The sequence below is a fragment of the Athene noctua genome, chromosome 3, assembly GCF_965140245.1.
Source record: "Athene noctua chromosome 3, bAthNoc1.hap1.1, whole genome shotgun sequence".
NCBI lineage: Eukaryota > Metazoa > Chordata > Aves > Strigiformes > Strigidae > Athene > Athene noctua.
Genome location: NC_134039.1, coordinates 57,467,482 through 58,044,197, shown reverse-complemented (window position 1 = coordinate 58,044,197; position 576,716 = coordinate 57,467,482). Strand labels below are relative to the sequence as shown.

The 576,716-nt window shown below is 39.0% G+C and overlaps 5 protein-coding genes across 13 annotated transcripts in view; 2 read left to right on the top strand and 3 right to left on the bottom strand.

Moving 5' to 3' along the window:
- Nucleotides 1–73,749: 73,749 nt before the first annotated feature.
- On the bottom strand, nt 73,750–82,589 carry LSMEM1 (leucine rich single-pass membrane protein 1). Its single transcript, XM_074901554.1, has 4 exons — nt 82,457–82,589; nt 79,531–79,662; nt 76,186–76,323; nt 73,750–74,414 (listed from the first exon to the last, which is right to left on the bottom strand). Exons 2-4 carry the CDS (start codon nt 79,655–79,657, stop codon nt 74,206–74,208), a joined length of 474 nt encoding a protein of 157 aa, XP_074757655.1. The 5' UTR covers nt 79,658–79,662; nt 82,457–82,589; the 3' UTR covers nt 73,750–74,205.
- Nucleotides 82,590–84,633: 2,044 nt separating this feature from the next.
- On the bottom strand, nt 84,634–96,961 carry IFRD1 (interferon related developmental regulator 1). Its single transcript, XM_074903111.1, has 12 exons — nt 96,645–96,961; nt 94,407–94,511; nt 93,415–93,496; nt 92,847–92,971; nt 92,398–92,555; nt 91,085–91,135; nt 90,811–90,989; nt 90,599–90,707; nt 88,565–88,699; nt 87,196–87,324; nt 86,089–86,184; nt 84,634–85,324 (listed from the first exon to the last, which is right to left on the bottom strand). The coding sequence occupies exons 1-12, from the start codon at nt 96,688–96,690 to the stop codon at nt 85,235–85,237; spliced, it is 1,305 nt and encodes a 434-aa protein (XP_074759212.1). The 5' UTR covers nt 96,691–96,961; the 3' UTR covers nt 84,634–85,234.
- A 46,455-nt stretch (nt 96,962–143,416) lies between these two features.
- ZNF277 (zinc finger protein 277) lies at nt 143,417–208,990 on the bottom strand. Of its 5 annotated transcripts, XM_074901551.1 has the most exons (14): nt 208,885–208,916; nt 208,429–208,491; nt 200,757–200,992; nt 186,350–186,548; nt 183,104–183,192; nt 180,408–180,490; nt 160,238–160,329; nt 158,763–158,873; nt 155,308–155,440; nt 148,340–148,407; nt 147,075–147,171; nt 146,519–146,561; nt 145,728–145,902; nt 143,417–144,682 (listed from the first exon to the last, which is right to left on the bottom strand). In XM_074901551.1, exons 4-14 carry the CDS (start codon nt 186,406–186,408, stop codon nt 144,490–144,492), a joined length of 1,143 nt encoding a protein of 380 aa, XP_074757652.1. In that variant the 5' UTR covers nt 186,409–186,548; nt 200,757–200,992; nt 208,429–208,491; nt 208,885–208,916; the 3' UTR covers nt 143,417–144,489. The 5 variants fall into 5 exon arrangements, with proteins under 5 accessions (XP_074757652.1, XP_074757653.1, XP_074757650.1 ...); XM_074901552.1 differs by lacking the exon at nt 208,429–208,491 and having other exon boundaries at nt 208,885–208,990; XM_074901549.1 differs by lacking the exon at nt 200,757–200,992 and having other exon boundaries at nt 208,885–208,941.
- Nucleotides 208,991–209,130: 140 nt separating this feature from the next.
- On the top strand, nt 209,131–464,302 carry DOCK4 (dedicator of cytokinesis 4). Of its 4 annotated transcripts, XM_074903109.1 has the most exons (54): nt 287,936–287,965; nt 290,930–290,936; nt 297,885–297,968; nt 298,943–298,983; nt 301,356–301,411; nt 303,343–303,439; nt 307,614–307,762; nt 309,154–309,238; nt 310,887–311,038; nt 332,678–332,759; nt 333,370–333,430; nt 335,341–335,473; nt 337,003–337,091; nt 352,128–352,253; nt 369,357–369,481; nt 370,897–371,059; nt 372,619–372,725; nt 373,393–373,549; nt 379,334–379,431; nt 379,533–379,616; nt 379,709–379,809; nt 380,514–380,595; nt 381,631–381,801; nt 383,207–383,399; nt 391,021–391,148; nt 392,448–392,582; nt 397,042–397,140; nt 405,377–405,471; nt 412,819–412,894; nt 414,458–414,558; nt 415,206–415,264; nt 417,369–417,517; nt 419,076–419,161; nt 424,408–424,434; nt 424,600–424,695; nt 426,385–426,445; nt 430,060–430,153; nt 433,263–433,411; nt 434,481–434,567; nt 436,169–436,273; nt 439,653–439,794; nt 440,385–440,551; nt 441,801–441,887; nt 443,557–443,733; nt 447,168–447,251; nt 449,076–449,195; nt 449,553–449,674; nt 449,939–450,059; nt 450,563–450,644; nt 450,863–450,972; nt 454,464–454,536; nt 456,843–456,956; nt 457,874–457,935; nt 461,237–464,302. In XM_074903109.1, exons 1-54 carry the CDS (start codon nt 287,936–287,938, stop codon nt 461,660–461,662), a joined length of 5,907 nt encoding a protein of 1,968 aa, XP_074759210.1. In that variant the 3' UTR covers nt 461,663–464,302. The 4 variants fall into 4 exon arrangements, with proteins under 4 accessions (XP_074759208.1, XP_074759209.1, XP_074759210.1 ...); XM_074903107.1 differs by lacking the exons at nt 287,936–287,965; nt 290,930–290,936 and adding an exon at nt 209,131–209,381; XM_074903110.1 differs by lacking the exon at nt 424,408–424,434.
- Nucleotides 464,303–492,792: 28,490 nt separating this feature from the next.
- Nucleotides 492,793–576,716, top strand: part of IMMP2L (inner mitochondrial membrane peptidase subunit 2) — a 497,636-nt gene continuing 413,712 nt past the window's right edge. The window contains exons 1-4 of one of the 2 annotated variants that reach the window (XM_074901547.1): nt 492,793–492,848; nt 502,866–503,003; nt 509,747–509,848; nt 516,435–516,477. In XM_074901547.1, coding sequence (XP_074757648.1) covers nt 502,869–503,003; nt 509,747–509,848; nt 516,435–516,477 — 280 coding nt within the window. In that variant the 5' untranslated portion in view covers nt 492,793–492,848; nt 502,866–502,868. Of the gene's footprint in view, nt 492,849–493,461; nt 493,672–502,865; nt 503,004–509,746; nt 509,851–516,434; nt 516,478–576,716 lie in introns of those variants that run through there. The other variant, XM_074901548.1, reaches the window with a different exon arrangement.

The following is a 576,716-nucleotide window of genomic DNA, read 5'->3' as shown; positions in this document are numbered from 1 at the left end:
ATGGAGCTAAAAGCTTCCTTCTCTCCTGACCACTCCAAAGTAGTCTCAGTGATTCACAGAACCCTCCCTAAAACTCACCTTCTGAAGAAAATATGGCCAGGTTATGTTTGAACATGTTTGTACCTGGACAACCGTTTAGGAATAAACTCAATTTGAGCTTCGGTTTTACATTTTTTCATATAATTGTCTGTTCCAGTGTTGCAATAAATTGGAATGTTTCTTTTTCTAGTTTTTTGAAAATGTACTTTTGTGTTAAGTAAATCTCATTTGTATTTAGTTTTATACTCTTAGTCTAGTTGAGCTCTAATTACAGTGACACTGGGCACGCTAGGATTGCATCAACAGCTCTGAAGGTTGCTTGCCTTTACCCCTAGTCTAGGTATGAAGTGATAGAACAGAATCAGTGCCAACACAAGTACATTGAGGCCATCCTGGAACCCATGTCTGGGTTCCCAGCAACAACCTCTAATATCTAAAGAGCCGTCTTGTGGACTGAAAAGATAGACATGGATTTGAATGTCCCAAAGCTTCACTTTATTTCATGTTTCATGATGATAAAAAGTGGAGGAAACATTTGGAAAGGAAATGTGTAAGACTGCTTATGCCAACACTCCTATTCCCTCCTTTAGGATAACAAATTTTCATGAGGGTGCTTTTACCTCATGAATACAAAAGTCTTATCTCCACATTAGTGCTTAGATAAGCAAACAAACCAAAACAAATTACAGAGAAACAACAACCAGAAATGAGTTTACATTTGCACTTCAATTAGTTTCAAAATTTTTTGCTGTGTTTTTCACTGTTTGACCTACAGAAGCAAATATACTCTAGATATTTTTTTAAAATAAATATATTTTAATTATATTTATTTATATATATAAATAATATATTTATAAAAATAAATATATTTTTATTTAAAAAATAGATATATTTTGAACCTTTCTGCAGGTGTAATACTTCTTCCTTCTGCCTCTAGCTAAAAAGTGTTAGTATTCTTTAACTATTTTTATTCAGTTTAATCAATTTGACATGTCCAAGGGGGGGGCGGGGGAGGGGAATCTCAGAAATTTAAAATAACATTTACACCTTTTAATCAGCAACTCAGTATCCCTGGCAAGTATCACTGAAAAGCATTAATTTAGGTGTTCCTAGCAAGAAAATAGAAATTTATGCCTAGATTTTAAAAGTCATGACTTGGTCATTTGCCTGCAGTTATTTTATTTGCAAAGCCTTGCACATACTATATTTTACAGATTAATCAGCAAAGGTAATCTACCTACCTGTCTTCAAACTCTAACACTCTAAGCTTTTCATTCCTTAGCTGTCCATTTTTTCCATTTTGTCAATTAAAACCAAGCCAAAACAAAAAACAACCCACACTTTTGTTAGGGACTAAGTGGAACTCTGCTTTATGTTCCATAAAAACACTATGTACTTCTGTATTACTATAGAAATGCTTCTCAATAAAAATAAGAAAACAGAACATTCTAGAGGAAGAGAAATAGGCCTTTGGGATAGATTTTCAGTCAATAAGAACAGATGTATTACTACCTTCTGATGTTGCATCCAGTTCCTTCATTGTCTCCACATCTGATATCCTCCTTAAAAAAGGCAGTTGTCTGGACATATGGTTGGAGTACCACATCTAAAAGACTGTACATTTTAATGTGAAAGTGATTCAGTTGCATGCTTTTTCCTTAACACTGCACTGAAAGAAAACAACTTTCCTTAAAAAATGAAACTATTTCAATTTTTTAGTAGAGAAAGATTTATGGGTCAGAAGCATGTTTCTTGAAAAAGTATGTAATAAAATATTTACTGCATTCAGAACAATGGCTTGTACATAAATAACTTTAACAGCTGAGAACATAGACACACTGATACATTGAAGTGCTAAGGCTTGGACAACAGGCCCAAGCCAGAGTTGACCTGTAGATGAATCCTGTATATTTTATAACTGATAACCATTGTGCTAGTAAGCATTGTACTAAGTTATTACAAACCACCTATGCTGATGTAAAAGGTGGAAGTATTGAAGCCTGAGCAACAGGCCCTGAACTGAAGATGCTAACTTAGTATGTTTTCATTAGTGAAATATGGATGGAGGATGTACCTATCTTGAATGTATATATTTATCTTTCTTTGTGTGTGGATAAAATAACATGCTCATGGAGACCGTAGTCTGGCACTGTGGCCTGATGTGAGACCTTGTGCATAATCCAATTAGAAAAGGAGGGAAACTCCCTTAGCTTCTCCCTTGAGCCCTGGCCAGGCTCTGGGGGGAATCTAATGTGAGAGTGAAACCAGGTATTTCCGTTTAAAACGAAGGTGCCAGCTATTCTGGCTTGTCGATCTCTGGTATATAAGGCTGGACCCGCTCACAGCGACTTTGTCAGCCTCACCTATGTGTGGAGGCACCGCGTAGGATTTCCCCCTTGCCGGGACAGGCTCTGCAAACCCTCGCTGTAACCGGGGCTGCCCAGCCACTGCGGGGCTGGATGATGGTAACGTGTGCAAGTGGTGATGTGTCTTTCTTAATCACTGTTCTCTCTCTCTCAGGTAGTAATGATCTGATGCATTACCCTGTATTTTCCTGTTTGTCTAAGCACACTCTTCTGTCTTTTCTTACTGTATGTTTTCTGTATTATTCTGTTACATTATTTAGTTATTTTGAATAAAATACGCCTATTCTTTTCACTCTGGTGTCTGAGTTTAATTGATATCCCTAATCAGCAAAACATATGTATGGAAAAATGTTAATTACCATAAATACAATGGTATTTTATACTCACATAAGTGTAAGTCTACCTCTCTCTAACCACTCCTGAAGGGCTGCCCCCACCACCAGAGCTGCCTGTGACCAAATGCCCAGCTCTGATCCAGCCAGTTGTGTAACCTTAGTTCTAACTTCTAAGCAAACAGCAAGGTGAGAAAGAGCAATGAGAGGATCCCTACAGTAAAGTCAGGCCAGATAAGAAAGGTAAAATTGCAAATAGAGGATTACCGAGATAGGGATCCTTAGCAGTTTAAGGGGAAAAGAAAACAACATGTAAGGGTATAAAAACTTTCAGGAAAAAACAGGAAATCAGTGGATGGCAATTCAGTACTATTAAGGATCTGTTCTAAGGAGGAACAGAAATCAACCTTCCCCCACTTGACTGATACCCATCTGGCCAGCAAATACTCTTCAGGTGTCATACTGGGGTGGGGAGCTAACATGCTTAGTAGCTGAGTAGCTCATTAATACTAGTGATCCTTTGTGTGGTTCAGCCAATAGAACCTGATTTCTGCATTTGACTTCGATGAGTTCTATATGCAGAGTGCTCTCAGTAAGCGGTAAAAGGTGCCTGAACAAAGTGACTCCTTTGCAATCACAGAGGAAAGGTAACTTAGTCAGTAAGGGGTCTACAAGTACAGTGCACAACCTAGTTGCAATAGAAATAAAGAGGTCTGGCTATATGCAGTAGAAATATCTGAATTTAAAATAGTAAGGGACTCTTGTCTGGAGAAAAAAGGGAGTTTTACCTTCAAAGAAAGGAAGCTATTTTTCTTTATTACTATAATTTTAAAATACTCTATATTTTGAGGCCTGCAAAAAACCTTAAGTCTAACCAGAAGGTTACATGACAGGAATACTTGTAATTACAAGGATTCTGATTCAGTGACCCAAGACATCCCCTTCCAGTCCGAAGTTCGTCTTTTTATCATATCTGGTTCTGTTTCATGGCCAAACAAACAAAAACCCCAAGCCTTACAAAGTCAGTCTAGATTGCTCCCCTAAATTTTATAATATCAGGTGTTAAGAATTGTAAGGGATGCATATCAATTTTTGCCTTTGGCTTGAAGTTTATCTATACAAAAAGGACCTAAAAAGGAATAGGCAGGTCAGGAAAGGACTGGGGTTTTTTTTGAAAGGAATACTTCAGACAATTCTGCACCTATATTTATAAGCCATGCATCCTGAAGCCTAGGATAGGGGACATAGGAACTAGCTCTGCTGCCTCAAGGGAAGAAAAGGAAATGACTGAATGACTTATTGAAGTCAAAGTATTAATCAGTGAGGAACATTTAATTAAGTAGTAACTACATTGAAAGAATTAAGAAAAAAGGGTCTGATCAAGTCCGTATTTATATAATTTGTAATCAGTTATGGTAAATTCTGAGCACAGGCATAAACTTAATTCCCAGGCAGCATCCACCAACTAACAGAACGTCTCAGAAGTTGAGCCTATATTAGAGAATTGAACAGGGCCAGGACAGTCTCAAGAACTGTCTTGCAGTTCTTTATACTGTTTAACAAATTTAACTCTTAGCATGCTCCTTTACTATGGCTTTATTGTGTCAGCTAGCACTCTCCCAAGTTATGCCATATTGCTAAGACAGGATGAGCCAGGCACTTACCCTCAACTGACAATATCATATAGTCACAATTTTTATTGTAGATAAAGAAGAGAAAGGTTAGTCATATGAATGTAAGTCAGTGTGGCATTTGCTTTAAGAATCACAGCAGGATCAGGTGTACTTTATTCAGTAATACAGACATAACCCTGTGGTCTGGACTAGCAGAGGATAGGAGTTTTGCAGAGACAGCATGCTGAGGACTGTATAAGGAATGTATCACATTTCCCAGAGCAGGTTGTATAGCTTTAGAATTTATATCCTTCAGTATTCCTAAATTTCAATGAAGGCAATATAAAACTAGTTTTTTTCATGGGGATAAGAAGTTGTAACTCTCCCTAAAGACATAGTATTTATAGGACAAAATAATTTTATTGCACTATTGACCAGAAGTAAATATAATTGTCTATATTATAAGAAATATTACTGATAAAAATGTAGTTCCTGTTGAAGGTTTTATCTAAACAACAAAAAAAGTATCATTATAATTGTTAAATTACTAAATCCCCACTACAGTATAAGTAAAGAAAATTTATGTAATATGCTGTTGCATTTAAGGTGATGAATTAATTTGATAAGAGATTAATCCCCTTGTGTTCTAGCTGGTCCTCAGAGATTAGAGGGTCTAGGGGCATCTGGACTTATCTCTGAATAGGTATGCCAGTTATTGCCATAACTATAGGCCTGACACCAGATGCACGAACAGCCCGTATGCTGTAGGTCCGGTTGCATTCAAGAGAAGCAGTCAGGTTCACAAACAGTACGGTTTATTCTTATGCAATATCTACAGATTCTTTAAGATTGCATATGATAAATGCACAAACTGCAGGTTGGCTATATAGCGCTACACACAACCACCCCACCACCCCCCCTTGCAATCACACACACTTAATTCCGGGTAATCACTCAGTGTAGCCAAGGGCTCAAATCTTACCAAAAGGCATCCCTTCTGCGGGGGGAGAGGAGCACAAACCCATCAATCAGTCCCTCTGATTTGGTGTCAGATTATTGTCCCTCTGAATTAGATACAAACTTGGAGTAGTATTTATATTAGTATGTATGTGTGAGTGGGTGGGACTGTAGTCAAGCCATTTTCTTTTCAGTAACAACACAGTACGTTCCTTGGTGCAAGGGGTGCACTGGTTTTTGTGGGAAAAGAGGGAGGATAAGAGACAAGGTTGGCAGGCTACTGCAAAAAACGTCCCTTGAGATAAGTGAAAGAATGGGACCGCGTGGCCTCCATCTCATTTCGCATTCCTCCTTGGTGCCACAACAAACACAAATCACTGGACCTCCATCCCATTCTGTGTTTGTTCTGGGAACCCTGTGTCAAGGAAATGTGTGGTTTATAGATTTTTCACTGTTTTGCCTTTTCTCACACTCCCAACACTTAACACATGGTAATGTTGATACAGACTTTTTCCTCCAGAAGGAATGCCAATAAATCATATTCGTACTACACCTTCATAACATAACTACATTCACACTACAGTTTGTACCACTTACCAACTACAGCTAAAAATAAAACACATTCCAGGTGGACATTATCATGCCAAGAACTCTATTCACTAAAGTACTCTATTCAACAAAATTGACTTATTTTCTAAAATAAATGCTTGCAGTAATAAATAAATGCTTCCATGTGGGGTTGAAGCTTCTGCTAAATACCAAATGAATGATCTATCTTAAGTGTTAAGACACATGAATTTGGGGTACTTTAATTTAGACCTATATTCAGCTCCCCTAAACTCTGACTGAACTGGAGTGCAGTTGAACTTTCAGTGACCAAAAAATTTTCACCATTTTCAGGACACCCTTTAGGTACTTATTTTGGGAAGGCAGGGAACAAGACAAATGTTTCCACCTTCTTTTTTTCTTTTTTTTTTTTTCTTTCTTTTTGTCACTATGCATTTTATAATATCAATGGAAACTATAATCCAGGATTATAATCTGCTGTAAACCTGGAATTAAACTGCACTCAATAATTTTGGAATGACTTTGGAGTGGGGAAATTAGTAGGCATGAATTGTCTAAAAATATAAAACTTTTCATAGTAATCTAAACAATTCACTGGATCTAGGCAAACAAAGGCAAAATACAGAAGATAGTGCAATAGAATAAACACTTTAATAATTATTACAAAAGAGTGATGACTGTAGAATAAACAACTGTCCAGCCAACAATTTGTTGGCTGTCCAGCCAAGAAGCTGATTTCCATAATTGTGTGAGGTACACTTAGCAACCACAGATATGTGAGAAAATGAAAAGCCATTGAAAACATTTCTTGTTACTGTGAGGGTTCAGTTCCTTGCCATTCTTCAGACAAGCTTTCCTAAACAGAATGGTTCTTTTTACTACAGCCCAAACCATTCTTTTGAAAGAATTTAGTCTTTCTTCTTAAAAAAAGTGCTGCTGTAGTACAATGAAAACTAATCTTATTTGGTACTAACAAATATTTGAATTTTATATTCATTCATGGGTATGTCTTTGAGAGCATAGGTTTGTTCTCCTTGCATTTCCTTCTTACTTTTAAAAAGGTAGAAATATGTACCAACTGAAAAAAAGATGCCATTATTCTGCCTATCTCACCTTCTTTATTAGCTTGCTAGGATAAACCATATGTCTTCTCAGGTGTTCTCTGCCTGATAAGCCATAGGTCTGTGATATAGGTTTCTAAAATACAGTTGCATGTACTGTATATCAGATTAACTTTCCTGTAGGCAAACATTGAGGTACTGTTGCAAAGTTATGTCAGTGTTACAGTATTTCAGTGACTTTTTTTAAAACCAGTTCTTGCACATCACAGATGTTCACAAGCCTTTTAAAATGAAGCAGTATTTGCCTAAAAGTTAATTGATAAATTAACTTTTTCAATGTAAAACAAGATCAAGATGCAAAGTGTGGACCTATAGACTTTTTTGTGTTTCAAGGAATTCCATCTGTTTATGCCAAATGTTACAATTCTTTGTCCTGAACATTCACTTTAATCTCTCTGCTTACAGGATCCACCCAAAAAGGAAATATTTATATATTCTTTTTTATACAAAGGTTAAGTTGAATAAACAGAAGAGGTCATTAATTATTCTTAATTTCTAAATCTAAAACATTGTTAACCTGTAGCTAGGTTAGCAGACAAATCAGTAGTGTAAAGATTACAGTGTAGAAATACAGTGGATAAATAAAAGAATAAAGACAAAACCAGATAATTAAAAATTAAGATCCCAATTAGATGTCCAACAAGTTCAAAGTATGGACATGCACAAATAGCAGTAACCCATACATTTTTACATTGCTTTATGGTATCGTTTGCCTATATCTCATTTTCTTTCAGTTTCTTTAAAGTAACTGCAAATTTTGGATCAGGAATTCTTTCTTTAAGGGCTCTTTATTGAAAACTTGCTGCAACAGAACAGCAAATTTTACAACAGCACAATCTTGCTTAAAAATTTTTCATAAAGAAGATAGTGACTGTAAAAACCTAAATTGGAAGACACCATGCCTTTTACAGTCTGAGAGGAGTATTAGAAATGTGTTAGCACTCCTTCTGTTCTTCATAACATATCTTTCCTATACCAACTCTGAAGCTATCACCAAGCTAGGCTTTCATGCAAGTACCGTAACTTCCCAATTAGAAATATCACACATATAATCTCAATTGTATGAAGTCTGTTAGCTGTGTAGCAAGGGCCCTATTCCATGGCATGGAATCTGCCATGGAGTTGACACACAGAAGCGTAGGATGGTTTGAGATGGAAGGGATGTTAAAAGCCATCTAGTTCCAACCCCCCTGCCATGGGCAGGGACACCTTCCACTAGACCAGGTTGCTCAAAGCCCCGTCCAACCTGGCCTTGAACACTTCCAGGGAGGGGGCAGCCACAGCTGCTCTGGGCAACCTGTTCCAGTGTTTCATCACCCTCACAGTAAATTTCTTCCTTGTATCTAACCAAAATCTACTCTTTTTCCATTTAAAGTCATTGCCCCTTGTCCTATCACAACATGCCCTTGTAAAAAGTCCCTCCCCATTTTTCCTGTAGATTCCCTTTAGGTACTAGAAAGCCGCTATAAGGTCTCCCCCGTACCTTCTCTCTTCTCAGAGAGTTGGGCTGAACAACCCCAACTCTCTCAGCCTGTCCTCTTAAGGGACCCCCTTGATCACCTTCATGGCCCTCCTCTGGACCGGCTCCAGCATGTCCATGTCCTTCTTATGCTGGGTACCCCAGAGCTGGACAGTACTGCAGGTGGGGCCTCACGAGAGCAGAATAGATGAGGAGAATCACCTCCCTCGACCTGCTGGCCGCACTTCTCTTGATGCAGCCCAGGGTACGGTTGGCTTTCTGGACTGCAAACGCATATTTCTGGCTCATAGCCAGTTTTTCATTCACTAATGGACTCAAGTCCCTCTCTGCAGGACTGCTCTCAATCCACTCATTGCCCAGCCTCTATTTGTGCATGGGATTGCCCCAAACCCTGTGCAGGACCTTGCTGATCTTCATGAGGTTTGCACAGGCCCACCTCTCAAGCCTGTCAAGGTCCCTCTGGATGGCATCCCTGCCCTCCAGCGTGTCAACAACACCACATGCTTGGTGTCACTGGCAAACTTGCTGAGGATGCACTCAGTCACAGTGTCCATTGTCCCAATACCAATCCTTGAGGAACACCACTCGTCACTGTTCTCCATTTGGTCATTGCGCCATTGACTGCAACTGTTTGAGTGTGACCATCCAGCCTATTCCTTATCCAGCGAGTGGTCCATCTGTCAAATCCATGTCTCTCCAATTTAGAGACAAGGATGTCATGTGGGACAGTGTCAAAAGCTTTGCATAAGTCCAGGTAGATGACAATAGTTGCTCTTCCCTTACCCACTCTCCTGGTTCAGCTAGGATAGGGTTAAGTTTCCCCAGCAGAGAAGGGGAAGGGATCTCCAGCCGGGTTATTCATACCATGCTGATGTCAGGTCCAGCGCGGCAGCGCGGGAACTTTTTCCTTTGTGGCTTTGGTGGTGGAGAGCATTGCAAGTGAGCTGTCTGTAACCATTGTGGTATTTCTCTGTATATCTTTTGTCTTGTTCACTGTTATTGCTGTTTATTGTTGTTATCATTGCTACTGTTGTTGTTCAGATTGTTTATTACATTGTTGTATTAAATTTCTCCTTATTTTAACCCGGGGTTTGTGCCCTACTTGTGTCCGAGGGTGTGGGAGGGACAATGGCAACGTGGTCTCCGGTCCCAGCAGGGCTTAAAACCATCACACCCACCAACATTGTAATCCCATAATAGAAAGCCATCAAATTCATCAGGAATGATTTGCCCTTAGTGAAGCCATGTTGGCTGTCACCAATCACCTCCTGATTTTCCATGCCCCCTAGCATAGTTTCCAGGAGGATCCGCTTCATAATCTTGCTTGGCACAGAGGTGAGACTGACTGGACTGTAGTTTCCCAGGCCTTCTTTTTTTTCCCTTTTTAAAAATGGAGGTTATGTTTCCACTTTTCCAGTCAGTAGAAACTTCACCAGACTGCTGAAACTTTTCAAATATGATGGATAGTGGCTTAGCCACTTCATCCACCAGTTCCCTCAGGACCCACAGATGCATCTCATGGACTTGTACACCTTCATGTTCCTTAGATGGTCTTGAACCTGATATTCTCCTACACTGAGCGGATTTTCTTTCTCCCAGTCCCTGCCTTTGCCTCCTGCATCTTAGGTGATGTGTCTGGAGCACTTGCTGGTGAAGACTGAGACAAAGAAGTCATTGAGTACCTCAGCCTTCTCCATATCCCAGGTAAGCAGGTGTCTCGTTCCCTTCTGGAGAGGCCCCACATTTTTCCTAGTCTTCCTTTTACCATGGATGTACCTACAGAAGCTTTTCTTATTGCCCTTGATGTCCCTGGCCAGATTTAATTCTATCAGGGCTTTGGCCTTCCTAACCTGATCCCTGGTGGCTCAGACAATTTCTCTGTATTCCTTCCAGGCTATCTGTCCTTGCTTCCACCCTCTGTAGGCTTCCTTTTTATGCCTGAGTTTGTTCAGAAGCTCCTTGTTCATCCACGCAGGCCTCCTGGCATTCTTACCTGACTTTCTCTTTGTCAGGGTGCATCACTCCTGAGCTTGGAGGATGTGATCCTTGAATGTTAACCAGATTTCCTGGGCCCCTCTTCCCTCCAGGGCTTCATCCCATGCTACTCTGCCAAGCAGCTCCCTGAAGAGGCCCAAGTCTGCTCTCCTGAAGTCCAGGGTAGCAAGCTTGCTCTGTGCCTGAAGTGCTAAGGCTTGGACCTTAGCACTTAGAACCTCTGGCCCAAGCCAGAGTTGACCTATAGATGAATCCTGTATATTTTATAACTAATAACCATTGTCCTAATAGATATTATACTAAGTTATAACAAACCACCTATTCTGATGGAAAAGGTGGAAGTATTGAAGCCTGAGCAACAGGCCCCGAGCTGAAGCTGCTAACTTAGTATGTAGTCACTGACAAAATATGTATGCTCATTTATGAAAGATGTAGCTTAGATATCATATACTTATTAGGGGTGATGGAGGTAATGAAAATATGTCTATTCTGAATGTATCTTTCTTCTTCTCTCTGTAGGGGTAAGTTAACAAAGCCATGAAGCCAGCTGTCTGGCCTTGGGACAGATGTATGGCCTTGTTTTAAAAGGAACATAAATAAATTAGGTAAGGAGGGAAACAGCCTTAGCTTCTCCCTTAAGCCCTGGCCAGGCTCTGAGGGGAATCTAATGAGAGACGGAAATCAGATGTTCCGCTCAAAACAAAGGTGCCAGCTATTCTGGCTTGTCGATCTCTGGTATATAAGGTTGGGCCCATTTGCAGCGACTTTGTCAGCCTCACCTATGTGTGGAGGCACCGCGTAGGATTTCCCCCTTGCCGGGACAGGCTCTCCAAACCCTCGCTGTAACCGGGGCTGCCCAGCCACTGCGGGGCTGGATGATGGTAACGTGTGCAAGTGGTGATGTGTCTTTCTTAATCACTATTCTCTTTCTCAGTAATGATTTGATGCATTACCCTCGCGCTCTTCTGTCTTTTCTTACTGTATGTTTTCTGTATTATTCTGTTACATTATTTAGTTATTTTAGGTAAAATACGCCTGCTCTTTTCACTCTGGTGTCTGAGTTTAATTGCTATCCTTAATCAGCAAAACAGTGCCCTCCTCACTGCCCTACAGATCTCAAACTCCACCATTTCATGGTCACTGCAGCCAAGGCTGCCCTTGAGCTTCTCACTCCCCACCAGCCCCTCCTTGTTGGTGAGAACAAGGTTGAGCATAGCACCTCCCCTCTTTGGCTCCTCTATTACTTGGAGAAGGAAGTTATCATCCACGCATGATGCACCTGCATGATAGTAGACCCCCACTGTAATGTCACCTGTATTCTTGGTTGGTTCCTCATCCATCCTCAGGCAGAGCTTCATGCACTGCAACTGGAAACACATGACTGTGTTTTCTTCATTAGAAATAAAAGAGTATCTGTAGCTTTCATGAGCCATGTATGAACATGCTGTGGATTCACACAATACTATCACTGTAAATTTTCAAATGCCTTAAATGACAGCATTATGATCCAGAGTTTATAATTTAAATACCATTATTTTTTACTGTTTCACTACTGATAACTTTTAGCAACTATCATCTAATTAGTGCCAAAAGTTTAGTGGCACAATGACAATTTCTTACTCCCACCTACCCAGGAGGCAAAAATATTCCTAGCCAACCTGCCACATCAGCTATGGCTGATAACAACGTTACTACAGTTAGTATCTACACTGTCTAAATCTACAGTATATAAAAAACCTCAAGGTACATGGAACATCATAAACTGATTCAAATTAAGCATGGAAACAGATGACAAGGCCCCTGTAGATATGTTTCTACACTTAATAACTAAATCACTCTGAATGGCCTATTGCTGTGTATTTCTCCAGCTGCAACTAAAAATGCATCTGAAGTAGCTACAACATAACCACTGAAGTGATACCATGAAGTTCACAAAGAATATGTCTTGTCTGAAAACGTGCACTAGCCCTGAAGTTGAATGTTAATTAAAATGCCTTTGATGTACTATTTGTTTAATAGCGCTGCATATTTTTTCCCTCTTGTGTTTATCTTAATCCAATAGCTGTAAAAATCAAGTAGTTGAGGCCAATGAGTAAGTTAATTTTTGTTATAGCTGAAAAAGAAGTAAGAATCCCAGGGTTGGGTTCTTGCTTCCCATGGTTATTAAAATGGAAAAGTGAATGAACATTCCCTTCAGAAAACATCGTGAAAACACCTTAGAGATACTCCCTCTCAGTATGAGTAACCTTACTACAAGGCCACAAAATTGTTTCCTTTTGAAAGCCATCAGGACTGATGACATTTGCAGTGATGTCAACACACACTAAGAAAGAAGTGGTCTGAGCTGACTAATGGATTTAGATTGAGTTAGCCATTTAGATGGAATTCATTGCTTTGCTGCCCAGTATTAAAACATAAGAGATCTTACAGACAACCTATGTAACTGCTTCCCTGGTCAGAATGCCTCTAGGCTTACTCTGGCAGCCATCCTGAAGCACTGAAACTTTGTAAACCAAGGCAGGGGTATGAAAATACTTTATTTCATTTGCCTTCACAGCTAGGCAATGCCAGAGAACAGTCAATCAATCTTTCTGAGACTTGACCTTCTAACAGTAAGATACAAGATTCGGGATGACATAGCACTTAGAGATATGGTGTAGTTGAGAACTGTCAATGTTAGGTTAATGGTTGGACTGGATGAGCTTCAAGGTCTTTTCCAACTGAGATGATTCTGTGATTCTGTGAAGATACAAAAGGTATTTGGACAGCCTGAATCTGCCCCCAAGCCTTGAATTCGAAGGGACTACAAGAATCTTCTGTAAGTGTGTAAAGACCCATCATTTGCTGGAGACATCACCAAATGTAGATGTGTTATCTAAGAGTTCAAATTCAAGAATGAGGACAACACTGTGTGAGGTACTATGCCACACCATCCAAGAATAATGATCTGTAGTCTAGACCTTTTATTTTCTAGTTGCAGAATACATTTTATTAATGGAACAAAACATAATTAATTGTGCCATTACTACTGAAAGAATCTAATGGTAAACCACAAGATCAATACCTAAGTAACAGAGATGATTCACATATTGGTATAGCTAAACTGTAAAAGAGTATTTCATGTTTTGATGTTTACCATACGATGTTCTGCAAAATACTGTAGGAACTGTATGTTAATGGTGGTTTTACCCACCCCAAAAGTGATACTTGTGTTGCTGTTTTTTCAGAGACACATTATTTATAAGCTCTTCACAAATATAAGGACACAAGCAAGTGTACTTATTTGGATCAACATTAAAACAACAGAATACTTATTCCTAATTTTGCTTTATTTTAATTGTTCACAATCTTGCCAAAGTTTCTAGATAAAACGGTAGCCATAGCAACTACATATCATGTATCACTATCAAATCCATCCACCATACACAAAAAATTTAGGATAGGGCTAAGAGAAAACAACTGAGGAATAATCGTGCATCACATTTGTCATATTGAGAAGCTAAATTCATATACATTACCTCAGCAGATTATGTTTTATGTATAAGGAACTGTTGCAACATGTTACTCTGGTGATCAAAATTCAGACCTGACAACAACTCTGAACAATAAAGGGTAACAGCTGAGGTACAGAGTTTCCCTTCAGGAAAAAACAGCATCTGTCTCCACCAAGTGACCATTTTACTAAAAAGTAATTTTATTTATGTAAAAACACTGTCAAATATACATAAAATAAGACATACTAATTCAACCTCAGTGTGGCTATATATGTAAAAAAAAAAAAAAATGGGTTTACCTAATTCTGTTCTCAGTAAAGAAGTACAATTTAAATTTCAGTGAGATATGACTACATTTAAGGACAGCATAGTGGTAGATGCAGTTTCATTGTAAACATTCCGGTTTTTGAGTAGGAATTCTCAGTCGTGGGAGGCATGAAAAGAACAGTCAGCTGAAACAGAACAGCTTCCAAAACTGTTCTCAAGGCACAAAAGGACAGTATTTTTACCTAGCTTTATAAAATTACTTTTTATCACTTTCTGGTATAAGCAAAAGACTCACTGATTTTTAAATCCTTGCCAGTATAACAGCCTGGCCTAGCGTTTTTTCATAATGTTATTCCTATGGGAGATCAGAACTATTCATTGTTCCATTTTGCAGCCTCATTTACAGCCTTTTAACACAACAGAGAAGTTACAGGACTATTAACAATCATTCCCTTACTGAACTTTCGTTTAAGGTACCAATTAAGCAGCTTTTAGTTGAAGAGTGTGCTTATTCCCAAAGAAAAAAAGCATTTTACCCAGCTAGACAGCTATACAAAAACTCGTCTCTGATTCAGGACTCAGTATCTCAAAAACTGAAAGACCAGTTCTGACCTGTTAAAAGAACTAAAGATGCTCACAGTCTTATTTCACCACTCACTACATTTGTTTATCTAATCGCCTAACTGGAATTACTGAAATGCAGAGCACAGCCACACTGAAAACACAACAGGCTGTTAGCAGACCAGCAACTTAGTGTTTTCCATCCTTTTTTGTGTTCATTTCTAATCACAATGCATATATGATGAGTCAAATTCCTCAGGAAGCAAACTAAAAGATCAAGCCAATGCACATCTCAGTCTAACCACATTAATGTTTGAAAAGTTTATCACATCAGCTCACAGGTGGCATGTTCAAATAAAAGCTTTTATAATTAAAAACAATACTTTTTATCACAACATCAAAGACAGGGGTTTTTAATTTAGTTCCTGATTATAGAATGTATTTTCATATCTTTAGACTCAAATCAGATTGGGACTAGTACTTCTCAAAAACCTTTGGAAAAATATACTGGCACAAAGATGAAGTTAGTTAAGGATGCCACTAATTTCAGAGGTGACATTAATTTTTTCAGGGAAAGAAGAAATTTTGAGAAGTTACTACATGTCAGCTCAGCAACAATGAATAGAATGTTCTTTTCCACCGGAGTTGATGGCAGGCATACAGAGCTAGGTTTCTTACCCTTGGGTTCACTGCTTCATCACTCACATCTACCTGCTCTCAAAAGAAATTTTGGATAACCAGTTTCACTAAAATTTCAATAGGATAGTCTTCTTGTCAACTCATCTGTATCATCAGTGCAATTTTATTAGTTTATTCATCTCATCACATTCAAAAGACACTATAACAAGGGGGCTGGCATGCAGATCATTCTTTTTCAAGAGCCGTTTACCCAAAAAAAGCAATATGGCACATGAGCCTGCATATTCTTTGGTTTTTGTTAGAGGTCTGCTCAGTTAGCATAACCCCTTCTTCCACATCCAGTAAAACACCAGCGTTTTTCCTTAATCTGCCTTTTAGCACTTCTTATAGGGGAAATTCCCATTATAAAGGAAGATCTGTATAAGCAAAGGGTGAATTATCTTCTTCAAAAACATTTGAGTATAGTGTGTAACACCTAAGTCACATCTCTTTGTCTCCTCACAGATATATTCTTAGCCCTTGATTATCCACTGCAGGATCTGCTTTGGAGAAGAGTGGGGCTATAAAGTTCTGCATGGGGAAGAGTTATCTACCTACAGTCCCTGGGGGAAAAAATCCTGTAGAAGATTCTATTGTGACAATCCCATTGCCACTGAGAAAACAACTGGAATAACCAGAGGCTCTTATTGACCAAAAGCAAGACCATAATAGATCAAAGCTTGTTCTAGCCCATCATCCCAGATAAGCTCTTCACTTTTCTATACAATCAAATGAGTTCTCATTTATCATAGAAATATGCCATTTTAAGACTAGAGAAGTCCTCCACATCAAACTTTTCCACATCAGACTTTTCTTGCACAGTTGAAAGGCCTGTTAATGGGAAAAGAACTGAAATTTTAACTAGATTATCAGCAGTATGGAATTAAATGCATAATAACATAGCTGTGATTCCTTGAGTAAGCTTAAAAGCATGTGGAGAAGCTACAGATACCCGATTCCAAAAACCATCACTCCTGATTTCTGGAGGGATTAATAACAAGAAATAGGTGTCCACCTGGCCAGTTTTAATACACATGATGTCAGTGGTGATCAGAAATCACTTAACCTATGAAAACTAGCTAGTTGCCTGGGAAAATCTTATAGCCTTAGTCAAGGGGTCCTCATAATGCACTGGTACTTTGAGTCTCAGCAGTCCCACTAAATAACGATTTATGGGTGCTAAGCAAACCTTACATTTCCACATCTTTCTGCCCCAGACCAAGGACAAAGCATCTTGGAAAGGCATTTTTGGGAAGGCAGAATACATGCTCACTATGCTACATCTGTTCTGTGAAATAATGGAAGATTCTCTACAAATATTCGGTGCTTTCATAGAGCATTAGAAGTAAAGTGTCTATTTACTAATTGCACATTAATTACCAGAGTACTTGCAACACAATCCTATACTGTAATCAGATGCATATGAAAATTGCAAGCTATCTAGCAAATGAACTTCAAACACTCCAGATGTATGCATTAAAGTCCAATTGCGTAAGATTAGCATTAAAACATTGGTTCCAGGGAGTATATAATTAATTTTAAGTCACACTGAATTCTATAAAATTACTTTTGTGTTTAAAATTAAGCATATTTTTCAGTGTTGCTCCTTCACAGCTTTAATCATCCAGTTTGCTTGGCAAAACTCTTTGAAATCATATCTTCAATTCACAGCAAGCAAGGTGACTTCATTCCTTTAGCTTTAAAGAGTGATTATTTACATTTCAGATACTTCATCATCATTGGCAATGTTTGTAACATAGAAACTGATGTTTTATCTGCCCAGTGTAGATATTAACAATCCCATAAAAATAAATTTGGATGGAAAAGGTTTATCTTGTTGTTGGAATGCCATGATCTGTCTTCTAAGATTTGCTTGTAAGAACTATTCCAAAAATCAATTATTCATTTAATAAAAGAAGTATAATCTTTAGTAAACTAGCCTGAAGTTTTCCTGAGGGACTTTCCAAATTTTCATTTAGTGTGTTTCATATAGATGCAATTTGGATTTCTCACCAGCAAAAATCTCTATGGTGTTATAATATTGTCCCATGCTGAGTAATTTGCATCTAATAAAAAATGAGCTGAAAACACCTATGGGTCCTTCTTAAAATGCAAAAGAAGGGGGAAAAAATGAAATAATAATTGATCCTCATTTATTTCAAAACATTTTCTTTACTGATCCTCAGATGTGTCAGGAGGTGATGAAACTAACTCAGATTTGATACTTTACTAATCAAACATTTTACTCTCTGAACTGAAACATTGTCTGGAACTGTTCCACTGATGATGCGTTATTATTATGTGTGCACACACACTGCTGAGTAACCATATATCTTCATATTTCTTAATAATGTTAATTTTAACCCTAATGATAATGTTCCCTTTATTCCTTTTTCTCCTTAAAAACAAAATACCGTAGTCATGCTGCCAGGAACAAAAGACTCTCCCAGTTCCTTGGAATTCTCAATTTCTGTCCATCCTACTTTTGCAAGTATTCTTTCAGTCAACTCTAAAATAATTCCAACTTTAGAAAATATTTTGTGCCACAGTGAAGTGTAGTATCAGAATGACAGTTCTTTGGGGCTGGCATTCTTTTATCACTGATATTATCGCTACTTTTCAGAGGCTAATCAGCTCAAATTTCAATGCCCTATCACATCAATACATCCTGAGAAATCACTATAAGCTTCCCATGGTGGTCACTCAGGACAGGAGAGGTGGTGTGTTACATGGAGTTACTGGGCACTAAAGCCAGCTCGAGGTCACTGCTGCACTTGCACTGCTTCTTATAAGGCTTCTCCTCCATTGGTTCAGGTGGTTCCTGCTGTAGTAATTCCTATAACATGCAACTCATATCATGGGTTACAACAATTTAAAGGTATTTCCATTACAGTCTCCATCCCTGGTCCCATTGGACCACAACATAGGGTTTAACACTGCAATCAACTCCTCCCCTTGACCCTGCTCCAGGTTGGACTTATCTACAGACTGTAGTCCTTTAAGGGAGTACCTGCTCCAAGTGGAGCTTTAACTGTGAGCCATGGTCTCTCCAGGGATATACCTGCTGTGACATAGACTTAGCTACAACCACAGCTGCTTTGAGGTGCATCTGTTCCAGCATGGCCTTATCCATGGGCAATAATGCCTTCAGAGATACACCTGCACCAGCAAGGCCTTACCCACAGCCACAGTCCCTTCAGAAGTAAACCTGCTCTAACACTGCCTTAGCCATGGCTGCAGTCCCTCAGGGGTGTACCTGCTCTGTTGTGAGCTTATCCATGGCCATACGCTTTGAGGTGCTCCAGCATGACCTCATGCACAACCACTGATGTTTCAAGGTGTACCTGCTGCAGCATGGACTTATCCTTGGGCCACCATCCCTCCAGAGGTATGCTGCAGCACAGAAGTAACCACAGCCACAGGCACTTCAAGATGTACCTGCTCTGTCATAGGATTATCCACAGCCATAGATGCTTCGGGGTGTCCTGCTCCCATGTGGACTCATCCACAGGTCACAGTCCTTTTGACTCGAGTTCACACTGGAGTTCTAGCCTGTCTGGTACAGCAGCACAAAACCAGCAACAATGCCTTGGCCATCTGCCAGCCCAGGCACATCGCCATTGTTGTTATCAGAATGTTCCCAGGTGCAGCAGAGTAAGATGATAAGCAGCACGGCAGTACAGCAAGCAGCAAAAGCAAAAATCAGCCACTAACGAGCACAAGACTCTAATATACAGTAAGGCAAGCAAGCCCCATGGCAAGCACAGGAGACTGTCAGTTAATAGCTAAACAGCAACAACAGCTATAAACTTGACCTAGCACATTCCAATCAAATCTGTCGTTTTCTCAAACACTTTGAGTCCCTGTTCAGGCTCCAAAAAGCGACTGTCATGGTTTAACCCCAGGTGGCAACTAAGCCCCACACAACCACTCACGCACTGCCCCCAGGGTGGGATACGAGAGACAATCGGAAGTGCAAAATTGAGAAAACTCATGGGTTGAGATAAAGACAGCTTAATAGGGAAAGCTAAGGATGTGCACACAAGCAAAGCAAAAGAATTCATTCACCACTTCCCATCAACAGGCAGGTGTTCAACCATCTCCAGGAGAGCAGGACTCTGTCACGTATAACGGTTACTTGGGAAGACAAACACCATCAGTCCAAATTTCCTGCCCTTCCTCCAGCTTTACACGCTGAGCATGATGCCATACTGTATGGAATGTCCCTTTGGTCAGTTGGGGTCAGCTGTCCCGGCTGTGTCCCCTCCCAACTCCATGTGCACCCTGAGCCTACTCACTAGTGAGGTGGGGTGAGAGGCAGAAAAGGCCTTGACTCTGTGTAAGCACTGCTCAGCAGTACTGAAAACATCCCTGTGTCATCAGCACTGTTTTGAGCACAAATCCAAAACATAGCCCCATACTAGCTCCTGTGAAGAAAATTAACTCTATCCCAGCCAAAACCAGCACAACTTTGTCTCTCTAAAGGGCTACATTAACTGTAAAATCTCCACTGGTGTCCCTCCTCTAAATGACAACTGTTTTCAGAGAATGTCTGTGGTAATAGGAAAACATTCATTAAACAGGCAGATTGCAGCAAATAAAATGGAGTTCAGAAAGCAGATAGTGAGGGTCAACAGTCAGCTAATTCAGTACAGCCCTTCATCAGTTCCTATATATTGCCCTTCCATTGTTTTATTCTATGCATGTTTTTATACCACATTTATCACAGTAGTATCTGAATGCCTTCCAGTAGTATACATAGCAATGTGACTAGCATCTGTCACATGTTGTTTGTTCCCTTATCTTCTCCCTAGAGAGAACTGTATGTGCTGAGGAGCATTCTGCTTTGGTAAGATTTGATTTTTTTAACCAAGCACTACTAGTTACTGCAGGAAGATGTGAAATCGTAACTGAAAGGTTATTCAGAAACAAAGCTTTTACTTAAACATTCCAAAATATGAGAAGACTAGAACAAATCAAAACTCAGGAACCAAAAGCATTTGAGGTCCAGTGGCTTAGAAAAGATATGCAAGTGATTAAACTAAAGCCTAATTTGACCTCATGTTTTCCTTTTAAACACACCATGAGAAGAAAAACAAGCTAAAATTTCTATACCTTTTCATGGTCTCCATTTTTTTCTAAATGCTGCAGGCTCCCTTTTGCTATAAGAATGCTTATGATAGCCCCCCTTATGATTAAAGCACAGACATGAGGAGGATTGAGCCTGAGGCTATAGACAAAACCAAACGCCTCTTTTTGTGCTTTACAGTACTCTGCACAAGACCTCTGATACAGTATGTATTCTGTAAAACAAAGCATAATAGCACGCTCAGTTTACTCCATTCTGAAGGTAAAGATTATTCTGCAGCACCTTTCTCATGTGCAGACTGAAGATGTAAAGATGTCTCTGAAGCAGATGGAAGCCTCAAAGAGCACCATCTAGCAGGTCCTTTTTAGTGCATGAGTAGGAGTTAACACAGCCAGCTCTGCTTAAAAACAGTATACATCTGTCCAGTGTGCAACGGGAAGCATAGTGTCACATTTCTGACACCAAGAGGAGTGTCTGTTACACCTTTTTTACTTAAATAGTAACATCCCAGACCAATTCTGGATGCTTTGTGTTTTAGGTGAGCCTGATGTTTCTTGCTGTAACTGTTCCAGCAGTTATTGTGCATGCTTTGTGATTGAGCCACTATAAATCTATGTTTTGCTGATTAAGGATACGAGTTAAACTCAGACACCAGAGTGAAAAGAGTAGGCGTATTTTACTGGTGATAACCAAGTAATGTAACAGAGTAATACAGAAAACATGCAGTAAGAAAAAGCAGAATAGTGCACTTAAAGCAACAAACAGGAGAATACAGGGTAATGCATCAAATCATTACTACCTGAGAGAGAGAGAACAGTGATTAAGAAAGACACATCACCACTTGCACACGTTACCATCATCCAGCCCCGCAGTGGCTGGGCAGCCCCGGTCACAGCGAGGGTTTGGAGAGCCTGTCCCGGCAAGGGGGAAATCCTACACGGTGCCTCCACACATAGGTGAGGCTGCCAGAGTCGCTGTGAGCGGGTCCAGCCTTATATACCAGAGATCGACAAGCCAGAATTGCTGGCACCTTTGTTTTGAGCAGAAAGTTTCTGGTTTCATTCTCCTGTTGGATTCCACCCAAAGCCTGGCCAGGGCTCAGGGGAAGAACCAAGGGAGTTTCTAACAAGGCCAGATACGGGGGTTCTCAGCCTTGAACAAGGCTAAACTAGGGAAGTTGGATACATTCTCTCCTCACTACTGATTATATTTTGTCTAAGCTGCATCTTTCACTAGTGAGTTTACACACTTTGTTAATGTTTACAGACTAAGTGAGCAGCTTCGGCTCGGGGCCTGTTGTTCAGGCTTCAGTATTTCAATGCTTTAGCACTTTTTACATCAGCATAAGTGGGTTGTTATAACTTAGTACAATACCTACTAGCACAATGGTTTTCAGTTATAAAATATACAGGATTCATCTACAGGTCAACTCTGGCTTGGGCCGGTTGTCCAAGCCTTAGCACTTCAATCTACATCAGTCAGCCCATTTCTTACATGATGGTGTCACTCAAGGTATGTCTGTACCACAAACCATTTTATGACTTTGTACATATATCCCTCCAGGTACCTCCAGCACTTGAAGAAGTTAATCTGTGCAACTCAGAGCTCAGTATAGGCTGGTGATGCAAAAATATACTGATCTTCTGAGCCTAAGCTAAACCCTGGGTTTTCATCCTTTTTCCCAGTACCCGAGCTCAGTAATTTGAAGGTGGCTTTGACAGATCTGCATCACATAACCATGATGATATACATAAGAGGAAAAGTCTTCCATTTACATGGAAAATCTAAGATATTAGAATTTAAATCTGCATATGTTTCTCTATCAAAAAATAATTTTCCCCACTTTCAAAATATATTACATAATAAAATATTTTACATGAATATAACTAGGCTTATTCTGATTACGGTCCCACTATTTAAAAGCTAGTCAAAGTAGTGCTCTCTTGTAACAAATACAGCAGATTATAATAAATTCTATTAAATCAGTAATAGCTAAATGAATAAACTGAAGCACTAATAGAAATTAAGTGTTGTTGGAACATACAGTTTGTACCATGATTACCTACAGGTTTTGCAGGGTCCAACTGGACAGTCTTATTAGCATCACCTACTGCTTCTTTCCAGTTTTCTATTACCAATGCAGAATATGTGACAGAAAGCAACAAATAAAACTGTGGACACTTTTCTTACGATTAGATGGTGTTCGCAATTAAATCAGAGCATTTAATACATACAGTATGAGTATGCAATAATGGCATTTTTTACAACAACATTTCATTGATAGTATCTGAGTTGTCTTAAAAATCTTAGGTTTGCTTTACCCTAATGAAAACTACTTCTGTCCTTTTTCCTGTGCAGCCATTATATCTAAGCATCTGTCTACTCCAAGTGCCTCCTCTAAGAAACTCCCAGCTACTGTTTAACACAGTCCTTTCAGATGGCATTTCCTCACTCAAACATGAAGTTGTACAATTTGTTCCAAATGACTTAACTTGCCACCAAGAAGCAAGGTCCCATTCCTGTCACATTCTCCCACTACCATGCCTGCAAAGTAAAATCCAGAAGTAAAAACTGCAAAGTAAATTCCAGAAGTAAAAACATCAGACAGGTTTGAGCCAAATTTATAACCTGCACTTTTTTAATGAGTTTGACCTCTAGCCACCAATGTGGCTAAATAAATACTTGGTCTACTGCGTCCAAGATATGGGAAAACGCACAGTGAAAATGCACATTGTTCTTACCATCCAAGCTTACAGTTCAAATAGAAAAAGAAGACAGCTGGAAATAAGAGACCCAGAAAAATGCAGCTACACCTTTCTTGTCACAAAAAAAATTGAAAGAGAGAAGGGTGCAGAAATTAAAAGCCCAGAGTTCCAAGTCCTTGGAAAGGAGAACTGTTGGTGTTGCAGTGGAGTTTTTTTTAATGATATATGGTTGTCCCTGACCACCTATCTAGCTACTGGTACCTCTTTGAAAAGGTGAATAATCCCTTCTCTCTCCCCATTGCACCCTCTGCACATCTTAAATTACTTATAAAGTCAAAATATACAACATACTTCATCTTTCATTTTCTCCTTTACCTGGTTTTACCAGGTATTATTGTTATTATCATTGCTTTTAGATTTAAAAAATACATTTCATAAAAAGACAAGTAGATTGATGCAGTATTTTTATTTAATTAAAAACATCAGAAAGACATGCTGAATAAGGTCAGAAAATCTAAAATTGTGAAAAAATGAAGAGAATAAAATCTAAACCTGATATATTGTGCTGGGTTGGTGTGGTGGTGGGGGTTTTTGGTAGCAGGGGAGGGCTCTACAGCAGTGGCCCCTGTGAGAAGCTTCTCCAAGCTCCCCCGGCTCCAAGTCAGACCCACCTCTGCGCCAAGGCCGAGCTAATTAGTGATGGTGGCTGCACCTCTGTGATAATGTATTTAAGAAGGGGAATCTAGGAGGAGGAGTTGGAGTTGTGAGGAGGGGTTATGACAAGAACACCTTTGCAAACACCCATGTCAGTGGAAGAAAGGAAGAGAAGGGTGTGAGGAAGGTGCTCTGGTGCAGAGACCCCCCCTGCAGCCCGTGGTAAGATGGCAGGGTCGCAGCCCCCCTCCCCCACCATCCACGGAAGTCACCAGTGAAGCAGATGCTGACCTGCAGCCCATGGGAGATCCCACATTGGAGCAGGTGGTTGCACGAGAAGAAGGCCAGGACTCTATGGGAAGAAGTCTCTGCTGCTGTAGTTCAGCACTGGGAGGATTAAAACACACAGGGGTGACCCATGCTGGGCAGCTCGGGAAGCACTGTGGCCTATGGGAAGGACTCATGTTGGAGAAAGTTCATGAAGGACTGTCTCCTGTGAGAGGGACATCACGCTGGAGCAGGGGAAGAATGGAAGGACTCCTCCCCCTGAGGAGGACGGAGCAGTGGGACTGATCATAACCCCTCATTCCCTACCCCCTCCACCACTGGTAGGGAGGAGGCAGATAAATCAGGAGCAAACCTGAGTCTGGGAAGAAGAGAGGGGTTGGGGGAAAATGTTTTTAAGATGTAGTAGTTCTTCTCACTGTCCTACTCTGTTGTTAAGTGTTGTTGTTAGTGTCTGAATTAAACTGATTTTTTTCTTCCCCTAAGAAGTCTGTCTTTTGCCCACTGTGATGGGTGAGTCAACCCTCCCTATCCTTATCTCGATTACCAAGCCTTTTGCTTTATTTTCTCTATATTCCTGAGGGTGAAGGGGGGAGTGAGTGGCTGTGTGATGCTCAGTTGCCCTCTGAGCGGAAACCACAACATATATGAAAAGATGTTATCATACACAGCAAATACATGTAAAACATATATATTTGATTATGAAATAATACGGAAGAAATACATAAAATGCAGACATTGTAAAGAAATTATCTGTACAATTTAGTCAAAAAGTTACATAATGCTTTTCTGAAATGGACTACTATCTGCAGGAAACACAGACACATGAATACTGATAGACTCTTCGCCACTGTAACACCAAAGCCTTGGTGAATGGCACAAAATACTTCACTTACATCAACCCTCTGACCTAAATAATCCTGCAAATTCATATGTGGAGTCAGCCAAATTAACATACTTAATAAGATTAACCATGACTGCAAATGTTAGTTTTGTTTAGATACCTGTAGGTTTTAGTCCTGAAAGCACAAGTAGAAATGACAATCACATGCACTGACTGCTACATTGCCTGAGTATATGAGTATGTAAACGGAGACTTTAAAATTCACTTGAGGGCAGTCCAGCCCATTGGAAAAAAATGAAAACTGTATATCAAAATCAAATCTATAGCACTGTCCAATCTGTACTTCAACATCTGAAAATCAAACTTCATTACTCTACACATGTATTCAATGAGAAGAAAAGGACTCACTCAAAACCCAAAGTAGACTCCAAGGAAGAAGTTCTGCCACTTAAAACAATTGTTGATAATGCAATGATTGTGAATGAGAAAAAGATTTATACAATCAATCAGTCAAGATTTCCATAAGATATGCCATAAAAGAGCCCCTATGTTCATATACAGTAAAAAAAGTAGATATCTGTAAGGGAGGATAAGGACAGAAACAGACTGAGAGCTTGTGTGCCATTTCTGGACACGTCCTTAATTTCTTTAATTCCCCTATATATTCTAATATTAACATTGTAAAACATAATATGTAAAAAGGTCTGTTCAACAAGCTTCTTATATAAACTCATATAAACTGTTTTAAAGTTTTATTGCTGCTTAAAAGCAAAAAGCAAAATTAAGCGGAAGTGACTTTTACTTTCAAAGGAACCCATGATAATTTGACTTGTCCAAGCTGCACTGAAGTCCCTAATGTCAGAAGCATTTCTCCTGAAAACTTTTAGTCCTTGTACTGACAGTACTCATATCACTGAAAAGTAATGTTGTATCTACACTTGCTGAACATAAATCTGTGTTACAGACTGCACAAAGTCTAATCTTGCTCTAAGATTGTTCAGAAATTATTAAAAGAGTTAATACCATCAAATTTTAAAAAATATGTTCTAAAGGTTTGGCTGCATTTATACAGTGAACAATTTGCATTAATTTTTGCATAAACACAGCATGCTTTCAATTACACAAGTTGTTTTATATGCATGTTCCCCAGCATCTGCAAAAAAAATCTCAGGAAAGATAAATTTCTACTTTTAAAATTTATTTTACTTTTAAAAAAATACATACTTTTATTCATATGATATTGCTGAACTTATTCTTATTAATTCAATATTCTATGAAAAGATCATATTTCTTAAGTATTTTCTACTGTATAATTTGAACATGTTAAAAACATGAAGATTAACAAAAATTCCTAGCGTAGCTCCTTTTCAAATTAACTGTTTGCATTTGTATCTTAAACTCATACTTTAATTCCCCTGCAGGTCAAGGAAGGAACAATGGCTCGGAGCGAGTATGAAAACTAAATACTAGTGAAGAAGCTACTGCAAGAGAGGAAGCCCACTAGCCTGCCCAGCTGCCAAATTCACACTGTGCTCAAGTGTAAAGTGGTCTAAGATCCCTTTCAGACCCAAGTAACAACACTGCTGTATGTGGATGAATGTCAAATGAAAGTATTTTTATTACCTAATTTCCCTACTCTTTCTAACACTTTGACTATGGTAAGGAACAGGAAACAAGAACAAAATTATGCCCGTGAGCAAATTTTTGTACCTGGAATTTCAGTATTTGTTGACCAAATTTAAGGAAAGTTCTACAGAATTTTACCATATTTCACATATGCATATGCTCTTCCACAAAGTGCTGGTGTTTGGAGGATAGATGTGGAAACTCAGCCAACCTGACATACTCTCTGAAGAAGAAGAGACGGGATCATAAACAATAAAGTTATGATTTAAGCAGCAGCATTACACTACATCCAATATCATTATACCAAGTAAACACTGTCATTACAAACTTAATGATATTCTTGAGACATCCACATTAACACCATTGGTCTTTTATTTATTTCAAATTACTGTTCTTATTTACCTCAGCAGGGCTCTATACGGTTACTCCCCAGACTGCTCAGACTCCTATGGGGATGATTTATGCTGTCATTCCAATATAATGTTTCCCATAATTGTACTGTGTTTAAAAAACATTAGAACCCAAGGGTCTAGGCAAGGAGTTATAATATTAACAGCAGGCTCATATAAATCAATTTACTCCCTTGGAGGGGAAAAAAAAAAAAAAAAAGGAAAAAAGAAGTTAATAAGATCACAGAAGAACTGCCAAGCCAATGCAAACCTACCATTTTAAGTGTGTTTAATCAATAACTGTAAACACATCACAGATATAAATTCTAGAAATGGAAACATAAGCAGAAATCCATTTCCATGTGTGTAGTATTGTGTTATTGACATTAGTAGACTGATCACAAAAAATAGGAAAAACATCATTTCATTGAAAAGATTAAATCCCAGAAAGTGGTGAGCACCCCAAAAGCTGTAAATGCACAATATTTTTAAGAGCTCTCAGACTCTTGTAAGATCAGCCTAACATTAGTGGCAGACATAAGTTCATAATTGCTTGATTTTAAAGATTCCAACTATATTGCTGGGATGTGTGACCATTAAGGATAAAATCTAATAATAAGAGTTTTGTGGGTAGAAACCCAGGGAACTTCAGCCTCTCTTTTCCATTACCTACTAAAATATCTCATTTTATTTAAAAAAAAAAAACCCTCACAAGTCAATTTTTAATATGCGTAATGCAATGTGCAAGCATAAGATAACCTAATATGTTCAGAAGATGGATTACTTGTAGCTCGGTGTGATCTAAGCCTCTAAATGCAGTATTGTTTACTATATTCACTGATCTAATTTTGCTATACTGCAGTTATATTCTAAGATGCAGCTGTCAATCACTTTAGGCTAAATTTAGTGTAATAAAAAACTACAAGACTGAAACAGGACAACAAATATTAAAAAACACTCTTCTGATATATTCCCTGATCAAAAATGTAGATGCTCACTAAACCTAAGATATTCGTCTCCTCACAAAAAAGCAGGCTATTATGCAACATACATACCATAAATCCCACTGCAGAGGTACCTTAGGGATAGATGAAACTTCTATTGCTTTAGTGAGTTCATCCAAAGCCTCTTTATGGTGATTCCATTTTTGCAAGGCTACAGCTAAATGATCAGAATCACAAATTAGTTTTTGCAATTTTAGTCTTGCTTAAGTTCACTTTACCCTAATGAAAACTACTTTTACTCTTTTTCCTGTGCAGCCACTATATCCAAGCATCTGTCTACTTCAGACAGCTCCTCTAAGGTACTCTCAGGTAGTGTCTATCTCAGGACAGACTCCTAGCTTCTGTAAAGCAGTCTGCTCTGCAGGATTAAATGGAAATATGCAGCTTCACAGCAGCTGAAGATCTACCCCTTCAGTCATTAACTAGAACAATGAAACTTGCTGCTGATGCAAGAACTATATTATTATTTCACATTAAAAACTCTTCAGTCCTTCTAACAAGAGAGGAGATTATTCATAAATTTGACAAATAAATTTTAAGTGCTGTAAACATCACAATACTAAGCCGCAAAAAAATCTTTATTTCAGTCTTGTAAAAAAAAAAAAACAGTCTTTTGAATTTGAACATGAAATCACACATAAACTGTTAATTGAACTGCATAGATAAACAGAGGTATTGTTGTGGTTAAATTTTTGGCACCTGGGAAATAAGTGAGAGTGTAACTGATCAGAAATTGTATTACCAAAAAAAGTTTAATCAGAAAACATCAGTTTGTTCAGCACAAAGTATTTCATTTAAGCAGCTACTCTGGAAGTAGGAAATTTGGAGAATCCAGAGAACATACTGCAGGAAGGTTACCTAGAGCCAAGAATTCCTGCAAGCACAGACACCGTAGCAATTGCAAAATGTGCTGGTGTGAACTGCAGCAGAGGCAGGAGCTCTGAATGTTCCTTGCTTTAAACTTACAGCAAAATAAAAGATAACAAATACAACTAATTCCCTCATGAACTGGAAGACCAGTAGCTGGAGCTTGGCTATTGTTCGCAATGCAATGAGATGTTAACACATTTTAAAAGATGTGGGAAGAAGAAAGGTGAAGACTTGAGGGGAAATCTGAGAAGTAACACGAAAATTAGTCTTCATGTTTTTTAAATTTATAGACAGGCTTTTAGTAAGAATTTTCTTTTGCACAAAGGAGGGCTGTCCTGCCCATTTATACCAATTTTAGGGACAATAACTTTGCCAGCAGCGCCGGCTGTATGGCCCTGAATCAACGTTCATCAGTCAGACTGAAGTTCTCCTCCCTTTCTCTTGCTGACCCCACCACACATCCTCCCAAATTTCCTAGCAGCTCTCCAGGACTGTGTATTTACAAAATACCACACACTCAGTATTTTTCCATTCAGAGTCCAGATTCACAAGCCAGCTTCTCTCCTCCAACAGCATGTAATTTAAGACTGCCAGACTCCACAATGCAGTCAAGATTTTTTTCCACCTCATGGGTTTTGGAGTCCTTGGAGATCGCTCTGAAGTTATTGGGGGGTTTGTTTGTTTTTGAGGAGGGAGGGAAGCATTTGGGGAACATCACACAGAGGAGCTTCCAGATTTTTTCTGTCAAAAAGCCACTGTTTTCATGCAAGCACAGGGTATCAGGAGCTGAAGCAAGGAGCTCTGGTCTCCCACTAGTTTTCTACTAAACTGTTACCGTAAATTTGGTCTCAAAAAACCCCTCTAAGACTTAGTTTGAAGTTTTAGAAGGCAGGCATTCTTTATTGCAGTGCTGGATGCACAGGGGATCATTCCACCTAACGTGCATCATGAAAAGACAAGGGCACACTTATTATATACAACAAAAGAAATGAACATTCATGTAATTTCCAAGAAGCACACACCTATTTCCAGAGCATCTAATGCATATGTTAATACATTGCACAATTGTACAAAAATCGGGAAGAGTCCCTGAGGGGCTTTCACAGGTGTCTGCCCTGCTGGGATGTACCCATCACAGTTGGAGAAATTATGTCCTTGGGTGCGTTCTTGTCTGAGGCCCCTTACAGAACTTAGCATCAACTGCTTGCAGGTATCAGCTAGCAGGCATCAAAACCACTTGCAGGTTACAACTGTGAGTAACCACCATCCCGCTCACAGCTGTAGAAAAATGCCTCTTACAGCCACCGCAGGAGCAGCACAATCTCCAGCAGCCTCAAAGTCACATATAAACGGACAAAAAATGGGATGGGGCAGGGGGAGGATTAATTGGGCACTTTGAATTGCTGCTGGCATGCAAAGATGTTCCTGTCTGGAGCCAGAGGCAGCAAAACACCACAGCAGATGGAGCAGGCCTGGCCTCCACAGACATGGCAGCAGGTGGCAAAACCCCACCCAGGGCTCCACCTCACAGCCCCAGAGGGCGCCCCCGGTGGCAGGATGAGTTACCGCCCTGCAGACCGCCGGAGAGGCAGCCATGGCGGGCAGGGTGGCCATGGAGGTGGCAGGGTGGCCATGGAGGTGGCAGGGTGGCCATGGCAGGTCGAGCAGCCATGGTGGCAGCAGAGTGGCGTGACAGGCAGGATGGCGATGTCAGGCAGGGTGGCCATGGCGGTGGCAGAGTGGCCATGGCATCAGCAAGGTGCTTCCCACCCACTGCCTCCCTGCCTTCCTCACCACGCAGAGGGGTGGGAGTGGCCTGTGAGGCCTACAGTGTGCTTCAGTACATGAGAAACAGGTAGAAATAGTCTGTCTTAACTGCCGCGTATCTGCTTGTGTCTTGTAATGTGAAGCAGAAATAGAAAATTTTGAACTATCTTCTTTACCTGTTACTGTTATACCCTTTTTATGCTTTAATACTTGTGTTTTAATAAATGAATATATTATTACCACTGCAATACTGAAATAAAGTGTTAAAGTTAGTCCATTTTAAACATTAAATCAACAAACATGTCAATGATTTACTCATGTAACTGAAAATATCATAAATGTTCTAGGCTTTAAAAATTATCCACTGCCATTTAATAATTCTAAAAATTGTATGTGATGTAAAAAGACCTTATTGTGATACTGTCATTGCAAAATACAGTTGTTTTTTCGAGACACCTAGTCTCATGGCTGATGCATGTATGTTTTTCTGAGACCTTCAGAGAACAGCGATAGAAGTAACCACTGAGGGAGTAATCCTAGACCTAAGGCAGGAGATAAATGGGAATGGCACAAAAGCAGCATCAGGCAGAGGGTGTGAGCAAATTAATTTCCCTGTGGACTGTCCACCGGGTGTCAGTTGGTATCAGCTGGTATTGGAGGAAATTCTTTCCTCCTGCATGGCTGCCTTCTGATGCTGGGTTAAGTTTGGTTTGAATAAGGTTGTGCTTCTGAACAGCCATAAGCACCACTGTGATCTGTACATGTTTCAGACTGGCACTACCCTGTCTTAAGAGAAATGAAAGAACAGCACAAGACTAATAATTGCCATACAAAGAATGTCATGCACATGTTGATTGGTTGGTTGTGTTACCTTCCTTAGGAAGAAACCAGATAAATCATGTGAATTAAACAGATGTGACATTTATCCCAGTCTTTTCATAGCAGGATTTTAATTTCTTTCCATGCCAGTTTTAAAAGTTAAATCCATTTATGAACATGAGCCATTCCTTGGAAAATACAGTTGTTCAGTGTTAGCCATGTGGTTTTGTGATTCCTGGCATCTATCTAGCTTTCATTAAAAAAAATAAAGAGCACATCTTAACTTGAAGACACATAACAGATGATTTAAACATCTAGATAATTTAAAGGCCATAGACTTTAAAAGTTTATTTTAGATTGTCAAGTGGATTACATTTTCATAATCATAAATAACTCAAAATTTATTTAAAAAAAGAGCAAAAAGCTCAACATTTTTCTACAGTGAGGATGCCAAGAGGTTGGGATATAAAGAAACACCATTTTTCCCGGGGGGGGGGTGTGTGTGTGTTTAACTGATTTTCTCTTGTTCCACATAACTGTTGTATGCTTAAGCATCAGGCTGCCTTGGCTTTCCTGAGTGTAGCTGCACACTCCTACAACTAAGAACTGCCACATTAAAAAAACAACATACCAAGTAATATCGGAGAAATTATCACTCTTCATTCACTGTTCACACATTCATTAGTTCTGGTAAGTCATGAATGCGTTGGGTCTCTGATGTCTGGGCACATCAGAGCTGCTGCACAGACTGTGACACAATCAGCTGTGTCAGTGATTATTCACAGCTAAATGTCCTGTGTAAATTATCTAGATAATGCAAGAGGTTCTGCACTTTCTCATTAAATAAATGACTAGTGCAGTTGTGTCTAGCAACTAGATAGTTAAAATTAGAGTTTGGCATAGCAGAAACATAATTCGAAACCCCATATACAGAAAAGTGCAGTTTGGGAATACATCTAAGGCAGCTAATGTCTATCTGCTGCCAAAAGGGGCAGTCCCGCTGTCTTTCTCAGACTGAGCTTCTCACTTGCCCCAAAGCTGCCATTTATCTGACACCATCGTAAGGCACTTGCAGCCAGCTTGCCAGAAAATTGGAACCATTTCTCTGCAGGACCAGATATGCACCAGTGCCAACACAGGGAGACAATTGGAACACGTGGATTAAGGAAGGGAGCAGAGGTGGGGAAACAGAGCTGTCTGGTTTTTGCAGCATCTGGTTCAGTTTAGTTGTGCTGTAATACCACCCTGGAAGAAAGAGTATCTAACGCTAACAGGACAGATTAAATGCAGATTAAGAAATCCAAAATCCTATTAACTCTTCAGAGTTTATGTTCCTGAACTAGCTTTCATTCATATAAGAAGCAGAGGCTTAAGCATTCTCCTAAGAACTGACACTTAAATATGCTATTAGCAAGAACAAAGCAGGGGACTTTTTTTTTTTTTTTTAATCACAATGAGAGATATTTGTTAGTGAAAGCAGGCCTGTAGTATGTGGGAGACCAATATGGCAATCTCCTTTGAACATGAAGATGTTCAGAGCACATATTCCATTTTCTAAAACAGTACACCCTCCATCAGGCCCTATTCAGAGCAGAATAGGAGACCAGCATCTACAGTTTACAATCTGCAGGCCCAAATCACCAACACATGAAAAAACACATTTTCTTCAGTTGGCCAGACTAGCAACTATAATACACAAGAAGTCAGTTCAAAACTACTAGCCTACCTAGGTTTAGAATAACACCACTGAAATGGCATAACATGAGTCCTTTCAAACTCATGCTGTAGAATACATGAAAGTCTAATTTATAACAAAATTTAATTGTATGAAAAATAACCTTCATTTTAGCTGTAATTTTCCTGTCCATAGGTGCTAGAATTACCCACAAAAGAGGTAGTTCAAACAGAGTTAACAGAAAGTGAGCAGTTGTTTACAGCAACTACCTTTAAAGATTAAAATCCTTCTGCTTATAACAAAGACAGGATCTGTAGGAGATATGCCTTCCCACAAGTTGTGATGTAGATCTTGAGAGCACAGAAACATGTTGCTGTAAAACTTGGAAGCAATCTGCCTTGGAACAAAAACAGTAGCCAGTAATGACAGTCCATTTCATGCCCCTGTGACTGAAGAGGTGATTAAGTTAAAAAAAGAAAAAAAAGTTATAGCATGGTTAACAGAGACTCTGAGATCTGAACTATACTTCAGGATACTGAAAGAACCCTATTGGTAAGTTCTTTGAATTATCCTTTCTGTATTCCATTCATATTGTTCCCACAGAGAAGAAAGGGAAACAGGCAAGTCCAAAATGTCTTAGGCTTTTTGCAATATTCTGTGATTATAGAATCAGAGAATCATAGAACCGTTTGGGTTGGAAGGGACCTTAAAGATCATCTAATTCCAACCTCCCTGCCATGGTCAGGGACACCTTCCACTAGACCAGGTTGCTCAAAGCCCCGTCCAGCCTGGCCTTGAACACTGCCAGGGAGGGGGCAGCCACAACCTCTCTGGGAAACCTGTTCCAGTGTCTCACCACCATCACAGTAAAGAATTTCTTCCTTGTATCAAATCTGCATCTACTCTCTTTCAGTTTAAATCCATTACACCTCATCCTATTACTACACTCCCTGATAAAGAGACCTTCCTCAATTACTGGGATCAGTGCTCCCAGTACCTAAGCAAAGACATGGCTTAAATGGAATGAGTATTCAAAACTCTCATTTCCAAGTAAGGGTAAGTAATATTAGAATTTTTTTTTTCCCAAGAACAGAAATGTAGGGGGAAAAATCAGTTACTTTATATAAACAAGGAGAAAATTTTGATCGTTCCAATTCTAAATTGCTGGCAGTTGATGAATCTGTAAGTATATTTTTAATTAAAAATCTCTGGTGAGATTTCAGGTAAATCCAGAGAGAGGTTACGGGCACTAAAACCTACATATCCAGCAAGCCACAGGGGAAGTAATAGTGGTGTTCTTTTCACCATCCATCATTCCTCTTTAACCAGTGTTAATGTGCAGCAAATTCATGAAGCCAGAACTGGAGGAGATGGGACGAGCATGACTCTGTAACTGATGGTTTACAAAGCCATTTTGGAAGGACAGCTCACATCTCTGCTCATTGCAGCTGAAGATTTTATGTATTTTATATTACATAAAAATTAGATATAAACAAAGAACTCTATGTGCAGAGACAAAGAATTTGGAGTATCATCTGTCTGGAGAAGATCCCTTCACTTGAGAGCTTTCCCTGTAGTTGCACTTGCTTGATCACTCAGGGAATTTTCAGGGAATTTTGAATTCTTCTCTGGATGACAGCAGAGTTTCAATGAACAAGATAGAAGAGAGCCACATGTAATAGCCTGCAGGTGACTGCACATTTTTTGGAGAAAGGAGATAAAGTTTTAACATCTCTCATGCCTCAGCTTGGAGGAAGATATGGAATGGGTCTCAGCTGCTAAACACACAGCAGCCGCACTTCAAAATACATTCATTCTCACCTTCATGTGCATTGAGTGCTTTATTACAAAGCCTTCTGGAATCAGTCACTCCTGGTAAAAGAGGCAGAGGAGAGCTTAATTTCTGAGTTCTGGTTGGGCTGAGGCTGGAGTCATGCACCCATGCATACAATTCCTGGGTGGTTCTGGCCACCTCTGCAGGCATGCAGCAGTCCCAGGTGCAGGCATCCTCTTCCAGAAACAAAATCTTGTGCCTAGGTGTCTAAATTCTTCCTGAGTCTCACTTCCAGCACCTAAATCCTCACTCTGATCTAGCAGTTTGTGCGACAAAGACATATGGTTATAAAAAATTTTATCACAAAACCCAAACATGAGTTTATGAAAACAGCAGTTATTATGTAAGTTATTTTTTAAGATTACAAAAATCATTCTAAAAATTATAGAATGCTTTTACTTACAAAATCAAATATTTTAAGTCCTACAGTTGATCCTACAGTTCAGCTAAAATCTGAGCATCTCTGACTGGCTGTGTGCAGCATCCTCCCTCTTCTTCCCCCAGAATTAAGATAATCAGGCCTCAAACACAGCATCCAGAAAACATAGAATCTACCAGAAGAAAAATAAGCTAATTCATATTCTGTCTGAAAAACAGCATAATAGGGCCTTGTGTTCCTTTCTATGGATCAGCATGTTCTCCTATTAAATCTTAATCAATTAAATACTGGTTCTGTCATATAAAATGGACTAAAAAATTACAATTCATAATAGGGAGACAGTTAATTTAAAAAAATGGAAAATAGTACCTACATCATTTTGAGAGATGTGGTACTGTACAATCCAATATTAGGCATTATGTGCTTTTGCTTTCAAAAATATAAACACCTTCCACCCCTACATGATGTGATTTGGTATGCTTCCTTGTCAGCTTTCAAAATAGATTTGCATAGCATGTACCACTGATTTATAGAAGTCTTGTCTGGGGTGTGGTGAACAGCCTCTTTTCTGTATGAACTATAACTGCAGGAGAAGGGAAAATATTCTCATAGCTCTCATCCAACAACGCACGATCCTTGCAAAAAAAAAAAAAAAAAAAAAAAAAGCAGAAGAGTTTTTAGATTGCCATTATTCACATAGACCCTGGAAATGCTGCCAGAGGCAAAAGCCATCTGTCCAGAAACCTTGTGTTTCCACACAGATGCTCTGAACATACTTTCTTTACTCAGAATTGGAGGACGTAAGAGGTACTGTTGTAGTTTCTAGGTTCCCTTGCCTTATAACAAAGGAACCAAAGGATGGGGAAAACATTTATCCCTCATCCCACTACCAAGCAGCCAAAGCCTAGTGCTGAACTAATAGACCTTTCTCTCTGCCATCAATTGTCACTGCATGTTGGTATTTTGTTTTCCTAAATGGTCCCCTATGAATGAGGGAAAGAATCAGGTTGCAAATTTGAGAGCCCTTTGCAGAAAATGCTCAGCTGTAGATCTTTGTGGTTCTTTTGAACAACTGCAGTTACACTTGTGCTCTCAGCATACCAGCCATTCCAGTAGTTGCATAAGGACACAGAGAAAAGTCACAAGCTGACTTGGGAATTTTTCAGATGAAAGCTAATGTCTCAAACTGCATGTGGAAATGAATGGACATTACACTCTTGGAAAAAAGTAGGCAGTTCGTTTCTCCACAGTGCTACTTTCTTCTTCAAGACAATACAGTAAACAGTGCATCACATACCAGTATCTAATGTAAGAGTTAGGCACCAATGTCCTCCTACCAAAAAAATATTCCTATCTTACTGCGCAGCAGAAACAGAAAAATCCTGCATAAAACCTGCCATGCTTAGCTAAGAGCAGCAAGAAATATGCAATTCTCCATTAATGTGAACTTCAATCACAGCTGGCAGTCACACATCTTTAAAATGCAGATGTATTATTTTCCATGCCTTCCAGGAGGTTTCCACAACCCTGTACTATTACCTCAGTCTAGAGTATTGAACTACATCCATCTGTTTCCCAGCTCTGTCCTGGTCAAAAAGAGGTAACAGGTAAAATGATGAACAGCAACATCAGTATATTATTATGCAATGCCTTATGAAGAAAACATTAACTACGCACTTTCAGTACTGGCTATCTTCTCTAATGAAAAATAGAAGAATAACTGTTTCAGCCACACATACTGCAGTGGTTACTAGAGTTTGAAAACAGTTCAGCACAAGTAGCTGATGCAACTAGGAGAAAATGTAGAAAACTATTGATTAGACAGCTAGGAAAGCAAACATACGTGTTGGCATTGCATTCCAGTCAAAAAGTCATTAAGAAACGTCAGGCTAGCAATTATCTCCCACTATGTCTCTTTTCTTACAGATCAATTTCTAGTATTGGAGATTTTTTTTCTTCTTGAAGAGTGTAAGATGGGGAAACCATATGCAAAAATTCAAATTGATAGATTTTCATAATGTTAAATGTAAAAAGCTCTCATCCTTCAAAGCACTGGTATCTAATTAGATGTAGATCATATTAGATTACTTCCAGATTAGATTCCAAAACATTACATACTCAAAGTTCAGATCAAGTGTAATGATCTGCTTGTTTATTTTTTTATGAGCTTAGTTGTCATTTCAGGCTGCAGTCATCTCAAGGCACTACAGAAAAATTTCAAACTTTGATTGGCCATGAGCTCATGAGGGCACTCATAGTCCTAAACGCTGATTCTTCCTTGCTTCCAGGTGCCATCTGCAGGTAAATATTTAGTCATATACAACATTTTTTGTTCATGATACTTCTCTACTATGATTTCCCCATGAACATCGTATCACAAGATCGTATCTCTTCAAATCAAAATTCACCTTGAAATTTTGAGAACCCCTGCTTGGTCATTTTTTGTCATCTGTATTGCCACCTAGATTAACAAGGCTCAGACTGAAAGTTGCCTCTCAAAATTTTGAGTAGTCAGAAAACTTACTGAAGATTTAATTTCTCTCTAAGGAATATTATCTTCAAAATCTTACAGACTTTCTCAGAACATATTTAGTCTCTGAGAGGAAATTCTGCAATGTATGCATGGCAATTTTCTTTCAGAACTCTGATTGTCCCTTTTTTTCCCCTCTCCTCTCCTCTCCTCTCCTCTCCTCTCCTCTCCTCTCCTCTCCTCTCCTCTCCTCTCCTCTCCTCTCCTCGCCCCGCCCCGCCCCGCCCCGCCTCGCCTCGCCTCCCCTCCCCTTCCCTCCCCTCCCCTCCCTTGCTTTCTGTTACATTAAAATTTTGAAGCAGGGAGACTTCCATTCCTGATGACCAGCCTCTCCTTCAGAAGATAAGTGAATACAATAAAACACCACGAAACAAATATGTGGATTAGCCAAGTCATAATTCTCAATTCAGTGTTGACAAGCATAAAGATGCAAAATCATTTCAATTCCAGCATACTGCATGGAATGTCTTTGCTTGTTTATAGCACACATACATTTTGAAAAAGATCTATGTAAGTGAAAAGATCAATGCACAAGTCTGATCTTACGAAGGTAATGCCGTGAAAAGGGTAGAAAGTTAATCACATGCCTCTACAGAAGATCAGTCTGTCCACCTGGGGACCATGATCTCCATGTACTTTTAATCCCTGGAGGTATAAATCACAGGAGAAGATGCATTCTTTGAAGATGGTTGTCTTTTTTTTGTTCTGGCACACAAAAAGAAAAATAAGCATTCAGCCAGCAGCAGCAGTAGCAATAAATATTCAGCATTCTAATATCTGATTCCTAAGCATTTATAAACTAAACCACTGTTTTTACCAACAGTTTGTTTTAGCATGGTCCTAGTTTTTATCACTGAATTCAAATTTTAAATGAATCACCAGAAAACCAAATAATATATTACTTCTGGCATTATGTCTTTGTCATTAACAAAAATAATTTTTGTCCTTTGCTGTGTAAAAACCCATTTTCTAAATGTCTAAATGTTGAACAGGAGTGCTCTCAAATTCTCTATGTTAATTCTTTTTTTTTCCCCTCAGAAAACCTCAGTTTAATCTCTATCTCTGCAATCTTCTGGTTTGGAGCAGCTCCCAGATAGCCTCCAAATCGTTAAAGCAAATGACCTGAGGGCTTGGATGGGGACCACTTCGGAAATACTTGCCATGCAGTGCTTCCATGATTCATCCAAAGGACCATTCTCATTAATGTTTTGCCGATTTGTTTAGATGAACCATAGTGGAATTATTTGGTCTATAAATACACATCAGTTCCTACCTTGGTAAGAAGCACATGGTAATCATGATTCTTGAACCATTCTCACACCAATCCATATTTTCCTAGTGTAATGGCATTAGTTCCACTGAAGTCATACACATAACCATGGAGTAAAGAGTGTCCTTGGGGGCTAGAGGGCAGTCCAGGCTGTGGGCTTCTACCTTTCACAGCATACCTCCTACAAAGGAACCAGAGTGTCATGGTTAGGGCTAAGCAATTCTATTTATACACACACATAACATGCAATGCTAGTACATGCATGTTGTCTCACACACACACACACACAAACACACACATTGCTGCTCTAGAAGAATTTCAGGATTGGAAAACTGTAAGAAATCAGCTACAATCTTGTAATAGATGTTAAATCAAAAAGAACTGTATCCACAAAAATATTAATTCTACAAATCCGCAAAGTACAAAAGAGGTTTTCCCCCTCTAACCTACAGTAGCCTAAGCAACAAGGAAAGGAGGGGTCACCAGTCACCCAGAAGGCACTGGGCAGACAAGCCAATGACAACGGGGACTTACAATTTATAAACTATTACAAAAACAGATTACTACCAAATGTCTATACTTTTCAGGTGGAGCTATCTTTGCAGTGGAAAAATGAAAGAGAAAATGAAGATATTAATGTATAAATGAAAGAAACAAATGGGGACTTCACCAAAAATACAGAGACAAAACAAACTGGAAAAAACTAGCTTCTTACATTCTGATCTGCATCTTGATGTGAAAGTGGGTAGAGAGGAATTAGAGAACTGAACACAGGATAAGAAAGATGCCACAGACAATTCATACCACAGCAACGTAGAGTCCTTCTGTACTCAGTTTGATTTACTTTTGAAATTAACACAGAAACCAAACTTGAAGCTTGATTTTCCTCAGCACAGTGGTTACAGTAGGATACAACTCGTGTACATTAAATTAGGCACTCATGGTTTATCTTGGAACAGACTTTGGCCACATTAGCTCCTGGTGAGAAGTAATAGTCACTTCATTGCACCTGAGTGAGCTAAACACTTCATATGGAAGTAAGGCCGTCCTTCTGCCATAAGGATTTTCTATTTTTATGTCATGAAATAAAAGAAGAAAAGTAAGTCAACTTTTTCAGCAAATCTCCCCACTGTAATTTTATTAGAGGAGGGGCGGGTGTTTTGGTTAATTTAGTTCTTTCTTGCAAGTTAACATATACTCAAACATAAGTGTCTGAAATAGAAGTTGTTCAGAGATGCTCATGTATGGATTTTTATCTTAGCTAAAACTTTGATGAACTGTTTTAAAGCACGAGATAAAATCCAGAGGAGTCAATGCTGGAATGCTTTGGGATACTGAAGGTCCCTCATTTCTTCAGCATCGAAAGCTGTGACAGGGAGTCAGAGGTCTGTGGATACAGGATGCTGGAAACCTAACAGTTGTAACAGTACAAGGAAGATAACAAGATCTTAGATTTTTCTTTCAGTGGATGAGAAACAACATACATCCATCAACAAGAACACTCATTTACACTGGTGTGCACTTGGAGCTATGTGTGGGGTAGAATAGCAGGAAGCAACCATGGCACAAGGTGACATCTGAGAGATGTATTTTCCTATGATTTATGTCACTGGGTGTTCCAGCAGATGACACCACATTAGCTTCAGTACACCACCACAGCCTCTCACAGTCGTGATCCCATATGCCATACATTGATCGTTGATCACAGGCTTGATTGCTGCCTGCATCTGGTGCATAAGCTGCTTAATAGAAGATGATCTGTCTGGCTGCCCTTCAGACATCTGGGCTAGGTGATCACACTGCACAAGAATCTTGTACTCAGTCTATAACTTCAACAGTTCCATCATTTAATCACTATCTAGTTTCAGATATATCTGGTCCCATATTTAATTTTTTATTATTTCCACCTCAGTTCTTCTATTGTTTCAGTCTTCCAGTTCATTCTTAACTCTCAAACACTAGTTAGATGTCACAAAACACAATTCTCCATGGTTATATGTTTCTCTGTTCAAGGCATGTTATGAGTAAAATCTTAATCCAAATGGAGTCGGTGCCCAAGTTCATACTGATATCAGTGTGTCTGAGATTTCACTCTCTAAATACTTTGCATGTAAGAAGTCATGTCAAAAGGACAATAGTGTTTCACCATCAAGCACCCAGAAAGTTAAATAATTAATAGTTTGAGAAGCAGAATTCAAGTTGTTTTAATTTCAGTCCCTTTGTGTATCTACACTACCATATGCCCTTTAGCTATGGCAGAGAATTTCTGTTGGGACAGCTCCTGGTATACTTCTTGTTATTCTTCTGCCTCCTACTGCACCACCCTCACCTGCTTGGGCTCTGGCTTGTAGGGTAAGTTTCCCCTGCCCTCTGCCTCCTACTGTCTGTTGCCAGAGCTGATACTTCCATGAGAGGAGAAGCTAGGTCGTGGAAGTATCCCCCAACCAGCTCCTCACTCTCACACATGAAAAGCATGTACTGCCGTGAATTCAGACATGACTAAATCATTTGCCAATAGTTCTGTGGTGCTATTCTGCCTCTTAGAGTGAAAGGAAATAGGGCACAGTTAAGACATGCTGGAGCCTCTTGTTCTTCCACCAGCCTTTCTCATCCTCCCTGTTCACTCCAGCCCTTCTGAAGTTTGGCCTCACACAAAAGCTGTTCAAAATCTGTGGGACCAGAAGCAGCATGATAAAGAAGAAATGTGATACTATAGTTCCGGGGCTCCCAGCCCTACTTTGACAAGCGACACCACTACTTCTGCCTTCTTTTCTGTGTTCCTGCCTGGTCCATCACATTCACCCTTCCCTGGATTAAAAATACTGCCTCTCTTTACCGACTTGTCTGCTCTCTTCTTGTCTCATGGAGCTGACACCGTCCTCCGCACTCCCAGCACTGGGGCCACAGGGACTGAGCAGCAGAACAGGAAGGGAAGGTATAGAACTAAATCATCTCCTCTTCCTCCCCCATGCTGTCTGTCATTACTGGTGGGACATGGAACAGTAATGCAACATTACATCAAATTTTTAGAGTACATTCCTGGTGGGCAGCCAGTTCGGGAGCACAGCAAGGACGACCAGGTTTCTGGGAATGATTCTCCTGTGAGTTGTCTGTAAAAATGTGCAGACAGGTTTGAGTGCAGAGCCTGGACCATGCAACTCCACATCTCCCATAGGAATGAAGCCTGATGATGCTTAGTCTGAGCATCTTGGGTGGTCTTAGGCAGGAGGAGGGTCCCAGTTCTCTCAGGCAGAAAATGTGTAGTAGCAGAAATTCAGGAACAAGATAAACTTACAGGTAAATTTAGGTGCTTATGGGCTCTGATCAGGCAGGATTTGTGTAGACAGTTCTACTGACATCTTTTGGCTCTGCAGGTTTCTGCTAAGCATGTACCAACAGATCTTCCAGAAATATGATCAATCTGGAGTGGCACTGCACTGCATTAGGCCATTCTGGCCACAAACATTGCTTCCTGTCCAATTCCAAGCCCTACTCAAAATTTAGGGATGCAAGGCCTGATCAGAAGACAAGTTTGCCAAAATTCTTTTAACTTAGCAGAACAGCATCTTTTCCTTTTGTCTCATTCCCAGAAACAGCTGAAACTTTAAAGAAAAGAGGGTGGAGCAGGGAAAGGGAAAATCCTGTCTGAATCAGGCAGCCAGCAGGAAAATTTTCAGCACAGCATTTAAAATTTGGCAAAATGACAGCATACAAACTTTGTCTCTTAACCTTCAAAGTATCATATATTCACTGTCACTGCTACCAACCTCACTTAATTTGGTGCATCAGTATCTTTCCATCAGTGTTATTTATAGTATTCCAAAATCAGGATTTGTTCAAACAGATGCCACTTACTACAAAAAAAAAAAAAAAAAAAAAAAAAAAAAAAGCCACATAAATGTTTCTTTCTTTGTCCTCTGTAATCTCTCCTTCCCATTATTACAACAAAATGTGATATGATGAGATGGGTAACATTCAGGCCTAGCTAAGATCTAAACAAGGCAATTCTACACCAGCTATCCCCTGCTGGAATAGTCACTGTGGTTTTAAGAAACCTATTCTCCCAAGAGAAAAACATAGTTCATCTTTTCAGTATACTCACAATTTCTGCTGCAATTCACTGATCAGCATCAGTATTGTTTTCAGCAGTGGGGTTATGTTTATAGGTCTGCCTTCACTGAATCATTTTCTTCTCATAAATCATTTAATCTCTTGCCAAGCTGCAACATCATACTTGGGCTGCACAACATAAAAATAGATGGATGCTTTGCAGCCAGCAAACCAGACATTTAGAGCTCTTTATGTTCTTTCATGAGTAGTCTACAAATAACATAATTTCATCATTTAAAAAATGTTGCTTTTCTCCTTTTAGACTCTCTGCTTTTAAATGCAAAAAGTATAATATTGTTAGTCCCTCAAAATTAATTAAAATATAGGCAGATCCACAGATAACAATGTGTGTAAACAAAAGTATCCCAGAAAATAATTTTAAGCCACACATAGAAATAGAGTCTCTTTAAATATATGTATTTAGGGGACCCAGTAAGAAATTATCAAAATGCTAGGTAGACTATGTGTCTCCTTGCAGATAGCGTCTGGCATATGTATTTATGAAGACTGTCTGGCTTTTTTTCATGCCTCTAGCCAGGCAGAATCTAGAGCTATCTTTAATTGAACAAGTTTAATTATCCCAGAACAAGAAACATGAACATTTTAATGAATTGTATGGAGACCTGTAAAAAAACACTGTAAAAAGACACAGTGCTAAAGACTAATTAGAAATTGTGCTCTCACACTTGGGGTAACTTTATCAAAACCTATGGCCTTGTAGTGAACACAGAAAAACATTTAGATAACAAGCATTACAGAAGGAATGCAATTAGTAAAGTTAGATATACTGAACTAGGCTCAAAGCACATCTGCAGACCATAAAAATGGTAACATTATTATTGCATTATTTTCAGCAGTATGGACAAGATAATGCTGAAAAACTTAAAATATTGCACTCCATAATCTACATGTTGTCATCTCTTCCTCAGAAAACAGTAAAATATAAAGATTGCTATCCTTGTTTAGAGACAGATACATCACATAGAAAATATCTTCTACTTTAGCAGAGGCAAATTTGGGTTTTGCGTTAGAAGATTATCAGCATTAGAAGGTCTTTATTAAAATAAGAACAACAATACTTTGCTTTAAATAAAACACCATCCCAGGAAGCGTCTTAAAATGACCATATACAGTGGAATCTCACTATTCTGACCATTTGGGATGTTTTTACCATTCAGACAATGGAAAGTTTCTGTTGCTGAAATGTGGTTGCTACTAGCGTAAGTCTATGTTCTTTAAACTCTAACAATTTTTTTAACAGAACCTAAGAATTTTGACCTAACATAAAATATAAAAACACCTTTTAAATTATGTACTAAATGCATACAAGCATGGGGACAGGTCAGCACCCGAGGCAGCACTACAATAATGCTGAGATGAGATTCAGAATGTAGTTTCCACGACACATTCTAAAAAATGGTTTAGAAAGAAAACAAAGGGAATTTCTCTCTTGCAGATACACAGTGTGGTTAGGCATTCAGAACAAGAAGTAGTAGCATAGCTAAAAGGTAAGCAGAGCCCAAGTCAGTGTATTTTAGCTTTCTCTGCACTGATCTCCCCAGAGTACACAGCATTATTCATGAAAATAGGACATGACTTCTTTTCATTTTGACCTGATGATCAAGTCATTACCCTATACTTCCTGTAGCCATCTCTCCATTTTGAACTCCCTTTGCAGAAGTTTTAATTAGCTGTCAGACTGAGTGTTTTAGCCTTTCTGTATCCACCAATTATACTGGTCACAACAGTGTTTGTGCTATGTATGCACTGGCCACCATACTTACTGGGTTTCTTTTTCATAAAACAGAAATTCAACCATTTTCCTCTTTTAAAACAAGTAAGATGCAACACAGACTCACCAAACCTGTAGCCCTTATTTTTTTTGCCACAGTTACAATGCTTTCAGGATTTAGAAATAAATCAATCAGTTGCTTCCTGACTAAAATATAATTAATTCTGGATCTATCAAGACTGCTTTTGTGCTGCATTAAAAACAGTATAACAAAGACCCAGAGTTCACACAGTTAGAATTCACAAAACTTGTGACTAGACCTTAGTTTAAAAATTAAATAGCAATTACATTATTAATTATTTTTTGAATGTTTGTATATTCTGAAAACAGGATAAACTGTTCGTCTCTATCAGTACTGAACCGTATTTTTCTCTTGTCCTTTCAAGGGCATATTTAGAAATGTATGTATGTGTATTTGTATGTCTGTGTCCACAATAAAAATGAAGATGTAAGCAAATATTTTTAACAGCTATATCTAAAAGTCTAGGAGAAGTAAATGCAGAAGATAATCCTCAATGGACTAAAGAGATGTGATCCCAAGTTCCCAGCTAGAGATGGTAGACCAGACTCTTATGTTTGCTAATGCTTTTATTCCAATGAGTCACAAGTGACTGCGTTAACATTTTTTTAACGGAATGAAGAAAGCAACATGATGCCTCATTACCAGTTCTGTCTGACACAGAATCAGGAACCTGATTCTGTTCTCATTTAGAGATAGAAGTCATTTTGGGGTAAATCATGCATAACTCTCCTGAAGTCAATAGATTTAAACCAGTGTAAAACTGGGGTGAGAGAGAAGACTTATAACTCTCAGCTGCACATGAAAACCATTTCCATGATATATTCTATAAATTTGTAGGAAGCCTACATAAAATTTTCCATTTAGGCAATTTCCTGTAGCATAGCTAATTACTGTCATCTAACTAAGGGGAAACATGTAATTGCAATATGACTCACTGAAACATTAAAGTACTCAACAGAAGATATAGTTTGCATAAACAATCTCAGCAGAAAATTAATCTTTGAACAATACTGTTCTCTATTTATTTCAAGATTTTGAAAATAGATATTTAAAACCAGCAAAACTGCTTTATGGTTAAGATTCAAGATCAGGAGGAAGTGTTATGACTTATTTTCTTAATGTTGCTGCAAAGTTGGCACAAGTTTATAAGCACAAGGTTTTCTACGATGATGTCTCCTGGATACTCTAATGCCTATATCTGGGCAGGCTGAGATGTGTCTTAATTTTAATAGGGCTGAGAAGCTCCCATCTTTTGGGGACTCAGAGACCAGGCATTTCTTCTATGCTTTTCATGGGATGATTTCGTGAACACTCTTGACCACAACTGCCAAGTCAACACAAGGCTAAAGATACAACACTTCAGTGGGTTGAATGAAACCTTGGTACGTGGGACACCTACCTAGACTCTTTCTCCATATCATTAAGAGAATTTAAGTGCATAGCTCCAGGATGAAGTTCTTCTCTGTGTAGGTTAAAATGTAGGAGAGCATCTGTCTAAAGACTGTTGATGGGTGTTCAGTTCATCTTAAAGTTAAGTCACCTTTCGCAGTTGAAATTCCCTCAGATCAGCACACAAACTTTTCTAGATTCATTTGTGGCACTCTCAACTATTCCAGCTGTATCCAGTATTTTGGTAAAAGATGTCACCTTTCCCTGCAAGCCTTGCCTACCATGCATGCCTAGGCTTCCTGGCTGTAACGGTGCTGTTGTGGTGGGGTGTGTGGGGAGCACAGAAGCACAAGACTGCAAGAGCCTATTAGGTAGTGAAGCACTTCAAAGGTTTGGTGATAGTCAGATAGATACAATCAGAATATTACTGAAGTCCACAGACTGAAATTCCCTTCAGTACTGGAAGGAAATATATTTGTCCTTTAGATCTCTTGGATTCATTTTGATTCAGTGCACAGACTTTGAGAATTAAAAGTGTTAACACAGCTCTGTCACAATATGAAATTCAATAGTTGCATATAATCTGACTGTTCTGGTACTGAAGCCTGCTTCCTGTCAACTGCCATTAAAAATCTTTTGTTCTCTTTATCAAAGGCACAGACAGTGAAGGGGGGAAATGAAAGCACTAGCAACTGAAATTATTAAGCATTAATTATATGCACTTTTTTTAATTGCCTTTTAGAGGGCAGTGGTTCTCCTATTTGAGGGGCAAAAAGGAAAAATTACAGGGACTGAAACTGCCACTGCTGCCATTGCTGTTGAAATCTAATTTTGTTTTGTGAAGATAAACCAAAACAAGCATGTACAAAATGGAACAGAAAAAATAAGATAACCTGCAGCTTTTCATTCAGTTATTGATTGGTTTTCAGTGCTGGAGCACCTGGTCTTACGAACCTTCCTTCAATATTAGATTGCTCCCCTGATAGCAGTTCCTGTCTGCAGCCGCTTCCTGATATTTGAAGACAAATGTTGCTTTCTGACCCTACTTTCTGCACTGTCCATGTGAGTATGGATCCTCATCTTCTGAATGAAGACCAGAAGCATCCAACTTTGCCTCATGCTTTGTACTAAAGCTCTAACCATAACATCACTGTTGTCGTCTGCTTTCTTGTATCAGTGTCTGGGACACAAGCAACACGAACAAAGCCAGGTAAAGATAAATCTCAAAAAAAAAGTTTCAGTTAGTAGAAGACTGTCCTACATGTTCTTGAGTTAAAGGGCAGTCTGCCAGTGCAAGTGGCCAACATATAACTTATAATTAAGCAGGGGGCTAAAAAGATATTTGTGAACTCCTTGAATCAGTATCCAATAAGGCCCAGCAAAGGAAGGAACTTCGGAAACTGTGCTGCATTTCGTCAAGGAGGGGATGCAGCTTTACTTCATTACACCACCCTGTGAAGCTAAGCTGGGACAACTGGACTGCATCCTTTTCAACGTGGTAGATACTTCTTTTATAGCATAACTGGTGGAGCAAAAGAGGAAAGATTCTTGAAGCGCTGCTTTAATATAATGTTGCCAGAGGCTTCTCTTTTTCTGTATTCAATGACATGCCAGATACAGGTCATTGGACACTTAAACTTACAGTTGTGGCTAAGAAGACTACAGTGCTCTGCTATCCAACTTTGCTTTGCTACATCTTCTCAGATATGCATTAGTCTGAGCCTGGGCTGCTCTAGCACGGCCTTCACAAGCCATGGCGATCAGGGGATCTAACTTACCTGCTGTTCTTGGGACATGCCCTGGACACCACTTGATGGTGTTTCTCACTAACTAGTACTTGCTTATTCATATAGTCCTTGTATTCTTGTCTAATATTTAGAGCTGTATTGTTTCCAAAGTGTAACTTGACCTCTGTAGGCTGACATTCATAGGAAAGAAAAAAAAAAAAATTAATATGAATTTAATACTATAATCAGAGTTTAAAATATCTGTCAAGTATAATTCTAGTAGTCCAATATACTGACACATACCTTTTTTTTTTTCTATTAAAAGGAGTTTTTTTGGTGCTGAAAACTTCTAACCCAATGCAGATTTGTTCATTAGAGACAAACTAGTGATTATGCTTTGTTCTCTACAATTACAAACACAGAAATGTTTAGCCTGATTTATAGATATACATCAAAGCCACAACTATTATTCATGTATGAAAATAAGTAACAGAAAAAATTTAAAAGACCACCAATTTCTCAAGCATCCTACAATTTTATTATTAAAATTAACATATAATATTAAATATAATGATAGAAAATGAATGTTTACATTAAAGTAGGAAAAAGAGTTTCTAATTCTGCATCCTTGAGAAGATTTTGGTAGAAATAGAACATAACTCCAAATAGAAAAAACGTTGGCATAATAACCATTACTTTCTACTAAATAGACATATTTTTCTCACACAGATCTAAGAAGTGTGGGGGACTGTTATCTATGCATCTGCTAAGATGGCTATGAATTTTAATGGATTACCTAATGTGATTAAACACTGCAGACCTCTAGCAGAAAAATATCAGATTTCTAGGTGTTTTCCTGAATATCCTCATCTTTTGCATAGAGGAATATAAACAGCACTGGGAAATGACCTGGGATCAACTCCTAAGATTACTGGTTAAGTGTCCAATAAAATGTAGAAAGCAATATGAAGAGTTGTATTCTCCATGTCTACAAAAAGAGGATTGAACTGATGCTTTCTTAGTAAAGAATAGCAAAACTGGACCTCAAACACATATATTGTAATATGAATATACTTCCTTTATTATAGGACCTTCCCTTTTCCCTAGTTCATACATATTTGTACTTTATTTACACTAACCCTTCCACCTCAGCCTTTCCCAAGGTGACCTGCATGCTGTGAGCATAAAATGGTAACAACTCTAAATGGTATCATCCATTTTGTCCTGGCCAAATGACTACAGCTTACACAAGGCAATGAAGAATAGGCCTCATTTTATATTACACATAATTAAGGCCTTCCCAAATTTTCTACAGTGAAAACACAACATTGCTTATTAGAGATAGCAATCTCTTTTGGCTGTAGCCTCTCTGTTCAAATTTAGTCTCTCCACAGACACTAAAAGCACAATGCCTAGTTCACACCTGTTACTTTTGTTTCAGTGCAACTCCAGTAATTCAGCCCATAAAAGTGGAATTACATTGGATGTTGCTGGTGTAAAGTGAATAGAGCCTATTATTTTATGTTTGATGAGATACAGCAGGTTGTTTCAGTTGCTTTCTGTCACTCTGATAACACACATCATTAAGGAACCCTACTTAACTGGTAGCTGATGTCTGTTTTGTCTTCCCAAAGTGGGAGTTTCCCTGGATGTAACATTTCATCCAGTAATATCCTTGGGAAATCAACAGGTGTCTCCATGACTGCAATGGGCAAACTGTACACAATGGAAATATTTGAGGAAGAACAACTTTGTCCTGGACAGTTATCATCTAATTGCCACTGAATCCCATCATTTTGAATGCATCAAAAAGGAAGCAGCTCTGGTATTAAAGGACAGCTTTCCTTACATTTGTAAGGAAGCAGGAAGTGATACCAAAATGGAATTTCCATTAAACTGTGCCATTTGCATCTAGACTGAGTTGCTCAGGATGTTGGTTATGCATGACATTTGCAGATCCTTCAAACTGCCAGTTTAGAAATAGTTGGCATGGAGAAATAGTAAAGATATGAAACTGAATCAGCTCTTTTCCTTTGTTTGTTGTTTAAAATTCAAAAGACATTCCTAGGCTTACAGTGATTGAGCTCCTTAGTTATTTCTACATAAAAAGGCCTAGATGGAAAAACACTGTAAAGCAATAACCTGCAGCTAAGTTGTCCTTAATGTACTCATTTTCTCTCTTTTGTAACAGTTCACATACTGTGACTGACTCAATGTCCTATTCTAATATAAATACACTTTATCATTTGTAGCCAATAAAGTATAATGCAGTTTGGGATAAAAATCCCATAATACCAAAATAGCTATTTTTTTAAAGTAGATTTGAAAAAGCAGAATCAGTCTCAGTCTGCCTTGATTTTTTTTTTTTTAAATTTGACTAACAGTACTTCATATAATTTCCAGGACTTTCAATATACAATTCATTCACATTCCTATATAAAGCTGGATATTCCAAACCTTTAAAAATCTTTATGAAATAATTTCTGGCAAAATATCAATAAAATGAAAGCCTGAAACTACACTCCCAAGTGAGATTTTAGGATGCTAAAATATTCTTCACAGCACTGAACATTTTAATACAATTTTAACAGTCTCTGCACTTCAAAACAGCAGAAAAAGGGCAAAGGTTCAAACTTCAGATCTGAAGGACGATTTTTATTTATACGATCAGAATATTTTTTTATTATTAAAACTTTCCCAAAAATCACATCAAAAGTGACTTGGAGGTCTTCCAGGACTTGAAGCCTTTGTAAAATATTTTTAATAGATGAGTGGGTGCACTGAGAAAGTACTGCAAAGTTTGTTTTAAGTCTGTTCACATGGTAAAACCTCCTGCTTATCCCAGTTTTCTTCTGAAGAGTGAGTGATGCTGATATCCCAGATGAGAGATGACTATGCATAAAACTCTTTGGACTGTACTGCAATTGCTCTGTTCCTGTTTCACATGCCTGTCCCAGTAACACAGTCATACCCTTAATTTCACCTTTTCTGTTGGACTCATTTTCTTTCTCCCTTCTAAGACTGTTCTTTTTTTATAGCACTCATGCCATAGTGCATCTTAAGAAACTGTAAATGTTGGCTGAAGACAGTGATCTATTCATACCTTCCCTCAGCAGCTGAGGTCAGAGGTTTATGGGGTAAGCCTAGAAACTTTACCCCCTGCTGCTGCTGCAGGTACAAGGGGAGCCGTGACGCTGGGCAGACCACTCACACTGCCACCTGATCCCAAGGCAGAAGGACTGTCCCTGCAGAGAGATACCTGTGCATACCCAGGGAATGAGGAGAGGGGCGGATAAATCCAAATTAAGCTCTTTGACTTTGTGGGGTCTGAAGCCCCCCACACCACTGAGTGCTGTCTCCACAGCGCTAGATGTAATCTGTGCAAAGGAACATTCTCCATCCTTTTTGTTGAAGCTGGATACTGCACGCCAAGAGTGAATATTTCATGACTCAAATACAAATTCAAGACTGAAAATAATATATTTTTAAAAAACAAGCTAGAGCATTGCTAACAGGATACAGAAGATCCAGCTCTAAGTCCATGCTCCTAATCAAGGCTTTTTATGTACACTGCCTCAACTGTACGTTGCCCAGTTGTGGTGAACGGAGTTAAATCCAGTTGGCGGCCGGTCACGAGTGGTGTCCCCCAGGGCTCGGTTTTGGGGCCGCTCCTGTTTAACATCTTTATTGATGATCTAGACGAGGGGATCGAGTGCACCCTCAGTCAGTTTGCAGATGACACCAAGTTGGGTGGGAGTGTTGATCTGCTCGAGGGTAGGGAGGCTCTGCAGAGAGACCTGGACAGGCTGGAGCCATGGGCTGAGGCCAACTGGGGGAGTTTCCATAAGGCCAAATGTCGGGGGCTGCCCTTGGGCCACAACAACCCCCAGCAGGCTACAGGCTTGGGGAGGAGTGGCTGGAGAGCTGCCAGTCAGAGAGGGACCTGGGGGTGCTGATTGACAGCCGGCTGAACAGGAGCCAGCAGTGTGCCCAGGTGGCCAAGAAGGCCAATGGCATCCTGGCTTGTGTCAGCAATAGCGTGGCCAGCAGGGACAGGGAAGGGATCTGACCCCTGTACTCGGCACTGGTGAGGCCGCCCCTCGATTCCTGTGTTCAGTTTTGGGCCCCTCACGACAAAAAGGACATTGAATGACTCAAGCGTGTCCAGAGAAGGGCAACAAAGCTGGTGCAGGGTCTGGAGCACAGGTCGTAAGGGGAGCGGCTGAGGGAACTGGGGGTGTTTAGTCTGGAGAAGAGGAGGCTGAGGGGAGACCTCATCGCCCTCTACAGCTACCTGAAAGGAACCTGCAGAGAGCTGGGGATGAGTCTCTTTAACCAAGTAACAAGCAGTAGGACAGGAGGTAATGGCCTCAAGTTGTGCCCGGGAAAGTTTAGACTAGATGTCAGGAAGTATTTCTTTACAGAAGGGGTTGTTAGGCGTTGGAATGGGCTGCCCAGGGTAGTGGTGGAGTCCCCATCCCTGGAGGTGTTCAAGAGTAGGGTCGATTTGGAGCTTAAGGATATGCTGTAGGTGGGAACTGTGCTAGGCAAATGGTTGGACTAGATGATCTCCAGGGTCCTTTCCAAACTAGATGATTCTGTGATTCTGTGAACTGACATTTTCCTGTGCCATTTAGAGAATACAGTGTTTCAGGCAGAACAAACATTCCCAGGAGCCACAGGGAGAATAGATACAGCTTCAGTCACTGGGCAAGTTCTCTAGATCCTCCATGGATATATCTGGACCTAGTTCTAGATATAAAGGTGAAAATCTCTGAAGTCAAGGCAAAACTCCCATTGCATCCATTAGGGAAAAACATTACCTGAAGGAAACAATGTGCCCAGATGAGTACAAGTTTTCACTAACTCAGATGTAAGGAAGAAAAAAAAAAAACCACAGTTCTCACCACCACATAAATCTACAGAACGTTTGATGCAATCTTGTATTTGTATTTAAACAACTGGTATCAGTAGCCATGTCTATTCTGGCTTTGCATGCCAGTTGCTGGTAGTGATCTTACACATGACAGCAATCTATAAAAAAAACCTTCAAATTATTATTGGTATTGGTTGAGAATCTATAGAACTGATAGAACAAGCCAGAAAATCTAATGACTTACCTGTAAATAGGTTAGGTCATCCAATAGGTTAGAGTCATCCTCACTGTCTGCAGGTACAGGTGTTTCTCTTCATTTGCACAGTGAGATTAAAACCAGAAGGGCTATTAAGTTGACAAAGCAAAATAAAATTGGCTTCATGGTAGCAAGAAAAATGATGGAAATTGGAAGAGGAGCTATTTTCAGCACAAGAGCAGGTGAAGCCACTTCATAAGCAATCATTAATTTAGGAAGCCTGGTAAGAGATTTATGGGATTCTAAACCTTGAAATATAAGAAAATTGTTCCTGTAACATGTTCAGTCTGCAGTTTCCCATCATGCATTAAATTCAGTGTCAGACATAAGAGTTAACACTTGGAATTTGTCTCATGCTTACCAAGCAATCTTTCAGACTAGTGTAAAATTTCCCCCTTTGGATGGAAGCATTTTTTTAATAAAAATGAAATGTGATCACTTTTGCTAAAAAAGTACATGTAAAGATTAAATTTTATGCCTGTACTAACCTACACTTTTGGAGTTTTAATCTGGTTTTGCAACGGTATCTGTAAAATCAAAAGCGTTTTGGAGGAGCAATAACTTTTTATTTTATGTGTTTAGATATGTTTGCATGTGTGCATTTGTGTATGCCCATACATATGCATATGTCTTTGTGTAATATAAAAAAACCTAGGGCAAAAGAATATTTAGGCTGCAATTTCAGGTATTCAGAAATTAGAAAATGCTAGAATGAAAGCTGCCAGTGCATTATCACTGGCTCCCTTACCCAGAAGTAAGAGTACAATAGATACTTTTTCACTTTTAAAATTCTGCAGCTACCAAAGCATCACAATGCTCTGCACAGACACATACACACATCTAGTAATTCCACTCACGCATATGACAACTCTTAATTTTCAGCCTCTCAGAAAACACATGCACACACACAAATGATACAATTGTATCGTTGTTATTATTATTATTGACCCATTTCATACTTTCATCTTCCATTCCACGTTCATACTCTTATTTGAATAGCTGTTACCATTTTCTGTTTCAAACATGAATGGCCATTTAGAATCCAGGAATTAGTAGAGTACAACTATTCCTCCATCAGGTTTCCTTCTCACTTTCTACCTACCCTTTGATCATCTCCCTAGTTCACAGCTCCGAGTTGAAATTTCTCTTTTGCCATACAACAAAAATCACAGGTCTGAAACAGCCAGCCTGGGTGATTGGCTTTATAGCACTCCAATATATAAAGTGCCCCATCCTCCAGGCATCTTGCTTACCTTGATCTCTTTCTCCTTGCACTAAGGAAATTGCAACAGCAACCAGTTACCACTAATACACAAATACATGTGTGTGTGTGTGTGTGTGTGTATAACCTCCTGACTTGAGTATCATTTGTTGGGTATATTATGATACCTAAGACCAACTGAATTTGAATTTGTTTTGTTTTAAACAAAACACAAGAGATAACAAATAGTCCCTACTGCAAAGAGCTTACACTAAAAATAAACACAGGAAAAGGGAAGGTATTATACCATCTGGGAGTCAATTGCTGGAGCAACTACTTTACACTGGGAGCTACCTAATCACATCAGACAAGCAAGAATGGATAAAAACCAATTTCTTCAGATTGCTGTTGCTGCGCTTCTCTCTCTTCAGAGAAGCAGCTCCAATGTTAGTGTGGTGTGCTAGAGGAATCCCAAAGAAGACTTTCCAACAAACCATCTAATGCCATGATGCATTCAGTGGTGAGACTGTGATCCATGGTGTCCTGGGAATCTTCCATCCTAGCAAACCAAACTTGGGCCACCAGGGTTATTGGGCAGTGGTGTTGCCTCTCAGTGGTGGATCAAACTAGAGACCACTTCTGAAAACCTGTCTTGTGATACGTGTAGGAATTAATAATTTCAACAGATGTGAACAAACAAGATAATAGGATAACTCAGATTGGAAGAGGCCTCAGGGTGTCTATAGTCCAAACATCTGCACAAAGCAGGGTCATGTGTGAGCTCAGAGAAGGTTGCTCAAGGATTTATCCAGTCAGTTCTTTACAAGCTCCAAGGCTGAGATAGTACAACGTTTCTAAACAGCCTGTTCCAGTGACTAACTGTCCTTATGGAAAAAAAATGTACCTTATATCCAGACAGAACCTCTCTTGTTTCAGTTTATGTTCCTCATCTCTTGTTCTCCTGCCATGGACTGCTTTGAAAAGTCTGGCTCCATCTTCTTGACACCTTCCCCACAGGTACTGGCAGGAAGCTGTTAGGTGCCCCCAAAGTCATCTCTCCTCCAGACTAAAGCAGGCTCCTTCCCTCAGCTTCTCCTCAGAGGGAAGGTGCTCCAGCCTCTGACTCTCCTGGTGGCCTTCTGCTGAACTCACACTACTTTATGGGTGTCCTTGTACTGGGTGGTACAACACTGGATGTGGTATCTAGGCATGGTCTAACAAGCACTGAATAAGCCTAGATTAGACTTAACAGAGAAATTACGTAATAAAGGTTGCAAATGTTTTCACATATGCTCACTGATTTACAAAAGAAACTGTAAACTGCCACTACTTGGAACTGAGTTTGCCCTGAACCCTGAGATTATAACGACTTTGCAGCAATTAGTATCATAGACTCTGAAGCTTGTCTCTTCTGCAGGCAAATGCCTGATTTTGTAAAGCTGTGTCAACCCTAACTTAAAATTAACTAGTGTGGGTCCTCAGAGAAATGCAGCTGTTGCAGTAAAACATTCAGCACAGGCTTGCCCCTGTGCTACTTACTGTCTTGGGTGAGCACTACAGTCCGAGATAGATGTTGCTGCAAGTGTACCCAAGCCAGCTGAGTCAAGACAATTTAGTGTGGATATATTCCATTTTCATTATGAGAATCATTTGCAAATGAAGCAGTACTTTACCAGGACTGTTAAAAGGCAAATAAAGTTGAAGTACTGTAACTTCTGCATTTTAATAATACTGTCCTGGCTGGAAGTCTGTGCATAGAGAGGAAATGGCTTGGATTGCTAATGTGATTCTGTGTAACAGAAGCCTCTAAAATAACCTTTATGTAAGTGATACTATGCTTTTGAGGGTGAAGGATAACACTGCAAAATGAGACACCTAAAATTAGGTGTAACATTTAAAGAATAATGGATTTTTGGAAATTATTAAAGAGTATCTGTGAAATGCAGAGCTTCTACTCCTTATATTTAGACAGGACAAAAAAGAGAGGCTGTCTTCAGTTCTTAAAAAACCTTAATTTTTCAATTACACTCCAGAAATCAAATGAAACTGGAGTAAACACCTCCTTTATTAGCATTTCCACCGCAATATTATTTGCTGTGGTTATCAGTGGTCCATAAAACAAACCCAAGAAAAAGAACAAAACTTTTTAATTAATAGGAGAAAAGTAATCTAGTTATGGCTATATCTGTCTAAGTGTTGCTACCTAACTTGAGATTTTCTGTCACTCGTCACTATAGCACTGCATTTCAGTTCTGATCTGGACTTCCCATTGTAACGTATATGTAGCCAGCATACTTGTTTGGTTAGAATTCAGTTGAGCAGCAATCAAATATTCATCTCAAAAAAAACAGAAAAAGACTTCTGTAGTCACCCAAGTACATGAATGGCTAATTCATGGAAGAATACACTAGTTTCAAAAAAACCACTCTATGCTCCATTACTCTTTGGCAATCAGACTTGACATAAGTGTAACCAGGTTTCCTGACACAATCACTTTGTCCAGGGAAAGGACAGTTGATAAGAAGGGCTCTTAAAGTAAACAAGAACTGAGCAAGCCCTCTTCTGGTTAGCACTACTAGTGTTGGAGTTCATGGCCATTCTCTAGAAAGGTACTAAGATGTTTTCTGTTTTGTTTTCCACTTGACTGTGAATATATTTTTCAAAATTCTCCTGGTAGTACCTGGCCTATGTACATAGCATGGCTTAATTTCATAATCCACTAAGAATCATCAAGGCAACAAAATGGCCTTCATATAGAAAAACATTTTATATATATATATATAAAATATATAAAGAAACCCTGTTATTTCTAGCATTTGTTATGTATATTTTTAATTATTTAGTAGCTAGAAACTTCACAGATCTCTCTCTGCTCCACAGCATGATCATGAGGTTTATGGGATGAAGAAGGACACAACTTGCTGGTGGCTGTTTCCTGTGCACTCAGCAGAGCTACTGCAGAGGTAAAATGGCCTGTTACTATAGTAGGTCACACAGAGCATTTCCATTCCATTGTGCTGAGTACAGGGATGCAGAAGCAAGCTTGTCATTACACTATTTTCAGTTGCCATTCATCCTACCAACAGCAGTGATACATGTGTAGAAGACTGTGTGAACAGGAAGAGAAATGCTTTGATGTTCTGGGAATCACAATTGTAACAGATACTATAATTTAGGGGAAAAGTCTAAATACTATATACTAGTCTACTGTATACTATCCATAAGATTGATCCAAATCCAGTCCCTGACTGAAGAAAGTAGAAGAGAAGCAGCAGAAATAGATTGATACTGCCACAACTAAGTCCAAGGATCCAGCCAATAAAAGCACTCAAATAAAAATACCTGTCTGGACAGTATGGCTGGCACTCTGGTAACAAGGTTACTGAGGATGAAGCTGTCATGGTTTGAGCTCAGAGGGCAACTGAACACCACATAGTTGCTCACTCCCACCTTTTCCCCCAGCGCTGGGAAAGAGAAAATTAAAAAAAAGGCTCAGGAATCAAGATAAAGACAAAGAGGGATGACTCACCCATTATGGTCACGGACAAAAGACAGAGTCATTAGGGGAAGAAAAAAAGAACATTAATACAGACACTAACAACACCACTTAACTGACGAAGTAGGCCCATGAGAAGCATTACCACACCTTGAAAACACCTCCCCCCCCCCCCCCTTCCCTTCTTCCTGGGCTCAGCTCCCTTCCTGATTTCTCTGTCTCCTCCCCTCCAAGGCACAGGGGGCAGGGAATAGGTGATGCAGTCAGTCCTGCCACTTCTTCCACCTTGGGGTGGGGGGAATTCCTGGCATTGCTCCCCTGTTCCAGCACGGTGTGCTTCTCACAGGAGACAGTCCTCCACAAACTCTCTCCAACATGAGTCCTTCCCATGGGCTGCAGCATTTCCCGAGCTGCTCTGGCGTGGGACACCCCTGCATACTGCAGTCCTCCCAGTGCTGAACTACAACAGTGGGGGCTTCTTCCTCCCACAGAGTCCTGGCCTTCTTTGGGTGCAGTCACCTGCTCCAGTGTGGGGTCCTCCACAGACTGCAGCATCTGCTTCACCGGTGATCCTCATGGGTGGCAGGGGGGTGGCCCTGCCGTCTCACCACGGGTGCAGGAGGGTCTACACTAGCACACCTTCTCCCTTTCTCTTCCTTTCCTCCACTGACCTCAGTGTTCGCACATACGTTCTCCTCACAACTCCTCCCTCCCCCAGTTTCCGCTTCTTAAATCACAGAGGCGCAGATAATTGGCCTGGCCTTGGTGCAAAGTCAGGTCCAACGTGGAGCCAGGAGAGCTTCAAGAAGCTTCCCACAGGGGGCCACTGCTGTAGCCCCCTCTCCTGTTACCAAAAATCCTTGCCACTCACTCAAATCCAGGACAACCTAGCCTAGCTCTGCACAGCCTCCCTGCTTGTGACATCTCTGAATAACTGCAGTCAGAAATCACTGTCTGACTCTGGGAGGAAAGGAGAGAGATAGATAAGAACGGTGCAGAGACAGGTACTTCTGAAGATGTCAGGGAAAACTATGCTGACCTTACTTAGGAATGCAAGATCTCTGGCAGAAAGAGTAACTATCACAGGTATTGAGTAGATCGGTGGAGTACCCATGAGACATGTAGGCTGCTCAGAGATCAGACAGGCCAAGAAGAGAGATCAGATGGCAAGATCATATTCTCTGGCAATGACACGAAGGAGTAGAGTTGGTGTGACCCTCACTGACAGGACCAGAGGAGCACTGATTAGCTGCAACTCATTAACTGAAGGCTCATCCCAGTCCTCTGAAGAGTTCAGCCTTTCAACCCGACTACAAGCCACTTTTATGACAGATGCCAAGAAGAAATCAAGGAATTCAAGAGCATGACTCAGGTCTGTTTATGTGTAAATGAAGAAAGATTTCTGTGTGATGAGCAGAACTCTAGACTCATAAATACAGCCCTGGGCTGAAACACATTAGGGCTGCATTTGGGTCCAATACTTTTCCAGGACACGAGATATAAACACTGGTTATAATTTATGAGATTGGATATTTGCAATATAAGGTCTGATAAAATGGATCAGAAAGTGAACTCAGTATGCTCAGAATGACATTAACAAGAACATGATTTATTGTATCCTGTTCACTATCTATATGACAGCTTCTTTAAACTAGGTATCTCATGTTCTCTTTTTTTTTTTTTTTCCAAAATGGTAGATTGATAACTTCATTCTATGGGATGTATGAATTGCTCCTGAGATGACAGCCATGAGTTTCAGTGAAAATAGTAGGCCCTCAGTACCTTCAAAAACTGTGTCCGTGATAGTTGCTTTCATCTTAAAACATGAATCATATGTCAGGTATGGCTTGGGAGTAGCTTTGAAGGAAGAAGGGTGGAATAAAGTTAGCAGTGGTTGTGCTGTATTAGAAGAAGCAAGTGATTTTGTAAATCCTTGTTCCTTCTGTGATGTTAGCACCAGAGCATGTGCTTTGTTTCTGCTGTTCAGACATGAATTATGCCAAGAACAACAGAAAATTTTGTCATTTTCAAATCTGTTGTTAAATAATTGATCGTTTTGCTGCCACCATGAGGACACCTTTAGAACAATGCTTATATGGCAGTGAGTCTTGGGCTGTGGGAGATCTATGAAGCATGTTAATTAAAAGTACTAATTTTAAAAAATATATTTTGGCAGTTAAAGATAAATAAATGCATGAGATATTTGTTTCCTGAGTTCCTATGGTCTGAAATTACAGATGACAGTCCTTCTGTAGAGGGTGAGAGAATTCATTTAGATTAAATTATCCTTTCATTTCCTTTTCTAAAACATCAGAAAACCTCCCTAACTGACATTTTTGCCTTTGTGTCAGGGATAGCATTAAGAATAATTTTCTATGATTGTCTCTTGGACAGGCAAAGAACTCATTTTAATCGATACATCGTAAGCTGTTATTACAGCTATTTTCTATCTTAATTCAGCCTGCCCTTCATAATTATGTGGGCTTTTTCTTGTTTTTTAAAAGTTCTGGATGGTGGCAGATTTCCACCACCTAGTGGAAAAAATATGTATTGTCTCCTGAAAAGCGCTGCTCAGATTCTCTCTAGTGCCTGTTTTAAACCTTTCAGTTGCAAGCTCCCTTTTACCAGCACTTATTATCAAAGTATTTTCACTAATGTTTTCACTTCAGCGATTTGTAATTGGAAAGGAAGACCGGAGAGCTTAAAAAATGGAGCAAGATCTGCCAATGAATGTCATTGCTTCTCTTGCAGGCCATCTGCTTCACGGAGAGCCCTGATCCCCATTCAGGTGCATACTCCAGTACAAACTATGCCAAAACCCACCATAATCATTCGGGAAACGTTCTGTGTCAGGATGCTCTGTGTGTCGGGTCCTGAGACTGAAATGCCAAATCAAGTCAGGGTAAAACTTCTACAAAGGAGAAGGTTTAAGAAAGGCAAATGCAAGCGACGGCATTATCACCTCTTCCTATCGCTGCCAGGAAAGTCTCTGCCCCTTGCACAGCTACAGAGCATCCTCTTCCTTCCCACCTGTTCCAAAGCAAGCAAGATGCCTCCTTTGGCCTCAGAAGAGAAGAAACTACTTTTCAGATCCAGCTTTGAATGGGAATTGCCAGAGGTAAGTAAGAAGCTGTCTTCCTTTCACATCGTCCAGGTAGAATAACGACTCTGAGAAAAATCCTGTGCCTCTTGAACCCAATAGGATTTTTTCTATTATATTCCCTGGAAAAAAAGATGCCATTATCTGGTTCCTATCACTTGATGACTCACAGTATTTAGCTTATCCTTATAATGCCTCTTTGAATCAGGAAAATGCTACTACCTCCACACCTGGAGATGGACAGCTCAGGGAGATTAAGGTATAAATTTACAAAAGGCTGTCATCATGACAGTTAGCCACCTTTAGGAGTTCTAGGATTTATAACAGTTTTAGAAATTTTTGGGATTAGAGTGCCACAAAGATCCTGAGAGATCCTCCTCCTGTTTGGTTTTCTTCCTAATCCTTTGGACTGAGCCCCAGAATAAAGCTTTTTTCCAGCACCTTATTTCCAGCTAACTGCCACTTCATTCATCTGTGCTCAAAATTGAGATCTTCAAAACTCCAGCTAATTTGCCATGTAACATTAGAAGCATGCAAACACATCTTTGTAGCAGAAAATTTCCCTGAGCGTCTAAATGCACTCTCCTGGCAATGCTGATCAGTTAGCATGTAGTTCACAGCTAAGGTCTTCCAGGATTCAGAAATGAGCTGTTTGCACGTCTCTCTCCCCTACAGTGCCCAATCTGCTCAGTTTTTTAGAGCACATCTGATGAATCACGGTCCACACAGGATAAAAAAAAGGCAATGGTAGTGTTACTGTCCCCTCTCTTGCTTTGTCCAGGATGCTCAGCTATCATGGTAGGCTCTCCATTTACAGGGTGTTTAAATGTAGCTCTCAGTGACACTTGTTAAAGTTGTACTATTTACATGGAAAAAAATATATTCGAGAAAGGAAAAGTTTCAAGTAAATGTATCAGTAGTGAGGACTTTCATATGAAGTTTATGTTTTTGCAGAAGGAATAATGTACAGTGCAAGTACAGCTGGCAAGAAATTAAAAGCAGGTGAGAATTATAGTCTGTGGTATTCATAAAAGAATCCCCCAAAGAGGCAACTTAATTAGAAACTACATTGGTTTTTTAGAAACCTAATGAAGAACTAAGCTATACAACACAAATTGTTGGAAACTGCCATAAACACTTTTTACTTGTCAAGGACACCTGGAGCTGTCAAGAAGAACCTGGATGGAAAGTTTCCCAAATAGTTTATTGCATGGCAAGTAATGGTATTAGTGCTTGTTATTCCTAAGTAAAGGATCGGAGGCTGTATCAACTGTTTAGGAAGGGTGAGTTTCCCTTCTAATTAGCCGCGTAATACTTTTGTGGTTGCAAAAATGTGGAGCCTGCAGTCCTTTAAATGGAAATGGGACTCTGCCCTAAGATGCACAAAATCATGGTGATATCTTTTACAAATAAGACACCTCATTTTCTGCTAAGATGGATAGCTAAATTGACTATAAAAACCAGTCAAAATTCCTTATATACCAGAATGACAGTGTCACTGAAAACCAGGGTAAAAATAACTTATCAACATCAATTTGATGTAGATAAGCAGACACTTCTTTATTGACGTCCGGACGTGTAGGGGAGTACAACATGTACCAGGCTCCAGAATCATACACCTTATTTAGAATTTACTCATACATATTCATTAAGTATTCACACATAAACATATAATATCCAATAAATCATTAACATATTCTCCTCCTATTTCTGATTCTGCGCAGTAAAGGTTAGAAATGTCTATAAATGGGTCTGGGGTGTAAGGTGTGAGTAGGTGGTCCATGAGTCGGTGGTCACAATCTCCCCCTGCCGGAATTACCTTCTGCTTAAGTTCACGGTTTCTTGGCAGGTACTTGCAGGCTGTTACGGTCACTTCCCTCAGTTCCCATTAATCCTAGACCTTGACAACTACTTGCATTCTTCTAGTCCTATGTATGTGTCATAAATCAGTTTACAAATCATCATGTGTTTTGTTACCTAGGTTCTAACTATTCCTACTAGCTAATTATGACCAATCCCTTCAGCCTTGGTACGGGGCTCTATGGGGATTTTAGAATAGCAGTTGGTTGCTGGTATAAAGTGCAATAAATGTGAACAAATAATTTCTACTAAAATACCTCTTAATACTACACTCATATTAAAATCAAACATAATTTCACTTGATAACAAAATCATTAACAACAGCTTTAAGAAAACAAGCAAGTCTTAAACTGCAACAGTCAGAACAGAGAAATCAGTCAGATGGCAGCTATTGTGCGAGGTCCAAACCCAGACCAGAGGTCCCGCAGAAGGAAATCTGAATGCAGAGGAGCCTGCAGTCTCTCAGTGATGAGATGTCTGACCCATTCTGAGGAGACCCAGCTCACTCTGGAGTATTTAACTGCTCCTAGCAAGAGCAGAAAGAGGCAGTTTGCTGGATACTTTGGAATGGCAGGTATTGCATAATAAGATCATATTAGGACAGCTAGTGTAGCTACTTCAGTAGGATGATAGAAATTCAAACTACAATTCCCAGATTCTCATAGAAAGGGAAATGTTGGTCTATAAAGCATAATGGAGGACATTTATTGAAAGAAATAGCTTCATATTCACTAGCCCTGCAGAATATCGGGAAGGGTTCTTTAAGTGGCATAAGAAATTCTCCATCTCAAAATGAGTGGATAGATCATGGACATAAAATTGGCCCTTGCATTATAATAATTTTCAAGAGGGCTTACGTCTCCCCCAAATCAATTCAGATGCCTAATACTTGTCAAAGTAATTACTTAAGTGTGTACCTCCATGTCAAGTAGGCTTAGCAGTATGTTCTCCATCAGCATGTGAATGGCCATTCTACTCACCAGCAAAATATCATTTTATCACAGATCTCAAAGAAGAAAAAATGATACTGAACAGACTATGAGATCCAAGTTAACTACCTCTCAGAAAACACAACCCCAGCTCCCAGGCCTGGCAAATGTCATGTGCAAGCACAGGGCTCCCTGGCTTCTGCCCCACCTGCCCCCAGACAGGCCTGCATTTCACATGTTCACCACAGACCCTTCCCCAGGAACACAACAGGCTCTACTGGCCAGAAAATGCCCATTCCCACCTCCAAAAAGGGCTGAGGTTCCTCCTGTGACAGTCCCTACCTCAGCTCTGCCCTGTACATCAGTAAAACAGGTATTTGAGAGGTCCACATTTTCGGGGGCTGACTCGTTAGACACCACCACCCCATCCATCTTCATCCACCGGTGCTGGCCTTGCCTGCCTGTTGCTCCTGCCTTCCTTACTTGTCCTGGTTTGAGTGAATGGCAGGGGTTTTGGTAGCAGGGGAGGGGGCTACAGCAGTGGCCCCCTGTGATAAGCTTCTCAAAGCTCCCCTGGCTCCAAGTCTGACCCGCCTTTGCACCAAGTGACTCATGTTGGAGTTTGTGCAGGACTGTCTCCTGTAAGAGGGACACCATGTTGGAACAGGGGAGGAATGCCAGAAATTCCCCCACCCAGAGGTGGAAGAAGTGTAGGACTGACCACACACCCCCATTCCCTGCCCCCCTGTGCTGCTGTGGAGGTAGGAGGTAGAGAAATCAGGAGCAAAGATGAGCCCAGGAAGAAGAAAGGGATGGGGGAAGGTGTTTTCAAGATGTGATAATGATTCGCATGGTCCTACTCTGTCTGTTACATGTTGTGTCTGTATTAAATTTATGTTGCTTTTCTTCCCCTAGCAAGTCTGTCTTTCTCCTATGACTGTAATGGGTGAGTCATCCCTCTCTGTCTTTATCTTGATTCCTGAGCGTTTTCATTTACTTTTTCCTTCCCAGCACTGAGGGGAAAGAAGGGAGTAAGCAACTGCATGGTGCTCAGTTGCCCTCTGAGCTCAAATCATGACATTTCCCAGGGTGGGAGAGGAGCAAAGACTTCACCCTTGGTGGTTGGTCTTCCCTGTTCTCCTGCAAAGCTGCCATGTTTGCAGTGAAGGGCAATGCTGAAACACTCAGGGACATTTCAAAAGACACATTAATTCCTTTTTAGACTTGATCACAAGCCCCTGGATGTATTGGTGCATTGTTGCAGTACATGGCAAAGTAGCTTCATAGACAGGATAATGGAATCAGCAGTGACTGGGCCGTGAATTCTAAAAGGCAGCTTTACACTGGTACATTCATATTTCTCTCCTTTGAAGTTAACAGGTTTGATCTTCTGCACTTTTGCCAAACCCACCAAAATAGCAATAGGCATCTAAAAACTCATTAAAAGGGCATTACTGCTGCCCTTGGGAGGGGGGGCGGGGGGGGGGGTACGCGGGGGGCTGGGAGGGGGGAGGGGGGCACGACGGGACACGACACACAAAAACGACAGCCATTGAGGAAAATCAGGCTTTTCCGACAGCAGACTCTGATCAGCTGTGTCCTTTTGCCTTAAGCGCACGGAGGCGACTCATTCATCCTCGCACCCAACAAGTCTGTGCTACCGCCCCGCCAGGCCCCGCCAGGCCCCGCCAGGCCCCGCCAGGCCCCGCCAGGCCCCGCCGCCCGACGAGCGCCTCAGCCTCCAGGGGTATATTCGGCTGCAAGAGCGCCGGGCCCCGCTCCCCGCACTTTCGAGCCGCAGCGCACTTCCCGACGGGGTGCCCAGGTCTCCCCGGGCAGCAGCAGCGCTGCCAGGGACCCTCCTCCCCAGCGTCTCCCTCCCTCTGCCCTTTCCCCGCCCTGTCCCTCGGGCCCGAGGCCCGCCCGGCCGCGCCCCCTCCGCCGCCCCTGGACGGGCCCCCCCCGCTCCCGGCTGCGGGCGGCGCCGCCGGCCGCCAGGGGTCTCCCTCGGCCGCGGCCGAGCCGCGGGGCGGCCTCGCCCTGAGGGGCCTGTGCGGGCGGCGGCGGCCGGGGCCGCCCCGGCCAGGAGGTTTCGACAGCAAAACGTTACAGCTGAGAAGAGGGCGCTGCCCAGCTCCTAGCACGCAGCGTCTGGAAATAAAGCCACAGTTTGTGATAACAGCCACGTTCTGTTTTATTTCGGCCTGTTTTTCATTACCAGCAGGCTTTCCGTTACTACAGAGGCCGCAATGTTTTAATAAATGGAAGATCTTTCTCGTATTAACAACAAAAAATGCCTGCCGTTCTCGGGGCCTGCGTGAGCACTGCACACACAGAAATAGGAACGTGGCGTGTTTTCAACAGGCCTGCTAGGAGGTGGCTTAAACACAGCAGTGGTTGCCGCGTCCCTCTGCTGAGGTGCTTTAATGAAGACCTTAATGTACCTGCTCGCACTGGCGTTAACTTCTTTAAAAACAGGGCCTGAAAGAAACAGGCCTGTGAGAAACAAAGACAGAAAAACAGCTTGGGAAAGAGATTGGGGGTGGGGGTGGCACGGAGTGTGTGTATGGAGGCTGCCGAGCGGAGGAATGTCTCAAAACACTCTCAAGTAACTCTCAAGTACTCAGGGTGTGGATAGGGTGCAGTTTGGAGCTGGTAAGTCTGCCCGGATAGCACAAGATGCAGCTGGAGGTGGGAGTCTTGTGGAGACAGGACAGTTCTGCTCTGGTGCACCTGGCCAGAATTCAAGGGCCATCTGTCCCGTGAATGACCTTTGCTTCATTATCCACAACATGAATATTAAAGTTGACACCCCTGAATAGGCTAATGAAGATTAACAAGATCATGCTAATTACACCATCCCATGAAGCACCTTACCCCTCCCCATACGTGGGATATGTGGGTCAACCTAGGGGAAGGGACCCAAGGAAAGCATGTGTAAATTGCGGGGGGAGAAAAAAGGGGGGTGAGAGTGAAGTGAAGCAAAGAAGACAGATGCATCATTGAACCCTCATTGGCAGGATCAGTGCAGGAACCCAGGCTGGTGATCTCTATTGCTCTATTCTTTTATCATCTCTCTTATTTTTTTCCTTTTCCCTCACTACTATTAAGTAACGCAAGGCATACTATATCTCTTACCATAACTCATTATATACTTAGCCAATTATTGTGTATCCAACTACTACGTTGTGCGAAGTTAATAAATGTCTGGACTTTGAGACTTGTCTCATCTTTGTCCACTTTGATGGGGATTTACAAATCTAAGTCACTTGCCTCCCTCATCTGGACAGGATGTGACAACTTCTTGGGGAAGACACGAAAACATGAAGAGCATTAAGGAAGAGCTTTCAAACTCAGGAGGCTGTTTCCTCTTTTATCAGTGTGTCTTGATGTCTTGTTATGACCACCATTCCTCAAGGAGGAGGCCTAAATGAGTCAGTCAGTACTTATTTATAGGTGCTGAATCAGTTCACTACATTTCATTCACTCCTCGTGCACTTCAGCGAGCTGACTCACTGTTAGTAGCTGGGGATCCTTCTGCTGCGGATTTTTATATGAAGCTGAATGTAGTTTGATACAGCCCCAAAATACTAGGACCTCAGGGAGCTCTCTTGTAAGGATACTCACTTACTGTATCCATGTCAAGCAAGAAGTGCAATCCAAGAGCAGCTTCTGATCAAAGTAGCAGCTCAAGCACACCAGTCTCAACAAAATCTTACAGGTGAGCATCTACAAGAAGCACTTCTAAGAAAACTTCTACTCCGTGATAGGATGGTTGACTTCTTTTTTTTAAAAAAAAAAAAAACACTACTAAAATAATATCATTAAATTCTGTTTGTTATTACTGGATTATAGGTAGCACACTTTTCCTCCGTTATCTAGTTATTTAAGTTTGCTCCAGGATGCAAACTCTGTCAGTCACTGATTATGCACAAAATGAACTAGAATCCATGTCACACCTTCTGTTGAAAAATCAGTAAAAATATTTTTATCACCTACATATCTGGCTGTATGATTTTGAGTACTCAGGGAGAGGCCTTCTGAAGAAAGTGCGTCAGTGTTCCTTTCAGGAGAAAACTAAAGCATTACTGGAAGTTAATGAATTAGCCATGAGCTTTTGCTGAGAAGCAAAGTGTGTCTGTGAGTTTCAAAATTTTGTGTCACCTTGTAGTCAAGCACTGTTTTCCAAAGTTTATGTGGTGAAGAAGTTATTAAGATGAAATAGCAGTGCAGAACTTGAAAAGCAAACCCATAATTATTAATAGATTTTTAAATTGGCAGGCAATCGATTTTTAAATTGTCCTTTCACCCTTATGTGTAATGTGGTTTGCCTCACAGTGATAAATTAGGAGCAGCACTGTGCTGTGACTGTTTCTACTGGAAGATTCTCATTACCATTCAGGGGTTTTGCTGGCTCATCAGTGAATCGTGGACAGCATTTCAATTGCTGAAGTGTAGCCCAGAAACCAGAGAAGGGCTAGGAAACAGAGTCTATAAAAACCTTTTCTTGATTTCTAAGATTGATCAGTTTCTCGAATAAGACTAACCTCTTTGGCCATACTGTTTTTATGTATCCCAGAGGAAGTGACAGTACATTGATCCTCTCTGTCCTTCTCTTTAAATCTCAGTATTCTTGTTAATCTGTCAGGAAAATAAGAACAGTAACATGTAATGGTCTGAACGTGTTTTTTTTCTTAATTGAAGGGAACAGTTCCCTTTATCCCAGTAGCTCTGGGCTGTGATCTAAGGTTTTGATCCAACTTTCATTACTCACCAATATCTTCCAAGATAAATTACACTACCAATCTATAAGACAAGCAAGTTAAGCATCTTATTGGACAGATGATTTTCAGTTACTAGTCAAGACATAAATCCAATTTTTAGTTGCTATTGGCATTTGTTTTGTCTAGGTGTTGCTTAATCAGAGTTCTAATTAGAACTAGTTGCAAGTTTGTTTGTCAAACATTTTCAAAACACTGAAGCTTTTGTGGACCACACTGCTTTGCTGCCATTTCCAGTGGGGTAGGTTCTGAATCTCAGAGCAGAAACTTCAGTCAAACAGGGTGAAATGAATAAGAAAACTTGGAATTTTGGATCTGAAAATGCATGTTTTCAGGCAATTTCACAGGTAATTTAACAAGATCATGCTTTGGTAGAATGAAAATAAATATTTGATCTTCAAAGACTTCAAAAGCCCATGAAATGGGATTTTGTTGTTCAGATAATTCTAGTTCTGACAATACTCCTGCTTTGTTCAACATTGTTCCACTCTGCTCATTTTGCAAATACCTTGATGCCGCATTTAGTGTTCCTGAACAGTTTGGACTGTGTGCAACACACAGCACGTCACCTTTGAGCGCACGTGGTCTAAAATAACTTGTGACAATCCTTTTGCCACTCCTGGAATTTTCTCTTCTCTTTTTCCAGGTTCAGAGTATGCACATCATTATTGTTTTTTACCCGTGTTCAGCTTTGTATTGTTACCAGTGAACGAAGCATGTGAACTGAACTCATCATAGAGTTTAAGAATAAATGTTACATTAAAATTCCAAGTGTGAGAGAACCAGGCCTGCGAGAAAAAACAGCTTGAGAGACATAAGGGATTGGCAGGGAGCAGAGGCCCTCTGAGCTGGGGAATGTCTCAAACACTCAAAAGTAACAGAACTATACTCAGGGTGTGGATAGGGTGCAGTTCGGAGCTGACAAGGCTGCCCGGGTAGCACAGGATGCAGCTGGAGCGGGGAGCCCTGTGGAGACAGGACAGTTCTGCTCTGGTGCATCTTGTAAAGTTTCAAGGGCCATATGTCCAGTGAATAACCTTTGCTTTATTATCCATGAAATGCATATTAAAGTTGACATCCCTGAATATGCTAATGAAGATTAACAAGATCATGCTAATTACACCATCCCATGAAGCCCCTTACCCCTCCCCATATATGGGATATGTGGGTATGTGGGTCGACCTAGGGAAGGGACCCAAGGAAAGCATGTATAAATTGAGGGGGGGGACAAGGAGTGAAATAGAGAAAAGACATGAAGAAGTGAAGAAGATGGTTGCATCCCCAACGAACTGAGATGGGACCAATGCAGGAACCTGGACTGGTGATCTCTATTTCTCTATTCTTTTTCTCTATCATCTCTCTTCTTTTATTTTTCCCCTTTTCCTTCACTACCGTTTAGTAATGCAAGGCATACTGTATCACTTGCCATAACTCATTACATACTTAGCTAATTGTCATGTATCCAATTAGTACATTGTGGGAAGTTAATAAATGTCTGGACTTTGAGACTTGTCTCACCGTTGTGCACTCCGATGGGGATTTACAAATCTAAATCTCTTGTCTTCTTCATCTGAATGGGATGTGAGGACAAAAAAGCTTTCTTAAAATTGCCTTGCTGAGTTAGTGTAATATAAAATAACTGAAAAATTGGAAGGTAACAAACTTTTTCATATTCACAAGCAATACCTCTACGGCCTGCAAATAAGAGAAAAAGGAAAGAAGCAGTACTACTGAGAATGACTGTGACTACTGTCAGATGAAGCTATTATTGTCAGGTCACCTTCCTCCTGTTCTTTGTGGTAATACCAGACATTGCAGAGGCTCCTGAACTGTGCAGCCATACAAGAACAGGGATCTTACCCGTGTCTACAGGAGACACTGTAACATCCATATACAGCACAGTGGTTACATGCCACATGCAATTGGAGCTTGGAGTTTACTAGTCACTTTGCTGTTTATTGAAGATGAGGACTGTGGAGCTCTGGAATAAACTGAAATTAACTTCAGGGTCAAGTTTGTAGATGTGAAGAGTCAAGTATTGGTTTGTTTGTGACTATTTTACTGTCAGTAAATTAGACAGAAACGTTTCCCTGAAGGAGCTGCTACTTGCATCGGTTTAAGGGGATACTCCAGAAAGTGTTGGTGGGGTGGTTGTGGAACTCTGCTGTCAAGGCAGCCCTCTTAACCCTTACTCTGGTCTCATATGGAAGCAGTTCTAACTGTAAATTGATATTGGCAACTTGAGCTGAGAAGACTGCATACAGCAGCTGTATGCAGTGCTGCTCCATGTCTCCCTTGTACACAAGCGGCTCCAGTAACAGATGCGTTTCAGCAGTGCTAACAGGATGAGCCTAAAGAGTTCCTTAGACCTTTGCACTTTTTCAGTCACTGATCATCACTGACCATGGCAAGTGAAGAAGCAAGTAAATATGAAAAAGATGATTTGGTGCCTCAGTCCTGTGTGATACTGAGCATGCCTGCACATTGTTATGCCCCAGCTGGTCCTAGGTCTGTGGCAGCTGAGGGCATTCAGCACCTTGCAGGATCAAACCACAGAGTGAAAAAAAAAAATCCACAACCAAACATTTATAATCAATAATAGAGAAAGAAAAGTTGGATTTATTATGAGTAGTGACTGAATAACTAGAGTAAGAGTAATTGAGAACAAGATCAGAGAGATGAAGAAGCTTTCATTTCTTTGGGGACTGTTGCTGTAGCACAAACTTTATTTACAGACTCTTACCAGAAAAAATCAGTTGACTGTTGGTGTCAGTTTCTAGTGGACCACAGACTGCTCTGATAGCTGCAGCTGAAATGAGGGATGTGACAAATCCATGTGTTTGAGATGCACCAAGTGCCAAATACTAGAGTTGATTCTCCCTGGCTAACAAGTATGGATGTGTGTCAGTGTGAGACAGGAGCTTGAAAGCAGTTACGGTAGCTACAAGATGAGTGGGAGAGATGAGAACTTAATACTGTTACTAAAAAGCAGCTGACAGCTCAGAGAAGAGCAGAGAAACAACACTGTGTCATGTTTTTGTATTATGGTACTTTTGCTTTCATCATTTAACAGCATTTACAGAAAGATACTTGGGTTGGGCTTTTAGGGTTTCTTTCCTTACAACTTATTCTGCACTTACTTTTTTACTCTGTTAGCTATCTGAAGTGCTAAGGCTTGGACAACTGGCCCAAGCCAGAGTTGACCTGTAGATGAATCCTGTATATTTTATAACTGAAAACCATTGTGCTAGTAGGTATTGTACTAAGTTACAACAATGCACTTATGCTGATGTAAAAAGTGCTAAAGCATTGAAATACTGAAGCCTGAACAACAGGCCCTGAGCCGAAGCTGCTAACTTAGTCTGTAATCATTAACAAAGTGTGTAAACTCGCTAGTGAAAGATGCAGCTTAGACAAAACATAATCAGGAGTGAGGAGAGAATGTATCCAACTTCCCTTGTCTAGCCTTGTTCAAGGCTGAGAACCTCCGTATTTGGCCTTGTTAGAAACTCCCTTGGTCTCCCCCCTCTGAGCCCTGGCCAGGCTTTGGGTGGAATCCAACAGGAGAATGAAACCAGAAACTTTCCGCTCAAAACGAAGGTGCCAGCTATTCTGGCTTGTCGATCTCTGGTATATAAGGCTGGACCCGCTCACAGCAACTTTGTCAGCCTCACCTATGTGTGGAGGCACCGTGTAGGATTTCCCCCTTGCCGGGACAGGCTCTCCAAACCCTCGCTGTGACCGGGGCTGCCCAGCCACTGCGGGGCTGGATGATGATAATATATGCAAGTAGTGCTGTATTTTTCTTAATCTCCATTCTCTCTCTAATGCATTACTCTGTTTTTTGCTCTTTGCTGCTTTAGGTGCACTATTCTGCTTTTTCTTACTGCATGTTTTCCGTACTACACTGTTATCACTAGTAAAGTACACCTGCTCTTTTCACTCTGGTGTCTGAGTTTAATTGGTATCCTTAAGCAGCAAAACACTATCTTAAAGTTATCTTTGTGACAACTGCTTGTGATATCCAGAGGAGATTACTACAACTGCAGCTGGGAATTAACAGCAGGAGAGCAAACCTTATAGTTTTCATGTGAATGACTTGACAGTAATACATCAGAAAGAGAAAAATCAAGAAATAAAAAGAAGGTCATGTAAAATAAAGGTGTAAAGCAAAGCACTCCTAATAGCAGGAATAGAATTTGTGGGCAAATCCAAATAGAGTGATACCAAGAAAGATTCCTGGACCTAGTTCTTCACTCTGTTGTAGACAATGAAGCAGTCATCAGAGAAAGGACTGTCATTCGTTCTGGAAAAGGAGGCTGCAGTGCAAGTTGTCAACTTTGGTGACTTTTTTGTAAAATTGTTCAGAAGAGACAAGAAAGCATTGGATGAGAAAGAGAACTCAAAGTAAAAGAGGAAGTGTTGGACATGCTCCATAGTGTCAGCTGCACTGTTGTGATGGGAGCAACCAATTTATTTATTGATAATGGAGGTGGCTTCTTGTATGTACCAGTAGAAGGTTCTGAATACTAAAATTATGAAGTTACCCACCAGTCCCTTATGTGGTCACACTTTTGGGTGTCAGTCTCCACAGCTCTGTAAAGTCAGAGTGAGAAAGCACTGGCTCCTGCTTTCACCCTCCCTTTTAAAAATGTGAAGGTTCAGACCAGATTTCACCTAGCCCTTCTCTGATAGTGGCCAATAGCAACTATAGTACAAGAACAGGTAGTATTTTCCCCACATCACTTTACAAAAACACTTGGCCTTCACTGAGAAACTGCCAGCAAATACTGAGTACAGCGTACTAGCATTGCTATGAGATGCATATTACGCATTTCCCATATAGGACAATATGGCACCAACTTTCAGTCAATACAATTTTGGGCTGAATATGACATCTTATGAAAGGGTTTGTTTTTATTCACATTTGATTTTTCACAAAAAGAGTAGTAAATCAATCTACTTAGATGCACAGAAAACAAACCCACCAAACTCCGTGGCAGAATTGGATTTATTTATAAGTTAAGGAATCTGAAGTTATCCTTAATTACAAATAATATAGAAGCAGACACAAAACTCATTCCAAAGAAACAGGAGAATGACAAAGTGAACAAGGTCAGGCTGGAATTATGTGAATAGAAATCACTATTTTCTGTGATCATTCACTTACATTTAGAGTAAAACTAAGCCCTTAGACCTGCAGTTTCCAATGCACAAAGAATCTGGAACTCTTGCCCAAAATTATTGACATTCCATTATTTGTTGGGCAACCTGAGGGCTTAGTTTTCAAAATCTAAATTCATACAAAACAGGATAAAAAATTATTTTCTAATATTTTCCATTCAGCTGATTTTTCCAATGCTCCTGTGACCATATCAGAATGTTTAAGTAACCTGTGTGCCATATGTGAAAATATCTGAGTACTTGAACATGCTGAATTTCATTCCAAAGAAGATCTATTCTCCAGGGACTTTCAGCTCAGCATGGGTAAAGAGGTAATCATGAAGATCAGGAGACTGTGTGAAGAGGTATCTTGCCTTTTCCTTGATTCCTGATTGATTTAGATGCTTTAATATCATATTGTTCATTTTCTTAAGCTCTTCTATGTTCTTCTTTTCAGATATTAGTCTGCTTGAAATTTGGTCCATCTTGTTTCTAGTTTGAACTTGAAAAGGAAAATGTACCACATTAAATTGGGAACATTTAAGTCAAGAGTGTCACTATCCTCTCTTGCATTCCTGTGGGAGTTTGTAGGAAATTATGATGAGTAAAAATATTAAAGAGGAAAATAACTGCAGAACCTAATGCTAAGAAGTTATGCATCTGGTAGAGTTACCGTGTCACTACATTATTTAATTGCTTATTTTCCGTTTTATTCCATTTGGTGCAGTGTAATAAAATCAAATACAACTCAGACAAATTTTGCAGTCTTCAGGAGTGTATCCATTCCATTAGTGTCGACAGGAAAATGTCTTATTTAGGGGCTCCATGATGCTATTTCTGGGCAGTATGTGCCTCTCTTTTTCTAAAAGTACAATTACTGAAACACACAGCAGACTACAGCCACATCACTGGATTTCCTAAAGCATTTAGATTAAAGGAAAATTCTTGCGAATATTGGCATTTGGAGGCCAGTTTCCTCTGGAACACCAATATGTCATGTACCCTTCTGGAGCTTTTTTTCTTTTGGCCTTCCAAAATTAACAAAATTTGCCCATGGGTTTTGAAGTTTAAATCTAATAATGCCAGTGCTAAATGATTCTATGTCTATGGATTGCAAACATAATCTGAGATTATGTTTGTAACATCATCTGAAATACTGCTGGAAATCGGTTTCAAAAACCACAGGCCTCCACCAACCTAAATCCAAGCAAACACCTTTAATCCCTGTAAGTGGCCTTTTCACTATTACTTTACCATTTTGCCACCAGAGGGGCACATTACTCATTTTTCTATACCAGGGCTCTACTTGTAGCATCTCCCCAATAAATAAATCTGGAATTCGAGTATATTTAAACTAGGCTTTTACAATCATGCCACTTAAAATTTCCTTTGTGCTCTTTACTTGTCTGATATTCTGTTCTTGAGCACTTGTGTGCAAATTCAGTCAAGGGTTTGTATTTCCTGTTCAAAAAGGAAAATGAGGATTTTTGCTATGCTCCAGTGAATTCCCTACTATAGGATAAAAGAAATCTTGATTTCACATGGGTTCCAATTCATTCAAAATGGACTTGTAAGTTAAAATAATGCACCTCATACTCTGTTCAATACCATCAGCCCAGAAAAGCCCAAGATGGTAAGGGCTCCATAAAACAAGGTCCCCTGTAGCCATATGTCTAGCTAAGCCAGCCTGATCAGTCCATCTGAAGCAGAACAGTAATTACATCTACAGACTCCATGATATGTGCCAATTTTGAAATTTTTTGTTTCTTATGTTTGAGATTTTCTTAGTTCCAAACCAATTTCCAGTCAATACTTAGCTGGCAACCTTCAGGTCTTTCTTCAAGTAGCCTGATTTAAGTGTTAGCCTGAGTATAATTCCAGTTTCAGTGGAATGACACTAATACTGAGTTTTATCAGGAAAAGAATGGAAGTCACATTGTCAAATATCTCACTGCCATACAGTCATTTTTAAAATTTAATTTATTTTCCAGTCAGCATTTTTTAGCAACACAGTATAACCCTGCTGAGCTAAATTCTTCACAGCTGTTGAAGCTCAGAAAACCTTTGCACTAAGAACAAAATTATGCCTTTATGCTCAGAGAATAGAGGCCTGTGCTTTTGCTCCCAGGACCAAGACCCACTGCCCATAACCAGCCAAAGACTTTGACCATGCAAATACAGCAGTAGCATGTTATAAGGTAGCATGACACATTTGAGCAAAGTTCTTCTTCCAATTTGCTCTATATTTTTAAGAAACCCTCTGGTTTACTTACTTATTAAGAATATTACGAATGAAACAAGTGCCAAACTGATGATCAAAGTAAGAATAAAGGTGACGAAGAACAAACATTGGTTTCTTATGTTGCTCCCTGCCGTGTTTTCTCCAGTACCACCAGTGTTCTCTTCCTCATCTGTTATGAGATGACAAATCATTTGGTGATAAAGTTTAAGGTTGGTTAGGATAAACATGACAAAATGCTTCTGGCTTCATGAAATGATGCAGAATATGTCATAGTTCTGGCCAACAGATTTTATTTCCTGGGATATTGCATGAAAAGGGAAGAAATCAACTTTATGAGCTCAGCTTGTATTTGGAAGTATAAAAACTAATACATCTATTATAACTGTTAGAACATATTCAACAAAAATGTTTCTGGTTTTGAAATGCACTCTCTTGTTGAAGTTGACATGTTTTACAGCTCAGATTGCAGTGAAGTTTTCATCAGAAGGGTTTCTAAGGGCCTGATTATACTCAACCTTTCCAAGAGAAGAGGCAAAAATTCATACTGAAAACTTAGGTACAGATTCATCCTACACATTCATCTCTAGTTTTTCTTCTTTTTCTGTTTGACAATAGAAGTATCTCTGGGTTGATTAATTTACCAAATTAAGCACCTCATTTAAGCTTCTGATGTTTCATAGGATGAATATAGGTCTTGACTTTATCTTAAAACAAATGTTTTCAGTATTATTCTTCTTTAGGTTCTGTTGGTTTCATTCCAATAAAAAATGAGGTACATATCCTCCCAAATTGTCAAAAATGGAATAGACTCTCACATGGACTACATGTCCTTCAGGCCCATGAATAATGAGGGGAAAAAAGGACAAGTCGTTGCTATGCTCCCTCTGATTACTGTGGCAAACCAGTTTATTGCTGTGTAAGGAATGTTGCATGTAGGGAAAGTCAGTAGTTTCATAGAAATAGTTGCAGTCAAATGAGAGGTGGCAATAAGCCCTAAAGGTAACAGGTAAAGTCAAGTGAACACCATGAGGAAATTAATGTGAACATTAAAAAAAATTCATACTTAAGCCAGGTTTGTTTAATCCCAAGTTTGTATACTACTTTAACTACTTACTAAGGTTTGGTTTTAATTTTATGTTTCGGGGGAAGCAGGAAGATAATTTAATTTCATTTTGATGTCAGTCTAATACATACTAAAATTACATGTTAATGTAATTTCTCTCCCTGTAATTGCTCTCTTACCATTCCAAAAGGGAAAGTAGCATGTGCGTCTGTGAAAAATATATTTCTAGATCGTGTTCTTGTTTTAGCTGGTAGAAATCTCTGAGGTCTTTGCAACTGAGCCTGTAGTGATAAAGCTGAGGGAAGGCTGCATATGCCATTACAGGACTTTAATGATGATCCAACCTGGGGCTGAGCAATTCACCTAGTTAGCAGGAGATCTCTGCATTTCTTGATGGCATTTAACACATTCCTGCCTGCGGGTAAGCTGAAACCTTTTAATGTTTGGGTTTGGGGTGTTTATTTTTATTCCCTTAGCATTCATAAAAAATGCATTGGTGCACTAAGTGCCTGCAAATACTGCTTTCTAATCATAATAATAAGGATGAGGAGGGCCTGCTACTGCTTTCTCTCAAGCATACTAAGCTATCAGTAGAGGTCTCAAAAGTGGTCTCTGCTTGCTCTAACGAATGCTTCCTACTATTTCTGCAAGTTGAACGTGCCAGACTGCAGCGTTGTGAGGAATCAGTTCACACACATTCTTGCCAAACTGCAAACAGTGGGACCATTTTATCATCTAAAACATGGCTGCTACCAAAGCAATCAAAAGGTATATACATTTTAAATAGCTATTAACATGATTGCTAGTGTGTTTGATTATGCCAGGACAGATCAAGATACCGAACAAAAGGATTGATGTGTACTGCAACAGTCTTGAAACATTAAACGAAATTGGGCACCTGCTATACGACTAGTAGATTATTCACAAGATTTTACTATATATCAGAAATTGAAAAATACTCCACAGATCTCACTGATTTTCTGGCAAAAGAACCAGAATTTTATACTGCTGAATAAAGCAGCTAAGGACTGTGAAAAATTAATTTTATGTATTTAACTGACGTGATATCTACAGAATCTCCAAGTTTGTTAAAAAGAATACTAGAAGCCAAAGCACTTTACAAATTGTTTCATAAAATACATCTTAGGCTACCTTTATTTACATCTGGAATGTAGGGAGGAGCATGCATGTGATTATTCCACAGAACCATATATGATTCCAAAGGATCCTGTATATTTACCTGGAAAGTAAGCAATACTGTCCAATAAATATTACAAAAGAAAGCAAGACAGTCAAATTGCAAAGAGTTTCACTGACGTTAAAACCTATTTAACCCATTGTCTCATTTTGCACTTGTAGAAGTGACAATATCACGATAATCTACATATGAAAATTAAGTAGCTTATATCATATATCTTTAACAATCACCATTCTAGTTAGTTGCATTAGGAAAAACTAGAGGACTCAGAAACAGAAGTAATGGAAAGGCATTTAAGTCCTATAACTAGAAGCATGGTTAAGTTTTGGCCATTTGAAACTCATTTAAACATAGCTGTTGATCTACAGTTTTTCTTCAATCAAATTTGCCATTATAGTAGAGGAAATAAAAGCAGGTTCAAATATTGTTATGTGGAATGCTGCTGAAGAACTCCAGGTTTTCAGATGTTTTCAGATAACAAAGAACTCAAATATATTGTAGCTATCACTAGGTTAAAACATCCTTGTTGCCATGAGAAATCAAAGATAAAAGCCTTATAAAACCAGAAGTGTGAGAGCCCATATCTGAAACTGTAAGTAAAGAGAGTCTGTAAATTAAAATGCTTAAAAGTCTCATGGGATATTTCAGATAACTGGTTTGAGTCCTTAGGAGATGTGTCTTAAAAGAATGAACAGAAATTCTCTGGTGTTTCTATTACCACATGTGAATTTTAGTGCATATGAAGAGTTACGATGCTATTTATGTAGTAGGTGTATATTGAGCATTACTAGAGACATTATCCTGCAAGGGATCACCTCATGAATCCCAATGGAAATGGAAAAGAAGTTCAGGCTTGACAGTGAATCCCCAGCCAAATGCAAGAACTTAACTGAAATACTCAGTGGGAGCAGCTAAACCATTAATCTGATCTGTTTAAATTATGCCATTGTCAATCTTTTTCTTACATTTTTCAGTACAGAGCTTGACATATACATATTGGCCTATTGGGCTGTTGACATCAGTGATATACAATGTGGTCAGCCTTTTCTAATGTCATACATAACTCTTTTTTGATGGCCTTTTGAAAACCACGGACCATCACCTATTGTACATACCTAGCACATGTTGGGATCCATCTGTACAAACATTTAGTTTATTTAGGTTGTTTAAGGAATCAACTACATAAAGTTTTCCTTCTTCATAAGTGTCGGGCAGGTTAATTTCCAATGAAGGCCTCTCCATTGTATCTAAAAGAAATAATAATTAGATAAATTAAAACATGGATATGGGAAATAACTGGTAACAGTTGCTGTCCCATTCTAAGGAAATGCTGAACAGCCTTAACAACCCCTAAAATAAAGGGATTTGAAGGACCAGCAGACTTAATAGATCTTGAAGGCAAGTACATAGCACTTATTTATTCTTGGAGACCTTTGATGAGTATAAGATTTCATTTCTACATTATGTTTGTGCACGTGTGTATACTTATAAATATATATACATATATATGTGTGTGGAGAAAGAGAAAAAGAGAAAAATCTATTTGACTGGCTCCAGCACTGATCTTAGTTGTATAACCCTTTTGACTTGGTCTGTACTTGGCAAGATGTAGAGTGATATCCTGGCCACAGGGAAAGGCAGACCTTCACTAATACTGCCAGGAAGATTGTTGCTCAGGTCCTCTGCTTTCAGCATAAAATAATTCAGAGATAAGACAGAGAAAGTAGGTACAGATGTAGGAGATCATCAGCAAGAATATGGGTCTGTTTATATTCCTTAGAGTATCACTGTGAAATTATTATTTGTGAAAAATGGAGAGAAAAAAATAGTCTTCTAATGTGATTCTACTCCCCATAGATGCTAGTTACGGACAAAATAAAGCCTGATTACAAAGCCTTTTCTTCAGACTAATACTCCTTACTTTTAAAAAAGCACTGTATGGGGCCCAATCACCAAAAACAGCTTCTCTGCAGAGTCTGGGTGCATGAACTCATTGAATGACTGTTTATATAAATACAGTTATGAAGGAAGATTATATATAGAAAAGAAGCAATACCTAAGCAGACTCCTCTATGAATTGCACATTATTCCTTAACAGTCTTGGTTTTCATTATGCTACCCTGACTCCAAAAATGTCTTCTAGAAACAAACTACAGTTCTAACCATAAGGAGATGCAGAAGCTCTAACTAGGCATCTTAGACTGGTCACTGAAAACTAGTACCTCCAGGTAATATTCCTCTTATTCTAAGATATGCCTTTTTTACTTTAAAATTGCAGCCTAAATGTACCCTTCCCTTGCAAGTGAATGTAAAGGGGGAGCTCACAGAGATTAATTTAGATTTACATGTAAGATGTATGAATACATCTTACCCATTTGGTATTTTATCAGAGGTGTCAAGTTCAGTCTTACCTGCCAAACATAACTCAGCACTTCATGAGTGCAACCTTCTTTCCTGAAAGGAGGGTGCAGAGAGCTGGGGATGAGTCTCTTTAACCACGTAATAAGCGATAGGACAAGAGGGAATGGCCTCAAGTTGTGCCAGGGAAGATTTAGACTGGATATTAGGAAGTATTTCTTTACAGAAGGGGTTGTTAGGCGTTGGAATGGGCTGCCCAGGGAGGTGGTGGAGTCCCCATCCCTGGAGGTGTTTAAGAGTCGCGTTGACATAGCACTGAGGGATATGGTGTAGTTGGGAACTGTTAATACTGGGTTGATGGTTGGACTGGATGATCTTCAAGGTCCTTTCCAACGTAGCTGATTCTGTGGTTCATGTGATGCAAACCTCCTGCTGATGGTGTTAAATACTTAAGGGTGATTTCTTAATCGTAGATGAACTGCCCTCTTCACATGCCTCTGAGCACTCTCTCCCTCTCCAAGCAATAGGGAACACAGTGTGACCCGATTCCTAGCACAGCACTTAAATATAAAACCTGAAGTCTGAGAGATATAGCCCTGGGTGTTTACGGAAAAGACCCACTCCTTCCCTCATCAAATCAAATGCAGAAGATGGTCGTAATTCCTTTAAATTTAAGCACACAGCCAAGTAAACATTCACGAAGCCTCAATAAGTCTGAAGACTCAGTGCTTATATCACTCCTGACAATGGGGCTCATTCTCCTGCTAGTGGGGCTTGCTACGTGTTCCTTTATATTTCTGCTTAATAGAGTGTAAGAAAAGAATATAGCTTATTTTCTTCTCCATTCAGAATTGCTGCTGCAAAATACAAAGATAAGGTAGAAAAGCTGGCATAGTAGTGGTTACCCTTACCTAGCATACAATTTTTAGCAGCACGTACGGTGCAGCAGTAATTTTGGGACAGACGATTGTGTCCACTGTGCTTCCACTAGAGCACTGTGGGGTGCCAGGCAGCACAGTCTGTGAGCCACGTCCTCACCAGCTCTGCCGATTCCCCACAAGCACATCCGTGGCCAACCGCAATCATTACAGAGCCCTGTGTTTCAGCAGCGGCATGCTAAAAGTTATCGCCTCATGCATAGAGGCTTTTGGTTATTTTTAGCTTCCAAAGAGCAGTTGTTTCTCTTGGGTACTGTGATTAGTACCTCCCTGCAACTTTAGGGAAGACTCTTCTTAACAACTTGAGCTGTAATAAATGTGAGTACCTTTGATTTATTATTATTATTATGAGTTATATGTTTCTGCATTCATTATTATTTAAAACCCATTTCCTCACTGTGCATGTAACCGCAGTGAAGATAAATAACCCTTACTAATTCAACAAAGTCTGTATTACATTTGTTTGATTCCACTGACATGCCAAACAAAGGAGAGAGGATACTTTGTCACTGGCCAAAAGTATTAATTATTTTCCCAATAAACTAATCTAAACATTGGGGTTTTTGGAGTCACTCTGTCTTGTACTTTAACCTTGCTTAATGACTTTTTCCCCCCCTGTGGCTTTTAAATGTCTTCTTAATTGTTGTGGTAAAATTAAAATGACAACACACCAAAAATTCTTCACAGAAAAAAGAAAATCAAGTCTAAAAGGAATTAAAAACCAGGAGAATGAAATGTTACTTACAACATAACTATGTTCAGGTAATGTGCCAGTATGGGAGAAATCAGCCAGTGAAAATCACCCGAAGAATACTTGTTCTGCTGTTCCTCTCTCTAGTTTTAGACCCATGGGAACCTGTCAACTGCTGCAGGACCCATGAAGGCAGCTATGAAACAGACTGTCCCTTTCAATCTATATTTAGAGTTCCTCTTGGCTCAGCATACTGACTTCACAATATTGATCTCTAAAAAAAAAGTCAGCACATGTACAACTCTTTTTTTATTGTATTGGAATCTTTATGATAATATTGTATCATGAAGATTGAGGTTTGGTACTGATAATATTTTGGGGTTTTGATGCCCTTTTAAAACTTAGTTGCTATGCAGAAGAGTCGTATCTACAACACTGTACCTATGAGTAACCAGTCTGCTATGCAGAAGGGTCATATCTACAGTATTGCAGTCATAAGCACTTTAAAGGCACAGACTAGAAAAAAATAGGGTATTTTCCTCCTCCCACACACCATACAAATTCAAGTGGGACAATATTATGGGATGGACTAATCTGTAGTGCATCCTTAGCTTAAAAAGTAAATTCTGATGAACTGTTTGTGAGTACTGGTAATTGCTCCTTCACAGACAGTTCATTTGACCACTAGATTTTTTTTCTGATGCTGCAGAACATGATGTTATAGCACACTGTAATGACAGGCAGCTGACACTTACGTGAAGGGACCACAGTTCAAAACAACAAATCCTCTCTGAAGCTATTCTACAGGTCTAAAATGTTTAACCCTTTTAAACTTACAATATATTTTTCTTTCAGCAAACAACTGAGAAGATGCATCTTCTGACTCATAGCTCCCATCCCAAGCTGACAGTTCTGCTGCTGCCCAGTCTGAGTGGCCGGGCCAGCAGTACAGACGTAACAAGCTTGCTCCTTTTCTGCAGGGGGCTCCTAGAAGTCCTCCCTCTGCAGACGTGCAAGCCAGAAAAAAAAAAAATAATCTCACAAACCCCTCAAGATTCCTCACACCATCCTAATTGTAAGAGAAGGACCCAGGGCTCTCCAGTTCTGAACTTGAAAGGGACTATAAACCCATCAGATCTCTGCAGACCCATCTCCCCTCAAGCAGCCTTGGAAGTCGTCCTAGTCTCTGGTTAGAAGCTACCACGTTAACAGGGGAAAGGGCAACCACATGCTTGGCCATCTGCCAGGACATGCTGCAGAAAGCAATTTTGCAAAATATTGGCAGGACTGGATGCTATCAAAAGTGCTACTTTACACTAGCGAAGCATGCCAAAGGTGACGGCCAGAAGCCACAGGAGAGACCAGCAGGCTTGTGGGAACAGTTTAGCTCAAAGGGGGCAAACAGAGGTAGCCAGCTTCATCTAGCTCTAGGACCAGAAGTTTCTCCTCCACTTGTGTCACAAACACCAACACCTGTCAGTAATAGCACAGAATCCAGCTGAAGGCCATGTAGTCCAAGTACTCAGCTCTGTAAGCCAAACAAGTTCTTACCTAATGTATTTTAAAAAGTTAGAAGGCACAACTAATTAGCATGGATGGAATTTCTGGAATAGGTTCTGCTATAATCTGAAACTAAAAATAAAACAAAACACACAAAAGCCCCAAAAAACACCACCCCCCACAATCCTCCCCCAAACTCTCCCTTATCAGAGCAAGCAGTAGTTTTCAATGTGGGGATTTTCTGGGGTGTAAGGTTTACTTCCTCTGATGACAACTCAAACTAACAGTTTTGAGAATGTTTATTCTAAGCACTTTTATTTATAGATCTTTTGGTTCAGAAGCTCCAATCACCTAGGTTTTAGTGTCTTTATTAGATAAAGCCCCCATCATCCCTAAGACAGTGCTCAGTTACTGGCATTATTTCAAGTTTTCAACTTGACAAAAGCAGGGCAGCTGGAATGGTTCCTGTAAGGTGTTTTGCAGTACCAGAAGTAGAAAACATCTGACCATTACAAAACTGATGACAAATCAATAGTAGGCTGTTGTGCAGACCATATGTAAATAAAATACACCTTCCAAACACAGCAAGGTAGAGTTTCACATAGCATCTAAAGCACTGAGACTAACCCAACCGTATCTCTGAACAGGCAGATAAATGCATCTTTTTCAACGTGCGGGTATTGCCAGCAGCCCAGCTTTTCATTCATGCAGTAATCACTTTTACACAGAAAGCAAGCAGTGAGAAACATCTTTATTCCAAAAATTAAACATCCAATTTCAGAACATGAAAACCTTGTTTTTATTTTATGTTGAGTGGAGTATTTGTCATTCCTAGTTCACTGTAAGTGAAGGCAACTGAACTTCATAGTCCCCTTCAGGTTAAGGTCATACTATGTAGAAATTTCTTTGTCCACCTGCCACTGACGCATTTAAAAAGTTACTGAAATTACTTCACATGACTTCTTTTCATATTAGCACATTCTTACCAAAACACTTAATGAATTAATTTACCTTTATATAATATAATGGAATCCAGTCTGACACACAGCATTTGCCTAGAGTTATCCACCCCATTTAACAGTGCAGTTACAATATACTCAACCTTTGGAGCAAGTTGCAGCTAATACAAGCGTTATAACATATCCCTGCACCCAATTATACATCAATCTATATACAGTGTATATGCAACTAAGCAACAACATGCATTATTTACAGACTTTATACAACATCCTTGTGCATAAGTGCAAACTGTGACTACAGAAATTTAAAAATTCATTTAAAGGTTACAAATCTGGTTTAATTATGAAAGTTGAACCCCGTGGAAAAGGAGATCTAGAAAAATTCCCCCACATCTGCTCTTTTATCACGACATTTACTTCTAGCCTTTGTCCGAGCCTTGAATGCTGCAGAGTTGTACAAGTGCTACAAAATAAAAGAAAGAATTAATCAATATGTTCAAAAGGCTTATGTCCCTTAGAGATTTTTAAAATTTGTTAGAGATGTTTTTCTGTTTTTTATGTATAAACAGGTGAAAATATCTTTGTTAATCTTTGAAGTAAATTGGTAGGCCTTCTGAAATTTATGGTATATTATCTTTGCACCATTGATTTTAATATATATACATATTTAAAAGAAATTTGGACTGTATAAGAAAGGCTGAGCTAGAAGCAGTTCTGGAAGCCAGGCAGTCTTGAACATCATACAGACACAGCATGGATTCAGTTTTCCCCCTGGAGTAAACTTTGTAGCACCATTCCATAAGCTGTTTATAAACATGATGAGTACATTTACAGTGAACAGAATAAAGTCATCCTCCCTAGTGTCTGTTTCACACTGGCGAGTTTGGCTGTGAAGACTCAGTTTCTATGGTTTCCTGTAGGGTCCCTACCCCAGCCCAAGGTTCACATATATGGAGCATGCATCTGGTACCCATCAGCAACCAAAACAACCTTCAGAGCTGCCCTTGGAGAAAAGCAGCAGCAGCCACATGCCCAGTAGAAAACCTCATAGCTCAGATACATACAAGCAAGGTTTGGTTTCATTCAGGACAATATGGGACACTGTCAGAACTGAAGTGACAAGTTCAAGATGACAGCTTCTAAAGTGCATTTGGATTACTATTTAATTGAGGAAAAAATGTATTAGCGTATGAAGTAAAGAAAATACATTAAGGTGCGATAACATACCCTTTCAAAACGGGATATCTTCATTGTTTTAAGAGTTGCAGCATCTAGCATTACTGGTGGACCAAGCTCAAACACATTCCGAAGAAAGTCATTTGACTAAACAAGAAACACATCAATCAATCAACTTGGATTATTCAAGTCTCCGAAGATGACTACTGTTAACTATCAAGTATTCCAGTATGAAATAGCAGCAATTTGACACAAATGTTAGTATCTTTTGCAATTAAGCCAGGGAACACCTCTTCCTTTATGAGAATAAAGCTAAGAACTAAAACTGCTCTTGAGAAGACTGAGACAGCTACCCCCTCCACTGAATTTTTTTGTCCCAGCAAATTAGACATTGTTCTGTTACATCCTCTACACAAAATTAGGCAGCTGGACACAGGTCCGTATGGCTTCACAACACACCAATTTTAAAATACCTGGCTGTAAAAGTAGTATTTGAAAGACACTGCTACAGGGATGGGCTCCCTCAGACACACAGAAATGCAGTTGACACTGGACTGAAGATTTTAAACCTCATGATTATCATAACAATTGGGGAGCATATACTCCTAAACTGAAGTTCCTGCTTCTACTACATATCTAAACTGATGACTAGCTAACAAACAGTACCTAGTACAGAGATAAGGGCTTATCTCTTCCCTTCTGTCATTATCTGAATGCTGTCATCATTGCACTGCAAGTTGTGTCCATTACTTTTGACTAAAATTTTGCATTCCTTTTTATAGGCTTCAACAGGAAGTCTGTAAAAAAGGAGGGAGGCATGCAGCTTTCTAGCAGCCAGATGACTATACCCCTCTGCTGAAAGAAAGCATGAGGATTCAGAAAATCCCTAAAGATATTCAGCTTGAATCTCTCACTTCTTGGAGAAGTCTTCTAATTGCTAGCCCAACACACACTGGCTACAACTCAGAGGCAGCTCACCCAGGCAGTTCTAGCTCACTGTTGTTAATTTTGTAAGTGCTGTCTTTTAACACTTCTTAATGCAAAGCCCATTTCATCATTTCACCAAGTCCTACTCATGATTTTGTAATTCAGACTGAATTACCACAAAGAAGCCAGACAGTGAACAACAGTCTGAGCACATATCAAAGAACAGCTTACCTGCAAATGATATTGCATCCCCGACCCCAGAATCTCCTTGAAGGTATCATAAGTTTGTTTTTTAACCCAGCAGTCAATATACATGCGCTCAGGTCCAAACTTAACCATCTCTGTAGGAAAGTCACGCTCCTACCCAAAATTAAATGAAACATACATAATTTTAATTTTTACAGTCTTTTGTATTAGGAATTATATGTATCTCTATGAACTTTATTTTCATTAATAAACTTGGCACACCAAAACCTCCCACATAACACAACATGCACATACTAAAGATTGTATTTGTTCATAAACTGATTGTCCTGGCTTTGGCTAAATCTAAAGTTAAATCTCATATAAGACTTGAAGCTGACATTCAAGTCAGAAAACATTTAAAAAAAGAACACTTTAATCTTTCAAATTACTTTATTCAACTTATCTCCAGAAAAAACAGTTCTGAGTGCAGGAGTCACCTTTAAGTCAATTTGTAAGTCTCATTTAGTCCCTACCTGTCAAGCGTGGAGAGCTACATTTGTGACAATGGAATGTAGCAAGTGCTAATAAGTGACTCAGATTCTTCTACAGGCAGAATCTCAAAGGTGACTTCAAATCACTTCAAAGCCTTCTCCTTAGCTTCTGAGGTGTTCAACTGTCCTGAATGTCAACTAGTATTTCATTGGTCTTACCCATACAGCAATGTAAAAAGTAATTATCTGACAAGTAACAAACCTAGTTTGGAAGTGTAAGATAAAAATATAATCCACTAAAGCAACAGAAGTTTGACATTTGTCTTAGAGGGTTTACTCAGAAGTTACATCACTACCCAAGTATTTTTCAAGTCCTTCTTTATGTATTGTTCTCAATCTGGATATGGAAAAATCAGAAAATTGCAGCACAATTGGGACAACAACTCTTCCCCATACACAAATACTTCTTTGGCCCTCCACAGAGGTGCCATTTGGAAATGTACCTTACTACTAAGTTGCTTTGTATTATGTACAGCAGTTCAATAAGATTTTACAATAAAACTTTTCAAAGAATTCAGGACACTAATTTGGATGTCCTACAAAGTTTTCTATGGAAAAAATCTGCTCATGATATAAAATAAAAAGGATTTAGTATTTACAGTGCAATGTTTAGCATTCTTTAAAGAAAAAAAATACTCTTTAATGTGGAAGTCTGGAGTAAAATAATGAGTGAATTCCTTTGTTCCGCATTCCTAAAAAACCGGTTATATTTCATGTAAGTGACCAGAATCTGAAATCTCATTTAAAAAAATTTTTTCCTGTTGCTTCTACTGAAACAGTAATTCTATTTAATAGTAAAAGCATTTTCATTAAATTGCACACTATATTTACAATCCAGATATTTGAATTAAGAAAAGAATCACCTCAACAGCTCGTAGAACATCTCTGAAGACAGATCGCTGCTTTCTTTTGTCTACTTTGGCTCGGTGCTTGTTTCCATCAGTAGCTAGAGCTCTTAGCTTCTCTGTTAGAAGTTCCATGTCTTCATAAAAGAAATCCTAGTCCAAAAAAAAAAACCAAAACTTTTTGTTTCTGGCCTTAAAATGGATCTCTCCAAATTCTGGGCATGTAGACCTCTACAACCTGTTAGTTACTTAAAGAGACAAAGATGGCACTAACTTCCTGTAGCTCCATTTTAAGTGTTTAAGCCAGAAAGAACGAAGACACAGTATCCAGTTTACCCAAGTAGGACACTACCAAACTCTGTTCCGGTAATCAGAGCCATATGAAACAGTACAGCTCCTTCAGTGCGTGTATACACCTGTCAATCTGTTCTGCTCTGTAATTCCAAGGGACTCAAACTGTCTAACTCATCTGCCGAACCTGGCTGCTGCTTTTGTCAACAAGCTGAGGGCACTTTCAGATTAGCAGCACAGAATTCATGCTGCTGGAGACAGATGGTGACACACCACTAGACTGAGAGTATGAATATTTAGTCATAAATCTTGTATGGGGTGGAAAAATTACAAAGCACTTAAAAAAAACTTTTAACAAAACACTCCAAGTAGAACTTGAATGCCTAATTGATTAGCAGGAAATATTTTGCCCCCTTTATTTACTAGTTCAGTGGCAGTTCACCTGAATTAGTAAGAATCTATGTAAACTTATGGAAAAAACAAGTTTCTGGTGTTTTTTTAATCTGAATGTTTTGTCATGTCAACTGACTAGGCTGAGTTTACTGCACACTTTTTAGAGACTGGTCAAACGCAAAACACAGTAAGCATTTTCAATGTGCACTGATTGTTAAGGATCCAAAGAGTAATTCATAATGATTTAAGGGGCATTTTCTCAATGGAACAGAAGAGGTTCATAGCAAATAGTCTCATTTGTTAATGCATTTTAAGATTTTAGTTATTTGCAGTCAGTTTGACCAAATAAAGGATCAAGTTTCAGTCTATTTTTTTTTCTTTCAAAGTTGGCTTTCATAGCCAAGAGACTCAAATCCCTACTATTTGCAATTATATACAAGTCTCAACATATTGTTTCAGATGATGCAGTATTAGTGTGTCCTGTATCCTGGCTCAGCTAGTTATCTATTCACTCCGGACAGTGTTCTGACTACACACAGCAGCCTTGATCGAGCTAGAAGCCATTCAGGCAGCTTTCCCAAACTGTGCCATGGGTAAGTGGAGACCGTTTCCTTCAGTGCTGAAAAGAAAACAGTTCAGAAATTTATCTGGCATACTGAAGGATGTAAAGGTAAGTTTAGCTGTGCATGAGGTAATACCAAGAAGCTTGCACCTATTCCGATTCAAGAGCAAACCCCAAGAAATCTCACCAAACGCAGCAATACTTTTATCTGTGCAAACTTTGTGCAAATCCTTTCAACATCTCCCCCCTTAAATTGACTGACTGGTCCCCAGCTGACTAAAATAGTCACAAATGCTGTGAAACCATCATGCGATACCAGTTATTCTTCTCAGGATACTGAAAAAAGGAATACCAGAAGCCAGCGTTGTTTCTACTGAGGGATAGATTTTTAGCTGAGAGTGCAGAATTGTGCAGGTTGTGAATCACTGGAATTTGTCTGCCTATCTAATTAGTGTTCCCACTGCAGTAAATAATACTAGTTTAGCATGGGATCTATCAAGGAACTTCTAAGCTGGCATTGGATTTAGATTTAAAAGCCACATTTAAGTCTACATTTCTAGTTGCTCTTCAGTACTCTTTGATGTGTTTTGTTGCTGTTTTGCAATATGGAAACAAGTGCAAAACTGCTAGCCAACTGCTGTGAATCATTGCTATACCCACTTAAGACTAGGGCAGACTTACTACGAAGAACATAATTCAATGGGTTATCTGCCACTTGTTGGGATCCAGAGCGTTATGCAACACAGATTAAATCATTTGTCTTATCATTCCAGAGCAAGAAAATTTAGCTGCTGACATCTACTTACAGCATCCGTTTCGCGTGCCAGTTCAAACAGAAGGGCTAGTGTTTCTCCAGCAGCTATTCTCATGTTGAGATCATCACAAGACAACAGACTTGGAAGTTTATGCAAGTGCCTAAAGAGTAAGTCACATTTTATTAACATGTAAATTGTTGACACTGCTTCATTGCATATAAAAACAGTCATTACAAACTTTGTTTTCCAAGAAAGGCACTCACATTTCAATTTTCTTCTTCACTTCATTCACTGGACAAATGGTTAACAACAGTGTCCAAGCTAAGAGAGCACTGATGTGAAGCACAGTATTATGGGTACTCGATACACCATTAGTGTCTCTATCTCGCTGATAGGCCTTTGTGAAGATGTTTTCCAGGCATTCCATAGTCGAGTACAGTTCCTGAACAGGGGAAAAGAAGATCGTGGAAGTGGCTTAAGATTCACACATTTTTATCTTGTCAATTTATTAGAAAAAAAAGTATTACTTATCCTCACCGTAATATCATCAGTGACAATGAAACAGCAAATCCCTAGGCAGGTTGCACACTAGACACAAAAGAAAAAAAACATCAGTGTTTGACATTACTTTGGCAAAACCTTCAAACTTTGACCTCTGAAATTCAGCATCTGGAGTAACAGAAACTTGAGATTAAGACCTTTGCAGAGCAGAAGTCTTCAACACTGTTTAATTCAGCTTCTTTGTAATAGTTAGCTCTCAGCTCCCATCTACTCTCAGAATGATTTTATGACATATGCTACTCACAAGCCTTCACTTTTCATGCTGTATTATTTAATATAGCTTGCAAAGCCCTTCCATAAAGCTATATGTAACACTCCTTTCACCCAATTATTTTAAATCCCACTAGGATTCACTAGCAGAAATTATGCTGATAAACAGTAATGGACATACATTTATTCACAGCTGCGGGAAATATTTTCACCCCTCTGTCTACTATTACAATTAGATGGCATGAAAACACTGGGCTTCAAGAGCCTTTCTTAGCAGTTTCCATCCTTTTACTGTGAGGTCATACACATCTCTTCCCTATCACCCATATTCCACTCAGTTTCCCGTTACAAAGCATAAAAAAATAGTTGATAAGTGATGCTTGCACTAACCACAAAAGACTCAAAACTACACTTAAACAGGACAAACTTTATAGCTTTTGTCTGGTTGTAGAAACAACTGCTGTTGAACTAATACTACCTCTTCTGCCAGCTGACAGTTACCTATTCCAACACAAAAACTCTTGCCAAGAGCTTTACACTCTCTTCAGTCAATACACAGTATACCGCTGATGTACAGATGAGATGACTGGGTGAAAAAGCTAAAATACTTTTGGTAGTATGAATGTATCAAGTCTGTAGTTCTAGATCTGCTATATGTAATTTTATCATATACTAATATATTTGCTTAACTGATGTTCCTCTGCTGTTAAAGAATTTAAAATCAATACAGGAAGAATGTGTCAGTCAGTGGGAAAAACGTTCATTTTTTTCCTATAGGACTTCAACATCAGCTCACAGAACTGCAGTAAGGAGACTGCAACATAGTGAGTTAAGACACTTGACAAAGTACTAGATGCAACAGGTACGTAAGGAAGTCCTTAAGTTGAAAAAGAGAATGATGCTCATCCTTTACGTGAAACTTTTTAACCCAGTGAAAACTGCTATGCATCATCCAGATACATACATCAACATTATGAGTTTACACTAGCATGGTAACCTTTAGTTCTGGATTACACACTAGAGAGCTGATCAAAAACTGCCCTCTGTCCCTGGCTGGCAAAAAAACAGTTTATACTTACAGCCTGTCTGGCTTGGATACTGGCTGTTCCATCACAGACAATCTTCTTCAGAACCGGACCAAGGGTCTTAAAAATCTCTTCACTTTCAATTCCCGACCCCATCTGCACACACAGAAGGCATGCCAGTCCAGCAGCTGCACACTGTTCGTCGCTCTTACCTGGAGATTAACATGCTACGATGAGTAATCACCTCATGCATTGCTTGCTTCCTTTAATTAGTCTGAAAACTTGCAAGTGGAAACCCAGAAACCAATAGATGGAAGATAATTTCAGTTGATTTATCTAGGTCAGTTAAAATATCATATCTAAATTCAAAAAAGGAATGTTGTTAACATGACTAAATTAAGCACTCTGTAAAGTACTAGAAGAGCCACACAGTCTTAATTCCTTTTAAACAATAGGCTATTTCATGGGGATTATTGCTTTCTAATAGCAAGCACGTTAATTACCTTTCTTTATGCAGCGTTCAATGCTATCAGTTAGTGTCATTCTCCTTTCCATTATAAATTCATATAGTATTTTAGAAGAAAAAGCACTTTTCAGACTTTCAAGAGCTGCTTGTCTTGTCTTTGCACTGTTAGAAGAGAGAAGGAAGATCTCCTGAAATCACCACATATCAGTTAAAGCTCAGGCTTTGTTCTTATGGTAGTTTACATCTGTCTGCACCCAATGGAGGAGCAACCCACAGCAGTACCATGAAGTATGAAATGCTGTAAATTGCCTCCTTCCTCAAGGACAGAGAAATTTAGGTTGGAGATAAGAGTTCACAATGGTACAGTAAGGTAGAAATAAAGTCACTCTACTTCCAGCTATTAGGAAAGGCAAGGCCAACTCTCACTTAGTCAGAAACTTGGTGGGGGGAGAAAGGTCTTTTCAGATCCAGAAGAGCAAGCCCTCTCTAGCATGAAATAACTGTAATTTCAGTAAGCATATACAAGTTTGATGTGTATTTCCCTTATTACATCAGAGGAAGCCAGAAAACAATGTATGAATGCATTTCTTCAAAGCATACTATACCTCTTGTCCAATGTAAGATCAATAAATCCCTTCAATTTGTATTCTAAGTCTTCTTGAGTGGCTTCTTCATCAACTTCAGGCCCTAATCCAGAGGAAATAATTTAGTCCTACTGACACACGTTTTGTTAGCAAACACAGTAGCATCCAACACTTAACATTTTTAATACTAATAAGAAATCAGTTTAATATAGACAATGACTGTTCAGTATGGTGTTAAGCCTGCTACAAACTGCCTCTTAAAATATTTTCATAAAAATTGATCTATCGATACATCTGGGCTGTTTCTATACCTGCTTTACATGTGCTAAGAATGAATCAGAGAGCTAATTGGGTCTTACATAAATTTGCTACAACTGATGCCCATTAATCCTGTAGGCAACACATTTTCATTGAGTCCACAACATGTACCTCTGGAGTACATCGGGGTATTCACTGCTGATGCCGCGAGTACTGCCTAAGCAGCCTGTCCTATCTGGCATCACCTCAGATGCCCCTGCAACAGCAACACAATTAATAGTAGCAAGTACTCACAGAGAAGGCTGCCTGCCTTATCCCCCTGTAGCAGGCTTTCAGGTCCCCTCCTCACAACAAATTGACATTAGAGCAGCCCAGGTTGCTGAGATGGCAGTGGAGATAAAGCAGAAATCTAGTTCAAAACAGGTAAATGTTGACTCTTCCCATCCCAAACTCTTGGGCAGCTCCTACCACCTGAACTATATGTTATGAAAAATCAATGTCTTACAATGTAACTTTAAATTCTTACTGACTCCAAAAGTTAGCACGGTATAATTCTAATAGAACTAAGCCTAAGTTTCACAAGAGGCTCATGAAACCTGGAGTACATTCTTATAAAAAACCACGACAGCCACTAGATTAATAATCAGTGTTTAATGGAATGAATTATTTTGCTACTGCTACTAGTCTTAAACTCTACCATCAACTCAGGTTTTAAATTTTTGAAAAGACAAACAGATATAAATGAAAGAATATACCATCCTCAGTGAAGCTAGCAGGATCACTGAAGCCACTGCAGTGGCTCATAGTTTCAATTGAAGCATCTTCATCACTAAAAGGCTGCACGTTTCTGGACTGACCACCTTAAGGAAAGAGGAATACAATAGTTTGGTCATTTTTCATATGGAAAAGGAAGATCTGAACACCAAAAGTATAATTCAACCTTCCTGACAGATTCATTCTCCCTGACCCAGAAAGCCCATTTCCTTCTTCTGCTCATTACTTTACTGCCACCTGTTCTAAAGACTTACTTGGCTCTATTCTGGAAGATACTTTGTGAATGGCAGCAAAGAGGCCACCTAGTTTTCAAAGTACTGGTAGAATTCCTAATTCTAGATTTAGGATCTTTCCATAACCAACTTCAAGTTAATGCCATTTCCTGTGACTGTGCTTTAAAAACAGCTCTATATTAAAGTTAATTAGGAGAAGCCACCTAAAAAATTGCCATACAAGCTTTATTTTTCAGTTTTGAGGGACTTCAAACCAGGATATGTTATACATTTAAGCAAACATACAGTACCCAGTTCAATGCAGGATTTACAGGATTAAGTATAGTATGTGCAGCATCAGCAATGTCCAACCTTATTTTAATACTGAACTACAAATACAAGCCAGAACATCAAATGCTTCAACAGGGGGAAAAAAGTTTTCCCTCTCAGCGTCTAGAAGGCCTCCATTCAGTAACTTTGGTCTTTTGGAAGAAAGAAGTATTATTTTCACCAGTGCTCTACAATTTTTCATGCCGGTATCTTACTGATACAACATTGAGTTGGAGGAGTTTGACCTGATAATACTGTAATTTCTATCACTGTCCTATCCTAGCCCTTAATTTGCACTTACTGAAGTTGATTAACAGAAGAATACTTTCACAGTTATTTCTCCAACAGCTCCCAAATATCACTTACAGAATCCGGAATTCTGCCCTTCCACCTACTTTTTGTGGTACAACTGATTCTAGACGGAAGGCAGCAGTGCAGAGCACTTGTCAGGTAGGCTTCCTGACTATCAAGGCCCCCAAAAAGCATTTTTATCTAGACAGAATCAACCTTGAGTTGATCACTGTCCAAGTGCTTCCATATAAAGTTAAAATCACACTTCAGAGGTTTCGGAGCTTTTAGCCACAAACTATTCACTTGTATCACTGACCACAACCCTTGATGTTTCACAGTTACAAAGGACAAACATTAGCCAACGCAAAGACCAAGAAACTTGGAATTTCAGAGCCCTGGCACAGCCACCTTCTTGTTTCTAATGATGTCAAGCAGGGAAGTTCAGTGGGAGAAGTGGCAAGAAATTATTGCCAGCCCCTCACAAACTAAAATAAAAGCGGCTGCAGAAAGCCCCAGTGAATTGGTGACTTCCTAAACATTTGATACTAGACAGACCGCTCACAGCTACAATAGCCTAAAATGAATTTTCTCACCACCCCACAAAATTTCCGTTCTACCAGCCACACGCATTCTGGATCTGCATTAAGACTGTTTCTTTCCTAATATCCTCTTTCACACTAAGAAGGACTTTATTTAAAGATACTACGGCTTTCGGGGCACAGAGCGCTGACAGACCGCCACACCACCCAGCGACACCGGACTGACAGCAGCAGCCGCCGCTGCCCCCGGCCCGGCAGGGCCCACGCTGCCGGCGGTGCAGGAGCGGGGGCACCGGCGGCTGTGCGTGCCGCGGCCGCACCCCAGCGGCCTTGAACACCTCTGCCCGCGGCCCCCTGCGCTGCCCTGAGGCCACCGGACGGCCCCCGCGGCCGCGAGGCCCCAGGCGGGGCCGGCGCCGGCCGCTGCCCTCGGGGCGCTACTCGCCGCCGGCGGCGCCAGGCGCGGCCGCCGCCCGCCGCCTGCTCGGGGCCGCCCGCGCCGCCGGGCGCATGCGCGCAAGCGGCGTGAGGTGGCGGTTTCGGGGCCGGCCGCTGTCAGCCCGGCGGCGGCGCCGCCCGGCCCGCTCCCGGGCCCGTGCCCCTGCCCAACTCCGCCCGCACAGCGGGGAGCTCCGCGGCCATGCCGGTCCGTCCCGCCGCTCTCGCGCCAGCCCCGCGGGGAGCCGGGGCGCAGCAGGCCAGGGCGGCCCGGCCGGCCGCGGCCTCTCTCGCCATCGAAGGCCGCCCCCGCGGCGGCTGGGGCGGCCACGGGAAACGGTCGGGTGAAGTCCGCGCCCCGCGAGGCCGCCCGCTCCCAGCCCCCACCCGCCGGCGCGGCCGCGCTCACCGGCTCCGCGCTGGTGGTTGCTCCCCCGCTTCTTAGGCTTGGGCATGGTCGCAGCGGCTCTCGGCTCGGCTCCCGCGGCCCCTCTCCGGGTCTCGGTCTCTCTGCTCCCCCCCGCCCGGGAATCAGCGACAATCAGCCGATAGAGGAGCAGGATCGCTTTTTACTCCAACGCCTCTGCGAGGCTGACTTCCCGGGCCGGGGCAGCGGAGGTGATTGGCGAAAGCAGGCGGAGGGCGAACCGGCGGCGAAGGCAGAAATCCCCGTGGAGGCCCGTGAGCGGAGTCGATGCATCTTTCTCCTCTCAGACACCTGGGGCTAAAGGCGCGGAGAGGGCGCCGGCGCCGCTTTTATAGCCCGCCGGGCTGCGGGGGCGGGGCCACGCGACGTGCCGTTGCGGCGACCAATGGCCGGGCGTGGCGGCGGCGAGCGGGTGACTCAGCCGCGTGAGCCCGTGACGCAACCGCGCTGCTACTCAGGGCTGGGACGTCATCGGCGCTTCGCGCGCCACGCCGCGGTGCACGCTGGGGGCGGCGGGCTTGGCCGCCAGCCCGGGCCGCGGGGCAAGGCGGCTCCGCCCGGCGCCGCCCGGACCGCGGCCTTGAGCCGGCCGCGGCCGCCGGAGCCCGCACCGTGCGCGGTGCCGAGAGAGGGGTGGCGGGCTGGCCGCCTCCCCGCCTGGCGCTCCTCGCCGGCCGGGCTTCCTCAGGACGCCTAACTACACCGCGCTGGCGGCGGAGGCGGCGGTCCGCGCAGAGGCGCGCCCTGCGGCGCTGCGCCCGCCGCCGCCCCCGCGGGTGGAAGCGGGGCTGCCCGCGCCGCGCAGGGGCGTCTGAGGTCGGGGAGAAGGGGCGGGTGGGCCGGACGAAGGGCGTCGCGGCGGTGCCCTGTGCGGATTTGCGCGGGCCGGGCTTTTATACGGGCCCTGTGCCGCGTTAGTCGCTGGCGGTGGGAGGTGTTTCGTCAAACGAGTGCTGTCGGTGTGCAGGGACGGCCGCGGCGCTGGTTGCAGGGAACTGCTCATGGGAAGTGCCAGAAGGGTTTGACCGTGCCTCTCGTTTAAAAACGGATGTACAGCACCCATGGCTTACTTCGCAAAAGATTTTCTTCCACGAACAAACCCGGGTTTTGCTAATTTTTCTCATATCTTCCAGTTTAGAGACTGGTACTTTAAGTCCTATGGCTTTGTTTTTAATCCAAAATTGATTTTTTCCAGTTTTCTGCTGAACCTTAAAGAGAAATAGGATAGCATTCCTATCCACTAAAAAGAGATTGGTTTATAATAAGTGGGAATGTGTGAATTCTCACTGATGGCTGTAACAGTACTGCAGTATTTGAGGGAGGAAAAAACATTTTGTGGAACATACTGAAAAGTTATGTAAGACATAATAGTAGTTAACACTGAATTCCTTTGCATACAAAATACATTTACACCGACTTCCAGAAAGGTAAACTTATTATCAATACTACATAAATGCTACACAACAGGAAAAAGGGCTGAGTGGCCCATTTGTGCATGGTGAGTAAGGAAATGCCAGTAGTGTCTATTTCTAGAAAATGGTCACTGTCTGTGGCCATACCTGTGGGCACTGGTAGAGACTGATGTTTTGCACTGCTGTGCAGTGTTAGCTTCCTGATGATTCCTTGGGCATGGAGAGTCAAATTTCTGAAAAGGTCTAGCCATCTCTTAGCATCCTATTTAAGAAGAGCAGAAAAGAGACAAAAGTCAGTACATGCTGCATGTGTACAAGGCAACACATGAGTGTCTCTAGAGGCACCAGTTTCTCTCCTCCAGGATGAAATGCTGGAGCAAAGGACAGCCTTCCGGAGGAGTTGCAATTAAATGCCAAAGGCATAACTGCATCCTTGGGTACACAAGGCTTAATAGTAGAACAAGAGAGCAGTGCTGGATAAGCTACAACACCTAATAGCAGCCAAGCAAGCTTGTATGGTAGGAGTATTTGAGATGCAAGATGCCAATAACATTTTAGGGATGTCAGCCATGTCCTAACAATTTTTTGTGTGGTGGCCTTCTTAATACATATGTTCATCTCAGAGGTACAGGCTGACGGGCCTAGACTTAACTGAAATTGTTGCCTTTGTACTGGTAGCCCCCTCTTGCAACAGTGCTGTCTGAGGCTGCTGGCGAGAATTATGTTTATTGCTGAACTTTCAGGTGTGACAGGGAGTCTGAACAAGGTACAGAACTGTGCAGTATGTGTGGTATTCAGGTGTCCTGTAGCAGGCAGGTGTGACAGCAGTAGTACCTCATGGTGGAATTGGAAGAATGGTTTGGAGATGGTCTCATCCTCAGGTGGAGGTAAAGCCTTGGAGAGGAAGATAGAATGTTGCAGCTGAGGTGGGAGAAGCAACCGCTAAGGTACAAAAAGGGGTTTCCAGTCTCTGACAACCAAAATAAATTACAGAAGGTGGCACAGAACTCATGACTACTTTGAATATGCTTCTGAAAAACAGTCTCCAGGTTACTGAGACTCCCCAGTTATCTGATCAACAGCTCAGTGAGATCACACAAGAGGAGTTGCATATCACAGCTCAGTTTTGCCATCTGTCTGTGACAGAAAGAACTCTTTGTCTCGACTGCTGACTCCTTGCCCACTATCCTGATTTATCCTATTGGCAGGAATGCGTGGCGCCAGTAGGCTGGCTCAAGACAACATTCTAACAAAAATCTTTGGCTAAAAGGACACTCATGTGGTGTCAGCAATCTCTATACCTATTGTCTGGCTTGTGCTGGAGCTACTGGCTTTGGGGGTGTCACAGTCCCACTGGCACCAATGATACCAGTGGTAGGTGAGAGGTGGCATCCTTTGGAGAAAGGCAATTTATGAAGTGGCAGGGCGAGCTGTGAGCGGAGAGTATGGCAGTGGCTTCACGACTAAGCAGGAGCAATCCCACAGTGCCCAAACAAGAAGAGGAAAGGAGGTCTGATGGTGGTTACGAGTTTCAGCAAAGCATACAGATTGCCAGTGGCAATCCAAGTGACAGCAGTGACAAGGAGGTCTGAGGTCAAGCCAGAAAGCCAGCTCAGCAAGTCAGGGTCAGAATTGGGTTCAGTGACAATAATCAGGGCCAGTCAGCCACTAGTTAGGTCATCATCAGACAGGATCAGATGGGAAGGATCCAAGACCAGCCCAGGTGGGTCAGGGTCTGGACCAGTGGGTACATGGCCAGGCACAAGCGTATCTGTAATGCAGCTCAGGTAAGGACCAAGGGAGAGTGATTCAGCATAAGTGTAGCCCCTGAGCGAAAGTAGGTGGCTCTTGCTTCTTACATCCCCTTCTCATGCAGCAGTCTGATTCAAGGCCACTCAGCTGCACCGTGGCAGAGCTGCCTTTGAGCACAGGCAGCTTAATTCTGACAAAGTCCCCAAGAAAAGGTCTAATGAAGAACTTCAGCCCAGCTGAGGGACATATGTATGTGACTGACTCAGTATATGTGGTTTAGTAAGTATTTGTATGCCAGAGTTTATTTTAGAAACATGTAAACTATCATTTATGAATGGTTGGAGGCGTGACCAGACATTCTCTGTTTACACCTTTAAATACTATAAAGTCAGAAATGAGGGAATCACGTTGATCCTTGATTCATAGGGCTGTGTTTTCTTCCTCTTTGGACACAATGCTTCTGCTATCTTTGCAGACAAAATCCTTTGGATTTTCTTTTTTCTTTCTGCTGTTCCTTAGGATACAGCTCTTTTCAGACACAGAAGAGAATCACAGGCTCATGCTGGTTGCATTGTATTGCACAGTCAACCTCCTCACAATCATAAAAGATCTCAGAACCAAGAAAAGAGTCCAAAACTGGAAAATGTACCATGCGAAGGCAGTCCTTGGACAAATACTTCAAAATGCCCGTGTTTCTAGTGACCTATCAGGACTGACAGGCCTTCAGAGAGTGAACCTTTTAGCAGTGCCACAGTCCTCACTCTGGAACACTTCATGCTGCAAATGTCAGCATCAATGTGTAGCCTCACTGCCCAAAATATATCTGCCCATAACAAATTACAGTCACAGCCCCACTCTGTTCTAGCTGCAGTTGCTACAGTGGTATGCTTGGTTTGGACTTAACTCGACACTGTAGGCAAAAGCAACTCATTAATTTCCTTCACATAGGTAGGGCACCTGGTCTTGTATCTGGGGAGAAAGACTCAGATTTGGAAGGGGAAGCTCATGTCAGGTCTTCACTGGGAAGGTGCTCAGATGGATGCATGTACTTCCAGGCATACATGCAATATGTACCTGATCAGTTCTTACAGAGTCATTAGTGACATTTCTGAGACAGCAATTGCAAGTGACGTGAATTTTTAATTGACAACAGTAAAATACAAACTCCAAATAAAAATACAGAGAGGGAGAGCCAAGAGCTGCAGCTTTTTTACCCTTTGAATGCTGGAACACATTGGAGGGCTAAACCGTTCCTGCTATAATATTTCAGGGGTATGACATTTCAGCAAATGCTGTACAACATCCAGGTTGGAGGTCCTTTCAGTTTTCTTACATCATTTACCTTCTATCTTCTTATTTATATTTTGGAAACCTGGCCAGTTGTGGTCCAAGTACATCGAATAACCTGAAGTGCAGAATAAAGTTAAATGTTAGCAGGCTCACTATTGGAGTCACTATTATTAGAGTCTGAAGGAGTTTTTGTGGTAGCTGAAGGAGTAACTTCAGACCCTGAGGAAAGCTCCTGATGTCTACAGCTGGCTGACGTCCAGTGCTGTAAGGTGATGCAAAAGCAGCCAATACTCTTCCCTAATTTCAGCAGTCCTGTGTGTATGGACATGCTGAGCACATTTTGAAGGGAAAATAAAGAAATCAGGAAAGAAGTTCAATTATTTATGGTGAGTGGATGGATTTAGCAAGCCTGCCTGCTGAGACAAGAGGCATGACAGTATGAATCAGCTAAGTGGTTAATGGTCACAGATAGCATCCTCTCACAGCCCTGGTGGGGTTTATATTATATATACAGTGCTAGGGGCGTATATTGCACTCTGCACAAAAAGATAGCTCATGTTCTTTCAAATTTACAGTCCTCTTTAACAATTTCTGCAGTGCAATGTGCAGGACTTTATCAAACTGTATATTTTATGCAGCTGAGCACATCCTCAGTCATGCATTACCCTGACTTTCCACAGCAGGAGGGTTCAACTGCATTCATACTCCAGATATTTTGGTTGATTTTATCCATATTTTACTGATACTTACCTCCTTTTCTTGAGGCAGATCCTTTGCTCCATATTTATGTCTTATTCATGCCAAACTTTCTTGGACCTTGGTAAGAATTTTTCCTGGTAAGTCATGAAGAAACAATACACACTTAAGCTCTCTAGTACATATGCCATTATTAATTTCATGTCTAAATTTGGCCACCTGGACTTCAACTGTCACTGTCAATAGTAACTGACAACAAACATTATCCCTAACAATAACAGCATTACAGAGAAACTGTGCCCCCATGGACAAAGAAAGATAAGATTCTTTGTCAAACATTTTGCAATAGCTAATAAGATTTTGCTAGAATAAGGATGAACAAATTTTTTAACAATAGATTTGTCTCTAGTTTGTGGTTTCTTGTGGGGCTTTAGTGAACGACAACTTTGAGTAATGAACATCAGTGCTGTTGTAAGACTGTGTTGTAAAAGCAAGTATTTCATGCCTCGTAAGGCCTTGTATGTTGTCAGGTCTTGTGTCTTGCTTCATTTGGTTCTCTGCCTGTTTTGCAAAATTTTGGGTTTCCTAACATCAACCACTAAGTTGATGTTAAGTATCACTGAGGAGAATCAGCAATTTTATGCTATGCTGAAATGAAGTATTTAAAAAGAAATTTTCTTCTTTTTTTAAATTCCAGGTTCAAATTTAAATCTAAAATTATTAATGACTTCCATCCCCCCAAATTAATTTCAAAATATCAGGGTTGGATAGAATTAGAGAACTGTGACACAGCCTTTCCCCTACCATGTGATACAATAATCAGGAGTATGCATCTTGTTCCCCTTAGCACACATGTTTCTATTGCATTACAACACTGTTGACCCAACTGGTTAGCCAATATTTAGTGGCATTTGTAGGGCAATTGGATATTTCTCTGTTTCTGCCATATTATTTTCAGGCAGTGTGTATAGAGGCTTATTCCAGTGAAAATTAGAAAGGATTAAATAGCAGGAAACAATACTCCAGATCTCATTTGTGTCAATGCTTTAGCCCAAACCCTGCCATGCTCACACTCCTGTGTCCTTTTCTAGCTGTTTGCCAGGCACTTGGCTGTGTTCTGCCACCTCATTGGGCAATACACAGCTACAGTTGATCATCGGTGTTTAAATTTGCTGGGACACTTCTAACTGCGTGTCCCAAGCGCTTCAGACTTGCACGTGGAGCTGGCCCATGGGCAATAATTTTCCATTACTGCAACAGTCACGAAGTGGAAGGACTCTAACTTGGCCTAACCTGCCATCAGTTGTATACCCTACTGCACATGCCACATGTGCCAGTGACAACTGGAAGCACGTTCATGGTGTTTCTGTTCCTTCTGAATAGCACCTTGCCATGCATTTGCCCATCTTCGGAGATGTGGGCCTCCCTTGCCTGGGGCAGCACAAGTATTTTGCCCAGTTTGCTGGGATATACAACACAAGGATAGCTCAGACGCTCAGTGCAGTAGCCATTCTTGGGTTTTCTCTTGAGCAATTTTGGTCCCAGGAAATAGATTTTGCAGTCCTTCCCCTTGATGCAGAGAGATAATGACAAGGCAACAGCACCTTCCAATAATTCTCTACCAAAACACATCATTTTGCAAGATATCCCTTTTGCTGCAGATATAAAGGGTTAGTCCCATTTGTATCCAGTACAAAAATCCAAACAAACCAGCATAACACAAAGGATCAGAAGGAAGCTTTTTGTATCTGCCCGTCCAAATGTTTGCTTTTCCAGGTATGTTCATCATATAACCTCTTAAATGAACTTGTTCAGCTGCATTTTAATACTAGCCAAGATTCTTATTCCCCCATCTACGTATGGGAGACTGTTTCCAAAGATCAACCTTCTGTTTGTCAGAACAATTTATCTGTGCTCAGCATTTATCAGTTTGTCCTGGCAATAAACCTGACCTTTACCTCTTCTGTTGTGTTTACACTTCTGGGAGCAGCCAGTTCCTTTCTCAGCCTTTGTTTCTGAGGATGCCATGCAAATTCCCTGGGGCAGTGTTCTTCCTATGTAGCTTAAAATATATAAATAAAGCATCTAATTTAGGAACCAAGTCAGAACTTAGGTAGGCTGAACGACTGGAGATGCCCGTCTCTTTCCATTGACTACACGTGTCCCTTGGTGAGTGTGCTCCTAATTTATTCATCTTTATGAAGTACCTGAAGTTGGGCAGCATGAATCTGGGCTTTAATGCTGTTGCTTTTTATCTCCTGACCTGTCATGAAGTCTTTCTCTACACTGGTTCCCACAGGAATTTATCTTTCTTGAACATAGATGACCAGTATTCCAGATGAAGTCTGATCACTGTCATCAATAGCTTTCCTGCTTCCCTGTCAATTGGAAATACCCTGTCTGAAATAGTTCGTTATCATGTTTATTTTAACAGGTCTGAATTCTGTACCGTATTTCCTTCCTCCCCATGATTTACAGTCATTAACTCCCTAGTTGAGACCTGAAATTCATGCTAGTCCTGAAGTCCATGATCTTTCACCATGGATTATTACATTTTACTTTATTTCTGTCAACCTAGACCTCATGATCAGTTCTTCCTAAGCAATATTTAAAACCTCCTTTATAAAAATATCCCATCCCACTTAACATGGCAATTTTAAATTTCATTAACAACCCCTTGTTTCTGGTGTCTTGATAATTTGTGGCAGCATTAGGCTGCTTGCTCCCAAGAACGAGAAATTCCTGTTGGAAGTCCGCATTTTGTGTTGAATACTCACCCACCTGTTGCTTATACATTTGCCAGGCTGCCCAAATAGTGAATGTCAAAAGGTGTCATTTCTTAATCATAACTTTGTTTTTGAAATGGAGGGAAATATAACAATAAAGCTGTTATCAGCTGCCAGGTAATTGCACCTCTATTTCCATTCTGTCAGTGGAAACTGCTGCTTATTTGAGACATGATTATTTGATTGGTGCTTGATTGCTGCTTATTTGAAAGGTGATTTCTCACTGCAAGTTGCACTGAAGGTTCTGGGACCTGCCAAAGTCCATGCTCCACAGTCCGAATAATACCCAGGCTTCATACTTCTCTTTACACTGAAAGTTGGAAATATGAAGAATGTTTCATTGTTGGAGGGGAAAGTTTGTTTCAGCTGCTGGCTTACAGAGGGCTGGTTGAGCAAGATAGGGAGAGGAGTGGCAGAGGTCATATCCAAAGAAGGGAGAGTTGGTCTTTTTCTGTGGTTGAAGTGCTAAAGCTTGGACAACTGGCCCAAGCCAGAGCTGACCTATAGATGAATCCTGTATATTATATAACAGATAACCACTGTGCTAGTAAGTATTGTACTAAGTTATAACAAACCACCTATGCTGATATAAGAAGTGCTAAAGCATTGAAATACTGAAGCCTGAACAGGCCCCAAGCCGAGGCTGCTAACTTAGTATGTAATCATTAACAAAGTGTGTAAACTCGCTAGTGAAAGCTGCAGCCTAGAATATAATCAGTTGTGAGGACGAAATGCTGAGAGAATGTATCCAACTTCCCTTTTTTAGCCTTGTTCAAGGCTGAGAACCACGTATTGGCCTTGTTAGAAACTCCCTTGGTCTCCCCCTCCCCGAGCCCTGGCCAGGCTTTGGGTGGAATCCAACAGGAGAATGAAAACAGAAATTTTCTGCTCAAAACAAAGGTGCCAGCTATTCTGGCTTGTCGATCTCTGGTATATAAGGCTGGACCCGCTCAGAGAGACTTTGTCAGCCTCACCTATGTGTGGAGGCACCGCGTAGGATTTCCCCCTTGCCGGGACAGGCTCTCCAAACCCTCGCTGCAACCGGGGCTGCCCAGCCACTGCGGGGCTGGATGATGGTAACGTGTGCAAGTGGTGATGTGTCTTTCTTAATCACTATTCTCTCTCTCTCGTGTAGTAATGATTTGATGCATTACCCTGTATTTTCCTGTTTGTTGCTCTAGGTGCATTATTCTGCCTTTTCTTACGGCATTTTTCTGTATTACCCTGTTACATTCTTTGGTTATCACCAGTAAAATACGCCTACTCTTTTCACTCTGGTGTCTGAGTTTAACTGTTATCCTTAATCTGCGAAACGGTGGTATCAAGACAGCCAGTAGCTACATGGCTTTTATTCTACCTAAGTTAAAGCAAGGAAATACCAGGTTGTACACCTTGTGGTACCTCAAGGTCAAAATCCTGGCATATCCCAGATACTTCTGCATTCCTGCCTTCCTCTTACCCACTGGATGACTGTGTGCTTCCTTCCTGTCTCTATTCACCATCACCAATTCCTCCCTCACCCTAGGGCTTCTGCATCATCCATATCTGGGTACACTTTTCCTCCTTCAAGGGGTTCAGTGTCCCCCGTTTCCTTTTCCCTCCCCATGACCACTGTGATTCCTCTCTCCCTCATACTTCTCCCCTTCTCTTTCACAGACTTAATCAAACAGTTTGGACTTACACCGAGAAGAGCTGAGATCTTCACAATGCTGGAAGATTTTATCAATTTATTTTCTGAGAGGTGGACAGTTCCAACTGTTGTTGTAGTTCCAACTAGAGGCTCCAACCACTGTTCTCTGGTTGACTGGCTTCAAAATCAGGCAGTTTCTGCCCTAGGGTGTCTGTAACATTCCTCCAATGTTCTGGAAATGAGTGAATCCAATGTTGTACGGTTACCTTATTACAGGCAAACATAAATAAGCAGACACGGGTATATTAAAGTTTCTGTGGGCCCTGGCTTCAACTCCCAAAGGTGAGGACTCACTCCTGGATGCAAAAGCTGCATTACTGTTTCAAGCACAGATGTATAAAATTAACATAATCAAATTGCTAGTGCTAAGTAGTCATCATTTGCTCAGTAAGCAACTATACAGAGGTTCTTTTGCACCAAGGGGAGAAACATACATATCTGGCAGGAATTGGAGAGCCCTTTGTGGCAGAACAAGAATGCTCTCAGATGAAAATAGAGAAAAGAGGGTGTGAATGGAGCAGAAATAGGACGCAATCCATATAGAAAACTCCTGTTCAACCTATGGAGTACAGGGGATGTACAGGGCAGTAATGTTTAGATTTTCCAGTTGCTGTCAATACTGGCAAAAATGATGAGTCATTCAAGTGCGCTTAAGAGCTGCAATTTGAAAATAAGAATCCAGGCAGACAGGTACTGGCATGGAAATGTACACAACAGTTTGTTTATATAGTATGTTTCACAACCAGCTACTCAGTAACAGGTGACAAACCACAATACTTTTGCCACGTCAGTAGCCTACACTGCCTGTCCCAGCCCTGTCACCTTCCTCTGGGTCTGTGCTTGACACCCCCATAGCACTGACCTGCGATCTTTCAGCCCTGAGGATGTGGCAGTACAAACTCTTAGTCTTATTGAGCACCTGTTCTCCCTGTCCTTTCAAGGGTTTCCTATGACATGCAAGCAATTTTTGCAGGTTGTTTAAGAAAAACAGAATTTTATCGTGAGAAGTTTGTGTAATACCCAAGATAAACTGTTGGAAAATACACGTATGCGTGCCATCAGAAATACATAATCTCATTTGGGGTGAGGTCTGTGGGTAAAAGCATGCTGTCCTCCTGATATTTGAGTATTTCCAGCAGAAGGACCTTGAGAAAGAAAGAGGAAGAAGAAACTGATTTTAAAAAAAGAACAGGAAAATATGTGACCCTGCATCATTTTCATATTGAATGCTTGGATGTATAAGACTCTACATGGGAGATCTCCTGCCTCCAGCAGCTTGCTTTCTCATTTAAGAGAGAAAAATACTGAAAATAGTGCCTGCTGGACCCTTATCATGCACTGAGGAACATGAACGTGGCCAGCATGTCTGCAGACTCCAGACTCAGGGTTTCCCCTGCAGCCTCAGCACCGCCACTTCTGCTGGCTGTCCCTGCAGGCAGCAGCACAGAGGGATTGTCCCCCCATCCCTGAGGGGGGTCGAAATGTCCTGTAATGGGAGCTGTCGTGATTAGAGACGCAGTGGAAATATCCACAGATGCAGTGCCTCATGAGCTGGCTCATTGGAGGCGATAATCACAATGTGTAGCACAGGCAGCATTCCTCTGCCTTAGGTCATCATCCCAAACCAGTCAGATGCCAACACTTCACCACACCTGCCTCTAATGTCACTAAAAGCCAAATCCTCATCTTCAAGAAGTCAGCACCAAAGCCCTGTTCAGTCCTTTTCTGCCTTCTGACAGCCCCAGCCCCAGCCATCAGGCACCTCCCTGAGGTTGGGGATGGGGACAGGCCAAGGCCAGTTTGGGATATTAGCCCACATGTGAGCAGGGGTCAGGATCAGGCCTGATGAGAGGTGTCATGACATCTTGCAGCTCCACTTCACTAGTGCCCCTCCTCTTTCTAGGACAGTCAGTTAGCTCAGGACGGAAAACAGTATGAGGAAGGCCATAATGGAAAAGATAAAATATAACAATATAATACAATACAATGCAGTATTGTATCACATAAGGTGTTACTGGTGTGGTTATGAGAGCTCTAGGCTGATCGGGTGACAAGGAAGGGCAGAGGTAATTCTTTTGGGTTGTTTTCCATTTGTGTGGTTTTTAGTGGTGGGTTATTTTTTGGGTTTTGGTTTTTTTTTTGAGATTCCACTACTAAATCTAGAGAAAGCTCCCTTTTGTCTGGTGACATTGGCAAGAGCTAATCGCTATTTCAGCCTGCATAATACATCTGCATTTAAATCCAGCCGTTTCAGAGGGCATCTCTTTTTTAAAGGAGGCTCACAGTGAAGCTCTGTGCTGCAACTTGAAAAGGCAGCCTGCATCCAGCCTGCAGCAGGGAGACGGAATGGAGCTCACAATCCTTTAAGTGCCCTTTCCTCCTTTTGCAGGGCAAAGCCTGAAGAGAAAAAAAAAAAAAAACAAACAAAAAACCAACAGAGCAGGTCCCTCTTGGATGCTGCTGCCCAGGACCTCCACACTTGCATGTGATACTGCACTGCTGCATGCCCTTTTTGCCAGCATTAAGGAAATCTGCTCAGAGGACAGTTAGACACCATTTCCCTCTTTCTACATCACAGAATTTGTCTATTCATAGTTGTACCTAGGATTATGAATATTGCTTTAAATCTTTCTGGTCTCTTTATATGTTATGTAAATAGGGCTGGAGGAATGAGGGATACCCTATGGATTAACAACATACCAGTAGAACAGCATGTAACATCCCTTCCATTTTTTATTTGAAAATGTCTGAGGAGCAGTAGAATAGCATGCTGAAAATGTAAGTCTGGCCGCCTTTTGATGCAGTTGAGTAGCTAGAAATAAGGAAGAGAGACAGATTTGCATATTAGACTATTATAGACCCAGGTAGAATGAATACTCACTGTAACTTGTAATAAAAACTTTGACAGAGGTAGTAATAGGACATAATTACATTTGAGCTGTTTAAGAGAAGGCACTTCTCATACAGACTAACCACAGGAACAATTAGAGGTGCAAAAGTCCATTTTCCTCATGTCCTCTCAGACACGGAATATATTAAACTATGAAAAAAAACAGAGGTTGCAATCTTTTGTTCTGCAAATTAACTAACCTCATAATTACAGGGTTTTGTATAACTAAAGGAGGCTTCTTTTGATCTGCACTTCCTTTAGATCAGGTTGCTTTACATCAAAATAATAACTGACCTGGTTTGCACAGGGGACATGTCCAAGCAGTATTAGTGAGATTTTCTTGCAATATAGCTCATTACACCTTGAGGGTTGTGGATCTTTAATTTTCAGAAAGCAAAATTGCTCAGAAGTCTCTACCATGATTGAAGTGGCTTGTAGCTACAAAATCCATGTATTCCTTCTGGCAATGTTAGCCTTTCTAACTCAAGCAAGCCCCATAAAACCTCATAACATCATTTGTTTCCAATAGTCACAGCTAATTTCTCACTAATGAAAAGAGTGTGATGCAGGACAGATTTATTTCCATAAACATGATTTACTTTTTTATCTATCTCATTAAAACAAGCAATTAGACAAAGCTTTAGTATTCGAGACTTTCCTGTGAGGATACGCTGATGATGAAAGCAGATGTTTCTCCAGGATTGGGGTTCCTGTTTGTTCACAAAGGCAGCAAGGTAACTTGCATCCCCAAATTCAACAAGAAACATGACGAGGGGCTGTGTATTTTCTTACTGCTCAAACTCCCTTTCAGGAGAGCACATAACCAGCAACTTTTGGCTCCTAACCTTTTGTGGGGACATGTGCCTGGGGCTGCCGCAGCTGTGCTGAAAGCCGTGATGTATCAAAGCATCTGTGCCAGCCGGCGTGCTCCGGTGCTGGCGCTGCCATTGCTGCCCCGCAGAGCCCAGGGCAGCACTGTGGATTTGCCATGGCCCTCAGCTTCACTGCTCCTTCGTCTCAGCAGCACACAAACACTACCTTCTGGCAGGGAAGCTCATTTCCCCCATGTGCTCTTTATTCTGGGCAATAAAGAAACGAAATAAATAATATTATGGGAGCAAAAGCTTGTAACTGAATCTGAATTAGTTTTACATTTACCATGCATGATAAATCCTGGCTGTAACACAAGCATCCGTGTCAGTAAATTTAGCAGCTGTATTGCCCTAAAGACTGGTCCATATTTAGAAGGGTAAATAAGATTCTTTTTTTCCTTCAGCAGTTCTGACAAAGCTTATAACAGTTCTAATAACGCCTGTGTCCTGTGGGAAATATGTATGTAAATTTGCCTGTGTAAACACTCATTCCTCCTAAGGAAATGCTCTGCCTGGCTCTACATGTTCCTTCACATGTTTCATAAGAGCAGTTAAATAAACATCTTACTCCAAGTGCCTCTTCTCACTGAATCAGTGACATGAGTCAAAGTCCGGCAGCCCAAAAATGTATCTCTGATCTTTATGATTTCGCTGCAGAATCTCCCCAGTTCTCCTCTACTCCAGAGTCAAATGCTTTTTGTTGCATGCCATGAAGATCAAATGAATTAAGGCTACATTAGACTTTTTTGGTCATGGTAGCTTGGGAAAGTCATGCCTTCCGACAGTTTTATTTATTGTCGTCTCTATCCCTGAGATAAGGGAGGCATTGGAAAAATGACCTTCAAATCTTGGGAAGGGAGCACATAGCTCCTTCCCCTTTCGCATCCTTTTTAACATCTTTCGGTGCTTACAACTCTGAAGACTGCTGCTTTTAAATCAATTTTATTGCCATTTTTAAACGTAGACTGATATTATCATATCACTGATTGCCCCTCAGCATGAAACATAATTTATGAATGGCGGGCACGAAAGTCGTTTCCATTGCTGCCATCTTCTGGTGCAGTTAATGAACTCCACACGGCAATAACAAAGGCACATTAACGGTGAAGAGAAATTAAACAAACTAAAATAGCATATAAATCTTCCTGAAGGCAGCTGTTAGATGCCAGAAAAGCATCTTAAAAGGTATTACACACCAGAAGGACCATTGCCAGCTGAAAATTGCGATGCTCCCTGGAACTGCCTTGCCTGTTGTTGTAGTACCAATGTAGTGCCAGTGATGATATTAGAAAACATGAGGAAAAAAGAAAGTATTTCTCTGTTTTGGAAAGCATTTCATATAGCAGCTCTGAAATCATTTTTATAGCTGTGCTGAAATCATTTCCCCGCTGTTTGTATGGCTCTTTCAGAGTGGAAAAAGAGAGAAGAAAATTTTGGTTTTTAAGCAGGTAAATGTGAAACAATGGAAATTACCCAGGAAGGTTCAAAGAGTGGTGCTGGATTAGAAATTACTTTAATTTACTTTTTGGAATTGATCAGCTGACAAAGTACCTATAGTCACTGTGGTTCTGTAACTGTGGTAAATGAAAGAAAAATGAATACATTTCCTGGAGTTCAGCAAAGGCAAAACAAAAAAAAATGAGTAACCTGAGTAAAAATAAATAAATGTCTTTAGAAGCTATTTTTGCTGCGCACCACAACACATTTCAGAGCAAAAATTAACCTTTGTTGTGCTCTGCACAGAGAGCAACTCCGTGAGGTCCACAGTTAAATCCAGTGGGAATCCATCATACCAATACAAAATACGTTGAATTTCTGCCCTCAATTTGTGAACAAAAGCACATTATTCTGTCTGTATTCCATTCATTTGTGCTGAATTTCAGATTCTTTCGAGTTTTGTCATTACATTGTCTTGTTCATAAGCTCAAATTAATTTTTAATGATTTAAGAGTCCAAAAAGTGCTCCATATTTCCTGAAATCACACCAATATACTTCAACTGCAAGCTTCACTAATCCTCAGAAATTCATACTGCTGCTGTTGTGGGGGATGATGGGGCACTCATTGGCTTTTTGATCTCTTCCACAATCGTTACTCCATTCATCAGCCAGCCAGCTGGCTGCATCGGCTCCCTTTGGAGTCCCTTCCCCTGACTAAGCAGTGCTGCCATAAAACTGCATTGTATCTGCTCGCTCTGCCCTTCCTCCACAGATGTTACCGTTTCAATGGGCATACACAGTCCCTCAGCAAAGCTAAAATACTGCTCTGCCAAGTTCCTCTTGGCCAAGATACTTCCTGATGCTGATTTTTTTTGTTTGTTTGTTTAGAGCTCATGCCAACCCTGTACCTTTCCCACCCCAAGGACAGAATGTCTTTGGTTTACCCTGACTGGCAGACTGCCCATATGGCATCCTGGTTTCTGGAGTTCAGCATGGTTTCCATATGATCAGATTAAATTATTTTGGGATAATAAATAATTTGGCAGTGCACAGCACTCTCTGGAGCATAGTCATTTGTGCTCAAAAAATATTTTGCATACAAAAATTAATGCAAAACCCAGAAATATAAAACCTAACCTTAGGCAGAACTATTTTTCTTGCACGGTGGAGTAAAGTAATAGTCTTGAATATGATGTTCTGTATGTGGCTGTGCTCCATGCAATGAACTAAGTAATTTTTATCTGTCATCCTCTATTTTTTAATCCCACTACCAATTACTCATGTGAAATACAGCTGGCTCTGATGAAATTGCTTGAGTATAACCGTGATCAGAATCTGGACTTATTCTGTGTATGTTATCACTGCTGCACAGAATAAGCTAACCAAAGATATTCTTCTCTTTGCTGTTCTTATGGCTTACTTAGTTCATGTCACATTAATGGGACACTTTAAGAAGGTGTGTGTCATGGTTTGAGCTCAGAGGGTAACTGAGCACCATGTGGCCACTCACTCCCCCCTTCACCCTCAGGAATGGAGGGAGAGGGTGAAAGGACAAAATAAAGTAAAAGCCTCAGGAACTCAGATAAGGACAGAGGGGGATAACTCGCCTATTATGGTCACAGGCAAAAGACAGATTCATCAGGGGAAGAAAAAGAGTATCTATTTAATTCAGACATTAACAACAACAACAATTAGCAGACAAAGTAGGACAGTAAGAAGCATTACCACATTTTAAAAACACCTTTCCCTCACCCCTCCCTTCTTCTCAGGCTTGGCTTTGCTCTTAATCTCTCTACCTCCTCCCTGCCAGTGGTACAGGGGTCAGGGAATGGGGGGTTATGGCCAGTCCCGCTGCTCCTTCCTCCTGAGGGGAAGGACTTCTCACAGTCTTCCCCTGCTCCACGTGGTGTCTCTCTCACAGGAGACAGTCCTCCGTGAACTTTCTCTGACAAGTGTCTCCCGTGAGCTGCAGCTCTCCCCGAGCTGCTCCAGCGTGGGTCACCCCTGTGTGTTGCAATCCTCCCAGTGCCAAAATGCAATGGCGGGGGCTTCTTCCCACAGAGTCCCAGCCTTCTTCAGGTGAAGTCACCTGCTCCAGCATGGAGTCCTCCACAGGCTGCAGGTCAGCATCTGCTCCACCGTGGAGGCATGGTTGGCAGAGGGACAGCCTGCCCTCTCACCACAGGCTGCAGGGGAGTCTCTGCACCAGCACAGCTCCACCCTCTCCTCCTCCTCTCTTTCCCTGACCTCGGTGTTCACGGAGATGTTCTTGTAACTCCTCCTCACTACTCCAGCTCCACCTCCCAGGTTTACCTTCTTAAATACATTATCACAGAGGTGCAGCCACCATCACTAATTAGCTCGGCCTTGGCCAGAGGTGGGTCTGACTTGGAGCGGGGGGAGCTTGGAGAAGCTTCTCACAAGGGGCCACTGCTGTAGCCTCCTTCCCACTACCAAAAACCCCCACCACACACACAAACCCGACACAGTGTGTAAAGGAAAAAGAATTAGCAGTTATTAGAGACAAGTGCGGTCTAATGAGGAATTCATGGGAACGGCAAGATGAGCAGGGACTGCACGGTGACAGCAATGGTGGCAGACAGGTGTCTGGTATGATTCACAGCTGCTTACAGCAACAAATATCAGTCTTATTGCTCTCTTGCAGAAAGGGTGAGAACGAAGGTGCACAGAAAACAATATAAAATATTTATGGTCTATTTGTCTTTTCATAACAGCTATATGTGGCTGATATACCTGTGGGAAAACTGCCCTTATCTTTGGCAAAAGCAGGTGCCCAGGAGCATTTGCAGGCAGATCGCAGCCTGAATGAAACATTTCAGTGAGCTGTGTGTGTACCTGTGGATCAGGAGGAGTGCTGGAGGCGCACATATTCGGGTGTAGTGGCTCTGCAGGTGGGGCTCAGAGCACTTTCCTAAATGCTTCCACTGCACTTACACTGCTCAGCAGTTTTATCATTGACCCCAGGAGGGAAAGGGGAGATTAAGAGACTCAGTGAATGACAGGCTCACCTTTCCTTTAAGGTATTTCTTACCAGTGGGGCAGCTGTTGACTCCATTGTGCCTCTCCTTCACCTAACCCAGGGACCTGGTTTGCTGTGTTTTTCATCCCACCAGCTTTCCCAGGTGCAGAGTTATGTCACATGTGCCAAAGTTGTTTCCAAGTAGTTGTTCTGTGGACAGAACGCGGGTCATTTCACACGTCCCACCACATCCTCCCACACATGTTTACCCTGGTCACCTCCTCATCCCTGTACTGGATTTCATGTTACGCTGGCCAGATCTCCTTCATCTCCCTTACTCTGTCCTCCAGTTCTTCCAGCTGTGCATCATGTTTTCACTAATTTCTCACTGCGATGCTTCATCTTCCTCTCATGCCTCTATATTTTGGGCAGCTCAAGAGGCGACACGTGCTCGGGTGGGTTCAGAGCTACGTATGTGTTGCCTAGCTTGCCAGCGAGCACATGCTGTTCACTCAGTGCAGCGATGCCTCTGGCAGCGGAGGAGGGCCAAGCTACACTTTCCCCCACTGGGGCACTCCCTCAGTACTCTCTACCTAGTCACTGGAATTTTGTGATCCCTGTAGGAGCTAAATATCTTTGAGACTTTACTCCTTTGGCAGATTTGGTAAAAATACCCTGACGATTTCAGGAGTCTGTGGGGTGGAGAGGCAGAGAGTAGGACAGGCAGCCGCTGCAGTTGCAGAGCTCCAGTTCCTTAAAAAACTGAGCTAAAAATGAATTACATTGGAAAACTGATCCAAAGGAGCATTAGTATCATCACCTTTTGTCTGTCTACCAGCCTCCTCATCTCTCATACTGAATTTAGATTGCAAGGTCCATTGGGCAAGAAATGTATTTTTTCTCTATATATTCTCCATTACAGTAATAAGTAAGTAACAGATGGAGATACACAGGATTTGACTAGATTCATTCTCGATGGCAATTGATTCTCACGAAGTTGTTTTAAAAGCCCCAGCACATGGAGCCGGTGAACTCAAAGTTAAGTATGATTGAAGGTGCTGCAAGCTGCCCCATGACCTCTTCTCCAGCTGCTCTTTTCCCCCAATACACATTTTTTCATTCCTGTGACCTTCTGGCACTCAGTATGCCCGGTCTCCATCCCAAATCTGTTGTCATGGAGATTTGGGCCAGCACTCCTGGGGGAGAGTGTGCCTCTTTCAGCCATCCGAGTGACAAGTCCTGGAGCAAAACTGCACCCCCAAGGAGCGCAGTCCCCAGCAAGGTCTGCCTGCCACACAGATCATCAAGTCTGCTGGTGCCGCCAAGGCATCACGTGGTGAATGTAACACGAGGAAACAAACTCTGAATTCTTAAAACCACAAGGGTTTGTCCAGATTTCCCTGCAAATCTGTAAGCTAATCACAGGAGGTCATCTGCTGTCTGGCTGCACTGCTGCAGCATTAAGACTTATAATGAAATAATAAAGCAAGAGAGGTTGTATTCATAATGCACTAATAACATCTCTAGGGTGGTCTGAAGTTTGCCTTGATATTCAGTGTCAAGGGTGGGGGGTGAGTGACTTCATAAAATAATGAGTCAGCTCAATAGGGATAAATATTCTTCCTTGTGAGTTTGAACAGTAGGATAAGTGATTGATATTCATGCATGTCACAAAGGGACCTTAAAGACAGAGGTTAGCTCACACAGGAAGAAAAGGCAATATTAAATATCTAACCAAGATGAATAAATGAAAAACACTGAAAACAGATCAGCGTAAGCCTGTTCTTAGTGGTTTAAAATATGGCAATATTTATGACTGCTGTCCTGCAGGACATAAATCAAATTTGCCTATCTGAGGTGGCTAGTCAAATGAAAATTAAAATTCCTCTTCTTCAAAAGGAGCAGGCAAGAGCTATGATGCTGGATCACCATTTCCTGTTCCTGTGTTAAAGGTCTTGCCTGCTCCTTGCATGTTAAACAACTCCTCAAATCCACCCAACTGTTGTTTGGCTCTGCCTCTAATCAAGCCTCTAGGCAACAGAGAATAATTCTGAGGTTTAGCACCTGCTGAAGCAGAACCAAACTGGAGCTGCAGAGTTTCCCAGAAGCTGTGTTTTTATACACTTTGCATACCTGCTGTTACCCTTAGTTTGAACCCAATAAATGTGATGTTTGGCAAGGGGACAGAAATAGACAGCACACAAGAAAGGGACCAAGGCCTCTGCCATCTAAGTGCATATCTTTAGTCAGCATTGTCCCTCGAACAGAGACACTTTGAAAGACAAAGCTGCCCCAGGGTTATCTGGAACCCCCTGAGGGAAGTCCCGTCTCCTACACATGATCCTGTCAGGGTGGCAGCGCTCTGCCCTGAGCTATCTCATAGTGCTGGAAGATGTAAATTCGTATCTGGCTGTTAATTGTAGAGGGTGGGGAGAGCTGTCTTGCTCTTTGCTGACTGTGGACAAGAGGGACTTCTCAAGAGACTTTCCAAGTGCGTATAACTTTCACAACACAGGCTGCATGCAGGCAGGCTGCCTGCCCCAGCAAGCAGTGTCGCATGCAGCAGAGATGCAAAGGTGGAGGCTGCAAAAGCAAAAGAGAACATGCTAGAAAATGGTGCTGGTTGCTCTGGGTTGGGCCTGGCAGTGGTGGTTGCCCTTGCTTTCTGCACCCAACTGCAAGGCCAGCTAGTGCCTGCTGGGTGCAGGCAAAAGGAGGAGGGTCCTGGTGTGGCCCCTGGCATATTGACTGGTAGGAAGACTCAGTGTTTGTCACTTTGCATGTCTAGGGATCCAAGGGACCATGCCCTTGGGGAGAGGAAGAGGTATAGGTTTGTATCAGGCTGGTGTGAGCGCTCAGCCCGCAGGGCTGCCCAGAGGCACTGGTGCGGTGTGGCCACCCAGCCACCAGCTCTCCTGCGCCTGTCTGACTGTCAGTCCCTGCTCGCAGCACATGGCCAGTCCTGCGGTATCCAGCAGCTTTCAGCCAGTGCTCTTTTGCAGGTGGGCTATTGAGGTCTTTTATTTCTGGGACTAGAGCTTGACCTGTGCTGTCCCACTTCCCTGGGTGGCTTTGGTGCCCCCCTGGCCTGGTAGCACCTGCTAACCTCACCGTGGATTGCTCTACTTCACACTGATTTTGCTTTCCCCCTCTGCAGATATAGATGGGTCAGTACTGAAGGCTGTGCAGACATCTGTGGCCTTATTGCTATGCTGGCTTTCTTTGTCTATTGCTTGCAACGTTCCCAAGTGAGTTGCTGTCACTGAGTGCATGGAGACAGGGCTGGGGTGGGTGTTTGGCTCCCACCTCCTTGTTTCTTGCCTGAGGCAGTGGCAGCTCTCTCTTTTGCTGTGTGACAAATGGCTGCTGGGATAAAGCCATCTCCTGCCGGGGGCTACACACAAGTGCCAGAGAAAATGAGAGCAGGAAAATGCTGAGGTTTCTCATAGAAATTAGTAATTAAACATATGGTCTTTGAGGCATGGCTCCTGCCTGCATGCACGTTCTGAGCTCTGTCAGCCTTTGGAGAACGGCAGATCACAGCCGCTGACACGAAACACTCTTTCTGATGGCTTAAACTCTCTAAAGCTGCTCAGTCTGAGGGCTGTTTTGCATTCAGAGATGTGGACAGAAGCAGCCGGTCTGTTACAGAAGAGTTGTACCAGTAGGAGCCCCACCCAAAATGCAACGCCCAAGGAAAGCCTGAGCCCCAGCAGGGTGTCCCTAGGTACCAATGACAGATGCAGGGACAAGTGTGCCGTGGTGGAGGAAGGAAGGAAGGGCCACAGCCAGAGGAGCGGTGCGATTGTCACAGAGAAAGCCACAGGAGCTGTTGTTGGTATATAAAAGTTAAAAAGGGCTTTGAATCTGTAAACCCTGCTTAGGCATCAATAGCAATGCCTTTAGAGTGGTGGATATTCCCTTATCCCATCCTACCCCATTCCATCCCACCACATCCCTCATTTTTTTGTAACAGTTCATTTAGTCTCATGCATGAACTAAGTCACAGCAGATCATCACAAAACATGCGCTTATGTGAGAAGCAGGCACTTGCATGCTCAGGCATGTACAGCTTGTACTGCATCCTCGTTTAAACTCCAGGTAAGCAATGAGAGAAAGAGTCACCTAAACTTGTGTCTTAAGCAGAAAAAAACAACAATCCTATAGCCAGGTCCTTTCTGATTTTGTTACAATGCAGCAGATTTAAAATGCCACTGTCAACAACAATTAAAAGACTGTGGTTTCACCAAATGGACATCCTAAAAGCCATTTCCTTAAGGTGCTAGGCCAGAAGCGACTGTAGCCAGCTGCTTATATTTGGAATTTTTTTCTACCCTATTTAGCCTTAGGGTAGGTCATTCAGGCAAAGAGTGATTAAAGCAAAGGCCAGGCAGGACCGGGATCTCTGATAGTTCTCCATAGGTGTGGAGAGTGGGTGGCAGCATGGGAGTAAGCAAGGACGTAACAACAACTGGCTGATCTCAGTAATGACTGTGAGGTCCCCACCAAGCAGGCAGTGGCACAACACAGATAACCAGTAGGACTGGATTGGGAAAGAGCTGTTAAGATCAATGACATACATGAAGTTACAGTCCTGTGTGATCACTGAATCAGTGGCTCAACGGGATGAGTTTACTTTCACAGACTGCTTGGGCAAAGACTACCCGATGAGTATGCACTGTTTCCTGACTCAATTATAAAACAGTGTTAATTGCATAGGAACATATGAACAAAAGATCAGCAGGGTGTGCTGGCAAGGCTCCTCTGCAGAGAAGTGCCCTGACCAAGCATCTGCCTCTGAACTTCTCTGCCTTGTTTGTTTTGTAAGATGTGTGATCTCTCTGATCCTTCTATCCACTTCACAATGGTACTCTGACCCTGTATCTTCTACAGCCTGGCAGCCCCTTGGCACTTATGTCCTTTGCCTTGGCTCCGTTCCTTCTTCCCTCTTTGCTAGGAGGCTGCTCTGATGTCATCTTTCTGAGAAAAGATTAGTTCAGTGGCCGTGTACTCAGGCAGTAAGACTGAATCAGACAGCTTCTTCACCAGCCACCTTCTTCATCGCCTTTTCTGGAATTTGAGTTTTGGCACCAAGTTCCCAAAACGTCATTTAGACTCTCCAGAATTCTCTCTTTTGTAGATGTCCAAACCATGTGAGTCATGCTTTTGAGTCACTCTTTTCTAATGATTTAAAACTTGCTTCCTTACAAGTGGCATAAAAACCTTCCTCCCTTTTTCTTGATTGCTCATTATTTTTTTCTGTTTCTGCTACCCACTAACTAGTGAGTGAGAACTCTTCAATCTTGGCTGCTTTTCTAATCCAACTTTTTCTTCTCACCTTTGTAGGTCGCACTCTCTATGAGGACATGAGTTTCTTTCTCCTTCTTTCCTTCCCACCTGTCTCCATGTTGCATGTGGAGACAGCTTGGCTGAAAGAAGGGTTTAATATAAAAGAAACTGCCTTGCATTGTACTAAGAATGCACTTGGGCTTCGATAACTTAGCAGACCAACAGGGTGCAGTACCACACTGCATGCTGCTCCTCACAGACACAGCACACACATTATCTCTCTATATGGGCAAAAAGTAATTTTCCAGTTACAAAATGTGAAATGTGGTTGGTTCTCCCCGCTTAACATCTATTTCTCAAGCACGTGTTAGCATTCTTACCTAAATGAATTTGGTTTGTGCATAAATGCAAGGCAGATGGAAAAATGTCTTTTTTTGTAAAGCCAGTTAAAACACTTTTTACCTGTTCAGCTGAAACCCTCACAGTAACAATTACCCATGGTGTGTCTTCATGGCTATGGAGCCTCCACAAATACCACGAGCGTTCAGATGAGATGTACGCATGCTGACTGCAAAGGGGATTTAAAGTGATCTCTTATAAATAGTTAATACAGTGTAAATGGAGTATAAAGAAAAAGAATTACTAAGCAGGAGAGATAGAATGGTGTCTTACTTATGCGCGGCACTTGCAGTCAGCCTGAATGCTTTTCCTCTAACACAGTACACTGATTTCACTCATGGCTTGCCATTTCAATCTTCCAGCTTGGTTAATACAGCTGCCTGAAAACTAGAGGAGCTGCGAGCCCATGTTTGTCATTTGCATTACAGGGTGCTGTGAAGCAGGGTCTTTGGCTGCTGTGAAATGGCATGGGTCCACTGAAAAGCAAAGAAAACCTGTCCTGTAAACCAGGGCACTGCATTCTGCTTATGGTCATGCTATAACCTGTTGGCATGGACAGATTCTTTTAGTTTTCAGTCTGAAGGTATTTCAGTTTCCCTTGACAATAAGAGCAAACAGACCAGCAAGGCTGTGTGTGAGTTATCTAGAATCTGATTACCATTAAATATTTTTTTTATTCACCTTCCAAACTCTGAAGGCTAAAACTGCCTATAAATCCCCTGCAGGGATATGCATAAGTACCAGGCATTTGGGGGTGGTGTTTAAGAGGAGCACTCATTATTTCGGGGCAAGCAGAGAGCCCTGCGGGAGCCAAGGCCAGCGAGGGCTGCACATGCTGCTGCCTCCCGGACCAGAGCTCCTGGCTGCAGCAGCCCTTGCGGGTGCTGGTTCCTGAAGGCAGCATGGTACTGCTGCACACCTGGGAGTGATGTTCCTGCGGATTCCCACGGTTCTCTGCAGGGAGGAGGCTGTATAAAACTCTGATAAAACACCATTTTCTTGCCAGGCAGATGTGATGTACAAGAAGCTGTAGATAACTGTATACCTGGGGCTTCTCTCACAGCTCCTCTTTGGAGGAGGAGGAAATCCTCTTTGTCTGTTTTGCCAGTAGCTGGTGTGTTTGGGTTGTGTGTAGATGCTGAAGTTCAGCCCTCCCCTTGCACAGCCCCACTTTTGTCTCTGCTCACAGCTGCAGAGGGGCTTGGGGAGCCAGCAGTGAGGTGCAGCCACGAAGGTTCCACCATAGTCAAAGCAAGCTGCAGGAACCCAGTCTTGAGCAGACAGCCCTAAGTCTGTGGCTTTAGGGCTGGTTTGACAGAAGCTGAAAAGCATCTCCTTTGTGCAAAGTCAGTTCTAGTTAAATGACTGCTCTGAGAGGACTCTCTATTGCTATTTTTAAACAGCCACAAGGAACCCAACCTTCCTCTGATATTTCCTTCATTTTTAGGTTATGCTAAGAAGATACTATTAAAAACCTCTTGACACAGAAGAAATGTGATTCCTACTAGCACTGTCAGATATTTGCAAATAACATTATCTCCCTAAAACTCTTTTGTTCTGTTTCCTTCCTGACTTCTGTGTGACAACATGGGTATACAGCAAGCAGAAGACAAAGGACAAGGAAGTGAGAGTTCGGTTCTTCAGATATGAAATCATCCCCAAGGAGAACCTGCCTTTATTTTTGTAATCTGGCTTCCTTTTCTCCTCTAACTTATCTTCAACTGCCCATTTGCCAAACTGTAGAAAAGAGTTACTGATCTCCTCCCATATCTGCTGGGGTTACAGACCTTTCCAACCATTTTTCACCCTACAGTGCAACAGAGACTACAGTTAGCAAATCTTGCTGTGGGACTGAGAGTGGGAAACAAAAGTGTTTAAGGAAAACACCTGTTAGGCACTTCTGTGTTGGCAATATTAGAAGTTTGTTTATCAAACTGATTGTGGATAGTGCAGATGCGAGTAGCAGTGATGGTGAGAAACACCAGTGAGCATGAGCCAAACAGGAACCAAAAGGGAGAAGGGAGTGGGGAGGACAAATACAGGGGAAATGACCCATGGGGTGTTCTGATGCCTGAAAAAGTTAAAACAAACAAAAGCCAAGCCTGTTACTCACACGTCTCTCCCGCGCTGAACAAACCCATGAGATTCAGCAGAGACACCTGCCCAAAGATGTGGACAAGAGTATGGTGGTTCTGGGAAGCAGAAGTGCCATGGAGAGCCCCTGTCAGCACCAAGGGCGTCTTTGATGCTGAGGAAGTATTTAATTGAGGAAGATTGTCAGAACACAGAAGTAGGATTAGAAGTCTCTGAAAGCCTTTTAAAAGCCTTTGTACTTTTTCTAAAAGGTGTTGTGCCTTTTATCTTCAGAGCTGTCAAAAGATGTAGAAGTGGATAAAAATGCTACTTAAAATCCATTCTGTTTCTGTTAACTTGTACATAATTTCTATTTTATTCAGGTGCATTCATGTTATGTTTTCATGCTTATGTTCCACAACACTGAGTGTAAAGTTACCCTTACAAAAAGAGGTTGGTGTTGGTTTTTTGACTGCAAAGAGCTAGAACATTCAGAAATAAGAAGACTATCATGAAACTTTGTTACAGAATCACAGAATCATTCAGGTTGGAAAAGACCCTTGGAATCGAGTCCAACCATCAGCCCTACTCTGAGTTCTCCCCTACACCATATCCCCCAACATCTCATCCAAACGACCCTTAAACACATCCAGGGATGGTGACTCCACCACCTCCCTGGGCAGCCTATTCCACTGTCTGACCACTCTTTCTGTGAAAAATTTTTTCCTAATGTCCAGTCTAAACCTTCCTGTTGCAGTTTAAAGCCATTCCCTCTTGTTCTGTCACTAATTCCCTGTGAGAAGAGACCAGCACCAACCTCTCTACAATGTCCTTTCAGGTAGTTGTAGAGAGTGATGAGGTCTCCCCTCAGCCTTCTCCTCCTCAAACTAAACAGTCCCAGCTCCTCCAATCGCTCCTCATAGGATTTGTTCTCCAGGCTCTTCACCAGCTTCGTTGCCCTCCTCTGCACTCGCTCCAGCACCTCGATATCTCTCTCGTGTTGAGGTGCCCAAAACTGGACACAATACTCCAGGTGTGGTGTTAAGGCCATGGAAGTTCATGTTGCCTTTACCGTACTGCTGAAGCATTTGTGCCTATACTGGTGCCAATCTCCCTGTCTGCCAGGGGGGAAGGGGGATACCAGTAGCTGGAAGCTGGCACCAAGGTTTACTGTACCCATGTGAGCAGTGCTTCTTCTGTCCTCTTGGCTTTCAACCCAGCACACACAACTGTACCCTCCAGAAAGACTATCTATGTCTTGCAGCTTATTCATTTCTCACTAACAGTGCACTGAATTTCAAGATGAGATGCAGATGATGGCACATGTCATCTTTAAGGTGCAGTTACATTTTCTTCATTACCTGTGTTGTTTTTCAGTGCCTTGCAACCAGATACTGGCTTTTTAAGGCAGGGTACAGCCGAGCATGGACTCCAAGAGCAGCAAAGGAAGCCTGCCCTTGGTGTCCTTCAGGAGTGGGAGCAGTTTCTCTCCCTGCACATACAAGAGGGGAGGAAAAGGGGATGAGGTGGCTTTAGTCCCTCCATCAGGAACTTCTGGCATTTCTGGAGAGCAATGAGTCAGGTCGCATGGTGTTCACAGAGGGGACCAGGGAGGAAAGCAGCAGAGTGCTGTGCCAGTGCTCATGGCTCCTGCCCCGCTGGGTCAGCAGGTGGGATGTTCAGAGGAGGTTGAGCCTGTCAGCCCCCCACCAGTGGGACATGCGGGACCCCTTGGCAGGGTGTATGCAGGAGAAGACACTGCCATGGTGAGACCATCAAGAGTCTGGGAAGATGCCTGTGCCCTGAAAAGGATGGTCTATGCTTCATGTTATTTGGCTTTCTGTTACAGCGGGGAGGAAGGATTCCAGGTTTTGCCTGTGTCCCTGGCACACCCAGGGGCAGCCCTGACTTGCGCCATACCCCCAGGAAGCCCTGGATGTGCTGGCATCTGATTGCTGGTGACAAACCACTCTGATCTCCCTTCCTGCTTCCAGAATTTCACTCAAAGACTGTAAAAATGCAAAGGGGACTTTCAGGCCAGTGACTTTCAGCAGGAGTGACTGCAGGAGAAATACAAATGATTAGGACAGGCCGAAAACCAATGAGGTACATAGTTGAAATATTCTACCTCTTTTCTTCTTTTTTAAAAAATTATATATTCCTCTGTGATTGGTTATAAGAAATTCTTCCTTTTGCACTGTTTAACCTTTGACTCTAGCCCAATAGTCCTTCAGGGGGATGCTTCCTTGACTTAAACTTCACTCCTGTGTAAACAACATCTGCAGCACTGACATCTCCAACCTGAAGGTTTGTAATGCAGAATCCATGAATTCATGAAACAGTGTGCTGTATTCGCTAATCCTTGCCTGTGTCAAGGCATGTCGCTTGCACTACATCCTGAGTAACCTGGATAAAACATGGAAGCAGTGTCTTCTCTTGAAAGCTATTTGCATTGGAAACAAAATGCATGAAACTAAAATGAGCTTGTCATAGCAGAAGGATGAATTCTGCAGTATTCTGGATTTCCTGCATGAATCATTTCATGTGTCTGTGTGTTCCTCTTTTGATGACTTGGCAGAGCAGAAGGAATGAGTTGCATATATTTAAAGCTGGTCTGAATTCTTCTCTGTGTTTCCATCAGCATTACAATTTGTGCAGCAAAGTCGCTCAAGTGACAGAGGTTTATATGGAGGATTAGATTTTTTTCTTTGATTTTAAGATTTCTCAAATGGCCTGTCCAGCACACAGTAATATTTGCGTCAGCAGAGAAATGGAGAGATTATGATCTTTTTATTCTATTAGCGCCGCCCATGGTAATGAAATGATGCTGCAGATGTGAAAACCATGATCAGTTTTCTGTGTGACCCTGTTTATGACAGGGGTTAAAATATCTCATTTTACAAAGAAACTGGACCACCTGGAAGGGCAGAACAGAGAGGAACCAGATCGTTAAAGACACTATAGTAGATTATTAGGTCATTTATATATTTGTTCACCAGAAAGGAAAATTATTTGAAACCACACCTGCAGACACATAGCCATGTTTCAGAACAGCTATCACTGTCCTGCCTTCAGAAGTTTGTACCAATGAACCAAAATGAGAATCAGCCCTTCCCTCGCTGCAGCCAGAAAAAAAGACTGTTGGTTTAATACACCCAAAGCAGAGCTACTGTCTCTGAGTCTGTAATTATGATGTGGGTTTTTTTAGGATTTGAGCAGTTTGATTATCTATGTATTTCACTGCCAAATTTCTAAAGATTTTTGTGTTGTACAGAGAAGTTCGCAGCAACCTCAGTCATGGTTCCTGGGGCAGGTTGCTACATGCACTGCCTTGTGTATGCATCCTCCAGTCTCAAGATTCCACTTTCAGTTGCCTAGGCTGCTGGGGCAGTGGTCTCTGCTGTGGCCACGAAGGAGCATGTTCTCCTCATCTCCACAAAGTTCTCCTGTCCCCCAGAGGGATCCTGGAATGTGTGTAAATCAGCTGGTCAATCTTCTGCCCATCTTACAGTATTAATAAGAAAACCCATGGTAGACATTTGCTCCTTTAGACTCATCCCCTTCACTATTTTAAAAGAGCTGTTCACAAACTTTCCAGCACTATATTCCTCTGCTGAAAAAGCAAACTACCTTAGATCCAAAGGTCCTACAGGAAAAGGTCTTATTTTGACAATATCTTAATATTCCATAGAATATTTTATCTTCCTCTTTTGAGATACCTTTCTTTTTTTAAATTGTAGTGCATTTCAGTAATTAAACCAGTTACCAGTTATCAGCTGGAATGCAAACTGGCTTGTTAATGGCCCACTAGTGTTTTTTGAATGGGCAGCAAGCAAAGTTTTTGATAGCCAGTTGTCAGTTTCTGTCTTTATTGTAATTTATTCAATTCCAACTTCAAGATAAAAAGATGAAAACAAAATGTATCTGACTGTCCAAAACAATTTAAAGAAAATCTTTAATTTTCTGCCATGCAAGCAAAATGATTTTCATAACGTCATAGTTGTCACAAACTGTAATCACCAGCTTGCATCTAGTCCTTGCGTTGTGTTGGTGAGAAGATACATGGAGGGAATACAATGCAAATTTACCACAGACTATTATATAAAATGTAATATGATAAAATGAACATACTTTTATTCGCCTGCTGATTCCTCTAACAAGAACCTGTTCAAACTTATTATTTTGCTACAGTGACATGGCTGTCTCTGGGATTAAATGGCTCCTGAAAGGTGTGTCTGAGAAGTTAAGTGAGGAGTTTAAATACCTGAAAGGCAGATGCATGCTCAGCCACCCCTTGTGATTCCTTCCTTGTTTTCTCTGTGCTTTGATCCTTCCCTGAAAGTGAAAAAAGCAGCAATTCCCCACTTCACAGTGAGTTTATGCTGTACTTGGGAATTTCAGAGAAGTAGCAAAGACTTGCTGGACTCTTCCTGGCAGCAGATATTCATGCTGTCAGTATACGGTCATGGCACATTGGGAAACTCTTCTGAAAATGCTGACTCTGCTGGGAGATCTTGGTGTTGCACCCACCACTCATGGCAGATGAAATATCTCCCACTTTCCATGCAGTTTTGAACTTCTGAAAATGTGCTACAAAATATGTACTCATCCCAAAGCACACTTTTTGGGGTATACAATCTACTAAAGGTGTACAGTCTTATTTAAACATCAGATGCCTGAAAACACAAGCAACTTAGCACACTGTTCCAGAGGAACTGATAGCAGATGGTTCATCTTCCACTGTGCTAGCCAGGAAGCACCAGACTCCCCTTCCCCTAGAGAAAACACAGGGAAGACTTGAAAGTTAGGTATAGCTTTGAGACAGCCCTGGACAAGGCTGCGTGTGTTCTGTGTGGAGACGTCCCTGCCAGAGACTGGGATGGTGCCCAGCCTTCAGTGCTGCAAGGGGCAAGAGCTGGCTTGAAAAGTTGCTGGTGACAAGTGGCACTGGGCGGCCCTGGTTGGTCTGGCCAGCAGCACAGTGAGGGGACAGCCGGTGTGATGATCTGATGCACTCCAGGGGGGGGATTTGGTTTAGGAAAGGTTTTGATTCCCTTTTCTTTTCCCGATGTGGATGTGTAACATAAGACATGGCATAGCCCTCCAAATGGGGCACGTGGGCTACAGGAAAAAGATTATGTTCAAGAAAAAAAAGTGCCTCTCTCTAATACTAATGCAGACACTTGACTGCTCTGGTCTGTTACCATGGCCAAGGTTAGACTGAAAACACGGCTATACATCACCATGTTTTTTCAACAGCCATGCTTCTTTTACCTGATCAATATATCAGATTCAAGTTTCTGTGATCTCCTGCAGAGAATCTAATTTAGGCTTAAGTTTTTCAGCCAGCTCAGCAAGAGTTTCAAAGGTTTCTTAGGCATTATCAAGCTGGGATTCTATTTTTTTAAGGGGAAAAAAAAAGCGCCTCTCCATCTTTCTAAGGAAATTAGGTTGCAATTGCTACATAGGTTTCCAAGTAATTTCCTTCTCTTGCAGAAGAAGGTGATGCCCTAATAATACCTCTAATGCTCAAAGAAACTGGGAACTGGCAAACCCACTGCTGCCAGGTTTAAATATGCGCAAGGATCCCAAAGCAAATGAAGTGAGACGCCAGATCTGTGGATGCTGGAGCTACAAATGCTTTTGTGCTGGTGCTTCCATGGCTCTGCTTCACTGTGAAGCAAGAACACAATGTTCAAAGGAAAAAAATCTTCAAAAGAGTCAGAGGTAGACAGTGGACCCAAACCTGAAAGGACGACATCATAGAAAGGGAAAAGCTGGCACAGAGCCTGTTTCCAACAGAAGGGTTTCACAAGCAGTCATCCAGGCTGCCCCTTGCCTCGCTTGTTTTCCTGACTTGCTTCTAGCCTTGTATAGCCCGATTTGCAAAACAGCAGTCTGCAAAAGGCTGTGCAGAGCAACTAACTTGCATGTCTGATTGCTGGAAAAGTCATATTTTCAGTGTATTCACAGTAATCGAGACTTTAACTGAGCCCTGCTGTTAAAGGGGGGGGGTGGGGGGGAGAGCTTTTTCTCATGTCTGTGTATCATTTCATGTCTCCAACCATAGCAGTCTGCTCAGTGGAATTAGCATGTGATTGATTCTTAAAAAGGACTCGATGAGTTAAGGTTTATCCTCTGCCTCCACGTCCATAGTCAGTGAGAGCAGAGAGGTCATTTGTGGAATGGGCCTAGCACACCCTCTTACTGTGAACAAAGATTTAAAACAAGGATGTTTACTAGGCACAAACTTTTAGCAGACCTTACCTTGTCCTCTCACTAACATGGAAATCTTTTTAATGACCAACCAGGTTTTAATATGCACAACCTTTGTAACATGCAGCCACCATTCAAAAATTGGCACAGCTTGAGGAATATCTACAAGCATAACATCGTACCCTATAGCTCTTATTTGGAGGTAGCTTGGTGTTTCTCTACAGAATTGCTTCATGCCAGAGATGTGTCCCCCCTATGCGTTTTGAGGCTTTACAACTTAAACTCAAAGCAGACCCGGGTCAAGTCAGAAAAAATGTTTGTCTGAAAAGCCTACAAATGCAGCCATATTTTCACAGCTCTCCTAGCATAATAGCACAATTATTGGAAAGTAGCAAGGACTTTCACAGTAGAGATAATGGAAGTTACATAAAAGACCCTGTGCATTGAAACCGTGGAGAGACAATAAGAAATAATTCTTCATTCCCACTGGGTAACGATGGGTTTGCATTCAAATTCCTTTGATCCTGTTGAGCAGGATCTCTGTGTGTTTGTAAAAGGAAGATACTATTCAGCATCCAGTTAGTAACAACAGCAGAGTGTGGTCCCACGTGAATGCAAATGACTGTGTGCTGGAAATAGGAAAAGGTTTTCAGCATAATATCCTAAAAACAAATGCTGCAAACAGATACATAGTGAGCAAAAATATCATGCAGGTGCTGCCTGATCCTGAAGATATGCCTGGGATTCTTGCATGATAGTGCATTGTATCTTTCTCTCTTGCCCAAAGCTGGTTACCATATACCTATGGTAGATATCACTTTATTGCCACTATATTTGAGTATTTTAGCATATTTAATTCAAAGATCTCAAAAAAATGCAGTGTAAGTCTTAAAAATGCTTTTCATCATCACAACTAGCACAGCTGACTCACTGCTCAGGTTCACCCGAGTGTGAGTGCTGGAAATTGTGAGCATAGTGCTAGCCTCCCTGTTTGATTAACAGGCTTAACAACAAGTGCCTTGATGACTTCCAGGTAATTCTGGAGAACAATTTTCCTTACAAGGGCATAGGTTTGCACTAGAATTTTTACCAGTTTTAAGATTTCAGCATGTAATGGTTAGACCTTCACATTGCAATTACACTAGCCTTCAAGTCCCTGCTCTAGGTGAATCCAACAACTTCTGTAAACATAAATGTATAGAGTTGGGCTATCCTAGAAGACTTGAGGGTAATACATTAATTAAATATTTCATGGAGAGAAAGATGTGTTTTTTGAGAATAATAAGAAAGTGTCATTTATATGCCAGCTGGAAAACTGTATCCTACAGTGAAGTAGTTGAGCTTAATTAGAAATGGATGATAACTGCTCGTGGAGGGTGACAGAATGCACATAGCCAATGCTCGAAAGAAGGAGCTGGGAGGTAATATTATAATTAATTTTTTGTATTATGCCAGAACCTAAGTCAAAGCAGGAAAGGTACTCATGATATTTTGGCACTCTGCAAATACATTTGGATGTATTCCTGACGCTCAGAGCCCAGGACCTAAACAGGATTAAGATGTGATGGGAGGAGAGGGAAGAAGTAGCAAGAATGTAATACTGTTGTTTGTATTGGCTAATGTAACATCAAGACTTCCATTATTTTTTAAAGAGAGCCTTCTGAATCATTAAACAGTTGTCCTATCTAGTCCAAGAAATAACCTATAAAACAAGGATTTAGGAATCAAATGCAACCAGAGTTTTTATCTACTTTTTAACACCTCCATCTGACTTACATCTTTCTATACCCGAAACAGGGAATCTGAGCGGTAGCTGCTCATACATGCAGGGCACTTTTGGGCTCTAGTCTCCAGAGATCCTGCCTCTTCCTTAATGACATGGCATCCACAACAGAATTCTTCCGTGTATGGGTGTGTTTATTGGTGTGGGATGAAGAACACTGACAGGGAGTCACAGAACACTTGCAAAAAAAAAAAAAAAAAAATTGGGAAGTTAATACACAGGAACAAATAGAAAAAAATCCTTTTATTTTATTAATGTAGTCTTTCCCCCAATACTTCTTTCTTCATAAATAGTCTTACAAATAAATTTGGCTTTTTCACCTTCAAGTGTAGAAAAAAAAGGCTATCATTAATCTCCAACACTTGAGAGACATTCAGTGACCTCTCCAGAGAAGATAATTTATTACTTTCTCTTTATGTTTGTTGGTTAATTTATCCCTTAATATAAAATACTTGCCAAGTTGCACATATGGAAAACCCGATTAGGATAGGATAAGCTCTTTGAATTAAAAGAGACGGCTGAACACCGTTTAGACAAAAAGGCTCTTTAGAAAGATATCAATAGATCAGACTGATAAATAGATTTAGTATTTTTGAAACTCAGAATTTGCTCTGCAAGTAAACATGTTTGCCAAATTAACTCAATGCAGGAAAGAAAGTTATATTGATAAATGAAGACACTATGCTGGACCAGGATCTCCATTTCAGCATTTTTCTGTAAATTGGCCAGCAAAGACAATACTTTTACTCTCCAGCATTGTGTTAGACTGCTTTTGCCCTTCTACTGGCAGTTTTATCTGATGCAACAGCATTATGTATCTTCCCCCCCACCCTCCACTTCTTTCACTACAAAACCCCAAGTGCTAACACAGAAGTTGTGGTTGGCAAGCTTCTGAGGCTAGAATAAGCTGCCTTTCTAATGAAAAGGCACAAATATAATAAGAAAACTTCAATTTCCTTATCTTAAGAAGCCTTGTCAGGGTTAGGCAGAACAGCAAATGCAGCTGCTCAGCCTTGTATGCTCTTCTTTTTTAGACGGCGTGACCTGCATTAAATTACTTTATGCTCAAGTAAGTTGGAGAAAGACTGTCTGACATGTCCTCACAAAAATGAGATGAGTGGTCCATGAGGCTGCTGAAGAAAAAAGAACTACCAGCAGGTAATAATGCATGTGCTTAACTTTAATAATCTGAGTTAAAAGCACTCTCAAACCCCAAATCAACTGATTTATTTTAAGAAAACGTTTTGTATAGGGTCAGACACAATAATTTATTCCCTGGAAATTAATTACAAAATATAAAGATACTTGATACTAAAAGCAGCTTTGCTGATGGCACAGGCTCTGAATGCCTCTCCCCAATAAGCCTGCACTTGTGATGAACACCTACATGCTCTCTCTGCACTCGTTGCCTGAAGAAACCACCAGGGTAGGGGGTAGTTTAGATCCCACATCTTATCTTTCAGATGTTGGTCGATCACCGAAAACCAGTGAATGTGCACAGTGATTAAGGTTCTGAAATGAATCTCCTGGAGGCCAGGAGATACCTTCAGACCAACTGTCTGATGGCACAGACTTTCAGCTCCTGAATGTAATTGAACTCCCTTTGAGTAAACAAGCAAAAGATACAATCAACAACGCACAGAAAATAATGAATAAAAGATCACCAGGTGTATCAGTGATTCAAAATCACTTGAGCTATTCTTTAATATTACTGGACTGAACTGCTTGAGGAATGATTTGAGTTCAGTGACCCAGATTGGTATCTCTATGAACATTTACTTCATTAAAAAAAACAAAAGGCCATGCAGCAGGAATGATAAGATGAAGCACTGCACAGCTGGATATAGGGGCTTCCAGCCCCACCGCTCTTTCTGTCCTTTCAGGTCAGCCATATACCTATTGTAGTCTATATATACATAACTTTTACCTGACAGAACACACCTTTTCATAAAGCCTGCTAACTCCTACTTACCAGAAAGTGGGACACGCTTAGTCCCTTCCTTTCTTCTGGAAGTTCTAAATCTGTGATTTCCAACCAGGCGCTCCCGGGGCTGCTTCCAAAGTGACCAAGAAAAGCAAATTCCTATCCTGCCTGTGTGACTCTGCATGTGACACAAGCTTCTGAGGGCTCTGTGCCTCCTGAAAAAATAGGGTTGACTATTCCTGTTCTGTGCTATGCCTGTGTAATCCTGGGAAGTTCCTACACTTCAGTCTTTCTACTTCAGTGATGGCAGTTTTGCCGAATCAGGTAAAACTTTTTTTCCCTCCAAAGGACACAGATGCATTTTTATTCTCTCTAAAGATTAGTGAAAGTGAATTTATGAACTTAAATTATTCAATGTTTTGAGAAAGCAGGCAGCTATTTGTAGTTTGTCCACTGACTCCAGCATATTAAGTGGCTAATTTCAGAAGCCTTGCACACTATGCAAAGTTCGCTGTCAAAACATCACATCTGATTTTTTCGTAGGAAGTTTGTAGCACACTGTGTGGAAGCAGTAGTTGTTTCTACATTTCTTCCAATGTGTTAAATAACAGTAATGGATGCAGAGCCTAAAGCGGTCAACTTTCTAGTGGTAAGGTGGTTTGCAATCTGTCACCAGTGACAAAACTAATTTCGAATAGGAACAGAAACACTGTGTAGAAAAGGACAGGAGAGACCTCTGCAGTTTGTTAATCGAATAATAGCAAACTTGTGGCAGTTGTTATGGCATGTGTGCTTTTTACTTTTGTAGCAATTACTTGCAAGACTTGAGAAAGTTAAACAGTATTGACACAAGAGGGTTGCCTTGAGCCCCGGATTGTGGCTTATTATCACACCATAGTAGCATAGTGCTGTAATCAAGCCAGTGTTAAAGCCAGTCAGCTCTGGTCGCTGCTTGGTGTCACAGATTTTCCATGCTGATGTAGCTGCCTTCTGCTCAGGACTGGGCTCTATGCATGTGTAGGAACTGCTGGTGCCTTTATGAGTAGCTCAGATACTGTGTAGCAACTCTTACATACCTGCCCTTACCATGAAATACAGAGCCCTGAGCTGATACTTCTGTTACCTCTGTAGTCCGCAGGGACAAGCATCTGAGAATGAAGCCTGGACCAGTCAGCACAGGAATTGGGGAGCCAGCAGAACAGGATGAGGAAGACTGTGTCCAAAAGCCCTTTGCTTTCTAGCATGTAATTGCCTGAATAAAGACTGCAGAAATTTCTTCTAGGTAAGATATGCAGCCCCCAGTCTCCCCTAGAGGTTGTTTTCATCTAGTTTTAAATTACTGAAAGGTGCTCATAGCTTGCTTTAATGATGTGAGTGGAATTGCCTTGTAAGAGTCCAGTTAGTACAGCTGCTCAGGAGTGGGGATTTGGTCCTGTCTCTTCCTCTGCATAAAACCATTTCAAGTATCATCTCCTGCACAGGCAGACTAATCTTAAACATTTTCCAGCATCATGGATGTTTTGCCACAGGAGAAAAAGGCCAGTGCAAGAACATGTCTCCAAAACAAGCACAGGTCTACAACTCTGTGCTGAGGGCTGTCAGCCTGGAGGGGCGGATAATCCCTGCTTTGGAGAACAGTGTAAAATCCACAGACAAGCAGTTACTGGGGGAAAAAAAACAGTCATGGGAACTGGGATCATTCTACTTAACTCAGTTTTAAAGTACCCAAGTCCTTACTTGGATTAAGCCAGAAAATTCAGAGATCTCACTGCAAATTAATCTGTGCACATGTATGAGCAGGCTATGGGCAAAGGAAACTCGGTAAGTAGTGCTCTAGTTGTGATTTTAGCTGGTATATTGGCTATTACCCTCCAGGGGTGGAGGGATTAAGGAAATCAGGGCCTGACAGTGAACCATCTGCCTGCAACCCCTAAGTGACCTGCTGGGGCAGGGATAAAATTTGGTGCTCCACTGCAAATTGGAGAGGGGTGAATATGAACAATATACTCTTGGAAGGAGGAGTCAGGAGCATGTCTCACTCTTCTGTCTCTCCTTAGATGATGGGGAGGCCATAACCTTCCACCACCACTGGAAAAGGATAATTTCGCCCAGGGAATTTGCTATGAGATTAAAGGGCAGTTGGCTGAAGGACAGCTGGAGGACAGGAGATGTGGTGTCACCCAGATGCTGGAGAAGGGAGGGGAGAAAATGAAGAGGTGTCTTTCCCTTCCTCACTGTCCTTGCAAGCACTTACGTGGTTCTTTCTTCATCATAAAACCAAATGCTGCTCATTAGAAAAAAGTATTATAGTGTGACTTACTGCAGTTACTGGTTGCAGCAGTCAGCAACAGGAGTGACTTCATTTGGTGGCTGAATCTGTAAGCAGCCTACTCCTGGCAACTCCCACTGAAATCGGGGGAACCAAGGACCCTTGAAACCTTACAGGTGGTTTGAGACATCAGGATTCATCAGAGGGTAGGAAGGGAAGGAAAATCTCTAGGAAGGATTCATTAGGGCAATGTAGTTCTACTTCTGCTTTTCTATCTATTCCTCAGTATTCAACTGTAAACAAGTTACACCTACTTTGTAAATAGGCCCTCTACCCCCGAAAAATTAATTTCAGAAAATAAATTACAAAAATAATATATTTCAGATATTAAATTATATTAAAAATAATTTATTTCAGATTTTTGCAAGTTTTCTGATTATTCTGGGAGAAAAATGCATTAATGGGCATACCTTTGACATTTCTGGAAGTCTTGCATCTCAAGACGTACCACCATTACACAGTTTCTGCCTTTTTTCTAATTTTAGACTCTAAGACTCCTATTTTCCATGCAATGTGAGACAAAACCAATGTAAATTAAAAAAAAATAATGAAACTAATTAATAGAATAAAAGGAGCTAAACCTAAAGGGTATTTTAAGTCAATGACTGAAAATGAGATTTATTGGACCACTTTTTAAACAGATGGCTGCCTTATCACCATGTGTCTAAGCTAAGAGTGTTTCAGTTGCTACCTAAATTTGGAGGGGCAAGGAGTCAAACATGTTACAAAATATAGAAGAGCAAGAAGTGACCACCCTAAACACCTGGCGGAAAAGATCAAATCTTTTGGATGGATAGAGCCTTCTCACAGGCAGACATAAAAGCTCTGTAACTAAAAGGATGAAATACTAATTTGTTCTTTGAAATGAGACAAAAGTCCAGATTCCCTTCACTATTTTGTACGCACCAGAACATTAATTCACAGCCTGCATAACAGATGACACCACTGATCTGTTTAAATTATGCTCAAATATTGTTATGTCCAATAGATTATTGATTTATAAAAGCCCTTTTGCAAAAGCCCATAACTACTGATTTTTATATGGATCAGCCCATGTCCATGCAGAAAATGTGTTCTTGCCTTTTACTTCATGACCAGAGCCCACCAACAGTATTTAACAGGACTTAGTGCCTTCCCCTGCCTCTGCAAAGCCCTAAGTCTGCATGGGAGACATCCTGCACATGTAGTAAGCTTTCTTAAACCCTTAGCTACTTGAAATAATATTTATTCTAGCTTCCAGATGATATACCAATACCTCACTCAGTTATGTGGCTTCATCTGCAACTGCCACTTCCACTTAGATGACTATTTGATGCTTTGGTTTTCTCAGCTCTTTTTTTGGCCAACATTGCCCTGATACCTTGAGATTAATATTTTTTATTCTAATAGAAAACGTTTGGTAGTAGTCTTGTCATCTTAATTTTTTTCCTTCCTGCTATTGCTGTCACTTTGGGAGTCAGTGCAAGTTTGCACTTCATGTTCCAGGAGAGTCCCCTGTCCCTCCTGTGATTTCTCTGCAGTTTATTATCCAATTTTGTCTTCCACTTTGGTCTTATTTTTAAGGTGGTACTTGGGGCATCATTTTTAGAGATTTCTTTCTTGTAGCCCCAAAGCCCTTTATTTCTTTTCAGGTCAACTTCCAGCTGCTGCTGCAGTATTATTGGACTTTGTCATCCCATGGGAGGAAAACCAGAGTCTGATCTTACTCTGTGTATGACTCCTGTGAGCCTGCAAGGTAGACCTGACCAAGGAGTGGGATGTGGCTAGGTGTAATGGGAGGGATGTTGGCAGAGGAAAAGAATAAACCACCAGGAACAAGAGAGGGCAGAGTCTATGACTCTACTATTTTTAATCAGCACAAAGCTCAAAAGAAATTTAGTAGATAAACACTGTCAAACATGTTAAGGAGTTCTTTTTTCAGATGGAAACAAAACTAAATACCAGAAAATCCTTGCCTGGCAGGATGCTGACATTCATTTTAGGTATTGATTGGAATCCTATCTAGCTGGTTTCAAACCAGTCATTAGGGGCAATTAGACAATTTTCCCAGTGGCACCAGAGTCTACCAGCAAGCAGCAGAACTCCATCTCCTTGGTCTTTAAAGGTCACTGGGGACAGTCTAGCATCAGTGGGGAAATAGTCCATGCTGTTCCATTGCAGCATGGATCCCAGCATCCTGCCGCAGGCTGGACATGCTGCTTTCACCTGCCTCTCTACTACACTTCGAGGGAGAAAGCTCACTGAGAGCACTCTAGGACTGCTGTAGGTTTAAGCAGCCATCTAGTGAAAATCTCAGAAAGATTTTTTTTCCAGTCCAAATAAAACAGGGGCCATAGAGAGAATATCAGGGGTTCTTTTAATAAAGATTCTTTAATGGATCCCCATTGTTTTCTGTGCAAAAAAAATAAGAGAAAGAAATTAAGGATCAGGCACTAAGTTTTTTTTCATACTTTATGTCTACAGAAATAGTATCAGCATTACTAAGTAATCAGTACTTTCACAGATTGCTTACCTGAAATGTAGCCTATTTGTCTGAGTGGTTCTGTGCAAGTTAGAAAACTCAGACCTCTGGTTAAGATGAGAATATGGACAAAGGTACCATTGCAGTAACTTTTGAGAAGAGAATCTCATCCAAGTATCGGCTATAATAGAGAAAAAAAAGGCCTGTCTTACTCAGAAACTTTCCTACGCTGAAGCAAAGGCAAGGTACATGCAATAACACAAGCTTAAGGGAAAACTTATTAACCTCACATTTATATACTTTATTAACTATTAAACCTGCACTTGAAAAGGCATTAGAGAGCTAGGATTTTATATAGAGACTGTTTACAAAGCAAAGGAACAATTTAATTAATTAAAGGATGCACAACATTTAGCAATTATTTTTTTTTTTTAAATCTCAGCAAACTCATGTGTTTATAGCTTTTAAGGCTAGAAGAGACTAGCATGAACATCTTTAATCTGTGTGGACTATGGCTACTCTATGTTATGCAGCAATTTTTTTCTTACAAAGAATTGGTCTTCCTTAGTATGCAACCGAACATTTGGAAGATCTGTAATATGACTGAAAGCGGAGGATCTTTTATGTAATATTCACTCTCTACTTAAAACCCTCAAGTGATGGCAAATCAGACATATTCTGAAAATCTGATTCAGAAGTTAACACTTCGTTTTAAAATACAGCATTTTCAAAATGTTTAACTTGTTTCCTTATGGGAATGTACCCTCAAAATTAAGTTTCTTCTTCTTGAATGAGTAAGTATTTTGACTGTGATCTGGTCACCTTTTAAACTAAATATTTTAAATATGAAAACCTGACTAATGCAGATAAGCTGCATGCATACATTGGAATCCTATGTCACATGTGTCTTTCTTTTCCTGGTAGTTATTATCATATAATCACAATCTTGCTGTTTAGGAAGCTGAGGCACAGGAAAGTAACACTATTTGTCAAAGGATGCACAGTAAATCACTGTCTGGAAAAACAGAGGAGGCTAGCATTGTCATACATTCATGATCCTTCTTCACAAAGGCTAAGTTCCATCCTTGCTTATTTGCTCTTTATTTCATCTAGATTCAAACAAAAGTATCAGACATTTTATTAAAATATGTCAAATATTTGTGAAGATTCACAGCAATATTTCTGTAAATGGTGTGAAGACAGATATGCATCAGAAAATAAAAAAGTGACCTAAATACAATTGGAAATATAAAGCTAAAACCACCTAAAGGTTAAAGCAGTGCTCAGCTCTGCAAAGTTGTGGCAGGCAGTTTGCAAAGACAGACTCTCTAATGAAGAATCAGCAATTCCTGAATTATTTATTTCGATATTTTTTTTATATTTCTAGAAATCATAGTAATGAAAAATATGTCTCCTAACACTCAGTGAAGCAGTGACCTCTGCCTGTAATTATTCTGATGGATTTCACTACATCCTTATGTCATAGAGAAATGCATTGCACAACCCCTTCAGAATTTGAAATTTTGAAGCATTTTTTTATAGTAAAGAATCACATTTGCAGCTTGCAAGTGTTCCGGTGCTAAGCAGTAATACTAGAGAGCTGTCACTAGCACTTCCCGGGCTGCTTGTGCTGCTAAAGGGAAGAGCAGGGGTTTCTGGAATGTCTTATCTGGGTAATGATACCAGCGGGGATACCCGCGAAAGAAACACTGCAGGAGTGGTAAGAGTCTGACGGCGTGTGGGCATGCTGGAGCAGTAAGTGCAGATAAAGAACAATATGTTTTTCCTTCCTGTGATGCGATAAGACTCCTTATGCTCTTTGTACTTTCTTTGCTTTATAGTCAGATATACAATTTGTAAAAACAACCACCAGCCTGTAGATTTTAAAATAGTAATTAGCAATGACTAATATCTGGCTGAGGTTTCACACCTATCAGCAGCCCTGCTACTTTGAATTCACACCTAAGTCCTTGCAGTGTTCTGGTTTCCTGGTTTATGCTGGTACTGAAAGGTATGAGCTGCCAGAATAAGGGACACATTTCATTAGGGTCTTTTCAGTCCTAGTTTCATGCAGAGCTACAAACTCTTTCCTTTGCAAGGGCACCCTGAGGGGATACATGCCATTTTAAGTGCTATCTAATGCTTTCTTGGTACAAAGACCGATATAATTTATGTCAAGAGCCAGGTTAAATTAATAACCGTAAACCACAGCTCTTTTTTTAAGGATGTCATTACAGTGTAATGCCTGCTGGTCTCAACCTGGTTAAGCCATGCATTCTGAATTCTCAGAATAAAATTTAAAAAAAGAAAAAAGATAGTTTTTGACCCAAAATGCTTATAAGCAAAAAAATTGTTGAGATATGAATGAAAAATCTGTGATATGGTTAGAAAGGTAGGAGTGGAATAGTCACATTTTAGCCATGTTCCTCAGTGTGGTCTATGGACTTCTACTTTCACCCATATTCAGTCTCAGGAGGGACTTCCAAGATAAAAGTTCACAGACAGGAAGAACAAAGATGTCACAACCTATCTGCAGAACTTGTCCAGCTTCTTGATTACTCCTGTTTAACACGCATCTACTCAACAGCAGATTGCAACTGAGATTCCTTGAGTCAGGGAAGCACATAAATGTTTTGTGGGGTACTTTTGCTATGTTTTAGTGGTTTCTACACTTAGGTCCATGATTATGATTTAATCTGCGACCATATGTGCCAAAAGATAACAAATTGTCCTCCTGTCTCCAAAGTTGTTGTAAGAACAGAGCAGAACAGGCTAAATTACTAGTTTTAGATATTTCCAATGTAGCTACCAAGGCTAGTTCTCCATTCCAGAAGGTGAATTATCTGATCCATGTAGAGATCTACCTTCAGATTAAATTAATTCCATAATAGTACAGTAGAATTCAGCTCTAAATTAATATAACTAAATTTGGGAGTCCAGATGTAGGTGAACAGATGTGATATAGGTGTCTAAATTTCAATTATAGTTAATGCAGCCTTCAAGAGAAATTTAGCTACCAGCAAAATTGGTGCCAGTGCTGGATTTGGCTGCTTAGACTTAGGTATGCCTCAGTGCCATCTGAGATGCTGCATGGTATCTGAAACGCTCATATGCATTTGACAGAACAGACACAAAACCTCTGAGAGATCATCAGCCTTCAAGAGAAGGAGCTGGAGACCAGGAATTTTCAAATATCTCAGATGTCTATGGCCAAGAAACCGAATACACTTTTAGGTGTTTATTTTCTGGTGAGTTGAATGACTCTAGGATCCACAGACAACATATACTGATCATAATAGAAGTTAGACGTTAGGCTTATATGTAATCTACACACAGACAGCTTCTCAGTCTCAGGATGGTAAACCAGATGGAGGGAACTGTGTTCCAAGGAACAGTTGTGGCAGGAAAATGCTTTTATTTCTATCTAAATTTATGCAAAGATGACTGATGGATTCTAGTTGTAAATATCCTAAATTCTCCTGCTCCTCCTATGGACAGAGTAACTTTATATGTGATATGGAATACCAAATGTGAGTTCAACTAAGGGGTTACACGGTAGTATCTAAAATAGTTACCTTATCTATATCTTCATGAGCAAGAGTCTGGGAAAAGCTGTAAAATCAAATTAAGAAGCAACAAAAAATTTAACTGGTAGAAGAAGTCAAACTAAGTGTGACTTAGTAGTGGAAAACTTCCAATAGGAAAAAAAAAATAAAATCCAAACACTTGGGAGAAGAGCACAGTCAGTGCTCATGGAGAAAAGGAATAAATTTTACATGAACTAGGTTCTTCATGCAACCACTGTTGCCTGTAGTATTTCTACAGCAGCTGATTCTTATGACTATTACATGGAAGCAGCAACTCATATTCCAGGGTTACAAATACCTGTTCCATGTGACAGTTGTTATCTAACCAAGTTTGATGTACCTGGCAGAAACAAATGAGGGCACTTCAGTTGTTCTATTGTAACTAAGGCCCAGAAAGCTTAATGACTTAACAAAAAATCCTGGGGGACAAAAGTATTTTTCATCTTGCCCTGTAAAAAGTTTTTCTCCAGGGACCTCTGATTCTCCTTTGCTTCTGTATACATATAAGTAAAATGCAAATAATGCAAGATCACTTAATACAGCAACAAGTCATAAGCAAAGCTGTGAAATTTGCTGCTGCTCAATAGCAGTGGATGGTAGGTGTGGCAAAGAACCATGTTCAGTGTCCACTCTGGACTTGAATTTGAGCACAAAGACTGGTAACCTTGGAAGAAAGTGACTGTACTTCTGCTCACAGTTCAGTTTCTCAAGTCAGATTTAGGTTAATTACTCTGTAAAACGGGAGGGATACTGTGCCAGACATCCCACTCACTGGCAGAGATCTTCTAACCAGAATTCAGAAGCAGCAATGGCACTGAGAGATGGCAATAGCAGAGAGACTTTTCAGAAACTTACTTCAGTGTTTTGCACATTGGTTACCATTTAGCCAGCTGAAAGCGGCCACTGACAGCTCTCTCACAGCATGCCAGACAAATGTAATACAGAAACTGAAAACAGTAGCATCTTAAACAAAAGTCAATGACCATTAACTCATTAAGTCAGATTAAGTCTGCACAGACGTGTCAGAACAAACTGTGTGTAGAGGAGTATCAAACACATAATTAATGTATTTGTAAAAAGGGCAGGAGGAATTACTGGTCACCAGGACACAAGCCTCCTCCTCTTTTTACCCAGGTCCTTTTAAACAAGGGGATGGCTTTAGATAAAGCAAAGTGAGTGTGTATAAGGAGTCAAGATCTAGACAAAGAGGAAATAGTATGGTAAGAAATGTGTATTGGACTTAAACTAGTGTAGCTTTTTTCGTACTAATTAACACCACCTCCTTATCTGACTCTCTCAAGAGCATCTGCCAACCCCAACTCTGTCCATTCCATGACTTATGGCAACACTCTTTCTGTTGTGATGCTTCCAAAAACGCTCTTTTGTTGGAAGAACATATTTGCTCATATAATTATAGACTGTATGCAGTCATAACTGTGTCCCCTACTCATGACAAAAAGCTAACCAGTCTTAAAACAGACACTGATGTTGGCTTTGCTTTAAATAGAGAATAAGAATGCCTAGGGAAAATTGTGGCCATTATACAAATACAGTATGCTCCAGCAAAATGTCAATTAGAAGCAAAACGTCAGTCATTCTGCTCAATGAAGATGCTCAATCTTTCCTGTAGAAACTGTACCCCAACTCTCTCTGTGAACCTACAGAGAGTTAAAACCTACTTTGGTGCTTGCTGTTCGTATTTGAAGTAACAAGGTCAACCCCAATCTGACTCCTCATGTTCCTTGTATTTTCAGTGAACAATTATACACTGCTGGTAAGTTTTTCCTAAGTACCTTTTCCTCTTTACTCAAAAAATCCATGTTATTTACACAGTTTCTCTCAAGATATTATCTTAATTCTACACTGATAAGTTGCCATTTCAAACTTCTGTTAGAACCATGAACAGCAGTCATTGCATACTGCTGATATTAACATTGATTGGATTTTGTAGGGATTTGAGTGACTCAGCATCACATTCCTCATGATTAGCAAATGTTTTGCAATTTCACTTTACGATATATAAATAAAATCTTATCTTTCCCTTAATGTGTCCTTCTGAGATGGGTTTGCCATAAAACACATTCATGTTCACAGCTATAGTTCTCTTGCTGATTTTCTCCGTTGCTCAACACATTTATCATTAATGTAAACCCCATCACCTCTTACTCCCACACCAGCTAAGAATCTGAATGAAAAGCAAAGAGTGGAATTAATTTCTGATTTAGGAAGAAAATAACTGCTTAGGAAGAAAATTACTTAAGAGGGGAAAAAATAATCAACAGCAACAGCCATTGCAATTACTGGGTGAAATTAAGGAATCTACAAATGGAAGTACTACAGACTATAACTTATTTAAGATGGTCAGATGTTCTAGTTCAAATGGGGTTGTTCCTCCTTAATTTTTGTACCAGTTTAATCAAAGCCGATGCACACATGTGACTACACCTGCTCCCTTCTTTTGTCTGTATTCTCAGCACCTGCTGAACCACTTCTATCCCATTTGCTCCTGACAGTCAGATATTGCTTCTGTCTCTCAGAATCAGAGTGCAGTTAAGTGACTGATCTGTCTTCCTCAGCACATTTTCAGCATCCTGTTCTAACTTATCTGCAGAGCACCTGGCCCAAGAGAAAATAAGAAAGAGGAAGCAAAGAGAGGTGCTAGTGGGTGATAGGTAATGCCAGAAGAAAGCAAGTTCAAAGCAAATGAAAAGAAACCGATACAAATATATTACAGGATGAAGTAGGCTGGATATGGAAGCTTAGCAGAACATGGGTAAAGATGTGAACTTCAGCCCCTGCTCCCAGGGACTGCTATATAATTCTCAATCACTCTATAATGACAAACAACAACTCTTATTGACAGCAATTTATTTCAGGTAAAGACAGCTGCGCAAAGGAGAAGCTATGGCTTTGAATTTTCCCAGGCAGGAAAGGGCACTGAGCTGAGACTCCCATACTTTGAACAAGTGCCCTAACACCAAGCTAAAGAAGAAAAAAGAATGTGCTGCCAGTTTTTAAAGTAGTTATACATATTATGGAAAGCCAGTCCTGAGACTGGATCATCCTAGCAGGACCTATGCTCTGAGCTGCTTTTGAGGTGCTTTTTGGACATGCTGAAGATCTTCTGTTACATTGGAAACTTTAAAGTTCAATATTAAAGGTAATATGGTAACTCTAATGGACAGATGAATTGAGATTTTGAGAATTTAATTTGGATTTATGTGTCTGCAGTCCCCTAAGTCATTTCTTCTGAATCTCAGTTACGACCACACAAGAAGTCTAATTTAAATTTTTGGATCTTTGATGCTACCGAGATTGCAATTGTTCCTACGTTTTTTTAGGCTTTGGATTGGCAGCTTCCCATGCAGTCAGATATCCATGGGCTTTACTGGTGTTTCTGAGCCAGTTTTCAGAACAGGCACCATGTATCTTACATACTGATAATGAATAATAGAGATATACAGATCTGTTTTCACTTTGAAGAAGGTCTACGGTTAAAAATAGCAAAGTTTGCTTTACATAACAGACCAAGAATTAAATTCAGGCTCTTTTCTGTATGCTAACAGCAATAACACACAGAAGATTCACTCACTGGATCATATATCAAGACACATCTCAATTGTTTGTGCCTTTTGCAAGACAGCCTCAAAATAGAACTCTGATTCTGATGTATTCAGAAAAAAAAGAAAAGAAAATAAAAATCCTATTTGTAAAGAACACTAAAAGTATTTGGAGAGCCAACCAGAAAATCCAGCATTTAATTTCAAAATAAAGCTAGAACTTAAAGTAAGATAAACCAGAAAAGTTTACATTTATATTTTATTTAGCATTCCCATTCATGTATTTGCTCAGTGGTAACATTAATGACTTAAACTGTATTCCAATATTAGTGAAAGAATGTGATGGGGTTTTTTTGTCTTGCGGGAGAAACACTCTAAGGTCAGCAACTGTAATTCAAGGTCAAAATTTCTTCTGACTCTTGTTCTCTTCAGACAGGAGCTGGTTTAAAACACTGCTCTCTTTGAGAGCTTTTAGACTGGATATATCTTCACTTACAACAGGAATATCTTCCCTTTGATCCTCAGTTATCAGATCTTCACTGTCTGACAGTGTACACAGGAGCGTATCATTTTCATAGGTAGGAAAATAATACCTGAAAGCAACAAGGCATAATTACTAGGTAGTCACATATTTTGTTTGAAGGAAGCAGAGCATATTTTATGAGATTAGATTTTAAAAAAGGAAAAATGAGAAAGTCTGGTTGTCTGTAATGACAGTAAACAGCACACCCAGAAAAAACAATTCGCATGTACATCTTAGAAGAGTCATACAGAAAAGATGGCAACAGACAAGTTCTTCCCCTTATTTCTACACCTGTATGTTGTCACAACTGAGGCCACAGATCCAGATTTGTCCCACAACAAATGCTGAATGGAGATGTTTCAGTTAGAATACTCCCTGTGCTTTACCAGGTATGGCATCATCCCCCAGACCTATTCAGCCTACCTACCATATGAATCAGTGCTATGTTACGCTCTCCTTCTATTTGCTACGGAGAAAACTATGGGTAAACAACGAACTTGTTTTGATGCCTAAGTTACGTAGACACTATGCATTTATCTATATTAGAAATGCAAAAGAAGGGGTTTGGTTCGGTTCCAGAACTATATGCCCAGAATGTATCTTTACTAGCAGTGAAATATATGCCAGATGTCGATTCCAGTCATGATCTGCATCTGTGTAGAGAGCTAATGGCTGGAAGAATCTCATGTGAACATGTGGGGCATTCAAGATATCACCTTGGTGCACAGATTCAACCTTGGTTCCACCAGGAGGGAATGTGCTCTGAGTACACCACACCTTTCACCATTCACTGCACAACTGCAAATATAGGCAAAAGACAATTTTGCAACAATAAACCTCTCTAGCATACTGACTTGACAGTGCAGACACAATCTATGGGGAAGTGTATCCTGGATGCAAGTAGAAGAGCAGTATCACATGTTCATTTTATCTTCAGACATATGAGTATTTATAATTCTGAGTAGTTTTGAGACTATTTATTATTGTATCTGGACCAGTAATGCTGGGAACTCAGGGCACTGTTGCACTGGCAAAAAACAGAAGTTTCAACATACTGTTTTACAGACATTATCAAGTATCAGTATAAATGCTGGAAGAAACATGTGTGCCCTTACTGTGGTTGATCCCATGTAGACCTGCCTGGCAGGAGTGTAATGTGTTTGGTCTTTTCCATATGACTTATCAATTCTCCTTTAGACTGAAATTTCTTCTGGCAGTTGTAACAACGACAGTGATGAATTTCTCTTCTGACGAAGTTCACTAGCTTTACTTGCTGATAAAAGTTCAAACCTGGGAGAGATGCGAACAAGCACTTGAGGAAGATGAGACTTCATAACCAAATGCTTTTTTGCATTAAGCATAAAGACTAATAAGGCTTTACTGAAGCCCAGCACTACCTGAATGCTGCAACTTAGCAAATTAACTGAACATTCTCCCAGCTGCAGGGGAATCAGCCCTTTTTTTAATGTAAAAATTGCAAACACCTTGCTTCCTCTCAGTCTACAGCAGAAAGCAAACGTTGGCCAAACACAGCTTAAAGCACTGCCTTCTAACTTGCAAGTAAGTCTTAACAACAACAACAATAATAATACTACTACTATTAATAATTATAGGGCTCCAGCAGCTGGACCTGAGACTCAGAGAATAGGTATTTGTCGAAGCTACTCTGCAAAAGAATCCAATGGTTTTAAAGAAAATATCATACATCCTTGGCAATGACAACAGTTCCAGAAAAGTAAAGCGTTCCCGATTTTCTTTTGTAAGCTGGCAGAAACAGTTTCCATAATGGAAAAAGTTAAATGTCTGAACAAAAATCAAATTGATACAGTTGTTTTCCACCATTCTTATGATGCGTTGTTTTCCACACTAGTGGCAAATGTTGACAATTAAAGCATCTCTTACTCACCATGCTCTGACTTTATTTTAGGAAAGTCAAATCCATGTGATTTCTGAAGAAAAAAAAAGGAAAGAATAAAATATCTTATTTCCACTACTTCTACTACTCCAAGTTAAAAACAGCTCAGCTTTTCACAGACAGACACAGACATACGCATATAGACATGCAAACACTAATACATGAAACAAATGCCCCAAATTGTTTCATCAGAAACTTTCATATTCTGTTAAAATGCAATGCTCCTGTTAAATACTTTATTAAAACCGAAACACAGATGATAACCATCAAACGTATTAAATCATCAAGTCACTGTATTATTAGCGATGCTACCTTTTTATTGTCTGTATCAGTCTGTATACTCACAAGTAACAGTCATACTCTCAATGTAAAACTTGACTCTGCTGCGTATTTTAGAGAATGGATGTTAGAGATGCATGCAGTTCTTTAGTTCTGTGCTAAAGAGGGCATTCTGATGCAGTAGCTGATTTGATCTTAACAAGGATGCTACAATCTTATATTTTAATTCCAAAGTAATGAAAGAACTGATATTTAAAACAAGTGTTACCTGCATGTGAAGATACAATTTTTCTGTGGTGTCTGCTTGTTGTTCACAGAACAGGCAAACTGCACACACAGGATGCTCTTCCCAATCAGACCAGTCTCTTATGAAAGAGTCAAAAAGATTCATTTAATTGTTGAAAAGATAAGAGACATTTTGTGAAAAGAGACTTCAGATTCTGCACTCACAGCAGTATAACTCAATGCAGAGAAACGGAATATTTTAAAGAGGTAGGGGAGACAGTGTGGATTTATATCTGGACACATGATTAGAGTAGATTTACAATCTAAAAAATCACAAATTCACGAATAACCGAGCAGTTACTTGGTTAATTCCTGTTGGTTAATTCCTGTTGGTTAATTCCTGTGCTGACAAGCAGGAAGTCCTACTTGAATTTGCCTGCAGTAAAAAACTTCAGTTTCTGTCCAGTTTGGCTAGTCATCAAATATTGTGTTCAGTGTTTATTTTTATAAGGTCTTTTAAAATTCTTTTATACTGTTCTAATCTTCCATTACACCATCTAAAGACATAATCATTAGGCAGAGTTCACTTTAAGTGTTATTTACTTATTAAATACTATTATTCCTGAAAGAGACTCTAATTTATGCTGCTTTTAGACATGCACACAGAGAATATTTTACCAACACATCTATTTAGCACTCCAATACTGCTGAGAGATAGAAATATTATGGCAACCACATGTAATCAAGTTAAGTTAAGCTCAAGTCACCGACAAAACCAGGAAGGTCAGGGACCCTGATACCCACAACTTCCTTCCTGCTTATTCAATTCTCTACAGCCAAGGACACCACCTCTGCAGTGATCTGAGGGCCTGGACCACAGAAGAATGTGGAGGAGAGATGGATGCTGCCATCAGTCAACACTGTTAAGAAATTTCCTTTGAAATCGTGTTATCAGACTTTTTCATGCTGACATTTTTGATGCTTACTCTTGATTTTAAATTTGAGCAAAACCCGTTCAAACATTTCTTAGTACAGAAGTAAAAAAAAAAATTGTTCTGCCTACATCATTACATACACAAAAGGCTGTTGTTTGAGCTATATGCAAATTAAAAATGGGCTTGTGATTCAAATACAAAATTTACAGTCCTTGTTGTGAAAAAGTGTCTCTGACAAGAACAGCTTGGGGTTGATTTGATTGGCTTAAATGAATTTTAACTGTGTACCAATTAAGCACAGCAGTTTCCCTTTAACTATTGCAACAATAATGGTCTTGCAACTCTTTATAATGGGCACAAAAGTAGCTCTTACTCTTCTAGGTTATCCAGTAATTCCCGGTCATCCTCTAACTGCACTTCCTCCCAGGACTTTCCAAATTCCTGGGGAGAAAAGAAAAAATATTTCCTGATTCACATCACTATGTATCACCGGAATTAATATCTGGGAAGTCACCATCAGCATCTTACTTTGGTATTTCTGTGAGTTAAAGGTAGTCATAAAACAGTGCTTTAGTAATAATTTTTAAAATAACAATTTGTTTTGTCTTTTGATGGGATATTCTCCACTCTACATCTGGGAAGAGATGATTTGGCACAGAGCTCTGAAGAAGAGGATTCAAGCTCTGTGTGACACTAGTGTTGCAACACTACCAATATGTTCCTGAGGTGGGTATGTTATCCCTGTCTTGAGTTTGCCATCACGCTTGCTCAATCCAATCTGCCTACCTTGCTCTTCACGCAGCATATGTTGCTTAAACAATACAGCTATCACACCTGAGTCTTTAGTTGGCATAGCTACACCAGTCAGCACTTGTACGAGGTTATGTCAGTAAAAACACATGGTGTAAATCTAGCTAGAGAGTACTCCAGAAGGGCAGTATGAGCCAGGGCACAGATCTCTGAGCTAAACTCCAGTTTCCTCTTCCATCCTATTCTCAGATGTGAATCTAAGCACATCTATTCATGGTGTATTATTCTTCCTTTTACTTTCTGTGTTGTTTATTTATATCTTAAAGACATTCAGCACAAAGTGTATCACCATACATTTGTGCAGTACTCAGCACAATGGCAAGCACTCTCAGCATGACTGCGATATAAATAACAGGCAATAAAAAGCTGAAACACTCTACTGAAATACCAGCAGTGATCTTTAACTAGTGTTTTCCTTTCCTCTGATTCTTCCCGCCTTCAAAAATAAACCAGAGCAAACTAACCAGTAATCAAAACAGTATTTTTGAACTCATACTTTGATGGCTGTGAAGCATTCACAAAGATCATAGTTAATGATCTTGTCTCCATTTAAAAAAAAGACAGCTAATAAAAAGATCATTATTTCATTTATTTAATTCAAATATTCCCTCTGATAAATATATTTAATAACATCCTTAGTGTTATTATTGCCTTTATGGTTGTATGGAAAAAGAAGGAAAAGATATCCATCATTTAGCAATTTAATGAGAATTTTCAAAGCTGTTAGTGTCTATCAGGTAAATGATAAACAAATGTCTCCAGACAGCCTTAAACATAATGTCATCATATATTACAGAAAGAAAATTCAGTAATTAATTCAGTGATGCTACATGGTAGTGTGTAAACTCTCTGAGTTACAGGGAGACTCATTAACATCACCATTACTGCAAGATAACATGAAGCCATTAACACCTCTCACCACATGTTCTCCCAGCTGCACACTAGTTTCCTAAGGCTGTTAATGTTAACACCTTAATGAGAGGATAGTGGCTCACAAGCACTGCAAAATGAAGACGAATGCTCACAGTTTTTCCCCTTACCACCTTGAAGTATATGTGCACAAAAGAGTATGTTCAGAACAGCAGTCAATATTAAGTGTCACCTTTTAATTAAAGGTGAAAGTGAAAAAACACACACAAGCTTTGTTATTGTTTATGGTGTTTCTGTGAAGAAGGCAGAGAAGAATCTTGTAAGAGGACTCTGTTTCTCTCATCTATTTCTATTCAGAGGAGAAAAAAAAGGAAAAAGCTAATCAGGTCTTGTATCACTGGAAAATTGCATGGTAAATGGATAACCAGGGACACTGATGAAAGTGCCAAGACACTGAAGTTGAGCCATTGGGTGGGAAAGAGTTATTCAAAACATTCTTAAAGCTCTTTCAGTTTTTTAAATTTTTCTTTTTTAAAAAACATATTTTCAATTCTACAGCTTGATGGGCATTTGCGACCAAGGGTACCTTTTGTTAAGTATTCGATTTCCCTTGCTCTTTCATCTAAGATGCAAGAGCTCCCAATGAACATCTCTAGAGATTCCCAAGAAATTCTTGACAAATGCAGAGAAAAAAATAGACTTGATATTATTAGTAGTTCAAACAGTAGAAAATGCATAATTAAAAAAACTGCAGGCCTTGCTATATATCCAAGGAAAACCAACTTTTTTAAAAAAATACTTCCTTCCTTCACAGAGAGAAGATTGCTACAGAAAAGTGAGGAGAGCATGCAAATATGTGTGGTTTGATTTCCTCTTCCAAAATGAAGTCAAAATGCAGAGATGAATTGACTCACAGACAATTTATCTTCTCAAGTTGGGCACAGTTTTAAGGGTTCTACAGGGGGAAGGTTTGAGTGCTTCACTGAGGCAACATACCCCAACTTGAGAAGAAGTGCTGAGATACAAGAAACTAGAAACAGCAGCTGGTATTTCAAGCAGTTTTCCCAACAGAGAAGTTACTAAACTACATGCAAATGTGGTTCCAGGCCTGTGGAGCTCAGAAACCCCAAACAGATGCTGCTTTCCCCTGCAAATTTCCTCTCACTTGCCTTACTGCAATAATTTGAATTGTTTCATATTGCTGCAGAACTCGAGATGCTTTATCACAAAGAAGAGGTTGTCTTACCCCAACATAAGTTAATAGATGTTGTATGAATTTTAACATGAAGCTTTCCCCTACTTGGGGGATTTTATTAAGTCTTGAATATCACTGCTGATGAAGGATTTTCCTTTACTATTTTACAAAATATACACCGTGTAAGTCAAAACAGGCTAAATATAAATAGTAACCCCCATAAAAAAACATTCTTCCCCCAGTCCCCAACATACAATGATGATGATTTAGGGCCTAGCAATAGGGACAAAACATCTTTTTATCTTTGAGGAAAAGAGCTTCATGAAACAATTTTTCTAGTAAGTAGCAGGTACCATTTTCAGCCATCTAGCTTAGTCATAAGCATATTCATTATAGTGATGTTACACTACTACAGATATATGCCATTATTCAATTTGAAAATAAACATCTGTGCTTCCTAGGATGCTCTGTACTTAAAGTGCTGCTGGTAACAATCAGGTGAACACAAAAGGGAAGGCCCTGTCAGTCTGGGTCTGCCTCAGTTACCTGGACTAAGAATACGAGAGTTTTAATACTGCCTTCTGTTCTTTTGTGACCTACAGCAGGCACCACAGACTACAAAGTTCTTCCCGCCCCATTTTTACTTGGCTCTTTGTGCCAGGTGAGTCATGGGGCCACAGGCTAACACAGGCAGAGAAACAAGAAAATTACGTTGGAAGTTTTTTTGGAGAAAAGAAAAATAAGGTAACCTACATATGTATCTTGGATGCATTGTTGCTCAGTTCTTCACCCTCTACTATCAGCTGGTCTTTTTCAATTTATACTTCGAGCCTTTCCAAATAGGATTGGTATTATCTTCCATACTTACACAACACTGACAAAAGACCTCCAAATCCACTGGGGAAGTGACTCCACTGCCTATCAAGTAATCTGCATCATTGTGAAACTCCCACTCTAATTTAATGTAACTATCTAATAATAAACTTATGGTACTTGCTTATGAAAGAAGTCTATTATACGTGCACATGACCAAAAAAGCTTCCACTCCTACTAAAGATCACATGTAATACTCTTAACACTAACCTGTGAGCAACAGAACATGTCAATAATATGAGGGTAGACAGATGAAAGCAGCTTGCAGGTCATGACAGAAGTCACAGAATACCAAAATATTTGCAGAGGAATTTGCACTTATATTACTCATTGCTATGCCAAATTGGAAATTTAGGGGAGGGAATTACCAACGCACATAGAATGTAATTTATGTTATGAAAACAGATTCTCGCAAATGCACTAAAACCACAAGTGAAACCAAAAGCAGAATGGAGGGAAAGGAAGAAGGCAGGCAAGCCTACTGCTCTAAATGAAATCAATAGGAGCTTTGCCATCAGCTTAAAAACAGGAGTACGAACTGGCCAGAAGATCATGAGGCAATTCAGCAGGCATTCTCAGGAAATCTGAACAAAAAGCCCTTAAAACCTCTCAGTACAAACCCTACAAAATAAAGGAAACTGCCAGTCCCAGCTTAATAAAGACTATTTTACGCAGTGCTTGGTGAAGATAATATGTAATGGAAATTTATAATAAAAGGACAACAATGTCTGTAAGATGGCTGTACTAAAGAGCTGTTCATTTAAATAGCTTAAGATCCAGTTGTGGATAGAAAAGCTTTATGGTGCACATCTTAAAAGTAAAGTGGATAATACTGTAATAATATTGGTGTTTATCATTAGAGACTTCCTTAGTCTTATAGTCTCTTTATGATGAATTTGATCAAACTGGCATATAAAAAGATCTTTGTTTCTCAATTCTCAAAATTCAAACTTCTCTGTGAAAACATAAAAAACCAGATCTTTAGGTCAAGATGAATTCAATAGTAAATTTTGAAATAGTACATCTGTCATTTTAGATAAGATATCTAATAAATACACGTCCGTGTCTGTGGAATAATATAATTTCCCTAAACATTCAGAGCAATGCAAAGCACAGATCTTTAAGACTCATTGAGAAGTTGATAAAACTTGATAAAGCTCTGGTAAATTGTGAGGCACTGGGGGACAGGAGGTAAAAGACATCAAGTCACTGCAGAAAGCAGAGCTTGCATAACATCTAGAATTCACTGAATATAGAGTCATCTTGAAAAAAAGAATTCTAACAAATTAGTATAATTCACTGTAGATTACATATGTGCAGTAGAGAATAATGTTACTTCTACTTACATGTAAAGGCCAATCTACTGAACCCCCAGTGAACAAATTAAAGTTCTTCCCTTTAAACTTTTTCTCCTTTGTGCAAAAATAAAAGGTTTGCCAAAGTCTATTTTGAAAGAAAACAGTTTCTACTATGTAGGAACCATCCTAAAAATGTCATGTTAATGAAAATTTTACTCTCATGCAACATTAGGTATGCAAATACACATTTTATAGTAAACAATTTTATAAGTGTTTAAGACAGAGTTTTTAGTCTGGTTTTAATTCTTTATTAAAAAAATAATCCTTTCTTTAAAAGAAGAAATGTCAGTAGTTCTGATATTCAGTTCGAAGGATCAGAAAGACTGAGTAGAAACAGACCACTGAGTGGACTGTAGTGAAAGACAACTGAAAATGTGTGAAAAGAAAACATGGCTGTAGCAGAGCATGTAGAGCCAGACAAAGAACTGTGATAATTCAAAGTATGTCCCAGAAGAAGCACTGGCAGCACACTGGTACAAACCATGTCTGCACATGCAGAGCCCCCTGCCCAATTTTAAACATTTTGGTGGTTTGACATATCTTATTTGAATTGTATTTACCATCCTCTGTGTGTAATAGCAAGGTCCTGAAAAATACATCTCTGAGTGATGCTGCTAAGTGATCAATATATGAATTGGTTCAGGTTGGCATAAGAAGTTACTCTGCAAATTCCTGCCCAGAATACCAGCAATAACTATAGAGGACCAAGGCCCTGACCTGCACACTGTCCTGTGACTGCCCATACCGTTTAAGAGTTTGCATGTTCTGTGGCCCCACCAACAGCACTACCCAGACAATACTTGGACATTGTTCAGAAAGAATACAAGCCACAGATTGTTCTTAGCAGAAGCAAGGGCAAAGCCACCAGTTTTGGAGCAACTGGAGAGAGTGGGAGAAGAGGTTATGTATAGAAGTGTAAGCCTTGCTGTAATATTTACTTTGTCATATTCGGCTTATTAACATGACACAGCCAATGTGTCTGCACTGATGTTATGACCTCCCTGCATGTCTCTCAAATTTCTGAAGGAGTATCACATGGTTCTCTGTGCTTCTGCGCAGTCATCTAACTCAATTTCGTGATCAAAGCTGGGACAGATTCAAATCTGAGCAATAAATGCAAATTAGAGAAGAAGGTAATTTAAAGAGGATGCCAAGTTCTGAAAACATAAGATTACTCGCAGGACTACCAGAGAAGAATGAATCTATTAAAATAACTTAAAACAATTACAATGTTAAATTCAAGTCTGTTAACTTGCAAGGAAGAGGAGAATGCTCAGTTATGTTGAGAAGCTGAGAACATTTACCCTGTAGAACTTCACAACTTTTTCCCCACTGAGCTGCAAGTATAGGTCAGTTTTTAAAGCAGTGATATTTGAATATGTAAAAAAGAAAATAGAGGCTTCAGATAATTGATTTTTGGAAGAAAAGTGTAAAGGATCACAGAGGGAATTCACCCCATCTTGGGTAGAAGGGACTTGGCAGAGCATTAAACATACAACTTTTGTTCTTAGGGTAAAACCCAGGGAGAGAAATTAAAGGGAAAGACTAGGTAAAACTGTCAAAGATGTCGATTTATAACCTGAATATTAACACATGTAGAAGGCACACAGACTACTTCAGGTGAAATACAGTTATTTCTGGGACTGAATGTAGCAGCTTTTGAGGCAGCTCCTATATTCATGTGTTGAAGACAGCAAGTGAAAATCTGTTCCATACACATGCATACATGTGTCTGAGATAGATAAAAAAATATTAACACCTAGCAGCATACATCTACCCAGAGGCTAAAACTGAACTTTCTTTCATCTATGTATCTTTCATTTTCCTCCTCTTTGCAGTTAATTTATACTCTGAAGAACACTTCCAGTTTAAGTTTTGTGGAAAACAATCCCAAAGCCAATAGCATTCAAGTTAGACCTCCATTTACTTCATTACTCTATCTTATTTTCCTTTCTGGTTATTAAAGCAGAGACTAAGCACTAATGACATGGTGATTAGCGTCTCTTCAAGCTGCATTCTTGCCTCTCTCAAAATCAATTCTCAACAACAAATGTTTACTATTCCTTAGTTTAACAATTATCCAGAATATCATACCATAAATGAGCATGTTTCTTAAGAGTCCTTCACTTGATTTTTGACCTATGTACTAATTGCTGGTTTGGAGTTACTCACTTTTAACAAGATATTGTCTATATCTCTTTAGTTAATTTAGTAATTATTCATTGAACCACTTACCAAGTAATTAATGATATAAAATTTGTCATATTCTTTGTTTTTGGCATTGATTCTGCGATGCTGTTTCTTTCTCATGTGATCTTTAAGTGTGTTTTTGTCTCTGAAGACTTTTTCACAGTATAAACACTGCAAACTAAGGTAAAAAGGTAAACATGTCAACATGTTAAAATGAAAATAGTACAAGACAACATCCTTAAATAAGTTGGATATATACAGTAAGATTAATCCTAAACACGTGAGAGCAACCTAAATGAAAAAGAAAGTTTATTTGAAAAAAAATTTCTTAGATCACAGTAAAGTTAATCAAACACAGAGATGACAAAAATGACATAAAATTAAAATATAGACAAAAAGGTTTCCTGTTTGCCCCACAGGCAAAGTGAGAGAAAAGTCTGATCACCCAAAATTGTCCTACCAGGGCATGGAAGGGCTGTTGATTGGTCGATATGTGAACTCTTAACTCAGCATGCACTTATACTGGCATCCAATCCATCAGTAACTCTTTCTTCGTAATTTAGAGTGAAAAAAACCCAACTCTGAATGTGCTACGTATCTTTAAAAACAATTTAGTTAAACAGAAAGTTTTATACTTCTAACTCAACAGAGAGGCTAAATGAAAGCTTGCCAGGGTGATCAACGGGTTTTGCAATCCTGAGAAATCAAATTTAGTAAATAAATTCATATGTGTGTATATATATATATAATTCATGTACCTGTATATACATACATACCTATACATCCATGCATATATACAGACATATAGACATGAATTATTATATATATACACTCATTACCTGAGGTGAAAACATTCATTAACAAATGAGAATTTTACCACAATATTGTCTTCCAGAGCAATTAAAACAAAACAGTAGTATATGCGCTATCTTGAATTCTCTATTACAAGTACTATACAGAAATTGTTCTCTCCACTGTAGTATCAACTGACAACTGAAAGTTGAGCCTCTTGACTCAGACAAGAGACTATGAGGACAGTAACCTGCATTTCAGCCTTGCTGTGATTTACCCCCAGCTGGTAACTATGCACCACACAGCTGCTCACTTTCCTGCCGAGCAGAATGGGGGGCGGAAGGAGGAGAATTGGAAAGGTAAAAGTGAGACTACTCATGGGTTGAGATAAGAACAGATTAACACTTGAAACAAAGTAATGATTATTAATTAACATTTAATAAATAATAATAGTAATAATAATAATAGCAATGAAAAGGAAAATAACAAAGAAAGAAATAAAACCCAAGAAAGACAAGTGATGCAAATGAAAATAATTGCTCACCACCAACTGCCCAGTGCCCAGCCAGTCCCTGAGAAGTGGCCCCCATGGCCAACCCTCCCCTAGTTTATTGCTGAGCATGATGTCATATGGTATGGAATATAAGTTTGGTCAGTTGGGGTCAGCTGTCCTGGCTGTGTGTCCTCCCAATTTTTTGTGCACCCCCAGCCTATTCGCTAGCAGGGTGGTATGAGGAGCAGCAAAGGCCTTGACTCTGGTGCTATTAGGAAGAAAATTAACTCTATCCCAGCCAAAACCAGGACAGTGAGAAAGGCACCTCAGTCCATTAGGCAACACCTATGATAACATAAAAGGCATTCTTAATACATCTTCATTTCTGGAAGAAGTTAACCCGTAACTGTTGTGGCTGCACATTCTTTGTCAAGCTGAAGACAAAATCAGAGAGCACTGTTGGCTTTCCCGTCCTTCAGATCTCTTTTTTTTCTTCTTTTTTTCAGATGTGTAAACCAATGTATCCTAAATTTACTTGGAAGGATACTGAATCTAATTTCCTTATCCCAATTTGCACAAATCCCAGTGTTCTGTGGCTTTTCATAACTAAGCTGAACATTTAGGCAAACTTCTCCTACAGTCTTTGATTACAGATGATATTAAAATTTAATAAACTTGCTAAAGCTACAGTTTCATTCTGAAGGAAGTAGATTTTCTGCTAGATCCCAATTTATATTTGTGGTATTGTCCCATTTAAGAAATCCATAAAGGGCTCTTAGATACTTGCAAAGGAAACTCAAAGTGAAGAGTTTCTTGCTCTTTGCTACCCAAGTTCTTCTCCCAAATTCCCCTTTTAGTTTCTTCAGCCATCTCAGGTTTACATGTTTCTGAGGCAGTATATACACTGGTTTTCCCCTTCTGCTCTGGAATGTACTCTGTAAGCAATAGAGAAGGGAGGGACCAAAGATTCCATGTTATCAATATAGAGAGTTGAATGAAGATTGGCATAAGAACTCTGTATTCATTGATTAAAGAGGTGTTTAGTAAAAAGATTGTTATGATGAGAAAGAACATTAACTCTTAACAGTTAAGGAAAAAAGGGACGTGCTATTGCGTGTGACTACATTTTCCCAGCAAATGCATATTACGAATTGTTATGAAATAGCGTTCAATAAGTCAAGAAAAAGTGTTCTAAGAGCACTTACAATAAACTTAGATTCTCTTTGCTTCTTCTTAACTAACCATGTGTGTGATGGTGTCTGTGGCACTGTGATAACATATTTAAGGGGAACCTGAGAAGAGGAGTTGGGGGTTGTGAGGGAAACACCTATGCAAGCAACAAAGCCAGTGGAAGAAAGAAGGAGCTGGGGGGAAGTTTGCTGGAGTAGAGACTCCCCTGCAGCCTGTGGTGAGAGGGCAGGCTGTCCCTCTGCCAACCATGCCTCCACGGTGGAGCAGATGCTGACCTGCAGCCTGTGGAGGACTCCATGCTGGAGCAGGTGACTTCACCTGAAGAAGGCTGGGACTCTGTGGGAAGAAGCCCCCGCCATTGCATTTTGGCACTGGGAGGATTGCAACACACAGGGGTGACCCACGCTGGAGCAGCTCGGGGAGAGCTGCAGCTCACAGGAGGGACTTGTCAGAGAGAGTTCACAGAGGACTGTCTCCTGTGAGACAGACACCACACTGTAGGAGGGGAAAAGTGCAAGGAGTCCTCCTGAGGAGGAAAAAGCAGCAGACTGACCATAACTCCCCATTCCCTGCCCCCTGTGCCAGTGGAGGAGGAGGAGGTAGAGATATTATGAACAAAGCTGAGCCCAGAAAGAAGAGAGGGGTGGGGGAAAGGTGTTTTTTCAGATGTGGTTATATGTCTCACTGTCCTACTTTGTCAGTTTTGTTTTTGTTAGTGTCTTTATTAAATTTATGTTATTTTTAAATTCTCCTAATGAGTCTGTCTTTTGCCTGTGACCATAATGGGTGAGTCATCTCTCCCTGTCCTTATCTTGATTCCCAAGCCTTTTGCTTTATTTTCTATTTCCTTCCTGAGGTGAAAGGGGGAGCGAACGGCTGCATGGTGCTCAGTTGCCTTCTGGGCTCAAACCATGACACCATGAATGTTGAATTAATTTAACTCAACTTGTTTCCAAGGTTAATTGAAATATGACCTAAGTCCATTAAAAAAAAAAAAAAAGAACCAAACAAAAACACTACTTACTTGTCAAGTTTTTCCTGCAATACAGCCAAGAACTCACAGCAATTCACAATGTTGTCTGGCAGCCCAATATTAAAAGCATGCTCTCTTGCCATATGATTCAGAAGGACAGATCTACAAAAGACATTCATAAAAAACATTACATATTTTTCAGTACATATGAGAATTTTTCAATTAGTGACTTGAAATAAACCAATTGCTCTAAAAATGCTTAAAAGACAACCTTAAATAAACAGTAACAGTGTTTCTGCCACTGCTAGAAAAAAACCCTCCGACTTTGTTGAAATAGGAAGTTTTCAATTTCAGCTCTGCTGAACATTAAGTAGCATTTCAACTGCTTAATCCACATGCATGAAATATAATCCTTTAAATGAAAATTACAATATAGTTTATTTTGACCCCCACTGTTAGAAAAGCTCATTTATTAACCTGACCAAGCAAATCACATGTTTAAAAAAACTGTCTTCAGAAACATTCTTAAAAGTAATTTGTCAGCTTTCTCTATGCTGGTTAACAAAGCAGAAATTCTTGGGTGTGATATGCTTTTACATCAGTATCGCTTCACACAGCACTGACAACAAAAACAGCGCTCAAAAATACACATGAACAAACACAATGGATGTTCAAGTAATAGAGGTATACTGGATAATTCCTTAGATGCCTCAACTTCTGCATTTGGGGACTAAAGAAACATCCAAGTGTTAACACTGCTGAATCTTGCTTTTACCACAGTCCAGGCACGATTTTCAAATCACGTATTCTGTGAGACCCAAGAGTAAGCAGAGGATGAAGTTCTCCGGGGCTGAATGATATGAACTTCACTACACCAGGCAGTAAAGAGAATAGGACACTCACAAAACCTGCTGGGACATGACCCCAGCTTCTTCTACCTTTCCAGAGTATCAGAACTACCCATGCAAACAGACATTCAGGGATAAGACAGTCTCCTGCTGAAACAGATGTACTGTGTAAAACCAACCTTTCATCAGAACATGCACTTGAACGGAACTCCTACTTGCATATGAGTGATGCAAAGCACTCCATTCTCTAATTTTCCTCCCTGTCTTTCATTCAGTCTTCAAATTCACACTTGTTTCACGAGGTTTAAACAGGAAAATGTGTAACTGGATAGAAATTTTTTTTTAACAGACATACTGGCTTAAACAGTTCTCTTCACCACTAAACAACCACTGAAAAACTGTCTCTTTAAAATGGTTCACTTCCCAACTCCAGCTTAATGTGTAGTATAAAAAGTTGCACTGGAATAATTAAAAGATTGAGAAGTGGGAGGGGCTCTATTTAAAATGGCACTGCAATTAAAAGAAATTAGCTGAATAGTTGAACTATACCTTAAAATGAATTCTACCTTCTGAGTCATACCATTAGGCAGTAACTGGTTCAATGACATTAAAACCATAAACAAAGATGCTGAACAGATAAAAAAAAATATCCAGAAGCAATCAAGTCAATAAACAAACCTGTTTCCTGTGAATTCTTGATCACAGAACATACACATACTACGAAAACTTATGTCATATCTCTCTCGCTGTTGTTGTTCTAGAATTTCTCTCTATGAAAAGAAACAGACACAGTTATTCAGATAAAAAATAACAATAATTCCACCACATAAGCTTCTTATACCTCTTAATCCTTACTGGTAACAATGAACATACAAAATTAAAATGTGCTGCTGTCAAAAACCAGATGTTAGTGTTGTTTGAGGGTGGGTGCTTTTGAAAGGCAGGTTTGGTTTTTTGAAAGGCAGGATGTGCTCCAGCCAAGTTCCGTTAAAATTCTCCTAGTATTATATAAGGTGCAAGAGACAAATGCAATCCACAGTGAGATTTTATGTAGTTATTTAAATGATTCTGTATATAACTGTTCCTACTGATGTTCAGATCTGCTTCTGGTATCAGAGAGCAAGTTTATGGTTAACTACATAATGCCCAGTGGAATCCTAAACTCATTTTGACATGGCTAATTGCAGGCAATCTAGAGGACTTTTTCATAATACGAAATGATGACAAGAGCCCTGACAGTTTCTGCAAGGAGCTATGGTGCGTAATAGACTCAGGGAAAAGGAGAAGTTGATTGCCTCCACCACTGGTCCTGTTCAATGTACAGCAACAGGCTAAGATAGACACTTTACAACACTTGACCACAATTCTCCTAACAAAAAAATCATGCAGCAGGTGACTTTCTCTGGTGCTGTAATACCAGCAGTGTAGTTATACTGTGGAGTCCCTATATACTTCAGATGGAAAGGCTGTAATCATCTGTGACATGGTAGAATCTGTGTTTGGATTAAAATTTACCATATTTTCAGCTTGACAGTACAGTACCCTGTACTTGTGTTTTATGTAGTGACAACTGGTAAAAGATTTATTTTCTGTGTAATGTAGAGGTGCTACTGCTTGCCTTCTGACATTCATGATGCTGACTGAATTTCTCAGGGGATTTTCTCAATCTCTTTATCTCCTTAGAGCCTGCAACAGTGGAGCTTTGTATTTCTCACCTATTTCTTTAGTAACTTTTTTGTGTGGACTAAGGCCCAAACTTGCCCACAGTCTACAACTAAATTCGCATTCAGCTATGCCTGTTGGGTAAGCTCCATAGAAGGCAGAAAAAAAAAAAAAAAGGAAAAAAGAAAGAAAAAAAAACCAAAAAGAAGTAAGCGGAAGGCTTAAGCTATCATCATTGCAATCCCAAATGTATTCTGCAGCATGGATGGACTGGTAGTGGACCTGTCACACCACATTTTGTTGCCCCCTGAGAGATGGCAGGAGGCTGATATTGGGCAAATAAATGTCCTGTTTATTTCTTTTCCACAAGAGCAGGATGCTGTATCCAGTGAGGGGCAGTGGGATGAAAAGGATGCCTGCTGGAGAGAGACGGAGTGTGCCATACCTGAGTTACTTTTGGCCTAGGGCCAGTGGCTGCTGTGGGGGATGAGCACATTGTGCCTTGGCCATTTTAGGGACCCTATTCAACTACAGAATTTGGGATCTGTAGCTGTTGCACATGAGATAAGAGTCTGTTACCCTGAAAATGCAGATCCTGCGGCTTTTTTGTTTGCTTTTGTACTACAAGGTGCACATTTTCCATTGCAGTCATGCTTAGCAGTGCCTACTAAAATTCCAGGCCATATCCGTTCATGTCCTGCTGTGTTATGCAAAACATCAACTAACAGAAATATAAATTCCTATTTTTCAGGGCTGACTCCTGAAAGAGATAAATAGAGCATAACCCATCTTGTGAGAGCCCTACAGCAGAGATACAACTACATAAGGATATCTGTCTGCTCCACATGGGCAGTGAATGTCCCACAGCACGTCAGTAAGAACTGGGGCTTTCTCTGGTACTCGTAGCTGTCACCTCTATCCACTCAGCAGCATGTCTGATGTGGTTTGCCTAACCTTGAATTTGAAGGTGTCTGCATGTCGTTTATATACTTTGTAAAACGCACTACAAACAATCTAAAAGACAAAAACTATGTACAATTCAAACATTAAGATAGCACCCTCACGCTACCATTAACATTATTCCAATGGAGCTTCCTAACTGTACTCTACTAGGACGGAAAAAAATGGTCTGCAATATTTGGCTGCCTAAGTCCAGATTCCCGCTTCATACTAATACACATGCTTACGGGAGCCCTGGTGTGCTGCTACTCCCAGTGATGCCTGACGCGGAATAAGTGTACCGTATCACACAACACCTGTGAGACAACCAGATGCTCAGGCCCAGTCAGCATGGGTTTATGAAAGGCAGGTCCTGCCTGACAAACCTGATCTCCCTCCTCCTATGACAGGGTGATCTGCTTAGTGGATGAGGTAAAGGCTGTGGATGTTGTCTACCTTGACTTTAGCAAGGCCTTTGACACTCTTTCCCACAGCATTCTCCTGGTGAAACTGGCTGCTCATGGCTTAGATGGGTGGCCCAAACTGGCTGGATGTCGAAGCCCAAAGAGTTGTGGTGAACGGAGTTAAATCCGGTTGGTGGCCAGTCACTGGGTGTCCCCCAGGGCTCGGTTTTGGGGCTACTCCTGTTTAACATCTTTATTGATGATCTAGACGAGGGGATCGAGTGCACCCTCAGTCAGTTTGCAGATGACACCCAGTTGGGTGGGAGTGTTGATCTGCTCGAGGGTAGGGAGGCTCTGCAGAGAGACCTGGACAGGCGGGAGCCATGGGCTGAGGCCAACTGGGGGAGTTTCCATAAGGCCAAATGCCGGGGGCTGCCCTCGGGCCACAACAACCCCCAGCAGCGCTACAGGCTTGGGGAGGAGTGGCTGGAGAGCTGCCAGTCAGAGAGGGACCTGGGGGTGTTGATTGACAGCCGGCTGAACAGGAGCCAGCAGTGTGCCCAGGTGGCCAAGAAGGCCAATGGCATCCAGGCTTGTGTCTGCAATAGCGTGGCCAGCAGGGACAGGGAAGGGATCTGACCCCTGGACTCGGCACTGGTGAGGCCGCCCCTTGATTCCTGTGTTCAGTTTTGGGCCCCTCACTACAAAAAGGACATTGAATGACTTGAGCGTGTCCAGAGAAGGGCAACGAAGCTGGTGCAGGGTCTGGAGCACAGGTCGTACGGGGAGCGGCTGAGGGAACTGGGGGTGTTTAGTCTGGAGAAGAGGAGGCTGAGGGGAGACCTCATCGCCCTCTACAGCTACCTGAAAGGAGGGTGCAGAGAGCTGGGGATGAGTCTCTCTAAACCAAGTAACAAGCGACAGGACAAGACGGAATGGCCTCAAGTTGCACCAGGAAGGTTTACACTGGATATTAGGAAGCATTTCTTTACAGAAGGGGTTGTTAGGTGTTGGAATGGGCTGCCCAGGGAGGTGGTGGAGTCCCCATCCCTGGAGGTGTTTAAGAGTCGCGTTGACATAGCGCTGAGGGATATGGTGGAGTTCGGAACGGTCAGTGTTAGGTCAATGGTTAGACTAGATGATCTTCAAGGCCTTTTCCAACCTAGATGATTCTGTGATTCTGTATCCTCCACACGGACGGTGCTCCTGCTCCTCTGCTCTCTCACCCTTCCCCCCTTCTGCCCCTACACCAGCATGCTCAGTATCTGGGAAGCTTTGAACAACCCAGCATTGTTGCTTTATCAATTCACTCAACAGACTTTAAAAAATACTTTCCAAGGTAGACAATCCTTTTATCAAATGCTGGCAGCATTCACTGCTAGAGGGAACTTTCTGAGCCAGCAAGCATATCTGGTACTTGCACAGGTGAGGAATTAAAAGAACTGGTTCAAGCCAACTGCAGTGAAAGCAAGAGGTCTGCTCTTCTTCCCTACAGACACTCCCAAACACCCTCCCATCTCTTCTTCATTGCTGGGACTCTGAAGGGGGAATAGTAATTTCAATAACTTGCATAAAACTTTGGAGATTTTTCTGAGTGGAGGCTTACAGCTGGTGATGAGAGTCAAGGTTACACTGAAGTTATGAGACAAGAACTGAGAAATTTACTTTACTATTCAAAATCTTGTCCTGGTTTTGGCTGGGATAGAGTTAATTTTCTTCCTAGTAGCTGGTATAGTGTTGTGTTTTGGATTTAGTAGGAGAATAATGTTGGTAACACACTGATGCTTTTAGCTGTTGCTAAGCAGTGCTTATATGAAATCAAAGATTCTTCAGTTTCTCATGTGCTGCCAGTGAGAAGGCTGAAGGGGCACAAGAAGGTGGGAGGGGACGCAGCCAAGACAGCTGGCTCAAACTGGCCAAAGGGATATTCCATATCATATTATGTCATGCCCAGTATATAAACTGGGGGGAAAGCTGGCCAGGGGCTGTTGCTCAGGAACTGACTGGGTATTGGTATGTGAGTGGTGAGCAATTGCATTGTGCATGACTTGTTTTGTATATTCTATTTTTTTTTAGTATTATTATTACCTTTTAAAAATTATTATTATTACTACCATTATTATTAGTAGTATAATATGATATAATAAACTATCTTCATCTCAATTCATGAGTTTTTCTTTTTTTACTGATTCCTTCCCCATCACCCTGGGGGGAATGAGTGAGTGAGCGGCTTGGTGGTGCTTAGATGCTGGCTGGGGTTAAACCATGACATACTTGCACCAGTTTCCAACCCATTGGAATTGTTGGGGCTGTTAGCATTAATTCATGGTTGATTCTAAGACAAAAAAAGCCAAAACCATTTCAGCCATGAATATTTTCCAAAACTTTTAAAAGATACTGTGTCATATCAAAGTGTCAGAGAATAAGAGGGCAAAGTCACTTGAGGAAAAAGTAAACAGATAGCAGAATACACATGTAGTAGTTTTCTTTTTCCATAATGAATAAAGGAATTGAGCACAGACAGAAAAGGTAATCCAAAATACTACAGAAGTGATTCAAATGCCATAGCTTGATATCAGGAAAATAGTTTACAATATTGATACAGTTTGTTGAATAATTCCTGACCTCCATATCTTTTTATCTTTTGTGAAGATGTTCTGACAGCTATTTGTCCTCCACTCTTTCTGCCATATTCTATGACTTGCTACCTCCCACTGTCCAAATTCATTGCTTTACTGAAGACTGTCAAACTAGTTGTGAAACAACCATTGACAGAACAGATATCCACACCAATACAAAGCAAAACTTAAATTACAGGGGCTTTTAGTCTAAACTCTTTGCTCCTACAAGCCACATGAAGCTTAAGAGATCAACCAAGCGTTGTCAAAAATAAGTACTGCTGGATGACAAGTTCTTGAAAGCACATTTTTAGAAAGAGCTTAGCTCAAATAAGCAGTAGAGATGACTGCAGCAGTTAGCAGCCTCCCATGGAATAGCTTTGGGAAAATTTTACGGGGCGTAAGTGGCTGATCAACTTCAAACATGGAAAATGGAAGCTGGATATTAACGATCATACTTACATGCAACAAAAATGTAGTTGCTTTGAAGGAATACTCAATGTATTCAATAAAATTAAATTCAGTTTTAATACAATTTTTTTTTTTTGGTCTGGGAAAAAAACCTCTTCTACAGCTCTTAAGTCATACATGTTCTACTATATGGGTGATCTACCATAAAAAAATCCTGACAAATTACAAAATACTATCTATTCTGTGTTTTAACTAATAAAACAAAAAAAAACATGGTAAGGATGTGCAAGTGTTGATATCAGGATGATCATCTTTAAATATACCAGCACACTAAACTGCTAATACAAAAGAAATTTGATTGTCTGCCTGACATTTATAATTTGGAGTCTAGAAAAATGCCCTGCACATTCACAATGCTCAGTCTGACGTTGTGAGGAATTCAGACTTTCTCCTAGGAAGTGGTCATTTAAATATGCGTGAAAAAAAATGCACCTTTTTCTCTCCCAGGAAGCAACATTTTGGAAGAAATTACCCATTTTTTCCCAGAAACACTTAAACACTATGCATCAGCAAGAATTTGGACTGATAATCAGTAAAAGATGAAAAATGTGTACTTACAGGTAGTAAGCACTTTTCCCTAAACAATTACTTTGATTCTGGTCTATGTTCAATGGACATTCAAGACATACAGAATGCCTTCAAAACCTAACCTAAAAGCTAGCTCCACTAAATGCCAAAACCTATGGACTCAGGACAGCTGGTTTTATGGCACATTAGACTTTTCTGATATTATAATTCCTGCTACCCTTCCCTCCAACAGGCACTGTGTTCCGAGTGTTAAACTGTCTTTTTTTGTTGCTGTCAGACCACTGCTTCTTTTTAATCATAAACTTCTTTACTACCAAGGCCCTCATAACTAATTTACGTAGCTATTTAAATGCATGGCTTGGATCACTGACATAGAAAAACCATTCACAACCAGTACTCAGCACAAGTTTTTCTGCTTTTGATTCCAATCTGAAGAAAGAATTGGTGGTCAAAATTTTGACTGTTTTTTCCAACCACATAAGTTGGTCCAAGAGAAATATATTACTTCTTTCTCTAAACTCTGTTTCTTTATAATCATAGTACTTGTGATATATAGGAAAAAATAAGGCAGGAAGTACTTCTCTAGCTCCAAGATAGAGGCAAATTACACTGCAGTTTGGGACAAGCTCATGCACTGACTTTGACTGTAGTGAGACCTAAATTTTATCATTCCCCAGTCCAGGAACTCATCTGTGCATTGGAGGACTGGATTCTGCAGTTCAGTCTGTAAAACTGAGCTAAGAGCAGTATGTGTCTTCTTTTTTAAGATGTTCAGGACCAAAAAAACCCCAAAAAACTACTGTCGTAAGCCCTGACAAGGCAAAGTCTAAAGTGTCTCATTCAAAGCCTTAAGCATACAGGCAGTCTCAACTTCAAGTATGTCAGTACTGGGCTGGATTGGAGCAAGTGCATACTGTAGTTAGGAGTTCTTGTTGGCATCTGCCTTGCCAGTTCTGGGCCTTTGCTCTCATCTTCTCTAGGCAAGAGACTAGGAAGACAGCATATTATACAAATGACCATTAAAGAGAAGTTCCAATCAAAGCTTTTTATAAATGGTGCTATGTCCTCCAGAGAGGTAGTTTGCCTAAAGATGTTCCTTTGTAGAGAAAACTTCATGAATGTTACAGTGTGCAGGAGTCAAACATCTGAGCACTCAGTCACACTGTTGTGAAGAGTGCGTGATCACAGGCCATATTCCTTCTGTTACTGTAACAGACTCATTAATACTACTGAAATCAGAATGTCTGTCCGAGAAATAAGTTATTACCAGAGATAGCAACGTGGGTGTGAATTTGGTTCTAAATAATATAAGATAGAGACTTCACAATAAGAATATGTATTTTATCAAGCTCTCCTAGGTGATCTCTCAAACACACAGTGTGTATCTTTAGTTGCAATTTCCTCCAATTTAAATAAGAGTTACATTTCCCTGCTGAGTGCTCACAGAAAGTAGCTATTGCTGTAGGTAAAGGAAGCAAGTGAAGCAGATTCTGGTTTAAAAAAAACAAACCAAACCGAAACAATCATGCTGGCAGATCACACCAAGAAGCTGCTTATACACTTTACTGGCAATAAAACAAATCATCAGAGTGCAGTGAGACAAAGACCAGGACTGGTGACACCCGAGATGTACTACAGTCTCCAGAAACTTGTCAAGGACATTATTTGACAATTATACAACAATTATACACACCGTTAGGATAAACTGCTCTTGGAGTAAGAGAATTATGTTTGGTTTTGTGTCTATAATTTCTTCAAAAATTGGCTGAAGAGCTTTAGATTGTGCTTGTAACTGCTAAATAGGAAAAGTATTTACAAAGAATCATGGTATTACAAACTTCATGTCTCTCTATAGAGACCTGCACTTTTGCTGTATATCAATAGCTTGTCTCCTCACTTCTACATTCAGCTTCTCTCCTTACTGATCACTGTATTCAGTTCTCCCACTTCAAACACTATTTTCTTGCCTCTTGAGTACAGAAAAATAATTTTCCAACTCTGTAATCATTGTCACATCCTCTTCAATGTTATTTCAAGAAGAGTGCCTTTTCTTTAATATTATCAGTGATGCCTGCTGGAGAAGCCCTTCAGGAAACAACTTAGCTGTCACGTGAATGGGAATACAACAAAATTGTCAGGATAAGATGTCCAGTCTGGAAAACACTCAACACTTCTGAAGTCAGCTGTCACACCATCTGACATACATGTGTTTGTCAACTACTTTGTGCACTTTTCCCTCTCATCCGGTGAACGTGAAAATCCATACACAGTTCAAGAATATCACAAACAGAGCCCCAGACAGACTGGCGCGTCAAATACTAGTCTCTAAGGAATGAAGGATGATGGTATTAGCAACCCACTTTTGGAACAGAGAAGAGAGGAAATCAATGGGGCAGTGACCTACTGATCTTCCAAGAGATACTGCCTATCTGGAGATGAAACTGAGAGTACTCCACTTCATCTGGTACAGGCTGATCATCCAAGTGAGCATTCCTGACTTTTTACTAGGTACTCAGATGTTATCACAATACACTGTGAACAAGAATGAAGTAGGAAAAGGAATGGGTAGAGTTTTCCTGAAAATTTTCTATTGAGTTCAAGGCACACGCATAGATCAACATCTGGAGATGAATATAGAGCTATGGAAACAGTGACAAAATAGGGAGGAATATCATCATATGGCTGGGGAAACAAAGGCTACCAATGAGCCCTCTGACAAGAAAAAAGAATCTTAGGACATCAGTTTGTCAGCTAAGTGGGGAGACTTTAAACTAGGTTTGAAAGGACAGCAACAAAAAACCCCAGAGAGAAATAGGAGTTGTGACCAACTGGAAAAACAGGAAACTGGGAAGAAAATGGTGGTGGTGAGTGGGCAAAGGATCTAAGAAGGAGAACAAGCTGGACAATTTGCGGAGTCACAGATCCTAGCCAGAGTGAATGGATACAAAGACCAAAATATATACTTAACTGGCATTATAATGAATTGACTCAGGCTTTGTGACACTGATGTAAAAGACATTCTTACAGGCTGTCCAGGAAGATGAGTCAATTAAACAAGGGAGGAAGAGTTTCATGATATGATGAAAACTAAGTAACTGCAAAGACATATGAAAAGAAAAAGAGGTTTGAAATCACAGTAGACATGTACCACAGGCTGCCAAGCTGAAGCAGGTGAAAGGTGAAGTTTGTCTGAATTAAGACAACCAGATGATGATGGAGACAGGCTAACACAGTAAAACAGAATGACAAAAAACAATCTCCTCCACACCCAAACACATTAGAAATAAATGACAAAGAAAAGCAGAGATCCATTACTTCATGTAGGAAGAGATCAAACACAGACATAAGAGGAATGCTTGTAATATTCAGGGCTTCCGTCTTTGTAGGAAAGATTAATTATGTCACAACTGTTAATGAAATGCACTTAAAACAAAAGAAACAAAGAACCAAGACCAGAAAATGGTAAGAAAGCGTTAAAAGCTAGATATTATATGTACTCAAATCCAACAGAATTTACCCAAGAGTCATTACAGAAATAGATAAAATGATTTCTGACCATTAGTGTGAAACGTCTTCAAAAACCCATGGAGGATGGGCAAGATTACAGAGTGCTTGAGAAAAGCAACTAAATATGAAAAGAAGGACCTATAGAATTTCAGAGGTAGGTATTACTATGTTGACATTATTAGATACTCTGTAAGAACTTCTGATGTTGCATTACGTTAAATCAGGCTAGCATCTCAAACCCTTCCAACGCATAGCTTCAAGTTCTTGAAACACCTTGTCTGAGCTTAAGCTTTTAACAAACTGGGGATCATACAAACAGTTCATTCCTGGGAAGCTGGCACAGCTGAGTCCCTCTTCCAGTTTTGGTGAAGGCTCCTCTTCACGGCCTATTTACTGGGAGGAAGAGTAACCTCCTTACCTAAAACTACCAGTCACATGACAGAACAGCTGTAAACATGAGAGCAAGACAAGGTCAATGCTGTGATAGGAAGTGTGTATTTTCTTAAAATAGGTTTGGGGTTTTTTCCTTTTTTAGAAAAATCTTAAAGATAAGCCCAAGTAGCTTATACTGACACTGCCCCTCCTATTATCTCGAGTATGGCCGTCAGAACTTCCTTGCCTGGTACTGCTTCACAACTACAAATTCTTTGTCAAGACTGTGTTTTTCCAAAAGACTGTATCTGTTTTGTATTACACAGCCTTGACAGCTATTTCAGCAAGCTGTGCTCTCTAACCTAGTTCAGGCTCATTCCTTGGCCTCTCTCAATACATCACAGTCACCATAATGTCTCTGCATGACATTCACCTTGGCTAGCATCCCTGCTGCAATACAGCCTGAAATACTCCTAAACTGGAGTTTCAAAACTGCAAAATGAAATGCTTCAGCTAATACATTTGAAAGACAACATTTGTCCTTGTTTGGGCTTGCTGTTGGAGAAAGCAGTTAGGATTCAAAGGCTGCAGAAAAACCATCAAAAGTTGTATAGTTCTGGTCTTTATTCTGTACAACTCACATGAGCCCATTTGCCAACTCACTCTTAATTGCTGGACTTGTCTGGAGGTAAAAGCCTTTTCAAAGCAAAATAACTATTTAACTTGCAAGTCAACACTCAGATTGCAGCAAAAGGAAATGAAAAAATAAACGGACTTTATTGCTGTAACTAAAGTGGTGACTCCATTAGCCCCAACTACAGCTGCAGCTTCATTTCACAAAATCCTTCTGTAAGAACTGAAGATACAATTCTGACATTTAAAATAGTGTTAATAGCAAAGGCTATTTCACACCACAGTAAGAATGCATACTTCTTTCTTTTCTAACTTGATTACTCTGTAAACAAAACCTGCACTTGCTTTGGGCTAAATCCTGCACTCTCTTTGTGTGTGAAGAAATGTCTATTTGCAGAGTAGATCAGACCGCTCACCTGCCAACAGACTCTGCACTACCTTGACACTGGCAGCAGAGGGAAGTCTTAGTTGGAATAGGACTACCTAGTACAAAACACTACAAAACCAGAAATAAATGCCCTTTAAAAAAACCCCAAAAAGTACAGTCCAATGTGTAGCAGCCAGGAGCTGCTGTTACAATAGACAAATCTATGAAAACATTAGCTGCATGCTCAATCATGACCCTCTTTTCTTCCTCAAAGCCATAAACAACATGATATATGCTTGGGAAATTAACATCATTATGACACTGAGTGCCCACATGCAATATTCAAGATGTCTTTCATAACCTCAAAGGGATTATAGGAAACTGAAAAAGGTACAGTTATGCACAGTGAATAATCACCAAATAGACAGCAGCCGCAACCACAAATCATTGAATCACTGAGGTTGCAAAGGACCCCTTGAGAGCAACTAGTCCAACCCTCATGATTGTGCTGGGTTTGTGTGAATGGCAGCGTTTTTGGTAGCAGGGTAGGGGGTCTACAGCAGTGTCCCCCTGTGAGAAGCTTCTTGAAGCTCCCCAGTCTCAAGTCAGACCCGCCCTTGGCCAAGGCCAATCCAATTAGCAATGGTGGACACGCCTCTGTGATAATGTATTTAAGAAGCTGAACCTAGGAGGAGGAGTTTGAGTTGCGAGGAGGAGTTGTGAGAACACCTGTATAAACACCAAGGTTAGTGAAAGAAAGGAGGAGGAGACTCCCCTGCAGTCCATGATGAGAAGCAGTGTTGTTCCCCTGCTGCCCATGGAGGTCCGTAGTGGAGCAGATGCCCATCTGCAGCCTGTGGAGGACCCCATGCCAGAGCAGGTGGATGTACCCAAAGAAGGCTGGGACTCTGTGGGAAGAAGCCCCCACTGTTGTAGTTTGACACCGGGAGGGATCCACAGCAGAGCAGCTCGGGAAATGCTGTGGCCCATGGGAAGGACTCACGTTGGAGTAAGTTCATGGTGGACTGTCTCCCACGAGAGGGGAACCATGCTGAAGCAAGGGAAGAATGAAAGGAGTTCTCACCTGCCCCACTCCCCTCTGTCCCCAAGGAAAAAGAACCAGTGGGACTGACCACACCCCCCATTGCCTGCCCCCTGTGCCAGTGGAGAAGGAGGTAGAGATAACATGAGCAAAGATGAGCCTAGAAAGAAGGGAAGGGTGGGGGAAAGTTGTTTTTAAGATGTGGTTATACTTATAACTGTCCTACTTTGTCAGTTAAGTGTTACCTTTGTTAGTGTCTTTATTAAATTTATGTTATTTTTTTCTTCCCATAACAAGTCTGTCTTTTGCCTATCACCATAATGGGTGAGTGCTCCTTCCCTGTCTTTATCTTGATTCCTGAGCCTTTTGCTTTATTTTCTCCTTCCCCTTCCTCAAGGGTAAGAGGTGTGAGCAGCTGCATGGTGCTCAGTTGCCCTCTGGGCTAAAACCATGACAAAGACCAAGCAGGGTCACTGAAGTGCTAAGGCTTGGACAACAGGCCCAGGCCAGAGTTGACCTATAGATGAATCCTGTATATTTTATAACAGATAACCATTGTGCTAGTAGGCATTGTACTAAGTTACAACAAACCACTTATGCTGATGTAAGAAGTGCTAAAGCATTGAAATACTGAAGCCTGTACAACAGGCCCCAAGCCGAGGCTGCTAACTTAGTATGTAATAATTAACAAAGTATGAATGCTCCCTAGTGAATGATGCAGCTTAGACAGACTATAATCAGTTGTGAGGACGAAATGCTGAGAGAATGTATCCAACTTCCCTTGTTTAGCCTTGTTCAACGCTGAGAATCCACGTAACCGGCCTTGTTAGAAACTCCCTTGGTCTCCCCCACCCCGAGCCCTGGCCAGGCTTTGGGTGGAATCCAACAGGAGATGAAACCAGAAATTTTCTGCTCAAAACAAAGGTGCCAGCTATTCTGGCTTGTCGATCTCTGGTATATAAGGCTGGACCCGCTCAGAGAGACTTTGGCAGCATCACCTATGTGTGGAGGCACCGCGTAGGATTTCCCCCTTGCCGGGACAGGCTCTCCAAACCCTCGCTGTGACCGGGGCTGCCCAGCCACTGCGGGGTTGGATGATGGTAACGTGTGCAAGTGGTGATGTGTCTTTCTTAATCACTGTTCGCTCTCTCACGTCATAATGATTTGATGCACTACCCTGTATTCTCCTGTTTGTTGCTCTAGGTGCATTATTCTGCCTTTTCTTCCTGCACGTCTTCTGTGTTACCCTGTTACATTTAGTTATCTCCAGTAAAATATGCCTACTCTTTTCACTCTGGTGTCTGAGTTTAATTGGTATCCTTAATCAGCAAAACAGTCACCTAGAGCTTGCTACCCAAGAATGTCTAGTTATGTTTTGAATATCCACAGACATTCTACAACTTCTCTGGGTAACTTGTTCTAGTGTTTGACCACGGTCAGATTAAAAGTGTCGTCTTGTTTCCAGAGAGAATTTCCAGATTTTTAATTCATGCCCTTTCCCTCTTTTCCTGTTGGTGGGCTCTACTGAGAAGTACTTTCACATTATTATATTTATATATTATACATATACATTGGTTAGATCCCCCCTGAGTCTTGAGTTCCAGGCTTAACAGTCCAAATCTCTCAGCCTCTCCTTGTATGAAGGATCACAATCACAGAATCATCTAGGTTGGAAAGGACCTTGGAGATCACCTAGTCCAACAGTTCACCTAGACCGTTCCCAACTACACCATATCATTAAGCTCTAAATCAACCCTACTCTTGAACACCTCCAGGGATGGGGACTCCACCACCTCCCTGGGCAGCCCACTCCAATGCCTAACAACACATTCTGGAAAGAAATACTTCCTGACATCTAGTCTAAACCTTCCCTGGCAGAACTTGAGGCTATTACCTCTTGTCCTGTTGCTTACTACTAGTTTAAAGAGACACATCCCCAGCTCTCTGCAGCTTCCTTTCAGGTAGCTGTAGAGGGCGATGAGGTCTCGCCTCAGCCTCCTCTTCTCCAGACTAAACACCCCCAGTTCCCTCAGCCGCTCCTCGTACGACCTGTGCTCCAGACCCTGCACCAGCTTCGTTGCCCTTCTCTGGACACGCTCGAGTCATTCAATGTCCTTTTTGTCGTGAGGGGCCCAAAACTGAACACAGGAATCGAGGGGCGGCCTCACCAGTGCCGAGTACAGGGGTCAGATCCCTTCCCTGTCCCTGCTGGCCACGCTATTGCAGACACAAGCCTGGATGCCATTGGCCTTCTTGGCCACCTGGGCACACTGCTGGCTCCTGTTCAGCCAGCTGTCAATCAGCACCCCCAGGTCCCTCTCTGACTGGCAGCTCTCCAGTCACTCCTCCCCAAGCCTGTAGCGCTGCTGGGGGTTGTTGTGGCCCAAGGGCAGCCCCCGGCATTTGGCCTTATGGAAACTCACACAGTTGGCCTTAGCCCATGGCTCCAGCCTGTCCAGGTCTCTCTGCAGAGCCTCCCTACCCTCGAGCAGATCAACACTCCCACCCAACTGGGTGTCATCTGCAAACTGACTGAGGGTGCACTCGATCCCCTCGTCCAGATCATCAATAAAGATGTTAAACAGGAGTGGCCCCAAAACCGAGCCCTGGGGGACACCACTCGTGACTGGCCACCAGCCGGATTTAACTCCATTCACCACAATTCTTTGGGCCCGGCCATTCAGACAGTTTTTAACTCAGCGAAGTGTGCGAATGTCCAAGCCTCGAGCAGACATTTTTGCCAGGAGAATGTTGTGGGAAATGGTGTCAAAAGCCTTGCTAGAGTCAAGGTAAATTACATCCACAACCTTTCCCTCATCCAATAAGCAAGTTGTCCTGTTGTAGAAGAACAGGTTTGTCAAGCAGGACCTGGCTTTTATAAACCCATGCTGACTGTGCCTGAGTATCTGGTTGTTCCACATGTATTGTATGATGGTGTTTAGGATGAGCTGCTCCATCAGCTTCCTGGGCACTGAGGTCAAGCTGACAGGCCTGTAATTTCCCGGATCATCCTTCTGGCCCTTCTTATAGATGGGCATCACATTGGCCAATTTCCAATCAGTCAGGACCTCCCTGGTCAGCCAGGACTGCTGGTAAATGATGGAAAGCAGCTTGGCGAGCACCCCAGCCAGCTCCTTCAGCACCCTCGGGTGTATCCCATCTGGTCCCATAGACTTGTGTGTGTCTCTGTGATGCAGCAGGTCACTGACTGTCTCCTGGATTGCACGGGGGGTGATTCTTCCAGTCTCTGTCTTCTGGCTGAGGAGGCTGGATTCCCTCAGTACAACTAGTCTTGCTATTAAAGACTGAGGCAAAGAAGGCATTAAGCACCTCCTCCTCCTCATCACTTGTTACCATGTTTCCTCCTGCATCTAGCAGGAGATGGAGGCTCTCCCTGGACTTTCTTTTGCTACTGACATACTGTACTGGGTCTGGCTGAGCTGGAATTGGTTTTCCCCTACAGCAGCCCTCATTTGCTGTGTTTTATGTTGGGAGCTGGCAGGGTTTTGATAGCACCCTGGTGTTGTGGCTACTGCTGAGCGGTGCTTACACAGCACCGAGGCTCTTTCTGACATTTTCCCCCACAGTGGGACGGGGTGGGCAAGATCTTGGGAGGGGACACAGCCAGGACAGTTGACCTGAACTGACCAAAGGGATATTCCAGACCATGTGACGTCTGCTCAGTATAAAGCTGGGAGAAAGGAGGAAGGGGGTGGGGTCACACTTGGTCCTCCGAGGCAACCACTATGTGTATCGGAGCCACGCGTCCTGAGAAGGCCCGACATCGGCTCTCCATGGGAAGTAGAGAATAAATCTGTTTTCTTTTGCTTCTGCGTGCAGACCTTTGCTTTGTTTTGCTTATATTAAAACCGCTTTTGTTTTACCCACAAGGGTTGGTCTATCTTATTTTCTTTCCCCTCTTTGCCGTGTTGAGAAAACAAGGGGAAAAGACGGGGCGGAAGTGATAGAGCGACTTAGTGGACACCTGGCATTTATCCAAAGTCAAACCATCACACATACTTACAGAAACATTTCTTGTTATCCTTGATTGCAGACGTCAAATTAATTTCCAGTTGGGCTTTAGCCCTTCTGATTTCCACCCTGCACAGCCTCACAGCCTCTTTGTAATCACTGTGTGTGGCTAGCCCCTTCTTCCAAAGGCTGTAAACTCTCCTTTTCTCCCTCAGTTGCAGCCAAAGCTCCCTGTTCAGCCAGGGTGGTCTTCCCTGGCATCAGCTTCTCTTAGAACACCTGGGGACCACCTGCTCCTGAGCCATTAACACTTCCTTCTTAAAGAGCACCCAGCCTTCCTGGGCCCCTATACCCTTCAGGAGAGTCTCCCAGGGGATCCTTTCAAGCAGGTGCCTAAACAAGACAAAGTCAGCCCTCCTGAAGTCCAGGATGTCAGTCCTGCTTAGCCCTCTCCTGGCCTCTCTAAGAATAGAGAACTCAATTTCATGATCGCTGTGCCCTAGTCAGCCTCCAACCACCACTTCATCCACCAGTCCTTCTCTGTTCACAAAGAGAAGATGCAGCAGGGCACCTTCTCTGGTCGGTTCTCTTACCAGCTGCATCAGGAAGTTGTCTCCTACACATTCCAGGAATCTCCGGGACTGGTCCCGCTCTGCTGTGTTGTATTTCCAGCAGATGTCTGGGAAGTTAAAGTCTCCCACAAGAACAAGGACAAGCGATCATGAGATTTCTCCAAAGTGCCTATAGAATATTTCATCCACCTGTCTGTCATGGTTGGGTGGCCTATAGTAGACTCCTACTACAACATCTGCCCTGTTGGCCTTCCCCTTGATTCTAACACAAAGACACTCTACCCTGTCTTCACTACACTTGTACTCAAAGCAATCATAACAGTCTTTAACATACAGAGCCACCTCACCACCTCTCCTTCCCTCTCTGTCTCTCCTAAAGAGCTTATAACCATCAATTGGCACACTCCAGTCATGGGAGACATCCCACTATGTTTCTGTAATAGCAACAACATCGTAATTATCCTGCTTCATCATGGCTTCAAGCTCCTCCTCTTTGTTACCCATGCTGTGTGCATTGGTATCCATGCACTTGAGATGGGCTGATGTTTTGCCTCCTACCCCTTCACATCTAGTTTAAAGCTCTGTCAATGAGCCCAGTTAACTCCTGCCCCAAGATTCTCTTCCCTCTCTGGGTCAGGTGCATTCCATCTAATGTCAAAAGGTCAGGTGCTCTGTATACCAACCCATGATTGAAGAATCCAAAGCCCTGATGGTAACACCAGTCTTGGAGCCACCCATTCATCTGCTGAATTCTCCTTAATCATCCTCATCCACCCCCCCAACTGAAGAGATGGAGGAGAACACAATTTGTTCCCATGACCCCTTAAGCAGTTTTCCCAAGGACCTGAAGTCTCTCTTCATTGTTTTAGGCCTTCTCCTGGTGATGTCATCACTACCTACCTGAAAAACCAGGAGAGGGCAGTAATCCTTGGGTCTCACGAGAGCAGGGAGTGTTGCTGTGAGGTCCTTGACGTGGGCCCCAGGGAGGCAGACTTCCCTGTGAAGCAGGTCTGGTCTGCATATGGGGCCTTTGACACCCCTTAGAGTGGAGTCACCCACTACAACGACTCTTCTGGGGTTCTTTTCAGAGCTGGTTTTAATAAGTGGTCTGAAATGACCTGGCCTTGGTGGACCTTGGTCTTCTTTGTCTCATTTTTTTCCTCCTTCTCTGCTTTGTTCAAAAGTTCCAGGGTCCCGAATCTATTGTGAAGGGACACCATGGAGGGTGAGGGAGGCCGGGAAAGGATTTTCCTGCTTCTCCAAGCAGGGACCTGTTTCCAGCCTCCCTCATCTCTTAGGTCCCCTCCTTCTGCCTGATAGCAAGGGGATGACGGATTACCTGCCTTGTTTGGAGCCTCCATTTGCTCCTGTTGCTTTAGGGGTGCTAGGGTGTTACTCCACCAATCAATTTCCTTTTCACACTCCCTAGAGCTTCTTAATCTCTCAACCTCTTCTCTGAGTTCCACCACCAGGCTGAGCAGGTCACCCAGCTGATCACAGCGCACACAGGTGCTGTCACTGCTGCCCTCTGACAGGACTGACAGGCTCAGGCACTCCCTGCAGCCCAAGACCTGAACTTCTGCATGTTTGTGTGGCAGCTCCATCTGGGTCGCCATGTTCTTTCTGGTGGTGGTTTTGATGTGAGTGGAGACCATGGCTCAGTCTACTTGTGGAGGATGGTAAAAAGGATGTTGCCATCTTCATGACCCTGCACAGGACTTGCTCTGTTAAGTCCATAACTTTCTTGTACTGGACCCAGCACTCCAGATGTGTTCTCACCAGTGCTGAGTGGTGGGGAGGGATCACTTCCTTTGACCTGCTGGCAACACTCTTCCTAATACAGCCCAAGATGCTGTTGGATGCCCTCGCCATGAAGGTGCACTTCAGCACATGACTAATGAAAGACCTAATGTAAGGTAGATAAATCTGGAGACAAATCATGAGTAGTTTGGATAAGATTAAGGATGAATTGTCCACTACTTCTAATATAGAAACCAGCCAGGTGTGAGGTGACAGGTTCAAAAGGACCAAACAGATGGTTCTCTCCCAGTGTGTAGTTAAGTTGTGCCACTCATTGCTGCAAGAAGCTGTGAATACTGGAAGTTTGTGCAGGTTCAGAGATGGAGGTTCATGAAAAAAAAAAAATCTATTGTGTTAATAAACATAGATACAGTGTTGCTAAATTTAGAAATTCTTGAGCTGCCAATTGTCGGAGACTAGGGAAATATATTGATAAAGAATCACCACCAGATCCGAAGAGGGAAAACACCACAGACACTTTGCTGCTGTCAAGGATAAGATACTGATCTAGACAAGCCTTTTTTACTGATCCAGGATGGCTTCTCTTAAACTCATGCTTCTCTTCCAGTTCAGTGTATCAGCTGCTTTTTTCTGAGTCCATGACAATCCAGTGGGCATACACAGGAATGAAGATTTCAGCTGAGGCAACTCCAACTTCATGGGGAAATCCTCAGTGGCAGAACCACCACAATTCTCCTTTGCAGGAGCTGGGATCCTACAGAGAGCTGTGCAAGACTTGTATATACTCCATGGGTTCTGGGGATTTGCTTATCATGCGCTGCAAGCTGCAGAACATCAGCCAGCAAACTGAAACAGCACTCACAGGGTAGTTGAGCCAAATGGATTTTGCCTGCCAATCCAAATTTTCCTGGGAACTAGAATTTGGTTTTTGTAAGCACCTTCATTCTGAATGCTTATGATTTAAGGTGTCTTTAGTTGCATGCTATGTACAGACTTGTAATAGAAATATACCAGAAGAAACAGCATAACAAAGGGTTAAAAGGTCTATGATGACAATTCCCAGGACATAGCTGGGAACATACTTGTGTGAAGACCATAAGGCCTGCACTCTAACACCTCACAGTACAGATGACTTGCCATCAGAAAACCCTGCATTCTAACATGAGGAGCAACAAGGCTGCTGTGTATCCCATAACATTAATTTTTAAATTAGCCCAAAAGCAAAACCAGACTACAGATGTATATTTCAAACAAGAAAACAACAAAAAAACCCCCACTGGTCAGCAGCCTGGACTAAGACTCATGGAAGCTGAAGTCAGCAAGAGCTTAATGTGAAGGATCACCCGTTCAGAAGTGACAACTCCTAGAAGATGCTAGAGCTCTGTCCAAAGCCCTAGGTTGCCACCCCCAAGCAGGAAGAACCAGAGCAGTTCATGAGGACTCAACAGCTGGCATTTCTTGTCCTTTGCATCTCACAAAAACAATACTGGTCAGATTTCCTTCACTCATGCACTATGACACTTGTGAGTTTGTGAGCGTGAATTAATGAAATCTGGGTAAGAGACTGTGAATGCACAAAACCAACTTGCTTAAAGGTTTTGTAAATAAATATCACCTTCCCTTTTCACAGTATCATAGAGTTTTATTTTGTTAATTTTGCTACATGTATATTATTACACAAAAGATAGTGTGTCAATGCATTGCAGATTTCTGCAAAAGGAAACATGTTCAGCACACTCAGCTTTTCCAGTGCTCTGGGCAGATTTTCTACTCATGAACACTGACATGCAACCTGTAAATTTATTCCATGGAAAAAAACTATAAACAAGTTTGTGTATGTTTCTACAGCAGCTAGGGAAGTGAGCTTAAAAAAAGTACAAAAAAATCAGAATTTTGCAGTCTAGCAAAAAATGCTTACACTTTAAAAGGCCCACTAAGTTACCATATATTACACTATTGAATTGTTTACCTCAGAAAATTAAACAACAGTAGTTTCTTACCAGTCTCTTTTGCTGAAGCTGTTCTCTAAGTAATCTGTCTTCTGGTAAAACATCACATAGAAGAAAATAATTTTCCTGTTCTTCTGTTAAGAGATTAGGAAGTGTGGGTAAGGAATGGGAAATTGTAGCTGCTTTGAATATTTCTGGCATATGATTTGCTAAACCTCTGGAATGTGTTAAGAATGTGAGAATGTTTTTTAATCTACAGAAGTCAGTTACTTAAATTTAATAATTTAACAAAACCTGCTTAAATATTTGTATATATATTTATAAGACCTTTCCATCATTTATATTGCAGTACAAAGACAAGTCTTACACAAATTTTCCCCACTACCAGCTTTATTTTTTTAAATGATGGTTCTTCTGAAGATAAGGAAATTTTAATATTTTATATAGGTTACAACATAGTCAGCATGAAAGACATATGAAATCACCTTTATCTTGCCTGTGAGCTTTTCAGTTATTTCCTTAAGTAATTGTCAGTTTTCAATAGTTATCATCATTTGGTATACTCTCCCCTTACCCTGCCTGATCACATTACCTTTTTTCATCAGATCTTGTTCCATCTGCAGATATGCACCACAACTGTTTAGTAACATACACTGAGACTTGCCTAATTTACATTTCTACTTATGTTTTACCCACATTTTATTTTTATTAATCTTTTTACTATTTATGTTCATATACAGTTTAATAACAAGCCAAATCTTATTCAAATGAATTACCTTAAAAGTACTCAGCATGTAAGAATATATAAACCATTTACAAAAAATATTTTGCATTTGAAAGTTACTCATTTACCAACCAAGAGATTACGTGGTTGGTGAACTGAAGTGACCATTATTAAGTCTTTCACAATTTTAAACTTGCTAGATTTCAGCTTTTCCAATCTTTTCACACAGAAGCCTGCAAAGTCAGACAAACCCCCTGATTTCTGAGCTATCAAATTTGAAGGAGTGTTTTGCCAGTTATCAGGCCTAGCATAAAGGACACAGCCAGCATAAAGATGAACTAATAACCAAATTGTATTTGATAAAAAAGGGTCAGTACATGGGTGAGCGCTGGGGGTACAAACAAGTCAGTCAGATTATACATAATCAACATCAACCCCACTGACCCCAACAACAACACCACGCAACCAACAATGGGTGGAATAAATGGTGAAATGCAGTCTCCCAGAGAAGGGACAGGAGACAACCGAGTCAACAAGCCAAACACATAAGGCCAAGGAAGCCACATACTGAATCTCTACACAGCCCACATTTACAAAAGCCAGACCTGACTGGAGCCCAGTGCCAGGGAGGCAGGAGGTCCTTCCCCAACAGGGAACTCTGCAAAGTGCCTCCACCCCACAGACAGACACTGCCCCTTCCTGCAAGTGGTCCCAGCTTTTATCCCCAAGTGGGACACCTGACCCTTGTTTACTTAATGTGGGACACCCGGGGCTCATTTACCCAAAGGCTCTCCCTGCAAGGCCGGCTGCACCCTGGAGGGAAGCCTAAAGGCAAACTCACCCCCCCTTTATGAAGGGCTGTGGGAATCACCCATATGTCAACCTTAATTTGGGGCTTGGGGTTGAAACCCCAGCATTTCAAGGAGCTAGCCATTAAAATTAACAAATTTGTTAACAAACAAATTACAAAGTATTCTCTGTCCTCTGGAAGGGCTATTGATGGTTTAGGATTCTGTCAAGCTCTGGAATTCAGACACTTGATTTCTAATTTTCAAACTGAGTGTTGTTAAAATTTCAGAAGCAAACCCGTATATATGTAAGAGAAACACAGTTATGGTCTTTGGAGTGATTTTCATGTTTTCTAGGACTATTTTTCTTAAAATTAGTTTGAATAATTAAAACAATTTCTTTTCATCCCTTTTGTATTCAGTTTTCACGTTCCACCCACCTCTGACAATAGCTGCATGCATTTCTTCCTCTCTTTTAAGCTCTCTATGGAGAATTAAAGATGCAGGAAAGACCTCATGTTCTTTTATCTGCTTTTAGGTAAACTAGATTTTTCTATTAGAAAAAGGGAAGCCAAAGAAATGCATCAGCTACTTCTGAGAAGAACATTTCCTTTGCGGTCATCACTGTCCTTACGATGGAATGTCCTACTGTGCCAGAGCATCAGAACCATGAAGTATGGTCTTTGGTCTTGTGTTGGAGCCCAGAAAATGGCAGTCTTTGTACCCCTACTGTGAAGATACTGTCTTGTAACATTCTTGGGGCAGTAAGCGTTGTGGCAGGAGAATGGAAGGGTGATCATGACCCTGATGTCCAGGAAGACTTAACAGCATCAGTGGGGGTAGTGGACAGGGTGAAGTTGGAAAAGACAGCTCCCCAGGAATGTTTCTCCATGTTTCTGGAAGGACTGTCACCAACTATTTATGCAGTGGATCCCAAAGCTTCCCCAGCCACAATGTAAGCAGCACTGCTTCTAGGCCTTGATTTGCAACTGGCCCCAATTTGGCAGTGCATTTAAGCATGTATCGAGCTCATCCTCACTCAGTACAGTGCTGATGCACATGTTGCGATCCTTGGAAAAGGTAAGTTTAAATATGTGGTTAAGAGTTAAACATTACTTCTGTGGTTTTCTGACCTAGTGTCAGATTACTTCACATTTGGCTGAACAAAGCAGCAGTATATGCCAAAAATTATCACATGATCTGGCCAACAGAGAGTAAGCAAGGAGCATACTTACCTAATGGTGCTTCCGAATTTGTTTTTATCACACTACAAAAGTCTGTGATGGGCTGTTCTGCAAACCTTTTCTTCCAGTACAAGATGTATCTTTGAAAATAAGGGGGACATGATTACTGAAAAAGGAAACATCAAAAAAAGTTTAATAAACAATTGATTTGCTCTCGGTTTTTTCCATCTAAATTCTCAAGTGTTCTGTGCTTTTATTTAATTCCTGTCTCTGTTTTTTCTTCAATCTTGTTTACAAATTTGTTAAATTAATTCATCTTCATTAAAACTGGGTTTAACTATCCTGTCAAAGTGAAGAACAGATCTGCATTGTTTTACATAAACACTGTGACCTATTCACATCTTCAGACAGAAGTGCCACTCAGATGCATCTTTACTGAAAAGATATACTACAGAGTACTCTCAAATTCCCCAAATATTGAGCTCTGTGTTCTGCAAGATGCAGGCAGGAATCTGAACCTCAGTAAAAACACCAACTTGTCAAAAGTGGGGTTTTGGCAGGTCTCCTGTGGAGTTACAGTGAAAACTGTAGCTTGGCAGACAACTAGAAAGACAGAAAAATGAAGTCCCCAAACACCCTGGGGGTGGGATAGCAGACAGAATAAGCAAAGCTCTAAACATATCTTGAAGGTTTAACCCATCAGCTACAGTTGTTTAAAAACATTCTTGTACTATCATTGTTTGTATTACGGCAGCATCAACAGACCCCAACTGAGATTAGGTACCCACTGAACTAGAAGTTACTGACTAATGAAGAAGAAATCATCACCTTCAATTATATGATGAAGGGAACCATGCAATCCTTGTGCTAATTATTCATAATCTTACTGTAAAAAAAAATCTGAAAATGCTTAAGTGCATGCTTAATATTTATACTTGTGACTCATATGCATGATATAAATTATGGGCGAGTCGGTAAGGTAAAGGCTAACTATTCAGTGACAGCTTCCTATTACATGTCATCAAATTCAGAAAAGAATCATAAAAAATCAGTTATCATTATTTTGAGAACATTTCTAAATAGTTGCAGCTTTTAATACTTGTGCAATCTAAAAGTTTACTTGCCACAACTATCACATCCTGTGGTGGTTCACATCACCTCTATCTACCACATAACTTATATATTGAGGACTTCAGCTGCATCTGCCAAGGAATTCGCACATACTTGTTTCTGCTAACTGACACAAAGAGGATTAACCTCTGGTACAGCAGACAGCTAAGCCAGCATGTACGGCTAAAGCTCATTCAGAAGCATCATTAGGTGTCAGTGACAGGTGAGCATTTTGTTGTGCCCCCACTCCACTGTTTATAATGCACAGGGAAACAGTCTTGCTGCTACATAAAACAGGAAGTCTTACAGAATAAGTCATCCTTGAGCTTTGAGGACATCAATGTGCAAATGAAGGGATTTCAAGATGTCATTTAGTCTGCCCCCTGCACTGAAATAAATGAACACTGTATGGACAAACTCACCTAACCATAATCATCTGTGTCATGAAGCTTTCTGTTAAGGGATTTCATATCATAAGACTTAACTCAAATAATTGATCAGCAAATAAAGCCAATGCCTTGTCATACATCCAGGGACAGAGAATGAGTGATCAGTGTCCATGAGTGATTGTGTCGTCATGCACTGGAAGCTTATTCCCTTTATCTTCTTCCCTTGCTCTCACGCCAACTTATCTTTATTCTTCCAAGTTAAAAAAAAGTTTTCCATTAGCATTGCTCTTCTCTGGATTCTCCACTTCTTGCAGCTCTGTCAAGGAATGTCTTCTTAAGACTGATTGTAACTTATTGCTAAGTATAAAACTCCCCTATGTTTTCATCATTGTTTCCCTGCATTTTCCACACTTTAGTTTAACACCTCAGATTATACTTCCTTTTTTTTGTGCACAGTATTAGACTATTTTACTAGTATTCACTACAGCAAATAAAAGAAGGCATACTTCAGAGTAACAGCTCCTAGCATTTCACATCCTGGGGCTACTTTCTATGAGATCTGGCTACCTTCTGATTGCATTAGCAGCAAAAAGAATCTACATGGTCATTTTCACAAAAAGGTGATTTTAAAACACATCTCTTTCAATGCAGAATAATTCCCCAAGCACACTTAAACTGGTGGTCCATAACTGAGCAGCTCTGATCACTTTATTTATCTGAAGAAACTAGCATTATCTCAAAGAACCTTGTTTTCTTGTTCTGCCTGCTTTCAGCATAAAACCAAACAAAAATAAGTATCAGTTTTCAATTTTAAGCAACATCAAGCTCATACATCCAAATAAGGCTTTATATGGCTGACATTTTTCATCCAAAATTTCATCTTAATATTTCATTTTTTTGCATCTTCATAGACACAAGTTACTGGCTTTGGCTGAGTAATTAATCACAGAAAACCTACGAGAAAACTCCTTCTAGTTGAGAAATCATCCAGCTAACATTTAAACACTGCAACAGATCTATCTACAAACTGGCAGGTACCATCTAGTCTACCGCCTGGCCCATACATTACCGTGTGTGAAAGCAAAATGCCAAGAAAGTGTCTAGTCTCTGAAGTTACAAGCCAGCTGGGGCCATGCCAACTATTGGAGGAAGTTAAAAAAGTCAAACATGACCCTGCTGAGATGATCAATGACACAGCTGTAGGGGTCACAGTTGTATGTAGATCACAGTACTGTAAAGTATAGTTAAGGATTAAATGTGATTTCTATGGGGAAATACTGGCATCCTTAAAATACGGAAAATGAATTTCATCCCAGAATGTGAGACATCCTGTACTGAGCAGCTTCTGCATACAATACACAGCTTTAGGACATTGTACAGTGGTAGAAATAACATGAATTATTTCTACCTATATGAATAAAACCCAAAATTATGAGAGTTGATTGTCTAGAATGTGATTACGAAATAAACAGCTTTCTAGTTTGTATACAACTTGTTGATTAGTGACAGGACCTGAAAAGTCCCTAGGATATGTCAAAGAATGCCTAACACAGGAATTGCCCTGTATTCTAGTATCAAGTTCCCTGGTCCCAGCAATGTCTAGGGGATGGGGAGTTGGAGGGGGACAGGAAAACAACCTTATGACTCGGCAACAAAAAGCTCATCAAAAAGTAATAAAAATCACCCTGCAACACCCCACTTGTTTTAAAAGTATTTTAAAAAGATGATCTCTAGTTTTCTGAAGTTTTCCATATCTGCACACACACACACACTCATTTTAAACATTATAAACCCTTACCTTCTAAAATCTGCAACCAGTTTCATATCTGCTATGACAAGCTTGTGTTCAATAATCATGTGCTTCAGGAGCTGGTTTTGTTCAGCTAAGAGATAGCATTCTTCACAGAAAATACATGGCACATAGGGACAACTTTCTACAGCAGCACCACCACCTGGACTTTCCGGCAGAGACAGAGGCTCCAAAATACACTCTGTATCTAAAATAAGTAAAAAGAGTAATTAATTTTGACTAAGTGAACAAATTACATCTCTTGGAGTACTTTTGGGCAGTACATGTAAAACCTGTTTTGTTGGGTCCACTTTTGTTGCATGGATCATTCCAGCAACAAGGTGCTTGGAAGCAAGTTGAAAGCATTACTTCCAAGAAGGATGGCGGGAGGTTAGCACAGGACAGTTCTCAAGTATCTGCTCCAATTGAAACTCTCAGATGACACCAAGTCAAACAGACACAAGCGCTCTGCTTATTACTAAAGGAAGTTTTATGATGAGAAACCTACTTTTCTTCTCACTACCTAGTCTACTTGTTGATATGAACCAAGCTATGCTCTTCACCACATTTCTCATACTATCAGGAAGGCTTTAGACTGTACAGCACAAACTGTTTTGTATGCTGATTTCTCCTAATTAAGCTATCATTTCCTGATTAACTCCTGAAGGTCTGTATGCATCTGTCTTGCCTTTCCCCCCCCCCCCCCCCCCCCCCATCAGCATCTCTGTTCTGTGATAAAGGAAGACTATTCTTGATAAAGATTACTGTCACATGGAAGCTTATGCCCACTGCAACACTTCCTAACTGTACGTATGTTGAGGAGGGGTCAGCCATGCCCCATGTGGGAAGGTCAGTGGCCCATGTTTGTATTACACTGCACCAGTCAGACGTAGGTTGCTCACACAGAGGTGACTCACCAGCTTATGTTCTCCAGGTTTGCTGCTGTTTGTTCAACAAGTGGGTGGATTGCACAGTACTGCAGTAGTATTGCAAACAAGCAGACTGACTCAGGGTATATGTGTGTCCCCCCATTTAAGCAACAGCAGTGTAAATTCATAAGCTCTTCCACTGGTATAAATTAGTGTAATTCATTAAGAAACACTGTGTGAACAACACTGACCCCATCAGCCTAACTAAATTCCAGTTCTCCAGAAATAAACCACTGTGTTCATTTTCCAAACAAATAATATCTCAGTCTTTGATAAGGGTTTATCTTGGAAGCAAATGCCAATTTCAGTATGTCTCTTTGATTTCAGCTACATCAATTTTGGATAGCAAAAGGAGAGTAAAAGCAAACAGAAAAAGCTCCACAATAGTTCCTCACTCTGAGGATGAGAACTGAAAAGAAAACATCATGGGTCTTCTTGGCTCTGGTGGTATGAATTTAAATTGTGCAGCAGGAGAATAAACTCTATGTCCCTGGATTCCTGCAGCGACATGAACACCTCTGTAGAAAAATGAAATTTCACGGAATTACAAAATGGTTGAGTCTGGCAGGAAACTCTGAAGGTCATCTGGTCCAACCCCCTGCTCAAGCAGGGCCACCTAGAGCTGGTTGCCCAGGTCCATGTTGGCTTTTGAGTATCTCCAAGGATGGAGACTCCACAATCTCCCTGGGCAACCTGTGCCAGTGCTCAGTCACCCTCACAGTGAAAAACCCATTTCCTGATGTTCAAAGGGAACCTTCTGAGTTTCAGTTTCTGAAAATACCTGAAGAATTAAGTAAAAGACCTTCTCCTAAGTCTACTATTTTTGTCATGCGGGAATTTAAAAATGTGTACAGTTAAAGGAAGTTTAATTAACTATTTATCAGGCAGAAGAATCAATGTATGACATCTTTCACCCTATAAAATTCACATATATGCATTATACTCTGGCAAACACACCAAATCTGATAATCTGGTACCATGTTCACATAACAAATTTGAAAAATTATTTAAAAATTCATAGCCATTTAGCATTTTTTCCTAGGAAAATAAGTTAATGGGGCAGTGCTGTACCCCACTCTCCATAAAGACTTTGAAACGAAGGGGTGGAGCTTCAGAGATGGACCTGGGAAGCTCCTAACATTCTGTGACAAATTTCTGTTCAGGTAAAGGAAGAGGCACAGCGAGGTGAATGAGACTCTGCCATCTACCACACACGTGGTTCAGCAGTGCCTGGCCAGCCATGTAGTGCTTCAGAGCAGCCCCAGTGTGTGCCCATGGCTGTCTGACAAGAGTGCTCCCAGGGACTGAGGGTAAGCTGGAGCCTGTAGCGAACCACAGGTGGGAAAGGGTACAAAACCATAGGAAATACATCTTCATTGGTTCCATGCTGCTCCTGGAACAACATATCTGCCCTGTACAACTGTTGAGGCTTGTACTTAGGATATCTGAAAAATAAAACTTGTTGGAAAGGCAGTGACTTGGCTGAAGACTGATGATCGGGTTACACTGAATTCAGTTTATCCCATAAAACTAAGCAGCATGGAGAGATGGAAGCACACAGATCATGGTATTACCTGGAGCAATACAACTGCTGTTGACAATCTAACATTTCTCCTCTCGTAATTTTACCTGCACTTCAGCCCATTCCCATCCCCCAGACACTCCTTTATTAAACTGGCATTGTATAAATGGTCCCATTTTTTCCTACTTTAACAATAGCAGCTGTGACATTAAGCGCTAAAGCAATCCTCATGAAAGGGTCAGCTCTCCTAAGCAAAACTGATGTTACCTGTAAAAGTCTAGGTTTATGCATTCTTACAGTCAGTATTAGTTTGTAGCCTGAAGAATCACTACAACATGTTTAGTGAGAAAAGCAGAGCAACTTAATTTCCTTTGCAATTGCTGACTCTCACTGATGCCAAGAGAACTACGGAGATACTCTGTCAGCCAGTTCAGCTCTGCCCAGCTACACTGCTTTTTGTTCATTTTTGGTTTAGGTCTCTTGCAATGACCTATTTAAACATTTAAAAGTCCAAATAAACAAGCATCTATCTGCTTCAACAAACCAACTTTCAAAAGATAGGTGTGTATGGCAGGAACTGCTACTCAACATAGACAGGGAGCTGATACAGTTATTTAGCATGAGTACTCAGGAATAGCAATTGTTTGAGCTGGAAGAACAGAGATGTTAATCTTTAATTGTAGTAGCAAGTTACTGAAAGGAATAAACTAGGCGGAAGATTTTTTTGCTGCCCAAAGACAGTAGATAATACTAAAAGAGATAACTTAAATATAGAAAACTGGCCCAGTGTGGCAACTGCAGAAGGTTATGCAATTTATTTCAAAGGCACTTAAAGGAGGAGGTGAGGGAAAAAAGAATCCATGAAAATATCTTTGTACTCATCTGATGCAAAAAACACTGAACAAGAGCATAAATGCACAGAGCTGAACAAAGATGCACAGCCTTTAGCATGGCACTTAATGGAGTAACACATAACACAAACATCAAAATAGTACTATAAGCATATTATTGAAATCTCTGCAGAAGCAGCTAATTTTGATTCTGTATTTGGAGCAGAGTGGCCACAGGTACTGAAGAAAAGCTGTTAACTAAAGCACAGCTAAGGGCTAACAAGGAAACAAAACCACTCAGACTGAGTTCTTGGACTCCACCAGGACTCCTACATGCACAGACACTTGAAAATGAAGGGAAAGTATCGAGCTTTTCTCTTAAAATCTACCGACACAAGAAAGACTTCACATGGTCAGATGAAACACCCCTCAAGTGCCCTGGCTGACAATAGCAAGAAGCAATAACCTAGGGAAGTGTATAAAAATAGGGCAATCAAACAGTAATCACACAAATAGCATAGTCTTCCATAAATCTGAGGGTGGAAAGTTTAAGTCACAGGCTATATGAGTACCTCAGTTTAAGAGCATTTTACGGCTTTCTTTTTCCTCCATGGATTTGCTTCTGCACTGTTTGAAATTGTCGGTCTTTCAACACCTGCAAAAACCTGCAGCAACATTTCATATTCTTCTAATGGTCTTTCATTCCCTGTTGCCCTTGTTCAACTCTGCTAGTTTTGCTCTACCTTTCTTCATGTGCTGGGCCGAGGGGTGGCTTGAAAATGCCCGGGAGTGGAAGAAAATGGATTTCTGAATCAGCACATTTTTTCCTCAATTTCTTCTCTATTTCTTTTTTATTCCTAGCATTTTGCTGCTTTTGTGATCACTGAATTAAGCACTGAATTACCTTCTGTGATTTCAAAATCTCAGAGAAGTTGTGAATCAGATGTTAATGTACACGACACTGGACATTTTCTTTGTGTTCACTCCCATGTGTATTAGTCTGCACTTGTTAACATTGAATAACTCTTTTTTTTGCCCTGTTCACTCAAATACCATGAGATTCTTCTGCAACGCTTCAGCTGTCCCTCCTGCTTACCACTTTGAAAAAAAAAAAAAAAGAAGTGTATTAACAGCAATATTTATCACCTAACCCCCTTCCTATTTGTGTCTGTGGTGAACAGCACAGGACCTAGCTCCATGTGACAACACAACCCTATAAAATCCATCTGCTAAGTTTCTGTCAAATCATCCTGTCACCACTGAGTTCTCCTCCTCTGCCTAATGGAAAAACAGCATGACTGTTATGCAAACAGATATCCCAAAGGCTTCACAGAAAGCCCACCGAACTCAGGAACTAAGAAAATCCCTCTCTCATGCACAGAACTGACAGTTGACACCATGTTGTTTAACAGGATATATAAAACTGTGGTCTTTTACAGCTAATTCAGAGCTAAAAAATGTAGATTAGTAGAAAGAAGAGACTAGAAGAAAATATTATTTGAAAACAAAGACTAAGAATTATACCCAGTTCTTCAGGGGAAAATAAAATTAATACTTTGAAGACATTTGACAATGAGATGGTATAGAAAAATATTTGGATTGCACAAATCCAAACTCAAATTCAAAACTAGAATAAGCACTATTTTTTGTTATAAGCACCCACAGGTTACATAGTGCAATGGAATCCTGATCCCTGCATGGGAATGCTACACACCATTGCAATAGTGACAAAAGAAAATGAAAAAAAGGCTACCTGTTACAGAAATTACATGGCTTTAAGTTTTGTTATAATACAGACTAGTTAATCTTGACAGCTAATGAAGCAACAGGCTCAAAATGGGTTCATTTTCCTTACTGGAACATTTTTAGTTTCGAGTACAATTGTTCTCAACCCAAAACTAATGTTAGTTTGCACATTAAGTAAACATTACACCCAGACAGTTATAATACAGACTATAGCACTATAGGCAATGTACTCTACCTGCACAATCACACATGCAATTATCACAAAGCAGTATGCCGTGTAATTTTATGGCCAATACAATAGATGTGAGTACCAGAAAGAAAAGGAAGGAAAGATTTGGCATTTGAAGGTGAGTTGTACTGGGTCTGGCTGAGCTGGAACTGGTTTTCCCCTATAGTAGCCCTCATGTGCTGTGTTTTATGTTGGGAGCTGGCAGGGTGTTGATAGCACCCTGGTGTTGTGGCTACTGCTGAGTGGTGCTTACACAGCACCGAGGCTCTTTCTGACATTTTCCCCCACAGTGGGACAGGGTGGGCAAGATCTTGGGAGGGGACACAGCCAGGACAGCTGACCCGAACTGGCCAAAGGGATATTCCAGACCATGTGACGTCTGCTCAGTATAAAGCTGGGAGAAAGGAGGAAGGGGTGGGGTCACACTTGGTCCTCCGAGGCAACCACTACGCGTATTTGGAGCCCTGCTCCTGAGAAGGCCCGACATCGCCTCTTCATGGGAAGGAGAGAATAAATCTGTTTTCTTTTGCTTCTGCACGTGGACCATTGCTTCGCTTTGCTTATATTAAAACTGCTTTTGTTTTACCCACAAGGGTTGGTCTATCTTATTTTCTTTCCCCTCTTTGCCCTGTTGACAAAACAAGGGGAAAGGGGGGGGGGGGAAGTGATAGAGCGACTTGGTGGGTACCTGGCATTTAGCCAAAGTCAAACCACCACAGTTGTGAAAGGCAAAGTTCTCAGAGATGGTTTAGCCAGTGTAACAGCTTGCTGCCACCAAGAAGCAAACGGATGGTTTGTTATCCTTATAGCCTTATTATCTTGTTATCCATGTTAGCCTTATAAAGTGTTCAGGGTTCCTTTAAAAGCACTACACACAAAGGAAAACACTAAGATTTTATCACCGTGCTTCCCAACAAGGACATCCAGCAGTGGCGTCAGTTTGCAAAACCTACTGTTGTCAGCATAGGCATATGTAGCACACTAAATACAATAAGAGCTGTTGTGCTCAATTCTTTGCGGTTGCATATCCGAACTACGTGCTCTGACTAGATCTGGGGACAAGTTGAACACTGCTGCATGAATTACATTCTCTAACTGGAAAGTGAGGGTGCTGGGGTTCAGATCAATGAAATAACTTCACTGTCATAATTCCTAACTCACACGGCTTGGTCCTGGGATGCAACTTGCAGCCATGCCTAAAGGTCCAGAGCTCAGGGAAAGGCAGACCCTTCCAGCAGGCAACCAGCAAGTTGAGGGAGGAACTCCCTAAATTAGTCTGCAGGGAATGCCGAGGAGAGGGGCACTTGTATTCTTTTTGAAGCTTTGTCACCAAATAAAAAGGAATGAGAGTCATGAGACCAGAAGGAGAAGAGATAATGTAAGTCCAAAGACAAGTGTTTTTAACTAGCGAAGAAGACATCTATCTCATTTTACAGAGATTAAGCATTTTATTATCAGATGAAGAATACTCTGAAAATTCAAGACTGCATATAGACTGGGAAATGACATGATGAAAGAGGAATCCATACAAATTGGCTTAAGACACATATTTACAAGTTTCATCTAATTTTTTGGAGTTTATGGCACAACAAGCTTTAGGTGGAAGAACGCATCATGTAAATATAGACATGTAGAGTATATATTTATAAGCCCACTGTTGGTAACACAAGGATAATGAAACAAAATAAGAACATCTGCTGGAATGTTAAGTGTCTTTCTAATTAAATCCAGTAGTTGAATGAATCAATTCATTACCAACAAGTCTAGTTTATTATCTCATTAATACAGCTGGTTAATATTATGAGGAGATTAGCACAAGAACTTAAAATGATCCTAAAACAAAGATGAACACAACAAAGATATACAGGCAAATAAAGAAATCCAAACAATAAGTAAAAGATTGAGGTTTTTAGACATGTAAAGAACAAAGAGGAGAAAGAATGAGAGGAAATTGAAAGACACCTAGAAAACCTGGCACTCGACACTAACAGCATAACAGATGCCGACTGGAAAACAGAAAGGCTGAGCACCCTCCCCCAAGCTCACACTGATTACACAGCAAAACCATTTAGTTATCAAAATGACCAAACTCCCCAGATATGGTACATTAGGGAACCAAGCTATAGGTAATTCTGCACAAAAAAGTGCTGCATTTAAAACTCTTCGGGAAATGAGTTGTTTTAAAGCTTTGTCTAGTATTCAAGTTTTTTTGAGCTATAATGAAAAAGTATTGAAAAGCACCAGCTTGACACTTGAAATACACACAACAGCTTCCCCATTTTGCAGCCTTGGCACTGCAGCATCTACTGGCACAGTGGCATTCCCTAATTTGTGGTCATATTCTTGGAAGAGATTTTATACTGATTACAGGATTTTTCCTTTGTTTTCTAGAGTATAAAAGATGGACGACTAATGACTTGCCAAATAAACAGTATTCAAAACCAAAACTCAGGATGATGGAAATAAAACACCCTGTCATCATCCTCACCAATACTACATGCAAATATGTTCCTTAGTGAAAGAAGAATCAATGTACATAACCATTTCCTACCTCTATTTATTAAAGCGCTCAAGTACTTCTATTAAGTTGAGTGGAGTCTGAGTTCAAGAGGTATTATTAGCTATTACTTCTGCTTGTTAATACACTGTGAATGATATTTAGTTAAAACGTCCATGTGTTCTAGGAGACAACACATCCTGTAGCTTCCTCCAAGATCAGTCAGTCTCAACCCTGCCCTTTTTTTCATTGAATGCAAATGAGCACTTCAAAAGAGTACTTAATCCTACAGCTAAACCTTGTCAGTTTTACAGAAATCGTACATATTCTGTAGCATCCACTGTCTGGGAATATGAGAATTTCACTCCAGTCAAATGCCAGCTTTAAGAAAAGCTCCGAGTTAGCAAATCCTAAATTCTCCGGACAGAGTTTCTACAGAGCAGGTGTCTGCTGGGAGCTGGAACTAACAGAAATACAACTGTGCTTAATAGCCATATTTAACAGGGCTGCTCTGTCGGGGAGCTTAGGATGTTGCAGTTTCATTAGCATTAACAAGTGTTGCTATGGGTACCAGAGCACGGGCATCAGAATACAAGTGAATAGAAAGAGTGGGAAAGTGATTAATAAAAATGTGAAGTGTTGGTTTTGTTTTATTAAAATTCCAATGTGCTTGCCAATAAGATCATATTTAAATAATAGACTACATTACTGTCCAGTTCACAAGCAGTGCTTGTCATTTTTCTGCTTGAGCCCAGACAAACCCCTACATCAATAAAAATAAAGACCAGAGCAAACCCACTGTTCTCATATTGAGAGGTACACACACACACACACACACACACACTAATGAAAGTGACCCTAGTAAGTATTCAGAACAATATTTAAGTGCTGATGTTAATATGTAATTTATAAATATTTAACACACTACAGACTGGTTTTATGCAAGCTCAGAGCCACATAATACCTCACTGCTGCGTAAATGGCATAAACTTACATTAGCATAACTAAATGCAGGATTTGATATCTTGGCCACCAAACATGAAAACATATTTATCTACCTCAGACCAAAAGTTTGAATAATTTCATTAAGCCCCTTAGAGCTGCTTGGATTTCTTACAACTGTTGTTAAGCAAAATTAGTAACATTTCGGTTTAAAGAACACCTAAAGGGTGAAACTGTAGCACTGCAGGGGCATCCGTGTCACACTCAAAATACAAAGTCAATTCCTACTCTTAGCCAAACAAAGAAAACATGTCTTACCCTAATTACTAAACAAATGTACATTTACCCATTTTTTCCGCACCTTCCCTGCCCATAAATAGGAATTAAAAAATGCACAGCAACAGTAATTCCCACAAGTGACAATCGGTGTGATGACTAATAGCAGAACTTCTGCGCTGCTGTTTCATTAAACAGTGAAGGCTGTGGTCTGGCCTCTACTTACAGCAGGTATTTCCTTGATCTTAGCAACATCTTCAGAATATCTCCCAAGTCCTAACACATCCACTCTTACTCACTTTTGCCAGTCAGTAAATTCTTAACAGTTCCTTTGGAGGTGCCTTAGGATTTACTCGTGTTGTTCCCTCAGGTACGAGTGCTTCTCTGGGCTCACAGGACAGACTGTTCCTATCCCGTACGAGCTGCACTGTGACTGGTACACAGGTTTTTATTACTCCCATTGCCAAAACATGTTCTCCTGTTTGAGCACACTGGTCTTCCATACTTGTGGCTATAGCTTCCGTTCTAACCCTACACTGCCCGCTCCTCCAGGGTGCCCTTACCAGGGTCCTCCTCCTCTGAACACCTTAAACACTCCAATCTCCTCAAGTGTGTGGCAGGAATCAGGAAATCAAGTTCCATTTAATTATTTTATGCAGTTTTCCATTAAAATTCTCATTTCCTTCTACTTCTCTCTCCGTTCCCCACCCCCTACCCAAAGCCCCTGCAGTACAGCAGTGGCATGCATATGAGTTACACCACCAGCCATCAGTCTCCCTTCATGCCCCAGCTCTCTCCTTCAAAGAACACTTGTTTATGGTTACCTCTGTCATATGATCTCACTAAATCTTTTTCTTTCCTGAATTTTGGCTTTGGATACAGTTTTCCTTGCAACCTCTGTGGTTAGTTCTACAAACATTTATTTGTGCAAATATTTTACTTATGCGAACAATCTTATTCAGTTCAGCGGGCTGCTTGAGTTGTTATTCACCCCAACATATTTGCAAGATGAGAACTGTAGATCAGAAATACATGGAGGCTGTTTTAAAGAACATCTATAAAGAACTGCATCTTTTTACTTTTTTTTTTTTTTTAATAGAAAAGTAATAAAGCAAATCAAGATGACTCTGAAGTGGTACTCAATACTCAGTAGTCTTCCCTGACATTTTCTCTGTACTTAAATGTTTAATTTTAAAACTCGATATTTATGAATCACTCAGGCTTGTATGAATTATTATACTGATCTCCAGAATAATAGGACACTTCAACAAAAAAGATATTTTTGAAGTAAACAATGACAACCTTTTCTTGTTTAGTGTGATCACATGACATTGTAGACATGGAGAGCTGAGACCTACATTATGTACTAAAATCAGGGATTAAGAAGCAATGATTAAACCTTACACTATTATCTGGAAAGACTATAAAGGACGCAGCCTGAAACTCAGAATGTTTAGTTACAAAGAAGAGGAAGAAAATATCCAACACAAGAATTTGAAATGGAAGGACAAGTCATCATTTAGGTTCTTCATTTGTACTTCCCACCCAAATCTAATTAATAAAAATAAGCTTTTTTTCTGTTTAACTTGCTATTTAATATAGAGGCAGATCAAAGGCATTACAATAAAGCATAAACAATGCTGGTTTAAATTTGTGGTATAAAGACTAATTTTTTTCTGTTTTCACATGAAAACTAACTACTTTAAAAAAAAGAGTATAATTTTGTGCTCAGCTGATCAAGACTGTAATTTTAAAACTTTTAAAAATACGTACTGGAAGGTGTCATAAGTAAAGATCTGTACACAAATTTAGTACTTGTGTATGTTACTACTGCCACTGTTCTGCTGACTCCTCTCCAAACATTAGCAAGCTGGAAATAGGCATGTCTTAATTTCCATTTACCATGATTGTGACCTTAGCTCTTCCACAAAGAAAGGGTCTTAACAGTGTGTTTAATAAGGACAGTAATACTTCTTTATTGCCACAATTTATCTTTGCGATGCCTATAACAACTACTGTATTAAACCTAGTATCTTTTATGCTGGCATTGCTACATAAAATGTGTTAATTAGTTTACTCTCTACTTCTTGTTATCATTATTTAGTAGAGATCAATAATTCTTTATTACAAGGATTCTCCTTATCTTTTCTCTTGTCATCTGTCCTTTTCCCCTAAGAGTATTAAATTCCCAAGCATGTTTATCCTTTTGATGTTAAAAGGATTGTATAGTGGTCTTTTTAAATGATTGCTTTACATTCTGTAGCTAAAGGCTGTGTGATTTTTAATTAAAAACCTAAAGTCTGCTTTAGGTATTCATATGAGACACCCCCATGTCATTATGACAGAAATTTTTACCATGCTCCTGACTAAAATGTTTGCATCACAGGATTGATAATTCTTTTCCACTGGTAGACATTCCTTGATAAAGGCAACTACTTGAGAAAAACAACTAAAAATAGTGTGAAATTTTAATTTTAAATGTCACTAATTTTTTTCAGACTCATATAAATTAGAAGTAACCTCAAAGTTCATGTTGAGAAGTCCCATTTCTGGGATCCTGATGTATGTGGGTTTCATACCGACAGAACAGGTTGAAATCTCTCTCAGGTATTCTGACTGAGCTGCCTGATATTCACAAAGCCTTCAAGGGTGAACTGTTTAACTGAATTTTGTACTTAATGAAGAATCAGTACAAGGAAGAGGCCCTGTGGTGTTAAAAGCTCTGTGGTCTGTTGCTGCTTTCTCAGTGAACTGGAGCTTTTCCAGATGGAGAGTAGCAAAATAAGTTGTTTCTACTTTTAGAATCAAAACTCCATAAACTGGTGTTCAAAGTGTAAGAAAGAATGTCTGAAAAGGAAAGTTCATTATAGTGTGCAATGATGCCAATCAGCACAGTTCAGCCTAATTGATATCTTAGCACAGGAAAACAGTGTTTTGACTGTATTTCAAATAATACACTATTTATACACTTAATAAATAAATTTAAAAATATTAATTTCAGATGAAAGTATTTTCAAGTCAGAGCTCAAATACTAATATCTTACAGATCAAAGGGACATCTCACAGCAGGCTGTATCAAATTTCTATGAGCTATTCTGACTTTGTACCAGAATTTGAAATAAATATTTTTAAACTGGACTTATTTCTCTTGTCCTTCACACATTCATGAAACATATGACATTGATCTTGACTTCTTAAATATGATATACACTTACTAACTGATATTGCTAATGTAGCTCATGGACATGGATGATAAAATAATTGAACTTAATTTCCTCAAGAAACAGAATTAGAATGTTAGAATTAGTGATACAAGTTGTTTATGTTTTTCAGGCAACATTTTGCTAACTGTATAAATACATGCAGACTCCTGAACATTAAATTAGTACAGTAATAACACAGGCTGCATGTTTTCATCCCATATAAGACAAAATCAAATTAAAACCTCAGGCAGGATGTTTTCTGTTACATACCAGCCTTCAGAGAAAAAGCTCTATCTCATTTATTCATGCATTACTGAGTCATAATAAAATTCAGTGCTGGCATGCTGGTCAAAACAAATGCTAGCAAAATGCTCTGGTGACAGCAGTATCACTTATTACTGCACACATTTGTTTCATAACCATTCCTGTTTTCATACTGTGAATCTTGTGTGCTCCCACCGTGGGACTGCCTGGGCTGACCTGGGGCACAAGCTACGACCTCTGGCAGTGGCCCTGAACTGCAGGATGCTGCACCGTGCTTCCCTGTGCTACCCACCGGCCCTGTCACTCTTCCTGAATCTCAGCACAGCTCTGACTCAACACAGGAGTCCTGCAGTCCCTCATCATCCTCCAGCTGCTGAGCACATTGGCTGGGTTTAGAGAGGAGTTGGTGCACATGAACTGGATACGTCTGGAGTCCAGATACATACAAAACACATCCTAGCAGAGATGTCTGGGGCTAAACCAAGGGGCACTGCTTCAGACAGCTTTGCAACACCTGCACATTGAGGCGGTTTGGTGTGGGAAGACTGACTACATGTAATCCAAAACAAAAATGCTAAACCATGTAATATAGTTGCAGGAACTGCAGCACCAATTGTCTTTATCTATTGTGCCTTATTATTTGATCATGTGAACAGAGGCACACCACACCATACCAGCTTGCAAGGTCGAAACAGATGGCATATCCAGTTATAAAGCTTCTATACCAGAGGGATAAAGAGAAGGCTTTTAATCGGCTACTACTACACAGGGCAAGAAGCAGAAGTAGCCACTCCTTGGGGACAAAGTCTCTGATGACAAATGGGACGATGACATCTCAATGAGCAAGAATCAAGCAGAAGCAGCTGGGCCATTTTACACTGGGCACTGTGTGTCCATCATAAAAATCAAAGAAGAATACATGAAAGTGGAAAAAACACTGTTAGGAAGAGATGGCCCAGTGATAACATGCGGCAAAAAAAAATCAAAATGGGAGTTCAAGAAACCCAGTTGAAATACATTACTAGGAACAGACAGGTATCTGTCTGAGAGTTTTGGACCATGAAGCCACTGACAGAAACACCTACTACAACTTCCCATTTACAGATCTGCTATAGCAAACTGTTAGGACAGAGTGGCAAACAAGCAATGAACACAGAATTACCTGCTGGCAAATCAGGCCTTGATATCAATGATCAGATATTAGACTTGCAACTACACCATTCCATATAGTGCCAAAACATTAAAAGTTGACAATTTCTGCTGTACACTGATGATCTAAAATACTTTATAATCAGAGAATAAGCTCAAGCAAAACACAATGACCTTTTCATTTACTTAACAACTACAATTTGACTGCCATAACATGTAGCATGTTTTGAAAAATCAATAAAGACTCCAGTTGAGCACTCCTGGCTCCATACCATAATCAAAGTATCAAATATGGGTACTATTTCTGTACAAAGTAGTTTGAGCACTCCACATTTGTACAGCAAAAAAGTGTTATTGCTTATACTACCGGGCATAAATCTACTGCCCTACCAAGCAGGGCGGAGAAGCTCCCTAACATGAAACTATATTGTATAAACAGCCACGCACATTACATTTGTACTCTTATGCAGTATCTGGCATTCTTACTGAGGAAAATTGCTTGCACACCCCCATAGTGCCTAACCCTACTGTTTAGCAGTTTGGCATCTTACAAAAATTTATGCATTATTCTACAAGCTAAGCAGCACAGTTTCAACCTGGTTATGAGGTTTTAATGGTATTGACCAATACATTATTTAATTCAACAATTATCAGGTCATTGGACACTAGTTTTTTTCACTCAAGTGACTGTAATTAATTACTGATGACTTCAGACAACAACTCTGCAAAGAAACAACACTTTCACAAATGGATTCCCCTGACTTCAGCTAGACACTGGTCAGGATGATGTGCCCAACTCTTCACAAGCACAGGCTTGCACAAAACTTACCCCATTTTTTCCCTCCCAGTTCTTCAATGACATGGTCTTTCCTACATTGTGCAGGGCTTTTACTGATGCAATATTTAAAGCTATTTTAAAAGGTTCATGGAGAGACATTCAAATGCTTTCAGGCTCTTCTCCTGGCTTCAGCTTGCTGGGAGTTCATGGATGAGAATGTGAAGCAGAAGCCTCAGAGAATCTGGCAGCAATTGTTGTTTTAGGGTGAAGATCCTAGATGCAGAGCCCTAGCAGGGAATGCAAGACAAGAAATGGTGGAAGGAAGCACACAGGGCTGAGAAAGCTTATGAAGGTTGTTTGGACGGACAAGAGTTTTGCCAATACTGAAGTTAAAATACTTAATACTTGTAATTTCACAATATTTAAGTCCTTTTATTCCTTTCCTACTGTTCACTCTTATCATAACCATATCCTAGTTTAGACCCTGCACCCCTTCATCAAGAAAGCTGGCTAAAGTCTCAAAGAACTGTATCCCCTGTTTATATGACAGGCACACCTTGTGGCAGACATTACTGGTGACAGGGATTGACAGCTTTGGTGCTCTTCCAGAAAACCAATATTCCCCAGTAAAAACAAAACAGTGAACAAGGTGTTTCAATATGCATAACAAACTACAATGGTGTCTGTGTTACCCTTGGAACATTCAAAAAACTTGTAGTATCCTCCTAGTCCACACCTCTACATCTAAATAAAGCATGTCTGCATCTATTACTTGTTCAGGTAATGAGAAAGCCTTTTGGGGTAAGAATCAGGGATTTGCTAATACTGAGGCAGTTTAAAGGTCTTCATCTATCTGCGGACTGATGAACCACTACTCCCTGTTACTCCACTGCAGGTAACAGGAGGCATAAGCAGAGATTTCAAACACCTTAAAGGCTTTAACATGCAAACAAGTTATCATGTTTAAGCTGTGCACTTGCTCACCAGGTAGTCTGAAGCAGCTTACTCCTCGAAGAGCTCCAGTTATTATATAGGAGCAGCTGATACTTGCTATTTTGTTCATGTATCAAAGCCTTTACTGGCTACTGAGCGGGTAAGAATTGGCTTAGATTACTGGAATTAAATACAGCTGTATGTCCACTACTAGGCAGTTAAAGTAATGATAACTAACAAAGATAAAGGCCATCCATCTTCGCTTTTAAGCTATGAAAGTTTTCTGACAGAGAAAACCAAATAGCAAGCCTTTGTTGGGTATTTCTGGAGACTATCACATATCCTATGCCTTGTGCTAACAGTTACATATTCATGCTGAGGTGTGGGGACACCCCTTTGTCCTCAGATAAAATACTGTGAACCTTTGTAACACTTTGTGAAATTATGTCAGGATCACTGGCAGTTCAGATCTGCATTACCAAGTAATACAATTCATTACTTATTTTATTAATCTATTAGTATTGATTTAATTAAATACTTAGTTTCACTTGTATATTCTCTCATCATCAGTTTTTTAATAAATGTGCTGTGAAGGCTAAAACCACTAAAATCTTACTGCAACAGTTACAAGAAAGGATTTTTCCTTTTTACTTTTCCAACAATGAAGTACATAAAAGGTGATTTTACCAATAATAATTTAGTAATTTCCTGTCCTCCACAGGATCCATTTGCTTATCAGGTAACTGTTTAAAATGACTATGAGATTGCATTTTTTAATTAAAAATCACAACAAATGCTCTTAAAACATTTTAAAATAATACTGGTTTAGGAGATTCATTCTGGTAATCATTTTAAAATAAATTGTGTTGCACTTACTAGTGAACTTCCTCAAGGTGTAATTGCTAGTTGTTCAGTTCACATTGATTAAACTGTGTCAAAGCAACACCCTTTACAGAGCTTAGAATGTCTAATGATAGAAGAAATCCCTTCTCCCCTCTTCAAAGTCTATGGTATGGTGGAAGTCCCAGGTCTTGAAATCCTCCACTGAACACACAGATTTAACCCAAGAAATGGATCACTGGTGGTACTATAGATGCTTGGAAGTGTCCTGTGGGGGAACAACTGAGGATGCAACCACTTGTGTGAACATTTTGAACTGATCAGGGTTTCAAGGAAATGAACCTCTAAACCCATCAAACAGAAATGGGCAGATAGGGGTGGGCTGGATGAGCCCATCAGGCTAATGTCCAAGGAACTCTGATGAAGGAACAGACAAGAAGTGGTAGCTGTACGCTTGGGGCAATGGCTGCTCTACCATCTTTCTGGGGTTTTCACCCATGGCAGTGAGCAGCCAGCAGCTCCCTGTTCACAGCCATGCGAGGAAAGAGGTAACTTGTTCACTTGGGGCTGATCTGAGTTGGAGGGGTAGTATAAAGATGTGTGGGATGGGAGGGCATCTGATTCATTACTTTATTTGGTTAAGGACTATTCACTATAAAAGAAGTATCAAGTAACAAGGGAAGTGGTAGATTAGACACAAACAAACACTGATGAGCGGGTGACAACGGGGACAATAAATCGTCTTCGGTCATTAAGGAACTAATGCCATAAAAGGAACTACTTCGGACACAACCTTGAACAGGTTCAGCCTGAACTTTGTCACTGATAAGAAAGGGGAAATGTCATTATTGTATGTATTATGGTATACTTGAGGGTGTTTGTGGAACTGCATGAAACCTGCTATGGAACACCACAAGGGGCTTGTGGGATTATGTATATTTTATGGGAAATTTAGAGGAGGGGCCAAAGCCAGAGAAAGGGAATGATGCAGGGGAGCAAATACCAGAAAATGAAGGCAGGGAGTGGGGGGAAATAAAAAGGGCCACTTGCATTTAAACAGGCTGCTGGCGGGTAAGCTTCTCTGATCAAACCCTACACCTGATCACTATAGTCTTCCCTTTCTTCTTACCAATCCTTTTCTTAACTACTTCTTTGTGTAATTCATGCTCTGTCCTACATGTGATCCTGCTGCAAGGTCTGAATGCCAGCAACTGCAGAAGACGCTGCAGGTCTCTCAAGGTCTGCAGGTCCAAGAACCAGGAACTAGAGGGACTGTTTTCCTTGTGAATTTAATACTATATGCATGTATGCATAATTTGCCATCAAGGTTCAAACTGGAGTACCCACTGAGTAGAAGGAGATCTATATCTGGAAAGACTCAAGGTCTGAGTCAGTGGTTGGGAAGGAACCTGGTGTCCAGTCATGGGAAGAGTCAATGACTAGCAAGTCAGTCCAGGCAACAGACTATGAGACTCTGCTAATATTTGAGGGATCCATGACTGTGGGGTACATATGAGACAAGCATGAGCACATGTATCTGTTTTGATAGCCAACACCAAGTCAGATTTGCTATGAAACAAGAGGAAACCTGCACTCTAGGTAAGAGGGCTCAGGCACATGTATCAGATAGGTTTAGAGGCCATGGTAACGTTCAAGGGATCCACGAATGTGTGTGTGCTTCTGAATCAGACAAGTGAGGGTGTCTACTCAGTATCTACAGTGTTTTTGCTAGTGCACTTCAATCCTGACCGCTCTTTACCACCCCAGTCCAGGTGGGACTCAAAAGTATCACTCTCCTTAAACCTCCACATCCTGAGAACTGGCTTTAGGGCAGGGCACAGCCACATATATTGCTGCTGTTGCCATTTCCCCCCCTGCCTAGCTCTCCCAGGCAGACAAAATCAGTAAGAGATGAAGTTTCTCTTTCTGGAAGAGCCATAAGTGGCCAGGGGCTGCTGCTGAGGAATCCCTTTAATTGTTCCTTCAGCAGGGCTAGCCCAATGCTTGCATGAGCTCTGTCTAAGGTGCCCTGCAGCACCATACCTTTTAACATGGCTTGGAGTAGCAAATGTGAAGGAAGCTGCCACTACAATGCTATCATCAGGAATTACCGATAACCTGGGGACGTAACTTAAGAGTGGAAAACAGTAAACACTTTTCCATTCACCTCCTCGCTTCCCAGTTTCCAAAACAGAAGAGGCAACATGGAGGTCAAACACAATCTGTGTTTTAGTCTATTGAAGACAAGAAGTGCCTCGCTTCCCCTACTCCCAAAAGGTTTTGGGTGGACTTTTAGCTATCAAGCTCAGTAGGCAGGAGAGCTACAGAGAAACTTCATCTTTCTGACTCCTAATTCGCTCCCGCCTAAGAGCAAAGATGACGATACTGCTGAGAGCCAGTGCCTCACATGGCAGTCATGTTCTGATGCTCTGCCCCACAACCTTTCGCCATCGGGCCTAATGAAGTTTAATCCTAGAGAAGAATGTGCAGGGACTACGATGAGATCATGCAAGTGGAGAGCCACAAGTAGTATGGTGAAAGGGGATGATACACAGGAGTTAGAGGAGGAAAAGCATAAGAAAAGAAAATTAAAAAAAAAGTAATATGGAGAGCAGGAGTGAAAATGGGATCCAGAAGCAGTTTGTGGATGACAGCTGGTGAGATGCACGGCAGCAGGACAGGAGCACTGGGACCTAAGGAAGAGCTGTGGGCAGTGGAGGCTGGCAGTTCAGAAGGGAAAAGGGCAGGACAAAAGGAGCACTCGAGCTGGGTATGGGAGAGAGCTGGGGCAAGAGGGACTGAATTAATGCTGGAGGCTGAGGAACTGTCATTAGAGTGTCAGAGGGGCCTCCTAGAGGCAGATGACAGCTGAGGAACAGAGGTAATGAGTGAGGAATGAAAAGCAGGCTCAGAACAGATGAGAGGACAGTGTGAAAGGCTGGAGAGCCACAAAGGATCAAAATGGTTGGTGCAGAAGTGAAGACACAAGCCAGATCAAGCCCTTTTTTTGCTGATACACAAGCCGATGGGGAAAATCATGAAGTTTATGAAGAAAATTAACTGGAAGCTAAAACACCCACCAAAACTTTGGGCTGATGGAGGCTGGAACAGCAGAGGGGATACCATGAGAGCGCAGCAATGAGATGGCAAGCCAAAACTGAAACAGGCCAATAACTGTGCCTTGGCCTGAGCTTTAGCTAACATGAGAAACTACTGGGCATAACGCAAGAAATGGCTGAATATAAATAACAGACTGAGAAGCTAGAAAAAGTTGCCGAGAGTGTTATGAGGATGGGCTGGGTTTCAGGTAGGTAATAGGGGGGTTATGTAAGAGGCTGCTGGGCTTCACAGAGGCTTGGAGGGAGGAATGGTGTTGGGACCTTTGGGGAGTGAAATCTTGCAAGGCACCCAGGGCTGAGGTAACTATTGGTGATACTGTGAGGCTGAGATGGCTCACGTAAGAGCATCAGAAATACCAGATTTGGTAATGAATCAGGTAGTGAACATCAAGCTGGAGCAGATGGTGAGTAGGAGGAGACCCTCACCAAGACAGACTCGGTGTCTGAGCTACTGGCTGGGTAAAGGGCTCAAGGTCCAAGAACGGATGTTAAACACTTAGAGCAGCCTGTAAGCATGGGGGTGCTCGTGATTCTAAAGAGGAATGCATCCATCAATCTGGACAGAGAAACTTCTCAGGTCTGAGAGTACATGGGACTGGCTTTCAGTAACCAGGAAAGAGGAACCCCTGGATCCCAGAGTCCACTGGGTTTAGTGGCTCTCACAGCATCCTTAACAGAGAAAAACTTAAGAGCTGAGCTAAAGAAGCAATGATTCTAGTATCAGGAACAAAACAACTTTCACTAAAGTATCCTCTAGGTAGCAATGAAGAAAGGTAGACTTGTGCGAGACCAGTCAAACCTTAGTTTTCCACAGTAAACTGAATTCCCTTAAAAATGTGACACAAGAGAGAGACGTAGAAGGAATAACATGCTGTGTGCTCTGGCATGGTACACACCAACAGCATGGTATTAAAAAGCATTTGAGCGCATAAAGACGCTGAGTAGGAAGCTATAACTGTCAGACTACTGATGAAACTATGGAAGACACACTTCCAGAAGAAACCTCAATTTAAAATCCATTGACAGATGCTGTAAGAAATGCTGCTATGTAGCATAATTAATGTAGACTGAACAAATTGTACTGTGAACAGTGGTATTAAAAGCTACTTGGTGAAGGCTGCTGCAGGGAAATAACTAGGAAGCAACACAGTCCTGTAAAAAGGAAACAGCAAGAGAGGAAAAAAGATGTTATTTAATTTTCCTATATACTGTCTCCAAAGAAGTGATACGTCTTCTCAGGTGCACATGCAGGTACAAGATGTTGCTAGAGCGAATAGCTTTGTAGAAATGAAACTTCTGAAAGAATAAGGATTTTGCTCAGAGACAGGGAAATGATAAATATTGGAGTGAGGTATTTCTTCACCCAAAGACAATGTAATTTATAGTGTAACGCCTGTTTACCCTAAGTGACTGGGTTCTAAAGCAATTTCAGCCATCGGGTAGCCTTGTCTTTGTTCAAGGGAAGAAGAAGGAGAGGCTCTGAGCCTAATACAAGCATGCTGAAGTCAGTCATGGTTAACATGATGGACAGCAGTTAAAAAGCTGTGGCAGAATTTCATGACTCCCAGCCAGCACGTTAGCAGCTCTCTCTTATGGAGACAGAGATAGCTTGGATGTACCTGGAAGTCTATAGGCTGAGGTAGAAGTTAATTTAGCCTGGCACCTATTATTTTGATTTTCAATAGTGACTTTTACACATTTTGTCACCTAGAGACTCCAAAGGTTCTGCTGGGGGATGCAAAGTGAGTTTGGGAGCAAAGACACCGAAAGTTCACTAATCTTTTCAATGAGTGTTTGAACTCACCTTATTAAAGAAAAGAGCATAGGCCTCGGAATTTCAATGGAACAAACTTTTTTTTCGTACTGGCCTTTAAAAGAGTTACCTGGAAAAACCTCATCTTCTCTAGTACTACATGGATATACACGGCTTGAGACAAAAGACTTGCACAGACGAAAATGGATGTCCGTTTCAGCAGTTAAACTGATGCAGCTTTGCCTCTGGGTGCAATCACACCAGCGTGGAAGTGCTCTTGAAGGGTTTGGCTTTTCATGTAGGAGAGGCTCACATTGCAACACATAAATAAAGTAAGAGTACTGCGTTAACTACTTGCATAAAGTGATACTACTTTTATGAACAGAAGCAGGGTACATACCAGAGAAACATCACAAAGGTCACTTACAAGATCACTCACTACCAAAGTTTGATAACTAGAAGGATAAATACGGAATAAGTGTGCTCTAACTCCAGGTTTGAAACTGCCTGCTTGCACCTGACTTCCTTCGGTTGTGTCCTTCACCCTACTGGTGACTTAAAAATTCAACATAGCTTGACAGTAGAAGCTAAAAGCCAACCTGAACTGGAAAAAAAAATTATGCCACTTTCTTCTCTTAAATGTGAAAATATTATACTCTGTTTTTTTGTTCGACTCAAAAGGAATCATCCCATAAAACTTCTAGTTAGCAGTTCAGCATAATGATCTGACAGGAGAACACTTTTTTAAAACCAGATGTACTCAGGAGCAACCTGTACCCAGCAAGGCCTGCAGAGCAGCACCGCTGTCATATCACCGGGGTTTTCTCCCTTTTTTCTCTATGTGGCTTCCCACAGGACCATGAGATGTAACCCAAGCTCTTGCTCCTGCCTCACTACACCCGGGTTTTTCTCACACGGATCAGTTCAGCCTGGGGATTTCTTGCAGTTTACCCACGGTGAGCTCTAGCTAAGCTGCTTCTTACTGCTGTCTGTGCTTCTTACTTACGGTGTGTCTGTGCAGCTCAGAAGCTGCAGGCCCCTCAACAAGGGTGGAAACCTTGCTGTTCTTGCTGCTTACCCCGGCTGTCACCCCCGGCGGTCCATCCGGGCTCCTCCCCGCACGCCGCCTGCTTTTCTTTACCTGGGTCGTGTGTGTGCCGAGATAGGGATTTCTGTGAGAAGCCGAACGGCCGCCCGGCCTGCCCGCTCCGTGTCCCTCCCCCGGCGCACTGCCGGCACCCGTTCCCTCGCCAGCACCACTCGCTGTGGAAACCCCTCCCCATCCCCCAGCCTCATGGGCCACGCGCGGGGCTTTGCTAAGCGAGGGAATGGCACCGGCAGGGCCAGAAACACGACTCACGTCCCTCGTAACCACCGGCTGGCGGGGACGGGCCTGCCCGGGGCTCTCCCTCACGCGCCCGCCGCCCCCCGGCGGCGCCGGCCCCGTCCCACCGCCCGAGCCGGGGGCCACGGAGCCGCCGGCGGGAGGGGAGCGGGGGGGGTGTCTCCTCACGCCTCCCCACAGCGCACTCACCTCCCCGCGCCGGCGGCCCCCCGGCCCCGCGGGACGCAGCCATACCGCCGCCGCGCCGCTCCTCCCGCCCCGGCGTGAGGCGGCCTCCGGGCGCCGAGCTCCGCCCCGCCCCGCCCCGGCGGGGAGCGCGGGGCCGGCCGGGGCTCGTAGTCTCTCCCCCGGCCGCGGGCGACGAGGGGCGCGGCCGCGCTGAGGCACTACGTTCCCCAGCGTGCAGCGGGACGGGGCATATAAGTGGCCGGCGGCGAGCGCGTCTCAGTCAGTCCGTGGGTCCGCCCGCCCGCCCAAACAAACAAACAGCCAGCCAGCCAGGCAGACAATGCCTTCGCCGCCGGGGCCGGGCAGTCGCGGCTGAGGCGCGGCGGGAGCAGCCGGGCAGCGGGCGCGCTCGCCGGCCCCGCCGCTCCCGGCGGAGGGGCTGCCGGCCGGGAGGGGGGGTGGGCGCACGCACGCCGCGAGCATGTGGATACCCACGGAGCACGAGAAGTACGGCGTGGGTGAGTGGGCGAGAGCGAGCGGGGCGGCGCGGGGGGCTCGGAGCGGCGCTGCCGGCGGGGAGCGCATCCCGCGGTGGGGCCGGTGCGGGCGGCCGCCGTCCCCAGCGGGAGCGGAGGCAGCGCCCAGCCCCTGCGAGCGGCCGCGTCGCCCTCTCTGCGCGGCGGGGAGCGGCCCCTTCCCCAGGGGCGCAACAAAGAGCGGCCGGTGCCCCAGCCGCGGCTCCGGCGCCTCCCGCCGCTGCCAGGGGATGGGGCCGGTCCCCGCCTCCGAGGCAGGCGCTCGGCTTCTCCCCGCCGGCGTGGGGTGGCAGGGCTGGTGTTTCACGGGGAACAAAGCAGCCTTAAAAAGAAATCCCGCCGCTGTGAGCGGCGCCCCGGCGGGGAGACGGTCTCCGGTGGTGGCGGCGGCGCCCCGGGGAGGAGCGGGAGCGGGGCCGCGGGCATTGTTAGAACGTCGGGGGTTTTGTCGCTGCTCCAGTGGAAACCAGACAAAGTGTCGCTTATGGGAGCCGCGCTTCCTTGCCGATCTGTTCGACTGCCCGGTGCACGGCTCTGAAGCCCGTTGATTTGACTTACGAAGTGATCAGGGAGGCTGGCGCTGATTTTTTTGTTTGTTGACACTATCAATTAAACCCGCCAGCACTTTGTGAGCTCCGGTGGCTCGTCCTGGACAATAGCCCGCTCTGACAGAGATGCAGCTGAACTGTTCTACAGACCTACTAGCGTAGTAAGCACCTTTCCGTCTGTTTACGTCGCGTTTGAACGCGGAGTTGTGCATATGACGGGAAGAGCCCGAGGAGCGCGGAGCCCTCCTTTGTTTGTGCATGTGTGCGCGGCCGCGCTCCGGCGCGCAGTGCCGCGGGAGCCAGCCCCGTGCGGGGCCGCTTCGTCCCGTTTGGAGTTGAGCCCAGATGTTGCCGCCCTCCCAACGTTACATTATAGAGATCATCGATGGGGTTTATTTTCTTGAGTTCCTTATTTGCCGGGTCACAGATGGGTTACAAGACATTGATTAGTCCTGCCACCCGCCTTTCTTTACGAGGATGGGCAGAGGCTTAAAAACCACTCTGGGACTCCCTGGAATGGCATGCTGGATATTAGCACTCAAGTATTTCAAGCTGCAACCCTCCTCTCGGTCTATTTGGGTTTTTTAGTTTTGAGCATAGTATGCTATTTCACAACGGAAGCAATTTTTTTCCTGATTTATCAGCTAAAAATGGCTATGGAGCACCTTCTCCAATACCGAAAACAAACACTGCTCCCCTTATTTGGATAACTACCTCTTGGTTGCTAAACATTTAAGCGATATCATTTAAATAAGATTTTCCATGTTTAGCAAACATTTTTAGGTGCTTACACATGGTATCCCTGTCCAGCTCTTCCTCACCTACCAGGGCTGGTGTCACTGGAATCTTATGCCTGCTGAAGAGATACAGTTGTGATTTCTCCATAGTGGATCAGACAGAAAATGTAGTTCACTACAAAGATCCTCTTTATTTACATAAATATAATATAGTCACAAAAAGATGCTTATTCTTATTTAAATTCATTCCGTGGTTTTCTGTGATTTGGCTTCCAAAGGCTATTCAAGATAGTAACAAAAAGCCACTGTTCAGTTTGGGTACTATATACCCCTAGGATGAGGGTGCTGCCATAGTTTATATGACCATTGCAAAATGTTGAAATACTAACCTAAAGTAATTAAGTTTTTCTCTTGGACTGTGTTTCATGCTATGTGCTTATTCACCTGCATGATGAGTGCTGTCTGCAAAATCTTCATCACACCCAATTATTGTATAAGCTATTGTGCTCTCTAGCAGCAGTAGGGGAGTTGTATCTTGCCATATAATTCTTAAAACTTCACCTAAAATGAATTTCACAGATCAAACTTGCATTTTGTGCCACAGACCTGCTTATATATTTTCCTTTTTAGTGACGGGATTATTATGTTTCCAAACAGTTTGTTGGGTTTTTTATGTAGTACTGATTTATTTACCTGCTGTAGTAAAATGGGTGCATTATAAAATCCCTTTGAGAATTCCGATTAGTTGTACCAAGCATATGTATCCTTTGTATAAAGAGCTCAGGGCTTGCATCAATATTAGACCTCATCTGCATTTTCAATCTGAATTTTGCAGCACATGCTCTGTGCTGCACATTTCTACTGTGACATGCCAAAATGGATGAATAACCAGGCGACAGCCACCTGGTTGCACTGAAGGGTTGCTGGTAACCAGGTGGCTGTTGCTCACTTGCACAGTCTGACTGATTCCCACTTTGAGAGGTAGTTAATACAAGTAACAATCTTCTCTTCAAATTTTTAAACTTCTGCCTGCTAGCCACAGATAATACCTGATTGCTTTTTACTGAGCAGGTTGCTGTAAGTTCACTTACTAGTAGGCAGACGCACTGCCAGTTCGTTTCCTAGTAGACAGACATAACTGTCATAATGAAGAACATTATTATGCTTACATATGACACCCTTTGGACTGCAGTTAGGTGTTTTTATTTCTAAGGCTATAGACTTTGTCAGTTACATATTATCCTTCAGGATGCTAAAGATGAAATAAGCATTGAAATTTATTTCTGGTTCTGAGAAGGTCTGCTTTGTATGGGTTTTGATATCTTTATTTTTGAAACAAAAGGTTAAACTTCTGTATTTTACTTTGAAATTACATGTTTTGAATTGCGCTTTCAGCTGTTGTGTCAAACTAGTGATGGCATCGCACAAAGGTTGTGGTCGCAGTGGAGTGTTTAGTACAAAATACACTGATGTAAGGGTAGGGAGAAGTAAGATCTCTTGCTGTTCATAGTGTGTAATTCTGGTAGGTGTCAGATGGAGTTGTCTTACATAAATGCTGTGTGCTGTTCTATGTGAATTCAAAACCAAACAGAACAATATTGTTTAGAACAATAACCGAACCCTTTGTTAAAATGAGTCATTTAAGACTGTAGAGCTGTAGGTGCTCTGCAGGCAGCAAACTGGTAAGTGTAGCTTTTGAAAGGTGACTCTAACCAGTTGGTGCAAACTGGAAACTTTTAGCTGTAATAAATAAATTGCAGGACTACATAATTATCTTGCAGCTGCTGTCTGAAGTAAAGATATAAGTTCTGTTAGATACCCTGAATATAGAGGTTCATTTTTTTTTCTTTGTCTCACCAGATCTGCATACTCCCATATTATCCGATTTATTTGATTTACCTGAATCTGTAAGGATGCAGTTACACTGTCTGGATTGTAGGTGATTCACGTCTTTCTACTGAGCACAGAGCTTCTCAGGATTTTTCAGGAAGGCATTTTTTGGATTAGGATGGAAAGAGTAATTAAGGAAAAAAATTAAAAACAGTTGCTGAAAGCATTGTCTAATTTATAAGCAGAATGGTATTCCAAATCCTGAAGTCATTCTGTACAGTAAAATAGACTAACTTAGACTAAGTTTAAATAATGCTTGGTATTTTTAGTGTGTTTAAGCCATAAATCTGCCTTCTCAAGGGGCTGTGAAGTGTGGCCATCTCCTATTTTATAGATGGAGAAATGGAAGGGTCAAATGACTGTGTAGTTAGCTAAGGTTTATAGGAGGAAAAATACAGGGATGTATTAGTTGATCACAGGAGCAGTATTGACTTGCACATAGTCGAAAACCAAATCAGTTGGCTTGTTCCCTGTTGTGAGTTGCAGCCAGGGTAGTCTTGCTAGCAGTCCTGTTGATAGTTAAGCTAAGACATCTTTATCTTCATGTTGCACTCACTTTTTTGACTGCAAGCTAACTTCCTGTAAATGTGCTTGGTTTGCTTAGCTCAACAATACCTTTGTCAATACCATGCTGGACTTCTAATGTGTTTTGTTTAACACAAACACTTCATCAGTTTCTCTTTCATCCGTCTCCAAATAGTATGAATGAAACCTTGAAACCTGTTTTCTCTGTTCTCCTATGTTAATCTTGCCTCACATTTCTATGGAATTCAGTTTGTATTTTTGTCTTAGACCAATATGACCACTAATAATGAGCTATATCCAAAACTTCTGTCAAGTTGCCTAAATAACTTTAGAAGTCAGGCAAGGCAAAACAGAGTGCATTTTTGGGTCATTTAGCTAAGGAACAGCTGGAGAATGATTGTTTTCTTGTTGTAACTGTGGGACTGGTCACTGCAAGTAGGTGATGTTGAGGTGCCATGGAGCACTGAGAGTGAGGTTGGCAGGATACCAGTGCTCCGTTGACTTCACTGGGGCGATGGGAACCCATTCTCATTTTATGAAATACCTGCCCAAGTTCTAGGTATCTCAGATATAAAATGTGTGGGTCTTTGCAATGGGAAGATTTTTAACACATGATGCATTGTCACAGGGGCTTTTACATCAGTTCAGGATGTCAATCAGATCAAGATGATATTTTCCTGTTCTTCTATATAAGCAGTAACTTTTGGAATCTTTCAAAAATGGAATGATGTCAACTTACAGCTTTTGGACAAAAAAAGACAAAAAAAAATTCACTGACTATATTCTCTTGGAGAGCAGAATATGAAGGCTGAGGTTTTTAAGTCACTTTGGTCATGACTAGTCTTAACTTAAACAAGTGTTGATAAAGTGGTGAAATTGCCTTAAAATAAGACTAAGTCAAGATTTTAAAATCGTTTTTAACAGCTGATTCCAAAACCCTGGAGTCCTTAGTATGGATATGATGTTTTGAATGTTTTTATCTCCTAAGAACAACCCAGAGCTAACACCTGCTTACATAGTGCCCTTTGGAGATCTTTTCTTTCCTATTCACTACATATCTGGACCTATTGGGAAAGATTTTTGAAGGCTGATTTTTCATGGTTAGCTCTATACTGATAGTACTGTGTTTTTCTTCTTTTGCTTATTGAGGTTTTTTTGCCACTATTTCAGTGTTGGACTTGTGTGGCTACTAGCTGGGTCAGATTTAGCCAAAAGATGATGGAACAGTGGTGAATTAAATAATGCAAGGAGAGAAGGTGAGAATGTGGTCTCCCTGTTGAAGGGAGAATGCTTTTTTTATCTAGTGTAGGCTAATGTAATCTGTGGTTGCTTCTGGGAGCTCAGACAGCATGTGATGGAGTCACTAACTTCTCTGTCAAGGAAGCTATAATTGGTTATTTTACTCCTACCATGCAGATATGACAACTTTTTGCACTGCTGCAAGAGTGTCTGACTTTGACGCATCTCTTTGCTTCCCTAACCTGCAACCCAGAAATGAAACTTCAGAATAAAACAGGGTTTCATCTTTACAGCCTGGTTCAGGTTGAACGTGTTATCGACCACATTCCATAATTTCCAGTTCACTTCTGAGTGTAATTCACCATGTAGGTTTTGGTCTATAAAGTTCTCCATAATTTGAGCCTTGGGATCAGGGAACATCCTGAGGAGAGCGTTTTGACTGCTTAGATTGTTTGCAACACTTGAATGTATTCAGCAACTGAGACAAAACACTTTCAGCAGAGATCACACCCCTGGGAGATGCGTTGCTTCATTTCTTTAGTTTTGAGAGACTGAGTATTTTGCGTAGGTGTTTCTTTGATGGATTTATAAACTGGATTTATAGTTTATTATGTGAAGGTACAGGGGAACAAACTAGGTAACCTCTCAAAGTCCTTTCAAGCCTGTCTTTGTGGTTCTGCACAGAAGGGTTGAAATGCGAAGGTTTTGGCTTCACTTCCAGACTGGAATTTTTTTTGTTACTGTGGGTTGTTTGTGTGCGACTGTGTATATCAGAGTAACACTTTGCTTTGCTTTTCCTGACTTTTCTTGCTATTTGTCCTCTGTGAGGAGCTGGGCAGAATGCCTTTGAGGTGACCATGGTCCCCTCATCCCCCCAGGGATTTGGAAGCTAGGAGATTAACCTGGAGGGAGATGTCCCTTTTTATTATTCACATGTGTTTAATTTGTTGTAAATATATCTAACATGATATAATACAAAGGATTAATTATTGTTTTGGAGATGATCAATAGAAATATAGGGAAAATATGTTTGGAAAGAGTTTTGAGGGATTTAATCTGTACTACTTTCTCAAGGCCAAGTCAGCTGTCACTTCTGAAGGATGTTTGACGGCCTGTTCTTTAAAATGCTGATAATGGAGCATCTGCAATTTCTGTAGTCAGTGCTTAGCATTCTTACTACTACAAAGTGTTTAGCACTGGATTAGTTTTCCTCTTGCATGTATAGTCATGTGTATGTGAAGACTTGCCAAGACTCTTTCCTTGTATGAAATAACTTGTTACTTCATCCTTTCCTTGTAGATGATGTTGTTCTTATCTTTGACCAATTGGTTATGTTCAAAACTGGACAGGAAAGCTTTATCAGGTAAAGCAGGAGAATCTTTTAGTTTATGCTTAGGTGGTGTGTCTGCTTGTCACTTCTGGTGTGATGTTTGTTCCTTTTGCAATAGCATCACATTGACTCATGTTCGGTCAGGAACTGCTAATCAATCCTTCAGATCCTCTTCCGGAATACTGTTGTCTAGACGGTCATTCTCCCATCCTGTATTTGTCAGCTGATTATTTCTGCTTATGTGTCCTTAGTGAATGGCACCTCTCTTCCATACTATTTCTTCTGTTCAGCCACGCTGGCTCCCAGATTTCCTTTCTCACATGACCCTGTTGGAAGCATCTTGTCTGACTGCTTTGTTGTGAGATGCAATTTAGGAACTCTAAGTGCTAACAGAAGCAGAGCATGTGAAGAGGAGCAATGCATGATGAGCGACTAAGGACACTTGGATGCCACAATGATTTGCCATTAGTTTGCCTTTGTATGTGTAGAGGAATGTATTCTTCAGATCTTTAGAATAAGAGACTGAAGTGATAGCTGTTTTCTGTTTATAATGCATGTTTCTAGTTATTCTGTATGCAGGTTCCCAGCTATATTGTTTAAAGATTATATGTCAACTTTGCATTCTTGAGCACCTGAAATGTTTCATTTGAAAATAATGCTGATCTAACTTCCAGATGCTCAAGGGTGGATAGGAGAGCTGCAGACAGTGCAGCTCTGAAAGTCACCTGTGCTATAGGGACAAAGAAAGAAGCTTGGATTTTGCAATTTGTAGTGCTGTTCTTTCTTGTTCTGAGTAAGAAAATAGGATGAAATCAAATCAGTTTTGCAGGATTAAAAAACCCAACACAGTCTTATGGGCTGAGACAAAAGATATGCTCTTGAAAGAAAGCTAACGTAAGGGAAAAAACCTGCTGATATGGATTGCACCTTTCATCTTTCGCCAGTTAAAGAACCAAGTAAATTTATTTTTTCAGATTCACATGCAGATATTTATCTACTTTGTTAATAGTAACAACTGAAATTATTAGAACTGAAAGTGGGTAAAGTCTCAGCTCTCCAGTATACTGAGTTTTATTTTCTTGATAGTTTGTATGTAGAAAAACACAATTAATAGATGAGGTAACCCCAAAAGAGGGTTGTTAGTGGAACTCACAATAAGGCGTTTGAGGAGTAACTTTAATTTATTTCAGTTTTGCTTTCTGTGTTACTGGATTTCAAGTGTGTGTATGTGTGTGTCTAAGGGGCTCTGGAAGCAGGCAGTGACTGGTGTTACAATCAGCTAAATAATGAGCTTGTTCAGTTTTCTGCAGCAAAGAAGGAATGGAGTGCCCTTTCAAATCTGTTGCTTGGGATTTATTTGATTTTTATTGTTTTCATCAAACTTATTTCCGAGTTTTTAGAAATGCAAAATGAGTTCTTAACTGTAAAGGTGTGCTCTGTCACATTTTAATGAATAACTTGCATTGAGTGTATGGGAATCTGTATATGCTGTGGATAAGAGGTGAGCACCAACTGCACAATAGGGGCTCCTATGTAATAGAAGTTACAAAATTCTACTTAGTTATTTTTAAAACAAAGCATTTTCTTTCACTATTGTGAATGATGGACCACATATAATAGGATCATGTTTAATTTTTTAAAACTCTTTGGATTTACATGTTGCAGTGTAAAAAGCAAATGATTACTCCATGAAGCCTTATTTTAACTTTTCTCCAGAGTAGTGTGGTGAGCTAAGCATGTATGAGACATTGGAGGAGGGAAACATTTGTTTTGTTAGGTATGTTAAATGCAAGTTAGTCAGAAAAGTTGTATTATTTCATTATTGTAATATACAAAGCAACGGGTAACAGTTTGATCCTTAATCAAGTAGATATGTTATAGACTATGAGTATAAAATAATTGTACTTATATGAAGTAGCATTCATGCTTTTGTAGATAATGTTATGTATAATATGTGTATTTTTCTGAGGAAAAGCTGCATATGAAGATGGCTATTTTAATTGTACTGTCTTAATTTTGCAGAGGAAAAATGTAGGGTTGGGAAACTTAAATGTCCTCAGTGGTTCATAATGTTGCCTCCGATTCTATTAGTACAGGTGAGGTATACTCCCTGAAACTAAGTGGTATGGAGATGGGTCACAGGTGGTAAATACTAACTTTTGTAAGTGATAGTGGTAGTTTTGGCTAATATATTATACACTGAAGGAGTAAGCCTCTTCCCTAGGCTGTGTGGTTCCTTTCCTAGGTTCTTCTGCTATGTCTGTTAGTACAAGCGAGGACACAGAGCTTGACTTGCAGTTTCTTCCTTTGCATGAGATGCGCAATTGTTCTCCTGGTGTTAACATTGTCTCCTCTCTTACTATGATAAAGAAAGAAGAAATCTGAACATGTATTTTTGAAACAATTTAGTGGGCAGCAGCTGGCAGAGTTGCTGTGTTACTCATGGTTAATAGTGGAAACTTCTTAAAGATTCTTCACTTATCTGTCTCTTCCCTATTCCTCTACCTTCCCCTCCCTCCCACCCCCAGCTTCCTTCCTTTTTCTGGTCTGTAAAACTTTGGACAAAAAAAGAGGAAATCCTAAGGTGGGAAACAGAAGATTCCCCTTCTATTTCAGTGTAAAATAGCACGTGTTGGTTCTGTACAGAGTTCACTAGTGTAGCTGTACTTCTCTTCCTCTACCCACCCATATCAGAAAAAAGTTGAATAGCTAATTATAACTCAAGCCAAAATGATATTACTTCATGATACCACTTGATGATATCTTTTCCTCCACTTGAAATAACAAGACCCAAAAGCTAAAATTCTTCTCATTGAGCCAGTGCTCAGCTGAGTTGAACAAAGATGCTTATTCCTGTGTCTTACCAGGTTAAAGAGGTAATACATAAGGGTGGAGATACCTGCCTGCACATATTTTGCCATTATATTTGTCTTGGGAAAATATGTCAGTGATAACAGTAAGCAACTGAAGCTACAGATTCTCCAGTTGCTTACAGAACTTGAAAGTTGAATTGATAAATAACTTTTTTTTTAAATCAGCTTGGAAGACAGAAGACTTGTCTGCTGTCTTTTTCTGCATATGTTAGGCTTTTTGTAACGATTTAATTACCCCAAGACATTGAGAAATTTCTTTACACTGATTAATTAAAAAAGCATAGTGAAAGATGTTGAAAATAGGTAAAATATTAGAATAATATGTATTTTTCTAGGAAAGTGTCTGGTGTTCTTGCATGTGAAGCAACTGTTGGTTTTACTTTAATCTTGAGATGTAACATGGTAAGCAATACTCAAGTCTGAGGTAATGGGCTCTCCAACTTTAGAGACAGGGTAACACTGAAATCACCTACTCCATAGTCACCTGCAGAGGGTTTTTTTTTTTAAGCTACTGTCAGTGATTGCTTCTGAAAAACACTATTGTTTTTGTTTTTTCAGTTTTTGCAATATAAATAGTAGCTTTCTCAACCTGAGCAATTATGTGCTTTAAGAAGTAGTATTTAAAACTTGTTCCCTTGATGAAAAGCCTTGGCTTCCTGGCAGCATGGAGGATGAGTGGTGTCAGTGTTGCTGCTGCTACCTGTCTGTTGTTCAGTGTTAGACCACATCCACTGCATTTGTATCTTGAAGCTTAAGTGTGGTCATGCTTGTTGACATTCAGAAAATTCATTGGGAAGCCTTTAACACTGAAAATTGTTGGGTTTTAATGTATTTGCATGCAAAGGAAAGTCTTTCACTTCTGCAAAGACACCATTCCACTGAATAAGCCGAGGCTTGAATAGCAATGCTTCTAAAAATGTATTTAATAGGTATATTAAATAGCAACGGTTTTAAGGATGGCTGAAGTTAGTTGTTGTCATATTAAACAGGCACAGATTACATGGTTTCCTCTTTTTCCCAATGTAATCAGAAAAATGTCACCTAGTAAACAGAAAAAGTGCAACTAACATTAGAAAAAACGTAGGTTTTAATGAAGATTCTTACAAAGATCTACTTGAATTTATATTGATAATTATTGCCTCTAGCTCACTCTGAGGAACTAGTTAGCAGCATCATAATTGAGGTGTGAATGTGGTTGTACAGCTGATGGAGATCTGTGGTCTTTATCAGTGTGCTTTGCCTGCTTTTGTGGGTTCCCCAGTAGAATAATGACCAAGTAGAAACTGATGGAGGTGCTTGGTTTTAGAGAAGCAGAGGTTCAGAATAAATTTACTAAGCTAGTAAATGTTGAATGGACTCTTTTAAACTAGCAAGTTAGAATCTTTTGGTCAGTCTATGAATTGGATTTATTGTTTGCAATATCATTCACAGTGATAAGTTTGGCTTTTTAATAACTTATGTAAAATGCCACTTATGTTTTTACATACCTTATGCAAAACCTCAAAAGCATGCTGCAGACTACAAATAGCAGGTTTTATGTAAAAATATGGGTTTTGTGTAGGATACGAATATGCACAGCTACAGTACCATATGCTAAAGTAATTCAGGAAACTCAGAATAGCATATTGTCTTGAGTATGTGCGGGTGGGGAAACTTTGGCGAGCAGAATGTAATTGTCTGGGGACCAGCATGACTATGGCCAGGCCAGCTCTGGCCATGTGCTTCCCCACTGCTCCCTTGTAACAGCTTCTGTGATAAACAGTTGAGAAGAGCTGATCTGGCTGAAAACTAATCACTTTTTTGGCAGGGAGGGATATCTACTGGATCAGCACCTCTCGCTGGGCTTGGGCTGTCTGCCAAAATATGTGTGCCAGCGTGGGGGAGACAAGGGAGGGTGCAGCTGGGAGTATAAAAGATGGCAGGACCCCAGCGCTCCTCATGTGTCTTGCTCCAAGTGCCTTGCAGCTGCAGAGTACTGGTGCTTCCTCATGCTATACTGGTGCTGCCAAGTGGTGGGGCTTTTCTGATTTGAAGGGGACCTGGCTGCAGGGTGAGCCTGCTGTGTGTGTGGCTCTGAAAGTACTGGCCTCCTTGGCTGGTGGGGGTGACTGGCTTGCTGCTGCACATTGGCTAGCCCTGGTGCAAAGTAAGCTGCCTCACTTGGTCAAACCCACAGGCACATCTTGTGAGGTGTAACAAAGCTACCGCCTGATGAGAAATTTAGTTGGCCTTTCAAGAGTATATGGTTGTTTTCATGGGGCAGGAACAAATAATGAGTTGAAGTAGATTAATTGTATGTCTTCCCATCCAGCTCTTTGGTCTTTGTTCATGAACATGCTGTTTACTGAACCCGCTGTTAGTTCTAAAACTCTTTTACAAATTTTAGGTTAGTCCTACTCGCTAGTACTGTTCAGATACAGTCTTAATTTGAGTGCTTTGATCAGCATGGCAGTAACCCCCTTCCAATTCTAGAGACTGGTTAGTAAGCAATTACCTGTCCTCGCTATCTTAAACTTTGTCTCCACATGCAACAAGCAGAACTGTCCAAGCACGTATTTTGGACGTGAAGTTAGGGATTGATTCTTGTCAACTTTGAGAAGGCTGCTAAAATAGTTTGAGTGTCGTAAGATTAGAAATGAACAACTCTAAAGCTGTAACTTGAGTCCTGTGGTTGTAAAATCTGTCTTTGCCATGGAGCAAAACTTTTGGAAAAAGGTAGAACAGTGACAGAACTGAGAACTTAAGTGTATAGCAGGAGTTAGTGAGAGGTAAGGAACGAAGTTAAATGAGCACAGATGTGATACTTCTAACATCCTTTTGAGGTCTGTGTCTCATTGCTGCATCCAGAACTTAAACAGGTAAAATTTGAGTCCTTTCAATATTGTAATATAGGAAAGAAATAATCACTTCTGCCTGAAATAATCAAAATACATATGACAACACATAATAGTGTGGTTGATATGGGAACTTGAATGCTCTCAAATTAATGAGAACCACTACTTCTCATAAAATAATATCTCTTAAACATTGCCATTGCCTCTTCAGTCAGGATAGTTCTGGGGATAATTCTGAGGAAAAAGCCTTTGCAGTTGCTCCTTCCAACTATCTCTCCTAGCCTTGTCCTACTTTCTTCTTTGCTGTGGATGTCTTTGATAGCCCTCCTGGAAACGGTTGGTAGAGTGCCTGGGCATCCTACACTGCCACAGTGGTATTCCATTTTCTGTCTCTTGTCCTCTGTCACCCAGGTTCTTTCTGTCTGTCATTTCTTTAGGCCCAAAAACTGGGACTTAAGCTTAGAGAAAGTACTCCTTTGTTAATTATGCAGTGTTTGTTTTGTACCGAAATAAGTGCTGGACATCTAACAGTCACCTTTAGCAGAGGATGAATTGATTGATTTACCTATAATCTACGGGGATACCAGGCTTTTCAATGTCTGTTAAATGTGAAACAGCATCTTTACAACTTCTCTGGTATGTTAGCTATAAAGGTAGGGGATCACACACATAATATTCATCATATTGGAGGCATTTCCTTAGATGCCTTCCTCCCTTTTTAGTTAGAGTAGTTGTGAACTGACTTCTGTGTTCAAAGTGTTTTTTATTCTAAAACACCCCCTGGGGAGTGGGTTGTGGGTGTGCTTGAACAGAAATGTATCAGAACAGGAACTGGAATGTGATACATAACCTGTGCATGTATTTTTTTCTAAGTTCTTCAATTTGGCAGTTGCCTTGCTTGTGACACACTTCCAATTGCTGAGTGTTTTCAACCAGTCTTCACACAAGTTTTGAATTTGTGTGTCCCTGCTGTTCAGTCCTACCACAATGAACTGAGAGGTGAAGGGGAGAAAAAAGACCTATCATATGTCTAATTGTTGGAATGGCTTAGATCCAGGATTCTGTTTGAGTTCCATGATTTTAAGATGCAACTTGTCTGAAAATGCCAGTATTTACTTTTTTCCCTGAAGTTTTGAATCCTTGAAGTACCTTTAGAAATCAAGGGGCGGATAGTTGTTACCAGGCATTGGTATTACTGTTGCTTTTTGCAAAGATGGCTTAGATAACCCTTACCCTTTATATCTGTATACATGCTACTTAGTTTTTTTCTTACAAATCTACAATATTGGTTTGAAAAAGGAAGTGCTTTACAGGTGATAGTTTGTATGGAAGGGTAGATGTGAGGAAAATTTAATGATAAAATAAGTGATTTGGAAAAGAATAGCTTGTTCTCCTCAGATCTATATTTAATAGGAAAGATGTTTAGGCAGGTCTGGCTTTGCTGCTTAGTTCCAAAGGCTGGATATTGGGTAATTCCATCATGATGTCTTTTTTTCTTTTTCCCTCTGTAGAGGGCAAATTAATCAGTGTGTAGTTTAGCCATAAAACTATTTGAATTTTTCCTAGTATTCGTTACTACATACTAGCTAAAAAGAAATTTGTGTTCTGTATGGATGTTGACTTAATGAACATGTGGAGGCATTCCTGCAGCCTGTGGTATGTCATGCAGGCCCAGGAGAGGCAAGAGGAATGCTGTGGCTTCAGATGTCACATTAAAATACTGACACTGCTAGTGTAAAATGTTGCAGCACATAAGCAGTATAGCATACCTGGTTTAAATACTTCAGATTCTCTAAGCTTAGAGATGGAGCAGGATTTCATATAATTTGCTTTGTAATCTCATACTGAATTCTCTTCAAGTCAGCATTATACGCTTGTGTGTGTGTGGGTGAATAGCACTTGGCAGTCTTTTCTGGCACTTGGCTTTTCTAACATCTCCTACAGTAATGATTTAGAACCAGAATTTCTATCCTTCCCCCTACTTAAATTACCTGTGTTCTTCTTCCAAATATGATCCTTCCTGTACTTTTTATACAACATTAGTTTCAGGCTGAATTAGTTTATTTTTCTGATAATATGAAAAAGAAATTAATCTGTACAGTTGTGTGGAGATACAGGCAAAGATCTTATGCCAGTTGTGTTGTGGTTACTTACAGACTGTTTTTACCTAGAAACTATTTACTTTGTTAGTCTTGCAAAGGTTAGTAGATTCATAAATCATGAAGTGAATTGAAAACACTTATGTTAAGTATGTGTAATTTTTTGAAAAGATGAGATTTTGCAGGTTGTTGCAGCAGCTGTAGTTGGAAATGGAGACTTGAACAGATATGCCTAGGGATTTAGACTTGGCAAGCCCAGTAGTGGATGGTCAGTACTGAGTTTGGGAAGAAGAATTATGGAGCCAAAGCTAAGTGACAGGCAGGGGCAGAGAGGTTAGAATTGCTGTGTGGTTTTATCAGATCATAAAGTGGGACTTGCAAGAGGGTTTACTAGTGAACTGACAGAGGAAAAAGCTGGTAGTCAGGCATGGAGAACAAGGAGGAGTTATGACTATAGGGAAAGGCACAAAAATGCATGAAATTGTGGGAAGCCTTGTGAGAAGCTTGCTTTATGCTCCATTGTTGGCCTCTTTGTGGCATCTGCTGCCTGACTATCCAATAGGGAAGTTGTAATTAGGTTGGCTGCAAAACTTGCAGAACAAAGACAGTGGGGGGAGCAGATCTTCTGGGTAGTTGCTTCTGGGCAATGTGCTGTCAGGGATTATGGTTTGGAAAGGATATATAACATTACTTGTGGTGCTAAATGGATCTTATTAAAGCACACTTCAGAAACACGACCATGTCAGGATTTGGTAGTGCTTGATTCAGCTTGAATATTCATGGTATCTTGTGTGGTTTTAGATAGGATCTCAGATCTGAACTTCTTGTAATCGGTTGTATGTGTCTTAGTAGTTCATGTAGGTTTTAGTTTGCTAGATAACTCAGATTCTTGAATGTTGTTCATGAGCTTTGGGCTAATCAAAAGTCCTTGTCCTGTGATGCTAAGTGTAAAGGCTTGCTGCTCTTTAAATGAGCTATTCTTTTGAACATACAGAATTTCTCACTTCCAGAAGTCTGCTTGGAAACCTTCTGGCTCAGTATTGTGACCAAAGAAGAGTGCTTGGAGCAAGAGCTCATGGGGTAATCTGTTTCCTGAATTGCTCTAGCCATTGAGGTGCTAGTGCATTACTTAGGAATAGGTAGTATTTATCTGCAATTTGAGGATCGTTAATGCAGCTTCGCTGAGGTAGTGGATTCAGTCAGTGTCCTGTTCCCTTGTGGGAACCAGATTTGAATTTCATTTGTAAGTGAACTTTCAAATGGCAAAACCAGTCTTGATTAAATGACACATTCACTTGGCTTTAAAATAAATGCTTTGTTTGCTGTACAACAAATTAGCATTCTCTGTATTGTCTGTGCCACCTCATTTCACCTCAGTGAGATGTAGAGGCTAGTAGAATTTTTGTACCAAAAAAATAGCATTTTAAAAATAAAATAGAGTATGTATTTGTTCAGAAGTGTAGACAGTGATGAATGAGTGTGATTTTTATTGAACTAAGGTTGATTGCACACTGCAGGACTCTTTTTTTGAGGCTGCTGTGCAGAGCAAGCCTTCTGGGGCTGCTGGCAGGCAGTTTTAGTTAGAAAACAGGGTGAGTGTATATGAGTACATGTGTACCAGTACTGCTCAAAATACCATGACAAAGGGCTGTTACAAAGAGTGATAGAATTTGAACCTGTATAATCATGAATTGTGTGAAGCAGAAGTATGATGAATGCATATGTTTGTGTGGTGGCCTTTTTGGTGACAAATCACAATAGATAATATTAAAATGTCTGAAATGCCTATTCTCTTATATAGTTCACTTCTATAATCTTAAATATGTATTTGAAAGTGCTTTCTGTTTTCTTATCACAAATATGATCTTAGTTTTCAAGTAATGCAGCTGTGTGTGTTGTGGGAGACATTGGTGACCTTACTAAAGACTGAATTCAGGCCATTCGGCTACCATCCAAATGCTCTGCCAGCTTAGCTACTTGACCACCTGCTTCTGTTTTTCCTTTCTCTTTGCAAATGCAGGTTTTGTTCATTTTCTGGCATCTCAGCATTGCCTTTTGTAAAAAAGAAATTAAATCACGTGGGTAAGATCTATGTTATAGGCTGCTTGGGGGTCTTTGTGATTCTTGTAGTCATTTAAATTTTCATTAGCCATTCAAGCATGGGCTTGTTGGGAAAGAACAGAGGATGATGGCTTCTGTACCTCCATGTTTGCTTTCTCCAACCAGGCTTGTACACTTCGAATTGTAAGACACAATGGCAACAATGTAGTTCTGCCCAGTCACACTGTTTCCTGCTCTGCATGAGCTTGGTGGTTATCCCCAGTGGGAAACATCCAGGTAGAAGTGACATGCTATTGGGATGTGGCAGTGTTCCTTAAACTGTCAAAACATGCATCTTAAGTTCTTTGTCTCTATTCATACCTTCTCAACATGAAAAATTGGGGGAAAAATGAAACATGGATCATAAATCTGACTTGGAGACATAATGGTAAATACCTGTGAGTACGAATCCCTTAATAGCCTGATGTGGTTGGAGTGCTGAATGGGGAGTCTCCAGTAATGAGCTGTGTTCTACTGATTTGCTCATTGACTATGTCCAAATTACATGACCTCAGTGCCTGGTTTGTAAATCAGCATGCTGAAAAGCAGGCTGTTGCTGCTGACTGAAAGCTTGTGTACTTGTATCCTCTGACATAGCTGAGATAGTTCAGGAGTTACGTCTGTGGTTGGTTGAGGAAAACAACAGGAAAAAAGGGTGGCCGTTCTGTGACTTCTCACTGTGCTAAATGTTATCAGTTTCTAAAGTTTCTGTCCCACTTTTATCAACAGCTACAACCATGATGCAGTGATCTGAGTGCACAAAGATTTTAAAGTAGAAAGATCTTAAATTACTCTGGTATCAGTATGAAATACAGTGGATTGTTATTATCTTGTACTTTTAAACATATTAATCATGTGGCCAAAGAAGTTGTATGTCTTCCACTTTTTTTCTGTTGCATCTGAAGACTGCCCTGGAGAAGCTGTACCTAGCTGAAACACTCAAAGTCCATGAAGCAATGGCACAGCTTCAGTCCATTCTGTCAGTACCCATGTTGCAGTGAGTGCTCATAGCATCTGTTGTGTCAAGACACTTTGCATCTCTGCAAATGCCCTGTGGCACCATGCTGCTCAGCATGCATCTATACCTGGCACTGCCATTCCTATACACGTGTTGCTTAGTGTAACTTGCCATCACCTCAAAGTAAAAGAGGGTGTCAGCATTTTAGCTTTCACCACCTGTCTCTGGACATAAGTGTATGCATTTGGTGTTCTCACAGGTGTGATCTACCTGAGTGAATAGGATGGACTAGGGAGGTACTGCAGAAGATGTGCAGGTGATTGAAGAATACTCACCTTTATATTGGTGTTTGCTTCCGTTGCATTCTGTAATACCTGCAAGAAATGGCATCTTTAAAAAGGCAGCTTGACTACCTGAACTATCTGGCTGTTGAGACAGGAGAAGAAAGTAGGCTGAACAGGCTATGGATTTGATCTAAATAGTCAGCTGTGCACATACTGGCAACACTGGCCAGACAAGTGCAATGTGATTAGCTGGCTCTGTTGCTTGTTAGACAGATTACAGTGACTTGGCAATGCTGAAGTGGGAACTTGAGCCCGTGAGGCACGGAGTCTATTAAGAGGGTTGAATGCCTACATGTTCCAGCATTTGAGAAAGTATCTGTTGTTGTTGGGATGATGGGATCTGGCATCAGGGTGTGGTTGTACAGGCTCCACTGTGAGGTGTGCAGCATGAGCTCCATGTAGGCATGGGTATTAGAAGTTTGCTAGATTGCCCTTGTAGTGTCTGGAGGTCCCAAGGTTTCCTCATCATAGAAGACTGTAATGAGGCTCCCAGTTAAAGGTGAGACAGTATAAGGTGTCAAGAAATTGAACTTCCTCCATACTGTCATGCTGTAGAGGCTTCAACAGAAACTAAGAGTTTAAGAGTACCTTACTGGTTTTGATAATTTATTTAACAGAAGTGGAATACTTGAGCTCCCACACTTAAACTTTCTGCGGTAAATATTTATGTTCTCTTTTGACTTTCATCTATTGGGTACCAAAGACATACTTTAGAGCCAGTGTTCCTTCATGCATTTCTTTATTTTTCCCTTGCTTTGTAAAAAATCTACCACAGAACAAGCCTACAACACAAGATAATAAATTTTTGTGGTTTTTTTTTTTTTAAAAAGCCCCAAAAGATCCCCCAAACAAAAGACAAAGTAGTCCAACTTCTGCCAATTAGTGCCTAGTATTCTGCTTTCAGGATATTAGGCAATGAAATTAAACAATGCACATGGAAACAGTTTTCTTTTTAAAGCTAGTTACTTGTGAGTAATTTAGAGTTAGGTGAGGGAAGAAAGTCTGGCTGGTGTCATCTGATACAGGGGAAGACTTCTGGCGTTGTGTCCTGTTTATACAATTTCTGCTTCCCAAGTGGCAAAATACTGTGTATTAGAGATCAGTTAAGGAAAACATTACCTCCTTGAACTATTTACTGTTAGTGTCTTGTGCAAATAACATGCTCTCAGCTGTTGTTTTTAGTGTCAACTGGAGACTTTTTTTTCACAATGGCATGTAGACTGTGTCACCAAGTAGTAGTGGATTGCTATATGCCAGCAATGTGCCACTGCAAGTTTGAAGTAATAGAACCTGTATTAAGATAACAAGTAACAGCTTTTCTTGATATACCCTAAAGACAGAGTTGTTAGAGCATCCAAGCTCTCAGATTTATTTATTTGCTTGCTTTTTTAACTGGCTGTGTGCTCAGCATATCTGGGCTTTAGCCTGGATAGATTTTGATGTGTGTCTGCTAGGAAGAGTTCAAAAGGTGATGAGGAAAAAATAGTATTTTATTTCCAATTTGTAATTATTGGTAATCAACATAAAGCCCAGTTATGGTTTTTGTGGCTAAAATTTAGGGCCTTATTTTTCAAAATAAATGCAGAAAACTGGAAATTCTGTGATGCAATATATGGTATTTTCTTTAAACCTTTTCAATCTTAAGCATTTGGAAAAGAGATGTTGTCAATGTCAAAAGCAGTTAGGTGTAGTAACTGTTGGACTGAGAACTGACTGTTTGTTTGCTCTACCTTGTTAGGTTATTGAAAGAAGAAACAGGATCAATATTCTCTTTGCTCTTCTCCAGACATTGGCACTGTAGAAAGATTTAAACTTATTTGGGCTTAAAGGTTTGGCAGTTACCTTTGTTATGCCACATTAAACATGATGTAAACATGCCATACATGAGCAACTGGTAATTTTTATATAGTCTGGAGAGATAGGTCTTGGTTCTCAAGCTGTTGTGCCCAGTAGATTTTTAAGTGCATAAATAAATTACTGCATTTGTTTGCGTGACAAATTGTGTGAATGGCCAGCAATTTGTTTGCAGAGGGTGTGTTTGTGGAGAATGGGGGCTGATGAGAGGTGTTTGAAAATACTTGCTGCAGAAAAGGAAATGGTGCTGTCAAATAATTTATTTTGCGTTAGTATTTAAGCTTCCTTGAGGTTTGGAACCAGAAAAGCCTTATTATCAAAAGCAGACTTCAGCAGACAAATCTGAAGCACATAAACAAAACCTAACTCTGTTTACCCATTTCTGTCAATCAGACTAGAAGTTTATCAGCTGCTAAGAGGAGCAAGCAGAAGTGAAGGGGAAATGGACAAGGGTAAAACTGGAGTCTCTTCAGAAATGTCTAGTTATCCTAAGCTATTTCTGAAATGCTTTTATGTCCTGTTGATATGTCTGCTTAATATGAAGACTTTGGTAGTATATGTAATGCAGGATTTGGATTAATGTTTTCATCAAGACCAGAATATTTTTTTTCTGACAATTTCACTTATTTCTAGATTTGGCACAGGAAGTCTAGAAAACTTACTTTATGGACTTGAACATGTACGTATCTTCTGTAGAAGAGATTTGCTTTTGTAAGATTAATAATTTGCCTTAAATACTTGTATTTCTTTTGAAATTGCTCATTTTTCTCATGTTTATTAAGGTGTCAACAGTATCCTGTGTTCCAGATAGCACTGGGATTTGTGTTGTTCACAGTTTATATGGGCAACCTATTAGCTCTTCCAGTTGACTTGAAAGTCAGAGATGTTCCCTATAGTTACAGCAAAACAAAAGGTCTGTTGGTTTTGAGCAACACTCAACAGTTATTTCTTTTATTTAACAGTTATTTTTGGTCATGTAACAAATAAAAGGAGACCTTGAAGTCTACCACTACTCAAATTCAGGTGTTCCATCTCCATTGAAACTTCCTCATTAGCTACATCCATGACTTGTACTCTGGACATAGTTTGAAGATACAAAGTGGGAACAGACTAGAAGGGAAAAATGGTGGAAAAACCTGAATCTGATAAGATGGAGCCAGAGAGCAGACATTTAGGAGTGGGAGCTTGAAACTGTCCAGGGAAATATTTGAGAGGAGATTTGGAAGCAATAGAAGGAGGATTTGTGAAGGGGTACAGGGGAGCTATGCATTTGGTAGTTGTCAAAGTCTGCTTAAGCCTGTGGGCAGACAAATGAATCTGTAACATCACCTGTTGGTCTGTGGTTTAGCAGCAGCCTCTTTATCAGCTATCTCAAAGGTACTGGACAGTGAAGATGAGGAGTTGTTTTCCCCTTTTCACAGAGGGAAGTAGCATTCAGTCTGCCCAGCTGGCACTGACTGACTGGGAATGCAGGTGCTCTGTTTTTCCCTCTGTGCAGGCACTTAACGTACCGCCGATGTCCTGGGCTGCCATTGCTCTGTGCAGCCTGAGCTGAGCAGGTATGCTCAGCCCTCTTGTAATCTCTTCCGCAGTTAATCTCTGACTAATGTCCTTGCTTCCAGCTCTCTTCAAGTTCTTGCATGCCTTGCAGCAGGTCACTGTGGAGAGTTAGTGAAAGAAGTTAACGGGACTGATTTGAGGAAGTCAAAGCTTGGAGTTGTGAAAGTTAGAAACATCTCAGGCAGGAGCTGCAGGAAGGGAAGTGAAAACAGACTGATGATTAACAGGCAGATGTCTGACCAGGACTCCTTGTGCAGACTTGTTTGGGGGTTTTTTGTTCACATGCTCTCACCACTCTGTATTCGAGAGCTCAGGTCTGATGCAGACATACTCCTGTTGCTTTTTTTCAGTCTTTCCTGGCAGGTGTCAAGATACATGTGTGCCTGTCTTCCCTCAGTCCCCTCTTAATATCAGTTTGGAAGGTGATAGGAAGCAGCTGCAAAGGCAGTTCTTCCTAGTACCTGCTTGTACCAAGAAAAGCATTTGAAGTATCTTTTGATTCAAAAAGTACAGGGAAGGCCTCAAATTACTAACTCAAATACAGCATATTATTTTCATGTAATAGTTTTTAGAGCTCCCTGAGGACATCAACAGCAATGGCTTAAAAGCTATCATTAGATATATTTAGTATCTTAGCATGCTTGAATCCTGAGGACTTTCAGTTCTGTTGTAATAGGAATAATGGTCTCCATGGTGATGTGGAGATCTCCACCCTCATCCATACTCAATGTGTATGTTTTAAACTGACCATACATGTTACGTACAAGTGCCTATACCTGCAGTCACAAAACATTAGTAGACTGGTGTAAAGCATACTTTGAGAGCTACCTCAAGTCTGTTCATGACAAAGGATAGCAGGTGTAGTCTGTCCTGAGGCTGCACCAACCAGGTAATTGCTGAGAAAAAGTTTAAAAATAAACAGTCTGTGTCGGGATGTGAGAACTTAAGATGAATTTGAGATTGCTTTGAATATGCCATCAAAGTGTAACATGCATGTAATTAATGCTAAATGAATCTCCACTGCGTACTTGATTATACAATCTAATAAATGTGTACATAGGCTGAGGTTTGTGTGTGTCATGCAGTGTAAATCTTGAAAGATTGCTGTACTGGGGTAGGTGAGACTTGAGTAGGTTAGTGCCCTGGTGAAGCCTCATGCCAGTCTAGCATGTGAGGAATCGAGACTTACCCTGACATATCTCATTCTGGTAAGAAGTGGTCACCTTTTCATATTTCACACCATGCAAAACACTGTTACAATTTTCAGCTAGTCCAAATGAATTTGGAATTGGACATAGAGTGAATTTTTGTTTTCAATTTGTGAATCTGAAGTAATACTAGTGAATGAGGATACTTGCCATGACCTAAACCAGAGAAAGAGGGGAGAACTTGGCTTTTTACCGTAGAAACAAACACATGTAATTTTAACTTAATAAAAATGTTTGTATTTTCAATTGTTCATAGAAATAAATGTATGATAAAACTGTATCTTCGGAAAAAATTTTCTAGTGTTACTTCAAGTAGATAAATTATAATACTTCATTAAAATGACTTGTTAAAATAATGATTGGCAGCTTCTTTGGTAATAGACAATTTCTTTCCTGCATAAATTTCTTTTTTGATATTAATGAATGTAATGTTAATCAAAAACACTTAACTCATAAAAGCAGGCTATTAAAAAGAAATAATTAGTGAGAGCTACAAAGACTTGGGGAAAATACTGTGGATTCTCAGTTAATTTTAATGACTGCTTCTAAAACTCCTGGAAAAGAGCTTTTAGATTTGTTTTTTAAAATTAAACTGTGCCTGTATTTCTCTCTCCATGTACAGAATAAACTGCTGTGTGCTAGTTTTCAAAACCAATTGTGAATTTTCTTCTAGTGAGTCCAGCATTTGTTGCTGTGTCAATGGAAATATAGTACTGTTATTTCTCTTGGACTGAACTTGTTTGTGCCTATGATGATTCAAATGATTGACAAAATGAAGTAGAGTCTTTGTGTTTTAGAAAGAAGAACTCTGATAGTATGAACCCTGTTAGAGCTCTTCCCTGTCTCATTTTATTAATTTGTGCAAATGTTTCTGTAAGATATGAGAGTGCCTTTATCTTAGGGGGGTATAAATGCCAGTCTCTGTTCTTTACAAATTCTTTGCAGAGAACAATTTTTCTGTTACAGTAGGTAGTGATAAATATAATGATCTATAACTCTTCTTCATGAAACATGGGAGCTGTCCTAAATTTTTGAGCTACTCTAGGAAGACAGTGATGTGTGATTTCTTGTTCCAGAACCATGGTAGAACAAATGTTTAAAGTAACCCCCTACCCTAGCAAATATATAGGATATACTTTAAGAAACATTACTACTGCCGTTGCCTCAATCTTTTTCCCCTTCCATGTTCAGCAAAGAATTGCAAGCATAGGTTAGACTTCAGTAGACTCTATTTTCTTTCCTTTACTGCATGTCATGTAAAGCATGTCAGTGAATATGGACAAGCATTTCATTATGCAAGGCTGTTAAAACATGCAATTGCCACACCTTGCTTGCCAACTGTGCTGGTTTTGTGTGTGTAGCAGGGGAGGGGGCTACAGCAGTGGCTGCTGTGAGAAGCTTCTTGAAGCTCCCTCCGGCTCCAAGTCAGACCTGCCTCTGGCTGAGGCAATTAGCAATGGTGGCTGCACCGTTGTGGTAATGTATTTAAGAAGGGGAACCTGGGAGGAGGAGTTGGGGTTTGAGGAGGACACCTCTGCAAACACTGAGGTCAGTGGAAGAAAGGAGGAGGAGGAAGGTAGAGAGTTGCATGAGTGCAGAGACCCCCCTGTATCCCATGGTGAGAGGGAAGGCTGCTCCCACTGGCACCCATGGAGGTCACTGGTGGAGCAGATGTCCACCTGCAGCCCATGGAGAACCCCATGCTGAAGCAGGTGACTATGCCTGAAGGTTGAGACTTAGTGGGAAGAAGTCCCCGCTGTTGTAGCTCAGTGCTAGGAGGATTGCAACACGCAGGGGGGACCCATGCCACAGCAGCTTGGGAAATGCTGCAGCCTGTGGAAAGGGCTTACATAGGAGAAAGTTCAGGAAGGACTGTCTCCTGTGAGAGGGGAACCAGGCTGGAGGAGGGAAAGAGCACACGGAGTCCCCCGCTCCCTGCCCTGAGGTGTAAGGAGCAGCAGAAGTGACTGCATCTTCCATTCACCTGCCCCTCATGTCACTGGAGGTGAGGAGGTAGAGTTACTGGGGGCAAAGCTGAGCCTGGGAAGAAACACAGGGTGGGTGAAGGTGTGGTAGGGTGAAGGCTTCTTACTGTCCTACTCTATTAAGTGCTGTTGATGTTAGGGTCTGCATTAAATTGATGTTTGTTTTTCTTCCCCTAACAAGTCTTTTGCCTGTGACTAATGGGTTAGTCATCCCTCCCTGTCCTTATCTTGATGCCTGAGCCTTTTGCTTTATATTCTCCCCGTTCATGAGGGGAAAAGGGGGGGTGAGCAGCTATGTGGTGCTCCGTTGCCCTCTGGATTCAAACCATGACACCAGCACTTTATGCCACAAGTTTTCTTTCGCTCTTCATTGCAGTCCCTTCATTGTCTTGATGACCCTCTGTTGGACTCTCTTCAGTATGTCCATGTCTCCTGGGAAGCCGTGAACCCGATACAGTTCTGTTTTCCAGGTGGGGCCTCCCCCAGTGCTGAGCAGAAGGGAGAAGGATCACCTCCCTCAACCTGCTGGCAATAATTTATCTAATGCAGCCTAGGATACTGTTGGCCTTTGCCTCAGGTGCATGTTGCTGGCTCATGTTCAACTTGATGTCCACCAGGACCTTTTCTGCCAGGCTGCTTTCTAGCTGGGTGGCTCCCTACATAAACTAGTGCATGGGGTTGCTCCTCCCCAGGTGCAGGGCTTTGCTCTTTTCCTTGTTGAACTTCAGGAGGGATCTGTCAGCCCATTTGTCCAGCCTGTTGAGATCTCTCTGGATGGCAGCATGACCGTTGAATAACAGGCACCTCTCCCAGTTTTATGTCATCAGCAGCTTTCTGAGAGTATACTCTGCCCATATTGAACAGCTCTGTATGTAGTACTGACTCCCGGGGTATGCTGCTAGTTACTGGTCTCCACCTAGACTTTGTGCCGTTGATCACCACCCTCTGGGCCTGGCCATTCAGCCACTTCTCAACCACCTCGCTATCTGCTCATCCAGCCTGTACTTGATCAGCTTCTCTGGGACTGTCTTATGGGAGACAGCGTCAGGGGCCTTACTGAAGTCCAGATACACACTACCCCCCGCTCTCCCTGTGTCTACCAGGCCAGTCATGTCCCTGGTTAGAAGGGTATCATATTTACACAGCTCTTGAAGTGTTGCTCTGTCCAGGTTTGCTTTAGAATCTGTGCTATTTAGACCATAAATCTCTTCCTAAGCTTCCACACTTGAAGCTATGAACTCTTCTGCTTATGATAAATGATTAAGGCTATGCTAATTGAAAATAAATACATTTTAGTAATTGTGGAATGCCTTAATGATACATTTCAAGTTGAACTTTCAAGCTTTGGGATTTCTTTATTTCCAGATACTTTTAATGAAATGTCTTTAAAAAAAAGAGTAAATATGTGATCTGCTGTAGCTATCCCTGCTTAGTCTGATTTTACATGTTTAAGCTTATCAGATTGTAACAAGCCATACACTGTTCAATTCAAAGATAAAATTACAAAAACTTTTACCACAGATTTCTGCCTTAAGGCTTAATATAAGCAGCTCTTAAAGGAAACATAAGCTTGGGGACAGCGTTACGATATATTTTTTTCCTAATATAAAATCTGTTAAAATTTTATTTGTCTGTTAAAAACAAATACCCCTCACCCCCCCAAGTGTCCCACAATTGCCAGGTTGCCATGGAAACTAACTTTCCACTGTATTGTTTCAGAAATGGATGTTTTATGTACATACTTGAACTGATTCAACTGCAGCAAAAGTAATGGTAAATAAACTATGTGAAGGTAACCTTGGATCTCTTAAGCACTTTTTGTGTAAGTCTTTACAATGACAGTATTTTGGTAAAATACATTGTATTCTCAAGATTGGTTGTAATTCTTTGGAGATGAACTGCTAAATCGAAAGTTTTTTCTGTTTTTTATTAATTTTGGAGTGTAAGATAAGATACTTTGGTATAACAGAAGGAGTAGAAATGAGTGAATAACTTTCAGTGCAGACCTGCTTTATACTTGTTGCTCCAGTGTAAGGCTTCAATTTCACTTTTGGTCAGAACAACAGGAGATTTCTTGTGATGCCACAGAGCCTGGCTCACAGGGAGGAGCTGTCATCTGTCAAAAGTACTTAGTGCAGATCAGTGCATAAAATATACCATTATTAATATATAGTACCTAGAAAGTCTATAATACTGAAATAGTTGCCATAAATAGACCCCAGCTGTATGTTGATAACAAAGTAGTTGTATTTATATGATTGTTTTTTCTAAAGACTTATTCTGAAGTAGCAGAGTTAATTGCAGTCAACCTCTTGGCTGCTTTATAGAGGCACAGCTCCGTTAACTTTAGCTTTTCCTGTAGTAAGCCTAGCTTTTCATCATAAAAAATTATAGCCCTAATTGTTCCCAATTATTTTTTTTAAGTACTGAGCATAGACATTGATGCTTCTTTGCATAGAACTGGGAATTTTCTTATTTGAAGCTGTTTGATCAATGTTTGAACAGGAAGAGGGGCAACTCTTAATATGGCCACCTACATCACAGGTAAAACCCATTTAAATTTATTAGCTGATACCTTCTGCCTGACCTAGTCACAAAGGTTTTGCTCTACTGCTGACCTCCAGTTTTCTGTGGTACCTTTAAATGTGAGGAAGAAGTAGACCATTTTCCCTCTGCTCAGTAGCTTTTTCTTTTCCTGTCTCTTTCCTGCATCCTCCACAAGAAGTGGAGTGAGGGGGAACATAGGCCTCTGATTTTGATGTAACTAATAGTGTCCATGACTTGGCTAAGTGGCTGATCCATATCTAACTCACCTGGTGGACGAAGGTTGGGCAATACTCACTTTTCTTGGTTCCACTAAGGCAAAAGGGGGTTGAGAGTTGTTGGCTAAATCCAACTGAACACTGACTGAATGTTTATTCATGTTAAAATAAATGCATTTCATGCAGACTGTGAAATCAGCTACTTGTGGCTGAAGAAGGCAAAAAGGGAGAGGAGAATAGTTCACTGTTGTTGTATGATGTGCTATTAAATGTTTAAAATTTATAAATGTTCTAAATGTTTAAAAGAGTTCGCATGTAGAAGTTATAAATGTGCAGTTCAAAGGTGTATCTCCACTCTCTAAGCCTGCTTATGATAAAAAAGCAGAATGAAATAAAGGATAGAATGAGAGATTATTTTTAAAGACCACATAACTTCAGGTGATAATATTTAAACTGCCTAACAAATTTCCCCTGTCTTTTATTGTGCCTGGTTGAACAAAACAGTTCTTGAATCATGATTTTCTAACACTGAAAAAAGTCAAAGGTTTTGACTACATTTAAGTAGACTGATACTTCTTGGACCATTTGTCTGAAATAAAAAGCAGCAATAACTGTCAAGCGGTAACAGCAAGGGAAATCTTACAAATTTACCTTTAGTTAGCTGTGTTAGGAGCCATTTCCTTATTTCTGTAAGAGATTTACGATATTCAGCAGAATTTTAGTTTTTCAAGTGAGTTATGTAGGTCAGGATGTCAGTAGGTCGATATCAGTAGAATTCCTACTATAGCTTCCGTACTTAATTTTTTAATTAAATTATGAAAAAGCATATTGCATTATTTTCCTGTGCTTTGTACTGTAAAGAACTTCATGTGCTACTTGCTTACAAATAAAGGGTACCATACCTAGCTATTTAGGTTTATTTTTGTCCTTTGAAAATGAAACATGTCTTTTTGCTAGTAAGGATTTGGTTTCAAATGCTGAACTTTTAGATGAGCATTTATTTGGTTTTGACATAACACTGAATTGCTAAAGAATGTTAAAGACTTCTTTTTGAAATTTAGAAATTGTGTGGCTTTTTTATGATCTGGTCTTAGATACCAATCTCTTCATAACATCAAACAATGTCCAGTGATGATAATAAGTTAAGCATGTATATGAAGGAAGATATTACCCCTTGGTGATTTTTCTGAAGAATTGCTGTGGCAGGTGTTGTTCTTGGAAGGAAGATATTCTCCGTTTTTATCAGTGAGCAGTTTCTAGGACATTGAGTAAGAGTTGAAGAAAACATTGAATCTTCTGCATGTGTCAATCTAAAGGAAAACCAAGATTTTGGTAAAGATATCAAGAATGGAAGGGAATACTGAAAGACTTAAATACCTGATTTTGTGCCAAGTGTATGAATTGGGATACACATTTTCCAAAAGCTGCCAGACTTAATTAGAAAAATGAACATCTTTTAGCAGACTAAAACTCTTTGAAAGTAACATATCATCTTTGACACTGTTTTTTTGAATTTATTTCTGAACAACTTTCCTGGGTGAAGCATCACTTTATTTACTTCCCATTAAGCTTATACTGAAACTCAACGTTTCTTTCAAATGTATCCATGATTAAGCAATCACTTACCATACAACTACTTTAATTTAGGTTTACTTTTTCGTTCACACACTCTGCACAGAAACAAAAATCAAAGACCTACAAATAGTAGCAGAAAGGTGAGATGGATTACTTAAAGCTTGTTGCCATCTCAAATACTGTTTGTCAAATACACAAGTACTTAACTCTTCCAGGTCAGGAAAAAAAACAACCCACCACAAAACTACTCTTGCATACTGAAAACATTACTGCAGCAAGGGAGTTGCTAAATGCCTTTAATTGCTGATGAGAATTCACAGAGTTGGGCATGTGAATGTCGTAACTCCTACCCAATGACTATGGCTGCTGCTTTTAGTTCCCTGGAGGAATTGAGCTTGGTAGGAAGTGGGTGTCCACTCAAGTTTTGATTTAATATACAGTTTAAGAAAATACTCATCTAAAGGCTTTGATGCATGAACTAATTACCTTGAGAAACACATCACTAAGGACAAGTGCAGGTAGGACATTAAGATATTTCCTTGGAGATGAAGCAGACCACTTTATAGAAGGGCCCATTTGTTTTCATTGATTGGAAAGCAAATCTGAGCAAATTCAAACTCTGAGTTCTGCAATAATGAGACACTTTCTCAATGACACTTCTCAAGACAGCAGACTCTGTGGATGATTAGGTGACCTGGGAACTAAGGGACTATTTATACTATTTATGCTGTAGAAACTACAGAGTCACTATCCCTGAGGATGAAATTTAAAAGCAGAATTTTCTTCTGCTACAGTTTTTCCTGAGTGTCTGTTTTTGAATGCAGCTCTTCTAGTGTGCATTATTTCTCATGATATTTAAAAACAAACATACAAAAACGTTTTGCAAGGTGACAACAACCAAACCAGGCAATAAAAATGGAAGGCATGAGCTCTGTGGAATAGATAGCTGTTATTATCCATGGTGTGTGGAGATATAGGAAATGAGAAACTCACTTATGAATTCTGATGGGACTGATAACCATGACAAGAGTGACTAATACAAACTGGGCTGCCATATAGTGTATGGTAAAATGTGTTGTGGAGGTAGCTTTCTGGGGGTTTATTTCAAAATTTGCCAGTGAACGCTTCGTGTCACTTGAAATATGTAATTCTGGGTTTTATAAAAATTATAACTGTTTAAAACTTAGTGTAATATATAAGTGAATCTCAGCACATAACTCCCCCAAAGTAATTTATCTTTTTTAACAACACTTATGCTGCTCAGCTGAATATCTTTCAACTATTCAGGTTATTCTGTTTGATACAAGGAGCTTAACTTGACTATTTGCAGCAATCCCTTCCTGTTAACTTCCTGCAGGTAAGTAAAGCATTGTCTCTGGGTTTTAAACTGTGGCTGTAACTCGTCTGTGTGCTATTCCTGGGCTAAGGGTTTGGGGATTGCAACGGCAATAAATTGCTTTAAGACAACCAAAATGAGGAAAGGTCAAGCAGGATTTAGTGGGAGTTCAGGAAATTAATTATTCATCAGTGTTTTATGGACACACAGCTTTATTTCTAAATGTAAACATGTAGACAACACTAAATGCTTGCATCTGTGTCCAAAACATAAGGAGTATAAGGCTGAAAGCTTAGGAGGATTGATTTGTACAACTGTAGATTCTGTGTTTCTTCTCTTCCCTGAAAGTTCAGGAGACTGTTAATGAAACTACATTGCAAATTAAATTGCTGTACATATGTATTGGACTAATCTTCATTTAATAGAAGATGCACATAAGTGGAATGGCCAGTTACTTGTTTTGATTGTGACACCTAACACCCCACCCTCCATTAAATAACCTATGATTAGGTAATTATCAGTATTTTTTTCTTTTGCGGTAGACAAAAAGAAAAAAAAACAAATTCTCTACCTATGTGTGACAAGAAATAAAAATTAAGAAATTGAGGTAGAATATGCATGTGACAGAGTTCTGAGTTACTGATACTACTATTAATGATGAAATAAATTGGGCTGGAATAGAACTACCAGTATTTCAGCCATGCTGAAAAACAAATGAGCTTTTTTCTTCTTTGCACACAACAAAATTCTAGAATGGAAAATTCTCTCTTGCAGATGGATTACTTAGCCTTTCTTGTAAGAATACAGAAACCACACTTAATTGGAGGAGTGATTAATTTCCAAGAGGCTGGGGTCTGTTTCTGTGGGAGGTGTGAAAAGAGCTTCTTGGGAGCCACAGAACCTGCCAATGGGGAAGGGCTCTTCTTGATTACAGGGTAATGAATAGCACTTAGATCCTGTTGGTTTGTGCCCTTTCAAAATAGTTCACATTTCAAATATTGTTTCTAATGGTGTTGAGTACCCTTGCAAATACCCATTTTTTTTCCGGCAGTTTTACTAGGCACTTGCCTTCTGTTTCTTGTAATTAGACACAGTAATTACTGTATAAACAAGAATTTCTATATGAAAAGGTTTTTTTCTGTTACCAGTTTTAATTTAGTAGCCTTTCAGTTGCATTGTCTACTTGTAATTTCATGACAAATGTTGAATAGATGTTCCTGACCTACACTCTTGCTGCTGTTTATTATACTGTTAAACTCTACCATGTTGCTGTAGGGACTTAATTTTTCAGGGGAAAAAAACTCCTTCTATTGTTCCTCCATTAGGATGCATTTCTACTGATCTAATCTAAAACTTGCTTTAGCAAAATTAAGAAGCTGTGCTCTCCATATTGTCAGTCGTCAAATTGAACCTTTTTCTACTTTTCTGATGTTTGTAAGAAAGCTTTTGCAAGGAGCAGTTTTCTCCAGGGAAATTTTCTTGTCAGCCGTTTTCATAATTCACTGACAAAACATGCTGCTCTCATGAGATGGAGTACCTTGCTGTAGGTGGATTCTCTTAGTTCCAGATACTTTACTACCCTGTCTCTCACCCTCTGGCAAGATAAAGATTTTTCCAGGACAGAAGAATGAGCTTTCCTGTATTTAGATACTAAATTACATGTGTGCAATTGTTTTTCTGCCCTTAAGGTAAGATCAGTCATACTTAAATATCACAGCATGCTCTGACTTGTCACTATTTTCCTTATTTCATGAGTTTACTGCAGTAGAAGGGTTAAGGAAGCATAAACTACTTTTCTGCTTTTTCAAATGGCTGTTCACAACTAGGAAAAGGGGCACTTGGATATGTCCTAGGCAACAGCTAATGTTGAATTTGATGGTTCATCCGGATCAACTGTTTACTGTGCTATTTCAACTACTACTTCAGTTCTCTAGACTAACTGTTTTTTGATAGTGGCTGGCTAAGCTGTGTGACTACAGGGTTGGCTGAAAAATTGCTTTTTCTTTCCTGCAGATAGGTTAGCATATACAGATTTTATTCAGTCACTGACTCGCTCTAAGACACTGTTTCAGTGGATGTAAGGTATCACAAGTTCTCATGACTTAGTTGCCTTCTGTTACTACTTTTTGGTGGACACTGGTTACTCTTTGCCACATATAACTTGGTGGAGACTGGTTAGGGGATTATTGCTTTACTGGAGGAGATGATCTGAGACGCATGGGATTTCTTTTGGCTTTTGTGTAAATTCACATTTTGGGACAAAATTTACTTATGTTTGTAGGGTTAGGCATGGCTAGAGTCAGGGAAAGGGACTTCCCTGCATGTTTCCACATGTATTGGGAAACCTTTAGCTAATCATGTGGGTAATCTTTGCCTGATCATGGATTAGACCTGCTATTCTCTTATCTCAAATTTTTGAGAAGGTATGTATGTGAGTATAGATTTGAAATTGGTTTAAAAGTTCAAAAAAGGAATTTACATACAAAAGCAAGCTGCTTGCTTTCCAAAATGTAATCCATAAACAGGGAAGAAATGGGTATTACTTCCACATTCAGAAAATATTTAGAGAAGGGAGATAGCCAGTGTACCTTAGCTTAATTCCTTAATTATATTTTGGGTGGCTGCATGTGTGCAATAAAATCAAAAGATATAGTCAAGGAAATAGACAAATATTTCAAAAATACCATCTGTCTAGAGTACCTTCCAGGAAACTACGGGTAAGCTATTTATGGGGAAACAACTTCTAGGCAGTCATCAGGTAGTTTTATCTTCCGAAAGCCAAAGTCTGGGATCAAAGAAGAATATTAAGCTATTCAAAATTGCTGCCTGGAAGAGGTATTCTGAGATGGCAATGTGTCTGTAAGTGAAGGAACTGCAGGCATTGCACTGCTTGAGAGTCAGCAGAGCATGAGACAGCGCAGTACAACAAAGACAGTACTTCTGCAAGATGTCTACCATGCAGGCATGGCAGTGTCCATTGCATGTCTGTCTGTGTTCACATTAGCTATCTAGCTTGGGCTCCTCTAGCCTATAGTTACAGCCATAGCTATGGAGAGGCAAGATGTACTGTAGGTCCCTTGTGACCCTTCCTTTCTCCTGGTGCTACGCTTGTGTGAATATGTGGAAAATCACTCTGGAAGCAGCTCTTTGGGGTTACTTCAGCAGCACAGTAATTGCAAGCCTTAGATTTTTGCAAATGGAAATTGTTAGCAGCCTCTGAGTAGCAGTCATGTTCATTGCACCAGTTCATCCATGGGCCTGTATGTTAATACATTTAGTAAGTAGTTTTGCTATCCTGGGCCTATGCTGAATGATAAAGGTAAGCAGCTCACTTCAAGAGGGGGGGATGTAGGCATAATGGAAACCTATCATGGTTTTTGAGATTGCAAGGCAGTGTAAGTTATTTGCGTTGTAATCATGAAGGGATGCTAAGAAATGGGATGTCATAGTGCAGAGATCTAGCCTGAAATCAAGGGAAATGTGAATTTCATGCTGTAGAGGATGCAACTGTAGGGCTGTCATTTCAGTATAGTTCCACAGAAGAGAGCAGAAAAGCCAGGGATACAGCTCACCCCCCTGTTGTAATGAGCTTTGCTAATGGTTGTGAAATAGTTCTTCTGTCTTCCTACTCCCTCAGAGGGAGTGATACTGACAGTGCTAGTTCTTCTTTTCACATCATGATGTATTTTGAAACCAGAGAAATATTTTCAGAAACCACTTTTTTTCTTGCATTCTTTGTGAACATAGCCTATGCCTTTTGGAACCTGTAACTATGTTTATATGCACTGGAGTCCTTTGTTTTTTAAAGAGATGTGGAAAATAACCTTAAAAGGGGAGGAAGTAGAAACAAAGTGGGTTGTCTTAATTTTCTTCATTTTATTTCAATACTGTCTTAGTTATGTTTCTTACAGAAGACAGCCTCTGAAATGTGAAAAAGCTAAAGCTGTTGGGAAAGAACCTCATTCTACCATTTTCAGGGTTGCTTTTTACAATAAGGCTTCCATGAAAATATAAATTCAGAATAATTGTGCGTATGAAAAAGAAATGAGGCAAGATGTAAAGAGTATGTACATAAGCGCAGAACTACTCAACTTGCTTAGAACCTTGGAGTAGCCTGAATCGGTAGTTAGTCTGAAGAAAATCTCTGGAAAATGTAGTTACTTACTCCTTCCATGCAGAATCAACCTAGACGCACAGGAAATGAGGTTGTTCATGTTCGTTATGCTTATGATACTTCCTCTCTGCCCCCCTTAATGTTAATTTTCTCATGTAATGGGGAGTTACTGTTGTCAAAATGGTCCTGGTACTTGCCAAATGAATGATAAGTGAGTCTTAAAATACGGAATGTCTATGCACTTACTGACTCTGTGTAGAATGTACCGGTCTCATTTGTGAAAACAGTTCTTCCTGTTTTCTGAGATACACTGGTGATGAGCTTTGTATTTGAGTGTCAGTGGCCTTGGATAATGTACCAATTGCTGAGCAGTCAAAAATGTGCACAATTCAAAGCAGCTCTGAATATTGTGCAAGGGGAAACATTGACACAATTGGAGAAATCTGGCTGGATGTTCTCTGACATACTTGATTTCAGTCTCTGAAATGTAATTTTTTTTTTCCTCCTTGGGTAATAATTGCATCTCGAGTATTTTGGAAGTTACCACCCTTTTGGACCAAACAGTTTCTGCATATTCAGCAATGGGGGAAAGGCCAAACTAATTATGGGCAAATGTGAATTGAGTTAAAATCTCTAATGTGCCTAACTGGGGACATTGGAGATGAACATATTAATAAAAATTGCTCTTGAGAAGAATTAAGAAATTTGATTCAAAGAATTGATGAGGTATAGACAGAACTTTGACTTGAAGTCAGGTGCTTCTCACAACACTTCTAAATCAAATGCAAATCAGCTAAATCAAGATGTAAAGGAAGGACACTTCATCCACTGTGGGAAGAGAATAAATGTTTTGGAAAGAAAAAAACCTACTAGTGGTATTAGTTATTTGCAGCTACCAAAGTGCTGAATGAAAACTATGAATAACTTCCTCCTTCTTTCCAAAAAAAGTCAATAGGTTTTGCTGTAGAGATTAAGAGAATACTTAATGCTGACAAACAACAGAAAGGCTTTCCTTGGGTTAAGGTTTCATTTGAAAAAGAAAATTAGGATACAGGTCCTACACTACTGCACACTTGATGATGTTACTATAATTAAGTGGAAGATACTCTAAAAAGAAACTGGGTAGTTGAAAAGGAGGAACAAAAAGAAAGGAACCATGCAACAGTACATCCTGTGCTGAATGCTTATTGCGATTGACTGTTTTTCCAGAGATTTTTGTTAAGCTTCTAGAATCTTGCTTTGACATGGACTGCATGGTCTCATGCTGATCTTCGTTCTTTGCCTGCCTGGGGAAAGCGTATGTGTGTATCTGGAACATACTTATGGATAGCTACTTCTAAAAGGTTATTCAGGAATTGCCTTAATACACCATTGTTTGGAATCTTTCTTCACTGAGCAATAATTTTGATCCTCACTGGAAGCTCTTATTACAACTAAAATAGAAATGCAAACAGTTCTTGGTAGAAAACTCTTCCCTTGTAAATCTAAGTGTTATGATATGCTGTCCAAAAGTGCTGCTTCTACTTTGTCACATTATTGACATGATGAAAAAATTATGTACTTACAAATTTCTTGACTAATAAATTAATCTGTTAAATTGAGGGTTTAAATGATAGAAACATAGGTTGGTTTGGGTGGAAAGGGACCTTAAAGATCATCTAGTTCCAATCCCCCTGCCATGGGCAGGGACACCTTCCACTACATCAGGTCGCTCAGCCTGCCCTGGAACACTTCCAGGGAGGGGGCAGCCACAGCCTCTCTCAGTAACCTGTTCCAGTGTCTCACCACCCGCACAGTGAAGATTTCCTTCCTTATGGCTAACCTAAATCTACCCTCTTTCCCATTCAGAACTCTTACCCCTCATCCTGTCACTACACTCCCTGACAAAGAGTGCCTCCCCATCTTTCCTGTAGACCCTTTAAGTACTGGAAGGCCGCTATAAGGTCTCCCCAGAGCCTTCTCTTCTCCAGGCTGAACAACCCTGACTCTCTCAGCCTGTCCTCATGAGGGAGGTGCTCCAGCCCCCTGTTCATCTTTGTGGTCTCCTCTGGACCCACTCAAGCATGTCCCTGTCTTCCTTACGTTGGGGTCCCCAGAGCTGAACACAGTAATCCAGGTGGGGTCTCATGAGAGTGGAGTAGAAGGGGAGAATCACCTCCCTTGACCTGCTGGTCATGCTTCTTTTGATGCAGCCCAGGATATGGTTGGCTTTCTGGGTTGCAAACCCATATTGCTGGGTCATCAATCAACACCCCCAAGTCCTCCTCTGCAGGGATGCTCTCAATCCACTCATGGCCCAGCCTCTGTTTGTTCCTGGGATTGCCCCGACCCATGTGCAGGACCTTGCACTTGGCCTTACTGAACTTCATGAGGTTTGCACAGGCTCACCTCTCAAGCCTGCCCAAGTCCCTCTGGATGGCACATCCCTTGCCTCCAGCGTGTTGACCGCACCACACAAATCAGTGTCACTGGCAAACTTGCTGAGGGTGCACTCAATACCACAGTCTGTTGTTAACAGAGATGTTGAACAGATCTTCCTATTCCTGCTGTCGTTCTAGATTAAGGAACAAAATATTAGGAACGCACTGGAAGGAAACTTGGCTTCAAAGCAGAAATTTAATAAATGAAAGCAGCACTGTGGGCACATACTTTCTCTTCTACAGCTTCCACATTTTATGTAGATAAGTTCATTCACCTTACGCATTTTGATTTTTTCTAACTACAGCAACATTCTGCACAAATAGTTTCTTTGCCTTGACATTGTGTGTGAATGCACACATACCTAGAATCTGTTTTGGATGTCCTCCCTCTCTTTTCTGTCTTTGAGTGAGAATATAATTGTTTTGTGCATCCACAAGCACAAGGGATGCTCGGAGGAAGATGATGGCCAGATTATGGCAGGGTAAGAGCCAGTAAGCACTTTGTGTAAAGGATTACTGAGACACTATAAAATGGTAATTACTGAGGTGAAATAGGTCTCTGAATAGACTTGTGTGTGAAAGAGAAGACTTTGTCCTTATCATAAAGTTCTGAACCAGTTTGGGCTAAAAAGAGTTAAATGAATATTTAGGCTTGGCTAACTTGTCTAAACTGACTGTTCAACATAATTTCCATAATGGAGAAGGAATTAAAGAAAAGACAGATTTAAAGTGGTTCCTCCAAATATATTAGGCATACATTTAAATTATATAAGAAGTTAAATGATAGGCGCTGTCAGCCATTTACATGAAGTAAAAATGTAACCTGTAGCCCTGAATAATGCTGTTGCGTTATTTAAGAATTAGATGTCCGTTCTGATTCAAAATTGCTCTCCTTTGTTATTTTCTCTTAGTTACGTTTTTATGTGGTGGGAAAATACTATTAAAATCTTAGTTGTTCTATGTATATAGCACTTGGAAGCAGCTAATAACTGGTTCAGATAGGTCATACAGAAGGATTATGATTTCAAGAAAATTCGTACTGAGGATAAGCAGATATATTGTTCTGATGGATTGACCCGGGCGGGCTATCAGATGCCCACCAAGCTGCTCTCTTGCTACCCTTCCCTTGTGTAGGAGAGGAGGAAAGTAAGATGTAAAAGTGTGTGAATGGAGATAAAGTCCAAGATTACTTAGTAATTACTGTCACAGACAAAACAGGCTTGACTTGGAGAAAATTAATTTATTGCCAACTCAAAATAGTGTAGGATAGTGAGAAACAAAGCCGAAAGCTACATCACCTCCTGTTAGCCATTCCTCTTCTTCCCAGGCTCAACTTAATTCCTTCATTCTCAACTCTACCTGCACAAGCAGCGCAGGGGAATGGGGAAGCGGGGGGGTTGTGGTCAGTCTGTAACAGCTCCTCTCTGCGGCTTCTTCCTCCTTACACTCTTCCTCTGCTCCAGTGTGGGTCCCCCCCCCACCCCGCTGGGTTCACTCTTTCAAGAACTGTTCCAGCGTGGTCCTTCCCCCAGGCTGCAGAAAACCTGCTCCAGCGTGAGCTTTTCACAGGGGCAGCGTCCTTTAGGGACATGTCCACCTGCTCCAGTGGGGGTGGTGCATAGGCTGCAGGGCACGGCCGCCTTCACCACAGGCTGCAGGGGAGTCTCTGCTCCGGCACCTGCAGCGCCTCCTCTTCCGCCTCCCTCCCTGACCTGGGTGTCTGCAGGGCTTTCTCGCTCCCTTTTGTCCGCCCCTCCTGCCTGTCAGGCACTTCTGCCCGTCCTTAAGCCTGCTTTCCCTGAGGCGACACCGTCTCGGCCGAGGGGCTCACTGTGCCCTGCGGGGGGCGGTCGGAGCCGGCTGGAACCGGCCGTGTCCGGCACCGGGCAGCCCCGGCCGCTCCCCACAGAGGCCGCCCTGCGGCCCCAGCTGCCGGTACTGCACTGTGGACGCCCTGTGCAATTGGGTGTGCCCGCTATCTCAGGAAAGCTAGTCAAATTACTTGGAAAAAAAATAAGTAAATATCTTTGGTATGTTAAAACACTGTCTGATGAATCCTGCACAGTAGATTTCTTGCTGGCACTGAATTTTCAGGGTACCTTGCAGGGCAGACGGGGCAACTCTGAATTAAGGGGTAGTGAAATCTGAGTATTGAGCCTGTCAGTATGTATATGGATTTAAAAATCGGTGAACTTAGTGTTCCTCACTTATTTTTTTTCAACTTTTATAAAAAAAGTGCTTAATGTGATTTAATAAGTAACAATTTTAGAGAGACTTTGCACAAGTGACCATATACTTGATCTGATGTAGATGTAAACATCTCCAAACTCTTACCCAGCTCTTCCCAAGTAGACTGCAGTTAGGTGAGTGTCTCTTTCTAGTGAAATGTATGTAAGACTTCAAACACTAAGAGAAGGAACTCACCCATCTTCTGCTTTCAGTTTAAAAACCTGTTAAATTCTGTACTCTTATCTTCACCCATAATAGGATTTGGACTTTGTAGTCTGTCTGGAAAGTCATTAAATTTGGGCTCTTGCTGATCAAAAAGACATTAATTCAGGTTCAGATTTTCTGTGGAAAAAGGCCTGTGAGGCCCCACTTGCGAGCGAGTGCTTCAGCTTGAGCAGCTCTGCTGAGCTGTGTCTTTTGCCGAGGTAGCTGAGGAAAGTCTTAGATTTTGATCCAAAAGCCAAGATTTTATGCTTTCTGTGTTAGTCATATTTGGGAATGAAACTGGAATATCCTTTCTCAAGGAGAGCCAGAAAGTTGTATGTTCTTCGTGTACGCGTCAGTTTCATTAGTGAAATTATAAATTGTTAGAGTGTGCTTGCTGGACTAAGCAAGCTTACTCTCCTTGGGAGGGGAGACCTTCTCCATAATCCCTGAATGTCAGGTTTAGGTCTAGAAACGTGCAGAGCTGTCAGCAGTTTGGACAACATGCAGCTATAAACTGTAGGAACGTGGACAGATATGTTTTGCGAAAATTAAGGGCTTTTGTGTATTTCATCTGTGTACTTAGAAACCCGATTAAATACATGGTGTCTAGTTAGAGTGGCGTTTGAGCAAGACACCTTAAAATATATACTGTAATACTAAATGACTGATCAAAAATAGAATGAATATTTGAAACAGCCTGTATAGGATAAGCCTGATGATCTTCCATTAAAACCTGAGGGCTTTAGCAGAAGATTTGGTGCAAGACAGTGAGTGTGTGAGCCAGTTTACTTGATGGACTGTAAGGAGCAATTTGTTTTTATCCTAAGGTAGATGCCTGATGGGAACGGGGAATTGTGTCCCATGTTTGTCGCATGCATTCAGTGTCTGAATTCTTATGCAGAGCTCTTTCTGATTTGAAGTTGAAGAAACTGAGCTAGCACACCAAAAATGAAGGGTTTTTTTATTTCTTTTTGAAGTAAAATACAGATTTGTGATAGGTACTTTAAAATGCGGTGTTCTGCAAAGAAGATCATAGAACTGCAGCTATTTAAATTCCTGTCTGAATGAGCTGTCCAGCAATCGGGATACATGGTGTCCTTTCCCCTTTAAAATGCTGATGTGGGATGTTGTGGATGTTGTAGTTTTAAATAATCTAGACTGCTTTGTATACTTTTAAGTATATCTCAAGAATATTATTTATTGTTCCTCATATCAATATTCAGAGTTCCGAAAGAAGCAAAAACTTATCATGGAAAACCCACCTTTTTTTCTCAGCTGATTCTCTCTACGCTTTCAGGAATCCAGACTGTTTGTTCTTTGTAGTTAACTCTTGGGCTGCTTATATATGTACTGTGTTAAAAGTCAAGGCTACTTAAGCTTGTGGTGTTATTGTTATATGGTAGTAAGTTCCTGAAGTATTCTGTTTTAATGGAAGAGCAAAAGTTATTGGAAAATATTTCCCTCCAGTTGCCTGAATGTGTACATATTCTCATTATTTGCATAATTGTCTTCTTGCTTTGCTGGTGTGTAAATCAGCTGATGTGTAAAAGCCTGCAGAATAAATCTCTTACACTTTTAATATATTGGATATGAAAAATTAAACCTTATCCTCTTTCTAGCTGAAGCTTCTTATAGGAATCTCAGATGTGTCTTAATGGAGACACATATTTTCTCAATGTCAGGTGAAGTTATTGACAGCATTTGTAAATAATAATAAAGAAACCCAAACTCAATTCATGAATATGTTAAAGTATGCTCTTTAAACTTCTTTCTTCACTTGATTTTTCAGGCAGCTAGTGTGTTGTAACCTGTGGCTATGTGAAGATTTCTGCTCTACAGCTCATAAGAACAAAGAGATTGCGAAACACCAATAGTTACACATTGAGGGCAGGCTGTGAAATGGCTTCGGCCAATTTGTTGTGACTTCAGCTGAAAGATGACGCCTTCAGGAGATTAACCCTGTGTCTTGCATTGAAATAGTATGGTTCCCCCTTAAGTAAAGACTCCAGACTGGAAAATATTTCTGTAGCTTTATTTTAAATGGAGTGAATAAAATGTGTATACCCCAAAGAAGGGAAGAACCTAGGGAATGCTAGGAACGTAGTATAGGAGCACTTGAGTGACTCTGCAACAGTTGCCTTGTTTTTAGCAGTATTTATTTATTGGTCTCAGCTAAGCATTAGCCATGCAGGACCTGAAATGACTCTTAAAACCAAACAAGCATTGTTGCAGTGCTCAGGTTCTGCATGGGTGCAGCAAGTGTGCAGGGGCATCAGGGAATAAAGTTTCCCAGTATCCACAGAAGTGTGGGATGCAGCACAACTCTGTGGTGAACTTGTGTGCCTTAGAGTTTACAAGCCTTGACTACACTCGGATAGAACACGAGAAGTGGGGCATTCTGCAATATATTCCACAGTGGTCACAGTTCAGGGATTATGGTCTTAATATGCCTGAGCTGGTTCTGCATAAAACTATCTCAGCTTTATAGCCAAAGAGGGTGGTAACTTTTTCAGATCCATGCTGGTACTGGAAGTGATACAGCTGTTCAACCAGGCCTGTGATCATTTATGTCACTGCCTCCCTTGCTGTTATTGTCTTGTAACAGGAAAGCTTCTTATGGATGCTTGAAAGCTGGCTGTGTTTTTGAGGAGATTCTCCAGCCTTTTCATCAGCTTTCTTAAAAAAAAAGAAAAGGTTGAAATCATAAATGTCTCAGCTTGCTATGTAGTTCTGTGTTACGGATCCTAAATTGCTCAGCGGTATCTTTCTGACTTGCTTACTGATGTTTTTCCTTTTTAAAGGAACTGCTTGTGCTTGTCTTAAAATTTGAGATCATTAGATTTGCTTTCTGTAATTTCTGTAAACGGCTGTTGTTCCACAAGAACCTGTTAGAGATTTGTACTGTGTCCATGGAAATTGAGCTGGAATTTGAACCAGGAAACTTCTCCTGTGCTGAATGTGGAGCTAAATAAAAACTTCAAACAAACACTTGTGTCCTGCAGTTCTCCATGATTTGTATTATGGTTGGTTAAACTGCTACCAGTAGGTGTCTTGTGATAGTTACTCATACTAGCTCTTATAAAACAATGTCACATGCAGTATTTGAGGCACATCTAGTAGGACTATTTGCATATTGACATGCATGTAAATATTCAACTGTAATTAAGATGCTCTCATTTCAAGCAAAATGTAAAACCAGCTCAGTTTTAGGATGATGAAGATAATAGCCTTGGCAGTGTTTCCAGAACAGGTAAGTTTTATATGTCTAGTTTGCAGGAAGAATATTAGTGTTGATGATGGAGAGAAGTGGAATTGTCTATACGTTAAATAAGACATGTGGCCGAGAATCAAAATGACCTGCATCCTTCTGGTTCAGCTTGCGCTGGTGTGAAATTTAATGAATGATGTCTTCCCTCTTCTTTACCCTTTGTTTACATTGTAAACTGTTGTGGGTAACAACTTTCGTTACTTATTTGTACAGTACCTAGAATGGTAAGCCTATCCTGTTTGGTGCCTTAAAATATCAGAGTATCAGTAATTTTAAGGGGGAAACTACAGTAGAAATATTATAGGAAGTATGCAACTGAAACCTCAATGATTAAAAAGCAATCCTAATGAACAGCCAAGGCAGTAAGTTTAAATCAGGTCTTCAAAAAAAAAAATAAATCTTTCCTTGATGGTTTGTGTTTAGAACAAAAAACAAACCAACCCAATCAAAATCAAAAGAAGAGCTCTAAGAAATTGTCAACGGTGATACCTCTTTACTTACATCCCTGCTGCTTCACATTACTGCCATTGTAAGAGAATTCTCTTCAGGATTTTCTACCTACTCCAGCAACTCATTGTTCACTGCTTCTTTTTTTTTTTCTTTTCCCGTGCCTCTTCTCTCCACATTGTCCCATCCGACTCCTTTTTTGGTTCATTTTGTAGACTATCAAAAGCACTCATGTTTTGAGATTGAAATCTACTTCTCTACAGGCTTGATTGGATTCCATCAGATCTCAACATCTAAGGATGTTTTTTGTGGTTAGTTATGCAAGTTGTGGATTGTACCCCTGTCCTTTCATCCCTAATTGCAGCTTTTAGAGACATGATTCAGCACAATACTTAAATAGTACTTGTACATTCAGGGACTTTGCTGAATGTTGACATGGAACAGGAACCACAAATGCAAGTGAATGGGGAAGAGAAGCAGCAATTCCAACCTTTAAAACAGGTAGATGGCATGGAGAACCGCTGGTCTGGGGTTCTGTTTTATGTTCCCTGCAAAAAAACTTTTTGTGTGTGAGATGGCTGTTGCATGGATCCAACTACACAGAGCTGTGTTAGATGTGGCCAGTTTTTTCCACTTACCAGCAATTTCTGCTTGTTTTGAAGGTTCACTTCTGACACTAGAAAATTTTCTTTTTAGAAATGTAAGAAGCTTCTTGAGTGCCGTCAGCCTCTAAAGCCACTTCTTCCATTATAGTAATCTTTTTGAAAACTATCTAATCTTTAGCTATTGTTCTAAGTCCAAGCATATAGGCTTTTCAGTTTCTTCTAAGACAAATTACAGTCTCATCGATATGTATTTGCATGTTTTCCCTTTCCCAGTTATGTGAGAGCTTGTGGACTAGCCTCTACCATTGTCAGTTCTTTGCTAGAAATGGATAAGCAGCTGATGTAGTATCTTGAGTGTAATTCTAACATTTTTACAATAACACTTATGCTACTGTCTTGTTGTCAGTAAAATATATGACTGTATTGCCATTGTTTATATATTGGGGAAAGGAATCAAAAAATACCATGTAAAGTATGTTAATTCTTTTAAGAATTGGCCTTGTTTGCCATTAGCTGGGTTTTTTTCTCCGTATGTGATGATGCAGATAAAAACAAATCTTGCAGCATTTTATAAACCACTATGAAACGTTTGGAGAAAGTCATCTGGATCTCATTTGCTTGTGAAATTGTTGTTCTAGTCTGTGGTCCCTACTGTGAACTTCACTACTGTGAAGATGAATAAAAAGCAAAATAGTAAAGTGTATGTCATCTAGAAGGAACACTAAAAACATCAGATTGTGTGCTTTAACTGTTTTTCACAGGCTGCTGATGCAAAAGTCCTATTGCATTTGATATTAGTTACACTTAGACTTGCTGTAGCAATTGTATTTCTGTGAAGAGGAAAGGCAATATTATCTGCATTTGCTGATGTACTGAATGTATGCTTCATGAAACTCATGTTGAATTATTTCGGTGTTTCCCATGGTAAATGAGAACTTAAGATTTGATTTGTTCTCTTTTTTTTTTAATATCTGAATTTGTACTTGATGCAGCTTGGAAATTTATGAAGCCTGAAAGGTTTCAGTAAAAACACTAAATATAAAATCTCTAAATACTTTAACTGTGCATTCAGCACATTCAGGTTATGTTTTTTAATCTATGGGAAGTTCTGGCAAGTCTGACAGCACAAACCAAATTGCAGGATCTAGATTAAACTGTTTGTAAAAGGAAAAAATGCATTATTCTATTTTGCATCCATGACTACAAGAGTTGTAGAATTAGTGTTAATCAACAGACATCTGATTTTATATCTTACCCCTTCCTAGAATTGTATGGGTTTTGTTAAATAGTTTTACTGCTTTAGTTAAGTCTTGGGGAGCTTTAATAACATGAACAAAAAAACTTGGAATAAATAGTTTCAAAAGCTACTCTAGAAGGCAGTGTTTTCTCTGGTTATGTTTCTTATGTGCTGAAGACTTTTGAGCCATCATTGCAATCACTTATTTTGAGATCTGGCCATAGTAGATTTAAGTATGACAGATCTGCTTTTAGCTGTCTCTTTGAAAGCATGGTAGCTTAATTATACAAATCTGCACTCTTGTGAGAGTTCATAGGAAAAAGGATTGTTAGGGTGCTGGTCCCTTGTTCCTGTTAATCCTGATGTAAATGTCTGGATGTCACATGTTTTATCAGGTGAATGATGATTAAGCAACATGATTGGAACTAGTGTATGTGTTACATAATAAATGTTGATGATCATATGTTGATATAACTTCCTTGAAGTTAAAACAGTGATTATTGTTTATAGGATGTGGAAGTAGCAGTAGAGGACAGGTTTCTGAGTTACTAAAATAATTTAGAGCAGTTAAGTCCCTTTTTTCATTTCAGCATTTTTAATTTTATCATGGAATGCTTTTAATATCTCTGCATACCTTTGCTTGGAATTATCTTTACAGTTGCATCAGCAATTTTCAACATTGCTCTCTCTGTAGCTCTTCAGCTTGTCAAAGCCTGCTGGCGTTAATGAGAATTGAGATTACTGTTTCTAGTAATTTCAGCTGCAGATATATCAATCTCAGGAAAAATAATCCTTTCTCCTTAAATAATAGCAGATTCCACATTTTGGTTCAAAGCACTTTTAAAAAATGTTAAGTTTTTATGCCTACCAGTCTTTACTAATTTCTGTGCACTCTGTGTTCCCGTTCACAGTTTTGCTCTGCTCTGGGCTTGTACAGTTTTCATCTTCTGAGTTGTCCCTTTCTGTTATACCCCCAGAAATCCTTCAAGTTCAGTTCTCATGAAGTATGCAGAATTTACTTTTTTTTCTTCTCCATTCCCCCCCCCCCCCCCCCCCCCCCCATGAATTCCATTAATGCTTGATGCAACACTTGAAGATTTGTAAATGGAATAAGGTGCTTCCAGTTTTAGTACAAAATGAACATGGTAAAATTACAGTTCAGAGGTGAAACCTTGGCTTTAAACTTACTAGTGGCTGCATTGCTGTTCCTAGAGGTTTTGTGTGGATAACAAGCTTCAAGTCAGCTTCATTGGATGCAATGAGCAGCCCAAGTAAAGGCTCATTTAAGTTAAGTTTTCTTGGTTGTCAGTAATAAGTAAACTGGTGTTTAGCTGGGTTTATAAGGATTGAACTGTCCTGAGGGTCTACCAAAACATCTTTAAATGCTAGACAAAAACTTTGTTTGAAACTGAATTTCATAACTTTGATTGGACTGCCTTCAACACAGACGTGCACATGTGTAATTTAAACAGCTCATGGGAAATAGATTAATTTATTCATGTTTGAATGTCATCAAAATTATTTAGACTTAATTACATCTGTATGTAATTTAGTTTCTGTCCCCTCTTTGAAAACCATTCTGATTCAACATGCTAAATCTTTTTTGGTGTGTAGATATAAAGGAAGAAAAACGCATATATGGGAAAGTGTATTTCCTGCTAAGCAAAATATAGTAGTAAAAATAATTCTATTGCATTGTTTGAATTAGTCTTTAAAAAACCACTTTTAATTAAACTAGTACCCCCTGAATTCTTTAAAGGCTTTCACATGAATTTTGTTTGCTTCTGTAGGTTACCAGTCTAATTTGAAGCCCAGCATTACTCTGATTATTTTTTTTTTTTTAAATCTACTGTTGCAGAGGGAGTTGCAACCCTAAGCTACGCAGGTGCAGTAGGTTAGCTAACACATGACTGCTGTGCTATCTTCTTGGCTTCTAGAGTAGCGCAATGTTTTTGAGTCTTTGCCAGTTTCTCTCAGTAAGGTTTACCAAGAAAATGTTTGGCATCTTGTTGACATTTTTTTTCTCATTCATCAAGAAGAAATGCCTCTTCATTCTGTATCTCTCAGAGCCAGACTGGATGTAACGAAACTGATGAGCTCGGATTCCTGTGTCCAACCAAAAAGACTTCCCTTAGTGATTAGTAGTCACTGATCTCAAAGAGAGTGTAGCTAAGTATAATAGTATTCTGTTTTGGTCATGATGGAGGGTAAAACTGGGATTGCGTTGTATAAAAGATCATGCATGCTACCACAGAAGATCTTGGCACAGAGTGTTAAAAGATTGCTACAGTTCAGATTTGTAGCAGAGTGTATACCCTTCTGAAGACTATGGTAGGATTTGTGGAGGAGGCTTCTTTCTGTGTGATGTTTCTGTGTACCAAAATTTGTTGTGGCTCTGCTTGTATACTATCCTAAATTTTATTTCAAAATCTTATGTTAGAACATGCTCAGATGACCACAAGTCCTCAAATGAGTAGCTATGAGAATGTGTTCCCATCTCTCTGTCTGAAACATGGCATGTGGTAGTACTTCTGCCTCTGGCCTGCTGCAATGAGAAGCAAGTCAGTTCAGGTTTACTCTGCAGCATGTGGCTGCAGTCATATTCAGACATAAGGTGTTTTTATTTGGCTAGTTTATGGGGCAATAATGGGACCTACTGTTCTCCATTTATTATGGGTGGATCCTTCTTCCAGACAAACTTAAGGAGCTTTTTTTTGGTTCATCTTTCTGTATTTTTTTAAACATAAATAAATACATGTATAAATTTGATCTCATATAATTTGTTGCAAATACTTGCAAAATATATGTTTTATTTTTACATTTGATTTATAAAATGGGACCTGTGTTCTGTTTTCTGAAGTCAGTTTTCCTTTTGTGCAGAGGAAAAGAGAACTCCACAGTTACAACTTGTGGTCTCCAGCCTTCATATTTACTGTGTCACTGGAACAGACATTGCTGCTGCTGTATTTGAGAAACACTCTGGTGTTGTAAATTTTAGAATTAGAAGTTACTCTTATGTTAAATTTCTTTTGTGTATACCAGACTAGTTAAGAATCCATTAACATGAACTGCTTTGCCACCTTTATTGGTCATGGGCTTAAAGGTGTAGAATGAAATCCTTGAAATTTATTTCACCTTCTAACTAGAGTATTTAGGTAGTAATCACTTCTGAAGTAATACTCCAATAATGATAGTTCAGCACTTAGAGATTGGGTACACACACATTTCAATATATGGTAATGTATGTAAGCTACAAACTCTGCGTTAATGTGTTTACTTCTACTTTAATCCCACTTTGTTTTTTGTGTGTATGTAACATACTGCTATAAAATCTTTCTCATCCTGGGTGTTACTGTTTCATTTGTGCTCCTTCCAGTTAAATATTTGGAAGCAAAACTTTCTTGATCTTTTTAGTTCTCACTCTGTGTTTTAAAGGGAAAAAAACCGGTATAACCTTGCAAGTTCTATGTGTAAAATATCCATAAATACCACCTAATTACTATACAAGATATTTTAAAATATGCCTGTAACATAACCAATTAGAGAAAATGGAAATAGGGCTCATATCAGGGATGTCACCAAGCGGCTACCGAGCTTTGTATAGTCCACTGATTATTATACACTGCTGCTGTTTCACGTGGGCACCAGTGATACAGCCAGGAGCAGTCTGAGGAGTATCAAGAAGGATTACAGAGTCCTGGGAGCAGCAGTAAGGGACTCTGGAGTACAGGTAGTTTTTTCATCAATCCTCCTGGTCAAAGGGAAGGGGTTTGAGAGGGCCTGCTGAATCTGGCAAATCAGCAGTTTTTTGGGAGGGTGATGCCACAGCCAAGGGTTCAGACTCGTTTTAAGAAACGTGGTCTTCTGGGGGCTGATGGGGTCCATGTGTCAGAGAAGGGGAAGAGCATCTTCAGTCATAGGCTTTCCAAGCTGGTGAAGGGGGCTTTAAACTAAAGTTGCTGAAGGAGGGAAACCTCAATCCATCCCACTCTTATCAGTTTGATGCCAGTGACAGCAATGGATGCCCACAGCCTGGACAGTGATTACAGGTCAGCAAGAGAGCACCTGAAGAGCAGCACAAAGGAGTTCCAGCCATCTTCATCAGGGCCCAATTTAAATGCCTTTATGCAAATGCACATAACATGGGGAATAAACAAGAGGAGTTAAAGATGTGCGCACACACCTGCAGGGCTACGATTTTATTGGTATCACAGAGTTGACCAGAGTGTTGCAATGGAAGGATACAACCTCTTTAGGAAGGAAAGGCAGTCCAGGCAGTGGAGAAAAGGAGGGGATGTCACCCTCTATGTCATTGACCAGCTGGAGGGCATGGAGCTCTGCCTGGGGATGGATCAGAAGCTGACCAAGAGCTTATGGGTCAGGATTAAAGGGAAAGCAGGGACAGGAGACGTTATAATGGGGGTCTGCTACAGGCCACTCAACCAGGAAGACCAAGCAGATGAACCCCTCTCTAGACAGATTGGAGCAGCCTCATGTTCACAAGCCCTGGTCCTCATGGGGGACTTCAACCATGCCGATACTTGTTGGAGGGACAACACAGCAGGGCATAAGCAATCGAGGAGGTTCCTGGAATGTATTGATGATAACTTCCTTCTCCAAGTGATAGAGAAGCCAACAAGAAGAGGTTCCGTGCAAGACCTTGTTCTCACCAACAAGAAGGGACTGGTGGGGAGTGTGAAGCTTAAAGGCAGCCTTGGCTGCAGTGACTATGAAATGGTGGAGTTGGAGATCCTTAGGGCAGTGACAAGAGTGCAGAGCAAGCTCCTTACCCTGGACTTCAGGAGAGCAGACTTGAGCCTCTACAGGGATTTGCTTGACAGAGTAGCATGGGATAAAGCCCTGAAGAGGGGCCCAGAAAAGCTGATTGATACTCAAGGATCACATCCTCTAAGCTCAGGAGTGATGGATGCATCGTGACAAAGAAGTCATCTAAGAACACCAGGAGGCCTGCATGGATGAACAAGGAGCTCCTGGATAAGCTCAAACACAAAAAGTAAGCCTACAGAGGGTGGAAGCAAGGACAGATAGCCTGGGAAGAATACAGTGACATTGTCCGAGCAGCCAGGGATCAGGTTAGGAAAGCCACAGCCCTGATAGAATTAAATCTGGCCAGGGACATCAAGGGCAACAAGAAAAGCTGCTGTAGGTATGTTTGTGGTAAAAGGAAGACTATGGACGATGTGTACTCTCTCCAGAAGGGAATGGGAGACCTGGGTACCCAGGATATGGAGAAAGCTGAGGTACTCAATGACTCTTTGCCTCAGTCTTCACCAGCAAGTGCTCCAGACACATCACCCAAGATGCAGAAGGCAAAGGCAGGGACTGGGAGAATGAAGAACTGCCCATTGTAGGAGAGCAGGTTCCAGAACATCTGAGGAACCTGAAAGTGCACAAATTAATGGGAACTGATAAGGTGCATCTGTGGGTCTGGAAGGTACTGGCAGATGAAGTGGCTAAGCCACTATCCATCACTAAGGGCAAATTGTGCCTGATGAATTTGGTGGCCTTCTACAATGGAGTTACAGCGCTGGTGGATAAGGGAAGAGCAACTGATGTCATGTACCTGGACTTGTACAAAGCATTTGACACTGTCCTCACAACATCCTTGTCTCTAAATTGGAGACACATGGATTTGATGGATGGACCACTCAGTGGATAAGGAACTGGCTGGATGGTCACACTCAGAGAGTTGCAGTCAGTGGCTCGATGTCTGAGTGGAGAGCAGTGACAAGTGGCGTTCCTCAGGGGTCGATACTGGGACGAGTGCTGTTTAATATCTGTGGGTGACATGGACAGTGGTATGAGTGCACCCTCAGCAAGTTTGCCAGTGACACTGATCTGTGTGGTGCGGTCAACACGCTGGAGGGAAGGGATGTGCCATCCAGAGGGACTTGGGCAGGCTTGAGAGGTGAGCCTGTGCAAACCTCATGAAGTTCAGTAAGGCCAAGTGCAAGGTCCTGCACATGGGTCGGGGCAATCCCAGGAACAAACAGAGGCTGGGCCATGAGTGGATTGAGAGCATCCCTGCAGAGGAGGACTTGGGGGTGTTGATTGATGACCCAGCAATATGGGTTTGCAACCCAGAAAGCCAACCATATCCTGGGCTGCATCAAAAGAAGCATGACCAGCAGGTCAAGGGAGGTGATTCTCCCCTTCTACTCCACTCTCATGAGACCCCACCTGGATTACTGTGTTCAGCTCTGGGGACCCCAACGTAAGGAAGACAGGGACATGCTTGAGTGGGTCCAGAGGAGACCACAAAGATGAACAGGGGGCTGGAGCACCTCCCTCATGAGGACAGGCTGAGAGAGTCAGGGTTGTTCAGCCTGGAGAAGAGAAGGCTCTGGGGAGACCTTATAGCGGCCTTCCAGTACTTAAAGGGTCTACAGGAAAGATGGGGAGGCACTCTTTGTCAGGGAGTGTAGTGACAGGATGAGGGGTAAGAGTTCTGAATGGGAAAGAGGGTAGATTTAGGTTAGCCATAAGGAAGGAAATCTTCACTGTGCGGGTGGTGAGACACTGGAACAGGTTACTGAGAGAGGCTGTGGCTGCCCCCTCCCTGGAAGTGTTCCAGGGCAGGCTGAGCGACCTGATGTAGTGGAAGGTGTCCCTGCCCATGGCAGGGGGATTGGAACTAGATGATCTTTAAGGTCCCTTCCCACCTAAACCATTCTGTGATTCTGTGGTAGAAGACATGCTTGCTGCCCTTCCTACAGCATTATCGAAGTAATACTCAGCATTCCTGTCCTTAGTATGTCTGGTAGAGATACTTATTATGTTTTTCAGTCAATATGGATTTGCAGAGCAGTGGAGATAGGGGATTCCTTTAGCATCAGGCTGAAAAACCCAGAAATCCTGGAAGAAAACAAATGTACTTCCATTAATTTTTCAGTCTTTGGACACTAAACAAGTGAGATAGAGATCAGAAGTGAGATCAGTTGCAGAGAACTGATACTTCTGTGGTATGCAATCTGAATCGTTTCAGCACATAAGTAGCTTTAATTAAGCTGAAGTCAGCTGAGTTCTTACAGTTCTTCATGCTCTCAAGGCAGACTTGAGGACCATCTTCTTTCTTCCTTTTGGGTACCTCCTTCTGTGGTAAAAGATCTTACATTGTTGAATGCTAGAGTACACTTCCAGTAACATAAAACAGCTGTAAAGATTGGATATTCTTCCGTAGCTAAACTAAACTTAAAAGCCCACAAAGCCTAAACAGAAGAAATCCTCAAAATAAACCCCAACAAATCCCCCCCAAACTTGAAGTCATTTTTTGCTTTAATGGAACTGAAATAACATCTGCAATACAGTAATCATCCAAGTAATGCTTAGATACTCACCATAAATTTAATTTGTGGAAATCATCCATTGATTGTAATTGAGCATAATAGACATACTTTCCAATGGCCTTCTCAACTCCTATTTTTAGATTACTTTCCATAAAGTGATCTACATCTTTTCTTTGCTTGAGGTGTAAATGTTTAGTAATTCGGTATTTCTCACTTGAGTTATTAAATTTAATAGTATAATTTGTAGGTAAAAGATGGGTTATGGATTGCAAGGTTCCTGGAATTGTGGAGTAAGGGCAGGAGGTAATCAGGATGCCTTTGCTCTCCAACCAGTCTGATCAGGGTCTGTGCGAAAAGAGAGGATGCTCCATTGTCCCTGGGGTAGTTCAGTTCATACCCAAGGCTACAAAAACAGGTGCTGTGGGAACCTTTTCCTGTGAAGTACACAACCTCCTACTCAGGCAAGCCCCTTTTCTCTCCCAGGACTCAGGGGCACTTTTACATTTGCCTAGTATTTGACACTCCAAAACACTACAGATGTGTTGTCAACTGAGGCACGCTTCTGTGGATGGAGGAGGAACCCTGAAAAGGTGGCTTGCAGTAACCACACGGCCTGTGAGTTGTGGCTAATATTAATTGGGCCTCTGGGTAGGATAAGCCTTGGAAGTCTGTAGTAACTCACAGCATTTCTTAAGAAACTGTGGGTCCTTGTTTTTCTTTAATAACTGAAAAAACCACACCCACTAAAATTTCTTTGACTCCACTACCATCGTTTTACCTCTCCTTCCATTTGTTTGCATTTATTCAGTACCTCTTCTATTTTACACTCATTTACTCACTAGCTCTGTGGATTGAGTCCTATTTTGCATTCCCAGTAGAGCTTTTAATTTTATAGGATAGGGTCTGGAGCCATCCTTGCTGTGGAATCCTCTGGGGACAAAAAGCAATAAAAGCAGGATCATCAACCTTCTGTTTGAAATGGGAATGAAGGGCTTTTCTCTCCCATCACCTGGCTCCTTTCTGGAAGGAGAGGTGGGAAATAAGAGGAGGAGATTGCTGCTGCAACCACAGCTGCTACCACTGCTGTCATGATCACTTAATCGCTGCAGCCACTCTCACTACCAGCACATGGGAGCAATTAACTCTGATGAGAGAAGAGCAAAGATGTGAAGTGTGTACCCTGCTTTACATATCTCCATGCAGACCAGATAAATCAAAATGAGAACTCAGCAGAATTACATGAAAGCAACTTGCTGCTCTTGGCTTAGTTCTTGGAATGGTAAAGTTGGATGCTTTTTGTTTCAAGCACGACATGAAAACATCACGTACTGTAATACTGTAGAAGTAAATTATTAGTGTAAACAGAGCTTTCTGGTGCTTGTAACTCATGTAAAACTGTAATGCTGGCCTTCAAGGGCAGTGAAGGCATACTAATCCTACAACAAATTACTTCCTAAAACAGTTGGATTATATCAAAGGTCCTGGTGGAACCCATTGTTGTTCTTTAGAATTAATATATCAGTTTTTCCATTAATTGCATAATGACTGTTAATTTAATCTACAAAATCAATGGTAGTGAACTATGAAGTATGTTATTGGTATTGAGTAGTAAGTGAATGGGATGTTTGAACTAGCTTAATGTTCTGTTGAAAAGAACAGCAGTTGATTGATGTGGAAAAAATAAATGGGAGAATAATGCAGCAAAAAATGTGCAAATTTTTTTACCCTTTACAATTTTCTGATACTTCATTATGGTCATGATGTCTATAGCATACATGCAGATTTCAGTGAAATCATCCCTGAAATCTAGGGGATAACAAAAATGCTGTTCGCTGTTTTTTCAAAGTATGCCATCTTCTCTGCCTGACTCTTCTGACCAACTCCTCCCTTATCCTATGTGGAAGAAAATCTATCATAACTATTTTCCCATGACTCAGAATCCCAAATGAGAGCTGAAAAATACATTTAATTGAACTGTAGCTCAGTTGTTTGTGCATCCTGTTGATAGGTTTAGTTTCAGCCCCTAGAAATCGTTGTGGTTTTTTTTCTGTCATTTTTTTTTTGAATGAACCCTCAGCAGTAAGAATGCAAACAGTCTAAGATATTTAGGCATGGGATTTAATGACTGCTACCAAGACAGTTGTAACTGATATTTCCACTTCCTCCTTGTATCAGAAGGTTACTATTGTTTTACATTTGAAAATGTGTATTACTTTCTAACGTATTATAGGCTAGGTTACATGTGGTATTTAATATAATAGAGTTTTGAGCTTATCTTCCAACTCTTGTGTACATGAATTTTTCTTAGATAAATATACTTCTTTCTCTTTGTACTCTGAAACAGGAGGTTAGAGGAGTTTACTGATGTAAAGCTGACAAACAGGACTTTATTAATAGGGAGCAGAGAGCCTCTTCCATGAAATCTCAGTGAGCTGCTGTGAAAGGTTATATAGTAATATATAATGATGATACTAGCTGTGAAGGGAATGGTTCCTTCTTATGTACCTGTCTGGCCAGAGAGACCATATCAGAGTGCCAGCTGCCTTTTGGTATGAATGAAGGAGTAAGGTGTAGGCAGTTCGAGATGAAAAATCTCCCTTTTAAGCTATGGCATGTTCATATGTAAACATATGTTCCCTCTTCAACTGTCACCAGGAATTTGGATAAAGGAAGGTAAAAGAATACAACATTATTTTAAGCAGTGTTGCAAAGGGGGTTTTTTTCCTTACGTTTTGTGTTTCTTTTTGCAGATGACTTAAACATTGAAGGAATTTAAATGGGTACCAGTTTGAGAAAGCAGAAGGAATGTATAGTATTTAGGCTATGATTGAAATGTTTTGTTCTTGTATTTTATACAAGCTTATAATGGATGTATATAAATATTTGTGGGAGACCTGATGGTGTTTTAATCTTTGTCAGATGTGTATGTAAAGGAAATATAGGAGTCTTACAGCATGCTCATTTTCAGTATGGTAGTAGTCTTTAACACTCTCTGAACGCGTACATGCTTTGTTGTCAGAATTCACTGATTGTCAAATCTTACTGCTTTAAATTAAAGTCTTCTATCATTAAGATGTTGATGTAAGACAAGCATCTTTTTTTACTGTTAGGAAGATCATAAAGCATTCTGGTAACTACATAAATGTCATCAGCTGTATAGGGAGCATCTAATGTCTTAAGCTGAATAAGAATTGCTACCACTCACATTACTAGGCAGTGGAGGCTGATGCTAAAAAGACCATTTCAAAATGCAGGTGCATCACTACAGTAATGGATGCGTTTAACAAATGTGTTCAGAGTTAACTTGAATAGAAATTGATGAATATCCCAGCAACTTCTAGTTACTTATTCAGATTACTTGCTTTTGTTCTCCTCTGCCTTTCTGCCTTAATGTGGTAAGAGAGAGAAAATACAGCTTTCTGTGAAAAGCTTCTCAAAACAATAGGTTGGATGCTTAAAGTGTAGTAGATTTGGGGAAGCCTCCATGATAGCCTGTCAGCAGGAATACTCCCTTGATATTTCTGACTTGGCTTTCTGACCTTTTGAAACACTTAGAGGAGAAACACCACTGACCAAGTGTAACTGTACAAAAAGTGTAGGGGAAAGGAGAGAATGTAGGTTATTGGTATCATCACCAGAACCAGGAGCACAGGTTATTGTGGCTGGTAGTGGCCATCCCTTGAAAAGCATCCTTCCAATTTATGCTTCAGATATCATGCCTCGTTAGGTCAAAAGAAAAGATCTTGCAAGACTGTCTCGCTTCCTTTGGCACGGTGTAGCTGAATGCATGCTTATTCTGTGGGTTAGTTAATCATGTGCTTCACCTGGTCAAGAAATTTTTTTGGTAACTGTAATACAGACTGGGAACCTGTTTAGTTTGTCTCAAAAGTATCTTTTGAAAGTTTGGTTTATTCCCATCTTGTACCTGTGATAGCTGTACATTCTAATGTGGTTAGTACTTAAGGTTAATTGACCTTATGTCAACAGACAGAGATCATCTTCCCCTAGCTAGGATTCCGGATAAAGGAAAACATGCTGGGAATGCTGTAGCTTTGACCTGGATTCTTATTATGCTGTGATTAGATAAAATCGTGGCCTGCCATTTCCTTATGATGTGTATTATTCATTCCTCTCATAGCCAAGTCACTCATATTTACCTGATTTTTGTCTGGTTTTTGAATGGGCATACAATTTGATAAAAGAGTCCATCTGTACAGAAATGTACAGCTTTCTGACCTCTAGTTGTGCTTCTTTCAAAGATCACAGAATCATGGGAAAGCAGAGGCCAGACAACACCTCTGGAAATCATCTAGTCCAATCTCTCTGCTCAGAGGAGGGTCAGCTATAGTGTGTTGCTCAGGGCTGTGGCCCATTGAGTTCTGAGCGCTTCCAAGCATGGAGGCTACATAAGCTCTGAACAGCCTGTTCCAGTGTTAAACCAATCTCCCAGTGAAGTGTTTCCATATGTATTTCAGTTTGTGCCCATTGATTGTAACTGGGAGCCACTGAGAAGAGTCTGGCTCCACTGTCTTTATACACTACTGCAAAACGGGGTATTTGAACATATGGATAAGATCTCCCTTGGAGCATTCCCCTCTCAAGGCTCAAGAGCCCCAGCTCTCTCTGCCTCTTCACGTGTATCATGTGCTCCAAGCCCTTTATCTTCATGGCTCTTTGCTGGATTCACTCCAGTAGGTCCATATCTCTCTGGAAAAAAACAGTGGCAGTTGGACTGGATGATCATTCTAGTCCCTTCCGACTGAAATATTCTGTTCTATTTTGTTTCTGGCTGTGGCCCTCCAGATATGTCTCACCTCCCCTGACTTGCTGGTAGTGCATTTTCTAATGCAGCCCAGGATGCTATTGGTCTTCTTTGCAGCAAGGGCAAAATGATGACTTATGTTCAAGTTGTTTTTCACTAGGACCCTCAGGTTCTCTTCAGGAAACAACTTTCTAACCAGTTAGCCCCCAGCCTTTACTGGTGCATGTGTACTGGTGGGCTCCAAGTTTATGATTTGGTGACTGAAGAGAGTGTATCACCATTCTTTACAGATTAAGCACTGGGAAATCACAAAATGATGTGTTCTAGGGACATGACTCTGTGAAGGATGATGATCACTATACTGATGTGTACTTATGCTTTTGAAAGCATCAGTAATTCACTCAAAACCTTCCGTTGCGATAAACATGTAATAACATGAAAAAAACTTCATATTTAAACGAACATGTTTATTTTGCTCTATCCATATTTGCCTTCTGCTGTTGGACTATGTAGTAACCATAAATTGTAATAGGTGCATTTAAAAAAATTACCAAGATTTTAAAGACTGATCAGAGAATTTTGAATGCTGCTTTGAAACTGTTAAAGGAAGGACTAACTATTAAAGGCTGATAGAACAGCTACTTTGTGAAAATAAGAATTCCTTTAGATGTCACATTTTTTGTCGAAAATCTTGGTGTGTAATGCAAGGAAATATATGGAATAAGCATAAGCAGGTGGAACAGCATGTAGATTAACTGTTATCAATAGTTTTTTGACTGATAAACTACTATCAGCCCTCAATTTTTTTCTCTAATGCAGATCTTATTTTGTAATACTTTGATTTGGGAACACCACTGTTTATGGTCAGCTCTTTCACCACTGGTATGCAAACCACAGTTTGTGAATAACAGTTATGAAACTGAGAGATGGTTAGAGTGTGTGTGTGTGGTTGTGTGTGAGCTACAACAGCCTTGCTTGTAACTGTTGTCAAATACTTCTGTTATTTCTTGCTTGAAAATAAACTACTGTCTTAGTTTTACTCTTGAAGTATCAAATCCTTTAAATTATTAAATATGCCATGAATTGTGTTATTATGCCCAGGCAAGCTTTATTATTTATGTAAAGTCTTCCACTTTGAAAACACTTTATGAATGCTATACGCTGCTCATAGTCCAGACTCCAGTGGCGATGTGGAATAGATAATTGCAAATAGAAAGACTCATGCTGTGTGCATCTGATAGTAAGTGGTGTATCAAACATTTTAAGCTTTCTACTTGGATCAGATAGTTTACCAGTCTTACCTTTTCTATGCCATGCGTTGTTGCAAAGGAGGTATATACAATTGTTTATATTATTAAACAGAGAATTGACTGCCTAAAGCCTGTCAAACCTACTGTAGCACTAGTTAGTAATTTTTAAGCTTATATGTTTCTACCTTGAAGGACAGGATTTGAAATGAATGCCAATGGTTAAGCCAGGTGATTTTTTTTCTAGCTATTCAGGGTCAGAAACGGCACTGTATTGACTAAAATCTTCCATAGGGCTCTGCTATGTAGTAGGAAATAGCAGACGTAATGTCTATACTGCATCTGTTTCCATTTTCCTAGGATTAGTAAACTGATTTCTCTTATTAGAAAAACTCAAATGTTGTTCAACTTCAAGTACTTCATGTCTTATTCTTGCCTTTAGAGACTGATATAAACAGATACCAATTGGTTGGTTTGTGAGCAGAATTGTAAATCTTATTTCAGTCGTGGTGAGATTTGAAGATTCACTGAAGATGGTCCAGTAAAACTTACACAACCTACAGGTGTTGCTGTACCTGCTTGGTATTTCTGGTACCTTCTGGTGTGCAACGCTTCATCGGCATTTTAAGAGTCTACAATTTTCTACTATAGTAAAAAATTTTCTGCTAATACAACTAGATTTCTAGATTTTATAATTTCTCTGTTTGTGTTTATCATGGTTTAGGCCCAGACAGCAACTAAGCACTATGTGGCAGTTGCTCAATCTTTCCCCCTGGCGGGATGGAGTGGAGAAAATATAACAAAAGGCTTCTGAGTCAAGGCAAGGACCTTGCAGGGTCACAAGTCCTGCCAGCAAACCTGCTCCAGCGTGGGCTCCTCTCTCCACGGGGCCACAGGTCCTGCCAGGAGCCTGCTCCAGCGTGGGCTTCCCACGGGGTCACAGCCTCCTTGGGGCATCCACCTGCCCTGGCGTGGGGTCCTCCATGGGCTGCAGGTGGAGATCTGCCCCACCATGGGCCTCCACGGGCTGCAGGGCACAGCTGCCTCACCACGGGCTGCACCGCGGGCTGCAGGGGAATCTCTGCTCCAGAGCCTGGAGTAACAACTCCCCCTCCTTCCTCACTGACCTGCGTGTCTGCATGGTTGATTATGTCATATAGTTCCACTCCTCTGGCAGGAGCAACCTCTGTAGCTCCTCCCCCACTACCCAAACCCTGCCACACAAACCCAAGATAGTGTCTGAAATCTATTTATTTAAATGATGTCTTAATAAATACATTTTGTGCAACTCAGCCTTTCCCATTGGTGTTATGTGTTAACTACTGTTGGATGCTTAAAAATGCTTTTCAGGTGTTCTCATATAATGGTAGCAATATCAGCCATAGTGTTAAAAATATTAATTTTATATAAGTAGTTTCCTTAGATTATGGAATTTTGGCTTGGCTGCTATTTGCTGAAGACAGGTGAGGACCATTTTGTGTGCCAGGCAGTCTCCCTGAAAGGGCCCGGTTGTTTGGCTGGGAGCTGAGCTAACCTAATTGAGATGGAAAGTGGGACAGAGTTCAGTTGTGCAGATCATTTCTCTCACTGTGTTACTGACTACATTCTCTGCTTCTTCCCTGGGAAATTTGACATTCAGCAAAACCAAATGTATGTGCAGTGTCCAAGGCCCATTTATCAAATCAGAAAAGTACCTGAGGTCTCAAAAGATTTGTTCAATACTTCAAGAAATAAAGTGGTAGACTTATATTTCAGTACTAGATTTCCCATACTCATTTTACTTTCCATTATATAACTGCAGGAAACTATCTAATGTTTACTAGAAAGAATGCTATTTGCTTTTAATTATTTTCAAAATTAGAAGCACAGGCATTAAGCACAGTTTTAAAATCATGTCCTCTGAATATTCAGTTGAATGCTTCTACTTAATTTTTTGATATGAACTAAAGATTTTCATATTTAATATTACTAATCAGTGCATTTCTTTAAAAAATGCTATGTCAATTTATCTGTTTATTGTTTTCCTAGGTATTGTGCAAGTCTTTATCCATTTCTGTTTGTTGGAGATTTAAATAACTGAAAACTTCATTTCATTGTGCTCAGGGCAAGTAAATTACTCTCTGTAGTACAGAGCTTCACGCTAGGTTTGTCTGACATGGGACAGCTCCCTGGGAATGCAGAGATCTCACTTGATCTGCCTATGTTTAATGGCTGAAAACACAGAATTTCTTAGTGACACACATGCTCCCTTAAACACTGAAGAAAGTTCTCTTACTAGAGTTTTAATGTCGTGGGGATAGAAAGGGACTCTGTTCAGAGAAACACTGATTTATTTTTCTTTGACTTTTGCCTGTGGTGGTTTTTCAGACAGGACTAAGGAATGGAAGTGCTTTTATGACTTTCAGTATTGGTGTTATATTAGCAGTTAAAGATTCAGGTTCTACTCAGCTAAACGCTGTAACAGCACACAGAAATATGTAACTGCAGTAAGTAATCTCTTTCTCCTACACTCTTGTTTTTCCTCTTTTTAGGAGATAATGTCTGGGAATTTAAGACCTACAATATTGTGAAGCAGTCATGATTGAGCCATTGGGGTTTACTGCACTAGAAAAATTAAATAAAAATGATTTTCTGTATAAATATTAATGTTACTGGTATCTCTAAGGCAGGTGGCCATTAATAATGCTGAGCTTTGTGATGATTTGGAGAGGGCCTTCTGTCTGCCTGCCAGGGGAGACAGCATGAGGATTAAAGTGTGTGCCAAATGTTTCATAGCTTCTCTCCTTCAGATTTTATGCAAATTCTGTAATGGATCAATATTGCCAGGTAGTTTGCGTATCTTGTTTAAACTACGTGGTTTTGTTCTGAAGGTTAATCCTAGTAAATTAGGTTTATTGTTCCAATGTAAGGTAGATACAGGATCAACCTCTTATTACTCTGCTTATGCCTCACCTTGATCCCGAGGACATGGGTTCTTTTTGAGCAAGTTGACAATTTGGATTTTCATTGTCTAATTTATTTTTCACAGTTCTGCTAAGTAATAGATGCTATAGGGAGTTTGTGCTGTAGCAGTCATCTCTGAAGTCCATTTGCTCAGGAGGTGCCACCAAGCACCCAACTCAAGTAAACACTGTTGTTCACAAGACACTGATGTGTATGGGCCAGCAATAAATGTTCAGTTGAAAGAAGTGATGTTACAGCACTAAAACTGCAAGTTATAATTGAGGCTCACCTTCCCTGTCAAATGGGTGGAAGGCAGAGTCTGCTGCAGGTCTGGAGCTTATGGATTGACAGATACTTTTGATTTATGGTGAAGAACAGTCTGGTGAAAACCCAGCACAGCCACATAAGCTTTGATGATCAGATAATGAAAGCCTTGGCATTGAAGGTATGGAGAAGGTTTAAGTAGGATTTAGCTGAGCTGTATATGCTCTACATAGCTTTTTCAGGATCTGTTATGAACTCTGTCTGTAAATCCTATTTTATTTTGTCACCTAGTCTCTTCTTCCTTGTTTCTGAGAGCTCCTCAGCTATTTATTATTTTAGTTTCTTATTTGTCTCCCTGTATTTGCTTATAACTAGTGTTACCAGCCTCTCCTAAGACTCCAGCGTCTCATGAAATGGTGGCCTGTAGAATTCATCTCCTGCTTTGGATGGTCTGTATTGAATCAATATTGGATACAGCTGCTGTAGTGGAAAGTGCTGCATGAGCTGTGCAGCTTTTATCAGACCTCTCTCAAGATACATAGTGTGTGAGAAAAAAACTGGGGACAGAATTTCACCAGAGGGATTGTGGAGGTCGCTGGAAGGTGGCTGGCAGTATGAAGCAAGAAGAAACAGCTAAGGTGCTACAAAGAACAAAACTCTCTGATGAGAGTTTTTCCCTGGTACTGATTGCTAGAAATTAAATACAGTATATTTAGACTAAACAGCACAGCTCTTTCCAGTAGGTTATATGTGATCAATCATTCCTGGAAAGTGCTATTGACTGGTATCATAACTAGACTGACTAAAACACTGTTGTTGTAGTATAGAATGTAATTTTGCATTGATAGAGGTATTTGCTGATCACCCAATAGGTAGCTTTTATTTTTAACTACTGTTCACTTAAAATGCAGACCTAGAATGATAATTTTTCACAGAGAAGTAATTTGGGTAGAAGAGAAAGCAAGACTTGCTCTTTTCCCCCCAGCTTGACTGCTGGGCTGTTTAACAGCTCAGTCTTTGTAGAGCTGTATCAGTAGGGATTTCAAAATATATGGTTCTCCATACGCTAACAAAAAGGTTCAGCTCCTCAGTGTCCAGCTCTACGGGAAACATTTTGTTAACATCTTGATTTTTTCTGTTTCTACCTTTTCATACATACAACTTGCTAATTGTGTGATGGTGGGAGGGATTGTTGGGGTTTGGGGTGGTTTTTCTCTTTTCTGTTTGCAGGGTTTTTTTGAAAGTTTTGAATGAAACTTGCTACTTAATGAGCCTATTTTTCATCCGCCTCCTAGTCAGTGTTTTTTTTGGCCTTAATCTCTCAACTTCCCAGACAAATATTTACATGTAACAGATAAAAGCAAAAGTAAAGGACCTTCTGCCTTCCACCCGTTGTTTACATTTGTGTTGATGGTTTTTAAGGGATAGGTGCTCTTTTCATGTGTTTTCTCCCATCCTTCAGGTGATAGGTAAAGTCTCTCCTTTTGTTACTTTTAATTTTTAGTCTTGTGGGAGAGAGAGTGCACTTTTAACTATAATACAGTAAGGTGAAAGGTAATTCTGTTTGGTTGTTTCAGCAAAGCTGCAATCTGGGGTCCAAATGTCTGGTTTTAACTCTGTTGCATGCCGTTTGTTGGAGTTTGCTGTTCAGTCTTTTAATACCACAATGATTTTATCCACCTGGTTTTTAGGGGCTATTTTTTTCACAATAAGGCTGTGCTTGTGCTTGTTTTGCACTAAAGCAGAGCGTACCCACGCTTTCTGGAAACTCTTGCTTTTACTTATCTCTAAATTTAAATGCAACTTGAAGATTTTCTGGAGACATTAATTATTTTCTTGTTACCTGCAGTCTATCCTGCTGTGTTTCAGGTGATAACTGTAGTTGTCATCATTTATTCTTTCATTGTAATTACATAATTTTTAATTATGTCTTCCTACTTTAATATGTGTAAGGTATATCTATTTTTTTTTGGCAGTATGTGCAGAAATGTGCAGATCCAAATAGTTTGTATTTTATCTTGAACGTTTTTTCCTCCACAGAATGCCTTTGTACAGTTCATATCTTGATTTTACTTTGAGGGGGTTGTTGTGGGCATATTTTTATGATTTCTTACATAGCCTTCAGTAGATAGGCTTGTTACAACCTTGACATTTTGGATACCAGTATTGCCTCTAACAGCAGGGACTACAACCCAGGTACATGTACTTGAGCAAGACATGGGAGTGCTGTTGATTCTAGTGGTTCATCATCCCTCTGAGAGCAGGGCTCAGGCAAAGGGCTCTGTTCTGAAGAACAGAAGAGCTTCAGGCTTTATTTAGACAAGTCTGTCTTCATTTAAATAGCAATTGTATTCACTGTAGTCTCATCTGAGCTGTGTACAAAATGTACAATTACATAGCTCTTAAAGGAGACAGAATTTTGTAGGAATACTAAATAACTTTTCTTCCTCCTTTTGAAGATCAGACAGATTACTCGTAACGTTGCTTTTGAACATGACAACAGCCAGAAAGACTGTAAACATAGTAAAAAGGGCTCTTCAGAATTTACTTGATAGATTTGGGGGTTTTTTTATCCTTTCATTTCATATATGGTTCAGAACTGTAGTCACAAACTTAGCTTGAGAACTCAGAATAAATCACAGCACATTCAGGGTGGAAGGGACCTCAGAAAGTCTCCAGTCCAACTTTCTGCTTGAATCAGGGTCAGTTGCGAGATGAGACCAGGTTACTCAGTGCTTTATCCAGTTGGTAGCCTGGGAAACTTACAGTTAGGGAGACTGTACAACCTTCCTGAGCAACCTTTTGCACTGCTGGACTGCCTCATGGTGACAAAGCTTTTCCTTATATCTACTCAGAATCCAGATATAAAAACTCTAGGACTTCAAAAGGAGGAAGAAGGAATGTGTCTCACTTACATTTCCTTACCCTGTTGTTCTCATTTGTAACCTTTTACCTCTTTCTCTTCTCTTTAGCCGCTTTTAAACTCAGCTCTACTGCCTCCCTTAGTGACACTGATGTGATGTATCCATGACTTTTGAATGTCCCACAAACAACTTTAAAAGTTTGTAAAGATGATGGCAAAAAGTAACCACAAAAAAGAAACTTAAGGCTAAGAACGCTTTACTGGTAGCATTATATTAAAAAAATTATTGCATCCTTAACCCTTAAAGTCTGGTGCAGATGGTAAGCAAAGGAATATGCTGTTTTGCAGTTTTCCTTTTCTGTTTAAGGATAACATAATATGTGTTAAAAGTGTATTTGAAAGATTATACTCCCAGAAGCTATGATGTAATGAATGTTTATTTCAGAAATATTCAAATAACGATAATCTACAAACTGCTTCACTAGGAAAACTGTAGCAACATGCATATGGTTATTTCTTGTTTTGTTGTTGTTGTTGTTATTTTTGTTGGTTTTTTTTTGGTTTTTGGTTTTTTTTTTCAATTTTGGTAGGTTAAAGTTTTGGTAAGTTAAGTTTTGGTTAAAACCTGATTTTTTTCTTTCCCAGATCTGAGCCTCAGTTTTGTACCTGGAGGATATTTTATGAAATTAATAACAACGATACTGGTTTTTGTTAGAATAATAGTTGTAGAATTAGGAATCAGTCTAATGAAAATACCAAAGTATGCAGAAGGAGGTTTCAAAAGATGATTGCATGGGTTTCAGTGGGTTATTTGAACATTAAGAGGTTAAGATCTGCCTTGAAAGACTTGAAAAAAGTGACCATGGATTTTATGTCTAAAGTCTAATGAATTTAAAAACTGATTGTATGGCATAAAGACATCCTCTGCATGTAAAAATCAATGTTGATATCTCAAGGGAACAGTGGTGCAATCATTGTTACTACATGCTTTCATTCATGATGTAGTGGAAGGCTGTATAAATAAATTGGTATGGCCCAACATGGTGGTGGCTCACTGCTGTTCACATGAATAAAAACACAGTGAAGTACTACTGCCAGAGTCTCAGACCAGTGGGCCAGGCAGAAAACACATAAATTAACTGGAACTAATTAGTTAAATTAAGAAAAAAAAAATCTTACTCATATACCTTTCCAACTTACAGATTCTTCATTTGGAGTCTGGGAGAATGATATTAGCAGGTTTTGGCAGTTTAGGGACAGCATATCCTATTCAAAAGAGGAATTTAAAGCAAATAGGATTCTTCAGCTGTTTTGAAAACAGGAAAAATGTGGGAAATGTATCCATCCAATGTATTAAGTAACCTGTGGTCCTCCTCAGTGTAGTAAATTATTAATAAACTTGCTATATGAATATAAATTTTTGTTATCTACTTTTTTCTTACTTACAAATATGTCAGCATAAAGAATAGCTGCTTTCAAGCTTTTTATCCTGAGCAAAGGTCATTTCTAGGAATGAATGTGCTTTTCTTGATAAGATGTGACCTACAGAAAGTGGATGAGAGCTCCAGGCTTTGTTTGGGGTAATAATATTTAACACAGATTATAATATTTTTTTCCAAGGATGTATAGCTTATTAAAATTGAAGTAACCATACATTTTCCTTGTCATCTGAAATATGCAAAAATTAAATGCAATGTGGCAGTTAAAATTCAGTTACATAAGTCATCAAATTTGGAATTGAAACAAATTTTCTAGTTGAGGAAAAATGAACAGGAAAGCTACGCATCTAGAATGCTGTCTATGTACCTTCTTCTAACCCACAAACCAACCAACTAAGGATTGCTCGAAATAAATGGATGGTTGAGGAAAACTTTCTTATGAAGAACAGTATGGAAAGTTAAATTTGCCTGGTTTTCTGTGTGGAGAGAAGGGTACTTAATCTCATTCAAGGAAACATACCACGTGATTGCCCAAATGTTTGTAAAAATGCTTGTTATCTTCAACTGTATAAATGCTACCATGTCTTTATAATATCTAGTTTCGGTGCACTTGGATGTCTGTTTTACTCATTAGAAGTGAAAAAAATAAAGTCAAACTTTTCCTTGATAGGAAGACAGTTTTGGAATTAACTTGAAAAATTTTGAATTTCACTAGTCACCTGAGCTGAGCAGCTAGGAGAGTATGAGGCAGATATCTTAAGATTCTTTGATGGTTAGCATATGAAATACATACATTGGTCCTTTTCTCACAATTTTCACACCAACATTTATGCTGAAAACATCTTGGGGATAATGCTTAGGGGGTTAGAAGGGCATACAGAAGGAGCAGTGTTCAACAGACTTAAGTAAAAAGTACTATTAGAATAGGGAGAATTTACCATCAGAAAGCCAGAGTGGTAAGTGGCAAACATGCATGCGACCCTGTCCTTATCAACACAAGACGTACTGAATATAACAGTAGATCACAGAGGTGTTGTCAATCTGTTTAAAAAATAAATCTTTTGTTCTATGCCAATACTTGTATGTTTGAACTGTGGTTAAACATTTGCTGCTCTGTATTTCTAGTTTTGTAACAGATTGTTGTGTGTGTGCAGTGATTTCTGAGGCTCAAGTTAATATGCTTATCCTCATTGCTGTTTTGCAAAAGCCTTTAAAAGAATTTTAAGAAGTGAAGAAAATCCCTTTGTACTTCCTTGTACTTTTGGGTTTTCAATAGGCCATGCCTGCTTTTGTTCCTTTGTTAATTGTTAATATTAATTGTATAGACTGGTCTTCTGCTTTTTGACCTCTGCTTTGTACCTCCTAGTTTTTATCTCTTGACTGTTGCTGAAGGTATGTTATGTTTGATAGGTGTTTCTGCTAGGTGTTTTTGTAGGTGTTCTCATAATGGAGATGTATAGTGTGTAGAATGAAGTGTGTGGTTTACAGGATACATCATAGTTGCCTATTTTTAAGCGATTATGATACTTCTTAGTGGCTCTTAATGGTGTTCTCTTGCCAGACATCAAATATCGGTCTGTTTTCTTGGGGAAGTTGGGGGATTTTGAGATGTGAGAAGAATGATACAGTGAGGTTCAGGTTTCTATCCAGCATTTGATTTCTTGGTCCTTTGTTATGCAGTGGAGGAACTTTGTTTTTCGTGAATAAGGTGAGTTATTAAGTGAGGAATTCATCATTTCTTTGGTCCCAAGAGCATTAAATGGATTCTTACCTCAATAGCTACACCTTAGTTTACTAGTAACTACAAGGTATGTAAGGTATTTCAAATAGGAACTTGCCATGATTACCCATGTCAATTTAGCAAGGAAGAATTAAAAGAAGCTTTTAAAGTTGCATTTTATGTGAGCTTTGCTTCTGAAACAGGTGAGCACCAGTGGCTGCAATGCCAAGTGTGCAGAGATCCAGTGGATAATGCAGTTGGGCCTTTTACAGGGAATGGACCATGTACTATATTCAGGCTTCCATCTTCAAGCACAAGGCTTGAGAGATGTACATCTGCGTTTTTATATTTAATGTCTATTGTTTATATGCCATGAAATACAAAATACATATTTCACTCGTGTTTCTGTCAAAAGACACAAACAAGTAACTTTCAAACTTATCTTTATTTCTGTGTAGGCTCACTTTCCATCTTTCACTTAAGTCTCCAGACTTGGAAGGTTGGCCCTGGGTGTGGTATCAAAATTAAATGGAGAGATTGGCAAATATGCCAAAACTGGAAATTAGGAAGCAAAATCACTTGGTTTGCCTGTGATATCCTCATGTTTATGCCTGTTACTTTAAATTACTTGGCAAACTCCTGTAATGTTTGAAGTTTCTTCAAAAGTAATACAGATGGGTGAAAAATTGTAGCCACAGACATGATATATATGTAAGCAATAGTTGTTATAGCAAAAAAATACTGATAAACTAATTTAAAAATATGAAATGCTTTATTAATTTGTTACTTTTAGTAGTTTGATCTCACATAAGCTGCTTTGGCTGTGGACGTGAATTCCACCAATAGTGACCATGCCTTTTGTTTGTTCCAGGTATAGGAACTAAGAATGAGGCTTTGTTGCAGGTCTATCAGATGAATGAAAAAAATAGTGATTTTAGAGGCTCACATTTTTGACTAGCTGCTTGCACTGGATTTCTGGATAAGCAAACACTTTGAGATCCATTTAAGTGAATGAACAGCCACTCCTGAGATTGATTCAGATTCCTGTTTTTCCTTCCTGAACTTTTAAAGCTGTTCAGATGCCTTTTTTTATTTTTATATTTTTATTTTTTATATGTGTTTTTATATTTTTATATATAAACATGCTTTTGACTCCTGTGCTATGCATATTGTGTTGACTAGTGTTTTCTAGACATTAGAATAATTTCTTTGGGCTTGTCTTAACTGAAGGCTTGTTGCAGTAATAAATACATTTGTAGATACTAGTTGATGTTTGTTCCTTAAAATGAAGTAGTTAATTATTTTGTAATTGCTAGTTTAGATGTTGCTGGAATGTTTATTCTGGACTACATATATGTGTAATTTACTCTGGCATGTCTAGCCTGATCCTGAGGGTAAATGGCAATTTTTTATTTTGGAAAAAAACAGTTTGGGATTGCCTAGCTAACTTTAAAAGTTACATTTATGGCAGCATAATTGGTTCAGTCATTTTCAGTTTAAAGTGTAATGTGACAAACTTACCCCTTTCTAAGCATGTGTTAGGTATGGGGGAGGTAATTGAAGAAACACATTGTCATCCTTTGGGAGTGATACTAATGCAAATCTTGGGGGACAGTTGTGTTGGTTGCTGGGTTTTTTTGTTAGGTTGGTGGGGGTTTTTTTTGTTTTGTTGTGTTTTTTTTTTTGTTTGGGGTTTTTTTTTGTGTGTGTGTGTGTGTGGTTTTTTTTGTTTGTTTGTTTGTTTTTCTTCAGTGTATCCTAAAACTGTAACAGCCAGTTATGCTACAGTTGCTCTGGATGTCTTTCTGGAGTACTTGATTTGCCTTGGTTTTGTAATTGCCTGTTCTGAAGGCGTATGTACAAGTCCCACTACTATTGTTAGAGAGGACAGAGGAGCTTGGTAACTGCTGAGGATGAGAACAGGTTTGTTGTGGTGGGCTCAAGTAATCAAAATCAAGCTTTATCCCACCTCCAGGCTCTTGGGACTGATGTGCTGAAAACCAATACTTCACAGAAGTTAACAAGCACTTTCCTGCTCATGAGGATGAGAATCTCAGTGACAACTTTTGTTTAACTTCTCTTCCAGTTGAAGAGTTGAAGAATAGAGGTCCGTGTTTATCACAGTATCTCTGTGATTATGTAAGTTTTCCTCTAAAATAACACTTGGATTACAGCCACGGTTGGGAAAATGAGTCTATGGGGGAATCTAATGCCTCGTGGTCAGCTTGAGTGAGTCCCAGAAGACAGGATGGGTTGTCCTGCCACTGAGGTCAGTGTGCTGAAAGAGCTGGTTTCCTGTGTCTCTTCCTTTGTGGGATTTGTGCCCATAGCAACACCCATTGGCAGCTGTGAGATTGCAGTGCCACTGCTGCCCAGCCCTCTGCTGTACTGCTTCTCTGAGCATACTGACCTAGAATACTGCCCTAGATCTGTTTCAGAGGATTTCTTTAATTTTCCCCTTCTAGCTTGTCAGAAAGCCCCTCAGGATGTTAAATTGGTTGGTAGTTGCAATGTGATTAATTGGCTGCTAATTAGTTTTTTCTAGAAACATTAGTTCTTCTACTTTTTTTTTTTTTTCTGCCCAGCACTTGTCCTGACACTTTACTTTCTGTGACACATCAGAATGTTAATTAATCTCTTTAATTCATCTATTTTTGTAAATACAGATCCTGTAGGCTACTGTGTTGTTGCCTCTTAAATTTTGGCTTCGTGCAACTACGAACTAGCCAACTCATTGGTTGCAGTTGTGGTGTCCCTCCATCACCAATTTTTTGTTTATTGTGGTGCTTTTGTTACGATAAATCACAACACTGAGGCTTTCATGCACAGTAATTAGTATCAAGTCACTTCATACTGAAGTCTTGAACTGTCAAATACGAAATGCTGTCTTTTTTGGCCTGTGCGTAAATAAGAGACATAAAAAATGCTCTAAAATATAGAAAAGGATGATGATAGCTAGTCAGAAAGGGCATTCACCTTTGAAATAGTCAGTGTAATCCAGAAATCATAGCAATCTGCTATTTGTTTAATGGCTTACATGGAATGACTCTTCTGGTCTTAGTCCCATTCTCTGAGGACAAATGACCACATCATAAAAAAAAAAAATACTGACACTTGCTGATGTCCTTTGAAGAAAGAAGTCTGAGAAGCCAGCAACCAAATGCTTTGTTCAGCATCTCCAAATTTAACACTTCTCCTTTCTTCTAAGATTTGAAATTCTTTGTGGTTTCCTTTATGCCAGCAGTTAACCTTCTCTTTGGATAAATATCAAAATCTAGCTCTGTGAGAGCTGCTAGGCCTGTGTTAGATTTATTGGGTGTCACTTCAGTATGACAGTGTGCCTTAAAGTTTCTTAGGTTACGGTAGACACATCTTGTGCTTCAGCCTTACCTGCCTAGTGAGGGTTATCTGTATGCTGTCCTTTCATGAAGTGGGGTCCTGGGGCCATCTCTGATTTGGCGAGACCACTTGATCTCAGAAGAACTCTGTTCTGAAAAGATGCTGTTCTTACCTTGTTGGCACTGAGTGTTTATAGTTACCTGTCTAAGTAAATGTTATATTAAAAGGATATTAAAAATATTTAAGAATATGTGTGTTTCTGAAAGATATGTCCACCTAATTGCTCCTTTCCTTGTGGATAAAAAGTTTCTACATTTCCTCCTGCCTTAGTTTCCTAACTTCTCTGGTGTTTGCTTTCTTTTGCTTACACTGGAGTATTTGAAAGGCTCATTTTTGTATTGCCCCCTGCCTCGCATCGCATCAATTTTGAATCATTGCCACAATCCCTTTGTCCTTCTCCTAGGAGTTCCTGGTATGGGAATAAGCTCCCGTCTTTCTGCAGAACCTTTCCATGACTTCCTCAGATTCCTCAGTTCTTTCACTTCCTTTTGTTGCTTCTTCTAAATCTCTCTACCTCCACCCGAGACCAAGATTTGCAAGAATCTGCATTAATAATTGACAAAAATTATTCTGTGTTGGAGTTTTTTACCTTTACAACAAACTTGGTCTGATTTCCACAGATAGAAGTCATTAAAGTTTAATGATCCTTGATTCCTGTTCCCCACCCAAAGGCCAGTTGGCTAACACACATCACCAACCTCTTAGCGATGGAGAAAGCCTGCATGATATAACCTGGGCATGGACAGACAGCTACTCTAAACTGTTGCACTTGATTTACTGAATGTTTAAAGCCTCATTAAATAGCATTAGGAACTTCTGTTTTGGCACCTTAAGAAATATTTGCATTTGGAAGATTCCTTTATTTATAGCTACCTTGTTTACAGAGCAGACATCTGAAAACATGATTGTATATTGGCAATAAAGATGCATCTAGTACTGTGGCTCTTAAAATGTAGAGAACAAACTACGAATTTTAAGACGCATGGTTTCACCTAGTCACTGTATGACATCCAGTATAATTTTCCCTACCATAGCCATACTTGTTTTTCCTTTTTGTGACAAAGCCCTGCAAGTGTACAGTACTTAAGTCTAAAAAAGGCTGTAAGGAAATAACAGAAAAAAAAAAAAAAGCTGCTTGTCAGGAATTAGATAGATTATTTCCAGGGTGTAATAATCTAGAATAAATTTGTCATACTATGTAGAGTGCAGTTTTGCCAGTAGCATCTTGCTTTTAATTGAGTGCAGTGCTCTCTTCCAAGGGTGAAATCTGAAACACTGACAGGGAAAAAGAATCTCTAGATACAACTGTCTATCAGAGTATACCTTTCAGATTTAAGAATGTGATTTGGGAGCCACTTACAAGAGGTTTACTTATAATGAAGTATTTTATCCTCAAGTGTTGGCTGTCCATTGGACAAAACAAAATTGTTTTGAAGTTCTAATATCATAAGTTAACTCACTGAATACAGAGAAGAGGAAAATTTCACTTAATTATTTAATTTACAAAGTATTAAGTGTTAAGCATATTAAGTACTGAAAGTCATGATTACATTTTGTAATATAAGGAAGCCAGGCAATTTTCAGACTTTTTTGTTCTTGGGTCATTTTTTCTTTGTTTTACCAATAAACATAATTTTCAGGATGTGCTGAATATTAAGATAAACATAGTTACATAAATTTTACTTACAAATGTTGCTCACAAAGAAATAACTGTGGTATTTTCCTCTTTACCTTTCACAAGTACATAATTTAATTGAAAATTGTTCTAAAATACTTCTGTGCAAAAGTTAGATTAAAATCTCCATTAAGCCTGAGTTCTAATATTACAAGTTTAAAAAAAAGTTTAGAAATATATGTATATTCTGAATGAGGATTTCTATATAATGTATTTGGTCTCTTTAATACCTTCTAATCATAACATTTAAGATAAGACTGTAAATCACTTTGTAAGAAAAAATAAATAATGAAAGAATTCTAGATGAGTGCGGCGGGCGGAGGAAGCAAGCAGCCGATTCAATGTGAATGATAGAGCAAGCTTCAACTTTATTGACAGAAATCACACCTTATATAAGCACTCTACAATAATCATGCATACTACTCACAAATCTATTGGATACATGTAAAAAGCTACATTATAATATCCCAGCCCCCTGTGGCATCTCAGACATGTCACAACATCTTCCCTCTTCTGGCCTGCCTCCTTTCCCAAGGTTGTTTTTACCATCAAGGCCATTGTGTACCTCAGTTTCTCTCTTTGTTAACATAACAGTCTGTTGTTTGGCATAACTGTACCCTGGGTTTATTCCTTTGTTTACCTCAGATGGCTGCAATCAGCTTCTGCAGAGACCCATGGCCTTGCTCTCTGCAAGCCGTTCTCCAACAGATGAGTTAGTCTAAAAGCACATGGTTTGTCTTGGATATTTATTTTTAAAGGTGTGTACATAAATACTTCTCTGTGGAGACGGTGGATGCTTTTGGAGTTGAGGCTTGGTCAAAATCAAGTGTGGGGGATGTGGAAGTATCAACTTTGCAAGGAAGGTGATTTGCATACTATTACCCCTTAGTCTTTGCTGTCAGTTTTGTTAAGCTTGCTGTGACCTACCTTAGAGTCTTATGACCAGATTAAGAATTCCAGTGAATTTTGTGCTGCAGCCTACAGTAGTTTAGCACTTGTATTTACATTACCACTTTTGTTTTGCTGGGAATAATACACAGTTTCTCATCATAAACCTTTGATTAAGTCCTTGATTCATTTTCCTCCACTGATTCTTGGTTCTTTGTTTGTTTGTGGGTTGTTGTTGGGGTGGGTTGGTTGGTTGGTTTTTCTGTTATGTAAGAGAATACTGTCTTGTTGTCATGGTTTTAAGTTTCTAAGTTATAACAGGCAAAATACTGCAGCTGCAGGTTCACAATGGCTGTTCTAGCAGTCAGCTTTATGTTGTGAATTCCAGGGCAAACCCAACTGGAAAATTTTGTAAGTCATTGGCAGAGTATTCATCTCCACAGCTATGACAAAATCTGGTCATGTCTTTCCTTTTCCCTTTTTAGTTAGACTAGAAATACCAGAAAAGCAAAACCCCCATACATCAACTGTAGCCACTCTGATGTTTGGGTATTCCTGGCTGTGTTGCAGAATGTAGTGTCTTGCAGAGATGTCAATGTAGCTCTGAAGGACCTCTCTTGGATACCAAAGTTAAGATTAGATACCTTTGTGTGGTGTGTAGGCAAGAGTTAATTAGTCTGCTGAGAAACAGGTATAGTAGAGTATATATGGGTACAGTGTAGTGTGTTTTATGGCTGGGCTCTGTGATCTTAAGGGTCCTTTCCAACCTAAGTGATGCCGTGATTCTAGTAGTGGTGATTTTTCCACTTGTGCTGCTACTTCAAGCTATTTCACTAGAAAACAGCATATGTAATTCTACATGGGTTCTGTGTTGTATGTTATGAATAATCCATAGTTTTGAAAATCACAAATTATCAGTTTCTGTGTATTAGTGATTTCATAGTTGTGAAAAAATGGAATTAAGTATGAAGTTCTAAATTAAAAGATATGCTTCCAAAGATGGAAAGAGGTTTTTTTAATAAGGGAGGAGTCAAAACTGTAAGCATCTTTCTCATTTAGTACTACCCTAAATTCAGGACGCATGAGATAAAATACATCTATCTGAATTACCCCAGTTTTTGCTCAACTATACTTTGTTTAGCTTTTGTGTTGCCAAACCCAGAGACCTTTCATTTCTTCAATAATTTTGGAATAAATTAAATATACTTTAAGAATTATTAAATGGAAAAAAAAAAATATCGTAAAGCATAAAAGCCAGAATATCATTGTCTTGTCCCCTAATTCTGCTTCCCAGTCCTAGCTGTACAAGTTTTAAACAGGTCTAACATTCATGAAACCAGGTCAAGCCTGAATATTTTATGTAAATCCCTAGTCCTGATGGAGTACATTCATAGCTCAAAAGCTTACCTGGGCAAAGGAAGTTGCAAGGTTGAATCGTTAAGATTATATTTTAGTCTTGATTCAGCATGTACTTGCCCTACATTATAATTCTATTAATCAGTTCAGTATTTGTGATAGAGACTAGTGTCCATACTTACCATCAGGCCCTTTCTGTGTCCTGAGTACTACTGTGCTGCATTTACAAAGACAGAAGTTAAAGATCTCTTCAGTTTAACTTTAATTCATCACTATTTGGTCAGTCCTTTTACTGACTGTTGCTTGCTATGTGCCGATCAATGTTGGTTGTTGTTTTAGTCCTTAAAAAGAAAAAAGGAGGGGAAGGAATCGAAACAGTAAAATAGAAATGATGGGGCAGATGAAAATAAATGTATATAATTTCATAATCAGTACGCTGGCTTTTTTCAGAAAAGATGAAGCACTGTTAAGGGTATTTCCAAATAAAATTCATAGTTTGTCTCTTCTCATGTCTAATCCAGCTGAAACATAAAGGCTGAAAATTCCACAAGATGTACTTGAGCAAGAAGATTCTGTTTCAGCTCACTTGACATCTCCAATTCTTTTAGAAACTGAAAGCATAAAATTGTCTAATTTACATACATTTTAGGAAACGAGTATGAAAAGTCATAACACTTTACTTCACTGATTTTGCTCATATACAATTTCCTTTCTGTGACACTTCAGTGGTTTACATGCAAGCCTTCAAGGATTAGGTAGGATTATGTTGGTCACATAATGGTATCTCTTTCTGGCACCACGAGTAGCCAAACCACCAATGAGTGTAATTATCATACCATTAACATTGCTGCTCGTTGGAACTAATGAATTTCAATGTGAGCCCAGCAGTGATTGTTGGCTGACCTGTCAGATAATCCTAGTGAAGTGGAAAAGAGATTCCTTTTACTTGGGAAGGTAATTTTAATCACGTGCATATTTTTTATAAGTGAGTTGAATATACTGTATTTAAATTGTTCAAGTTAGAAGCAGTGTTGCAAGCCTTGGCCCCTTACTTTCCTCTTCCTCCCCAAGTTTGATTGTGTATTGGGTTACAAATACTTCCCTACTCCGTAAAATGTAATTTTTCTTTGATTTAATCTCTCCAGTTGGCTCTTAGAAGAATAAACACCTTACAGGCTAGGTGTGTTATGGATTATTTACACACTTGTAATAGTTTTAATTAGTGAGTAGGATTATGATACAGATCAAAAATTGCTGCTGAATCAAATCCAAAACAGTGTTTATTCGTGTGTGGTGCTCCCAGTGATTCTGTATTTGAGTTGGTATCTCAATTACTTAAATTCAGAGTCACAGGCGAATGATTTTTTGAAAGGGGAAGGGAATAATTCAGAAGTACTAAATCATACAGTTGTGTTAAAGCCAGATATGTCTAAGGAAAGTTACTGTTGTTTTTAAAGTATGTTTGTGCTTAGCCATCTTCACAGTCAGCATTGGCTTGGCTCTCAGCAGTTGATTTTTTTTAGCTTTGAAACTCTTTTATTTAGAAGAAATCTCCAGGTAGTAGACATGCTACATGATGTTTATCTTAGTCTTAAGGGCTTGTTTTGCTCAGTTTTGAAAACATTCTTTCAGTCTACTGATTGTCTAATTTACTAATTTTCAACACCTGTGTATTGCTACTTAAGCTGAAGTTGATACCAGAAACTGCTTGGCGGAGTATAGGAACTGAACAGCTGTCACGCTGGATTAAGTTGCAGATGCCTCTTTACCTGTCCATTAGTCCTCTGTTGGGAAAGTAAGTAAGAAATCAGGAAAGTATAGATTTAACCATACTTTTTAGAGACTTCAAAAGCCAAAGGGTGCCTTAGGACTGTTGTACTTAAATTCTTCTATATCTGTAACCTTTTTCTAAGACTTCTCCTATTTTTGACCTTCACAGAGTTCATGACAATGATGTTCCATAACTTGATTGTGCCTTTGTGAAAATATTGTTTGATTCATTTCAAACTTGCTGCCATATCATTCATTCCTTGAAGTTGTTATGCTTTAGGAGGAGGAGATGATACTAATTCCCTGTTCATTTTCCTCTATCATTTGTGATTTGCATATCTCTGTAATACCTTGTCAGTTAGGTCTCTTTTCCAAGCTCAGTTCTTTACTGCAATGGAAGATGATGCCCTGATGAGCCTTCCTGTCTTTCTCTAACCACAACCTGTTCTGGTTCTTCTTGTTTCATTTATTCCAAAAATGTAGAACAGAATTTTGTGCAGGTGGGGGCTTCACCATGGATTTTGGTTGTGTCAAAACCTCTGAATACTGCAGCAATTGGGTTTGTATATGCTTTGGAGCTTTGAACATACTACACATAGGTTTTAATGTTTAATGTACCGTTTGCCACAGGCTAACTCTGATGTTTTGCTTGCACCTTAACTGTAGGTTTTTGTTTGCTTGTGTATTGTTATGGTGGCAGCTATAGCCATTATCTGAAGCATTGAGCTTAGGATAGGGTAGAGGTGGTCCACTTGACGCAGATAAAAACTCTTGACTTACCTGCTTGGTGTGACTTGCTCCTGCTTCTTTTATGGTAACACTTCTATCGGTAATGTTACTGCCAGACTCTGAAAGAATTTTTTTCTTACATTATATTGGTGGGAACAGTGGTTTCTTTAGTTTTTTGCCAAGTGGATTCCTGAGCACTGTCATTGCTGTTGGGCTGTACTGCTTTCTTCCTGCAGCACTGTACAGCTGTGACTTGGTCTTTGAAAGAACAAAACTGGGTATTTAATTGTGGTAAATTATTTTTGTCAATGTTTATTTAAGGAATGAATTGATTTCTGAGGCATTAGTGTTCATAGCAGAGAGGAAAGCCTCATACAAAGAATTCTCAGTGTAATTTACAACAGCCTGAATATATTTTCTCCGTGAACAGTGCAACTTTGTGCATTAACTTCAGGACACTGACTTGATGGTACAGTCACATATGTAATTATTGTTTTAGTTTTTATAATTGACAATGGTAAGGTCTGGGTGATTTACTTGTGCCCATCAGTATCTGAATTAATATATCCTTTCTGAGTGTATTCAAACAAAAAGCCCAATAAATTTGGAACCAATTTCTGAAGGCAAGTGTTAAAAAAAAAGATTTTTAGTGGCTGGGCAATGGAAAAAATCCACTCACGCTCCACTACCTGACCAAATAATTTGTTTAACCACATGCATAACATGATCACTATGGTTTATCACTTAGTAAATGTTCCTTTGTATAAAATTTATTTATTTGTAGAGTCATTTTGCAAAGGGTCTTCTGCTTAAGTTTCACCTTCTTGTTTCAGAAGGGCTTTTAAAGTATGGGAGAAAAATACAATTTTGTCCTTTCCTTACCTCAGATGCTGGATAAATCCCATGAGGCCTTTGTTACTCTATCTGGATCCCCAGGAGGCTATTAATTGTAGGGGGAAAAAAGCCTAGTATTTATGAAAATGAGTTATTTTAAATTAGTGTAATCATTATATCAGCTTTGTGTGATTGACGTGATGGTCCTCTTGATGAACTGTGGCACTGTGGCCAAATCTAGCCCTGGAGTTGCTGTTTGTTTGCTGTCCCTCCCTGGAAACTGTCCCTTCCAGGGCAGCAGCCTCCTAGGAGGACACTCTGCTCTTCCTTGCTACAGGTTTTGCCTTGACTTTTATTTGGCTTCATTCCCTGCCTCTTCCATGCCCCTCTTAAGTGGAGTTTGGCAGCTTCTTTTCCTTTAAGTCTGTGAGTTTTGTACCTCACTTCAGTGCAAAACAAATACCAAGTACATAATGTGGCTTAATGGCATGGACAGTGGCCAAGAGGATAGCTTGCGGATCTGCTTGATTTGAGTTAGCTCATTTAAGCTTTGTTCTAACCTGCTGTCAGACACAAGCCTTTTTACGTGTCTCTGCTAACTTTTATTATTTACAAAATAGAGTTTTTACTTCTTGTGGATTTTATGAGTTTCAGGAAAAAATCTTGTAGGTTCTTTTGTCTGGAGAAGGATGGGCAGACTCCTTAATACTAAAAGAAAATACCTGTGTCTGGTTTGCGTGGGACTGCCCAGTTGCTTGTCAAGACCTTGAATGTTTTCACTCAGGAAGTATTTCATGGTGCAGGATGATAACATTTGTCTCGCAATACAGTTTTCTTAGAAAAACATCACTGTTTTCCATGCTTTCTTTGACCCATGGTATCCCAAATGTTATTCCTAGGTTTCTGTGCCAAATCTAGAGGAAGGAGTAAAGAGAGAACTGTTAAAATGGCAGTTATTTTTTGTGACTCTCCCATGGAGTTAAAAACCAAAAGAATCATCTTGTCTCTTGAAGTACTTGAAGGTAACTATCTCCACCCTGGATTTTTTAGTAATAGATGCTGGTTTTAAGCAAGCATGAGCAGTATGTGAAGGTTCTGATTTTTCAAGAGAATCCTACAGTTGCACTTCTGAAAGAGCACTGTAACACCACAGAGGTACTGTTAAAAGTATACATCCAGGTAGTTTTTTTATTTTTCAGATTTTTGATTAGGGAAAAAAAGTGTATGCAGTTGTTATATTTCTGTTTGGTCATACATTTTAAGATGCTTGTGGGATTATGTTAAATATCCCTGAAGTTTTAATTTTACGGAGATTATGGATTAGTGATGAAACTCTGCAGGGCTAAATACACTGAATTCTGCTGGCTCAATTATTGACATCAGGCTGAAAAGTGCAGTGGTTATTTCCAACCATTAAACCTAATAAACCAGCTTAAAGCCAGAGTGGGATGTTTAAACTTGCTTTCAGCAGTCTCTGAGGATTTTCTCTGAGGATAAAGTAGTTTCTCTTTACTAGTTCTGATAGCTGCATTCCAGTGTATTTGAAATGGCTCTCAGTGACACTAGATCAAGAAAGTTCTGCCTCATTTAAGATAAAAAACATGTGCCAGAGTACTTGTAAGTAATTTGTAATCATTGTCTTCCTTAGTTGCACTTAATTCCACACCTTGCCAAGCTGTCCTGTCTTTCAAGAGGTTTTCTGATACTGAATTCTTATAGACAGAATTGGCTGACCTGTAGGACAGGCTACAGAAGCTCACAATTACAGTTTAATGTTCGTTAAATTGCATAATTTGCTTATTGCATAAGTTTTTAGGGTATTTGTTTCATTACTGAAGAAATGACTACTCATGATAAAGCTGTGTTCCAGTCATTTTTGATGTGCAGCAAAAAATTGACATTTAATAAATGTGCATTGTAAATAACAACATGGTTAAGGCTCACAGTTTACAAAACCAGAATAATTTCCTGAGTTATAAAATTCTAGAGAGAACACTGCAGGTAAATTAAAGTAAAAATATACAGAACTCTTAGTGGTAAAATGAAACTACTTAAAATAATTTTTAATGTCAGAGAAATACAAATTACCAGGAGACTAAAACTCGTCTGAAATACAGTGGTACCAGACAAGCCAAAAATGAGTGGCATTGAAAATTGTAGGATGTGTTTATTTTTTTTTATTTGTGTGTGTGTGTGTGAGTTCCACTGATTTTTCCAGTGAGTTTTTTAGTGTCTTCCACTGATGACAGGTAAAATAGTTAAAACCCACTCTTCCAAAGGAGAAAAAACTGGACAGTGTTTCATCTATAACATCATGTGCTGGACCTGGCTGTTAGAAAAATTTACAGTGGAAGATGGGTGCTCTGTCTCTTTTGTATTAGTGAAGAAAAAGGGTTTTTTCCTCTGCTTTGCTTGGCTTCCTTGAATGCTATTTATTTCTTGAATGGGAGTGAAATATATTAAGGGGAAACTAGTCTCATTTCCCAAAGTCTTTGATACCAAACACAGGGAGTTTCTCAGCAACTGCACTGTTGTCTAAGTGTTCCCCTTGGGTCGCTTTGATAGTTGGTGAAGAGTAATGCTGCAGCTTGCACAGCAGTCCTGTTTTCTTTGCAGTTCACAATACTACAGCTCTTCTGAGCTTGGGTTTGCACAGTGCTGCTTGCAGCTTGTTAAAGGCTGCGAAATTCCCCCCCCCTCCCCCAAGTTCAGAGAAACATGTTGTGTTACAGTGCTTTTGGGGAGCAAAAAGAATGAGGAAATGTATGGTCATTAGACTTTGGACCATACCGAGTGTCCTTGCATTAAGTCAACATGAAATTATAAGGATGTACTCATCTATTCAAGGCCTAACTTAAAATAAACATCTTCGTATTATTCTGAAAAAAGTTGTTTTCTGGGAGATCTCTCCTGTGTCTATAATTATGTGAGTCATTTAATTTTCCTGTTAAATTTCTGCTGGCTTTGAAGGGATATGACAGGTAGCCAGTGAACCTTCCGGCATATACAGAAAGTATCCCCATGAATCTGGATTTGAAATCATGTAGAACTTCCTGTCTCTTAAATTTAATTTTTGGAGGTTTTGGTGAGCACCGCCTCATGCTTAAATGAGGTCCAAAATGCACTGAAGAGTTGCCATGAGATCTGGTACCTGTGATCACAGGACTGTGCTGGCTTTAGTGGACCTCAGATGATGATGCAGTTGTGCTATTAATACATTAACCTCCCTTCTTTACCATACCCGACACTTAAAGGAAGTTACAAAAAACCCTGGTCGTTGGTTGATTTTAGTCAAAGACTTTGGTTACTGAAAGGCTATGAACAAGACATGAAGACTTTTCAAGTTAAAGTTAAATAGCAGTAACTCTTTTCCTTGATCATGCTATTAAAACTTAAGGCAATTACTTAAGAAAGTCTGAAAATGCTTAGAAATTTGAAATACTTAGTCTTAATAAAAGTCATAGGGAATAACATGGTTATTTTTAACTAAAAAGTTTGTTCTCATAGATAATGTCATCTTAACATAATCTACTTTTTTCCACTTCCCTTTTACTAGCTGGATTTTTAAGCTGTGCTGTTTCCAAGTAATGAAGGAAAATGACACTTAATCCACATTTACTGTTCAAGATGGCAGTCTTACTGCATTGATACTGCATCTGTAGCTCTGCGTTAGAGAATTGTAAGTGAAACCAACTGGTTGAACTGCATGTAGACTAGTTCCTTTATTATAATTTGGTTGAATGCATGACATCTATACCTGATTTTACCGGGTCCACCTCGCCTTCTGCCGTGATGCCTCTGACAGGTTTTACATTGACATTCCTTCTCTGTAGAGGAGGAGGCTCCTGAGCAAATTTAGAGAGAGGAACTGTATTATCTATTCATAGACTTTGAAGTGTTCTAGATTTTCTAGACTTGTAAATGCCTGTTTTTGTTTTCTATTTACTTTTAAATTCCTGGTTCCAGAACTAATGTAAATCAAGAAATTGCTCTTAGCAGGGACAAGATGTAGACATAACAAGGTACAGCAGGAGTTCAAGAAATACGAAGGGCTTAAGTAGCTATTTGATAGAAGAATAAAAACAATTAATGAAATCTCGTATCTGCAAGGACAGGGACCCTGGTTGTACATTCTGAATTATTCCAGTTTTAGTGTTCTAGATTGGCAGCCATTCTCAACAGCAAATAGGTGTCATCACTTGTTACTTTTAGTGTTCTTTTCTAAGATATAGTGCCTAATAGGTAGGGTACCCAAAAGAAAGAGTTAGCAAAAATGTTTGCAGGTATTGGGAAAACCGATCAAGCTGTTATCAAAGAGGTGATAAGGTTCCTCCTGCCTGTAGCTGAGATGCAGGATGTGAAGAGCTTGACAGATGTTCAGACAGTCACACTAAACTGATTACCTATGTTAGAAATGCCCTGTGGTTTTTGGCAGCATTGTAATAGGGGATTTGAAAGTGATTACCTTGCTGAATTCAAATGTTGAGACCAGCACAGGAGGGAATATGGCCTGCTACAGCTTTGTGTCATTTTTGTATTTCAGACTTGGTATTTGCTTTATCTGTATAGGTAGCTGGTGCTGTTAGAAGTAGGAATTCTGTATGGTTTTGTTTTGTTTTGTTTTTCAGACAGGTGAAGAACAGTTGTATATAAGTATTCTACTTTATATAGTATTTTCAGAGCTTGGACATTGATACAAAATTTTTAAATGTTTTTTGATGTGCCTGAGGTATTTTCATGAATAGCTCGTCAATAAATGTCCTTATTAGGAAAATTCCATGCAAGCAGTCATCTCTTAAGAACAACTGACTGTACCACATGAGCAACACTGGAGGTGTTCAAAAGCCACACGTGGCACTGGAGTCCTGGACTGTCATCATCTGAGCTATGTGTTTGATCCTTTTAACTGTGGTGTACATACACTGGTGAGAGAACTTGAATTCTTTTATTTAAATTTGAGAGTGATTAATCTCACTAAACTGCAGGAGATTTAAGGATCACTTCTGTTATTGTAACTAAACATTCATACTTATTATGTTTATTGAAAGGAGATTAGATTGATTCTCCCCCCCTCCCCGCTTTTCTGTCTCTGTCTTCATTAGTTTGATTTTGGTTTGCAACAAGCCTTCTAGGATATCTGTAGGCAGCACAGTGCATTACTGAACAGATGCCCAAATTAACTTGTATATTAGAAGCATGAGCATGTAGCTATGCTATCATGCCACTCCATCCAGATCAATTCATACGTAGTCAAAGCTCAGTGCACAGGATGGCCTTTCTGCATTAGCAAAATTGTATACTTCTTTGTGTTTATGCTTCTAAAATTTCTACCTGTTTAGAAATCTAAAAAGGTTGTTCAGCTTCTTTTGAGGAGAAAAAGCGCTTCATCCTGGAAGAAGGCACATCTAAGGTGCAGAGAGGGTGACAAGAGATTGCTTATTCAAACTTTCCCACAAGAACAGGTGGACATGAAATGAAATTTTATGTGGCACTGTAAAACAAAAGGAAGACTTTTTTTCCATGAAGCATATTTAAACTGGAAAGCTTACTGTAAGTTTGTGGACGCTGACATTATGATGCATGTAAAGCCTGATTAGGCAAATTCGTAGAAGAAGAAGCCATCAGCGGTCGTTGAACACAGAAGTACCGTGTGTGGCTCAGGAGGTCCCTGTGCCACAAAATACTGAAAGCTGTACCATGGGGTGCTTGCATTGCTTGCCAGTGGTTAATAGCTTCAGACATGAGTTTACAAACTATCCTGAGTCATTGGTATGATTCCTTTTTTTTTTTTTTTATGTCTGTCTTAATGATGTGCTCTCTCTAATGTTGCACTTCTTCCAGTTGCTTACAGTGACAGATGTCTGTTGTATTTACTACCCATAAGTACATATCAAAGGACAATTTTTTACATTTCTGCAGTAAACACCACTGAATCAGAACCTTCCTCAAAGGTAATATATACACATCATTACTCGTCAGCTAAAAAACTGCATAAAAACAAACTTAATTTTCCATCATAAGGGAAAATTTCAACAGTAAATGGCTGTTTTAACTAATATAATAACTTTATAATGTTAGAAGCTCCCTGGTTTCATTTATGGCAGCTTTTTTTTGGTTATTTTTTCGATTGGTGAATAGAAAAAAACCCCTTTGAAATAGTTGTACTTGAAACTTTCAATCTGGTGAAAGAATGGCACTTCAAGTCCAGAATAAAAAATTTTAAAATTTATTTTTCTGCCAAGAGGACCTGATTTCAATTATAGCAGATAATATCTGGAATCAATATAGCTTCTGGTTATCTGTTAGGAGAAAAGGAACAACAATGTCTGCTTCATTAGTTCTTATGTGCAGATCTCTAGTGTACTTCAGGCATAAACATTTTAAGAATATAACTCCAAGCAAAACTTTGAAGTGGGCTACCCACCCCTATTACCAGCTCGTCAATTCCTTCTCTGTCAAAGCATTTTTGCTTCCTGTCAAAACCAGTCCCTCTGACACGGGTGTTCCCACCCTCCAAATCTGTTATTTTCCAGTCTGTTTTTACCACATTTCTCTGTGGTTCATATACTACATCTGATATTTGGGCCATCATGACTTAGGACATTGTTCTGGAGTCTAGTTTTTACTCCAGCATTTAGCATGCACAATATGGCCAAGTAATTATTAATTTACATTTTCCTACCCCCCCACATTCTCTTCCCCCTCAGCTTTCTTCAGTGAAGGACTGTTTTTTATTACGTGGAACCTGAGTCTGCTATTGTGGTACAAATGCTCATTTTTGAGGTATTAGTAGTTGCTTAGATGTTGCTTTTACTGCTATTGATTCCTTTCTATGTGGGGGTGTATGTCCTGCTTCTCAGCCAGGAACTTGCGGTGTACTGTGTGTCTCCTTTCATAGCGCTGATCTTAATTTTAATGTCTGATGGGGGCATCTTGAACACCATGTCACATTGCACCCTTTGTGGGGAGACATTTTCATTTTATAAACAAAAAGTCAAGGCAGTCATGACACCTAGCATGTTCTTGGTGAGTCTCAAATGTGTCTTTATGATGCTAACTCACATGTTAGATTTGAATGCACTAGTTGCAAGTAGAAAAAGCAATGCTATCTGTGTGCTAAATGAGCAAATGGTGAGTCCTGCACCAAAAACTTAGTTTAGGCTTTAAGACCTTCAGCTTGGATTGATCTTTTAATATGCCAGGTGATTGCGTTATGTAAAGCTGTCCAACAGTGAGCACACACAGGCGGTGATTTGGATGAGAGCAGAAAGATGAAGTTTGTTTTGAGAAGATAAACATAAAGGGCTCTATCAGATTGTTTAGTCTCTTTCCTCTTTTCCCTAATTGCAGTGGTGGTCTAATATGAAGGTAAGGACTGGAAACCTCTTTCCAATTATTCAAACTTGTAGTGAAAAACTGTGAAACACATAGAAAAGATACCTTGTAAGGTCTTATGTCAAATTCTTGACTGAACTGATCCTGTTCGATTGAAATGTAGAAGAATATTAAGAAAATATTAGCACATTTGATTAGTAGTTAATCACAGACAGGTAACGGGTTATCTCATGACTTTTCTTCTCTTTCTGATTATTTCCACATAGTTCTCATGGAAATGGGTTGTTTCATAACTTGGGATTCACTGTACCTGCAAAACCCTAAAAATTTTAATCTTGACATTAAACCCAAAGCTGTTTTTATTTCATGTCACTGTAGTTCTCACTGTATGATTTAATCTTCAGTGTGGATTAGGTTTTTGTGTCCTGTGTTGTTGTTTTGCTTTCTTATTCTCTGAGCACCCTTTGGCAGCAAGAAAATATTTAATAATGCCAGCTGGCTGCTGTATTTGAACTCAGGTTCTAAACCACTTTTGAGAATATATCCTCCTACAGACTTTTATTGTGGAATTCCATGTTTCTTCAGTGTCTGAGAGGTGATTGAAGAGGGCATCAATCACTATGTCTGTGCTTGAAACACAAACAGGACGTCTATATGACCTTCAGGTACTACAATGACAAAAAAATGTATCTAGATGTAAGTGGTTTTGATACTTAGCTTTCTGGGGACATGTATATGGACAGTGCATCTGCAAAGACTGAAGATACTGGTAGGTGAGCTATATTCAGAGTGCCTTTCTCTTCTTCTCTCCCTCCTTCTTTCCTAAGGTCTCCGCTATCCAGTTGCAGTGGAAGTGAGAGAAGGTGATAACCATAGCAGCTACTGTTGTTATAAGTGTGAAAACGATGTGTATTTGATCCATGTGATTCAGTGAATGCTGTGTGTATAAAATGTCCAGTTCTATAAGTATGATAAATGTCTACTGCTCTCAAGTTAGGTTGAGATCATCTTAAGCCATGGTCACCACAGAGTGATTAATTATGTACTTACTAATGTTAGGAGAAAGAGTTAAGGAGCATCTGCAGAGTGTTGCAGAACAATGTGGTAATTGGAGGAAAGAGCAAGTGTTTCAGTACATCAAATTTATATCATGACTTGGTTAAGAACCCTGTGTCCTAGCTGAACTCTGGGATTTTCTCTGGTGGAACTCTAACTACCTCCTTCCATGACTTCATTGTTATCCTCCCTGTAATCTAATTATGTATATATACCACAGATAAACTAAAAACTCACGAACAGCCACCTTCTATCTCTGTTCCAATTCTATAACATCACTTGATTAGTAGAAAATTAGCCAAGTAAACATTTGTCTGCTAGTGCTAAATTTTATCTGTGGATTCCTGTGCTTTGGATTAAATTCTCTGCTGCTCTGCAGTGCGCTTTCTTTTGTTTTGAGTGACATTGCTCAAGAGCATGGGCTGTCTGTTTTGATCCTGAACTCACTGCAAGACCTCCACAGGAATCCAGCCAGAGTTTTGTGAGTGGATTGGGTTAACATGCTGGTTGAGCAGTACAGGTGATGCCCTTGTTTCTTTATTTCTTTTTCTGGAACTCTGCAGGCCATCCTTCAGGAAGATATTTCAAAGTATATTTTTTTTCTTCCATACATGCTCTAAACCGAATTTTAGCTATTTTCTACACTGTGTCAGACTTCAGTACTTTTTTGTCTTAAAAGTTTTTTTTGAAACTTCTCTTAAAAAAGATCTTTAACAGATGTAGTAACTAAGCAATAAAAACTGAATGTCACAGCAAAGTCGAATCATAACAATGTGACAGGATATATTGGCTTTTAAGGAGAAAATTACTGGCATTCTTTTTTGTCTCATGGAGTTTAAAATTAAGACATCTCACAAGTGTAGTAACACACTAGGGTTTCATTTGATTTTGCATGCTGCTTCTTTTAATTCCTTCATTTTATTTCAGTGGCTGTAGGTGCTATTTTGATAGGCTTCATCATTCAGTTTTGCTTCTTGCAAGCTAGAAAGATGACCAGATTTACTCCGGCCATTCCAGTGCCACAGAGAGGTTTAGATATACATTTTATTGATATTCAGGGAGTCTTGTTTTTAATTTGTTCATAGTTAAATACAAAATAATATTTGTATAAGGATTAATGGAAAGATTCTCATTTTTAACACTTAGACACTTTTTCAGTGTATGAATGATGTCTTGCAACTGCCCTCTTAAAAAAATAGTGTACTTGATCATGGGGGGGAACCAAAGTAACTCTTTTTATTTCATAGTACTTATCTGAGGGTATTTTAGTTCTGTGTAAATAAACTGGAGAGTAGGAGGAGCACCAAAATGAATAGAGATTGATTCAAGACACATGCCTGGTGGGGGGGAAAGCACCAACCTCAATGCTACAAATACTGGTCATGTGTTATATCAAACTCTTAGGGACTGACCAGGCACATAATCTCACAGGCTTTTTTCAAAGGGATAAATAAAGACCATGGGTTAAGCACAGTGACGATTGAAATCAGTGAGCTTTGAAGCCTTAAATTCTGAAGAAAGATTTGGGAAAAATTTGCTTTTTGTACATTTTTCTACATGCCATTTATAGTATAAACCATATCCTCTTGGTTTACTCTTAAAATCTGGAACTTTCTGGCAAAGATTCACAAATGCATTTTCAGTTTTTGTGGTTGCTGACAGCTAATATCTCCTGCTGCCTTTGATGAACAATATGACAAGCACAGGTGGTGGATGGCGGGTTATATTGTGTTTGAGCGTAGTCTCTGCCTGTGGAGGGAGAGACCGCTGATAGCAGGTAAGAGCTGCCGAAATGGATTGTTGTGTCAAAATCTTGCAGGTCCTTTGGTGGAAGAGTAGTTACTTTATATGCATATCTGCACCCGTAGGGTTTCCTTTTGGCTTTTTCATGTGAAGAATTGTTGTCACGCCTCTGAGCTGGTGGTTTCTTTACTTTGCTTTGAGATTTGGGTTTTCCTGTCTAGATGGGTAGATAAACGAAAAGCAGCAAGATGGCTGTTAGGCCACTAAGTGATTTTGAGCATTGTGTCCTGCTTATATTCATAGAAGGCTGTTTTCCTCTTCAACTGCAAAATTAAGCTCCGAAAGAGTATTACAATACAAAGAATCAAAATCATGCTTTACTGGTCTCCACCCCCTATTTCCTCACATTTGGGATTATACGGAGTGACGGGTCTGTAGCATCCATTACGTGAATGTGAAATAAGGTTTTCCTTTTGTGGCGTGTGGGTGGTATAGATGGCAACAAAAATATTGGCACTTTCAGCTTGCAAAACTCTGAGGTATGAAATGTGTTAGTGTGAGCATTTGGAATAAAACCGTTCCTGTCCTTCAGGGTAGTTGTGGTCTAGCAAATGGTGTTCTCCAGGACAATCTTTCCATTCGTGTATAGTTGGTCTGTAAGTGTTTTGGTTTCTTTACGAGTCCCATATTTTAAATTTTCTGCTCATAGAAGTGACTTAGCCTCTGATTCTTACTACAGTTTATTAAATTTCAGTAAGCCTGTTTGTTCTAACACTTAACTTCCCCTGTTAATATACTATTTTTGTTAACAAGAGGAATAAAAGTTTGTATTTAAATGTTGTGAATAATTGAAACTTACTATCTTTTTTAGTAATAGCTGGTTTTCGAGGGACAGTCCCACATGGCCTATCACTGGAGATTGGAGACACCGTTCAAATACTAGAGAAATGTGATGGTGAGTTCACAGGTTGGGATTCCAGTGATAATGAAGTTTTGCATACTGTTGGTTTGAACCCTATTATTATTAATTTCTTGTCTTAAATTAACACATGTTTGAAGTCAATAACACATTCTGGCCTCTTCATTTTTTTCACAATTCCAGTGAATTCCAATCCTTATGATAACTAATTTGGCATTCATTCTTTTTATTTAATCTCTCTGTTTAATAAACATTCAAAGAGGATAACAGTTAAAACAGCAAGGAGTTATTGTGATTCTTTTATTTTCTTGGTATTTCCAAGTGAAACCTGGCTGTTAGCAAGACCCTTTCAAATGAATTCAAAGTCATAAGTTCAAATCTTAAAGCAGCATAAACATTCTCTTCTGCCTTTGTTCTGAGGTGTAGAATACTAATATGATTTCAGCAAACATCTGTTACTAGTGTAAGAGAAATAAAGTTGCATGTTTTTCATTATCTGCCTTCTTAACACATTTCTGACATTTTCTGTCAATATGATTTTTTGATCATTTAGGATTATGTAGGTATTTTTTAGTTTCATATCAGGTTTATATACTGTTAACTTTGTAAGAAATTTTCTTAATGAAGGCATAGGATCTGTTCTTTTGAATCAGGTATATTTTAAATTTTGTACTGTAACATGGTTGATAGATTTAGAACATGAAGTCCAAAAATGATTTGTAAATGTTTTCAGTGAATATGAAACCATTTTCCTTTTGTCTGGTGTGGTGTCTAGGGCAAAATATACCTGGGTTACCTTGTTAGAAACATTTGGGGATACAGGTTTAAAGAGTAATGCCTCTAATTGTGTGAATTCAGTCATCTGAATATGAGCTGGTTTAAACAAAATACATTTCAAAAAAGTGCAGTCTGACAGCACTGTGTCATTGTCCAAAAGTGAAAAATTAAGTCTGTTTTACTCATGGAAACGATTTACATACTTCAAAAAGCAAAATGTTCTTTCTTCACAGGATGGTACAGAGGATTTGCCTTGAAAAACCCCAATGTTAAGGTAAAGGTCAATTGAAGTTTTGCATGCTTTGTCAAAAATTTATATTTACTTTTTAAAAGCTAGTCTCCATGTAGGTATATGATACTTACTCTTAAAACTAGAGCTTAGCGTTAAGTATATTACTGATGGTGCTTTAATTATGCTCCTTTAAAAATGCTCCTATGTATTAAGATGATACAGTTTATAAATCCGAGGCTCTGGTGTATTTAGTTTTATTCCTGATTTTTTGAAATGTGAACCCAAAGGAGGGTAAGCTGAACAGAAAAAACTACAGAGAATACAAATTGTAAATACTGTTGGAAAAGTTGGTTAGACTGTGCCTATTTTTCTTGATGTTATAAATTAATTTAGAGCAGCCAGTGGAGACAGCCAGTTTATAGGAACCACATGCAGAGTATCAGTTGAACAAAAGATATTTATTGTCATTTAAAATAGATGGTTCATTTTATTTTTCTTTGTGTGTTCTATGATTTCAGTACTATCTAGTATAGCTTATAGTACTCTAAACCAGACTTCAGCATTTTTTTCTGTATTCAGACATGAAATATTATGAAATTCATATTTCAGCATTTGTTGATGTTGAATATGTTTAAGCTTTACCTATCTTATTTGTGTTTCTGTTTTCTTAATATCTCCTGTTGAGTTGCCTCTGCGACTGTAAAGATTTTGTTTTTCATATGGGAAATAATTTCAAATTATTTCTTTTTTCCTCAACACAGTACTAGAGGTTTTAGTGTTACTAAAGCCATTGAAGAACGATCTTAAATCGTTTGTTGCTCCTTTAACCTGCATTGTAATTTTTTTTCTCTTTTTCCCTCTCTTCATTTCCAAGCCCCTTCAGCTGCAAAATAGGGCACATATACGTTAATTTCAGAGGTTGATAGGGGCTCGTATTATAAGTCACTGGTTTTTTGTGCCTAGGACTGCAGTCTCTGCTCACATAAATTTCCTTTGCTTTATATGGAAGGTCAATGTGAACAATAAATTAAGCCACAGAATTTAACCTCATGTTTACTACTTTCACCTCATTGATATATATTGCAATTTGATTTATAAGACATGAGCAGTTGGGATTTGTTACTGCATCTTCTGTGTCTTTTCTTGCAATTCTCACCACATGCTTGCTGTCAGTCTTGCTTTGTGGTCTGTCAAATGTGTTGATAGAAGTTATGAATAGGTTTTCTAAACATGACTTGATGTGTGAAGGAAGGAGATACATATTTTCTGCTTTCCTAGTGTGAATGCAAACAGTTTTCTGAATCGAGTTTTTGAAGGGAGTGTCTTTGAAAGTAAAATAGTAAGAGCACATTGTAACTCCGCTTGTATTGGTATTGATCTGTCAAGATTCTTCCCTTGTTATTCTCCCAGCTTTGACACACAAAGAAATTATCTGAGGCAGCTGGTCTGCAGTAAGCATGCATGTGGAGCCATCCTGTTTTCTGGCACATCGTTACAAGTGCAAGGTTTTGCATCTTATTGTCCTTGGGAGATGCTCTTCTGAACTACTTAACATGATAGAGGAGTAGGGGCATTTACAAGGGCAGTTGCCTCTACATAGTAGATGTGGTTTTGTCGAAGGTCTAACGTCTGTGTTAAAAGAAAATGTGGCACCATCATCACAAAGAAAAGCTGTATGCAGCTGTGCTTATTATAAAGAGAACATATATGTATTTTCCGTCACTACATTATGTAACAAGCTGTAGCATATTACGTTCCCATCCAGAACCTTGAAGCTGAAATGCATCATTTTGTTTACTGTTGTGATTTATGAAGGCTAGTGCACTGTAAGAGCAGTATGATGGTTGCAGCAATGCTGTCTATTCTAAAGAACAGTGGAGAGGCCTTAAATAACTAGAAAAGGACCACTCCTGCCAGGACACTGAGGCTCTTGGGTAGGCATCTAACACAGCTTTCCTGTGCGCTGCAGTAGCCACCAAATAAAACTATTTTGACTTTCTTTATTAACTGTATTGTTATTGAATTTTGTAAACTTTATTTATTTTGCCTTATTTTGAAAATCCCTATCTGAAGATACTGTTTTTAAGATGGTGATGTTGGTACGATGTTATGCCCCACAGTTTCTTGTCAAGGTGGAAATAATTAATAAAAACGTCTCGGATAAGTGAGCTCTCAAGCAATCTTTTAATTTTCTGAAGTATTGAAGGATTTAACTCTACTGAGTATGGCATTTTAGTTTCTGTGAGATCTATACTGAGTATATATTGCTTTTTCTGGGGTGCATGTTTCTTGGTAATTATTAGGAGGACTTTCAATTCAGCACACATTTGCATATTAAATAGTACTAAATGGTACTCCAAACTCATGTAAGGGGAGGTTTTTTTGTTTTAACCTAAACTATTTTTATTTTTCAGGGCATATTTCCATCCAACTACATTCACTTGAAAAATGCATGTGTTAAGAACAAAGGGTAGGTAAAATGTTCTGGATTCAAATATTTAAACTGCTACTTGTACCAAAGATCTATGGCTTAAAAGTGGTGATTTCATTATAATTATTTTAACTTCATCTTACCACTATAGGACTTGAAATAGTTAACCTGATACTCTTACCTGATACCTTACCTGGTATCTCACCTTATCTTACCTGATACCTTAGCTAACCTGATACTCTTGCATGGTTATAAAATTGGAGTGATGTCTTCTGAAAAAACAACTGGGAATATCAGTCTGTATCATCTAGGGGAAAGAAATAACAATTGCATGTTTTCACTTCCTGTTGTTGTCTGGCTTGAAGAAAGTATTGCCTTAATTAGACAAAGTTATTCTGTAGAGAAGCTGGCTATTAATCTCCTCTTTAAGATTAGTTGATTTCTTTGAGAACAGTAGCTGTACCATGGCAGACAGGTGGCCTTTTACAAAAAAAAAGGTAAAATAATGTCTCAGTTCAGTGGCAAAAGATTTTGCTAAAACTGTAAATGAATAAAGATTTTTTTTTTCTTTTACTTCTTTTCTTCATGTAATGAACAGCCAGTATTATTAACTGATCTCTTTTCATTTTTAGAAAAGTTAATAAAAAACAGAACAATGGGTTAAAATTAGTTTAAAAATCTTGTTTTGGAACTCAAATGTTCTGACTAAAAGAAACACTGATTTTATTTTTTTTTTTAGATACAATACTTACCTTCACATATCACTTTCAAAAACTTTTTGTCAGTGATCTTAGTTCAACACAGTTTTTTCCAAAGTTTTACTTAATTTGGAAGCATTTATTTAGGTTGATTAATAGAGAACTGATACATAATGGTTCAAAACCTGTTTAGGTGGAGCCATTTCTCATCATAACAGATGATGCCTGAACATCAGGTGTAAGTGACGTTTATCTTGGGAGCATAAATGAGTGAGTAGAAGGTCCATGATGATGATGGGCAAAAGTAATCATCAAGACTGTAATGATACATAAAAAAACCCTGAAAAGTCTCATGCCCACAGGAGAAAATGGCTTGCACAGTACTGTTAAACACTGTTGTTTCCTATGTAGTTCAGGCTACATGTGGTTTGTTACGCCCTAGGATCATTTCTCATTTAAAAGTGGTTCTAGGTCAAACTGAAGGTTCAGTGAAATAAAACTCTTGTAAACCATCACAGTAAAACACAGCTTAAAGATGGAATAATTTTTGTTAGCAGACACCTTGACAATACTTGCAGGGAGTTCAATCTTTGTTGCCTCTGTTTTCTTCGTTAATCTGTGTTTCCCATTCAGGCCATGTGTCCTACAGCACATCACGGCCAGGGGCTGCCACAGTGTTATATTAACTTGCTAAGAGAGAAATGATGTCATGAGAAAAGTAATCCCATCGTGAATGCAAACCTTTGAAATGTACTGTGAGTGAGAATGAAGTGGTAGTGATGGTGGTGTGTAAAGTGATGATGTGGTAGAGTTTGATCTTAACCGAGCCAACTCAGCTTTTTCTTGACCAGAATCAAATAGGCAAGAACTTGCTCACACTGTACAAGTTTCTTTTTGGTTTTTATATCCTCTTTTAGTTGAAGAAATAGCATTTTCTGTCTTACTTCTATAAACAGAGATGTAAAAAAGAGTGGCAACAGTCAATGATTTGGTGTTTAAGCAGAAGCATCAAGATCCCTTTGGAAACTGTGAGAATTACTCTGCAGTGAAAGTAGTTTTTATCTCATTGTAAAAAACTCACCTTGACTTCTCTAGCACCAAGACTTTCCACAGGGATTAAATGAAATAGAGAAATAAAAAGTGTCATAGACTAAAGGAGCACCCATGTAGGTTGATAGACATCAGTGTTGGCAGGAGGAAGTCTTTATATTGGTAACTGTAATGGGATTTGTAATGTTTGTGTAATATCATGTATTCTTCTGCATGTTACAGACAATTTGAAATGGTTATTCCAACAGAAGATTCTGTTATTACAGAAATGACATCAACTTTGAGAGACTGGGGAACGATGTGGAAACAACTCTATGTGGCAAGTACCCTGAATAATGTTGCTTTGATTTAATGCCAACTCAAAAGACACTTAGTTGTTGAGATACTCTAATTAAGTTAAGTATGTAATTCAGAAAAAAACATTCAGTTTGGTTTATAACGGTTCTAATTATGGACTAAATAAATCTCTTAATTTGTTCCAATAATTGACTATTACTGCTACTAAACTTTAGCAATTTATTGAGTCTTGACCAGCTTCATTGTGTAGCTGATGGATCTAAGGATTCCTTTGTTTGTAAACTAAAGTATCAAAAATAAGTGTAACAAACAATTTTGGTATTTTATTGAAATATAGAAATATAGTATATTATTGAAAAATCTCTCAACCAGTTGATTTGTTTTGTACTCATTTTCTCATATATTTTTATTTCCTCTCACATCCACACACTCACAAGCACTGAGATGTGTCCATGTTATTTGACCAGGATGTCTGTATACGACACAGAGATCAAGGGATGCCAGCTGTTGAGTTCTCATTGCTGAGGGAGGCTGCGGGGTGGTGCTTGATTAACAATAGTGAATTGATTTTGGGTTTACCTATGACACATTACAGAAGTGGATTCTGGTTTTGAACCAGAATCTTTTTCTTCCTTATCTCACACTTCTTAAGTTCCATGTTTCACAGTGCTCTTGTTTTCCTTTATCTGGATATTTTGTGGCTCTGGTCTTTTTCTCCCTCTCCCTGACATCTTCAGGTCAGTTTGTTTCTCTGCCTGTTTGAATGGAATCACACTTACGGTGTTCTATGCGTCTTAGTGCCTACCTTTCCTTGTTCTGTCATTTTCTTCTCATATGTACATATACGTTTTCATATTTCATTAATACCAGTATCAGTAATTCTATTATAACTCCCTACAGAATGCCTCTCTATGATATTGTTTCACTTTAATAGATGCATACAGTCTTGGCTTTCTGTTTGACTATCTTTTAGATTCATCTTCTCAAATTTCACTTTAAGTCATGTTTTTTAGCCTTAACCATTCCTGTTTTCTGAGCTCATGTTGTATTTTCTCTTGCATGTCTGGGCTAAGAACTGGATGTAGTTGTGTGAGCATCAAACATGAAGTAGCAATAAGCAACTATTCTTTCTTACTCAAAGAACACCCATGGTGTCTGTTATTTCTATAATTTCCATTTATCACTCCATCTCCATCACTCTGTTGTGCTTGCTCTGTAAATGTGGCCTCTCCAATTCTGTAATTACCTCCCTTAAAAACTGCAGTTGCAGCAAAGATTATATCAATAATAATGTTCTTTTTTTTTTAAATTAGGGTAGGCAAACTTTTTTTTGCATAGAGAACTTTGCCCACCTGATGATTTCCTATCTGTAGTCCTGTTTTGAGTCACCAGTCATTTAAACAGCTCTTACTCCATTATATGAATTATACAGATTTGGGATTATTCTACTTTATTTATCTAAATGTTGTGCGGTATCAGTAGCATCTTGGATACAAGCTCCCTAGACTGCTTTTCACTCCCGTGTCTCTTATGAACCCACTGCAGTCTCTCATTCTTTTGAGAGGTTTCAGACCAGTGATTTACTTTTTCACTGTAAGAAATCCTACCGTTTCCTTCTCTTAATTGGCTACCACCATAGGTAGAAGTTGTGTTTTTTTGTTGTACTTATAACACACAGAAAGAAACCTGTTCAGTATCATTCTGACTGAAATTCAGCCTTTGCTGACCCTTCTGCATTTTTTAACTCGGTTTTTTTTGCACACTGTAATCTAAGACAAGATAATCGTTATAGTTTTCTTTTTCCATGCCTACTTCTATTTCCTCTATTAACTGAACTTTTTTGTACTTTCTCATGACTGTACAGTTGTGTCTTTAAAGGTTTAACTAAAATATCTTAGTTCTAAATTGTGTCTTGCATCGTGATTGTCTTTGATTTCTAGCATTACAATCAGACCATGGTTTGGACTTGGCAGCATGCACACACATCAAATGTAACCAAAACCTGTTCATTTGCATCTACATAGTCTCTAACCCTTCCTCTTAACACATTGCTGAGTTGATAATTACGACTTAAATTGTGAGAAGAGTAGCTACCTTCTGCTGATACAGAGGCTGCTTCTGCTACATAAGAAACGGCAATGAGTGGTGCCAGTAGACCTCCCAGAAGTCAGGGTGGTACAGAAGTAGCTGGTCTGCTACCTTTTTGAGATGATTGTATGGATTATGTTCAGGCTGTTCAGAACCAGGTAACCTTTCTGAAACCTGCAATTGGAGCAGTTACTAATTTACTTAGTGAAAGCTTTTATACAAGAACCTAGAAAATCGAGTATTTCTGTTGGATTTTAAGTAATAGAGTATCATTTTAAACTTGACAGTGAAATTGTAATTAAGCAGTATGAACTGTTTCTTGAAAAACAAGAAATTGTTTCTTCAAAGCATGTTTGAACTTTCTCTAGTTGATAATGGTAAGTAGTTTTCTTGAATGTCAGGTGGCTTGAAGTGTGATTGCTTTGTGTATGTGAGCAAGGGTATTAGTACATTGGCTTCTCCTGGAACACGTGGAACAAAAACATGATCCCTAAGTGTAGAGACCTAAATCTATATAAAGCAAGAAAAGTTGCTTGCAGATCCACTCAGTGCTTTGAGATACAAGCAACTCATAGACAAATTCTAAAGCTTTGGAAAAGGAATGACACCTAAAAATGTTATTATGAGCTTAAATAGTACTGTTAAACATTAGCATGTCTCTTGTATTCAAATGAATAATTTACTTAAGTAGACCTTATCATCAGATACCGAAAACAAAGATGCATCTGAATTAGTGTTTATTTGATTTGTTTTTTTAACTGTAGAAATGAAATATTTATGCACTAGTGTCTGATGGAAAACTGTGAAAACATACTGTCAACCTAGTTCTCCATGACGTTCCTATAAATTCTTCTTTGTCTCTTGCTCGTAATTCAAGGGCTATTTGTATGACCTTTTTTTTAGTTTTCTTTTACTTATAAAGTTCATATATTCCTATTACTCTTACTGAAGTTGTTTCTTTTTTGGCGACATTTTTCTTCACTGCTGTTACTGCATGTTCAAAATACACTGGCTTTCTTTTTTCCAGACAGCCAAGACAAACAATAAAGTAATGCTGTTTTAGTGACCTTATGAAGTGAATGAATGTGAAATAAAAAGAACAGATTTATCAAATGGCAGTTTCACAGCCCTTGGAATATAAAAGTTATTGACAGACAGTAATGATGCTTCTAAGTGAATTTTAGCTTTTCATAGCAATTATGTAGCAGAAGTAGCTGAACTTCGGTTTTATGCCGTTTGTTCATAGGAAGAAGGGAAAGGAACTTGGGGTTTTTTGTCAAGAATTAGCAGAACAAATCTGAATAGGAATGTTTTTTCAACTTTGTGTGATGCATCACTTAAATGAAGGTTGCAATAATTTACTCAAGCTAAAGTTTCTCAGAAAAACTGTATCAAGTAAAACCACTTAGAATTGGTAAAGGAAGAGTTAAAAGAACTTCTGTCTGGGAGGAAACTGTTATGAGAAATTGTTTATGTCCTTAACTGGTATATAATTAGAGTAGAAGGATGTGGTTTAGAAAATAGTCATATTCATATAATTTCTCCTGCTTCACAGTTAGATGAAGAACTGTCTGGACAAGATTCTGTCTATGTGTTTCCATTTATTTATGCTTAGCAGTGTGTACAGTTATATCCATGCAAGAAAATGTTAAAAGAATATTAACACTCAGTGGTTCAGAGTTTGAATGCTAGGAACTTTGCCTTTTCATCCCCTTACGAGTTCAAATAGTCTTGAATTACATGATCACATATTCAGTTTGGATGAGACAGCAGCACAGAATGAGCATGCTCTTGGAATAAAACAGTGCTATGGCATGAAATAATTTTTTTTGTTGAATTTTTGTCATCTGTCATAAATTGGACTGTGTTAACATGAGACATAAGGAATTGGAGTGAAATTTTGGAGTGGCTGTGATGCAAAGACAGAGTCTGTGGTAACCTGTGAAATGATTTTATACATGCACACAGGCATACACGTGTACACAGGTAAAATGGTCACTACTATGGAGAGAAAAAAGACTAAGTAGGGGAATAAGGAAGGAGTTTTCTTGATTTCCTCACCATATCTGTATTTATTAGGATCATCAACTTATATTTTTATCTCACAGAGAAATGAGGGAGATCTCTTCCACCGGCTGTGGCACATAATGAATGAAATACTAGACCTGAGAAGGCAGGTCCTTGTTGGCCATCTCACCCATGATCGAATGAAGGATGTCAAGCGACACATCACTGCTCGTCTGGATTGGGGCAATGAGTGAGTAAAAATAATAATAAATGAAATTAGTGTAATCAAATTATAATGCCACAGCTTTAGGCTCATTGTAGAATGTTTAAATAAGGAACTAATTTCTGAGAGATGTAACCTTTTTATTTTTTAATGGACTTTCTCCTTCTCACTCTTTTTCTGTCTGCTGTGTTTTAACAGTGAAAAGTGACTTGTCATTTTATTTTGCTCTCAGTTTATTTTGCATTTTTCTCTCAGTTTATTTTGCATAACATTGGTGCTGTCTACAAGAGAATTGCATCGGAATATCTGCAGCATCCTTTTAGGTGTTTTCAAAAGACACCTGGCCAGATTTCTGTGTGACACAGTTAGCATAGCTCTGTTGTCTTAACTGAAACTATATTGGCTGACATTGCTTCCTTTTTGACTTGTGTCACATAATTTAGTTCTTACTTGTCCATCTCTAACGTACTTCTTGCTACTATGGTCTGCATCTTTCTTTTATCTGGATAACTAGTAAGAGCTAATGCAAATTGTATGAGCTTACTGTTTTTTTAAAACCCAGAAAAAGTTTAAAATACCTTTTGGCATTTGGGTGCTGTTTCCAAAGTCTTTCTTTAGCCTATATTTATTCACTTAAACTCTGACTAAATGTAGCAATATTCAATAAAATTAACTGAATTTCAGGGGTTTCTGCAACTACAGCTATCTGACAGCCTAAATACCTAACATAGTGGAAGAACTGTGATTAACTGTGTATGATTTACTGTCCGCTTAGAATTTTGTTCTAACTGAATGGAATTGTGATGGTTTTTTAAATGGTCAGTTCCTCCTCTTTAAAAACATATTTTTAAAAATATTTCTAATCTTTCAAGTTTTTCTGGATTGAGCATGATGCCCCATATGTGTTCTTAATCATTATTGCTTGCTGCTGTGCTGAAAATAAGTTTTATTCTGGTTGATTCAAGTTTATTTCATTATTTTGTTCAGGGGATACAACCAAAGCAGCTTGATGCCATCCAGTCCAAATTAACAATAAGCTGATGTTTTGGCATTTGATTGATTTTATTTTATTTTCTGTGGTTGCCATTCAAATTGACAATACTAGTGTGATTCACGTGGTACAGTGTCCGCAATAGTACAAAGGAAAATAGCCATTGTACACGTCCACAATGTGAAACAGATTTAAAAATTGTGGAAAAACGTATTCTATTGAAGTTACAAAATGAAGAGAAGGAATCATCCATGAATGGTGAATACAGCCAAAATACATTAAACCAAAACCAAAATCAACTGTAGAGTACCAATTAACATGTACATTGTTTGTTGTAATGTTTCTGTTAAATGTAAATAGAAGCAATGAGTTAATTTGTTTCCTTTGTATGTAGAAACTACTTACTGTTATTCCATTTCTCATACAGACAGCTGGGACTTGACTTAGTTCCAAGAAAGGAATATGCTATGGTGGATCCTGAAGAGATCAGCATTACGGAGCTCTACAGGCTGGTACGTGAATATAATGCTCAGTACTCTTGCTATCAAATTACGTACTGGTGTTTTAATGGCATTTTTCATCTACTTAACCAGAAGTACTTTTTTTGATCAAATAAACTGGTATTTCATAAGGTAATGAGTTTTACTATGAGGAAAGAACTTTTCTTTTGAACAGTTACATATTTTGAACATCTTTATGAGATGCTCTGATTTGATGTCAAATTTGTGTGTGCACACATGCTCGTTTTACATGTTTTGTTTTCTGATATATCATTAAAATTGATGATTAAATTCATATTAACAGTCAAAGTAAAAGCTTATAAGACTCTTTTTCATTCGAGCTTTACCTGGTCCATGATTCCTGTTAGATAAGATTTGTGGAAATACAATAATATACGCATGATACAAGTATTGTCACAATTAATCATACTGGGCTATTGGTCTTTTATAATATATTAATGTAAATAGCAGTTAAAATGCATAGAAAAGCTCTCCTTTGAGTATAAAAGTCCATCTTGACTTACTACAATCAGCACTGGTATTTCTTATTTAATCTCCAGTGAGGTCTGAGAAAACATGCCAATTGATGTGGGCTTTGGCTCATATTTAAGTACTGCAGCTGTTACAGATACACAGTTCTGAGCCTTATTTGCTTAAAACTAGGCTTTTATTTAAACTAAGTTTTATTTATGTTAACTTTTTGTATTTAAATATAGAATAAAGCAAAAATATGATGACTACAATTTCCTGTGGAGCTGACATTGTAATACATTTTTTATGACTTTTAACTACTTATGCTGATAACTTGTAATGTCAAAACTAGTAGTAATTTTTCCATGCTAGAATCAGTATACCTTTGGGCAGTTTCAAAGTCATATGTAATCTTAGGGAATCCTGCTGAAGCACTAGATGAAATACAGTGAGGAACCTTTAATCATAAGAAGAAACACACAGAAGAAGAATAACACAGAAAACTAATAATGGAACGCACGGAGTGCACTTTAAAAAATAAAGAGGAAAAAGAAAGCCCAAGATAACCTCAGTTTGAAGGCTAAGTAGTTTAGAAACATTGCTGTTTAAAACTATTTTTGATACAATGTAGGAGAGAAATAGTACATCTTACTCTTAAGAAGTGATTAAAATGGTGAAGGCATAAACTGTGAAGTCAAATCAAGAGAATTTAGTAGCTTCTATATAGCAGTCTGACAGATTAAGAAATATGGATGGTATTTCTTTCCATTTTAAAATACTGGTATTTAGTGTTCTGCAAAAACATTTTTTGTGCGTTTGAATACTGGAATATCAGATCGTTAACTATTTATACCAGCTATGAAATCTATTCTTACAGCACAAAGCTTTGAAGTGGCTTAGAATCTGCAGAGTAGGAAAAAGTTAAACTTCTAGAGGTTACTGTTTTTCTCCTAGATATAATTATGATGCAGTGCAACACTGCATCTTGCTTCCTTGCGTCACTTTCTTGTGTTCTACTTCTCAGACACACACACACAAAAAAAAGAACCTATTACAAGTTAATACTGAATTAAAAATGTAAAAAACGGAATTAAGAGAGTAGTTGAGTATTATGGTTTTTACCTCTTTTGGTTTTGAGATTTTTACAATTAATTCCAACTGGCTGCTGTGTTGTTTCTGGTATTTTTAGATGGAGCATCGTCATCGAAAAAAAGACACACCAGTACCAGCTAGCAGCCACCATCTTTTTGTTCAGATGAAGAGTCTAATGTGCTCCAATCTGGGAGAGGAACTGGAAGTAATCTTCTCACTCTTTGATAGTAAAGAAAATCGGCCAATAAGGTACCACATGATTTTTCACTGGAATACTGATTTTACATAAATTGTGTCAGTATACACTGTATGTAAATGGGCTGCCCTTAATCAGCGAGTTAAGAGTCTTTTTATAAAAGGAGCTTGTACTTCAATGAAGTGTTGCCTGTTCTTCAGTGAAACAATCAAACCCAATCTCACAATCATTTAGGGGATGCTTTCCCTCTTTTTTTCAGCTGGGAGCTGATCCTGCAACCATTCTTTTTCTGTTTGTTCTAGAGCTTAAATTCTGTGTGAGCCCTGCATAGTTACTTCTACTCCCAGCACATTTCTGGCCAAGAGAGACAACATGGGAGTGAACAGCAGCAGAACCACTATGCAGTTAAACATGAGCACAGGAGAGCAGAGTTTGTGCAAAAGCCTTTTAAGTTCTGTTTGAGGAATATGCCAGGAAGATTGGACCACTAAATGCGTGTGGAGTGATGATGGGTGTGTTGGGTTGACCCTGACTGGATGCCAGGTGCCCACCATCTCGCTCTTATCACTCCCCTCCTTAGCAGAATGAGGAAAGCAAATAGAACAAAAGGCTTGTGGTTGGAGACAAGGACAGATCACTCACCAGTTACTGTCACGGGCAAAACAGACTTGACGAAAATGGATTTAATTTACTGCCAATCAAATCAGACTAGGGTAATGAGAAATAAAGCCAAATCTTAAAAACACCCTTTGCCTCCTCCCCTCCCTTATTCCTGAGTTCAACCTCATTCTCGAATTTTTTCTACTTCTCCCCCTGTGCAAGGGAACAGGGAATGGAGGTTGCAGTCACGTTGTCTCTTCTGCTCCTTCCTCCTCATGGGGAGGAATCCTTACGCTCCTCCCCTGCTCCAGTGTGGGATCCCTCCCATGGGAGACAGTCCTCCACAAACTTCTCCAACGTGAGTCCTTCCTACGGGCTGCGGTTCTTCACGAACTGCTCCATCATGGTTCCCTGCCAGGGGGTGCAGTCCTTCAGGCACAGACTGCCCCAGCGTGGGTCCCCCACGGGGTCACAAGTCCTGCCAGCAAACCTGCTCCAGCGTGGGCTCCTCTCTCCACGGGGCCACAGGTCCTGCCAGGAGCCTGCTCCAGCGTGGGCTTCCCACGGGGTCACAGCCTCCTTGGGGCATCCACCTGCCCTGGCGTGGGGTCCTCCATGGGCTGCAGGTGGAGATCTGCCCCACCATGGGCCTCCACGGGCTGCAGGGCACAGCTGCCTCACCACGGGCTGCACCGCGGGCTGCAGGGGAATCTCTGCTCCAGAGCCTGGAGCAACAACTCCCCCTCCTTCTTCACTGACCTGCGTGTCTGCACGGTTGTTTCTCTCATATACTTTCACTCTTCTCTCCAGCTGCAGTTGCTGTTGCACTGCAACTTTTTCCCCTTCTCAAATATGTCATCCCAGAGGCACTACCACCGTTGCTGGTTGGCTTAGCCTTGGCCAGCAGTGGGTCTGTCTTGGAGCCAGCTGGCATTGGCTCTGTTGGACACAGGGGAAGCTTCTAGCAGCTTCTCACAGAAGCCACCCCTATAGCCCCTCCTGCTATGAAAACCTTGCCATGCAAAACCAGTACAATGGAAGATACCTTGTGGTCAGAAGGCTCCCATTCATAATTTGCTGCTGGTTGTCGGTGACTATATTCTTCTCTACTCTCCTTTAGAAGGAATATGTTCTGGAGGCAACAAAATCATCTGCTTTAACACTGACCACTAGAGAAAGGAAAGACTAGACTTCAAAACAAAAAACACTGTAGATAAGACAGCTCACAAATACACAAAAAGAAATACAAGCTACTTCTCCAAGCCTGTTAATAGGGTAAAAATCATTACTCAAAATAGTAATAAAACCATGACTGTACTAGTTGTCATCTTAAATATGGCAATGGGAATTTGGAGAACGATGTGGAATCTGGGCTGAATTTGACAAAATTACATCTGTGCTTTGTAGCTGGGCAAGATAACTAACCAGTGCTTTGAAGGAAAATTATACTGAGTAAATTTTTTTTTTTATTGTCAATGAAATAATACATAAGCAACTATGCTTACAATGTTAGTTGCTAAATACTGACACTTCATTCTGGCCTGCACTTTACTGTCATTTCTGAGAGTTATACGTGCATCAGGGCACATCTTTTGTGTTCACACCAGTGAATGCCACAGCAGCTGATAGATTTAGGAGAGAGCTTCAGACCTTGACAGAAAACAATTTAGGTGTTATGGATTGCTGAAAACAAGGTTATGGCAGTAGTGGTGGTATGAAAACAAATGGATTGGATTTCATGTTCACATGAAAGCACACATTCTAGAGCTGTTTGTCACATGCTTGCTGTGATCTGACCTCTAGTTATTGATTCCTGACTCCAGTGTCTGTTTGCAGCCGCTTTATTACGTGTGAACTTCCTCATCCCATTACTGGCAAACCTTGAAGAAGCGTGTTGCCATGAATCCAAACTGCCTTCTAGGGCATGGGGGCAATGACAAGATGAACTTTGTGAAGGTAGTTTGCAACCATCTGCAAAACAAACATACACCCCCACAACAACAAAACCACAACAAAAAACACCTCCCAAGGAACAAACCAGAAACCTTTAAACATGTTGAAAAAACTGAAAGCAAGAGAGTTTTCATGGAAACAAATTAAATGCAGGGTACATCTATATCGCAGAATGAACTCTGGAATGCAGAGGTGTCCAAGCTGGAGATTTCTATGGTCTTTCTGGACTAGACCTGGAAGCATCACAGAGTTAAACCAAAGTTAGTTGGTTTTGGTGCACAACAATATGGTGTAATTTTTATTTAGTAGAAATGGGTGGGGTATTTCAGAGGTCTTTAGGCCCTGGCTGATGCATGCATGAAATGAGCAGCCTCCCTCAGAAAGGTGATATATGAGAGGAGACAGTGTCTGCGCTCCCCAGCTACTGCAGTTCACGCCCTGCAATGATGCCGAAGCCTACTGGTAATACAGAGTTGTGGAGCCTGGATACACAGACTCTTCTCATTTCTGATGAAAGTGCAGGTCAAAAGCTGTCTGTGGCAACACTTTAAGGTCTGTCACAACCTAGCTGTGTTATATCTGGTGGTTTCCTAAGTTGTTGTCTTGTGGTCCAGTAGAAAAATGCAATGAAAATAATAGATTAAACTTGTTAAAAGCACCACTAAAATTCAGGAACTATAAATGATAAGTTATTTATTGAAATAGAAAGATCTTTTACTAAGAATAGTAGTATATGAATATACATGATTTAAAATTTATTTCTTCAATTTGTTGCTTATGGTATTAGAATTTTTGAATTTTGTTTCTTTGGACTTTGTTGCTTTTTACTTCAAGTTTCAGTTTTGCAAGCACTGTATATGTACCAAGCTTTCCTCAGGTGGGTAATCCTGCTTGTTTTAATGAGACTATTTGAATGCATAATGTTAAATACAAGTTCACAGGTACAATTTATCAAAAAATGTAGCTTTATGTAGATTCTAATATAGTGTTCATTGTCTATCTGATGGAAATTGATATAAAGCCAAGTGATCTCTGTAGCCACTTAAACAAAGAGTTCATTTGGAGAGGGTGAAAACAGCAGAAGTGAGATTTAATGGTAGAATTTCTGTTCCGGTATTTTTCTTAAGACTAATTTAGCTTCTTATCAGATGGACCTGTAAATGTAAGATCTTCCTATGTATCATTCCATTTTTTGTAACCTCAGGTTTATGCAATTAAAATAGCAGCTTTAAAAGATTGTTAGAGGACTAGAAGCAACATTACCTGATTATTTTTTTTAATTGATTGCATATCTTTTTCCACAGCCTTTTAATTTTTTCGTTTTATGTTACCTGTTTCATATGTTTAGCTGTTTGAACAGAAACATTTGTTCAAGTATCACAATTAAACTGAATTGCATTGTAGACACTGACATGGGGCAACTATCTACAAAAAGGAATAGTAAGGTTTTAGGAAGGTTGAGTATAACCACTCCCTTCCTAGTCCAGCTCCAGACTAGTGCAAGAAAAAGCAACCTCTGGGTAGGATGCTCTAATCCAAAATGGATAGGAACATTCAGAAAGAAATATAGCATGTTCAAGCTCACAGCTCATCTGGCTTCTTCACATTACTGACCTGCAAGGAACCACAGCATATAAATGATGTTTTGTGGCATTTTTCTTAGTGAGATTATTTTTAATGTATTAGTATAAATCTATCTGTATGTTGCTGGAGAGTTTATACAGAAAGTTTTCATTAAATTTTGAGTATTTGTATGTTATTGATAAGAGGATGTAATATTTACTAACATGCATAAAAAATTTGATTTTGTGATGTGACTTGGCAAATTTACTGGTACTGATTTTTCTGATCAACTGTAGTGTCAAATACTTTGAAAGGGTTTGATTTTTCTCTTCCTTTATTTTGAAAATATCTGAGGTATTAATGTGGATAGCATGTTACTGTGTGGAAAAGTGTGCTTTGGAAAAACAAGGGGAAAAGAAGGTACTTGGTAACATAGGGAAAGTCTGGTTTAATAGCTGAGCTTTATATTGAAGTGCAAGAATAAGGTTGTCCTTAGGCCATTTTAACTTTGTAGTTTTGTCAGGCAACATTAAGAACTGATCAGACTTCAGATATAGTCATTGAACAATGAAAGGTAGTGAAACTTTTGTTGTTGTTGTTGCTATAGTTATAGATTCTCTCTGAAAAAAGCATGCCATGGCAACTGAGACAAACCACATTAAAAACGGAAAGCAGTGTGTTAACAGTTACTGCAATTGACATAGTGAGACTAGAATTGAGTGTCTAATTAAAAAAATATAACATCATTGCATGCTACAAACAGATTAAAAGAATATAGGTGTATAAAATGGAAAGAAATTTTTACATATCAAATTGTAAACTATGATCCCAAATGTTAGCACACAACTTTTCTCTAGTTCTGTGCGTTTTGCCACAGGAACCAGGTTCAGTAAGTATTCTCAGAAGGGCTAGATTCTAACACAATGCAATGTTGACCATTGTTTGTCTTTGCAAAGACAGCAGAGGAAGGAAAAGAGAATAATTATAATTGTAATTCCCTTTACACTTTATACAGTAGCTTAATGACGATTACTGTAGCTTAAGAGACAGTCCAGACTCCCTGGAAGATAGGAAATGTAAGTTTAAATATTCAAAGGCAGAGCGAGAAACTGAGCATGGGTCTCTGTTTTCTTAAAGAAAACCCCAGCCTGTTAATAGGAATTTTTCACCTACACTACACTCTTGTTCCTCTTTATTTAAAAAAATAAAAAATAAAAATCAAAGCGATCATTGTATGCTTTATATTTAAAGTCAGCATTTCATAGAAACGTAAAATCATAGAACAGTTTGGGTTGGAAGAGACCTTAAAGATCATCTAGTTCCAACCCCCCTGCCATGGACAGGGACACCCTCCACTGGATCAGGTTGCTCACAGCCCCATCCAACCTGGCCTTGAACACTGCCAGGAAGGGGGCAGCCACAACCTCTCTGGGCAACCTGTTCCAGTGTCTCATCACCATCACAGTAAAGAATTTCTTCTTATTTCTAATCTAAATCTACTCTCTTTCAGTTTAAAACCATCACCCCCCATCCTATCACTACACTCTCTAATGAAGAGTCCCTCCCCATCTTTCCTGTAGCCCCTTTAAGTACTGGAAGGCCGCTATAAGGTCTCCCCAGAGCCTTCTCTTCTCCAGGCTGAACAACCCTAACTCCTCTTCATCATCTTTTGTTTCTCTGATTAGTTGTGCTTCATTCGAAAAAAATTGGTCCTGAAAGAACATGCAAGTGTATCTTTAGGGCAGGGAGGGATGCCATCAGGCTCTGGAATCTGAGTAGATGGAGGTATCTTTCCTGTAGTCATGAGTAAGATGCCAAGATTAAGTACATGACAATGCTTAGCATTTCCTTTTTGTTTAAGCTTAGAAGTTTTCATGATGAATGAATGGGCTTTAGGGTTGGAATCCAGTTTCAAAGACATCTAAACTTAAGTTCTTTGTGTGAACTGCATCTCTGGGCTCCTGTTACAGTCAGTGAAACCTAGAAAGTGATTCAGCTGATGAAATGTCTGCATCTTCTTTAGGGCATGTTGTATAGGTTTTTAGGTTCCATAGACTGTATTGATTAAAGAGCTGCTCAAGCATACCCTGAAGTAATTTTGAGCTGAATCCATCCTATTTCTTTTTTGTTTTCTGTTTCACTACTTTAGATTTCAATAAAGCTTGAGCCTTCAAGTTTGGAAAGAGTTGATGCTGAATTCATAAAGGATATAGATACTCAGTATTAGGTATCTGAGTTCTTGACACTAGCCCCTCAGAGTGGAATGCATAAGGAAAAGCACTCTGAATTTGCTCTTAAAATATTTGCAAAGGATTTAGAGTAGATGGATCAAAAATAAGTGATATACGTATGTATAAATTTACTGGTTGCTTCAGTATGTATTGAAATATTTTGTTGTTGTTATAGTTCTAGTAGGAAATGTACATACTTAAGGAATATTCTTCTAATTTAGCATATAAATTGGTGCCCTCGTTGTGCGACCTACCAGTGCATTTCTAGGATAGCACCTTTTAAAATAAGAAAGATGGAAATTAAAGCCATAAAACCATTATTGTGGCTTTGATAATGTGTCTTAGTATTCCTTTAGTGCTTTGAATAAAAGGAAAATTAGGTACATTTATAACTAGTTTATTATCAATTAAATAATTTTTTATCTTAAAAGCATGGATGAATGCTCATAGTTTTCCCAACATGTACTAAGAATTAGATAATCATGTTTTTCAGGTGAGATGTGAGAAACTGTGATGTTGAAATGAATTAATGACTTGCCCAGAGAAGAAATCTGATGTTAGATAGTGACAAAAAAAATCAGTGTGATGCTTGGGGTTCTTTTTGACCTTCAGACTTCCTAAGTGAAAATATCTCTAGATTGGTAGCAGCTGTGATGCATCAATTGCACTTAACTTAGTGTTATCAGCGCCCACTATGGGCAACAGAATTTTTTTTTTACACTGCAGTAAGCTAGAGATAAATGTTCTTTTGTGATTACTTGCCATTTGTTTGGGACAGTATAGAGGTGTAGTTTTGTTACTGGAAATTGCTATTAAAATAACTGTTTCTAATTGTGTTAGCATCCACAATAATATCAGTTCTGTTGTATTAAGGTAGATGTGATAATACAGGTTTATTTATGATTTTGTTATTGTTGTTAATAAACAGTAATAATAAATACTACTTTGTAGACTGTTCCTGTATTGATATAATTGTCTGATGTGTGTCTTTACACTTTAAAAGGCTTTTTTTGGACATGAATATTCTACTTCCTATATGGAAGCAAGAAAACTGTCAGTATTTAAATCTGGTATTTAAATCTGAGTGATGACATGCTTCTGCACTTGATGCATTAAGACTACAGTTGCAAGTCATTAATTTTCTACTTAATTGGTGCATACTAATTTCACTTGACTGTGTATGCATATGTATATATCCTTATTTTCTAGTTAAGCTAGCTGCTACGAATAATTTTTGCTATGATTTAAATTAACAATAAACAGCTGGAGTCAGCCCCTGATGATTCCTACAGTTTTCCCTGGTGTGTTCTTGTATCTTCTTCCATTTCCCTTCCCTTCTTTCTGCTTTGTAGTTTCTTTCTTAGAACAGTAACAGCCCCTGAGTGGTATAGAGCAAGTGTGTGAATGGCACTGCTTTAACATGATACAGCCATACAGCTTGTCCCAGTAAAATTCTTTGTTTTATGCTCTATTTTCCTCTTTCTTTTTTATTTGTTAAGGTCACAAGCTCTGTGTATTCTTGTTTTTTGTCCTTTAAGAAAGTAAAAAACTTATCTTGATAAAAAATTAATTTGTAGAACTAATCACACTTTTAAAATTGTAAGGCAAAATTTTTAGCATATACAGTTGTAGGGTAGTGTTACTGTATTTGGAAAATAAGAGGTCCATGGTCACATGTTATCTTGAGGCTTTTTTGTCTTTCAGTTCAGTCCTGTTTTCCTGGGCCACTGCTGAGGTTTTACTGACTGCTTAGACCTGTACAACATCTTAGTCTGTTCCTAAAGTTTATTATTTCAAACATAGTCTATCTAGATCTATTGAGAGTCCAGACGGTAGTTAATTAGTGTTAAGAAATGCTTTTATAAAATCTGTTCCTTGAATCTGGCATGCTCAACAAATGTTTGAGAAAATCAAAATCAGAAGGACTTATCAATTTAGTACTGAGCTTTGATGGTTTGTTTTTATATCATTTAATTTTGTTATAACTAGATGAACAAATTGAAAGTCTAAGACTGTTGTGTACTGCAGCAAGTACTGGCAGCCAGTAGGAGTGGATCTGTAGAGCAGCAGTTCATGCTAAGCCTAATGCTAACATGTGTAAATGTTTTAAGGATTTTGATTTTGCTTTGGATTAACTCTGTGGTTGTGTGGACTGAACATCAAGAGCGTCCAGTTTAGTTTTATGCGGGAGAAATCCAGTCCACCAGCTTAGCCTGTTTTGGCTTGTGAATCAAAATGTGGAGACATCAGAAGATGTTCTTCAAAAGCCAACACCTGATTCAAACTAACCTGATCATGTAGATGGTAAAATAGAGTATGTAAGATGGTTATTACAGAATCATAGTTTGAATGGGGGGAAAATCCTGTAAAACATGGAATAACTCAGCTGTACTTAATGTAATTTTTTACTTTGGAGTTAACTGATTTTTATAGCCATTACAATCACATTATAGAAACAGTTTCATAGTTAAAAGGTATTATATTCACCTGAATGCAGTTGATTTAATGTGAGATGCATTTATGAGAAAATAACGTAAGTTTAAAGTTCAGGTAAACATAGCACATTGTTAGAGCTCCAAAGGAAGACTGGAAATGTGTGTTCAACATTTCAGCAGAGTGCAACAATCCTGTGTTCTGATGCTCTTTATTAAGTGCTTTATAAATCTGTCATAATGGGTGGTCATTTATGAGATTTGTGAAGGTTTTTCTGAGATTTTTTAGGTTTTCTATTCCTAAGAAATGATCACTAGCTTCTGTTCTGTAAAGTTGGAATATGAAGGTGCTTAGATTCCCAGCATTTAGACTACTGAAGAGTGTGGTGATGACTATTTGCTTTGGGAATATCTTCTTTTAACAGCACAGAAGTTAATGAAATGAACCTCTATTCCTGCAGTTAGATCACACTTACAAAGCCAATAGTATGTACCTCAACAGATTACACAGTTACTGCTTTTGTAGTGGCAGATTTCTTGAGAAATAAAAGACATCTAATGATAGTACATACTTTTCCCTGACACGTACTCATGTAATTTACCCAATACAGCAGTTTGTTGCAGCAGTGATGACCTTAGTGTAGCCACAGGGCCCATTTACACTGGAGCTCTAAGAATACCAATCCTTTAATCAAAAATATATTGATTTTTTTTTTTTTCATCAGATCCTGGAAAGATCTCACTTATCAGCTTTTAATAGAATCAGTTTAACAAGTTGACAGGGACAAAGTAACAGCGTAGCTGTTTTCCAGACAATGTGCATTATTCACTGAGAATTTGTTAACTTTATTTCTTGCCACAAGCATATTCTACTGTTACAAAAAAACAAAATAAAACAAACCTCAAAGAAAATATTTACGAGATGACTGTTTTAAAATCTAATATCCCAATGTCCTTTGAAATACCTACCTTTCCAGTGTAGATACTGTAAGACTATGTTTTTATTTTTAGCACATGGATATCCACAGATCTTGCCTGGTTTTTTTTAAGTGAATTTTGAAAACATCAACAACACTAGACAGTGTATTATGAAAAAGGGAATGGAGGTTATTAAGCCTGCTGCCTACATTTGTTCAGTTCAGACTGCAGACCCTGTTCTTGGCATTGATGAGTATGCATAAGAATGCTGCATCATCTCATTCCCAGAGTCCCAGTTGCTTTGCTGACCTTTACATTTATGTAGAGTTTGTGCCTCTTTGTTTTGACAACATACTGCTGTAAAAATTATTTTTCCTAAATCTGCAATGTGACACACGGTCCTTGCGTAGCAGTGTCTTTTCTAAATCATTTTCTTAATGTTATATTTTTTTCCAAATAGCAATACAATTAGTAGGACAATTTCAAGGCAGCACTTCAGAAAGATGGAGTGCTAAGATTTTCTTTCATTGATATACATTTTCTGTCTGTGTCAATATGATATGAATGTCTTATCAGGAATGATTGATGCCTCTGGCCCCATCTGTGTGAGGAGCAGAGATAAGTTGGCATGCTAATCCTCCTTTTCCTGTCACCTTGAACAACCTTGTTTGTAACTATCATATTGCCCTCACATGAGCACAGATTCTTCAGCAGCACAAAGAGGAATAGGATATTTATCCAAGGCAAATAAAAGCAAACTGCATTTTCTGTTTTGTGAGCTTTTGATTATATGCTTAATGATTGCGTAAACTCCAGACCATATAAAAAAATGCCTTTCCTTTTTCAGTTCTGCTATTACTTTAAATCAGTTAAGTCACTTGCTGAAAACTGAAATCCACATTTTGTTGGTCAAAATATTTACTACTTTGTGTTCTAATTCATTTGTAGCTTTTTTTTCAGAAAAGAGCCATAATGTCAGTTTTTCTCCCTTTAAGAAACAGGTACTCCCTTCCCCCCTTATTCTATGAAAATCTTAGAGGATTTTGTATAGTACGAAAATGTTTAAAGGCATTTTTTGCAATCTCTGTTAGCATCTTCAAACCTGAAATCTGCTCTGTTCTAGCACAGCTCAAAGAACCAGACTTTTAATCATCCTTCTAACTAAAGTCTACACAACTGACTACTGTAACAGCTAGAACAACAGCAAGGAAGGACATGAATGCCTCTTAAATCAAGCTGATAATACATTTCCATTACCCAGAAGGCTCACTACTGAGAACCCAAGATGTCTGTCTTTGAAAAGTTAAAAAGTTGAAAAGGCCCTGTGGCCTCTCCTGAACAAGAGCTCAAAGATTCAGTATTACTTTAAGCATGTAAGTAGGTTACATGTGAGTTTCAATATCTAGTTTGCTTAGGATTAGTGCTCCAGACATCAGCACTCTGAATGCAGGAGCTTTGAATAGTTAAATTCTTTGTTGCTTATAAACAATGTTGAACACTAGACCACAAAGGAGATAGAGAATATATTTGTGAAGCTGCAGGGTACATACTCAGTGCAAGGCTATGGAAATTACTTTAAAAGTATAGGAGAAGAATCCTTTATGAATGGCCCTGTGGCTAATGAGGAATATGTTGCATGTTATAAGGAACAGTTCACTAATTATAGTCATTTGGAACTTCAGGGCAAGTAAAGACAAGTGGTAAAGTGTTGCAGCATGACAGTTGTTAACTCGCAGAGGTGGAAGATGGAGAATAATGTTAAGGACAGTATTTTTGTAAAGACTCAAATGGCCCAGCTGTCTGTTTGTGCTGCCTTTATGTGGTACTTAAACATATTCACAAAATCATGGAATGGTTGAAGTTGGAAGGGATCTCCAGAAGTCACCTGACCTAACCCCCCTCGAGCTGGTTGCCCAGGACCATGCTCAGATAGCTTTTAAATGTCTCCAAGGATGGAGACTCCACAACCTCCCTGGGCAACCTGTGCCAGTGCTTAGACACCCTCATAGTAAAGAAATTCTTTCCTGATGCTCAGAGGGAACCTCCTGTGCTTCAGTTTGTGTCCCTTGCCTCTTGTGCTGTCACCGGGCACCAGTGAAAAGTGACTGTCTCTGTCCTCTTTGAACCCTTCCTTCAGGTATTTATATATATTAATAAGATCCCCTCTGAGCCTTCTCTTCTCCAGGCTAAACAGTCCCAGCTCTCTCACCCTTTTCCTCAAGTCCCTTAATTATCTTCATGGCCCTTCTTAAATTCTCTCCAGTATGTTCACATCTCTCTTGTACTGGGGAGCCCAGAACAGGACACAGTACTCCAAGTTTGGCATATCCAGTGCCAAGTAGAGGAGAGAAGGACTACCACCCTCAAACTGTTGGCAATTATTTGTCTAATGCAGCCCGGGATACCGTTGGCCTTTGCCACAAGTGCACATTGCTGGCTCATGTTCATCTTGGTGTCCACCAGGACCTACAAGTCCTTTTCTGCTGAGCTGCTTTTCGGCTGGGTGGCCCCCAGCATGTACTGGTGTATGGGATTGTTCCTCCCCAGATGTAGGACTTTGCATTTCCCCGGTTGAACCTCAGGAGATTCCTGTCCGCCCATTTGTCCAGCCGGTTGAGGTCTCTGGATGGCAGCACAACCCTCTGGTGTATCAGGCACTTCTCCCAGTTTGTCAGCAGCAAACTTGCTGAGAGTGCACTCTGCCCCAGATCATTAATGAAGACAGTCAACAGGACTGGACTGGTATCGACCCCTGAGGTACACTGCTAGTTACTGGCCTGCACCTAGACTTTGTGACACTGATCACCACCCTCTGGGCCTGGCCATTCAGCCACTTTTCAAGCCGCTTTGTTATCTACTCATCTGGCCATTACATCAACAGCTTCTGTTGGAGGGCGTTACGGGAGACAGTGTCAAAGGACTTACTGACATCCAGGTAGATAGTAGCCACAGCCGTCCCCCCATCGACCAGGCCAGTCATTTCATTGTAGAAGTATCAAGTTTGTCAAGAAATTTCAATTCAGATCTGCCTGCTAATTAATTTCAACTTCTTCATGATTCTTTTCATAGCGTGCTTATCATGCAAGTGATTGATACTAGAAATACTGTTCTGGACTTTTCTTGTTGTATGCAATGTCTGTTATTTCTCTCCATGATTTCGCTAGACGCTTGATTCTTTATTGTATTCTAACATCAGAGAAGAGGACAAATTATGTTTGGGAAATGATTCGGAGGGCAGTTTAAAACCAGATTTGGAAATAATTTTAGATGGTACAGTGTATTTCAAATACAAAAGCTGGAGAGAGAAGGAGAAAAAAAATCTTTATATATGTGCATACATGCATGCGTATTAGTTGATATTCAGATTTTCTGCTTCTGTATGTACAGTATATAATTGCTCGATATTTAAGTTTTATGTTTCTGAATGTCATGGAAATTCAGAGGCTTCATTAATAAAAAATCCTGCATAAAGAGAGAGGGGTTTGTTTCTACCATTAACTAGGAGACTTAATCTCATTCTGGGAGAAAAGTGTGTGTGGTTTTTTCCAGTTATTTAAGGATTTGTTTTAACTGTATCTCAGACCAAGTTGCCTGATCCCAATAGCACAGAATTTCTGGGAAGAGTGAACAGAGAGTCAGAGTTCAGTCTGGACTTTATTATAGTTTTTCAGCAAAATAGAATTTTTCTGAAGAAAAAAAGTATGTACATGAAAGTGTGCTCAGTACAATGCCGTATCATATGCTATACACAATCTAAGTGTTCCTTATAATTTTTAATCTGTCATTAGTTGATAGGCTATTCTGCCTTTTCCCATTAAAATACTACATTTTAATGTGTGTAACCTTCATTAATACTGTTCCTTGGAAATCACTACTCGGATACCTCCACATCATCCATGGATGCTTTTTGTCTTGTAGTAGTCTTGGACTGTTACTTTCTCCATGCAAATGTGCCTGCTATGCAGGGCAGGGATTTGAGCTAAAGTAGCTAGCAGGGTTTCTGGTAGAGGGAGCAACCTGTGTGAACCAGAAGCAATGGCGTAGCTCAGGGCTACTCTTCCTTTATAGTATTTCCACAGAAGCATAATCTGCACTTTTACTGGATCACAGCATAGGGTAGCTTAGTGTTCTTTTCAATTTCCTGTGCAGTGTGCACAAAAATACCTCAGTTTGCACAATATTAAAACTGTACTACAGCGAATTACACAAAATGGATGCATATATATCTATACCTCATATATGAAGGATGGATGAATCATCTTAGTTTTTCTGGCTAGCAGACTCTTAAGAGTTCTCCATTCTAGTTTAGTCACTTATTACTCTGTTTTGTCCAAAACAAGATAAAAAAAAACCCAGCCAGGTTTTACTTAACTTCCTGCTCATTCAGGAGGTAGTCCTGATTTTAGCAGGAGGCTTGAAACACCTCAAACGAAACATAAATGTCACTTTGGCAAGAGAGCAGCCACTGCTCTATTGCCAATCATTTATGGATTTGGAATAAAAATACCTCTTTAGATGGGTAACTTGGTATGTACATTTGTGAATGTGGTTGCTAATTTTTAAAAAATTTTTATGTCATCCTTTATATTGAGATGTATATACGTATACTCAAGTGTACAAGCAGGCTTAATTATTTCATTACTGGTTTTGTTTAAGACACTTGGTAATTTGCCTTTGTGGACAGGAATGCCCTTGTGTGGCTGTAATTGGAAGTAAATACAGGGTTATAAAAAGCAGCTTAAAAGAGAAGCCCGAAGTTCCAGAAACTTCAAAAGCTTCCTTTCAGAAAATGTATCTCATTTTCTCCAGTTATTCATGATGAGCAGGAAGATTCCTACGTTCAGAAATACAATTAGAACATATATAGTCAGTCAAGCTTTTCTTGGCAGGAGTAGTGAAGTAGTAAAAGTCATAGGGCTTCTCCTCTGCTTGGATCCTAGACGAGGAGAAATTCTGGAATAGGAATCACCATAGGAGATTAGCAAAAGCATTGTTACTTGGTCCTAATCAGACTGGAAATAGAGGATGTGCCTCAAGTGAATAATACTTTTTGCATGAGAATACTGACTTAAACTGCCTGCTGTGGAGTTCCTCTGCATCAGAGGTAAGAACACTAAAACACTGGCCCAGTCAGTGTGCCCTATTACAATGAAAATTACATTTTAATTTGTTGTTTTACAAAGCAAAACAGCTTCAAAAATAGAGTAAAAAAATAAAAGACACACTGTAACTGATAGCCCGACCCGTAATGTACTCAACATACAATAACCAACCTGAGCCTCTTAGGCACCCCATGAGTATTCAGGCTACTTACCTTATAGTGTGAGGAGGATTTTATTTTTTTTTCCCCCTGAGTCTGGTTTTCACCTGAAAACTGTTCTGGCTTTAGAAACTCTTCACAGGAACATATCATGACCAATAAGAATCAAAATCAGTGAGATGGTATCTTACAAAGATTTCTATAGCTCTGCTCTCTTTCTCCCTTTGAGCTATTAATATTTACTTTTTTTTTTTTTAGCTTTCAGATTTCAATAGCAAACATATTTAATTTATCCATCACAAGTAAGTCATTTCTTTGATAACTCAGTTTTACATACTCATCAGCAGCAATAGTATAAGCAGATACGATTTATGTAGCGGGAGGAATGTGTATGAAAGGATTGTTTGGCATAGCTGCATCCTCCTGCCAAATGTTTTGGCCTTGTAGTAGTTTCTGTAATAAATGTCTTTTCTACAGATTTATATTGCCCTTCATTTCTAGGAGATCAAAAAGGTTTGTCCTGGATTTAAGAGGTTCTAGATGTTTTGATAATACTTCTTTTTACAAATCATTCATTTAATCTGACTTTGTTCAATGCAGTGTAATTTGCTGTCATTATTGAGACATTTTAAATAAATTGCTCTTTAAATACTGACCATTCTTGAATTGAAAGAGAATAACATTTTACTTCAGGGTAGTGTTCCAAGTGTTTTTTGAGGGGTTGGCTTTTCAGCAAGCCTATTTGCATTGGCCTGACTGCCCAGACTGTCCTATTCAGCAGTTGTACAGGAACTGCTGCATGTGACTTTGCAGCAAAATAACTACATTCGTGGATAAGTAAAATGAGGAATATATGGCAGGAATGAGTTTCTGAAAAAAGGCATGAATGTAGTCTAGCAAGAAAATACTTTTGAAAGAGTGTGGTTTTGTATTTTATGGAAAGACAGAGCCTATTTTTAATTATATCGTTCATATGCCCTCAAACCAACAAGCACAGATGTGTTATTCCTAGGTATAAAAATGTGTTAGAAATTAATTGTATTTCATGTTGTAGCTTAGTTCCTCTGATGAATACCCATGTTCAGTGAAACAAATGTACCTACCTATCTACTGTTTAAAGATTCTTCCTCAAATACATTCTACTTCCTGTGCTTGGAGTAAGGGTGCTAGCTTATATAGATCTTTGATCTGGTCTTGTGTAGATAGATCCTTTTTTAAAGCAGACAAAAGAGGAACCTGTAGTATTGATTAGGGCTCACATGCATTAAAAATACACTTACTCTTTGAATTGTAAAAATTGAAAAGTAATAGAAATAATTGTTTTTAAATGTAATGATGAAAACACTGCAAGAGGTGACTTGTCTTGTCGTTGGTGGAGCTTAAACAATTAGTTACAATCAGCAATGACTGCAGTGTTAGGATAGGGGTATGTGAACCAGCCATGACACATATGGGACAGTTTTAGGTAATGATGAGATATATTCAACACCAGTGGTATTCTGATGGGTTTACAGATTATCTTCCTAAGGACACATTGCAGTCACACCGGCTACTGGCAAAAGGCATGTTAGGGTCAGCACAAAAATATAAACTTGCTGTTAGTAAACCCCCAAATGGTGATGAAATACATAGGAGCCCAGGTGTTGTTGGAAGGAGGGGAATTTTTTTAAATGCTATTGTTTCCTTTCACTTTTGCCAATTCCTCCTGCTCTCTTCAAGTTTAATTTCTATCTTTAGGGAAGGATGTAGCAAATCTGCTTGTATCCATCCTGTTTCATACTCAAACAGTGGCTAGGATAATCAAAACTGTAATTCAGCTTGAAGGTCTGTGCACTGATAATGGTGTGCTGCAAAATGTTTATCCATGGTAGCAGACTAAACTCACTATTAGTGAGAGCTCCAGCTTCTGGTGTATGTTGGATTTTAGTTGTAAATACCTGCTTATAGATTCTGGTATGCTGTCTGTCATTTAAAACTGTATTGTCTTCCTCTGGCTCCTGGTACCTCAACAAAAAATAATTTAAAATTACCGTTCCCTAACTTTTTTCAGGGAATGTGTGATGCCACAATTCAGTTAAAATACAGGTGCAAATATCTAAAATAATGTGGGGTGTGCTCATAAAAGTGAGTTTCTTAAGTCTGTCTCCAGTTAATAAAGAGATTGAAGAAGATAAGAGCAGGAGCTTTATTTAGCTACATATGTGTGTTTCTCTTTCCCTCCTATCTCCCTTTCTGCTTTCCCTTTTCCTTTTCTGCTTGTTAACTGCACAGCTAACCAGGGGAAATAGGGCTGCACAGGATAAAGCTAGCATTTGAAATTGGTTTTCTTCTTCTTCCCCCATGTTGTCAGCACAGCTAGGAGACATGAAGATAAGCTTCCATATAACATAATAATTTTGTTTTGTTTATTTTTGTTAGTGTTAATGCTTTGATCTTGAAGTTGGCCGAAATCTTATTTTTGTAGTACTCATTGTTCCTTTTCTCTCCCTGTTTTCTCATTGCTACTTTACAGTTAGAAATCTGAGTATGGTTTCTGTAAGTGTGTAACAGAGATAAAACACAAGGGCTACTTACTGTGGAACAACTTGTACTGCTCTATCATGTTAGCACATTTATCATTCAGTTATTCTCTGATTAAGAATACACTTTTAAGGGTTTATTATCTTTATTTTACTTATGGTATGTTGTACCACATTCTCTGCATTTCACCACTAAGTATGAGGGTAACATTTTGTGTCTGATATTGTTTTTATAAAGTCAGTGAGCCTTTAGCTGTAAGTGAAGTCAATTTAGATTCAAGTTCTTAGTGAACATGCATTAACAGAGTTCTGAAGTGTGATAAACTTGAGCTGGTGAATTTTGTGGCAGCATTCTCTTATCGTCTCTCATTGTTTGCTTTAGAAATCACTGTAACCTATATTTAAGTAGAGAGCATTTATAAAGATGTCTGAAAGTGAAGCTATACCAAGAACTATGACTATTTGATGACATAGCCTTACCACAAGAATATGCCATGTGGTATAAATCTGGCTGGTTCTTTTTTAATAGTGTGTTTATAAATCATAGAACAAGCAATCTGTCTAGACTGGTAATGTGACTGGTAACATTTGCCTGCTAATACTAAGGAAATAGGGGTCACTTATGAAAATAGAACAGTTTGTGGCCATGTTTCTTTTAAATGTGTGCATTAAGCCTGCAGATTTGAAACACATTGCAACTTCAGTAATACATGGGAAGTTACAGGACAAAAATCCCTTGCTGACCTTCTTAAATTAATCTCTCCAGCATTAGTTATTTCCTTATTTTCAGTGGGAAGAAAGACAGCAGAGTTTAAATGTGTACAGCATGTTTAACTGGCAAGATTGATGCTCATAAAAAAATCATATCAGTCTAGGAGCAAACGGTCTTAATACAAAGGAAAGGTATTTCTGCTTTGGGGTACTGCTGTGTGTATTTGCTGTCTATATGTATAACTGACTGCTGAGAATACTGCTGTACAATAAGATACTAGACCTAGATTTAACCCTCTGGAGTTTTTGCTGCTGTTTCAAGCCAAGCTTTCAGATCTTGGGAATGCTGTCATTATTTTGTTTTAGGAAGGCTGTTTACTTTCCTCAGCTGTTTTCTAACCTGTTTGTCTCTATAAAAATCCTTTGAAATGGTATATAAATGCACATGCTTTCTGTACTTATACATAACATTGACTTTTTTTCCGATAATCTTACAAGTCTAACTGCTTGCATTTGCTCCCTGGTAATGTTCAAAGATAAGCATTTTAATCTGAGCTGTAACTGGTACAGTGATATGTTTCCAGAAAAAAAATGTATCAAAGCAATGACCCGGGATTAAGTTGTTGGGTTTGGGTTTTTTTTTTTAATTATTTGTTGTTTTCAGTTTGCTGTCTTTCATCACCACTGGACCTGTGCTTCAGTCAAACAGAATTTCAAATTCAAATGAGAATATTAGATCTGCATAACCATTACATGTCTGTTGCAATCAGTGCATTTCTTTGTGGTATGACAAAAGTCCTTGGCTTTTAATTGTGTTGTGAATCATAATCTCATGGCCTGTGAGTATAGGCAGAGCTTGAAAATTTCATATCCTAGTGGAGAGTGAATGGGAAACTTTCAAAATATGTGTCTTTGTTTCTGCAGAGCATAAGCTTCAATAAATACAGAATACACTCCCACTTAAATTCGGTGTTTGCCAGTTCATAAGTAAACTGTGAAGACACAGCAAGACAGTTTCTTGTTGAAAAGTATTCTTTGAACCAACATGTCTACTGGTTGCTTTAAAGACAAAAAAAGCAGTGAAATGTGGTGTGTACATATGTATTACTTTTAAATAGTTCTACAGGCTGAAGATAAGGTAGTGAAATTCAGAATCACATTTTACTGGACAAATGTGTATTGACGCATACCAATACACTGCAGGCTTCAGTGCACAGAAGCTGTATTGTTACTGCTGGAACACAGACTTTTTTCTTTTTATTCAGTTTTGCATGGTGCCCAACATACTGTGGTCCTAAAGCTTTAACTGCTTTGGTAAAAAATAATTCTTGCTCAGTGTACAATAACTTTGTGTGAGACCTGTGAACAAAGTTCTGCACCTTTTTTTACTGTATTTTCCCATATTGCAAATAAGCTAAATAAAAAGGCAGAATTGTTTTGAAAACCATTTTTAAATCAACAGCAAAATACCAACTTGTTTCTCTGTAAAAATATACTCACATAATTTAAAACTCAATTTTAAAGTTTCCATGGAGACCTAAGCTGCAGAAGTTGGCTGTATCATAAAACATGAATGTTTCTGAGAAAACAGCATTTTCATGCCCTTTGAGGTATTTGAGTTCAACTGTACTATTCTTAGGTTCTGCGTTTTATGCTGTCTGATAAAAAAGCTGCATAGCTGAGGATTGCATAAATGTTTTCAAATAATCACAGTACAAAAATCTAAGTGTTGGTAAGGTTCAGCCTGAATAGCTGGCACATAAAAAAATAAAGCATTCCCCAGACATAGCTTTAGGAACTGTGCTCTTGAGTGCAACAGCATCCTAGGCTGCATCAAGAACATAGCCAGTTGCTTAAGGGAAGAGATTGTCCCATGCTCAGCATTGGTAGGACCATGCCAGTTTTGGGTCCTCCAGTACAAGACTGATTTTAATGAACTGAAGTGAGTTCAGCAGAAGGCCTCACGCTGTTTGTGGGCAGGAGCTCCTCGGTCAGGCTGAGACAGTCGGGCTTGTTCAGGGTGGAGAGGAAGCAGTTTGGAGGGTGCTAAGTCACCTGCCCGTACCTACAAGAAGATCAATAACATCAGTGGTACATGGTGGGATAATGAGAGACAAGGGATATAAATTGAAACAAGAGAAGGTCCATCTGGATATAAAGAAGAATTTGAGGACAGTCAGACTCCGGAATGAGTTTTCCAGAGTGGCTGCGTGGTCTCTGTAACTGAAGGTTTTCAAGATCCGACTGGCTAAAGCTCTGAGCAAGCTAATCTGACCATATAGCTGACCCTGCTTTGAGCAGGAGATTGGACTTAGAGACCTTTTGAGGTCCCTCTCAATGTGAATGACTCTGATTCTGTGTATAATCAATGTGGATTTTCTACGAGGCAAATGCTGGTGCAGTAAAGATTTAATTAGTCTCTATTGAGTTGGATCTTATCCAACATATTCCTAGTGATTTTCCAGCTGCATTTTGAAAAGCTGTGGATGGTATAGAGCAGCGGCAAACCATGTTTAGCCTCCAGGATAAGCAGAAGAGGTGCATACAGCTGAGAAAAAAACTGGTTGCACTTTGGAAATGTTTCTGATTTGAGCATTACAGAGCATCCAGACTCATATGTCTGGCCAGCTGGGGCTGTGGGTGAGAAATTGAATACGTAACACTTCTGACTTCTTCGCCTTTTCCCATCTTCAACATCTCTTACTACGGAAATATGATTGTTACATTTCCTATAAGGCTGTATCTTGGAGAAAATTATCCAGAGCATGGGAAGTTTGGTTTTTCATATACTTCCCATGCGTGAATTACCAAGCTTGCTCAGAGATTATCCATAATGGACCTACTATCAAATAGAAATGCTTCAAATGTAATTTCTTTTTCAATGGGGTCTTCTATTCTGAAACATGAATTCTTTGCATCTCCCTACTAGTGATATTAGTACCTGTATCAGCTGCAGCATTTAATACCCCACAGTAGATTGCGAAACAGAATTCCAAAAATGAAATTTGCCCTGCTGGTACTTTCATGACTCTTACAAGACTGCTAAAATCAGTGTACTCTAGCAAGAGATTTTGATAGAGTTAAGTACGAAAAATCACGAGGTTCATCTTCCCATCTATGAAAAAGAATATTTATTGAATGCATGTGTGGCAATGTTAACATTTGTTTAGCAGGAATCAGTAGCAACATGCTACACATCTAATTCCAGTTCTAGGATAAATGGATTTTATTGCTTGTGTTTCTCTGTGTACTAAGATATACAATACAAATGACAATCAGTCTTCTATTTTGTATTGAGTTTTTAGTATTTTTGTTAGATGATTAAGTAAATCACCACCTTCTAGTAGTCTCTCCCTTTTTTTATTGATATGGCTGTGACTTTTCGAAAGAAAATGATTTCGTTCTTTTATATTTTGAGGAAGGTTGCATCTGGAAATAAGATCAAAATGAGATCTACTTTGCTGTAGTGTTGTTCAACATATCTGTCATATTTGTTTTCTTACAGTGAAAGATTTTTTTTAAGGCTGAATAGAAATGGTTTGCCAAAATGTCCAGAAAAGCCTGAAAGACACTGTTCTCTGTTTGTGGTGAGTTCATCCTATTCTCAATCTTTGTTGTGCGGGGTATCGAAAATAAGAGTTGGATTAAATTGTTATTCTGTAGTTGACTTAGAACGGCTCCCTAAGCTTTTACAGTGTTGTGAACATCAACTCTAAAGGCTGGTTGAAGTGTACTGCTGAACCCCCTCCCAACTTGAATGTTTCCTGACAATATGTGGACACTCATCTAAACTTCCACACGGGCATATATAGCAGTCTTTCTCTCTGCAATAAGGACCAGTTAGTTTTCCTCCTTGTGCTTTTTACACCCAAAAGATTGTTTGTGCACTGATCTGTACTTTCAGATATTAGGAACTGCAAAAATAAATCACCGCTGTTCAAGGCACACAATGAGTCTCCTATGTCCTCCCTCTGATTTTCCTGCATTACAGCATATTCTAGCTCATGATATTTTAGGACAGTTTTGAGTGCATGACCATCAATTTAAAGTGTTAAAGGGATAATTTGTTAGTGCTGTATAAATGAACTCACTGTTCATTTATCACTTTCACTGGCAGTGAAAGCAGTGTGTAAAGATCTCTTGAAATGTCACATTTTAATCAGGAGCCAGAAATAATGAGGTTCTGATCTTGCGCAGGATTTGGGTAGCAGTGAACTCAGGAAGGACATCTATATCACTGTGCACATTATCCGAATAGGTAGGTATAATTGTCTGTGAGTAGAAACCTTACATTTGTTAGACATATGACAGTGGATAAAAGAAAACTGCTTGGGGTCAGTTTTGGGATTTGTTAGATTAGCTAGGCCTTTCAATAAATTTTGGGAAGAGACAATGCGTGTTTTTTGATGGAAAAATCACTTTGGATTTCTCAGCATTTTCTCGTGTTATTTTTCAAGTGTACTACTAACTGAGTTTAGATGAAGGATATTTTGTATCTATCACAAAACAAAATGAAAGTGTCAAATATGAACTAGGTTAAGATGATGGAGTTGTCATTGGGGGGTCCATTCTTGTTACAAAGAGAGTAATTTCAAGCATCCTTTGTTCATAGAAAAACTTGCCTGGTAATTTAATGTACCTAATTAGGATACAATATCTGATGTATATCTGAAATTGTTGAGATGAATTTTGTCTTCTCCCTGACCCCTTTAAAAAGGAGAAGAGGGAAAGAATTAGAGAAAGTCTCATAATAATTTTAATCCCTGGTGCTATAGACAGATATCAAGTCGTCTAGAACAAAGCAGAAGAGGAAAGTGTATGTTTGTGTTTGGTATTTATTTTAATAAGTTGTCCTCTGGGTTGTGCTGATGTGAAACAATGATCTTTGGGTCTGCTCCTGACTTCTTAGATACATTGTTTTCTTTGTAAACTGTCTGTAGTAGCACCAGTGCAGCACTAAATATAACTTTCTTCCTATTTTTGAAAGATATTTTGATTTGAAATGCAGTCCCTCTAACTTGTGCTGAGTTCAGAAACAACTTGTTACAAAGCAAACATTATTTTACAGATTTGAGGAATAATTTTTCCTTGCATTTTCATGCTATTTTAGTGTTTCATCAGAATATCAAAATTGTTTTTATTGGCAGGGACTGAGAAGAGGTATGGTAAACTCTTATATAATATATTTGTGAAGAATAAACGCTTTAAATAAGACTAAACACTAGAATTTTTTCCTATTGTACAGTTTTCAAATATATTCTCCGTCAAGTTTATAAATGAACCACTGAAATATTAAAAAGTTAAAATCAGATGTATATGCTACATGGTATGAAAATTAACAATTATTCTTCTAGCTGCTGTGATTCATGGGAATATTGGAGGAGGCATTGCCCTGCAGCAACTGCAACCATAGGCTTTTCTTGTCAGAAAGTAAGACTTGGTGGGAAGGGTACATAGCTGCCAGTGCACAATTGAATAAAATGGTTAGAAAGAGGGCAGATTAAAATTCCAGGAACACAGCTAGAAGATTGATCAATTGTATTTATATCAAATAGAAAAGGCTAGGAAAAATACTTTGTTTCAAATCTGTTTTCCTTGGGTGCGTTCTTTTTTTCCTTATCATAATTTGTTCTTCTGCTGTTTGTCATTTTTCCTCCCTGTGTTTCATCTCTACTTGATTTTTCTGCAGCTGGGCAATTATCCCTTTTCTAGCTAGTTGCCTACTTGGAACAGCATTTGATTACTAAATTGTAATGTCTCAGTCACAACACCTCTCATATAAATCATGGGTAGCAGCAACTGCAGTAAAATAATTCTTACTGGACAGCAAATGTTTAACACTCTCATGTCTGAACTCTAAATTTAATTTGGTGGTGTCATGAATGTGCTATCACTGGGAATCAGAAAGTATTGTTTGTTAAGCGGAGGTCATGAGAGGATGAGCAGTACCTCTGGTCTGAGCTCTTTCAAGATCACCACATATTTAGTGGAGTTCCCGTACCATTTGTCACCCTAACGTGGCGTAAAGATGGACCAGATTCGCAATGAGTACACTTGGCATCGTCTCCTCAAACCTGTCACCATGCTGGATCGCTGTCTGCCTCCCTTCTGTGGTTTTCGGAGAGACAGATCCATGGATTATGCATCAATATGTGTTTTGTTTGGCAGGACGAATGGGAGCTGGAGAAAAGAAAAACGCCTGCAACGTACAGTATAGACGGCCCTTTGGCTGTGCAGTCCTCAGTATTGCAGATTTGCTGGCAGGAGATTCAAAGGATGACCTTGTCTTAAAAGTATACATGTAAGGAATGCTTTTTCTTAATTTTTATCTTAGAGTCAGTTTGCATCAGAAGCAGTGATGCTAAATGCAGTGTGAGTAAATAGCTGTGGCTCTTTCTGTTCTAAAAAAGTGTAGTAGCTAACTTTTTTTTTTTGTCACAGTGTATAAATTTTGGCTAGTTCTACAGATGTCTTTATAAAATCAGATAATATTAAAGATAAAGGTTACATCCTTTTAGATCTTTGTATATGTTTCAGCACTTTTCACATCCTTGTAAGAGCTTCTGGAGCTCTTTTTTCATGGCAACATGAAGTGCTTTTAGGGCTTGTTTAAACACATTGTACTGCATAGACAGCTAGTGAAAGTACTTTATAACTACAAAAAGAGCAGGCAGAGTATATTTTTGTGAAATGAAGCAATTATATAATGGGAATAACAAAAGTGTAAAAGGCAACTAGTGCTGGAGAATGAAAAATCAAAAATAGATTTTAAAATAAATCATTGATTAAATAGTGGATTTTGTCTGATAGTATTTGGAAGAAAGTTCAATTTTCTAGTTGTAGCGACACAATGCATGTAATTTCCTGCTGATCTTGGACATTATAATATGAACTGTTTTGTGGAGTGGTCTATTCAAACTACATAAACCGGGGACACATATTGTTGTGTACGTGAAGTTCTGCTCCTCCCAGTGTTAGCACTCAAATCTTGAAGGCATGGAAGTCTTTCAGACATCCTTTCTCCTCTCCTTTTTCCCTCTGTGCTAAATTAGAGCTGCTGATCAGTGCTGCAGAGAAGCAATTCAGTGTGACAGTGGACATGTGGGCTGGCTCTTATTTAGACTCCTGGGATGTTAAAGTCAAGTGTTTGCCGTTGGTTAACAAATCATTAAATTTGTCTGCCTATTATATTATAATTTATTTTTTTAAAATCTTTCCTGTTTGTTTTAAAATAACAAAAAAAATGGAAGAAGAAATGTTGCTCAAAACCAGATTTGATGCTAAGACTAACTCCAGTCTAAACCATGAAAAGTGATCATTAGAACATGGTCAACTTTTTTTTTTTTATGGGAAAGCAGCTATTTTCTAATGTATACTGAAATGTAATTTAGTCTTTCACTGGCTACCTCCTGAAGATCACATCCTGTTTTAAGTAACTTTGAAGTGTACAACACAGATTTTTCTGTCTGAGACAGGCTCTGAGTCCTGTGTTTCCTCTTGTGAGACAAGGTGGATTTCTGTGTGGTTTAGTGCTGAAGGGCAGATCTATATAGATGATGAACTTGGTCACGGCTGAGTTCCTGACCATAATGTCTCATATCTTTCTCCCACCCCTTGCCACAGAAGCAGATATTTCCATGGTGCCTTTCTCAAATTGTAAGAGCACTCTCACCCTTTCCATTGAGACAGCCAGATTCATGGGGCTTTATTAGCTCCTACTATATTATTAGTTTCGTGAACAAAAGAGTATTTGTTTAGAAATGCATGATGAAGTTGGTCTGAAAAACTTATGTTCCTATTTCAGAGTTAAGTAAGTTATCATTTTTCTAGGTGCAACACAGAGAGTGACTGGTATCAGATCCATGAGAACATCATTAAAAAGCTGAATGCACGTTACAACTTGACAGGCTCCAATGCAGGTAAGTTGCCACATTTCTGTTTGCATTCTTAGGGTTTTCTTAGTTTGCAAATAAGTGGCTCTATTTTAGAAGGACTAATGTCTATGAAAGAAATATTTTTTCGCATAGAGAAAAATACTTGTATTAAATGAAAATGTATAATATTGCTGCTCATGGGCACATTTAAGAAAAGTCACTGAATTTTCTTGAAGGAACTATGTAATATAAACTTTTACTTTGTGCTAAGGATTTACAGTTTGCTGTAGAGTTCTGTTCACATGTGGGGCTGATCAAATTAGTTAATTAGTTGAAATGACTATAGAAAAATCTCATATGAACTAATTTTCCAGGTTGTACAGTAATTGTAATCCCTTTCATGTAGTAGACTTCATGATTCTTTAACTTCATTTCAAGCATAATGATTATCTTGAAAATGTATGTTCAGCAATCTTGGATAACCAAGAAGCACATAAAAACTCATGTTATTTATCAAGACTGAAGTTACATACTTAACCATTTCTAATCCTACCATTTTCTCATAGAGAATCTAGCCACGTATGTATGTATATTTAAGGTTTAGAATAGCATATATCTTATTGAACAATAAATATAAAAATCATGTAGTGAAAATACAAGAGCACATTACTGGGTAAGTATAATTTTGGGCTTCTTAACGATGTTAACCATAGTCATGAAGAACATCTTTCTACTCTTGGTCATTCTGACTGTCCATGCAGTACCTGATTGCTCTGTGATACGTTGCTTATCCTATTTGATTCTCACCCAGTTGTCTTAGGAGACATTGGATAAATTAGATTATGTGAATATTCAACATGAAAGACATGTGGGACATGAATTTTTTTCCAGGTTACAGGAGGCTGGAAGCTAAAGCTAGCAAATTGAAGATCAGTTACAATTTGAAAAGGACAGGGGGAGGGAGGCAAAGAGAGAAGAGCAGCACAGAATTCCAGTAGTGCATGTGAAGGTTGGAGTGGGAAAGAAGTGAGCAGTAATACCACTTTAATGCCACTAACTATGAAAGGTTATTTACATTGCACATGTGAAATTTGTTCCTCTGCAACTGCTTAGCAGCCTGAAAAAGCACTTGCAAGGCTTTAGCAATATGTTCAGATACTTCTGCTGACACCTCATGGAAAATATTGTTGTTACACTGCTTTTTATTTTTCCTTTGCTGTCTTTTTCTGTAAACAGTATTGAATGGCTGGTTCTGAAGCCTTATTAGCCTTGTCTACCACCTTATAGTTGTCAAAAAGAGAGAAAATCTTGCATTACAGGAGACATAGGTCTTTTCTCTCTCTTAGGATCTGTTGTAGATATGATCCAGATGTAAGAGAACTTGACTTTTTGGTTTATATCACACTTGCCATTTTCAAATCACTTTAAAAAGACTTAGGAAAGGAAACACAGAAAACAAACAACAGCAAAGGTGCTTCAGACTATTGTCTGCCCTCTAGCCTTGTTCCCTCTTCAGATTCTGTCCTGTACAGTTTCTTTCAGCTCAGATTATCACACAGTCTTTAGTTTCCACAAATTGTTGTATTTCACTACTGAAATAGTTTATCAGACAATTCATAGTGTTCTTCAGAAAAATTCTTTCAGTTTTCTGGGGAAAACTAAAAAGGAACTCAAAATGTACTTTCAGTGTCTTGCATGTAAAACACATAGTGCCAGACTGTATCATTGTATTTAGCATTCAAACCCCAACTCTCCCAAACAGGAATTTTTCTACTTCAACTCATGACAGTTCTTAAGTACAGAATCCTCTTGCATCTTATTCTCAGCTCGTGTCTAAAAAGGATCAAATAAAGTCAGATGACTATCACTTCTTAATACAGCCCAGGAAGGAGCAGGGTTCAGATGTTCATTCCCTTTTCTCTTCTCAGTGAGGAATGGAAGGACTCAGGCTCATGGATAATTTAGCATCGTTTGCTGGAGTGGGAACTGGAATGTGTTTTCTACATGAATTTCCAGCCTAACAGAGACTAGAGCAGCAGGTAGTGGATCATTACCATTCACCACTAGTCTTTGCAGCTGGTGTCAGGTATCAGCTTACTAGAAAACAGCTGGTTGCCTAGTGTAGGAGATAAAAAATGCAAAAAAACAAATTGTACAGCTTTTGCTGCATTTAGTATCGTTATCTCTTACATTGAGTTTGCAGTATTTGTAGAATAAGTACTGTAAGATCTAGATGATTTTGTAATTATTAAACAAACCAGGTTTCAGTAATATTTGGAGTTGAGCTGAGTGTAAAAACTATTTTTCCTGTAATATTTTTTCTTAGAATTAGAAGCTAGTCACTTTGTTTTAAAATGCAAAAACCTGTGGAAAAATGACTATTCCTGCATAGAGATCACACCTAAATACATCAGTCTTTGAGGAAAATAACACATTTCTATTTCTGTAGCTGTAGGACCAGAGATCAGTGAAATGTATGCTACTGGCTTCTCTCAAACCATGTATCATCATCCTTTATCCCTTCACGGTGTATTTTAGCTAGTCATTGCTTTCATATCAAAGCTTGGGCTTCTGTCAAATGTCAAAATCTCTTAGTAGGGTTTGCAATGTGGGTCATAGTTGAAGATTTTATTCTTCGGGTGTGACTGTAAATCTGTGCTCTGGACCTTTCTTGGGACTACAGTAAACAAATACTGTTGGAAGTGGTCTGCTTTTTTCTTTAATAAAACAGGCACTAATGCCTTGTAAACTGTTATTGATCATATAATAGCTGCTTCATTTGCTCCCAGAATTACTGTGCCATGAGTGAACCTGTTGATTTTTAAAATGGTCTGAATTGTGTTTTAGAACAAGGGGCAAGAGAACAAGGCCAAAACCGGTTGTCATTAAACAAGGTTCTATAAAAAAGCCAAACCAAAACCAAACCAAAAACCAGAGAATGCTACTCCAGTTGTACATACTTATTGCAGCATCAAGGATTTATTTTTTCTTCTGATATTTAGTAAGAATTTGTCATGTGCAACTTGATATTCTTGCTTATAACACTACTTTTCCCCAGTTCTTCAGACTTTCAAAAGCTGAAACATTGGGTTTTCTTAGTACATCACATGATGAGGAAGGGGTGTCTAGTAATTGGAACAGTTCTTTATGTCGAGTGATTAGAGCAGTCCTTCAGGCTCTGAAGGTAGAAGGTTCTTGTCCACAAAAACTACCCACTTACAACTGTGAGCAAGTTACACAGTTAAACAGTGATGGTTCTCAGTGTAATCCCTACTTAAATGACATCAGCATCTCCAAGTGCCTGCTTAGGCACAATATCTTCCTCTAGGTACATAAAGCTAAGGTAACTTTGATGTTCACCACAGCTTGAAGTTGAGAAAAGGTGGGTAGCTGAATGCTCCCCTGACACTACACCATCACAATACGGGTGAGCTAGTTTTAGCTGCTTGGTCACTAGGCTGAAAAAGAAATGCTGGAGATGATTGCTGTGAATCTCGTGCCTGTGCTCTCTAGGGAATGTATAAATATTCACTGGGTTTACCATAGAAATTATTTATTCCAGTGTTTGAGACATTCTTCAAAGACAGAAAATGTCTTGGTTCAGACTCTGATTTGGAAAAGGATTTTCAGACTGTCTCACATGTTCCAGAGGAGCATGCTAATTACTTGGCTTCTCAGACTTCCCTGCAGCAACTATTCAACTTTGTGTACAGTCAGAATATATTCATTATACCATGGAGAAAGTGAAAGTGGCTCTAAAGCCTGCCGAGTAGCACATGATTTTCCTAAGTGTGATCTGTATTCAGGTCATCTTAGCAAATCCTATAGAGGAGAGACTTAAACCATGGTCTCATGTTACATGTGAGTAATTCTCCCCAGTGAGTTATCTTATAAAAAAACATACTAAAAAAATTTATGAAAAATGCACTGTAACTTCCTCTTCTTTCACCCTCCTTTAGAAGACTGAATAGCTTAGTTTTAAGGGGATGCAAGACATTCCTTTTTTCTCTGCTCTTTACTTTTAAGTTCCTAACATTCTCATGTGTAAGCTCCTGTGTAAATGCTGATTTAGATTCCCTTATAACAAGTCTTGAAAAGCTGCATGTGCCTGATGCAGTAACTCTTGAGAGCTGAGACACAGATACACATGCTTTTCAGTTGTTACAGCAAAGGAGGTGAAAATCCTTTCAAATCCTATAGAGATTAAATTACTGATATAAGAAATTATAAACGTATCTAGGCGCTTTGTGGATTTGGACTCTTACACATACTCCATGAAAATAGCAAACATAGTGGGAAGGTCTTTTCCTGGGCCATTATGTTCTAATGCTCTGATGAACTAGAGGAGTGTGATGTAATCTAATTGCATGTTTACTGAACACAGTGTGGTATAGCCAAGCTGACATTGCAGCTCCACTGGAAACACTGTTAATTATACATTACCTTTTATTGATGGGAGGGCCTTAGGAAACAAATTCAAAATGGTGATATTTATCTTGCCACTCTTGGCTGAAGCATACTCCACCCCCCACCCCACCCCACCCCTTATTTTTTTTTCCCCTTTTAATATGGTGGCAGTGTTAAATTTTTAGCTACTTCATAGGGGGTCAAAATATAGCTCTTGAAAAATCTACATAAATAGTATTCTCTTGCACATAATTTAGGTTATGAAAAGAATAAAATCAGAAATTACTATGTTGTATCTCGTAGTCGGCAAGATGAGGTTTTAAATATGATGGAGGCAAAACCTGAATTGGGAGGCTGTTTTTAAGACAACTCCAGGTTGTAGTTTGATTGTTTTAAGTCTGTCAGCCACAGACTGTTAATTTATTTCTTTAAAAGAGAAAGATGCACAAATAATTTTGTCAAATAAATAGTTTACTGTCTATAATAAATTCAAACTTGTACCCACGTATGTGTGCAAAAATCTACAGGCAGAGTGTCATCCAAAATGATGATGCCTAACAAAAGACGACTGGTCAATAAATGCACAACTGCATAATGCCCAGATTAAAGCATGGAGGACTCAAAGCCCATATTGTTGACAGATGTTCACAAAAAATCCCATCAAGAGGAAGGAAACTGTCATTTTAGGGGGGGGAAAGTTACTAATCTAATCATACAATATGTTAGGTTGAAAGAGTCCACAGGAGGTTATGTGGTCCAACACAAGTTCAAAGAGGAAACAGCTTCAAAGTGGGATCTAACTATTTTGAACTTCAGTGAGATTGCTCACTCAACACAAATTTCATTACACTGCTATCATTTTAATTCAACCAGAGCAAAGTAAGTTTCATAAAGCAAACATCCTTGGTTTTAGGGAACTAATGTTAACTCATATGTCGGGTTTTTCCCCAGTGTACGTGTCAGTTGGCAATAAATCTCAGTCTAGCTCACTGGTCATATAAGACTTGGTCAGAGAAGGCACGAGGTAGACCAGCCCAATGCATGAACTCATCTGACAAGACACAAGTTCCGAGACAAGTATGGCAATGGAGGCAGTTGGATAGAAACAGTGGTGTGTGCTTTGGGGAAGTATATGTATTCCCATGCCTGTTTACCTGCATTCAACAACTTTTTGGCACTCTAATAATATTTTTTTCCATGGTTACTGTCAAACACCGAGAAATTAAAAAGCAGGTGAAAAACCTTATACTTTGTCCATTTCCTCCCGTATTTCACAAAAAGTAAGCTTTGGCTTACAAATTCTTTGATTCAGAGGGGAAGCCTGTTGCAGTCATTATTTACCTTGCACGGGAGAAACTGAAGAGGCCACATGAAGTAAGATAACTGAGGAACATGATTTTGCCCACACTTGTATGGTGAAGAGCGACAAGAGATCAAATACAGCAGGGAATTGGTATCTCAGTGTAAGTTTACAGAATGCAGTATTTCTCGGAACAGAGCTGTGGTAGCTTACAGTATTTACTAGATACAAGAAGAAGTGTGACTGTGTTTGCGTGACACTAACCCAGCAGTTCACAACATTACCCCATTCAGAACTGATGCAAGGAGAACTTCTTCCTGTGAATCAGTGTGAAAATTTTCAGATGGGGAAACAAAATGTGCATTCCCTGCTGGAAGCAGCTATAGTTGTTAGACACAAAAAGCAGGCTTAGGCTCACAGTGGGGAGGGAATTGAGTAGAGCTAGTAGAAAATGAGGAGGAATGGGAGCAAGAGTGGTAACATGTACTTGTCAGAGAAGATAGAACAGAATGAAGTACCTAACTTTTAGCTGTCTCCTGGGTGTATGATTAATCACAGAGAAGTTCTCTGGTGTTTGTCTTTTCTCAGCAGGGTTCACAGATGTCGGTGATGTATTTTGTATCTACACATCACTAACATTTAAACAAAAGTGCATTTGTTTAATTATTTAGTTCTGTGACAATTTATTAATCCGTTAGTTTTAATCTTTGTTACGTTTTGTGACAAGGAGATTGTGTATTCCATTTTGAAGTGTTTAAGAATTAGTTGTCACTGAAGGCTGCTATTTGAAATACATTTAAAATGAGAATAGTGCTCACGTACTTCAGTAAGTACACGGTGAATGAAGGCATTCCTGTTCTCAACAAATACTAAAGCTGAAAGATTAAGTATAGAGAATTTTGCACATAAATTTTTCAAGATCATTTGGCCCTGAACTACAACTCTGGCATATAAAAAAGCCAGATTTAGAGCAGGTTTTTAGACAAGGATTGGTATAACTTTACTTTTTCAAGCAATTTCTATGGGGTGGATGATATTGTTCAGCAATCTAAGGTAAAACCCTTCTCACAAATTCAGGAGTAACCAAATCTTTAAAATTTGTAGCCTAATCTAGCATGTATTATTAATTATGGTGTAATAGTTTTGGGAAAAGATATTAATCCTTAAAAGTGGCAGACTTATAGACCAATCAGATATAATCTTCTACATTTTCACAGCAGTTCAAGCTTCTGGTGTTGTCTGTGAAAGTTCTTGTGTTACCATAAGGACTTCAAAAATCACGTTCAAGGTGGATTTTTGGTTTAGTTAACTGTAAGTGTCCTTCATATAGCATGACTTGTGAACTGTGCTGGAGATGAGTGCTGTAATAAAGTCAAATTCATACTGTACTCTCGGCTGTTGCTAAAATACTTGTTTTTAGAGAAGAATGAGTAGTGTGCCATTGTGATACTGTCAGGGACATCTTATATCCAGTAGAAGCTATGACTTTCTATTCATCTTGGTACTGCGATTATGGAATCATAGAATCATTTAGGTTGGAAAAGACCTTTAAGGTCATTAGGTCCAACTGTAAACCTAACACTGCCAACTCCACCACTAAACCATGTTCCTAGGTGTCTCATCTACACGTCTTTTAAACACCTCCAGGGATAGTGACTCAACCACTTCCCTGGGCAGCCTGTTCCAATGCTTGATAACCCTCTTGGTGAAAAAACTTTTCCTTACATGCAGTCTAAACCTTCCCTGATGCAACTTAAGGCCCTTTCCTTCTGTGCTATCTCTTGCTACATGGGAAAAGACTTGTTGCAACCTTGTTTCAGGTAGTTGTGGAGAATGATAAGGTCTCCCCTCGGCCTCCTTTTCTCCAGGCTAAACAACCCCAGTTCCCTCAGCCACTACTTGTAGGACTTTTGCTCTAGACCCTTCACCAACTTTGTTGCCCTTCTTTGGACACATGTCTTCCTTGTAGTGAGGGGCCCAAAACTGAACACAGTATTTCAGGTGCAGCCTCACCAGTGATGAGTACAGGGGGACAATCAATTCCTAGTCCCACTGGCCACACTATTTCTGCATATAATTGAAATGGCACCCAGTTTAAACCTGGAAGTTCCTAGCTAATGCTGCATAATGAGAATAGCTAGCTTGTATTTCCATCTGGGAGTTGGGTTAGTCTTAGCAATGAGGTTTTTATAAGCCCCTTCTAAAAATTTTTTCTTCTTGTTACTATTAAATATGTGTTGACTTCCTTTATTTTGTCTACTGAAGGAATTAAAAGTCTTAACATTACTTCAGATTATAAACTATACAATATATATGTATGATTTTAGCTCCTTCAAGGTTTATACTTAAAAATTCATTACAACATTACCTGGGATTTTATGTTGGTGACTATTTCTTTATTTTAAATAAGACACTTAATTGGAATGCACGTAGCCACATTTTTAATACAATGGTGTGAAAGCTGTTTGCATGGCAGAGCTGCACATCATGAAGGAGAAAATAACTTGCATTTCATTGGAACCTTTTGTCTGTTATTTGCACTAGAAGCAATATAAAACACTTATAATAGTAAAATTGTGTATTTTGTGCACTGTCTAATATTCTAGTTAATAAAACAGTATGTAAGAATGTAATTTTAACATTTTTTGAGCAAGATGATTCACCTTCGCAATATAACAGTGTAGTGTGGAAATGGGTATTGACATGCTGTGTGTATTGTTAATAGAAAAGGCCATCAGTGAGCTTACTAAGGTAAGAATTTGAGAAATTATTGCTGAGATCTTTATTGTCTGTATAAGGCGGTTAGAGTCATTTAGCCTTCTGGTCCGTTAACCTTCATCCGACAGTAATTCTGTCAAGAAATACTTGAGGCTCTATCATCTCTCCTATCTCCCCTGTAAAAAATTCCAAGCCACTTTACTTGTGATAATTTGTGATAATTTTTGCATTTAAGTGTTTATGTTCCATGTGAAGAAGAAAAAAACCCGACCTTCCACACTTGAGGGCATTTCTGAGAAAAACCTTAGGTACAAGAGCTCATTTAATTTGTGACCTCCAAGAAAGTTGTCAAAATTTGGCAAAGGCTGTTTTTCTTGCATTCTTTTTTACTGAGCTAAAACCCAGAATTTAAAGCTGAAGAAAAGAGAAATAGTTTGGAGTTTCCTCTGATAATTCAAAGTAATCACAGTCAAATTTTTAACAAGGCCAGTTAAGATTGAATCTACATCTCCTCTTTTTCTCTCTGTTTCCAGACTGTAATTTGTTGGATTAACTACACAGATTTTGCTGTGGCCAAATTACACAAGATTTATACAGTTATTTTTCCCAGATCATATTAAATCTTCTTTTTTTTTTTTTTTTTTTTTCCTTGGGGTTTTTTTTTCCAATAACAATGTGGAAATCTACTGGTTTTATCTTTGCAGTGGTAATTTGGACACTTTAAATACTACCAAAAACCAGGAACACCTGTATGCCTTCAACAATACTTTTAACACCCTTAGGCAGCTTTATCTGGACAGATGCCTTATTTTATTACCTTTCTTAAAATACAAACACTCCTGAATAGCATGCTGAGTTGTTTTTTTTTTTCCTATCAGCTTCCTGAGCAGCTGCTAGGTATTTTCTTCTTAATATGATCTAGGGTTCTGTGCTGCCAGTACGTAGAAGCTGAATGTAAATGCTTTCCCTTCCCCCCAGAAGCTCAAATGCAAATAAGTGTAAGCTTAATAAACAGTTGCCTTTTGTCATAACTAAACGCAGAAATCAATAGTGCAGTACAAAAACTGTTTTAAGGTAAAATGACAAAAAACCTGGAATGCTTATTCAGCAACTTGTCAATTTTCTGTACTCTCATCTGAATGATAAAAATAGTCTGTGGTCAACTATACTACAAGTTAATTGTGAGAAATTTCATGTGCTTGCAAAAGGAATAAAAGCAGATCTGTTTGCAATACCACAGAGTTCTTTAGTAATGCTTTCAAAACTGGAGTAAATAAAGAATAATAGCTAACATAAGAAGTTTTAATTACAACTAGGGAGGTAACTGAAATTTCTTCTGAGGGGACAGAGCTGCACTATGTACCTAATTAAAGAAAATGTGCCAGTCCTTCAGAGACTGGATAATCATTTTAGCTCCTAATGCTCTAGAAATGGAAAATGTAGAGTTATGAAGTTTTGGATAGAATCTAGATCTCATAGATGGTGTAATAATCATATCAACCTCAGTGAGATGCAGTGTATGGTGGCATGTTGCAGTTTTCTATTTTGCTTTGTCTGTGTACAGCTATTCCATCAGGAATTACCTGATTTTTTCTAAACCTGATAATTCTATTGTCTAGAGCATGAAATGAGATGAGAAAAACTGATGTTGACATACATCATCAGAGTGGAATCGGTTAAAACTAAAGGATATAACCTTTGTTATATGACAGGGAAGGTATTCATGTTTCTATAGGAGAAATGTTAATAAATTAACTTTCTATCGCTGTATATAAAAAGAATATCTCTGCATTCTTTGTTTGCATTCCTTTTCCCAGATTGGCTGTTGACCAAATTCTGTGGAAGCCTGCTCCACCTTGACCCTGTCTCATTACAGTCTAGTGATTAAACCTTCCTTTCTAGGAGCAGTAATGTTTCCCCTCCAGTCCTTCATTTCTCCTCATAGAGATAGATTCAATCACTTGTAAATTCAGTTCAGTGGCTTACAGGCCATTATGGTATGCAAAATTCTGGTTACGTTTTGGTGAGGAAGGTTGTTTCTTTCAACTAGCTGCTTCCTCTTCGTTCCACTTTGTTTTGCAGTGTGTTTGAGGGAGTCCCTCTTTACTTCAACTGCATGTGTAACCTTTTGAAAATTTGAACTGCTCTATGACATGTCAGGATGTTTAAATTATGTTAGTTAATTCTAATTAATAGTCAGGTAACGATTTATAATAAGGGTACAAACTTTAGTCCCTTGCATGAATTACTCCATCTTTTTAAAGTACTTCTGCCCCATGCCTTTTATTTCAGATGCATGGCTCCTCAGTTATGATGGGTGTCTAGTTTCTTTGGAGAGTGTATTGTATTTTTATAGACTAATAAATACAGGATTGCTGTAGCTTGTAGCTAGACACAGGCTTTGTGTTTAGCTGTTGACACAGTCCTCATTATCTCTTTGGCTTTGGCTGGCTGGACTTGCCTTAGCCTTCCTGAAGATTTGTTCTGACTTGTAAAAGCATTCATGTAATGACAAAATAAGAAATTAGATCTACTTTATTTTAGCTCTTGCTTAGCTTTTTACAGTTGTGTGTTGTAACCCACTTCAGTATATATACTTTTTATGCAATGGGTAGTTATAACATGTAGTTACTCTGTGTAGAGTTAGCTATCTATAACCCTAGACTAAAACGGAACATCGAAGAGTAAAGACATGTGACTGTAACTGAGGCCTTGCAAGTACACGTGTGGGATGATACTAGAGGCCCCAGAGATATGAACAGCTCACCAGTGGCCAATTACTGGTCATCAAACAGTCTGACCTTAAAAGCAGAATAAAACCAGTTTTAGGAGGAACAGAGGGAACAAAGAACAGGTATTTGGCATATATAAAACACATCATATATGATGAATGAAGATGTAATGCAGACTTGCAGACCAGTGAAGAAATAACAAAGTGTAAAGCACATTAGCAAGCATAAAAATTACTCCATGAAATGCTGGGGTTTCAACCCTAAGCCCCAAATTAAGGTTGACATATGGGTGATTCCCACAGCCCTTCCCAAAGGGGGGGTGAGTTTGCCTTTAGGCTTCCCTCCAGGGTGCAGCCGGCCTTGCAGGGAGAGCCTTTGGGTAAATGAGCCCCGGGTGTCCCACATTAAGTAAACAAAGGTCAGGTGTCCCACTTGGGGATAAAAGCTGGGACCACTTGCAGGCAGGGGCAGTGTCTGTCTGTGAGGTGGATGCACTTTGCAGAGTTCTCTGTTGGGGAAGGACCTCCTGCCTCCCTGGGACTGGGCTCCAGTCAGGTCTGGCTTTTGTAAATGTGGGCTGTGTAGAGATTCAGTATGTGGCTTCCTTGGCCTTATGTGTTTGGCTTGTTGACTCGGTTGTCTCCTGTCCCTTCTCTGGGAGACTGCATTTCACCATTTATTCCACCCATTGTTGGTTGTGTGGTGTCGTTGTTGGGGTCAGTGGGATTGATGTTGATTATGTATAATCTGACTGACTTGTTTGTACCCCCAGCGCTCACCCATGTACTGACCCTTCTGTATCAAATACAATTTGGTTATTGGTTCATTTTTATGTTGGCTGTGTCCTTTATGCTAGGCCTAATAATTGGCAAAACACTCCAAGGGGAGCCTAGAGAGAGAGGAGGAAGAAGCAGGCAACATCCTACCCTCATGGCAAAGGACTTGGAATGCTGATAACTTGCTCCCAATACCCCACCTTCCCAGGTTGAAACCATTGATCTTAAGACCCCAGATAGGCAGGGGAAGGGTGAGCAAGAGGTAGATACTGGAAATGTTATGTGTATTTATGTCATTTTAACAGTATTTTGTTTGGAATGTGTTAGTATCATTGTAAATGGACAAATAAAAACACTGATTAGACTCTTATAACTTTAATTGGGACTAAAAAGAAACTCCTTACTTTTCATATACAGTGCCTTCCTTTTGTCCATCACAAGATCATGATTGTAACAAATCAGCAGGAATTCAAACAATGTATTCTGTAACTTGGGTATCATATTTCAGTAACAGTATTCATCTTCAGATTTTAGGTCCTTAATGCAGGGGGGGCGAGTTTCCCTGCAAAATTAGTGGTGCTTAGAGAGCAATCAGAACATTTAACAGGCAATTATCTTCTTGTCATTGAATATATAAAGTCCATTTGCTCCAAACTTTAGCATTTTTACCAGGTTTATTAGATCTTCTCCTTCCCTTCTTGTCAGTTCCCTTTTCATTTGGCAGCTGAATCCTCAGTGGCAAGATTGTTAACTCGAAACCTTGGGTTTTGGAGGTTCTTCAGACTGCCTTCCCTGTGCATCTTTGTTCTGCTTCCATTCTGGTTTAGTTTCACTCTTTCCTATTGTACTGGACTGTTTATACCATGTAACATTTTTAACTGACTTTATTCTCTTTAATCCGGTGTTCTTCATTACTCTGAAGAGTTGGGAGATGCATACCATTTATAATCTAAAGATGTATTTAAACCATAGGTAAAATGACTAACCCATGTTTTAAGTGTGTTCACTGTGAGATTTTCTTGATGCTTTTGGATATAAAAAGATGACTTAATTTTCTAACAATGAATGCTATGAAATACACGGTGCTAGTACCTTTCTTGCCTTCATGAGCAAGAACTTTAAATCCTTGACAGGCAGCTTATTCCTCAAGTTAAAACTATTTTGCCATTGATGAGGGTTTTGACATTTATCTCATTTTTGAGCTAAATAAAATTCTTCAAGGAAATACGTGAAATTTGTGTGCAAAGAAAACTAATACTAATTGGATTTGAGGTCTACAACATTTGTTTAGAAAACATAATAACTTTATTCAACACCAGGCGGTGTCCAATATCTGATTAACGCTGTTGTGGTTGATGTGATCTGGAGCAATGGCAGATGTTGGTTTAGGTTTCCAAGGAAACAGTGCAATAGGGGCATATGGGTGTTTGAATATACATACGTATTATAACAATTTCTTAAAATGTAAAGAAAGCAAGGTTGGAGGTGGGCTAATTATCCATATTTGTAAGTGTGTAAGTCATAATACCCAGACAAGTTCTTCACATCCAGCAATGAAAAACTTTTCACCTGTTCAAATAGTCTGAATTTTGCCTGTATGACTTCTTACCAGCCTCCTGTACCATCAGCTGGCCCCAGTGTCGTTTATTTTCTCTTCTACACCTATAATAATTGTCACTACTTCCTACAAGTTGTTCACTGGATAACTAGAGAACAAATTCCCATTACCAAAACAATCAATATCCATGGCATTAAATGCAGTCCTTAGACAGAATAGACTTCACTGAATGTTTTTCTTTGTAAGATTTGTTTATGTACGCAGTTGGAGATAGGTAGGTGAGCTGTTTTTCATAAGAGAATGGAAGTGTGGTCAGAGTTGCCGAAATAGTGAGATGTAAGTGTAGGCAAGAGGAAAACGATCAAAGTTGTCATGCTAATTAGATCTCTGATCTCTTTGGTGTGGTAGCCTGTACTGGCAGTACTTAGTACAGATTTTTCAACCTCTGACGTAAGAACCATCAGACTTTGAAGTAAATTTATTCAGTTAAACAGTAACATGGTTGTAGGGGAAATTTCTTCCAAAGCCAAACGGACTGATGACCTTGTTGTTCAGTTGGTGTGTACATGTTATTTAGGTAAACTTTAAGTTAGTTATGACTCTTCTGAGTTGTCTGTTTATCTCCAGTTAAGTGCATATGAAGTTTGTTCTTCTCCTTGATATATATGTTGACATGTGATATGCTGTAGTAATGTTGGAGGTGAGGAAGGATGAATCTTCACAAGTTGTGTCATCCTGACACTTGCCTTAGTGATAGTATTTGAAATAACCAGAAGGCATGCCTGTTGTTTTTGTTAATCTCAGCTGTAATGAAGTATACTGTTTGCAATTTATTTGTATACTGCAGATACAGTACATGAAGTTATTCCTTAGTACTAGAGGAATAAATATTAGAAAATTATTATATGGCCATCCTTACATTTCACATGTCCTCTAGCAAATGTAGGTAAGATGATGATTGAATCAATCTGATGAATATTTAAAAAAAATCAATCATTGTGAAAATACTGTGCCTAAATTAAAAAAATATTGATTATACTGTATTGGTTTATTAGAGTTTGTTTCTTCAGTTTTTTAATTAATCAACTGTATAACATTGTATCAGGTTAAATGATGCATTATAATGAGACGTCCGTATTTCACCATAGATAGGGACCATTGTGTTTGCACCTTTTCTTGCATACCAGTGAAGGCAGTATTGTGTAGAAGGAAGTGAAAAATTAAAATTGTAGCAAAAATTACTGATCGACATTTTTCTAATTCTTTTTCCAGTTAAGGCCTTAGTCCATCCCTATTAAGATAATTTTGATCCGACGTGTCATCATAGCTCCGTTACATATCAGTAATAATTTGCTAATGGTTTTTCATGGGTAGTTGTTTTCAAGTCTTTACTGATTTCTGGTTGTTGGTACCCTTCCCAAATACATACAAATTTTGAGGTGGGTTAGCTGGGTATTACTGAACTTCCTCTGAATTTTCTGAGTTCTCAGGAATACATATACACTTGCAAGTAGACATAATTTTTAAGATGTAGTGATCATCAATCTGTTTGAATGTCTTATTTTTCTCTGCTTTTCTCTTTATTTTCAGGTCTGGCAGTTTCTCTTCAGTTGCTTCATGGAGACATAGAACAAATTAGGAGAGAGTATACATCCATGTTTACCCATGGGGTATCCATAACAAGAAAACTAGGTTTTTCCAATATTATAATGCCTGGTAAGTTAAAAAGAAAAAAAACTCTGGGTAAGCAGCAAAAATTAACAGCAAAAAAAGATAAATTACTTAGGTTTCAGCTGCTTTCCAAATAAATACTGTATTTTAAAACTTCTTGAACTTTTCCAGAGACTTTTATGTTAGTTTTTTTTCAGATAGAAGAAAACTGTGTCCCAGTGGCCCCATTGCATTATACATTGTATAGTTACTATGACAATGTCAGAAGGGCTTACAGCCGTAGCAGCCTTTTTTGAGAGATGGAACCCCACTTTCTAGAAGTGAAGATGACTAAATGCAAGACTTCTGATCTCTATGCAGAGAAAGAAATAACCAGCAGAACATTATGTTCTTAGGAGCTGGTAGTTTTCTAAATAAAGGTTCATAGAATTTCACTGACACTGTACAGCTTCTGGTTTCATGAGGTTTGTGTCTCAAATACCAGAAATTAAGATACTGGAAGGGGATACTAATAGGGATGTAGAGATTTTACTTTGATTATATTGTATGACAAAATATGCAAATACTTAAACACATGGTAAGGAAGGTAGAAAGGTTATGTCAATGTGAATGTGAAGAAGATCATAGTAATATCTATAGTTCCATCCCTGAAAGGAAATTTTTAGAAAGTTTAATGGGTTGCTGGAAATGGTAAGTCAAATGTCTCTTTAAGGAAAAACATACTTACAAGCAGACAGTTTGGCATGATTATGGTGTTGTGTTGTTGCTGAGAAATGTTGCAGGGAGGAGCTCACTTCCTAGTTTCAGCTGAGTCCACACACACAATGCCTTGACTCTCAAATGTAAAATATCCTCATGACTTGCAGATTTTTAATAGAGACTACGTTCTTCTTATCAAGATCTGTCTTTGCATTCCTGTGTGCCTAAATCAGAAGTAAACTAAGGTTCCGAGGGAAGAATAAATAAGCTTCAATAGTTCACTGATCAAGGAGGTCTTAAATAGGCATTTAAAACTCAGTAATGAGACTTGGATTTAGCTATGGGCATGTATTTCTTCTGAACTCTGCCAGAAACTTGACAACTGAGAATTCACTTGTGTTCTTACTGCCAATTAAACATCTGTCCTTCTGCATCCTTGATCAGTAGTTCCAATAACTTAAAACATGCACAGAACACAAGTTAATAAAACAGTTTTATCATTATTATGAAAATACTCTGCTGGTGTGACTGCAATATTTAGAACAATAAAATGCATGAGTCAGGTGCCATTTAATTTGAAGGTAGATATATATGTATACCTAATGGAAGCATTCAGTTGAAATCTTATAATAGCTAGGGTTTATTTATTGTATTACTCTTGGACTTGTAATTTGAATCAAATGAGTGTTGTAGATAATATGGCTGAAAACAGTGGAAACAGTTTTACTGAGCATGTTATAACTCCCATTAAGAAACCCTTCTCCGTTTATCTGTGATTTACTGACCTTATGCTCTGTGTTACCAAATTTTCTAAGTTCTATAAATAGCTCTCATATCCCCTCACTTTCCAGTTATGAAATAATGTGATGTACTAAACTGCAAAAAAACATGTTATAGCAGAGTAAAGCATAATCAGCTGCTGGAGGAGTTTCTCAACTCAGTTTCAAAGAATTGTGCAGGCTGTTTGTCCCTTTTTTAGTTAAAAAAACCCAGTATATGGGTTCTGATATACTGCTTTCTCAGTCCAAATGTATGCATTACTTCAGTTTAGAAAATGTTCAACTTATATTCTGTGTTTACTGGCATAGGAGATGTTTCTCATAAAGAGAAATAATCACCTCACTCTTGCAATGATGAGTTCCAAGGGCTAGGGAGAGCAGTATGCCTTAGGCACTGAAATGCCTTCAAGAACCTAGCCTTTGAAATGCTTTTTTCTTTTAAAGCTCTCCTTTCATTTTGTTTCTCTTCTAGTGTCTTTCTTCAGACATAAGAGAACTTCATCTTTTGCCACTGGAAATAGTCATTAATTAGATCTCATTTTATATTTTTGTTGAAAACAAGTATGTTGTTGTGGCTAATTAGCACTTAGTCTGGTTCAGAACCCTAACCTCTTGAATAATTCAATAAGAAATACTTCATGCTGCTAAACTACAGTATCTCTTCTATAAACACTATATTTTAAATCTCCCATTCTGGTGTATTTAAACTCTCTCTGACCTTCATTTTTTCATCATACCAATCCTGTTCTCTTTGGAGGTTTTGCCATTAAAAGTAACTAGGATCAACATACATGTCAGACCAGAATTTTGTTGACAATAATAATGCATGTTTTTATAGAGCAGTGATTTTTATGTCACAGGAGCCTGACAGGGTGAAGCCACAGAATGCTCTTTCCAGGACCTGTGGAATTTTTTAATGAAGAACTCCAAGTGTTTTAGGAAATGAAGTAGATGGCTAGAATCAAAAAGGCTGTGAAATAAGCCGCTCACTTTATTCTAGCTGACAGAAGGACAGGCAGTGAAAGTGCCTTCTTCAACAGTCTAATCAACATGCATTTTCTAGACTTAACGTAGATTTAAGAGCAGTCTCTATACAACCACTAGTAAACTCCTTTACAGCATCCTAGTGTGGCAGTCTACAGATGCAGAAGTGAGTATTCTCAGATAGCTGTGCACAGCATCAAAGGACAATTGTGCTTACACCCTGAATTTCTGTGTTCACTGTTTCCTGTAAGGACAGACATTATTTAGTGTATAAAATTTAGCATGTAATACTTTTTGAGCAGTACTTTAAGTTAGATTAACATACATAACAGATGATGGAATGTAAAAGCCCTTTTTTATTTTTCTATACATACTTTTACCAGCTTTTTGGCTGTTTTATGTAGTGTGCTCTTATGGAATCTGTTTCCAAATTTGACTTACAGTATCAGTGCATAACTTCAGTGCTGCATGTGTTCTAGCATATACCCATGTACATACTGTTTTGCATCTTTGTGGAAGATACCTAATTCCATAAAAAAGCCTGATCATCAGTGTGTGTTGTCTGGGGGTTTTAGAACTGGACTAAACCCTAACACAGCTGTTTGTCTAGATGGAGACTTAGTGGAGGAGGCATAGCTTCCATCTAGGACTGTCAGTTGTAAACAGGCTCCAAACTATCATGTGACAGGCATCCATACAGTTGTACATCTTTCTCATGCTTATCAGACCAGAACTGCATCTGCTTTACTTTATTTAAGCTACACTGTTCTTAATAATGCTAAGTCTATTACTGATAGTAGCTGTCTTGACTATTTGGTATGTTCAAAGCCAAAATCCATACAGCATGAGACACTAGCACATAAGTAATCTCATATCTTTGTGTAGAATCCTTCCTTCACTAAGCAATTTTGTTAGGTCCAACCCTTACTTCCTGGAACTTTACCTACAAACTTAGTCTATGCAGCTTTGTCTATAATATCAAAGATAGTTCTTACTTAAAACAGCTATAGATAGAATTTTGAAAGGCTCTAACTTACAGAGGACAGCAGCTCTCCTCCAAGTGTCTGAGTCCATAAAATGTATTGCAGTGTATAAACAATTGGCCTGCTGGTTGACAAATCAACAGATTTTCATAGATGGATATCATTTAGCTTTAGACACCTTTTTTTCAGCTTACGATGTGAACTGGTGGCATTACCACTGTTGAGATCTGACCACCACTTGCTTTGGGTTAAGATCAGAGTTTATATTCCTTCCTGTCCATCCAAACTCTTATGATATTAGAAGAGGTTTAAGAATTGACAAGTCAGTACAGTGGTATTACAGTGACCATTGTTTTACTCGTGCGTAAGCTGAGAGGGTCTATAATGCTGGTATCTATAGCTGAGCTAGTCAGTCCTGACTGCAAAGTTCTTGGCTTGTAATCATTCTGAATTTTTTGATCCGCTTCTAATCCTGTGAAATGATTTCACAAATAACATAGCTAAAGGTTCTACATGAAGCTGCAGTATTAATTTCTGTAATGTAATTTTCATAGTTTCAGACTTATTTGTCAAACAATAAAAGGTGCACTTTGTTTTTCAATTTTCTGTCAGTTTCTTTACCATTTCTGTTCATTCAGCAGATGGAATGAGCTGCCAAGGATGTTGCAGTGCTTTTAAGTTTCCTACATTAAGCTTTCATATGCTTAATTTAGGAAAAATAACTTAGGTTTTTTTACCATCACATTTGTGTTGCTTTGCATTTGTCAACTTTTAACTTCATTAGATGTCCTTTAGCTGTTCAGTTAAATCTCATCAGAATCCTGTCTTTGAAAGCTCCTGAATATACTTGTTACTCCCTCATCTGGATTACTAAAAGGTCTTTTATTCTTTTCATATGCAAGTACACACTCTCCAGTCTTCCTTACTTTCTATTTTCAGAAGCATTTAAAATTAAACTCGAACTAGAATATTTGGGGTTTTTTATACAAATGATCTCATAAAATGCTATCCTTGTGATAACATGCATTTTTCAATGATGTGATTTTGACTAGAAGCATATTCCCTCTTTCAAATCTTAGAATAAGAGTCTGGAGAGCAAAAATGTAAAGAAGGCTAGGGAATCTGTTGTCTTTGTCATGGTAAGTATCTGTATCTTGTCAGTGAGCTTGGGCTCATTAAAGAGTTGTTGATTCTAGGAAATATGTCTGACGCAAGCATTTTTCTCCCACGAGCAGTAGTATGAATTTTTCCAATCTTCTTTATCCTGAATGGAGTACAAACAGCCTAAATTTAACACCTGCCATTGTTTGCTGTTCTGATTTCCAAAAATCCAGAAATACATATTTTTAATTACCGAAGGCAATATTGCCTGGATATTACTTACACAAAATATGTTTAAGTAATATTGTGGAGTAAAGACACCCTGAATTTTGACCTTTCATGAAACTGTAGTACTCTGTGGGGAATATCCTCTGCTTTCCAAATCCTCTTTTAATACTTTTTTCTTAAAGCTTTGAGCCTATCTACCAAAGGAATTGTCATTTCTACAAGTCACTAGAGAAAACAAAGATACTAATACATGACTACACACTTAGTTAGACAAGTGCAAGGAACTTCTGTACTGTTTTGCTTCTCCTTCCCATCTCTGTCATATTTTTCTTGGTTGATTAGGAACTGAAGGAAAAATAGAACTATGGAAAGGGAAGAAAAGCCCTAATTTAATTGGACTTCCCTTGATTTGAAGTCTCTGGAAGTAGAGAATGGGGAAGAGGGTCTTCTGAAGTTACAGTATTTGGAGAAGAGTAAGCTGGTTTTCTTTTGAGCATAGAATGAGAAGCAGTGATGCATGGGAAGTTTATACAAGAATAGTTATGGCTTGGAAGTCTTTCTTCAATAAACCATGTAAGGAGCACAAGCAAACTAACAAGTGAATGCTTTAGCTCTGTAAAAATAAATGGTCTGTCAAAGTTCTGCTGGAAATGTTTTCTTTATATCATAGCTATACAGAATCAACAGGTCAAAGTTTTCTGCTAAAACAGCTTGTAAGTCTTTTATTCCTCACTTGTTCAAAGCAACTGGTTTTACATCTCATTGTTAAAAAGGAAGAACAAAAAAAGCTACAGAGCAATTGGGTCTTACATGGGAGATCTACAATCCATTTGAAATCTGAAAAGTATTGCAGTTTGAGAATCCCTTGTTATGGGCATTTCATTTGCTTACTCAGTTGTTTTCTGATGAGTGTTTCTTAGCGCTTATTGAGAGTTTCTGTAATAAAGCTGAAAATGCAGATAATGCTCTATTGAAAAAGGACAGGAGGGTAGCTGAGAAAAGAAATCTATCTGCCTTTGATTTAAATACCAAAGCTTGCTTAATTCAATAATAAAAAGGCAGGCCTGTTACCAAAGTCACCAATGCTCACAAACTTCTAACACATGCAGAGTTGTTTTAATGTTAGCCTTACATAAATGAGAATATAGTGATGATATAAAAACTAGATAGCAATATATAAATAATAGAAATGGTCTTATTTCTTATGTCATATACTTAAATGCAGACACACACTCTGCCCCAAATAAGTTTTTGTTAAGTATCACCACCCAGAGGGTCCTGATCTCAGACCTTTTCTTTGTATATATATATTTAAGCACGGAGTACATTTTCTCATTCTTGATTCATGTGAACGTTACTCATGTTGTGAGTAATTACTGTGAGTTGTTCTTTGCCACAATAGTGGAGAAGTTGCTATATGGGGAGAAAGCACTGAACAGACAGCTGATTGGTGGTTGTCATGATCTTTAAATCTGACACACATTTACTGGCAGCTTCAAGCATGTCAGTGAGATTTGCCCCGATTCTTAAAAGTGCTGAATATATTTGCTGATAAGCAGCCAACCACTCTTTTGGTATCTTCTACAATGCAAAAAAGAAATTGTTTCAGTAATAGGATTTCACTTCCTACAGTGATGAAATTCTTTTTGAAATGCAGTGTGCCTGTATCTTCCTGAGTTGGTGGTCTTAAGGATGCCCTTCTCTCCATTAACATCGTTGTATACTATGATTTTCACTAATGATGCCAGATTGCTTAATGTGAATTTTTAATTGATTTTTTTGTAATTAAATACAACTGGATTGTGTCAGAAATCAGGAAGGGAAGGCAAAAGACCAGCATGGCTGAGTAAAGACATGCTGGTCAAACTAAAGGGCAAAAAGGAAATGCACAGGTAGTGAAAGCATGAAGAGGCATCCTGGGAAGACTACAGGGACACTACCTGGTTGTGTAGGAATGGGGTCAGGAAGGCCAAGGCACATCTGGAGCTGAACTTGGCAAAGGCTTCAAAGCATAATAAGAGCTTCTTATAGGTATGTCAGCCAGAAGAGGAAGGTCGAGGAGAACATATCCCCCTTTATGAACAAGACCGGCAAACTGGTAACAGCAGATGAGAAGAAGGCTGAGGTGCTCAAAAACTTTTTTGCCACAGTCTCTCTTCCCACACATCTTGAGTGGATGAACCTCAAGGCAGGGACTGGAGGAGCAAAGTCCCTCCCACTGTAAGAGAAGATCATGTTCAAGACCGCCTGAGGAACCTTAACATATATAAATCTATGGGACCTGACAAGATGCTTCCCTGAGGGAATGGGCTGATGTAGTTGCCAAGCCACTGTCCATGATATTTGAAAAGCCATGGCAGTCAAGTGAAGTCCCCAGTGACTGGAAAAAGGGAAACATTGCACCCATTTTTAAAAAGGGTGGAAAGGAGGACCCTGGGAACTACTGACCTGTCAGCCTCTGTGCCTGGGAAGATCATGGAACAGATCCTCCTAGAAGCTATGCCAAGGCACGTGGAGAACATGGAGGTAATTCAACACAGTCAACACAGCTTCACCAAGAGTGAATCTTGCCTGACTAATCTCATGGCTTTCTACAATGGAGTGACTGCATCAGTGGACAAGGAAAGAACTACAAATGTCATCTGTCTGGACTTCTGTATGGCCTTTGACATGGTCCCTGCAACATCCTTATGTCTAAATTGGAGAGATAAGGATGTGATGGACTGTTCTGTGGATAAGGAATTGGTTGAATGGTCGCATCCAGAGGGTAGTGGTCAACAGCTCAGCATTTACCAGATAGCCAGATAGAGATAAGTGTCAAGTGGTGTCCCCCAGGGGTCTGCACTGAGACCAGTACTGTTTAACATCTTCGTCAATGACATACACAGTGGGATCAACTGCACCCTCAGCAGATTTGCAGATGACATCAAGCTGATTGGTGCGGTTCACAAGTCTAAGGGATGGGATGCCATCCAGAGGGACCTGGACAAGCTTGAGAAGTGGGTCTGTGTGAACCTCATAAGGTTCAACAATGCCAGGTGCAAGGTTTTGCACCTGAGTGCGGGCACCCCCCTGTATCGGCACAAGCAGGGGGAATGAAGGGATTGAGAGCAGCCCTTCAGAGAAGGACTTGAGGGTACTGGTGTGTGAAAAACTGGACATGAGCTGGCAGTGTGTACTTGCAGCCTGGAAAGCCAGCTATATCCTGGGCTGTATCAAAAGAAGCGTGACAAGCAGGTCAGGGGAGGTGATTCTGCCCCTCTACTGCACTCTGGTGAGACCCCACCTGGAGTACTGTGTCCAGCTCTGGCGTCCTCAGTACAAGAAAGACATGGACCTGTTGGGGTGGGTCCAGAAGAGGGCCACAAAAATGATCAGAGGGATGGAGCATTTTCTATGAGGACAGGCTGAGAAGTTGGGCTCCAGGGAGGCCTCACTGCAGCCTTCCAGTACTTAGAGGGCTTTATAAGAAAGATGGGGACGGACTTTTTAGTAGAGGCTGTTGCGATAGGACAAGGGGTGGTGGTTTTAAGCTAAAAGAAGATAGATTTAGACTGGATACCAGGAAGAAATTCTTTACTGTGAGGGTGGTGAGACACTGGAACAGGCTGCTCAGAGAGGTTGTAGATGCCCCCTCTCTGGAAGTGTTCCAGGCCAGGTTGGACGGGGCTTTGAGCCACCTGATCTAGTGGCTTATTGCTGGAGGGTTGGACTAGATGACCTTTAAAGGTCCCTTCCAACCCATACTCTTCTGTGCTTCTATGAAATCATCAAAGTTCAACTGCCAGAAAGCACTAGCAAGAATTTGATGTTGCTATATATCCAGGACTTAATCTCTTCTTCCTGACTCCCCAAAGTGTATATATTAATAAACACATATGTTTTGATAGTTAAAAGTATTTACAACCTCCAGGTTGTGACTACTGCAAAGGTAAAGAGCTTGTAGTGTAACTTGTTGAAATTTAGGCTAGATGCTGGTGGTCAGTGCTGCATCACCTAGACATAAGGGCACCTACTTTTGAATTGAACTCTTCTGTCTTGTTCCATGTGTTTCTGTAAACTGCTTTTTCTTAGCGTAACTTTAGCTGGGCCGGTTCCAAGTTTACTGGGCTGCAAAGGGAGTGGAAGACTGCCTGCCCTTGTCTTTTATCTTCCAGTTTTGATTTTTACTGTCAGTATATCAGCATGGATAGTAACATCATAGAATACCCTAGCTAAAAAAGACATAGATTGTATGGATTGACAGAGAGAGTAGGAGGCAAGGTGGACTAAGGGTCTCTAGCTCTCTCCTCAAGTTATAATCACCTCTATGTGTTTTTTTGAGATCTTCCCACTTATAGCCGCTACACAGCTCTTGTCCTATTCTACAAAGTATTCTAAGGACTTTTTCTCTTAAAACATTTTGTATCCACAAGATTTACATCCTGGATAATACAGAATCACAGATCACACAGAATCATTCAAGTTGGAAAAGACCCTTGGGATCATCAAGTCCAACCATCAGCCCTACTCTGAGTTCTCCCCTACGCCATATCCCCCAATATCTTATCTAAACAACACTTAAACACATCCAGGGATGGTGACTCCACCACCTCCCTGGGCAGCCTATTCCACTGTCTGACCACTCTTTCTGTGAAAAATTTTTCCCTAATGTCCAGTCTAAACCTCCCCTGTTGCAGTTTAAAGCCATTCCCTCTTGTTCTGTCACTCATCACCTGTGAGAAGAGACCAGCACCAACCTCTCTACAATGTCCTTTCAGGTAGTTGTAGAGAGTGATGAGGTCTCCCCTCAGCCTTCTCCTCCTCAAACTAAACAGTCCCAGCTCCTTCAATCGCTCCTCATAGGATTTACTCTCCAGGCCCTTCACCAGCTTCGTTGCCCTCCTCTGCACTCGCTCCAGCACCTCGATATCTCTCTCGTGTTGAGGTGCCCCAAACTGGACACAACACTCCAGGTGTGGCCTCACCAGTGCAGAGCACAGGGGGACTGTCACCTCCCTACTCCTGCTGGTCACACTATTTCTAATCCAAGCCAGGATGCCGTTGGCTTTCTTGGCCACCTGGGCACACTGCTGGCTCCTGTTCAGCTGCTTGTCTGTTAGAACCCCCAGAGCCTTCTCTTCCAGACAGCTCTCCAGCCACACCTCCCCAATACCACTGGGGACAAAATACCATTTTGTCTGTGCCACATCCAGAGATTTTCAGTGTCTACAACTCAGATTGTTTTAAGAGCTGTCAAAGTCATGTTTAGGGTATAAAACAAAGCAACTGATTAGCTTGTATTTTACAGAGATGTAAATGAACAGGAACTGTAACTAAACAAAATAATGTTTTCTGCTTCTTTTCAAATGATTGTTCTAAAAGACCTATAATTCTGAGGAAAGCTTTCAAAAAAGCAGTTCCTAACAAAAGCTCCTAGTGAGTTCTGTGTAATTATTTTTAAATTAGCGGCTGCTGTCAGGACAGTTTAGATTTGCACACTGAAAGCTGTAACTATCAGAGACGCTATCTTGTTCAGATATGATCATGCTGTGTTTTGTTACAGTACTAAATCAAATTGAAATGTATTTCACTAGAAAGCTTTTCAAGGATTGCTGGCAAACTAAACTCTCTTTTTCTAACAAAGACGGCTACCCTTGATCTTTGACAGCTATGGTAGCTTGAAAACCTTGTTCCATATTAATACACTACAAGAAATTCTACAGTTCTAAATGTAGTTGGAATATGAGAAAAGTCTTGTTGTTATAGTGTCTGTGTTGAAATTGTAATGTGCAGCTTCCTCAGTGTCTGTTAAAAACAGTTTTGTGATGAAGAATCATTACTTTGACTCTTAGTTTAGTATAATGTTTCTAAAGAAATAAATGAACAAACAACACATGCATACAAATGCTCTCCTGATGCCTGTCCTGATGTGACCTTGTCCTCATTAGTTATTACCTGTCATTCCTCTCACCTGAGCTTCTGTGAGAGCATCCAAGCCTCTCTGAGCTGGGGAGAGCTTGCATGTAGGTACCATAGCTGGGGAGCAGACTAGTGCTTGTACGCAGATCCTGAATAGTGATGATACAGCCTCCTACCTATGAAGGAAAGGGAGCCTGCGGAACCATCCCATAATGAAACTGCACGGTGGAGATAATAGCACCCCTGAGCATGCATTGTCAGCTCCAACCTGCAAATTACTCCTGGCTCTTCTGTCTTTACTGGTTATTTAAAATTTGTGGTTTTTTTAGTTGGCAGGTTCAGGAAGGCTGACCTCCATTATCTGTGTGACCTCCAGCAGTCTGTCTTGTGGTTGTTTTTGACTATAATTGGCCTTTCCTCCTGCTCCTTGTAATTGCCTCTTTCATATAACTGATGCTGATCAGGTCTCTGTACTCCAGTCCTGTCCAGCCCTTGGACAATTCATTGCTAGTTGAAGTCATGAAGCTTCTGTTTCTTTTCAGGTCAGAAACCTTGACCTGTAATGTGCCTGGTTAGCACCTACGTCTGGGGCAAGAAGGGTTTAGAGTTTCCGCTCTCTCACACTATAAATATTCAAGGTATTTTTCAAGATATATAAATATTTCAAGATGTCTTTGCCAGGTCAATCATGAAATGTATTAGTAGGACTGTATGAAGAGGCAGGTACTGCCAGTGCTGTGCTGTATACAGTTTGATTTAGCAATCCAGACATTTCAATTCAGCAGCTTTCCATACAATTAAATTGATGTACTAGTGTAAATATCCCTGCAGAATGTGCACTGAACACTTGCACTGCACGGGAAAGATAGGGCTATACAATCATCCACATCACTACAACTCATGTTTTTTTTGTTAAATTCTACAGAGCTTCAGTTTCAATGTAGCTCTAGCCCTCACTTCATAGTAGAAGCTCTTGTAGGAGTGCTTCAGTCTGTAGTTTTTAAAATTTAAAAATCTGATTTTGATTAGCCAAAGAGGTGAAATAATAGGGTGCTAACTAAGTAGTGCCAAACTATTGGGGTTAGCAGGCCACTTCTGTAGTTAGGACAGAATATACTGATGCCCTTTTTCAACACATTGCATTGTTGTCTTGAAGTAAGAAAACACAGCATCACTAGATACACTTGCTGATACTCACAGTTCTGCCATTTTTCCAAGACACAGCTCATTACTTCCTACTCTCACAGGGACCAACACCAACTTTTTTTTTTCTGCTTTGTTGTTTGTCATCTCACATCCAATGTACAACAACCTTCTGCCTTACCTATAATTTGCTGTAACATGTTAAGTTTTTTTTTTTTTTAATTGGGATAGTGACCAGAAAGTAGCTTTGCCAGCATAAGCAGCTTTTTAAGCAGTGAAGTGATTCGGACAACACAGAAATGCAACACATGGCTTCTTTAATTTGTTTTTCTCTAGCTTCTGTTGACTGAGGTCTCATAACCCACATGTCTAGAAGTGTCCCTTTACTTCTAAGGAGACTTACATGGTTTAGCTTCACAAAACATGTTTAATGACCTGAGTGTGTGTGGTTCACCATTCTATAGTCTTTCCTTATCCAGAAAACTGTATGTCAGTCCCAGTCAAAGCTGACTTATAATGGGGTTTGACCCTATACTGGTTAGCAGTGTTACTAACTGGATGTTGGTATCCACATGGTCATTGCACAGTCCGGAAGCCCTGGTGAATTCAGAAAGTTGAAAGAAAACTGTCATGACAGGAGTCAGAGGATGGAAATGCTCCATATCAACAGGGAAAAATGAGCTCCCCTTTCTTTTGAAATGAATGCTTTCAAGTGATCTAGATATTTCGTAACACACAACATTATAGGTGGAGGTAGGCTTGTCACCTTAAAGTTGAGCATCATTTTCAATATTGTTTACAGTTGCTTATTCCTGTACCAAACGTCATGCTGAAAATAATCATTAGATGTTTTAACTGAAATGCATACACCTAGGAGAGATTTGAGTCATGCAGATACTTTAGCTGAAGATACCATTCATACTCACCAAAGTCTACCTCAAAAGTCAGATATTCAGCAGGACTTTGCCTTTCAGTGCTACTTATGGCTGTAATTACCCCTCTTAGTGCAAAGAAGATGATTTAATCTATCAGAATTAGCTGTCTGGTGTAATGGTTGAGGCAAAAATCCCATAGAAAAATGGTGCCTGTTCTTTTTATCAAATATATAATTACAGTTGCCATAAATGAAAAGGATGAGTTAAAGGAATATAGATAAATTCAAGAATTTGCTGATGTTTGAATACTTTATAGAGGAAGTTGGAATTCTTTTTACAGTAAGAGAAACCATAAAAGAATGCTCTAACTTAGTTTTCCACAGACAATCTCAATTTTTGGAGGGAATTTCTGTTAAGGAAGACTGAAGCAATGGCATTTCTACAGTGAGGAAGTAAAAGTGGCTAAGCTATCTCCAGAGCGATATATTGAGAGTGAAATAATCTTTAAAATTTGGATCCAAATATATTTGTCTCAGTTTTTATTATAATTTTCTTTCCTTTTTCATTTCCAGAGTGAAGTTTACATTGCAAATCCTCTCTCTTTTTTACCCTCAGCTGTTTTCTAATAAGGCTTTGTGCTTGATAACCCCATTGGCTTTCGCATTTTATGAGCTTTTACTTTTAATACGTTCATACAAATATTACACTGAAGATTTGTCAGGAGCATGGTTTTAAATTCTTAATGTTCCAGTACACTTACATGAACTATGCAAGTTCAATATAGTTGATTTTCTTACAATTTGGTTTCAAGTAGTGATCTTTTTTTAAACCCATAGTGATAGTGAAATATGTGTGCATACAAATCCAGACAGAAGGCCAAATTGAAACTAAAACCTACATTTTTGTAAAGGTGATAACATATCAGATATGCCACATACTTTGAGAAAAGGAGGCTCCTGTTACATGTCTTGTGCAGACTGTACCCTTGATACATAGCCCATAGTTTACGTTCTTTTTGATTGATTTTTCGGTCTATTTCAGTTATCTCCCTTCTGCTTTTCTATTCATTTCCATATAAAACATCATTATTCCTCATATAGCATGAGAGACTTAGTCTCTTCTTGAATTTGTATTGCATGATAATGAATAAGATCTGGCATTTTCTTCCAATAACGTGACCCACGTGTCTTGATTTTCTCTTGAGACATTGAAAATGGAGTAGAGCTTCCTGAATGGATGTGAATCAGGACAAAATTTATCTGAATGATTCTCTCATGACTACATTGATTATAATCTCTGCCAAGGTTCTGTAAGAGAAGAACAGGACAACATGTGTGAAACTACATCCTATTCCTGTGTCTTTTTTCCCATGTGATTTGATTTCTTCTGGCAATTAAAAAGGTGAAACTCAATGGGTTTGGATTTTTTTTAAAAACCTTAAAATGTAGACAACTGTTTTTGAAAGCCTGCTTCTGTGAAGCTCTGATTCCTTCTTTAGAAATACTTTCTTATTTTTGCATAGAATCATAGAATGGGGTGGATTGGAAGGAACTTTTAAAGATCATCTTGATCTTTAAAGATCATCATCCCTGCCCCACCATGGGCACAGGGACACCTTTCACTAAGACTAGGTTGTTTAAAGCCATGTCCAGCCTGACCTTGAACACTTCCAATCATAGGGCATCCACAACTTCTCTAGGCAACCCGTTCCACTGTCATTTTCATTTGCATTTAAATCCTGTACAGTTTACTCTGTTTAAAAAGGAAAAATACATTTTTGACTGAGTTACATCTGGGCTAGGGCATAAAATTTGTGGTGGAAATGATTATTTGGTTATGTTTCGCAGAAGACCCCATGGAAAATTGAAATAATTCCCTGCTGATAAATGAAAATAATAACTGAATGTAGCACAATAAAGAGAAATTGCTGCAACTACAAGTGGTTTGCTAAAATCAGTTATATAACAAAGCATCTCTAATTACTCTGTGTTGTCATTTTTTCTGAATGTAACCAACTGTTAGCACTAACTAGAATCAAACCTAGTATAAGCATATGCTAGCAAGGATCCAACATACTGCATGCTCTTTGGTAACCATACTGCACTACATTCTAAAACTTTTATAATAAAATATTACTGCAATGTGTAAGTAATGAGAATGTAGTAGTTTTAAGGGTAATTTTGTGACTTGAATAAACATAAGAACAGCGTCACTGATTCAGGCCAGGGGCACATCTAGCTGAGTGCTGGAAACAGACACCTAAGGAAGAGTAAGAACCGAGCATGCATGTATGCATGTATGGTAATTATCCACTCATATTCTCTCAGCCTCCAGCTATGTTCAGCTCAAGAGATTTCCTGAGCTGCTTGTGATCGTCTATTTCATATCCTTTAGTAGATCTTCCTTCCACGACTTCTCCATTCTTCCCTTGAATCCTTACACATTTCTCACATTAACAGCATCCTTTGAAACGGTTTTGATTTGTGTTTAATTTTTGGTTTGGGGTTGCTTTTGTGTTTTGTTTTTGGTTTTTTACAAGTCTTGTCCGTTACCTGAATAACCACCACCTTTTGCTTATTTTGAACCAAGTTCCTGCCAGGAGGCAGAGATTGATTCAGTGATTGCACACACTTATTAGTAATTAGTCTCCTTCATCCTTGACTTTACACAAACTCTTATGTGAATACCATCTGGTCCTGGTACTTGTTTCTGTTCTTGCTGTCTGACTGTATTCTAGCATCTGTCCATAGTTGTTTCAGAAGATAATTCATAATAAGGTAATACAATAGCAGATTTTCCCCCCTCTTTTTATGGGCATGGTTCTTGAAGGCTGGATAATATAGCAGTTTCCATTTACCTTTTTTAAAAAATTGGCAATGGTTTGGATTGCGCTTTGGAGGTACAATTATTTTGCATACAGTGATGGAATAATGTTATAAATATATTAGAAGGCTGTAGCAAGTTCGTGGTTTTCAGTACTTAGAAATCACTGGAGAGTTGCGTGCAGTAAAATAAATGCAATAAATGTGAAACGTGAAAATATCCTGGAAAGTTCAAGCAGGTCAGATTCTGCTTGCACGTTAAAATGAAGCTAGAAATTGAAGATGCACTAATTATTTATCAGTTACATATCTGTTAATTAACTTTGTCCACAGTACAAGTATCCGTCTCATGTCTCTCTTCTCAGTGGTACACCTATAAATACACAAAACTGTCATACTGGATTTCCCCAGTGCTCTGTGAAAATCTACTTTATTAAAAGAGGATATTCCCGTTATGCTAAACTTGCATTTCACTAGATAAAAGCATATATTCTCAATTCCTTTTTCTACCAAATCTAGAAATTGGAATTTTGAAAGATGCTCCTAATTATGATGCATTTGTCCTTCGTTTTTCTGTGAAAGTCCAGTTGCTTCCAAGTAGATCTGTTAACATTTGTTTAGAGCTCGATTAGTTTACACTTTTTAGAAATAGATTTAGCATCTTCAAACAGAAAACAGGCTTCCCTACTACGCCACTCCAGTCACCACCAGTACTACTTCACCCCTGTCCTGTCCCCCCGCAACTGCCAACCAATCTTTCTTCCTTTCATCAACTATAAACTTTGCAGTTTGTGCCAACTCAAACTAAAATAAATCTACCATTCATCTCATCTGGTTACGGTCTGACAGAATACTTAGCATTTTACTGTATGAACTTGCAAAGAATTTAAATTTAAATATGCAGCAGTATTTAATCACTCGTAAATACTGTCACACTTAGGTAGTGCCTGTATTGGATTTGTAGTTTGAATTTGTTGATGAAGATTTTAATTTCTCAGAAGCATTTCCAACATGCAGAAAATAAGCTATCTAAGCTAACTTTTTGCTAGTAAACTTTGGAACACCCTGTTAATGTAAAATGTATTGAGATCTTTTAGATCAGAAAGACAGATTTGAATGCTAACAATCTGGGAAGCCTACTCTTCTAATGGAAAGAACACCAACCTCTTGTTTTTTCTGCTTCAAAGTAATACACTTTGAGATTAAGTGTAACAAAGTTCTCATCCGTTCTTCAAGGAGACATTAAACAGAGAAAAGTAATAATTACAAATGAAAGAAAATACATTAATATTGCCCTACATTAAAAGAGAAATTAAATGAGGTGAAGCTAGACACCAGGTTTGTTACAGCTAGAGGTGCTACTGTGAAGACCAAAAAGAGATAAAGGATGAGTAAAAGCCCCTAGAATTGGATTAGTATGTCAGGTAATCTCCTGGGCTTTGATGAAGCTTTGTAGGTTTTCTTGGTTTATAAAAAAATTGTTATTATTTAAAATCTGAAAATACTGATAAATATGTGGGTGTGATACTATTCCTTGTTTGAAAAAGAAGATGAAAATCTACTTAAGGTACTAAAGCAAGTAAGTTGAACTGACTTTTGTACACTTTGTGTTTAATTTGGGGTTTTTTAATAGGTGAAATGAGGAACGATTTATATATTACTGTAGAAAGAGGAGAATTTGAGAAAGGAGGGAAAAGTGTGGCCAGAAATGTGGAAGTGACAATGCACGTCGTGGACAGCAGTGGTCAAATTTTAAAGGTATCTTTGTTGTATGTTTTTCTTTGCTGCAATTAATTTTGACACACTTTTTTGGATGTAAATTATCTTTTGTGGCATTGCTTGAAGAGTACAAAATTGCTTTGGAAAGGTCATGTTTATCTTTTGCTGTCATTAGATATTAAAAATATTTCTACTTTGCCTAAAACCTTTATAAAATGCATGTTTGTTTTATTTATGCGATCAATTGCATGATTCAGAAAAACACTAGTAATACCCAATTAAATAACTAGTAATTCCATTAAGATGTGGAAAATGTTGAAGCAAGATCAGGTTTTGGAGAATTTTTTATTGCATAATAATTCTTCTTAGTAGCTATGCATTTTCTCATGTTACACAGAACATATTTTGATAATTTTCAATTTTTTGTCTGATTTTAATAAATCACAGATCCTTCATGCAGAAATCACCACTATGTATCAATAAAAGAATAATGTTCCTTCTTCAGATTAAATTGCATGATGCTGCTGACAGCCTAATAACAGGCACTGGTTTATATTTTAATTATTAATATATTACTGTTTCTCAGATTTTTTTCTGTACCAAAAGGTTTCTCTTCGCCTTCATCCTTTTCCATACGTATTTAGCATTATTTTTTTTCCTTTTATTTGAAAGTACTTTTTTCACATGTTCTTCATGATTTTGAAGGCTGTGCAGTGACAAAATGAAGAAAAATTGACATAAATAGTCTGGTGCAAATTGTATGTGTGTGTATGAATATGAGAAGTGAGATTGTGTGTATAAATACACACTAAAAAAAAAAAGGATATTGAGATGCAAAGGTGATTCCTTATATTTGCTAAGGAAAAGAGCTGCAGCTTACCTTTCCCACAGAGAATTAATGGGTATCCCCAAGTCAGGACTTGAACATATCCATCTGCCTACATTGCTATGGAGAGACAGTCACAGGTGTTGCAAAGTCAACCAACAATTTGCTTCTTCCGAATCTGGGAATCCAGATTTCTTTATTTTTTTCATGCTGGGATGTACCAATGATAACAGCAGAGTTACAGGCTTACTTCAGAGGCCTAAGTATCTTGAGCCTGGTCTGTTCTTGTTTCAGTTATTCATGTCTCTTTCTTGGGCATAACACTGGATAGACCATGCTGTGTCATGGGACTTCACATCATGTTTGTTGCTTAAGCCTTTCTGATCACCCAAGTTCCCCCTGTACAATACTTTGATTCTCATCACTGTGAATGATTCTTCCCATTTTTTCTAATTAGCAAATACTAACAAAGTGCTAATTTTGTGGGTTTTAAGATACTGAGCATCGTACCACATGTGGCATTCATGATATGAATGTATATATTAAATACTCTTCCTTGGGAGAGCAGTCCTTGATGACATCTTGCCAGCTAACTAATCTATCTTTAACCATATTTTTTCTTCATTAGGATTTTATCTCATTCGGCTCTGGAGAGCCACCAGCCAGCGAGTATCATTCTTTTGTGCTTTATCATAACAACGGTCCCAGATGGGCTGAGCTTCTGAAACTTCCTATTCCTGTGGATAAGTTCAGAGGAGCACACATCCGCTGTGAATTCCGGCACTGTTCCAGTAAGTGCTGTTCATGACTTCTGCTAGTATTCTCCTTGCAGCTGCGTCAGCACATGAGTTTCCATAATACCCCAGGAAAGAGACAGCTGCATGAACTTTCTGTGTAAGCTTTCGTGACACAGCTTCTCAGGCTTGCAGCTCTACTTGGTGGAACTCAGTGCTTTGGTAAAGCCAGAATACTGGGAGAAACCAGCCTAGTTTTATAAAATAGAAATAGACAACACTGCAGCTGCAAATATGAATAGAATTTTAGGGAAACTCAAAATGCAAATTTAGAATTTACCTGGTGAATTATCCAAAATTTACCTGTTCCTTAGTACATGTTTATCAATCCAGCCAGTGGGAAACATTATAGATACATCATGGTCAATTAACATCAGGTTTGTATTGACACTTTTTTTTTTCTTATAAAATAAAAAGCCAAAATTCTCTAAACGTTCTGAACAATTTTAGAGATGTTTTTGAGGTAAAAATGAAGGTCCAGGTTCACATTCTGCATACCAAGGTATTAGAGATGGGGTTTATAGCTGTCAAGCTTGTAGAGGAAGGTGGATAAAATTGCCCATCTTTTAAACTGCTGCTGTTTGGCTCTTTTTGATGATGAAGATATAGCAAAATTTGATTGTTTCTGTGTGGATAGTGGCACACACAATAAATGATAGTATATTTAGATTTTGGATACATAAACTTCAAAATGGAAAGAACAGGTAATATGGGAAGACATTTGCATTACTTTATTTTAAATATTTATTTTATGAGGTATGAAGTAATAAAGGAAAAACATCAGTGGTGTGTTTCAAACAGGTGATATATTTTTGCACGATCTTTCCCGTGCTGTAGAAGTTGGATATTTTTGTAATGATTGCCTACCCACCCCAACTGTGTTAAACCCAGACTCAGAAGCCATACATACACACATCTGAGGAAAAATTGCTTGATTTTCAAAAGTGTTCAGCTTCTGCGCTCAGTGGCTTCAGTAAAACCTGTGCCTTCTCAAGTGTTTTGTAGTCTGCTTTACATTTAGGTGATAGGTGAGCTTTGGATGCAAACTAGGCATCCAAGTTTGAAAATGTTATCTGCTGTCTAACATTCATGTAAGGAACAGTGACATCTTCAGTCATATCTATAGAGGCAGATGCCTTTTGTGAAAATAGTGCAGTGTAGCCTGAGGCTGACCTAAAATGGAGACCACTAGGTAGAAGCTACTATAGGGGATAACTGTCACCAAAAAAATCCTTTTCTCTTCATGTTGGACTTGCTAGGTCACATTTGGGTTTCCTGGCATTCTATATATTGCTAAGACTGTATACTTGGTGGCTTCCATTATTTGTCATTCATTCATAAATATCAGATCATTCCAGAATACTGCTCTCTGATTTACAGTAAGATAAAAGAAACCATTAGAAGAGATAAAGTGCAAATCTGAAAAGAAATTTGAAATAATCTGACTAGCTGCAAATAGCTTCCAGTATACTTTCTTATGTTGTATTATATCAATTTATTTTTTCTAAAATGCATAATATTAACTTTAAGTGCTGCTATTTACACACGTGTTTCAGCAAAAGAAAAGGGTGAGAAGAAGTTGTTTGGCTTTTCTTTCGTGCCCCTGATGCAGGAAAATGGGAGGACTCTACCAGATGGCACCCATGAACTCATTGTACACAAGGTAATTTGAATTAGTAATCATTCCTCTGGAACGTAGTTTAAATGCCCAGAAACATTAGGTTGAGAAAGTGTATTCATTACCAAATAAATGATAATCTTGTCACCTCTAAAATATCCATTGCTGAGTGTTTAATATTAAGCTTCCTGTTAGAGACTTCAGGTGAATCTGGGTATGTGTTTCAGTGCACTGGTTTTACCAAGTCTTACTATTATATTACATTGTATTTATAATGGATTTCACGTAGGTAAGTTCAATTAAAACACACAAAGTGAACCCCATAATGCCCTCTTATGGAACTGCTGAAGTTGGAAAATCAAGCAAGCTTATTTATGCAGATCTACTTAATGTTACCATTTTTAGAGGTATTTCAGATTTGTGGAATTTCATTTCCACATTTAACAGTTGTCTCTTTGTTCAGAGGATTTGATATGCTCCCAGATAAATTTTAGATTTTAACACCAAAATTTGTAGCTATTCATTTGATACAACCTGTGCAAATTTCTTAGACTTCAATATCAGATATGAAGCTATGATCTAAAACCAAATGCAACAGGTATAGTGAAAATTCTTCAGTTTCTGGCAGAGAAATGATAATAATTCGTATAATTTAGAAATTTTGTCCTTTGTTTTTATGAGTACAGTTATTTTAACAGGTTTGTTTTCACAGTGTGAAGAAAACACAAACCTTCAGGATTCTGGTCGCTACCTCAAGCTCCCGTTTTCAAAGGGAATTTTCCTAGGAAACAACAGTCAAGCAGTAAAAAACACTAAAGAGTCCTTCTGGATTACGTCCTTTCTCTGCTCCACTAAACTCACACAAAATGGTAGGATATGTTGATTATTTAAAACATGATGAATTCAGATGAGTGGGATAGCTAGCCTTTTCCATGCCAAGCAAGCACGGATGTACTCAGAAATAGCTTATGTTCTATCCATTTTACAAACTGGTTTTCTTCTTAATTTTTCATATCCAGATGGAAACCAATGCAGCATGATAAACCACTGATTTTAAGTAGTTCGAGAATGCTTTTTAGATTAACATGATATTGGAATCAAATGCAGCACTCTTGGAATCGACTATCAAAACCCAGATGCTTTATAAAACCTCTTACTCTGTTGTAGAGTTTTTATGAAATACTTATTGTAGGCTTTAGGCTGTGGCAGTTTGGTTTTAATTAGACACCTCCTGCTTTTTTGTTGTATCACTTCTCTTTCTTTAAGCCAACAAACGTTTACTACTACTTAAAATAATCTTATACACTGGATATAAGGAGCAGCAGGTAGAAATAGATGTGCTTGTGCTCTTTACCATTGCTCTGTATAAAATTCTTAGGATTGTATAAAATTCTTAGGATTGTTTGCCATATTAACTACAGTTTACAACTGAGTTTTCCACAAATTTCTAAATATTGTGCATTTGCCTGATAATGTGCTTCTGACCGTTCTTTGATATATCCACAGTTTTATATTATTTTTTCTAAGCTGTTTATCACAGTTTTAAAATCTTGCTTAGCTCTTTTGTGTGAATGACTGTGTCTTTATCCTTCTTATAAGTATGATGATAAAAATGCTAATTGCTTGCAAATTGATTGTAGGTGTTTAATCTAGAGCAGTTTTTTAAGTTGAAATAATTGTCCTGATTTTCACCATTTAGTAGCAGGTATCCAGAACTATGTGCAAATAGTAGCAAGTGGTCTGTTTCACTGTGCACATCCATTCTGTGTTCTCATAGCAATTAGCTTCAAAGTAATAAAAGTTAGCCATTAAAAGATTTTCCCAAAGGTTGCTAATAGACAATCAGAGACTAAATTTGCTTCAGTTAAAGGCCTTGATTTAGGAAATCACATGAATCTGCTTGTACTTACACATGCATGAAAAGTGCTGCCCGGAATGTAAGTGTCTGATAAATAGTTGCGCTGTTGTCTGGGGTTATAATACTAATCTATATTCACAGTACAGGAGGTATATTGTACTTAATGTAAATAGATATGTTGACATAGGGCATAAAATTTCCTTTTTTTTTTTTTTTTTTTTTTAACCATATTCTGAGTAAGAGGGTGTAGAATATCTGAATAATATTGATCCCCTTTTCAGCTCTGAAAGAGTTAACAATTATTTCAGCAGTACTTCAGAGGGTGGAAATATTTTCAATAGACAGGCTCATATTTTCTCCAAGGATCTTCTTTGGGAAGTTCATCTTGGTGAGTTTCCAAATCCCCATTCTTTTAAACAAAAATTTGCCAAAACCTATTGCATGCTCAGAAAATGAACATAGAGCAAAGCATGTGGATATTTGGTCATGTGAGCATTACTTCAGTTATCCCTGAGAGAATGTAGCATAATTATTAAAAAATACAGGATTAAAAAGTTCTGGGTATTTACTTTTTTAGTAAACATTTATATTGGTATTTTTGAAAGTTGCTGGTTATTTTTTAATCTATTTTTTAAGTTTGGAGATTTTTCTGAAGTTCTCAGATCTGCCTGTGTCGATAATGTCCAGCCTGGAAATGGATTGAAAATTATGCTATTGGTCTGGCCATGGGATGGGGTAGGACCCCAAACCCAGACTTGTAAAGGATGTGACTCAATTAGGTCACAGCTTTACTAGCTTGCTGGGAAGTTTTACTCAGCTGTCATTCTCTCATTGATTATTCCCACATGCCATCAGCTCTCATGCATATTAAAATTATGGGGACTGGGTGAAGGAGACTGACTCCCAGTTGCTGGGATCCATAACTTCGTTACCCTGGGTATTTTGGAGGGGTCTTCAGGATTATTTCCAAACAGTTTTCAGAGTCCTTCTAGCCAGAAGACCCTGTGCGTTCATCAATTTATAAGAATACATCCTTATCTAATCTGTCTGCCAGTTAGCTTTTCCTTAGCTTGGCTTTTGATCCTGGATAGTTAATCAGTTAATGTTAACAAAAAAGTATACCCACTTTTGTATATTACATTCTTAGCTGGGTCGTTACATTTCTTTATCCTAAAAAACCCAAAAGAGTGAGAGAGAACATAGTACTTTTCTTCTGAGTAGTTATCAATACAGTCTTACTTATTATTTGACATATAGGAGTGATCTCTGCCTGCCAGAGACTCAGTATCCATCCAGCTAGTTAGAATATTTTAGCAAGTTGGCATCCATTTATTTCTCAGCACTGATTGGCACAACCCCAGTAAATAGCTGTTCATCACCGGAGCAACATGCCAGCATGTCTGTTGCAAGGCAGAGGTGTAATCCCTTGATCTGCCTTTAAAAAAAGCCAAACCAGTGATTAATAAAACAAAAGTCATAGGGGACAGCTTTCCAGAGTGATCCCAGTCTGGAGGGAGTGTTGGAAACCAGAGTAGGAGCCTGTTGGAAGAGGAATGCAGACTGCCAGTTCTGGAATGTTTCTTTTGAAGTGCAGTAGTGCTACACCAGGCCAGTTTCTGATGTCTCAGGATTTATAGGAGAGAGATGGAAAGATCATCCCAAACCACTTCCTTACACACATGATTCTAAACCTTTTATTAAACCTAGCACTTTAGATTTAAATTACGGACTTTGAAAAGGGAAGTGTTTTGTTTGGTAAGAATGGTTGGTCAGGTGTAGCCTATTTTAAATGTACAAATCTGATCATGATTAACAGAAGGCATTGGAAATGTTTTTCTTCTTCAGCAAAATTTATGAGCAGCATTGACTTTTCTTCTTTTCCAAAACTATGTTTTCCTAGTGGGCCTATTTTTGGGGACATTTTTATATTCTCATTTCTCTTAATACATGACACATTGATATCCCTTCTCCTTGTGATTCACATGTCAGATTTTCTATTTGTGTCATTTATGCTTGGGCTATTTGCTAATGTTATCTCAGCAATGTCTTTCCTTCTTAGCATTTCCCTTGAAATAAGTGCTTTGAAGTGAGTGTCTTACGTTCGCTTTCTCCTATATTAATCCCCCAAGAAATCCCTAATATTGAGTGTCAGCTATCTTCTACCAAGTTCCTCCAGGAAACCTGTAAAGAAGTGTTTTTCCTGCTATGAACAGACAGCTTCAGTCTCACTATGCCTCAACTTAAGCTGAGGCTTAAACAGAATAGAGTGTAGGAGTCCATTTAATTATCTGAAAGAAAAATTCAGTTCACTTGTATTTGAAAATTCCTGACAGAAGGCATAATAAGACCTATTATTTCTCCCTTCTCTTTGGGATGTGTCTCTGAATGCATCTGTGGGACCCTTCAGCACTCTTAGTGCAACTCAAGGATCTCTTTTAATCCAAAACGTTCCATACTAGCACAGTGTGAAGAAAAACAAAAACAGAAAAAGTATAAATGCATAAAACCAACTGTGCCCACCAAAATCAATTAAGGCAGCAAAATACTAGTGGCATAGCCTGTAGGATTGTTTGCCATTAACACCTCTGAAAGATTTAAATATAGGTGGAAATTTATTTAATGTTATTAAATACAGAAATATTACTTAATTTCTTCTTGTGGGAGAGGTGCTTTACTGGAGTAAACTGGGAAAGAAATGACACAAAGATGGGTGTGGCTCAGATGTTATTTGAGTATGAGAACAGTCTGTAATAGAAAGCACCCAAATCATTGCTGAACCAAGAGGAGAACTTGCTATTAGCTTAGCTTGATAAGTACTGAGAACACTTCAGAAGAACTGGATCCTTCTGAGACAATTCTGGACAGTGACCAACTAGACAGTAGTTCAGCTTAAACTGATGGAAGGGTTGGATGTTGGTTGAGGTTTTCGGCATCAAACAGCCAGGCTTTGAGAAATTCTGAAAAGCTGGTTAGTGAAACGTGAAAGTAGTAAACTTGAATGTAAAGGAGCTTTGGGATTTATTTAGTTCAATGGTTCAAATTTGTGTGGAACTTTTACTGAATAGAACTTGAAAGGAGTGCTGCAGACCTGAGCAAGTGAGTCACGAGCAGAAAATGTGATGAGTAAGCAGAGCATCTGCAGCAGAAGGGAGAAAAATAACAGTAGTAACGTATCAAGAGTTCAACAAGGGTCAGGATCAAATGAAAACTGCTGAAAAGCAAGTTTGCAAAACTCTGTTTTAGGATATTGAATGGCATGGGACATGAAATTCCCAATCTCATAGCAAGGTTATTTTTTTAAGTACATCTCTGAAGCTGAAAGCAGTAACACATCACTGAAGAGTAATAAATATAATAACTTACATTTAAGACAGGTGGAAGAGCAAATATGTTAACTGGGCCATCACCCTCTGATGAATTTTGTGCAAATATTTGGAAGAAATCATAAATGAAAAAATGGACATGTAGTTAAATGGGATGTGCTGTAAGATGAGTTTATCAAAGGCATATCATGCCAGAATAAACTTACTAATCTTTCTTTTCAAAAGTCTTTTTTATTATTATTCTTCAGAGGAAGTGTAGCAGATCTAAACCATCTGGACTTCAGTAACACACCACATGGGAAATTAGAAAAGATACAGATTAGAGTAAGAATTTTAAACCTGGTAAATAAAGACTAAAAGGGACCTAGCAGGTCGCACTGTAGTGGAAGGAATTTCCTTCCTGAGTGGAAGGAAAATACTACTAGATCTGAAGAATTAGGCCTGGGATTGATTTCCTTTTTTAAAGGGCTGGAAGGAGGTGGGGATAGGATTTACTTCACTAAAATCTGAGACACTGGTGAGCCTATTAAAATGAAATTTGCTGCTAATATGTAGTTCAAAGGGCTCATCAGTTGAGAGGGACAAAAATCAAAATATGATACAGGCAAAGCAAGGTAACTTTGATTTAAATAATTAATCAGAAAGAGTAGAAATTAAATCAAATCTAATGCTACTAAAGGCAGGATCATACCCTAATGAAGACTCCTGGGCATTCTGCTGTAGCCAGGGAGCTGAACAGTGTTAAACAGGAGAAAGACTTATTTGTGTCACCAATATGATGTATCTAAAAAACCTGCCGAATTCTAGAACATATATGTCAGGTGTTTACATCAGACATACGAGCTTGCTAATGATATAGAAAACAATGATGTAATCTCATCTGTAATGTAGTTACCATTTTGGTCCAGAAAGCTGAAGGCAAATGAATTAAAACTGGAGGAAGTATGGACACTCAGGTATGTTTTAGCTCAGAAGAGTTTATTTTCCAGAAGACATTGTGCTGCTTTTATTAAATCAGCACCTTAGAGTTATTGTGTTTGTTCTCTAAAAAGACATAGAAAGATGAGTATTTTAAATATATTCAAGCTAGTACTTAGGAGACTATTTTTAGCTGTCAGAGGACAACTCTGGAAGGCATCCTTCAGTGGGACAAGAGACAGCAAAATAGCTGCTTTTCTTAAGATGGTAGTTGACAAAGTTTACAAAAAAAAATCTGAACAAGATTGCATGATACATTTGCCACAGGAGAATGATTTTAGTGACCCAGTACCATATTCTTACGTTTCTACCGGTGGAGCAGTTACAGGATGGAATGAAAATTTATTGTTGGGCAGATCATATTATAGCAAATCTTGAGATGTTTTCTTTTGGTTTAATGATGCCAAGTTTTGCTGAGTGGACTGTAATAGTAGAATTTAAAGTCTGAAATGCTGATTTGCTTCCAACTTTAATCTTGCATTTTGTTTTTGCAGGAGATATGCTTGACCTTCTGAAATGGAGAACCCACCCAGACAAAATTGCAGGGTGCCTCTCAAAATTAAAAGAAATTGATGGTTCAGAAATAGTGAAGGTATATATCTTTCTATCCTTTTAGATAATATGTCGGAAATAATGTATTTGCGTCTCACAAAAATACCTATTTAATAACAAGTTGTCTCTTATTCTCTCCAGTTTCTTCAAGATACACTGGACACTTTATTTGGGATTTTAGACGAAAACTCTCAAAAATATGGATCAAAAGTATTTGATTGTTTGGTAAGTTTCATTTTGTGATAATGCTTAACACTGTTCAAGAACCAAGTAGAAAAAGAAAAGCTTTTTTTTTTTTCTTTTTTCCTCACGTTTAGGTTCATATAATAAATTTGCTGCAGGACAGCAAGTTTCACCACTTTAAGCCAGTAATGGACACTTACATTGAAAGTCATTTTGCAGGAGCACTTGCATACAGGTGAAGTCTGTACTTTTTCTATCTGATTTGTATACTGACATTTATTGGTCAATGAAGCAGAGTCAATCATAGATTAAACTAAATAGTATGATTAAAAATAAAACACAATGCTTGTATGAATGCTCAGATTTAGGCCATTAAAAAATAGTAAAACAACTTTAAGTTACCAGAAAGGTTACTCGCTAATGCTCTAACACTGTCTTCCTTTTTAAATCTTTTTCTTCAGTGGATTTCTTTATTTGAGTTACTTTGAAAAAAAGGAGCCTTAACATCATCCAGCTGCAGCTGTGTTCACTGTCTGTGTAGAACAGTGCACTGTCACTTATTCTACTGTACTCTCTATTTACTTACTGCCTACTTTCATTAAAACCAGTGCCTTTTAATGAGACTGCAAACCGATGCATGAGGTAGTCCATGCTGGCAGGGACTCTTATGGCTTAACTGAGCTTGTATGTCCCTGTCAGAATCATTCTGCTGCCTATGTAATGCTGGTATTATTTTCTTTTCATCAGCGACCTGTTAGGTGGCTTTCAGGAGACTGAAAACTAAGTGTAGTATTGAGCCTTTAGTGATTAGTGAAATCTAGTCATATATTTTTTATTTTGTCAGTGTTTCTCATATGACAGCTATTGGTTTGTATTTTATGTGCAAAGTTAACCCTCTCCCACTTCTGTGTTATAATACTTTCTGATGTGCTATTCTAGAGATCTTATAAAAGTACTGAAGTGGCACATTGATCGAGTCACTGAAGTGGAGCTGCATGAGCACATACAGGAAGTACTAAAGGTAATAAAAGTCATTGAAGGTGATTATATATTTGAATGATATATTCATACAGTACCAATAGGTTTAACTTAGGAAATGAAGCAGAGTATGTATAAGTGATGGAATGGTGGTACTAATTCTGTGGAGCTGCAGACTTTTCAGTGCAGTCAGTTTATTCATCATTCTCTTCTGTCACTGAGTTGCTCAATACAGCTTACTACCACGAGTCTCTGGAGCTCTATGCTCCTTACTGAATGAGGATATAAATGAGTAGGAGTTAGATCTAAGAAGTCAAATATAGATTGCATCGGTGGTATTAACATCTGTCACATAAATGAATCTAAATGGCAGGCATGCATGCTGACTTAATGGTTCAATCCTGACATCAGGGAATTCTACTGATAGTGGTGGTTTTGGTTGCTCTTGTTGCCCCGTTTTGTACCATCAACAGAGCACAACATGGAGTCAGGCTGAGTTGTACAACACAGTAATCACATTTGGGACAGGTGCTACACTCTGGAAATAAAATATTAACATGGTACCCTTCTGTGCTTTTCTGTGCTCCTGTTAACTTAGGTGTCTTGCTAATAAGAAAGGGCTGTATTTTTAATTTACATTCCAACAGTTTTGCAACTTAATTTAGCTTTTACATTTTTTTGGATGTATTATCTGTTTGACAGTTGACAGAAAAGCAACTTTTAACAGTCAGAGAACTTCCAAGAACAGTTAAAAAGTTTATGCAATACATGTTTCTGTAGCCAAAGACATACAAGAGATGGGGGAACAGGGGCAGTGTTGAGGTTTTTCAGTTTTCCATTTGTTAAAAAAGCAAATGTTCCCTGGTTTGTAGAGATTATGAAAGTCAAGGGAAGAGCACTTCGTAGTACATGCTTTTGAAATGTTGTTAGTGTTTTAATAGAAAGATTTGCCAAAATTAAATAATGGTGTCCTGTTTCAGACCCTTATAACTATTTGAGTGATAGAATCATTGCGTATGTTCTATTAACGATGAATTAGTTCATTTTTATGAGTTATATCTGATTTTACCTTTTGTAGGCACAGGAATATATCTTTAAATATATAGTTCAGTCTCGAAGGTTATTCTCTATTGCCACTGGTGGACAAAATGAGGAGGAATTTCGCTGCTGTATTCAAGAGCTTCTTATGTCAGTACGCTTCTTCCTTTCCCAAGAGAGCAAAGGAGCTAGTGCTTTATCCCAACTACAAGTAAGTTTTCAAGCATGCCTTGCTTACTGCCATCTTCCATGTCCAATATAGAAAATGTATGCATGTCCTTACCTATATTCCCAGGAAAGAAAATATGTTTTTGCTAGAGCAAAATGGCATTTTCAGGTCATCCTCATCTCTTTTGTCCTATAGTGTGAAATTTTCATACCAGCAGTTTCTACATATGTTTGGCATAGATAATGTGAAATCTAATATTTAATTTTGAAATATAATTATTATATTACTGGATACAAAGTAATTTCTCTGTTCTGTGCATTTTACAGCTTAGTTTAACCACATTGGAACTGAAGAATTTGAGCCATACAAAAGACTATCAGAGTTTTCTTGCGTTACAGAAATCAAAAGTCTTGATGAAATACATGTTTTAATACTCAGCTAATTTCTTTATTTCAGTTGAGACTACAGAAATTGATTAGTGCTAAAGCAGAGGCAAAACACAGGAGACAGTTCTCTACATTAAGTGCCATAGATGTACCAACTTGTACAGCTCATAGTTATATCATCCTCTTCTCCTGTTTCCGTAACCAAAGGTGTTTAAGACCTGTTAAGAATTATTAGTTTCTGAAACTGTAGAAAATTTTTCTTCCAAGAAAATGGTAAATCAGAGAGAACATAGCAGAGAGGTGGTTCTTCCATCTCATATCATGTAGGCAGGTGGAGTGAAAAGATAATAGCAAAATGATATAAACAACCACATTTGGCATTCTTTAGTATCTTTAACCTTGTATGTCATCTGTTCTGACACCAGTATGAAGAAGATCTGAGGTATGAGCAGCTTTTCTCAATCAGCAGGATTTGGAGAGGAAACAGGGAATGTCAGTTCTAGCTTCCTTTCTCTGGCATTGCCCTCCTTTCTTTTACAGTGTTTGTTTCCATATTCATTATACCCACCAATGAATTTCTAACCCAATTTTAGGATTGTTGAAGTGAACCAAGAATGCCAATGGTGTCTCACTCCAAAATAAAAATATTCATTATTTGAAAAATGGAAAGCAAACCAAAAAACCTCCACTCAAATCTTTTTGTTCTGCTATCAGCTAGCTTCTGTTACCCTTTTAAAAATTTCCTCTCACACATAGATCTTAAAGAATTCGTAAAGTATATTTTTCTTCTAATTTGAACTTTTTACTTTCTCTTTGTCCTGGGTGAAATGAACAGTCCTTAGATAATGCATAAAGGAAAATAGTCACAAGTGTAAGCCCATTAAGGAATGTGAGGATATTTCTTCTGCAAATATGACCATTTTTAAAGCTACTAACTACGCTTGAAATGTAAAACCGGGCATTTTTCTACAGTTACATAAATTTCTGTAGTTATTTAAATTCTATAAATGTCAAAGTTATACTGCAATATCTGACTGTCCATTTTTGCCCTTTTTCTCTAGGCTGTGTTTCTCAGCTCATTCCCATCGGTGTACTCTGAACTTCTGAAGCTCTTTGATGTAAGAGAAGTGGCAAATTTGGTTCACGATGCTCTGGGCAGCTTGCCAACAGTCATGCACGGTGATGAGTCCCTTCAAGCTGTTAAACTGCAGAGTATTGGGAAGACTGTAGAGAGTCACCTGTACACCAACCCTGGTAAGATTACCCTGGGCTGCTTGCAGATAAGGAACTCAAACTGTGTGCTTGGTGCACAGGCCAGCAGATGCTGAAGGGAACAGTGTTGCTCTGAGTAGTGCTTCCAGAAGAACAATTCTTGAAGCACTGCTCTGTACAAGCTGCTCATTTACAAGAATACAGTTGGTTAAAATTAGTGGTTTGTTTTTTAGAGACAAAGACTCTTAAAATATAGTTTTGTTTTGATCTACTGCTGGCAGTATGTCTGTGAAGGAAGTTTGCCTTATACTTTTTAAGTAATTATAAAGGAAAAAGATTGACTAAGTTAGGTTTTTCCCTCTTTTTCTCCTCTGGGGGCAGTTCAGCAAGCAGATTGTCACTTATCCATTAAGACTTATTTGTGTAACTCTTGCTAGTTCAGCACTTTTAAACCTCCATTTCTTAGCGTAGCATAAAAAGGCTACATGAATGCGAGTGATACTTGGTGCATAAAGTATATAACAGCATAGTTATTTGCTGTGTGGAAGAAAAAAGTGCTGTATTATGTTGAGTCTGACATTTGTTTTTTTTGTTCTAAGTGAAAACCATAGAAGTGACCAAGTATTAAATTTGAGATGAACTAATTTTGAAATAAGTTAAAATACAAGAGATTTGAAGAATTCTCTTAAGTGTTAAGTTACTCACCAAAAGCTCTCTTGAGAGCTGTTTGGGTATTGGCTGATGGAGTTCAGTAGAAACTGTAACTTTTACTATCTAAGACATGCAGGATAAACACATTGCAATGATGAAGGCGCTGCAAAAACTACCAGAATATGCATAAATATTTTGGGATGCTGCAAAATACAGGAAGAGATCTTAGAACATTTTTTTTTAAATGCTGTCAGTGATTGTGCTTTAAAAGGATGAGCTCAAAGAAATAGATAAGTATTGAATCCTGCCTGCTTAGCTTCATTCTGATTACAAAAACAGCTTACCCTTTCCCTTGTGAGCCTCCACAGTGGTCCCTTCCAGAACAGTTAGCTCTCCCTACAGCTGATTGATCAGACCTTTGATACTCTGGGTAAATGGTGATATGTTCATAGAGCAATCTTAAGGATGCTCTAACTTAACGATTTTCATTTTCCAAACTGCTTGGGGACCAGGTAGCATAATTTCCATTTTCCTCCCGTTATCTCGGTTAGGACAGCCTAACCAGAAGATCCAAATGAATGAATGTGATTAAAGAGAGTTATTTAACGCCACGTAATGCTCTTGGGGACTTTCTTGGTACTGTAAATCTACTTTCAGCTATATGACCGTTTTTGTTGTTTGCTTTTGTAAAAGTGTTAGGGTTTTTATTCAAGTCCAGTTTCATTATTAGAAGTCATATGAGTTGGTTTGGTTATAAAAGCAATGAAAATTACATGTAAAATTTTACAGGGAGTGCAATTCATACACAGATAGAATAACAAATTTCTTAGAGCACAGGAATACTGATGTGAAAGACATTGGGCAGTAATATAAGCTCCCAGTGTCCATGACAGGAAGCTCAGGCAATCACTTATACGCTATAGTTTCAGTCATCGTGAAGTTGAAGGGTCTTGTGGAGATCAGCATCTTAGTCTCTTTGCCCTTAATGTTTTATCTCTTTAAACCAGAAAAATGTAAGTTAGACTTTTCCTCAGTCAGTCCCTAGAAGGAAGTCCTTTTAAAATCCTCTTGAGAAAATAAGTAATGCACTAGACTATGTTAATGTGCAGAGTAAACTGTACATCCTGTGAAAATTACTGATTTCTGTCTCCCAGATGAAGATGATGAATGCTGGAAGCTGTGGTGCTAGCTAACACATTGGAACTAGATGGAACACAGGAAATAATTATTCAAACATCTAAAAATGAGGAGGGCAAGTCTTAGATAACATTTTCTTTTATCTGGAGCTTGCTTGGAAACAGACGGGAGTAGTTTAGCATGGGAGTTTTACACATTTTGTGCTGCAAGGGCCTGAGCAATCAACACATTAGTTCCCACCACTGCAGAAATCAACTGACACTAAAGCTGTGCTTTCACTAAAATTGGGAGATATTTTTTGTATCTTGTTGAAAACAGAAACGTCCGACATACAGGGGTTGATTGAAGTTGCCCGGGCACAGATGTTTAGTACAATTTCAAATGTATTTGATGCATTTAGTCTCTGCCTGCCTCTCTAGAGAATGCGGGTAATATATTATATTTGCACATCACATGTGGATAGGATGTCTGAAATGGTTCTGAATTGAGGCTTTGATATAGATTGCTTAGAACCTTTTTCTATTTCAATGATTTTAAATTTAAGCTCTTCCTATATGTAACGACTACAGAGATGTTAGAAGCTGTCAACAGCAGTTATCTTGCTAGCTCCTGTGGAAAGTTAGTGGGTGTTAAGGCCTTACTTTACTTCTATTTTTCCATATTTACTTCTGCATCTTTGTAGAAAATTACACTGGGTGTCTAAAAAGAAACAGATGACAGTTTTCCTGCTGATAAAGGCTATGAGTATTTTTGTTCCTCTTGGCCTTTCTTCCAGTCTCCTGGTATTTTGGGTGTAACTCTTTGGACACATCCCTGTTAATATTTCTAGAATGGTCAAATTGATTGATGACCTACATATGCCTTGTGATGGTTTTAAGCCTTGCCGGGACCAGAGACCACATTGCCATTGTCCCTCCCCCACCCTCGGACACAAGTAGGGCACAAACCCCGGGTTAAAATAAGAAGAAATTTAATACAACAGTGTAATAAGCAATCTGAACAACAACAGTAGCAATGATAACAACAATAAACAGCAGTAACAGTGAACAAGACAAAAGATATACAGAGAAATACCGCCATGGTTACAGACAGCTCGCTCGCAATGCTCCCTGTGACCAAAGCCACAACGGAAAAGCTTCCTGTGCGGACCTGACATCAGCATGGTATGAATAACCCGGCTGGAGATCCCTTCCCCCTCTCTGCTGGGGAAACTTAACCCTATCCTAGCTGAACCAGGACATGCCTGTACCCAGAAAATTTTATACTTTTGTCATTTCTGATACATGAGTAGTCTAGTACTTGTTTGTTGTCTTTTTTGCATTAAATATTGTTATAGCTTGCTTTGGGAAAGAGTTATATCTATTTTTATGGGAAGAGTTATGGCAGATAACAGAGAAACGCATCTTGAACCATGCCCTTCTTGACATGGTTAAACAGGAATTACCAGAACACCGTTTTTTTTTTTTTTCTCTAAGGGCACTAATGTGAGCTTGCAAATTCAATAGCTATGAAAACGTGAGGTGTGCAAGTAGAACAACGGGGTTTCTTCCTCTAAAGAGAATGAGTTTTCTTGGAATCACCACCCATCAAACATGTCAATTACCAGAAAAGAGTTTACATTAGTAGATAAGTCCTAAAAGAAGAAAATCCCATATTGATAAGCCATGTATTTTAGCCCAGTTATAATCAGTGGTACAGCTCTTTACCACATGGACAATGTTCTTACAAGGCAAGAAATTTTGTTTTTTCCCCAAATATGAGGATTTGGACTTCTTTTCAAGAGTAGCTGGGTGGGACTTTTCCTTTTAGTGAGACAGACTGTTTAAAACAAATAGAGTTAAATGTAGTTAAAAAGACATTCAACTTTACATATTAACAGAGATTTAGAAAAAAAACAAGTCAACTTTTCGAAAACATAAAGGTTTTACACATTGATCCATAGTACTGCTTTTAAGTATTCCAGGATCTTTTTTAGATTATTTAGTCTTTCTTAATTAGTCTTCCACAGCAATATACTATTCTTTGGAGTTGTTTGCGTATGTGTGTTTCTATACACACCTGTGAGAGGATGTATGTATTTGCATACATTGCCATACAAAAATTCAATCTTTATTAATACCTTTGTAGTGGCGTGCAGAAAATATTTTGTAAAAGATTTGCAAATGATGCTTTACATATGTGGCTCTTTCTTAGGCCAAGAGAGGACTTTCTCAGTCATACCCATGTTTTCCTTCTGCACTACAGGCAATTTTTTTCTTTCAACTGAAAACTGTTCCTCATAAAAGTTTCAAAACAGCCTGTTCTGAAAGCAGTGACATGTCCCTGCAGTCACAGGCATATATGTTTGGGTTTGGAACTGCAGTGATAAGTTTGTTGGCTTAAGCATTTTCTTCTCCTACCACTCTCAAGTCCAGTGGTTCTTCCAAACAAGGAGGTGTAAACTGAATATGTCCATGTAAAACTGTCAAAACCAAGAGCAGTTTCCTTGCTTCTCACAGTTCAAGGAGAATGCTGGTTTTGTTTAAAATGTTTAATTACACTAATTCTTTTTCCAAGCAGACTGAAGTTTTTACCATCTGTTCAGATACAGTCACTGAAATGAATATGATCTTTCTGAAATTAATCTTTAAATTAAACTAGAATAAATAAAATTTTCTATGTCTGTGCAGGTGCTTTACCACTAACTGAAAAGAGAGGGGGAAAGTTGTGCTGTGGGTTGAATATTAAAAATTAATGTAGCTTGCATAGGAAAGTCACAATAATTGCCCAGAGTTAGTCTCTTTCTAATTATGCCAAGAATGTACTTGAAAAGCTGTATGTCATGATTTTTTTTCCTCTCTTTCTGTATAATATTTGTAAAGGGCAAGTATTAGCATTTTAAACAGTCAGCTAATTTGGCTTCCTGCACAGAAGAAAAATTAGGACAGTGACTGATGGATAAGGGTTCTGATTATTGTACCATTCCTTGTGCTCATTAATTTTTCTCTCTACAGTGGCTGGCATTGCAGCTGACAATCTTTAAGAAAAAGAATAACCTGAGACAAATGTTGTACATTACATTCTCCAGACTTTTTCACATAGTACTTGATTTGACTCAGAGGTGAATACGCCAGCTTTCCTTTTCTGCAATACCACTACATAGCTCCACCTAAACAAGTCAAGACAGAGGGAGGTATTTAGATTATAGGCTTACAAGGATTGTATCTAAAGCTATGTTAAATGTGGTAGTTAATTCAGTAACTGGCACTGTTTCCTCTAATGTATAGTTGCAAGTCATTGTAAGATGCTTTTTGCTAATCTGTTTGGTCTTGGTAAAACAAAGTTCCTGATAATTTTATGGAGCTTTTGCAAAAATGGGATACTTGAAATAATTGAATGAGGATGCTCACTTTTGCCTGAGATGCTTCAGGCCATATCGTATGTAAGAGTTGGCTTTTTACAAGGCAGGTGTTGCTACGCTATATAGATTCTCCAGTCTTCAAAATGGAGTTCATAATGCTGCGCTGACATGTAAGCAGTGCACAGAGTAGTGGGCACCTCAGAAAAGGTACCAAATCCTCTGTGTGCTCATCAGGAAGCTGCCTAGAGTTAACCAAGAAGAAACACTTGGCACAGGGATGCTCCTGTTTTCTCCTCACCTTCTGGACTGAGGGATTTGAGTTGTAGTTGCAAGAGAGAACCTGCTCTCCTCAGAGGACTATGGACCAAAGGATAAGGCTCACACCTGTCATGTGTGAAAGAGCTACTGTATCTACTCTGTGACAGTTGTGGAGTTGAGCAGTGATTTGAGATGCTGCCTGGGAATGGAAGACCAGATTCAGTGCTCTGTCAGCCTGGATTCAGCTTCCCATCACCTGCCTGCCAGGAGAGTAACCCAGCTGCAGTACCACAGGCTGGTTTACACAGTGAACCCTTCATCTCTTCTCCTGAAGATGAGTTACCAGATAGTCAAGAATTCAATACATGTAAGGCCTAGCGAAAAGCAGAGAAAAGGAGCCATCCCCTGTAATCTAGAGGTTAGGTCTTTTTTGATTGGCATGCAGAGTACTGCTTTTTTGCTTCATCTGAAGGCATTAGCTCTGTCTTTTATCAATAATCCATAAGCAGATTTAGTGGTGGCGATCAGAAGTTGGCCCTTTCCTAACCACAGGGCTTCACATTAGCCGTCATCCTGCCCGCTTTCCTTTTGACCCTGTAGATCTTGCAGTGGATGTGTCAGTGGCAGTTGTGCATGCCTGACATAGACTACCTGAGGCAACACTTTGCTGAGCTTCTGTTTTCTAGGTAGACCAAAAATAAAATGTTTTGTTGGTTTGGTTGAGATGCTTCTGCCCAACTGCAGTGCTACAAGCAGATACGAACTTCCAGGCCAGTCCTGATGAAAACCTCCTGAGGCATTTGTGGGAGTAAGCAATCACTGGATAGAGGCAACCTGTTTCCCAGCATTGGATTTCAGTACCACTGGATTTAGATTAATTGATGACCTTTTGCTTATTGCCATACAGTCTTTGTTTATATTTTTCTTCAGTAGGAAGACATACCAGAACACCTGAATAAATAACAACTATGAAACACCCATTTAAAAAGAGCAGACAGGCTTTTTTTCGAAAACAAGAATATACTTAAATAGTGTGTACAAATCAACTTGCCCATATGATCTGTATTGTGTTATACAGATATCTAGGCAATGAAAACAAGGGAATAATAGAGAGAAACAGGATTAGTGCTGTATTTTAGGAAGAGAAAGAAGCACTCAACAAATAAAATCTCAGAATAAATCTGTCTTTTTTGTCTCTTGTGGTAAAAATAGATTGAATATTTGAAGGGAAAGGTTTTTCTAGAAAGTCTAGTTCACGAACAATAACTGGTTGGCAAAATTATTTTAAAGGAGAAATTTTCCAGCTAGATAAACTCAATTTTTAGGAAACAATTACATTAATGAAGAAAGGAACTGAGTAGATTAATATATTTAGATAACGTATCATAAATCATCATTAAAATTTTAATAGAGGAAATGATTCAAGTACAGCTCTATGAGAACCTCATTTCTCAATTTTGGAAACGATATAAAGACAACAACAAAATGAAAACAGGTAACACCCATTCCGTTTATCAAGTTGTAAATAGGTGTTTAATGTGTTATCACAAGTGTAAGTATTAGGGCTCTTCCCATTTAACATTGTCTTTAATTCTAAGAGAAAGAAGTAAGAAAAAGTAGCATGTTAATGAAGTTCTTGCATAATATTGAGATAATTCAGGACTGAAAATGGCACCAAAGAGCTGTGTTTAGAAAATGAAATAGAGGAAACGCAAATCATATTATGTAGACACCAGTAGTCTAAGTTGTTCATACTCAGTAGGAGTGAGGAATCTGGAAAAATGAAAATCCTGAAAGAAATCTGAAAGTACTGCTTGTCTGTAAAGTAAAACTCATTTGTAGAATGACATAAGATCAAGATGAAGTCTGCTGTGACCTTGGCTTGCAAACAGATCCTGTCACATGGCAGGGAACATGAAAGCATAATTACACTTTATTTTGAATACAAGTATTACCGTGCTAAGTTTTTTTTCATAACAGTTCAATAAATACTTTGAATTTTCTGTTATATTTAGTATATTCCACACAGTGGTGTTTTTCTTAGTCCGTGATATGACATAATGACTTTTAGCATATTGTTTATTCTTCAGATATTTGCTTTAGGATATTATGATTATGAAGTAAAAGCTTCTGTTTATCAAAAATGTTGGTGAAAGCAAGTAGAAGCTTCTGCTTATCAGAAATACTGTTTTGGGCTGAAGACTCATTTTACATCTGTATTCTAATTAAATGATTCTGTGAGAAGCTCTTACTCATAAAATTTTTCATTTTTTCCAGATTCTCGCTACATTCTTCTTCCGGTAGTTTTACATCACCTCCACATGCATTTACAAGAGCAGAAGGACCTTATAATGTGTGCACGTATCCTTAGCAACATATTTTGCCTCATCAAGAAGAACAGCTCAGTGAGTAAACACCATGTCACATCCACAAGGTGTTGAACTCTTTATATGTCTCATTGACATTTAATGACACAAACTGGACCTTGACCGAGAACATTTTGAAGAGTTCTCTGTGTAATGATTCTGCATAAACATGGAATTTTGATTTCTCATGAGCCTTTTCTTCCCCTGCAAGAATATTTTAATTGTAGTGTATAAAGTTCTGCCAAGCTTTGACCTTTTTTGAGTGTTGTGTTGGACAGAAGCAAATGTCCACTTTCTCTCAGAGACATTTTCTGTTGTGGGCTGCTTACTCATAGGGCACACAGGGGTAATATAGGTGCATAGATTGTATAGATTGTTGTGAGTATTGCAAGGGGTGTTGCACTTGGTTGTTAGTTGCCAAGCTTTCGTAAGTTGCTAAGTTGGCCACTTTGTGGCCAAAAAAATTAACTCCTACACATCACTGTCAGCAAAGTTGAATATCTGTGTGTGTGAGCTGGGTTTTAGTTTGGTTGTGTATATTTGACTGTGAAGTGTTTATGTTTGTGAAGAAAAGTCATCTTAAGTTGTGGGTAAAATCGCTCAGATTAAGATGGTGGTGTCTGCTGCAGTGGAGACAGAAAATGTTGTTGAAGCAGGGAAAGCATATTTCCATGTAAATTATTAGAAAGGAAAAGTATCTACAACCTGATTACATCAGATGTTGTCATGTATGTAATTAAGGTGTTCATGGTCTCTTTTGACCGTGAACACTTCGTTTTCTTTGTATTGATATTGCATACAAGCAGCTGTAGGTTTACATAAATGACTAATTTGTTTGTGCTACTCAGTTGATGGGAAGCAGGGTAGCTGGTCCTTACTGCTGAAGCAGGTCTTGAAGGTTGAGCACCATCTGCTTGTTTCTCATGATAGCTTGAAAGTGTGAAAACAGAATTCTACTTTTTGCAATTTAAGCCTCTCTTGACAATTTCCCCAGAAAATATATGGGCGTTACCTATAAAAATCTTGCCCGGAAAGTTCTCGTATATTATTTACTGCTTTCTTCTAAACACTAATTGAAATAGAGCAATGCTAATTTGATGAATACATATGTATTCAAAGTCATCCCTTTAACTTTCGTCTGTATTTCAGTACAAAGTGATTAATTGAAAATTGTTAGGGAAAAAAAATTCAATAGAATTAAAAAATATCTTAATTAGAGAACAATCCTTGCTTCTCAAATATAAAACTATTAATTTGTTTCTAAAATTACATCAAAGGAAATACACCTGTGGTCATCTTTCTATTTTAAAATATTAAATGTTTTATTTATTATTTAAGGAAAAATCTGTCCTGGAAGAAATTGATGTTATTGTAAACAGCCTGCTAGATATTCTGTTAAGGACCATACTGGAGATCACCAGCCGACCACAACCGTCAGGCTCTGCTATGCGCCTCCAGTTTCAAGATGTGACTGTAAGTTTCTTATGATGAAATACTTCACAATTGTCACTGTTTGGACTACCAGATTTGTAATGATATGTTTATATTGAATTTCACAGTGTTAAGATTTTGTGAAAAACAAAGAAAACTTTTCTTTCATTTTATTCCTTTTCAATGGAAATAGTAATTTTATTCATTAAATTTATTTATAAATTGTGACTAGGAAAAAATATGAAAGATAACATTTATTTTGAGTTTCAGGTGAATAATTACTTCATCGTGTTTCTTTTATTGACAAATTTAATACCTTTCTGAAACTCTCTGTATGTTTGAATTCCTGAAAATGGAAGTGTCAATCAATAACATTTTACTTTCTAAAATGCATACATTTTTACATGATGAAACAGCTCTAAAATTGCCTGCAGAATCTGTACTTGTACAGCCAACTTGTACAAATCCAAATTTATTAATTGAAAGCCATTTTGTTCTCTGGGCTGAACATTTGAGCATCATTTCTATCACATGAAATAGAGCATAGATGATGGATTTAAAATATTAACAAATGATCTTTTGGTCAACATGGTATAGTAACTCATACAATTTAGAAGGTTGAAATGCAGGCATATACAGAAAAGCCTATGATGAGCATTGACGAAACAAAATGAAGTGTTACTTTGCTTTGTTTTCAGCAAGGTTCCCAGTTTGCTTTTGAAGGGCAAATCAGTTCTAATGTAGCAAGGGATATCACCTCAGTATGATGTGAGGGGTAACATTTTGTGCAGAGGACATACTGTGCTGTGTGATTTACTATCTCATTATACACTTAATTAATTAATTGCCTAATTTTTACACTGCAACAGTTTTCATTAATGAATAGATGATTGCTTTTCAAAACAGAATTTCTTCTGAGATGAAACATTTCAAAAGTGTTTAATAGCTGTGGAAGACATATGTTGTTGGGTTTTTTGTTTGTTTTACTTTATCCCACAGAGAACAAAGTGTTTTACCAAGCTGACCAGGCTCTGTAATAAGATAACACCATGTTTTAATCACTGTGATTCACCAGGACTATGCATCTAAGAGTTTAGGGTTTTTTTCTTTAAATTACAAAATTACAAATATATGCTGTGTGACATATTAGGCCATCACAAGAAAATCTTAAGCTGAAGAAAGGGTTGTAGTATTAGACTGTTAGTGTAGCAAAGCTCTGAGCTTATTGGTTTCTTCCAGGTTAACCACTTGCTTGCAGATTAAGTTTTCATAAAACACCACGACAGCCTAATTCCTTCACACCATCAAAAAATTAGACCCTGAAAGTGCTTTTAAGTTGCAAAATTTTCTTTTTATGCATCTGAAAAGCCATGTCATTGTCACCACAGGCTCTCAAAGAATACTTAATGTGGAAGTGACTCACAGCACAGCATAAGGCAATTATATACATTTATGTAGAAATATCATGCAGTATGGGCTTATGGCAACACACGGAAACAGATTCTTGGAACTATTTGTAGAACAAGTATGATAAAGTACTCAATGTGAGTACAGCAGTAGAGTCTGTTCCAGTATGTTACCATTATTTCAATCTGCATGTATCATAAAATATTCTTTGTGAGATATAGCATGGCAGCACACTGGATAAAATTCTGTCATACTTTTGCATCAGATGTAGTCTTCCTTGTGCATGCAAGTAGTCCCAAACTCATCTCAGTGTGATCTTATAGGCCCATGTGTCACTGTTTTTCTGCACAAGGCAGCAACATAAAATCAGGCAGCATCAGGCTGTGTGCTGCCATGACTGAACTATTTCTTTCATCTCAAGTAGTTCTGGTACCTCGGTACCATTTCAGTTTGCAGTGAAGAGTCTTGTTAGATGATAAGTTGCAAGATGGATGTGAGTCTTTAAATGGAGCACAAACAAGGCATGTCTTCAGGGTGTCAGTGTTACAGATATTGCACTAACAAACACTGAATTTAATGCAGTGGTGAAAGTGAAACTTCTGCTTTAGGATGTCAGTGATTCAGACCTTTAGATTTCCTTAGGAAGAATGCGTTTGCTTATAAAGAGTTAGCAGATAGCAATCCAGTTAAAGCAAACCTTTACTGATTTCAGATCTTGGAAGTTCAGTCCCTCAGAACCTAAATGGATTACAATTTCATTGTGAGCTCCATGTACTTTAATAATTGTGCTCCTTAAATAAGACACAAAAAATTACTTCAGGATTCTGCCTAAGTGAATTGGATATACTCTTGGCTTGATTTATGACACTAGAATTGGATCCTAAATGGTTTTTATCAAGGTCATTAGGTGTGTGGAGTTTGCTTCCGTTCATGATTTGCAAGTCAGTCTGTGGCTAACACTGGCAAAAACCTTACAACATATATTCTTGTGTTGAGTTCAGCAAATGCAGCTGAATGTTCATTGTTACTTTAAAAACCAGCTGCTTGTATAGGTACCTGCATTTGAATTAAAAACTCAAATTCAGAAGTCAGTTAACAATTAGATAAAGCTGGAACCCCTTTAAAGCTTATCTGTCTGTCAGCTATAATAGTATAGCATTCTATAATTGTGATTTTTAATATACTACTGTAAGTCAGTGTGGGAACATGGAAGGTGGGTAGAAAGGACTGCTTAAAATGCTTAGGCAGGAAGAGAAGTATTCAAAAGGTTCATACTCAAATTTTGTCACTCAAGCTAGCAATCAGGTAAGCTTACAACGTTATTTATTCACCCTGCTTATTTTGGCTAATTAGCCAAATCGGAGTGGTCTCAGATTTTATAACTGGAATAAAAATCTCCAAAAATTATGCCTCTTTACTTGGACCTACATTATATTAAATAGCATGATAAAGCCAAATTGACTCTATAGATAATGAAATTTAAAAGATTAAAAAAATAGTTATAAAAGACCAAAGTCTTTGGTTTTGGAAGAGAACCTGATAAGTTTGGAAATAAATTTTCAGATATTTACAAGATAGCAGCTTTAACCTTGATGACTGTCCCCAGAGCATGAAGTTTAAGAGACTTTGTAGCATTAAGTTATTGTTTTGAGAATGCTATGTTCACTGTAAAAAATAATGGTTTTACAGGGAGGTAATTAATTTGGGATCATTACTTCAGTGTAGGATTTTATTATGATGAAGACTATTATTATTTTATCACCAGGTTTCTAGTGAAAGCCGTAACTTCATACATCACCAAGTATGTAAGATGTAATCACAAGTGAATTAAGCCTTCCAAAGTAAAAACCAGAACAGTCACTCCTGTGAAAACATTCTCTCTTTTTTTTAATCTTATTTTCTGCTTTTAATGAAAGACAGGGAAAAATCTTCCCAAAATTTGACTTGACAAACTAATGCAAGACACAGTTTTAAAGTACTGTTATCCTACATGTCTGTTGTCCCAGTCTCATTCCCCATTCCTGGTAGATAGAGGCCAGAAGTGTATTTCCTATTTTTTAACAAGCCTGTAAGATTTCAGAATTGTTCTTCCTAAACACAGGGATGCAATCCAGACCTTTCCCTCTTCCCTGTCCTCATCCATTCTGCAGTCAGGCCAGATTGATACAATTCAGTGTTTTTTCCCAGTGAAGAATGTGAACAAAAGTGAATAAGCAGACAAGAAAGGGAGAGGGGGAGCATATATTCCTTCCCATAATGTCTTGCTCATTTGATTGCTCACTGGAGATACCCAGTGCAGTTCTCTGCTCTTTCATTCCTGAGTCCCATGCTGTTTGAAGGGCAGTCTGGTGAATGTGCATCTGCAGAGGCAGGGAGGAATCCGTGCAGCAGCGCAGTAAGTTCCTCAGCTACTGCCCAGAGTGTCCTTTTCTGGAGCGTGGGATATGGTGGAGTGTGAATCCAGGGACAGGCGCTGTGGGAGAGAGTGGTCTTTCCTTATGATCAAACTCAACTTTTAGATACATGTTTTAATGGGAAATTCCTCTGTAGGTCCAAGGAAACTTCTGATCTAAACATTTTCAAAGTTTGTTCAGTCCTATAAATGAATTTTTTTTTTTGACAAGTATTTTTTGTGATGAAAAAATGTTTTGAAAAATTCCCAGCTAACTCCATTAATTTCTTCCCTAAAGGAAACCAATAACATTCTTCCCAGAATTGTTGCAAATTTTTTTTTGTTTATATTTGTTTCAAAACAGAGTTGACTAAGAGATTGTAATTTTAGCAATCTAAATAATCTGTTTAAAAACTGATACAAGGGAAACTAATCACAGGTCAAAATTTTACTGGTTTACCCCTTCTGGAACTATTTCAAATAGATTTTGCTAAGCAAGTAAACTGCATTTGGGGAAAAATAATTCTTTAAATGAGAAGGAAGTTCTTAACTAAATTAATGTATTTTCACAAAATATGGATTGTAGATTAATTTCCCTTGAATTTGTTAATTATTTTTAAGTGCTTATAATATGACAGTTTAAGATCAAGTACAGAAGGATTTATAATCCATAATATTTCTATTATTGGCTTATCTGAACAGGGGGAATTTGTCTCTTGTTTGCTGTCACTCTTGAGACAAATGACTGATAGACATTATCAACAGCTTCTTGATAGCTTCAACACAAAGGAAAATCTGAGGGTAAGTAACAGAATTGTCTTTCCACTTGTTCAGGTTTCTTTTTATTTCTCCTTTTGATTTATCTCCCTTTAAGATATTCCTGTGCTTTGATGAAACTCTTCATTATTTAAATGCAATCTGTTTCTCAGATGAGCTAATTTCTGCACAGGCTTTCTTGTGTAGTCAGGTCCACTCTTTACAGTGGGGCTAGGATTCTGTTCCTTCTGCAATGACAGCAGATAGAATTGGGATGGGGGGAACTGTGTAATTATTTTAAAGCCATAAACTTAGCCTCCAAGCCTGTTTTAAAGATTGTGTCAAAGGTTACACAGGTCTGCTTGATTGTTCCTGTCAGGCAGTTGGGTTTTTTTGTTTATTTTATTACATTTATTTATTTATTCATTCCCTGTATTTGGCAATGGCAAACACACAGCTCAAGAAATGCACATTCAATTAACTCTTCATTTTTCTTAACCGTGCAGCAAGTGCATTGGCAGGAGGACCTGTCAGACTTGTAATCTCTGCCCAGTTTGATCATGAGAGTAGCTACAGAGCTCTTTCAGGGCAGCCCCTACTGATTTCATTGATGGAGTACTGTGTTCATGGAGATACAGCATTTTTAATTTCTTTTTGGAGGAGGAGGGTGGATTTTTTTTTTAAAAAGTAAGTTAAGATTTCCTTCATAAAAATATACACTTAGGCTTCCACTGCTAGACCCTGAAAAACTTACATAGTACCAAATTTGATCCACACAAGAAATCTTGAGTAATCACGCCAATTATTCAGCCAGTGATCCTAGATTAATCATGTCCTAGTGTGATGGTATATTTTCAGATGTTACTCTTAAATTATGAATTGATTAGCTTAAGTACTGCCCTGAAAAGGGGAGTCTAGTTATGGTGCAATTTCAGATTTCTTTAAAATCCTGATAGCTGTTTAGAGCTATTCTGAAGAGACCATATCATTTGTGTGTGCCTTTTCTTTGTAGTGAGATGGTCATATTGAGCTTGAAAGATAGAAGATGCTGCTAAGAAATTATCTCTATCATGAATCAAGAGTACTACCTAGGAGTTATATAGGGTGGATGATTTTTATACTAGTATTACAGCATCTGTTTTCACCTACCATAGTTGCTATCCTCAGGCAATTTTTAGTATATCTTGTGGAAGCTAGGCATTTTTTACTAAAAATATTTTCCCTTTTGTTTGAGTTCTGAGCAGGTCTGTATTTCTAGGTTTGGATTTTTATATTTTCTAGAGGTTTCAAGCTTGATTTCTGTTTGATGTATCTGTGAAATACAGTGTTGAGTTTATTCAGACTTTCTTGCTTCTAGAATATGAAAAATCTCTAGAATTAATGCTTGAATGGTGTTTCATTTGACACATTTAAATTCCCCCCACGCACGTACCCTACTATTATACAGAGACATATGGAAAGCAGCTGTAGCCAGTGCCATCAGCTATCAAAATATAGGTCTTAAGAACTCAAGTCCAGAGTTTGTTATTTCCATTCAGATCTCATCAAATCAGCATCAGCTCCACCAGTGATTCACTGGCAGTAGGTTGATCGTAATTAATGCAGCATTCCTTAATCTTAAATAATATATTGGGTTTTTTCCCTCACTTGGAAATACCAGATATCACTGAAATGTGTATGACTGACAGCAAGATGGAAAGATAAGAGCTAGTGTCTGAGGCTGACACTGCTGTTAATCATGAGGTGACTGTGTATGACTTAGGCTATCTAAACCATCTTGCCACTTACCTCTGTATTTTTCTGCTTTGTTTCCCAAGTGTGGAACTTCCTTGGTACTTTATACTGCTCTAAGATATGCTTCTTAGGAAGTGACATCAGTGTAAGTAAATGAAGATTCAGAAGGTGTAAATATCTGTGATAAGATTTTTTTTTTATCTGAAATTCTTTTAGAGGCTGAACTGGTAGCCATAGTTAATCTTGTAGCTAGTATGTACTTTGGGATTTAAGCTTCAGTGGTAAACACTATCAGCTTGCTGTATTTCTGAATCCTCTTTTTGCCCCCTGGTCAGTGATGTCAGAGTGGATTGAGTCTTCCCTAAGCCTCCATTACAAGTTCCAAATCTGATATGGAGTTTGCAGGGGATTTATCTGAGGGTAACCCAGGTCTTTGAATTTCAATCTGTTGTGTTTTGTCTACCTCTGTTTATAATTAACCATCTATAGTGAAGGATTAGACACTGATATCACAAGTTATTTCTTTCTTCCAGACTAATTCTCAAGGTGACAATGTGAAATGCTTGTATGAATACATGTTTGCACAGCATTTGTGATACTACTAAAAAAATACCCCCACCAAACCACTTCTCCAAACAAATACTCACTCATGCAAGTACTTGTGAGGAGGGAATGAAGGTTGTCATTCATTCTACTAAAATTTATTTGCAGTTCTTATTGTTTTACTTTTTTCTTAAAGTTTGTACCAAAATTATTAAAGGCTGTTTCCAGCTTGTTAATCGCAGTTATAGTAAGGTGGAGATGTTGAGGGAATGACATGTACATCTTTTTATATGACATGCATCTGAGTGATGCTTCAACATAGTGATTGTTTAAGGAAATATTTCCATTATTTTGTAAATATATTTAGTTTAAGTAACTGACACGGTGACTATTTTTATTTTAGTCAGTTCTTTAAGAGAGTCAGGTTTTTTCCACACAAAGCAGAAGATAGAAAAAGCATTTTATATTTGAAAACATGCAAATGAAGTAAGAAAGAAATGACAGGGGATTCATGGCTCAGTGGTAGCACCAGAGAGTATACTTCATTCACTTTTTGAAACATTGAATTTAATGAGGCAGTAAATTTAAATGCTTCCTTTTATCTTTCAGTATTATTTTAAAGATAGGCTCCTTTTGCTTACCACAAAATACCATCTTTGTCTAGCAAATATATTTTATAGCAATTTATAGAACAGTGGTGCCCTTGTAGGCAGATATTTACTGCTGCAAAAAAGCTTGGATATAATTTATGACAAAAGGTAACAGTGGAAGTTATAAATAGGAAGAGAGAAGTGGGAAAACGAATGAGAAAAACAGTGTATGTTAGCACAATGCAGCTTTGACCACAGCAAAGTGCTTTTGGTTGATAATGTGTGGGTTTTTTAATTAATAGATTCAAAGAATACAAAACAAACAGATAAGCAGCTGCCAGAATACCTAGTTTTTATCCATTGGCAGTGTACCCTGTATAATGTGGCAGAACAGATATACAGAAGAGATCTGATGAAGGAAAAGATAGTATTTCATAGAGATGGGTGTAAAACTCACTAGTTCTCTGAACCCTCACTTCCAGCTAAAGGAGCCTGCAAGTAAGGTGAGTGCCAAACCCTACCACCAAGTGCACTTTATTCCACTATTTTCTAATGACACCTTGAACACAGGGTGTGTGAGGTCCATAGGCGTGAGGAATGTCTCCGGTGAAGAAGCTTAGTTCTAGACACATCCTTTCCCTGTTATGCAGGGACATCTGCTCATGTATGGAACTTCTGAAGGCATGAGTGCTGGGGCAGAGAGGTAGCTCTAAAACAAATATTTGGGTGGCTTCTGATATAGATTGAGGAAGCAGTAAAGAAAAGAAGATGTGGGAAAGGAGTTGGCCACAGGATGAATGAGTTGCCTGGGCACTGTCAAACCTTGGCAATCTGCAGAAAAGCTCTAGGATGCTCTACAAATAGATGACTCTGCAGTGTGAACCAAACGGATGACCAAGCAATTAGCTTCAATGTGGGCTGTTGACCCAAACTAAAGTGCTATATAGATGCACTCTTGACAGATCCAGTGAAGAGTCTGACCTTGCTTTAAAAGAGGGTTTTACATGCATACAGGCTAATCATAGAATCATAGAAGGTCTGGGTTGGAAGGGACCTTAAAGATCATCTAGTGCGAACCCACCTTCCACTAGATCAGGTTGCTCAAAGCCCCGTCCAACCTGGCCTTGAACACTTCCAGGGAGGGGCATTCACAACCTCTCTGGGCAACCTGTTCCAGTGTCTCACTACCCTTACAGTAAAGAATTTCTTCATTACCTAAATCTACCCTCTTTCAGTTTAAAACCATTACCAATTGTCCTATTACTACACTCCCTGACAAAGAGTGCCTCCCCATCTTTCCTGTAGACCCTTTAAGTACTGGAAGGCCGCTATAAGGTCTCCCCAGAGCCTTCTCTTCTCCAGGCTGAACAACCCCAACTTTCTCAGCCTGTCCTCATAAAGGAGGTGCACCAGCCCCCTGGTCATCTGCATGGCATCCTCTGAACCTGCTCCAAAAGGTCCATGTCCTTCTTATGTTGGGGGCCCCAGAGCTGAACACAGTACTCCCGGTGGGGTCTCACGAGAGAGGAGTAGAGAGGACAAATCCCCTTCCTTGATCTACTAGCCACACTTCTCTTGATGCAGCCCAGGATATGACTGGCCTATGAGCACACGTTGCTGGCTCTTGTTAGTTTTCCATTCGTTAATACTCCCAAGTCCCTCTCTGCAGGGCTGCTCTCAATCCACTCATTGCCCAGCCTCTGTTTGTTCCTGGGATTGCCCCGACCCATGCGCACGACCTTGCACTTGGCCTTATTGAACTTCATGAGGTTTGCACAGGCTCACCTCTCAAGCCTGCCCAAGTCCCTCTGGATGGCACATCCCTTCCCTCCAGCGTGTTGACCGCACCACACAGATCAGTGTCACTGGCAAACTTGCTGAGGGTGCACTCAATCCCACTGTCCATGTCACCCACAAAGATATTAAACAGCACTCGTCCCAGTATCGACCCCTGAGGAACGCCACTTGTCACTGCTCTCCACTCAGACATCGAGCCACTGACTGCAACTCTCTGAGTGTGACCATCCAGCCAGTTCCTTATCCACTGATTGGTCCATCCATCAAATCCATGTGTCTCCAATTTAGAGACAAGGATGTTGTGAGGACAGTGTCAAATGCTTTGTGCAAGTCCAGGTACATGACATCAGTTGCTCTTCCCTTATCCACCAGCACTGTAACTTTATTGTAGAAGGCCACCAAATTAATCAGGCACAATTTGCCCTTAGTGAAGTCATGTTGGCTGTCACCGGTCACCTCCTTACTGTCCATGTGCCCTGGCATAGTTTCCAGGAGGATCGGCTCCACGATCTTGCTGGGCACAGAGGTGAGACTGACTGGCCTGTAGTTCCCTGCATCTTCCTTTTTTCCCTTTTTAAAAATGGGGATTATGTTTCCCCTTTTCCAGTCAGCAGGAATTTCACCAGACTGCCATGACTTCTCAATTATGATAGATGGTGGCTTAGTCACTTTATCCACCTGTTCCCTCAGGACTCATCGATGCATCTCATCAGGTCCCAAGATGTGAAAGAAATTCAAAGGCAGTTTTTGATTAAATGAGTAAATGTTTTTCAGACTTTCAGAAGGCCATGCTTTTCAGTTAATCACAGTTTGATTTCATCAAGCAAATATTGCTGCTAGAGGAAACTGAACTGTGATACTGTGATATAATTTAAGTCCTATAAGATCGTACTAGAACTTATGTACATTAGGTAGGAATATTAAGAAATGGTATTTAGAGTATGTGAAAGGACAAAATTACTCCCTTGCTGTCTCTTAAGATAGAAGACATATGAGAGATTAATTATATCTGTACTCAACCAACCAAATGTTAGTTCACTTATACTGCCGGCAAAAATGTTTTTTAAATGTTAAAATCTGTTACTAAATCTATATGATGTGTTCAGCAGAGCAGATACAGCTATGAAAGACAATAGTTTAGTGCAAAGGAAACAGTTCTAAATACAGTTACAAAATTGATCTTCTATGAATGGTACTTTATAGTAATGTCTTGTGCCGTTTGGATCATGAAACAAAAACGTGCAATTGCAACATGCAAAATGCCAGGCACTGGAATGCTGATCAGAACATTTTATGGAATTGTCACATGGAGGTAGGTCCCTTGGGAGCAAACACCGGCACTGACCCATGAAGGATACTTGCCCAGTAATGGAAAAGTATCAGTCTAGTCAACTGGCATTTTACCCTTTTATTATATTCATGCTTATAATGGATTCCTAGGGAGCTGTACCAAATACACAAAAAGTGAATAATGGAAAATAAAAGTTAGCTACAGATTAATTCTGTTAATAGAAGCTTAATAGTTGTATCTTGACAATCTTAAAACTGACTAGTTTTATCAAGTTTTTTATGAGTTACATGTTTTGTCAGTTATATTTCAGCTTCGAATTATACTGCATTGTTTATATTTTTTGACATGTACTGTAACAAAGAGATCTTCAGTCTTATTTGGCTTTTCAAATACACACTTTGTACCTAGTATCACTTATCACTAAATTGATGACACAGTTTCGTTGTTTTTTTTCTGTTAAAATCAGAAATAATTAGCCTGGTGTTAATGATTCAAAACTTAATGCCAGTGTCTACATTGGCTTTGTTTTAAAGTTTGCTTGGAATAAAAGGTATATACTGATTTTAGCGTAATCACCTAAAGAAATTAAATATATGTGATCTTCCTCTCTGTCGTTCTTAATGACTTTTGAACAACCTGATAAATTTCATCAGGCTTTGGCAGTTGCCCCCCAGCTCTCAAGGCACTAAGCTGACACCACATGCATCCCTTGGGATTTAAGTCCTTAAATTATTGCTTGGTTTCCCAACGGCAGCCATTTGGTCTCTTCAGTTCATTAACCAGTCAGTTGGCTCCCTAACAGCAACGACATATATTGTGTCTGGACAATGGATGGGATAAAAATGGAATATGGGAGAATTTAGGGCATTACTGTGAGGTGACATCCAGCAGTATTTGAGGCATTACTGTATTGTAGAGATTATGTCACAGATCTGTAGGGATTACTGCACAGGGAAGGGAGGTAACCACTAAAGAAAAAAAAGGAGCAGACAGAAGTGTTGAAATGCAACTACAAGTTGCAAATCTATAGAAAAGCAGTCTGGGATAAACGAGTTGCTCCTAGAGCTACTTGTTTATCTGTAAAGCTAGTGACCTGCTTTCAAACACTATGTTATCTGCAATGAGTATTGTTTATACTCTTTAATATAGATAAAGTTTTGACATCTTGCTCAGAAAACAGGTTGACTCTTTTATGTAATCTTCTGTGGTGGGTGGGTGCAGGGATCTCGGCTGCCTTTCCCAGCGCTTGCATTCATCCCCCTTTACAGTGATTCTCTAATGAAAGACATCTGTTGTGCAATGCCCATCATCTACACTTTGGTAAACGCGCTTGAGAATATATTTTGGTGTTTGAAATTATTTGGTATACTTTTGTTGTATCTTCATCTCACCTGTGTTTCAGGCTAACTCTCTACAGAGATGTGGGTGGAATCAATACAAAACATTGCAAGGTCAGGTACCACACTGATTCTGTTAGGTGTGTTATATCACTTGCCTCATGCTCTTCATGATGTCAAAAGCTCCATTTTGCTTGCAAAAAAAATACTGGCAATACTATACCCAATCAAGATGGGTCATTAGAAATATTACTGTTCGTAGTTTTATTTGTCAAAAAGAAGTAAATCTGAAGAACCATGTGCTGAGAGGAATAGTTTAAAATAGTTATTAGTGAGTTAAATGACATAGGAGTTGATATTGCTAAAAGCTCTTTAGCAGTGCTTTCTACGTTCAAAGTAGCTCACGTGCTCAGTGTTTTTATACATTCAGCAAATGAGGCAGAATGGTTAAGTGGCCTGCATACAGACAGACAGCTGTGATAACAGTTCAGGGGCCTGGGCATCACTATTGAATTCACTGGTCTTTGCAAACCTAATGACAAAATTGTCCTTACACTCTCTCTCTTTCCCACCAAATAATACCACTTTTAGAAATAATCTTGAAAGCGCTGAAAACCTGGCATGATTAAGGAGATATTCAGAACTCTGTAGGGTTTGTAAAGTGCTTTTTTGATTTGCAAATTGTTCTCAGGATCACATTTGGGGAAGTGTATGGGTGGAAAACACATGCATCTTTGACATTTCTCTTATGCGTTGCTGTCAATCAAATGGCACATTAAATTATTTTCCTTCTTTTAAGAAAAATGAATTTAATCACTCTTTGAAGCATTCTGCAGGAATCAAAAAAATGAAAAAATACAGGTTTATGTTAAAAATAAATGCAATTCTGCTATTTCTGTAATGATTTTTTGTCTCTGATTAAAATATTTTTAAACCTCTGCTGTTTTTAAAGCAGCAAAGACATATGACTGCTTCTTTTCCTTCCAAAGGATTTCCTGCTGCAGATTTTCACTGTATTTCGGATACTAATAAGACCAGAGATGTTTCCAAAAGACTGGACAGTGATGCGTTTGGTTGCAAACAAGTAAGGCATTTTTAGTGTTAATAAAAAATATGGCTAGTCTACAAAGATCATGGTATAAATAAATAAAGTTATATTATGTATGTGATAAAAGTGCAAAATATCTGTTCTAATGCTGGCTGCATTTTTGAATGTAAGGTTGAAAATCTCAGGACTTATTTACATGACAAATTCATAATATAATCTATATCTCTCTTCTGAATTACAGTAAGCACATATAACTGGAAACTCAGAAACACTTTTACAGAATGAAGATGCTAAGCATCAACAGCTTTGTTTTCCAAGTAGCAAATGACAGGTCTCAACAGAACTTCATTTCAAATCTGTTTGTTGAAATGCTGAGTTGGTAAAGATCTGTGTGCTCTCAAGAAGAAATTATCTGCTGTAATATCATTAATGATGTTTTTGCATGTTTGTTGATTTAGTGCTTGTCAGAAAAAGCACAAATGAGGAAATGAGGTACAGCACAGGCAACAGTAACGTAGGGCTCTTAAGCATTGCCTTGTGATACTTTGAGATGTACCCTGCTTTTGATCTATTCTTTCTCTGCTCATGACTTATTTTTAGAGAAACAAGTTCCCAGCATTTCTGAGAAGCCATTACTGTGGGTCTGAAACTATAGAATTTTATTTCACCTACATCACCAGCTTTCCTTTTTTGTAGGCTTAACTTTAGATCAGATAAGCCAGCTGAATAGTCAACTATACAAACACCAATGTTGGCAGAGGAGGGGGGTTGTGTTGTGCAGACCTAGGAATACAGAATTTAGAACTGACTTAAACTTTCATGGTGCATATTGCAATGCCCGATGGAAATAGGTTTTTAGTCTGCGTTGTGTCTGCTGGGTCCACAAAGAATTTAAATTCTTGCTACTGTACAGACTACTAGTAACAGGATTATTGCTACAATTAAATTTGGCGTAACTTGTGTTCATTATATATGCCTGTTATGTGTGTGTGGATATGCACATATCATAGTATTTGTTCAAGCTTTGTCATGACTTGAAAAAAATAACACTTCTGCTCGTTTTTATTACCCCACTTAGTGTTGCTAATCTTGCCAAATTTGAATTCCAGCAAAAAATATTTGTTTATAATCAAAGAATGGGTATGATCATTTGTTTCTGTGTATGATATTAAAGAAGATACAGCTGATACCAGCCTGTATCTGATAATCTTGTTTAAGAAATAAATTGAGAAGCATGGGCAAGAGTGAAAAAACATAGGAACTTTTAGACTAAATATATAATCTAAGAAATTGTTATATATTCTGTAAACAGCTGGCTTGGCAGATGGCTTTGCAACAGCTGACATGTACAAAACTAAAATTTAGGAATGACCTTGGCACGTGTTTCTCGGGCTAAGTTCTGCAAAAGGAATACTTACTTGCACCAGCATTTTAGTTAGCATCACACATCTTTTATTAATCCTGTCATGTTGTTTCTGACCATTTAGGAAGTGACTCTGTCCAGTTCTGTTGAGCAAAGAAGATAGGCAGAAGTGGACAATAACTGTTGGTGGGAATTGGCCATGAGAATCAGATCAGCTAACTGAATCCGATAACACACAATCACATAAGCAGTACTGCCAACAAATGGGATATAAACACATCTTTACCAATTCAGCATTCAATAATTGCTTTGCTAGGCATTTCATTCCTTTGTGGAGGAAATGGTGGTTTGCTGTTAAACAGGGGGTTAGCCAGATGTACTTAAAAGTGTGGTATGAACTAAAGACTTACTGTTCCTACATTATATATCTGTGGCTTAGTTTCTCTTCCTTTTTGAGGCAGCAGGAAGGAAAATCCACTTCTTTCCTCAGCTGCAGAGCACTAGTTTTTCCAGAGCAATTTCTGAATGGGAGCTCTTCCTTTAATCTGTGTCCCCCGCTGCCATTGCGGTGACTGCCTTCCTTCAGCTTCCTCAAGGTGTTCAAGACACAGAGCCACAGAGTAGTAGCTTTGCTAGAATTGTCCCAACTAAAACGTTTACATGCAGAGGGAAGAGCCTGGAGGCAGGATGAGAAGTTAGGGCACTGTGTACGCCACAGACAGAAGCAGCGGTGAGCCATTCTTCCTGAGCTTCACTAGATAAGCCAGAGCACTTCCAGTGAAGTGAGACTCCTCAGGACTGAAGGCAAAACTTCTTGAACTCCTTGCTCCATTCATGTCTAAAAAGAAAAATTAGAAGGTCTAGCCCATCTTTTTTAAGAGCATAATCAGGTAATCTGTTAATGCTCTGGATTCTAACTCCTGCTTCCCAGGAATAAAATAACTGTCATGTTTCCTTCCTGTGTAAGATGGCCACCTTCTTGGCTGTCTGGACTTCAGCCCAAGCTGAAGTAGCTGATCTGAAGGCAGCATGTGTCTTGGAAGTTTTACCCATCACTGCTGTCACATCACCAGCAGCAATGTCTTTTTTCTCCCCTGTCCCTAGAGTGATATAAAAATTCAAACTGTCTGATATTTACAGGAAAAGAGATTTAGCCTGTCTGAGCCTAGGGAAGAAATGAGTCCTAGCAAGGATATGAACAGGTAATAAGCTTTTCCTGAGAGGGAAAAAAAAAAAAAAATTCTTTTTTTTCTCTTATTTATGTATGAAGAACTTTGATTACCAGAAAGATTTTTAGTTCTTAAAATTCTTTCAATATATAATATTTATATATTTTAAAAATTACTGCCCCCTGGCTTCCAGTTTTTTTCTTTATTGTTGCAGTGTTTTCAGTAATTATCTGATTATCTGATACTTGGGTGCTGAGATAAAAAAACCCAGAAGATACTGAGGTCAAGAAGACAAACCTGTAACTATCTAGAAATTAAGATACTTCATGATAACACATGCATGATCCATAATTCTGAATGTCAAGATGCCTGACATGAAAAATTATTAATGGCTAGCATTGTAAAACTACCAAGTGACTTCCAAAATTTGAGAAATAAAGTAACATTTGAAAAGGCAGACTAAGCACTAAAGCAGAGAACTAGATCTTTTTTGAATTGTGTTCTCTGATAGAACATGCAAAAAAATCCTTAATGTTCATTAGCTTCTAGCAGTCAAGCAATGAGACAGAAATTAACCGTTTAAAACTGCATAATGATGTCATATCTGTTGTGAGCTAATCAGCATGCATTCAGCAAAGCAAGATAATTACTTATGGTTATCTAATATTTCTAATGTGGATGTTACTACTGAGTGACAAAATATGTTTTTATATATACCATGGAAAATACAATTTTAATTTCTTTCATTATAGCGATAGACTCACTTTCTACATCAGCTAGGTAGTAAGGTAGCTTGCTGGCCCTCTGAGGAAAGCTTCTATTTGTAACTGCAAATGAACACCACATAATATAGGAAGATGTCTGAATCAGTTGCCTAGCACCAGAGAGGAATCCAAAATTCTATAATAAAATACACCAGACTAAAACTGAAACTTCTGGATAACACCTTCATAATGTCCCTCTCAACTGGAAATCAATGTGTAATGGTCACTTGTTTAAGTTACCCGAAGTTTAGGAATATAATCTCTTATCTAGGGCTTTAATTGACTGGCATTTTTCCAGGGCATTTAACAGACTCAGCCGAACTCCAGGTATGTCATGTTTCATAAACAATTGAGGAGGCTGTTGGAGAACATAGCGAGTTTCTACTACTTGCTAAGCCAAGTTTTGATATTTATAACATCTATGTATTACTGAACAATGTACTAAGTTTTCCACTGTTCTCGGTATGCAAGAAGCTTTAATTTTAAAGATCTCTATAGGATTAACTATGTATGTCCTTTCAGCATTTTGTCAAATGATAGACATACTGCATCATCCATTTCTCCATTTGAATTTTATAAATACACTTAATGGGTGTATGAATATTATTACTTTTAGTAAAATAATCGATCTGTAAAATAAGATTTGCTATAGTGTGTTGCTTATACTAAAGTTCCAAATGTATATACTGGCAATTGGGCATAGGGACTTTAAACAGAGAATCGTTGTGGTTATCTAAATCAGTAATGACTGAAAGAAACTTTTTTGTTCTTAAAAGTAACTCAAACAGAGTACACAGTAAAGGAAGACATCGAATTAACATTAGTTTCAACATTATGGCTGCTTTGAAGAATCCTGTTAGTTCCCATGGTGTGGGAGTCTGAGACTCCTACAATGAACAAAAATTCTTACTTTTATGTAATACATGGTGTTGCTAATGTTCTTGCTTTTATGTAATACAAAATGTTGCTAACAACAGAACCTGACATTCAGTCTGTCACAGAAAGCATATATATACATAGGTATGCATGTACGAATAAGTTTATATACATGTAACAATAGATAGATACACATATAGGTGACAAGGTTTATTTAACTTATTTAAGAAATATAAAAGAAACTTTTATTCTGTTCAAAAACCTCTGTGCTTAGGAAGATTTCACTCTGAAATAGCAAAGGGTGAAATGAGAAGCTAATGTTTTATATTTGTCCCATATCAGAATGGAAGAAGAAAGCTTTCATTTTCTACCATTGGCTGCCCAGGCAAAAGCCAAGTTGCCAGAGCACAGTCCGGGCAGCAATCCAGCTGTTGAACTGCTGGGGGCTGCTTTGGATTTTTTGAACAGGTTACTTTAGAAATGTTTGCTCTGAAAATCTGATAGGAAAGCCACTCTGTCAACACTGGCTTGACCAGTCTGTGGGTTGGCATTCTGTTTATGAGCCCAGAATAATAGCTAAATGCAGAAGTTTTTTTCCTGTAAAACAGTCAGTGCTTCTGAACAAATTTGTGGCAGGTGGTAAGAGGAAGAAAAGCAAGTCTTGCACAAACTCACTCAAACGTTTTCTAGTTTGATACTCAAATGGATTTAAAATAAATGTTGTTGTTTGAAATTGTTGGCGAGAAGCAACTTGGAATGTGAGTATTGGACTGGATCAGGCAGCTGTCCATCTGTCCTCTGGCTGCTGTCTCTGCTTTCTGCACTTTTTAAAATAGAACCTACATTATTTGTAGGAAAAGAGGAAAAAGAACCCCCAGCCTTAGCCATGTTTTCTGTCCTACCTGATTTTGGTTTGTTACAGATTCAGAATAACAGATTGTGGGTCAGAAACAATGACTTCATCTATGTTCAATCTGATGTTTTGAGGTTTTTTATCTACAACATATACTCTCTCACTCTACACACCCACATTTTATGAACTAATCCATATCATATCTTTGACTTACTAAATAAATCAAACCTGAGCTACATTGCCTATAGGAAGAAATACCTGCATTGCAATTATTCCGTTATCTCAGAAAAATTCTGGGGGAAAAAATATAAAAATTGAATATAATATTTCTATTCTATTCATCTCTCAGAAGAATTGAAGCAGATCTTCCTCTTCAATTTCACCTACCATGGAAGGAATGTGACAAGAAAGGAGTTGTCTCAGTCATAAATAGAACTGTTTAATATGAACCTGGCAATATGTTTGCACTTCTTGAGATGTGAAATTTTTTCTTGCATACAATTTTTCAGGGATTTATTACTTCGGACTTAGGTTGAAATTTTACATAGCAATACTTCTGATGAACTGACCTTTTCTATCAGAACATCTTCCTGAAATATGTAAACTGCTTCCATTTTGTGAAACATATGGGCTGTAAATTAAATCATGCACAATAACAAGAATGACAAGACTCTTTTCTTACCCATACCTTGTTTCTTAACTTTGCTTATATTAGGTCTGTTAACGTTTCACTTTGTCTTCCATGGTGTAACAGGGAGTGTTGTACACACACTGTAACTGACCGTTGGTGGAAGAGTGGGGTAAACGATACAGATGAAGGCTAAACATGGAACACTACTTGAATAGAAAAGCTACAGTATGATTGTTGAGAAAATAATATGTATGAAAATGGCATTTGAGCAGTGGAACTAGAAACAAATGACACTCGAGCAGTGTTCTAAAAATAGTCTCAGACTTGTTACAGGTGTTCGGAGACATCAGATGAGAAAGTAAAGTTTGGCAGTCATTTTAAATGTAGAGAAATGGGAGCAAACATTAGAACTAGTAATAAACTAAATGATATATAGCCATTTTGTATTTATTAACTTGAAATCTGTTAAAAGAGACAGAAAAAAAATATAATTTATCTCCTAGATGGGTTGGTTAATGTATAATTCTTCAATATTGTGAAGGTGAAAAACATTATGCCCTTAAAATGTATGCATTGCTGTTATTATATTTAATAAAACATATTTTGTCTTGAATGCATTGCAAAAATAGTAAAAAAATTTTACTATTTTATTTACTAACTAAAAATATGGAAAGGAAAACAAATTTTAGCATTGTGACAGCATACTGGTCAAGAACCCTCTTCAAAGTACTAGGTGTGTTAATAGCAGATAGATGGTAATTAAATGAAATGTGTAGATACAGTCTTTCTGTCAGAAACAGTTGATGTAAAATACACGAGTGTAACGGCAAAAAGATCATTCTATGTTCATCTTTATTTCTCCCCTGTAAGCATCCATTACTGACTAGTTTCAAAAAGAATTTAGGGGTTTATATGGATTTTTGGTTTGAGTAAATATGTTGATAGACACAAGTGCTCCACAGGTTGTCTTAAGAGTTGAATCCTTGAAATTAATAACATTTAAATAATCTTTAAGGGTGTTCTGTTTCTGTCGTTTAACAAATTTGGCTGCTACAATGAACAAGACTGTCATTGATCTCTGGTGACAACCACTGTGAAAGGATTTTCATTGTACATATTTATCTAAGTTAGATTAATATAATTCAGGCAGGTGTCAATATAGGGCAGTGTATGCAACATTATGCATCTCTGTTCTGTATTGCAATAAAGAATAGAGATCATTAGAAGCAGATCTTTCTTGCAGAGCTCATGCAGTTTTGCATTTTTCTGTTGTCATTAAAAAGACTCTGACCAACAGTGTTGTCAATATTGCATATTGGTAATTACTCGATATCTTATATTTATAATCTATACACAGTTATTTTCAGTACCAAGAAAGCTGAAAGCAAATTGCCCAACTATATTAGCGCTAGTCGGACAAAGTGTGTATTAAATCTGATATCAGCGTTATTTGCAAAACAAAATTTATGGTTTGTCTTTTTGATCAATTATATTCTTCTATACAGAACATCTGTTTTCAGCACACGGTCTTACATCACATCTATTTTTTTTTATTAATGCGCATGTTTTCTGTCAATAGGTGCTGTCAAATATGTTTAAATTGTAGTATTTTATGCCACCATACATGATACACCTATTTCTTCACTGGAAAATTACCTGGCTCTAAATCTTAAATATTAATTTCTACTTAATGAAAACTACTGTCTTTTTCATTCTTTTCTTCCCAGTGTGATCATTACCACAGTCCTGTACCTTTCGGATGCCCTTCGTAAAAACTTCTTAAATGAAAACTTTGATTACAAGGTAGAGTAAATGTGTCTAACATAAGACAGATGCAGTAGCTGCTATTTCATCCTTGGGCTTGGTTGTTTGTTATTAAATTTAGCTCCAGCTAGAACATACTAAATCATCAATTTCAAGTGCTCAGAGATTACTTTTTTTTCTTAAATACAGAACTTTCTTAAAAATCAGGAGCGCTGTGTAGTTTTTTTAATTTCTTCTTATTTTTCATTTTGTTATTTTAGCCTCTATGTTAGACTACTTATTCAGGATTTTTGTATAGTAATTTTTTTGATTATAGAAACTAATTTTATTATTTGTCTGTTAGTCTGAAGTTATCACAGAGAGGAAGATTATTCCAATTTTTAATTTATGCAAATTTATCAAAAATACAGGTTTGCATTTCTGTAATATCAAAACCAATTAACATGCTGCATAATTAAAATTAGAAGATTATGGCACTGCATGCTGAATGTAGTTAAAGATGCTAGTGGGTACCTCATATAGTGAGATATGGCACTTATGATAAACTGTGAATTACAGAATGATACTTATAGGATTCGGTTGAGAAGACCAAGGAATGCGTCTGAAAAGACCCATTCCCATGGAAACCTGAATGAATATTCTGCCCAACCAAGAGACATCAGTCCAATTGCTTCATCATAAGAAGTGCAGAATTTCCTTCCTAGAGAAGACAGCGAGTTCCTGTTAACTTCCAGCAGAGTTGTGGATGCTTCTCTGAAAATCCAGAAACCTGTTAGAGATTGACAGGAATATAGATTTATCTAGTTTACATAACTGGACATGAGGAAGTTCCACAAGTTCAAAAGCTAAAACTGATAAAAGACGAAGCATCTATGTTCCTTAAATTTCTTTAGCAACGTTATTACTACCTGCAGAACTGCAGTGTCTAGAGTAGGGCTCCCCCTACACTTCTTTTTTCCTCCTGCCATGAAGCATCTGTAATTGGGTTATAATAGTTAGTATTTTAATGTATTTTAAATTTATCTTTAAATTTATCTTTAAATCTTTTCGGTAGAAGATTCAACATCTGATTCATAAGGCATGCACACAAAACTTCTGTATATTTGCAGTATGTCAACAAAACCTGGCTGATGTTTTGTCCAGTGAAGCCTGCAGCAAGTGAGACTTGCAAATCACATTAAAAAGTAGGATAGGCCAGAGAATGACATTTCTGTTATGTGATTGAGGTGTCAGAATTTTTTAGTTTTTGTACTTAAAGGCATAATTTTTTGTAGTCTTCTATTTAAATATACCAAAAAAAAAAAGTTTCCAAATTTAGAAGGTAAGGTTTTCTGATTTGGAGGCATGAAAAAAAATTATCTGCAACTTTGAAACTTTTACATTTAAGAGATGTAGAATATGTAAAATAGATATATTTCTGCTGAACGTTTTGGGGTTGGTGAAAAGTATATGGGATGCAAAGAAATTTAATCAAAAACAGTTTGAGTAATTTATTAGTTGAGACTGAAACAAGTGATGTGTTTTGAGAATTTGCATCCTGAGTCGTTATAAAATGGTGGTACTGAGAAAATGAAATAACCAAATGTTATATGCTTATTGTAGATATGGGATTCCTACTTTTTTCTTGCTGTCATTTTTATAAATCAGTTATGTCTGCAACTGGAGATGTTCACACCTTCCAAGAAGAAAAAGGTTTTAGAAAAGTAAGTACTCTGTCAGCTTCTAGAAAACTGTAACAGTTCAAACACTTTTCAAAATGCATGACATGGGAGACTGCAAAAAGGCCTTCTGAAAAGAGAACACTGACTAGAATGAGAGCTGATTCTGGCCCTTTGTATAGATCTTCAGAGCTGACAGCAGCCTTTGTAGAAGTGCCCAAATTGGTTCAGATATTGGAAGCAAAATAGCCTTGTTGTATTAGTGCCAACACTAATTTCCAGTTCATGCGTTGATTCGCACTGGTTCAGGTGTTTCTGCCAGACACTGCACTGTTGTCTGTGTGAATTAATTGTATTTCTTTAAGCTAGAGCAAAACTATTCATTCTCAGAGAGAAGACTACAGCATACTGCTGCAAAAAATAGCTTTTGCTTCACAGCTGTGTTACTGATGTATAGCATTTAGAAAGGACTGATAGTTTTCACAATACTGCAAATAAACTTGAGTTTAGGAATCTGGTTTTAGCTGGGTACGATGGAAAGAGCAAAAACTTGGAAGAAATCATCACTTTTAAAGTAGTTTTTTATGACTACAAATGAGGCATTTTATTTAACAGTGTCACAGTATGGCATATGAACTTGATTTCCTTAAAAGTTTTTAAATTGTTTTGCTTTATTTTTTAAAAAATATCAGATATGGTGACATGCGGGTAACAATGGGATGTGAAATCTTCAGCATGTGGCAAAATTTAGGTAAGTAATTAAACACATCATCAGTAGCTCTTTTTATTTCTTCTCTTATTAAATATACTTGCCAGTGATAGAGGAGTTGTTGATAATTAAATTCACATGAAGTCTTGATTCAAGTTTAGGAAAACCCTGAAACCTTGAAAACCTTTGTTATCTGTAGTTCCCTTCTTTATCGCTAAACTCAGCTTCCTAAGCCTTAATACTGTATATCAGCTATCCCTATTTCTTCAAAGAAAACTGAAAGAATGCTATCAGAGAACATTAGAGAAGAAAGTAGTGCTCTTTTGGGGCAGAATTATTATGCCTGCAAATATACTTATGTTTACAATTTTAGTTCTGTTGCCAAACATTTGAAGGAAGAGACATATATCTTAATTCTGAAGCTCTCTTGAGATGCTGGATTTGCATTAAATCTTCCCCTAAGTCCTAGTTGCACCAAAATATAAAGTCATAAACAAATCAGTGACCAGTGTATAAATGACACATTGTAGAACACAAGAAAAATAAGTGCTTGAATATAAATTTAGGAACATTTTTATATTTCTAAGCAATAACTGTGCAAACTGAAAGTATGAGCATCAGAGCAATGCAATTAAATGTTGTTTGGGAAGAAATTGATAACTGTGTAGAAGATTTGGACACTACGTTTGTCATCTTTGTATTTCAATTATTCAGTAGTTCACTTCATTAAAGATATGAAGACCATGGTGGTTGCTGAGATACTGTCATCTCAATTCTATAAATCTTTTCCCCATCAAGATATGTAGTTGTAAAAAAAATGGCCTTTCTGATCAGCCTGTATTAGAAAGAGAAATGTTCAAAGTAAGAAATATTTGCTTAAATGTCTCATTAACATTTGTCGTTTAGCATATTTACTTATTTACAGTATTTAGTATTGCTTACTCTAAGGTATCCCTCTAAATTACTTGGATACACGGGTGTCTCTAAACTGGTATATATCAAGGATTCACTCCTGGGTCCCATCTCCTTCCTGCATGGTAGCATAAGACCTTAGTGTGCACCATCTCCCCACTTAAGTTGTTTTCTGCTGAATGGAAACCCAGTATACAGGCAAGGAGGGAATCATGATGCTTTTCAATAGGGGCAAGTTTTGTGGGGTAAAATATGGAGTTTATCTGGTAAAGTGTCCAATTGAATACTGTAGGCAGGATATTTCATATAATTGATGTTATGCTAATCAGCATTTACAGTTCTCTTATGAGTCCTCATAAGCCTTGATCTTTGCACGGTAACCTTGCTTTCATATGGATATGCATCCTGGGATGTTTCCGGTAAAGGGAATTCTGATTTTCCTTTGCACAAACATAGACAGCAAACAGAGCACTGAGCAGGGATGACTGCCCACTGGAATAGCCAGAGGTAGACTGGACGTAAATTAGTTCCCAGCTTTGAAAGTCAGTGCATTGTGATTCATAATCCTCCTATTCTGAAGATATCGCAAGTCTTACTTGTGGAAAACTGGAACTGAATGGTCAGTCTTTACTGTATGCCATTCCTAGCTTTCCTGACAAAATTTAGTTTTCTGCTAAGTAGAATATGGTGAGTTAATGGGAGATGTTTAGCACTGATTTTAAAGTGAGTTGTTTTGAGAACAGCTGAGTCACCTCTTCCCTTTCCTGCAGTCAAAACATATACTTCCATTTCTGTACTCACAAAACTAAAGATAGGTACAAATCAAAATACTTACCTCTTTTTGATGAGCAGAGAATATCAGAGAGTTAACCATTTTGTAAACACAAAAATGTAGAACCTAGAAACCAAATCATTCCTATGAAAAATAAGTGAAATGCCCAGAGACTGCTTTGGCTCTGTTCTCCTTTTGGAAGACTAACTTGGGATAAAGGTAGCCCACTCTCACTTCTGAACTCAATATTGTATAATCTGATGAAGTATGTTTGCCTTATATTCTTGTATTGTCTGCATCTTTTCAGGTTTTGGGCTTAAGAAATAGCCCCCTGCTGTGATGGACATGAGATAAAGAAATCTATCGACTTCTAGAGTGCTACTTTTAAATTCTTCATAATAGTTGGATTGCTTGATAGCTCACAGAACACCCAGTTCACATTCATGTTCATTTTCGTTTTAGGGGAGCACAAGCTTCACTTTATTCCAGCATTGATTGGCCCCTTCCTAGAAGTGACCTTGATCCCCCAGCCAGACCTGAGGAATGTAATGATTCCCATTTTCCATGACATGATGGACTGGGAGCAAAGGCGAAGTGGCAACTTTAAACAGGTACTATGTGTGAAGCTGTTAATAAAACGGGACTGAAATCAAAGCACTTCAGAGAGTGCTGGTTCCAACCATGGGTGATTCAGGGTGGAGAAGTAGCAACAACATTATACCTGTTGGAGAGGGATTACCAGGGTTTTTCCCTTTTTACCCTCTGCAGGGGTAGTAAGATTCTCCAATTAGTGCTATCTTGTTAGTAATGTAAGATGAGGGATAAAATCCATGATCTGCCAAAGTGAAGAACAAAACTTGAGGTGGTGTCAACAAGGCTGATTTTGTTGTGGTGGTTTTTCATCTCTGCTTTCCAGCACTACAGACTACTGGTTAGATAGGATTCAACTAGCTTCCCTTCCGGTTAGTATGAAAAAAAGATCATATGATCCTTCTGAGGAATGTTTTTCTGTAAGGATCCAAGTATTCTTTCTGCTCAAACACCTTCTTAACAGGCTAGGGAGGAACGACCAAGTGTGCCATCTGCTCCCACAGCTCCCACTCAGTTCTTTCAGACTGCCTCAAACCACTTCTCAGTGCCCTCCTTCCTGCTGCTTCAAATGAAGGAAAGCAGAAGTATTTGAATTACTTCCAGGCAATCATAATGCTTAGGGTGGGAGCTGTATCTGAAACACAAAACAAACTATTAAGAACGGAGGAGTGCCTGTGATGTAAGTAGGTAGCTTTTCACTATCAATGTATAAGCTTATTGTTAAAAGTCACCATAAAAATATTAACAAGGAGTGAGAAGGAAAAAAATCACTTGTTCTGCTTCTCTGTGTTTTCAGCTTGTGTCTAAATGTAAATTGTAATAGATTTATTCAAATAAAATGTCCTGACAACGGCTTGGTTTCTCCCTTAGATATGTGGTTGCTAATACATAACTGCTAAAAAAAAAGGAGGTTTGAAATATTTACACACGGTGTAACCTCACCTCTATATGTTTTATAATCAATGCACTTTAAAGTATGCATTGAAGGCATCGTTAGCCACCAGATATGTTCTGTAAGTTTCTTTGATAGCTAATATGTAAATCCAGCAGATTGGGTTTCTAGCCAAATACACTGGCAAGGAAGGAAGGTTGGGAAACTAAGTCTGAGTCCCCCAGGTGTTCTGAACAGTACAGACATTTATAAAAATTAATTTATAAGGAGTTGGGTGCAGGTCAGAAAATATGATCTTTTTATTAGAAGTCTAAGAAAATGGTTTGTGCTTACAGCCCTGCAGTAAGAATTCAGGCAATTTATTTGGGCTGTGTGCTTTTTGTCTGAATCCATAAATAGATAGCTGCCTTAGCAGCAGCAAATGCTACTCAGCCTGTAGTTTTAAAGTCACGTTGCTCAATTTAAATTAGCTCCCTCCCTCAAAAAAAAGAAAACCCCACAAACCTTGGGAATGATACCAGCTTCAAAGAGATAAAATGACTTGGTCATCAGATTTACATGACTGACCAATAATTCCAAGATGTGCATTTAGCAAAGTCCCTTACATAAAAGCAGATCTTCCCTCAATTTTCTCTAATCTTATTGAAGGAAAAAGAAGCTGCTTACACCACACTTATATGTTGCAGGTGGAAGCAAAACTGATTGACAAACTGGACAGCCTAATGTCGGAAGGTAAAGGTGACGAAACATACCGAGAACTCTTCAACAGTATGTGAGTAATATGTTTATCTTACACTAATTCCTTGAGGTCGGTTGGTTGTATCAGATGCTAATGTAGAGAAATAATTCTTAAACCAGTTGTGAATCTCGGTTTGGTTTTTTTGTTGGGGTTCTTCTTCCAAAAATCTGAGGAATAATACATTTTTATGGTGTTGTATGGCATCTATAAAGTCTGACTGTACTTCTTGCATACAGCTATAATTGGGAAAGGCTAAATTTGTTACATCACAGAATATTGTCTTCACCTACCTACTAATTTTAACATCAGAAAAGCAAGAAATGCTTCATAATTGCATAGGGTGAAGGTAGAGCTCAAATGGAGTGTTTTGAAAACAAGGTGTGAGAATTCATCAAAAAGCTGTTTAATAAGTAATGTTCTATTGCCAGAAACTTGTACTTATCTCTGTAATGTCACTTGTTGATTTATTGATTTATATATTCTGGTAAGATTATTTATTATTATATTTTATAAATTATTTGTTAAGCTGTTAGTCTATTTTAATAAATGACACATCACTGAAATCTACTAGGAAAAAATAATAATGCTGAAGTCCCTAAGGTTGCCATAAGTTATCCCATTGACTGAAATAAATGATTGTCACAGAGTACAGGTACAAAATAACTAACTGAACTCTGTCTCTGTTGTTCCTCAGAACTCAATTTCACTTAAGTGGAAGATTTCACTTATTTCTGGTGTGTTTAGTAGGAGATATATTGTTCGTCTTCGGGATTCCAGGCTGTGTATTCTTCAGTACTATTAAACACAGTATCTTTTTCTGTTTATATGGTTTATTAACCATTCCTTCTTTAAGTATTCATTTTAGCTTTGTTGTCTTTGCTTAAATAACAACATTCAGATCTCAGTGTCTGTGAATAGCAAACATATAACAATCTCTAATTGTATTGAGTTGAAAAAAATAGGAGTTCCTAAATGTTTATCATTTACAGAAGCAAAAGTGGGTAGGGAGATTAGGCAGAATATTACGGAAATGGATGAATAATGGCAAACAACAGTACAGTATGTTAAAGCAGAACTTTCTCTAATTATTCATGAAATTTTTCATAATCTGAGTAAAGATAATAAAAGGTAAGGTGATTTCATTATTTTAGTAATACTGTGTTATAACTTCAGAATTAAGTCATTAAGGGAAAAGCTTTAATTATAAAATGAAGCTTGAATGCATTCTCTTGTGCAAAATACATCAAGATGTCTGTCACTGTAATAACTTAAAATTCTATAAGAAAACATGTTGATATGAAATATAGTTACTAATTTTTTATGGCTTTGAGTTAGATTTAAGCTGGGGGATGTTAAACAAGATATAGTGAAAAATGGTGAGAGCCTTTTATAAATCTAAATGCTGGAGACATAGTCATAGTAATTTAAATTGCAAAACGTCTCACAGCATCAGTATACTTGTTTCTGTTCTGGTATGACAGAAGTTAAAACTAAACGCTTTGGGAAATTTCAGAGTAACTGCTCAATGCACTTCCAGCTTAAGAAAAAATATTATTTAGCATTAGTTTTTTATATGAGTTTGATTTGACTCCATACATTAGCACCTCTCAAGAGGAGAGCTTGCAGAAGATACTCATCTAAAATGGAGGATGATGTAGTGATCTAGTGTATGTGAAAGAAAATTACTAGAATCAGATGGACAGTTTAGGGAGCTGAATGAAAGGGATGGGGTCAGTTAGTCTGAGATTTCTTTTTTTCTATTTCTTCCATGGGTGAACTAAACAATATTAGAGTGTCTTTAGACAATGCAAGAAATGCAAGGCTGAAGTGACAGAGATGTGGTATGTACTCCAGGACTGTGAAACAGTAATACAGTTTTGTAGCAAGCAGTGGTTTTGTAGTCTTTAATGAAAGCAAATCCTACAGTATTTCCTGATCTTTCTGAAGATTTGTCATGGTTGATTTTGACAGGTACAGTTGGGAGCCAAGGGGATGTGATACACCTACTTTGGATACAGTCTAGTAACTGCAGTGGGTGTGACACTTGGAGATTTTGTCATGCTTTTTGTTTATTTTGTCTGAATCGGAAAATGAGTTTAAATCTCTCAACTCCCACGTTAACGGCTTTTTTTTTTTTTTTCCAGAGACAATCTCTGCATCTTTCCTTTGAGCATCTTCTATTTTTATGGACAAATTTATAAGAGTCCCTGGACTCTTATAAAATAATATGTGCTTAGTATTTACTACTTATAACAGCATTATCTTTATCAAATGAAACGACATAGTGAAAGCAGAGGGAAGCTGACTTGCTTGTTTTGAATCAGTGTCTTTCTAGGGACTTGAATGTGACTTCTCAGTGATTAGCTCCTGATGTCGTCTGAAGAGCTGCAAAGCATGAAGTATTGAACATTTTGCTACCATGAGAAACTAGATTTTGTAATTGCTACCCAGTGTAACCATGGTATGAAAGGTGTCCTGATCTACATTTACACTGTAACACAGCAATTGAATTCTTAGTTAATTAGCACAGGGAAAAGAATGATTTCACTTCATTAAACAGTTGGGTGTTAGAACAAAATCCTTGGAAGCTCTTTTGTGATGAATCCTTGGTAGCTCTTTTGTGATGAATCCAATGTATGCTGCCGGTTTGTTACTTCTGTAGCTGTGTTCCAGTTTGGCCTAACAGAAGCCATTTCAGGTTTGGAAGTTAAGTGACCACATTATTGAAGCACAGAATCTGGGCTAGTGAGCTCCCCTGGGGACCTGACAATGAGGTTTCTCTTTAAATAAACTGGAGCTCACATTGAAGCTGATCAGGCATTTAATACTGAGCTCTGCCAATTTGTGGGTGATTTCTCTAGCCATGAAGCTGTTATATAAAAAGTGTTGACTGCTACTTCTCCCATGTTGTCTTCAGTCTTAATTTCTTCCCCCAATTGCATGACTGAATTCAACACCACCCAGTCCATTAGACTCTCTCTGGACTGATTCTTTCAGAGCCCTTCTGAATATTTTTTGTGGGGTTTGGGTAGCACCTCACTCATCTCTGAACTTTTGCAGCAAAGTTTTGCTTTGACCCAGCTGAGTAGATAAGGGAACCTCTGGTTATAGTGAGGTAGCTAGAGGACTTTGTACTCCAAAATAGACATCCAGATGTTTTAAGGCACCTCTAGGATTAGATGCCTGGGAGTTAGTGGTCTGAATGAATCTGTGATTTAGGCACATAAAATCCATTTGCTACCTGATCGAGCTAGCCTGAACATGGTTCTAAGCCTGGCATTTTTTCCTGGAGAGCTCTGATCCTCTGGGTCTCCACACTCTCTTCTTGGGAACCCAAGACTTTAAAAAAAAAAAAAAAAATCAAACCACAGTTGTTCAAATGAGCACAGATGCTAGGCTATAGTAGCTTAGATAGGCAGAAACTTTTTCATTGTTTCTCTGTGTTGTTTATCCCCTTTAGTTCTTTGTAGAACATAGCATCTTGGGTATGCTTTGGGACCTGTAAGTAACAGGGATTTAATTCTATCTAGATACAACCATGGGGAAGATGGGGGATGTATCTGAGTAGCTCTTTCATTCTGAGTGTTCTGTGTATTGTGGTGAAAGATGAATGGTAGAGAGAAGAAGGCACGTCATAAAATTGTTCAACTGGTGACACTGATGTTAGTTTGAATAAGTACTTTGAATGTATCTACACGATCCATTTGTAGAAATTGCATATTTATAATGAGTATGTCGATACATTTTTAAAGAACATGCATAAGTCAAATGCAGATGAAAGTCATCTGTTTTAAAAGAGAAGTCAGAAACTTGTGCTGTTTTTCTACAGGAACTACAGGTAATTATTCTGATGAATTCACGTTGAAATGTTCCTGTTTAACACAGGGTTGAAAGACGATAGAAAGGAAAAATCAGGGCAGTAGTCAGTCAGTGCTTAATAATGTAACAGGCTCTACTCTTATTTCTTGTTAGACACAAAAACTTATATTGAAAGGAACATAAGGGGTTTAAAAGCAAATTAGGTTAGGCGGCATATCGAAAACAGAGATACCAGATTAGTGCTTCAGCCTCTTCTGGCTAAGGATGGCCTTGTAATCTGTCTCTGGTAGCAATGACAGGTAGCCAGTCCCTGAATGTGAGGGGAAGACATCTGATTGCCTCTTAAAGAGAAGAAGTGAATCTTAAGATTGATATAAGGGTGCAGAATGAAGATCAGTGTTTCCTCCTTGCTTCCAGCAGAGCACAGCTTCATTTAGGTAGAATTAGTTTGGAGAATTGCATCTGTGACATCCCTCCGAATGTAAGGAGCTGAACAGAGCTGGAGTGTAGCTAGTGCAGTTGGCATGTAGGAGTTACTGAGCGCTGTTATATGTTTGGTGAAATTTGGACGTAGGAGTCTTATGGGACTGAACATGCTCAGTATAGATGAAGGTCAGTAGAGCTGACAGCTTGCCCACTGCAGACAGAAGGTTCGGAGATGCTATTAACAACTCTTGGAAAAAGCTCTGAGTATATGTATGTGGCTGCTTTCAGAGACTTCTGAGTAAACTCATACCTGAGTGCATTTTCAGGGAGACTGCTAAAATGTGTCCACAGACATGTCACCCATCTGAGGTCCTGCACCAAAGCATAAAAGTAACACAACTCTGTAAATAAATATTTCCTTGTTCATTCTCGGAGAGGAAATGTGGGAAATTCATGCCTAAATGATGAATATTTGATAAACCTAAGCAGTGAAAGTCAGAGGCGTGTAACAGAAATACTAAGTATAATTTTGCCAACAACTTCACTTACACCACCGTTTTGAAATCTTCTCAGTGTGTAATCTGCATTTACATTAGTGTAAGAACTCAACAGTTTTTAATAAAAGATCTTATGACAATTTAAGCAAATTGAATTTTACACATGCATGATAGTATATTCTCAGAAGGAAATACTAAGTGAAGAGGGAGAATCATCTTATTAAAATCCCTTCCCCATTCTTAAATTTCATGTGTACTGAAATATTTATTAGAGAGGAGAGGAGGAAAAATTTTTGTTAAAAATGTTGAGGTCCCGTTGGGAAGGTATATTTGAGTTGATAAATGCTCTTTTCTAGGTACATGTTTAAACTCCCCATTTTCTGATGTATCATCATGAATTTAATATATCATTTTTTTCTAAGAATTCTGTTAAGTCTTTGGGATATTAATATATTCTGAAAAGTGAGTATTTGATATATTTTAACCTGATGCAGCTAATATAAAAATCATTTGTTTTGTCAATGCTTCCTGGACTAGAATTCCACTTTTTGGTCCTTATCCTAGGTAAGACATTGTTTCCAAATTGTGCTTCTTGGGAGGGTGTTTGTAAAAGAAAATCTAACTATCAAAGATGTTGCTAAGGTATTAAGGTACTGGTAAAAGCAAAGTGGTTGTCATAGTGACAGTTAAAAATAAACGGTTAAATTATTCTGCCTTTTTTTTTCCCAGTCTACTGAAGAAAATTGAGCGGGAAACATGGAGGGAAAGTGGTGTTTCATTAATCGCCACTGTGACTCGCCTCATGGAGAGGTTACTGGACTACAGGTGAGAGATTATCACAATTTATAAATAAGGTTGTCATCTTCAAAATATTAGGGGGCAAATATGGTGATCTTGCGCAAATGATGACTGCATGTGGACACATCATCTGTACGTGCTCACGATCTCTGTCAGCAGCTGCTTAGTCAACAGGAAAATATAACAAGCAGGGTGAAAACCAACCAAGTAGCCTCTCCATGGTATGAAAATCCAGTGGCATGCATGAGTTTCCTATCAAGGAATATAGGAACTTTTGGCAGTAGGTTAGTGACTCGTCTGTTTGAAGATACAGAGCGCAGTACTAATCACCTGGCAGAATATGTAAAATTCTTATCATTATGTCAGGCATGCTTAGTTATAGTGTCAGCTGGTGTAGTAAGTATGTATACAAAGATAAGATCTCTGGGTGAGGAGCTTGCATCTGACTGTACCACATGAACAAAGGAGAAAGAAATGGTAGTTGTGTATTCCCTTTCAGGAGTGGGAGACTCAAAGGGAATTTCTCAGTCGTGAACCCATATAGAAACTTCAGACTTCAGCTTAGTCCTCCTTATCACCATCAATTGTAGCACTTTCTAGAGCTTAAGTGTTAGTTTTTTCCCCTGATTCCATAGGGACACATGGTGAGACCTGGTATTCCACTTGCTATCATCACTGATAGTTTGAAAGGAAGGCTATTTCATCAACAGAGACTGGACTCCTAATTTTTAGAAGCCTGGCAGTGCTGTTCCTCTTCAGGGACTGGTTGGACTGCAACCTCCAGGGCCCTCAGTCTTTCAAAACAATTGTGTATACTAGTAGTTAGGAGAGTATTTGAGACAGTTGTTTAGCTCATGTATGCAAGAATGTTTTAAAGTTACGTTCAATTTCTTTTAGTGTCTGCATAGTGATGTCTGCATGTTATTTTTCTATTCCAGCACGGTTATACTGACTATTTTTCCCTGCGTGATAATCAAACTCTGCATGGTTCCATTTTAACTTCTGACTTGGGGATCAGATCTGTGGTTTTCCCAAACAATAAATGATACTAATTATAAAAGTACTACTGAGGAAAATTTGATGGATCTTGGAGCATTTTACAGGGCAGATCAGTGTCATTCTGTTTTTTTAGAGGAGGAACTAATGCTGTAATTCCATAACCACTTAAATTGTACACTGTCTTTGAAGAAAGCAGACTCATTGCTGCTCATTCCCTCATTCACATCACCCTCTTCCTTATGCCGGCACAAGTGTTTGTGTTGCACTGTGGTGATCTGACTGACATGGGTTAAACTATAACCCAGCAAAAGATGCTGCCTAGCCTGTATCTCTTCCTGAGTTTTGTGCAGGCAGCAGTGCAGGACTGGGAATGGAAAGAGGAGGAGGAGGACTGCCTCTTCTGGCAGCTATGCTGGCTTCTGCTGGCATAATTTGAGCACAAGGTATGAAGAAAACCAAATGATCTCTAACAGTCACCTACACTCAGTGACAGAGCCAATAAAAAACATTGATTTTCTTGGTGATTGAGGTATTCCATGTTCTAGAAAAGGAGGCATGAAATCCCTTACACAGCTGGGTCAGCTTCTTCACCCAGATACCTTTTGGTTGCATCATTTCAGTCAGCTTCCTGAGCCAAATTAGTCTGTTTTCTGAGATGTGCTTCACTATTAGAGGATAAACATCATTCCTTTTGACTTTCATTACTTTCTGTTTTAGGGACTGCATGAAAATGGGAGAAGTGGATGGCAAAAAGATTGGCTGCACTGTTAGCCTTTTGGTTTGTATAATACTTTTTCTTTCCCTTTTTGATTTCAGTTAAGCATTTTCTAGTATACAGCCACACATTTGAATAGGAGGTACTTTGCTTCTTGACACAGTTTGAGTGGAAGTTGGCAGAACAATATTGCACTTAGAATCGCTGATTTTTTTTTTCAGGGTGAAATTGATACAGTGGGGAGTTAAGTCTTCCTTTGCATTTTATAGTTGGGCTCTGAGAGATCTCTAATACTGCTTCACTCAGTTTGCAGTCTCTTCCTACTGGATAAACTTCACCAAAGTGAATTTCCAAGTTTAATTGTCTCTGCGTTCATAGAAACAAACAAGCCTTTCCTCCTTCCCCAAACCCAACAAAATTTACATTATTTCACCTGTTTCCTTTCTTCCCCAATAACTGACACAAGTTGGTTCTTACGACATAGAATATGGGATATCTTTGAAAGACTGAAGGCTATCTATTCTCTTCCCAATAGAAGAGCCAGAAATGCTTCTCAAGACCTCTTCTTGTCATGTTATCATTACAACAAACCAACAGTGCAAATTTGTAGCATGAATAATATTTCATTTTTGTTTACAAGATGCATTTTGGTTCTAGGCCAGTTTCCACTGACAAGTTTATTGACTTCTGTTAACCTTGGAAAGTTTCCATTTTCATGGTGAATGTTTTGGGAAGCTGTATTTTTAGCCAGGGAAAAAAACAGAATAAGCTGACTTGTAATTCTCCATTTTTGACGTCAGTGCAACAATTTGGTATCACATCTAAGTAGCAGTTATACATAGGAGAATAAAGGACTTCTTCAGTAGGAAAATAGTGCTCTCTAAATAGGGATGATGTTTACTATGTAGCCATAGAGCAGCTGGCTTTCTGTTGGAATATCTGGCATGATCTGAATTCTGTAAAGTACCTGGATTATTTTCATCCTATCACTAAGGAGTTTTTAAACTATTATTAGCAAATCATCCAAGATTTGCACAGAAAGAAAATTCACATATTTAAAAACCTCAAAACACTGTAATATTTTTTAATGGGATTTTCAATTACTTGTACAGTCTAAGGCAGATTTCATACCCTAATAATTTTCAGACAAATTTTAGTAGCATTTACGCACCAGAGAAACAACAAATGCTAAATTTTGAAAAGGAAATTTCAATTACAAAAGTAGCACACAAATTTTAAGACATCTGCTTGCTCATATGGTGGATTAACTGGTTGTAATCTCAAAAGGTGTTTCATGCAATTAGTATTCAGAGGAATGCATAATGTTAAAATTATTTGAAGTCCAGAGGAGGAAGCAATATTTCATTTTTCACCACTGCTTCAAAAGTATTACAAAGATTAGAGGACTGGTTGACATGCAAAGAGAATTTTTACATTGTTTTGCCATAGAGGTATATGCTGTTCTTCTAGAAAATGGAATTGTCCAAGTTATCAAATAAACTGGAATTATGCCACATCATGAAATAGGCAGGAGGTGTATGCATCACCAGCAATAACTTAAAGGAGAGAAGGTAGGAACTTTTTCCTTACCATCCCCACCCTCTGGATCATCTGGAGTAGGTTTCACTTCGGTAATGCTTGTTTGGAAAAGCTGATTTAAGATGTGTCTAATGGAGTTAGTTCCTTATGCATAAGAATCATCTAACTCCCATTTGAAAGTTGAATTTCTAATGAAAGAACTTGGTCTTCACAGAGCTGTATAAAAGCATTGAAAGTGTATTGAATAACTTTTGACAACTCACTGAGGAGTTTTTCTCAGGCACCTCTGGTCCTCATTGGGTTTTGATATTTAATTGATATTTCAGATTCTATTAATCTAAAATTATATCTTTTTAAAAAGAGGACATTTTCCTGTGATGGTCTATGTTGGCATGTGGTATTACAGCATTTAAGTAGAACATGTCCACATTAACTGTTTCAATGTTGTTTTCAAGCTGTTTTTTCTTATAAAAAAAGTCTTTATTACTTAGGGAAGTCTACTTTTTACATCATGGCTTCTTCTGATGACTACATCTGTTATATTTTATATCTTGAAATAGTTTGTTGAAAGGTCACACAACACCTTTATTAGCATGGTGTATTTCGTGAGTTGTGACTGCGTTGTCTTGCTGTGGTCTGCCTTACAGTCCAACTGGACATTGTCAGAGCTGAGCTTCGGAGAAGAACCAGTTTATTTGTATAGTTTAGACTTGTGACAAGTACTGGAGCATTTAGTGCCTAGGGGGTAAGAGCCAAGAAGCCTGGTACTGCAGTTCCATGTCATGTTCTGTTTAATCCTAATGCTTTATTGCTAGCAATTCTGTATTGTAGGTTGTGCTTTTTTTCAGACAGGTAAATATGAACATACAAACAGATCCTTCTAAAGAGAAGCATCTGTTCTGATCTACACCTTGTGGAAGGAAAAGAGAAGTCAGAAGTTTTTGGATTATAAAGGCGGTGGTCTAAAGGGGGCATTATAGAGCTAATGATATGTAGTAATTTTCTCAAGTCAGTTAAAAAAATACCCTCTCCATCAAGTTTTAATTTTGGTATTTAGATAATGTTCCTCCCACCTTTCTCTTTAATAATAACTCAATTTAGGAAACAGCGGCACAAAATGTTAATACTGTACAACAGGGGGAAAATTTTGGCCACTTGTTTAGAGTTCAAAATAGTGGGTGATTCAAATAATAGAACAGAAATTGTTAAGTGGTAATGAGGACCAGTGCTAGGTTCTTCTATAAATTTTTATTAACCAAAGCAGATTATCCTGAACGTTAAGTATGGCTAGCTGGGGGACTGTAGCTGCATGTCCATAGTGAGTATGGCAGTATTTGTTCACAGTGCTGTAGGATGCTCCTCTCCCTTTAACTTCTTCATGCTTTGTTTTAGGGCTTGTAAATGAATAATGAGTGTTTTGAATTCAGAGTTTTGATGTTGCATTCCATATTTTCTCCATGTAACAACAAATAGCAGTTACATGTCCAGAAATCTTTAGCCACTTCTAGAAATTTTGTCCTGGATATCACTTTAGAGTGAAACTTTGTATATTTCAATCATGCAATGCAATATTAATGCATCAGTTACAGTTCCCAGCATCAGTTAGGGCCAAAGAAATCACATTTTTCATTCAGGATTATGTTGTTTACAATATTGAACAGTTCTTCATAATGGTACCAAAGTCTTTCTGGCATTGTACTATGACAGAAGGAAGAGTAGATATACTAGGCAGTAGGTATTTTGTTAAAATATGAATACAGAAATCAGAGTGCTGTCAGCACTTCAAAATCAACATACAGCTTTCAGCAAGATGTTAAATGGCCTAAGTAAGGATACATGGATGCACTTTTTGGATGGATTATATTTATAAAGAAAGAACTGTCAGATTTCAGTTCTATCAGGGTCTTTCTGTTATGTGCTATGAGAATTTAAAAGAAAACATTAAGGAGCATGTTGACTAGTCTACTGAAAAATTCTCTTCTATTTATTATTTCTTACTGTATTACTGCAATTCTGTGTAATGACTTTTGAAATACATGCATTTATTTCTAGACCATTATGTTTGAAGTCTTTTGTGTGTAACCGCTATCATGTTTATTAACTACTACATTTCATTACAAAATTCAATTTTATTGCAGAATTTTTACAAGACTGAACTGAACAAGGAAGAGATGTATATTCGCTATATTCATAAGCTGTATGACCTACATCTGAAAGCACAAAACTTTACAGGTAATTGGGTGCAAACTAGAAAAAGATATTTAGGACCCGTCCATGATTTGCAGTCTTTTGCAAACCTGTAAGCTGTGTCTTCAGTGCAGAACATACAGAGCCAGACAACAGCTGAGTTTCCTTGTCCAATTAATCTCTCTCTCAAAATATGGATTTTTTTTTCAGCCCCACAGCTCTACTACTTGCTGTGTCTTGTGGAATGTAAATGACTGTTATTGATATGCACTAGCAATAAATGTGTGATACTGTCATTCTTCACCCAAGAGGAGTAAAGTTTAGAGGAAGTTTTTATAAGTGTATACTATTTTGTAATTCTGCTATAATGTCTGTATACTTTTTTGTAATGCTGCTGGTTAGCTGTTTGGTGTGATGTTTCTACACAGCTGTGTTTCAGAACCAAACTTTTAGGTTAAAAAAAAAAAAAAGGAAGACCTATATTACTTGCCAACGAAGAGACAGAGACCCTGAAACCTGTAACAAGTATAGCCCTTTGCCGGTGTCTTTGTGAATCTTCACATACCACATTTGCAGTTCTGTTGTCCAGGATTTCTCAATTTTAATTTAGTGCCATGGCTGGCCATTATCTTTTAAATGAAGAAATAAGAAGGTAATGTGCATGGATGTTGTTTATACAACATAAAGTGCACTTCATTTGGGTAACTACATGCTATCCATAATTGCTGGAGAAGATAAAATCAGTATCTCTATAAATTAATCTTTGATTGCCAAAATATTTAACTGAGCTTGTAATACCTACCTCTTCCCCAGTGTTCGCAATTGCAACTGCATGTGCTCTGAATCTCTCCAGATTTTTTCCTTTCTTAAAATCAGATTAGTTGGCTGGTGGCCACTAGTAAATAGGCTACAGGTACCTACTGCCACAGCAAATTTCCTTATGCTTTCCTGCTATCCATAGGAAAGGTCCTTTGCTTGGAATTTCCACAGTCCCTTTGCAGTTCATGGTTTTAAAGTGTAGACTAGATAGCAGGACATATTAAGGAGAGATTTTAATTTCCTCATGTGACCAGGCAGCAGTGAGTCACAAGAGAGTTTTGATTATCAAGCAGTATCTTTGCCACAGGCAGCTTTTGTGCCAAACTATTAATTTCCTGATTTTATGTAACAATCTTAGTAATTCTGTAAGCAATGTTGAGTTTTCTGTTGGCTGCTAATATGTGTCCAGTTTACCTTCAGCAGTGATAGGAACCTAATTTTTTTAATTGTTTTACCATCAGTTCTAAATTTAAGCAGTGTTTTGCTCAAAATTTACTTCCAGGATTTTGCTGTATTTCCTGTGTATTTATTAGTAACACGTGTGGTTTTTGCACTCCACAACTCTGATTTTTTTTTTGCCTTGAGAGCCTGAAGGAGGGGTAGTCTCACACCCATGGCATTGGGATAGAGACAGTCTTTCCACTGGAGAACAGACTTATCTAGTCCATTGCTTTGCCTTATCAGTCACTGACAACACACAGGCCTTTTGTAAATCAGTTGATCTAAAGTACACAGGAGTAGGGAAGGAAGTTTGCTACTTCAGCGACATTCCTACATGTTGCACCATTAGTTCGCTAACTGCATAGTTTCATTCTAGGGATGAACCCAGCTTGCCTTTAAAATAATTTTTTTCTCCTATCATAATATGATTTACAGGACTGTCTCTAATAATACTCTGTAAAAAAAAAGCCCTTTTTATTATGAAATGTAGCTTCAAATCTTCCTTTACCCAGCACTCAGTTACAGCTATAAATATAACTCTCTTAAGGCTGAAACACATAAATGCACTGATTCCTCTTGTGTCTCCTCAGTTACCTGAGAAGTGTAATGAGATTGTCTTTGTATCATTCCATCTTAGAAATGTTTGGGTTTTTTCAGTCTTTCCTGTATAAATTGAATTTCCCACATTGTGAATAACCCTGTTTATCTCTCCTTACTGTTTTGGTGCACAGCCAATAGTTACAGACCTCTCCCAAAGGTACCAGTATGTTATTGGTTATGCTTCCACTGCCAGACATAGGTTGCTGGGTAGTCAGACCTTTTGTCTGTATGTCCTTTTGTCCCTTCAGACCTTTTGTCCAGTGTGGCCATTCTTATTTTAGAAACCTTCTATATACATTTATGGTAACTTATGATATAAGGAAGAAGTTCTTCACTGTGAGAGTAGTAAGGCACTGGAACAGGTTGCCCAGAGAAGTTGTAGGTGCCCATCCCTAGAAGTGTTCAAGGCCAGGTTGGGCAGGGCTTTGATCAACCTGATCTAGTGAAAGGTGTCCCTGCCCATGCATAATGCATATGCACAGTTAGCCAAATTGAATTGTTAAAACGAGTAGTAATTCTGGTGTTTTGTAATTAGCCAAAGTTTGACTTTGCGATAGAGAGATTAGTTTAATACTAGTTGCAGTGTACTGTTTCTGAGGAATTCTTTAAATCGAAGTAAAAATAATAATAATGATTTTGATATTCCCAGGTAATTTCTACTAACCGTTATCTAAAGATTACTACCCTGATCTGAAGATTCCTTCCAAACCTAAAGATAAATAAATTTTACAAAATTAAAAAAAAAATTTCCTGTGTGCACTTCTAAATTATTTGTTATTATACTGTCAAGACTCATCTATGAGGGATTTATTTCTAGGAGAGAAAGAATAGAGTCTTTGAAGCACACCCTCTCCATTCCCTCCCTGCCCTGATCTCTTTTGGACTGTGTCCACAGTCCTATCTATCTTCTTTCCTCTTTCTTTACTGACGTTCCTCATCCTCCAGTCATTGTTCAGAAAGCAAAGCCATTGAGAGTTTCGGGAAGACTAGGGCTAAGCAGGATATTGTTTCTTAATTTCTCAGTCCCCTTTGTATTGTCACACTCCAGGAAAACTGTCCCAGTTATTCCACTTGAAATAGCATGTGAAAACTGTAAGCTGAATTTAATGTAGCTGCAGATAGTAACTGTCCAAAACCAGCATTACCTTATACTTGAAATAAAGTCTTATACTTGAAATGAATCATTTACCTATTAAAAAGGTGCATCTTATCAGGAGCATGCACCTTTTGTACTTTGTTTGGCTGTTTTATTGGTTTGTTGTTCATAAATACAATGCTATAATTTGTCTTGTAGAGGCTGCCTACACACTCCTGCTGTATGATGAGCTGTTGGAATGGTCTGATCGGCCACTGAGAGAATTTCTCAACTACCCCATGCAAACAGAGTGGCAACGTAAAGAGTGTCTCCATCTCACCATCATTCAAAACTTTGATAGGGGAAAGGTAAAATAGCCCTATTATACTGAGTGTATCTGTAAAACATAGTTGATTCATTTTAAGACATTACTTCCAGGGTTGCAGTCTTTCCTTATATAGAGGGGAAGTGTTTGTCATTGCCTGATTAAGCAGTTACTTAGTGACATAGTAGATTTCTTCTAATCTTGTGTTTGTATCCTAGAAATCCCACACTTACATGTGAGAATAATTTGCGCTTGTGTAGCAATTCGCTTTGTAACTGTCAAAGCACTTTATAAAACATAGTATAATTTCTCCCCATTTTAAAGATGGTGAAAATGAGCCATATGAAGGTGATGAAATTCACTTAATGACCAAGTGAGGAAAAAAATTCGGGGGTCTGGATTATAAGAACTATGTTTGCACCTTCTAAATCATCTTGTATCTTTTAGAATAGCAATTGCAGAATCTCTGAAAACAAATGGATTTAGGCACCACAGTTCATTGTCATCACTGAGAATACTTATTCTGAATTAAGCAAGAATAATTATCCTGTAGTCTAAAATTTCTTACATACTTCGTGTGATAATTTGTCTTACTGATAAACAAGCAATGTATTGCAATTTTGTGTAACTAGTGTAATATCCATGTAAGCCTAGTAAATGTAATCAAACTGGTGTTGATCATCAGTTTTTTCAAAAACAATCTGGAATCAACTTAAGGAATTTAAAGTATATGGTGTAGTAAAATATTTTTCAATCTACAAAGTAAGGAGGATATGTTAAGAATTAAGTTTTAAAATGTAAAAATTGTACTGAGTTGAATTGATCTCGTACATAGTATCAAAAGAGATGTGTGTCAGTCTTGAAATGACTTATATCTTGTGCAGTGATAGTCCTGTAAGAATCATTTATTAAATAAGTCTCTAAATATATTTTCAATTCTCCAGAGAATACATCAATATTACTCAGCAGCTATCAGTATGTCTGGTTGTCAATATGATCAAGTATTTTCAGTTACTGGAAGTATGTTAGTATAGAAAGAACAGACCACTTACAAATCATGAATTCTCAAACACTTACTTTGAAATTACTGAATGTCTTTTACTTGCTTGCAGTGTTGGGAAAATGGCATTATCTTATGCAGGAAAATTGCAGAACAGTATGAGAGCTACTATGACTACAGAAACCTCAGCAAGATGAGGGTAATGTACCTGAGTACTTTTCATCAGTCAGAGATCCAAAAGCTTTTCAGTTACTTAGAAAATTAAATTTGCCTTGGGATGGTCCTTAGGTTTAGTTTGCAAACTTTATTTTTTATCCTGTTTTTTTTCTACAGTAAAGATTATAAAAAGGAGTGTGAGCTTTTTGAAGAAAAATGGCAAAAATAAATGATATTGCAGTGTTTGTACCTTTACAGCACCCCTTTTGTGTGCATGCTTATGCAGAAAAATTACAAATTCATTTTCATTTGTTTCCTATGCTTTATCCAGGGATTGTGCTCTATGCAGTCCTTCACTAGGAGCAGGAACCTATCTTTGCAGTTGTAATTGTGAGCAAACAGGTTACAACAAGCAACGTACACCTTTGCAATTTTTTTTTATTTACTGCTTAAAAATATAGTCTGTTTAATATCATAGAGCCAAAATGAATCTTTCCTGGACCAGTCTTCCTGCTTTCTCTCTCATTTTTCTTAGAACTCTAAGCACTGTTTCTTTCTTCATTCGTTCTGATACTGTATTTTAAAGATTATTCAGTCTTCCCTTTTCTTGTCTGTTTCTGATGGATTCATATTACAGCTTAATTTTTAAATTTTCTGTACATGTAGGATACTCGCTGTTAGGACTGATTGAAGTATACTTAATCCAGAGCTGCTTAACGGCATTATGCAAAATTCTCACCACAAAGCTATGTGGCAGTATTCCCTGTGATCTGCTTATTCCACATATCTTTAGATATCCCAATGGCAGAATCCTATAAGCAAAAGTAAACTGACTATCATCATGTCACTAAAGTAATTAGTTTATGCATGTTTAAGTGTACGTGATGTGTTTTGTGTTTGAACTGGGAAGTATCCTATATCTGCACCACCTATGTTAATCCAAAAATGGAGGTGCAGGGATTTCCCACAGCAATGTAACTAGGTGGCTATTGGTACCATACATATATTAAATATCTGTCTGCATTACCTAAAATAGAGCTAAGAGTGGTTTTTTTTTCACAGTATTAAAAACTTAAGAACAGAGAATGCTTTGTTGAAATATCATCAGAAAAAGGGGACTCTTGCATTAAAATCACTTTGTATCAGTGTTTTCAGTGAAATAAAAGCAGGATATGTTGATCAAAAATTATGTTAATTGCTATTGTGAGATTTTTATAGAAACCCATATTTGATGCTTAAATAATTGGAGTCTGGTGTGATTTGGACACAACTCTCTTGAATATGGAAATAGGACTTTGCTGACTAAACTGACCACATTACTGCCATGTGTTTGGATGATTAGCAGATTACTTGGTCCTGTGTTTCAAACTGCATTTCTGTTACTTCCATTTTTTATTAAAGATCTATGCATGTTGTCATTAATCTAATATTTTACTCCTTCAATATATTTAAAAGCATTTGTTTTTAATTCTTGGAAACTCTCAGGTCATTAAGAGGTATTATTTAATTATTTAATCTGATGCATTTCCAGTACTGCAATTCCAGTACTCCAGAGCAATGTGCTGAAAGACCCTCCCTTTTGCGTAAAAGACAAAAATATTTTTTCAAAAAATACTAATTGCATTTCTTACCAATCTCACCCAGATGATGGAAGCATCTTTGTATGATAAAATCATGGATCAACAGCGTTTGGAGCCAGAATTTTTCAGAGTTGGATTCTATGGGAAAAAGTTCCCATTCTTCTTGAGAGTAAGTGAATTGAAAATGAACAGAACGGAGTGATTCTGGAATTCATGCTGTCATTCATAATCACTTTCTCTATGTGAGAATTTGATCATACCATTTAAAAGTTCGTATCCTGTGAGAAACAGGGAATTCTTTGTGGTAATTAACGAAATACCCTTATGTTTCCAGGGTTAAGAGAAGATCCTGTCTGGAAGCCTACCATTTGTTTTTCCATTAGAGTCCACATGAACTTAACATTCATGTTTATGTTGGAAACCATGCACCCTACTGTTCCACAGACCAACATCATCTTTTCACTGTAGTTTGTTCCCTTTATTCTGTTCTTTTCTGCTGGTGGCTGCTCAGAAGGTGGCTGTCAGACAAGGTATCCCTTGGCAGTGGGACAATGAGTAATATAGGATTTCAGTAATTACATTCCCAAGTTCCGTTGTTTTTGAGATGACTTAAAAATTCAACATGCTGAGTTTCATTGATTATCAAGGTACTAAAGCTGACAAGATACATAAAGTTACTCTTGAACATTAATCTTTGATTCAGACGTTACTGAAGTGTCCTTGCAAATGCTAGTCGTGTTTACCCTGTTCCACTCCTCCACAGTCTGCAGTGCTTTAGCTGCACTGACTATCACCCTGGGAAGAGAACAGAATCCATCTTATTCATGGAGCCACTGCAATTGTAATCCAATCTTCTTCCTATGATAATTCAAATAAGTGACAAGGGAACCTCCTTGGTATGGTGGAGGCCTAAAAAACCTGATTTTTCTTTGTCTATGGTAAATGGTAAATAGCACATGAAACTCTCTCCTTCAAAATCAGTGCACAGAAAGAGTCTGATGGGCACATAGTTTTTTATATTACCCAGTAGTCCTCTGAATATAACATCTGTATAGACAAATTTGAAAATGTTAATTGGAGAGAATTTAATTTTTAAATTACTAAAAATCCATCAACTGATGAAATAAAGAGTACTGGGCAAAGTTGTGCAGTAGTGCAGTACTTCCAGACAAATAAGTCTTTCACTGCTTATGCATCTGCCCAAGAAGTATTTATGCATTTTGCAAGTTAAATGTATGAAGCACAGATCTATGCTTGCAGCACCAACAAGGAACACCTCAGAACTTACTGCATTTGATTTAATTTTCTTAAACAGCCTGGTTGTGTTTGCTATATAGAAGGAATAAAGAATAAAGCTTCAGAATAAAGCTTTCAGGCCTTAATTTGTACTTGCACAATAACACTATTGCAGTTGGTTTCTTGTAGCGATTTTCATGAAAGTCCAGGCTCTCAGAATTTAATGCTTCCTGTCTTTTGTCAAGATACTCTAAGGACAAGTGTTTCTCTCTAAACCTGTTTCAAGAAGAACACATTAGTAATGACTTTTTAGAATTTTCTAATGTATGTTTTAAAATTAAATTAATTTAATACTGTCTTTAGAAAAATGGTTAAGGTATTTCCATATTTCAAACCTGTGTCCAAGCAGAATCAAACCAAAAAGTGCTGTCCAAAGCTACAGGAAGCCCTCAGCACCACCACGGTCAATGACTAGTTTCAATGGGTACTCAGATCTGGGCACCTCATGTTTAATGTAGGATGTATCTATCTGTATTCATGTTGCATAATCTCAGGAAAATAATGATGCAACTTCATAGTGGGAATCAAGGTAAAAGAAATTATGTTGGAGCCAGGAGTATTCTTTAAATTCGTATTACAAAAACTGAACTATTTTAATTTACCAGGCTGATAATTGATAAACATTTAAAGGAAAAGACAAATTTAATGCATCCTATCATGCAGTTCCCCATAGAATTCTCATAGAAAAACTGGCTGCTCATGGCCTGGATGAGCGAACGGTCTGCTGGATCAAGCCCTGGCTGGATGGACGGTCCCAGAGAGTGGTGGTCAATGAAGCTAAATCCAGCTGGTGGCTGGTCACAAGTGGTGTTCCTCAGGGCTGGGTGTTGGGACCATTTCTGTTCAACATCTTTATTCATGATCTTGACAAGGACATAGAGTGTATCATCAGTAAGTTTGCAGATGACACCAAGTTAAGCGGGAGTGTCGATCTGCATGAGGATAGGGAGGCTCTACAGAGAGACTTGGATAGATTGGATCTGTGGGCCAACGTTAACGGGATGAGCTTCAACAAGGCCAAGTGCCAGGTCCTGCACTTGGGCTACAACAACCCCCTGCATGGCTACAGGCCTGGGGAGGTGTGGCTGGAGAGCTGTCTGGAAGAGAAGGCTCTGGGGGTTCTAATTGACAAGCAGCTGAACATGAGCCAGCAGTGTGCCCAGGTGGCCACGAAAGCCCACGGCATCCTGGCTTGGATTAGAAATAGTGTGACCAGCAGAAGTCAGGAGGTGACAGTCCCCCTGTACTCTGCACTGGTGAGGCCACACCTGGAGTATTGTGTCCAGTTTGAGGCACCTCAACACGAGAGAGATATCGAGGTGCTGGAGCGAGTGCAGAGGAGGGCAACGAAGCTGGTGAAGGGCCTGGAGAATAAATCCTATGAGGAGCGATTGAAGGAGCTGGGACTGTTTATTTTGAGGAGGAGAAGGCTGAGGGGAGACCTCGTCACTCTCTACAACTACCTGAAAGGACATTGTAGAGAGGTTGGTGCTGGTCTCTTCTCACAGGGAATTAGTGACAGAACAAGAGGGAATGGCTTTAAACTGCAACAGGGGAGGTTTAGACTGGACATTAGGAAAAAATTTTTCACAGAAAGAGTGGTCAGACAGTGGAATAGGCTGCCCAGGGAGGTGGTGGAGTCACCATCCCTGGATGTGTTTAAGGGTCATTTAGATGAGATGTTGGGGGATATGGTGTAGGGGAGAACTTGTAGAGTAGGGCTGATGGTTGGACTCGATGATCCCAAGGGTCTTTTCCAACCCGAATGATTCTGTGATTTTCTTATGTATTGTTTTTCTTCAGAATTGTTTAACTTAAAAGAAAGTTTCCTAGTTCCTCATGGAAAGGACTTTCAGCCCATTTCATTGTCTCAACTGTCTGTCGCATTATGTTTTTGTTACATATTTTATACAATCTGATATGTTATGTTAGTTCCATACCTGAATCCAATAAAACAATTTCTCCCTTCAGATTTTTATTACAATCTTAAGTATAATAATTCAATTTTCCAGACTTTTGAATAAAACATATTTTATATGGTAAAATTTCCTTCTTCTAAGTACCTGTTCTTTCTAGATTTCTTATTTTCATTCTTGCTTTTTGTTTCTTATTTTTTCCTCCTTAAAAGGCTGTAAAAATTGCCCAAAAAGTGTTATATTTCAGAGTGTGTGTTTGGATCTATCTAATGATACCCAATTATTCTCACATAACTTGCTCTTGGGTTGTTTTTTTTTCTTTCTCATTCTGCTCAGAATAAGGAATTTGTTTGCCGAGGACATGACTATGAAAGGCTGGAAGCCTTCCAGCAGCGAATGTTGAATGAGTTCCCACATGCCATTGCTATGCAACATGCTAATCAGCCAGATGAGACCATCTTTCAGGCAGAAGCACAGTGTATCCACATAATCACAAACCCATACACTGCAGTTACGTCTTTCATGCTTTTAAAAGATGTAGGTACATCTATAGCCAATTTCAATCACAATGTGCCTCTACTGAAATAAATGGTAGGTGAGAATTCCTCTGCAATTTGACCCAGCTGCCCTATTATGTTTCAATTTTTTTTGTTTAATTGTTGGTTTTATTTAAAAATTCCTTGACAGGTTATTAAGATTCTTTCTTTAGCCAAAAATACTTGTAGAACTATCACTGCTGTGATAACGGTGTATCAATTCCAGTTACAGTAATTAAAGTTCTTACAATACAACATAATGTTAGCATGACGTGACATAGTGTGTGTAAGAATATATTTAATTGACCCTCTTTACTCCATGTAGTATTCCATGTAGGTAGTTCTATTTCAGAAATAAATATGAATTTTTTAACAAAAAGAAATCTCTCAGGTTACTTTCCCAAGCCCTTAATAGTCTAGAAGCATGTCACGATACACACTTTTTAAAGACCTTTTCTTCTGAGATGCTTCAGGAGTCAATATGCTTTGCTAATTTGAATGAAGTGGAATAGCCTTAACTCTTTACATATAGATTTGCAGATTTATGCAGTGACACCAATTCCAGAAAACCAGGAAGTCCTGCAGAGAGATGGCATTCCAGATAACATCAAGAGCTTTTACAAAGTAAATCACATCTGGCGATTTCGATATGACAGGCCTTTTCACAAAGGGACCAAGGACAAGGAAAATGAATTCAAGGTAAAGTACCATGCCTTTTCCTGAACTACTGGACCTATGAATTTATTTGTAACATCAGCGATAGTTGTGTTATTCAACCAAGAATGGTATATGTCTACAGGTCTGTTATTCAACCGAGCATGGTATAACAAATTCTCTAGAGGAGATGGTAGCTCAAGTTTGACTATTTCACTTCTCATTTTAATTAAAATAATATGAAAAATATATGGGAGGTGGGAAAGTCATCTTGTATGGGAATAAGAAAGAAAAAAATTCTTTTTTTCATCAGTGATACCCAGAAGGCAGAGGCAGCAGAGCAGCCTCCAGAGAAGTTTATAAGGCAGATAGGAAAACATTGTTAAGTAGATGATATGGGGTATGGATAGGATTGCCAAAAGTTATTTCTCCCTAGAGCAAGGGAGAGACAGTTTTGACTAAACTGCAGCATAATGTTCTGTTCCTGTGATATCAAGACTAAATACTACCTCTGAACTTAGAGATTGTCTCTAAGGAAAGAGCAATAGTTCCTTCCCTAATATGTAAATGACTTCTCTTCCTCCTAGTATAAATGTCACACTGAAAATTCATCTTACATTCTACCCACTAGAATGCACCCTGATGCAGAATATATTCTGGTATTCAGACAAAGAGAATTATCCTATAATAATTTTATTACAAAGTTAGAAGAAAGAACTGTAATGGTAATAAAATAGTGAAATTAAGTCCCTGTTGTCCTCCAATTAAAGCTTAGGGCTTTATCTTACATGTACATCTTATATATATTTTGTGTAAGCACTATCCTGTATGTTGATTTATCACTTCACAAACCTCCTGCACAAAGTATTTAACAGTAGTACATTTGAGTATCTCAAATAGGACTTCACAGAGGAAAGCTGGTCACTCTGTATGTTCTGTAAATTGTTCTGCTTCTGAACTCTCCCTCTTCTCAGATGTTATCTCAGAAAGGAAATATTAAAATGCTAATTTAGTTGTGAGTGACTTTTGGCGACTAGGGGACAACATAGACTAATACCATGTTTCAGAGTGAAGAATCAGCAGAAATTACTGCTTAGTAGTAGGTCCTAGAAAGTCAGGAGAAAAGTGAATGTCACAGGCTTCTTGGATAGACATTTCAGTAGAAATTTGGATGTCAGTACTCTTTTTTTCTAATGTATTATGTATTAAATGAAGGTATTCATAATCATTAAGGGAATCATTAAGAAAAATATAGATGCCAATTAGAGAAATAATTTGGTTTTGTGTATTGTAGAGTCTGTGGGTGGAGAGAACCACACTGATCTTGGTGCAGAGTTTACCTGGAATATCTCGTTGGTTTGAAGTGGAAAAACGTGAAGTAGTGAGTATGAGACTGATGGCAACAACTTATTGTGGGCTCATTTACTTCCTTAATCATATGTTATTTGATGAACTACTTTAAGATTTATTACCTATATCTAATTTCTTCGAGCAGGTTTTCAAGCTGGCTACAACAAAATTATTTACAAAGTATTTTGAGTTGTCTGGTTTCTCTTATCTTGAAAAGTATTATTAAGAACCACCCTTATGATTCATTTAAACAGTTGAGGAAAAAAGAAGTTGAGAACAACAATGGGTAGCCAAAGGCAACATTTTGTCAGCAAATTACCTCTTAAAACTCAGCATGATGTAACATTTAATACTTAAAATATCTGTAGGTTAACATATCTTTCAGTATTCTTGAAAAGTAAACATTCTTCAAGTTCCTGTACTATAATAAACGCCATGGTGGGTGTGTCTCTCTGCTCCATTGAAGTTCCCAGTTCTCAGCATGGGCAGGGAAGCATGCCTACGCAGAAACTGTAGGAATGGGGTCTAATGTAGCATTCTTTTACTGACACATCGTAATTTCTTCTCCTTCCTTGTTGTTATATTTCTTTAAAAATTCTTAAATATGTTTCAGATGTATTCAGAGGAGTGCTTCTCATATAAAGATCTCTAAATATTACTGGTCAGTTGTTGAGCCTAGGAGTATAATTACTTCCTTCCTGTAAAGATAGTCTTACAATAGTCCCATTAAATATAGGGATTCCATTGTACAGCTGATATTCTCTAAATCTCTATTGTGTTTTTCTTTTATAATAGCAACAAAATGTCATTTGTTCACCATCCTGATATCGTCTTGTAGAAAACCAAAAATGGAATTTAGTAAAAATAAAAAAAAGTGTATTATATGAGAAATTTTGTTAGTTGACTCCTACTGAGTCCTTACTACATTAATATGACTCCTAATATGAAGATCCTCAGTTTACTATCATGTTACCATTATAGTCACCATTTCCAAAAGTTAACTGCAATGATTTTTCCTGGACGTGTACAGATCATGACTCAGATTTGTGCTTGTATGTTTTGGTAAAGTATAGCAAGTGCAGGCCTGTACTCTTCCCATCACTTAGCTTTTTGCTTTTCCTGCAGTTCATGCTACCTGTGAGAAAAGCTTCCTTACCCTCTAAAGAGGATGAGCACATCCCACTCAAGGACTTAACTTGATTATCATCTTACCTCAAAGCTTACATTCAAATTTCTCATCCATAATGTGTAGTTGTTGACTTCCCTTTGGGTGGGGGAACTAGCTCACCCATACTTAAGCTTTTCTCTGTGCCCTTAAGCATGGTGAAGCGCTCCATGACTGCAAGCCCAATTTAGGTAAAGTTACCAAGGACAGTTTAGCCCTGAATTCCAAGAGTTCTACCACAGGCTGAAGTGTGTGAGTGTTTTGCAGCAAGGGCCAAGTAATCTCTCAAGCTCAGATAATGAATCTACAAGAGAGGGACAATTGTTTGTTTTGCTTCTTGATTACATGATAAAATTAATTGTCTCTGTGCTCAGACTGTATACTCAGTGTAGCCTAGGTGAGAAGAACTTTTTCTGCCCCAATACTCTAGAATGTAGAATAACATTCTTTTAAGAAATAAAAAATTACATTTAATGTATTTCGTCTTTCACCTGAAGATGAAGTATGTTTCCAGTGTTACTTACTCCTCTTTCAGGTGGAAATGAGTCCTCTTGAGAATGCCACTGAAGTCTTAGAAAATAAGAACCAGCAGTTAAGAACACTGATTAGTCAGTGTCAAACTCGACAGATGCAAAATATTAACCCTCTCACAATGTGTCTAAATGGGGTCATTGATGCAGCAGTTAATGGTGGAGTTGCTAGATACCAAGAGGTAAGCGATTTATTTTCTGTTTATTAAAAATCTATCATAAGACAGTTTCTTACTGACGTGTTTCTCTGTACAGATGCAGCTCCTGTGTGTGAATTGAGGACAGAAAGTACTATATCAATAATAGTTTCAATTATATTGCAGTTTTGGGTGAGATGATGTTAAATATGTATAGCTTTATTGAAACAACTGTTTTGCTGCAGATAGTACTCTAGTGATGAGTTGATTCACAATTACCTTGCATTCTTTAGTGGTTTGTTTGGGGATTTTTAATGAAATAGTTAATTGTAACTACATTAGAATAATATATTCCCTCCCCCTTGCCCTTCTAGGTCAGGAGCTACTTCTGGCCAACCAGCAAATTGCCTTTTCTGTGCCGACGTTCAAATTTTGATAGATATATATGTATACATACAAATTTCTTAGATGTACATATGTAATACATATGTATACAGACAAAATTCTTAACAAGAAATTTTTATATATTTATATAAAATGCTTAACAAGCAATTTATTATCTTGAAGAATCATATTGCTCTAGATCCTTCTTTCTCTTCTCCAAGTTTTTAAGGAAAGCTATTTTCTGGAAAAGTCTAGTAAGATGTAATACATATATTTAATAAATGTCTAACGGTGGATTTGTTCCCAAAAGTTATTCCTCATTATTGCGATCTCTGAATCACCTTAGGAGAACCTTATATGTTTGGGATGTTGTATTTCCACAAAGTTCTGTGAAAATTTGAAACCGCGGTAAAAAGAAAAGAGGAATTTTTTTTCAGTCTAGCTTGATCTTCCTCTCTCTCCTAATACTCTTATGAAATACTTGAATCTTCTTGTTGTTCCTTTTCCATTGAAAATGTCAAGTTGAATAACATTCTGCCCACTTGTCTCAAAGGCTGCAAGATTCTGTGTTCATTCAACAGTGCTAAATTTGATAAAACAGCATCTAAATCAAACTACAAGAAACTGAGTCCGCTATAGTGTTAGAAGAATCTGTCATCAAAACTACAACATTATGAAAATTGTGAGAATAAAGCAAAGCAGTATCACATTTAATGTTTCCCAGCTGCCTTTAAACAACAACAAAACTGTTTAGCATAGCGAAGCGCCACAAAGGGAGTCCCTGGAGAAATACAGTCATGTCAGAGCTATGTTTGGTTTGAATTAGCAGTGTCAGCCAGCTTGGTGTCTCTGCATAGCTTTGCATTCTTCACAAGCCTAATAAAGGTTCTAGCTTGCTCCTTTCTCATTGTTATTCTTATTTGCAATTCTTGATCTCCTAGAGAAGTCTTCATGTTTCGATCCTTCTGTCCTCTCCCTCTTGCTATGTATCTAAAATATGACTTTTCACCAATTTGGGTTGTAGATGCCAAAACTGATAGTAATAGTTGTGAGATTTATTTTTTAATTTTGTTTTATTTTGTCCTCATTCTCTTTGCATGTTCCTTTTTCAATCTTTATATGTCTTCCTGCTGTTTTACCACTTCTTATCTTCTACCTTCCTTGCTTTCCTCTCTGTAAATGCTTTTCTCTACCTATCTGTTTCGCTTTTGCCTTCTGTCCTGTACAAAGCTCAAAACTCAGACTTGGAGCATGTGGTCTTGAGGTAAGCATGACCGTGTCTTTACAGATATCCTCATTTCCTTTAGGCAACTTCCAAAGTTTAAGAAGTGTGAAGACTCAGCAAATTACATCCTTCAGCCAGCTCCTGCCTTCTTGATTCTGCCCTTCTTTTTTTTTTTCTCCTGTTCTTTCTCTCCTGGTGGGATAAAAAGCAGCTGTCTCTAATTTTTCAGCACTTTGGCCAGTATTGCAGGTGTTAAAGCTATGCTTTCACTGGTTTCAGTAAAGGATCAGATTCCAGGAAAATCTACAGAAGTAACAGTTATTTTGCAGCACCTTCATGTGTGTTAAAAAATGGCTGGAGACTGAGCCACTGTGGTTGGTTTTTTAATTTTTCTAAACACTGTTGGAAATGCCTGAAGAGTGTGCTTTGCAGCCACTAACACCTCTTGAAGTGCAATTTGTACTATAACTTACATTTATTTTAGCTCCTTTACATGTGCTGGAAGAGTAGAGGCACTTTCATGATTAAATGATGGAATCCACCGGTTCCAAGAATGTTATTGGATTTAGTAAAATCCTGACTTTTTTTTTTTCTCTAAAGCATTGGTGATTTTGTTTGAAGTTAGATTATTACATCTCTGACTCATGTTACAGATCTGTATAAATCTCAGCCCAAAACCACTGGGACACCACCTGCTTGATATTGAATTAACATTAAGCTTGTAGCTGTGGGGAAAAAAAAATTCAGCTGGCAGAAGTTAGGGATTTTGGATTTTAGCAAGTATGAGAGGGCTCCTTTTAACAATTTAAACATGAATTCTTATAATTCTGCTTATCTGCAGTGAAGGAACCATGTATATTAAATATTCTTCATTACAGTATCAGCGTTTTCTAGATAGGTCTCAGCACTTCCTTGCTACGGGTTGTCATAGCATGAAATTTTGGAACTGGATCAGAGGGAGGGGTATGTTTACCTCCAGCTCCACTGCTCCCCATATTTACCATAGGAAAGATTTTAAGAGCTGAAGTTGGATGGAGAACCTTGTAAGAATTATATGAGGGAAATGCTAAGACAGGTGCAAAAGGAAAACAGCACAGAGCAGCCACTATTATCCTCTCAACTCTATGGGTAGAAAACTATGTGTAAATACGTATAGGTACGTGTACAGTTTTTGTGACATGCATTTTTGAGAAGGTCTAGCAATCTCTCAAATGAGCAGCTGGGCATTTTCTCTATGGAATAGTATCAAGAATTGTTGTAAACTCAATGTAATCCCCTTGCAGGGTAGGATAATTTCCATGTTAAGAAAGAGGCAGTAGTGAACAACAGGGGAGAGCAATGTCCAGGCCATTGCTGGTGGGTAAAATGACTTTGAGGTACTATAGCTTGTACAATTTGAGCACTGGACAAGGGGTAGAAAATCATGTAAGCTCATGAACACACCTGGATGTTGGTTTGGATGCTCCTGAAGTAAAAACTGTGGCTTTTTGACACGAATGTCGCTAAAAATCAGTGTTGAAAATCTAACTCTTTGTAATTATTTGAAACTCCTGTGTCACAGTTAATGGGGAAGAGATACTTAGTTCAGATGACCTGTGTTTGGCTTCAACTGTGCTTTGCAGGCTTCCAAATTTAATTCAGTATCTGTCCAGGGTATTGAAAAACTGGTAAATTCCACTCAAAAGTTGCTGTATTTTATTTGCCCTTATTCACCACCAATGCATATGTGAGTAATTATTTAGCATTTATTATCCTCTATCACAGTAGAAAGAAGCTTTAGTTTCAAAAATATAATCTAGAAAGTTGTTTTTTTAAAAAAATGATGTGTTTTTACTTACTTTATGTCACCTTGTGATTTTATTCCACTTAGGCATTCTTTGTTAAAGAATACATCTTGAACCATCCAGAAGATGGAGAGAAGATCACACGCTTGAGAGAGCTGATGCTTGAGCAGGTAAAGTGTGGAAAAAAAAGACTGACTAGGTGACCTGCTCAGCTGTTCTAGCTGAAAGTGTCCCAAAATACAATATAAAATTTCAGAGGTTAATAATTCCGCAAGTGGTCTTTATTATTTTCTGAATTAGATTTCAAGTAGACAGTAACTTTCTATACAAGCAGGTTTCTGGGTCATGTTAATATTTTTTTGCCAGTCCTTTTCATCACCATCTTAATCACTTCAAGCTATTCTAAATTAAAGATTGAATGAGAGGCAAGTTTTTGTCTTGTGATGCTCATTTGCAGATATTTGCACAATGTATTTTAACCACTCCTACTGAATAAACATTATGTCATTAAAACACGTGATGGCTTCAGCAAATATTTTTATGACATATTTTACTGATACTACAGAACAAACATTTTCACTACAAGCTTTAGGATAAGAGCAAAAAACCCCAAAAAATCTTACTACAGTGGAAGATGTGTAATAATGGACCAAGTATACTGGTAGACAGTAAAACAAACACAGAGTGATTAAATTCAGCAGGTGAGTATTCTACACATTTTATGATTTTTGTATTATTTCTTCATTTATTTATAAGACAAGAACCTACCAGGCTCAAATATGAAGTGTCTCCATTTGGAAATCCTGAAAAAAATTATTTTGGTCAAATTTCACCTTTTATAACTGACATTTACCTATCTTCATTCTATGCAGCATATTGAAATTTCCAAGATTATTAACAACTTGGAATAAAGAGGTCAGAGTATTGCAATTTGCAAGATGTAAATTCCTTTTTTTGTCAGTGTTGTGATATCTTTTGGTCAGATCAGCCAAAGGACAGATCCTGAGACAGTATAAATCAGAATAGGTTCACTGAGCTCACTTTAATTTCATTTAGATAATGCATGATAATTTACATTGCAGCTTTGAGTTTTCAAGCTATAGTTAATCTCACTAACCCTTACAATTAATTGGAGTTAATAACTTCCTATGACAAAAACGATAGCAGTTAAACCCTCTCTGACACCCAGACAATTTAACAGAAAAGGCGGAGCAGCCGGAAGGGCCGGGATGGCTGTGTGTGTGCGGACGGGTGTGCTGCAGTCCTGACCTCGGGTCAGTGACGCTGTGCAGCTGTGTGCCCGCTCGCAGGCTGCCTGAAAACATCAGCTAGTAGCTCTCATCCAAAGATAATTACAGCATAGTGTAGCTATTTTGTTTTTAAATTTGAGTTTTTCTGATTCCTCGTGTAACCAATTCAGTATTTTAAATGCCTGTGACCAAATTTGAGCAAGATTAGAGTTTTAGCAATGTTATTCTGAAGCCTGTCATGCCTTGAATCAAGAATATACGTAAAGCCACCACTTGATGAAGCCTCTGGGGAGCTGGAGTAGGCTAGGGAACCATGAACTTCACTGAAAATATATTACAGGGTCTCTGATGGATGTGGCCATTGCTGTTGTTTCATGCTTTTTATAGATGTTCTTGTAGAAAATGGCTTTTATTTAGGGTTTAGAACTGCTCCTTTATAAAGTTACCATTTAGCCAGATTTTTCACTATGTTATCCATAGTGGTTTTTATATGAGTTGAATTCATATAGGCTAAATATTTGGGAAGTTGAATAGTAAAACAGGACAAGGCATAAATCCTCTTTTGTATTACTGGGTTTGGTCTTTGATCTTGATTACAGGTCTGTCAGGGATTTAGATAGATCCTTTTAATACAGCGTGAATTTTGTTGGATTTTTTTTGTCAGTATCCTAATTGATGATGAAAGCTTAAAGAAAATGAATCAAAAATGTATTTTTCCTCTCTTTCTTCCTGTCTCTTTTGCAGGCCCAGATTCTAGAATTTGGCTTGGCGGTGCATGAGAAAGTGGTGCCGCAGGACATGAGGCCATTGCACAAAAAGCTGGTGGATCAGTTCTTTGTGATGAAGTCAAGTTTGGGAATACAGGTACATGAGCAGGTGCATGGATAAACCAGGAGACCGTTTAGCTGCAGTAAGGGTTGTTTAATTTTCCTAAGCAACAAATAGTGACATCTTTTGGTTGTTTGTCCACATTACATCTTCTAGCATTCTTACAGTACCACAAAGCAGAGAAAGTTAAGCTTTCCATCCAGTCATCCAGTGCAAATAGTCACATTTTACTAAAGGGAAAGTATTATGAGCAAAAAGTTAAAATACTTTTCTTACTAATGATGAAGCTGATCCAAAATGCAGCTATAACTCCTCAAATGACTATCTGTATCTTAGAAAATGCTTAATGATATTATGTTCATTTTAATTAATCTTCTTTTAACAATTTGCCAGGAATTTTCTGCCTGTGTGCAGGCCAGCCCTGTTCATTTCCCAAATGGAAGCCCTCGTGTATGCCGAAATTCCCTACCTGTTTCTATGAGCCCTGATGGTGCCAGGGTAATACCACGACGCAGGCAAGTTCAAATACTAGAAATTGCTCAATTTCGTCACAGAAGATGACCCATAAAATACTTCTATTGTATGCACACTTCCTGATATGGTCCTCCTGAAGTTAATGAATAGCGTGTGTGTTTATATATATATATGGGGTTTTTTCACTCTAAACTAATAAATCCAAATTAAACTGTGGAAAATAAATTAAGCATACTGTTTTCACATGAAGAATTATGATAGACAACTAGAGTTAACCATTTTGTATTTCATTATTCTTATAATAGTCCCTTGAGTTACCCAGCTGTCAATAGGTATTCATCCTCATCACTGTCATCCCAAGCTTCTGCTGAAGTCAGCAATATCACTGGGCAATCAGAAAGCTCCGATGAAGTTTTTAACATGCAGGTACAAATTATTGTCACTCTTCAGACTTCTTTCTTACAAGGCTATTTGCTTCTGTTATTTAATTCAGAACTCTCAAAGTTATTGCTGATACTTCTTTTAAAAACCAAAACTTTAAATGGGCTGTTAACCTCCTTAACTTACAAGGAACAACTTTTTTATGTAACTGTTTCTTCTTCTTTAAGTTAGAGCATTACAATTTTACAAAAGTAAGAAGCAGTAACGCACTGTGATGTGAAGTCATCTGACCTTACATAGCCTTTTTTGTCCAGTTGTCACAATTGTGATGTAATTATATTAATATATTGATTACATTTCTATTAATATTTTACTATGTTTGTGTAGTTACATTAATGCTCTTTATACTGGTTTGCTATTTTGAAGTACTGAGAAACTGTTCTAACAAATTGCAAGTTCTTTGTTTTAGTGAAAAAGTATGTTATAAATTTTTGTTTTCCAAACCAGTAAGTGTGATGTGGTAACAACAGCATCTCTTCTATATGCAGCCTAGTCCGTCTACCTCAAGCCTGAGTTCTACTCATTCTGCTTCACCTAACGTGACCAGTTCTGCTCCATCCAGTGCCAGAGGTGAGTGCTCGTCTCCTGTGATAAACCATATTAAATGATTCTTGATACATTACACAGCTGAATTTCTGCATGATATGACTGGTTAGACGTCAAATTTAGCCAAATGTTTGAGGAATATGAATTACTGGGGACAGAGGATTTCTTTGTCATAAGTATAGAATTGAAATGTCTTTAGTTTCACTGCATGAATTTAATCACTTGTCACGTTTATATTCTAGCCTCTCCTCTGTTGTCTGACAAACATAAGCATTCCCGAGAAAACTCTTGCCTGTCCCCCAGAGAGAGGCCGTGCAGTGCCATCTACCCTACTCCTTTGGAAACCTCGCAGGTAGGAAGCTTGTAGGGAGTCCTCTGAACACAAGTAGCTAAGAAGGTGATAAAGGCACTTGCTGAACTTCAAGCAGATTCAGTGTATGCTCCCTGCTGTTAATTTTCACTGCTTGGATTTTATAAGCAAATACTCTTAAAATATTTTACATGAAAGAGATGTGAATAAAATGCATACTGCTTGATCACATTTTTGCTTGCTTTACCTGGGTTTAGATCTGAGTTTTGATATTTACTCACTGCAGTGAGAGAGAGATGCAAAGACTTACCAGATGACACAGCCTGCTTGAGTGAAACAGCAGCATTTGTTCAATCTAGGGAAGAAGAAAGAAAGAAAAACTGTTATCATGGCAGTTGTCCATGTTGACCTCCCCTTTATTTCTTCAAAATAGCTAATCCTAGCCACTGTGAGATAATAACCCACTCCATGTGGCAATTCCTATTTTTCAGTGTAGTTTCAGAAGAGAAACATAGACATTTTGTTACCCCAGACAGAAGAATGAATTGTGATCTTACCTTAAAATTACTGTTACATAGGTCTGTATGAAATTTGTGTCTTCTGAGTTATCTGAAATAAAAAATGAGCTTGGTGAGCTGGCCAATTTTGAATCCTTATTTCATCATTTCTTAATAGATCTACTTTTCTTCTTAATAGATCTACATAATGTACCTTTAACACAGTTGCTGTTTTAATCCATGCCATCACACAATGCACTTCTTGCTGAAGCTGAGAAAGATAAGAATATAAGTACAGTGTGAAAGGCCCTCCTCTCAAGACTCTCATTTCCACTGGAAATGTTGCCTCTTATAAAAAGCAACTTGGTAGTCCAGGATCCTTTCTTTTAAAAATGATTTGTTGGTTTCTCATTAGTTGTATTCTTGTCCCTTGCTTCTTCAGTTACTGAATTGGCTCTTGATTTAATTTTTTTCTCTTTTCTGTTTAAGTGAGTCCTCATGCCGTTATCTGAGGGCTTAAGAAGTGATACTGAATCTTAGGCAGTTCTCAGGAACTACTTACTGATGTATCTACTGGGCACTGTCTCAGCGGTAGTGGAGCCAAACCAACATACAGGAAGGACCAGGAGATGTTCTTTAAATAAAGCGGTTTTACAGTCTGCCGCAAAGAAAAAATTATCCCATTTTTGCTCCCAGACTGCAAACTCTTGCTTTGCCAAGTGGAATGCGACTTCTATCCCCCATTCTACCCGAGATTCGATAAGGGAGGCTGAGGAACTCGTAGGTCCAGTCTCCGCTCTCTCTGAGACTCGCCCAGCAGGAAAATCTCCCAATCTGTCTCTACCCTCAGTGTCCCAAGAGAGGGTAAGTACAAAATTAACTTGCTTGTACAGTGAAGTATGTTTCAAAGGTGAGAAGGTCTGACAGTTTCTTTCAGCCCTTATAACAATAAATTAGGATATATCTTTCTGGGGAAAGGTGCAGTTTCTTTCTCTGCTGCTCTGTTCCCCAAGCAATAAAAATGGACTGTGATCAAAAACAAAATTCTGATTCTCTGCCTTCTGATTAAAAAGTGGAAAAAAAATCCTCAGGACAATTGTAAGGAGATATCTTAGAGATACTCAGAAACTCTCAGAATTTAGGTGCACAAACTGTTCCTTGTCCTTTGTATTCTAACACCAGTTAACTTCAACAGTCTTGTTGGAGCTTCACACTAAGATAATGAGGAAAGGACCACCCATTTATGAACGTCTTTGTTACAGCTTAATGAATATGATTTTCACAATAGTTTTTCAAATGAGAAAAATGAGATACATGGGGAAAATCCTGCACTTCAAGTCCAAATCAAGTCCTTTCAGGCCACAGCTACCTTATTTAAAGAAGTTTGATAGACTTCACAGAACAAGACCACAGCAGTACTGCATCTGCTTCTCTCATTGAAATTGATGCTCAGGGTTATCAATGTACATCTGTTATCAGTCAACATCCATTTGTGCTTGCTTTTTGATCTCTGGCTGAGCAATTGTACAGTGTTTCTCCAGCTCTTCCCATACTCTGAAGAGGAATGCCTGCTGCTATTGACTGGTCAACAACCCTTCTTAGTTCTTGCACTATTATTCTTCTTAATGGAACCTTCTGGGTTTCACATTTTGGGGATTTTTTTCTTCTCATTAAACATCCTGTGATTGCTCTTGTTCTTCCACATAGTTTTATATTTCATTATTTCAGTGTGTCCTTGTTTCTCTGTATTTCATTCAGCTTTTGTCTCTGTATCCTCCAGTTTCAGTTGCTTTTTCAGCCTTCACTCTTTACCTTCACCATAGAAAACAGACTTCGACACTTGCCCACCAGATCCTTGTGCAATGCAGACTCACTAGGCAGCAAACATTCAATCCAGACCAGGCAGGAACATATGATCACATTTTCTGTCACGTTAGAGTACACATGTATTATAGTCACACCACCTCAGTTTAATGGTAACCGTAGGAAAACAGGTATTACCTGATGCAATATGACTCTAATACAGCATAGATAGGCAAACCTAGTGTAGCTCAAAGTCTACCAAAGCATTCTGTCTATGAAGTGTTTTAAGTCAGATTGAATTGGCCAAATATTTATTCCTCACTTTATAACATGGAGCTGCAGCATGTTAGATCAATGGCAATTACTTTGCAGCTGGGTTTGCCATCTTGTGGAACCACAGCATAGTGCCTCGCTGACTCAGCATGGTCCTCCGTGAACACAGGAAGGAGATAAAAGAATTGATATGATTTGGAGTTCACTGATTGTCTGACCTTACTTTAGGGGGAAAAAAAAAAAAAAAAAAGAAAGTAAAATTTATCTGTACTCATTTTCTTTGGAAAGTACATCTGAATTACTTGTAGGATTAACTGTACACTCTTTAAGTCTGTTATCAAGATAAACACAGATTACTTGAATGCTGCCGTAAGAAGTATCTAGTGGAAATTTAAAATTGTTTCAGAAGTTTACTGTTTTGGGTTTTTTTAAAATGAATATTCAGAAAAGGGAAGACAAAGACACTTTATGTGGCAGCTCTTATCCACAAGGGAAGTAAGAACACTGCTACCAGAGAAGTCAGGATTGGAAATAATACACAATGTTCTTCTAAGATAACAGCCATATCTTGAATATTGTCAAACATTACACCTTCTTCATATCCTGATTCTGCAATGAAATTATTGCACATCTACCCCTGCACTTGTTTAGTAATCTATCAAGATACCACTTGAGGAATGAGCCTTATTTTGTTTTTTAGGGAGCTGGAAATTGTTAGAACTCAGTACATAATAATCCTCCTTCAGATTCCAGTTGTGTAAAGTTTTCAGAAGACTAGTCTACTCCCTATTTGTATACACATACGTTTATTAAACTATTTATGTTCTTACGTGATGTTTATCACTCTACCTCCAAAGTAGATCTGTGTAGTAGGGATAATAATAAAAAGATAACATTTTCTTAAAGGCTACTGAAATACAACAGCATCTATGCATAAACCATGCTATTCTCAATTTACAGAGAATGCTGTTTAATCATATTGGAGATGGTGCTTTGCCACGAAGTGATTCCAGTCTGCCCGGCCCTGACAAAGGTGAGTGGAAATGCTGCACCATACCAATCTTGGAAGCAATGAAAATACAGTTAATCTGTCATATTCCTTAGAATGCTATTTTTTTTTGAGCACGTACTCTTACTTTCAAAACATTCCTAACTAACTAAATTAGGCTAACACTCTTAAATTTCAGAACACTGCCAAAAAGGGGGGAACATGGTGTTTATTTGATCTGAGTGTGACACTCAGAAGGGCCCAGAAGTTTGCAGGAAGGGGGGTGGGGGTGGTGATGGAGCAGCAGGCTGCCTGTGAGAGCTGCCCTTTCTGCTTCTCAAGAGAGACATATGGGGTGATGAACTTCTGGAATCTGGGGCAGAGAAACTGTAGAGGTGAATAGAATCCTGAAGTTTGGTACCTGCAAGTCCTCTTTACCAAATACAAGTCACTATGCTTTTGGTTACACTTTGATGGAAGAGGAAAGATCAATTTGTGGTTTGTTGGGGTTTTGGGGGGTTTGTTTTTAATTAGAGTAAATGAGAAACCTATGAATTTCCATAGACAAAATATTGCCTTTTATAATTTTTCACCTGGAGAAGTTCAGTATTATTGGCAGTTATTGTGCTATGATTTTATTATGTGTCCCACATCCATAAGATGTTCCATCACTTCATTATGCACTGCTCTTAAAGGAAAACATAAAGGATACTGTAACACAGGTGTATTGAAAATAAACGTTTTAAGAATATACTGTAACAAGAACTGACCAGGTATCAGATTTTCATCAATAAGAGCTGATTTTTAGAAGTATATTTTGTCCGAGTTTTTATGAAAGCTCAAGTGTGAAATTTTTCACAGGGCTGAAAAATATATGGAATAATTTAACATGGAAATAGGAAAACTTTTCCACTGGTCTGTGCAGCCAAGTACATTACAGAATTGCTAAAATAAAATAGTCTGTCCTGGAGACTTTAGCAGTCCAAAGAACTGACTTCCTGGATGACTTAAAAGAAAAAATTGGCTTGTGAAGAGATTCAGGCATTTGAAGTACCTAGGTCTGGTGCCAAGTCGTTTTTAGGATGAGGGCAAAACCGTACTGCTAGGTAACAGCCTACAATAAAAATCAAACAATGTATTGATATTTTGGCCATAAAAAAGCAAAATGATCCTCCAGAAAATAGATTATCTTGTGCACTCTTCTCAGAGTCAGCTAATGTGCTGTTATACTGTAACAGTATTGTTACAGATATGAAATAAATATTATTTGTACTGTACTTTTTTGTATTGTCTGGTATATACTGGTATAGTGAGGCTTTGAAGGTGTGTGAGGGTTTCGTGGTGGGTTTTTGGGGGGAAGGAAGAGTTTTGAAGCCGTTTTTTTCCACTTCTTTTACAGGACGTGAAAGAAAAATTGTGAGTTTTAAGTTAGCTTTTATCCTGTCCATGTTAAATGCCCTGTTTTTCTGTCCATCTGACTTCTTTCCAATATTGGTGGTTTCTTGATAACATGAGATAATCTACTTCTATTAAGGAAGCTCTTCCAGGCCTTACGAGATCATTCAGTTAGTGTCATGGACAAATAACAACAGCAAATATAAAAATAAATATAAATAACAATAACAGACATATACAACAGCCAGTTTTACTCACGTCAAGGTGACAGTCAATACAGTCAGTTTACATGATCAAGCAGAGATCCTTGACCCTAGATACAAACTGCATATATAAATTTTCTCAGTCCACAATAACGTCTTCATTTGACTTCCCCCCCCCTTAATTTCTTCCAGTTTTTACTCCCTTTATTTTGTGCCCTTCTTTCCACCTTCATTCAATTCTGAATTTGTAGGCTATACAGGCAACAAAAGTCTGTTAGCATGGAAAGCTTTCTGAGGGAGATTGATTGGAATTTGGAGAGTTCCTTTCTCTAGTCCCTTCTATATATAAAATGTGTTAATGGAAACAGTTTATGAATAGTCTTTTCCCCTCTGCCTAGAAACCCCTAAACAGGAGTCTGGTGCACAGATAAACTGATTATATTAACAGGCTTCAAGCTTATCTCCCTTTGTGGCTGGATTTGCAGTGCACCAGAGTGCTATCTCAGCTGCTACTGTTGTTGATGGTCCCAACTGTTATACAGTCGCAAACTGACCTGAGCGCCAGATGCATACAGGAGATTGACAGCCATTATTTAAGAGCTTTTCAAATGCTGATGTAATCATGAGAGCTTTTCAGGCATGCTTGTTAAGTTGTTTAACGTTTTCACTCTGTACTTTTACCCTCATGGATAAAGGCAAGTCGGAGAGCTAGAAGTGTTGATGCCTATGCTAGCTTTTTCATTTCTCTTCCAGCTGTAAACACCACTCCCAGCAGCTGGAGTCTGGACAGTGGGAAGGAAGCCAGAAACACGTCAGAAAGTGGAAAGCTTATATCTCCTCCTGTACCGCCAAGACCTGCACAGACTGGTGAGTTAATGGACATTTCAGGTTAAGCTCCAGTAAAAAAATTATTTGAGAGCTTAGATTCTTTCCACTCTGATTAATGTTTAACTTCTTGGGCAGGATAATTTATTATTTGATTACTTCCATGGAAGGCTGTAGAACTGTCTCTGCAGGTATTTTAATCTCATTAATGTTCTCTGTAGCATTCTGTTTCCAATACTCTGCTCCTTCACTTAATGTCTGAGTAGCTTCAGACAGTTCATGCTGGTACTAGGGAGGATGATCAAATTTAATCTTTTGATCTTATGATAATTGGAGGTTAGCAACCAGAAATGGTCATTAACCACAAAGTATCTTACTGGCAGAAAACACACAGCAGTCATGGAAGTACATGAGTTCTGTTACTAAAACGAATTTGCCTTTCAAAATATTAATTTGCATTTAAAGGAAAGGCTGCTTAAGTGATACTATATATATAATTGCTCTCAAGAAAGTGAAGACGCTTCTTGTGTTTTAGACTTATGCCTCAAAGCATGTTCAGGCATGTTTACAGTATATTTACAGGTAAATGTATGACATAATATGGTGGTTTTTATTTGATATATAAATACATAATAAATTTCTTAAGAGCAAAAAGAGGAAGGGAAAAGTTAACATATAGACTTTTTTGAATTTTGTTATCATTTGGTAGGATATAAAGCAATTTACAGTGATTTGTCAGAGAAGATGGATGCAGAAATTTCTTATACTGCATTGATTGCACTGCAAGATGATCCTGAGAACAAAGTAAAAACTCTAAAACTATTTATAGCCATCGGGCAAGTACGTAAGGGGAACTAGAGATAATGTTTGTGTATCGAATGATCTCTTGCCCAATTAAAAAGATTTCTTAGTGAAAACTGCAATGCCAAGAGCACACTGAAATCTTTCTGACTTTGCAGCATCACCAGCAAGACACATAGCCTCCGTTTCCCCATCTCCTGCTGGCAGATCACCAATGAAGGTACTGTCTTACTCAATTAATTATCTTTGTGAGACAGCTCGTATGTGTTGTGGGGTAGATAGTATATATTTAATATACATTATTTGGGATTATATTATGTTATCCTTTTATTGTCATATGCCTGTACAAAAACTATTCACAAGAGTAAGTAGCCATAACAATTACAGCAGTTCTGAAGGTTTTCAAAGCTGCAGGCAAGAAATATAATCTTCAGAATCTGTAGCCTCTCAATATTAGGCTTCTTATCTACATGGATAATCAACCTCACTTGAGTCAGTGGACAGAAGGGAGCATAAGAAACAAATGTAAGAGGTGCCTGGTGGTCCACCTAGTCCAGAATTCTCTCTCCAACAATGGCAAAAGGGGAGATGCCAGCTAAGGAGAATCTGTTGTGCAACCCATTCCTCTTATTCCTCCATCATCCAGAGCTGTTGGATTAGAGGGTGTGTTGGAGAGTAATCCCTGCTTTAGACATTTTAGTATCCATTTCCTCTGCAGAACGACCCAGTGAGGTTGTGTAAGAAGTTGGAAGTAGTTTGAAGCCTGCCAGTAGGAAACATTAAGCATAGGCTGTGAATAAGCATTGTGTCTTCTCTGGCAGTTAAACACCCATAGCATTGGGATCCAGGATGAAAGGAGCAGGTTTCATTTCTGTTTGAAGATACTTTAATTTGTCAGTACCTGCTTCTTGCACAACAGCTTTTTGTTGGAGAACTTGACCAGAAAATCTGTGTCTTCCACAGAACCAGAGGACATGAACACACAGCCTGCATATTCTGGGCAAACCCTGGTACTGGCAGACTACACAACATTATTCTCAGGGATGGCCTCTATCACCCCACTGAAGCAGAGATAATTCTGCAGATAGAAATATGAGGGTCAACAACATGGAAGGGGAGGAAATAGAAAGAAACATGGCTGGTGCTTCAGGCACTCAGGTGCAAGGGCAGAGGGAGGCAGCCCTGCTGATGTAGTCCCTTAGCTACCCAATGCCTAACTAATGCTGCAGAGGTGCACATCTCCTGAGGAGGAGGGCAATGGCACCTCAAAATGCCTTTCTCCTTGAAATCCCTAATTACAAGTCCACAGTCATTCTCCCATTTTTCGTCCTATGAGCCTATAACATTTCCACCTGTGGCTGCACAGTAATCCCGGTTCAACACAGAGTGATTGTGCTAGCCATCAGAGTGCCCAGTAGTCCTGTTACCATAGTATACCTTCTGCTGCAGTGAGCACAGATCCCAGGTTTTGCCCTAACTGCTTACTAGGAAGCTCTTCAGAGCATTAGGATCTTGTGTAAAAGGTGAGCAACTCTTCCTTTTTTCCTGAATGGACTTGGTACTGATGATTCTTAGGGATGTTTGAAGCTTGTCCTAAACATTTTTTTCTAAAGGCCTGGATAGAATTTAAGCATTTTACAGCCAAAGTCTGGATTACTGACTGAGAGAGGAATGCTGGCCCAGAATACTTAGAGCATCCATGAATTTCCAGACTGTTTTGGTGTCCAGACTGTAACTCACTACTGGTACAAGCAGTCTGCACTGCTGTCAGGAACCACGTGCTTACCTGCTCAGCTCCTAAATTGAAGCAGGCAGGGTTTACACATACTTGCTCTTGTTCTGAATGACAAAAGCAAATGTCCTAAATCTTAACTATGATCACTTAATCCAAGTGTCAGGCATTCTTGGAACTTGAACCAATTACATCATTTCTTTGAAAACCTTGACCTTGGGCATTTGTGGGGGTAGGAGTGCAGCTGCAGCCTCCTTACATGCAGAGGAATGCAACCTGAAACGAGTAGTTAAACAGGCTCCTCACAATGTCTGAAATGTCTTCAACATGTACTGAGCTTTAAATAAAACTTGCTCTGCTCTTCCCTAGCCATATACAGGGCTCAGTTTTTAGCTTTGTTCCAACTGTTATGTGCTGCCAGAGAAGGCCATCTTAGTACAAAACTCCACTGATGTAAATGAAGATTGTTTCCATTGCTTTCAGTGCACTGATGGATCCAGTCCTAGATGGATAACTAAAATTATCTCAACAGCATAAAGTCAGTGCAGCCAGCTCTATGCACGCCTCCCCTTCTCCTTTTCCTCTCCTCACCCTTTGTTGCATGGCTCACACTCAGACTCTGCGGCTGAGCAGTTGAGCGCCAGCCACAAGAATTGCGGTGAGAAATTTGTCTTTGTGATTTCTCCATCTGATTTTAGCCTGTGCTTGAGGCCATGAAGCTTAGATTGTCTCAGATGGCTCCAGTCAAAATTAGATATGTTGCAAAAACTTCTCATACTTGCAAAGTATGGTCTAACTTTTTACAGCTCTCAGCTGAAATTGCTTTACTAGAATAGGACTGCTAAATGTTTTTAGGTAGGGCTTTACTGTTCCTGCCTTTTATTCTTTGTCAGCACTGTTGTTGCCATACGGGCCATCAGCTCCCTGTCCCTCACCTTCCCCTGCAAACCTGCGCAGCCGCTGGTGCAGCCATTTGCAACCTTTGCCCTCCGTTGGACCCTTGTCCCTTGGGGCCTGCAGTGGTGTTTTGTGTTTCGTGTGAGCAGCTGCATGGTGTGTCCAGGGAACGCCTGGGAGATGGGGGAGAGGATGTGTGGAGCAACTGCGGTTCAAAACACCTCCTGCAGCAGCAGTGACGCCTCACCTCCTGCCTCTCTGCTGCTTCCCTGGAATAGCAACAGGATCCATAAGCCAACTGGGGCTGGTGTCCAGCAGTGGTCATTAGCCTGGCATTTGCTCCACGCTTCACCTCCAACGTTGGTATTATGACACACTCGGAAATGATGCCACGATGTAAACGCACTTTTCGTTGCATGACAGTGCACTAAAACTGTGAGGAAAGCTTTGGAAAATGAGTTTGGAACATGAGCGACTGTAGTGACCGGGGTGCGAGTCCTGTGCTTTGGCGTTAGGGGGCAGGACACCACCAGGTATGCCTGCATGGTGCTCTGCGTTTCACTTAGATCCAGGAAAAAACCGAGGGTTCATTTTAAAGGCTTCCAGATTTTTCCAGGGTATTATGATAGTAAGGTAACATTTAAATACAGTTTTACTTCCACTTACATGAATTACTGGCATGAGCACTGTTTAGGGTGTAGCTAGGCACTCTTGAAATGAACTTTTTATTGGTTACTTACTGGATCTTAATTAAGCAGGGACGCAACTGTTTACATTTATCAAGCCTCAGAATCTGTGCACTGTATCTCGTTTAAGTTTTCGGTCTGAGCACAGAGATGCTCTCCCTCATTTACTCCAGGGAAATTCTTCTTCTGCCCTTTCTTTCGAGCAGGGGTCTGTGCAGTCATTCACACCGTCTCCAGTGGAGTATCATTCCTCGGGGCTGATATCCAACTCCCCGGTGCTGTCGGGGAGTTACAGCAGCGGCATCTCTTCGCTCAGCCGATGTAGCACATCAGAGACGTCAGGCTTTGAAAGCCAAGGCAGCGAGCCAACAGTGACTGTCCCAAGCTACAGTGTTTCTGAGGAGCCTGTGAGAAAAGAAAGTAAAACCCCGCCGCCTTACAGCGTGTACGAGCGGACTTTGAAACGCCCTGTTCCTCTACCTCACAGCCTCTCCATCCCACCCACCGCAGACCCGCCGGCGCTGCCGCCCAAGCCACAGCTGGTCCGGCCAAACAATCTGGAAAACAGCAACAGGAGGACTGAGCAGGTTCCCCGGCCCAGGCCTCTGCCCCGCAAAGTCTCTCAGCTATGAGAAGCCCCTTTTATATTTAATTGCAACCAATCCTTTACCGTTTAAGAAATAATATTTTTTAAAAATGGTAAAATGCTTTTAGTTAGGCACTTTAATATTTTGCCCACCTTTCCTTTTGAGTAATTTTGAAATGCTGATTAATATTATGTTGCACATTTGAAATGAAATTACTAATTTAGGTTGCCAGATATTATAGGAAGCATGAATGAGAGGATTTTTTTTTTTTATTTCATGGTGGTGAATACCGATAAATGCTTTTATTTGTACTTTATTTTTATTTAAAAAATTAAATCTAAAACCCTACAACTCTCATGTGAGTTAGCCGAATGCTTCTGACAAAATGCAGAATATACTGACTGGATCTTTACTACTAGAGATAAATGCACGCTTTCTAACAAAGTAGTCTGTAGACTAGGATGTTTCTGCAAGTAGGCTGAAGGTTGTTTCTCTTATCCAATGAACAGGTTGCTCATTTTAAATGTCTGTGGCAAAATGGAGATATAATGCAAGTTACACTGCAGAGAACTGTAAGAATGTGGTTTAGAATTTCTGAAACACGCACTTGGTTTATGTTATTTTTAAGATGGAAAAATACCTGCAATTCATTCAGCGTACAGCACCGTTCTGGTGAATCTTGATAAGGTTTTGTGCCATTAGTGTATTACTGTACCTGGCGCATCCTTTTGTTTCTGAGGTGCAATTACTTTTATTCTTCCAGTTAATGTGGGGTTTTTGTTGTTTTGGTTTTTAAAAAGCTAGCAGTTTGCTAGTGGAGGCTCTCTGCTGTTTTTGAAAGTTCACTCTAACATACAATCTGTGTATGAAATAGGTACAAATGAACTGTTCATTACCTTACGTACAAGAATCAGTATTGACTAGTACCAAGGCAATACACTAAACGAACAAACTTTAAAAAATACAAATTACTGGTTATCGATCAAAAAGCTAATTGCAAAGGTCATTAATAATTGTGTAAAAACCTAGCAAAAATTCTGAACAGCTCTTTGGATATGTACGTATCAATGGAGTCAGGTATTGGATTTGATTTTTAGCTTGGGTTCATCACCATCATCTTCATTGTAGGAGAATGGTGTTTGACCTTTAGGTTGTATTTTAGTGACTGGCATCTGAAGAGCTCTGGAAAGCTAATGCCAAGCCGTAGGAATGTGGAGAGGGGGGGAAAAAAGCACCTTCTGTATGTATTTTTTGTATCCTCATTCTTTTACTGACTGTTTAACATGTGCTTGGGAACAGATGTGTGAACTGCATTTTAAATCATGCTGTTAAAAATATTCTCCCTCTTTTGTTGGGAAACTCATGTTGATTTTACCTGTGTTTGATTTGTTGATAGTTTAACTGGAAGAAAGTGACCACTTTTTATATTCTCTCAATTAAACCTTCAGCAGTTTCAAGCTGTTGATGGTAGCTATAGAGGTTTTCTATAATAAATGTTCAAGTATTTTTGTACATAATTGGTAAATTTTAATAAGAAGTGTACCATTATGTGAAAAAGAAGCAAACAGTTGTGTATGCAGTAAGATTGTTATAATTATGCCAAATACTTTATGTATGGAAAAATGAATATTTGTAAATATGTGCTTTTAACAATAATTCTGCCATATTGACTTTACAATTTTGAATGTCAGAAAAAATTAATATATGTTAAAATATTTATGTTTTAGTGAAAGTATTCATAACTTGAAAAGGAACATAAGAATTTTAGCTTTGTATCTTGCTGATTTCAAAGTCTGAAATTCCTTGAACTAGCTCTTGCTTTCTACTATAACATTTTTGTGTCTGTAACCACATCATAAAAGGTGTAGAAGGCTACATATTTATGCTGATATAAAGAAGTAATGCCTGAGATTTAAGTAAGGTGTCACAAGTAAGATAACAAAGCTGCTTTGATTTTTTTTTTTTTCACCCCTGTGTAGTTTAATAGATTTTGTTGACTAGTGCTTAAGCACAGTATGGATCATGTGTTTTTTGCTCCTGAAGCCATTTTTTTTTATTTCTAGCAGTGAGCAGAGTTGATGACTTTATAATCTGCGTGCATTACTGAAGTCAGCTTTGCAGCAAAACATTTCACAAAGTTTCTGTTTACCTAGACACTTATATTGGTTGATGCATAATGTTAATATGGGATAAAAGAACTTGATTAATCTTTACAGTACAACTTGTTTTCTACAGAATGAGAGATTATAATTCAGTTTGTCATAGAATTAAAGTTCTGACTCCTTGTCTTGCTAAATCAGGGGTTTTTTCTGTTAAAAATTTCCTGATGGATCTAGTTTTCTCCCTATTTGGATCTGTAATTGCTTTGTGAGGCAATGTGGAGAGTATTGACCTGCTCTTCTGAACAAGTGAAGAATGTAAAATTTACTAGAAGAGTTCACTGTAAATTAACCTGCATGAGCGCTCTGTTTTTATAACCATGACATCAGGAATACTCTGAACAATAGCAGATGGTATAAAATTGACGGAGTACTCTAAAACCAAGCTGACACATTTTCTGCTTAGCCAGTTTTGACAAATTGATTCTGTAGATCAGCTTTTCAACCTCTGATTTCCTATAAAAAATGTAGTATGAAATTTTGTTATGTATGTTGCAATACCCAGCGCTTGAAAACCTAATGTAAATAAAGGTCTCGTTTGAATTTTATGTATTACTCATAAATGTAGTTTTATCACTTTCTGGATGACAGTAAGTAATTCAGAAACTCATATAGGAGGACCTCTGAGAACTGTTACTACTCAACAGCTTGAATGTTAGCCAACATATGCATAATAGGTGAGATGATCTTGTATTCAGACACTGCATTTGAGATGCTGGTAGCACTGGGATGCTACAGAAGCAACTGCAAACTCAGTTGGCTGGCTTTGAAATGATACAATTCAGACCGGTTCTCATGATGGGCTAATACCTCTGTAAGTGTGGGTGAACTCAGTTATCATGATGTTTCAAGTCAGATCATAGCCAATAGCTTGTGTCCTGAAAGAATCACAAAGCTGAAGATATCCCATGACAGTAAAGGTTTCAGGGTAGTGCAGATATGGACCTGTTCACATGGAACACAGTCTAGCTACATGTAAATCTTTTTTTCTGTATGAAAATGGCCTTTTGCCCTCCTGCCTGACCATTCTTCTTGTTCAGAGATTGTCCAACAGCATCCACAAAAAGCATGGTGCCTGAGCAAAAAGGTACCAATAGGCAGGACTCTATGCCTGAGGTATAAATTATGAAAAGCATCTTGTTTTGAGTGTAACTGTGGTCAGCGAAATGTGTGTAGCAGCACTGTATCAGTAACCCCAGGTGCTGACAGACACAGCTCTTTGCTCCAGAGCCCTGTTGGTAGCCAGGTTTTCCCACAGCACTCTGATGACCCAGGTAGAGCTTTGACATATGCTCGCCGAAGGGCTAAGCCCCATCTGCTGGGACTGTGAAAAGACTTTTCCATATTGATTTAATTTGTCTTTATCTTGCCCTTGTCATTTTAATTTAGCTTTGACATATATTTCATATAAGAAACTAGGATCATTAGTTAATTTGGATAACATTAACAAAAAAAATCTTGTGATTAAACGGCTAAAATACGCAAACCTTAGAAATATGAAAGGTTTAGAGCTACATACCTTGCGTGTGGACTAAGCATCAGGATGGAGTGACTCCCTAGGTGGTAAAATAAGGCTGCTAAAGTGACAACATTAAATATTTTTTAAAATTGGATTGCCTAGTAAGGAACTTTGTGTGCTTGTAATGACAGGATGATGGCTTTGCAGACTTCACTGGAGACAGAGCCTATGCCATGAGCCTCCCAGGCACAGCTGGGCAAACTTACCCAGTTTACAACTTGTGTGAAGGATACAGTTCATAGTTCCTCTCTAATTGACTGATGGTGGGATTGTATTTATTTCAGGAAGACTGTGTTAGAAGAAGGGAAAAGAACGTGAACAGTTTAAAAAAGGGGGGCAAATAAAACTTAAGCAAAACGCTTGGCTAGATAATTAATCCAATTGTGTTTTCACACAGCTAGGAAAAATAGTGGAAGAAATTGAAATGTTAGCTGAAATTGAAACAGTATTTTTTTAAGCTATTGTAGCATGATTTTAACTGCTGGTTGAGCCAAAGAGGGCAGAAGGGAAGCTGGAAGTCATGACAAAATACAGGAATTTTTTATTTTACAAAGGCTTTGGGGGGTGGGGTTTTTTCTCCTTTGCTATGGCTTACCAGAGGAAAGATGCCAGAGGACAGAGAAGACTGACTGCCATGAGTTGCAAGGACAAAGAGTTTCCAAATTGCAAAGACCTGCAAAATACTGAAAATTTCTCTGGTTTTGATAAACGGGTTTTTTCCTACACCATGGTGCATAATTGATAGTGTGTTTTGCAATGAACATCTTGGTATTTTCAGTAGCAAATCCATGTCCAAATTTCTTAAGAAATAGCTGCTCTGATAGCTCATAAGCTGCTGAAATTTTGGTTATGTATTTAAATGTTTTACATCACTGATTTGCTATTGGTACTAGATCCACTATTTCAATTTGTTCTTTTTCCTGAGAAATTATTTTGCAGAGGGATTCTCTGCATTACATTCTTGCTTATTTGTGACAGACTATCACTGCTGTTTTTCCTTGACCTCACTAGCTTCCCTTGAAGTGCTTGCTCTTGCTTTTCAAAGGAAAGGCCGTCAGCGAGGAGCTGCTTCAACCTCTTCCATGGGGAATATTTCAGAAGCACAGCCTGAAGGGGCTGTAGCACAGGCCCACATCTGCTCCTGGGGGCAGACTCACGAGGGCCTCTGAACAAAAGCTGGAGGGGGGAAGTTTACCTGTAGAGCACCTGTAGGAGTTTGTGTTCGCAGACACAGCAATAGCTCAAGGACAGGGACTAAACTAATTTACTAAAACCAGGAGGTGGAGTGTAGGTAATGTCCTGCAGGGACTAAGCTTTGCTAAAGGGTGAAACTCAGTCCCAGCACACTGTAAATGGAAATCCTTTGCCTTGTTTTCTGATCTTTTTTTCACAGGTAGGTAACTTTTTTTTTAAGAGGGTTGCTGAGCATGGGATAAGGGGAGACAATCCATTCCTGTACATGGAGCAAAGAAATGCTGAATCTACACTTTAAGCCTAAAATTACTTGAGAGACCACTGCTCTGGGTCTTTGGGCTGGCTGCTAATCAAGGAACGTATCTTGTGCCTTACACTGTGAATATGCTCTGGTAGAGTCAAAGCAAAGCGCTCTGAACTGCGGTGCCAGTCTCATTTTTGCCATCTGTTGCAAGAGTAGGGTTTGCTGCAGGTGTGCTGTCTGGAGCAGCGATGCTGCAGCCTGACCACTGTGCTTGATTTTGAGACATTCAGTTGACCTTTGTATATACAGTGCTGTGGTAAATCCAAGGATGTGATGATACAAGACCCAGTAAAATGAACGTAAATGTTGATACCAACATTTTTAGAAACTTGCATGTGTCCAAAAGGAGTTGGGTGAAAGCAGCTGGTACCTAATGAATGTAGTCCTGCCAGAAGAAAATAGAAGTCTTAACTCTGATAATATGCTTTACAGTGAACAAAATGCATCAATAAATTCAGGGGTTTTTTTTCAGCTAGGAGTGCATTAGGAGATGAAGCAACAAATATTACTGTGATGCACTCAGGCCATTAAGTCCAGGAAAAGAAGATTGTGCACAGTGGACAGAGACTTTTTATGTTGCCAAGGAGAGTTTTCTGCATCTGCAGTCCCCCCTCCATGTTCTGTCTCAGAACTGAAGCACATCTTGTCGATACCCCTAAAGCTATAATTCAGTGGAGTTTTTATAGCTGTAAAACCTGAACTGCATGATGATAAGCAAGCAAAATCAAGTCGTAACCTGATACTTTGAACATGCAGACAGGGTCTACAGGGGAGCAAGCAGGGAGAAAAGGAGAGAAATTTTGGGGTGGGGTCATAAAGATCTGTTTTGATTTGTGGAATGTTTTCTACTTTTTAAGAAGTGCTAGATTTTTACGAGATACTTTACTGGGTTCTTCCCCTCTGCTAGGGAGTGGTTTTCTCTGGTGTCCATATAGGTTTGAATGATGTTATTCTTCTTGTACCTAGAGAAGATGGGTTTTGTGTTGGGTTTCTATTTCTCAATCTTGTGCAGAGAAAGGGTAAGACAGAAGAAAGAAGACAGAAAAGACTGTGGTCAGTTCTGTGTGATCTCTTGGCTCAGAGGCAGTCATGTTCAGAGTTCTCTAGCTAGCCCTTGATCCCAAACCTTCAAAGGGTGAAGATCAGTTCTAAATTGTGAATTTACTACTTGTTTGAATGGAGATTAAAAATAGCTTCAAAATCCTAGATAAGAGCCCACAGTGCTCCAGGAGCAGATTGTGTTTATGAATGAAGCCAGTCCTGCAAGCATGTCCAGCATTAACTGTAAGAGCCCAGAAGTATCTGAATGGGAAAGGATAGCCACTGAAAAACAGATGTTCACACATAGTTCTTCAGGAGATGTATTTACTTCCTGCTTCTCTCTCCCCATACCCAAATCTGCCTGTCTGAAGGCACAAAGAATCATTTCACAGAATCACAGAATGGTTGAGGCTGGCAGGAACCTCTGGAGATCATCTGGTCCAACCCCCTGCTCAAGCAGGGCCACCTAGAGCTGGTTGCCCAGGACCATGTCCAGATGGCTTTTGAGTAACTCCAAGGATGGAGACTCCACAACCTCTGTGGGCAACCTGTGCCAGTGCTCAGTCACCCTTAAAAGTTAAAAAGTACTTCTTGATCAGAGGGAACCTCCTGGGCTTCAGGTTGTGCCCACTGACTCTGGTCCTGTCACTGGGCATCACTGAAAAGAGCCAGGCTCTGTCCTCTTTGCACCCTCTCTTCAGGTATTTATACACACTGATGAGATCTCCCCTGAGCCTTTCTTCTCTAGGCCAAACAGTCCCAACTCTCTTAGACTTTCCTCATAGGAGAGATGCTCCAGTCCCTTCATCATCATCATGGACCTTCACTGAACTTCGTCCAGTATGTTCCTGTCCCTCTTGTACTGATTTCTCCATGAAGTGTGTTGTAATCACAAAATATATTAGACAGAAAAACTACCACTTTGGCAAGTTTCCTATTTCAGAGCAAATCCTATGGAGAACCTGTGCTGGCCATAGCCACTGATCTTACTGGAGGCTACGTAGCTGACATGCATGAGGGGAGAGAAGTTATCAGGGAGAAGGAGATGACACCTGGGGAAAGCAGGACTTCCAGAGCCGGTTCAATAGACCTGGGTTAAGCACTCCTGTCCAGCTCCGGCAGAGCGGCAGGGGTGCTGGGAGGAGCTCCACAGCCTGGCCTCTTGCTGGTGGCCCCTCACACTCACGTGCAAGGAGAAGAAACGGGTGACCTCCATCTTGCTGTGGAAAGCGTGCTTCTGCACATGCCTCGAATGTGGTGAGGTATGGACACGGATACGCACCACAGCACACTGCCCCCTCTTATTTGATGTCCTTACTGCTGCAGTGGTGACGTACTTGTGGTATGTTGAATATCACAACTATCTGTCACAATATTATACGGTTGTCTTAGCTGCAATGAGCTGCAGTACTGTAAAAGAACACAGAAACAGTTAAAATGCCAAATTGTAAAACAAAATTGCTATTTATCATTCTCACCAACCTACACTTACTTAGCTTGAGAACTGGGAAACTTAGCGGATTTTGCAAATTCCCTTAGTAAGGCTTTTCTGGTTCAGTGCTATTTTTATTGAGGATACCACCAGCTCATCTTGCCAGTGAAGCTTTCAGCAGTTTTGCTAGTTGAAACCAGGCACAGCTTGAATGACAGGTCTTCAATACTGCATTGGCTCATTAGAGAGATTTGTATTCCACACTGAGCTGAAGGAAAGGGAGTGACCTGAGAGACTCTAAGCAGGCACTAAACTGCAGAAGCAGCAGCACAAATGACAGCAGATGGCAGGGTCAGCTCGTTAACTGCATTTATCTAATTGAAGACTTCCCATATATTGTCAGGTAACAATAAAAAAAAAATAATCTGTCAGAAATTGCACCTGGACATAATTGATCATCATTACTAAATCTGTTCCAGAACAGGCTGCCAAAATCTCAGCTATGATCGTATAACTCAAACTAATTAGCAAACAGCAATTGCTGAGATGAGTTGCTTTGGTTGGGTGACAAAAGGAACCAAAGCCGTGGCTGCTCTTGGCAGAATGGAAAGCTGTTTTGTGAAGGCTTGCTGGGCAGACATAACATCTGGCTAGTTTGCTGTTTTGGTCTTTCTCTGATAATTTGTGTGTTGTGGAACACAGGGCTGGAACTTTTTTTCTAGAAACACTGATTATACATAAATGAATAGAGACTGCAGCTAGATTAACCTGAATTTGCTCTGAAAATCACAGGTTTATCCCTGAATTCTACCTTGGTCTCTAAAGAAAAAGGCAATAGACAGGAGTTTACTTCCCAAACTAAAAAAGAGACTTCTTTCAAACCATATTATTAATTTATTGTTTGCATAATATTTAACAAATTTCAAACAATAAATTAACCTTATATATACTTATCCATGCTGCACTCCTGAAGGAACACCATGCTCTCCCAGCAGGCTAACTTTGCCGGGCTCCCCATCTTTATTTTGAGGGGCCAGTTTAAAACTAGTGCTCTGAAATGTGTGCGAGTGCTTGTAGTGAGGCAGGATCTCACAGGCAAGAAAGCATTGTGCCACTCTGTCCTCGTACAACATATTTAGCAGCACTAAAAGTAAATTAATAATCTCACTGCTGAATCCTTAGTCTGGCTGTGGTGCAGTCAGCAGCACTTTGCAAAGGGTATTGCTACAGTTGGTTTTATTTTTATCTGGAGCAGATGAACTGCTGTGACTCCTCCTCAGGTCTTCTGTAGGTGTCTTACTCTGTGAGTCCTGCCTGCAGAGCAACATATTGACAAGGTCATACAAGAGTCAAGAGAAGAATGAATGATTTGCCTTGCCTGCTTTGCCTGCATTGAGTAAGTGCCTATTAAATGATGCTTCTGCACAGCATAGTCAGAATAGCTCAATGCAAGCAAAAGGGCAAGCTCCCATCCTTAAACATGCTTTCCAGGGGGCAATCATGGCATAGTAGAGCCAGAAAACAGGTGAAAAAACAACAGATCAGAACAACTGAAACACTGACTCTACAGGAAAGGCTGGTCCTGGGTGATGAGGTTACTAAATTGCACACACAGCTGTATGAGTTCTCAACAGCCAAAGAAAAATGCTGCAGGTAATATTCAGGTCAAAAAGATGCTGAGTTCTTCAAAAGGGATATGTTTTTGCACAAAGAGATTGTGAAAGGGCTCTAGTTTCTGATTTTTTTCTAAATATGTTTGGAATAAATAGCAGAGACTAGCAGTGGATAATGAAGGTGTTAAAGAGATGTGGCAAAGAATAGTTTATTATTAATGACCTTATAAAGTTATTTAAACAAAACCAGTTTTCCAGTGCTTGTATTCGCACTTTTTGCATTGGTTTGTCTCTTTAGACTCAAGACTGTTTTAAATTTAGTGGTTTATTAAGAGGTTTTTTGTAGGCTTATGTATTATGCAATTGGGAATAGCCCCACATTTCTTTGCCTAACTGGAATTCTTCATACAATTGGAACAAAAGTATTTAAACTTCAAGAGTGGCTCACTAAAATGTTTCTCCTTTAGGTAGATTGCAATGTACATAATTTTCTTTATGTTCATTCCTCTATGATCATTGTATCTAACTGAGGTATGAAAAATGTATGTATGAACTGGTACATACTCAGCGTGAAAGTGGAAGGTGTTTAAACCATTTACAATCAGATAGTTCAGAGGCAATCATCTTCAATAGACTAATCTTGAAATGCTCAGATCCGGTGGTGAATCAAAGTGTAAAATTGCAATTACTATGCAGTTGTGTTTTATTTCTCTATTGTGTTTTGAAATCAAGTGATGCAACACATTAGAACTTCAAAAATTCTTTCTGATATACAGCATGCAATTAATAAAAATGCAAACCAAAAGAATTCATATTCCTTCTAAGCTGCCAGAAATAAATGATAGCAATGTGGCATGTTACAATCTGCAAATTTTTTTGTCTTTGGACAAAACCTGTCAAATTTAAAACCTGAAGTAAATGGATAAGTCTAAAAGCACAGTTAGTGTACTAAATCCTCCTCCAGATTCAATAACTACTAGTGAAGTATTACACACAATATTATTGGAAAAACATGTTTTATACTAATAAATGATTATCAGAGTAACTTTTTGAAAACAAAAGTTTGGATTACAGTGTCATCTGGATGCTGTTCCACAGATTTCAGAGTACTTATTCCCAATTTGCAAAAGCAAAATAAATAATGAAAATAGTTTTCCCCTTACCTCTCCAGTCCTCAATTCAGAAAACGGTTCATCTTCCCATGCTGATTTCACACCAAACTACATAAAAAGGGATGAAAAAGCCCACCCCAAACACCCCTCCCCTCAAACTTCAAACCTATATACTCTGATCCTGAAACAAAGAGAAAAAACATTTTTGAATTATTACCTTTCATTTATATTTTGTTCTCACACACACAGAGAATTTGCCCTGGCAGAGCTGATAGTTTATGTCCTGGTAAGTCCCCTAATCAAAGCTATAGTGGGGGTCAGTGCATATGATTTACAATGCTCCCCAGAAAATACAGAAATTTTAATCTGATATTTGATCTCAGTTTATGCTATAATCTCTGTGCATCATATGAAAGTGTGTTTTTTAACTGACACAAAACAAGTGAATGTTCTTGTCTCACTTCTCAACCAAGATGTATAAATAAGTTTTGCCATTGTTATGCCAATTGCACAAAATATTCATGATACTTTGACAAAAGTGGACTAGTATTCACAGAAGATATATTTGATATTTTTCTGTGATTTTGACTTACTCATTGTTTGTGAATTAGTTTAAGTCAAAACTGATGCACTATTCTTTTTTAAGAATAAATATTTTACTGTATGTTAAAAGCTTGAAAGTTCACATTCAGTGTTTCAGAGGTGGGGTTTTTTCCCCTTTGTTCTAGGTCTCAGGCACCTTGGAAAAAAGTAAAATTAAGAATTTTTAATGCAAACTACCTCATTCTTTTTAGGAGAAATATTTTGTGCTATGGCTTAGTTACAAAACTGGTCATTCATCCAGATCTGATTTAAAAAAAAAAAAAAAAAAAGGTTTATCAAGTAGATTCAGTGGAGTTATTTTGGATTTACAGCAATGTAATTTGGAATGGAACAGAACCTATTAAATTTAACTGAATACATACAATACATTGAATGCAATACATTCAAAGGGATATATGTATCCAACTGACACCTAGTGTATACAGTCATCCAAAGTCTTCAAATATGAGATCCAAAAGGACAAGGCCTGACCTTACACACTCTTCTTTGTTGATATTTAAAAGTCTGTATGAACACATATCTTCTCATTTTGCATTATCTAGGTTTGCAAACAGCCATGACCATGGCATGCTTATACCATAAGTGTGCCCAGTAGCTAAGCATTTAGCTCACATGGAAGTCTGCAGTGCTCAACTTGATAGTTCCCATGGCCTCTGCCTAGAAAGGGAGACAATAACAAAATATGACCAGAAGAGGCAGCACCTCCTCTTTCACCACATAGTCCCATGGTTAAAGCACTCAGCTGGTATGTGGCTGATCCATATGTAGTTTCCAGGCAAATCTTTGACCATTGGGGAGACTACCACAATGTGGTTGTGGCTGTAGAGACCACACCACAGCTTGACACAAACCTGCGGTATGCTGGTAGTCCCTTCCCAAATTTTATGTTAAATATTATTTAATATTTAATATGATGTAATACTATTTTATATGTGGTGGAGTGGCCCTGTATGTAAGAGAATGCTATGAGAGCTCAGAAATCAGGTATAGTGATGACGGGGTTGAGAGTGTTTGGATTAGGTTAAGGACCAATAAAGCAGATCTTGCTGTGGGAGTCTGCTATAGACCTCCCGACCAAAGCAGTGAGGTGGATGAAGCTTTCTATAAATCAGTTGGGAGAAATCTCGCAGTCACTTGCCGTTGTTCTTGTGGGGGACTTTAACCTCCTGGGTATCTGCTGGCAAAACAACACAGCAGAGAGGGAACAGTCCAGGAGGTTCCTGGAATGTGTGGAGGATAACTTCCTCACACAGCTGGTGAGTGAGCCGACCAGGGAAGGTGCCCTCCTGGACCTGCTGCTTGTGAACAGGGAAGAGTTTGTGGGGGAAGTAAAGGTTGGAGGCTGTCTAGAGTGCAGTGATCATGAGATGATCGAATTTTTGATCCTTGGAGAAACAAAGAGAGGGGTTAGTAAAACTGCCAACCTAGACTTCGCAGGGCTAACTTTGACCTGTTCAAAAGACTGATTAACAAAATCCCTTGGGAGGCTGTCTTGAAGGATATGGGAGTCCAGGAAGGCTGGACATACTTCAAGAGAGAAGTCTAAAAGGCACAGGAGCAGGCTGTTCCCACGTGCTGGAAAACAAGCAGGCGGGGAGGAGACCGGCCTGGATAAACAGGGACCTTTGGCTGGATCTCAGGAACAAAAGGGGAATCTATGACCTTTGGAAGAGAGGCCGGGTCTCTCATGAAGACTATAAAGATGTAGTGAAGTTATGCAGGGAGAACATTAGGAGAGCCAAAGTGCAGATAGAGCTCAACTTGGCTACAGCTGTTAAGGACAATAAAAACAGTTTCTATAAATTTATTAACAGCAAAAGTAGGATTAGGGAAAATCTCCCTCCTTTACTGGATGCAGAGGGAAACATGGTAACTAAGGATGAGGAAAAGGCTGAGGTGCTCAACACTTTGCCTCAGCCTTTAGCAGTGGAACTGGCTGTTCCCTGGACACCCAGCCTCATGAGCTGGGACATGGGGAGGGGAAGCAGATTGAGGTCAGCACAGTTGAAGAGGAGGTGGTCAGAGACCTGCTGCACCACTTGGATGCACACAAGTCTGTGGGACCGGATGGGTGACACCCAAGGGTGCTGAAAGAGTTGGCAGATCTGCTCGCCAAGCTGCTGTCCACGATTTACCTGAAGTCATGGCTAACTGGGGAGGTCCCATTGGACTGGAGGGTGGCAAATGTGACACCCATCTACAAGAGAGGCAGAAAGGAGGATCCAGGAAACTATAGACCTGTCAGTCTGACCTCGGTGCCAGGGAAGGTCATGGAGCAGGTCATCTTGGGTGCCATTAAAGTCATATAATGGACAACCAGGGGATCAGGCCCAGTCAGCATGGGTTTATGAAAGGCAGGTCCTGCCTGACAAACCTGAGCTCCTTCTATGATAAAATGACCCAACTATTGGACAAGGGAAAAGCTGTGGATATTGTCTACCTGGATTTTCAAAAAGCATTTGACACCGTTGTCCATAGAATTCTCATAGAAAAACTGGCTGCTCATGGCCTGGATGAGTGAACGGTCTGCTGGATCAAGCACTGACTGGATGGATGGTCCCAGAGAGTGGTGGTCAAGGGAGCTAAATCCAGCTGGCGGCCGGTCACAAGTGGTGTTCCTCAGGGCTCAGTGTTGGGACCATTTCTGTTCAACATCTTTATTCATGATCTTGACAAGGACATAGAGTGTATCATCAGTAAGTTTGCAGATGACACCAAGATAAGCGGGAGTGTCGATAGGCATGAGGATAGGGAGGCTCTACAGGGAGACTTGGATAGATTGGATCTGTGGGCCAACGTTAACGGGATGAGCTTCAACAAGGCCAAGTACCTGGTCCTGCACTTGGGCCACAACAACCCCCTGCATGGCTACAGGCCTGGGGAGGTGTGGCTGGAGAGCTGTCTGGAAGAGAAGGCTCTGGGGGTTCTAATTGACAAGCAGCTGTACATGAGCCAGCAGTGTGCCCAGGTGGCCACGAAAGCCCACGGCATCCTGGCTTGGATTAGAAATAGTGTGACCAGCAGAAGTCAGGAGGTGACAGTCCCCCTGTACTCTGCACTGGTGAGGCCACACCTGGAGTATTGTGTCCAGTTTGGGGCACCTCAACACGAGAGAGATATCGAGGTGCTGGAGCGAGTGCAGAGGAGGGTAACGAAGCTGGTGAAGGGCCTGGAGAATAAATCCTATGAAGAGTGATTGAAGGAGCTGGGACTGTTTATTTTGAGGAGGAGAAGGCTGAGGAGAGACCTTATCACTCTACAACTACCTGAAAGGACATTGTAGAGAGGTTGGTGCTGGTCTCTTCTCACAGGGAATTAGTGACCAAACAAGAGGAATGGCTTTAAACTCTAAAAGGGGAGTTTTAAACTAGACATTAGGAAAAAATTTTTCACAGAAAGAGTGGTCGGACAGTGGAATAGGCTGCCCAGGGAGGTGGTGGAGTCACCATCCCTGGATGTGTTTAAGGGTCATTTAGATGAGATGTTGGGGGATATGGTGTAGGGGAGAAATTTGTAGAGTAGGGCTGATGGTTGGACTCGATGATTCCAAGGGTCTTTTCCGACGTGAATGATTCTATGATTATGTAAAATTAATTATTTTAATATTAGTATGCATGTATTAATGTTATATGTAATATACTTTAATTATGTATTAATTTAATTATTGGTTGGCAAGCCTGGGACCCAGATTCCCAAATTAAACGCAAATGAATGTTGAACCCACTAGAATGAAGAGATGCATTTGTTCTTTCTTGATGCATGTCTTGCTCTGTCTCAATAGTTAGTTGTTTTACGTGTTGTATGTTAGTTGCTCTCCACTGGAAAATACTCTGCAGCTCTCTGTTACCTATAGCTTCCCCAGCACACAAAAACGCTCTCCTTAATAGGCTATCAGCCCAGGCTAAAGCTCTCCTGATAAAGCTCTTCCAGTCTGGGGGATGTAATCATCAATTTGCTGTATTTTTGAACACAGTGTGACTCCATTCATGTGTTTCTGGGGGGAGCAGGAAATCGTAATTACATACCTGCCTCCAGTCTGCTTTGCTAATTTCATTTTTCATTTAATAGTCACCTGCTGAAGCAGAGTCAGAGAGCAGCTCTCACACCTTGTTTAGCTCTCTGGGTAAATGTTTTGGTGAATAAGACATTGCATGCATCACCAGCAGTGGCAAAATCCAAAACACATAGCTCTTTAAAAGAGCTAATGCAGATGCCTCTCCTCAGAGCAGGATTTGGGACAGCACCGGGTACTCTTTCACCTGAGTACACCAACGTACACAAGCCTTAGCAATGGTGGAGCTCCAACCACAGCTGTCCCTGCAGTTTTGTTATTGACTAAGGAAACTAGGTAGCTTTGGGTAGCCACCCTGAGGACCAGCTGCCCCTGCGTGCTTCCCTCAGGGTGACTGTCATGCTCAGATGAGGGAGAAAAGTGACTTAGATTTGTAAATCCCCATTGGAGTGGACAACAGTGAGACAAGTCTCAAAGTCCAGACACAGACATTTATTAACTTCCCACAATGTATTGGATACATGAGAATTGGCTAAGTATATAATGAGTTATGGCAAGTGATATAGTATGCCTTGCATTAGTGCTAGTGAGGGAAAAGGGGAAAAAGAAAAGGAGGGAAAGAGAGAAAGAAAATAGAGAACTAGAGGTCACCAGTCTGGGTTCCAGTGTTGGTCCCTTTCAAGTTCATCAGGGATGCATCCATCTTCTTCACATCTTCATGTCTTCTTTTTTCTTTCTCCGTTTCACTCCTCGCCCCCCGCTCAATATATACCCACTTTCCTTGGGTCCCTCCCCTAGGTTGAACCACATACCCACATATCCCATGTATGGGAAGGGGTAAGGGGCTTCATGGGATGATGTAATTAGCATGATCTTGTTAATCTTCATTAGCATATTCAGGGGTGTCAACTTTAATATGCATTTTGTGGATAATGAAGCACAAGTCATTCACTGGACATATGGCCCTTGAAACTTTACAAGATGCACGAGAGCAGAACTGTTCTGTCTCCACAGGGCTCCCCCCTCCAGCTGCATCCTGTGCTACCCGGGCAGCCTTGTCAGCTCCGAACTGCACCCTATCCACACCCTGAGCATAATTTCATTACCTGCGAGTGTTCTGAGACATTCCTCCCCTTGGAGGGCTTCTGCTTCCCCCAATTCCTTACCTCTCTCAGGCTGTTTCTTCTCACAGGTCTGTCTCTCTTGGGGGAGAAACAGTTTTGGGTAGTTACAAGTTACCTCTCACAGCCATGCATTCCCAGGGGTGTGAAGGAGACAGAAAGGCAGAAATAGAAACGCTAGCTACTCATAGCTGGCATTAGAGCTAGCCCTAAGTATATAAACCCAGTGTATATTACAACATTTGTTTCCCTGCAAGGTAAATAAATATATGTTCTTTTATTGACCAAGAAGAAGAATTCACCTGGCCATAACTGAACACATTTTCACACAGTTTTCTAAGATGCTTATCAGCAGACATTATATTCAGCTGATAATCTTTTGATCTGGAAGTTTCAAATTATCTTTTGCAAAGCTTTAAAAGTTTCATTGTCTACAAACCTTCCTTGAGGTCTGAGGAGAGCTTTGATGGAGAAAATGAGCCCTGTAACCTTACCTGTGAATATACAAATAAAGGCAAATTAAAAATATGACTGTTTTTAAGTGAAAGCTATTACTGAGATTCATTTTACTGAGAGACCCAAAAACCTGCAGTGTCATGCCTTCATTTGTTCAGACAAGAGGAAATATCCATACAAAGACTGGTAAAAGCTTTAGAATAATTTCCATTGATTTCCCTAATTCCTGCAACTAAATTTCTTATTTTTAGCTCCTGATGAGGCAGTTTGTTGTGAGATTCATCTTCAATGGCTCAAGATAAGATAAGGATCAGAGCCTGAAAAAATGAGTTTAGAAAATGTTTTAAAATGATCAAGTATGCAATGAAATAGAGACCCTTCTTCAGTATTGAGAGAAAAATCTTGCATCATTTCTTAAGTAAGGGGCTTCAAGCCTGAGTGATGGGAACTGAAATTCAGTGTAGTAATAGATGGCTGCATTAGATTTGACTAATTTATGTGCCCCTGGAGACTACAAGTCTGTATTACTGATGAGTTTATGATAGAATGCAGTTCAGTATGCAGGTGTGACTGGCAGACAGAGAGCAAAAAGTGAACCAAAGTCTTAACTCCATCATGTCTGCTTTGCCTGTTACATGCTCTCGCATAGGTAGGGTTGGCACAAGAGGGTTTGTTTGCCTGTACACAACCCATGCCGAATGGATGGACCAGGGTGTGCTGGGACTGGGGGGACAAAAGTTGTCAGACAGATGAATGGCAACCTGGCCAGTGGCTGGGGGGTGGGGGGAGGGGGCCGTGTTTGTGGGCAGGTGGTGTGTGTCTGCAGTCCTCCTTGAAGTCTAGCAGGGAATTTTAGAATATGCACTGAGCACTCTGAATAAAGTAGGAGCTGCAGAAATTGCAGGAGTAAGTCACCATTTTCTTTTACATCTCAGCAACAGCAGTCAGTGTCTCTCCGTACATGGAGACAGACAGCACATTCAATCTGGGATGTATGGATCAGCCCTAGGAGCTTCTGAGCTCCAGAAACTGAAACCGAATAGTGAGCAGTAAACTGGGATCAAGCTCTTCTGCTTCCCAACAACTTCACTAACTACGTAGTGCTTGTACACTAAACGCTGCTATTTTAAAACAAGTAGTCATATTTAGATGTTGTGAGAATCCTGAGCCTTTGGGATATGTGCATAATTCATATCAGATTTAAAAGCCTGCCCTGTTCAGTTCCTTGATTTAGGTATGTGCAACACTATTTGTTTGCTTGCAGGAAAGGAGGACTTAACAGAAAACTTGCAGGTCGAATGAGGAATTATCTACAAGGTTAACAACAGCTGAGCAGTAACGTTTGGAACATAACTCTGCATTTAAGTATCTCAATTCTGCATCTGATGCCTTAGTCCTTTATTGGCTCTAACTTCATGTGTTTGGAAGCGATTTTTCCCATGGGAGGTTTAGAAATGCAGCTCTAAAAGTGTGCAGCTAGCTGTTCTTTGAAGATTTCAGATCTAATTTAAAAAACATTTAAACTCAGCCCAGACTATACAATTAGAAGTAAAAATTGATTCAGCAAACAAGATGTGCTCAGAACATGGTGACCTGACAACCTGTAATGAGGTCCTCAAAATATATACTAAATAGATGCAAATGGAGATGTCAATTGCTCTTAACAGTGACACCCACTGTTCTCCTGTAATATTTTGTCACATACTTGTTTTAAATATATTAGTAAAGAATGCATTATGTTTTCTAAATTAATGATAAATGGAAAAAATAAATGAAGTTCCGCACAGCATTAGTAAAGGAAACCTTTTAAGACTGATTTGATGCCGCCACTGCCAATGCCACGCTGCTGACTAGAAACTAATTATAACTGCCCCTCCAGCCTTGTGTTTGCTCTCTGGAAGGTTTTGATTAACTGGAATTGTGCTGTTGTGACTGTCCATGGCCACCAATGCTGCCGCTCGTGCAGAAAACAGATTATCACATATGCTGCTGCTGCTGACTGAGGTTGGGAGGGGGGGGGAGCGGTGAACCAGAAACAAAACAGAGAGAAACTGTTGCCATCCTCTTGAAAGTGCTACGCTCGGGGTACGTGTCCATTCAGTAATTGCACAGGCATTCCGTCACAGCAGGATTTTGTAATTACACAGCTTAATTGTTCCTGCCTATTATATATGGCTCTTTGGTTTTGCCATTTGACTTTCATACTCACCCACACTCTCTTTCACATTTCTGCTTGTTTGTCCCCCCACTTGTCCCCTACCAATTCCTCCAGATTCCTATTTGCCATTTCAATACACTTCACCATGCACGCCTCGGTTTAATTTCCTCATGCCTCTGCAGTTCAGTGTTTCTGTCTCAGTAGCTCTCAGCCTGCTCCCCTACTTCCATTTCAGCTCCCACTTTCTCACTGAAAGCTGCTCATGCTGATTTTACTTAAGGCAGTATAATTAAGGGTAGGGTTTTTCAGAGGGGAAAATGTCACTTTTCAGAGATCAGAATGGAAAAGTTGACAGGGTGATATCAAATCTTGCAAACAGGCTTTAAGATCCTGATGGTGAGTTTGTGGTTTTTGTGGTGTTCTCAGCTTGTTTTTTTGATTGATATGAACTATTATGTGTGTTTGCTTGAAGACCATCCTGAAGGCCAGTATTGCCTACAAATTTGTCTTTTTTAAAAAGAGCTGCAGAGACAGAAGAGGGAAAGATTGGGCTTTGTCATGCTCAGTATGATTACTTATAAATATATAGATAAATAGATAAAACTATTCCTTTTTTTTTGATAGTGGCTGCCCTCCACTACTTCTAGTGTGTCCTTAAGGCCAATTTCCTGTCCTTCTGACATTGATTAGTCCTTGGAGCATGGATGCTCCTGTGGCATCTTGACCGACAGCTGCAAAGCACAGAAACCTGGAAGTACTCAGCTCTGCAGGGCACCTCCTTACTGTGCAGTTGGCTGGATAAACCTGCAACATCCTGTGGATCTGCTAATACAGCTCTCACATCTGTGCAACTTGTCTTGGGTTGCCATCTTGTTATTCTTGGCATCAATCTTCACCAACTGTGGCACAAGCAGTGTGCACAGTGCCTCATGTTTAACTACATGACGGTCCTATGCCCGGTCCACTGTAACAACTAAACTATAAGTCAGGCAACCTAGGGCTTCACACAATCCTGTCAGGAAGCTTACTCCTTCCTCTCTATACAGATGTCATATATGAAGCATCCAACCTCACTAAGGTCTTCTTCTGGATTTGACATCTTTATTAGGATATCACTGCCTGGATAGCCCAAGATGTTCACAGATGAACTGGCAACTTGTTCTGCATTAAAAGGAAGGAAATTAAGGATGCCTGTGCCACCTACTTGTGATGAAGGCAGAGGCACTCCTGCTTTGCATGTGAGGTTTTCCAAGACTTTGATAATGAAGCAACCTAATACGAATTTGTCATGTTAATGTTTGCCGGTTGTGCTGGTGGTAGAGTGTGCTGAAACCTCATTCATTTTCCAGAAGAAAACAGAGAGGAAAAGGAGGACATTCAGGCTTTGGGCCTTGAAGACACCATCAGTGAATGCAGCCCTGAAACTTTTGGCATGGCTGCATGTCTGTGGACTGCCTCTTAGCCCAAGAATATCACTACCACTGGTCAGGCTTTCCATGGAACACTAGGCTTCCCTTCCCCCAGAGCACTGCATCCTCAAATTCCTTGGCTGATGGAGGAGGGGGATTTGCACGTCCCCAGTGATCTGCTCAAGGTGTTAACACTGGACCTATCAGAGAGAGCAGATGCAGAGAGCTGGTACATCTATTTTTGGATCTTCTCAGTTTGAGTGGTGACTGGGAGGGTCTTTCCAAGGTATTTCCAGATGAGGTAACATAGACAGCTTTGACACCCTTATTCCATAATGGAAATCAAGCATATTCCGTATTTCCAACCTTATATTAGTACCTTTGCCAAACTTAATGGACTAACTAGAACAGCAGTAACATAATGTGACCTTCAGCACTGCACTAGCAACCTTGGACACTGCAAGCACAGCAGATGCAGCTAGCAACTGCCTGCCATAACCCTCCACCCAACCAGAGCACACAAGATACGTCAGCTTTGTCTCATGCTTTCCTCACAGGATAGCCTACACCAAAGAAAACCAGCAGCTTGCTCAAGCCTGTCCCTTGCCTCCATACCCCAATACACAAAACTCATAACTCTTCGTGCTGTTTGATCTGCTGTCCTTTGTAATTTACATAAGTTCTACTCCATAACAACAAGGAAGTCAACCCTTTCAAGCCACAGTTATTCATGTTGCTCATCAAACAGTTCACACTGACTAGTCACTGGACCTGACTCTCTCCGAGAATAAGCTTGACATGCACAGCACAGGTATCAGCTCACGCAATATACAGATTCCCTATGCAGACTCCTTAATTTAGAAAGGAGTCTTCTCAGGAGAATAACTTTGCTGGTCTAGTCTGCAGGAAGCATCTGTAGTACCCTTATTAGTAGCCATTTCCCCAGTCAAAGGAAGTTGCTCTGGCAGCAGAGGGTGGTGAAGTGAAAGACCTGCGCATACAAGTGGCCAACAAGCAAGATTCTAAGGAAGGTACACAGGGTTCCCTTTTTGGTTTAATTTTCTTCTTTAGAGTTATCATTTTACAGAGGGGGTCTTTTTCAATCTGTGATAACACATTTCACAAAGGACAGAGGTCAACAGCTGAAGTCTGAACTCCAGGCCAAGAATTTTAAGGCAATTAGACCCAGCAGTTCTTCACCATGCGTATTTTATGTTGTTGTTATAAACCTAGCCCAGATTATGGCCCTTGTTTTTCTTCAAGTATTTTGCAGCTGTCTGTGCTCCATAGAGGAGTTTTATATACATGGGGTCTGAATAGACTCTGTGGGACTGCAAATGTCCATGCTGAGCAAAAGAGTCTGTGTGTCAGGAGTGCATGCTTGTTCTTAACCTGTGTTTGCACCAGTGAACAGGAGGTGTCTATCTGTAAATATTTTCTAGCTGTTGTCTCTGAAGACTTGAGCTTGGAAGATATATATTGCAATTTATATCTTTTCTCCGTAAAAAAGTCATCAGGAGGATCTTGGTCCTATTATTCCCCTTCCTATTAGCAAACCCTTAGAGGTTCAAGTACTGTCTGCTTGTGTCACATCCCTAGATAGGAAGACATGGGCCAGTGATTTCTGTTCAACGTAGCAAACTGATAACGTGTCATAAAAAACATCTTCAAGTCACGCATAGAAAAGATGCAAGAATTCAGGGCATGCAATAAAATCTAGCTTTGAAGTCAGAAGTGATGCATGGGAAGGAAAGCTGGGAAATACATGATTAGCAGCCATTGAGTAACTTCAGAGGCTTAGCACATGGACAGCTGTCCCCCTTTCCTTTATCCTAGCTCCCACACGTAGTATCAGCTCTCTGTTCTGTCCTTTTTTAATCACCATTTCTGTAATTTGAGTACTGCAAAAAAGACTGAGCAGACATGGCAGTATATGTGTTAGTGTGGACCTCTCTGAGTAGGGTTCTTCTAGCAGGACAGGACCATGTGGTATTGTTCAGGCTGATGTATTCTGCCATCAGCATTTTAGGCTGATGGTAAAGAATATAAGTGCAAAGTGTGAGGGACTTTTTTCAGTGGGAGGAGAAAGGAAAAACTCCAGCCCTGGATGCCTTGCCAGCTGAGATGCTCCTGTTGTTACGGCAACAGAGGGAGATGTCTGCTGTAAGAGGAAAGGGTCAAGAAATTTATCTGAATGACTGAAGACAGATGGAAGAGAGAAAGAAAAGAAATTGGATCCAGTAGAGATGTGGCAGCAGTCACTGACTTGGGAGGGAGGGAGGAGAAGGCAACTCTGTGTACACTGTGTACATGCACATCATGTCACATCCATCTCTTCCCTTAAGAAGACACGTTCCTGCAGCACAGAGCTAACAACGAAGCAATCCTCACTCTGGACCCATCAATATTGTGTGGGGTGGAGTGCCTGTTTATGCCGTGAGGTAAATATTAGCATGCTGAAACAAAGTAAATGGCTACTCTGAAACCCTGGCTGACACTCCCATAGTGTGATCTCTCAGCTGGCGTGAATCACCCACAGTGATCAGCAAGACTCAGAGCGCTGATTGTAACAGTCATTACCGCCCCTCAGTAAATGCAGGGAAAGAACGTGTACTCTGCCTACACTGCTAAACTAGCTGGGGGCATGCTGTGTCATCTTAACCACAGTGATCTTTTTTGGCATAAACTAGTTAGTGATCTTACATGAATGTTACAGTAAATGCATAAGCTGCTATTTTTTTCAAGCAGGTACGCTGCACATCTGTATTAACCTGGAATGGCCACCTTCCAGACAGCAGATCTGTACCTATGCCTTTCTGTCACTAATGCAGGTGCCAAGTTCTGACATCAGCCATGAAGCCACTCTTCTATGAAGAGCTACAAAGGGGATCTTGGGTCTGAATGTAAAGAAAGCAGTGGGGCACAACAAGAGACTGTTTTGCGGGGTATCAGAGGGCATGGATGCTAGGTTTCACACCTGAGGAGACTGCAACCTTGATGTAGTGTGGCCATGGGCACTCAATCCTGCAGTCCCCTCAGTGGGGCTGCCGGTGGGACTCTAGTGGGTCAACCTTGGCTGGCTGCAGGACATCCACCAAGCTGCTCTCTCATTCCCCCTCCTCCAACCGGCAGGGTTGATACAGCCAGTGTGGCTGGACACTGATATTCTTCTGAGGTACAATATAGAAAAAATGTGACAGGAAGGGTTTGGGGTTTTTTTTCATTGCAAATTGGAAGTTAACATTTGATGAAATGATGACAGTAAAAGTAATACAGATTTAGGCGTAAAACGGTAAGACTTTCTGATGGGAGGTGTAAAGGAAAGAATGTTGTTTTTGCATATTCAGCCTGACGGGAAGGGCAGGAGCAATTCACCAAAGCAATTAACGAGAACAATTCATTGAGAGAGCAAACCATTGAAATTCCTGGCCTGGGGTGAGAAGACAGGTAGTCCTTTGGTCAACTGTGATGACCAGTACTTAGAAATGGCTTTAGATGGATGCAGATACGGAGAGACTTGGGGAACCTGAATTTCGAACTTTTCTGTCTTAGTACGCTTGCGTGATGAGCCCGTACATATTAACTTCTCCGCCCTGGAGAAAGCCAAGGTTCATTTCATGAACATGTGACATATGAACACATACATGAAGGGGCGTGTCGTTAGGCGGTTCGGGAAGTCTGTACACCCTGGAGTACTCAGCCAGTGAAGAATCAGGGGAGGCAACTCGCGGTCGGGAGAAAGGGATATAAACCATTGCACGATGGCTGTTAGGCACACCCACCTGGTGGGGCGCCCGGTCTTGTAAGAACGTAATAAAGAGTGCTTCAAACCGCATCTTGTCTGAGCCGTCGATAACTGAGCGTTTCTCACAGGAGGCACCGGCACTACAGGTTAAGAAGGACTCATGGCACTCTGATTTCCTATCAGGTCAGCTGTCCTGTGGGATCAGTGACTAAACTCAGAAGTATCACCAGAACCCACTTCATGCCAGAAAAAAAGTGTTGGGGGCAATCTGAATGCAAACAGTGTTGTAAACCATGTTGCTCTACTAACCCACAGAGAACAATTCTCACTAGGAGAACTAGGACCAGTAAAAGGAAGTGTGAGAAACGCTCAGTTACCAGTTATCGACGGCTCAGACAAGATGCGGTTTGAAGCACTCTTTATTACGTTCTTACAAGACCGGGCGCCCTACCAGGTGGGTGTGCCTAACAGCCATCGTGCAATGGTTTATATCCCTTTCTCCCGACCGCGAGTTCCTCCCCTGATTCCTCACTGGCTGAGTACTCCAGGGTGTACAGACTCCCCGAACCGCCTAACGACACGCCCCTTCATGTATGTGTTCATATGTCACATGTTCATGAAATGAACCTTGGCTTTCTCCAGGGCGGAGAAGTTAATATGTACGAGCTCATCACGCAAGCGTACTAAGACAGAAAAGTTCGAAATTCAGGTTCCCCAAGTCTCTCCGTATCTGCATCCATCTAAAGCCATTTCTAAGTACTGGTCATCACAGTTGACCAAAGGACTACCTGTCTTCTCACCCCAGGCCAGGAATTTCAATGGTTTGCTCTCTCAATGAATTGTTCTCGTTAATTGCTTTGGTGAATTGCTCCTGCCCTTCCCGTCAGGCTGAATATGCAAAACCAACACTTTCCCTTACAGCAAGGAATGCATATGCATAAGAAGATGGGCTTTTCAGGGTTCAAGCTATTTATTAGGCTTACTAGAAACAACGATAAAATAAAGGTGGCTACAAACACTCAAGGATAGACAACCTTTTACAAGAGTAGACACTCAATGGTGGCCTTTGTGAGACCACTGAGACGAATGTCTTAAAATGTCTCCCTCCCTACCGCTTGGTTGTCCCTCACAATTGTTATTCTCTCTGGTTAAAAGTGAATAGGTGGGGGAGGACTGAGTAATGAACAGAAAGTTCCTACGTGTCTCTGTCTTCAAAACCGGCTATATTGTTAAATAACAAGCTGAGAGTGGTCAGAGGTACAGGCACACGCCAGATAAAAGCAGGCACTTTCTTCACATGGTTGTTTGCATTCCCAGGGACAGGAGTGCTGTTTGTGTTAATGTTTTAGCACTTACTGTGTTTTTGGTTAAGGCTTCCCTGGACACTAATTTTTAATGGAATGTGAGGAATTACAATGGGCTTCACAAATCACTTAATCTGATGAAACAGGCAATGAAAAATACAAAGGATAAAAAAGCCTCAACATCCTTGCTCTCATCAGAGTATTATGGGAAACATGTAAATAAAGAAAACAAATCAGTGCCCCATTCACACTTCATCAACTGCCTAACAACTTGCAACCAGTTAATTACACACCTTTAAAATGCATGTACAGGAGAAACGATTTAGAAATAAGCTTCTATAATGAGAAAGGACAGTACAGAAATACTGACTCCACTCAGGTGAATTTAACTCCTTAAACTCGACAGTGCTGAAATAATGTACGCAATAGCAAATATGAAATAATGTATGTAATGGCAAAGTAACTGTTGGCTGCTTTGTGCTAAGTATTTAATAACTACCAATCTGCAATGATTGCTCTACATTTGTTCATTGCTACTAACCTTTGTAACCTTTACTCCTCACTTAAAAGGAAGATAAGGATTTACACATTACACATCGGAATTAAATGCTAAATTAGTTACTGTTGTTAAATATACTGAAGGCTATCAAGTGATAAGTAATATTAAGCTGAGTTACTTTCACATTTCTGAGTATTTAGCACCCATGTAGCCAGGTAGATCAGTACATAGAGTACTGCTATGGCTAGCAGCAGAATGTGAGCTTCATACAGACTTTGCAAATCCTCAGGACTTGTCAGGCTTTGAGGAGCTTGCTTTAGCATGCCTGTAACTCTGTTTTACCTTGCTTACTGAAACAACAATTTTCTAATGATCAGGTGGTAATTGTCTAATATGCTGATCTCCTCTCTTTGGTGACCAGCAGTAGGACACAAGGAAATGGAATGAAGCTGCATCAGAGGAAGTTCAGGTTGGATATCAGGAAAAGGTTCTTCACTGAGAGGGTGGTTGGCCACTGGAACAGGCTCCCCAGGGAAGTGGTCACGGCACCAACCCTGTCAGAGTTCAAGGAGCATCTGGGCAATGCTTTTAGTCATATGGTTTAGTTTTACTTACTCCTGCGAGGAGCAGGGACTTAGACTCAATGATCCTTATCGGTCCCTTCCAATTTAAGATAGTCTATGATTCTACTTTGCTATATTTTATTTTTGTGTAATTTTATATAATTGTGTGATACAACTATAATATGTGGTAATAAGTTGTAACAAGCAGTTACTTGTTAGAATAAAATGTCTATGCCCTTAACATAATAATGCAGTGCAGGGGATTACAGTCATGGAATGACAGGAGTGGTGGGAGGTGCAAGATGACAACACTGGAAACCTCAGAGCTGTAAACAAGTCACCAGTGGTCAGTTAAAAAAACAGAGACCTGAGAGTTGGGGAAAGCCAGTTCTAGGGGTAAGAGAACAAACAACTCCCACCACACTGAACCAAACCACCTTAGCACCTGTGGAGGCAACAGAAGAGTGAGCAGAACACCAGAGACAGAGAGGCGGATGTTAGGAAATCTTTTAAAAAGAATTTTAGCTGTATTATTATTGAGATATGTTTTTTTTCCTTGTAATTGTACTGGGTTTTTTTTTCTGTAATTATTAGATCTGGACTGATAATTCTTTCGGTAGCCTGTCAAGATTTCACCTACACTAACAACACTCTTGACTTTGCAAATCATGCTTGCCTCCTTTTTTCCTGTGACAAGAATTTGAGCGTAATAACTGTTCCTTGAGAAAAGTCCACACAATTAAGTTTATATATTTTCTGCTCTTCAAAGATCATGCCAGTTTCACTGACCAATGATAGGAATTCAGGATTTCTTGTGTTTCAATTCTCCTTTTCCCCAACAGAGAGGTCACTACAGAGTTTCATGGTCTGCTGCCTGCCAGACCAACTGGAAGCAAAATCTACTTTATTCTGACCAGGTTGTGTTTCAGTACATACGAGGCATAACATAAACAATATGTGATGGTCAAAAGAGTATCAACACCAGGAACAGAAATGTTTGTCCAAAGATCTTTATATGATAACTTCCTCATAGCACCACCATCAACCCGACCAGGCTTTTTCTTTCTCTAAGTGAAGAGCACTGAACCACAGGTAAGTGCACAGGTACTAACGTCAGTCAGGGAGTTCTGGCCTGTACTCCCGCCAGTATTTGGCACCAGCCTTCCACTGTGTCCCTGGGAACTCTGGCACAGACAGGGTGGGATGCTTTTCCTCCTATGGTGAGAGTCCTGTATGTGTCTACACACCTGAGTGAAGGGTCAAGATGCACTCAGTAGCAACTGAGGAGAAACAGGCTCTTCTAAAATGTGATTTATCTGATTTCTTTGCAACATATACCTGTGAATGAGATTAATCCTGTCCTAGAAGGGCCCTACATGACCTCCTTGACATAGAGGAAATTTAGTTCATATATAGATATGTGGGTTGTATATATATATGTGGGTAGCTAACTCCCACTGAATATAAACTTCCATTGGAAAAAACTTACAAAAATTAGTGTGCAATTCTTTATCTCAAGCCATTATTGGAGCCCAGAATCTAGCAGGGGTTAGGTGCCTACTCATGTAATAAAACGGAGATGCGTAATAATATAATAATACTGAAGATGCCACAATGATTTTTTTCCAAGTACAATAGCAAGTTTAAGATTTATTGCCCTCTTTTGTGCCACATCATTCATTGCTGCCCTTGGTCCTTCAAGCCACAGTTGGGATGATGTGAAGCGGTCATCTGCAATATCCATTTAAGCAGTCAGGCTTCTTGATCTTGTGCCTCCAGTGTTCATGCCTTTTTTTCATGGCACTTTTTCTGTGCTCTCAGGCTATCGGATCAAGCCCAATAATTCTGCTCCAAAACACACCTCTTCAGAAAACACTCAACACCACTCAAACATTCATTCCTTTACTATATGAACATAAACAGGCCTTAAATACTCTACAGATAGTTGTAATCACAAATATATGGTACTTAACTCAAAGCAGGTCTTAGATATCTCCTATACATTTTCCATGCTCTTAAAATGAAAAATGAAATTAAGCTAGAGGAAACTGAATTAAATCTGGTTTTAGCATTAAGCTTGCCTCAGTCTGCTGAGAGTCTTTTAAATGGATGCTGTGATACAAAAGTTTTATAGATTGCCAAGAACACTTTCATGGTACTCTCAACTGAAAAGCAATTGAAGAGGTGGGTGAAAAGGGCATGCTTTATTTCAGCCACTGATGCATCAAAGCATGGAAGCAGCAAAAACATTTTCAGAAGCTATTTGTTAGAGTTGAAAGCAAAATAAACTATTCTCTACTTCTAGGTAGCAACACAGCTGCAGTAGGAATACTTACAAAAGAGAAAAAATAAAATGGTGTGAACATTGGTCATGCATCATTTTGCAGCTGGTAACTTTAGTATCAGCTTTGATAAATATCACTTTATCTACAAATAAATGAAGAATAAGAATGGATATTTCCTGCTAGTTGTTTAGCACATGCATATTTCAAACTGAAGGAAACTGCTGATAAGCCATCATTTGATCTTGAGAGGTTTACAGAAAAAGTCTTTAATCGGAGAAGGGTTTTGGCTCAAGAGTTTCAGTGGGAAATATTCCATATCATCAGCTCTGAATACACAGGAACATCCAGGCACATTCCCGGAAGATGCTTCTCTAACGTTAGAATTGAAAGTATAATATCATGTACTGTAGCAATATTTTTGAGCATTTTGTGAAGATTTCCCAGTTAAAATTTCTATATTATGGGTGATGAAAATGAAGATGGTGGATACCAGTGGCCAAATACGGTATTTATTCCCACACAATGCACTGAAAACCTTATTGTAGAATATTACCATAAGCAAACAACTCAAATGTTTAAGAAATAATGCATTAAATTAACATCAATGTTAGTATGAATTATTTGATTGCAAAGGTAATCCTTATCTAAAAATGTGTCAACGGAAAACAAAAAATGAAATAGGGTAAGTATTGCTTTACACTAGGTAACAAATATGTTGGCATCACGCTGTTATTTCAGGAAACAAAATCACACTGAAGCTAATTCTGTTTTTTGAGAAAATGTTGTTTTAAGCATTAAAAGCTGTAAGCATTGCTGAAAAGTTCAGATTTGACAAGAGGCTGGGCATGTTGTGTTAGGAATAGTGTGTAACAATACATTTTATAATTACGTATACATAATTCAAGAGCCTTGTACTAAAAAATGGTCTTAGAGTGTGTCTTCCAATTCAGTTCATTAATAAGTACTTTATGGTATTGCCTACTACGATAGTTGATTCCTTGTCTCAAAAACTGTGGAAAAGATATTTTACCTCTGTAAAAAGACATGATCAGACTATAGACAATGATGCATTTATACTTTCATAGCTGAGTTTCAAAGGGAAGATAATTTCAATTATAAACAATTTTATATTTGAACTTAAAAATAATATTTTAATAACAAATTAGAAAGAAATGACTGCAGAGTCAGGCAGAGGTGTCACCTTATATTTTTCTGACAGTGGCCTGATGAGTAGAAGTATCTCCCAGAATCCAGTTAGGGACTCCCTGAGTGTCAGGTAGTTTCTGTGTGCATAATAACCCTTAATGGATTTCTCTGCCATGAACTTGGTACATGAATTACCTGAAGGTACATGAATTACCTGGAAAAACCTCCTGCTTCAGAGTATACTGGCACCTGCACTTGTTATGGCAGCTGATAAAAACAACCAACCACTCTGACTGTGGGATCACAAACCCTAGTTTACCCATTGGCACTAGACAGGGAAAATCAACCTCTGTTCTCAAACATAGGATGGGAAGTACAATGCAGCTAGTTCGGACGTGCAGCAGCTGTGGTTGCCATCAGTCCAGCTGAAATCTGGTATGCACTAGGAACCTAATTATCTCAACAAAATCCAGAGTTTTTCTGTGTGGATTACAATCTATGCAATTTACAGAATTGGTTTACCCTTAAGAATCATGTAAAGCCTCCAAATACACATTAATATTCAAACTAGTTTATTTTTATCCAACTACTGAAAAACGGGCACAACAGTAGAGTCCTTGTGTATTTGGATCTCCACTGTTGTAAGGGGCCTCAGGCAGGAATGCACCCAAGGATACAATGGCTGTAAAGGGCCACAGACAAGAATGCACCCAAGGACAGAATTTGTGCAGCTCTGATGGGTACATCCTGGGGAGAGTAGATAAACCGGCAGACACCTGTTGAAACCAAGATAAGGAACCAGAGAAACTCTACAAACAGAGCAATGAGCCAAAACCTTTTATGAAAGAAAGAGTCAGAGTTCATGGAAAGGACACTAAGAGACACCTCTTCAACAACCACTAGGGACCACCACAGAAGCCCCTCAGAGACCCTTCCCCGATTTTAGTATGCTTGCACAATGTATGAATTAGATTCCCTGGGAATAGCCGGGTACTTCTTGGAAATTACGTATTTCTTTATTTTATTGTATATGGGGAGTGTGCCTTTGTCCTTTGGTGTGCACGGTAGGTGGGGCGATGCCGCATGCACCCAGCGCTGTAATGCAGAGAACGCCAGCTTCTTAATGCTACCGTGGTGTGGAGAGGCATATTCCCGATTTTGGTGCCACCACCACCACTGGAGACCATGCTGCAGCAATCCAACAGCCTCAAGTTTTTGGGGACTCTTACACAAACAGACGCTTAGAAGAGATCAGACCAAGAACGTTTTTTTGTTTATTTTTTCCACAGCGGGCCTAGTCTGCTGTACGTCTGGCACGAGGTACCCCAGGCAGGCCATACCGCCCGCAGCCGAGCGCCCCTCGCACCGCACTGGGAGCTTTGCTGGTCACAGCCGGGGCCGGTCCCGGGCCGCCGTTCGCGGGGCCGGGGGGGGTAGGGCCCGGCGGGGCCCGCAGCCTCCGCCCGGCGCCGCCGCAGCCGCTAACCCACGTGACCGCGAGCGGCTGGCGCGCGCGGAGGCGCTGGCGGCCCGCCCCCCGCTGGAGGGAGCGCAGGGTGAGCGGGCAGGGCCGGCGCGCGGAGCGACGGGAGCCGGGCGGGCTCAGAGCGCCGAGAGTCGGGGCGGGGAACGGGCGGCGGGGCGAGGAGGGGAGGGCGGCCAGTCTCATGGCGGAGGAGGAGGAGGGAGCGGCGACTGGCGCTCGGACGGAGGGGGGGTGTGGGCTGTGTGTGTAAGCGGCACCTGCGGCCCGGGAGGCTCGGCCGCCAGCCCGTCCCCGGCCAGGCTGGCGCCAGGCGCTCGGTGCCGCCCTCTCGCCCGCCCCTCCCGCCCGCGCGAGCCGCCGGCGGCCGTTGGGCGGGGCGGGTGCCGTGTCTCTGCGCGGGGGACCGCGGGGCCGGACGCGGCGAGCTGGGCTCTCCGCCGCCGGGGATGGGGGAATTCTGCCCCGGCAGAGCCGCCCCGCGTTTGGGGCCAGGCGGCCTCAGGAGCCGCCCGCTCGGTGACGACACTGGCAGCGGCGCTGGCGGGAGCGCGGCGTAATGACGAGCTCGGGAGGGCGGGCGGGGCCCGCCTGGGCACTGCCCCCGCGGCCTGGCGGCGGCCCGCCGGAGGCCCGGCGTGTCCCCACTGCCCGCTCGCGGGGCCCGGCCCTGCGCTGCCGCCGCTGTGTGGCGTCGGGGTCCTCCCTTTTCCTCCTCTCCTGCAAGTTACCGAGATACTAATTCCCAGGGGGAAGGGGCTGGATTAAAAAGAAGTGGCAAGGCTAATGGTGTGGAGCAGTGTTCTGCTCTGTAGCGTTTTTCCGGTCGTGATTGAAAGGGGGGAACTCGTGGCCACACTGCAAGGTAGAACTGAAGCACTGAGAACGGCATTTGGGTGCGTAGGAGGGAACAGAGGCTTGAAAACGACACTGTGGTTGTGCTTCCCGGTTCACTTGCATTTTGTCTGGAACTGGGACTTCTGCTGTGCACTGGTTTTGGTCTTTGACTGGATGCAATTCTTATTTAATGTATTTTCCTGCTTTATTTCTCTCATATATTTGTCCTATGAGGACTATGGTTAATGGCAGTTGTCCAGTATCCTGATGGAGTGGCTGCCCTGATACCCTACATCCTGGACACCTGAGGGACAAATTATTATTTTGGTCTTTAATGATAGAACTCATCATAAAGTGGCTGCTTTTCCATGTCTGGTTCTTGTTCTTCACTCTTCTTAGTTTAATGCTTCTCTGTATAAAGGCCAGAATACCTGAAGCTGAAAAGATTCAGCCAGTTCCTAAACGTATCTCTGTGGTGTTCTTAATGTTTTTAAGGAAAATTACTTTTTTTGGAAGTCAGTGGAAAACTTACATAGATAAAGTGCAGCTGAACACCAAATAGACTCTAGCCTTGTAATACATTTTAATTAGCCAGTATTCCATTGTGATTTTTTTTTTTTTTGGTATTACATTGTTGAATTGGAATTAATTGAGTACACCGAGATGCCAAAAAAGGAGAGAGGTGATATATGAAGCTGCTTTAGATAGATTTAGTCTGCCTAGCTAACTTTCTTGTACCAGCACATTTTTCTTTTCTTCCTAAGAAGCATACATCACACATACTTGTTCATTGTTCTGTTGTTGACAGATAGAAATTTGTCAATAGAATATGCTTGGAAGACAAAACCTCTTGGGGATCTTCACGTTAAATTTAATAATTTCTCTGGAAGACTTTAGAATTATACCTAGTTGTTCAATATGCAGCTTTGTAACTGAATCCATGTGCATTTTGTAAAATTGTAACTTTTTAAACTACTGTGATTGGGAGATTTCTAAGTTTTCCATTTCTTTTACTTTTAAAATTATGGATTCTTCTGTTTAACTTCTAATTTGTTACCAAAATAAATTTGTTCGGAATTGATGGGAAGTAACTGTACACATGGTATAGTAGTGGGTGATATCCAGATTCATGAGAATAATACTTGAATCGTGCTGAACAATAATATTAAGATTCAAATGGTTTCACAGGCACAGTTGAAATTTTGTGTTGGGACCTTTGTAAGTTGACCAGTGTGCTACAGATTCCAGCTGTTTTTGGAACACCTGGATCCTTATGTGTATGGTTTAGCTGTGTTGTTTTGTTTATTCTTCAGACCTGAGAAATTTATATGGCAGTTGAAGTTGTCACAAATCCCAAACTCAAAATCAATATGGTGGTGAATGGTTATTACAGAGTACACTAGGTACACTCTTCGGAAGTCCCACAGTGACCTCTAATGTTCAAGGATAAAACCTGAGTTGTTAAAGGAAGTTATTTTTGGAAGGCATAATTTTGCATATTAGTTTATACATTTAGTTTATTAATATGCCACAGACAGTAGATAGTGAGCAGTTGGTTCATCAGGTCTTACTGCTAGATTTCATGGCAATGTTATGTTGGGGAGTCAGTTCTAATTCCCCCCCTGTTTTGAGCAAGTATGCACAAAGCCTTCTTTATGGTTGTCATGGGAGAACTAGTTATTTTTGTAAAGTACACTGAAAATGGAAAACACCTTTCAAATATTAAAAGCATTCTCTCTGTTCTTTCTTTTGGAATTTATTCATGTCATAAATATTGTCAGTTATTATTCTGTCCTTATACTCAATGTATACTTGCACATTTGAAAGACTTGTAGCTGAGAAACTTGGTTTTTGTATATACTGATATGATTTTCCATTGGCCTAGAAGAAACTTTCCTGTTCTGTACTAAATCCAAATGCAGAAACTTCTAGAGAGTTTGTTTCTGACAATGTTATATAAGAGGCCTAAGAATAACAGCATTCAACTCAAAACATGACTATTAAGTATTCATATAACATTCAGTATTTTGGTTAAAATGGAATATTTCCTCTTTTTTTATTTGTTTGTTTTTTGTCTTTGCCTAAGTTTGAATCTGGGCAACCACAACTAACAGCAAGTTTCATGGTACTTGAAAGAATCCAGAGAGTTGACTAGATAAACGTGAAAATTAATTACAAATCAAAGGTTATGCTATCGTTTACTGTAAATATAATTTGTGAATTCGGTGAGCTTGGAAGCAACACCTCATTTATGCAGTCTACTCGAGACCGAAACATAAAAGCAGCTGTTGGTTGTTTTTAAAGGGCACTTCAATTTATAAAATTAACTTACTTTGCATGCATTGAATCTTTAAGCTGAAAGACAACACAGAACTTTCAGTTGCAAGAAGCTAAATAGGTGTTATGTTGTTCACTTGTGTTCCAAAATGGATGTATTTAGTACTTTCCTTTATGTACACTGTATGCTAATGATTATTAGTTTCTTTGAAGATACAGAAGCGAGTAAAACCAATTATTTTATCTTTTCTGTTAGAACAGCTGTTACTCTTCCAGTCACTTGTGTGATAGTACTTGAAGACTTTGCGTTACATCTTAAGTTTAAATGCTCTGAAAAGATCCAATTTATAACAATAACTGATCTTTTTTGTATTGCAATACCCATAGAAAAATGATCGTGTTGCTTTTCCATTTCTTGATTGCTTAAGTGTGTAAAATAGAATCCTGAATAACTTCTCAGAACTGAGGGGTGTCTGATTACTCTCTATTCTGAACTAGTTGTTAATTACTGAGAGTAATTTTCATCTACAGTTGAATTTTCTTCCACTTTTGCTTTATATTTGAAGAGAGAAACATTTTGTTTGGAAATACAAGATTGTCCATGAGGGTAAAATTCATGTCCTTGAGATACAAAATTAATTTGTAAGATAAGCAATGTGAATTTCTTGCCGGTTACAACTAACATGTGGACTGAGCCTTTGTGCATGAGATCAATCCCAGTGATGGGGTGAACTAATACTCAATTAAAAGAAGAATCTGTTCCATATTAAACTGATCTTTTTTCCCAGTAATAATTCTGTGATAGGTTAGGTTGCTGATTGTTGTGGTTTAAACTTTTTTGTTGTGATGTGGTTTGTAAGCTGAAAAAGTTCGTTGTGCTGATCTATTTTTGTCAGTTTCTGGGAACTTCTATGTATGTTACAGCTCTGAGAAGATTACAAAACTGTATTTTTATTGTTGCTTTTCTGCATTGTGGTGTACTGGAAAAGAATTTGCATATTTCATAGTGATGGGAGCTATTACATGGAAATCACAATTGATTAATTCAAATTAAGGAATAAGAAAAGGGTATATAATGGAGTTGAGGCTAACGCAATGCTGCTTTGTATTTGGAACAAGCAAAACATCAAGGTATCAGGACAAAATGTCTAACCTAGGAGAAACAGAACGGCAGAGCATGGCAGAGCATACATGTGACATACTGAGACTGTTGACTGGGTTAGGATTTGCTGCTTCACTAATACAAGAGTCATTTCCATATATGTCATTTCCAAACTCACAATACAGTGGTATTGTTTGGTGACTGAATGCCAGGGGAATATGGGGAGATTAATATGATGGAGGAGTACTGTGAGGAAAACCTGTGTGTAGAGTATAAATACATTAATGGAATAGAAATGTCACCACTATGGTGGAATAATACCAGGATGGAGTTGTCTTTATTGAAGGACAAATGAGGGCTCCTTCTGGAACTAGATGATGTTTTTAAATTAAAACTTAAATTGATGGATCTATTTTGATTATTTTTAACTGAAAACTTACATGGACTAATCTATTTTGATTTTTCTGTGGCATTCATCACCATCATACCTGTGTGCATCAGCCTGTACTTGGATAAATTTCTATGAATTAAATTAGTGTACTGAAAAGTCTGTATACTTACACCATTACAAAAATCACTGTAATGTAAAGTTATTGAAATACACAATTAAAGTGGGAAATGCGGGTCAGGTTGCATGGCAGTAGTTTGGTCTGGCCCAATATCATGAAAGGCTATAGAAAATGCACATGCTATAAAGATCACACAAATTCTGATACTGAGCAGCATCCTGTTCGTCAAAATTGTTAGACCAGGTATAACCTTGTCTTCAAGTTGTACCAGTCTGAAAACAAAAGCTTTTGTGCTCAATTTTATATTTCATAGGGTGCCAACAGAACTGGGATTATTCATGTGTTCTGGTATTTTCTGTTATGAAAGTCTTCCTTGTTTTCAAACCATATATGCCTGATCTGTAGTGCGATGCCACTGATTTACAGAAAAATGCATGTTGCGATTAACGAGGAGCTGGTTATTTCAATGGATTATGGAACTGTGTATAGTATAGTTACTAATTTCTGAACTAGATCAAATAGATCCTTTCAAGCTAACATAGCAGTCTTGGCTGGGTGGTTGTTTTGCATACAGATTGTAATTCCTTCCTTCCTGTTCCCTCATATGCCTTCTTGTAGAAGCACATCAGGGGCCGTTTTATTTCCTTTTGTGGAAGACTGCTAATGCCTTGTTTTTACAGCTATTTTTCCTATCATACTTCTGTGGGTAATTTTTAAGTACCTAGATTTGCAAATATATTGTAACCTGGGGCTTTCTGAATGTTACTTGATGATTTTCTGCAGGCTGTTTGATAAACAGCATCTTCTAATGTGCAGGCAAGTGTAAGAAAAAATAAACATTTTATACATAGAGAGCTATCTAAATAACATCTCTGCTCCATATGTTGTAGTACCCACGAGAGGCTCATTATAATCCCTGGACCTTTTGTGCACCAAATACTTCAGTCCAGATAATGCTGTGCTCCATCTGCCTTGATCTCTGAGCTGCACAATGTGAAATTCTTAATGCTTTGACCTGCTATATGCTAGCATTTTTGATCTTGGATTTTTCTTGTCCATGTTGCCGTTTCAAACAAGTTTTCAAGGTTGCTGCTTTGAAGTTTGTCAGTTCTACTGATTTATTCTGTTTTTTTCCCTAAACCAAGTGTAATTTACAAATGCTGAGAAGTGTATGCATCTCTAAATTATTTTTTCTGTGTTTTATGTGTTTGGTTTTGTTGTGCCATCTTTTAAGTGTTGTGATTTGTTGATCTTATTCAAGGTGTCACTGACTGGGCAGAGATCCAGAAATATGTATTGGTTAAATTATTTTTTTCAGCAAAGAACCTTCACTTGCTTCACTGACATGCATTTAAACTTGCTGTCAGCATAAACTAGACACTGCACTGGATTTCAGAATTTCACTCTGGAAACATGGTGCTCTTAAAATATTTTAGAAGTCTTTTGATTTTTACATACCGGAGAGTTCCATGCGGTATTATTAAACATTGATAATTCACAGAGATCTTATTTTTAGGAAGCATTTGAACTGTTACTTACTGATTTATTACTTCAATGAATTTACAATTCTAAAATAGTCTATATGATTACCATCTTTTCATGTTTATATCTTAGGAAGTCATGCTGTGTCTTTCAAACTTGTTAGCATATTTTTATATACCTATGAAATAATTAGCGTCTTGCCCTTTTTGTTGAGTGTTACAAGTTTTCCAAGAAAATAGTTAATTTGAGCACGTTGAGGTTATAAAATATAATTTCTGAGGGCAGAGTATTATCTCCAGGAGTGATAGCTATCTAATGTTTTCTTTATTTTTAAACAAATACTCTAACGAGAAAATTACTTTTTTTTTTTTTTTTTTTTAAAATGTAAGGATCTGTGTTGTGTCAACCCTTTACCACCCTAAATTATTTCTTACAGTAAATGCTTCTTATTACTTTTCTCCCTTCTTTTCTCCTAAGACCACCTAAGTAAAAAATATAAAGTATAAATAAAACATTGCACATTTTAATCAAACAGTATTTATCACTTGAGGATTATCCATTCATGTGCACGGTTACTGGCAGAAGATAGTACTGCAAAGTGTCTTTCTGCTGCCTACATTTAAGCTCTCCCCCTGTGGCAATGCAAGACAACTTGAAGCCCCTCTTACTGAAAGAGTGGTGAGTAACCTTCCATTTACTGGCAGTTGGATGATGAACTATTGTGCCAACAGTCGCATGGCAACTCTACGTGTGCGTGTACTTTCCCAGTGTTAAATGCTTGTCTGTGCTTTTTGGAGGGGAGAGATTTTGAAATAGACCTGGCGAAGATGTGTACACTCTTCAGTGAGATACTGACATGTTCTTAGCCTTGTGTTGAAAATATTTTGTTGTATGGAAGGACTTAATCTTAAAGATGGATTTGTTATTCTCAAACTGTTTAAACTGTGGTGTGTGTATAGTTGCAATCTTGGGAAGAAGGCCTTCTGCAGTAGAGTAATCTACTTGCCTGCTCAGTTTGTGTCCTGGGGAGAAGTTGTCCTTTACTGTGAGAGGTGGGGGAGCAGGAAACTTTCAGGATGTAGCGAGTGACTCGAAATTAAGGATTCATCTTGATGTGGATGGAAAGTAAAACCAGTGGTTTGATCACTTGCCTAGTAGAGGAAGGGAGGAAGGAAAAAAAATACTTCAGGGCAAATAGACAAGTCCTTCAGCACAACAGCTGTTGTTGGCTTTGGTGGCTTTGCAAATCAATTGCTTGTAGAGGTGATGTTGGTGGTTTTCCCCTGTTCTTTATTCATACTGTGCCTTGTAATACTGCATGTGTCCAAACCCAGAGAAATAGAAGCTGAACTCCCAGCTTTGTCCACAGCCGCTTAATACTCCTGGTGTGGCCTTGACCAAGTGATGTACTAAGAATGTAGCATTTAGTCTTAACTGTTTTAACGTCTCTGCTAGACTCTCCGTCACTATTAATTAGCTTGTAGTTCTAGAAGCATATGGTTGCTCTCCTGTGGATTGCCTGACCAATTGCTTTTCTTCAGATACTAGATTTTTCTGTAGATGCCAGCATGGGGCTTTTGCAAGAAGTTTATAGTAAGATCTGTCAGTGGATTTAATAGAAGGGATGGGGTGAACATTCATGCTTCATTATTAATAAAAATAGGTTTGACTATGAGAAATTTAAAGAGTAAGTTTTTCTGATTTCTTAAAGTTTTTAAAAAAATTTCTAAAATCAGTCATATTGTGATACATGTCAGGCATTGTCTTTCAGCTCAAAGAGTGACTGCAGGGAACGTGGTGAACATGTTTGTGGGTAAGGTCTCAAAATTGTATTTTTGGGGCTGATACTGCTGTTAGAGTGGAGGAGGTCTGAGATATGCCAGACCTCATAGCAGAGGAGTAGAATTCCAGCCAGAATACTTGAGAGGCGAAGTTCAAAATCAGTAGGTTGGGAGAAGAGTATTAAGGTTTATGAAATGCTATATTATTAAACGGTAGACAAAAACCTCATTTTTAGAGATTCTGTTTTTATGTGGAATAGTTCTAAAGGTAAATCTACCTAACAGTCTCTTTTGGTGGATTGATTCCAGTAAGAGGTTCTTAAATGATAAGCTGAAAGGAAAGCATTTTAACATTTGTATTGAATTGATGAGGTTTTTATTCTGTTTCACAACCTATTTAAACTTTTTAATGAAAACTGTTGATGCAAATAGAAAATGTTTCCATGAAATGTACAGAAAGAACATATAATCCAATTACAAGCATTAAGTACCTTTGGAATTTTTAATAGTTAAACTTACGAGCAAGAGTTATAGATGGTGGTGAAGTATTTCCGTTTAGGAAAAAAAAAAGAGATTTAAAACATTCTGAAGGTGAATGTCAGAAGTAATAGTAAAGATGTTCCTGTCTTTTAGAAGACAGATCTTGTCATTGCAAAGATATTAGTATCTACAAAGAATTTTAGTGAAGAATATGCTGATGGGTTACTTTGTAGACCCAGCTTTCCTCTCTTAAAGTGTAATTGTTTATGGAATTAAAAAGCTGTATCTGTTGCAGAAATAGTACTGTTTCATCAGAGTGATCTGAATTTGTATTTTGCTTACAAATAGTTAATCACATATTTCTGAAAATGCAACATAGAAAAAATGATCATATAGTGAAATTCTATATATTCTGTTTGTGAAAGGATTGAATGAAACTGCATGTATCTATGTTTTGCATTACTTTGGTTGAAAAATAATTCTGTATTCTTGAATATAATCACACTGAAAGGCTCAAAAGTTCAGGTCACAGTCTGTTTTGTCCTTCTTTTACTATCTGTCAGAGTTAGGATGTGGTAGAGGGAGCAGGGACTCCACAAACTGATTTTGTATGGGGTCTACCAGGGATTCATTAGGTAGAAACATCAGTGTAAATTGTATTTGCCAGTAGGTGAAGGGCAGCATTTCTTATAATGAAACTGCGGTTACATAGTCTTGTACCTTTGCAGCAGTACCTGGATATTCAGCTTGCTTTTCGGAGGTATAACTAGTACAATCAAATGATTTGTGTTTCAGTGTACTTTGTAGATATTTTTAAACAATGTTCAGGGTTAAATAAACAGATGGGATATAGCACAATAAATGGTGAGTTGGAGTGGTATAGTCCCATGTATCATTACTTAGGTGCTCAGTCTGCCAATATTTTAACTTTTAACTTTCCGAGATAGTAGTGAACAAGGAGTCATTGTGTTACTGTGCGTCCCTGTGACATGCATGACAATTTGAATTGATTTTACATGTTTGCAGTTACCACAAGTGTGGAAATGATGCATTTGTGCATTTTTATTTGTGAAACTATTTAATAAAGAAGTTATACTGTGTTGCAAATCGTCAGCTTTTCCTTACGTAACACAATCTGGTTTTGGGGATCACAAATTAATTATTATCAGTGTGTGGAAATAAAATGATTTACATAATTTTTATTGTAAACTCCAACTGAATGGTCTGTAATTGGTTGTTTCAATCTAGTTGTTTGGGTTTTTTTTAAGAAATACATAATTAGAATTTTGTCTGGTTACATCATTTTGCTTCTTGCTTAGCTGAACTGTTATTGAGTCATTTTTATCAAGTACTTCTGCTACCACAGGATCACAAGAAGTGGTCACATTAGCTAAAGGGTAAATGTCAAGTATCAAGCTCTCTTCTGTAGAGTTTTAAATTCTGATGAAGATTTCTGTTCTTTTTCATTCTCATGTGCACATTCATTTTTTTTTCACTGTGGATATTGGGAGAACCTAACAGATAAAATAATTAATTTGTTCTTGCTCCTCTTGAATTACTGCTGTGTTGTTGTTATTTAAAATTTGTTTTATAACTTTTTCCATTTTCTTTGTATTTTTCAGATTATGGCACGGGCTCAAGGTTTGGGGAAGAGATACATTAAAGCCTTTTTTAAAGGTTTCTTTGTTGCTGTTCCCGTAACGGTGACTTTCTTGGATAGAGTTGCCTGTGTAGCAAGGGTGGAAGGAGCATCAATGCAGGTATTGCTGGAAATATTTCTTGTCTCTCAGGAAATTAAAAAGTCACTGTCCACTGACAATAGTAAGGTGGAAGAAAATATTTTTTTCAATTGTTACTAAATGATCACATTGTAGTATGGAATAGTTTAATGTTGACTTTGCTAAACAAATACTTTTATGATGTAAAAAGAAAAGCTTTTGAGAACAAACTTGCCAAAATTCTGTCTCAGTAAAAAGAAATTATATAGATGAGTAGTGTTAAAGAGATATATATATTTTTTTTTTTATCTTCCTAGTCATTTAGAAATAAATATTTGTTTTTTTAGCACCTTTTGTCTCTTGGGTTTGAATTGATGATTTACAAAGAGGCTTTATTAATTTTTACTAGCTGTATTATAGTAATTATAAGGCAAAACTGGTTCTTGCTATACTTGCTCTTACTAATGAACAAGTATTGCGCCATTTCAGTGAAGAATACTGGAAAAGGGGTGAACTTAATACCAATACCTGTGCTTATCAGGACTTAAGTATCAGTTCACTGTTTTTATGATACTTTTGTTATACTGAATACAGTGTAAGCAGATAAATGTAATTAGGCTGTGCAACATTTAGAAGCTAAATAAATACTCATGATAGTGAAGAGCTACTTTTTTTCCTCTGTTACTGGGACTTGAAAAATATATGTTGTAATGTAGTTAGCCTATTTTTGTATGGTTACTTTGCATTTTAAATCATATGAACTGTGTATTGCTGTGCATCACCACTGATAACTATAATTTATCTTGTTCCAGTGTTGCAATATTCCTGTTAGCAAAGCTAAAGATTTGATTCTCAAAGCCAAGCCCTCTTTTCTGATTATCTGAGTAAGCTCAGAATCTTCAAGAAAGGTTTCACAGCAATCAAGACCAGCTGCTGGAGTTTGAATTGTGCAGCAGTCATGCAGTCAAAATGTGGGCTAGAACCTGGGCTTGCTTGATTTGTGTTTAATGCTATAAAAAGCATGAGGTGAGGAGGAGGGAATAGCAAGGTGGTGTTGTGCCTTTTGTGTCAGTTTGTAGTCTGGTGTTTAACCTCTGTCAGGAAACCTCAGCTGGTCTAGAAGGCTCTGACCTCAAGAACAGGGACCAAAGTAAAATCATCATACTCCAGTAATTCTGCAATCCAAGATCAGAAGTTAGAGGTGTCACATCATTGATGACCAGTCAAAAGTAGGAGAATCTTACGGTTTACAGTTGCAGAGCCAGAAATTAGCTCTCAAAAGGAGGAGAGGAGTGGAAAGCTGGGAAAACCAGCTTCATTCTCTTTTTAATATCTTGAGACAGGAGAACTTGAAATATACCACAGCATTGTGAAGTACAAAATCAACCAGATGAATACAACTCCCCCGTTTTCTGTCTCCTCATTTTTTGCTTCTGTTAGGATCTAGAGTCATATGAAGCATTCAAGATGCAGATGCATCTTGGATTTTATGGTTTTAGTGTTTTTTGGGGGGTATTGGTTGTCTGGCTGCTTTGTGTTGTTTTTTTCCTTGTTCCTACTAGTGAGCATAACGAGCATTTAATTTTTGAAGGTTGTTTTTTTAGCGTGCCACATTGCCTTTCATTGTTTGGTCTTCTCTGTCTCTGTCATAATGTTCTGTTTGACATCCATTCTTGTTTGGATAGTTTTATCTCAGTAGCTGGAAAGAAATTTTCTAGGTTTCCCTACTTCACAAGTTTGTTCAGCCCCTCTGGTCAAGACCTAAATTTTCTGTTTCCTTTGAAGTCAAAGTCTCAAGTGTTAGGGAGTGCTCTGGTATTGTTCTGGAGTGTTGCTTCTATACTCACTTGAAGGACATAGTGGACTGTGGCTACCCCATGGAAGATTTGAAAAACATTACAGTTACTTGTTGAGATTTATTCAACCTGACAAAGAAGGGTATGCATTCTTCGTAGTGGCTAGGGAAAGCAATATTTATTCACTGGGTGATTAAAAGCTTTTCCCCTGATGTGTCTGTTGATTAAGCATTCCCTCTGTTGATTGAAGTATTGGTAGCTTAAAAGCTCACATTTCTAATTTCACTGACATTACAGTGTCTGTGAAATTATCTCTCTGGTTTTATTCTGGACTGTAGCACTGAAATAGAAGTTTGTTTTAAACTTCTATGCATAGGGATATTTTTCAGACTACAAAAAACCCACTTCCTAGTGCTTTTAATAAGATACTAATTTCCTTGCCAAGATTTATTAGACGCCTAACTAAGTCTAACAAGGACATAATTATAAGGAATGTATCCCTCTCTCTTGCACAGTAGGCTGAAAGAGTACTGGTCATTGTGTTGCAAATCTGTCTACCTGCTGTATTCTCTGAAATGATATATGTTGAATGGATCTGAAAGCTATGGGTGTGAGGGAGAGTGAAGTTCAGTCAGCATGTACTCATGTATCCTTTAATCATATGCTTCCAGTAATATTTTGTTTCAGTTTGAAGATATCATGGTATGATTCCCAATAATTTGTTTGTAATAGACCTCTAAAATGTCTAGTTGGCTTTGTGTACTCATCATTGTGGTTCCTGCTGAGCCTGAAATTAAAAGTTCTGACAAGAAGCAAGGAATAAATATTTCTGTGTCATGCTCGTTCTCCTACACTCATTCTCTGTTCCACGGTCTCTCCCTTCTCACTTTCTGCTTGTGGTTTGGACCAGCCTTACTGCTGCGTCATAGTTACTGACGATGGTAATACTTTTTGACACCCTGGCAAGCATGCTGAATAAAGGTTCTAATGAAAATAGAAATTTTCTGATTTATTCCAAATCAGTTAAGACAGACTTCATGTATTTCATTGTCTCAAGCTGATCCTGTGTTTCTACAGTGCTTTCAGCCATCTGTCATAATTTTTTCACTTGTGCTGACTTCCGTATATATGGGTATTATCTCTAACCTATAGGGAATAACTGTGAACTGTTGCAGTTTATAATTTTAACATTTAAAAATTGTTTCATTACCTTCTTTCTTCTTTCCAAAATGACTTTTTTTTAATTCTCACATGAGGTGATTTTGTTGCTTAGGATTTTACAGACTAATGTGCTCATCTAGCATTTTGTTAATAGTGGGTTTTGAGTGAGTTGTAATCTGTTTACCACACTGAATGTGACACAACTGCTAATATGATTTCTTAATTGGCTGTTGTGAATTTCTTGAGATTCTTTTTCTAATGCTGGCTGTGTAGTTTAAAATGTTTGTTATCATATGGACATCTTGATATCCAGTTATGTTTTCTTCTATTGAGTTTCATTGCTTGTCTGGTATTACGAACTCTTTGTACATAACGATGTGGAAAAGGGAATCCCCCATGGATATATAAATTTGTAAATTCATTAAATCAAATGGACTGTTTTCAAGTGAGGTGGAAGATGGGAGCATATGTGCAATTTGATATGCAAGTTCTATTGCAAACAGCTCAATACCAAGGATTATAGCAAGTGGCCTGACCAGCGATCTCTGACGAAGCATGCTTGTTTCGGCAGCAAACATTATTGAATGTTTTATTCCATTATGTGTAATAGTATTTGTAATTATTCTGTGGCAGTTTCTCCTAACTTTATTATTAGGATTACTGTACCTAAGCCTGTGAGCTCAAGTGAATATTCTTTCTGTTCCCCAAGCTATAAGCAAATAAGTGTGACCTTCTGGTATTCACTAGCAGCAGCATAACAACTATCAAGTTAATCATTATTTATAGTAGAAGGGCATGCTTTTACCCTCCTACTTATGGAACCCTGTGTCCTGTGAGGCTTCGTCGTATGGCTGGGGATCTCAATTTGCATGCTTTTAGCATTAGATTAGTTAGTAATTGGAAAGAGTGAATGTTCTGTGACTTCTGCACCACAGTTCTAAATTAAGACCTGTGTGTCTCAGTTGTAGCAGGCTATTATGCCAAGAACTTGGGCGAACAAGTTACAATGCTTGAAGCTAGAGGAAGGAAGAAGCCCCTGTATTGTTTTGTTTCTGATAAAAGTAAAGAGCTCTTGTGAGCTTATTGTTGACTATTTTTCAGAAGCTATATTTTTGTTTTGCTGGACCTGAGACTTTACTACTAGTAGAAATGTCATGGGGAATAAGTTGTCTCTGAACACAGTGCACTGAATTCTTTCTATACTTTTTGTTGTGGAATCACAATGTATGCTACTGCTGAAAAATTTAGAGGATTTTTTTTTTAATGGAATAATATAATTGTTGATGTAGAATGAAAGTTGCCTCATTCTAGTTTTCCTTACATTTGTTCTACCAAGATAATATTTTTGTCTGTGCATTTTGAGTATGTCAGGTTGTTTTGTGGGTAAGAAAAAAATATTCTACATTGTCATATTTCTCTCAAACAATTCTAATATGTAATGGCTTGGATAACCACTGTCAAAACCACATGAGCAATGTATTGTTAAAAACAGGCAGCAATATGGTACTACATTTAGAGTACTTCAAGTTAAAAAGATTATGCAATATCTAAATGTATTTAAACTCTAAAACATTTCCTTTGTTTAAATACAGGTAACAGTAGGAGTCAACTGGGATAATGCAACTAGGGCAATACTGTAACTACTTGATGTATTTCTCTGTAAGATGAAGTTGGTATAGATTTAGTTGAGGGAATTGTTTGTGAACACTCATGTATTCTAAGTATCAGCTGTGAAATACATTGTCTTTTGGAGCAGTGAGTTTAAAATTTCTATTTGTTTTGACCTTCTCTTTTGGCCTTCTAAGGTACATAGTTTTGAGTACCAAGCAGTTTACTTTTTTAGAATATACCATATGTATGATTCCTGCTTTGTAAGACTGGCCTCTTTGCTTTATATTTAGTACCGTTGCTAGCTTCTGACCCATATGTGCCTGCATTTGGTAAAACAAGTATGACTGAATTGTTTGTGAATTTGTATGTAAAGATACTATCCTTTGGTGGAAGATGCTATGAAGGTGGAAAATAATTCTGCAAAAATCCTGAATAAAAAAAAAAATAATCAAATGTCTGCTAATTAGCTCCTGTTTTTTTTATTTTTTTAATTTTTTTTTTTAATTTATGTGGCTCTTGCAGTGAATAGACTCTAGTAGATAAAATAGCAAGGAGTGTTAATATACTTATAGCTTAGACTCAGACTGTATCTCTGTGGATGTTCAGGTGATCTTTGATCTGCAGACTTTGCTTGACTAGAAATTTGTGCTATAGTAACTAGCCTTGTTTGCTGTTTAACTAAACAAATGTCGCTTCCCCCCTCCCACCCCCGTCATATCTATTCTTTTGACCTATCGTATTGCTTACAGTTCATGTGAATTACACCTACTCAGGACCCCAGCAAATCAGTACTTCTTGCACATTCAAAAGCTAGTTTTTCACAAGTCCCGTTGGTCTTTATCAACCAGTCTGGTTAGCAAAGAAAAGATGAATGAGGAAACTGTAGTAATGAGATATCAGCACTTTTAAATCACTTCTGAAGTTAAAAATAAATACTAAGTATCCATCCTGGTTTGGGAGCATAGTTTTACTGAATGAAAATACAATGAAATTTATCACTGTGTAATTGTGTTCAGAACAGTTAATTTCAGTCCTGTACTCCGGTTGGTTTGCTCATCAAAGGTACAGTCAGTCTGGGAAGGGTAATCTCAGCAGTGAAAGTCTGGTGGTACATGTGGAGGGCCAATTTGTACTGTAGCGTGAACATTGAAAACCTCTTCTAGAAAAAACTCACCCAAATTTTAGCAAATATTGCAGCTATCATACCTATAAATGAGGGGCTGACTAGTCTCAGTGCTCTGCTTTATTATATATGTCACCTAAGTCCAGAGTTTAAATTACAGGTCATCTGCTGGCCAGTTTGGAGATACCATAATTGTATTTGAAGAGTCTGAAAGAGCTTATTGAGAAATAAGCTATCAAAAGACAAGTCTGGATTACTCTTAAATACTTTGTCAGGTAAAAAGAGTATTTGTATTGAAATAACTCCTGCAGAAATCTATGAGGATACTACTGTGATGGGCTACTTCCTTCCTTTGCTGTTCCCGATGGCTGAACTCAGAGCCAGCAATGATCAGGTACCCTGATTTGTACCACGTCACACAAAATAATTATGTATGGTTCTGTGTACCTCCTAACACTCTACTAATTAATTACTTGGATATTTTAATGTTGAGGTTAGTGAACAGTCTCATTTCACTGTATGGTTCTGTGAGAGTTCAGTCTTCTTTGTATCCCGGTATGGAAGGCCCACATTTACTGGCAGTGGCTGTATGTTCTGTATATAGGTGTAGGGTTTGGCTTTTTTTTCCCTTTGCAAAGGGTGCCGAGATAAATATTGTTACAAGTTTGTATTTCATTTTTAGTGTGTTATGTTTGTATAACTAGTAAGATGCATGCAGAAAGTTTACTTTTTCTGGGAATTAGTGTTCTTGGTTCTCCTTCATTTTTAATATTAAATGATAAGCAATGAAGGCAATCACTTCTTTTCATCAGGCTTGTCGTAAGTATGTATCCTGTGTAATATAGTTTGTATGCAATAGTGCATTGAAGATGTGAACTACATTTGTCATAAATTAATGATGTGTAACATGACATTTAATAAAGAAATATATTTCCCAGAGTACAAGAGATTTTTGGTCCTTTTGTAGAAAGTGGGTACATTGTTACTGATTTTAATGGATTTCACCTGTTGATGGAATGAGAGTTAGGTGAAAGGTTCATAGAGGAAATGTAGATCTAAAGCTGGGTTGTTTTTTTTCCCCCCACTCCTCTCAGCCTTCTTTGAATCCTGGGGGAAGACAAGCATCTGATGTAGTACTCTTGAACCAGTGGAGCATTCGAAATTATGATGTACAACGTGGGGACATTGTGTCATTGGTGTAAGTAATTTTGCATACATTTCAATACATGCTTATATAAATGTTGATCTCTCAGTATTTCATATTTAATATAGAATACTGTAAGTATATATATGAATAAGGAACATAAAAATTTTAATAATGTGTTATTGTTATTCCTATAATCAGTTTTCAAAACTCAGATGTTCAAAGAATGCATTAACAAGTTTTTACTTGAAAGGAATGCAGTGTAAGATATTATTTGATACAGGATATATGTGTACCAAAACTGCCAAGAAAAAAGAGCTGTGAGATGAAGAGAGAAAATAGATAAAGCATTATGTGGCTATGCCGTCATATTTGTGAGAAAAATAGTGTTTCTTTACCAATTAATATTAACTTTTTTTCTCCCTGGAGAAATATGACTACTGAATAAAATTTTAAATAAGATCACAAGGATTCAACTGTCTATAAAAAACAAATGTAGAAAAAAATTTTACAAATATAATGGGGAGGTCTATGTATCAAGCCAAAAGGTGGCAGTGTTTCGCTGTTGAAAATATACAAAACAAGTAGAGGACAGAAACTCCATTTTAGCCTTAATGTAATAAAGAAATGGAATGTCAAAATGTGTATAACTGACACAATGATATAATACATACTCATATTACATGCTTGGGTAGTTTAGGCTTAAGGTTCTACTTTTATAAGTGAAACGCACAATATGTAGATTGTAACAGAACTGTCTGGAAGCTATGTTGTCTGGCTTCCTTTTTGTCATTATCTCTCTTCTAATTGTCCCATGTTTTTCTCCACCTCTTCACTGTAGTGGTAATTTTTATTACTGGTAATTTGTATTATCACTACCAGCTCTTAAAGCAAACTTTCTCATGTAGTCTTCTTTTGTTGGAAACTTAAAATTACTTTATGGTCTGTCTTACTGTCTGGCATGTAAGATTTTCTGTAAATGGTCTAGCTACAAATATGAATTTATTCATGTTTGCAACACCTGATATTGCAAAATGACTCCAATTCCAGGTCACTTAGTCACTGCTTGTAAAATTTGATTCTGCCTGTGTGTGCATCCCTCTGCCCAAGTCATGCTCTGGTGACTGTTAAAACAGTGAATGTAACTGATTAGTAATTAATAGACTGAACAGAAGATGAGCATGTCTGATCAGAAAACTGCATGAATAGTTTAATTCTTATTATACTTCTGGAAGGTTTGTGGTACCATCTTAATCATCTGCATTAATTGCTTTCACTTTTCTGTATGTTTGGGCATGATAGCTAATATTTTAGATGCTGTTGGCTTTTTGTATGTTTTGAAAATTTTGCCTGTTACTGGTGGTGGAGCTTATGTACACCCATATGGCAGAAGTCACGTTGTATTTATGCACTTTATTGAGGTTTTTCTTAATCTTTGGGGAAGTACACTGAATAATCAGACTAGAACATTCAAAAATTTCTTTAAGAACAATACAAAGGAAGTTAATGTAACAATCTGTTGAATAGTTTTGATATGAAAATACTGAAGGATATTTTATATATTGGTAACAACTTTTAAGTTGTTAAGTACTTCATGATATGGGTTCGTTAGAAGCAGCTTTGGCCTACTAGCTTATTGTGATGTAAAGTTTTTAATTGTGTGGTAAAGACTTGCAGGATATAGTGTCTAGATGTGATTTTTGTATCCAAGTGAGTCGTTTGAGACAACTTTTGGTACGTGAAACTTTAGTTGTGTAAAAGGTTAACATTTTTATTCTTTTCATTTAGATGGTTTACCTATGATTTCTATAACTCACTAGTGAATAGATATCCTATGTATACACATTAGTTTTACTTGTGTCAGAGTAGAAAATAGCTACGAGGTTGTGGGAGGGTGGTGTTTTGCAAAGCAAGAGCTGAGGTCAGATATTCCTTCGTGGCAGTTTGATGAGGGCCATCCAAACTCTTTGCTTTCTTCATGCATCAGAAATACTGTGTCATTCTGGATGGGTGCTTGTGCTGGTTTAGGCTCTGGTGGGACCAGAGACCACGTTGCCGTTGTCCCTCCCCTACCCTCAGACACAAGTAGGGCACAAACCCTGGGGTTGAAATAAGGAGAAATTTAATACAACAGTGTAATAAACAATCTGAATAACAACAATAGCAATAACAACAACAATAAACAGTAATAACAGTGAACAAGCCAAAAGATATACAGAGAAATAGCGCAATGGACACAGCCAGCCCGCCGCACGTGCTTCCCGCGACAAGCGCCACAAAGGAAAAGCTTCCCACGCTGCCACGCCGGACCTGACGTCAGCATGGTATGAATAACCCGGCTGGAGATCCCTTCTCCGTGCTGGGGAAACTTAACCCTATCCTAGCTGAACCAGGACAGTTCTGTTTCTATCGTAGTTCTTAAAAGGGATTGTTGAGATCCCTTCTGGCAAAGTCCAGCTGGCCAACAGCCAAACCTTGGAGCAAAGAGATGAGTTAATTTTGGTTATCCCTGGATGCCCCAAGAGAGGATCAATCAGCCTGTGAGTATGCTTGTGATACTGCTTGCAGATCCAAAAGTTTTTCCTCTCTCATCTAATCTAGTTCTTGACAAACGTCTATATATATTTGCTATTTTCTGACTTTGATTACAAATGAGCACCCTGTCCCCAAGCACTTGGTGGCGTTTGTCTGGTTAAGGTATTAATGAAGACTGCATGTTTATGCAAACATGTCATGTGTCTCTGTCATCCTTGTCTCTACATCTGATGTAGGTGTAACTATGCATCACAACCACAACTGTGAAGTTAGCCACCCTGTGTGCACACACATACATATACCTGGTTTTAGACATGACATTTAAATGACATCAGTCCTTTGAAGTATGATATTAAAGTCAGATAAAACCAATGGAGTGAATAAGTTGACAGCAAAGAACAATTTGTTTACTTGCAGTTTAGAGCTTTACAAATAGTTAAATGTCACCTCAGCTTTTTAGAAGATGTTTTCAGTTAACTTTTTCCTTTTAGCTCAAATTCATGTTTATTGATACCAAAATTAAGAGACCTCAGTGTTAGATATTATAAGTTTTGAACTCACATTCAGAACTAAGTGAAATTAATATCATCCTTAATTTGATCACTTGCTTGAGTGCTTAATTTAGATACTGCTATATGACTGGGACTTAATAAATTAAAAAATCAAAACAGGAATATTTTTTCAATAAATAATTTTGGTTATTACGTGTTCCTGAATAGTACCTTTGCATCTCTTAATAGACTTTTTTTTGGCATGTGTTTATTTTCTTTGTTTTGGAAATGCATTTATTTCTCTTCGAAGAGAGAACATAGTCATGTAGCACATAGGGTCATCTTTAAAAGATAAATTAATGCATATTTTTGCCATGCAGACCTTGGTCTTTCAATAACTTTTGTGGTGAAGTGGGCATTTTCTTCTGTAAGATCTCTGCTGTGGTAGATACCAACAGTTATGTAGAGCTTTGTCAGGTATTGCGGAATGAGTTACAAGGTGAGTAGCCTTCTCCCAGCTGGTTTTACTCTGTACAGTTTGTGTGCCCAACAGCATTGTAGCTATAGCGGTGTGCATCAGTGTGGGCTGTACAGCTCATGCAGGTGCTTGGGAATATATGCTGCAATTCTACTACCTGGTAGTAATGGAGATAGTGTTCTTCTATTGCATATTAATGGACTTTTTTGCCAATTTACCTATATGTAATTTGATTTCTACTGTGTACAAATCCAGGCACTGTTCTAAAAAGGTGTTGTCAAAGAGTGATTTATAGCTCTAGAATTAATTTTCCTTGCCTCCACTGAAAACCTTATCCTGATTGTAAAATCGTGCCCTCTTTTTATTCCAAAATTTCTGTCTCAATGTAGAAAAAAATCATTGTAACATGTAGAAGATTGCAAAATCAGTATGTGTATGTAGAATGGGTGTTCTATCGATATGACAAAATTTAAGTAAGCTTTTGAAATGAATGCACAACAGTATTAATTCAGACATTTAAAATGTTTTTTAGATAAAGTTTGGACACTGTCTTGTTCTTGGTTAATAGATTTTTAACAGAGGCTTTAACAATGACTGCAGTATAAATAGGGCTGTTAGATTTTGAATGATGAAATTTCAAGGTTGTAAATATTCACAGATTCTAATTTTAGCATTTGGAGGTTGTGTTAACTTCTGTAACAGAAGACACTCCAAGGTGTGTCTGAGAGCAGGAACCGACTTGCTGGGTCGGTTGCTAGGTGTCCCTCCATTTCTAATTTAGAACATGTGCTTTTATGTTAAATAAAAATAGCTGTGCTCATTTAATCTGGAAAAAGATTGAGAACCAATGCTGTTTGTTCCATACATTCTGAACGGTAACATGCTTGTAAAATTTTGAACTACAGTAGCTAAATGGAAATGGGCAGTATATTTAAAAACATGTTTTTGAAGGTCAACTATAATAAAAAGGAAATAAATGTATGTTTTGTCAGCTTCTTTTAAATTCTTATATAGAAGCCTAATTGCTTTAAGTACAAACCCAACTCTTTACATAGAAAATTCCTTGACATTTAAAAAAAATCCCCATACTTCCTGTCTTCTGTTTTGATGAATAATATTAAGTGGCTTCTGTCACTGCTTCTTCTGACTGTAAGATTATGTTCAGGCCTTTCAGCCTGTGTAAGGATATGTGTGTTTGAGCTCTGAAAAATTCAGTGCAAATGAACATTCTGGAGGTACTGCATGGGAGGTTGTCTGCAGCGGTGTCTGTTACTGACATCTGTTCAGAAATGAGACTCGGAAAAGATAGTTGCCATGATGATTTTATGTGATGGTTCAGCAAGTTTCAGCCTATTCACACAAACCTGAAAAATCCAAATTTTGAAGGAATGTGGTCCTGCTCAGTTGATGGAAACAAGAGAGTTCTCAGATGATGCAAAGTAAATATACAATATTCATAAAATACCACTAAATGGAATTTCATTAATAAGACTAGCCTAGTAAAATAAGAATCAGGAATAAGGTATTTATTGAAGGAACTGCCTTGAATTTGAATCAGTAGTTGTAATTATGAAAAGACTTTCTACTAAATTCTGATAGATGTAACATGAACGGATATTTAACTATTCTTGCATTATTTTTAAGAAAACTTCTTTCTGACTAAAATTCTGAACAACTTTTTAAGAATACCTCTGCTTGACCTTCTTAAATCTTCCAATTTCTATTCTATTTTTGTTTGTGTTTAGGTCCCTGTACCAAGTCATCTGTCTTCTGGCAGGTAGGACACTGCAAAGGAGGTTGTGTTGACACAGAAGCTAAATAATCACTTTAGTTTCTGTGCCTCAGTGACCTAAGAAAATCTTTTCCTATTCTGTTCTTTTAGCTGGGAAAAAAACCCCTGATGTCTTTTCCTGATAAAAATCAAATATGTAAATCTACTTTTATTATATGTGTTGTAATCTATTCTTAGAGTAGATATTGTACTCTATATGAGTCTGTTAGTACTGTTGGTGAAAGACTTGCATCTTGTATTTATGAAGTAAGTAAAATCCATTTTCTAAAGAAGGTTTTCAGATACTATAGATGATCCCCAACTTTATTAAGAAGTTCTCAGGACAGTTTTAAGTAGACAATTATTGTAATACTGTGGCAACTGAGCAGTTGTGAGGGAAAGAAGTTATTATAGTTGAAGTTTGAATTTAAAGTCTGTGGGTAGGAAGTGTACAAGATTTGATTGCAAGAATCATTGCTTGAGAGAGTCTGGCTAGAATCTTTAGGCCAAAAAGTTACATATTCTTTAGTGGTCAAATTGCAGTTTGGAGAATTGAAAATACATATATATTCTTTTCAGAAAAGTTAATGATGTGGAAGTCAGTTAGATGGCCTAGGCCATTTGTGAAAGAAGTGTTAGCTGATTGGGAAGACTACTGTATAGTTGTAAGTGGTGCCAGTGAGAACTTCATATTCTGGTTGATTTTGACTTTATTGGCCTTGGTATTGAATTAAGTACCTTGCTACTGAATTAAGAAACAAATTGTTGCTTGTTGGATATTTATTAGAGTATCCGTTAGAATACTATGTTGCAAGCTTACCACTTCATTCATTACCAAGTTAAGCCGGTCGGACAAAAGCGAACATTAAGCTTACGTATGTTAAGCTAATATAAACCAGAATGTGGCCAACGGGTAATTAAAGAAGAAGAAATTGTCATTCTGTCACAGCAGCATATGTCAGATAAAATTATTAAATCTACATCAGGTACTGGATAAGATGTAAGTGGATCTAGAACTTTACTACTGTTACAACCCAGACTGGGAGCCCAGAGCATTGTAAAGGTTTTGTGATCCCCTTGTGTTAAGTTAAGGTGAAATAACACCAAATGACCTGTTAAAATGTTTTACTTGCATAGAAACAACTTAAATTTGGAAAAGGTGGCTATGTGGTCACCACATAAGCTATGTGGCCTCTTATTGAAAAATCTGTAAGACAGAAAAGAAAGGAAAGAAAAGGAAGGGAAGAGTGAGAAAGAGAGTTAGAGAATCTGGCTCACCACTCCAGGTTGCAGCATTGTCTCGGGTCTGGTAATCTTGTGTGGTAGATGCACACCCAGCAAAGTTTTCTATTTTCTTTTTAAGTTCATCTTATTGGCTGATTTGAATACTAGACAAAGAGAGGCAGGTATTCCATGGTCTCATTTGCATGAGAGATGAGGAAAAGATGGAGCATGGGTTCTGCGCATGTGTTGAGGGGAAAAGGTCTACAATTAACACTTTTGTCCAATTAAGTCAGTGGTCTTCCATCTCCCCCTACTACCTTTACCTATTCCTCATTTTTTGCTTCTTGGGCAATTATCCAGCCTCTAGCTCCATCTGGTGCTGGGTGATTTTCTCTCTTATAAGTCTTTTAGCTCTTCTTCAAGGTTATAATCATAAATTAAAGTGTAGGCCTTAACCTGAACATACAGTTTTACTCAGTCTGTGTCTTCCCTCTTTGAGGCTTGTCTAGTGAATTTGGCTATACAGCTGCAAGGGAGTGAAGCCATGCACCCTTCGATACACTCTGTGCTTCCCTAGGCAGATAATTAATTCCTTAGGATAAGTACAAAGGCCACAGGTTGTCCTTGAGTCTTCTGTGTTGATGAATGTTCGAGGCATTATCTCCTTCAGTTCCTCACACCACCACCCTGTGACTCAAACATTCAGCAAAACTTCGAGGTAGTCATTGCCAAGGGCGGTAATCTGGATATATTGAACAGAAGGAGAAAGAGAGGAAACAATACAAGAGATCATACATTTCACTATAGCAATATTTATCCTAACTGAAAAAAAAAATACTGACAAAATCGTAAATCCAATGTTTACAAGCCATCTTCCCCACCATCCAAAAAATACTGTGGCCACCACTGATTACAATATCTTTCCATTTTTTTCTTTAGAGGATGTCCTCCAAATTTTTTCCAGTTTTTCAAAATACACTCAGAGGGTGCAAGGAGAAGTCATGGCAGAGGATGCTGCACTCATCATCGTTTACCAAATTATATTATCCAATTACCTTACCCTTATTGGTCATTTAATTACAGGGTGTGTCTTGATTTAGGTATCCAAAATTAGGATAACCTCAACAAGTGCACATGTCTTGAGTAAAAGTTCTTAACAATTTACAATTAATTATCCTCATGGGGTAAGGAATTTATTTCTCAGAAATAAAGTTTCCAGTGTGTTGCCTGCACCACTGGTACAATTTAATTGGGTTGTATATTTAAAGGAGACACACTGTATTCTAGTATCCTTTCAAAATCTTCTTTCCTCCCATTCCCAACACTCACTTTTCCATAAGTGATGAGATTCAAGGTTTCCTCCTCGGGGAAGAAGAAAAATCTCTGAATTGTCAAACGGAGTTTTTAGAGCTGTGAAAAGGTCCCCTGGAGGCAGTGTTCCAGGAGAAATTTGATCTGCATGAAATATTACCACAGACAAGAGTCCTTTTCACAAGTTTGTTGATGTTTAGATTAATGAGGCCAAATTGAATTCCATTATCAAAAGATTTTGGTAATGCTATGCAAACACTCAGATGTCTATTATCCCAGATGTGTGTGAAACCTTCAATCAAATTCCAGGAAAAATTTCACAGAATCACTCAGGTTGGAAAAGACCCTTGGGATCATTGGGTCCAACCATCAGCCCTACTCTAAAAAGTTCTCCCCTACACCATATTCCCCAACATCTCATCCAAATGACCCTTAAACACATGCAGGGATGGTGACTCCACCACCTCCCTGGGCAGCCTATTCCACTGACTGACCACTCTTTCTGTGAAAAATTTTTTCCTAATGTCCAGTCTGAACCTCCCCTGTTGCAGTTTAAAGCCATTCCCTCTTGTTCTGTCACTAATTACCTGTGAGAAGAGACCAGCACCAACCTCTCTACAATGTCCTTTCAGGTATTGTAGAGAGTGACGAGGTCTCCCCTCAGCCTTCTCCTCCTCAAAATAAACAGTCCCAGCTCCTTCAATCACTCCTCACAGGGTTTGTTCTCCAGGCCCTTCACCAGCTTCGTTGCCCTCCTCTGCACTCGCTCCAGCACCTCGATATCTCTCTCGTGTTGAGGTGCCCAAAACTGGACACAATACTCCAGGTGTGGCCTCACCAGTGCAGAGCACAGGGGGACTGTCACCTCCCTACTCCTGCTGGTCACACTATTTCTAGTCCAATCCAGGATGCCATTGGCTTTCTTGGCCACCTGGGCACACTGCTGGCTCATGTTCAGCTGCTTGTCAATTAGAACCCTCAGATCCTTCTCTTCCAGACAGATCTCCAGCCACACCTCCCCAGGCCTGTAGCCATGCAGGGGGTTCTTGTGGCCCAAGTGCAGGACCTGGCACTTGGCCTTGTTGAAGCTCATCCCGTTAACATTGGCCCACAGATCCAATCTATCCAAGTCTCCCTGTAGAGCCTCCCTATCCTCATGCAGATCGACACTCCTGCTTAACTTGGTGTCATCTGCAAACTTAGTGATGATACACTCTATGTCCTTGTCAAGATCATGAATAAAGATGCTGAACAGAAATGGTCCCAACACCGAGCCCTGAGGAACACCACTTGTGACCGGCCACCAGCTGGATTTAGCTTCATTGACCACCACTCTCTGGGACTGTCCATCCAGTCAGTGCTTGATGGATGCACTGATGATGAGCAGACCGTTCACTCATCCAGGTCATGGTCGGCCAGTTTTTCTATGAGAATTCTATGGAGAATGGTGTCGAATGCTTCTTGAAAATCCAGGTAGACAATATCCACAGCTTTTCCCTTGTCCAATAGTTGGGTCATTTTGTCCTAGAGGAGATTGGGTTTGTCAGGCAGGACCTGCCTTTCATAAACCCATGCTGACTGGGCCTGGTCCCCTGGTTGTCCCTTATATGACTTTTAATGGCTCCCGAGATGACCTGCTCCATGACCTTCCCTGGCACCGAGGTCAGGCTGACAGGTCTATAGTTTCCTGGATCCTCTGTTCTGCCTCTTTTATAGATGGGTGTCACATTTGCCACCCTCCAGTCCAATGGGACCTCCCCAGTTAGCCATGACTTCAGGTAAATCGTGGACAGCAGCTTGGCGAGCAGATCTGCCAACTCTTTCAGCACCCTTGGGTGTCACCCATCCAGTCCCACAGACTTGTGTGCATCCAAGTGGTGCAGCAGGTCTCTGACCACCTCCTCTTCAACTGTGCTGACCTCATTCTGCTTCCCCTCCCCATCTCCCAGCTCATGAGGCTGGGTGTCCAGGGAACAGCCAGTTCCACTGCTAAAGACTGAGGCAAAGTGTTGAGCACCTCAGCCTTTTCCTCATCCTTAGTTACCATGTTTCCCTCTGCATCCAGGAAAGGAGGGAGATTTTCCCTAATCCTCCTTTTGCTGTTAACAAATTTATAGAAACGTTTTTTATTGTCCTTAACAGCTGTAGCCAAGTTGAGCTCTACCTGCGCTTTGGCTTTCCTAATGTTCTCCCTGCATAACTTCACTACATCTTTATAATCTTCATGAGAGACCCGGCCTCTCTTCCAAAGGTCATAGATTCTTCTTTTGTTCCTGAGATCCAGCCAAAGGTCCCTGTTTATCCAGGCCGGTCTCCTTCCCCGCCTGCTTGTTTTCCGGCACGTGGGAACAGCCTGCTCCTGTGCCTTGTAGACTTCTCTCTTGAAGTATGTCCAGCCTTCCTGGACTCCCATAACCTTCAAGGCAGCCTCCCAAGGGATTTTGTTAATCAGTCTTTTGAGCAGGTCAAAGTTAGCCCTGTGAAGTCTAGGTTGGCAGTTTTACTAACCCCTCTCTGTTTCTCCAAGGATTAAAAATAGTTTATCTCATGATCACTGCACCCTAGGCGACCTCCAACCTTTACTTTGGAGAATTCTTTCCCTGTCCTTTAAGGTAAAGGATGAAGATCAGGGAGAAGGATCTCCGAAACATCTTTCCCTATAATAACAGACAACAATTAGAAGTAACAATAAATCGATAGTGCGAATAACAATTGATGTAGTCAAGGCTTACATGGATCCCTTCCATCCTTCTCTATTTTTCTCTAATTCCACTAAGCACAAATACAAAGCATACCTGAGTGAAAATGAGGCTATTAACATATACGCAAGGAGACAAAGAAGTTTCTGTAACATGTGCAAAATACATAAAATCAGAGAACACGTTACAAGGATGGAGCAATCCATCTGATTTTGATTCTGTGCCTTTTTCCGTGGGCATCCATGGCTACCTAGGCCTATAAATCAAGTGGTGTCTTCAGAGTTAGGGGTACTTCCACCACTGTTGGGAGGTCCACTAAAACTGGTTAATATATCAGATTGAAGAGTCTTTCTGGTCTTTTTCTCCAGGAAGAGAGGGAGGTTTGGGGCAAAACATGGTGCGTCTTGGGTACCCATTTGTTCCCTAGCAACTATTTACTTTGGCATCAGGGAGCTTTTGCAGTGGCTGAAGGGTACAACTTGGAAAAACTCTAAATCGCTATTACCGTGTCTTTTGATGTGTTTTCTTTTTTTGTTCTTTGTATAGTCTTTGATTTTCCTTAAAATGCAGCATTGAGGGACTTGACAAAAATAATTAAAATCAGATGCACGGCCTGTGATATTTGGTTGAATTTACTGTTGAAATAAATAGCATAAAATTTCACTAAGACATATTGTAATGAAAGTGGAGGGAAATTACGATCTTGCCAACCTCGGTACCAATTCAATAGCATCAAGATTAAAGCTGTTCTATGCAGGATCACCTACATATCTGTACTCCTTAAGTATGTTATTTCTTGGCCCATCTGTAATTACACTGGAATAACTCTGGGTTGTGGTTATGTTGCAACTCAGCCGGATTAGGACGTGAATAATAAGTAAAATAAAAGCAAGTTACACATGAAGTTTCATCCAAATATATATATGTCTGATTCTTTGGCAAGCAAGAAAGATGGGAGAAAAACTGATTCTGTTACGGTCTTTAAATTGTAAGATGATCAGATAACATGTTAGCAGCTAGTTAATACATAAGGAGGACCTGTGTTCTGCTGAAGGAGGACTGTTAACAGTAATTTTCAATCTCACAACTAAAATTATTTATTCCTATGATTCAATTATTTTTACTTCACTTTTTACTGACCAGGCATATGAACAAGAGAAGGGGGGAAAAAAACCTGTTCTAAAAATTGAAATAATTTTTACCTGCCTCTTATTCAATAGAAGAGGGAGCAGCATAGAATAGGTTTTTCTACTATCCTTGATGATGGGCAGTCATAGTATGTTGGAGATCCTGGGTCTAAGTGGACAGCTTGCAGAAATTGCGGTCAAGCTTTGACTGTCTGGGAAGCTGTCTCTGATCCTGTAGCTCTCTGCCTTACAGTGTGATGGCTGGCTGCCCTGTGAAGGTCACGTTGACCAAAAGGAGATTGAAACCTGCCTTGGTTTAGAAATTGTCACTTCTACCTTTTGGAATATTTATAATTTAGATGCTAGGAACTTGCTTTACTGTCAGCAGAATCTGGTGGTATAAATGCCTGCTGTGATGTATTTACAGAAAGGTATCTTAAATTTTTCCTAAACTTTTTTTTTGTTTGTTTGTTTAACTTAAAAAAAAAGACAACTCAGATAAGGAAATATTTGATATATTTTTTTTGTCAGTACATTTCCAACTGCTGCAAAGTAATTACTGATTATTTATGACTGACATTGTTTGTAGTTATCTAGAGCTAGGAAGGGTTTTTCCAAGTCAGAGAAACAGTCTACACAATCTCTTTGCTGGAAGTCACAGGAAATGTGATTGTTTCAGCAACTAATGAGGAATTGCAGTGCTCATTCTCTATAGTGTATTCAGATTAAACATCTTCTTAAGTAAATTCCAGCTGAACATCTGTGATGGTATAGGATAAAAAAAAGTATTCATATGGTTATCCTTGCATGAAAATATCAAGTGTATTTTTGATTATAAGTATAGATGGACCATAATTTTTAATGTGTACTCAATCTGCTGAAAAAGATAGCTCAAAGCTTTAGATGACAGTTAAACTGAAAGTAAAGTGATAGTTTGTTGAAAGTAACTTCCTTTCTTGAAGGTGAAGGACTTGAGGAAGCCAAGGCACCACTGTGATTGCTAAAGAAGATAATGTATCAAAGTACTTAAACTTAGGTTCCACTGAACTAATGAAATGCTGAGTGCTGAACTGATGAAATACTATATTCAGTTTAAGGTAAACTTCTCACTAGATCAGGATCTTACCTTTCATATTGCTTTGCTTGAATCGTGAATAGTACATGTTTTGGGTCTAAAGATGCCATATCAACTGCTATAATGAAGTTGTTCTGTACTTAGAAAGAGGGACTAATGAAAAATATTTGTTGTAGAACAACTCTGGAGATCAGCTTACCCTTTCGTCTCCATAGGAAACCATTTTCTTTTAAGGATATCCAGTTCCTTAACATCAAAGCTTGCATATTCCAGTGCTAAGATCTATTGCCTGCAATAGAATGAAAGCTGTAACAGAGAAACGTACGTAACATGTTGTAATATGATTCAGCAATGCTTGAAACCTAGAATGCAGTGAAGCTTGATACTTTTTTTTATTTTATTTTTTCTTAAAGTCCTGGACATAAGCTATTAAACAAATGAAATTGGTTCTGTAGTTTTTGAGTGCTCAAAAAGATATCTAAGTACATTTTAGCCTTTTGTGCAGTTAGGCTGCTTTTATTTTGTGTACAATCTGGGAAATACTGAGGTGATATTTTATTTTATGGGATATTTCATACAGTGTGTTCTTGGACAAAGTATAGCTTAAATACTGCCACAACTGACTTCATATCTTTTAGTAATAACTTCCCCTAAGCCAGTTTAGTCAGTTCTATTATGAGCAACCATAAATATAAACTGTAGAATGTTACTTCTAGGAATATTTCAATGAACTATACATATGCTGACGAAGTGAATTCTACTTACACATCAAAAATATTTATTTCCAATCTAATTGGTGAAGTTGAAAGAAAAACCATGGGTCTTGACCTGTGCTGAGTATATTGTGGACATGAATATTTTTGCATGTAATTAGCAGAGTCTTGGCCTTGTTTTCTGTTTTTTCAGCCTGTTAGCAAAGGCAAAAACAAGGGAATGGTAAATTACCAGGTTTAAAATGATAATTAACCTTATCATCACTGTATTTTCTAGGGAAATTATATTACGCTGTATTCATGAATGTAACATTAGTTTTTTTATGTGCAATCAGATGCTCCTGGAAAGTGTAATTGAACAAAATTTAGCTTTAAATACATGCATATATATTTGTTCAGCGGAGAGGGGACCTTACTGCTGTTGTCAACTGTCTATCTGTTGATTAGCTACAGAGAAATGGAGTCAAATTCTTCTCAGAGGTGCACAGCAAAGAGATGAGAGGCAATGGTTACAACTGCAGCAAGGGGCATTCTGACCAGATATGAAGGAAAAAACATGCAGAATTAGAATGGCTAAGTCATTAGCTAGAGAGACTATGAAACTTGACTAGCAAAAGCCTGAGCACCCTGATCTACCTTTGCAGTTGTGTCTCTTTTAGCCAGGAGTTGAAGAAGGTGACTCCCAGAGGTCCCTTCCAACCTGAATTATTCTGGTTGTCTACATCAAATGGAATTTCAGCAATGGAACTTTTAAGATATGAGACATAATAACCATACCCTTTCAGACTTAGAAGTCAACATTGCCAGTTAGTGTTTACAATGTGCATTATGATGTTTTTAATTTATTTTATGGCATGGAAGTGGAGTTTCTAAAAATCTTTATTCTCTAGATGTGGTTGTGATATTTGTCTTACAGTGGCTTTTAAAAGACTCAGTCATGCATTGGAAGCCTGTTGTGTTAATAGCTGAACATACAGAGAATGGTAAGATTGCATTTGGGCTTTATAACTAGATTGTAAATTCCCTAAAGGAGAAACAGTGAGAACATTCAGGCAGATTCATGTGGTGAAGCAACCAGTGGGGTGGGTGGCAGTCTGCATGCAGACAGCTGAACATTTTGTCATGTTTGACATACTACAGTAAAGGGAACCACTTTGCAAAGGTATGTGGAGAGCAGTCTCGGAGTAAGAAGAGGAGCCTGGAAAAGTACACAAGTAATTGTTTGCTCACTCGTTAAATGTTCAGTTAAGTCTGACCAGATTCATTCATAAGGGTCAACATTTTGACCATAAATTGGAGAGAAATGTGTCGGGAATATAAAAGACACCTAAAGTGAAGGCAAAAAAAAATAATATGCTAGAAAACTGAAAGCAAAAAGAGGGTTTACCTACAAATTTTAGTGTCATGACTGTAATTTAATGTCTTGATATAGGAAGAATGTACAAGAATCTTTTTCATTTATTTCATAAATAGAACTTAAATTGATTTGAACTTGACCTGTGTCCTCTGCCAGTATGGAGCAGAATGATCTAGTCTGCTACTCTCTATCCACTCAGCTCAGATTTTTCCTGGTAGTGTAGGTGTCTTCTTTTGTGGCTACCTTTGTGAAATGTAAAAAAGTAGTGTAGAAACAGAAATTTGGACTAGGGAAAAAGGTAGAAAAAAACTTTATAATTCACTTAAAGCCATGATCCCTAGCATAATGCCGATAGGGTTTTGGTAATTAATAGTGTATGTCTTAAGGCAAAAAAGAGATATCTAGTGAGCATATTTCTTGTGTTACATGTTTTTTTTATACGTTTGCTTTAAGGGACAAATTAGTGGTGTTCTCAAAACAATAACTTTGATGTTTCAAGAACTAGGGCAACTGTAATGAGAGAAGTGTGGTCTTGCCATATAAAGGGAAGTATATTGTCAGCAAGCAAAAGATAATAGCATCCTGTACACCCAGAAGGCCTGCTGTGATGTTTGTGTCTGCATAAGATCCCATTCGTCCTCAGAACAGTCTATTTTTAAATTGATGCTGAGTTTGACCTTAGTAAAGAGATGCTGTTGGAAGATTTTTAAATGCATGATCATGCACAGCGTGTTCTTCAGTCCTATAGGACACCGACAGTAGTTTTTTCTACAGCAAATTTGTATTAGTTCACACTTTCGTTGAGTTCAAAGGCTTATCTGTTTAACATTAAAGGGGAAAACTTGATTACAAATTACGTTCCGTATCCTTAATTGATAATAGCTTAGCTGAATCCATGAGACAGAATTAGAGACTTAGCTTTATTGTTCCAAATAGCTTATGATGAGGTGGTTTCAGACTTCTGATTAAAATAAGAATGCCTTCCATAGTGTTGTGAAATGCTGACTTTGTTGTTAACTACACTTTCCTCACTGTGAGCTGTGATTTTTTTTTTTTTTTTTTTTTTTTGTAAAACTTGTGAAGAATTTAGATTGTTCTAAGTCAGTATAACCACTACTTCATAAGAACAGCATGAACAACATTGAGAAATGAAGGGGCGCTGTTGGTATAGTTGACATATGTTTATCGTAACATTAAATGCATGGCAAAGCAAGGAAATTGTAAGAACAATAATTTTTCATGGGCCTCGTGACCTTCTAAGATGTTTGACCTTTACATTATACCATGATATCTGAACTGCAATATTGATAATTAGTTAGATTTTTAAAAATAAGTTGACTTAACATTTGTCACCTTTGCTGCATGAAACCTCATGCTTTCCTGTGGTCAGTGCTTTTTGTGCCTCAGCAGGACTGCATTACTACCACTTAATTGAGAGAGAGCGCACTGCATTCTATATGTTTTTAAAATGACAGTGGTGGAGAGGTGCGATGTTGGCATGAGTCTTTACTGGGAGAAATCTATGATGTTGTGAAAATGTGTTAGTTAACATTAGCTTAAACCTGATTTAGCAAAACAAAGGACGTCTGAATGTCTGAACCCACATTTAGCAGAAAAGAGCATCTTAATATCTGACACTTTGTCTAAATGCTTCATAGTTTTGATAATTGAAAGAGCTGAGCACCTTCACATAGAAGATTTCCTCATCTTTATTTCCCTTTTTGTCTGTCCTTTTTGAGGCATTATCTCAGTGGTTATCTTTGAGAGAGTTTTGAGTAGCTGGCCTTCCAATTTTATTCTTCTGGTCAGTTCTCATTTGTAATCCTGTAGCCATTTCTGATATTGAAAAGATTACAGAGTTTGTGAATGCATAAGGTGGGTTGAGGTTTGTGTAAGTATTTACAGAGTGTAATAGTTGATTCTGTGTTGTATTACCTTAAAACTGGAGGACTGTGGTCTGCAGCTTAGGAACTATTGTCTCCCACTTTTCTTAAAAACTGCCACCATTTTTCCAGCTAATTCTAAACAGTTTCCTTTATAACACTTAACAGGGTTTTTGTGTGTGTTTGTTTTTATGTATGTGTTAATGAGCTTTTGCCTGTGGTTACTGAACAGGTATAACATATCTCTCTAGTCTGTGAATAAATTGACACATTTGAAAACACTTAGAGCTTGCAAAGACTCTTAACAGTTGAGTTTAGGATTTCAGTGGTGTAACTATATGCAAGGCAACTCAGCAGGGTTTTTCAGTTCACAAGATTTGCCAATGCAGCAGCAGTTAACGGCCAAGGGAAATTTAAATTTGAAGGGACTTTTCATGTCCTGATTTGTAAAAGCCCTCCTGGGCTATTCTAGAAATTTCTGCTAGCAACTACATTTAGCTTTACTGTGTGTCTTGTTTCAATTCCTGTGTGCGGCTATATACTGTTTGCTAAATCTCATGAGGTATTACATCGCAGCAACAAGTACGTTGTCTAGATGGTAGCAGCAGGACTAGCAAACGTGTCAGCCCCTGGTATTCAGACAACATGTACAGAGCATTTGGTCTTACTAGTACAAAGCATTACTTCAGGCTACAAAGAATCCATTTTGGTATCTCTAATCTACCAGTTATACTCCTGCTTTATTGTATGTTAATGGTAATATGACTGATACTGGAATGGGCTCAGTAAAGTTTCTGCTATTTTTCTTTTTGTCTCATGCTTGCAGTTGACAAAGTAAACAAAACACGTCAACACTGCTTTTGTCATGATCTTCCTGTACACGAAGATAAAAGTCATGCTATTTTTCGTGTTGTCTCATGAAGAACCCTTTTTTAAAGCATGAACTTTAAATACAACAGGTTTATGATTCCTGTATGCATATATTCCTGATAGGTCTCCCATGTGTTTTCTAAGAATAAACTGATTTTGGAGGTTGCTACAGAAATTTTATCCAAGTACAAAGGGTGATCAAATGTAGACTAGTATGAATAGCTGATATTCAAAATTATCTTTAATTTAGAAAGAAAATTAGACATACTAGGAATTAATGAACTGTAGTAGCAAAATTATTAAGGGATATAAATTGGTGAGATTATAATTAAAAAAAGTATAATACACATGCTGGTAAATAAGAGGCTTGCATAATAATTTAATAATGCTTATTATGCATACGTAAAATTTGTAGACTAATTTCAGATTACATAATCCATTTGGGAAATATTAATTATGGACACATAGCGGTCATATTTTGAAACAATTGGCATGCAGTAGCAGAATGACTGCAACATATTGCTCACACCTTTTGTTAAAGTTCTTAAATGTGTATGCTCTTTATGAAAGTCAGTCATTTTCTCCTTTCCCTGGGTGACCTAGAACAAAAGAAACAGTTGGTGCTGCTGAGAACCCAGACTGTGAAAGGATTTGGAATCCCTGTTGTAATTCCTTAGAGGGTTTGAGGTTCATATTGCCTGTGAGAAGAGAGACTGTAATCCCCATCCTGGTTTTCCGATCTACAGCCCAGAAGATTACACTCAGATTTTTGTCTTTAGGGTCCAAATCCAATATGTATTTTAAACCAGTTCAGAAAATCAGAAGTATTAGAAAATAACAAAAGGAAAAATGTTAAATATCTGTATTTTACACTTTATTAAAAGAGCAAAGATTTTAAAATGGTATTTACACTTCTTTTAATGTGTTGATTTTTATATATATATATGTGTGTGTGTTCATGGTCCATATTGTATATAAAACTTTTAGAACCTAGAATGTCACAGTGTTGTATTTGTAAACAAAATCCCTGTTCATCAGATTGTATAGAGTGTGCATGCAGCAGCTGAAGGGCCTCCCCATAGCATGGTAAACTTCTAGTCAGATATGGGGGTTATTCAGTGTCTTAGTAATGAGTGGGAAATATATATGAGGGTTTTTTCAGTGTAAGGCCTGTTTAAAAATAATAATCATTCTGACTTGTGTATTTACAGGCAAATGGTATCTCTTTCTAAAGTTGTTTTCTGGCGGTCTTTGTATTGTTATATTCAGGGGGATACTAACAAGCTGAAGGGAATTTGTAGCACTGCAACCAATGTGATCATAAGATTTGTATAGAGGGATGCTTAGGAAACACATATTTAGGTTTGTCTCCAGTTAATGGTTTTTGTTGCTTAGATGGCATCTGTATCCAATGTCTTAGCTGAGCCACAGATGGTGCTACTGGACAATGAACTGCTTTTCACCCCCCACCCCCCCTCCTTTTGAGTGTGTAAATCTTGGCATGCCAATCATGCTACTTTCAACCACTCCTAATAAACACACAAAGAAACATCAGAGGAAACGAGGAAGATGAGAACAGGCCTGTGATGGAGAAAAAAGTTATATGATCAACAGTTCATGAGATTATGCTGGTTTTGTTGATCCTAGCTGCATTGTGGTGGAGTCTTTATTCAATAGAGATTCTAGAGAAGGAGTTGTGACATCTTCATTTTACTTTTGATTTGGTTTGATTTTGTTTTATCATTGCAGACTTCCTTAAACAAACAGGTTACATTAATACTTTCTGTTTTCAGTGCTTGCAACAGACTAGTTCATCAGTTACCAGCAAGCAAATCTATTTCCTCTCTGCATAACATCTTTTGACTTGTTTTTTCATTTGAAGAGTCTCTAATGAAGCCTTCAGGATGAATCCTCTAGGCTATTATTTTATTCTTATTTATATTTTGTCATGCCTAAGGATGCTGATTTTGGACGAGAGCATCATTATTCAAGAAATTCCACATAGATTTCTTTGTTGCCTTAAGGGAGGTTTCTATGTTAAACTTACTCCAATTATCTCTATTGTTTTAATAGTTAGGTATCATAAATCAAGCCTACTCACCAGAATTTCTCTCTAGACAATGGAGAAAAATGAGCATTTCCAGAAATGAGTTTTTATCCTTAGACATTTTATCCTTAGACATTTTGTTTTAAATGATGGGCCAAGTAAATGCCATGGACTTTAATTTAGATTAAAAACATATTTCTATATGAGTTTTCCACTACTGTCCCTAAACTAGGTGACCAAATAGCAATGAAATTATTTGAATTTGTTTTGCCATACAATATTAAGGATTATTTGCATGCAATTTATTTATGCTCAAAAAAGTATTTTCCATGTTATATCTTAAATTTCAGGGTGACATCTCTTACCCTTTACTGTACATATCTTGGAGCCTCCTTTGGTGAGATTCTAATAGCTAACCAAAAGAGTCTTCAATGTTCCTGTCAAATTTTCATCCTGTTGTGATAAAGCATCTGTTAATGGGTTATACTTGCAGGTAATTAAATAATATTTGGGGTCTTCCTTACTGTTCTTGTATTTACATCAATATTTTCTCTTTTCCCTTCCTTCCTCTCTGTTAAACCACACAGAAGAAAAAAAGGTCATAATTTAATGAATGACCCCTTGGATCACAGATGCCAACAAAATGAAGCCTGAAAAATTTTAAATTGGCTGGCTGCTGTTATCCTAACAGAGCCCATTAAAGTCACACAAGAGAGCATAACTTATTATGTAGCAAAACTGTGACTTTTTCATGGTTTCTTTGTAAACATGACAAAATTTATGGATGGCATTAGTGATACTAAGTTGACAGAATTAAAACCACTGTTTATGGATACAGTTCAGTAACTTGATTTAATTAGATTCTCACCACATTGATCTAAGAGGATTTTCAAGCAGCATTTTATGATGAGGGTTTAAAAAGAATGCTGAAGTTCTCACACAGGTGATGAATTGAAAGAAATATTTTCGTTTAAAAATAACTAAATACATATTGTTTAGGCTCTTGCACTTTGAAACAGTGTTTCGTACAGGGGCTTCAGCCACTCTACAATCCCAAGCTCCATCTTTCACTAATAGTATACTGTATTAACACTGGGTGTATTAGTATAACAGAGGTTCAGCTCTACTGAAACAGACACATTAGAAGTGGGACATCAGAATCCAGGCTCCACTGATGGTATTGACTATAATGGGAACCTCAGAGCCTTAGTTCCTTTATTGATACCTACATTTAACATGGTGTATGGCACAGTTTCAAAAATGGGTGAGGTTATTAGGATAATCAATTATCTCTGAATGTCTCAGAGCAGATAATGCATTTTAATTTGTTCTTCTTTCCTGGTTTCTTTCTGTTCCTTTCCTTTCTTAGCCTGCCTGTCCCCATTAATAACCAACTTGGTTGTAAATCTACTAAGCACTGTGTTATAACTCTTTCCTATTTGATAAGCTTTACTGAAAATAACAGTAAATAAAATAATCTCTGGAATTTTTAAGCTAAAGCTTTTGGCCATTTAAATAGGGTAGGCTGTTGGGAAGTGCAGCTTAGACCTGTGAAGTGAGCATAAGAAATGATAAATTGAATGCCAGTTGATGCAAGTTGAAAAAGCTTAACAAAATTACTGATACAAATTGATGGAGACGTCAGTGTTACATAAGGGCTTGTGATCTATTAAATATGGTAAATTTTTGTAAGGACTTTGTGTTGTATGCATCTTAAACGTGCCTGACAGAGATTTTACTTGAAAAAACAACTTTACCAAGAAATAGCATTCGTCATGTAAAGTTTGTGTTTCATTTTATTCTGCACTGGAATGAGATTATAAAATTAAAGTCAAAATTCATAACACTTTTAAAACACAAAGAAGTTTTGATTCTTGTTAAGCGTGGAAGGTTTGAAAGGAACAGTACCTTCAGCTGGGAACAAATAAGTGAAAGATGGCTTAGCCATAATTTTCTGCAAGCCAAAGTAAATCTTGAATTTAACTTCTTCAGTGGGGATTCTGATAGAAGGGTATCTGGGAGATCTCTTAAATCACAGATTTATAAATAAAGCTTCTGGCAGAGTAATTGCCAAAATAAGATAGACAGTCAGAAATTGGGATGTGGAGTTTATAAGTCCAGTGAAGTCTAACGCTACTTAGGAAAGTAGCCTTAGACTTTGTCAGAGATAAGGAAATCTCTGACAAAGAAATAATTTACTCCAGCATCTGTTTCCAAATCTGTCAAAAGAAGGTGGCAAGTGTCATGTGGTTTCCCTGTCTGTGGTCAATTCCCCTTGTAGTTCCTCAGCACTGGCAGCCATTGGACATGTTTCTTTCCATTAATACAGTCCCTGAATCTGTCCAGCATCTTTCTAAAACTAAAGAAATTCAGGGAGAGCTGATCCATAAACTGCTAAATGTTACTTCTCTCTACAACCTCCTGTGGCAACAAACTGCAAGAATTATCAGGTATTTTTTGTTGTTCATCCAGGTAATATCACAAATCCATGTATCTGAATATTAGGTTTCAGATTTGGATTTCAGATTAAGCTGAAAATTCTGCCAGTATTGCATATCTCGGTAGCTCTTTATGTGGAATCCAGGTTGGGATGTATGGGAGTCTGAACACAGTCTTCAGAGAATCAGTTGTAACTGAAGAATCTCTCCAGATTCACTTTTCTCAAGAAGTTACCAGTTATGTGAACGGTGTGTATTTCTTGCTCAGACTTCATCTTCCTTTGCATAGATATTGTAGCAAAATGAGAAACACTCAAAGATGATCTCCAGTTTCTGTATTTATGTACTGTAGGAAGCTATCCATAGACCAGACATTGACTTCTGATGTTAACATTCTATCTTCCGTTATCATTAGCTCCAAGCTGCATGGTTTGTATGTAGCATTAAATTCATATCTTAGTGATGTCAAGATGTATTTGAAGGAGTAGTTCTGGAAGAGAAAGATGAATGCCATGATGATTTTTGTTCATATACATGATTATTTAGTGATGGTTCTCTGAGAATCAGGTATATTTATTTGATTTTTATTTCCACCATTTTTTTTCTAATCTCAGTTTGCATCTGTGAAGACCATCCTTGTGAAATCTATGCAAAATAAGAAAGCAGGTAGAAGGTTCAGGTACTTTCAAATTTAAACTTCACTGCTGTAGTGAGAAATGTGACTGTAGCCATATGTATTGGGTTTAGGCAGGTTTGGTTTTTTTTTTTATGATGGTTTCAAATTCTGCTATCAGACTTCAAAATTTATTATACATCCTACAAAAAATACTTTTCCCCAAGTAACAGAACAAAAAACTCATAACTCCACACCTGTGCTGCTCTTTTTGTATTTCCCATACTAATGATTCATAATGTAGCTGATACCTTTCTTTTGTGTGTTAAAATCAGTGGAAACAGTAATAGTTCAGGAAAGAGGAGCAGGGTGTATTGATGAAAATGGTAGTCTTTAAACTTAAGCAAATCTGGTTTTGTACTTTTCATCACACAATGGATTCCTTTTTTACAGTTACTAGTTTAACTTTAGAAATTCACAGCCTCTCAAATATTTTCCTTTTACTGATGAAAGAATGTAGTGACAATGTTGAAGGCTGCTGTACAATAGGAACAAAGATTTTGTTTTACTAAATATACCAAACTTTGACCAACACTGACGTACTCACTTGGTTGCTTTCTAGTTCAGTTATAAAAATAACCCAGCAAAGCTTCCTTCTATAAAAGGATTATTCTAGGGAACATTTGCTTTACAAAGAATAAAATATATTCTGCGTTACTACATTTGACAGAAGACATGCAGTATTCTTATTCTGTATTTACAATGAAGTGATGCTCTTTCTCTATTGCTAGAATTCAGAGATTATTTTCTTAGAATGATATAAAAACCCCTTCCTTAAGGAATTTCACAGTACATTTAAAAAAAATATTTTCTTTTTATAGTGTTCTTCATACTGAAATAAATAATAGAATCTCTAAGGCATGATGGAAGGTATATGGGGAAGAGCTTCTACTGTAATGAAAACCGGTGCAGTTTGAAGGGATTATACAGTAAACCAGGATTAATCTAAGAAAACAGGGCTATAATATTGCTGAACGTTTTCACTTTCAGGCATTTTACAGAATGCTGATGTAGCCAATAAAAGAGCACATTCATCAAAATGCATAATTTTTTTTTTTTTTTTTTTAAATACACCAGTTTAAGCTTACAGTACTCAGATTTCACATGAAGGTGAAGAACCCCCTTAGGACGTTTAAAATTTATGAGGAGTCTTGTGATTTCATTCATTATGTTGACAATATGCACAGCTTCTTTTGAAAATGGATTGGACCAAAAAAGGTGAACAGACGTGGTTGTAATAGCTCTTCCCATAGTGTGTGCTGAATTATGAGAGTTACTTCTGGTTATATGTTACCCAGGAGGTCTGTTTAATGTGCTTGGTTATATAGATCTGCAAATTTTTAGCTGTGGGCTGGTATCCATATTGAGCCATAAATTTATAGTTGATGTATTGCTTTCTAAGCAGACAACTCATACTCTGATAGAATTAAGGGCAAGATTTGATTTCCTGCTAAATAAGACATTTTGGTTTAAAGTGTAATAAATGGAAACTGGAGTCTCTATATGAAGCAGATGTGTGTTGTAAATATTGCATATAGAAAAAAAGATTTTTTTATAATTATAGATTTATGTATAGGTATGGAAAGATACCTCTGAATTAAAACAATATCTATAATCTTTTTACCATTTGAATTTTGGTTGACAGAAGCATTTCTGCTAATGTATCTTTGATGTGGCTACATCTCTATTCTGACAGTATACTACACTATCAGAATACACTTTTAACTTGTTTTTAGCTTGTATTAAGTACTGAGGCAAATATTGAATGAGTTAGTGGTCTCATTTGCTCATACGTACCATAAAAAAAATGCTTTATAGAAAAAAAAAAATCTCACTGGTTATTGTTTATCAGCTATGTACCAGCAAGGTTCTTCAAGAAATTTGGAAGGAGGCTGCTTCAGTAAGATGCAGAGCAAAATCTTTTACGAACTGAAGCAGTTTTTTTCAGATCAACAGTTAAACTGCCAAACAAGTCTGCTTAATTTCACTTCCACCCTGTGAAAAGCAGCTTCTGTTTTAGTGTTTTCATGATACTGATATAACAAAGGACGAGAGAAACTACCTCTGCTGGCAAAATAAGAAAAACTTCGCTGTGTTATTTTGACTTGATTTATATTTGGAATTACAGCCTGGTTCAGAATTTAAAAACCCCTGTTTCCCCTCCCCCCTCTCTCCCTCATGCACTTTTTTCCTCCTTTTCTCTCATCTTTCTCTGTGTTGTTGTTGCAGTGAAGAGTGCGCTGTGTAAAGTTTAATGAACTTGGATCGTTCCTCATCAGAGAGATTTATCTTGGAGAATTTCAAGCCACATTTTTCCTTTAGAACTGTTTACTATAAACTTTTTTAGTTGACATGACATAATGTGTATCCTTGAGGATAAAGGAAACATTTTTCTCTAAATATTATTTCCTATTTGAAGTTTGATTTGTTTCAAAGCTGTGTTGCTGTCTAAGAAGGAAAACCCCATTCATCTAGTTTTGATTTTCCATGTGAATTTTTCATTTAATTAGTTTGTTACTGTATACATATATAGCTGAAACTATATATTTGCTCTGAAGTAAAGGAAGTAGTTGCCATCTTACAGTGGTTTACCTACTTGGTTGAAGCTACATGCCCTTTTTTTCCTATCAAGTGCTAGAAAATATATGCCATAATTTGGATTTCCTTCATGATAGCTTTTAAAATTATGCAAGATACCTGTAGCTGCAGAACTCTACTAAACAGATTTTTAGGATGGTATCAGAAATACTCGTTTGTGTGTGTAAGGAATTTTCTGAAGATACACAGTAACTGCTGAAGAAAGACGTTTTTCTTCAGAAGAATGGGATAATTTTTTACAGTTCACTGTAGGGAATGTAGTGTTTTACAGAAATTCAGAACATGAGGTTTATGCCCCAGGCAAGTCACCAAGTCACCAAAGAATTCTGTCTGGGTGATAGCTAGGCTAAAATTCTGCATAGATTTGGGAGTATGTGCTGAATACTTTAGATATTCAAGTAACAGAAAGCTGTCCAGTCAAAGTGGGCACTGTGCACGTACTCATCTCGTCCTCTTCATACTGCTGTGCTGACATTTTAAGCTTTTCCAGAGCATTGTTCTTGCCACGCCATTTAATTTGATATGTGTGACGGATGAGTTGGCTCTGGTCCACCAACCAGTGGTTGTTAGGAGATTTTATAAAGGAGGACAGACACCATTATGCAGTAGTTCAAATATGCTTCTAAACACAGTATTCAAAGGAATTCCACTTGTAAATGTAGGCCCGTTATTTCTTTCATCATGTGACACCTTTATGTGATGGCACAGAAATGAAGTGTAATCCTTTGATTCTAATGTCTGCTACTGTTAAGTGAACCAGGATTTGCAATGTCTTCAAGAATTTGAGCTGCTAGAAGGGAGGAAGATTCAACTTCTATACTTCTACATTGGAAAGTTTGTTAAACCTGGAAGAAATGCATTTCAGTTGGGAAACAATTGCAAGTATAAAAGTTCATAGTATCAAACATCATATGCAGTAGCTTTATCTATCGACAGTCATTTCTATAGGGAAAAAAAAAACAGTTAAGAGAATTACCAGATCAAATAAAAAATAAACTCTGTTGAAAGAGAATATCCAAGTTAGTGAGATGTGAGGTGATGCTACTTTTTTCCTACTTTCATGCAAACTAGTCCTCATAACTGTGAGAGAGTTCTAAAAATTTTTATATTACCTTTCATTTGTCACTATCCTTATTTCTTGAAATAAAAACTACAGAATAATACACTATCATATAATTCAGAGAGTAAACAAGAATGAAAAGTAAAATCACATTGCTGTTGATGTACATTGGTAAAATCAATGAAGGTTAAAAACCAAAGTCCTTTGAGAAATCAATATGATATTAAATGGTTACACAGTGCTACTAGAGTTGGCATGTTAACATAGAGGTATCTAGAGCTGCTGATGGATTTGATTATTTGTGTTGTAGCACTTATGTCTAGAATATGTCTTCTGAAAACCAGCTAATCCTGGTGGTATATAAATTTTCTCGGTAGTTAATGTCTATCAGTAAAGCTTCCTGGGGAATGTTCGCATTTGGTAGCATGGCCAAAGCTCCCTATCACCTGAAACGTGTGCTGAAAGTCTCATTGCACATAATTAAACCTGCTCAAAATCAATGTGTTAGATACTCTCCGACTTCCTGTGATCCTTAGATTTTCTTGAAACACCTATCAAAAGTTCAGAGGATTTGAACTAACTGTCCTGCTTTGTTTATGGATGTTTTACTCTGAAACCAATCTACTGTTTTTCCTCTTCCTCACAATAAGCTTTGTATCTCAAACTCCAGGAAATCCACCTCCCTGTGATCCTGTCCAGCCAATCTACCCTTTTTTCTTTCTCCTAATCCTGTATCTGTTTTCAGCAGGGGCTTCCAGTTGTCCCCATTTTCCTAGCTAGTGCTTTGTTTCTGTGGACAGATAAATAGTTTTGTCTCTGGCACATGAAGTGCAGAAGGAAGAACCTTCCTCTTGTTTCTACTGTCTCTTTTCCTAAAGCATTTTCCTCCCCCTTTCCTGACAGCCTTGTTCCTTGTATCCTGACTGCTCCTTGTGCTAGCCTGTGAGCCTGATCTGCGAGGAGGAAAGACTCTGTCTGATGCAGCTATTGTGACACATTGCTCAGGCCTTTCTCAGCTCTCCATTTCCCAGAGCAAGGGCAGGCATCAGGACAACCCAGCTTAGGTTTAATGAGATGGGCAGTGGACGAAGTCTCTAGTCTTACTTGCATTCTATACATTGGTTGAAATACTACATTACTCTTCTGGAAAGAAAATACAGAATTTTTCTGGAGCTTCTCATACCCTTCACTCATCTTGATACATTTCATCCCGATTTACCCCTCTCTTCCTGAGGTGGTAGTATTAGAGAGTATCATGCTAGTTTTGAGAAAACGTATTTTAAAAATAAAGGATCATTGAATCTTGATATATCGACACAGTTTTTTTATTTTTATATTTTTCTCTACTGGTATTTACTGAACAAGATTTAAAGCTTTAGAATTTCTGAAAGATTGTATTATCTCTGCTCATCGTGACAGAAAAAAAAAAGCTACCTAGTTCTGTTTTAGCCACCTTAGTTTGGAGTCATATAATCCTTAACGTTAATTCTTTAAGCTCTCAATTTCAGTTTTCTTCTATATCAATGCCTTGATTCTAGTTATGTTTTCAAAGCTTTTTCCAGAAAAAACATTTGCCTAAATGCAGCTCTGAAGTCACAAGGCTTTCTTTTATTTCTAAGAAATACCTATTTCCAGGTTGGAACTTGCAGGCATCACCCCTAAGCAGGTTTGCAGTGCTGTTATCTGCTGATTTTTTTGATGCACTGTACATACATATGCTTGCTAGGTGTGACTTTTTTCTCCTTAGCCTGAGTTGGCGGCTCTTGGCTGCATCACCTGCAGTTGTACATTGTTTTGCAAATACTGTGTGTGGCCCTACATCCTATATGCTTCTTGTCTTATTCTATTTCTAGCAGCGTTTCCCTTGTGAGGGTTCTTCTAAGTTTTTACTTTGTGTTCTTCCATGTTTAATTTTCTTCTGTAGCCAAACTAAGTGTATTTGTGGTTTTGTTGCTTTTTTTCCTTTAGTGGATTTTCTTTTTTTCCTGAGTGATTTCTGCAGCCTGCTGTATCACATATCACTCTTTCCCAAGTATGAAGTCATATCTTTTGTTAGTTCCTTGCCCCTCACCCTCCACCCTGCAGCTTTTGATATCTGAACTGAATTATTATCTGATCTGTTTTAATGAAATCTGCCAAGTGCCTTAATTATAAGTCTGACTTATTAGTTTAAAATGAATATAAGATTCTTCAAGGAATTCCTTCACTTTTTGCAGTTTCATTTGTAATCTTTCATAAGTGTCTCTTTTGGGGGGTTCAGTATTATTGTAATTTCAGTTCAGAACTTGCACTTTCAATCTGGCTCTGGAAACTGTTCAAGTCATCAGTAGGCACAGGTTCAGCAAAAATAAAAAAGTAGTTAACAGTGAAATTTATTTTTTACTTCAGGTGGATTCCAGCTTTTCCATACAGATGTCAGACACTTAACTGGTTTTCTTCCTACTATCCATCAACATAACACTGTTTTTGACTTGCAAGTAGCCTTTAGTTCCTGCACTACTGTTTGTCCCTGTGTTTCATTTGTAGGGGTCTGGCTTCCTTCTCTGATAATCTAATCTAAAGTAGTTCAGTTCCTAACTATGGAGTTGTAAGTCCATAACTTTGGAGTTTTGTGGTCCAAACACCTCCTTAAAGCAAAGCTAGTGTTAGATCAGGTTGTGCGGGGACATTTTGAGTATCTCCAGTAATGAAGATCAGAGAGTCTTGTGTGAGTTCCAGTTTGGCATTATGTACCACACTGATGTATTTGTTTAAGAGAACAAAAGAAATATTTAAAGAGCAAGTGTTATTGAAGTTCAAGCACCCTAGCTGAGAGTCTGTGATGTAAGGAGATCCTAATTTTCCTGTCTGGTTGCTCAAGAAGAATTGGTACATTATTTCTGAAGATGCTTACACTGATCTGACTCTAGAGAAAGTGACAGTAATTCTGCTGGAATTGTAGGTATGACTGATCGAATACAACCCTCCATGAGTGAAACAGACTGTACAGCCAGAACCTGACCATTATGTAAAGAATATGTTTCTTTCATTTTTTTTTTTTTAAAAAAAAGCTAATCTTTGGTAGGAAATCAATCCCTTTATATTCTTTTTGTTTTACTATATTATTATTTTTTTCTTTAAGTTCTTTGTTCTGGATAGTGGTCATTTTGCTGTATTGGAATCTTAATTTTCAGAATATCAGTCAGATGTTATATATTTGACCAAATGAATATTGGTGTTATGCAGAGATATGGTGTGGGATGGCAAAGGCTCCTTGATTTAAAAATATATGTATAATCTGGAAAAAAGTGGAGAATAGTATTTGAGTGGGGAAGCTTTGTACTTACTTCTTTGAGGAAGAAAATGTTATATTTGCCCAGTGATAAGTATGGAGAGTTAATAAATGCTGTGTAGGAATTGAAAATAATTCCTATCCACCATTTCAAATATTTTAGTACTGTTCGGAAATTAAGACTATCCTTGAAGGACAGATGGTAATTGCATATGAAACACTTTCTGAACTGTTTGCTGCCTCAGGCTCTATGATAAAATAGGAAAGTTGACAATATGTACTGTGTTATCCTTTCATGGAATAATAATCACTTCTTGCAGGTTGCTTCTATAGATACTTCATTTTATATAGATAGTTCAGATGTAAGCTATTACGTTTTCATAACAAAAAGCATTGATTCTTGCTTGTGTCATTTAAATGTTTGAGAGTAGCTTTATAAGCAAGATTTCAGAGTTAAAAGTGGAAACCTTTTTCCTTAAGGCTTCAGTAGTGACTACTCTGCTTTTATCTTCATGTGACACTAATGTTTTGGTTTCATCATAAATGTTGAGTATATTGAATATTCCAATTTTTGAATGTATTATAATTGTATGATTATCTCATCCTTGCTTAGAACCTACTCAGTTTTCATACACATTTATACCTACACTCTAATTTTGATAGCTTAATCCCATTTTAACTCTCTATTTCTGATAAACCAAACTCGTGCACAGTATAATATGCTTCATGAAACAGTGGGTATCACTTTAAAAAAGCTGTTTCTAAAGATAACTTGTACTTACTACAGCAAACCCTGGGCAACTATAGGCAACTCTTTGTGCTTGGTTCATTTACACAAGCCGTTCAGTGAAGTGCTGCTTTGACATTTCAGTGAAATGTAAGACCAGAAGGAGGGATCGCTGATATAATTAGATATTAAGCCTTTTTAGATGGGGCCTTCTGTCCCCTAAGACCTTCTTATGGTTGCAAATATTCTTTATAGTGACTAAAAATGAGCTCTGCAAGCACATAGGAGACCTACCGTGATATAGTTTCCAGAAGATTTGCAAAATATCCACAAGCTCTGAATGTCTCACCAGGTCAATAATGTTTCTGGACAGGCATATACTGCCAGGAATTTTTATTATTTTTTCCTTACTGTTTTAAATATTAACCATATGGCATGCAGATCCCTTTCATATATTCAATTTTTCCTTGTTCTTACAAACATTAACCATAAGACACTTACCAAGTTAGAGGAAGCAGTCAAGAATATTTTTGCTTGATTTTGTAAAGCTTGGGCTCTCTAAATGAATTCTGAACTTCCTATGTTGTCTACTGACAAATACTGTGCATAAGAAACTCATATTATTGTAGGTCACTGAATTAATTTTTAAAATGCCAATTGACATGATTCCCTTAGGGAGTTGTAAGTTGCAGCCTTATATTATGTTCCAGAACAAATGTGGAAATTCAGTGTTTTAGAAGGGAAAGCATTTGTAGTACAGAAACAGCTTAACATGAATCAGGTGATGCTTTCTAGCATTTAAATTGTAATAGATAGAAATAAGCAGACTTTCTAGAGATTTTTCACTGTCATTACATGTTTAACTATTAGAAAAATGGCATTGATGTCCTTACTTCTGGCACCAAACTTCACAACTGTGGTTGATTGTTGTGTTTTGCATAACCAAAAATGAGAGTTAAAGTACTAATAATGGATACAGATTAGTTCAGTCCAGACATAGGGGCACTAAATTCAGGAAGAATAATAGCTGAAGGTAAGCTATTCAGAACTATTTGAATGATTTTTTTGATGGGAAAGATCTATTGGATGGTACTGGTATTTGTTATATCTTGCTGACATATGGCAAGCATTCTGTTTCTGTGACACAGTCAAAACCAGAGCACTGTATGAGAGAGATGATAATTAACCAATAAAATGAGCTTTTCACTTAATTATAACACTGCCCAGTAGCAGTGCTGCACTTAATAGCTTGTCAGCAAGTGCTCTGTATTCCTCGTGTGTTGAAGTTTGTGAAGATGGTAATTTTTATTTTGTAGAATTGTGAAATGTAATATTCAGTTTATGAGTCTGAAAGCAGGGTTGCTGTCTTTGCCCTGTTCTCCATTTTAGAAACCCTCTGACTCTTGACTACTTGAAAATTAAAATTTGTTTGGGACTAATACAGAAGTTACTAGACTTAACAAATCACTTACTGTGAACATGCTGTGAGTTTCTAAAAGCACAATTGTATGCCATTGAAGCAACAGTATGCCAATGTATCATTCTCATCTTTTCAATATCAAGATTTTTATCCTGTAGGTATGCTTCTCTACTTACAGTGGGACTTCTTTCACTTAACATCGCAGTGATTGTGACCCTCTGTGTCTGTGATGCTGTTGAGCCGTGACTCTTGAATTGGGAATCCTCATCTTAGTGACAGGAAATACACTAAGAAAACAGTTAATCTACTTTTAACTAGAGGGGATTAAACACTGGGTAATACATAATATAGATATTTTTTTTTTTGGCAGCAGGAAGAAAGACTTTATAGTATATCGGGTCATTTTCCAGTTCATATCTCTAATTTGTATGATTATGTCCTTGAATAAATAGAATTCTTTCTGGCATTCTCTGGTGAGAAGTTGTATTAATAATGCATCTTTCTTTTAATTTTACTTTTTTTTTTTTTTTTTTTTTGTTAGAGACCATTCAGGTTTTTTTAGAGTTTGATTTCATAGCTTTTATCTGCATGTGAAGCTTGTAATAGTACCATAGCATGTCAAGATATTATAAACTACTTTATGCTGAACTTGAAAAGCTGTTTTATATGTTTTGGGATTTCATGGTTAATGATGGGTTAAAAGCTAACACCACTTGAGTGAAGAAGTTTGTGGGGGGAGAGAAATGCTTTCTTTCTATTGTTCAGACTCCACAGTGAATTTACATGAGAATTTTACCAGCATTCTTGGCGATATGCCTACTCTGAATGAATTCCCCACAGTTGCAAATTTGTTGGACCGGCTTCTTTATCTTTCTTCTTTTGAGATACTGGTTTAAAAGGATGGATCTGCCTTTTATGTTTAGAGAATGATGCTTTGAGATTTACTTGCCGTATATTTCAGACAGCTTGTCCAGTTGTTGAAAGTAAAGAGCAATTCTGCAGACAGCTTTGACTTGTACTAGGGGTTAGGTCAAGGCAAAGAATTGGGGAGAGCAGCCAGTTCTTTGACCATCCTTTTTACTATAGTTAGTGGAAAATAGAACACTTCACACTCTGAGCATAAGCCTGACTATGTATAAGAAGTCTAAAAAAGTTGGACATTTTTGTTAAGGCAAGTATCCATGTCTTTGTATCTTCATTAAACTGGAAGACATAGATTAATAAGATCACATTCTTGATCCATAGGGTAATTCAGGTTGGAAGGGACCTCGGGAGGTCCGACCTTTTACTCAAAGCAGAGCCAACTATGTCAGAGCAATTTCTGCTGGGCTTTATCCAGCTGGGTCTTGAAGACTTCTGAAAATCAATACTGTATAAACTCTCTGGGCAGCCCCTTCCGCTGCCTGCCTGTCCTCACTGGGATAGAGTTTCTCCTTATATCCAGTCTGAACCTGTCTTGTTTCAACTTATGCCCATTGTTTCTTGTCTGCTCACCATGTACCAGTGTGAAGAGCCTGACTGTGTCATCTTGATAAGCTTGTAGGTTGTTTGCTGTTATAAACTGGCTTCTTAAATTTGGCTGAGTCAGAGTTCCCAATTTCTTTATTTAGCAAGCGGCAACAAGCAAAACAGCGCTGGGCGGCCGGGGAGTCTCCTGCTCCAAGAACGGACCGCACCCTCCAGGGCACTCTGTTTCAATCTTATACTACAAAGTATTACATAGTCATTATACACATATACATATTCATTACTTGAACCCGCCTACTCCTGCTTCGTATGGTAATTAGCTTATCAGTCCTTTACGCTTGCGCAGAAGTTGTTAAAACTACGGTCAGGGGTCTTCAAATCGTGGGGGGTGGTCTTCTGGGAGGAAGGCCGTAGGTCCTCCTCACAGTGTACGTTTCACCTTTCGCTTGGAATGTGATGATCCTCTGAGTTTGCAGAGTTCTTATCAGTCTAGGCCCAGTAATCTCTTTGCATAATGAGATTCATGGCCGTGAACATCCTCCTGTTTTACTCAATTATGCGCCTGCAATTCTCCACATCTTCTGACATACAGATGCTTCCTCTCTTGTTGTTCTCCCCCCCTCCTTCCTGTCACTTTTTTTTTTTTTACACTATCATGTTAGTTCAATTAAGCATTTGCTGTTAGTATTACACAATATGCAATAGTTCATATTACAGTTCGCTGAATTTGATGAACAGACGGTTTACCACCTATCACGTTGGCATGCTGCTAAAATCCACTTGGAGCTGTCTCTTGTCCAGGCTGAGCAAGCTTGTTCCCTTAGCTTCTCCTTGCAGGGCTAGTGTACCAGCCCCTGACTGGCTTGGTGGCTCTCTGCTAAACATGCTCCACTTTATCTACATCTTTCCTTTTCTTGGGGGCTCAGAACTGGAGACAGAATTCTTAATTCCCTGCCGGTCAGTGTATCAACTGATCCCCATGATTTGGTGTCATCTGCAAAGTTGATGAGATAGCACTTAGTCACCTCCAGGTCAGTGATAAAGAAGTTGGACAGGATTGGATAGACATCTGCAGTACTTCAGTTATTACTGGCCCTCAGGGCAGAGGACCACCCACAAACCACTACCCTTCGAGCCTGATCATCCAGTAATCTTGTTTTAATCTGTTTGATATTCCACCCATCCAGACTGCAGTATCCTGACATGGATACAGGAGTACTGTGAGACAGTGCTCCTTTTGAGGATCAAGAAAAATTGCGTGATCATTATTGACTTTCATGTTCTTTTCAGAGTTAGAAAAACTTAAATTAATATTATAGTAAGGCTTGCAGGTATAGTACAGTAGCTTAACATATTTTGTAGTGCAATTAAAATAGCTCTTCTGTGTAGATGAGTAAGTTGCAAGTCATTCACCTAAACTCAGTAAAGTTAAATAGGAGATAACTATTGCTTTGATTTGGGGATACTTGGGATTGTTGTTTTTTTTTTTTTTTTTCTTCATAGAATTTTGCTTAACTTTCCAAGTCTTAGCAGAAGATTTTTAGAACCAATGTTTTCTGAATTGGATGCCTGCAGATGACCTGACAAAAAGCAAAACTGAAAAATATATTTATTTAAAATGAAGTTTTGATCTATGAAGAAGACTTGAAAGACTGGTAAGCAGTATGTAGTATCATAGTGTGGTTAGTGTCATTTGTTTTTCTGAAATTGAGAACAGTGGTCTATTCTACTTAAAAGCCAGTAATCAGTATGTGTAAGGAACTGTGCTGGTTTTAATGTGAGTAGAACACTGGACTTTTTATATAACTTCAAGTAAATTAGTTGTGTGGGTTTTTTTTTCCCTAGAACACGAGGAAGACAGAATCAAATGATTTCATTAGGATGCATGTTTGGGAGATTTTTAGAAGGTTTTTTGTTGTATTTTTAGCGTTTGGGTTTTTTTCTTTTCCCCTTCAGATGGAACTACTGTAGGAGGTAACATGATTTCATGTCTTGATTGGTTCTGTTCTCTTTGGAGAAAATGCAGAGGACTACATTAGGAGAAGGTGTTTTGTATAATGTTGTGAAATCTGACGGCTGACATTTTAAGCTGTAAGCACGATCATCAAACCCTTGAAAAAAAAATTCTGCTTGGTGTAGTCTGGGTTTTTATGTATTACCTACTGCATCACACACACACACAAAAATCGTTGGCCAATGTAACTGAAAAAGAAGGCAGTGGTGCGTCAGGTAGCTGTTGCACTGTTGCATGGCACCTGGAGTTCTCAGGATAGGGAATGGCAGTGACAAGTATTGGAAAATTACGTGTGTATTATGCAAAATACCATTGTTTTCTTCCTTTAGGTCTCAGCATCATGAGGATGACATGGGGCTTCTCTCTGTTTCAGTAAATTACAGAAGTTACAACTTGGTACATTTTGCCTCCAGTTTTGTTACAGGAGTGACCTGGGGGGGGAGGCAGAAATGGCTGGCTGTTCTGGGCAAGAAAACCCAAATGGAAATACTAAATCATTTTAGAGTGTAGTTAGCATATGTTATCACGGGCCTAGAAGAAAACCTAAGGATTTGGGTCTTGATGTAATTTTTGATTAGATATATAGTATAGCTTTGAGAAGTGTTGTGCAACTTCCAAATACACTTTCTTCTTTTTCTTTTTAAAGGCTTTTGTGTCTGTGTGTACTATTCATCAGAATAAAAATCAGACTTATTCAATCAACTACGCTGTATTCAGCTGTTTATCTTTTTTGAGCCTGAGACAGCTTCAAGGAACTCAATATTTTTCATACTCCCCCTCCAAGCTTCTTTCACCCAACATCAAGTAAAAGTAGCATGTGTGATATATATGTATATATATGTGTGTAATGTCGCATAATATTATGAAAGGCTGTAAAATTACGAATGCATTTCTAATTTGATAAATTTGTTACCAATCACACAAAAGTTTTTTGTCTTATTTAATTTGGGACAGTTTCTTAAAAAGTCATACTTATCACTGTGCAGCTGTGCATACTAGAATATCTGTAATTTCCTCCTTTTATTATTGAGTAGTGATATGAAAAAAATGTTTGAAAGAAAGCCTTTTCGGTGTGATTGCTTTTGTAACTATTTTCAAACTATTTTGTGCTATGAGGGACAATCTTGAATTTTTTGGAAACCTCACTGTATGGAGAAACAATTTATTGTAGCAGTTTGCAGGCACATACACTTAATTTATCTCTTAATGTCAAATAGACCATGAGAAGTGTCATACATGGGACATTTTAATCTGTGGAGTTCACAGGTTTTTTTCTGGGGGTGCATGTTTATGGTTTTGTATTATTTTTTTATTTTGTATTATTATTTTAATAATGAGGTGATGCACATTTTAAACCAAGTCAGCTGTGATTTGCTTAAAAATATGTATATATGTTTCACTTGCTCACATTCATTTTGAAAGCTATTGACAGATAATATTAACTCTCACAGTATCTGTTCTAATTCCTGAGGTGTGTTGTGACTAAGGGGTCTCACTGGTACAAAGTTTCAACCTTTTTGACAAATTCCATACCTGGCAGACTGGGTTCAAGGTTATTGTCTGTGTCTTCATTTGTCAGCAGTTGGTTGATTCCACAGTCTTAATAACATTTTTCTGAAAGTCTAGTTTTCTGTATTTATGTTGTTTGGTCACAAGAGTGCCTTGCTGTTTATTACATGAACTATATGGAAATCTGAGGTGTCCATCTATAAAATAGAATCAAATCTACTTTCATTAATGATGAAAACAGTGTTAGGACTGATCTGATCTAGTAATCAATATTCCAGATCTAGAATGTGTGTTCTGTGAACTTGATCTGTTTGTAGTTTCCACTGAAATTTTAAAAACAAATTACAAAGGCAGCTTCTGTTCAGTGGCTAGATTACATGTGCATGAAATTACTGAATGGATTATCTGATGATTTCTTTTCTTCAAGCTTTGCTTTTCCATATAGCCTTGGAACTGAAAGATTAGTAAATTTATTTTCTCAGTGCTTTCCTTCCTTTTTTAAAGTTTGCCTCATGACAGGGAAGTTACATGGAATGTTTCAGTACAAAAGGAATTTTAGGACAAATCATAAACTGAAAATTATGAAATTTATCAGAAGTTGCAAATGTTATGTTAATTAAGACTGAAATCTTTGTCTGTGTACAGCTTACTCTGTTCTGTTAAATTGGGAGATGAAAAACACTTATGCACATAAATATTAAAATTGTTAAAGAGAAATTTGAAGACTCATAACTGACTTCTCAATTTGAGTTTGCTTTCTGTCCTCCTGTAATTCCCATACTTCCTTCCTACTTCTAGAAATTATTAAAATAATAGTTTATCACAGGCAAAAGGCAGATCTAATTTCTAGATTTGATTGCTATCATTAAAGCCATAACCTTTCTCTCTTATGCTCATAAACACTGACATATATATTGTTAAAATATTCAGTAGCTATTGAAGATAAATTGTTCTAGGAGATCACCTAATTGGGTATTTTCCATTTTTACTTTGTCACTGTAACAAATAAGAAATGCTCTTTTTTGGACTATCTTTGTGAAACACCTGCTTTTATTTACAAAAATAATATAAAAGGAATTTCTTTGCCTGACTTTGTATTTCTGCCTTTGCAGTTTGGATTCTGTTCTCTGACTGAGGCACCTTGAAGGTAGTAATTATGCTGCTGAATATCAACAGGCTTAATTCCTCTTTATTGGCTTTCCTACTTATGTTTAAAAAAGGCATATAAACATCTGTTTGCAGTAGTAATGATGGCAAGTCTTCTGTTAATACTTATGTGTGTAGCTGAAGAGTGGTTAAAGAAATTACCTTTCATTAAACTCAGATTTAAAAAAGGGGAAAAAACCTTATTTGAACAATGGTTCACTCTTAGCTGCGAGTGTAATCTTCTAACAGGATTCTATTTAATTTCTTTGGCATTTAATCCTGACATAGAGAATGGTTGGGGTTAAAAGGGACCTTAAAGATCATCTAGTGCCAACCCACCCGCCATGAGCAGGGACACCTTCCACTAGACCAGGTCGCTCAAAGCTCCGTCCAACCTGGCCTTGAACACTGCCAGGGAGGGGGCAGCCACAACCTCTCTGGGCAACCTGTTCCAGTGTCTCACCACCATCACAGTAAAGAATTTCTTCCTTCTATCTAATCTAAATCTACTCTCTTTCAGTTTAAAGCCATTACTCCTTGTACTATCACTACACTGCCTGTTAAAGAGTCCCTCCCCACCTTTCCTGTAGCCCCCTTTAAGTACTGGAAGGCCGCTATAAGGTCTCCCCAGAGCCTTCTCTTCTCTGGGCTGCACAACCCCAACTCTCTCAGCCTGTCCTCATAAGGGAGGTGCTCCAGCCCCTTAATCATCTTCATGGTCTCCTCTGAACCCGCTCCAACAGGTCCACGTCCTTCTTGTGTTGTGGCCCCAGAGCTGGAAAGAGTACTGCAGGTGGGGTTTCACCAGAGCAGAGTAGAGAGGGAGAATCCCCTCTCTTGACCTACTGGCCACACTTCTTTTGATGCAGCCCAGGATACAGTTGGCTTTATGGGCTGCAAGTGCACACTGCTGGCTTGTGTTCAGTTTTCCACCCACCAATAGCCCCAAGTCCTCCTCCACAGGGCTACTCTCAATCCACTGATTGCCCAGTCCGTATCTGCACTTGGGATTGCTTTGACCAATGACCAGGACCTTGCACTTGGCTTTGTTGAACTTCACAAGTTTCGTACATCATTTGGTAGGAATTAACCAAAATATCTAGATTGCAGCCTGACACATGTGATTCCTTAGCTGAAAAAATACATGAGAAACCAATGGAGTAACTTGCCTAATAGTTTTAATCATTCTTACATAGTTGCCCTCCTTAAGATATATCCATAAAGAATATTATTTAAAAACTAGAATGCTATCATCCTGTGGGCAGAATTGTAAAATATCACATCTCCTATCCTTACTTTGCTATATCAGCAAAATGACTATTTAAGCTCAGTCAGTAACTCAATTACAAGAAAAGACATTGAATTTTTTAAGGGAGTCAGTAAAATTTCATTTGCAATATGAATAGAAATCATTCTAAGTATTTCAGTTTTCTATCTCAACTGAAAGAGCTGTTATTTAAAAAAAAGTGTAACACCATGCAGACAATGAACAAAGCCATGTATTTTTTTGTAGCATTTTAGTTGCCTTTCTCACTTTCTGGAATTCTGTGCGTGTCCCTCTTAAATTCTGCCAGCAACCACAAAATAATCAGCTCCCATAGGTTTTTGTCAAACAGGTTTCTTTCATACCCTTCTGATTTAAATAAAAGTATTAGCATCATAAATGCATTTTCTTTTGAGTATATTAGACTTTTGTGAGGTACCTAAATCCTGTTTTTTCAAGTGTTGTGAAGTTAGAATACTTGGGGAAGGAATAGTAAAATTTGAGTCTAGGTAAGCATTAAAAAAAATAGTCACACTGTTGGTAATAAGGTAACAATTAAATGCCACAAAAAAACTTTCTCTGAAATTAAGCATATATGTCAGTCAGGCAGCTGATGATGATTCTTAATGTTAATATGAGCAAATGTTATGACACGGTTCTGCAGAAGGGTGTGCTTTATGCTTTCCTTAAATATATTTAAATGTTTGTCTAGTAAATATACTTTAATGGTTGTTGAGTAATAATTTTAAAAATATTTCATCACATGAACAATGAACCCTTTCGTAGTTCAAAGTAATTTTAATTAGCAATCTACACAAAGAAACAATTTAGCTGACTTTTCAGAAGCTTTTAGCATGTTTTCTCTGATTTGTCCAATTCTTTGTTGTTCATACATTTTAGCTTGATATTACTGTTTGAGATGTATTATGATACCAGGATGTTTGTTTGTGGGTAGGGAAATGGTTTAAAGTCTGCATTTTTATCAATATGTGTCCATGTGAAGGATGTAGTGCTGGGTTTGCTGAGCTGTGTTGGTACCTGCCTTCATTCATACTTCTGAGCAGATGGGGTTTTGCAGTGTGATTGTTTCAAGTTTTGTAGATACAGCATTTCTTCTGGGTGTTAGACACTTGGGAATGCACTCCTTGGCAGCAGGTCCAAAATTTACTCCCGTCCTATTTATAGAAACAGAAGAATGGATACAGAGTCATGTTCTACATGAGGAAAAAGCAAGTTGCCAAAACTTTTTCCTGCACTCTTCCCCTCTCCCTCTGTATTCAGCCATGATCGAGGATCTAAGCCCCATCCTTGACAGAGCCACTCACAATGGTTACAAAGATGCTGTGAGGCTATGCAGGGTGGAAATCAGGAGGTCTAAAGTCCAGCTAGAAATTAATCTGGCCTCAGCAGTCAAGGATAACAAGAAATGTTTATATAAGTACTTCAACAGCAAAAGAACGACCAGGGAGAGTCTCCATCCCCTGCTGGATGAAGGAGGAAACATAGTAATACATGATGAGGAAAAGGCTGAGGTGCTTAATGCCTTCTTTGCCTCAGTCTTTAATAACAAGACTAGTTGTACTGAGGGAATCCAGCATCCTCAGCCAGAAGACAGAGACTGGGAGAATGACCCCCCCGCAATCCAGGAGGAGACAGTCAGTGACCTGCTGCATCACACAGACACACACAAGTCTATGGGACCAGATGGGATACACCCGAGGGTGCTGAAGGAGCTGGCTGGGGTGCTCGCCAAGCTGCTTTCCATCATTTACCAGCAGTCCTGGCTGACCGGGGAGGTCCTGACAGATTGGAAATTGGCCAATGTGATGCCCATATATAAGAAGGGTCAGAAGGATGATCTGGGAAATTACAGGCCTGTCAGCTTGATTTCAGTGCCTGGGAAGCTGATGAGCAGCTCATCCTGAGTACCATCACACAACACATGAGGGACAACCAGATGCTCAGGCCCAGTCAGCATGGGTTTATGAAAGGCAGGTCCTGCCTGACAAACCTGATCTCCCTCTACGACAGGGTGACCTCCTTATTGGATGAGGGAAAGGCTGTGGATGTTGTCTACCTTGACTTTAGCAAGGCCGTTGACACAGTTTCCCACAGCATTCTCCTGGCGACACTGGCTGCTTGTGACTTAGATGGGCACACGCTTTGCTGAGTAAAAAACTGTCTGAATGGCCGGGCCCAAAGAGTTGTGGTGAATGGAGTTAAATCTGGTTGGTGGCCGGTCAAGAGTGGTGTCCCCCAGGGCTCGGTTTTGGGGCCACTCCTGTTTAACATCTTTATTGATGATCTAGACGAGGGGATCGAGTGCACCCTCAGTCAGTTTGTAGATGACACCCAGTTGGGTGTTGATCTGCTCGAGGGTAGGGAGGCTCTGCAGAGAGACCTGGACAGGCTGGAGCCATGGGCTGAGGCTAACTGGGGGAGTTTCCATAAGACCAAATGCCGGGGGCTGCCCTTGGGCCACAACAACCCCCAGCAGCGCTACAGGCTTGGGGAGGAGTGGCTGGAGAGCTGCCAGTCAGAGAGGGACCTGGGGGTGCTGATTGACAGCCAGCTGAACAGGAGCCAGCAGTGTGCCCAGGTGGCCAAGAAGGCCAATGGCATCCTGGCCTGTGTCAGCAATAGCGTGGCCAGCAGGGACAGGGAAGGGATCTGACCCCTGTACTCGGCACTGGTGAGGCTGCCCCTCGATTCCTGTGTTCAGTTTTGGGCCCCTCACTCCAAAAAGGACATTGAATGACTCGAGAGTGTCCAGAGAAGGGCAACGAAGCTGGTGCAGGGTCTGGAGCACAGGTCGTACGGGGAGCGGCTGAGGGAACTGGGGGTGTTTAGTCTGGAGAAGAGGAGGCTGAGGGGAGACCTCATCACCCTCTACAGTTGCCTGAAAGGAGGTTGCAGAGAGCTGGGGATGAGTCTTTAATGAAGTAACAAGGTGTAGGACAGGAGGTAGTGGCTTTCAGTTGTGCCAGGGAAGGTTTAGACTGGATATTAGGAAGCATTTCTTTACGGAACAGGTTGTTAGGTGTTGGAATGGGCTGCCCAGGGAGGTGGTGGAGTTGAGGAGTGTCAACATAGCACTGAGGGATATGGTGTAGTTGGGAACTGTCAGTGTTAGGTTAATGGTTGGACTAGGTGATCTTCAAGGTCTTTTCCAACCTTGATGATTCTGTGATTCTGTAATAGTTTTAAATATAATATTTATTGTTTAATGCCATTTTAAGGTTTATTTGGCTTGCAGTGACATTTTGCCCACAGCTAATGGTACTTAAAATAGATGATATAAAGAAGGAGGGATGCATACCTTGTTAAAGAGTTAAAATGCATTTTTCTTCAAAACCTAGTATGGTATGTTACTTGAACTGACTGGGGAGTTTATGTTCATACAAGCTTCCTATAAAAATATTCTGCTGGAGTTTCAAAAAAAAATTAAAATTGTATTATTTGCCATACGTTTTTTCCCCCAGTGGTAATTTGCTATCCATTATTGTGTAATGTGTATTGTACTAGTTTAGTTCCCATATTGAAAACTGCTTTATTAGCCATTTCTTAAGCAATAGTGCAAAGTAAATTGAAATTGAGCCATAATATTACTGCACTATCACAGTAATGTGATCATATTCTTTCTACAGTGGGGAATGGACATAAATCTGTCAATAGCAAAACCTGCAAAATACAAATAAAAATCCACACCATTGTATTGATGTGTTTTTTAAGAACTCAGGTCTATCAACCAGCTAGCCTGAATATATTGAATTTACATTTGCTGTAGCAGTGAAGAAATCAGTTATGTAGTTTTGCACATAAGTGTCATAAAAATTAGATTTAGGATGTCATTGTGGTGATTTAGAAAGAATTGATTTATTATATACTTTGAAGTTGAAAAAAAAAAAGTGAATATAAAAAACAGGTGAAGTAACTGAGAAGATAATTCTGAATTACAAAAAGCCACCTGGACATGGACCTGGGAAACTTGTGGGTGGACCTGCTTGAGCAGGGGGGTTGGACCAGATGACCCTTTCAACCAGAGGTCCCTTTCAACCCTTCTGTCATTCTGATTCTATGAAGATAAAATTTAGAAGAAACCAAGTGGCCTCTTATCACTACATAAGTGTTTTCATGTAATGGAGGATTGATTTACTTTTTCATTATCCTTGCGCATGTTCCAGTGAGAATGTGAGAAACTCATGCTATGTAACATTGGTAAACCAGAGAGATTCCAGAGGGACAACAACAAAAAAAGGTTTGTATTTTTTTCAAAAAAGCCTTGCAAAGGAACACAGAAGACCTGAGTTTAATTGGTCTAGGAAAAAAAGAAGATGATGAGGAAACATAGAGTTCTCACGTACAGAGAAAATTGGACAAAATTCTGCCAGGAATAAATCAAGTATTATTAGTTTTACCTCAGTGCAAGAAGGCTCGACTGGATCATCTCCCTGTTTTCCAGATCTAATTTTCATTGATCTTAACTCATTGCCTTGCTCTTCCATCCAAAAGAACTGCATCATTGTCTGAGGAGACGGAGGCACAGACTCTGTGTACAGTGCAAACATACAGAGACCTTTATTGTTTTTAACACTGAGAATTTATACCATCTTCAAAGCTTTGTCAGTAAGCACAAGTTAGGCTGGGTTATAATAATTTGTTACAATGTATTATGCATTTGCTGTTCACACACTCTAGTCTATACACTGATTGGCTAAGCTAAAAGCTTAACTCTACCATCGGAGTCCTGGTTATCAGTCCTTTAGTTTTATAGTTCTTGCAACTCTGCATTTTCTTGTTTATCAGATGCCAACTTTCTTCAGTTGTTCTTTATTCTTCAGTCAAGGACATCGTCGAGCTGAGATGTCCATTTTCTGCCATAAAGCTCTCCACAATTGTGTAAGATCAAAACTGATTGTTTACAGTAGAGATGCAAGTCCTGCTCTGGTTCTTCATGGTGGTTTGCTTTAGTTAACCTGGAGAGTTGAAACAAGGCACAAGGGCATGTTGATTGCAGGTTGATATGTTTCAGTTACTACTCAATATATGGGGCAGGGTGAATCTTCATTGTCAGATTTTGTGGTTAAAATTATTTTCCTGTAGAAGACATGGCAGATGTCATCTCAAATTCTTTGCTTTTAGAAATAATTTTTAAACCATGTAATCTTTGTTGCTTAATGAAAATCTGCTTGCCTGGAGCAGTGTAATAAAGTGAAGTGAAAATAAAAATATTTAGGCTGTGTGGTGATTTCAGATGTACAAAACTGCTGGTGTTCAACTGCCTAACTGTGGAAAGCTACAGTAATTCAGATAAATAGTATACAAATTTAAAAATCAGCTACATGTATTATCCAGGTCTCTGCTGCTTAAAGTATTTCACATTGGATGTGAAGAATATATTTATATATTAATACCAATCCTTGTTCAAATGTTTTACATGTCTTGATGCATCTTAATCTGAGCTCAACCTACAGCTTTTGTCACTGTTATGGAGGAAACTCTTTTAATATTTTATTCACTTCATCTTACATTATTCGTAAATCTAAGATCTATTAGTGTAGCTGACAGAAAAAGAAGGGGATTTTTCCATTTTCATTAATATTTGAGACATGTATATAACTCCTAATGGTACCAAAGCAGGAATTTTGTAAATTCTTTGGCCACAGAAAGAACAAGCTGTATAATTTCTACTGAGAAAAATCTGATTTTTTAGTATACATACGTTAATTAAGTTCTTAGTAGTATGGTCATTTTCAGGTCTGCTTTAACACAGTTAGTTATAAAAATAAGGTTAATAAATCTGTTCCAGAATTTGTGTACTTTAAAGCTGTGCTTGATTTATATATGAGGTATGAGAAACAGCTCTGTTGAAAACACATTATCTAAACATTGTCTATGAACCAGTGGAATGAATCAGATGTTCATACTGTCCTTCTGGAAATTGCATACATGTTGGAAATGTTTCTAATTCCTCAAAATGTTTATAATTGTTTGTAAACAGCAGAAAACAGAAGTAAAAAACACAGAAAAGTATTCTTCTGTAAAAAAATTAATAAAATATTTAGAAGAGGCATGGAAAGTGAAACGGTAGTTTGTCATCTTAATATGAGGTGAGCAAAGCAAGTTGTTTGAAGACTGTTACAGAATGGCACTAACATGGCATGGGTGTTGCGTATAGTCATTATAGCTGTATTTTCATTCTGAATTCCTTTCCAAAATATTTTACTTTCTTCTGGACCTTTACTTTTCAGTCAGCGAGTATATATTCTTTGAAAAGAAGAGTTTTAATAAAAACGATGATACTGACTACACAGCAACAATTTTCTTTTGTTCCATGCTTCTTCTGTTTTTCTTCTTTAATCTTAAACGTATTATTGCCAAGAGTTTTCTGTGTTGATGGACATACAAGGAGGCAAGTAAAAGCAGGATTTATGAGTCCAGTAGGAATAGCAGAGTGAAAGTTTATTACTGTCTTTCCATGCTATGCTCGTCTGAAAAGTATCAGGTTTAAATAAAGCTTTTGTTGTTCTTGCTATTTTGATTTGGACAGATTAGTTTCTTTTTAAAAGGCCTGACATACCTGTTGCGATTTTTATTCTAAGTACATTTGGTGAGGACAAAACTTCTAACGTGAAAACACGAACAGGTGGTTAAGTCAACATTGGAATCTGATGTTTTTGCTTTGACTTCAGAATCAAAGGTCTGGCTTTACAAAGTGAGTTGTTTAAATTCACAAGAAAATTTATGGTGCTGTGTTTTGCTACCATCCCACCACACTACTCAGACCTAGGGGATGATGTTTTTATACAGGTCTAAAACTAAATTTGTTCCAGTACACACTGCCCTATATTTCAGTATATTTCTTAGAACACTTTTTAATGTTTGCTGAACTGTATTTCTAATTCTCTTTTAATGAAGAATATAAACTATGAATGCGTAGAATAAGTACTGATATCCATCAGGATTCTTTTGTATCTCAGCAATCATACTTAGCTGTGAACTTTTATAATGTTCAACTAATACGTTTATTAATTTATTGACTCAGCTTTCTTATAGTTGCATGTTAGACCAACCTTGTTGTATGGAGTTTTGCCAGCATAGATGTGCTGGGTCATGGTAGAAGAACAGAAAACCAGCTAAAGGTGCCCTGCAGACAATTCTTAGTCTGAATGTGGCTTTGCTGACAGCAAATACCTTTTGTCTGCTTAGTCTGTGTCGTGTTAAGGAGGTGATGTAACTATTACATGATCAGAAATATTCCTTCTGTTCTTGTGTAATGGCTGGATTATATCATATGTAAATATATCTGTCTAAAAATGAGATTTTTAATAAAACATAGTCACCTAGACTTCCTTTGTAATTAACTGGGCAAGCAGGCACCACGATAAGAGCAGTTTATCCCATTTTAAAAGATGTCTGATATAGATGGGATGAATTGTCTTCTTTTTGTGCTTGTCCCAATGAATTGGATGGAGAATCTGGGTGATTAGATTAGACAAACCTATGTTTTAGATAAGTGAAGTTAAGCATGATGAATTTGACATGTAGGGTACCATACGAGCAGACATACTTACAGTGAATAATTGCAAGTTATTCTGGGGGATTAATAATTGCACTGTATAAGTTTTTTGTAAATGCAATATTGAATTCTATTACCACTTTGAAAATAGGAGTGAGCTGTATGTAGGCAGTTGTATCCAAATCCCAGTCATATGTAAAATAGGTTAGGCATTTCAGAAAATTTCACCAAGATATAAGAATAACATTAACTTGAAGGGACTTGTTGATTTCTGTACATAATAAAGCACACAACAAAGGAACATCTGAATTGCTGGTGTGTGGTAAAAGACAATGAGCATCTCTCCTGGATCATAGCTTCTAGTTATTTCTAGAGCAGTAACTTTAAGTAGGCTTGACGATTTGCAGGGATAATATTACTATGTAGAATGTAAGTAATTAAAGCTAATGAGGGATTATTAGAGGGAGAATAGAATGGGAAATGTTTTAAACCCTCGTTTAGTTTCTAAGAGTTGGCATGAGAATTTTAAAGAGAGCAGGTGACCTCATGCTAATTTACAGCGGTTTTAGTTAAGTGTTGAAGACAAAAATTTGCTGTGAGTGAATCACAGAAATAGTTGAATCTGGCAGTATTACTACAATAGAACTTTTTAATCTTGTGTGATCAATTTTATTGTCCATTATATTTGCACAGACTTGAGCCAAATACCAGTTTACAAACATCTGTAATAGGATACAGATCACCTGTTTCTGTGTTTCTTCAATAATTAAGTATTTAGCCTGTTTAAGTACTAGCTGATTCGATTAACAGGTTGGCAAAAATTTCTTTCTGTTTCATAGTGCACAATCTTTGGTCGGTTTTATTATATGTTGGTTTGGGTTTTGTGCAGTGGGTCAGATCTATTCAGTCTATAGAACCATAGGGCAGGGAAGTGAGGGAAAGGATCAGAGTCAGATAACTTTTTTTTCCTTGCTTTATTCCAAGCTTATATTATGTTTTAATATATTGCTTCCCCATCCATTTTCCTCTTCCAGATAGTTGATATTTTGCTTCCTTATGTAACAGCTGGGAAGATCAAGGGATGAGAGAATGCATGCATTTCCATAAAAATTGATCCATTAATAATTTTGTAACATTAATAGTCAGCCCATTGGTATATGCAGACTTTATATTCTGAATAAATCCAAATAATATAATAATAAAAATGGGCAAAAGGAAACAAGGCTGCGGGAGGTTCATTGTTGTGCTGATTCCTCGTTTCTATCAATACTTCTGTGTTCAGAACTCTCTGTATTTTGTGCAGTATTCTGCTTGTACTGTAATATTGACTGCGTTGTGTGCTGGAATTACTTAATATTTTTGTAGTGGACTGTAGGAAGATACACTTCTGCCCTACATGTTACTGCTAAGGAGTAAGATGGGGAGTTATGCAAGGGAAAGGAGAAGCAGATGGACAATAAAAATAGAAGTGAGAAGGCAAAATAAAAAGGGGAAAAAAAAAGAAAAGGGTAGTGGAGCTGTATGAGAATGGAACATACATTGATGGGAGAAGGCAATGACTCTAATCCTCCCATTACACAGATTGTTTCTTGGTGATACGTTGCAAGGAAGCCAAATGCAGAGTTTCTGTTGAGGTTTTAATTGCTTATGCTAATGATCTCTAAGGTGTACGTAGAGAAGACCTAGTAATTAGTACATAAGGCTATGCATTGGCTTTATACAAAGAAGTATTAAACAGGGAGGAAAGTATACATGACTCTTTGTTATACACCTGTACTTTTTAAAAACCTCACTTGAGTGAGGAGCACTAAAGTGGGCTAATAGAAGTTTATGCCCTGGAAATTGTTAGCTTACCCTTTACTCATCAGGTATATGACACCTCAAATTATTTCATAGAATATTAAATAATTTTTGTCCACAGAGTGTCCCACACTTAGAAAATACATGACACTTATTTTTGAGTAATGTATCCGTGCAAGGCCTGGAATTTGAGCAGATGAGGCTTGTCATTCCTTTCACTGTATTTTACTTACCATACTGTCTTCTTAAGTGTTTCACTAGTATTTTCTTATATTGGTCCACTGTATTTAGAGTCAGAAATCCTGCATACTGTCACTGTTACCTGCTTTGTGTTTTCAGACAGTTTCAGAAAGACCATCAGAAACAGCAGAATACTCTGCTGGTGGCATCCATTTTCAGTCTTTGACTGTATTTAGATTCTTAAAACTTGTCTTAGATTTTTACGTCTACCGGTATTTTTATGTTTTGTTTTCATGGTCTGTAATCTTGTTTCCTGAGTTTGAATTTTTCTAGCCTTCTTACTGACCCCTCTATTTTATGAGCTTTGTTGTCTAAGATAATACATATTTCTCCAACTCAGTTATTCATATAGTTAAAAAAAAAAAAAAAATTGTTTCTGAAGTATTGCTTTTAATCACTCCTGTGTCACCATTTGTGTGTAAAATCAGGGACACAAGCTGATTTAGTTTTTTCTTATGTCTATGGTTATCCCCAATTTCAGTTCCTAAGGCTTACAAAGCACATCACAGTGGCTTGTTTTTCAGTGACATGAGAACTATAGGAAGCAAAATAACTTCTATTATAAATCTTAAGTAATAAATATTTTAGATTACTTCAGCTGTCTTGAATCTAGACAGTTATGCATCAATAGCTGAAGAGAAGCATACATGTTGCGTGCTTCCATCTATTCTGTATTTTTATAAATAACTGTTTCAATCCTATGCTTTAATTTAGATTTAGGTTTATTGATAATGCTCCCTTTAATCCTGATACTAGCCTAGTTTGTTTTTCTTCTTCTCCCCCTAGAAAATACCCACACATCATGGTTGAAATAAGTGCCTTTAACTCATCTTTTGCCCGTAGATTTCTGTTCATATTATTTTTCTTTATTTCACATTATTTTTTTAATAAAGGGAGTTAGGAACTTCAGGCAAACTGCTTATATCTGCAAATGTATTCAATTAGTTGAGTCTTCATTTGGATTTAAAAGTCACAGTTTAGAACGTGATGTGTCAGTTATGTATTGCCTGACTGTCTCCCTTCAATCGTGTGCATGTCCTTCTGTTATTTTTGTATTAGGACTGGCTGTTAAGGTCCATGAAATCCAGTAGTATCTGTAGTGCAGTGTGAAATGAGTAACTTCATGGGAAAGGTGTTAACCTTCAAAGGGTATATAATAATACACTATTGGGTAGGGTTTCTGAAAATTATAAACATAGAAATATTTCCAGTAGATTAAATATTTTACTTATAAAACATTGCTTAGTATTTAGAATGAATACACATTCTTTCCTTGTCTTTAAAGAGCTACTAATTTCATTCACAAGTTTATAACTTTAGCTTAGTTTGTAAAACAGTACTCTTCTGCTGAATTCTTTTTAAAGCTACCATAGTTTTAAATTATCTTTTTTGGGGTGGGGGTGGGGTGGGTGTCTTAAAATTTAAGAGATACCTCAAGTGTTTCATGTGTGTGACGCTACAATTCCTGTTAACACTGAACCTCTTCAACCTTAAAATGGCATTGGGCTGTCTGCATATTCCATTTTACAAGGTATTGCCAATTAAACCAGACATACTGGTTCAGCTTGTTTTATCCAGAGTATTCCTTTCTGTGGATTTTCACACTGATAACGATGTCATTGTTATCAGAATCTCCCTCCAGCAGTTGTTCTTCTACTTTTGCCCTCTTTTGAAAATCATTTATGATAGTAGTGGCTTCAGAGAGAAGTATTTCAGTTCTGCTTCCAGGGAATGTAAGAGGTGGAGTGCTTTAGGAAGGCTACTGTGCTCTTCTGCTGCACTCCTGGGTATGATAAGAAAAAGAGTTTGACTATGAAACTCTCCTCGCCTGTTGTTTTAACTAAAAACCTGATCATCTTGGTGCAGTCAAGACACTTCTGCTACCATGACAGTCATATTTGAGTGCTTATCAATTCAAGCAGTGTTTGATTCTCACATTGCAGCTTCCATTTTGATACTTTCAAAGGTGATGCTTGTCTTTCACGAGTTTTGTCCTCCCTTTTTATCAAGAGTGTATAAATGTCCAGATCTTATGCCTCATTTAAGAGGGGCATAGGGAGGAGGGGTGCTTCTGCTCAGACTTTCCAGTCTCTGAACCTCCACTAGGAGATACATACATCTGTATACACACACACACACACACACGTGTGTACACATAGACAGAAAAAGGGAATCAACAGTACCAATTTTATGTAAGATTAACAGTTGCTAGAAAAAGGCTTTAATTAATTTCTAACAACTTACTTAGGCTTCTGAGTAATATGGAAGATGTAAGTTTCTTTCAGCTATCCTTTAGCTTCCCTCTTCACTCCCTCTTGGGAATTTTCCATGTTGAGCTGTTAGAACAAACTCCTAGGTTGTCTGCTGTATCTTCTGTCTTTGCCTTTTCAAGAATCCTTTCACAGGAATCTGCTAAGGCAGACCTTTTCTTTCTCTGAGGACAACAGAGTCAATTACTTTCAAAGGAAAAGGGCTTGATAGGGACTATGTCCTTAGCCCAGAAAATGAACAGAAAGCCTGTTAGACTTCTGCCATCATTTGCAGGTTGAAAGCTGGACAGTTATGAAACAATCTGCAACTGTACCTGTTCAAGTGTGAGGGAGGGTACTGGTTTTTTATAATAATATGACCTCTGTTTCGTAGAAAGTACCTTCTATTTCTCTGGGTTTAAAATCACTATAATTAATCACCTTCTTTTCAGGCTGTCTATGGTATCCAAGATATTCTCCAGAGACCACCCACCTTCCTTTTATTGTTGAAGACTTCATAGTCTATGTTGTTGCTTCAATGTATTGATAAGAATCATGGAAGTTGAGAACCAGTGTAGGAGAGTCTAGTGCGGGGATATATGCATCTACTGTCTGAAAGTTTATATGAAATGCACACTTTAAAATAGAATTTTTTTTCCTTCCTTATTAGCTCAATAGTTTGGCTGTTAGCTTATCTCTACCAGACTGCTGTAAATATCTTATATTGATGTCTGCATTAATTTTGACCCAATCTGTCAGCTATTTAAACTTTTTATTGTCCTCTATGAACATTAAGAGAAACTTCATACAGCCTTCTTGGGAGTCAACCCAGCACTTTAGATATTGTCAAAATTCAACTTTTATATTTGTGCAAGTAAGACTATTGGGTGAAAAACCTAAAAATAGTTAACACTGTTTCCTTAGTCTGAAAGTAAGACAGCGCTCCTAGTTAGCAAAACAGTTTGCTTGTTTTCTTGTGAGAAGTGGAAACATATTAATAGAGCAAGATATCTTGGAGGATATTTTTAGAACATAAATTCTTCATGAGAAAAAAAGCATGGGCTTTAGAGAAGTGATGCGTGAGCTTTCTGAGCTGGGTATATGGCAAAGATATCACAAGATACATTACAGTGTTTTTATACTTTCATTGGCAACATCCTTTCAAAGTGACACGAATTCAAGGTGATCATTGAATTAAGGAGGAATAGGATGCGGAAATGTAGGGGAGAAATGCAGGTGGTTTTTCAGAAGACTAATTGTAAGTCTATTTAGACAAAATATGGTAAAAAAATAGGTAGAAGTAGCTTACTTTCATTTAAAGCCTTCCTCAACTGTGTTTTTTAACATAGTCATCTGTGTCACTATGAGACAAATGTCAGCTTCTATAATTGCACAGGTTTGCTTCTTTAAATTCTGGATACTTGTTCTTGCAATATTGTTAATTGTATCTGCTGCTAAAATAAAATTGTCATGCATGTTGCTTCAGGTCTCTAGGCTTCTCTGATTTCCATGGTGTGTTGATTGAGTCATTCAGATGAACTCACTGAAGTGGCTGTTGTGCTGTAACTGTGACTATGAGAGTCAAGAGAATTAATAAATATGGTTAGACAAATCAGACTTTTCTGATGGTAATACATTTTGTACACCTTACAAAATTCCTAGAATAGCTTCAAAGAAATTCTCAAGTATCTTCCTTTTAAGGGTTTTGTCATAGTTACCCCTGGTGCCAGAATACAGTAGAAAATACAGCTGCAAATTTTTGTTATTGCATATTTTTGTACCTTATAAAAAAGTCTATTCTTTGCTGCAAATAATTTAGGTAAAACATGGTTTTGCTCAGTAGTTTAATGTTGAAATTCTGTTGGGGGACTGATGGTTAAATGTAAGTACCTACTTACAAGTATCTAAAAAGTGAGGTGTTTTAAAGTCCTGGGATATACAGGAGAGATCTAGTCAAGACCATCAGTAGATGCTGGAAAGCAGATAAACACCTGAGTTCCGCTTTCTGAACTCAGAACTGAAGTGTCTTAGTCTCTCTCAAAAAAGGCCTGTGCCAAATATCATTATTCTTTGGTTGAAAAGTCATGTAGATATGTAACTGAATTTGTGTTTGAGAGAGGATGCTGAACCTTCTGCTCTCTTAGTGGGGTATTTTAAAAGTAGCTAAATTAAATTATTTTGACAGCTTTGTTTCAAGAGGGATTGTTTTGAGTTTTCTGTACCACTTTCTGTTTACCCAGTTATAATCCAAAATGATCAGTCAACAAGTTGAAGAGGAAACATCTGCTGCTACTTAGTCAAACAATTTTAGTTTGTATCTATAGAGCTCAATATCAATGAAAGGAATATTGCTTCAGAATATGAAGTGCACAGGAATGGGAATTATATCAGATATAAGGACTGTTGAATGATGGTTGATTTATGTGGTTCTCTGGGATGTGCTTCTACAATTTGGTAATGTGACAGAATCTTTGTGTTCAAAACAGTGTTCCAGGGTTGACCAGGATTTTAATTGGAGTGGGCTAATTCTTAGTAAAAACTTCACTATTTTTTCTTGCTTTGAAATGTTGAGGGTGAAGAAAACTTCTACAAAACTTTCTCACTTTTCTTGCAAGGGATCCATACCATTTTTCAAAGTCATATTTACAGTATAATTAAAACCAGCTTCCTTAAATTGCATTGTGGTTAGTGTTTTTTTGTATAAAAATGGATGTAATGTTTTTTTCAAAACTATCTAAAATATTTTTTCTGTTAAAATCTCTTAAAAATTCATACAGTTACCTTCAAGCATTTTTATTCAGAATCAATTTTTGATTCAGTATTCAGTAGATCAGTATTTTCCAGAAGTGCCAGTTCTGTGGTATGTGCGGGAGCTCTGTACCTACATATAACTGCAGTTTTCCAGTCAACACTGCAGTTGCAAGAGGCATCCTTCTTGCTCAGCTCACTGTACAGGTAACTGCCCAGGAAGTCATACTGATGAAGAAGATAACTGGCAGCCATTTGGAATATTTTGTTCTGTTTATTTGGGTGTGGGGTTTTTTTTTGTGTGTGTTTTTTTGTGTTTGTTTTTTTTTCTTTTTTCTGAGAACATTATAAACCAGATCAGTTCCATAATTCAGGTCTTTGGGGAGCTCTACAAATGCTCTGTCACAGTTGGAATGGGGTGTTGAAGGAGAAGGTGAAGACAAGGAGCTGCAGGGTGAGAATACTTTCTTCATTTGATGCAGTGCTGGGTGATGTGATTGTCTGTCCTTGAAACCACAGTACAAACCTGATGCATTTCAAGCAGAATAGGTGTTTGACACTTGACGTAGGCATATGTTGAGGCAATCCCAAGCACAAATACAGGCTGGGCAATGAGTGGATTGAGAGCAGCCCTGTGGAGAAGGTCTTGGGTCTCTTGGTGGGTGGAAAACTGAACGTGAGCCAGCAATGTGCACTCACAGCCCAGGAGGTCAACTGTATCCTGGGCTGTGTCAAGAGAAGTGTGGCCAGCAGGTCGAGGGAGGTGGTTCTCCCTCTCTACTCTGCTCTTGTGAGACCCCACCTGGAGTGCTGTTTCCAGCTCTGGGGCCACAACACAAGAAGGACAGGGTCCTGTTGGAGCGGGTCCAGAGGAGGCCACGAAGATGATCTAGGGACGGAGCGCCTCCCCTAAGAAGACTGGCTGAGAGAGTTGGGGTCGTTCATCCTGGAGAAGAGAAGGCTCTGGGGACACCTTATGGCAGCCTTCCAGTACTTAAAAGGGGCTACAGGGAAGATGGGGAGGGACTTGTTATCAGGGAGTGTAGAGACAGGATGAGGGGTAACAGTTTTAAACTGGAAGAGGGTAGGTTTAGATTAGATATAAGGAAGAAATTCTTTACTGTGATGGTGATGAGACACTGGAACAGGTTGCCCAGAGAGGTTGTGGCTGCCCCCTCCCTGGCAGTGTTCCAGGCCAGGTTGGACGGGGCTGTGAGCAACCTGGTCTAGTGGAAGGTGTCCCTGCCCATGGCAGGAGGGTTGGAACTAGATGATCTTTAAGGTCCCTTTCAACCCGAAGTGTTCTGTGATTCTATGCTGCAGGCTTACATGTGTGTGTGTAGGAGGTCCGGTACTTGCTGAGAATATAGAGTTTTCTGTGTGCATCCTATGCAGTGTAAGCACCTGCATTTTTGTATAGGCTTTTCCAACACAATGTGAAAGGCTTTTAATTTTGTAGTGAAATACTCAGCTTGATGTATTCTTTTAGGTTTGAATTTTAAGCCTAATACTCTGCTAGGCATTGGTTACATATAAGTGTACTGATGAGTATAGTTGATACTGGATTTCTTGCTCAAGATTTGTTGATATTGTTTACACCAAATGCAGTGGATTATCTTTCAGAAAATACTGCTCATTCTTTTTTTTCCCCATCCTTTTCCCCCCCCATTTTTCCCCCATTTAACTTGGATTAGTATTTAAGCTTTCTTCTAGAGAATACATTCTGCAGTTTACACATAGTTAATGTGAAGCAGTAGCTAAAAATTTCCACCTTGAATTATGTTTCCAATAAAGTTTTTGAAAGTTTTTTCCTTTAAAAAATCAGATTACGGTATTTCTCACTTAGAAACCCTGTCCTCTTTGTGTTTGTATAATTTCCAGAATATTAATGAGCTATAAAAATATTCATTTTCCCCTTGTTATTAACATAGAAATCAAAAGTGCACTAAGAAAATTCATACAGAATCTTTAATGCTTTGTGTAAACTATTCATTTCAGGAAAGTTGAAAATTCTATTTCTGATATTTTGAATTTAACTATCTTATGGATTTCTTCCAGCTGATTAATTTAATTTGTTGTTTTATCTTCAATTTATAAGAACTTGATCCTATAAAATGTATGTCTCCTCGTGAAATGTCAAGGTTTCTGCTCTCAGTATAGTTTTTACTTCAGAGTTATTGAATTTGTTTTCCACTTTAGTATCATGTTGCATTCAGTTTTTCAAAATTCCCTTGTCAGAAAACTTTCTATTATTTTTTGGCAATATTTTTTTTTGCCTTGCTGTCACTTAAGGTTTTTTTCAGTCTTTTGTGAGGATGAAATTCTATTTTTTTACATTCATGAACTGTTGAGTCCATGCACCTAGCCTCTCCTTCTCTTGTATCGTAACTAATCACCCTGTTTCATGGCCAGTAACAATCAGCATAAATTCCTAGTGGCCATGATATTTTCTTTGAGAAAGGCAAGGCATTTTACATGGTTCTTACACTCTGCAGTGGATACTGCAGACTGCATTTTCATTAGGAACATTTCTGCACTCTGTGTCAAGGTAATGGGAAAGTAAAAGATAAAATAACTACTTTGCTTTGAAATCTAAAGACATCTGGAAAAATAAGAGGTGCAAAATAATGTTATCTGGTGAAAAAAAGAGATGGGTAGATTATTTAAATAATCCGGGTATACAAGAAGGGGCCAAGTATCTGATGCACTTAAACTCTCTCAGAAAACATTTTGTTAGAATACCCTGTATGAAACTGTTGATGATGGTGAGTATAACACTAACATAAACTTTCATTCCTTTTATTACCAAAGTTAGGATAGACTGTGTATTTTTATCAGCATACATGTATAAAAACATTAGGATAAACAGTACTGAAATAAAGAATTTTTAAAGATTCAAAATAGTACTAACTAATGAAACCATCTACAGTGATAAGCAAATAGAATTAATCTGAGATTTTTCACACTTTTTTTCTGAATGCCTGGTACTAATCACAGTCTGAGAAAGGATTTGGTCTAGACATGGCACAACTACTCATTGCTGCCTATAAGACACTCTTACATAAAATACACCAGTGTTTATACATTTAAGATACATATTGACACTTAATCCTAATAAAATGGTTGCTATGCAGAAGTATGATGGCTTTATAAATTGCATTTATGGTCATTCCTAATTCAGTGGAATAGTTTAAGGTTCTCTGTCAGAACTCTACATTTTGTCTAGCACTACTATGTTTAGTTTATTTATCACAATAGCTCAAGGGTAAACTAAAAGAAAAGACATAATTCATCTTGGTCACAAACATTTGGCAGGACTTGATTATGCTAATTGATTTAAATTTTGTACTGCAAGTATACAAATGAGCCTCTAGTATGAAACAGTTTAACTCTCTCACAGATAAAGTGAAGTTGAAAAACATGTTTTGAGAAAATGGACTTAAACAAGCAAGTTGGTTTTTTCATGTTCTGCAATCCAAACTGAATGCATTTTACTGTTCTAATGTTTCAATTAAACATGGTTAGAAGCTACATGAATTAGCAAATTTTTAGTGGCCCTTATGGTCATTACAATTCGATATGGATGGCTGAATTTCACTGTCAATTATGGATAGAACTGTATTGCTGGTTACTAGGAAATGATGCTTCATGCTATGTCAGTTTTTGCTGAAATGGGTGGAAAAATTCACTAAAAATACTGTAGACCAGTGTCAGAGCTTCTTCTCAGGAAGTGTCCCTAGTAGTCTCTCTGCAGGACAGAGTTAAAAAACATGTAGAACTTATTTGTCACAAATCAGTTTTTCATGAGTTTTAAATGTTTTTTAGTAATTTTCAGTGTTTTGTCAAGGTAATATATGCTAAACCTCAGAATTGAGTAATTTTCTAGGATCTTTTTGCATTATTTTAACAAATGCATGATGTGCCATATGTGGTACATTTTCCATTTCTGTTAGTTGCTAAGTGGACATCTTATCGCTTACTAAGATCTGTTATGTTATACCTTACTTTAATGCAGAAAATTTGAAAATTGATTTATTCAACTGCATATCATACTATCTATTCAACTGCATAGCATACTATCTTTAGGTTCTATAGCAAAATTCAGTTAATTTAACCCTCTTCTTCAAAAAGCATCTCTTCACACCAGTGTGCTTAAACATACACATTAGCTGAGTTTTCAGGAGCAGCTCAGAAGTGGAGACTTTACTGAAAGCATTCTACTTCCAGTCCGCTCTCTTTTAAACTTGTCATCGTTATAGTCATAGAAAAGCATCAAAACTTATCGAAGTACTATGTAAAGATGGATGTCTCTTAAAGTAGCTAAGAACAAAACTCGTTTTGCAGTAGTCGCAATTACCATCATGAGAATTTTCTAGTAAGGTCAATCTAGGTGGATTTTCTGTGCAGTTTTTTCTGTTGTTTTTGTTCTTTTATTTTTCTTAATGCCGCTGAGTTATTAATTGTTTCTTTCTCAAAAAGCTATATGGGGTATCTGCAAAATAAATCAATAGCAAATGCAAGGAGCTAGTGGAAGCCCTAGGTTAACCTCAGAGGGCACAGACGCTGTATTATGTTCTACCTCAGGGTAGGCTTAGTAGGAGGCTCTGCCAAGATAATCAACTGCTGCAAATTTGGGAGATTAATCTATACACATGACTCAGAGAGAGCTCCAGGAATTGAGGACTTATTAAGGGTATCTGAGATTCATGAGAATTAAGACAAGTAGCTTTTCTTGAGAGAAGTGTAACAGGTTATGCTGACCTGAAAATACAGAAGCAAAAAATATTTTTCATCAGTAGGACAGCTGAGCGTTGGAACAGGTTGCCCAGAGAGGTTGTACAGTCTCCATCCTTGGAAGTTCCCTACTGAATAAAGCCCAGAAGAACCTGACCTTTCTGGCTGAGCGTGCTTTGAGCAGAGACCTCCTGATTCTAAAATACCTTGAGTTTTACGGTTTGTAAGATTACAAGAGGACAGTGCAAATATGAATGTATATGAAACGACTGTTAACTTAATATTTCTGCCATAAGAACTGTACCATGAAAATGTGTGCAGAGCTTAAACTCAAGTATACTTGCTCCTGACGATTTTCGTACCATTTTTCTATGAGAAATACATACTGGGTTTGAGTCCTGGATGAAGTACCAGATCAGGGCAATTGATTTCTAGTTACTAAGACTAGGCAAGGATGGGCTGCACTAGGCTAGGCTAAGGAAGCCAGGAACAAAGTGTGAAGTGACTCGATCAGGAGAAGGGTAATTACCACTTGTTAAAAAACAATCAGACAAACAAACAGAAAGCCTCAGAAGGAGTTGAAGAGCAAATAAATGATCAACTTTTATTTATGCAATTTTTTTTATAACTAAGGAACAATCTATATAAAAAGATGTGCTCTTGGAAAGACAAAAAGGAGTGGTCTACCCAAACAGAAGCACAGTTTTTAATCCAAGAAATTTCTGCTTAATCATTTTAGTAACACAGCCCCCCCTGTATTTCTTCAGTCCGGAGAAATCTGTTTTAATGTTACATACCATTATGGTACTTACATTTAATTTTAATATTTTTTCTCTTCTGTGGTTTTGTTGAAATTAATATCTTGAACTGTAATCAGCCTTTTGAATACTTTGGAAAGTTGTAACAAGTCAGAAACTGTCCATGGTTGGGATTTCTTGTCAGATGTGGGTGAAAGGTCCTGTTCAGTAAGACAATTGCAGCAGATGGATCTGGTTGGACCAATATCTCATAAAAACCCTAGAGAGTTAGCTGAAAGCAGTTCAGAAGGACAAATTTAACCATCAATTTAAAGCAATAGTCAGAAAATCAGTTAATATCATTTTAACGTGTGTTCTGTAGTCTGCAAATTCTTCATGACTCTAGAATACAGGAAGTGCAACCCTGAGGTGACAAAGAGGGTGGGTGGGTCAAATGGTCCATGTCTAATTTTCAGTTACCTTCTTCCATGGAAATAGTTAAAACAATTTTATCCTGAATACTTACCAGAGAGCCAAGAGATAGCTTGCATAGAGAAAGACATCTACACTGGCAAAAGGAGTAACAAGGAACAGGCATACAGCTCTCAGAACTGCCATTTTATCTAATTGCTTTTGCCAGCATATAAATATTCTTTTGCTCTTTTTCAGGACTAATCTCTCATCAAAAGCTCCATTTCAGGAGCCAATAGATAGGCTACTGAACTGCACCAAGGAAATTACCCAAATCAGAAAATACAACTGGAACAAGTTTCTATTATCTACACAGTAAACACTTTACAAAAAGAATGCTTCTCCCCAGCCCCAACGGTTATGTTATCCCTTATCTGTTTGCTGTAGTCATCCTGATATATTTTTAAATGGTTTCAGTCCATCACATTTAAATGAAGTAACTCTGCTTTTTTTTTTTTTTTAAAAAACTCTTTCCCATATGATTAACAATACTGTGTGCTGTCCTGTAGTGATTCTGTTTGACCACAGTCTATGCAGTCCCTTTCAGTGATCTGTACTGGATATTTTCTTGTGCTTTCATGTGTTCAAAAATTGTGGTTATGAGGTCAGAACAGTAAGGTTTGAAATCAGGTAGCAACGAATATTCATTTGGCAATCCACTAGAAGTATTTCCAACTGAATGAAGTGTCTTGTGTTCCTACCTAGACACTGAACCTAACTGACTGCAGTCTATAATGGCAAATCTGAAGGCAAAATAACTTTTTTCCCTATAGATTGTTATTGGGACTTCTCTGAATAGACTGAATATCAGTATATTCTTTCCCCATCAGGGGGGCCTCGATGTGAGTTTTGAATTGTAGTTAAATAGGAGTTGACAAGTGTCCTCATTTTTAGTTTTAGTTCCCTACTGAAATCCTGCACTCTAGCTTACAACTTAATTATATCAATGCAATGAAGTTGTTTCCTAAACTCCCATTGTAGGATATTTATGTTACAGTAGTCCTCATTGTTTAGGACATTGTGAAGTTTCTAAGTATTATCTAAGTGAAGAAATGCTAAATAAGCTCAGATTTTAACAACAGATTTTCTGAACTCAAATCTGATCACATCATCCTTTGAAATCTAGAATACAGAGCAATGTACTAACTCTGTATTCTATTGTACAGCAATGTACTAGAGAATATACGAGCAATGATACAGACACACAAATGTGCGTAGTCAGCCTTGCATGCTGCATTCACATTAATCACACTTGCAAAGGCTTGGATCCACACAGAAAAGTGATACAGAGTGAGCTTTACAGATGTAGTAGGCGAGAGCATAAAACAGTAATATGTGCAGATATGAAAGACATTTTTTGACATGACAGAAGGAAAGCTGTCATGTCAACTTTCATTTTATTGAAATGAAACTAGTGCTAATGTACCTGAACATTATTTCACTGAGATACGGTAGTCTAATCACATTCTGCTTTATATTAATAAATCAGTTGGGATATACTGAGGAGCTGAGTAACAGCTTTCTCAAAAGACATAAACCTGCAAAAGATGAAATGGTGTATAATGGATGTATGATACAGTTCTGACAAATATGAGGTAGAGTTGTCATTCTTTACTCACTTAGACTATATAGTAAAAAATGTAATAAAATATTGAAGAAATCAGACAGCTAAAATATTGTTGACATAACTATATATTATAGTTTATATGCTTTCATTCTATATGTATAGAAATCACTTGCTTTAATATTTGAATTTCATAAACCTGTTTAACAAATAAGAATTTATAGGTTTTGTAAATGACATTTTTATCTGGAAGCCCCAAGTTGAAAAAGTGTTATTTTTATGATATTGGATGCTAGTTATTTTTCCTGGATCTGTCGTGCAGTCTGTGTAGATATATTATTCTCAGTCATACTTACCTGTTGGTTGCAGTCTAGAATAATATGAAACTCTTCTTAAATGATGTATTTAGTGGTGCAGCTTTGAAAACATTTGTTTATATATCTTAGTAATATCAAATTCCTACACTAATTATGCTTCAGATAGATAAACAAAAGCTAAAACTGGCTTTCACACTATTATGGAAAACCCATAAAACTCTCCAAATAAGAAGCATACAAAAACACACACAAAAATAATTTCTGGATATAGCCCTGATTCTGCACACTGGAAGAAGGCTGAGGGACTGCTGGAGCAGGTTAGGGCAGATGAAACTTTGCTGTGTCTTGCCAGTGGCTCATATGGGCTGTGAACATTACTCCAAGCTGAGACATTCACTTATTTTCTTACAATACACACTCTAACAGGACCCTGTACTCATCTATTCCTGCTGAAAGGCTTAATTTTCTTTTTCCTGTTCCTCTTACCTATATTTAATTTTAACTTTATGACCATAAAGTGAATATCATGTATAATTTAAAATGCTTTTTTCTCTGAAGAAAATAACAGTTTTAGAGTAGGCAGTATATTTTATTTTTTTCCTCATACATTACTAGTGGTCTACAACGTGAAATACCGAGACACACTTACTGTGTTATACTTGCTTCTTGGTATAGTTTTAGTCCATAGTAAATGCTAAATATAGTTAAAGATGTATGGATAATCATAGTCTTTTTCATTATTTTCTATATGTGTTATCTCACAGATTCTGTATTTTGCCATAGTATTAAATTTGTTCATTAGGAACCAATGTCCTGTAAATCCCAGGAGACAAATTTAATGTTATCAGTCGCATAGGGTGTATTCAAACATCTGTTTATCGCAGAGCAGTGAACCACAGAATATGCTTCTGATGTCCGGATATAAAATGATCCTGTATAGGCTGAAATGTGCTACAGTCTGGATTTGACTTTAAATGAAGTGCAACCAAAATACTTTAACAATGGATCTCATCAATGCTTTCTTTCTATGCCTGCATACACAAATTATTTATGTTATGGTTAAGATTATAGTCAGCCATGCAAAGGAGATGATTACATCCTGAGCAGTCCCTAATTATTGTATTTATTTTGATCACCTATTGAAAAATATAACTGCTTCAGGTTTTATTTTCAGATGGAAACTGCTAATTTTCTGTCAAGTTAATGCTAAATAAAGCTGTTAATTCTGACAACTAAAGTCCTCTTTCATTACATGAAAATTGCTGTTGTGAATATATAAAAACCCCACCAGTCAATGGCTTTGGCTGGTTGTTTGGCTTAAGATGGTGAAAGTATTCCATCTTCTGAGATAGAGATGAAATCAGTATGACAAGACATCAGCGTGATGAGACACCACACTTGGTTTATGTTTTACAGATTGAATGGAGTTTTAGAAAAATAACATCTGGCTCCAAAATTCATTGAGATGAAAATAGTTGGAGACTGGGAGGATATAGGGAGGGAGGCATGATACAAACTTTCCCTGTCTTAAACACTTTTGAAGGCAGCTCTTTTTCTAACCGCTGTCAGAGGTGGGATACCCAGATGGATGAGATCTTTGATCAGGTTCACTATGGCTGTTCTTATGTTTTCAAGTATTTAAGAGAAAAATGGTGTAAAATGCTTGTTTGAAGAGTTGTACCTTTCTCATTTTGCTTAGCTGCAAAAAACCTTTTATTTTCCTTTTGTGTATTTTAAACATGCTGGGCAACTGATGCACTGAATTAGTTATGTTCTAGATACACAAATTTCTTATCTGATTTTGTGTTTAGGCAGATAGCCTTGCACAACTTGTATTAGGAATTGAGTTTCTCCTTCTAATCAAGTACTGAAAAGAAAATCTGTGTTGTTGCTGCTATTTGGTATTTTGTTTCTCTCTAGCTCGTTGGAGCATGACAAGACAGGGGGTTCAATGGGGTGCCCATGTTCTGGTAGATAATTCCTGTCAGAGGAAATGCAAATGAAAAGGGTCAGAAAATGACTTGTGTTCATTTCCTGATTTGAAATGTAAATGTACTGCAGAAAGTCTAGCACTGGCATTCCCGGAGATAAGAATCAAACAGCTTTATGAAGTGCAGGCATAACAGCACAAAGTATCTGTTGAGAGACAGATTTGTAAACTGCAAATACTGTTTGAGAGTAACAGGCAGAGTGCAGCCTATTTTCTTCTCTAGAATTGTATGCTATGGAAAGCCAGGAGAAAAGGTGTCTACAAAACTTGTAAAGTGCAAAAGTTAAGGTTAAATGTCATCAGGTATCTTAATCCTTTTTCTCCTTGATGTTTTAGAAAAAACAGAAGTGGGTTTTTTAATTCACAACCTGTTCTCTGTCATAGCCATTTGAAAGTATTGATGTGCCCTGTAATGGAAACCTCTAGCAGGATGTGAAATGCAGTTGGATCTACTAAGAGTTCATTTTGTGAACAGAGGGGTGTTACTGCCTGGGAATTCAGATTTTCTGCAAGGAGGGAGGGAGTAAAATGGTTCCCATGGGAAGACTGAAGAGAGGATTGGGGGTGTGGGCTGGTTTGGAACTGTAACAACTGCCAACTCAGAAGGAAAACCCAGACTGACTGGGCACTATGTTCCTTTCCGTTCTTTCACTCACCCATCTGCCAAGTTTCAGACTCCAATTTTAAAATAATTATAATATAAAAACTGGTATGTTTTGCTGTAAGCATACCTGTTGCATTTAAGGTAATGCATTAATTTGGTAATAGATGAATCCCCTTGTGTTCTAGCTGGTTCTCAGAGATTAGAGGGTCTAGAATACAGACTTACCTCTTAATAGGTATGGCAATTATTGCCATAACTATAGGCCTGACACCATATGCACAGACAGCCCTGTAATGGGTCTGGCTGAGCTGGAATTGGTTTTCCCCTATAGCAGCCCTCATGTCCTGTGTTTTATGCTGGGAGCTGGCAGGGTGTTGATAGCACCCTGGTGTTGTGGCTGCTGCTGAGCAGGGCTTACACAGCACCGAGGCTCTTTCTGACATTTCCCCCAGTGGGATGGGGTGGGCAAGATCTTGGGAGGGGACACAGCCAGGACAGCTGACCTGAACTGACCAAAGGGATATTCCAGACCATGTGACGTCTGCTCAGTATAAAGATGGGAGAAAGGAGGAAGGGGGTGGGGTCACCCTTGGTCCTCTGAGGCAACCACTACGGGTATGGGAGCCCTGTGTCCTGAGAAGGCCCGACATCGCCTCTTCATGGGAAGTAGAGAATAAATCAGTTTTCTTCTTGCTTCTGCGCTTGGACCTTTGCTTTGTTTGCTTACATTAAAACTGCTTCTGTTTTACCCAGGGTTGGGTTTTTTTCCTATCTTATTTTCTTTCCCCCTTTTGCCCTGTTGAGAAAAAGGGGGGAAGTGGGGGAAGTGATAGAGCAACCTGGTGGGTACCTGGCATTTAGCCAAGGTCAAACCATCACAGGCCTGTATGCTGTAGGTCCGGTTGCATTCAAGAGAAGCAGTCAGGTTCACAAATACTACGGTTTATTCTCATGCAACATCTACAGAATCTTTGAAATTGCATATGATAAATGCACAAACTGCAGGTTGGCTATATAGTGCTACACACAAAAAACAATTTCAATCCTGCACCCTTAATTCCCGAGTAATTGCTGGGCATAGCCAAGGGCCCAAATCTTACCAAAAGGTGTCCCTTCTGTGGGGGGTGAGGAGCACAAACCCATCGATCTGTCCCTCTGATTTGGTATTGGATTATCGTCCCTCCGAGTTAGATACAAACTTGGGATAGTATTTATCTAAGGTATGTGAGAGTGGATGGGATGGTGGTCAAGCCATTGTTTCTTGAGTAACAACACAGCACATTCCTTGGTGTGAGAAGAGATTTGTAGGTTAAATTAAAAAAAAAAAAAATTAGTAGGAAAACCAACAGTAATAATAGTAGTCCAAAATGGGTAAAATGCAGTAGTGGCTCACTGAGCAGTGACCTCTACAGAGCCTCTCCCCAGCAGCAATCTGACCCAAACCAGAGAAACTCTGCCCAGCTGATCCAGAAACCTAAAATAAAACAAGGTGTGAGAAAGCATCGCTCCTGCCTGTATGCTGAGCTTTGATATGATATGATATGGAATGCTCCAATGATCGTTTGGGACCCAGCCCTTTAGCTGTGCTCCCTCTCAGCCCAAGGAAAGTTAACTCTATCCTGGCTGAAACCAGGACAGAGAGATAAGGTCCACAGAGTTGTGCAAAGCAGTCACTAAGAGGAAGAGCAGAAGATAATTCTGCATAGTTGTGTCAAATATTTGTTCAGAGGAATGGAAGAATGGGACCATGCAGCCTCTACCTTGCTTCGCATTCCTCCTTGATGCTATGGCAACACAAATCACTGGATTTCCATCTGTCCTGTTTGTTCAGGGCACCATGTGTTAAGGAAATGTGTGTTTTGCAGTTTTTTCACTGTTTTGTTTTTCCCACACTTCCAATACTACCTTAACATTATAGGTTTAAAAATTAATAAGAAAGCTGGCCAGAGATACACTAATAGGTATTTGAAAAGTACTTTTTATTAGTACAATGCAATAACATAGAAAGAGTTCAGGACTTTGAAATCCAGTCACAAGGCTTTGTTTTAAGTTAAATGATGTATATGCACTCTGTACACCAGCATACAATATCTGTACACCTCTTTGAAAGGAATATATGTTACATGCTGATTTTAAAGGTCAGATATAAAGAGTATCGTGAATGTGGATTCATGAGCCATCAGTCACTCTGATAGAAGTGAAAAAATATTTTAAACTCTATATATTCTTTGATTTTTCTTTAATGCTTTGGATTTTAGTTTTGGTACACCTGTACTGTAGTCATATTTGTACTAACACTGACCATAACTACTGAGTTCTCATCATGCCTGCTTCTTCTTCTTAGGTTGGTGACTGTGTACTGGGTTTGGGATTTGCCTTTAGTACTCTTTAGGAGCTGACAGTGATTATGATTATTTGTCTCTCCATCCTGTCTCACTTCTCTGAGTACTTAGGATGAACTCACTATCTCTTGTCTCCTTGCAGTTGTGACTACAACTCTGTTCTTTACCTTGCACCTTCCATCATCTTTTAACTGTTTGCATCTGTAGATCTTTGGTTTAATTTGCAGTAGACTGTCCCTCATTTTGGCCTGTTCTTTGTTTTTCTGATTGGTGTGTGCTATGAAGTTGTGTATGAAGGGTCTTTAAAGCCTATTGAAATAGTTTTCATGAATACATGCATTCATATAGGTCTTCTTTTGTCATTCCTTTTTGTTACTTCCTTCCACTTCCCTGCATTCCCATTAGTTTTCCATTCATATTGGTATTAACATTTCTAT

Coding starts and splice junctions, on each gene's coding strand:
- IFRD1 (XM_074903111.1), bottom strand. CDS start 96,690: ATGCCCAAGCCTAAGAAGCGGGGGAGCAACCACCAGCGCGGAGCCG. Junction 94,512..96,644: donor CAACCACCAGCGCGGAGCCG/GTGAGCGCGGCC, acceptor TCTTTCCTTAAG/GTGGTCAGTCCAGAAACGTG. Junction 86,185..87,195: donor GGATGCAATATCATTTGCAG/GTAAGCTGTTCT, acceptor TTTCTTGTTTAG/TCAAATGACTTTCTTCGGAA.
- ZNF277 (XM_074901549.1), bottom strand. CDS start 208,927: ATGGCTGCGTCCCGCGGGGCCGGGGGGCCGCCGGCGCGGGGAG. Junction 147,172..148,339: donor TTACTGGATAACCTAGAAGA/GTAAGAGCTACT, acceptor CTCTTTCATAAG/AGACTGGTCTGATTGGGAAG. Junction 146,562..147,074: donor AATTGTATCTTCACATGCAG/GTAACACTTGTT, acceptor TTTTTTCTTCAG/AAATCACATGGATTTGACTT.
- LSMEM1 (XM_074901554.1), bottom strand. CDS start 79,657: ATGGAGAGGCCTTCATTGGAAATTAACCTGCCCGACACTTATGAAGAA. Junction 76,324..79,530: donor TGGATCCCAACATGTGCTAG/GTATGTACAATA, acceptor ATCTCATAACAG/ATGAGGAAGAGAACACTGGT. Junction 74,415..76,185: donor ATTCGTAATATTCTTAATAA/GTAAGTAAACCA, acceptor TTCCTTTTCAAG/TTCAAACTAGAAACAAGATG.
- DOCK4 (XM_074903107.1), top strand. CDS start 209,345: ATGTGGATACCCACGGAGCACGAGAAGTACGGCGTGG. Junction 412,895..414,457: donor ATGAAAACTTTGATTACAAG/GTAGAGTAAATG, acceptor TGCTTATTGTAG/ATATGGGATTCCTACTTTTT. Junction 414,559..415,205: donor AAGAAAAAGGTTTTAGAAAA/GTAAGTACTCTG, acceptor AAAAAATATCAG/ATATGGTGACATGCGGGTAA.